The sequence below is a fragment of the Nyctibius grandis genome, chromosome 1 (assembly GCF_013368605.1).
Source record: "Nyctibius grandis isolate bNycGra1 chromosome 1, bNycGra1.pri, whole genome shotgun sequence".
Lineage (NCBI taxonomy): Eukaryota > Metazoa > Chordata > Aves > Nyctibiiformes > Nyctibiidae > Nyctibius > Nyctibius grandis.
The window spans coordinates 125,401,561-125,978,276 of NC_090658.1; the positions used below are offsets into that span (position 1 = coordinate 125,401,561).

The 576,716-nt window shown below is 42.9% G+C and overlaps 5 protein-coding genes across 11 annotated transcripts; 3 read left to right on the plus strand and 2 right to left on the minus strand.

Moving 5' to 3' along the window:
• Positions 1-559: 559 nt before the first annotated feature.
• Positions 560-16,568, plus strand: FAM228B (family with sequence similarity 228 member B). The gene is made up of 10 exons (XM_068396676.1): positions 560-815; positions 1,134-1,288; positions 2,604-2,702; positions 5,223-5,327; positions 6,974-7,048; positions 7,821-8,018; positions 12,160-12,237; positions 13,078-13,165; positions 13,269-13,413; positions 14,973-16,568. The coding sequence occupies exons 1-10, from the start codon at positions 560-562 to the stop codon at positions 15,013-15,015; spliced, it is 1,242 nt and encodes a 413-aa protein (XP_068252777.1). The 3' UTR covers positions 15,016-16,568.
• ITSN2 (intersectin 2) lies at positions 16,125-123,220 on the minus strand. 6 transcript variants are annotated; one of them, XM_068415363.1, is made up of 40 exons: positions 123,141-123,220; positions 108,556-108,619; positions 84,132-84,224; positions 82,367-82,430; positions 80,349-80,512; positions 78,845-79,042; positions 78,470-78,566; positions 76,659-76,801; positions 75,149-75,212; positions 73,172-73,309; positions 72,975-73,060; positions 71,735-71,997; positions 64,014-64,163; positions 63,645-63,785; positions 62,728-62,815; positions 61,975-62,114; positions 61,008-61,088; positions 59,073-59,209; positions 56,659-57,098; positions 55,405-55,526; positions 50,637-50,812; positions 50,206-50,350; positions 49,539-49,744; positions 48,634-48,698; positions 47,539-47,705; positions 47,179-47,224; positions 46,883-47,004; positions 45,045-45,141; positions 43,744-43,935; positions 24,977-25,098; positions 23,963-24,069; positions 23,149-23,332; positions 22,177-22,275; positions 21,842-22,009; positions 20,782-20,994; positions 19,982-20,103; positions 19,347-19,429; positions 19,102-19,185; positions 18,631-18,804; positions 16,125-17,608 (listed from the first exon to the last, which is right to left on the minus strand). In XM_068415363.1, the coding sequence occupies exons 2-40, from the start codon at positions 108,584-108,586 to the stop codon at positions 17,451-17,453; spliced, it is 5,370 nt and encodes a 1,789-aa protein (XP_068271464.1). In that variant the 5' UTR covers positions 108,587-108,619; positions 123,141-123,220; the 3' UTR covers positions 16,125-17,450. The 6 variants fall into 6 exon arrangements, with proteins under 6 accessions (XP_068271464.1, XP_068271473.1, XP_068271491.1 ...); XM_068415372.1 differs by lacking the exon at positions 61,008-61,088; XM_068415390.1 differs by lacking the exon at positions 16,125-17,608 and having other exon boundaries at positions 18,716-18,804; positions 19,102-19,174.
• Positions 123,221-133,196: 9,976 nt separating this feature from the next.
• On the plus strand, positions 133,197-156,787 carry GCFC2 (GC-rich sequence DNA-binding factor 2). Of its 2 annotated transcripts, none has more exons than XM_068401960.1 (18): positions 133,197-133,573; positions 135,134-135,244; positions 136,605-136,766; positions 137,459-137,677; positions 138,372-138,457; positions 139,968-140,083; positions 143,054-143,240; positions 144,168-144,291; positions 145,993-146,071; positions 147,317-147,429; positions 148,181-148,380; positions 148,804-148,954; positions 149,228-149,349; positions 150,526-150,602; positions 151,365-151,431; positions 154,574-154,720; positions 155,078-155,202; positions 155,564-156,787. In XM_068401960.1, the coding sequence occupies exons 1-18, from the start codon at positions 133,210-133,212 to the stop codon at positions 155,676-155,678; spliced, it is 2,565 nt and encodes an 854-aa protein (XP_068258061.1). In that variant the 5' UTR covers positions 133,197-133,209; the 3' UTR covers positions 155,679-156,787. The 2 variants fall into 2 exon arrangements, with proteins under 2 accessions (XP_068258061.1, XP_068258071.1); XM_068401970.1 differs by having other exon boundaries at positions 148,807-148,954.
• A 625-nt stretch (positions 156,788-157,412) lies between these two features.
• Positions 157,413-161,453, minus strand: MRPL19 (mitochondrial ribosomal protein L19). The gene is made up of 6 exons (XM_068408770.1): positions 161,372-161,453; positions 160,999-161,110; positions 160,441-160,559; positions 159,758-159,892; positions 158,518-158,699; positions 157,413-157,755 (listed from the first exon to the last, which is right to left on the minus strand). The coding sequence occupies exons 1-6, from the start codon at positions 161,424-161,426 to the stop codon at positions 157,540-157,542; spliced, it is 819 nt and encodes a 272-aa protein (XP_068264871.1). The 5' UTR covers positions 161,427-161,453; the 3' UTR covers positions 157,413-157,539.
• Positions 161,454-175,088: 13,635 nt separating this feature from the next.
• Positions 175,089-393,201, plus strand: EVA1A (eva-1 homolog A, regulator of programmed cell death). The gene is made up of 8 exons (XM_068410978.1): positions 175,089-175,182; positions 237,794-238,008; positions 249,633-249,756; positions 266,534-266,686; positions 284,724-284,867; positions 378,791-378,955; positions 383,619-383,792; positions 392,379-393,201. Exons 1-8 carry the CDS (start codon positions 175,089-175,091, stop codon positions 392,747-392,749), a joined length of 1,440 nt encoding a protein of 479 aa, XP_068267079.1. The 3' UTR covers positions 392,750-393,201.
• The last annotated feature ends 183,515 nt before the right edge of the window (positions 393,202-576,716 follow it).

The following is a 576,716-nucleotide window of genomic DNA, read 5'->3' on the forward strand; positions in this document are numbered from 1 at the left end:
CTGGCAGTGTTCAAGGCCAGGTTGGATGGGGCTTTGAGCAACCTGGTCTAGTGGAAGGTGTCCCTGGCCATGGCAGGGGGGTTGGAACTAGATGATCTTTAAGGTCCCTTCCAACCCAAACCATTCTGTGATTCTATGGATTATAAACCAAGAAGGAATCTGAGGCACTGCGGTTAGGGGTTCGTGGCCAGATGCCAAGCACTACAAGAGGCCTGGCAGAAGGCCGCAAGGCTTGGCACGGCGGGGGCCGTTGCTGACAGCCTCCCCCTTCGGGCTGACAGGAGGTGGCCGGGCCTGGGCCCAGACCTGGGCCTGGGCCGGGACAGCGCACCCGGGCTGTCCCCCGCTTTCTGGCGGTTCCCGGGCCGCACATCGCGGCCGCGGCCATGGTCCGAGGCAGCCTCGTTGCCCCTACGAGCAACCCCGGGCCCGCTCCGTCGCGGGCGCCCGGATCCGCCCCCGCTCACCGGCCCCGTCGAGGCGCCTCCGGGGCAACCCGCACCCCGGGGAGCGCGACTGCGCCTGCGCGCCGCCCCACGGCCCCGCTGCGCTTCCCAGCATGCCCCGCGCGCCGCCGCCGAACTGTTGCTCCCAGCGTGCCTTGCTCCGGGAGACCTACGCGGGGATGCTGGGAGTTGTAGTCTCCCGGCCGCTGCCTCAAGGAGAGCGGAAGGATCTCGGCCCCGCTCGGCCCCGCTCGGCCCCTCTCGGCTCCACTCGGCTCCGCCCCGCTCGGCCCCGCTCGGCCCCTCTCGGCTCGGCTCGGCTCGGCGACTCGGCGCTGGCGGTGGCACTGCCTCTCACCTGTGCCGGAGGTCGGCTGTCCTCGCCCCTGATTGGCTCACTCACCCAGGCGCTCCCTTTCTGATTGGTGGGAAGGCCTGCCCACGACGACGGAGCCTCGGGGAGGGCGCTAGGCTCAGGTTGCCATGGCAGCGCGGGACGCTGGGCGGCCGGGCGCGGAGGGGTCGGGCCGTGCCACCGCCCGGCCGCGCCCCGCCTCTGCCCGGGGTGGCCTCCGGTGGGTGCTGGTCCTGCAGCCGGGCAGCCGTCTCGCTGTCCCCACGGGCGGCCCCTGCTCTTCCCGAGAGGCGGGGGGTGATGGGGGAAGGGACTATTTTCTCCGGCGAAAGGACAGGGTGTGAGGCGATGTGCGACGCTGCCGCCGCCGGGGGAGGGGGCGCCGCCATCTTCCCCGCGGCCGGGGTCTGCCGTGCGGCGCGGCGGTGGCTCCCACCCCAGCCACTTCCCGCGTCGCCAGGGGCCTCCCGGAGCCTCGCCGGAACCGGTGAGGGGAGCCCGGCACGGGGGGTGCGGGGCAGGGGGAGTGCGGGGCTCTGCCGCCTGCCCTCGCCTCCCCTCGGGCCTCGCCTGAGGGTGCGGGGTGGGCTGGGCCCCTGCGGCCCTGGGCGGGCCCGGCCTTTCCCTCTCACCGGTGTTACCCCGTCGCTGCCTCCGAAGCAGGCCAGGCCCGTGCCTGTGGGCCCTCTGGCAGTGTGCACGTTATCGTTAGCTTAACATCAATGAACTACCAGGTTCTGTCCGTAGAGCTGCCCTGTCTGCTCTAGAGGCTGATACTCCCCTCGTGCTCTGTCCCGGCACCTGCGGGAGTCGGAGGTGACCAAGCCACCAGTAAAGCCAGCCAGCTGTGCTTGCGAGGGGTGACATCCCCGTGTGCTAGGGAGGTGGTGACAGGGAGCCTGCAGGCGTGGCCCGTGTAAAGGCTTCTGTCAGAAAGGGGCTTTTGAGAGGACTGAGGCAGGTGTCACAGAAATGATTAAAATCTGTCTTCTCAAAGCTGCTGCCCAAGTGTTTTGGGCAGAGTATGTGTGAATTTAAGCAGATGAGTGTTCTGCTTCAATGAACACAACTCGTGAAGCAAGAGGAACCTGTCCTTAAAAAAATTGCTGATACAAAGCTATACTGCTGACAGCAAAGTAGGATGCAGGTATATCTAGCAAGAAATTGTAGGCAGGGTTATTCTCAGGTTTGATCATAATAGAACAAATGTCCTAATGCAGAATAGCCAGCCTGCTCATGGGGTTTAGCATTTGCAGACTGCAACTGTTAGATTAACTCAGATCTTGTTTTATCTGTTCAGACTTCGGAAATCCTTTTCTGTGCTTCTGTCCCAACACATGATTAAACTTTTAAGACCTGCAAAACAGCTGGTGTCTCATGGAAGTGGGCCCTGCCTTTGCCAAGCATGGAGAGTTGGCATCTCCTAGCAAGAGTCCAAACAAAACGGAAAAAGAAAGGATTAAGATTCAGTGGCAGCTTGAGTTATGAAGATTGAGGGAAAAAATCTGCAGCTAGAGACTTTACCCCTTGTGGTTTCTTTAAGGCAGATAGCTACAGCAGGCAGATTTTCTGTCTGCTCTGTTTTGTCTCTCCTGGGGTCCCAATCCTCTGTGATGAGAGCAAGCATCTCCTCTGCTTTGTGCTCACAGAAAGGCTCAGTCTTTCTTTGTAAGATGGATGAAGATGGAGTCTTAATACTAGTTACTGAAAACAGATGGAAAGGAGGCTAGAGTGGGGCTTTTTTGTTTTGTAAGCTTAGAAACTATAAACATATGTATTTTCTTCATCTTAACCTTGTCCAGGCATTTCCAGCATCCCTGCCTCAGAAGAACAAAACTGCTTTGAGTGGAAGGAAATCTGCAAGAGATGGCCTAAAGCAGGAGCCTGTGGCACCTTTGCGGGTAGGTAGGATATATTGCACATAGGAAAGCGTGTTGGCTTGTTTAATACCGAATTTGTAGCACCTCAGGTATCTGAATGTTCTTCAGTCCTCACTGTTTGTCCGTTTATTTTATATCGGAAATTAGTTCAGTGCTAATCAGGGTGCGCTTGCTGTTATTTATCCATGCAGGTTAATATAGTGCACAGCCTCCTTTAATTGGTCACTGCAGGATGAAAAATGAACTGTGAGAATCCTTCCCCTGCTCCTCAGAGACCACAAGGTCAGATATGCTTTACAGCGTTCCCTGGAACTGAGTAGACTTGGGCTGTCCGGAAAAAGAGGAGATCGTTTTCAGAGCAGGGGACTTCTCACAGGGAATACCAGCCTCCATGGCAGGCACAACACTCTACAGAAGCCATGGGACATATGTAGATAGAAAGCAAAATCTACATTTCCAGATGGAGAGAGGCAGGGTACCTGCTTTCCAAATCACGTAGTAGTGTCCTAATGTAAGCCCCTATATTACTCTGTGTCTTTTGTCTCCTCTGTACAGAGAAGGCAGGAAATCATGTTAGATGAAGTGCCCGCTAGCCTGCCACAATGCTAAGGCTAGTATGTATTTCTGGTGTTGGAAGCTGTCTTAGAATCACAGAATCATTTTGGTTGAAAAAGACCTTTAAGATCATCCAGTCTAACCGTTAACCCAGCACTGCCAAGTCCACCGCTAAACCATGTCCCTAAGCACCACATCTACACGTCTCTTAAATACCTCCAGGGATGGTGACTCCACCACTGCCCTGGGCAGCCTGTTCCACTGCTTGATAACCCTTTCAGTGAAGAAATTGTTCCTGCTATCCAATCTAAACCTCCCCTGGCACAACTTGAGGCCGTTTGCTCTCGTTCTATCGCTTGTTACTTGGGAAAAGAAACCAACACCTGCCTCGCTGCAACCTCCTTTCAGGTAGTTGTAGAGAGCGATAAGGTCTCCCCTGAGCCTCCTTTTCTTCAGACTAAACCACACCAGTACTAAACCACACCAGTTCCCTCAGCTGCTCCTCATAAGACTTGTGCTCTAGACCCTTCACCAGTCTTACAGGGGCTGAAAAATACTTGGTATAGTAGAGGACTGGGATGTTGTGACCTATTTCACTGAGAATCTTTTAGTTTTCCTTGTTATGCAGGGGCAAAGGAAAGTCCTTGATGCCATGTGCACCACATCATTGGCTTTTTACTTGCTTTGCCTGGATTACATGGCAGAAACGAGGAGTTTTCTTTTATAGAAGCAGCTGGAGTGAAGGATGTGAGCTTGCAAATTTGAGAAAGGAAGTTTTCAAAACTTGACTGGGCGAAGCTGTGAGCAATCGTATCTATGAGGTTAGCTGTTCTTCAAGCAGGCAGCTGGACCAGATGACCTCCAGAGGTCCCTTCCAATGTGTGCTTTCCTGTGGTTTCTGACTCTTTCAGTCATAAAAGACAGGAAAACATTTCTGTGAGGAGGCAGGGATATCCAGGCAGATGTGTCTCTCAGTGCATAAGAGCAGGGAATATGAAATGAAAGAAAGAAAGATGTAGATTGAAGGTTCACCTTGAACCAGTGGTAGGAGATTTGAATCTGCAGTGTAGAGAGGTCAGCTGGGGTCAGCTAGTGTCACTGAAGTGGCAGGTTGGACAGAGTAAACTCTTAAAAGCTGTCTTGTACAAAACCAAAGTTGTTATCTTGTACAGATACCTGATTCAGAGAGTTTTTGTAGATTCTTTTAACTAGATGTTGCCAAAAATAATTGAAAACCAGGTATTTTCTCGTAGCTGCAAGATCTGGCTGAAGAATGTGGAGGTCAGTATCTCTGCAGCAGTAAGATTTTCTTTTGGTCCAATCTTAAGTAATTTTGTGAATACATCGTTTCCTGGAAGCAATGTCTTTCCAGTGAATCTGAAATCAATAGAGGTTTAAATGGAGGTTCCTGTGAAGGGCATTTTGCCTCTGTGGTTCTACTGTGTCTCTGTTATAAATCAATCCAAACATACTGGTGCATGTACAATAGAGGAGATGGAATTTCCTGGCTGGAGCTCAGAGCTGGTGCATCAGCATAAGCTTCGTCTGGTAGAACTTAACTTTAAAAACCACTGAAATGCAACCATCCCTATGGTGGAATGTAGTGGTTATTTGAAAGTGACTTTTATGTAACTGAAAAAGGCACAGAGTCAGGAGGTGGAATTTGATAACTCTGAAATGTTTCCAAAGCTCACAAGCATTCTGCAGTAATTTGTAAATCACTTTGTTCTTTGAAACAAAATGTAGTATCCGTTGCTCATGGAGACCAGGACGCACAGTTACTATCAGAGGGATTATCTGACTATAAACCTGATACTTCGTCTCTCTCAGTTTAACTTACTGTGCTACGAAAATGCTGCTGGTATCAGCAGTTGGAATTCCTTTAGAGATTTGTTTCATCGTTTGGTGGGAATTGTAAGAAAACTAGGGTTTTGCTGTTTATACAATAGTTTTATATCTTTTTGAATATTTTAATGTTTCTCCCAGACTAGTCCAACAATGCATATTGTGAATAGCTCAGAGACTCCCTGGCTACTAAGATTTACGTATCCAAGACCTATGAGAGAACACGATCAGCAAAGGCCTTGGCAGGTGAGTGACTCTCAGTATTCCTTCAGCTGTAGATTCTACTGTGAAGAACCAAAGTTCACGGGGATCCAAGAATATTTGTGTGTCATTGAGCTCCTGTATTGGAACTGGCCACCTAATACCTCTGAAGTTCTAGACAGCGATCTGGTCTGTCTGCTCTCCAGGACTGCCTTCCCCAGCATGTGCCTGAATTCATTACTGAGTCCTGCTTCGCAGGAAGGTCTCTGTGCTTTTGTCCCTCCCTCCTAGGCATGCTCAGAAATGTCTGTTCCGAGAAGATGTGTGTGCTCTGTCCTTCCTGTCAGCTTGTTGTAGGTTGAGGCCGTCTGGCGTCCAACTGCAGCGTGAATCTTCCAGAGAAAGCCAAAAGCTGATGCTGGTCAGCAGTGTTAGTACATTCAGAAATGATATCACAGCCTGACTTACGTATGCAGGAGTAGGCTGCTGACTCAGTAAGCAGCAGTCTGATATTACAAGAGGTGCTTAAACTGTGAGTGGTAGTGTAGAATAATTTTAGTTAATTGAATTCTTTTACCTGTATCATTTAACTGTATTCTGTTGTCTGAATAGCCTTGCTTAGCATTGGTAGTTAAAGTTGCTGGAGCCTTGGGCCCCAGCTGTTGCAAACTCTTGAACCTGTCTTGAAATGTTGATTGGATACGTGAAGGAAGGCCTTGAAACCAGTGCGAACTGGAAGATAAGGAGGCTACAGCTGTCAGCAGAAGCTGTAACTCAGCAGAAGCTGTAACTCAGCAGAAGCTGTAACTCAGCAGAAGCTGTAACTCTTGCAGATAAGGTGTTTCACAGCTCACTTGGAAGAACAAGAACCCAATAAGAAACAAAAGGACCTCAGACCACTAATTACCATTGGACCAAGAGGCGTATGCAGGATGCATGAAGAGCCTGTGAAGAGCAGGTGCACAGGTTATAAGTGAATAAATGCCCAGGGATGTCTTTGTTCTGGATCCGTCCCTGGAGGCACCCAGCTCGAGCTGTCCTTACGGCCGCACTATTCAGTTAAATTATTTATTTTCCTGGAAATTGGCATCTGACACTCTGCTTCGGGAAACCTAGGGTGAAGAAATGTCTTTAATAGTGGGTAGAATTGAACATATATATATATATATATATATATATTTATCTATATATATATGTATCTATCTTTCTTCAAAAAAGTGTGCCCAGACCATTAAAATCATGACTCTAAATTGGGACATCCCAATCTCCATTGTTTCTGTTCCATCTGTGTGGAATGTTCTCCATCTCCTATCCTGAAGTATTCCTGAGAACTGCTACAAGGTGCTTTGTTGTATTTCCTGCACAGAAATAATGAGGTTTGCAAGGCAGCATGGTGGAAACACGTTAGATGAACTTACTGTTCATCTAACTAACAGCCGAGGAGGTGTATGGTCTGGTCCCGCTGCATATGAATGTTCCTGTTCTTCCAACACTCTTCAGTTGCTACATTTAACCTAACTATTCAGAGCAAGTCTCACAAGGATTTGCCTGCGTGTGCTATTCTGCCAGCTGCATTTTGGTGTAACTTGCCTTTAATCACAACACAAGTAATTATTTGGAATTCAAAGGTAGTTCTAACTCCTACTATAAGTCCTGCTTTTACTTCATGTGTTTTTTTGATGTTTTGTTAGGCAGCACCTGATGAAAGTCAAGACATCATTGCTTCTGCTCAGTGCATCTTGGACAGAGAAAATTATTTTGTGAGGGTAAGAAGTGATAGCTCTTTTCTTGTTTGCTCTATGCCTTCCTGCATGTCTATTTTTTTCTCTTCATCAGTGATTCATGATAACATGTCTAGTGGAAAGGTGTCCCTGCCTGTGGCAGGGGGGTTGGAGCTAGATGATCTTTAAGGTCCCTTCCAACCCAAACCGTTCTATGATTCTATGAATTTGTATTCTTACTTCTTAAATTCAGAAGTACAAGTTTCTGGCCTCCTCAGTCTCCTCGGGATGGGACTGAAGTGGTAACCTTAAATATGAGCTTAGGAATCATCTGTCTTTGGTGACTTACCTGCCTGTTTACACCTAACTTTTGTTCTGTGGGTGTGATTAGATGGTGACAGTGGGCCTGTGAATAAAGGGCAGGAGGGCTGACCTGATCTAGCAGGTTGCTGCTGCTGCAGGGAGAAGGTCCTTCTCCTGCTGCCTGTCTTGCACAGTCTGGTGTTTATCAGCCCCCCACTCTGAAGTGATTTCAGCTCACTAACCTGGTGGGAGAAGGTGAATTATTTTCTGCCAGTCTTGCACTACAAGCTTAAAAAATTAAGAGTCTGAATGCCAGAGTCCATGTAAGGGAGAGCTTGGAGCCAAGTGGTGGGAAGTAGAGAGAGGGAGGAGCAGAAAGAAGGGCTGGAAAACAGGGCCCTTGCAGCAGTGACTGATCAGATCAGGTCAGCCAAGCTGCGTAGCTTCACCTGTGCAATCTTTAATGTGGTTGGCAAATAGGTTGTATGTTTTTTATTTTCCATTTCTTACTTAGGAGGTGGACAGGTATTTGAGGCACAATGATTTCTTAAACCTGAGAAAGAAGGAGATCCTGTACAAAAAATGGCTTGAGGATGTTTCAAAGCCACTGCTGCAGAGATTTCAGGACAAAATGGACAGCCAGTCAAGCGAAGAAATAAGGAAAAGGAAAGAACAACAGCTCACTCTCTATTTAAACTACTGTAAAAAGAAGGTATCAACGAGAAGTAAATTTCTGTCATGGAGGGGGTTGTGTACAGAGGGTTGGGGACAAGGTTGGGTTTTGTCTGTTATTTGCTATTCAGTTGAGTAGCCTAGAGTTCAGCTATGCCTTACCTGTAACGTATTCTCCCAAGGACTTCTGTAGTGGTGACATAAACAACTGTAATGATGTAAGTTCACCGTCGATGCTAACAAGAGCATTGTTTGGTGCAGTGAGCACGTGCTGGGGTCTGAATGTGGTGAGACACCATGTTGTGGTGGGTTCCCCTCTGTGAGCCGGCACATTTAGAGGGAAACCTTGAGCTTTGTTAGCTGAAACCAAAGGCTGAATCTGTGACCAGGGAGGGGACCACACTCACATGTGGCCTTGGATGTTGCTGATCAAGCTTTATAAAAGAAAAAAAGGGGGGAACAGGGAGACACCAACAATTTTCTTAGGTCTGCATGCAGGTGAATAGACCCACCTCATGGATTCTGTAGTTCTGTGCGTTTCAGTACTCATAAAAATTGCAGTCACTGTAGGAAGTACTTGTTGATTTTATTGATTTTGCTCTGAATTTCACACCACTGTTGAGTATCAGATCCCACGACTCAACTTTCTGCATCTCAGGAATGAATAGATAGAGCAATAAGAGCAGTTACTTCATCTGCCACAAATAGAATAGTACTTTATATAGAGCAGGCTTTTGTTGTCAGTGGAAACCACTGCACAGGGGAGTTATGAGACTGTAAACAAGCTTCCTATCCAGAAACGAAAATGTCATGGGAGCTTTGTAGTTTTCATGAGAGCAAATGATCTCTTTTTCAAAGGTCTGATGTGAAACACCCATGCAGTTAAACTGCACATAATGACAAAGAGCTGAACCAGTCCGACTGCTGAAGTCCTGGTATTTAGGATATGTTGGGTGCACTGTGCGTACCTGGGTCTGCATCAGTCCACCTTGCAAGCTTCTGTGTCAGGTCAGGACTTTGCTGGGTGTCCTCCAGAAGCAATGGCTGGTGTACTGGGATGTGTCCTTCTCCCTGAACAAGCACAGCACCAGTGATCAGCGTCCACCTTTTCCCCTTGCTCTGTGGTGTCAGCTCTATCATCAGCGTGTCTGAAACGCAGGCTGAAGCCCTTCAGAGTAACAGGACAATTAATTTGCATAAGTTTGCATTAATCATGGCAGCATACGATAAATTTTGTAGAACTTAAGACACTTCTGTGAATGGGTTCATATACTGAATTCTGGCTGTGCATTTTTCCCCCCTTCCCTTCTTTTTGTCCATTTTCTCTTGCTCTCTTCCTTGCTGTTAGGATTCTCCTTGTCCTGTTCCCCAGATCTCCTCACCTTCCTGTATCTCTGTCACTGGTCCATTCCCCCTTTCCATATCTATTCTTCTTCCTCCAGTTTCTCCTCTTGCTCTCCTTCTCTCTCCAGTCAACCCTTTTACTCCATCCCCAAGTCTCCCACTGTTTTGCCTTTCTTTCTTCTGTCAGACTCCCGAGTGCTGTGTCTCCCTCTCCTTGTTGCTTCTGAGGATTCCTCCAAGTTCTCCACTGTCCTTTGCTTTCCAAAGCTGCGTTCTCCCCCTTTCCTCTATTCTCCTCCTCCCCTCTTAACACTGTCTCTCCTCACTGTCCTTCCAGGTTCCCCCATCTCCATCTTTCTGTCAGTTCACTTTTCTGCCTCCTTTTTCATGCCATCTGGGCCTTCCTCCTTTACCTCACTTCCTTGACTCTCCATTCTTCCAGTGACCTGCTCGTATGTGTTGTGTTTTTTTCTCCTTAAATCTGCCTCCTTTTCACCCCCATTCTCACCTCCTCCTTACCCCAGTCCCAGGGACATGGACTGCAGATGTATGGCGAAATGGTTGGTCATAGCATGAAGATGGCAGCAGCTCTACTTTTCTTCTGGCATTGGCAGAAGTGCCATGCTGTAGCCTGCAAGGAGCGGGAAGTTTCCCTCGCCTGGACTGTTGCTGTGTTAGCCACAACTCAGCTCCTGGTAGTCCAGGATATTGTAGGCATTGTGTTTGCATGCTGCAGAGTAAGAGACCCTTCCGACTCATTTTTAAGAGCAGGCTGTTGCTCTGCTTTCTGCCAAGGGGCGTGTGAGTGATAATACATCGACTGTGTGAAGGGAGCAAACGTGGGCGTGCTGCACAGCACCTAGCACAGTCCACTGCGGTCTCAGCACACTTGGTAATCGGGTGATATCTAATAATAAACCAAGGGGTGGCACTAAAACTCTGCAAATTGAGGCATGTTCGGGCTTAAAGCTTTCCAGGGACATAAACAGGAGATGGTGAGTGCGGCTGCTGCTTGCTCTCTGGGGAATTGCCAGATCCTGGGGAGCAGAGGCCCCTGCAGAGGCAGCAATGTTCATGCTCAGCATTAGCTGAAGCCCCATGGAGCTGCCCAGGTGCTCGCTGAGTGTCTGGGAACAGCACAGGCCCTTGGGGCCTGTCTCACTGACCCGTGTGAGCACCTTCAACATAGGGACCTCTTAAACCTACTGCAGATCCTGCTTGTTTGGGTTTGGACTTGTCTTGCAGCACTCCTGAACTGTTCAGGTTAAAGTATGATTTTCCAACTCTCAACTTGAAATCACATCCACAAATTGCCAAAAAGAACCTTGTAGGGCTGAGATCTAGAAGGCCATGGGCTGAATGGCCTTCCTGGGCCCCCTGGGGAATCGTCTGCACAAGAAAGCTGAAAAACTTCATTTGCAAGGTTTTGGAAGAATGACTGAGAGTAGCAGGGAGAATTATTTTATATGCTTGCCTTGTTTTTACTATTCTTAGGCCATCACTTGTGGCCTCTGTTCTTTTTTTTCTACTTATGTGTTTTATTTTGTCATCTGTACAGCTCTTAGTTGATGCAGTTTAGGTAAGTCCTGGCTTGTTGGCTGTAAACACTGCATTACAATTTGGAGACAAATGGTTGTAATTCACCTTTCTCAGCATCAGGCTCGATCAGTGTGTCACCCTCAGTGACACTACTACTGGAACTACTGGAGAGAGTCCAGCGGAGGGCTACAAAGATGATCAGAGGATGGAGCATCTCTCTTACTAGGAGAGGCTGAGGGAGCTGGGTCTGTTTAGCCTGGCGAAGAGAAGACTGAGGGGGATCTTATCAATACTTACAAATACCTTAGGGGCGGGTGTCAAGAGGATGGGGCCAGACTCTTCTCAGTGGTGCCCAGCGACAGGACAAGGGCCACGGGCACAAACTGAAACATGGGAAGTTCCATCTGAATATGAGGAAAAACTTCTTTACTTTGAGGATGGCAGAGCACTGGAACAGGCTGCCCAGGGAGGGTGTGGAGTCTCCTCTGGAGATATTCAAAACCCACCTTGACGTGACCCTGTGCAACATGCTCTAGGGGAACCTGCTTTGGCAGTGGGTTGGACTAGATGATCCCCAGAGGTCCCTTCCAACCCCAGCCAATCTGTGGTTCTGTGTATCTGTTCAGCTTCTTGATAGCCTGTTTGATCTGGTGTTCTTTGGTTTTGGCATCACTAGTGAATGTCAAGTGGTGGCACTTGCTGTGTTTCCCCAGCTAGCTCTGGTCATAGGGAACTTGAACTGCAGAAGATGGAGTTTGTTGCAGGCAGAGTTCTTGATGAAATGGAGCTGTGGTCTGGACCATTAGGTATGGTTCAGGTCTTCACTCCTATATATAGATAGAAAAGCATGCTCTTGACCTAGCCTTGGAGCTCGCATCTCGCAGACTAGTGACTTGCCTGGGGCTGTGGCTGGTGGGGGCTCAGTCATTTCTTTCTTTTTCTGTTGCCTTTCTCATATCTGTTTCTTTCTCTGTCAAAACATTTTCCCTTGAACGAAATTTCCATTTCTTGACTGCCCTAGTTGTGATTAGCATTTTAGCCTGTAATTATTTCTGGATGCTCCATGAATGGAGCATATGCCTAGGATAAATTAAACTGGATGGTGGAATCTTCCTGTTACACTTCAGTCACCTTCCTTCTGAGGTGCAGTGTGTAAAAATTCGTGAGTCCTTTTCTCCACCACCTCTGGTGCTGTGCACATACCATGACTGACTGTGTAATACCTGGGCTGGCTGCTCTCTCACTGCTTTATCACCAATAGCTCCTGAGACCTGACCTGCTACCTGCTTCTCCCACAGGGCTACGTGGCTTTGGAAGTTTATGACCCATCAGAGTACGATCCGTTCTTCCTGAAGACACATACAGACTGCTGGAAGGTGTGATGGTTATTTATGCTTGGAGGCACCCTTTGATCAGCAGGAGGTTAATGGTTAGGAGGCAAAGCGTGTTAGCTACGTGCTGCTATGGGACTGGTGTAGAGCAACACATCCTAGTTTTATGAACTGAATAAAAATGGGTCCCAGCTCCTACTGCATTTAAGCCCAAGAGTATTTGAAAGTGGTTTTCACTGGGAACATGGTTTGGATCCATACTAAGCCCAGATTTGGAGGCACAGTAGGCAGTGGCAGGGGGGAGGTTTGTTTTCTTCATCTCAAATTCATTGTGGCAGCGTGGGAAGCATCCTGTCTAACAAGGATTGGTGAGTTCCAGTTCTGTAGAAGGAAATAATCTGACAGGGCAGATGATCTTTACAGAAGCTCACTCAAGTGCACCAAAGACTTGGGTACCTAATAGAAGAGTTAGTTAGGCAGGACTTGGACACAAATCCATGGAGTTCAATTCTCTAAATCCCTTCTGGACACTGTGAGCCCTCAGCAGCTGTGGGGACTGAGCTGATACTTCATTGCAACATGCCATGCAGGGTTCATTGAGATCAGCTCCCTCCAGGAGATTAGATCTCATGTCTATGGTCTAACTTTGCAGCAGAGTTGTTGAATGTGTTATTATGGCCTGCCTTAGGAGCTGAGACTCTCAGCGTTTCTCAGGCCGCTCAGGTCCGTGGCTCATGTTTTTATTCATAAAAAAAATGAGGTTGATGCTCCTTCCCTGCTAACCAACGGTAGCTTGACATTCACCTCTGACTTTGGTGTTTTGAGACTCTCTGACAAAGTGCTTGTGTTGGTGCATAAGCATGAAATAACTGTCTCTTGTCACAGGTTTCAATACCAGCTTTGCAGGATCCTCTGTTAAAAGACATTCAAAGAAAGCTTATTGAGACAGGCATTATCAAGCAGTGTGAGACAGGTATTTTAAACAATTGGTATCCGTTGCAAGTGGTTCATATTGGGGGCCATCCTTGCTTGTGACAGCAGATGCTCACACAAAGCACTTGTTACTTTCCTGCCAGGAAGACCATGGTCTGCCAGAGAGCTGAATGAACTCAGTAAAGCAGAACTGCTACAGCTTCCTTTGAGCCGGCAACGTATGGATGCAGTTGAGTGGCTGAAGATACCACACGCCTACATTGCTAGTGAGGTCCACCGAACGAAGAGGTAAGAGCTAATGTGTTTATTGAGAAGCAGCACAACAGCTACAGCCGATGAGGCCTCTCCTGCTTGGCTGCATAGCAGAGTATTTGCTAAAACTTAAATTTCATGGTGAATTCTGCTTTATTGTGTATTTCTCCTGAGAAAGGAGTGCTGGTGAAGGGAAAGCCTTTGGGTATGGAGTGGACAGCAGGATGTATTAAAAATCAAGCATTGATGGTCAAGCTGAGCCTTGAAATAAAGTGGCTTTTTGGTGGGGAGTTCCCTGCATTTTCTGCCAGCTCTGCAGGTCAAGCCATGGAACATCTCCTGGGTGCTTTACTGGAAGATCTGAAAGGATTTAATGTCCATACTTGCTTTGGGTGTTTTTTTTATTGTTAGCTTACTATTAGTTTCTAGATTTTTGGGAGCAGAGTGAGGTATACTTATATCACAGAACAGCTGAGGTTGGATGGGACCTCCAGAGGTCTTGTCCAACCCTCCCCTGCTCAAGCAGGGCCACCTAGGGCCTGTTCCCCAGGACCATGGCCATATGGCTTTTGAGTATCTCCAAGGATGGAGACTCTACAACCTCTCTGGGCAGCCTGTGCCAGTGTTCTGTCACTTTCACAGCAGAAAAGCATTTCCAGATGTTCAGAGGGAACGTCCCATGTTTCAGTTTGTGCCCATTGCTTTGGACCTGTCACTGGGCACTGCTGAAAAGAGCCTGGCTCCATCCTCTTTGTATCCTCCCTTCAGGTATTTGTACCCGCTGATGAGATTCCCCCTGAGCCTTCTCTTCTCCAGGCTGAACTGTCGCAGCTCTCTTGGCCTTGTCTCATGTTTGTTCAGCCAGTGTCCTTTGACCTTTGTGACACGGTGTGCATCCTGGCTCAAGCCATGAGGCTGTTCCTGTAAAGGAGCGGCCTGCGCTGAGGGAGCGACACACCACTCCAGAAAGTTGTGTCCTATACCTAAGCTTCATGACAGGGTTTTTTGTTGTTTTTGTTGGTGTACAGGCTGGTGGGACCCAAAATGCAGTAGAGCTCACTAAGGGTGAACTGAACTGGAGCAGTGATGCAGCTGCCTGAGCTGAGAACACTAGAGAGCCCCAGCTGGCCTGCCCTGATAGAGAACATTTGGGATCAGCAGAGAGTGATTTTTTTTTTTTTTAAAATTATGTTGGTTTTTTTTTGTAAAGACCCTGTGCTCTGATTCACCCCTTTGGAAAGCTCTCTGGTTCTGCCATTGCAGTACACAACACTTCAGGGAACTCCTGCTCCCCAGTGACAAAAACATCAAAGCTGAACTGGGAGCCTGATGTCCTCCTGAAGCGGGCCCACTCTCTCTCCCCCTCTCCCCAGCCCCTGCCCTGCAGTGTTATGCCTCTTACTGGCCCAGGGCTTTACTCCAGCATGTTTACAGCAGTTATGGGATAATGGCACATTCTAGATGGAAAACTGGTCACAAAGACAAACATTCCTGGAGTCACTTGATGTGGGAAGGTGCTAGTGCAGGAAGCTGTGCCTACAGCAGCCTTTGTGCTGCATGGACTGGTGATTGATAGTTTTTATTTCTCTTTAAAGGCTGAAAGTCAGCAGCCACCACAAAGATGGCAAGAGCCGATGATGGCACCTGTTCTCCAGCTGACTGCAGTGGCAGGCACAGCCATCAGAAGGTACCATTTGCAGTATGTATGCTACATCTTCTGCCAAAGCAAGCGATAACAGGCCACGACTTCTGGCAAACTGCAATAAACTCATCATCTTAAACACGTGGTTCTGAAGTCCTGTTACCCAGCAGCCAAAGAAATGGTTGAGATGCTGCTCCTGTTACTTCCACCTCCAGTCCATGCTCTACAAACCAAAGCCTACTATTTTAGGAGGCACTACTACAAAGGCAGTACCGGTGTTCTCTGGTTTATAGCGTGGCAGAGTCTTTGGAGGATGGAGATGAAAAGGTAGGAAGAAGCCTGGTAGGCCCCTCTTGTACACGGTGCAAAATCTTGATGTTATCCCCAGCTCTGGCAACAGCTACAGCTCTGAGTCCGTTGTATTTCATATTCCAAGAAGTGTGAATGTTAGCAGTGGGCAGACGGAATGGCACAGCTTGCAAAATCTTATCTACAGCTGTTGCGATTTCGGATGAAGCTGCAAGAGGTCAGCTTTGGATGTGAGAACAAAGCCTCTCTTTGAATGAGACGGAGGTGCTCCTGGCTGTGTGCGTGGTTAGCAGATGTGCAGAGAAGAGCAGCTTTGAAAGCACCGAGAAGGAAATAAGGATTTGGTTTTGTTTGTTCCAATCTTTATCAGAACTCCCCATAGTGAATGTCTTGCAAAATATTATTTGGAAAATAGTGTTAGGTTACTACCAAGGTTTCCAAGGACTTTCTCCTGGAGGCAGTGAACAAGCAGTAAATCAAACGTATATGTATATTTAATGTATTTATTGTATGTATATGTATTTAATGTATATATTGAGTTTTCTGAGAGGGCAGGAAACAATTAGGGGAGAGGAGATGGAAAGTGTTCTTGTACAAAATGTCTGGCACTTTTCGGAGAGTCACTGCTGAGCAACAAATGCTGTCAGTGCCCTACGAATTGCTTCTCTTGTTCCAGCGTGCTCCCTCTCTCCCTATTAGTGTGACTGCACAGCAGCTCTGCTGTCAAAGCCTGAAAATTTCTCTGTGCTTGTTCAAGAAGCTCCAAACTCCCTGTGTACAGACACAATCTCTCAAAAGTTGCCAAGATTTAGTTTTATTTAGGATTAGAAATACTGAACCACAGAAAACTGTTAAAAGTAACAGAGGTTGACTCAGCCCTGTAACAGGAGGGTACACAGATGGCGATCGGGTGTGGAACTGTCACCAGGAGGTATTGCTGCGCCCAGGGAAAACAGGGGCACGCGCTGCTCAGAACTGCACTCTGTGCTGTTTCAACAAAGCAGTTCAAGGAGGCAGTAAAATGGTTACCGTGTATCAAACCCTTTATAAACAAACTCCTTTTTTTTTTTTTTTAAAGCATCCCTGATTTTGGTGCCAAGGGAAAGTTTTTGCTTTCAACCAATCTCATTTTACAGCTTCATGTTGGGGTGCCCGTTCCCCTGAGCAAACCTTTTAAACTTGCAATAAACTTTTATTGAATTTAATCCTATAAGTTTTTTCTCATTATTTCACATTCCCCTGTACAATAAAATATACTTTTTAAAAATCACTATGCATCAATAATCATCTGTAGACAAATTACATTAATAAACTTATATTTTACTCTCTATATACATGTTGGCAATGTCAAAGCTTCAAAATTCACATGGAGGTCTGCAAGACCAAGGAAATGTACACAAATAACTTACATTTAGGAAAAAAAACAAAAACTGAAGAGTATTTTTCCACATTATTGTGGGTCACAGTATTTAAAACATTTTTTTTCTAGTTACTCTTCACAACCACATTGTCTCAGCAGAGAATGATGAATCAAACTGAAGCAGAAAGAAAAATCAAGTAGCAGTTACTGATTTCAGTGCAGAACTAAGTCAAGTAAAGAACTACACTTGGTTCTTAAAGAATATACAATGTATCGGAGACTTCTCCAGTGCTAAGGCTTCTTCAGCATTTAACCTTTAAAACTATCATCCTGAGATGGGAAGATTCCAGTGGATATCACTTTGCAGATTTCAAATGGAATGATTCTAGTGCTGAGCTTAAACCATTCCTTAGTCTATATGTTAGACCAAGTGGTAAAATATACATACATTTCGATGCCATATTTCTACTTAATACTTTTTATAGCCCTGAAAGTGGGAACATTGGCATCCAAACCCAACATATTCTAACATAATAAAAAGGCACTGAGCTATAGTACTGTATATACAGTAACATTTGTGTTTGCATAGATCAACAACAACTTTGAACGCCGCAAGGAGCTAAATGCAACCAGTAACTAAGAGGAAATACAGGAGCAGCAGGAACTCGTGCTTAATAACCAGCGTGGGGCAAGGAATCTTTTACAAAAAAAATGTTCAGGCTGTCAGCTTCAGTTGTCCTTCATAAATTAAAAAAAGTGTTCTTACAGGAGTGTTTTCTGGTCAAAGAGCTGCAGGTCAAAGCGGACCCAGACTTCGCCTGTTGGAACTTCATGCAGCAGTAAGTGTTTAGTCGTGGGGCCTTTGCTTTCTTGTTCTGTTCTGATTTTTGCTACTGGAACTTCGGTGCGACCCAAAAAATCTGTTGGGCAAATGAACAAGTAATTTCATTAAGCAAAGATGTTAACCTTGGAAAATTTGAAAGTGTCAGGCTAAGCAGCAATGCTACATAGCGTGGATTCAGTTCCAGAGCATTGCTCCCACACTTCCTGTTTGACTGGCCCTCAGCCCAGTGTAAATCAGCCAGCAGTGACAAAAAAGGGTCTTTTTAGAAGGTTAGAGTTAAGTGATGGAACCTGTTTACAAATCAGCTGTGGTGCTACAAAGACAATAAAAAAAGAATTCAACTATTTTGGCTCAGCCAACTTTTAATTAGGCTTATAGATCATTCTTTTCACAAGAACAATGACCTTGAACAGTTACTGCCACTAGCAGGTTTACTTTACAGTCCTATTCAGAAATTATATACCCTCTTTGTGACCATTTCATATATAACATCTTTGTGTGTGTGTGCATTAAAAGGTTTACCGTGAACTGAAAAAGCAACAGACTGCGCTGTTCAGTGGCGAGAAGCAGCCTAGCAGAGTCACATTACCTCACAGGAGAAAAGGCTGAGCTATAGTTACACAAAGGGCAACTCAGGCCAAGGCCATACCTTGCAGATTTGCAATAATCAACTGTGTCAGAGCCCTGAAAAAGCACTTCACCTTCTAAAGAGTACTAGAAGCTACTGACTGTCACAAACGTGTTCAGTTTCCAAGCAAAAAAAGAAAGCTTATCAAGCTGTTACTGTGCAAATACAACCTAGCACCTTATTTTTGGGCACCTATAGTGAGAGCGAAAAACTTCTGCTTTCAACTTCTTTGTCTCCCCAGTCTGATAAAATAATTATTCTGTGTCTGATGTAAAAGCCAGAGTGGGATCAAACCTGACTGCCTGGAGCTGTTGGCTCTGGAAGGCTATTGAACCTCTTGAGCAAGGAGGCATTGTTTTTACTCCCCGTTTCTCAGGAAGCAATCATACCTGTTGGAACTGCCGGTGAGGAACCGTGTACCCCACGTCACAAAAAAAGTGTTCTTTTCCTAAAACAAATGTCACACTTACCATCGGGTGAGAACTGATCTCTGTCAAACATGGTGATACACAGGACATCCTGATACAGGTCCTTAATGAAGAACTGGCAGTTGAAGTTCCACTTGGGGTTCAAGGTGTCCTGCAGGGTCCTCGTGGTGTAGCTCTGAGAGCCCATGCTGATTTCACAATATGGGTTGCTCTTCCCTAAAGACAGAACAAGCAGTGAAACACCTCTACAGCACAGAAACCTCCCTCCCCACCTGGAGAGTGCTTGGACACACATCAATGCTGCTGTCCAGAAGATGCGGGTCGGGCAATCGCTGTATCCTAGAGCAGCACAGAGCTGGTTCTTCACTCAGTCCTCTGAAGTTAAATAATGGCTAATTCGTTCAGAAGCTGTAGCTGAAACCACAACGTTTCCCAAATCACTAACCTCCTCTCAGCAAGCCTTTCCAAACGTTGCAGGAATAGAAGTGATCTGACACTATTTCCTTCACTCACCATTGGGCTTACAGGCCTTTAGCTCTGTTGCTTCAATCACATGCACCATCAAGCGTCCTATTCCTGAGGTCTTCTGTGAGCGGGCTGGGAACAAAGAAGTCAGAAATAAACGGATTGGCTGCAACTGTAAAAAGTGGCAATAGATTAAAGAGGGAGATCCTACACAGACACTGTGGCATCCTCCAGAAAAGGCCCTGCCCACGTGTCCAGGTGGACGAGAGGGAAATACAGAACTCGGTAGGTACCTTGATAAGCCTTTTCACGTTTCTTCTTCTCAGTTTCGATGTACTGCTCTGATGCTGCTTTGATTTTCTGGACCCAGGCAGTGCTGCAAAGAGCAATCCCTATGGTCAGGGTTGTACCACAGGCAGGAAATCCCTCAGTATCAGCGACTCTGCCCCAATCTCTTTTGCCATTTTTTTCCCCCACTGGGTTTCAGAGGCATCACGAATCAAGTTCATTTAGTTCAAGGACTAAAGTGATGGAGTTTTTGATTTAATCTTATGCCACATTTCCTCATCAGCCTAAATAAATGAAAGTGGAGCTGCTGTTCTATTAAAGACTGCTGGGTCACATTAAAGACTAACCAGGACTGGGGAAGAATCCCATGAGATGCCAGACTTTGCAACCATAAACTATTCTATACAACTGTAACCTCAAGGAGCAGTAGGTGTGACTCGATTCCACTGCAAGAGCTCCTGCACAAGCAGAACAAAATCAGAGAAAACTTGTAATTCAAATGAGAATTTGAATTTATTTCCTGACCAAGAGACTAAACCCTGTTCTTGAACTCCGAGACCCCCATGTCTGCTCACTGGAAACACAGCCTACAGCCATGATCAACAAGCTCTAAGCTCAGATCTGCATTTTCACTACTCACCGCTCATTAATGTTGTCAGTTTTAAGTGTGTAAACTCTGTCAATGTGTGATATGTGAAAAACTGGCTCATCGCTTGAAGGGTCGGTGGGCAGTTTCACTAGGACTTCATTGAGGAAAATAGGCTGAAAAGAAAAGCAAACGTGGCAGCGTCACCCTGACAATAAGTGGAAACTCTACAAGGATGTTTAAATACATTGCTTTACTGCAGGGAAAATGAAAGTTGTAGGACACAGGATGAACAATCAGATCACCACATAAAGGATGTGAGAAAGGACTGAGAAAAAAACCTACTCTGGTGATACACCCCATTGTCTTCCTAGCTGAAGAGCTTTGTGAAAGGGGCAGGACTGCGTAAGCAGAGCTGCAGTGTGGAGCTTGGAAATCCTGGGAATCTCCCAGGTTCCCTGTCAGAAAGCAGCCCTGATACTTATCTCCCCAGCTCCAAAATCCTGAGAACACACACTGTGTGGACCTAGAGACTGAAGTTTTGCACCTTTTACTGTTTTCTAAAGGACAGGTATTTTCCTGTGGATGCAGGAACTCATGCAAACTTAAGTCAAGGCTCCTGCTTCTGAACATCCCACCCATGATGCTATTTCTGCCCTTTCACCCCAAAGCGTTTTATTAAACCAAGACACAGAAGCCTGTCCTTTTCCAGGGACTAAGCCAGAACGTGCCCATATGACAGCAAATGATCGGATGGGGCCAGACGGCTAATCCCAGCAGGGAGAACAGCATTCCTCCTCAGAAGCCAGGTCCCACTGTATCAACATGACCACGGGGCACCCTGATTCACTCACCATTTTGTACATTTTGAACTGGGAGTTGGATTTGGGGCTGAACAGTTTATCGGAGCCGGAAGAGACAAACTGTTTAACCATGTAGGTGAGCAGCAGGAAGTCATTGAAAAGGAAGCCGTACAGCTCCTTACTGCTCTTGGCCTTGTACAGCTTGCCACTGTGCAGGAGTTTTCGTGGTCCCAAGCAGTTTGTGAGGGAGTTGAACACCGGTTGCTATGAGAGACAAAACCCATTAGTAGCAGCAAGTTAATGCAGACGTCAGATCCTGCTCCTCTTCACAGTGGAGATTGCTCAAGCTGCTCAAAATCTTCTTCTGTTTAATGAATTTAGTTACAAATGAACAGAAGGGAAACTGTTTTATGATCTGCCATGGTATAAGCACTACTCCTAACTTAAAGTAGATTTAAGCCTTACCAACAACTTACACACAGGTCTGACTGGATGAAGGCATTTACCTCCTGTCTGCTTTTCTGTTGTCCAGAAGCTGTGTTTAAGAAGAGCCTGCAGAGTCTGCAGTCAGGTCACCTCTTAGGGGTGATGGAACTAGGACAGACCTTCTGGGCCTGTCAAGCCCTGGTTCCTTACACAGCCAGTGGAGAACTGTCACAACACCTCATTTTGAAGGCTGTCCTGAAAGGGACAGGAGCCTGAACCCATGTACCTTTGAGGATCAGGCATTGAGGGCTTCTGCGCCCTTTCTGCGTGAAGGAAATCCCTGGGAAACACGTGCTAAATGAAATTCCACATAGTAACCCCTGATTTAGCCCAAAGGCAGCACGAGCAGAACTTCAGAGATGAGTTATTTCTGTATGTTTAACCCTTTAAATGGTATCAGTTTTAAGGTGATAAACCAAGATTTCTCCACTGCCAAAGCCATGCAAAAACGAAGGCTCATCACATTATGGCTGAGAGCAGAATTTAATAGAAGCTTCTCTGCCAAGAGCTCAGCAGTGGATCACGTTCCAATAACGGCTGTGAGCAAGGACCCCCATTCCCCCCATCCAGGCTTTCTGAAATGAGTCGGAAGAGTCTCCGCCGTACAGCGTATCAACGCGGCTACCTCAGCCAGGCCTTCGCACTGGACGTGGGACTGGATCCATTCCAGCCTGTCCGAGTTCTCTTTCTCACGCACGCCTTCGTTAACTTGAGAGCACAGCTCCTCCGCACGCTCCAAGGCAAGCTTGAGGTTACTGTGATCAGGGTGGTTTTCCGGAGTGTTCTCTAGAATCTGGTATGGATCAAAAAGGGGAGAAAACAAGACCAAAACAGATGTGAGCACAGGTACTACTTCTCATGCTTTCAGAGAAATCCCCATAAAGGGACAAGGCTTTTTTTTTTTTTGCTTTTGATTAACTCAAAAGCATTTGCCTACAGAACCTCGCTTGGGGTACTCACACTCTTTATGAGCAGAGGGTAGCGGGTTATTCTTTGCATAGGTTTCAGGAGGAAACTGGAGAGGGGCATTCCTTTGCAGCGAGGGTCCAAGGCGAGTTTCTATGGTGCAACCCAGAGATTTAACAGAGACGTCACATTACTCGTCAAGAAACAGTTGCCTCACCACACTGACAGCTGACAACTCTCTGATCAGATTCATTTTCCCAGGCATTCCAAGAAATCTCAGATTTTTTGGTAAGCAAACAATACTTGTATGTAGAACAAACAGGAAAGCCGGCGCTGTCACTGGACTCAGACGCTTTGCCAGCATGAGCCGTAGGATCATTGTCCACGCAGAATCCTTACATTCAAAACCATTCCAGCTTTTATTTTGACATTACAGGCTCCACTCAGGTTGGAAAAAAAACAAAGCAATGAAAGAAACAAACGCCTGATGTCAACAGTTCTGGCCTTTCTCCTTTCATGGCCTCAAAGCCACCTCATCAGCTGCAGTATGGTAGCAAGTCCGTATTTATTTCTGTAGCGTGCCTGCCTGTGACACTACAACGCACCTCCGGCCCCGGCTGCAGCCCCACTGTTCAGACACACTGCACGCACCGCTGCGTTACAAGCGCGTTCAGAACAACAGCTTTTTTTATTGCAACTCCACAGACTCTTACCCCTTCTGACAGCATGAATTTTTGGGGAGGTGCAGGCACCGGCACCGTAGCTTTGTGGGGTTAGCGTTACACTGAAGTAACGAGCGAGGAAATGGGAAATGGAGTAATAAATTAGCTAGAAAGAAAGACAGGTATATCAATAAAAAGCACACAGAGTGTTAACTATCGTCATCATATAAATACACCTTGGAAGACTCTTAGCTATTTTTACAAGAATTTACTCTTCTGGGTTATTTTGATCTGGTTGCTGCTGGTTAGATGGGCTCCTGTCACTGAGGAAAGGAGAAGGCACAAAAGCTACTGAATAAGATACCTTTAAATAGTCTTTGAAATCAGCATCTTCATCAGTTTTCTGCTGCAGCAGCGAAGCTCCGTTAAGCTGGCAGCTGCAGAACCGAATGTAGGCCTGCATGTGGGAGAGCTCTGCTGACAAGATGTCCCCAATCATCTGCACTGGCATTTTTTCTCCTCCTGTTTTCTTACGCACTCGCAAGGCTCTGAAGAGGAAAGAAATCACCATCCAGCTTTGCTGCCAAGTCTACAAGGCCGATATCAAGATCCTTACAACATCCATCCCTGACTCAAGCCTGCGAGGTGAATTCCCTCACACAGCATGGGCGCTTCCAGGCGGCGCAGGGTCCACCCTGAACCCCCAGACGTCACCAGCACAACACCCTGAGCTGAATGATCTGCCTGATGGGGTCTGCGGGACTGAGACTCTCCTCTGAGGTTTCTGGGACAATTGGCATCTATCTCTGCGTTCAACCAGCAGCCCATTTCAATGAGTTATTAACCGCTTTGTCTCTCCAAAGTTTATTTTTAGAGAATAGAAGGTTGTTTTGCAGAAAACTGGGAAGAGCGTCTCCCATCCGCATGCTTATGTAAGAACTATTTCTGAGGTATTATAGCAAATGTGAATCTGTTCTTGCTGTTTATTCCTCTCTCTCTCACAACAACTCCTTCTTTGTGAGGCAGTCTGAATGCATTTAGCTGTTCTGAATGCATGCACGCACAGCAAATAATAGCAAGGATAGAAATATTTACTGTAAAACCAGAAAACTTCCTGGGGAAAGGAACAAGAGAATAAAGACGAAGAGGAAAACATGAAAGTGTGGGTAAGTACTCACTTCAGTAACTTTGTATTTGACATGATGAGTTCCTTCCAGTTAACAAAGATCAGCCCCATTTCTCCTTCTGTGAGACAGCCCGAATCAGCCATCGGTTTTTGGAAAACCTGCAGTCAAAAAATCAGCAAGGTGAGCAATTCTTCAGGGACAAAAGCAGCGCAGCCTCTTGTTTAGTCTAGCAGTGATTTGGGTTTTTTTTGAATGCTCAGTGTCCAGTTTCTCAGGAGGAGTTAAAAGCAATTCCTTACTAGCACTTGTGACAGCTGTCGCTATATTTCCTAAGCGCATGACCTCACTCTGACACTGGCATCACCCCATTTGTGGAGCAAGGACAAGCAGTGGGACCTACAGGCTGACTGTTCAGCAGAAGAGCATTCCCATGATTTCGGAGTCAATTGCTACACAAATTACACTGACACGTCACACCTATCCCCATGCCCAGAGCACGCAGAGTCAACCTGCGTGCAGAACTACAGCACCTTTCAGGGGCCCTCGGCACAATACCCCTGGATAGCAGAATACCTCTGTAACTCGGTCTATTTAACTCTAACACTTCACCACACAGTTGTTTTACATAGAGAGGTCAAGTCAGCCTCCCAAGACCACCTAACGCTGGCCAGTTCCTGCCCTGCCTAGTGAGGTGGTCTTGTGTCTGGAAATAAAATCGGTGATGAAGGCAGACGAGAAACTTCTGTGGTGCTTATACAGCTTCTGTCGTGAGCCTGTGCAGCTCTGCCAGACACCCCGGCCCAGTCCATGATCTTTACACTGATCCCAAACACTTAAGAACAGGATTTTGAAAATAGGAAGGTCCCTCTAAGACGATGGCTTTCACAACGTGATGTTTTTGCCTGGTGGACAACCATGTTACATTCGCTAGAAAGGGAGGTGCTCACACAACCTCACTTTCTTCCTCTAGCATTTCACAATTTGTAAGAATCCCTTTATTGCTATTATTCAGGAGGACAGAGGGGTTCCTTTTCCAAATGCACTGTCACATCCAAGACATCTCACCTCTAAGACAAGCTGAAGATCGTCCATATACCTTTCTTCCGTCTGAATGAGTTCGTGAATGTAGCCCTGCCTTTTCCTTTCCATCGGTTGCATGGTGTCAAGGCTCTGGAGATCAGCACACCCTACAAGAAGGAAGCCAGTAGTTAGATCCCAACTCAGGCCATCAGATCTGATGACGTAACAAAATTGCATTAACATACACCAGCCTACGGTTCAGACTATACACACAGTGGTTCTCTTTAAAAACCCTCTCCACAGCAGCAGCGGGTTTCATAATCAAGTGATGTAGTGATCGACCCCCTCCCCCTTTTGTGCCATTTTTTAGTCTGTCACCTTTCTATTTCTTCGAACATCCCTTGTTCTTGTACTGTGATGCAGAATCAATTCCTGACTTCCTGCCACTCCAATTGTCTCATGATTTTTCTCATCTCTCCTCCTTTTCTGCCATACTGTTTCAAAACTGTGATTTTCTCTTACCTTATGCAATGTCTTTTGTGAGATGAAGTCATCTAGAATGTGTCTGGGTCTGACTTACGACATTGCACCTTTAATCTCCACTCCATTTCTAAAGTACTCTGCCTTGGTTATTAATTTGTGATACAAACCACCACTATAAATTTGCAGTTATAATGCATAATGTTATAGTCACGTAACTTCACAGCTGCACAACTTTTTTTCTCTTTTAGAAACAAAACGAGCCTGAAATAATATTGAATTATTTTTATGCATCAAGTATGAATAATCAAAATCATGCACAGGAACACACAGACACTCAATGACACAAACCCCAAGTTTTCTGTAACCACCTGCAGACGCTACAGCTTCACTCCCCTTTTTCTCTTCTGTATACATGTTAGTAAGCACGACAACAACGTCTGAAATCAAAAACTGGTAAAAACGATGTGGTGAATACGTTTAGATGGGTAAAGGAGAGCACAGAAAGTCAAACTCTGATCCCTGCGTTAGCCCTCACATGCTAGCAGAGGACCACAGAGCAGCAGGGTGGGGAAAATAAAAGAAACAATTACAGAGGGTTTGAGAACATACATCTATCACTCGGTGTGATGGCATCGAATTTTAATATGACGTGAACTGTGGATTTTGCAGGACAGCAGAAAGGACATCGCAGGGACTCATTCAGATCCGGCATTTCTAGAGGAATGATACGTTTGGAAGTTTACAGGTATCGCAAAAGGCAGCGTGACCCACAGCACAAAGGGCTGCATCTCCCTTGGCACCCTGACACATCTAGGACACTAAAACGTGACTTTATTCTATTCACTGCCAATGTATAGATCTGTTTATGGGAAGGCTGCTCTAAATCATGAAATGAAAATGAGTTAGCAATAAATCCAGGGAGCAAAAAAACCCAAGAAACACTAAACGTTAACTAAACTGATGCGACAGTGGCCTAACGGGAACTTCATAAGAGAAACACTTGTCAAATTAAGTTTTATGATACCATTTGAAGTATTTTAACAGGGAAACCCTTTGACAACACAAAGAAGTAAAACAGTAAAGGCAATAGGTAGATGTAAAATCGTGACTTTTCAGTTCTGTTTTGTACCCCTATGGAGGATCACGGATCTTAAGCTTTCTGACCAGATCTGAAAAAATGCCACTTTTTATTAAGAGATCTGGGATTGCAGCTCTTTTGATGATGCAGAACGCTGCTTCTGGCCTTAGTTATTCCCAAAGTTACAATCAGGCCAACATTAGATGAGATAAAGAGGAAAGTTACAGATTAAAGTGATTCCTGTGAAGTTTGGTATCAGTCCATCAAGATGGACTGTGGCCAGTGTGTGCTACTTCTGGATTCTAGTGTCATTCTTTAGTCTGTACAGGACTGAGTTTAAGCCCACCTGGTTCCTAAGACATGAAACTTTAGGATAATCAAGGGTTTACACAACAACCAGACTTTATTTGTCCAGATTTGGAAGTCTCAGCTTTGACCACGTGGTTCTTGTGTCTACTGCAACATACACTCCTGCAACAAAAGCAGGGACGGACTAAAGCTCCTCTTGCTGTTTGCTTGTATCACGGATGTTAGAACAACCCACATGCTCAGACCTGTGACTGTCTCATGCTGTCTACTTAATGTTGAAGCAAACGGGAGGAAAACAGGTCTTTTTTTTTTTACGCAACTAAAATAGATTTGGTTTATGAACTCGTTATTAGATACAAAAATGCAGTTAAATTAACCGTCTCCTGCACCAACCTTGTATTTGGACTGTCAGCTTTAGGGATGAACAGATGAGTGCTATTTGATATTTAAATAAGCGCTAGTGAAAACGCCCTGAATTTTGATGGGTCTGGTGATACTGGCATAAAAACCATAGTATGCAATCCACACCTCTGATTTCAGAGGGTGAATTCAGGCATTTGGATCTGAAGGGAAGAAAGGGGATGAGACAGAAAATAAACCAACCTACCCTAGTGCATTTGCCAATGTTTTTCCAAAGTGGCCATGGCAACCCACGGGCTCACTGGTACGGAAAGGGTGGACCTGCATCTCTACCCATTCTCCTCCAACATTCCTGTTCCCTCCTTGCCTCAAATCAAGTCTGACACTTCTCTGACTCCCAGCTCACACCCTGGCAGCAAATGAATCCCGAGGGAGGGAAAAGAAAACAGTAGCTTTCTGCTAGTTTAGCGGTCAGGAATGTGCGTGGAAACTGTAAAACTGCCTTTTTTGGCAGCAGAAAGCTGTTGGTTTGGCTTCTGTCTTGTGAAGCTTCATCCCAAGCTCCCCATACAGCTAATGAAAAGCAGCGAGATTTTTGGGAGGGCCTGCAGAGGGAGATCTCAGCTGCCCACACCGAGGGCTCATCTCCCTCTGTTGACTAGATAAGAGGTTTACATTACCTTTGGAGGGCAAGCCAGCCTGTCTCTTCCACCTAGAGGAAGGTAACGCCAGGCTGTTCAGAAAATCTGGGGCACGATCTGCCAAACTCCTTCCCGAGAACATCTAACGGAGCAAGCAGCGGGCATCTGGTACCTTGGGAACTTGGGGCATAGCAAGAGAGTGATGCCTACCCCAACCGTGGTACCTTCTGTGATAAATCCTGCTCTCCAAGACGAGGAAGCAGCTGTCTCGCAGAGGCAGGGTAAAACAAGCTGGAGAATTTATAAACAGGAAATCCCAGTCTCTAAAGTTGTGTTTAAAATTACACTTCCCTCTCCAAATATACCTGAACAAGAAATACTTTCTTCCTATTAGGAATAGTGTAGCCAGCCGGTCTAGGGAAGTGATCGTCCCTCTCTACTAGGCACTGGTGAGGCCGCATCTTGAGTACTGTGTCCAGTTCTGGGCCCCGCACTTCAAGAAAGATGTTGAGGTGTTGGAGCGAGTCCAGAGGAGGGCGACCAAGCTGGTGAAGGGTCTGGAGGGTCTGACCTACGAGGAACGGCTGAGGGAGCTGGGGTTGTTTAGCCTGGAGAAGAGGAGGCTCCGAGGTGACCTTATTGCAGTCTACACCTACCTGAAGGGAGGTTGTAGTGAAGTAGGAGTTGGCCTCTTCTCCCAGGCAACTAGCGATAGGACAAGAGGACACAGCCTCAAGCTTCGCCAGGGGAGGTTCAGGTTGGACATCAGGAAGAATTTCTTTACAGAAAGGGTTATTAGACATTGGAATGGGCTGCCCAGGGAGGTGGTGGAGTCACCATCTCTGGATGTGTTTAAGAAAAGACTGGACATGGCACTTAGTGCCATGGTTTAGTTGACAGGGTGGTGTAGGGGCAGCGGTTGGACTCGATGATCCCTGAGGTCTCTTCCAACCTGGTTGATTCTGTGATTCTGTGATTACTCACCCTGCATGAAAAACTACCGAGTTTCATGTTGTCCTGGTTTGGCTCAAACCAGGCCAAATAGTCTTAGAGAACCCAAGGTCACTGCTTACAAGTAAAGAGCCGAAGGGGGTTGTACCTGCAGGGAGTAGTGGACGGGGCAGGTGACCCAGGATTGACCAGCAAGGTATTCCATCCCATACATGTCATTCTCACTTTCCTGTTTATCACTAACCCACTGCCTCCTGGAGGTGGGGCCCAGGAGGGAGGGGCCCTCCTGTCTCCCACTGATTGGTACCAGCTTTGCCAAATCTCCAGTTAAAAGCCTGCAGGTGTGATGGCAGTGGAGCTTTTGCATTTTGCCCTCTGCCCGTGCTGGGTGGAGCTACTGCATTTTGCTCTCTGTCTGTGCTGGGGGGAGGTACTGCCTTTTCCCCTCTGCCTGTACTGGGGGGAGCAACTCTGCCTGAGGAGGATTTCCAAGCTCTTGATCTTGGTTTTGTACATATTTGTATATATTTGGTTATTTCTATTATTATTGTTATTATATTCTTTTTCATTATTCTAGTTTATTAAAACTGTTTTAACTTTCCAACCCATAAGTCTCTCTCCCTTTTCCCTTTCCCTTTCCCTTGGGGGGGGGGAGAGGGTTAACAGAGAGCATCTGCCACCTGGTTAATAGCTGGCCCAGCTTTAAACCGTGACAGATTTATTGGCGCCCAACGTGGGGCTCGAGAGAAGCTCCAACAGGTTGCTCTGATAAGTTGAATCCTGGCTCTGGTGGGAGGAGACACAGAGAGCTCAGCTGAGAGAATATCACATTTCTTCCTTTGAGATTTACGAGGGGTTGGAAAGTTAAAACAGATAGTGAAGATGGTGATGTCATTTTTGAATGCTGTGTTATCTCATCTTTTTATGGAGTTTCTTTCACAGTTGAGTATTGCAATGATGCCTTACCTGCCGTGGGCACTGTGTTATTGCTTGCTTCTTATGAATGTTTACATGCAGTTTAGCAGTGGGCGCTGGTCGAAATGTATTATTTTGGTATGGGGTTTGATACTGATTTATGCTGTGATAAACTGGGCAGTTAATATTCCGATCTCTTATCTCTATGACACAATGATGGGCAGCTTTAATCGCGAATCAGTAGCAGCAACTTCATCTGCACGCTCCAAGCGTCCTTTAGCTGATTCTGTTAATGATTACACTTCCAGTTTTACTTTGGGAAATAGCACCTTCTCCTTTTCTGCCAAGCTGATTCCACTAGATTTTGCGAAATTAGGATGGTGCTGTCTAGGTGGCATGTTTTTATTTTTGGTTGTCCTGAATGTGTTTCTGATGTGGGATAAGATTAAATATCGGTGCAGGGACAGTTGTAAGTGTTATGCAGCCACCTCAGATCCTACAGTGTGTACTGCCGCTACAGCCTCAGATCCTACAGTGTGTACTGCCGCTACAGCCACTAAACCCACTGAAACCTCGGCAGCCTGTACCACAGCTGCTACACCCCCCAAGATGGCCACTGTAGCTACTCAGACTCTCAGCACTCCCAAGACAGCCACTGCATCTACTCAGACTCCAGCATCTATCGAATCTCTACCAATTGCTCCTGTAACCAGGAAGAAATACCAAAAGAAATCAGCTCGTGAAGTGAAGGATGATGACTCAGAGCCTTCTAAGGCAGAGCCATCATATGACCCAGGTGAGGGCCCTTCTCAGGCAGAGTTAGGGCCTGACACAGATGGGGGTTTCCTCGATCGTCCTTTTAAAGCAGACCCATCACAGAAGAAAGGTCCTTCTAAAGCAGAACTATCACAAGAGGACTCGGACGTAGAGATAACCTACCACTCCTTATCCCTGAAGGACCTGAGAAATATAAGGAAAGACTTCAGCCGTTATGACAGTGAACCTATTATTACCTGGTTGCTCCGATGCTGGGATAATGGGGCAGACAGCATGCAATTAGATGGCAGAGAAGCCAGACAGTTGGGATCCCTGTCCAGAGATGGTGGTATTGATAAAGCGCTCGCAAGAAAGTCAAACACTGTCAGTCTCTGGAGGCGACTCTTGTCAGCTGTAAAGAGCAGGTATCCCTATAAAGATGATGTTATGAGCCACCTAAGCAAATGGACCACTATAGAAAAAGGTATTAACTACCTTAGAGAACTGGCTGTGCAAGAGATCATTTATAGACACCCACGGGACATTGTAGATCCTGTAGATCCTGATGAAGTGGAATGCAACCGATCCATGTTCCGGAAGGTTGTGAAGAGTGCTCCACCGACATATACCCATACATTGTCAATATTAGTATGGGGAGAAGATGATATGGCACATTCTACTGTGGGCGAAATGGCTAACTGTATGCGACAGTATGAAGATAGTATTTCTTCCCCACTGCAGGCACGCATCTCGGCTGTGGAAAAAATGACTAAGGAAAACAAGGACTCATTTAAACAACTGTCAGACAAACTGTCCATGATCGAGAATAAACTTGACTCTCTACCTACACAGGCGCGCGTTGCAGCTGTTAAGAGAAAACGTTCTCCTACAGGACCAGCTCAAAGGAAAAGGAACACATCACGAGGTATCCTGTGGTTTGCCCTGCGTGGTTATGGGGAGGACATGAGCAGATGGCATGGACAACCTACCAGTACCCTACAGGCACGAGTACGTGAGTTGCAATCAAGTCAATTTGCAGAAGTAAAAGCCATCCAGCTGGCTTTAGACATTGCTAAACGAGAAAAGTGGCCAAGGCTGTATCTTTATACTGACTCATGGATGGTGGCAAATGCCTTGTGGGGGTGGTTAAAGCAGTGGAAGCAAAGCAACTGGCAGCGCAAAGGGAAACCTATTTGGGCTGCTAAATTGTGGCAAGATATTGCTGCTCGGCTAGAGAAACTAGTCGTGAAGGCACGTCATGTAGATGCTCACGTACCTAAAAGTCGGGCAACTGAGGAACATCGAAACAACCAACAAGCGGATCAAGCTGCTAAAGTGTTCCAAATAGATTTGGACTGGGAACACAAAGGTGAACTATTTTTAGCTCGGTGGGCTCATGACACTTCAGGTCATCAAGGGAGAGATGCAACATACAGATGGGCTCGTGACCGAGGGGTGGACTTAACCATGGACTCTATTGCACAGGTTATCCATGATTGTGAAACATGCGCCGCAATTAAGCAAGCCAAACGGTTAAAACCTTTGTGGTATGGGGGGCGGTGGTTGAAATATAAATATGGGGAGGCCTGGCAAATTGACTATATCACACTCCCTCAAACCCGCCAGGGTAAACGTTATGTGCTTACCATGGTGGAGGCGACCACCGGATGGTTGGAAACATACGCTGTGCCCCATGCCACTGCCCGGAACACTATCCTGGGCCTCGAAAAGCAAATCTTGTGGCGACATGGCACGCCAGAGAGAATTGAGTCGGACAATGGGACTCATTTCAAAAACAGTCTCATAGACAACTGGGCCAAAGAGCACGGCATCGAATGGGTATATCACATCCCCTATCATGCACCAGCCTCTGGGAAAATTGAACGGTATAATGGGCTGTTAAAAACTACCCTGAAAGCAATGGGGGGTGGAACCTTTAAAAACTGGGATAAACATCTGGCACAAGCTACCTGGTTAGTTAACACCAGGGGATCTATCAATCGAGCTGGCCCTGCTCAGTCAGACCTTCTACATACAGTAGAAGGAGATAAAGTCCCTGTGGTGCATGAAAGGAATCTATTGGGAAAAACTGTCTGGATTGTTCCTGCAACGGGCAAAGGTAAACCCATTCGTGGGATTGCTTTTGCTCAGGGACCTGGATGTACTTGGTGGGTGATGTTGCAAGATGGTGAAGTCCGATGTGTCCCTGAAGGTGATCTGATTATGGGTGAGACTACTTAAGTCTGAACTGCATGTTGTTGCTGCATAAGTGTCTTTTAGGTTAAGACAGTGGTGATGCGACCGGAGCTAGCTTCATCAAGTGGCGTCCAGTAACCTCCTCGAGTCTGACATCTTTAACCTGCAACCCGTGGGCACGAACCATGACAAAAGAGAGACTGCTAGCCAGAAAGACTGCTGAGAGACTGCTAACCAGATGCAAACCCACAATCCTGAACCAAATGAACTTGATGGACTTTTTGCATAAAGATGAATCATAGACTAGTGATATGTATATATATATTTGAAAATGAAAAGGTAGTGGTGATCTGAGTATGACATGAATGGTATGGAATAAGGGGTGGAATGTCCTGGTTTGGCTCAAACCAGGCCAAATAGTCTTAGAGAACCCAAGGTCACTGCTTACAAGTAAAGAGCCGAAGGGGGTTGTACCTGCAGGGAGTAGTGGACGGGGCAGGTGACCCAGGATTGACCAGCAAGGTATTCCATCCCATACATGTCATTCTCACTTTCCTGTTTATCACTAACCCACTGCCTCCTGGAGGTGGGGCCCAGGAGGGAGGGGCCCTCCTGTCTCCCACTGATTGGTACCAGCTTTGCCAAATCTCCAGTTAAAAGCCTGCAGGTGTGATGGCAGTGGAGCTTTTGCATTTTGCCCTCTGCCCGTGCTGGGTGGAGCTACTGCATTTTGCTCTCTGTCTGTGCTGGGGGGAGGTACTGCCTTTTCCCCTCTGCCTGTACTGGGGGGAGCAACTCTGCCTGAGGAGGATTTCCAAGCTCTTGATCTTGGTTTTGTACATATTTGTATATATTTGGTTATTTCTATTATTATTGTTATTATATTCTTTTTCATTATTCTAGTTTATTAAAACTGTTTTAACTTTCCAACCCATAAGTCTCTCTCCCTTTTCCCTTTCCCTTTCCCTTGGGGGGGGGGAGAGGGTTAACAGAGAGCATCTGCCACCTGGTTAATAGCTGGCCCAGCTTTAAACCGTGACACATGTCAAAAGATGGTCTACTCAAATGCCTGAAAAACACAGGGGGCTGGGAGAGAAAACCTTTCCAATTAGTGACGTGTTTTGGATTTGAGTAAGTTCAAGGGGAAGAATGACACTTTCTGAAGAAAATAAATCCTCCAACAAAAGAAAGATGAACAAGACCTATCACCATTTCAAAAAAAATCATTTTTTTTGTTAAAAAAAATGGGAAGTGAATTAAAATTCTTCACTTAAAATCCAATTCATGAGAATTGAGGTAAAAACCAGATGGATAAAAGGCTTTCAAAGATACGCAGATCTGCTTGGGCAGCGAGTGCTTTGTCCCCTTCCCCAACAAACTTCCCCACTCAATGAACAATGAAAAAACACATTAAAAATGACAGCTCTGGCAAGACGTCTTAAGGCTCAGACATGAGCTCAGGCACTTGTCCTGAATGATCTGTCTATACCAGAGGCATCACTGCTTTGGGTCACCAGTGAAGCCTATTTAGGGGTAGAGGTGGCCTATATAAATTGTATTTGTAAGGAAATAGCTTGATTTGTTTAGGGTTGTGGTGTTTTTTGGGGGGTGTGTGGGTTTTGTTTTGTTTTGTTTTTTCAATTTTAAATAATTTTTTGGGTTTTTTTAGCTCAAGTCAGTTGATACAGCTGGAAAAAGTGGATAAGGGTTGGGGTTTTTTTGCCTGTATTAGCCTGCCTCTATTTTCCCAGGCTACCACTGAAAGACCACATCTCACCTTATGTACCATGGGCTGGCATTAAAACAGTCCCTTTAGCGCAGCCAGAGAACAGACTGATGGTATCACGGGACATACCCACAGCCATTTTACAATCTCTGCTGGCACACGTAAGGCTAATTCCCTGGCAATGTACTCCTGTCACTACCTGTAGCTGTCAGGAGCCTCTGTGCCTACTAAAACCCGTGAAAGGAACTAATCCAAGAAATCTGCCGCTGTGGAAAGGTTGGTTTCCATCATGCCCTGGGAAATATAATAAAAACTTTTATCCAATCTCCCTTTATCAGTAAATGCAGTATACTTGCTCTGCTACAACAGAAGAAATTTATGATTCAATTTTCAAGAGGTAAAAAGCAAAATCAAGTCACTCCATCACAGAGCCAAGTAACATAATGCTCAGACCAAGCTGTTCAGATGGGAAATCCTCCCCAGATCGACAAAAAAAACCACAACAGACAAACTAGATCCTTTTATGTGTCCCTTTAATAAAATACATTTGCATAGTTATCTTACAACTTTGTTTAAAAACAAAGATGCACAATTGCCTCATGCTAAGCATAGCCTGCATTTGCATGTCTTAACAATCATCCCCAAACATTAACACTCTAGCTTGAAAAGAACAACAAAAGAGATTTTAAGGCAGCACACACCATTACGTAGCAGTTTTATTAGATCATTACATTAAAGTAGCGTGACGCTGTAGCAGCTCCCAACACTACTACAGGCCAAGGTTTGTCGGCATTCCTATGAGCACACTTATTTACAGGTGTTTTCAACCCGACTCAAGAAAAATCACACAGGGATATGATCTGACCAAGCATCGAGATGGCATAAATATTCCATGACTGGTAGGAGGCATTTCAATTATTAGCATGTAACTTTTGTGATGGAGCTCTATGCCTTCTGAACTCCTACGGTGACACTGGTATCGGTGGCATTAAGAGAGCGCTTTGTATGCTTTCACAGCCCCTCACCAGCACTGACTCCTCGCACACCCCAGCCCTGCAACCAGGTCTGGGTGGTGGCACGAGACTTTCCTACATGGATCCTATTGCTGGATCAGGAACTCAGCTCTGTAAACTAAGCTTTTGTAAAACTACGCTTTCCTAAGTTGTTAGTCCATTATGCAAACTAGACAGTTACGAAATCAGGAAGCGTTTCAGTACCTGTTCTTGTGCAGTTACAGCATCGTTTACGTTCTTACCCCAGTTACACCACGGCCCCTATTCTCTGCTGGCCCACAGGAAACAATATTAAGCAAGTATTACGCTGCAGGCAGCGTATATTTTGCTTTCCTGGTTGGCTTCAGTTTTATCCGATAACCTCGTGTGGTCCTGAGCAACATTTAGACTCTTAGCTCTTCACTGGGGACCATAAGTTCAACAAGTAATTCTACTTTTTATTTTGTCCTTAGTTCCAAAGCCAACCTTTTTCACCCAAATAAGGGATGAACACTTCAATGCTAGTTTTACTCGTCTGGCTGGGATGACAGCTGAGCCCAACTCTGTGGGCTTTTACCAACAAGAGAGTGGACTGCGCCCAACCAGAGAAAAAGTAACGTCTTTGAAAGAAAGAGTCTGATTTAAACCCAGCTTCAGTTAGCTACACTGCTTCACTGATACAGAACATTATTTTAAAATAATCTTGCCTTAAATACATCCTTGGCATAGTCTTTCCTATCGGTGATCTGCTGTATGTATCCAATTCTTTCCGCACCGGTGTGCGAAGGAGAGCAGAGCTCTCAGGTGATTGTGCTTGAGCTGCATTAGGCAGACTTTTGCAGTAGAGAGAAATACCAAAGGCAGGGACTACGTCTCTTTCAATCGGCATTATTAAGGTGTATTATTATTATTATTATTACCGTTGTTATTACAGCTAGAGAATTTAGAGCGTACCCAGATAATACTGGAACATGAAAAGGTAACTGTGAAAGCCCAAAATGCTTCATTTCAATACTCAGCAGTTCAAACTGAGGGGCAGCTCTTTCAATAATTATCAATGCTCGTACCCACATACCCAACAACAGGGCTACACTTGTGTGGAAATTTACCTCATACTACCCTAATCTCCAATTGTATCGGTTACAAAATGGGTAGAATGCCAGCTGGTTTTGGAAAATGCCATGTACCTATTTCCTAGAACCTCCCAGATAGGATGTGAAGTTGTTTTTAATTTTTCAAAGACAATTAATAGTAATTTGGCATTCAAGGAAAACAGTCACTGAACATTGGGAAGTCAGTTTGGTTCAAATCCCACAGGTTAATAGTGCCTTTTAGAAATGGGATAATTTATAAGATCACCTAATTGTTAGACTACAGTGACTGCTTGATGCCACTGGTGTAGCACAACACACTTCAGCCCATATTAAACAGGCTTTCAAAGTCAGGAATTCAGAGAAGGCAATTCAGGGTGATTAGCATATTTTAGTAGAAATACTTAAAATGCAGTTTCATAAGGAAATCAAGTCAGATAGAATACTTGAGGAATTATCTAGCATGTTATTTGCCTACAACAACATCATTTCATTCTGTAACAAAATATTCATTTAGACAAAATACATCCAGAATAAAAATCCATTTGTAGTTTTGTGTAGGCACATTCCTGTAGTCCGTATTGCACAAAAGATATATCTCTGAACTAAAGGGCACATATACGTTATTTGATCAAGTATATTAAATACGTACCATCCCACTCTTTCTATAGAAATTTTGGAGAAAGGCTTTTAAATCTCTGCAACTGGACTAACCTTGTCCTGATAGTACCTTCACAACATTCATATATATATATGTATATAGTAAACATACAGTGGTTTGTAAACATTTCTGATTGCATAAGTGACCTCTGCTGTTTCACAATCAAGTTCAGGAAACCAACTAAATTAAATACCGTGTCTACTAGATCTCTCCTGTTGTTACAGGAGCACAGACCTATTTAATCAGACAAGTAGTCTGCTATTAAGTTAATCCTTTTATTTAAAGGGGTATCAGGGTTATAGTCCTGAAGTCCTGGTCCCTCCCTCTCCCCCAAACTAATAAAACGTGGGCACCTTTACTGCACCATACTGCTGACGTGCCATAACTGTACCTTCAAGGACCACTTTTGAGCTGAGGAGTATAGTTCCATTTTTAAACCCAAATGCTCTGCCTTCAGCTCCAGGTGTCTGTTAGTGTTTCTCTTCTGACAACATCTCTTTATCGAGGCTACCTATGTGTTAGGCTGCTAATTCATTAACAGTAAGAAGAGCAGCAGCTTTCAGGCAGTACTTACGTTAAGTCACCGCAGACCATAGCCAGATAAAAACACTATTCAGTACTGTTACCTATTTAATTAAAAACAGGCAGGGAAAGGGTCTAGTAGCACAGAGGCTGTGTAAGTACTTACTGCAGTAACCAGTACGTCTTTGCTGCTTGCTAAAACTGAACACAAATATGAATTCTCAGAATAAAGTATTTAAAGGAAGGAGGTTGTTTAGGGATAGGACATAATGAGCCAAAACAACCTGAATTCCTGCTATAGTACTACTGTGAAGGAAGAAAAAAAAAATTAAAATATCCTCCACTCTATGCTTAATAGTTCTTTCCCCAGTTAAAAAGGGTATTAAAAGGCTGGATGGACTGCACCAGATCTAAATCTTAGATCTTGTAGCATGTTTGTAATCACAGTGACTACCAGCAGCAGAGACAGGTAGGGTTTGTTTTCTGGATGAGCCTTGTAGGCCGCCAATTTTAAAAGCTCTGTATGTAAGAGATTAAATCAAGTCCTTTAGAACAGTAATCAGCGAACGTTTTAATTCTGCAAAGTATGTACATTACAACATTAGAAGAACACAACTGCCCGTTCAAAACAGCTCAGATAAACTGTGCAAATAGTGGGTCTTTGTGTGTCTGCAATCCCACCATGCAAACGATAGCTTGATATGCATGCTAATGATCTACCGTTACCAATACCAAAGGAAAATACTAAAGGAAACAAGAACAAACAGCAGTGAAAGCCACACAAAGACCCACTATCCTTTCTGCTTTTACAAATCAACTGTAATTGTAGATTATAAGAAAACCCACAAAAACCTAATTTGTTGACTGGATCTAACGTTCAAACGAAGCAAAAGGATTGTGTCAGAGATATGTGACCAGGGCTGGCCACCCTGCCTCCACGCTACAGTCAAACTTGGATAGTGGGTCTCTGAGGTGCTTTCACACTGGAAGACAACATTGGGTCCTAAAAAAAACAAAAAAAAAATGAAGGATAAAATGAACATAAATTTGAAGAGTGAAACATATGAGTTCTATGGACAAAGACAGAACAACACCAAAAAGGTCAGAAAGGAATGACTAACATTCAATTTTCTGAAAACAGACATCACGAGCTTCTACTCTTCCAATTTCATATTTATAAACACACACAGTTTCAAGTACTTGCAACCAGCCATCACTGACTCTGAAAAACACTTGTAGCTGATTCACTTGAAGAAAGTTTCTTCCCAAGAAGATGACTTCTGTTATGCAGACTCAAGAAGGCAAGGTCAAGCCCCAAAGGTTTTTTTAAAGGCAATGGCAAAATTCCCTGAGATTTCAACAAAGCCAGGACTTCTCCTAAGAAACTTGTAATGAGACATTAGAAAATCAGAAAACAGCTAAACTTGTAAAGAAACATCTCAATGGGATTTATTCATATTGGCACACAAAATTAACCTGTTTGACTGTTCAAAGCCTGAAACGAAATGAAACCTCGTCTCTAGTAAATATGTGTCCATGAAGTAGGACGTACCACATCACTCAGTATTCCCATCAGAAACCAAGGTCTACACATCTAGAAGAGGCATCGCAAAGTCAGGTTAAAGGCAGATGTATGATGTGGGCTGCAGCTGCACACACCCTACAGGCAATCCGGAGACTATTCCGGACCCAAGGGTTTCAACCTGGAAGCTTTATCAAGCCTGGCTGACATTCACCAAATAGTTTTAGAAATACAAAATGACTGTGTCATTATGAGCTAAGGTATTGATTTTGTATTTGATCCTTGGTAAAAGGGGTAAAACTCTGGAGCTGTTGAGTAAAATCTTAGAATAAATTATTAATCTTCACGCATTAAAAAATGAATGTGGACCTGCAACATGCAACACCTCAAAGCCACTGATACCACGAACTCTTACCCCATAATCGTAAAGACAAGTTACTTGGCAGAAACTAGAGAACTTCTAAATGCGTTGTCCATATATAGACACAGAAATGCACCTGCCACAAGCATGTTCAGAAGTTGTTTCTTCCACTATGAACACCCTTGAAAATCAGTCAGCCTCATTCATTAGACAGTGGTGGACAGGAATTACTAATGATCTTTTGTGCATGGGGTAAAACTTCTGGAAATACAGATCCTTGTTGTTGAAAGGACAGGACTTGCCTCATGTCCCTAACATGTCACATCTACAAGTAAGGTTTGGGGAGGAAAAAAATTAGATAGATGTAGTGGTATTACTACAAACATCACGTTTGTACCTAAGGAAATTCACACTGTCATCATATGCATGTCAAGAGCAGTCTGGAGAGAGGATCTGTTTCCAGTCTAACCAACTTTTGCCATTGCACTTGCAGAAGGCAGAGCAGGCAGGTTTAAATGGGGGAAGGAGGTGCTTATCAGGCTATGGGGACTACCTGGAGCTCATGTCTAAGCACCTGAAGGAGTAACTTAGATGCCTGAGGAACTGCAGCAATGCAAGGCTATGCAAAGAAAAAAGAGTGAATAGAAACAATAACTACATGTACATTAGAGTAGAAAGAACTGGTACAACATTGAGCTCTATGAAAGACCAGTCTCACAAAGGGAGATGAGATACTTTAGATAAGATGAACTAGAAGCCTCTGCACACTGAGCATAGGTATGCCCACCTGGCTGAGTTGTTCAGCTCTCAGCAAGAATGTCTCTGAGAGATGAACAGACCTCTAACACTAAGAGACATCCAGCAACCAAGTATGCAGATGTAGCTGGAGCATCTGTCTCGCCTCCATCTGAGGTACGTGAGGGGAGAAAATCTCAAGTAAAGAAAATACAAGGAAAAGGCTCAGACTGGTCCTGTGGATAAAACGACAAACTGAAAAAAGCTATCTCACTGAAAAAGCCAACAAATAAGGAGAGAAAAAGTTTCTAAGAGCAACTGTTTAAGGCACAGGAAGACTGGCTGAAATGATAAAATTATCTCCAGACCAGGCCATTGGGAAGATCTGTAAAGTGTAAGTGCACCGTGCCTACCTGCCTTCCGCACCCCTTGGGAAGAAAACCTGGTAGGCATGTCCTAGACAGGTACTGGCAATACACGAAAGATCTGACCCTGAATGGTTGAGCAAGCACTCAACAAAGAACAGAAGATTATGAGACTACGCATATTCGTTTACTCTAAATTTACAGCTACTTATATTTTGAAACCTCCTGTGTATCTTACTTATTCTTTATGATGACTTCTGTGCAAACATTAGAATAAGGGCTATTAAAATGACATTAAAACCTGAGTAAGTCTAACCATCACCAAGGTCACTGAGAGCACGGCTCTCAAGTATCCTATGTTCTGCAATCACCAGGACTCGGCTGTATTTAAGAGACCTGTTGACAGACCTATGACACCCTTAATTGATTTTTTTTTTTCCTTGCACAGACCCTATGCCAGGATGTACACCTACACCAACAGCAAAAGTGATCTTGTCAGCACAGCTGATTCTGTTCAGAGAGCTATATCACCAACCTAAGAGAAGAAACATCTCGCTGTCCTAAGTTCCATCTTTGCTAGGGAAGTTTGCCATTACAGCTATAACTAGTAAGTCCCAGGAAAGACTCTGGGTACAAAAGTGGTCCATATAACAGAGTTTAAATTTGAGGGAAAAGTAGAATTTTCCTAAGCTGCAAACCTATATGAGTAAACCAAATCTGCCTGCTCCCTTTCAAATACCACTACATTTGACCATCTAGAAGAGACAGCGGGAGAAACTGCTATTCTTCAACAGCAACATTACAATACTCAGATTAACAATTCTTTAAAATGTAACAATGCATTTTTAAAATTATATTCTGTCATAGCTCTAAGCTGGTCCCTAGAGGGACACATCAGCATTTCTGTGGGACAATTCCTTAGTGATTTCTCAAGAATACTAGTGATAGTTTCTGCATTATATTCAAATAAGAGCAAAAAATATTTTAAGGAAATCCAAGCAAGTTTGAAAGTTCAATTAGTACATATTTAAACACTTCTCTGGTTACAGAAGAATGGTACAGCACTAGCTTACTCCTAACACAACTTACTAGGCTCAGACTTCACATCGTGTGGAAACCAGCCCAGCTGAAATCTGTGTAACAATATTTGCACAGTGCTGTGCTTGAGCTATGCTGGTTTTGAGCAGGATCTGGACTTCAAGCAGGATTTTTCCTGAAGTTTCCAAATGCATATGCTTTAATATCACAACAGAGTGGCAAATCCCAGCACAAAACTAATATACAAACTAGCTTATCTGAACTACTCAAAAATGTTTTTTTTTTAAAAAATTCAACATATTCTTCATTCACCAACAGGCAGATTTTATTAATGAAGCACCAGCAGATCTGCTTCATAGCAAACAGACTATTTCTTAGACAAAAGTTTAACGAGGACGTATAGATGACCTGGTGCACATCTGCTCATCTGACTGCCACTGGCTGACCTTTGTCAACGGACTTTCAAAGGTCTTGAGACCTTTGAAACCTGAGAAAAAGACAGCCTAGTGACCTATCAGCAAACAATGAGAAAAACTTAAATCATCACATCAAATGCTTCCAATTACAACTTGGTCTTACCACGGCTTTTGTTGAAAGTTAGTGGTATATGTAATCACCTTGCACTTCAGCCACATTACTGCAAATAGCAACACACCTGGTGTGATAAGCTAATATCTACCATTTTTGAAAATTCAGAAAGTTTTAATACTTAGCCACAATCTTAATTTTATAGCCCATCTGTATTTAGTCTACACTATTTCTTCAAAACTGAGATTTTGTAAACCAAAAACACTTTCAAAGGATCATTTTAATGATTTAAATATGCCTAATCAAAAGGATGTTAAATTCAATCTAAATGCAGAAGTTTTTGAAATCACAGCCACACTGTCCAAAAGCATTTTTAAAAAAAAAAAACATTAAAAAAAATCAATGTCTCACCAAAAATGTGAGCAGATATGTAACTTAGCTAGAAAGAAAACCTCAAGAACTGTACATACTCTGTTTTGCCCAGGTACCATAAAAAGCTACCCAGGGAAAATATTTTAACTTTCCAATCCAAGCTGTACCTTCATTACCGAGTTTGTCAATTCTTCCATAAGAACAAAACTATGTTGATCAAATCTTAGGTGCAAACTGATCCTACAGACTAGCTATAGGCCATTAAGAGTCAGCCTCAACCAGGCTTCTGGATGCATGTCTTTATACTGAGAGAACTACAAATGACGCTGAGGGAGGAAAACACTAAGCGAAGGCACAAGGCTTGTTATGTCAAAGGAGCAACTTTGACATCAAGATAAGCTCCCAAACCCACTGATGTAATGAGTTGATATAAAAGTTGGTTTAATCGCAGTGCCCCAGGATGAAAAGCTGAGCGAGTAAAAACGGTGGCAATTTTCTCTGGGAAGAGGGGCCCAAAAACTGGGAGGGGGGAGAGGGACCAGAAATATTTACTGTGTTTATGTGCAAAGAAGGCAGAGAAAATTCTGACTGTCAGATAGGTGTATATTCTAGCATTCAGTTCTCAGCCTGCTGCTGATAATTTTCAGCTTAACGTGTGTTTTGATATGTATCTTGTTTCTCAGAATTGGAAGAGAGCTGGATCACTGGGCGCCAGGACACGTGTATTTACTATAGGATAGATCACCTGCTAATGCTAGTACCTTTTTCCTAACTTCTCCGGGGTTATTTTTACTGAACTAATAAATAGTTTAAATGTAAGTTAAAGGTGACTACAACAGACACCTTTTTGTATTTTATAAGACTCGAGCAAGTTCTGTAATTGAGCACAGCATGCCTGCACTGACTCCCAGCCAGTGGCAGTTACCAAACATCAGCATCTTTAATGGAAGGGGAACACCTACAAAATCTAGTATTTTTAGCTCACCCTAGCACTATTACTATCACACACTGGCTGGTTGGTAACGTGCTGGTTGTTTGTAGGTTAAATAGAAAAGTATATTAAAGTCCTTCGTACTATAGTAAAGTATTTAGATATTTAAAGTACCAATAAATTCAGCTGATGCCTGGAACTCCAAATTCCGAACACAAAGAACAGCAATGCACCTTTGAAATAAAGTAACAAAATTAAGAAAAAATAAGAGCTGCTTACACTGCTGACTTGGATCAGAATCCGTGGTCATCTTCACGTAGTTTGAGGGGAAGAGACCTGTCACACCACTGATTTCTCCTTGCCACCAGTCAGCATCATCTTTGCTCAGTACATTAATAAGCTGCCCTTTGGAGAAACTGAGCTCATCTTCATTGTTCGCCGTGTAATCATACATCGCTATCACTTGACACACTACAAAGAAAAAACAAAAATAGCAGAACACTGTTACACAAGTATTTTTTCAGCGTTTCACATAACCACAGGAAAGAAACAACAATTTCACATACACTGTTACATAAGAAAAACATCACATGATTTTATCTTGATGTGGAACTGTCCTCCCTTCTCTTTTACTTTTTTTTTTTTGATTGGGCCAGGCAATAATCTTTATTTCCATTTTATGTATCTATGCACTTACATAGCGAATGGATTCAGTTAGTATAGCATCTATTGACCTTCTAGACATTTTAAAATATAATCAAGTATGCTTCTCTCTCTTTTACTGGCTCGGAAAAGATAGTGAGTTTGATTATCTTATAGCTGACACTTGTGAGAAAAACGTGGCAAAGGAAGAGGAAATGTGCATTAGCTAATCATGAGCTGCTAGTTTAGTCTAAGGGAAGTTTTGTCCAGTAACACCCAGGAAGCTGTTGTACAACCAAATCATAGCTGTGGAGAACAGCACAATTTAAGCATGTAGAACCAAAAAAGCTCATTTTCTGTGAAATAATTTAATTTGTACCCGGTCATTCAAACGGAAAAACCTAGTGGAAATTTGCTGCTTAGTCTCCCTCCTTCTAAGGAGCAGTGCATGTAATTTCAAGGTGTTTGTCAATGATTGCTAGTTTTTCTGTAAGATTTTTGCTAGCATTTGGAAACATGGAGTTTCCAAATGAGAAGAGTGTGGCTCTTCAGTGCATTCACAAAATTAAAAAACTCTTGCCACAGAAGATGGACTGCTGATCCTCACAGATTTCTGGATATAAACATCTTCATAACTGAGACTTTCTGTTGTAAGGTATGTAGAGGATAGTATATGCTAGGGAGGGACCCTATGAAGAAGTGTTTTGATTAAGAAGTTGTGAGAATTTACCTTTGTTGGACAGAGGTAAGAGCTGAATGGACATGTCTGTCAAAAGACCCAGATTCTGACTAGGACTTTACCTTCCACTGTGACACCACTATCAGATACAGCCATTAAACATAACATTACGCTAGTTATGTAATTCTGACTAGTATCTGAACAATTGAAGCAGTTACATAAAGTACTCTAAATGAAATATAAAGTCTTTTTTTTTCACCTGAGGGAGCAGCAGATGTGGTTCTTTCACTGCTTGGGCCCAGTAATTTCACGTGGCTGGCAGGGAACCATCCTTTCTGTCTCTTTTTCCCTCTTGCCTGTAAATGTTTTAAATGGTTATTACACAATTAAGAAACCAAACAGTCTACAGACTAGAAAAAATACAACAGATACATCACAGTTCTGCCAACAAAAGACAAAAAGTCAGGCTTCCAAACACCAACTAAACACTAAACAGATCTCAAAAGGAAAAAATCTGGCTAAAGGATAGAACAACCCAGTTCAAATAAAGCTGCACCCCAATATGTTCTGGCAAATGTGTTCATCCAAAGTTTTCAAGTGCAGCTAATTATTTCAGTGCACAGTTTAATTGTAGGACTGAAAAGTCGCTCTACAAACGTCCCACTTATGCACCATATGAAGAGTCTCTAATGAAAACACCCAGAACAGAGGCAACAATCACCATAAGCTACTTTTGAAAATCCTGAGCTAAGCATTTGATATCACTTCCTACCTAGTACCGCATGTGAGAGTTTGAAAAGATTTTCCTCATTTTTTAGTCTTTGCTTTTTCAGTCCCACAGGTAAAGCTGATCTCTGTACAGACTGAAGAAACACATATACTCCAGAGTGCACAAAAAAGTCAGGATGTAAAAGTGAGCGCAGAGTTTAGAAACCCGTAACTGCAGAGTGAGCTCTACTACAACAAAAAAAAAAAAGAAATTCAAACTAGCAAGAATTGACAATTACATCTTTTAGTTCCCTTCTCCCACTTCTTTTTTTGATTCTTTGAGGCTTCTTCCTGAACCAGCACTGGGCCTACTCTGCTTAAAATACACACTATTCATTGTTTTGTGTATGTATTTATTTTTTTGCACATACTATGAATAAATTTTCCACGGCTGTTAATTCACAGAAACTCAATGCAGCAATTTCTCAACTTGCTCACTGTGATCTCTCCTCCGATAACTGTAAAGCAGACTGGTTTTAAAAACAGATGCTGAATAGTTAGATCAGCCCTGTTCTAACTGTTGGAGAGAGAAGATAGGTGTTAATAAGAGTATTTACTCAAAACAGAGGGTGTGTGGCTGTAGAATACCTTGGGAAAGGCCAGTTAAGTGATATTAAGAGGACAGAACTTTCTGTTGTGCTGTTCAATCCCAACATTGGAAATAGCATTCAGTATTGGAAGTAACATGTTTAAATCAGGCTAACGCTGCAGATTCAGCTAAAATTCAGCTAAAGAAAAGGGTAACAAAGAGACACGATAAGATCATGATTTAACTGTTTGCATTGGTTGCAAAGATGAAGGCTATTATGGACAAGATCCATGGGGCTCCAAAAGTCAAAATACCAACTATGATTTAAGAAGAACGTCACGTAACAGTACCCTCAGCCCTTGGGACTAGAAATTCATCACTACGTGGGGAAAGGAGTAAAGTGGGAACAGTAACGTTCACAATAAACTAGCTTCCAACTCCAACTTTCAAGAATTCCTGTTCTTTCAGTAGAATAATTTTACAATTTAATGTTTTACCAGTTAAATCCTAACCAATTTATTAACTGTCAACATCCCTCTTCCCCCTCCCATGCACATGTTCATTGACAGTTCTACTATTTTCTATGACCAAAAAAACACCCCAAACCAAAAAAACAAAAAAACCCATCAACACAAGGTTTAATTAAAGACTTTTTCCCCCCCCCAAATACGGTTTATACAAGATGAAACCAGCTTTCTAGCCAGCTTTTAGAACATTATACTTAGTTGTTTTCTTGAGTTAAAGCCATGATCACCTCCTTGCTGTTCAGAAGTCACAATTATTTCTCCTTCAATAACTACCTGCAACTCTCCTTGCCACCATCCACTAGCATTTTTCTTCAGAATAAGTATTAGCTGTCCTGGAGCGAGACTAAGCTGTTCAGTTCCCGATGCAGCATAGGCAGTAGTAACCTGAGCAATTTCTGAAAAGATAATATATTAATTGCATTTGTTATTTTTTCATTACAGTAAGAGCTAGATCCACAGAAATATCCTGGTACACATCTCACAGGTAAGCACATTAGCCACCATTAAAACACTGCTATGAACCTAAATGCTTATAGTCACTAAATGTTATAAAGTTATCACATACTTACCGGGTTTCTTATTTATTGTTCCAGTTTTGCCAGCGTTACTAGAAGCCTACAAAGACACAACAATAATCTTTTAACGTGCAATAAAAACAGCAGAGTTTACGCCAAGTTTAAGCACGTGGACAGAAAAGCATGTGGAGATTTCAAGCCCGTATTTAACAAAACACCATCCTGTACAGAGAGGGACAGTGTGACACGGTGGCTAGAGCACTGATTTAGCACTCAAGCTACCTAGGCTTTTCTTCTCTGTCAAGCACACTAACCTCTGCTTAAAATCACTATCTAAGAGCTAGATATCAATACTAGTAATACAATAAAATTGAGAGAAAGCATCGTGTGTTAGTTCTCAGAATATGAACTCACTTCTTGATCCTTTGGTCTGACGTAATTGGAAGGGAAGATTCCAGTTCTGCCATCAATGCTCCCAGTCCACCATTCCCCTTCCTTCTGGGTCACTAGGATCTCCTCACCTTCCGTGAAGGTCAAGTCACCAGGCTCAGAGCTTGAATATGAATAGAGCGCAACATACTCTGTGCAAACAGCACATATAAAGAAGGAGACAACAGTTTCAGATAGGAGGATGAAAGTATGTCAGATGCAAGTAAAGGTATCTTTGGTATCAATGTTCGTCAGTGTGTTCATAACATGGATCACGTCTTCACAAGTTTGTGAATCAACCTACCTATTCACTTGATCGTAATCACATCTCGCTTCATGCTTACAACTCTGAGCTACAGGTACACAACTTTGTACGGATAGCTGAATCTGGCACAGTGGGAATTACTACCCTATGATCATCCCGCAGATCAGCAGAGGCCTGTAGGCCACAGCTTAAAAACTCATCTCTTGCTTTAAGTATTCCACCTTACCTCTGTGTTTCACAGTAAGCATGTATATTCCCCACCTAAACCTGATTAAAACCATTCTTATCTGACTAACACAGCAAAAATGAAAAACACAAGTGGAATTAAAATATAATTGGGGAAGCATGGAGATACACTAGATTAAAAGGCTTAGGAAGTGCTTCCCACAAATTTTTCTCCAGTAATATTTGTTTTCTTTACTCCCTACTGATCAAAAGAGAATGATCCGCACTCAGGAGACTAAAAATCCCTTCTCATGTCTCTACAGTATAGCACAATACAGTAGAGAACAGCAGGAAGAGAACTTGGCTTATAGGTATGAGATATTTTAGTTTACAGAAATAAATGAATGCTCGAGCAAAAGTCTTAAAAATAAAACCAAAACCCAGTCCTATGCTCAACCTGAACTAGTTATAAGCTTTACTTAAGTTCCTGTTTTAGAATTCTCGTAACAGTAGCTCAACATTTGCACTGTATCTTTCGGACAAGCATTAAAGGGGCCTGCTCAGAAACTCTTCACATACTTAAGCTTATTCACATGCCATTAAGCAGAAACAGACTGTATCATTAAGTAGCGTAGTTCACGCTGTCTTACCCTCTCCTGCTGCGTAAGACTGTGTATTAGGCTTTTTGTTTACAGCTGCATAAATAGCTTCTGGTCTGCAGAAAGAAAAAGAAGTTTGAGTAACTAAAAGGCTGATGAAGAAAAAATCTCTTTATTAGGATGAGACTAAGCTCACTTTGGTTACCTCAAAGTGGTATTGCCTCTGAATTAATTGCAGAGACTTCCCTGACTGTCAAAGAGTGACAGGTATTACTGATACTTAAGATATGAATGGCATCCAAGAGCACACCACTTCCGAAAAAAAAGAAATGTAATATGATGAAAGATGAGAAGATATATTTGCAAATTATGCTATCCAAAAGAAGTACAAATTAAAAGATTTTGTCTAAATTCTCTCATTCCAGGGAATTTCTAAGAACTTTTATCATAACGCATGAAAAGAACAATTCACACACTGGTGTAGCCATCCCAGCAGTAACCAGACTTTGAATTATTACCTGTAGAGTTATCTTGCAGCATTAGAATAGACATAATAATCTTTTCAAATAAAGAAAAATACGCTATTTCTGCAAGCTGTGCCTTTTGAGCTTACAATTATTTGTAGGTCACTTCGAAATTAGCACCTTCAGAGGCAGAATGCAACTACACTGCAAGAGAGCTGACTCGGTAAGGAACCAAAACACTCTGGCACTTGATGAATAATCAAACACTACTGATTTTTCACAGGACAGCCTTGGAAGACTGTCTATTTGCACAGTAGTGAGCCCAACATTACTTGGCTTGCCAGAATGAAATAATAAAAGCCTAAAACGGCATGGTGTAAATTGTAAATGGTATTTAAATTCTGCACTTCAAAGCACTGCAAGAATTTTGTACTCTAAACCACCTCTTTTTCTAAACTGTTGAATAAAAACAAAAATAAAAGTTACACTTACTCCTCTTTCTTGATTTCGCTTCCAGGTAAGAGCTTGACATACGATTTTGGAAACCAGCCCCTTCCTCCATGTACCTCTCCAAACCACCAGTTTTCCTGCTGCTCCAGGACAGTAATGATATCATTTTTTGAAAAATTCAAGTGGTTATCTTTTTTTGCAGTCCAAGAGCAAAGTGCTTGTGCTTTTAAGTTCTCGACAGGCTGCCCCTGTTAAGACAGAAGTGGAGATGTTGATCGACCACACTATCCCAAACTGATGCAAGTGTTAAAAACAAACATTGATGTATCTTTTATTGAAGTTTAAGCAACTTCACTCCTAAGTGATGGCTGAATAATTTTTTTTTACATTGATGTATAGAAGCTGTTCATTGAAGAACAATATCTCAACTCTGTTTCTTATTTGTTAGAAATATCTTGTGTGTCTAATTACAGGGGAAGATGATTTTAGAATTATGAAACATACTGCATGAGTATTCTTGCTTGGTCCCTGGGAACATGGAATTATGTCAATGCACACTACTGGAGCATTCAGACTAGCTTCTTTATCCTCTAGCCTGTTCAGTGCACCCACTATTAGAAAAGTTGTGGTTTGTTTTGGTTTTTCTTTAAATCAGTTTCATTAACATGAATCTAAAACACAGCAAGTTCTCCACTCTCACACAATATACCTGTCCATGAATGGGTGAAACAGATCCAGGGGACACAGTGCGAGTAAAAGCTGATTTCTGTTGCCATGCTGTATTAACATTCAGACTAGAAAAAGGTACGTTTTGGTAGTCAGATTCTTCTGCAGATTTACTTGGTGAAAGTGATCTGCAAATTGAATACAGGCATATTTAACACATTAAATTTTTTATTTAAAAAGTACCTCAAGCAGAATAACTTTTTTTTTAAAACATATATAAAACAGATATTCTATACAATGCGAAGCAGACTATCAAATACTTAAAATTTCCAAGCTAAGACTTTCAGGTAGGTTCTTCAAGAAGTTTTCTGCATTTGTATTTTAAAAACAAACACCAACTGAAACTATACAGCATATTATGTGTTAGCTAAATTTAGAAAAAGCAATCTTAACATAAACATAAGAAAAACTCACTCTGAAGCAGCTGAGGTAGTAGATAAAGATACAGTAGGAGGAAGTAAGGCCTTCTTAGGAGATAAAGATTTTTCTCCTTCTGGTATTTTTTCTACATAATTGCATGGAAACCAACCAAAATGTCCTTGAAAACTCCCATAAAGCCAACCAGGCTCTCCCACAGTTTTTTCATCAACCTATGGACAGGAGGATAAATACAAAGAAAACACAATTAGCAGCATGAAACAAACAGGGTATCTAGTTTGTCAGCACCTGCTGGCACGCTGAATTGAACAGCGTGAGTAGCACTCATACAAGGATCAGCATTTTCATTCTCTTCCCTTTCAAAATTGAGCTGATTTTACCCTGGTTCAAGAAACAGGGTGATGATGCAATTGCCCTTTTTTAGACACAGGCAGAGACAGACCTCAAAAGACATTATATAGCTTCAAACAGGCCCCAAATGTGCACACTGGGGATCACGTACTATACCTGGAGCCACCCTGGCTTGCCAAAACTTACTGTGCACTGTGTTGTGTTTTGCTGAACGCGCAGCCAAGGGGCAGTGGCTGGCGAGCCTAGCAGCGCACAAAACCAACTGCTGCAGTTCTGCTTACAGATACAATTAACTGTGTCATTTGACTGCATCCAAAACATCCAAAAATTCTGTTATCTACTATACGATTACGTATAGAGCATCCTTAAACATTCATAGCAATATCGAAGCCTCCATTATGCTGCAAATTAGCAAATTTGTCAAAATTAGTTAAAATTATCAGCTCATCAAATACTATCAGCTAGTTAGCATAGTTGAGGTTTGGGGTATAAGAGGGGGAGGAAGAGGAGGCGGCAGCAGCTGTTAGCCTATTTCTAAAATAAGTTATCAGTAGTTAAAAGACACAGTTAATTCTATCTGAGAAGGAAGCCAAAACAAAATCTGCTTCTCTTGTTCCCTCTTTCATGCTTCATTGGTATGAAAATGCAAATAAATGGTTTAACACCGTTAAACTGAAGGCTAATACTTAAGTGTTCTAATATTTTGTACCACATTGCTTTGTGAATTCTCCCTTATCACCTACCTATATCACTTATATCCGAATGAGAAGGACCATACGTACTTATATATTGGATATATATATTAATTGTATTACCACAGCTGTAGATCAATTCTCACAAGTCCATCTGAATGCACATGCTTTCAAAACCATGTATGCTGACAAGTGATATTGCATGAAATAACACAGATTTCAACTGAGAAGCCATAAGACATTTCCAATCGCATGGTCCTGCTGTAATATTATACATAACATACTCAGCTGAATCCAGAAAAGTGCTACAAAGAATGGACACAGAATAAACACCTATAGATATCTGCCTGAGGGATCACTTATAAAGGGTCACAGAATCACAGAATGTTAGGGATTGGAAGGGACCTCGAAAGATCATCTAGTCCAATCCCCCTGCTGGAGCAGGATTACCTAGATCATGTCACACAGGAACGTGTCCAGGTGGGTTTTGAATGTCTCCAGAGAAGGAGACTCCACAACCTCTCCGGGCAGCCTGTTCCAGTGTTCAGTCACCCTCACTGTAAAGAAGTCTTTTTCCTCATATTTATGTGGAACCTCCTGTGTTCCAGCTTGCACCCATTGCCCCTTGTCCTGTCAAGGGATGTCACTGAGAAGAGCCTGGCTCCATCCTCATGACACTTGCCCTTTACATATTTACAAACATTAATGAGGTCACCCCTCAGTCTCCTTTTCTCCAAGCTAAAGAGACCCAGCTCCCTCAGCCTCTCCTCATAAGGGAGATGTTCCACTCCCTTAATCATCTTCGTGGCTCTGCGCTGGACTCTCTCTAGCAGTTCCCTGTCCTTCTTGAACTGAGGGGCCCAGAACTGGACACAATACTCCAGATGCGGCCTCACCAGGGCAGAGTAGAGGGGGAGGAGAACCTCTCGTGACCTACTAACCACACCCCTTCTAATACACCCCAGGACACCATCGGCCTTCTTGGCCACAAGGGCACATTGCTGGCTCATGGTCATCCTGCTGTCCACTAGGACCCCCAGGTCCCTTTCCCCTACGCTGCTCTCCAACAGGTCTGCCACCAACTTGTACTGGTACATGGGGTTGTTCTTGCCCAGATGCAGGACTCTACACTTGCCCTTGTTATATTTCATTAAGTTTCTCCCCGCCCAACTCTCCAGCCTGTCCAGGTCTCTCTGAATGGCTGCGCAGCCTTCCGGTGTGTCAGCCACTCCTCCCAGTTTTGTGGCATCAGCGAACTTGCTGACAGTGCACTCTATTCCCTCATCCAAGTCATTAATGAATATATTGAATAGAACTGGTCCCAGTACTGACCCTTGAGGGACTCTGCTAGACACAGGCCTCCAACTGGACTCAGTCCCATTGACCACCACTCTCTGGCTTCTTTCCTTCAGCCAGTTCACAATCCACCTCACTACCCGATCATCCAGACCACACTTCCTCAGTTTAGCTGCAAGGATGCTGTGGGAGACCGTGTCAAACGCTTTACTGAAATCGAGATAGACCACATCCACAGCTTTACCATCATCTATCCACCAGGTTACATCCTCATAAAAGGCTATCAAGTTGGTTAAGCATGATTTCCCCTTGGTGAAGCCATGTTGACTGCCCCTAATGATCTTCCTATCCTTGATGTGCCTAGAGACAGCACCAAGAACAAGTTGTTCCATTACCTTTCCGGGGATAGAGGTGAGGCTGACTGGTCTATAGTTACCCGGGTCCTCCTTCTTGCCCTTTTTGAAGACTGGAGTGACATTTGCTTTCCTCCAGTCCTCAGGCACCTCTCCCGTTGCCCACGACTTAGCAAAGATGATGGAGAGTGGCCTAGCAATGACTTCCGCCAGCTCCCTCAGCACCCACGGGTGCATCCCATCAGGGCCCATGGATTTATGGATGTCCAGATTGCTTAATTGGTCCCTGACCCAGCCCCCATCAACCAAGACAGACTCCTCCTCTATCCTGACTTCCTCTGGGGCCTCAAGGGTCTGGGGCTCCTCAGGACAGCCTCCAGCAGTATAGACAGAGGCAAAGAAGGCATTCAGTAACTCCGCCTTCTTTTTATCCTCTGTCTCCAGGGCCCCCACCTCATTCATCAGTGGGCCTACATTGCCTCTAGTGTTGGTTTTACCTGCAACGTATTTGAAGAAGCCCTTTCTGTTGTCCTTGACCTCTCTTGCAAGGTTTAATTCCAAGGAGGCCTTAGCTTTCCTAGTTGCCTCCCTACATCCTCTGACAACAGACTTATATTCCTCCCAAGTGACCAGCCCCTCCTTCCATGATCTGTACACCCTCTTCTTCCACCTGAGTTTGCCCAGCAGTTCCCTGTTTAACCATGCAGGTCTCCTGGTACCCTTCCTTGACTTCCTACTTGTTGGGATGCTCTGACCTTGAGCTCGGAAGAAGCAGTCCTTGAATGCTAACCAACTATCTTGGGCCCCCTTACCTTCTAGTACCCTGTCCCATGGGATTTCCCCTAGCAATTGCTTGAAAAGGCCAAAGTTGGCCCTCCTGAAGTCCAGGGTTGTGATTCTGCTAGCTATTCTGTTCCTGCCACATGAGATCCTGAACTCCACCATCTCATAGTCACTACAACCAAGGCTGCCCTCAACCTTCACCGCTTCAACCAGACCCTCCTTGTTAGTGAGAATAAGATCCAGCAACGCTCCTCTCCTAGTTGGCTCATCCACCATTTGCATCAGAAAGTTATCATCAATGCACTGGAGGAACCTCCTGGACTGAGGATGGCTGGCTGAGTAGGCCTCCCAGCAAATATCAGGGTAGTTGAAGCCCTCCACGACAACCAGGGCCTGTAATTGTGAGACTGCTCTCAGCTGCCTGTAGAAGGCCTCATCACCCTCCTCATCCTGATCCGGTGGCCTGTAATAGACACCCACAACAGTATCACCCCTGCCAGCCTGTCCCTTAATTCGCACCCACAAACTCTCAACTCGCTCCTGATCTGCCCCTGGACAGAACTCAATACATTCTAGCTGCTCATTCACATAAAGAGCAACTCCACCACCTCTCCTTGCTGGCCTGTCTTTCCTGAACAGGACGTAGCCATCCATGACCACACTCCAGTCATGTGAGTTGTCCCACCAAGTCTCTGTAATTGCCACTAGATCATAACCCCCCGACCAAACACGGGTTTCTAACTCCTCTTGTTTATTCTCCATGCTGCGTGCATTGGTGTACAGGCACTGGTGTACAGGATCAGCCAGCAAGAGGCAGAGGTCTATGTTAACAATACATTAGAAAATGGTACTAAGACTCAGAAGAACCTTTCACATCTACTTGTTAAATAACTAGTTTAATTTGAATTGACACGGCATTAATAATTTCGTCACTTTATGTAGCCATTCATGTCTTTATTTTCTACACTCCTATTTCAAGTAGACACTGAAAGGCCAACCTGTACATGTACAACGAACTGCAGCAACTACATCATTCCTGATCAACTAATTTCAGAAAGTTTATGTTTGGAGTTCACTATTGTTATTCTAAACATATTCTCAACACCTCTAGGATGTGTAAGATCCAAAGAAAGATTTTAGCTGAACTAATCCTAATTCCACCTGTTTAAAAAACAAACAAACAAACAAAAAACCCAATCAAATTTAAGTTTTGAGTAAGTCTTAAAATATATCAAAATAATGCTTTTCACACTTAAGGCCTTGGTGTATCTCAAGGGTGGGGAAGCGGCGTTGGGTTTTCACAACTTAAATGTCAATGGCAAATCTTACCTGAATTATATCCCCAGTATTAAAGCTCATCTCATCGTGATTCCTTGCTTCAAATGGATACAGAGCTCTGTAATTTACCAAGGTAACTGAACTCCTAGACTCTGAGACACTAACTGCATTGCCTGAAAGGATAAGAAAACTCGTCACCATTTTGATACAGCTGAAAGATATGCACTTAGTTGCAGCCCTACCATTCTAAGCGACAGGTATGAATATAAGAAGAGAACTGGTCTTGTCCCAAAGACACTATGCAAGTGTCAAAGGAGATCACTAGCTACAACAGGCTGATAGGATGCATACAATGCAAGAGTTTAACATGCTGATCATATGAAACATAAAACACAGGCTATAAAATGCATTGTCTTCTGAAGCGAAAAAATGACATCTTTATATTCTCATCTTTCCTTGCCAAATCACTCTGGCTAAGCCAGTGCTTTAATGTCTTGCTTAACACAATTATAATTTTCCAAGTTGAAAAGATAACCACTGCTACAACAGTAAGTGTTCAGCAGCAGATGTGAAGGTTTTAGTTGGAAACCTAAAACACCACGATTTCTATTTGCTTTGCGTCTATGTTCTCCATGTCTGCGACTGATGCTGCTAACAGTGAATGTTTTACCAGGTATAGCTGAGGTGTGCAAATATCTTTCAGCACTGTTCTAATTTGGTTCTTCCTGAACTCAGTGATAAAAGTGGCTAATAAAAACCAACAAGAGCTAATGAAGGATGGAACTAATCAAGACTGCCTTTAGCAAAAATACTGTTAAAACAGTGTTTTTCAAAGTCCCACAACTAGAGTTGGGTTGACTTCAGTTCTTTGGTTTTTAGTAAGAGGCATTGAGTAATGCAGAAATAAACTAGATTTCAGTGTTATAAATCATTTGGCTGAGCGTTATGTGTCCATCCACTGATCATTGAACAAAACTACTTCATATAAGCATTCTGCTTTAATGACATAAAGTGCAGGCCTTAGGCAAAGGCTAAAATATTACTGTTTCCAGCACTTGTGATTTGTCGGCCATCATCACCGGAAGATTTGTCATCAGAGTGATAGGTGCCGAAAACTGATAAAAGCAACCTAAGTTAATAGGATGATTTATACCTAAAGACATGGAAGATTGTTGAGTTTTTGTAATAATATTTTAGACAAGAAGCCTGCCATAGTGTCACATTAGCAATAATACTTCTAAAGAATGAAATAACACAAAGGAAAATAAGAACCATTCAAGCAAAAATCTAACAGACTAAGATTACCTTCATTTTTCCAGGGTGGCTTAAGACTTCTACCCTCTGTTGGTTTCAACAGATCTGCAAACTTCTCATTTATGTTTAATTTAGAAGTGCGTTTCTCCACCTCCTGAGAGTTGGTCACTTCTTTTTTCTTCTTTATTTCTTCGTTCTGCTTACGCCTCTCCTCAGCCTCTTTTGCAATTTGCTCTTGCTTCCTCTTATCTTCTTCCAGTTGCCTCTGTCTTTGTTGTTCTGTTTCCTTCAAGATCGTGGCTTGCCTATTTTTCTCCTCCTCTGCATGTTGTTTATTCTCCTTATCTCTCATCAGAGCAACTGCTTCTTCAGCCTTCAGCTTTTCTTGAACTTTTTCCTGCATTCGTTCTTCCTCCAATCGCTTCTTTTTCTCTTCCTCTTCCCTTCGGATATTTTCCTGCCATCGGTTCTCCTTCTCCCGTTTTGCTTTTCTGAAAGAAAAGAATGAGAGAGGAGTGGGAGAACATTCAGATAAAAAGGAATTACATTGTGTCGACAGAGCAATCGACTGCACTTTTAAGTAAAACTGAATCTATGATATCGACTACTTTTCTCTCTGGGCAATAGGTTCTTCTACAGGAGGCCATGGTTTGTCTTAACATGAGTGCCAGTATATTTCACCTATGAATGACAAATGGATTAAAATTCTTGGTATAGAAACACTGCCACATGGTTATTTATGCAGTGCCTCCATGAACACTTCTGCTCACCAACACCCTGACGAGCAAGAAGTGATCTGTTAATTGAACAAAGGTGGTTTTAAGCTGTCCACCAAGGTAGTATCCAAATCTCACGACTGGAAACTAAGATTCCCAAACAGATTAATAACAAAATTTCACTCTGGTACATATATAAAAATAGCCTTTGCACACTGATCTTTGCTGCTTTAATGTTTTGCCTCCAGCAGTTGTCATCTATTCAATACGCTTATCCCCGCCATTGCCACACTTCAACAGACAGAATCTGGAAATCTGACTGTATTCTCTGAAATCATTCAGATTTTATTCTGTGCCTCATCTCTCCAAAGAAGTTATTATCCAATTCAACACCCTTAAAAATCATTGTATTTTAGATGTTGAGAACTTTCTTCTGAAAAGAGTGGACCTAACCCTTTGTGCCACCTTCTGAAAAGGTTGCTGAGGATGGACCATGTCTAGAGGAGACTGCTTCATCAAATCACTGTGTAATGTCCAATCATCTGATGGTCGTTTTGTTGTGTTTTCAAGCACATGATAGGATCTAGTAGGAGCTGTGCAGCAATACTGTTACTCTATCAGACAGCGATGTTCAACAGAAAAATTAATGGGACATCATTATACAGGTGGCATATGGTTCTCATAAAGGGAGTCACAAATGTTATGAAACTCCATCACACTGGTGTAGGAAAACACTGCCACAAGTTAAGACCACGACTACAAGGTCACTAGCTCTGCTTCATTAAAAACACTCAAAGCAAATACGAATAACTGCAAATCTCTCTCAAATTAAAAAGACAAAACACAGCAATTCTCTGAATGAGAAGTCAAAACTAGTACACCAAAGCCAACTCCAGAGCTGAGGATTGCCCACCGAGAGTGCCTATCCGCCCTCTCTGGCACTTTTTCAATCCAGGGCTGCTAAGCACAAAATAGAGAGCTCATAGCAGAAGCTGTGGAGAGAGGAAAAACAGAGTGGCATCTTAAGACATCTAGAATTAAACCCTAGAAACTATGGTTTCTTAATCAGTGAAATAAAAGAAAGCAAAACTAGTTGGGAACAAGATCATGAGAAATGAAGAGCTGAGAACAGAAAAAGTTTGAGTGCTTTGAGGCTGGGCTGAGCAAAACCAGGACCATATACGTGAAGGGATGATCCTCTTAGACATATATTTGAATTTTCTCATTGTCCTCCTAAAAAAGGAACCAAATCTAAAAGCCAGAGCTTGCTCACTCATCCAGCTTTCAAGATTAACATAGGAATTAAGCAGTCAACGCCCTTCCTATTGTCTGAAGTATTGATCTCACAACTGTCTGGATATACAAGATAAAAAAAACTAGTACCTACTCAGTCAGAAGTGCTTTTAAGGAAATAGGTCAGATCTTTTGAAGGCCAGCAAAACAAGGAAGAAAATATAAGGAATTTTATATGTGTGAGAATTACCTATTAAAGGAGCTAAAACTCTTACTAGCAATAGTGATGACTTGGCTTATCTGAATTAGAAGGTTCTGTTTTAAAAAAGACTGGAAAGAAGAAATCCAAACTTTCTTGTATCAGTGGTACTCCATATAAAGTGTTTTCTCTAAGGCAACTCACTAGGATGTATTTTTACTAATTAGACCTCTTGCTTATTACAGTCAGTGTCTTAAAGTCACCACAGCATTCTTTTGCTTTAAAAACTGCAACACTGATACATTCAGACATGGTACCTTGCAGCCTCATCTTCCAGTCGCTTTTTCTGTGCCAGTTCAGCTCTTCTTTTTTCTACCTCTCTTATTTTGTCCTGTTTGATCCTGTGGAGCTGCTCCAAGGCTAACTGCTGTGTACTGTAACTTTCTCGCAGGTCCTAATGAGGAAAGACCACAAAGTACATCAAAAGGAATAAAGTCAATCTCTTGAGAAGAGCATCCAGGCATTTTAATGCTTTGTGAACCAAGTTTTAATATGGACAAAGTAATATGAAGTTATTAATAGTCCTTGGAGGTCACTGTAAAGAAAGTCAAATAAACAGCAGTATAAAAGTAGGTGGCAGGTTTGCAAAGCCTTTGACGTAACTTAGGTTTTCAAAGAGCCCTTCCAGTCATACACCTGCTGGAAATGGCAAATACGACAGAGAAGAGGGGAAGATATAAAACTGAGTGTTCAAACACATTATCTAAGGACACAGAAGGCAATGAAGCATATTTTAAATAACTACACGACACATTTGTCGTGGAGGCAGACTTCAACTGAAAGCCGCAACGCAATACCATAAACCTGAGAATGCAACCCTTCAGTAGGGCGTTCGCCTTCGTGATGCTGTCTGAATGGTCAGTCCCATATTTAAATGAGAAAAACTTTATAAACATATCCAGCAAGCTTACCCCTGTGGGAAGCCATAGCCTAAAGACACTAACTCAGATGAGTTTTCCTATATTTGTAAACTTCACAATTTTACTCTTTCTTTCGAACACATCCTTCAATTCCTATCCCATCTCCCCCTGATAGCAAACGTTTTCACAGCAGAAAATCAGCATGAATCTTTAAGATAATTAAATTTACAGGGAAAAAAAAAAATCAACAATAGAATTACTTTAGATTGTACTTCACCATGTTACAAAACATCTGTAAGATACTACATTATTTTTTCTTAGGAATTCTATTGATACAGACTGAGCAATGCAACAGGCATACCCTGACTTTTCGTATCTGATCTCATAACTGCAAACAGAGCAATTAAGAATGATCTATTCCCACTACAATATGCACCTCTACCAATAATCATGTTGCTTAAGAGATACTGTGCAATTTATGTGAAAAGGGCAAGAAAACAAGATTTCTGTGTCAGTGAAAGTCTCTGTATCACCAAACTAAAACAAACAATTGACTACTATTTTCCCCCAAACATATTCAGCTGAGAATACTTTTTCTTCTCATTTTGCATAGAAATGGAGTATCACTATGGAAAAAAACCTGCATTACAAAAACTCTTGTATCTTTGATTTAAGGACAGAACAACCCTTATGTAAAATGGAAAGGTCAGTTAAGTAATTCTGAGAATAATTTATGAGGGGGAAAAAAAAAAAAGAAAGTCAGATTTTTGACCCCAGCTGAAAAAAGCAGCATTGAGGAAAAACAGCAAGTAGGTTTTAGTACTGGGTTAATCTGGAGGCTTAGTATTAATAGCATTGCGTTTGCCATGTCATATGTCATATTCTGGGCATTGACGCTATTTCTAGTCTCTCAGACTTGAAAGAGAATTCATTAACCTGACTCACAGCTTAAGATGCATGGATACAGGCACAGCTAGACAGGTAGAGAGCAACAGATGGCAAGGTGGGAGAAGACATTGTTTCTGTCTAAGACAGTATTTTTTTGGTGGATGTTACTGTAACTAAAAATAAAAATAACTGGGTAAAACAACTGGGTGAACATAGTCCTTTAAGAAATAAAATGGCTACCAGTATTTTGCAGTTTGGCTTTCTAAACAGGTAAGAAAAGTTCGAGTCTTTAGGAGGATGTAAAAGCTAGCAGAAAGAAAAAGTCTATCGATTTTCTTTTAGGAAAATTTATTTAATAGAAGTTGTACATCCAAACAGAAAGGGTAAGCAGAGAAAAATTGCGAAATAATTAAAAACCAAAAGAGCCAAAGATTAGAAAATAACCTTAAGTAAGAGGAAGAGGTTGTTGAGACAGCTTAGCAGAGACAAAAGGCACTGAAGAACAGAATCATCCATATTGTCACACTGTAAGATAAGGCAGATAAAAAGCCAATTAATCTTTGCACTGTCTTTTGAAAAACATATTTTAGGGAAGACTAAATGGTAGATGCAGCCACTGAACACAGCAAGCCATGCAGTAAACAAGTAACTAAAAATGCATGTTATATGTAGCCATTTTTTAAAAAGAAAAGAAACTCCTCAGATGTTTACAAATTTTTGTGTTCTTTTTATTGGAGAGTGCAGAGCCCTCATGATGGCCCATCAGAAATCCATTACTTAAGAATAAAGTTCACATAGGAGCCACCAGGAGTAAGCTGGTAAAGAAAGTTAAGTGGATACATGCTACCCTGCCTGAGAGTTGCACGCATTTTGAGGCAAGTCAAGAGCTGCCTCTGAAACAAAACACCTCCAGGACCAGTGGTCAATATTTCTTAACTTCTACGCAAGAAGCGGTCTACGCTTACTTTTAGGACAGTACCTAAGTCTGCTAACAGATCTTGTACAATGTACTATGAAACCCTGTATTTCTTTCAATAAAAGTTAAATGTTCAGTCCACAATTCAAAGATTGTGGCCAATATAACCTCAGTACCATAAGGACAGACTTTGCAAGGGCCTGAGAAACTGCAAGTCTAAATCAAAATGAATCCTTGTAGGCAAAATTTGAAAGTAAGCAACGGTTGACTCATGCAAAGCAATGATTAGCAAGACATTCATATTTTAGTACATTACCAATAGTTTTAAGTGCATTTTTATTACATGATTTACTCCAAAAATTCTGGTAATTCTTATTTGACATTGGAAGTTGGGCAAAGATTTTTGGAAGCCTGATAGAAGTGCCACCATCTTTATGACTGGATACAGATACTGCTTACTGGTGTTAAGACTAAGCATTTAGAGAACGCATGTACCTTAAGCTGACTGTTAAATGCATCCATTTCAGCAAGTTTAGAAGCAGTTTCTTTCTCAAGGGCATCTAGTTGTTCCTTAAGTCTTTGGCATAATTCTTCCTTTTCTAGGGACTTCTTGTGCACTGAACTGATTCCTGTACCTGCATAAGGAAAGACAAGCAATTTTACAAGGATTTCTGTTTTCACTAATTATTTTATTATTTTCCTAATATACGCACATTCCCAATCTCTTTCCTCACAAAAATTCCTTGATTTAGCTTTCTGTTCATATACAGCACAAAGAAAAAGTGGCCCCAACACCTAACTGCAACATACAGGCATTACATGTAATATGTACAGGATAATTTGCAAGATATTTTTTTTTAATATCAGACCAATTCATAGCAAGCTTCTCTAGATACGGACTTCTAGTGCGATGTGATGTGAAGACTAGTGTAAATTTTACATAAATTAACGCCCTTGAGTTTACACTACCAAAAAAAGACAGGATGTAATAGTATCTGTGGGCTGTGTAGTCTGTGTAAATAAAGTTTCAAGCAAAATCTGTGCTTTCTCACACAAATGTGTTCATGTGCCCCTTATTTAGAACATGAAGGAAATAATGGAATGCAGATACAACAATGCTAAGATGGCACTAACCCGAAAGACACCAAAATGAAGGTGTGATTAACACCCTTGTATCCTTCAGCCTTTTTTACAAGTGATGAAAAGCCAGCAACGCAAACCGAAGAGAATTCATTTGCAGGCACTTACTCTGAGTGTTTTCAAGTTGAGCGTTTTTAATTCTTTCACTTAACAATTGCTTTTCAGGAACTAAATAGATTAGTTTATTCTGATACTCCTGTAGATATTGAAGAGAACATAAAAAGATTTTAATATGGTTTATAAATCAGTAAGTAAAAATAGGTGAATTTTCAAACATAACTTCAACTCATGTTAAGGAAACGTGGATGCACGTTATCGTTATGGGGTAGAAGAAAAAAATGACTTCTATACTCTCAATATAAATACTATTAAAATTGAATGCTTTTTGACCCCAAAACAGTAACACAGCTGAAAAAAAAAATTAACAGACATGCTAAAACTGTAAATACTATTATGAGAATACTTACGCTGACTGCCCCAAGCCTAACATAAACCAGAAACTTTCTGTGACACACAGGAACACAAAAAGCAGTTTCCCTGATGTGCAGGAGCATTACATAAAAATATAGTAGAGGATGATTTGTGGTAGTCGACTGATTTGAAATAATTCATGTCTTGCTATTCAAAGAGAGAAAAAAAGAAAAAAGAGCAGCAAGGTAATTCACCCCAAAGACCAACCTGCTCTGCATACAGAAAAACATTCCTCAAAAATCAGAGAGTCTGGAGCCATAAAAGAATTCACAATTAAAGAGAAGTCACTATTATCAGTTCACATAAGAACAGGTGAGGTTTTGACTACTGTCCTCATTCAACTGTCAGCTTCTTGTAGTACATCTAATCATTTCTTTAACACCACAAATAAAACTAAAAATCTATGCAGTGTTGATAGCCTTGCTGATTTCCTCTCTCTGCTATAATCAAACTGATTCACTATTGCTCCCTACAGGTATGAATTATCAATAGCATTACAGAAACACAGAATAAGAAGTAAAGGAAAACTACATGCTTAACAGAAAGTCACATACCTGAAGCTGCTGTTGTAGTTGCTTGACTTCCATAATTCCTTGGTCATATTTCTTATCTAACGCCTCCAGCTCAGTTTTCCGCATTTCCTTTTTGCTTCGAATATCTTGCAATCTGCCTGAGATTTGCTGATGTTTATCCGTCTAGTAGGAAAGCAAACACAAATCGTACCACATACACCAAGTACCACTTCTCCACTAAATCTGTGGGCAATCAGTTCATGATCAAGTCTTTAAACAACCCAAAAGATCTGCTTTAGATTGCTCATCCAAAGCAGGGTGAAACTCCTGGTAGGCCGTGAACAGAGATTCTAAGATTTGCATACTTTAAAATACTGTATTTCAAGATGTATAGTGAAATTTCTGTCTTACCAGGGCTTCTAATTCAAGATTAAGGCTCTTCTTTTTAGAGGTCAACTTGACAATTTCTTCTTGTTCCCTGTTACGTTGATTAAGAAGTTCTTGGCGACGAATCCTCTCCCATTCCAATCGTCGCTGGCGCTCAAGTTCTTGCTTTGCTGCCTGCAGAAAAGTTACATCACCTTAAATTACAACGAAGATGCAGAACTCGGAGATCATGATTTAATATAATGTGCTCTATTTCTAAATAGCATAACAGCAACACATCATATTGTCCTCTGTAAAGTGCTCTTATATACTTCATCATCAAAGACTGGAGGAAGTGATCCTGTAAGATTCTTCATGCCATGCTCCTAACTCTAGATGAAGAAAAGCTACATAATTCAGAGAGAAAGCCTGTTTAGCTTAGAATACTGCCCATAAATGAGCACATTGACAGATATTACTCATAACCTCCTTTGAATATTTCACAAAACTACAAAAAATATGCAAGTCTTATGCATACACTGAGATACCAAGTAGAAGCAAATTTGTGTCAAGTTCAACTGTCAAAATATTATCAATTATGAATTCAGTACAGTCTTGTTTGGTATACAGATTTTTGCATAAATCCAAGAAATATGTCCAAGAAAATCTCATCTGTCCTATGAAGCATCTGAAAACCTTCAACCTATAGCAACACAACGTTTTCAGACAGAAACAGTGCTCTCTCTCCGAGACAACCTGTGTCACGGTTTAAAGCTGGGCCAGCTATTAACCAGGTGGCAGATGCTCTCTGTTAACCCTCTCTCCCCCCCACCTAAGGGAAAGGGAAAGGGAAAAGGGAGAGAGACTTATGGGTTGGAAAGTTAAAACAGTTTTAATAAACTATAATAATGAAAAAGAATATAATAACAATAATAATAGAAATAACCAAATATATACAAATATGTACAAAACCAAGATCAAGAGCTTGGAAATCCTCCTCAGGCAGAGTTGCTCCCCCCAGTACAGGCAGAGGGGAAAAAACAGTACCTCCCCCCAGCACAGACAGAGAGCAAAATGCAGTAGCTCCACTGCCATCACACCTGCAGGCTTTTAACTGGAGATTTGGCAAAGCTGGTACCAATCAGTGGGAGACAGGAGGGCCCCTCCCTCCTGGGCCCCACCTCCAGGAGGCAGTAGGTTAGTGATAAACAGGAAAGTGAGAATGACATGTATGGGATGGAATACCTTGCTGGTCAATCCTGGGTCACCTGCCCCGTCCACTACTCCCTGCAGGTACAACCCCCTTCGGCTCTTTACTCGTAAGCAGTGACCTTGGGTTCTCTAAGACTATTTGGCCTGGTTTGAGCCAAACCAGGACATTCCACCCCTTATTCCATACCATTCATGTCATACTCAGATCACCACTACCTTTTCATTTTCAAATATATATATACATATCACTAGTCTATGATTCATCTTTATGCAAAAAGTCCATCAAGTTCATTTGGTTCAGGATTGTGGGTTTGCATCTGGTTAGCAGTCTCTCAGCAGTCTCTCTGGCTAGCAGTCTCTCTTTTGTCATGGTTCGTGCCCACGGGTTGCAGGTTAAAGATGTCAGACTCGAGGAGGTTACTGGACGCCACTTGATGAAGCTAGCTCCGGTCGCATCACCACTGTCTTAACCTAAAAGACACTTATGCAGCAACAACATGCAGTTCAGACTTAAGTAGTCTCACCCAGAATCAGATCACCTTCAGGGACACATCGGACTTCACCATCTTGCAACATCACCCACCAAGTACATCCAGGTCCCTGAGCAAAAGCAATCCCACGAATGGGTTTACCTTTGCCCGTTACAGGAAGAATCCAGACAGTTTTTCCCAATAGATTCCTTTCATGCACCACCGGGACTTTATCTCCTTCTACTGTATGTAGAAGGTCTGACTGAGCAGGGCCAGCTCGATTGATAGATCCCCTGGTGTTAACTAACCAGGTAGCTTGTGCCAGATGTTTATCCCAGTTTTTAAAGGTTCCACCCCCCATTGCTTTCAGGGTAGTTTTTAACAGCCCATTATACCGTTCAATTTTCCCAGAGGCTGGTGCATGATAGGGGATGTGATATACCCATTCAATGCCATGCTCTTTGGCCCAGTTGTCTATGAGACTGTTTTTGAAATGAGTCCCGTTGTCCGACTCAATTCTCTCTGGCGTGCCGTGTCGCCACAAGATTTGCTTTTCGAGGCCCAGAATAGTGTTCCGGGCAGTGGCATGGGGCACAGGGTATGTTTCCAGCCATCCGGTGGTCGCCTCCACCATGGTAAGCACATAACGTTTACCCTGGCGGGTTTGAGGGAGTGTGATATAGTCAATTTGCCAGGCCTCCCCATATTTATATTTCAACCACCGCCCCCCATACCACAAAGGTTTTAACCGTTTGGCTTGCTTAATTGCGGCGCATGTTTCACAATCATGGATAACCTGTGCAATAGAGTCCATGGTTAAGTCCACCCCTCGGTCACGAGCCCATCTGTATGTTGCATCTCTCCCTTGATGACCTGAAGTGTCATGAGCCCACCGAGCTAAAAATAGTTCACCTTTATGTTCCCAGTCCAAATCTATTTGGAACACTTTAGCAGCTTGATCTGCTTGTTGGTTGTTTCGATGTTCCTCAGTTGCCCGACTTTTAGGTACGTGAGCATCTACATGACGTGCCTTCACGACTAGTTTCTCTAGCCGAGCAGCAATATCTTGCCACAATTTAGCAGCCCAAATAGGTTTCCCTTTGCGCTGCCAGTTGCTTTGCTTCCACTGCTTTAACCACCCCCACAAGGCATTTGCCACCATCCATGAGTCAGTATAAAGATACAGCCTTGGCCACTTTTCTCGTTTAGCAATGTCTAAAGCCAGCTGGATGGCTTTTACTTCTGCAAATTGACTTGATTCACCTTGTCCTTCTGTGGCTTCTGTGACTCGTCGTATAGGACTCCATACAGCAGCTTTCCACTTCCGATGCTTTCCTACAAGACGGCAGGATCCATCGGTGAACAGCGCATACTGCTTCTCATCCTCTGGTAGTTCATTATATGGTGGGGCTTCTTCAGCACGTGTCACCTCCTTTTCTGGTGGCATTCCGAAGTCTTTGCCTTCTGGCCAGTCCATGATTACTTCTAAGATTCCTGGGCGATTAGGGTTTCCTATTCGAGCCCTCTGCGTAATTAATGCAATCCATTTACTCCACGTCGCATCAGTTGCATGATGGGTAGTGGGAACCTTACCCTTGAACATCCAGCCTAGTACTGGTAGTCGAGGTGCTAGGAGAAGTTGTGCTTCAGTACCAATTACCTCTGAAGCAGCTCTAACTCCTTCATATGCTGCCAGTATCTCTTTTTCAGTTGGAGTGTAATTGGCCTCGGAGCCCTTGTATCCTCGACTCCAAAATCCTAGGGGTCGACCTCGAGTCTCCCCTGGCACTTTCTGCCAGAGGCTCCAGGTAGGACCATTGTCCCCAGCTGCGGTGTAGAGCACATTTTTAACATCTTGTCCCGTACGGACTGGTCCAAGGGCTACTGCATGCACAATCTCTTGTTTAATCTGTTCAAAAGCCTGTCGTTGTTCAGGGCCCCACTGAAAATCATTCTTCTTTCTGGTCACTTGATAAAGAGGGCGTACAATCTGGCTGTAATCTGGAATATGCATTCTCCAGAAACCCACAACACCTAAGAAGGCTTGTGTTTCCTTTTTGTTAGTTGGTGGGGACATAGCTGTTATTTTGTTGATCACCTCTATCGGGATCTGGCGACGCCCATCTTGCCATTTAATCCCTAAAAACTGGATCTCCCGGGCAGGTCCCTTGACCTTGCCCCTTTTTATGGCAAAACCAGCTTTCAGAAGAATTTGGATTATTTTCTCCCCTTTGTCAAAAACTTCTGCTGATGTATCACCCCACACAATGATGTCATCAATGTATTGCAAATGTTCTGGAGCTCCACCCTTTTCTAGTGCAGTCTGGATCAGTCCATGGCAAATAGTAGGACTGTGTTTCCACCCCTGGGGCAGTCGATTCCAGGTGTACTGGATACCTCTCCAGGTAAAAGCAAACTGTGGCCTGCACTTTGGTGCCAAAGGAATAGAGAAAAATGCATTAGCTATGTCTATGGTGGCGTACCACTTGGCTGCCTTTGACTCCAGTTCATATTGAAGTTCTAGCATGTCTGGCACAGCAGCACTCAGCGGTGGCGTAACTTCATTTAGGCCACGATAGTCCACAGTTAATCTCCATTCTCCATCAGACTTTCGCACTGGCCATATAGGACTATTAAAGGGTGAGCGAGTCTTGGTAATCACTCCTTGATTTTCTAATTGTCTAATCAGTTTATGAATGGGGATCAGGGAGTCTCGATTGGTGCGATATTGTCGTCGGTGCACCGTGGTAGTAGCAATTGGCACCTGTTGTTCTTCAACCTTCAGCAACCCCACAACAGAAGGATCTTCTGAGAGGCCAGGCAAGGTAGACAGCTGTTTAATGTCCTCAGTCTCTACAGCTGCTATACCAAAGGCCCATCTATACCCTTTAGGGTCCTTGAAATACCCTCTCTTGAGGTAGTCTATGCCAAGGATGCACGGAGCATCTGGGCCAGTCACAATGGGGTGCTTTTTCCATTCATTTTTAGTTAGGCTCACTTCGGCCTCCAATACAGATAACACTTGAGATCCTCCTGTTACTCCTGAAATGCTGATAGATTCTGCCCCTTTATGATCCGATGGCATTAGGGTGCACTGCGCACCAGTGTCTACCAAGGCTCGATACCTTTGTGGTTTTAATGTGCCAGGCCATCGAATCCACACAGTCCAATAAATCCGGTTGTCCCTCTCCTCCACCTGGCTGGAGGCAGGGCCCCCCTAATCAAGAAATGGATTCGTGCTGCTCACAGGGACTGGACCTTCATTTCTCCTATTCACACTTGGGAAAAAGTGATTTGAGGCCCATCTCCCCTGACTGGGGTCCTGCTCACTGGTAACTGGAGCAGCCATCCTCCTAGAAAAATTCTCTCTGGTATTTCTTTTAGCTTGCAACTCACGTACTCGTGCCTGTAGGGTACTGGTAGGTTGTCCATGCCATCTGCTCATGTCCTCCCCATAACCACGCAGGGCAAACCACAGGATACCTCGTGATGTGTTCCTTTTCCTTTGAGCTGGTCCTGTAGGAGAACGTTTTCTCTTAACAGCTGCAACGCGCGCCTGTGTAGGTAGAGAGTCAAGTTTATTCTCGATCATGGACAGTTTGTCTGACAGTTGTTTAAATGAGTCCTTGTTCTCCTTAGTCAGTTTTTCCACAGCCGAGATGCGTGCCTGCAGTGGGGAAGAAATACTATCTTCATACTGTCGCATACAGTTAGCCATTTCGCCCACACTAGATCGTTGCCATAGCATCTTCTCCCCATACTAATATTGACAATGTATGGGTATATGTCGGTGGAGCATTCTTCACAACCTTCCGGAACATGGATCGGTTTGCATTCCACTTCATCAGGATCTACAGGATCTACAATGTCCCGTGGGTGTCTATAAATGATCTCTTGCACAGCCAGTTCTCTAAGGTAGTTAATACCTTTTTCTATAGTGGTCCATTTGCTTAGGTGGCTCATAACATCATCTTTATAGGGATACCTGCTCTTTACAGCTGACAAGAGTCGCCTCCAGAGACTGACAGTGTTTGACTTTCTTGCGAGCGCTTTATCAATACCACCATCTCTGGACAGGGATCCCAACTGTCTGGCTTCTCTGCCATCCAATTGCATGCTGTCTGCCCCATTATCCCAGCATCGGAGCAACCAGGTAATAATAGGTTCACTGTCATAACGGCTGAAGTCTTTCCTTATATTTCTCAGGTCCTTCAGGGATAAGGAGTGGTAGGTTATCTCTACGTCCGAGTCCTCTTGTGATAGTTCTGCTTTAGAAGGACCTTTCTTCTGTGATGGGTCTGCTTTAAAAGGACGATCGAGGAAACCCCCATCTGTGTCAGGCCCTAACTCTGCCTGAGAAGGGCCCTCACCTGGGTCATATGATGGCTCTGCCTTAGAAGGCTCTGAGTCATCATCCTTCACTTCACGAGCTGATTTCTTTTGGTATTTCTTCCTGGTTACAGGAGCAATTGGCAGAGATTCGATAGATGCTGGAGTCTGAGTAGATGCAGTGGCTGTCTTGGGAGTGCTGAGAGTCTGAGTAGCTGCGGTGGCCATCTTGGGGGGTGTAGCAGCTGTGGTACAGGTTGCCAAGGTGTTAGTGGGTTTAGTGGCTGTAGTGGCAGTACACACTGTAGGATCTGAGGTGGCTGCATAACACCTACAACTGTCCCTGCACCGATATTTAATCTTATCCCACAACAGAAACACATTCAGGACAAACAAAAATAAAAACATGCCACCTAGACAGCACCATCCTAATTTCGCAAAATCTGGTGGTATCAGCTTGGCAGAAAAGGAGAAGGTACTATTTCCCAAAGTAAAACTGGAAGTGTGATCATTAACAGAATCAGCTAAAGGACGCCTGGAGCGTGCAGATGAAGTTGCTGCTACTGATTCGCGATTAAAGCTGCCCATCATTGTGTCATAGAGATAAGAGATCGGAATATTAACTGCCCAGTTTATCACAGCATAAATCAGTATCAAACCCCATACCAAAACAATACATTTCGACCAGCGCCCACTGCTAAACTGCATGTAAACATTCATAAGAAGCAAGCAATAACACAGTGCCCACGGCAGGTAAGGCATCATTGCAATACTCAATTGTGAAAGAACCTCCATAAAAAGATGAGATAACACAGCATTCAAAAATGACATCACCATCTTCACTATCTGTTTTAACTTTCCAACCCCTCGTAAATCTCAAAGGAAGAAATCTGATATTCTCTCAGCTGAGCTCTCCGGGTCTCCTCCCACCAGAGCCAGGATTCAACTTATCAGAGCAACCTGTTGGAGCTTCTCTCGAGCCCCACGTTGGGCGCCAATAAATCTGTCACGGTTTAAAGCTGGGCCAGCTATTAACCAGGTGGCAGATGCTCTCTGTTAACCCTCTCTCCCCCCCACCTAAGGGAAAGGGAAAGGGAAAAGGGAGAGAGACTTATGGGTTGGAAAGTTAAAACAGTTTTAATAAACTATAATAATGAAAAAGAATATAATAACAATAATAATAGAAATAACCAAATATATACAAATATGTACAAAACCAAGATCAAGAGCTTGGAAATCCTCCTCAGGCAGAGTTGCTCCCCCCAGTACAGGCAGAGGGGAAAAAACAGTACCTCCCCCCAGCACAGACAGAGAGCAAAATGCAGTAGCTCCACTGCCATCACACCTGCAGGCTTTTAACTGGAGATTTGGCAAAGCTGGTACCAATCAGTGGGAGACAGGAGGGCCCCTCCCTCCTGGGCCCCACCTCCAGGAGGCAGTAGGTTAGTGATAAACAGGAAAGTGAGAATGACATGTATGGGATGGAATACCTTGCTGGTCAATCCTGGGTCACCTGCCCCGTCCACTACTCCCTGCAGGTACAACCCCCTTCGGCTCTTTACTCGTAAGCAGTGACCTTGGGTTCTCTAAGACTATTTGGCCTGGTTTGAGCCAAACCAGGACAACCTGCCAATGGGCATGTGAGGAGACAGAAGAACCAAAGCCAGCATTCAAATCCTGAATGCTCTGTCAAGTGGATACTGTATGCATGTACATATTCCTTCAAGAATTAAAAAATAATTTCAAGAAAACAACCTCCCGCCTTTCTATTTCTTTCCTCCTTTCTTCTTCCCTTTGTCTTTCCAACTCTCGTTGTCTCTCCAGCTGCCTTTCCATTTCGAGTTGTTTTTTCCGTTCCTGTTCCTGACGTTCCCTCTCTTTTCGCTCTTGTTCTTCTCTTTCTTTCTGAGCCTTACGTTCAGCCTCTCTCTGCTGCTGTTCCAACAGGACCTGACGGCGTTTTTCCAGCTCCATATTTCCCCTCTCATAGTTGGCTTTCCTTTTGTCCTCAAATGTCACTAAAATAAGGAAAGGTAATTATTTCCATCCTGTGCAAAACACTGCTCTCAAACAAATACCTTGGTTATGCCACTAAAAATAGATACTTTCTTTTTGGCAAGCTCAGGTTGTTGGGTCATGGATGATATAAGCATCTTGCATTTGGTGAAGTATTATTTTTCTTTTCAAAAATACCTTTAAATTTTCCTAAGTCTATTCCAATTGCAAAAAAATGTTGTAATATAAAACTGACCATGAAAATTACTTGAATTTTAGAGGAAACAAAGCTTTTATAAGCTAGGAGACTATCTTTTGTTAAAAAGGTTTTCCACTGTGCAAGAAACATCAACACACAGAGAAAGAGCTTAGTTTCCAAGGGTGTTCCCTGTAAGAGCTCCTGGAGGTAAAACCAGCAGAAACCAAAACAGGATCAAGCTCAATTACTGCAGTACAGGATAAAAGAGATGATACAAAGGAATGGTTTAGGCTCCCAGCAACCACCCTTCCAAAAAGAGAGGCAAGTAGTGTCTCGCAGAGTGCATGCAAGAGACCTTTACTGGTAGCATCAGGGAGTCAATAGTAGAATCTATGTTACGTGCAAATTGCATCTGGTTTTCAGAGAACTAAACTACACTGGAACCCCTTATTTTCAAAATGTCCAAAACAAAGTAATGCCAGGAACTTTCAACTGAAAAAACAATTTGCAGTAGCATGGCAGTATTTGGCCATGAAGGATTTATTTTCCAAAATACATTATTAATCAGCACACTTTTCCTTTCCTACAGCTAATAATAGCCCCTATCTCTGCCTTCTCAATTCTATTAGATGTAACAGGCTGAATACAGCCACTTAACAGCCTTCCTACCATCCAAGTTAAAAGGGATCTAGCTCCTGAAATGAAGTTCCCTAGGCATTTGATTATGTCTTCCACTTTCTGAAGTGTTTCAGGGCCCTTCAAAGACAGCCCTATGCATTAAGAATGGGAACCCTATTTTACCTGGCTGTTTTTTCTGTGGCTCCTCCTCCTGCACAGGCTGGTAAGATGGCAGAGTTCCATTTATATTTTCAGTGTATTTTCCACTCCTGGAAGGAAAAAAAAAAAACCACTGCTGTTAGAGAAATAACAGTTATTTTCTTTGTTTAAAACACTTCAATTGAAAATATATTATGTTTCACTGGTCCTCAGTGATATACCTGAAAGAAGGTGGTACCAGTTCAAGAGGCAGAGTTAGTGGCAGAGGTTGTCCAGCTTTGGCCATATCAGTTAGGTGCATGGCTAACACAAACTCATCAGCTTTCAGCTGTCCATCTCCATCAATATCAGCTAGTGACCTGCACAGTTTTAACAGCAATAATAATTAGAACCAAACATCACAATCACTCACAAATGATGGCTGAAACAATTTACTGTAAAAATAAATGTTAAAATAGAGAATTCCTGTGAAATGTTATGGTAAAAATAATTACAATTAATAACATGAATAGTTGATAAAAGGATGTATTATTCTGTTTAATAATGCACTGCTATTCAAGTGTTTTTGTAAAATACAGCAAAAAAAGTCAGGAAAGGTAAAGAAACATCTCTTGATTTATTGCATCAACAAGAGAAGAGCTGGGAAGAGAATCCAGGACTGTTCTTAACCAGCTCAAAATGCTAGAAACCACTTTTTCTTTTTTTTTTTTTTTAAAGCAAAAGAAAACATTATATAAAATTACATCAAATTCTACAACAGAAACCTTTGCATAGAATTCTTTTTTCCTCTTGTATCTCCTCAACAGTGCAGGGAAGACGTGAGCTGCCCCAGAGTACCTTGTAATGGGTAAGAAAAAGATCACCTACCCCCTCTAAGCAAAAGGCAAACCACACAATCGTATCATTAGCCTACACAATGCTTCCCACACAACCAGGGGAGGGGGGAGAACAGTGAAATGTTTCCAGAGATGCAGGCAAGAAAGCAGGAACCTTTCTCTAAAAACTATCTACACAGATACAATTGCAGGAATGTGTCCTTAGACTGCACTTAAGTGACATCCTTAATAAAATAACTGCTCATTTAAAAAAAGCAGTTAAAAAAAGCAGTTAAAGAAACCCACTAAAAACAAAAAGGAAACAACAAAACAAACAAAAAACCATCACCCACACACCACAGTGAAAAACAAAAGCAGGAGATGATGAAATGAGATTTTTATTATGTTCACAGACCATCACTATTCACACATAACTACCATTATTACAGTAATTACCATGAATACAGCACCCCAGTAGAAATATTGGTAATCCTTTTGGGCAAAATTGAAACTTGGGCTGTTAATCCTCTCTGCATGCGTACACAGACCTCATCGCATTGGTTACTGATACCTTCAAGCTAGGCACCCAGGAGGAAAACAGTCACTATATACTTGCTTTATTTCCCCATACTCCAGTGGAGGAATACAACCCGACACTCCATTTTTACCTTCACAGCATGCAACCAAATCAGCTGAACTAATATAAGGAATATTTCAACTTGCTGCTGCTAGAGACAAACAAATGACTGCCCTGGGATAAAGAGGAAGAAGAAAAGGAACTCAGAAAGAGATGTAAAGCACCAAGCTATTGTGAATTCTGCTGGGCCAGTAAATGTTATGCATAATATCCGAGTTATGTTTGAAGGCATAATCCAAACTACCATATCCAGCAGGGCAGATTATTCAAGCCTTCAGACAACTGTAACCATTTCCACCACCACCGAAAAGGCAAGTCTTAACAAATGTGTAATATGCAGATACCTTTATGGGAACTGCAGTAGAATTCTAAAAAGCTGAAGGGTTACTTCACTTTTAATCTTTTTCTGTATTTTAAAACTAACAAGTTGATTTCAGAATCCTACTTTTAAAACGAACAAACCCTCATCTCAGCTAAGCTAGTGCATCACCGAATCAGAAACTGAAACTAGTATCTGTACTATTATACGGACTTTAACAAACACACACAGAGTGACAAAATTACATTATGTCAAGGTGTCCTTTGAAAATGTATTAACATATGAACAAACTAGTTTAAGAACTAGCTTAGTTTCAGTTTATGATTTTAGATCTATGGTGTCCCTTTATCATTTCTTATTAAACAAAGTACATTTCCTCTTTTAACACCACAAACACATTGAAATCATAATCAGTAACTAAACTTACCAAATAGTAGCCAACTGAGTCTGTGAAAGGTTTGATTGCAGAAGGGCATTCCTTGCTTGAAATCCTTAGTGAAAGTGTAAAAGATTTTAATAAACACTTTGAACAAAGATTCACATGTAGCAAAAAATGGGTCATGAACTGGGACATGTTTATTTTTAATATTAATCTAATCCATTTTCATCAGTGGCTGACAGCTGGCTTTACTTCCAGGCTTAACAGCAGGCATTACAACCTGAACACAATAAAGATGTAAATATTCTTGTGTACTTTTTTTGGAGCACCTAACAGAAAAACTGACATGAAAAATGGATATTTATGGTAATTCGCACAGCTGTTACAAAAGCACAGCTGACTGTCTACCTAAAGCCTGAGCTAGCACACTGGAAGCTGTCAGCTTTCCTTTGATAGCAAAGGACCACATACCTTCCTAGGCAGGCCGATGAAACCTTCAGCCCATAATCAACTGAAGAAGATAAAAATTATTGAGTCCCTTTCCTGAAAGGGAGAATTGGCCTCCTTTTTTGTAGGCTAGGAAACTGAGGCAGAGGCTTGCTTAGTGCTTAGTCAAAACGGGAAATCTAGTAAGCTACAGACATACATGCTGACTTTACATCTAGTAACTGCTTGGCCAGTACTCTGCTCCCTTCATGACAGTGAGTAACCCAGTTTTACAGGAACTGTCATAAAACTCTGATCTCATATTAACTTTGTGTGAAGTCTTTCGAAACCACCATAATGCCACAGCACAAATGTCACTGAAAGTCAACAAGGACTGACTCCATTAAGTTACTTTTGAAAAATTCCAATCCATGGCTGCAGTACTGCAGTGCCTTTCCCTAACCGCTTTCTTTGAAAAGATAAAGCCCAAATGTCTAAGCAGTTACTAATATATATATACATAGGAGCACACAGCACAAAAATGACTGTGAGAGGTTCCCCATTTTACAAAGTCCTAAGAAAGGGTCTCAGTCCCAAGAGTGATGCTTGCAAAATGACTGCTGACTTTATGGAGCTAACTTCTCCAGCCTTATGGTTCTCAGGCTCTTCTAGTTAGATCCCACTACTGTCACTCTTCTCTTCTTCCCCTCAACTGCTGCTGCAGCTTCCCCAGTCTACCTGGTGAGACTGCTGCCTTGTCAGGCCACTCCAGGTCTAACATAGAGCCCAAGCCAACAAACTGATGCCCATTTCCATTTTTCAGCTGACTGGAACCAGTAGCTGAAACCCACTCTCTCCTACATAAAATCACAGAATCATAGAATCATTTTGGTCGGAAAGGACCTTTAAGATCATCAAGTCCAACCGTTAACCCAGCACTGCCAAGTCCACCACTAAACCATATCCCTAAGCACCACATCTAGGTGTGACATAGGTATGAAAATCAACAATTTCAGCTTTTATTTCATGTGGAAGTCAAATCCCAAGCTGGGAATTCATCCCTCAACATGCGATATTCCAGAGGCAGAAAACACTGCTGGTCTTCCCCCTGCATCTCAAATGCCATACTCACCTGATAAATATCCACTCATACTTTTATCAAGACTGTTAAATTTCTGTCTGTATTTTAATCTGGAGGCCTGAGGAACTGCCCAGTCTGAGGATGCAATCTTTGGTGAATTCCCAGCTAGTGAAGCACTAGAGGAAGAATTTGAACTGTAACGAAATTTTAAAGAAAGAAAAAAAAAAGAAAAAGAGATAAAGAAAGAAAGAACTCTAAGTTACCTGGCTTAATAAACACGCATTGGAACATAAGATATCTAGCATCTTCTGGTAACATGAAACAACTTCCACAAAGTTTTACCTCTATTAACTTGCTATAAATATTTTCATCACTAATTTAATGTGAAAGTAGGGACACATATGGAATTTACTATCAAAGTAGGGACACATATGTAAAAGGAAACTCTTGAATTCAACATCCTGTTCCCTTGGTATCACAGGCACTTATGCCACATAACTCATTGGTCCACCACTGCAGAATACTACTATAGTAAACAATAGGAAAACATCTCAGCTTTCACAAGAATGTTCACAAGGGCTGTGAAGCATTGGGCAGATGTCTAAGGAACTTTAAGAGGTATGCAAATAAATAACCACAAGCATAAAAATTTATCTGACAAACTCACAACCAAAAGCAGCTTCTAAAGCTGCTAAAGCCACTATATTCCACCCCTACCTATTCTTTTTATTGGTGACAACGACAGGCTGAATGGACTTTTTTCCAACTTGTTCAGCTTCTGCAGAATAGCACTTGATGGAGTGTTTAGTTATACTTATAAAACTTCTACCTGCAACTCCCAGCATTTTCACAGTGTCCCATCTTTGAAGATCAAACAAAACCAGGTACATCCAGCCTGCCTTAAGGCAATCCCCTACTCTGTCAAATAAAAAACTATTTGCAGTGTTATCCAAGGCAATAAAGTAAAGAACGCTGATATAAGCAAAGCCTTTCGGGCACGATGCTGGACAGACATCCTTCGCATGGAATTAGAAAACATGATGGTGAAAATGCCATCAACAGCAACACTGAAGAGCAGCTACTTTACAACACTACAACACCAGTATAAGAAAGCTTTCCAATAAAAAAAAAAATTTAAAAGATTATTACAGGCACACACCATGCCTACAAGCATCTTATCGAACATCTGCCAGCAACAGGTGTCTGTCTGTGTGAGGAGCCCAAAGTTAGACATGCGTTCACCCTAGATGCCCTGTATCATCAGCAAAGAGGTGCCCGCACTTCTGAGCCACCTTCGGAACTGAGCTTGGGCAGACATACCCTCTGGATTGTCTTTTGGGAGGCTGTTCCCTGGACGCCTGATTGGACAGACAAACCTCGTCCCTCACTTTGTCTATGGCAAAGCTCTAAAATCAGTGAAATGAAGCAGCTGATAACAAAGATTCATAATCTTCTATTATTCATAAAACAAATTCACACATAAATATTTATAACAAATCCTGTTCTTACGTGCCTGCTCATTACCTGATGCCCTCTATAATGGATGAGCACATCAGTCCATAAACATTGCTTTTATAACCACTTGGTAAGTTTAACTTCTACCTACTAATGAGGTACATTTCCTTCTTTTTGGCACCATTTTCTCTCGTTTGAACTCCTCACCTACTTTGGATAGTTTTGTCAGATTTACTGAAAATATTATTTATTGTGCATATCAAAACAATCTATTTTCAGACTTGGTAGATCGTATTAGATAGACTAATTTTTAATGAATATACTTTGAAAATAGAAATGCTCCATAAGTTTTGGATGGCATACTACTCAAGCTTAAGAAACAATAATTTTAAACTTAACTTTCATACCTGCTAGATCCTAAATCAATTAGTGACTGTGCCTTCTGTATACTAGTTCCACCAAACCCTCCTGCCATGGGACCTAAAGAACCAGTATGAGGCAGCGCTGAAACAAAGAAAAAAAAAAACAAAACCAAAAACTGTAAAGCAACCAGGTATAAGGCAACGATTTGTAATAAAACCTCAAGGGTTTGATAGAGTAAGAAAAGCTAATCAGTGCCTTGCTGTTAAGATTAACTAGTTATAACTGATTTGACAAAAACTTTGGTAAAAAACCATTTTTTTTAACTTGTATGCAAGTATTAGCATTCCTGTCTGAAATTAGCCATGGAGAAAGTAAGAGTCACAATTCTGAAAGTGAGTACTGGACTGTACTATACTTACTTGAAGAGAAAGGTACAGACAAAGGCTGCAGAAGGCTGGATGTTCCGTTTGGCAACGAGGAGGTACTGACAGAAGGCACCAGGGGAGCGGAGATAACCAAAGGAGGAATGGAAGTCATGGAGGTCAGAGACATGGGAGCTAATGGTGTGATCGTAGACATAGACGCCGGCATGGACAGGTTTGGCATACTACCCATTCCTAGAGCAAAATCCAACAATTCCTGATTTAATACCACAGAGGCTGCAGCAAGAAATTGGCTCCGTTATGCTAAGCAGCAACTAGACAAAGCAACATGTGTTCAGAGATACAATGAGCTAAAATAGATGCTCATGTATAATATACTTTTTCTCTAAATTTTAGACAATAAAGCTCACAGAAGAAAATATACTGAAGAACCTGAATTAAAAAAAAAAAAAAATCCTCACAAGCAGTTAATTCTCAAGGTAGATTTAGCTAGCACTTCACAAAAGAATAAGATCTAGTTTTCTATAATTGCAGCTATAACTAGTTCTTCAACAAGCCTTTCCACATGTAGCCCGAGAGAGAATTACAACGCAACTCAAAACTTGTGACAATCCTCTACAGGGAAAAGCCGTTACTGTTTCTGAACTAAGTCTCTTCCAAGCGTCGGCCTTGGAAGAATCCGTACGGGTGAAAAGTCCATACTCAGGGACCCACGCCCAGGAAACGGTTTCTTTAAGGCAGTTGTCTGAAGCAAATAAGGACACTTGAGTTACTGGCTGAACCCTGTGGAAGATACCAGTATGCAGATGCTATGATGGAAGGTCAATAGGAAGTAATTGTATGCCAACCACAGCTATCTATAAATGCATGCACATGTATACAAACACACAAGATATAATGATGGGCAGATATTTTAAATCTTATATGTAATTAATATATGTATAAATGTAATTTCAGTATAGAAGTATGCACTAATTTTGTAATCCAGCTGATTACATATATTTTGTTCTACAAAACAAAATAACAACAGGCATGCACTGGATGCCAAAACAATCAGAAAAGGAAAAAAAAAGAAAAGTTAAAATAATTATATTCAATTGATCATAAATAGACAATCTGATTAATTTTGAAAAAATATTTAAAATAAGTGTTCTACCAAAACTTTGACCTTTACTAAGTTTAACTTTAAAAACCCTGAGTATAAATAGGTGAATGAGTAGGAGGGAGACAAAAAAAGATCTTCGGTACAAGATGACAGGCTGCAAGTCAGGTGGTAGATGTGAATGGCCTTCTTGTACCTCATGTCAAAATTCAACAGAAGATTTTTCTTTATTATTAAATGTCTTCAAAGAATTAAATTATCAAAAATGTCAAGAAAGTGACTTTGTGAATTTCCTAAATCAGAATGTCCTTGGGTTTTTATTACTGATTCACTCAACTGTTGTGGTCAGGTTAAGGCTTGTATTTGGCTGCAATTAACTGTGTTTTCTTACCTAAAGTAAATTACTAAATTACTAAGTAATTATACATTCATAAGTACCAAAGCGAGCTGACATTAGTGGCGAAAACACTGGAGTCTGTTTCATGACAGGAGGGAGAACCGCAGGTAAATGCTGTCCTTGCAATTTCAGCTTGATGAGTTTCATGGCTATAGAGAATTCCTGTTGATCCATTTTTCCATCCTTGTTCAGGTCCGATAGTGTCCTTAAAATTAAAATAAAATAAAATTAGGAAAGCCTGCAAGGAAGAAATGTAAATTTAACTTTTTTACTTACCGAGAAGCTTTTCTATCAGATTTATTTACTGCTTTTGTACAAGCAAACAACAAACTGATTGCAACCATTTGTAGATTTTTCTACTTTTGACAACATTCTAACCCTCAGAAGTTTGCAGATCTTAATTTTTCCAGTTTGCCAACCTACAAATATTGAAAGTCAACCTGGACTTCCAAACATAATATTCATGTAGGTGTATAAGTATAATTTACTTGGTAGTCTTCTGCAGAGTTCAGTTTTAAAGCTGTTGTGTATCAAATACTTAACACCTGAGAAAGTAGGAAGACACTTGGAAAAGCAGAAGTATCCTGCTCAGTGGATACACTTGTTGCTACTCTGCTACGTTTCTTTCTATGCTACTAGCCAGACTAATTATTTTAAATTAATGTCTGGTAATGGAAGGAATTAATACGAGAATGTGAAACAGGAGGATGCAGAAACCTGCTAAAGGCACTATACACCACTATGAAAACTGCATTAATTACAAATAGTGGGTTTTTTTAAGCCAGATATCCACACTGCCGTCCTTTGACACTTTTCCAAATAAACTTAAATACAACAGGAAATATATGCAACAGTGCATACATAAACAGACAAAATTTCTGGTCAGACAGAAAATATGAAATCTTATTAATATTTAAACATGTGAGGACCAGGCACAGGAATGTAAATAAAATTAGGAGGAAAAAAATCTGACTTAATATTAAGCTACATTTTCCCCTTCATTCTGTTACTATTCAGTATAAAACCCCAAGGCTCTACAAAAAAAACTTCCTTACCACTCTTTTCTAGCCACTTTAAGTGTCTGAAGAAGAAACTAACTTTGCATTTAGTTACTTTAATATTCTTTCACAAGTAAGTTGTTCTTACTTATTACCAGCCTCCAACTCCGTGTCTTTTAGCACATGTACGTCTTGATAACAACCAAGTACCCCAAAACGAACACAGTATTCCAGTGAAGACTGAGGAGTTACAAAGAAGAAAATGTCTGTTTCAAGTGTTGCAACCACCACATACATGCTGCAAAAAACGGCACTTTTTCCAGTTCCTGTATTACAGCATTGGTTGGTATCTTACAGTGTATTATAATTGACCTTCTACTAACATTTTCTGTGGCTTTAGATTTTTTTCCTGTCTTCTACTTTCAGTGTGTTTTCCACTTCCAGTTTAGTAGCATATAATTTTTCCCACGCTTAATCTTATTGCCATTTTTTAGTTACTAGTATTTCAAACATCATTCAATTTGGTATCTCCAGGAATTCATTAACCCATTATTTACTTCTTTTTCCATATTATTATTTAAAATATAAAGACAAGGCTTAACGATGACCTTTGTGGCAGTCCAACAGGGACTTCCCTCTATGAAAGCCTTGAAATTTATCATCGCTTTTTGGTTTCAAGCACTTATTATAGTTTAAAAAGGCTGTGTTCAATATGATGCAGTTCTAATTAACATCGTAAGAAAGGTTTAAAAAGATATTGCTGTTAAATGAAGTGTTGGTACACATATGGGCTCAACCCTTCCTCTAAATTTAATAAAATTAAAACAATGATTCAGACAACGCTCCTACTACGACGGCTAAAAGCCTCTTTGAGACAACACAACATACCAAAGATAGGAGATGCGTAGCACTCAAATACTATCTTAAAAAAAAAAAGTCATAGAATCATAGAATGGTTTGGGTTGGAAGCGACCTTAAAGATCATCTAGTTCCAACTCCCATGCCACGGTCAAGGACACCTTTCCACTAGACCAGGTTGCTCAAAGTAAAGAATACCTTACCATATTTCAGCAAGGATTGAAGCTGGTAGACCTGATTGCAAAAAAAAGGTACGTGCTTGATCACCTATGAAAAACAAGACAGACAGACAGACTTTTACACTACAGACATAGATTTTCAGAAGACCTCAGCACTCTGTTGTGGGACAGATTTTCAAAAGGAACCAGCATGATGGATGCCAAGCTTTTCAGTTTTGTACCACCTAACTCCTTCCCTGGTGACAGCGATTGTCAGATACACACATATTCTGTAATCCTGAATCTTTGCTCTGAGAAGTGATTTCAAATAGCTATAAAAAGCTTTAAGAGGTCACAAATCAACAGCTGCCAACGGTTTAATAGATGCAAGACTTAAAGTAGTAAAAATGACTGAAAATTTACTCCTGACCCAATTACTTTTACAGGAAAGGATGCGCATGCTATTTCTTTCCTTCTCCTTCATCCGATCTAACTTTAGCCAGTATTGCCTCTGTAGAAAAACTGGAAAAATATCATGTCCTAAATAATGTCCTGTTCTGTCAGAGAACACCCAGTATTTCAGGAAGGGAATGGGAACTGTTGTGAAATTCCACACCAAGTTCCACATCAATTGGTACTGATCGCGCTGTTTAACAAACTCGTAATAAAACCCGGATAGCAGTGTTTATGCTTACCTATGAGTGAATTACGATGCTTAAAGCTAAGACTTCAGGTTGTTCTTTCAGCTCTTTCTTCCCTTATATGCATACATAGCCTTTCATTTCAAGCACTTGCCAAATAAATAACGAAGCCTGCAGACGTACGTGCAGGTTAAGAGCCCAGATGTGGCCTAAGGGTAGTCCCTGGGACTGCATACTTCTCTGCTGGTGGTAAACACCAACCTCCCAGAGCCATTTGGTCAAAGCAGGAGTTATGTATCACTTAGCCAGAAGATGTGCATGTCCCAAACAGACAACTTTCCGCTCTTTCCTCAGACTTTTTTGGACCAAAATGAGGAAAAGTGAGGGCAGTGGAGTCACCAGGTAGGGCATTAGCAGATAGTTCGGAGAGTAGGAGTGATCAGGGCTGGTCTTTAGTGCCCACACACACAGAGTGGGGCATTCTTAAATTAAGTTGTCTTTGCCAGTGAAATCATCAAGCCTTTTCTTAACATAAAAAGTGCAAATTCTTAAAACATAAAAAGTGCAAATTCTGAGATGCGCAGCAACGTGACCCAAGTGTTTCAGAGGAGAAGCAGCCGAATGCAACAGTAACTGCCAGCAGGCCATCACAAAATGCCATTAGCCTGCCCAGAATTCACCGAAGGCCCAAGGGTTAATAAATTTCAAGCAGTCATTAACAAGGACAAGCTGTCAGCATTTCTCTCCCTGCCTCCTCCTCCAAAACAAAGCTATCTAACAGCACAGTATTCTCTAACGCTGTTCAGACAGAGGAGAGCCACTTCTGGTGTCTCTGGCGTCACTTGCCACAATAGCTACTGTAAGTGCTCCTTGGCAGCCTCCCATCTAGCACAGATTTCGTCTGATGCTCTTTGGTTTTTGAAACTAGACAGAATGACAGCACATAACCACTGGCTGCAGAAGTGACAGGGTTAATAAGAATGTTCCTGTGCCAGACTTTAGCCCAAAGCTTGTAGAAGTTTAGTAATAACCCACGGCTGTTTGTCGGAAGAGTATGGTTATTCGTCACATAACAAAGGGCTACAAATAGGATGTAGTTTTAAAAGTGTTCTACAAAGATACTTATGTGTACATAGAAGTTAATGTGTAATGCAGAATCTCAGACCAACCTGTAATGTAGCCTCCTGTGGGTTTAAGGCTATCAAACTGCTTGTCGTGCTTGGCCCGCTCTTCGGAGGTGATGGCCCATATGTTTGGACCTCCTAAAAAAATAAAAACAACACTGAACAACCAACCAGATTGAAGACTTTTAAAAATAAAGCACATCACTTGCAAAATAAAAGCTTGGCTTCTCAAGAGACAAAGTTAGATCTAGACACACCCAGCTCCTACCAGTTTGGCAAGGATGTTATGAAACACAAACCTGCTTCCCAGATGTGCAAGCGCTAGCTGAGACAACTGCTCAGCTAGATTGCTTTACACTCAGCTTTCAAACAAGCTCTGTCACCCTTCCCGGCTGGTGCAAAGGAGTTTCCTGTTGCTGCCGATTGTTTGCAGCCTGGGCAGGATGCACGCTGCTCACCGTACCCTGTGTGAACCAAATCCTCCTCTGGTTCACCGGTAAACAAATGGGATTCAAAGTCACTTAAAGGTTCTCATACAGACGGCTAACACCCTCCAGCTGCCAAAAAGACTCATGCTTCATCTTGCCAATACTCTAAAAGACAAAACTGGGACTGCTAACAAAAATACAGTGGTTTTGTCTGACAAAGGAGTAACATTCTGGATTGTTTTGTTTTAAACAGCATACAGTTTCAACTTTACATTTTTCAATGCTTTAAAATACTACAGCCTCGAAGTAACAAAGAGAAATTGCAGGGAATAATCATGTTTACAGAGCTGTGCTGATACACCAGGCAGAACCAGAGTAACTTTCAGAAACGCTCCAACCTGCTGTATAAAGGTCAGGGTGTGCGTCCTTTGCAGGAAAAGGGAGTTTGCCAGAAATAATTGGGCTTGGGTTTGGTTTTTAAGTAGGAGGAAGTTTTAGTCTGGAAGCTCTTGACAAAAATATAATTTTTCAAATCAATGAACGCAAGAATGAACTGAAATTCTGAATGGAAACCCCCAAAACAGTATTAAAAGGTTATTACTTTAAAAAACACCTTTAAAATTACATTCTACTCAGCATTACCACTTCCAAAGAACTGTTAATCTGATCTTCAAGTATTTGTATTGCTCACTAAAAGGCAGTCAAGGGAATAAATAATCCTTTTAATAAGATATTAACAAGTTGCTTTACAAACCACAGCACTTTGAAAGAAACTTACTGTAAAATGCTTCCTCTTTTCCTACATAAACCTAATTTCAAAGCTTTGAACCTACAAAATTTCAACAGCTCTTTTCACTGGTTTTCCAAAAGTAATAGCAAAGCCAGCAGAGTGTGAGCTGACATAGGTGCCAAGGCACACACATTAACAACGTTAATCACTACTTCTGAGTTTATCCATATATGCAAACACATTTTCCAACAGGACCTAGTGTCTCCTCTTAAGGAGGTCCTGCTAAGACCATCATTCTCCTTTCATATTTAGAAATCGAGTTCTTTAAACCTGCTGCTTAATAGGGAAATATAAATAGTTAGAAAACCAAACCAAACCAGAAACTCACTGGGGATATGAATGACAAAAAAGTTGGGAGGGCATTAGGATATCTGAATTTGGAGTTTTGCTTCCGTCTCTTCAGGATCTACCTTTTTTTGGGTCTTCTTGCAGGCTGCATGCAAAACTGCGCTTCAAAAACCCCTTTATTTCTCTTTTCTAATTAAAGGAGTCTAAATAAATCTGGATTAGATACCGATAATAAATTTAAATACATCTAAATCAGATGCCTAAAAGTTGAAGGGCAGTACGAGTATTGCCATAATACAAAAATGAGGACAATTTATGCCTAATGGCAAAAATTAGAGTGGCACTTAAATCTTTTTAAAATGTTAGCTTTAAGATACAAATGAAAAGTGCATAATGTGGTTAATACTTATAGAAATTATCTGGACAAGATGAAGATGTGCTCCTAAAGCTGTCAGCAGCAACTTCAGGAAACCTGACCAGTTTATTCATTTATGGAAAATAAAATATTAGCAACATTACATTTTACTTAGATGAAATACCATGTTTTGATCATCTTTTGAAGCAGGTACCTACAACACTCCTCAGCTTTTTATAATCAATGACAGAAGGATTAAGACCACCACAATACATCCACACAGTCAGTGGCTGCAAAGTGCTAAAAATACAGTAACAATTCCTTGACATTCCTATTTATATGTCACAATTTTTTAATTTTAAAAATTTTTTTGACTCTAACCAACACTATTATAGCAACAAGTGCTTCTAGCACAGTCCTAGCGACCCAGTGCAAGCAGCTACTGTCATAACGAAGTGATTAACTATGAACATACATTATCAAAATTACATCATGAAAAGGTCAACCTGCTAATAATTTATTTGCAAAGGTACAAAGAATTTCAGGTTTTCCCTGTCCCTGAGGACAAAGACTGAAAATCTTTTTTCTGGTGACTATTTCCATGAAGATACACTCTCATCTACTGAGGTTTTTTATATATATGGAAGAAAATAATGTAATAGACCTTAAAACTAAAAGCAGACCTCCTCCCACATAATTTGACTGTTTTGCCTAAAAGTAAATATATAAAAATGTATATACTCTGTAAATATAAATTAAAATAAAATACATTCAGTTCAGACAATTTTAGCCACATCTCTCTTAAGACCTATCAACATTCAATAATACTCTGAAATCAAAGGAGTTTAAAAGGAGATATCAGAGCACCTTTTAATTTAGAAGGCTGAATGAAAACATTTACTAAATTCCAACCAGAAATGAGATAAGTGGTAGGGGACAAAAGCAAAGCATTATCCAAACAAAGTCCTTCCAAAGCTGTGACTCCTTACAAGCTAAGCCTAGAAAGTAATGTGTTTTTTTTTTTTTAGCAGGAATTAGGATCTAGAAAACAGCGTATCTCCAAGTGAGCACAGCTCTCCCAGTTTGATAGTGAGATTTTTTGGTGCTTGTCTATAACTGAACAAAGTTTTAAGTAGATCAGCATTCAAATAATACTGAACTGAACTCCAGGAGAGTTCAAGGGGCAATGGGCACAAGCTGAAACATGGGAAGTTCCATCTGAATATGAGGAGGAACTTCTTTACTTTGAGGGTGACAGAGCCCTGGAACAGGCTGCCCAGGGAGGTTGTGGAGTCTCCTTCTCTGGAGATATTCAAAACCCGCCTGGATGTGACCCTGTGCAATGTGCTCTGGGGAACCTGCTTTGGCAGGGGGTTGGACTAGATGATCTCCAGAGGTCCCTTCCAACCCTTAACCATTCTGTGATTCTGTGAAAGTCCCAGAAAACTAAGCTTTAACCTGAAGTCATTTAAGAGAGAGTTTCATTGGGCAATGAAAGCTTTTCTTTAAAAGCTAAAAAATTAAACAACCATTCGGTGTGGATCCACATGGTATGGGATCCACATGTGTGGGCATTCTGCAAAATACTGAGCAAAAATACTACATTGGTCTACCTGAAATTAACACTTTGAACAACGGGGATCACAAGGTCTTGGCAATTCCACAAACTGCGTCACGAAACCATTCTTCAAAGTAATTGCCATGTTTACTTAAAAGCACAACCAAGACCATCACAATAAAGACTTACCACAGACAAAATTAGTTTGAAACTCAATTCTCTTGTGCTGTCGCCATCAAAACATGCTACAGTCCTCACGAATATTGTGGTTGTCTCCCAAAGCTACCACCGGTGGTGAAACTGGCCACTCAGCATCACTGCTGAGAAAAATTACGCTGCCTGGTTTGCAAACAACCAAGTTTTGAGCACATCCAACTGTGATAAAGGGAAGACTACTCCTTTTCTTGGAAGGACAAAGCTGCAGGAAGAGTCAAACAAACATCTGCCATCCAAGACACGTCATCTAAACTCATCTGGCTTAGCTCAACATTTTTTTGTACTAACAGGCCTTCAGTCCCAGGGCTGAGAAACATCTTGCCCATCAGCCAGATCGAGCCAAAGAGAACAATTCATTTTGCCTAGAGACATTGCTGTTGTTCTTCCTTCCTCACAGCCTCAGTCCTTACTCACGGCAAGTCATACACGAATCACAAAACCAAGCTGCAGGCATCTCCTCTTCACAGACACCTCTCTGATCCCAGGATGGGGCAAGAGGCACACATCTCCTTGATGGAGCAGTGGTGAACCTTTGGCACTCCAGAGATTCTGAGCTGGCACCAAGTAGCAGTGAACTACAATACTTTTAAAAAAATCAGTTTAGCGTCAGAAATCAAAATACAGTTGCCACTACATGCTCTCATGACAGGCTTTGCTGCAGCCAACGAATAGTACTTTACTACTTTTCTGACTTAGCTTAAGTTCCCTGGAAATTTTCAGGAGACGAATAATTTTTTCCCAACTGTAGGTGGTGTAATTTTGGAGGGAAAAAAAAATACCATCTCTCTGACAATAAGATATCTCATGAAATCATTATCCTTCAGAAGAGGTTACCTGACAATCTCACAACTTCATACATGAAGTAAGACCCACCTAGATGAAGCTAACACTATATTCGACTGTGCTGCATTTTTAGGCATCAAAACTCAAGAAATGTTGAGCTTAGAGATCTTCCCCTCAAAGATTTGAGTAACTAGAATAGAGTAACTATTGCCTTCACTTGCTTTTTCTGTTATGAAAACACACATTTCTATCTGAGTAACACTTTTGGAAGAGAGATGTCAAACTATTTTTCTTGTCTAGAGAAGACCTGTACTTACAGAGAAGACTGTAAATAAATGTCAAGATTGGCAAGTGTTCTTGAGATCCAACATGGGAAATCTGGACTCAAGGTCCAGAAGTCTTAGCTGATTCCTTATACCAGATCAGAAACCTTGGGAGAAACCAACAGAGAAAGCTCCTTTACTTGTCCACTCCACAGGTCTACAACACATTCAAGAGTTCAAAGTCATGTGTGGATACTACCCATGTAGAAAGTCCATATGGAATGACAAAGACCCACACAAACAACCCAGTGCTACACATCATTAATTTAACATACCTTCAAGACTTCTCTAAATATGATAAAATACATACTGACTTCACCTTCATGTAACAGGTATTAATATTTAAATCAACGTGGTAGCACTCTCAATTTTTTAGTGTTGGAAACAAGCAACTATGCTGGGGATTAAATATTTTCTGTTCCTTTAAGCTAATTTTAAATAAAAGACATCTTTCTACAAGAGAGCATGAGGGTCTGTTTATGGCAGGATCGCAGCATTTGGTAGGACAGCTCCAGAAATGCCTTTACAACACTGCATCAGACAGATAATCCTCTGAAGAAAACAAAGGACTTGCTTTGATGGGCTGCCAACATCAAACAAAACCAAACACTGTTCTTCCCTTAAAACAATAAGCTGCAACTGAAAGAGAAGGGAGAAAAGAAAGTGCAATCCCAGGAAAAAAGTAAATAGACCTGAAAATGCTCTGTAAGACCTCTGCCACTGGCTAGTGCTACCCGTAGGCAAAAGGTAGTTGTACCGAGCGCGGTACTATTAGTGAAAAGGACACAGGCAACTTTTCACTTGTGGAAAATCATAAGACATTTCTCACATTCTCCAAAGAACTGTGTCTGTTTTTCACTCATAGGCGTTGCTTGTTTTTCTCTAATAAAAACTATGCTCCTACGACCTACAAAGTTAATTAACTCCACAGAGATAAATAACCTAATTTGAAAGAGCATTCCTTGTACACATAAGTCATGAGGATGAGCGATTATACCAGCACCTTTTTAAACACCCAAAAAACTAGCATTAAGTTTCATAATGACCCTAAATAAATATTCATCCTCATGTTTAAAGACAGGGAAATTTCAGAGACATGCAGCAGCATGCCTCAAGCTGCACAAGGGGTTTTCCATAATGCAACCAGCAATCGCATTACTGTCTCCCATTAGGAGTCTCAAGAGAGTTGTTTGGTATAATACATATTGGGATAAATCTAATAATTCCAGTCATCCTCTGTCTGTGTTTGGAGATAAGTCCATGACAGAATTCTTTATTATAGATCGGATTTAATGCTCCCAACTGAGACATTGAATCTTACTTCTAATTTTTCCTCAGCAGTGAGTAAACATTCCAGGAGTCTGAAAATATACAGAACGTTTTACCATTAGTCTGAATTTCCAGATTCCTTATCAATGCTACTCCTGTTTTCAATATTTGCTTCTCTCCTTTGTTGTTGATTCTTTATATCATTCTTATTTAGGTGTGTAAACATGTTCTGAACTACTGCTGTGGTGGCTTCGGGTCCATCCCAAAGCACCACCTGCTCCTCCTCAAGGAATGCACTGCCTATTCCCAGCTCCCATGTTCTTGGGCCACAGCAGGAGCCACGTGCAACCTCCTTCTATGACACACACATTAATCCTGCTACTAATTGTCCTACCAGAAATGCTCCATGGAGGCTCTCAGCATGTTAAGCAACACATGGCAACTGACAGACGTGGCAGTGTTAGGTTTACAGCTGGACTCGATGATCTTAAAGGTCTTTTCCAACCTAAATGAGTCTATGACTCTAACTGCCAGAGGGAAAAGGGTATGTAGTGATAGGACAAGGGGGAATAGTTTTAAACTGAATGAGGGAAGATTTAGATTAGGTATTAGGAAGAAATTCTTTACTGGAAAGTGGTGAGACACTGGCACAGGTTGCCCAGAGAAGCTGTGGCTGCCCCGTCCTTGTCAGTGTTCAAGGCCAGGTTGGATGGGGATTTGAGCAACCTGGTCTAGTGGAAGGTGTCTCTGCCCATGGCAGGGGGGTTGGAACTAGATGATCTTTAAGGTCCCTTCCAACCCAAACTGTGCTATGATTCTATAATGTGATTCTATGTCTATGCTTAACAACAACTTCAGCAACTTCTTTAATGCATACACAGTTAAAAGAAAACACCCGTAGCTAAGCCACATTAAACAGAGGGAAACATGTTTCTCCTTCAATTTTGTATTTTCACTAAAATTACAAGAATTGTGCCCATTGAAGCCAAGAGAATTTTTAAAGATTTTCAAGTGTCTTAATGTGCTATCCAAAAATAACTGTTACCTGCAGACAGGCTGTTAAATAGTGTCAGGCAAGCGCAGGGCTACACAGATTTGGCCAAGAAATATTTGCTTAATTCAAAAGCACGCTTACAGAAATGTGAACAAAGCAGCAGCAGACACATTGTGTTTCAGGGTACGATTCATATTCTCTGCATTATGTACAGGATTCCTAGATATTTAGGTGTATTGGGAATCCTTAGGTTCACCAGTTCACTAAAATCAAATATTGGGCTTGTTTAAATTAACCACCTGCTCCTATGAAACAGGAGCAGAGCTCCATACAATGCAGTATTTTGTCTGATGATACCGTCACTGACATCCCCCCACTTCAATACATAAAATCTATCTGTAAAGGAAGAACATTAACATTTCTGTGCCATTGTCCTGGTTTGGCTCAAACCAGGCCAAATAGTCTTAGAGAACCCAAGGTCACTGCTTACGAGTAAAGAGCCGAAGGGGGTTGTACCTGCAGGGAGTAGTGGATGGGGCAGGTGACCCAGGATTGACCAGCAAGGTATTCCATCCCATACATGTCATTCTCACTTTCCTGTTTATCACTAACCCACTGCCTCCTGGAGGTGGGGCCCAGGAGGGAGGGGCCCTCCTGTCTCCCACTGATTGGTACCAGCTTTGCCAAATCTCCAGTTAAAAGCCTGCAGGTGTGATGGCAGTAGAGCTTTTGCATTTTGCCCTCTGCCCGTGCTGGGGGGAGCTACTGCCTTTTCCCCTCTGCCTGTACTGGGGGGAGCAATTCTGCCTGAGGAGGATTTCCAAGCTCTTGATCTTGGTTTTGTACATATTTGTATATATTTGGTTATTTCTATTATTATTGTTATTATATTCTTTTTCATTATTATAGTTTATTAAAACTGTTTTAACTTTCCAACCCATAAGTCTCTCTCCCTTTTCCCTTTCCCTTTCCCTTGGCGGGGGGGGGGAGAGGGTTAACAGAGAGCATCTGCCACCTGGTTAATAGCTGGCCCAGCTTTAAACCGTGACAGATTTATTGGCGCCCAACGTGGGGCTCGAGAGAAGCTCCAACAGGTTGCTCTGATAAGTTGAATCCTGGCTCTGGTGGGAGGAGACCCAGAGAGCTCAGCTGAGAGAATATCAGATTTCTTCCTTTGAGATTTACGAGGGGTTGGAAAGTTAAAACAGATAGTGAAGATGGTGATGTCATTTTTGAATGCTGTGTTATCTCATCTTTTTATGGAGTTTCTTTCACAATTGAGTATTGCAATGATGCCTTACCTGCCGTGGGCACTGTGTTATTGCTTGCTTCTTATGAATGTTTACATGCAGTTTAGCAGTGGGCGCTGGTCGAAATGTATTGTTTTGGTATGGGGTTTGATACTGATTTATGCTGTGATAAACTGGGCAGTTAATATTCCGATCTCTTATCTCTATGACACAATGATGGGCAGCTTTAATCGCGAATCAGTAGCAGCAACTTCATCTGCACGCTCCAGGCGCCCTTTAGCTGATTCTGTTAATGATTACACTTCCAGTTTTACTTTGGGAAATAGTACCTTCTCCTTTTCTGCCAAGCTGATTCCACTAGATTTTGCGAAATTAGGATGGTGCTGTCTAGGTGGCATGTTTTTATTTTTGGTTGTCCTGAATGTGTTTCTGATGTGGGATAAGATTAAATATCAGTGCAGGGACAGTTGTAGGTGTCATGCAGCCACCTCAGATCCTACAGTGTGTACTGCTGCTACAGCCACTAAACCCACTGAAACCTCGGCAGCCTGTACCACAGCTGCTACACCCCCCAAGATGGCCACTGTAGCTACTCAGACTCTCAGCACTCCCACGACAGCCACTGCATCTACTCAGACTCCAGCATCTATCGAATCTCTACCAATTGCTCCTGTAACCAGGAAGAAATACCAAAAGAAATCAGCTCGTGAAGTGAAGGATGATGACTCAGAGCCTTCTAAGGCAGAGCCATCATATGACCCAGGTGAGGGCCCTTCTCAGGCAGAGTTAGGGCCTGACACAGATGGGGGTTTCCTCGATCGTCCTTTTAAAACAGACCCATCACAGAAGAAAGGCCCTTCTAAAGCAGAACTATCACAAGAGGAGGACTCAGACGTAGAGATAACCTACCACTCCTTATCCCTGAAGGACCTGAGAAATATAAGGAAAGACTTCAGCCGTTATGACGGTGAACCTATTATTACCTGGTTGCTCCGATGCTGGGATAATGGGGCAGACAGCATGCAATTGGATGGCAGAGAAGCCAGACAGCTGGGATCCCTGTCCAGAGATGGTGGTATTGATAAGGCGCTCGCAAGAAAGTCAAACACTATCAGTCTCTGGAGGCGACTCTTGTCAGCTGTAAAGAGCAGGTATCCCTATAAAGATGATGTTATGAGTCACCTAAGCAAATGGACCACTATAGAAAAAGGTATTAACTACCTTAGAGAACTGGCTGTGCAAGAGATCATTTATAGACACCCACGGAACATTGTAGATCCTGTAGATCCTGATGAAGTGGAATGCAACCGATCCATGTTCCGGAAGGTTGTGAAGAATGCTCCACCGACATATACCCATACATTGTCAATATTAGTATGGGGAGAAGATGATATGGCACATTCTACTGTGGGCAAAATGGCTAACTGTATGCGACAGTATGAAGATAGTATTTCTTCCCCACTGCAGACACGCATCTCGGCTGTGGAAAAACTGACTAAGGAGAACAAGGACTCATTTAAACAACTGTCAGACAAACTGTCCAAGATCGAGAATAAACTTGACTCTCTACCTACACAGGCGCGCGTTGCAGCCGTTAGGAGAAAACGCTCTCCTACAGGACCAGCTCAAAGGAAACAGAACACATCACGAGGTATCCTGTGGTTTGCCCTGCGTGGTTATGGGGAGGACATGAGCAGATGGCATGGACAACCTACCAGTACCCTACAGGCACGAGTACGTGAGTTGCAAGCTAAAAGAAATACCAGAGAGAATTTTTCTAGGAGGATGGCTGCTCCAGTTACCAGTGAGCAGGACCCCAGTCAGGGGAGATGGGCCTCAAATCACTTTTTCCCAAGTGTGAATAGGAGAAATGAAGGTCCAGTCCCTGTGAGCAGCATGAATCCATTTCTTAATTAGGGGGGCCCTGCCTCCAGCCAGGTGGAGGAGAGGGACAACCGGATTTATTGGACTGTGTGGATTCGATGGCCTGGCACATTAAAACCACAAAGGTATCGAGCCCTGGTAGACACTGGTGCACAGTGCACCCTAATGCCATCGGATCATAAAGGGGCAGAATCTATCAGCATTTCAGGAGTAACAGGAGGATCTCAAGTGTTATCTGTATTGGAGGCCGAAGTGAGCCTAACTAAAAATGAATGGAAAAAGCACCCCATTGTGACTGGCCCAGATGCTCCGTGCATCCTTGGCATAGACTACCTCAAGAGAGGGTATTTCAAGGACCCAAAAGGGTATAGATGGGCCTTTGGTATAGCAGCTGTAGAGACTGAGGACATTAAACAGCTGTCTACCTTGCCTGGCCTCTCAGAAGATCCTTCTGTTGTGGGGTTGCTGAAGGTTGAAGAACAACAGGTGCCAATTGCTACTGCCACGGTGCACCGACGACAATATCGCACCAATCGAGACTCCCTGATCCCCATTCATAAACTGATTAGACAATTAGAAAATCAAGGAGTGATTACCAAGACTCGCTCACCCTTTAATAGTCCTATATGGCCAGTGCGAAAGTCTGATGGAGAATGGAGATTAACTGTGGACTATCGTGGCCTAAATGAAGTTACGCCACCGCTGAGTGCTGCTGTGCCAGACATGCTAGAACTTCAATACGAACTGGAGTCAAAGGCAGCCAAGTGGTACGCCACCATAGACATTGCTAATGCCTTTTTCTCTATTCCTTTGGCACCAAAGTGCAGGCCACAGTTTGCTTTTACCTGGAGAGGTATCCAGTACACCTGGAATCGACTGCCCCAGGGGTGGAAACACAGTCCTACTATTTGCCATGGACTGATCCAGACTGCACTAGAAAAGGGTGGAGCTCCAGAACATTTGCAATACATTGATGACATCATTGTGTGGGGTGATACAGCAGCAGAAGTTTTTGACAAAGGGGAGAAAATAATCCAAATTCTTCTGAAAGCTGGTTTTGCCATAAAAAGGGGCAAGGTCAAGGGACCTGCCCGGGAGATCCAGTTTTTAGGGATTAAATGGCAAGATGGGCGTCGCCAGATCCCGATAGAGGTGATCAACAAAATAACAGCAATGTCCGCACCAACTAACAAAAAGGAAACACAAGCCTTCTTAGGTGTTGTGGGTTTCTGGAGAATGCATATTCCAGATTACAGCCAGATTGTACGCCCTCTTTATCAAGTGACCAGAAAGAAGAATGATTTTCAGTGGGGCCCTGAACAACGACAGGCTTTTGAACAGATTAAACAAGAGATTGTGCATGCAGTAGCCCTTGGACCAGTCCGTACGGGACAAGATGTTAAAAATGTGCTCTACACCGCAGCTGGGGACAATGGTCCTACCTGGAGCCTCTGGCAGAAAGTGCCAGGGGAGACTCGAGGTCGACCCCTAGGATTTTGGAGTCGAGGATACAAGGGCTCCGAGGCCAATTACACTCCAACTGAAAAAGAGATACTGGCAGCATATGAAGGAGTTAGAGCTGCTTCAGAGGTAATTGGTACTGAAGCACAACTTCTCCTAGCACCTCGACTACCAGTACTAGGCTGGATGTTCAAGGGTAAGGTTCCCACTACCCATCATGCAACTGATGCGACGTGGAGTAAATGGATTGCATTAATTACGCAGAGGGCTCGAATAGGAAACCCTAATCGCCCAGGAATCTTAGAAGTAATCATGGACTGGCCAGAAGGCAAAGACTTCGGAATGCCACCAGAAAAGGAGGTGACACGTGCTGAAGAAGCCCCACCATATAATGAACTACCAGAGGATGAGAAGCAGTATGCGCTGTTCACCGATGGATCCTGCCGTCTTGTAGGAAAGCATCGGAAGTGGAAAGCTGCTGTATGGAGTCCTATACGACGAGTCACAGAAGCCACAGAAGGACAAGGTGAATCAAGTCAATTTGCAGAAGTAAAAGCCATCCAGCTGGCTTTAGACATTGCTAAACGAGAAAAGTGGCCAAGGCTGTATCTTTATACTGACTCATGGATGGTGGCAAATGCCTTGTGGGGGTGGTTAAAGCAGTGGAAGCAAAGCAACTGGCAGCGCAAAGGGAAACCTATTTGGGCTGCTAAATTGTGGCAAGATATTGCTGCTCGGCTAGAGAAACTAGTCGTGAAGGCACGTCATGTAGATGCTCACGTACCTAAAAGTCGGGCAACTGAGGAACATCGAAACAACCAACAAGCGGATCAAGCTGCTAAAGTGTTCCAAATAGATTTGGACTGGGAACACAAAGGTGAACTATTTTTAGCTCGGTGGGCTCATGACACTTCAGGTCATCAAGGGAGAGATGCAACATACAGATGGGCTCGTGACCGAGGGGTGGACTTAACCATGGACTCTATTGCACAGGTTATCCATGATTGTGAAACATGCGCCGCAATTAAGCAAGCCAAACGGTTAAAACCTTTGTGGTATGGGGGACGGTGGTTGAAATATAAATATGGGGAGGCCTGGCAAATTGACTATATCACACTCCCTCAAACCCGCCAGGGTAAACGCTATGTGCTTACCATGGTGGAGGCGACCACCGGATGGTTGGAAACATACTCTGTGCCCCATGCCACTGCCCGGAACACTATTCTGGGCCTCGAAAAGCAAATCTTGTGGCGACATGGCACGCCAGAGAGAATTGAGTCGGACAATGGGACTCATTTCAAAAACAGTCTCACAGACAACTGGGCCAAAGAGCATGGCATTGAATGGGTATATCACATCCCCTATCATGCACCAGCCTCTGGGAAAATTGAACGGTATAATGGGCTGTTAAAAACTACCCTGAAAGCAATGGGGGGTGGAACCTTTAAAAACTGGGATAAACATCTGGCACAAGCTACCTGGTTAGTTAACACCAGGGGATCTATCAATCGAGCTGGCCCTGCTCAGTCAGACCTTCTACATACAGTAGAAGGAGATAAAGTCCCGGTGGTGCATGAAAGGAATCTATTGGGAAAAACTGTCTGGATTCTTCCTGTAACGGGCAAAGGTAAACCCATTCGTGGGATTGCTTTTGCTCAGGGACCTGGATGTACTTGGTGGGTGATGTTGCAAGATGGTGAAGTCCGATGTGTCCCTGAAGGTGATCTGATTCTGGGTGAGACTACTTAATTTTGAACTGTATGTTGTTGCTGCATAAGTGTCTTTTAGGTTAAGACAGTGGTGATGCGACCGGAGCTAGCTTCATCAAGTGGCGTCCAGTAACCTCCTCGAGTCTGACATCTTTAACCTGCAACCCGTGGGCACGAACCATGACAAAAGAGAGACTGCTAGCCAGAAAGACTGCTGAGAGACTGTTAACCAGATGCAAACCCACAATCCTGAACCAAATGAACTTGATGGACTTTTTTGCATAAAGATGAATCATAGACTAGTGATATGTATATATATATTTGAAAATGAAAAGGTAGTGGTGATCTGAGTATGACATGAATGGTATGGAATAAGGGGTGGAATGTCCTGGTTTGGCTCAAACCAGGCCAAATAGTCTTAGAGAACCCAAGGTCACTGCTTACGAGTAAAGAGCCGAAGGGGGTTGTACCTGCAGGGAGTAGTGGATGGGGCAGGTGACCCAGGATTGACCAGCAAGGTATTCCATCCCATACATGTCATTCTCACTTTCCTGTTTATCACTAACCCACTGCCTCCTGGAGGTGGGGCCCAGGAGGGAGGGGCCCTCCTGTCTCCCACTGATTGGTACCAGCTTTGCCAAATCTCCAGTTAAAAGCCTGCAGGTGTGATGGCAGTAGAGCTTTTGCATTTTGCCCTCTGCCCGTGCTGGGGGGAGCTACTGCCTTTTCCCCTCTGCCTGTACTGGGGGGAGCAATTCTGCCTGAGGAGGATTTCCAAGCTCTTGATCTTGGTTTTGTACATATTTGTATATATTTGGTTATTTCTATTATTATTGTTATTATATTCTTTTTCATTATTATAGTTTATTAAAACTGTTTTAACTTTCCAACCCATAAGTCTCTCTCCCTTTTCCCTTTCCCTTTCCCTTGGCGGGGGGGGGAGAGGGTTAACAGAGAGCATCTGCCACCTGGTTAATAGCTGGCCCAGCTTTAAACCGTGACAGCCATACAATGAGCTCAACGTAGAAATACAATACTTCTTTTAGAATGAGTATAATCCCTAAAACAATTTAGAGATACAGAATAGTCTAGTCCATGCTAACAGTAAAGATCCACTTGCCTTCTGAATTTTACAGCGCAACTTAACGATTCCAAAGCACTTAAATTACCAATTTATAATAACAGGATAGTATTTCTATACTTCATAAAAATCACAGAATCGTTTAGCTCATTATGGCTATCCATTTTCAGAAGCTCCTTTTTAATTAAATAATTGCCAAACTCCACAGCAACAATGCAACACACCAAGTAAGCAAAATATTTGGAAAAAAAAAAAAAAAGGCAAAACACAGACATAATAAATTACAGGAATTTACTTGAAGATGTGTAAACAAAAAAATCTTTTTTTAAAGTTTTGTTAGAGCTCCACTAATGCAAAAAATACATTAGGAAATGTATATAAATATGAGAGTACTCTCAGTTGCACATTAGCATGTTACCTTTTACACTAGTTTTCTGTAGGATTTGTGACAACTCATTCAATAGTATTTTCTGAAGTTTTAATGAAATAAGTTTTCTATTTCTCATCAAAAAATGCAATTACTGTAACCTACAACGTTGGTAAACTCATATTTTATTCTTGAAAGCTAATTTAACTTCTCCTTTTCTTACAGGAAAAAGTTGACACACAGACTTGTCTTAACCTAAGCCACCCCCATATGTAGATTCAGTACTAGCAATAAATATAAAAGTATTTTCTGCCTAAATCTGGAAAAACAATGCCACTGAAATCACCTGTAGGTGCTGAGTTACTAACAGCACATGAAACAAGCCCATCCTTCTATCGGATGACATAGCCGTGTCTCTGCCCAGAATATGCTTACCCTTTAGTGTAGGATAAGTCAGAAGCTTTTTTGAGTACCCTCCTGTCAATTTGTATAGCATCAAAGTCTTCAATGAGGAAAACAAAAGTTTTTAGTCACCATGTTTGAGGAAAAAGCCCACCAGAGCTTAGACCAAACTTTTCTAATTCTGAAAATGGATTTTTTTACTCCACTGCTGCTGCTCACCAGCATTCACAAAAAAACCCTACAACTTAATTAAAAATTTACAAAAGGATAATTTGTTTAATGATTGTCTAGCAAATCTCTGTGGAATGCAGCAAAACTAATAAGATTCAGGTGGGTTTCCATCTGCAGTAGCTCATAAATCTTTTCACACTGGGAGAAATGCAGGCAGTAAAAATACCAGGCAAGAGGATGCAAAATGAACCTTGAAATTAGGTGGAGTAAAGGAAATGATTCTCCTACAAAAACATACGCTGACATAAAATCAGAGCAGAACTCTGTTCAAGCAATATTAGATCCTTTACAGTAATTTCTGTAGTTCTCATCATTATCTGGCCATTAGAGTAAAAACGACATTTCCAGGTTCTCAGACTAGAGAAGGAAGTCTGGGACCAGGAGGAAGGCTGAGGGCTATATTTACAATGGAGAGAACTCCTTTCAAGTCTGTGTCGCAAAGAGGAAAACAGAAGAACCGCCAAATTAAAAAAAAATAAAATAAAAAATACACAGGAAGGATGGGAGAGAAGGAAAAATCAAGAGGCATTTTCTGAATGATTTGTGGAGTAAAATTAAATTAGGAGATAATTAGAAAGCAAAACACAGTAACAACCCTGCCAGTTCAGACTGAATATTCACCTAGCTAAGCTCCCGACAGAGTGAGGCAAACACGCGCTGGTACCTCCCCAGGTACCAGAGGTGGTACCTCATTAATGGAAGGAAAATCCACCTATTTCTAATTACTTAAGGAATCCAAGTAACCTTCTGGCACCCACAGCTTCCTACGGCTTTCACTGTTCATTTGACGCTGTGCAAAGTGCTCCGTTTGTTTGCTATCTGCCAACGGTATTTTCATTCGATACTGGTTAATTCTTGTGTTATCAGAGATAAATTACGATTCCCTTGCTTACAAAATGACGAATGACCTTGAGAAGGTGACTTCTACTGTATCCACTATCCCCACTGTTTCTTTTCCAAGCTGAAAGATCCTAGTCAATGTAGTTAGTCCTCCTATGGAAGCTGCTCTGTATCTTTGATCATTCTTGTTACCCTCCTCTTTGTAATTTCTAGCCCTGACAGAAAGAAAACATGTAAAGAAAACTGGAAGAAAACACAAAGGTAACAAAAGCAAGAATAAGAGAGTTTGCTTAAACAGTACTCCTTATAATGTTACATCACTAATTAGCAGAACCTGCCAACTATATCCAGTACATACACAATACTATTTTCCCAGCATACTACGGAGTTTGATTTTAAATATAATAAATTAAAATTGTCTAATTTATGACCATAAGACTTTTGGTATTGGTTTATACCATAGTCCCTAATCCCACCTCCACAGTGGCTCATAGGGCCACTTATAGAATAGAATTAGGGATAGAGCTCTTCCCTAGTTATTACACTCTCTTAACTGTCAGAAATCAGCTATTTGGGAGACTTCTTGAGCCCAAAAGGCACCAAAACCCCTTCCATTTAATAGCCATGGCATAGATCTTTGCTCCCAAGTTTTGATTCCATGTACTTGGAGCTTTTGGTTCCAAAGCATCTTGAGACAATGTGTCCCAAAACCGAGTTGTTCATTATGTGAAACAAACAGCCAAGCCAACCAACGAACCAACCTGTTTACTTCTGCCTGCTTTAAGCTCAGTAATTTCACTGGGTATTACTTTCCTTTTCAGTTCTGAAAAGCAGTGAATATTCTTTCCCTGTTATCCTCTTCTATCCTATGATGGCTTTACAGATTTTTATCATATCCTCAACTGTCTCTTCTCTAAACCAAATTAAACAGCTCTAATCCATTTAGTCTCCCTTAACACAGGAGCCTCATTCTCTCTTTGGCCACCTTGTTCACAGGTATCCTTACTCCGTGTCTAATTCAAGGTTTTTCCAGAGCCTTGAGGGTATCAGATCCCAGCAATAGCAGAGTGGATAATTTCCAGAAAGGTGACCCTCGTGGGTGTCCAGTTATCATTTTCAGGTTAGGTTAAAAAGTACCGTCTATGTACTTCTTAATCCAGTCTGAATATAGAGAACATGAGAAATAAGAGGAATAATTCTGCTGGCCTTCAAACCCACGTCATCTGTATCAGAAACAGTCTATACATTAACTTGCACCTGTATTTTTTTTCCCCACAAGCTTGAAGATTTCTTGTGAAATAGTGTTTTGAAAGCACTATCATTTGTTGCACAGCAAATTTTACCTGTGGCTCTTAAGAAAATAAAAGCGTACTCTTTTCCACACTGTTGTACAAGTATCCGCACACACCGTAACCAGTGCAGAGTTTGTCAGTAATAGCGAAACTATGACTTCCAGGAAATGAATGTTTCCTAGAGAAACAAAAACTGTACTGCAGAGATCACAGTTAAACACAAAATTATGGCTACGAGAAGAAATGCCAGGGAAAATGTTGGTAGATGCTTTAAAATATACCAAGTATTATTTAAAAAAAAACCCGCAACCTTTTAAACAAATGACTTCAATAAACAGCACTAAGACAATCCTTGATAGTCAGTTAATCTTACCTGTTCTTGAGACTCGCACACAGAGAACTTCACTCCCAACTAAACCACAAATGTTCTAAAGTTATTAAAATATCTCCTCTGAAGGTACCCTATAAGAACGCTAGTCCCATGAACACTGATATTCTTTTAGCTTTCCGGGGTTTCATCCCTTCTAGCTATCTCAGTTATGATTTAAGGTTACTGTTCCATTGTAAAAAAAACCAACAGATGTCCTAAAGAACTGATGTGGTATATTGAACAGCCTGAACATACAAGATTCCTAATTAAAGTAACACTGCATTATATAAATACATCTCACAGACCACAATGTCTAAAAATGTGTTTATTCTTGCCATTATAATTAGCGGGCTAAACCTGAACCCATTCTGCCCATACCAATTAATATTGTCTGTGATGGCCACGGTGATCACAGACAACATGGAATTCAGTAGATGTTAAGATGGTACCACTTCCAACAACGATCATCAACCCTAAACTGCAACTACCACACAAAGTGGTTTATCAGAGTAGTACATTTCCCCAAATTTTGAAGCTAACCCTTCAAGGAAACAAAAATTTTAGTGGTCAAAGCCCTTGGAAGCTCGGCCATGTGATAGATTTATGTTTCTGGCTCCATTTTGGGGAAGTATTTGTAGATCTTATTTTGGTTTTTTTTGGTTTGATTTTTGTGTGCTTTGAATGAAAACCATCACGAAGTCTCACTAACATCCAAAATGAATACAGCAGTTTGCATTATAGTATTATTATTCCAGATAAAAACCATCCTGGGTTCCCCTCTCAGTGTAATCTTACCTTATAAAAGCTAACACATGATGCTAACAAAGTAAAATCTTAGCAAGACAAAGCAGCTGTAGGCTTAAAGGAAGTTAATGGATGAAGATCTAACACTAATCTTCACTAGGTTATTACCTATTTTTTTTTTTCACTTTTTTTTTTTTTACACTTTAGGAGCATAGGATTGGAAGGGACTACCAAGGTCACCACGTCCAGACTGCCGCTACTCCAAGAAACTCTAATACATTAATTCCTTCGTAAAATGCGAGCTCTGCTTTGAGGCGACTTTTTCCTTGACCATGGACCAGAACGTCCCTGCTGACAGAACTGTTCCCATTTCCAGGCCAACTGCACCAACAGCTGATTCATCTCTATTTAACCTTGTGCTAACACTGTACTTAAAGAAAAGTTATTTTCCCTCCTTAATGTTTATCTTCCTAATAAGAAAAAGTAAAGAGCAAATTTATTTACTGTAAAGCAAATATAATGAAATAAAAAACCACAGTAAGCTTTTATTTTGGTAGGTCAACAAAAACTAAAGAGTCTTTCTCAACACTTAATTCATTTCCCTGGGATAACACTGAAGCCTAACTCTGCATTTATTACACTTTTTGGTTTGTTTTTCTTTTCTTCTCCTAAGCAGATAACCCAAATTCTACCCTACACCCCACAAGAAGTCTCACTAGTGCCTTATGCAATACCACACAGTATTCCTTATTTCACCCATCATATTTTAGGATGCATTTCCTTTCCCTCAAATCACGTAATTATTATGTGATCATCTAATACGCTTCCTCCTTAGTCACAGCCAACAGCTGAGTTCCCAGCATACAGCAAAAATTCTTCTAGCCCATAATGGTATAACTAAAAGCTATTTGAAGACAGCACAACGGCAATGTGATGAAATCTAACCAATGATATGCAGTTCCTACTGTATAATTCTGGCTGGAAAATGACTCCTAAGTTTGTCTCATCAACCGATTTCACCAGCATACATTTGCTTTTTACTGATGATGTTACCATAAATAATAACAAGTAAGACTGGTCTGGAGATAAAAATCCATGAAGAATATCACTATTACAACATCCTAGTCTAATATTTGCATTTTCTCTCCCTTTTAGCCAGTTATTTCTCTAATGAAACCCAAACATAGGTTCTGTTACACTTTGTCTACAAAATGCAGTTACTGAAGAAAGCATAAGGCGCAATCTTCCTTTGTTAAAAACTAGTTTCATTTATTCCATTTAACATTTACCTCCATGTCTAATTATTTCTTCCTTCCAAGATTTCCTCTTTCGTGTGAATCATATTATCCTCAAATTAAATATGAATAACACAATTTGCATTCCGCAATCCTACAGCGCTATTTCTGACTTGTTAGAATTAAAGAAAACATATAATATGGCACACACAATTGGAAATCTATTTTTTTGCAGGGTGTGATGGTGGAAGATATATGCCCCTCTCACTTGAGCATATGAATTTTGCTCCGTATCAACTGATACCACTGTCCTCACTGAAAAGTGAGAGGAAGGATTAATTTATAAGGAAGGACACAGAAAATATTTGTCCTTGTCTTAGAATTTCTTTCCTTTTCCTTCTTTTAGATAGGAGAACAAGTTCTGATATTTTCCTTGCAAGGTCTAATTCAGTTTAGTATCTTTATCTACACTTGTTGATATCCAAGTCTACAGTTTCCGTATCTACAGTGCACACAAGGTTAAGAGTCAGGTTGCACTCAAGTAGTTTTTAATTGAACTGTGATGACCAGGGTTCCTCCTAATTCAAAAAAATTCAGACCATGGATCTTGAGGCAGGCTTTTTTTAATACGGAAGATGAGGCAGAACGTAGCATCAGTGAGTGTTTTACCCTTGACATCAGCGGAACCAGGACCTCACTCAACGAATTCATGTCTACTCTAGTCTCCAACACATGTAAGTGTGGGGACACAAAACTCAATTCTGTTCACAGCAGCATAAAATCCAGTTTGATTTATGAAGGTTGAGAAGCATGTGAAATGAGTTACGAGTATTACTTTTTGCACCTCAGTTTATCAGAGGCATTTTCCTGCTGGACCACAAAAAATTATATCAAAAGGAAACAGGTGGTAGGTGGGAAGAGGAAGGACAAATAAAAACATAAACAAAAAAAAGCACAGCCCAGAAATTCCAATGGTACTTAAGGAAACAATGTGAAAGATACTGATCGGCAAATACTGCTTTCCTTGTTCCAGCTGGACCGTCAAGATTAAATCTCCCCAAACCAAGATCCAGCATCAGAATGGATATTAAACCCTGAAAAAAAATCTAGCCTACAGAAGAAGGGAGTTAGGAGAACAACAACATCTTGCAACTGCTCTCCAGCTGTAAAGAGGGCATCCTGTGGCAGTGAGGGCTACTTCTTCCTGCTCTGTGATAAAGACAGCAATCACAGAGACAAATTAAATGGAAGTACATTTTAACCTGTTAAAGCCTTTATCCTTTTAATTCTTGTTTGTGGTTAGTATATTGACTCCTTCTTTAGAAATGCAACTGTTGAAGGTATTTGTTATTTAGTGTAACTAAATGCTATTTCCAAAAGCCGTTGCAAGACTTAGGATGAATTGCTAAGAAAGCTTTGTCCAGATGGAGAACTGTATGTAAGGAGAACAAACTACCATAAACTGGGTTTGTTTTATCATTTTCACAGAGATAATGATCAATATTCAGACAGTTACAGGATAAAACTAAATCCTCAGTAGGGAACCCTTGATTGCATTTGCAGACTGGGGAGATGGATATGCCTAGAGTGGCTCTTTGATAGAACTGGACTCCACAGAGAGAAAAGTCTGTTATCCATCTGGCGCTGTATGTATATTTTGCAATTGGCAGCCTTTCTACATAAGAAGAAACATGTCACTCAGCCTTGCCTGTTCATGTAAAATGTCATCACAACCTTTATGTTTTGCACTGGAGATAAATTTGTAAAAACTGGCAGGTCTGCCCTGAGTTCCAGAAAAATCAACAGGCACTCTTTTAAGTCTTGCTTTTCCTCTTTTGAATTTCCAGCCTTTTTGAATTTTTTTGAATTTCCTCTTTTGAATTCAATTCAATTTGAATTTGAATTGCTAGTAAAGCATCCACAAGGTCACCTTGGACAGAAATTGAAAGTCAAAGGGAACTCCCTTCTGTTCACCGTGTCCTTTCATGACTTTAGAGAAGAAAGGTAAGTGGTCCAGCAAAAGCACGTGCCCCTAGAGCACAGAACATCTCAAGAAGCTGAAGTTCACATTTGGCCACATAATTAAAAAAGAACATGCCGGTTCTCAGTATAACATGCAGTTTGGCCATCAGCCACATGCTGAGGCTGGACAGTCTTGGGAGCCTGCTCTGGTGGAGGTATACTCAGAGTAAAAGCTCAAGATGCCCTCAATGAAGTTGAGTCTCTCAACTGGAACTCAAGCGCACGACTCAGTTACCCTTCCTTCCTGAGGTCCTGCACAGACTTCCCTTTCTCTGCTTAGGTTGGTAAACAAAGTGCTGTAGCATCTTCTACTTGTATTTATTTGAGACTGAGTATTGTGATTTGTCATTTGAACCCTGCAGTTCTCAAACTTATTGTCACCCTCTGTCATATAATCACGCCCTTGCACACACATCTGCTCCACACTAACCACTCACTTTTCTATGACACTGAATGCCAAACATAATCCTGAAACAGAAACTACTTCATGCCTTACACTACTAATGAACTAAGAGATAAGTATATTGTACCTTGATAAGAATAAGAGGCTTTTTCCCCGGAAGAAAAACACCATTTTCCCCTAGTAGGATACAGAAGAAAAGGGTCAACGCTCTGTTAATGCGAAGGTGCGGCAGGCAGCCAGTGCTCTCAGGCTGCAGCAATGCCTAATGGCTTAGTTGCCTCACGTATAACCTCATTCATCTCATGCTTGAAGTCACTACCAAGGTTTAACAACATAATTAGAGGTTTCTACTGAGCAATGAGTGGTGAATGCAGGTGATCTACTTTGAATGCAAACAACAGTGGTAGGAAGTAGCAGGGAAGAGGAACACAGATTAGAGAAGAACAATTTCAACAACAAAGGTTACTCAGTATTTATCCAGGAATCACATTAAAAACTACTTTTTTTTCCCCATGTGACTTGTTTGAAATTTTATCAATTCTGATAAGAAATATGACTGCAAAACTACACACAGTCATTCAAACATCCTGTGAGGAGCAATAGTTTTAACTATTGCCTGGTATCTCTCTTACTCACGTTCTCTCACTATGTTTATCAACACAGTAAACTTCTGGAAGGGGAAAGGCTGCACCTTGTGGCACCGTTCCTTTTGAGAGTGCCGAACAGTACTGCCCAAGAGATTTCAGACTAAGGAAAGGATCGCTCTCCCAAAGTAAGACTTCTGAGATCAAGTCATGTACTTGCTCAGTGCTGCCAATACGTTTGCAATCCTCCAACAAAATCAAGGCGTAAAAAGCCAAACCAAAAAGACACCAAATAGTTTATGCATAAGCCAACCACGGAGACAGCCAAGAACATAAATCTGTATTCTCCCTGAAGAGAGCTTCTGTTTGTTTATTTTAAATTGAGGAGCAAAAAGCATGTGGCAATTAAAAAAAAAAAATGCTTTTTCATTATGTCAAAGAAAGTGGAAAAACAAAATTCTGGTATTTAGGTTTTTCCCTATTAGATACAATATATTGACTCCTTTTATTTCTCTTTTGTTGTTAAGTCTGTGATACAAAGTCTGGAACAAACTGCAGCTGACTGTAGAAAAAAAAAGGTGTTGATCACACTGATTATTTTTTCAGAAAATGTTTTATGCACACGTGAAACAGATGTGTAAAACGGGTTTAATTCGACATCTGAATGTTCTGAAAAAAAACCACTTCCCCTTACTCACCCAATTTATCTCAGTAGTGATGATTTTCTAAATTAGTTAAATAAAGACTTCCCAGTCCTGCAGTACCCTTCACAGATAAATGAGATAAGAAATACTTTTTCTTATGTCTATTTCCCTATTTTTATCAGGAGAAGTTCTCCCTATCTGGAATATCTGAAGTGCAAAGCATTGATCCTATACTTGCCTTTTCATTTTGGCCAGCTCTGTAAACAACATGTAAACATCAAATCTCTCAGCAGGTATTTGCAAATTGTCTCTTCACAAATAAGCTTGCTCTAGAAATAAAGAGCTCCAACACACACATACATGCACAAACAATTTTAAGGTTTTAACTCTCATATGCCTTTGAAAAGAAATCACCAAGAAACATCCAAAAGTTTCTATACCAGATGGGGTACAGACTCAAGAGGACAATTCTTAACATTTTTTTTTTTGAGAAAGACTGATTATTTTTGTCAATGTAGCAAATTGCTTAACACATTCAAATATTTTGGTTTAAAATAAATAGCATAATATATTATAATGAAACACATTTTGTGCTGAATTATGTAACAGAAAAGGTATGCAAGTTTAATCAACTATTACTTAGCATATTCCCCACTTGAAGTCAGACAGTATTCACACTACGAGTCACACATTCCTCAACCCTTTAAACGATGTGAGATTACCAGATGGTCCAGGAGTATCTGTACTCTAAATTACACTGCAGTAATGCTTCTACTGAATTTCTCCCAGTCTTACAGAACAAGTTAGGCTACAGGAAGCAATCTGCAGCAAACTGACCATAACACTGCTGCAGGTACTAAAATCAGCATATTTAAAAAAATAAATAAATAAAATAAAGACAAATGCTCCCAACCCCTACCTAAACAAACCGATCCGAGCTACTCACCATTCACGGCTGTGGGAAACTGAGCCATCATGGTCTTGAATATGCCTTGCTAGCTCTTAGCCATCTGCAACATAAAAACATTGTGCCATTAATAATGCAACAAGGGCAAAACGTAGCTCTGCGCTCCCGCTGAGCAGGGGGAATGTCTGTCCCCTTCAGCTCACACTTCCGATAGCAAACAATGCCGGGCTTCAGGCTGCTGCTGAACAAGCTGAATTTACATTTGGGAGGAGGTGGAGGAATTTTTTTTTTCTATTTTTTTTATAGGGTATGCAGTGCAGTCCTGAATCTAGTGGCACATTCTTAAAGGAAAACAGTACCAACTGTTTAGCAACTGCTGCATAATGTACACAAACAGTTGACAACATGTCAGAACATATGGCCTGGAGAACAGCCCTCTCCTGGCAGGAGGACAGATTCGGGGTCCTAGCAGATCTTTCCAGCTCTCCCTGGTAAATATTTATGCGTGTCATAAAAAAAAAAGTTCAATGCACAGCTCCGTAATGGAATGCTTCTGCTGAGAAAAGTGGAAGAGCAATTATTATTCAAATTCATCCATCGCACCACTCCACGCACTATTTACAAAGAAAACTCCTACATGATGTATTCTGAAAAAATGACTTGTTCTTACAAAAATTTGTAGTCTGCCAGTTTTCCATAACCAACACAATGAAGTTATTCCATCTCTTGAGCCACTTCATAGACTCAAAAGCAGCATTCAAGATTGTCTCAATATAACTTACTTTCATAATAAATATCAGAACATTAAGACTTATTTTGTTTTTCTAGTACATATCCTTTCAAGAGTACCTGTATTAATGTTACTAATTCTTTAGAATTGCTAAATATTCACTGACACTTATCTGAGGGATAAGCATAAGCACCACTTCACAAACGTATACCTAAGATAATGCAGCAAGCTTTTGCTTTGGATGAGATAATTTTAGGTAAATATTGAAATTTATACATCATTATCCCACGCTCCACATGGAGAAACTATTGCTCAGGATGAAGCTACAAAAACGAAATTTTTATTTTAATTAAAAATAAAAAAAATCAAAATTGCATCTCAGATCCCTCTGTCACTCCCTCTTCAGATAGCAAACCTTCTCCCCCCACCAAAAAACCCTTCACCTCTCAACACAACCAGATTTTACTATTAAGTACAGAAATATCACATCCTCCACAAGGAAACTCCTGCACATCTCATCACAAAAATCACACAACTGGAAAGCACTCTGGTTTCACATGGGGACAGGAGAAGATTTTTTGTATCTATTGTACATTTCTGCAATAAAAATGAAAATGTCTGGGATCAGTTGTTAACGATACTCTCTCTATATTTTACATCATTATTATAATTTCTTTTTATATATGTTTACATATTTGTATTATTATGTTATTATTTATATATCCTATAAATAACATCTAAAATCATGCTATTGTAATAGGCCACAAATCATTCATTCTCACTGGGTCACCTGTAAACCTCATAACCACATGTACACCTGGTGCCCTCCAAATGAACGAAGAACAGTATTTTATCTAAGTTATCTTGCTCTGTGTTGCTTATATAACTGCCTAGTGAGGAATAAACAAGTTTTAACTTTTTTTTTTAAATCTGACACATTACAGACCAGCGTCATTAAGACACCTGACATTCCAGGGTTTTTTATATACATTATACAAACATTTGTGTATACTCGCACACATATACATAGATATAAAAAAAGTAAATTGAACGATTGGCGAGTCCAAACAATCTCTCAGGGTGACATTAGGTATCAGCTGCAGAAAGATGAAAAAAGGAAGCATGGATCTATTCCAAGACATGAATTCTAAAATAAATTGGAGTATTTTTAGGTTGTTTCCAGCATCCCTTCCTAGGCCTTACCAGCAACCTACCAAGAGACACTTGAAAGCTATATATAGCCTTCCTGAAAAATGCTTCCAATGTTGTTAAACATTTCTACTGCACATTTCTCTGCAAAAGCTATTCCGTCAAGGAGGGCTAAAAGGGAACCCGAAACCATGACACACAAGCGGGATGCTGGAGAACATCCCCAGAATCAACAGAGCAAAGCTCAGAGCTCTGCGTTGACAGAGATTTCCACCTGCACGTGACTTGTTCTAGATTTACGGTCTTATTGGATAAAGGCTACACGTTTGATCTTTCCTCCAACATATTTTATTCTCTTATTTTCAGATTGCTTTTAGGGTTTTTTAAATGAGTAATTACAACAGAATCACAGAATATCCCAAGTTGGAAGGGACCCACGGGGATCATCCAGTCCAACCTCAGACTCCACAAAGGGCAACCTAAAAGTTAAACCATATATCTAAGAGCATTGTCCAAACACTTCATGAACACCAACTGGCTTGGGGCTATGACCACTTCCCCAAGGAGCTTGTTCCACTGCATAACCACCCTCTCAGTGGAGAAATTTTTCCTAATGTCCAGTCTTAACTTCCCCTTATGCAGCTTTAAGCCAGTCCTTCATGTTCTATCACCAGACAGAAGAGACCAGCACTTCCCTTGCCACTCCTCATCATGAGGAAGCTGTAGACACCAATGAGGTCACCCCTCAGTCTCTTCTCTAAGCTGAACAAACCTAGTATCCTCAGCTGCTCCTCGTAAGTCTTGCCCTCTAGTCCTTTCACCATCTTTGTTGCCCTCCTTTGGACACATTCTGGTATTTTTACATCCTCCTCAGATTGTGGAGCCCAAAACTGCACACAGTACCCAAGGTGAGGCCTCACAATACAAGTCAGACAATTATCAGACAATACAAGTCTGATAATACACTGATTCACTCCTAAAGACCCAAATCTTAAGATAATATTTTAAAAATAATTTATACAACTTGCAGCTACAGAGAAAGTCATACTTTGCCTTCCTTAGCCTCGTTGAAGCAGTTCATGTAGGCTGAGCTTTCTAAACTCCAAACTGCTGACGATGTGAGTGTGAAAAGTAACCAAAGCAGCTTCACACAAAATGTGTAAAACTCCTCTCCCTCATTTTGATGTCCCTAGAGTCTCAACTGTACCATATTCTAAAATAAATTTCAATTGAAAAATTCTGAGGTCAAAGCCCTCATGTTAGCTTAGTGAGGGTCTCTCCTATTTATGAAAGCTCTGCATCTATGGAGCACACGTGTTCCTGGTTCATTTTCATCAGACGGGGTAACTCCAGCCCACTGTTACAGACAGCTACGTATACAGCCAGCTGTCTTTTACTGATCTGTAAGACAAGCAATCTGCATCCTGAGCTGAATCACAAAAAGCGTGGCCAGCAGGTCGAGGGAGGGGATTCTGCCCCTCTACTCTGCTCTCGTGAGACCCCACCTGCAGCGCTGTGTCCAGCTCTGGGGCCCCCAACAGAAGAAGGACATGGAGCTGTTGCAGCAAGTCCAGAGGAGGGCCACGAAGATGATTAGAGGGCTGGAGCACCTCTCCTATGAAGACAGGCTAAGAGAGTTGGGGCTCTTCAGCATGGAGAAGAGAAGGCTCCTGGGAGACTTTATTGCAGCCTTTCTATACTTAAAGGGGTCTTATAAGAAAGACAGAGAGGGACTTTTTACCAGTGCCTGTAGTGACAGGACAAGGGGCAACATTTTTAAATTGAAAGAGGGTAGATTAGGAAGAGATTCTTTGCTGTGAGGGTGGTGAGACACTGGCACAGGTTGCCCAGAGAAGCTGTGGCTGCCCCCTCCCTGGCAGTGTTCAAGGCCAGGCTGGATGGGGCTTTGAGCAACCTGGTCTAGTTGAAGGTGTCCCTGCCCACGGCAGGGGGGTTGGAACTAGATGATCTTTAAGGTCCCTTCCAACCCAAACCATTCGGTGATTCAGTGACAACAGGAGTTCCATAGGGCACGTCAAGCAGAATCAGAAACCAGTCAGACACTGAATAGAGCACATCCAAGTTATCATCCATATCACCACCAGTCCTTTCAAAAGGAGTCCAAGATCAGATGTTTCTACTGCCACACTTTGATATTCTGTTCTAGTCTCAAAAATAATGACCAGCCCAGCCCAAATGTATCGACACAGTTTTTTCCAGCATACCTGAACACTCCCAGTTTCCCAAGCCTGGGCTGACCCTGCGTGAGAAGTGTGCACCAGGCATTGCTATGTAGATGCACTAAACCTAGGTCCAAAAACAAGAGGGAACTGCACAACATATATGTATTAAGAGTACATGACATCAATGTGATGCAATTAAATCATGACTTAGCTCTGTTGTCTCACTATTATGTCTATAGGTAGATCCGGTCATATTCTAAAATACTAGACCTGAAGGGCATCAAAAACCTCATGCATCAATCTCCACAAATAATACTGAAAATTAGGATCTTATAGAAGCAACCAGGAATCATAAATGGGATCTTTACAGGATTTCAGATCACACCAGCACTGAGACCCCATTCTATCCCTTTGCACAGATCCATTTCACTTAGACACCAGGGTTACACCAAACACACACGCTTCTCTGGTAACAGATTTTGAAGCTGTACCGGGAGATTAAAAAAAGGAAAAATAAAAGTATCGCTGCAACATGATTTCCCCTCATTCAATTTTTTAGGGAAGGAGGAAACAGCCCAGTAAACTCAAAGTCTACACACATTTTTCAAAGGGCTGTGGAAACAATCCTTCCCAAAGAATGGAGCTGGCCCTCAACAAGGATTCTGCCTTCGATGTTTCCACAGCACACCCCAAAGGTCTGGATTTTATGCATATATCCAAGTTAAAAGCAGCTAATTTTCACAACTTCCAAATAAAGTTACTCTAGTCGCCATCTGTAAAAGCACCTTGCACCTTTAGGACACAGGTGTGCACCATTTATTTACCAAGGGAAATCTCAGCAAGATATTCTCACTTTAGGTCAAACTTACATTTTTTTAGGAGGACTCTGGTAACTTTTAATCGTTAATTGAGGTGAAAGCTGTAAAATTCCAACGAACCTTATTACACAATACCACAGAGAAACCCAAAGCCATATAAAAACGTTTATCAAAGAAACAAAACAGGATCAAACATCCCTGTGAACACTGCAAACGACATTAAGCCCTGCTGCCATTTAGGGTGAAAACAGGAAAACTTGGATGTTATGTTTAAATAGCAGAACAGCAAGTTCCTATAAACAAACCATCTGACTAGTCCCAACGTTTAAAGCACTAATTGTTTTCACAAACTGACCTGCCAAACTGCAACTTCTGCTCCCTCTGTGTTCGTTATAGTTGATAAAAGCTGAGAAAAGAAATGAGGAGATTGCAAGAAGCAGGGGGGACCTCACGACCATGCTGAAAGCATTACAAAACATCAGAGCTGGGCAGACTGTAGGAGAAAGGGAAAAGAAAAAGCTTCTTTTTCATCACAGGCATATTGCCATTTTATGAAGAACAGCCTTACCACAATCTTTGTTAATATTTATACTTGAATCAAATTTTTTCAAAATATTTCTCAGAAAAACCACAGCCACATAGTTTTAGGAGGAATGAAGGTCTGGCGCATCAGGCTCTGTCCCACCAGTTTTAACTGGAAGAAAGCAAATACCGTAGAAGCAGCATGTGTGGACACACTACTCCTCTTTCGCCTTTCTCAAGGACAGAAAGAAGATGTATTGCAGATTTTTGCTGTAAGAACCAATTAGCAAGGACAGAGATTGCAGTACGAGTTGACCAATTTACTCTTTCCAACACCTGTAGAACTAGGCAACACCAAGACTACTCGTCAGCATTTACAAAGCAAACACTGTAATAGCCCATGTAGTTGTTCTGTGCTTTTTTTGATTACCCTCTTGAAAAATCAGAGAATAACAAGCATTAGTAAGGCATTATAAACCAGTACAGAATTTCTCTTTGCTCAAGACATATCGGTAGCAAAGTTTACCATTAAAATAAAAAAATAAAAGAAAAACCACACAACATCTTGGCAGGCCAAGAATTTATCTCCTTTCTGCAGTGGAGTTACACACACTGACATGGCCTTTTCATAATGTACCGTGGCCAGCTTCACAAAGTCCACCCACTCTGATAACAGATGAATGACATCATAACAACACGAAGAAGTCGATGCTGGGTAGCCAGCAGATCGCTAGCTCTTCCTGCTCCCCTCTGCCACTGTGGATAAGAGTACGGCAGGCCTTAGTTAATATTTTGACATTTCAAGAAAAAAACCTCAAACTGTTAAATATTTCACTTCTTAACCCTACGGTACAAAGTCCCTTCCTTGCTCACTGTTATAGAGCAACTTGCTTCCAAACGGTGATTAAGAAAGAAGACAAAAATTTTTTTTTCGCCAACTAACAGGCTTTCTGAATATGCTGACCATGCAAAATGGATGCCACACAAAATACAAGAACCTCTGTTTCTGTTTAAAAAACATAATTGTGTGGTCAGTATTGATGGGTTTACACCCTTTCTTACACAGCTGCTCAGCTGTGAAAGCACCCATTCAAAATACCAAGATCCAGTTCAACTCTCTCCTTTGTCTCTGGAGATTGAAACCGATCTGTCCTTCCTCGCAGGAGAACGCTTTCCTGCATTTTACTGCACAGTCGTTTAAGGAAACCTATGCACAGCGTTTGGAATAGTAACGTCAACTCAGGGCTTCAACCTTCTACATGAAATTCTCTACACTAAGCCAGTTGCAGGTCCCTCTCTGTCCGTGCCCCTCCAGCTTTGATTCTTCTCTGCAAAGAAGAGATTTTGAAGGAGGGAATGGGAATCCCACTTCAGGAAGCTCACTAGTTAAATCCCTGACCCTTCTCCCAGGAGACACGTACATGAACTTCCTCAGGAAAAGATGGGAATTGAACCCATCTCTGTCACGCCCTGGAAGAACACATTCACTAACCTGATCCCAGACACAGACAGATATCACCACCTCTGCTTGCTTTGCTTAAAAAGGAAAAGAAAAAAAAAAAGAAAAAAAAGAAAAAAGCAGAGGGTAGATTATTTATAGGATCTTTTTTTTAAAAAGGCTCTGAGCTTCTACCTTCAAGAAGGAACTCCAGGCTGCATAGCATAACCTTTCCAGAGAGCTGAGTGAGATACACTTGCTCCTGAACGGGTGGCAACTTAAAATACACTCTTGGCTTTTTTGCTTCCTACTTTCTAATTTACATGACTCCCCATGCCATATGCTGGTTTTTCTCGATCCTGTTCTGAGACACATCAAGTCTCACATCTAATTATTTGCAAGCATTGTACAAGAGCCCTAAGGTGCTGTTCGGTGAGGTCCACACGCCTTGAAACCTGCAGTTCTCCACTTCCACATTGTGACTCCTAATTTATGTCAGTGTGGACTTCAGCAAAATGTAAATCTTTGATGAGCTTCTCTTCTTTTAGCTATTTTCTTACTTCAACCATGACTGGAAACATTCGGAGCATATTACCTAAGAGCTTACCCATCTGAAATCTTGCCATCTTAGAGGAGATCTCTGAGCCCCCTCCTGCCCTTCCATCAGAAGCACAAGCGAAATCTGCCTCCTAACAGAGCCAAAAATCTAACAGAACAATTCTTACGTTATCTTCTCCTTATGATACAAGAGCTGCTACTTCACTTGTTGCTCGGCTTTCACTCCCAGATAACAGTGCAAAACATACAGAACATCTCCTGGACTGCTATAGCTAAGTATAAAACAAAAGATACAGAATACGTGGGCAGTCTTCTATGCTCAGCAGAGAACAGTATTTCACTACTTGTAAAACTAATGAAAGTAAAACATTCAGCGAGACCTGGATTTACATTTTAGGTATCTACTTTCAAGCTGGGCAAATGCACAAAACCATCACAGGCTTAACTCCTCAAAACTCAATGAGACGACAAGCAGAGAGGAGACAGGCCACAAGAGGCCTCTAAAGCAAAGAAACGTATTTTATCTTTGATGAAACAAAAAACAGGGAAACCTCACGGGAGAAAAAGCAAAGATCAGCATAAGGCAGTCAAGACAAGAAAAATTAACTAGGTAGTAGTATTTCAGATGGGCAATGGACGAGTAAAAATGCATTTCCCAAAGTGAGATAGAAGAGTGTGGTTGTAATGGAGGTCCAAGAGATCCCACCCAGTACGGGAGACCCAGGAGACACGCTGGTCTCGAGATGGACCTGGGACTCAGGCAGCGTGGCCACAGCACCTCCTACCTGCCCCACCTGAAGCCTCTTCTGACCCCGCTCTCAGCCACAAGTCCCGTCCACGCTATATTACCAAGAACAGTCCTTCAAAGCATCCAGTTGAAATTTGGTCTCTTAACCTTTAACATTGAGCTCTAGAGCATACGAATCCTGATCTGTGCATCCCTGAATCCAGCTCTTGACCATCGCTGGGCCCAGCCTGGGCCTTCCCGGAGCCTGCCCTGCAGTGCCGGTGGTGACGTGGCCGACATAGGGGGAGCTTGATCTTCGTTTTGTATATATTTGTATATATTTGATTATTCCAATATTATTATTATACTCTTCTTCATTATTATAGTTTATTAAAACTGTTTTAACTTTCCAACCCGTAAGGCTCTCTCCCTTTTCCCTTTCCCTTCAGGTGGGGGGGAGGGTTAATAGAGAGCGTCTGCCACAGGTTTAACAGCCGGCCCAGCTTTAAACCGTGACAGACCATTACAAACGAATTTCACAAACTTAGGGAATCAGTTATCACATGGTTTAGACATACATCTCAATGTCATGTAAAGTCCCTATGAGCAAAAGTATATCTCAGAAAGACACTTGTCCTACCTTAAGAAACTCATCATACTAAGATACACTAAGAGTATAGTGGAAAAAGCAAGGGAGTTTCAGATTTTGATTAGTAAAATTCCTGACCACTGAAATATAAGACTAAAAGTATTATTTAAATCAGCTCTAACTTTTTGATACATTTATCAGTATAGCCATAATAGGTCATTTTTTTGCATTCCAATTGTAGTATTTTTAGAAACAAAGACGACTAACTCCCATTTCCTGTTCCTCCCTTACTTCACGTGTATGCTGTTGAATCACTGACTGCAGATACCACTCATGACTGACAACACAGCATTTCACAAGCTCCACTTGTATCGGCCTTGGAAATTTTCACAGAGGAGCCAGCTCAGAATTATTACCTGCTACTTCTGAAGCTGAAGCAACAACATCCTGTATCAAAATGTCTCAAGTCAAACCAGCTGCTCTCAGAATCGCTCTTCCAAAGCAGCTGTGACTTACCTGGATCAATCATGTTTTTTCAAATATCTGTAACTGCAAAAACACTTAACAAGAGTTCTCAGGTAATTATCCTCTATGATGTAACTCCAATGTGTTGTGCTGCTACTGTCATCATGTTACATCATTTGAATTTCATGTGGTGTTCTGAAAATAACAGCTACACAACACTGTGCCTGTCTATATCTTAATATTCAATCCATTACTTTAACTCTAGGATCCAAGTAATCAGCCTGGCCAGGCTGCGTTCCTACACTGACAAAGTCTTAAATATTCTGAATTTGAAGAAAAATGAAACTTCATCAGCTCTACTTTTACTTTATGATTTTTATGTGACCTAATCCTCACCTTTTGAACATTTGGTGTTATGGCATAACAGTACCAGAAAAACAAGTTACTACAGTCTCTGTATAATCTTGCAATAAAACAAAGTTTGAGTGATGTAAGAAGAATCAAAGATACCTCATGAAATAAAAACACCTACCTTGTTTTCTAGAGAAAGACTTATCCTTAAATAAATCTGAGAACAAAAAAAAAAAACCTGATAGACAAGCTAATCAATGAAAGAAACTACATGCTAGTAACCAGCATGCTTAAAGTTTTAGCTTGGCTTTCTAAGGGTATGAGACACGAGTAGTTAAATAGGTACTTCGATGAATCCCATCATCCAACATGAACCAAACATAACAGAAGGTTGGACTTTGCAAAGATCTTAACTGCTTACAAGATTCATGAAAACAGGCAACCAGACAGCGAAGACACTACCAAATTTAGTGTCTCCATTAATGAGCAAGACTGCTGTATGTTTGAGTACCAGCATCAGACACCAGAGAATCCACGTGGCTGAAAGATGTTCTAAACATATCGACCCCAACAACAACTTCAACACAAGCTTACATCTGATTAGATTCAGACAGCCAATGCCACAGAAAACAAGGCTTCACCAGCAGCACTGCTCACAGCTGGCTTAAAATTTCAGCTTACATTGGTCCATCACTGGAAGGAACTTGAACTTACATGTAGAGGTTAAGCCCTCTGGTTCTATACTGATCAGGATTCAAAAACAGATTTCCAGCGGCAATTCAGGCATCTGCAACATATGCAACTAAGCATTTGAAAATTTAGGGGTTACTTAAAACACCTGCTTAGCACTTCCAAAAACCTGACCAGGCACTCTAACAAGAATGCTTCCCCCCAGAAGAGTCTGCTGCATCATCTATCACCAACCAGGGTACATAAGGAAACCACAATTTTAAAAGGTGAAGTCAAAGGGTGATAACTTGTTTTTAAAGCTAAAAAGAATACAGTAACTACTCCATTTCACCCCATACCTAGGGTCAACCTCTGAACTTCAAAGCACACTCTGTGTTAGGTGTTTTCCTGACAAGTGACAGTGCTTGAAATAGGTTGGTCAGTAATAAAAAAAAGAGAATTCTGCAATTAGCTCTACATTATCTTTGTTATCTTTATAATCACCAATCATCAGCTAAGACGAGAAAGGTAAAGAAAGGTCACTGACTTTCCCACATCATTGAGGCACATGAAACGAGCCCTCCAATCTAAAAGCAACACCATAAATTCACAAAGTCAACAACCTACTGCTGTCACAATTTTCATAAAAGGACTATGTTTATGTCACGCTTCCCGACAAAACTTAAAAACACGGCAGGATCCATCATCTAATATACCTTGCCAAGAGATGTGGCACTACACTGAACTGAAAGCAGCTTTCAGAAGTCAAAATAAAGTAACTTGACAACAAGGAAGCACAGCAGTTGCATACGTGTACGTGGAACAAACCACAGCACCGGTGCTATCAGGAACACTGGCTGATGTCATTGCAAGACCAAGCTCTATGATTTTTGGAAGGTCTTGGTGACTGGTCAAGGATCTTGATGACTGGAAAAAGGCAAACATCACACCCATCTCTGGAAGGGCAAGAGGGACAGTTCAACTATACAAAAGGCTGCGAAGTCTGACTTTAGTCCCTGGAAAGATTATGGAGCAAATCCTCCTGGGAGCTGCCTACAGATGCTTGAAGAACAAGAAGGTGATGGGAAACTGCCAGCATGCATCTATCCAGGACGAACCACACCTGACACATCTCATAGCTTTCTATGTTGAGATGACTGGCTCTGTGGATGAGGGCAGAGCAGCTTGTGTTGACTTTACGAAGGCTTTCAGCAACGTCTCCCACAGTATCCTTAGAGCCAAACTGGTGAAATATAGTTTGAATATGTTGGCTGTAAACTAGGGTGGAAAACTAGCTTGACCACAAGATGCAAAGGGCTGCGATTAGCAGTCCAAAATCCATCTGGTTGGAACTAATGATGTTCCCCGGGGGTTGATACCATGGCCTGTACTGTTTAATGTCTTCACTGACAATCTGGGCGATGGGATACACTCTGAGCGAGTTTGGATACCAAACTGGAAAGGGCTGCCCAGTGAGGCTGTGGGATCTCCACCCTTGGAGGTAGTCCAAATAGAACCAGACATGGCTCTGAGCAACCTAAGTTGGCCGTGCTTTTAGTGAGGGTTGGACTCTGATCTCCAGAAGTCCCTTCAAACCAAAATTATTCTATGACTACATTTTAGGTAAATAAAAACAAATGGAAGCAATTAGAAGCTATTTTAAAAATAGAGATATTGGAGATCTTTACTTTTAATGTTCATTTCTGGCCTATTTTCACTTGAAAGGAAATACATCCAACTTTTGAACCAGTTTTAAAAAGGCAAAGAGAACAGCTCCGGACTTTAAAAGAAAATCTCACCAAATGCTGTTTTCACAAATTTTACATGCTGATCAAACTAAATCTTTTGAGGTAAGAGCAAAGACTTTACTTGTAAACTGCTAATTAACGGGTTATCTCTCAGACCAGAGACCTCTGTCTCAATTTGCATCAGGAACTAGTGACCTGCATGACACTGCTCTTCAGGAACTAATCACAAGGTCTTTTCCTGACAGACACCTGTTTTCAAGGGGTGTGAAGCTTTCCGATAATGCCCCAAGCGAAGAACATACCTCACCTTTCACTTTGCAAATGCTGTCCCATTTTCTGCACCAGCTCCAGATGAGTAGCTCAATGAAGAATTACTATCATCACCTACAGAACTTAGCTTCATTTTTCATAGCTGCTACTTTGCTATGGCATGAAATTAATTCACTTCTCAATATTAAAGACCACAACAGATATATTTGTAAAAAAAAACCTACTGTAAGAACTGCCGTGGTCCCAATCACTGTAATACCTGAATCTCAATAAATAAAGGCTTCTCAACAACACATTTCAAAATCATCCACAGGTCACTTCTGCCTTGACCTATCTCACTCTGCCCACAAGAATAATGGTGAAAAAAATAAGCTGCCATAAAGCTCTGACAGCTGACCACCATCGATGGTAGATAATCCCATATGTTGGTTAGCACAATCAGGCCATAGGTACAGTATTTTTGTTAGTGCTACAGGAACACACTCTTTGTTGATATTACAGTGGCAGCTAACAACTCGGTCAGGGACACATCCCATACCCTACATCTTGTATAGACAGAGGAGAACAAAAGTAAATGCAATTCCTTCAGGATAGTAATTAAAAGGAGAAGCATATTCACTTGATCTAATTTAGGTACCTCAGCTAGGATGCTCATCTAACCACAATTTCTGTGTAATATGGAGCGTTGGGCAGCCTAAATCCATGTTTGCAGGGATGCATGAGATTCTCTTAACATCATAGGGAGTCTAGAGTCTGAACTAAGGTTTCTCTCAATATCCAGAGGTATGGTGGTACGAATGCCCCTCCCAGCTTCGGCAGAATTAAAAAAAAATACAGACAAACCAAACAGGAAAAGCAGAGTGGAAACACGAGAACAAAAATGAACAAAGTTTAGTAGAAGAATGAAGCCCAGCTAGCTATTTATCCAATTAGTTCCTAATACTCGTTATTTCTAAATATCACTGTTGTGTCAGGGGCCATAGATATTTGTTACAGCCACAGTCTTTAAATTACAACCAAATTCCAGATGAACAATTTAAAATTCTTGAAAGTAAGCTGCGTTCTGCGTACCACTGATGTTACCCACACCACGGCAAAGCCGTTCAGCTTCCCATGCTTTGTGTGTTTTCCTGTGTACACCCAAGCGTGGGAGCTGCTGCCACCACAGGCAAGCATGAACAAAAACAAGTTTAAAAACATGTTCTCTAAAGAGATGCACACGACAGGGCAGCCTGAGCGCAAGGGCAAGCAGCTTGTAACTTCTCACTCCAGTGTTTTACATGGGGAATTTCCAACTGATGTTTAAGAGAACCACTATAAGCATACGTTATCCAAAGCACAATGTACTTTCAAGTTCTGCTACATAACAGATGTCAAAGTGTCAACTGCTACGAAAATCACTTTACTGTATTCAAAACAGTATCTTAATGTTTAGGGAACCAAATCAAGTACCTCAGCCTCATTTTATTTTCTGAATAACTTCATGCCACGGTGTGAAGCCAAGACCAAGGAAAGCCAGTCTATTCACAGACAAAACAGTTTACAAACTTAACTCCAAACTCTAGGCTTCCACAGTAACTACAAGAAACAAAAAATCTCCATCATCACAACGAACCGGGGTCTCTTAACACGTCCCAGTTATCTCACCTCTCCAGGGTGCTCCCCCGGGTACCCAGTGAGCTGTTTGGGGGTATTTCTCCCCCTCACAGAGCAGCAACACAGCAAAGGCGAGCAGCAGCGCTGGCAGCAGGAGCCACCGCCGCCCCCGGCAGCTCTGCCCGGACTGCCGCCCCTCCGCCCCGCAGACAGCGGAGCTCACCGGCCACGCTTCACCGCCCGGCGACGGAGCCGGCTCCCGGGCAGAGCAGCTCGCACGGAAGGGCTGGAGCGGCTCCCGCCGGGGACGGCACTGCGGCGGAGCCGCTGCCCGCCCGGCTCCCTGACAGCGCCGGGACTCACGGCCTCGCCAGGGAGTCGGGCAAGTCAGCTGCACCTGGCAGGGCCAAGCGTACGCAAAACGCTATTTTTATGGGAAAAAAAAAAACCAAAAACAACAAACCCCCCCAGCCTCAAAAAGGAAAAAATAAAGAGAGCGGCTTGGCGTAACAGAAACCTCGGCTCTTCCTCCCCCTGCCCGGGCGCCCGCCTGCGCTCGCAGGGCGGCAGGAACAGGCGCTTCCCCGCACGGCAGCGCCGAGCCCGGCCGTGCCCCGCCGCCCCGGGCCCGCAGCGAGGCCCCGCGGGGCGGCCGGGCTGACAGCTCCGCGCCGCCGGAGCTCGCCCCCCGCTCCCCGCACCCCCCTTCCCCCGGCCGCCCCCTGCGGACGAGGCCACCCCGCGGGTCGGGTCGGGTCGTGGCCTCGCTCCTCCAGCGCGGAGGAGCCGCGGGCCGCCCGGCGGCTTGTACCTGTTGCGCTGCCCGTGAGCGCCGGCTCCGCAGGGGCTGCCGCTGCCGCCTCCTCCTCCGCCTCCCGCGGCGGCGGTGTCAGCCCCACAACATGGCGGCGGAGGCGGGGGCCGCCCGGGAAGGAAGGGGGACGGGCCGAGGGCGCCTCTGGGTGCCGGCTCCGCGGGTGAGGGCGTGGGGTTGGCGGCATTCCCTTGGCAGAGCTCGGCCGCATGCCGAGAGGCCGGCGGGCAGCCCCGGGCGAGGGGGGCGTCAGTACTTGGGGGTGCAAGGCCGGAGCCTAAATGAAGGGTCGCCTCGCCCTGGGGTGCTGCCTCCTGGGTCTGGCCCGAGCTAACCCCACAGTGCTGGTGGGTATGCGGAGGTGGGAAAAGCAGACCTGGTACCATCGCCCGGCCTGACCTCTGCGGCGCAGAAGCGGAGATGCCCCGCTGCAAGCGCTGGCTGGTGTCTGCTCTGCAGGATGATTTCTGCAAAGTAATAAACTACCATTTAAAGACCTGAACTGGCAGAACATCTACCACATCCTCACTGAAGTAAGTCGAGCCTTATCTCCACTGTTAGTTGGAGTGGGCTAACTCCTTTTCTTGCAGAAGCTGAAAAGCTAACGCCTCCGGTTTGACCATTCTGCACAGGCAGGACTCCCAGATTAAGGTAATTTTTCCCCGTTGTGAGGCCATCTCCCCCCTGGGAGAGTGATGACAGCGCCTTGGGAGTGCCTGGTGATGCTCCTCAATGGGAAGCGTGTCCTGCTGAGGCTTCGGCACCGAGCAGGAGGAGGCTGGCACGAGGAACACAATTCGGCTCACACCAGGCACTGCTCAGCATACTGGAATATGTAGGGTTTCAGGGATTTATCTTCTGAAAAATTAAAGAATCCTATAGAAAAGAAACGCTTGAAAAATACCATCATTTTTAAACATTAAACACTTTCCTTCTTTAGTGAGTAGATCTTGCTACGTACAGAAGATTACGGCACCTTTCTGCTATGCTTTTGCTATGTAGGTAATTACCTATCACCTTCGTACAGAGCAGATTTTTTCACTGACTCATTCTGCTGTGTTCTTAATGAGCCCTTCCAGTTCCTTACACCTTTTATCATTCATCGTGATTCCAGAAGAGTCATGTTATTGTGCCAGGTAGTGGTCACAGTAACACACTAGCACATACTATTCAGTATTTTTGCTTAGACACCTAACGTTTGCATTTGCTGTTAGAGCTGCCCCATCGCATTGGCAGCTCGTGTTCATGTATTTACCCCTCATGATCTCCTCAGCCTTCATCTGATTCAATGCTTTTGAAGAGAGCAGTATTCTCCTTCCTTACTCCCAGCCCAAAAGTATGCTTTGTATATTTGTTACTATGCACGGCCAGCAACCTCGTCTTTGATGGATAGATATTTGCCATGTAGGCGGATTAAAACACGTTGTTCAAGGGGCACTTGCTGACTTTGTGATTTAAAACACTCAATGGCCTCCAGCCCCGGTGGCCTTCAGCCTTCGACTGTTTTGAAGTGACCTGCAGATTTTGTGAGCAGTGCTTCATTTAATTCCAATTAATTGACTGAGCTAATAGAGCAGCCCTGGGTCAAGAACAGACTCCTCTGGAGCCCAGTTAAAAAGTCTCTCAGCTGACATTTTTCATTTGAATTACTTTCTAATGTCTCTTAAAACGCAGCCTTTAATCCGTTTAGTGCACAGTACGGTGATACAGCATAGTTCTAAACGTGACTTTGTCATGTAGGCAACACCAACAGCCTGCTCTGGATTGAAGATAAGTGCTTGCATCGGACGCAACAGTCTACAGGTTCATAAGGGCTATTGTAGAGAGGATTAAGATAACAATAAACTTGATAAACATGTTTCTTCTCATAGGAAGAAAAAGATCATGTTAGTGATTACAGTAGTTAAGTATCGGGAAGGGCAGTGGAAAAATCTATTAACAGAAGTCTCTTAAGAACAGGTTAGACAGATATCTGTGAGGAGTGCTGTAAATAGAGCTGATCCTGCCTTGAACATTGAACTAGGTGTCTTCTCAAGGAACCTCACAGCTCTTTTCTTCTATAATTAATGATACCGCCAGGTCCCGCCAAGTGAACCGACTTGGGCCATGTAGTGTGTGACGTTTGTCCCCTGGGACAAAAGGCCATGCAGAAAACCAGGGGGGAGAGCTGGGAAGCTGCACCGGGGGCCAGGTACGTGGTAAGGAATGCGCTTCGTGCACATGATCAAAGGGGAAATGAATCATACGGGGGGTGAGTTTTAATGTCTATTTAGTTAATTTAATTTTATATACAGTTCTGCAACTACTTAAGCCTATGGCTAGGCTAGAATATGACCTTTAGTGACTCATTACCTGCTTTGCTGCCTCCATTGCCTCTGCTGCAAACTCCAGCAGAATCAAGGGAGATACCTGGAAGCTGTTAACATCTTAGCTTTGAATACCACCTTAGCACACTACGTGCAAATTTTGTACCCTAACAATGTTTACAACTATTAGTAACATATTTTGGTATTACTGTTAATCATTCCTCTCTCCCCACACTAGATAATTCATAAAGGCAATAGTGGATTTTTTTTTAAGATACAGATTTGCCAGTCTGTGCATATGAAAGAAGATATAGATTCCCTTCTTCACTACCGGGAATCAGACTCGTTATATGACATTGAAAAAAAATCCCAAGTTGCTTCACTACTCCTATCTGAAAACATACTGCCATCTGAAGATAAGTTATTAAACTTATTAAAAAAAAAGGACAACCAAACATAGTGCTTAACCATTGCCTTTGAGATGACAAAGTGTACAAAGCAGGAAGTGTATAAAGGACATTGGGATACTTGATTCTGTAAATATGACAGATGGGGAAGGACCCATCTGTGTTATTAATGTTATGTGAGATCCCTATAGAAAAGCAGCAGTGTACCTCATTTTGAGATAACTACAGATGTTGCCTAATACCTCCTTTGATATGAAACTGAAGCCAGGAAAACCTGCAATACTGTGAGCTCTGTTGCCGGGGACGGGAGAAGTTGGAGAGAACGCAAAATTCAGCTGACTCCCTAGAGCGAAAACCTTGTGTAAAAAAATTAGCATATCAAAGCTTTATGTATTCTTATTCTAGACAAACTGAATGCTGTTTCATCTGCATTACCACAACCAACCAGAGCTAATCAGAGTTATTAGAACAATAAATATCTGTAAGATTAATTAATCAGCAGGAAGAGGAGCAGGACTGACAGGCTGCTGTGAAGACACATTTGAATGCAGCAGCCCTGCAGTCACTCTTCCTTGGAACTGGAGCATGTAGACATCCAAAGTTTAGTGTGAGCTATAAAAATGCATCCTTAAAGTGAAGCTGAACTAACTCTTACCCAATCTGAGAAGACTCTTACAGAGATTTTTTTTTTTTAGTGATGTCTGAGGCACAAACTAGTATTACACTTACTTTGTCTAGATCTTTTGGTTTGTTTTGCTTTTATTAGTAACTGCATTATCATTTCTTTAAAATGAAGAATTTTGTCCTCTGGTTTGCAAGAATAAAATTTGTTTCCAATCAGAGTTTGACTAGTGCTTCAAGTATGTTCAAAGGAAAAACACTCTGCTTTTATGAAGGTGGAGTTTCTAAAGACACTGTTGCAGATGCTGCCTTTGGGCATCTCAGGGTTTGGGGAGAATGCTTTTTGCAAGCTCCAGCATGCAGTTTTGGGGGCTGATGTCAAGTACCAGGTGAAATGCAAGTCCCTTCTGGTGGTAATTAGCACCCTTCTAGCAAGAAGTAGACAGTAGCAAAGCAACTTAAAACTGCAGGAATGAATTTGTCTCAGAAAGCCATTAAGGTAAGGGAAATTACTTAATAATAACTGATGAGTAATGGAAAAGACAGCTGAAAGAGAAGAAACCGATGGTATAATAGCATAGAGTCTTGTTTCAGACATAGGGGCAGGGTTGCAGCACAGCAGCTACCCAGAAGAGACCAATTAAGATGAAATGTGTGGGAGGGGGAGAAAAGTAGGATTTACTATAAGCACTGTTTCATCCTCTAGTATTACTATGTTATCATTTACTATCCTGCACATCCTTGTCATATCTGAGCCAAAGCCACCACACAACAGCAACAGCTAACAAGATATAATGAAGATGAAGAAACTAGAAATACTAAAAGCAACTCAATTTTCACATTAAAGCTTTATCTTTTAATCATTATCTGTACTCTGTCCTCAATTTCCTGTTACAAGCAATTTTTCTATCTTTAGAGTAATAAGGGACCATCTACTGACAGCAAAAGAGATCACGAATAAAGTTCCTTAGCCTGAACTGAGCAGCAGTAGGTAATATGACTTCTTTCCTGCTCTCAGTTTACTCCATCATATTGCTGATTTTCTCTGCTGTGCTGCAGGAAAACACATCAGGTGAATGCTTTATTCTCCCTGTCCAAGCCCTCTGACCAGGCAATGTCTAAGCTTGTTGACAGACATGTTTCTGCAAGCATATGTTTAAAACATACAAAGTTAAGCAAGAACATAAACAAACACCAGAAATCAATTACTGCCAAGAATAAGCCGTATTTTTTGGACAGTAACTGATCAGGGATCAAGGAATGTAAAGCAACAACTATTTCTGAGTGGTCAAAAAGCAGTAATTGCAGCATAGCGATCTGCACAGGTTCCTCATGTGGTGTCCTGTTTAATTTTGCTGGCTAATGAGAGGCACTGCCTCATCTGGAGAGTCCAGCTTCTTGTCCCAGCTATAAAGAAGTACTTAGAGACAGCCACACCTACCTGATGAGTGACAGCTCTGACCCCTTTATTAGTTTCAACTGTATTATTCATGCTAAATTTTCTTTTGCACCTCCTCTTTTTCCCCTCAGCTAATACAGAAGCCGTGAGCCCTCACTTCATGCTGCTGCCAGGTTTCATTTTTACATCAGTATACGACTGTTTTCTGCCTTTTGAGCAAATGCTAGATACTATCTTTAGTCAAGGTCTGTATTTAAACCTGGAGGCACAAAACACAACGGCATAAACAAAAGGACAAGTTAATATTTACTTTCCATACGTAACACAACAGCATTTCTAGTGTTGATTCTGAATAATAATTTATCAAAAACGTATAAAAGGCACAAAGATGCTGGTTTGGATTCTGAACAAGAAACGCGCTCAGTTCTTAAAACAACAAATGGTACACGCTACTGTATTCATTTGCAGGATTTTCTACTACTTAATAGCTGTATAAATTAAAATATTAATGTCTCAACTTTGTTCCCTGCCAAGCACTGATACTATTTTGTAGCGGATGGAGAGCTGGACTATATTTGTTCAAAGAGTGGCAAAAGCTTCTTTGCCTACTGCACTGAAATTATTCTGAGATTTATAGAACATCTGTGTAACCACAGAGAAAGTAGATTTCCAGACGGGCCAGCATGTGTTGTGAAGGAAGACAGCGCTGACTCATGCAGCCTGAATTATGGCAGAGAAAATTTTGCCCACTGCTGAGCAGGCACACAGTTTTACTTGCAAAACCTATCTGCAGCACAGGCAGTCAGAAACAGTCAAGTACACATGAATTTCACAAGTTTCAAGTGCTGACAATAACACAGTAGTGGGGTTAAGCAAGGTTATTTGTTGCAATTTGCAATCCTTATGCTATAATTAGTAAATAATACCTTGGCAAGCCAGAGCTGCAAGCTCATTTCAGATGCATTTATTTCTCCACACTCATGTTTTAATGCAAACCAAGAAGCCAGTCTAATCCCAACAGGCTGGTGTCCTTACTGCATTGGCTATAAATGCAGTTTTTCCCAAAGCTTTCAGTTTTAGGTGCTAGAAACATGTCATTGGTTACATAGTGATAGGTTATGTGATAAAAGCTTGTGTGCCTGCCCACAGGGAGACAGTGGTGGGGAAGACCAAATAATACCCAGCCCAGCTACTCCTCACAGGGGCCATCAGCCCACCAAAGACCCGTCTCCACAAGGCCAGAGGTGCACAGGGGCACAATGGCAGGTGACAACCCAAGTTACAGACTCCCAAGGAATGAACACCTTGTCCAGGCCTTTCCCAGGGCTGTTCCAGCAGAGCCATCAGCCCATCAGCCCCAGGGTCCAGGCGTGAAACTCATCGAGGTGAGTCTTGGGAGCAGCTCTCCAGGACTATGGGAGTTCCTGCCTTGGGGGTGTGCTGAACTTTATGGGATGCAGGGGAAGGGCATTTTAGCATTGCACAGGACCTATTATGGAATGTTTAGGGGAGGAACCAGAGGTTGGGAAAGAGAGGGATTCAGGTGATTTGGGAAGGAACAAGCGTGGGAAATAAAGAGGCCTTGGGGAATCATATGTTCAGCAACTGGGAAGACTGGTATCCAGGGACCAGTACTACTCTGAAGTAGTGTACCTCATGGTGTACATCTTACATGAATTTTGTGAGGTTCTCTGGAATTACATGTTGCTTTTAAAGGCTGAATGATATAAGAATCAACTTTGAAATAAATCTCAGATCTTTCAGAACGTTTTGTGAGTTGCTGTGAAAAGGAAAGTTTTCCAGATTCACAGATTTCTGGAAAGATGCAGGCATGCTGTAGAGGAAATAAGCACTATGATAAAGACAGGCAAAACAGTGTAAGAGAGGAAAGTAAATGGATGATTAATAATACAATTAATAAAATCAGGGATTCGTTGGCAGGGCAAACAGATCACTCTGGTTTTAAGCCAGCTTATGGAAGACTACACAAAAGCACTGTGTTGATGGAACACAGAAGTTTCCCTGACTGTGACTCTTGCTGGCCAGATGTAACGCTGACAGTTTGAGTTGCTGCTGCCCCCCTCTGCCTGACGTTCTGCTGAACTTTTCCATGACAGGCAACAGAAGCAAATACAAACTCTTCCCAGGCTGCTGTAAATAACAACATTGTGCTGTACCTCCAATCAGTGACTTGAAGTTGTTGCGTTCAGAGGGTTGGATCTAGTTTTGCAGCCTTTTGCCAAAACTGACCTGAGCTTTTAGATTTAGGGTTTTTCTGCACTCTGAAGTTATTTTTGAAGAGCGTAAAGTCTTTCTGAGCAAGTCACTTTGAAACTTACATTGACATTAAACTTTAACAGAGTTCAAGCCAGAGCTGAAATCACTGGAGTGTGAGAAGAGACCATACCATCAGCCACTAACACTTCACTTGAATTTTCATGCAAGGTTTGTCTTGCTTTCATGCTGCTTCTTGCTTTGGTAAGGGAAACCTGTAACAATTTGCTGATGTACTTCACTGATCTCTTCAGAGCCTTTCTTAAAATTCATTTGCCTGAAGAATGTTATAATGGTTAGACTGCAGAGTCACTAAAACCACATCAGTTGTCTAATGATTCTAGTATTTCTGCCCAATAATCCTCACCTGTCTATGTTACCTTTAACCTTCAACTCTAAATAGTTTAAGGCAAAATTATCTTTTTGTCCTACATAAGCAGTGGCAGGAAAAGGGCTTTTACGGCCTAGTAAAATAAATTCATTGGCACTTAGCACTGGCAGTCCTTCCAAAGAGATACTATGCTGTGTTGCTGCAGTTGAATTTGCTTTTCCTCTTCTGCGCTGGCATAACCTTGACTGGATGCCACTGCCTAGATTAATATCTTGGCACTTAGTGAGCTCATTAACTGGAGTGACAACTGCAAATACAGCAGTTTCAACCTGCCAGAAATACCAATCGTACAATAGTTGTGTCCCATGTTTCTGCCACGCTGAAGTCCTGGACCATTTTGTCTTACAAGGAGCCAGCTCAGTCCTGCCTAAGTAGCACTCACTAGATTGAGAGGATTTAAAATTAGATGAAAGAGAAGAAACTCTTTAATACAGAGTCACAGCAAAGGAAAGGAGCTTTGCCACTGTTATAAGGATGTCAGAATAACAATAGGTCCCTGGGAAAACTCACAAGATCTATGTTTAGCATCATGAGTGGTAAACAAGAAACAAGTAACTTCATTAGCATTATTCCAGGTCAGTCTATGTCAGTAAACTCTGCATTGTTGACATTAAAATGGATAAACTCATTATACCTGTGCATCCTCAGACTATCCTTAACTTCATCCCTCAGTCAGAGAAACCACACAGGGAAAGCACATATCAGTTCTGCGGTGATAAGGCAGCTTTGAATCAGAGCTCACAATTAGTCAGTTTTAGGCACAAATCCATAGAAAAGTTTAGTTCCAGTGCTTGCCGAACTACTTTATTTTTTCACAAGACCCCCAACCTTTTTCAGTGCAGAAGATGACTAATGCTTGCAAGATGAATGCTGCTTACTGAATTGTTAAGTTAAAGATTTTATAATCGCCATTACTCATTGTATAGCCTTGGGCTTTATTTAATATATACCATTAAGAACCAGTGCTGACTAAAAATATATTTTAGCTATTTTTCTCTTGGGTTTTTATGTTGTTTTTACTGTAATGGGTGCTTTACAAATGCAACTTTTTCTTCACAAGATTCCTGAGGAAAGTTAATATTAGTGTCTTCATCTTACAGATGAAGGACAGAAAGGTGGAGCAATTTAAGCAAGAACATTTCAAACGTTCGCTATTTTTGGATATTTCTCTTGAGACACAAAGGCCTTACTTGAAGGACTTGCTCTGCATAACCATCACAGTTTCATTTGAAGGTGGATGTGCTTCCTTTCCATATAGCCTATCATACATAGCTCAAGTCAGCACTGTAGAAATGAAAGGCTTGCACAAGCTACAGCGCAAGTCCTCACCAAGCAAACCAATTTAAGTCATCACTTGCCACAATCCCACCTTCCTTCTGTTCCCAGCCATGTGTTCCCCTCCCCTTGTACCAGTGCTGGCACCTGCCTGACTCCTTCAGTGAGCTAAACCTAAAGGAAGAAAAATGTGCGAATTAGTTTTTGACAAGCTATGGAATAAGCTTCATATTTATAATAATGTATTATTATAAAGTATATTTATTATTAGTTTATATTAATAATAATTCTGAAATAGCTGTTTTACTTATGAATAATTATACATTAGTAGTTATATATTCATTCATTAATTTACACCATAGAATCATAGAATCATTTAGGTTGGAAAAGACCTTTAAGATCATCAAGTCCAACCGTTAACCCAGCACTGCCAAGGCCACCACTAAACCATGTCCTTAAGCACCACATCTACATGTCTTTTAAATACCTCCAGGGATGGTGACTCCACCACTTCCCTGGGCAGCCTGTTCCACTATTGATAACCCTTTCAGTGAAGAAATTGTTCCTGATATCCAATCTAAACCTCCCCTGGTGCAACTTGAGGCTGTTTCCTCTCGTCCTGTCACTTGTTACCTGGGAGAAGGGACCAACACCCACCTCGCTACAACCTCCTGCCAGGTACTTGTAGACAGCAACAAGGTCTCCCCTGAGCCTCCTTTTCTCCAGACTAAACACCCCCACTTCCCTCAGTCGCTTCTCATCAGACTTGTTCTCTCGACCCTTCACCGTCTTCGTTGCCCTTCTCTGGACTTGCTCGTGTATAATAATTATAAAAATTGGTTATTTATGAAGTTATTACTAATTATATAGTTATTAATTGATATTATCTGTAATTTATTTTAAATTATTTATAAATTATTATAAATTATATTTATAATAACAAAACCAGATAAGTTTCCGATGACCTAGGAACAAGCTGCAGAGCAGGGGAAGCGCCCACCATGGCAGCCCCTGCCATGAACAGGCCCACAGCCCTTCAGACAGATTTCATTTTTACGCATCAGTAATCAATTTATTATCAGCAAAATACCTTCTACTTTCTGCCTCCGGGATCCCTTCCCTGCTCCCCCGGGCCCGACCGCGCCGCACCTCACCTCCTCGCGGCACCTCCGCCCGCCCACCCTCGCCCTCCTCACACGGGACACGCCCCCTCGCCCTCATTGGACAGCTGTTCCCCGCGCCACTCCCACCTCCCGGCGAGACGAGGCGAGGAGTGGCGGGTCCGCGCCGTGGGGCGGGGTTTGCGCAGGGCTGAGGGGGAGCGTTGGGATCTCTGCGCATGCGCGCTGGCGAGGCGGTGTGCGCGGGGCTGCGCGGTTTTTCGGCGGGCGGAATGTTCCGGCGCCCCCCGCGTAACTTCCGCGGCCGGCGGCGCGCGGCCTCCAGCGGCAGCAGCGAGGAGGAGCCGGAGCCGGCCGCCGCCCCGCCGCCAGTCCTTAGCCCCGGCTCCGATTCCGAGCGGGAAGCGGAGCATGAGGAGGGCGAGGAGGACCCCGGCAGCGCCGCCGCGTTCCCTGAGGGGGCCGGGGGCGCCGCAGCGGAGGGGCCGCTGTCGCCAGAGGAGCCGGCGGGCAGCCCCGGCGTCCGGGAGGAGCGTGGAAGGGCGGCTACGGGCCGAGGGCCGCGCCTCGCCGGAGCCGGGCCGGCGCGGGGGGGAAAGGTGCTGCTGAGCTTCGGCAGTGAGGAGGAGCGGGAAGGTAAGGGTGCGGCGGCGTCCCCCCCTCCGGAGGACCCGGGGAGCCTCACCCGCCCGGGGGCGGCAGCCGGCCCCCTCACACCCGGCCGGCCGGGAGGGCTCGGGGAGGAGTAGCTGGGCTGGGAGCTGGGGTAAACAGGCAGCTCATCCGGGGGGTTCCTCCCCGACTGAGCCGGGGAGCCGCGAGTCACCTGCATGGCTCCTTGTGACCAGAAACAAGAATGCTGTGTTATAGATAGAGCTGTTGTGAGGGCTTATAAGAGAAACGCATATAAAGGCGCTTCGAAGATGATGCATGTCTGTGTGCTTTTGGCTGGGAAGCTTTTGAAAGCTTCTTAGAGCAGACGTAAGTTCAACAAGGCCAAGTGCAAGGTCCTGCACGTGGGTCGGGGCAATCCCAAGCACAAATACAGGCTGGGCAGGGAATGGATTGAGAGCAGCCCTGAGGAGAAGGACTTGGGGGTGATGGTTGACAAGAAGCTCAACATGAGCCGGCAATGTGCGCTTGCAGCCCAGAAGGCCAACCGTATCCTGGGCTGCATCAAAAGCAGTGTGGCCAGCAGGTCGAGGGAGGGGATTCTGCCCCTCTGCTCCTCTCTCGTGAGACCCCACCTGCAGTGCTGTGTCCAGCTCTGGGGTCCCCAACAGAAGAAGGACATGGAGCTGTTGGAGCGAGTCCAGAGGAGGCCACGAAGACGATCAGAGAGCTGGAGCACCTCTCGTATGAAGACAGGCTGAGAGAGTTGGGGTTGTTCAGCCTGGAGAAGAGAAGGCTCTGAGGAGACCTTCTAGCAGCCTTCCAGTACCTGAAGGGGGCCTACAGGAAAGCGGGAGAGGGACTTTTTACAAGGGCATGTAGTGATAGGACAAGGGGGAATGGTTTTAAACTGAAAAAGAGTAGATTTAGATTAGGTATTAAGAAGAAATTCTTTGCTGTGAAGATGGTGAGACACTGGCACAGGTTGCCCAGAGAAGCTGTAGCTGCCCCCTCCCTGGCAGTGTCCAAGGCCATGTTGGAAGGGGCTTTGAGCAACCTGGTCTAGAGGAAGGTGTCCCTGCCTGTGGCAGGGGAGTTGGAACTAGATGATCTTTAAGGTCCCTTCCAACCCAAACTATTCTGTGATTCTATGATACCCAGAGAAAACAGGTAGATAGTGTGTAATTCCAGCCTAATCTAGTTAATGGTGAACAAGCTTAAATAACTGTAACTTAAATGCTTAATTGACTCTTTTGGGCTGTTGCTTTGTGGCTCATGACACAAGGCAGGTCAGGGAAGCTTACAGGAGTCACTTTGTGATGGGCACAGACTGCAAAGAAACAGCACATTTCAACAGTACAGTGTTGCTGTATTGAGGAGGCTGAGCTGCACGGATTTAAGTTAAGAGGTGATGGATCTTGAGTGGTAAAGCCCTAGAACTAGTTACATTTAATGCAGCCAGAACTTCAAAAAATATGCTGTGCACATGTAGAGGTTATATATACTTTATATGTAATACATATAGGTGCATATGCTGCTGCCTTTCTTAATGTTACTCAGAATCATTTTGTTTTATCTGGATAGGTGATGAAGCATTTTTTAAAATTAAAAAACCATCCTTCAGTGAAGTGACTTTTAGAATTCAAAAGAAGGAATGCCTACTTCCTGCACAGACAGAAATTGAAGAAAGCAAAAGTAAGTACTTTTTTCAGTTAAATATTTTATGGAATACTTGTATGAAAATATATTACAAAATCAATAAGTGAAGAGTGATGTAGAAATACTGCTGTTAGATGTTTTTTACTTCTTAATTGAACCCAGGATTGTACTTATAATGTTACTTTACAGGTTTATAATTTTAATCTATTTGTGCCAAAATTACTTTCCATATGACCTTGGTAAAACAGTATCAGAACTTGGAGGCTGGTCTTGAGAAGACCTGGGTATGCAGAACCCCTATAGCAGATCAGAATTAATAAACTTCTGATGAATTTATACCTCAGCATCATATCTTTCAGACTATGTGTCAACCATCCATGCTTATTGCTATCAAATTGCAGTTTGATCTGAGTATTTGCATTGAGAGAAAATGTGAGCTTAGTAGGATTTTGTTTGATAAAACTTAATGTAGACTTCAAACTGTATGTTATTAAACTGTGTGCTCTTACAGCATTTGAGTATTTTAATTGAATACAGTCAATGGCCTTGATTCTTCTGGTGGTATTCCTGGTCTCATTGACCTATAGTAAGTTTCCTCTTGGGATGTTTGGGGTTTGTGTGTTTTAGAAACAAGTGTATCTGAAAGTTCTCTTCCCCTCTATTCCCCTTTTGACACCTCTGTCAATTCACAGATGTACCCTAGTTGGTACTGTTAGATAAAAATAAATTAGACTGAGAAATAATTTTCTTTGAGATTGTGATTCAAATGAGATGGTGAATTTTCTTAGTAACTTCTTGTAAAAGTGTATCTCATATTCTTATAATAGGTGGGACATTCTGTTGTTCAGTAATCTGATGATTTACTGAAGATGCAGTGGCAGATGAAGAGAAATCATTTTTTTTAATGTTTTATGATTTTTGAAGAATTCGAAGATAATCAGAGATAAGACAGACATACATAAACCTTTATAGCTCAAACAAGGACTCCCCTCATTGTTAATGCTAAAAAAAAAAAAGCACTTTCTAAATACAGTTTATAAAGTCCAGGGGGATGAATCCTTGACTTTATCCACTCACATGCTATGAGCTATCAGGATATTAATCAGTTGTCGTCTGGGAGCTGATATCATTGCTTTTGTGCATGTGAATGTGCTCTGTGTCGCAGAAGGACATATTGGGACATATGCTTTGATTTGAGACAAGAACTAGCTTGTAAGTTACTATCTTGGACTGTCAGAAGATTTTACATGTTTTGATGAGGACAGGTGAAGATAGATAAGCAACCAGTCTTTGCTGCAGCAAGGTGTAAATAGTTACCGGTAATCCGTTACGACACATCAGATTCCAGCAGCTCAGACTGAAATAGTGAACCTTACTCTTTTTCTCCCCAAAACAGAAATCTGTCAGTTGGAGCCTAGAACCAGCAACACCAAAGGCACTCGTGAAGAAGAGGAGGAGAAGGAGGATGAAAGTTATTCTTCACTAAGTGAGGACCTCAACAGTTCAGACTCCGAAAATGAATCCAGCTCTCCACAGAGGAGGAAGGATTTATCACCAGGTTAGTTTCCTGGATGTTTTTTAAAGGAAGTTATTTTACAACATTCTTTGTGTGACGTACATGACAGGATAGGTGAGATGAATCCCACTCAGCTTAAGTCATGTGAGGTGTAGGCATCTTGTTTGTGCCCAGTCTACCCTGCTGAAAGAATAGTGACAGCTCCTCTATATTTTTGGTTGTAGATGTTTGTTGTATTTCTGTGTTAATTTTGGAAATCGATCAGAAATTATGACCATTGGTTTTAAAAGAAAGGTAGCAAAAAAATTCCTGTTTAACAATGCATCATTGCCTTCATGAGATTAAAATTTAAACTTGTTTGTGCTGTCTTACTTGTAAACTTTGGATTCTTTTGTAAACTCAGTAAGTTTAGTAATCCATATCTTCTGGGGAGATGGAAAAAAGGAGGACAGGCTAATGGCGATTATTTAAAAGAAAAAGGTCTGAACTTTGTTTTTAGACTGAGAGCCACTCAGACTTAGAGAGCAGCTTTAGACTAGCCACTTTAGACTGAGAGCAGCTTTTCCATCTCCTTATAGTCAACATGGTAAGCTTAATAGAAAAATATCTTGTGTCCTATATTCAGAATTGTACAGTGATCCTGAATTGTGGAGATTATTGACATTAGGTGATGTTAGGAGCGATATGGTGTTGCTTTTAGTCTTTTGCTTAGATTTTCTTTCTCTTCAATACAGGTAATATCCCCAGTGCAGCTTGTATTGAGGCTGCTCGGAGGAAACGTCACTTAGCCAGGACGCGGGCTGATTATCTTCCACTGGATGTCTCAAACAGTCATCAGGTCTCCCGGAGAAGAGAAAGCAGTGACTTAGAGAGTGATGATGAGTCTGATATGAAGAATCTCAATTTTGTTCCTAAAACGAGAACTCTTAGGCAGAGGATGACTGAACACATGGGTGAGTTTGTGCCATTTCTCCCTTCTTGAAAAGGGGACAAAAGACCCAACAGCCCAGCCCTTCGGAAGTAAACAAGCCTATTGTCTGCAAAGCATATGTGGCTTCTCCGTTGCTTTTTTTCCCCCTCTTATAGCTGCTGGCAGTTTTGTTGGTGCAGCACTGGTTTACCAGAGTTATAGACTGCGTTTCTTTATTATTTGGATAAGGGTTATAAGGAATGTGTTTTAAGGAAAGCTGATTCTGCTTTCCTTAATTAATGCTAAGGAGATATTTTTATGTCTATAGTAGATCATATATTTAAGAGCACTCGAGGATTTGCTGTGTGTAGTGTCATAGTGTGTTATAGTCTAACTGTACTTATACTCTTATTTACATGTATTATATAGAGCTTTGCTTTAAGACATAAAAATGAGATGTTTGTGCTCCTTGTACTGCAGTAGTAGTTGTCTGAGAAACAGTATGTTGGGGAAATTAAGATTGGTATGAACTCTACCAATCCCACTAGCCATTTCCAAACCTTCCTTGCCTTTCAGTTTGGAAGTCCTCCATCTGCAGGTTTTTCATCTGCTGTTTTTTATGTGTATCACTTCCCAGTGATGGTTGGGAGAACCATTGTTACTTTAGAGGGAGGAGAACATAGGAGGGAAAAATAAAGGATGTAATTTTATTTAATAATGGTTGTTTTAACTTCCAGTGTTTGTGCGTGATGAATCAAGTGAAGATGAAGCACAAATTCAGTGGGAAGAGCAGCAAATAAAGAAAGCTGTTAAATTCTCTCAGGTGACACATACTTTCCTAACCATTGGTAGATGGTTTTTGCTCGTTGGCTAAGACAGTTTGTCTCAAATACTGTCGCATCTCCTTCCTGCCCTCTCATTAGAGAGGATTTTAGGAAGTTGTACTGTGATTCTTCAGAGACAAAGCAATTAGAAATACGGAAAGATGGTAATGAAAATCTGTAATCTCTGCCTAGCTGTTCAGAAGCAGGGTGGTGGTGTCTACCTGTAATTGGTGGAAGGCTGTGAAAAGCAGAGAATAAAATTCTGAACCCTGATTTTTTTTTGCTTTCATGCAAGGGATCTTGAAAGCAAGACCATGGAAATACTACAAATGTCAAAAAGTGGCAGAGCAAAAACTGTTCTTTTATTATGCTAAATTTCTGTTGGGTGGCAGTCTGTGAGAGCTCTTTTCACAGTTCAGCAGAATTCTGTCTTTTTTTTTTTCTGGTAAATAATTGGCAAAAATTAACTGTATCTTCTGATGAGCTAGAAGTTTTCTTTCTGTCTTGAATCACCTACTCTGGATCAGACTAGGAAAATCTGAATAACCAGTTCTTTATTTCAGAATAGATGATTGTAGAAATTTCTGCCTGTTAGTAGAGTAGTTAGAGGAATAGTTAGAGGACTGGGAGAAAGTTACATCCTTCTGCTGCTGAATTTCAAATCCAGTATGACTGGTGTTCTTGGGTCTTCATACTCTACTTGTTTCTGGAAAACTTAATTTCTGCTGTTCAGGAAACTGCAACAATTTTTAATAGCAGACCTTGTTAGTCATGGACTTGATTGCTTCAACTGATTGTGTTTTGGCTTGATTTTAATATACAAACTTCTCGTTTATAATGCAGTGTGTCCTTTAATTTATAAGCTAAAATTCAGTGCAATCTTTTTTTTAGTTATAATTACAGTTAAGCTGAGCTGTCAGAATGAAAAATCTGTCTTTTGGCCACTGGCTTTGTCAGAAGGTAGCATTCATGTGTATTGGAGGAGAGGAAAGCAAAAGTTTACTGTGAGAGAATAGAATATTAAATGACTAATAGATGGTAAATAATTTATCATAAATATATTTAAATAGTTTTTAAAAAGCAAGATATGAGTAAAATCAGATATCGTCACTGCTTGGCTGTAGTTTATTTCTACATTTAATATTCAGAATCTTGGTACTAGTGAAGTCTCAGCTGTCATTATAGAAGCATTATTGAAAGCTGTTAATATTTTCAGACCAAGACAGCAACTTAAGTGTGCCCTAAATTATGGATTACTTTGTGGTGTTTGTATGTGTATGCACTATATGCTTTTATACAACATATATATGCATTTTTTATACTTTGTTTTCCTTGCTTTTGTTTATACTTTTCTGTTCAACATTTTCTGTACTTAATTTGATGATTGGAATATGTATCTATATCATATACCTTGTGTGTGTGAATGATACATATTTTTGATCTATAGAGCTGCAGAGGGAAAACTTGTGTAACTGGTGTATTAAAAATTAACACTTAAAATTCTTGTAGGAAAGTTATGATGATGCTTCCCTGCATAAATCTCAACCAGCTAAACCAAAGTTTGATCCCTCTGTTTCTCTGCCACCTGTGGACTTGGAAATTGTGAAGAAGCGACTGACTGAAAGGTAAATCCTTCTCTTACGAACTTAACTTTTGAGTTGTCTGAGTTTTTGTCACAGAATGAGAGATGACAGCTTTGAAGTCTTATTCTTTTTCCAGAGTATCAGAGGATTTTTGGGTTGTTATTTCATGTGTAATATGCCTGTTAGGATGTCCAGTAGAGTAGTACAAATTTTTAGCTTTACCTGGCAATGTTTTGTTGTAGGGGAGCCTTTGGACTTTTCAAATGTTTTATCAACTAGACCTTTAGGGACTAAGTTCATTTAAATGGCAGCAGCTTTTATGCTTGCTAGTAGTTTTTGACAGAAGTGTTGGTTCAAGGTTATCAACCAGGGCAGATGGAGCTGGCAGTCCTAGCCCTCTTATGATGGTTCTTATACCAGCTGCAAAAATAGCTCAGTATTTCCTGAAGCAGCAGTAAATTCTCTACAGCCTGTTCAGGCAGACTAGAACCTGCCTTGGTTCTTTTCTTCAGTCGTGTGCCAGGCCGTGACTTTTCTTTCCCAGTTCAGCTGCTGTATGGGCAGCTGAAGTGTCCTGGGATGGAGGTGGCAACCTCCAAGAGGGAGTGTGAGAAGGACAGCTGGGGTCAGGCATCCTAAGGTAAGCCATCCCGTCATTTCTCAGAGCACTGAGAAGCAGCTGTTCAGATAAGTTTAGACAAGTAACATTATACAGCTGAAACATAAATATGTGCTATGGGCTTGCACCGAGCTCTCTCTGTGTATGCTTTGCTTTGTACAAAGAAGCATCATTGACCTGCTTGTTTAAAGAATTGCAACTAAATTGGACTAAATATTTTTGTGGAATTGTATGCTTTCTTTGCCATAATCATCTGAAAGAAATGAGTTAAGTGGGATTTTATGTGTAGAATCAAAGAAGAAAAATGAGAATAAAGCTCTCAAGAGTGGGAAACCCGTCTGGAAAATAGTAAGAAGGGGAGGGGGAACCTGTTTGATGTAAACTTTATAGATGTGTTTAACATGCTGACTGCTGAAATAGCTTTTTTAACTTCTAGCACAGTAGAAAACAATAGCTTAGTTCAATTATTTTAATTGAGAAGTGTTTCCTGCCTCAGGGAAGTGAAATAAGTCCATTTCTTGGTTCTGTTAGAGGCTTGCTCAAGCTGAGCAGTCACTTGGGATATGTAAGGAGGGAAGGGGTGGGGGGGAAGAGGAAGCAGAGTTATAATATACGTAAATGTTCCTGTGCTACCTACGTAATAGTTAGTGACAGCTGTAGACATAGGTTCCTGGGTTTTATCACCCTCTAGCAGCAAAAGTCCTCAGCTGGTTTGTATTTAGTAGTGAGCACATGGTGAATGCTTATAGGTGCTGCTATCCTTGCAACTTGTATTAAACTGGTATGGCCATGCTGACATGAGCTGTAGTTCTCCCCAGATTACGTTGCGTAGAATCCATTTATTATGATATCACAAAATTTGGCTTTTTATGTTTTTGGGAAGCGTGGTGTATTGAGGGATCTAGGTAAAATATCATAGGGTAATAGGATCATTTAGGTTGGAAAAGACCTTTAAGATTATTGGGTCCAACCGTTAACCCAGCACTGCCAAGCTCACCACTAATCCATATCCCTCAACACCACATCTACATGTCTTCTAAATCCCTTCAGGGATGGTGACTCCACCACTTCCCTGGGCAGCCTGTTCCACTGCTTGATAACCCTTTCAGTGAAGATATTTTTCCTGATATCCAACCTAAACCTCCCCTGGCACATCTTGAGGCCGTTTCCTCTCATCCTATCACTTGTTACTTGGGAGAAGACACCAACAGCTGCCTTGCTACAACCTCCTTTCAGGTAGTTGTAGAGAGCAATAAGCTCTTCCCTCAGCCTCCTTTTCTCCAGACTAAACAACCCCTGTTCCCTCAGCTGCTCCTCATAAGACTTGTTCTCCAGACCCTTCACCACCTTTGTTGCCCTTCTCTGGACTCGCTCCAGCACCTCAATGTCTTTCTTCTAGTGAGGGGCCCAAAACTGAACACAGTATTCAAAGTGCAGCCTCAGCAGTGCCGAGTACAGGGGGACGATCCCTGCCCTAGTCCTGCTGGCCACACTATAGCTGATACAAGCCAGGATGCCGTTGGCCTCCTTGGCTACCTGGGAACACTGCTGGCTCATATTCAGCTGTTTATCAATCAACACCCCCAGGTCCTTTTCCACCAGGCAGCTTTCCAGCCACTCTTCCCCCAGCCTGTAGTGGTGCATGGGGTTGTTGTGCCCCAAGTGCAGGACCTGACACTTGGCCTTGTTGAACCTCATACAGTTGGCCTCTGCCCATTGATCCAGCCTGTCCAGATCCCTCTGCAGAGCCTTCCTACAGTCAGGCAGATCAACACTCCCGCTCAACTTGGTGTCTTCTGCGAACTTACTGAGGGTGCACTCGATCCCCTCATCCACTTAATTGATAAAGATATTAAAGAGATCTGGCCCCAACACTGAGACCTGGGGAACACCCCTTGTGACCGGCCACCAACTGGATTTAACTCCATTCGCGACAACTCTTTGGGCCCGGCCATCCAGCCCGTTTTTCACCCAGTGAAGCATACGCCCATCCAAGCCGTGAGCAGTCAGTTTCTTCAGGAGAATGCTGTGGGAGACTGTGTCAAAGGCTTTACAAAAGTCTAGGTAGACAATATCCATAGCCTTTCCCTCATCTAGTAAGCAGGTCATCTTGTCATAGAAGGAGATCAGGTTAGTCAAGCAGGACCACCTGTCAGTGGTGCTTTCAAAACTAGCACCATGTAAGTGACATTTGAGACTCCAAAGCACAATGCTTGTCTACACCCCATGCTTCTACAAATGTTGACATTGGTAAATCTTTCAATGCTGCTTAGCTCAGATGCAAATTGGCACAGGTAAAGATTTTGTATGCAATTATAATGGGAAAAATATTTTGGAATGTAACAACTGTTAACTTGGCAATAGTTTTAGTTGTCTGGGTTTCTCTTTTTTAGGATAACGTCATTGCAGGATGTGCACCGTGCCCACCAAAGGGAGCATGAAAAATACGTGGAGGACGTTGAAAAGTCAAAGATGACTGTGCAGGAGTTAGAGAAGTCTTCGGATGCAGCTCAGAATTACAAATTCTACAGAGCCATGAAAACATATGTAGAAAACTTGATAAACTGTTTGAATGAAAAAGTATGTATGTTTTCCTCTTCCTTTTTTTTTTTTTTTTCTTTAGATTATAAAGGTGCATTCTGTCAATGAAAGATGAGGGATTTTTGTTTGGAAATGATGAGGGAAACCACCCAGTTAAAAATCAATTCTAGCAGAAATTTTAATGTAACAGGAAATAAAATATAGGGAAAACAAATCAGCCCTCACCCTGACCTAAAGTGATGTTGTATAGGTGTATTGACTTAAGCTGTCGTCTCACTAGGTTCTGTTTGTTGAGAAAATAAATGTTGTTGGAGAGAGTTTTCTGCAAGTCTAGTCTAGAGTGCGCTGAAGTTGAATGTGCAGTGTCGCTTGAATTAACTTTTGGGATCTCTCTAAATGTCTTTACTCAGGATTACATAAGAGAGAGTAAAGGTTTCATGTTGGGTTTGAGTTGAGATTGAGTTAGCAGAGCTGTGGGAGAATTTGTCTATGTTATCGGCTGCGTCTGTTTCCTGAACTGCGAACTTTGTTTATTTAAAAAAGGGGAGGAGCTGCCTAAAGTTTGGCCTCAGTGAAAGTAAACTGTTATTAACTGCTATAGATAGTGCTAGGAAATCTAATTTATATCACTTGATTGCATCACAACTGAGAGTCTCTTCACGTAACTTTAAGGAGAATTAATGAATATATTTTCTTTAATGGCCAGTGGCTCAAAAGCAAACTGAAAACTATCCAAGTAGACCAATAGTGTCCTGTTGAACCCTTTTGTATGAAGTCTTGGGTAGTCCCATGGTGAGCAGCTGGCATTTAGTTTGTGTTTTTCATCTTACAAAAGAGTCTGAAACTCCAAATGTACTTTTCAATCTGTAATACTTTGGTTCTAACCAAGTACTGAAAACTGGTTTTTGTTCATTCCTTTTACATTTTATTTGATTGAAAACCTGATTGCTGTTTACTGTATTTCAGCTGAAATATATTAATGAGCTAGAATTGGCCGTACATGTACTTCTTCAGCAACGAGCCATGACAGTGTTGAAACGAAGGCAAGATGAGCTGAAAAATGAATCTGCTTATATTCAGCATCTTACAAGTTAGTATGAAGTTAAAAGTTATTTTCGTATCGAAACATTCATTCTTTGAGCAGAAATAAGCAATTACTTTTTTTGGAGGTATTTTATTCTCACCTTTGATCTCCTTTCCCCTTTCCATGGTCAGTAGGTGTGCTCTACTGCACCTCAGTTGAAGTCCTCACCTCAGTAAGGTCCATTATGTTGTTTTTAGTTGGTTTAATAGTGAACATAACATGACCAAATACTTAATCAATTTTGAGTTATTAACATCAGCAATTTCCCATCAATATTTAAAAATTAAAACGTATTCAGTTTTCCAGTAGTCTTAAGTTGGAGAAAGCTTGCTGATGTAGGATTCTGTGAATACATGAAAAAGCAGTGTGTTTACTTGGTGACATCACTCTTAGGTGAGAGTGTCTTTAAGGCTATGTGTGTGTTCAGAATGGAGATTTCACACTAGAAGGTGACATGTGAAGGGAAGGACATGAAGAAAGAAGCCTCTTTGTGTAAGGATTTTATCAAAAACAAAATTGTGTTTTGTTTTGGGTTTTTGGTCACTGTAGGAAAAAGTATTACAACTTTCTCATCTCATGTTTTCTTTTCACACCAGCGTATTGTTTGTATGCCATGTGAATCTTTAGCTGCTGCTGTTTAAAAAAAAATCAAACCCAACCTCCAAAACCAAACCCATTAAAACTGTTTAGGCAAAGCTAAGAGCAATATGCTTGGAGGTGCTGGGAACAGATAGAGGCCAGCTGCACCAGTTTCTAGTAACTACTAATCATATCGGTTCAGTCTTCTCACTACACAGGATAAACTGCTGATTAAAGAAAGCTAGCAGCCTGTGTGATTTTGTAAAATGGTGTAGCAGGTGTTAAGAAGAAAAGGGTAGTGCCACAATAATAGTTGCAATGAAAATGATTTTACTTCCAGCTCATTACAAATGAGACTGTACTTGCATGTTTAACAGCACTTTTAATTGGTTTTTTTTTATGTTCCTGGTTGTGTTTAATATAGTGGAAAGGTTGTTTTTTCTTATATGATGCTTCAGTAGTAGTAGTAGTAGTACACTGTTTTGGCATGTTGTGCACATATCAGCCAGCTAATTGTGCTACAAATGAATGGCTCAAGTAGAAAACGCTTCTAGTTTCTACTTTGGGGTTGGACTCAAGTATCAGAGCAGAGGTAATTGGGGTCACACGGTCAGTAACCACTCAGATAACAGGAGACAGCAGGGAGCTGACTAGTCTTGAAATCTAAATGCGATGATTTTGAATAGTGTAAATCAGGGATTTAACTTCCATTACAATGTTGGAACCAAGCCTTTATTATTCTCATTTATTACATGGTTTCATTTTTGAGTACAGGATGAAAGTAGGTCACTACACTTGCTTTTCATGCTGCTAAGAACCTATTGTGGAAGGCACTGACTTCCTTTTCCAGGATTGGGAAGCAATGAGCATTGACTGGAATGTCTTCACACTCAGCTTTTCATCAACTGCTACAAGGGAACAACCACATCTGACTATATGCAATTAACAAGTAATATTTACTGTGCATTATTCTGGAGACTCTTTAGAGTTTTGATTAGGGGGTTTGATTTTTCTTTGGCTGTTTTCCAAATGAAGAACAATAGAAGGAGAATCAGTGTTTCCTTATTGAGAAAATAGGAACTTCAAAGTCATACCATTTTATTTTCAGCTGTTTCTGTCTTTTGATAGGCGGGAATGACAAACCAACTAATAGTGGTTTGAACCGTGGTGAGAAGACGCAGCTTCTGGAAATGTGTGAACATCGAAGGTGGGTATTATGTACATGTACATTTAACTCTGATAACTGTACTGTACACTGGCTTTCTGTCATGTATGCAGTGATGAATGTAAACCGGTTGGATTACTAAATGAGATTATATGAAAAATAGGTATTTGCTTTCCAAAACTCAAAGTACTTGGAAACCATCTATTTGTTAATGATGTTCTCTTCATGTTGATTTGAATCTGAATGCTAACAGATCTTGTTATTTTAAATTAACAAGCCTTAAGTGAAGCTCTTCACAAAACTATGACAGAAGCTTTTTCTGTCCCATTGTAATAAATAAAATCATGACCTCATACAGCAATATATTTTTTTGTATTATTGTGTAGATAGCAAGAAAAGTCAGGCAGTGTTGTTGCTGTTGGAGGTGGTGGTGGGGGCGAGTGAAGCAGAGCAGTATCTAGCCCCTCCCCTGCTATGCATGTAGGCTAGATACTACATTTTGGAAATTATAGTGTTCAGAGACTGCTACTGATATTTTTTTTCCAAGGTTATTTTGAGCTTTGAAAGGTTTTCGGTTGCATTGGTGCCTCAACTCATAGCTGTACTTTGAAGTAGCAAGAACCCTGGAATTTTAATGGATGAAAAGTGGTATAATAAGAACTTCCACTTGAAGCAGTTAACCTTTGATACTAATAGATGTAAATAACCATATAAAAGTATTTACGGAATGTTACTTTCATACCATGTATCATTTTCCTGTGGCAGAGATGCAAGCTATTGATTTTGCAGCCTGCTGTGTGTTTTGGTGTCATGGCAGTAGCTTTTTGAGCCCAACTGGCACTTGGGTGCTATCACAGTTTTTATGTGGGTTATTGCACAAGTAATCCAGAACTAAGATGATAAAGACTGAGAGCTCAGTAGTTCACTATACACTAAAACTGTCAGACAGTGTCCAGTGCCATGCTAGAGGTTTAGTGTTCCAGGTGTGATGAATTACTAGCCTCATCAGCAGGAATGAGGTGAAGTGAAGGTTATTACATGGTTAATAGGGGAGATCAGAGACATTGCTCTAACCTCTTCTGTGTCAGTTCCCAAAGCCCCTCCTTCATCCACAGTTCCTGTGTCCTTATGGTTACGTAATTACCATTGGTCCCTGATTGCGTTTCCTTAGGCTGTTGCTCTCACAACTTGCTTTTAGTACGTTTTTTGAAGTTGGATTATCTTTCATTAAGCTTCCTTCTGCATACACGGGGAGGGTAACTCATCTGAGTTCATTACAAAATGCAGGACTTGCAGACAGCAAGTGAGAGAGTGTTCAGGAGAAGGTGATCACCATGAAGGCATGTCGAGCGATGATGAGCTGACTCTGACAGAGGTGACTGAGTTCCAGAAGAGGAAAGGTTGGTGACAGTCTTAGTATGATGTCCTAAAACAAAATCTCTTTCTGATATTTTTTTAATGATTTTTTTTCTTTTAGGAAAGGTGAAGAGATACTTCATTTGAGATACATATTCTTAGTTACACACTGTAGAAAAGAAATGCATTCAGACAGTTCCAACTAATGACTTGAGAAGAATAAATGTATGGTTGTAGATTTCTTCTGGTATGAGTTATGGTGTGGTGGCATTATGCATGACTGTTTCAACTGGAAGTAAGCTCTTTTGGATTGTGCCACAGCTGATCTGACAGTACTCAATGCAATGCTACAATACGTTTTGTATAATCAATTTGTTTTCTGAAGATAGAGTGAATTAAAGGTTGGTGTTTTAATTATCTTAAATGAACGGATGAAGAGGAGCAGGGAAAAGCATAATACCTTTTCTCCAGATAACAGAAGGGTTTTCATGTCTGTAACTTTATCACTGTGGTATAAAGTTTGAAACATAGTGGTTGTATAAATATGTGGACTAGGTCATGATGAAACTTGCCTTTTTTGATCTTCTGACAGTATTTTTTTCTGAAACTGGATTTTCCGGTTTCCAGGGAGCTGGTTTTAAAACCCATTTCAATGTCTGGTGTGTCAAAGATAAATGACAAATGAAATTACCATACAGATATTTCTTATGTCCTATAGATGCGTAAACTCTTCAGCTTATGCCTCAATAAGTTCTGTGATTGTTTCTTTTTATTCCCAATGAATATTATCCATAGATAACGTTTTAGAGGATAGTAGGAAAATCTTTGAAGATGTACATGCAGATTTTTGTGACATCAGAAAAATCCTGTTGAAATTCCAGGAATGGAAAGAGAAGTTTCCTGACTCTTACTGTGAAGCTTATATCAGTTTCTGCCTGCCTAAGCTATTAAATCCATTAATCAGAGTTCAGTTAATAAATTGGAATCCTCTTGAGGTAGGTGCATTAGCTGACTTTGTTTTCTTCAAAAATGGTACGTGTGTTTGTGTATTATGTATTAATATGAAAAATGAGATAGTTTTTCTATACATAGCACAGTGCATTAGAAATTAATAGAAAGATACTGTGTTGGTCTCAGAAACTGAAGCATGTGATTGGAATCTTCTTAACTTTCTCCTTTGCCCTTACCTCCAGCTCCTTTTGCAGCACCCCTTATAAAACTTCTCCGGAGTGCTTTGAAGACACTTTAACAATCCCACCCTTTAAATTCTAGCTTTTAATCTAGTTTTCCTGATTTGCTTTTTTGGCCCATTCAGTGATGAATGTGGATCTGACCTTAGGGGGGAATCTGCGGTATCATTGGATGGAGCTTTTCTTTTAATCCTGACTACTGAACAATTAACAGGAATGATCTTTCAGCAGAATTTTACAGAGTTGGAAGAGATGCCCTGGTTCAGAGCTATAGAAGAATTCAGTTGTGCCAAAAACATATCTGAATCAAAAAGGGATGATCATGATCAAGAAGTTTTGCCTAGAGTGATTGAAAAAACTATTCTTCCAAAAGTTACAGGTATAGTAAGATTGTCTTGACAATGTTCACTGCAGCTGGGCAAACCTTAAATAAAAATGATAACTATCAGACAATGTTAGTTATATAATGATGCTCCAAGATGTAGTGGTTATGTAGCTCCACAGAGTGAGGCTAAGGTAGCCTCTTTTTAAGATTATTGTGACACACTTAGTTTTTTGTATGTTTACTTCTATTACATTGTAATGCCTTGGAACTAGAGTGGGTAACTACTTGCATAATGTGAATGAAATGATTCCTATTTTTTTTTTTCAGTATTTGTAAAGAATGTGTGGGATCCTTTATCTACTTCACAGACAAAGAACCTCATACAGCTTTGCAGTAGCATCTTTGCAAAACAAGTCCTTTCCAAAAACGAATGCAGTCGAGCAAAAGAGGTAAAAGCTCCTGGGGTACTGGGGAAGGGACAGGTTCATCCACTGTGTGTGCTTTCTGTGTGTGCTCCTATGGGCACTTAGCACATTGTCCTGAGGTTGTTCAGTTCTGATTACTTGTTTGTTTTGTCACTTTATATTAAGAAAATCTAACAGTTAAACTTCCAGCTCTCTGATGCTCTCATTATTGATGATAATGGCAGAAACTAGCTCCTGTTTGTAGAAAAACTCTGATTGTACCTATCAAAAATATGATCTTGCTTCACTGCAGTAACAATAGTTAGAATTTCATTTGCATTTAATTATCTTTCAAAATTTGAGCTTTAAATGCTAGTAATGCTCCAGTGGTCAACTCCTTAAGCTTTTATTTATAAAGTAAATCTAGAATTTTAAAACTTAAAAATCCCCAGAGGTTAATTAACTGGCTAGGAGAAAGACTACTTCTGTAATCCTAGGAATCTTTTAATAATTACTTCTATACACATAGTCACTCTAGTATGCCCTTCTTCAGCCTGATTCTGGTTTTATTCTGATATAAAATCTGGAGGTTTATCTAGTATAAAACCGGTGGAGTGGGTAATGTTTAGGCCGTGAGTATGAGAAGAAATATTTCTCAGAAAATGTTTATGCCTTCCAGCTGAGCCTTCCAAAGGTTGCTGATTTGAAACCATGATACTGTTTATACAGAAAGTAAAGTAATCCAGAACTTTAAATAAATAAATTTAAAACAAAAAAAGCTTTTTTTAAAAAAAATAGGTTGCAATCTATGGCACCTAAAAACATGTTGCCTAAAACCACATACTGTTCTAGCTGTGATTATTTTTGTTTTTACATAGAATTTCACAGCTTGTTATGGAGATCCTGTGTTCATGACTTATTTTGTTATTGATCTATACAGTTTTCCTGCTGCCTGGCAAAATTAACATGCATGGAGTTCTTACTTAAGGAAATGACTTGATCTTAAAAAAAAATCCTAACCCTATAGATAATTAGAGCTGTGATTTGTCTGCTGTTTTTAATATATTCATGGTCTTGGTGTGTATTGTACACAAGTGGTAACTGTACTTTGCTCTAATTAGCATATTGCACTTCTAGATGAACAAAATAACTATTGAAGTTGTTACAAATATAAGGTTAAGTCTTTCTTGCGAGGACACATTAGTAATTCTTTTTTAATAGGATCTGATGAACATGGTTGTCCTAAGAATGAAGAAATCTGTGGAGGAAGATGTGTTTATTCCTCTGTATCCTAAAAGGTAAGCTGACTCTGGGACTCTCTTAAACTTTTTTTTTTTTTATTCCTCTACCCTTCTGCCCCACAGATGTAGATGAAATATTATAGACTTCCATTAACAGCTGATGGGATAAACTTGCCTTCTGCTGTTTTATTCTAGGAAAGGTTATGAAGCCTTACTCCTGTTTATGAACTCTTTCTAATAGAAATTACTCCACTGACTTAATGCTTTTTTGCTCCTGTAACTGAAAGCTTTCCAGCATACAAGATCCACAGTCAGGTTTTAGCATAGCAACTTATATCTGAGGGCCTGTGTTAGTTTAGGTGATCTGGTGTCATCTGCGTGTGTCCCCTGCTCCTTCCTGTCATTCCTCAAATAGGGGTTATGTTGCTGATGCTTACTATTGGATACTGTTTCAAAGATAGGAATGAGTAGGAGTCTGGCAGATGTGGGGTTAAGATACAGCTAGGAGACAAGCTTTGCTAAAGCTGGCATAGGATGTTTGGTTCTAAGCAATGCTGTTTTGATCTGAATCCATGAAATGTAGACACAAGTGTTTCCAATTGCTGATTTTATTGGAAATTATTTCATAGCAGTTTTATTATAATGCGTTCAAATTGACAGCTGTTTTCCCTAGACCATTATTCTGGATGTGGCTGTCACTGCTGAAAGAATGCCAGAACTAACATTCACCAGTATCTAAGAGATCAATTGTCTGTTTATCTTTTAAAAGCAAACACAAAAAAATCCTTATTTTACCTTTTTTCTTCTTTCCCTGACCAGCACTGTGGAAGACAAATCATCACTATGTTCAAAATTTCAAGAAAGACGGTTTTGGTCAGCTGTTAAGGTAGAGGAAAATATACCTGTGTTTTTCTTTGAAATTCATTTTAGTGAAAAAATATTTTGCAGTCAGTCAGGAAATATATCTTCAGGCAAGTCTGATTCCTAGGAGATGTAATACATTTTTATTAGGATGATTAACCATTTTTCTCAGTGAAGGATGTGTTCTCTGTGCAACCTGCGTGTGATGATTTAAGAATGAATTATAAATGAACACTTTACATCTGTTTACCCAAGTGGTACATCTTCTGCAAGACACTTTGATCTGACCATCTGTTCCTGCTGGTTCATTTTTTTCCCCTTGAGTGGGTCAGTCAGGCCTGGTGGCCTTAATGTCATATTAGTTAGTCACTGTCACCCAACGCTACGGGGACAGACGGGTTCTTTTGGGGATCCTGGGCACAATGATGATGACACTAAGTAGAAGGTACAATTAAAGCTTTATTTTTTTTTTAAACAGAATTTTATGATCAGCATAGCATAGCATTTTATGATCAGAGTAGCACAGGATTTTTATAATCAGAATCAGCGTAACACAATTTTATAAGTAGCATAGCACAGAATTTATAGCACTTCTTAGCTTATGGTTCCTAATCACCTGGACCCTCTGCAGATCAGGTCAAATCTTATCAGTAATATAACAGTCATAATCTAGACTCAAAACACGTAAAAGAATACATGTCACTCAGTCCTCAGAGGAAGCAGAGGATGGTGGAGGCGTCCCTGGCCACCATGGGGGCTCATGGTTCTCACTGTCCAGCAGCAGTTCTGGTGCAAGTTCCCCTTAGGACTTGTAACTGCTTGATTTTATGGACAGCGCTCTGTGTGCTGTTACGCTTCCCTGTTCCCTGACGGAGTCATCACTGCCACGTGGCTGGCCAGGTGCCTGGGACCTTCAGGGCTGGTAAGGAGGGGAGTAGTCAGCCTGGTGCCCAGGAATCTTGAGGCTGACAGGGAGGGGAAAAAGAAATCTGTTTGGTTCGTCTGCTTGGTGCACAGGACCTTCATGACCTGATAATGAGGGGAAAAGGGACTAATATGTGACCCGCTCAGTCACAGAGAATGGCCACTTGCCTTATAAAATGGCATTAGTTATGGTGACCGTTACTGTAGAATATAATCACTGCATGTTCTCATAAGCACATCAGTATAGTTTACTTTTGAGGTGCTGAGTTGGGAATTTCTGAATGCTTGTGATTCAGTTCCTACTTAAGATGTGTTTCTTCTAGGAGTGGATTTGGATTCTTACTAAAGGTGAGATTTAGATGGATAAAACCCCATTAAAACCCCAGACAATATTCCAGTTCCCCTGCAATTCATGATGCCTGGCCCCCTGCTGTTCACAATGCCTGGGCCTGCATAGGCTTCCTGTTGTCATGATGCAGAGCTTCCTTTCTGTTGGAAAGAGAAGTTGAAAAGCCTGGGAAGTGGATGTGTTGAGGTCTGTTTGGCAAAGAACTTGCCACCTCTGCTGCTAGGGTGAGCTGCTGGGCAGGAATCTGTCATGGACAGATAAAGAGAAAGCAAGAGGGAGCTTAATACTTGGGGGTTAGGACACCAAGCAAAAAAACAAGGCAGACAAGGGATTGTGATCCCACCTTCTAGGACCTTGTCTTTTCCTGGAAGTCAGACCTGCTTGCTTTCACCTGCAGCTTGAAGTTTTCTCCTTTTAGCTTTTGATTTCTATCTTCACTGTCACAGTGGTCATCTTTGTGAAGGGGGGTGATAATGGAGAGTAGTTTAAAGTGTTCTTGCTCAGTGTATCTCTTGAAGAGATGTCACATCATTTTTTCTTGGAGTGGAGGTGTGGATTTGATCACCCCAGGTTAAATAGTACTGCAACTCATCTGTGTTAAACTCTTGGGACCTACTTAATATTGAGACTAGTCTTAACTCACCTGTGCTTGAGACTGCTCTCTGGCACTGAGACCACACTGCCGTTCTGCAGCCCCCCATTCATGCTATTAAAACGCTGTCTTTCCATACGGGTTGCCATCTTCACAGTGCTTGTTAGGAATGGCCTCTAAACCATGCCCAGAAAGTGTGTGGACGAATACTAATTGGCTTGGGCGAGAAGTGAGCCGGAAACTCCTCTAAGGCAAAAGTACGGGTGATGGAAGTTCAGTGTTTGCACTCTGGTATTCCCTAACTGCCTAGTGTAGATACAGCGGGTAGCTCAAAATGTGCTGCTTGTTTACTACGCCGTGTCCTTTCCTGATGAACGCTGGCCAGTGGAAGCACTCCTTTCTCTTTCATCTATGTTGTAGTTGCTCGTGCAGTTAGAGGGAAGCGTCCCATCCGATACTCCAGAGAAATGTGCAGAGGTGGTGGGCATTGTGAGTGCTGTTTGACTGGTGACTGCAAAGATACCAGGCTGTGTCTGTGAGGGTAAAATACCTTGAGGTTAACAGTTACCTTAAAATTAACCTGTTCTGAGTTAAGGGGAGAATTAGTCGTGTTCTCATCAGACTCAGAAATGACAACAACTATAAGGATTTACAGCGGTAGGAGCAACAGAAGAAAACTCTCAGTACCTAATACTGAGATCAGATACAAAAATCTCTTTGTGCTGCTATGAACTGTGGCTGCCAGCCTCCATCACGTTACGAGGGCTGCATGTAGTCTTATCCTGAGCAGGTGTAGTAACTTTTTTTACTTCTGTCTTGGATTCTCTGAAGGTTCCCTTAGAACTGAATGCCACTTGTTTTTGGTCTGTAGTTCTTGTGGGGGGAGTGTCTTAAATACTCTTTCCTTCTTTCACGCTTTCAGATTTGACTGCTAGCTCTTCCGTGAAAAGAATAAAGCGTAGTCCTCTTCTGTGCTTGGGCCTTAGCAAATTGTTACCCTTCTAATAGGTTAAAATGCTCTTCCTAACCTTGGGAGGTCATATATATACATATTAGGGTACAGCTCATATGCACATATGTGCTCATATGCAGTTAATTATCCTACTTGATAAGATTACTTACTATATGCAGCTTATTAGTGGCTAATTGACAGTAAGTTTGGAGAGTGAATCCTGGGTTTTGAGTACTTAAATTGGGTGGACATATTATTATCTCTTTATTGTACATAAAACTTGTAGTGTTGTGTTTTGGCACACCTCCAGCCACCAAGTGTACATATTCTCTGTTTCTTCATTACTGCAGCTGCTCTCCAATGTTCTTCTTTGGGATGGGATTGTACAAGAAGATACAATCCGTGATTTGGGACTGAGCAAGTTGCTGAATCGTTACCTTCTTCTGAACCTCTTAAACACGCCACCAGGGCTGGATAGCATAGAAAAGTATAATAAGGTAAAAGATAACATGTATGTTGGAAGAGGGTGTGTGCTAAAAGCTTTTTTTTTTTTCCATGAAGAGGGGACAAAATTGAAGATGGAATATTTAAAAGTCTAAAATTTAAACAACATTTAAAATTTTTAAATTTAAATTTTGTTATGACCTTGGTACATAAAAACATTTTAGAGCAAATATCAGTCCATAGTTTCTTAAGAATAACTGCTTGTAGGGATAACCAATTGTGCTTTCAAAGGAAAAACACACTACTAATGACTGAACCTTCCAAAAAGTCCCTGTCAGAAGCGATGTGACTTGGTTAGATTGAAAGAATTTTCTTTTTCAACTTTTTCCAAATATTCTTTGTGTGAACAGGTGGTTGCGTGCTTCCCAGAAAGATGGTTCCAAGATCTTAAAAGTGGATCAACTCTCCCTGAGTTACTGAACTTCTGCCAGCACTTGCTGCAGTGTGCCCGTGTACTACACAGGAACAACCACAGGTGATAGATCAGGCTTCCCTTGGGGTTCAAGCACTTCCTCGTGTGCCTTGTGTTAAATATTTCTTAATTTTCTTCAGTCTCGTATATTTGACACTTTCAAGGATGTTCTCATCACATATATACATAAAGCAAAAGATGGAGTCCATAATGTAAAGGAGTGCTTCTGCAGTTCTAGTTTAATGTGATAGTTTAGGGCACTACATGTTGGGTGCTCTTACTGGTCAGTGTAGCCAAGGTCACCTGATGACCAGCTGCCAAGGAGAGATGCCTGACTGTTTTTAAAATTAATAGTGTACTTAAGTCAGGTACCTAAACGTGTTGCTATATCAAATTTTTCTCTTTTTTTTTTCTTATTTTATAGTAATGAAACAAAAGAAGTTCTTCTCCTGCTGGTGAAAGTCAGAGCTCTGCAGATTGTTGAAGACTTCATTGAGGAGCACAAACTAGAACACCTTAAATCAATGATTCGGAAATAGAAATTTTTGAAGCAACACTCAGATTACTGAAACAAGCCTGATATTCACACAAAAACAGTTCTTGTGCAGTTTAATCAGTGGATCCTGCCTCCTCAAAGATGTAGTGGTAACCATTGTCTTATTGTTAAATACTTGAGGATTTTTTCCCAAATGTCTTCTACTGCCATCTCCTCCTAAGTTAAGAAGTCTTTTTAGAAGTGATCATTGTCAAAGTAAAGCGATGGTTCAGGCATTCTAAAACATATGACAATGCTTTATTGCTTTACCCTTTTTGGAAAGATTCCTGGGAAGATAAAAAGTGCCTGTGAGATTTATGACTGCTAGCAAGTAGACAGCTTGACAAGCTATTTTCTGTATTAATTGCTAAATATCACTCTCTGACTCAGCAGTCATTAAGCTCTTGTGGTGCACAGTGATCTCTGGTAGGGTTATTGTTAAGTCATCCCTCGTGAAAAAGAATTCATGATGTTGCAGGGGTTTTGACCCTGATACAGAAATAAGGGAAGTGAGTGTGCGGGTCAGGAGTTTGAGTGTTTATTGATGGTAAATATGGGTTCAGTGAGGCAAGAGCTGCATGGGGGAACGTCTGGGGAAGAGCAAACATGTAGTGAAGATAGCGTCTGATATGCTGTAGGAGTTTGGTAGTTGGTGATACAGACTGAACTCGTGTGCACAGAGCTGGAGTTGTCACATCTTGCTTTATCAGGCTGTAACTTTATCAGTAACTGAAGCCTCGAGGGAAGTCCTCCTTCTGCTTCCCAGTAAGATCTACTGAACCTTACTTCATCGTACCCTAATTAGATTTCTAGTGTTTTATAACTTTGTATATTTGCAATAAATAGTGTTATAGAAAAACAAGGATGCTTTATTGTAGAAACTGTAGTGCATCACAGACTGTTTACTTGTGACTGTATTTCTCCAAAATCTTCTGGGACTAGAATTTAACTTTTATAGACTTAATCCATATTTCTTTTATATTTTTTAAGTCAAAAATATATTTTTGTAAAATATTTTAATTGTAAATAGCTTTGATCTGTGTTACAGACAAAAGATGGCTTTAAAAATAATTATTTTGAAAATAAAGTAAAAATATTTTGCTGTGCTAATGACTCCTACAGTTCAACTCTTTTAACATGTGACAAGAATGTTGTTAGAAGTATAAAAAAAACCTCAGCCACCATTAGCCTTCATTTTCTTCAGGAGTTACAAGTTGTGTTGCAAATCCTGCTTTATAATAATGGTGAAGTGCTGTTGCTTTTCCTCTCAGAATGCCAACAAAAACGCACTAGCTGATCAGCAGTCAGCAGAAGCTCATGATCTCCTTGCTTTTCTCTTGTTTTCCTTTGTCCATCCCCGCTAAAGGTCTCCCCTGAAGCAACCAGCCTTGTGCTATTATAAAAATATAATAGATGATGTTCTATCACAATTTAGCTCTGGATGTGTTTCCTTCTGGAAGAAGGGTTACTTGTAAGCAAGGGGAGGCAGTTAACACTTAAGTTACGAGTCAAGCAGTTCTACAACTGGCCACTACCAGAAGTATTTGGAAATGACAACACAACTAACTTGAGGGGGTGACGCAAACTCCTCTTGTTACCTGTAATTTAAAAAAAAAAAAGGAGGCTTCTCATTTCCGGAGAAGGGGTGAAAATAGCATTACACTCCTCAGAGAGAGGAGGGGCAGTTTTCAGGAACAGAAAGTTAGTGTTCAACCACAAAAGTCTGTACATTTCAACATTTTCTGGAAAGGTTAACTTTATTGTTTATTTTGCCTATGTGTATACAAAACTTGACAAGTGATAATCCATACAGTAAATCCAAAGTAAATATTTTCTCAGTAATTCCCAGACTGCAAAAACCATTATTATTTTTTAAGCTCTTCACTCACTTCTTTCCAAATTTTGTCCTCTATTTTTGAAGTATCATATTCTCGCAGCATATCAAACTCCAGCCATGGCTGGCTCCACTTCTGTGCTTCTTTCATTTTTTTTTCAGGTAGCTCAAACTTTATTCCTTTTATATTGTATTTTGGCCTTTCCCACCGTTTTGACCATGGTTTAGGTTTCATTCGTACCTGCAGCTAGGGTGAAAGATTAAAAAAAAAAAAAAGTTGTTAAGTAATCAGAATTTTGATGGTGAGCTTAGCAAAAGGTGAGAGAATTGCTGCTCTAACAGAATGAAAGTAGGAGAAAACAAACCAATTTGTCAGTCTGTTAAGGAGCTACTACTTTAAACTGTTAGGAGAAAAGGAATTTTTTGCGTCCACACGACTGTTCGTCACAGTATCTTGTAAATTGATTTATTACACTGTCCTTAAACTGACACATAAAGTGAAGTTAACTCATCTTTTGTAGTTCTCCTCCTGTGCCTTATTAAGGAAAAGGAAAAGCAGCATGACAGGGAAAGGGAGGAATGATCACTGAGTTACAGAGTTACTAGACAACACTGACAGGGTCTGCTGGCTTCTGGATCTTCTCTGAGACACAGATTTTAGCTGATTCTTCCAATCTTGCCTTCTTTCCTGACACCTACCACTCCCAAATCAGTAACAACATTAACAACATTTCTGTCAGAAAAGCTTTCCTCTGTGCAGCGTTATATAGAGGCAGGTGGAGGCCACTACTCCTCGCATGTCTTCTAAATAAACTACTGAGGATGGTAGTTACATTCCCAACATTCTCTCACTATAGAAATAGCATAAAGACTTCCCTTATGTTGTAACTTTTGTCACCCTGAGAACTAACGTAGCAAAGAGCTGTTTAAGGGCCTGCCAGGACATCACTCAGATATGAAAGTTACCCAAATAACCCTCCACTTTCCCTCTGAAACATGTGGCTCCTACCTTGTTTACAGGAATTTCTTCATGGTCTAAACGAGACACAGGTTTCATATTCATATCGAAAGTACTATATTCAGGGAGGGCATCTCGCAGGTACATCAGGTTGTCATCCAGCCTCTTTTCTAGCTTCAGAACCTCAATCGCCTGGATTCGAGGACTGTACAATTCATAACATACTTCAACGCCTTAGAGAAAGTCCGGTTTAATTAACCAAATTAGTTAGAAATTGAAACACCAAATTAGTATTTCTTCAGTGTTATACACTCTTGTATTATTCAAGAATTGCTTTTATTTACACAGAGCACTACACTGTACAGTGCTGTGTGCTCGTGTGATTGTACACACCCACTGTGTCTGCACAGGCAAATGCAGATTTCTTTTGCAAGTCAAGTCTTCAATAACAGAATGGCTTGAGAGACCCTGAACAGCTTGAATTTGAGGAAGCCAAGCTTGGGTTTTAAATTTTACTCCCTTTTGATTCCAATGGTGGTTACTATCTATTCATTGTATGTGTAGTGTATATAAAGAGACACCCACCTCTTTCATATTTGCTTTCAGAATATCAATATTTGCATCGCCCCCCATTTTGTCATAAACTAGAATAGAATCATAGAATGGTTTGGGGTGGAAAGGACCTTTCAAGGTCTGCAATGAGCAGGGACATCTTCAACTAGATTAGGTTGCTCAAAGCCCCATCCAACCTGATGAACGTTTCCAGGAATGGGACATCTACCACCTCTCTGGGCAACCTGGTCCAGTGTTTCACCACCCTCGTCGTAAAAAATTTCTTCCTATCTAGTCTGAATCACATGAACCTATTAGAAAACTCTGCTAATCTGTTGCTTGTTAAACAGTGCACACGTAGAGCTGCAGTTCATGCAAATACACCGCACTCAAGCTGGGCTAGTATTTACGTGGCTAGCACTAGACTGCCCAGGCTCAAATAAAAGCAAACCATAGTGGATCACATTCAGTCTCCTCAGAATACAGATCTAAAAATCACTAAGTACATAGACATAAAATTACTGAGCAGTTCCATGCCTTCAAATATATGCCAAATCGGCATCTCTGTGTACAGAGTTTTATACCTGCAGTATCCCCCAGCAGGAAGACTCACGATTTCACCTTAATCTATTGTCATCCTCTGCCCAGACTAAACTTCTACACCAGATACCCTTTCACATACAACTTCATCATTTTTTCCTTACCATTTCCAGCATAAACACCACAGTTAAAAACCCACCTTGGTCTTCTATAACATTCCGAAGAACAAAGGTAGCTCCAAGTCCTTTTCCTCCTCTTTGAATGCAGATGCCTACAAACCGGTTGGTTTTATCATTGGCATACGGATCTGCAGTAGTAACAGCGAGTATGCTGCCTGCCAAAAAAAATTAATTAAAATAAATAGACTGTTCAAATAAACATGTACCAAAACGTGGGAAGAGTCAGACAGAGTGCATGCATTCAGGTACATTCCGAACATGTTTTATTTTCCATGAAAACTGCCAGAAACAGAATAAACTTCTAATGTGCCCTGAAATAATACATGTTAAAGTGATTCTGCAGGTTAACTATGAAGCTTCTTCACCTTTACACCTTCACCTTTATCTTGTACTCTTCATTATCCAAACTGAATACACATAATCTAATGTATCTACCTTTCTTGAGCTTTACTGGTAAACCACATGCTAGAGTGCCAGGATTTAAAAAACACATAAGAAACACATTAGTATTGTACTTTTAATGGAAACTGGATGTAAATATGAAATTAAAATATGAAGTAGTATGTATAGAAACACATACTAGTTGATCTAACATACCCAACACTGTAATGTTCTGTGATATTCTGCAACATGAAACCACACCTTTTATCATCCCACCCTACAAAAAATACAAAATTACCAAAGTTCTAGCGCTGTTACTGACCAACATAGAACTCTGGGATGTTGATGACTTTCCGTCTCTGTATCATATCCTTTCTTTCTATATAGAATTTAAGAGGATCTGTTCTCCCTCTGGGAGGTATAAATTCAGGGCTCAAGAACCTATAAGAAAATCCAAACTTTTGTTAAGTATAAAACAAAAGCATTTTGCAGCTCCATTTCATAAACCGTAATGTATGTGCGTACAGTTGATCTCAAGGTCTAAGCCAAAGGCAGACAGAGAACCCATGTCCTTGTCACCTTGCAGCACACTGAAGAGATGCATGGCTTTAACAGAGGAAAACCTCACACACCAACCACAAGTTTGCAAAAATATTTACCGCTACACATTTTTTTTTTCCTGTTTCACTCTTTCAGGAACTCTACACCACAGTGTTTTAAGAGTTTTTAAAGCATGTTTCAACATAAATTATCTTTGTAGAACTTTGCAAATACTTCTTGTGCAGTAACACCTTGGAGCTTTAAGAAGGCGCTCACACAATCACCAGCCTGACCGCAGACCTGAACACGGCTCGCTGTGGTAAGCACCAGGACGCCCTACCTCCTCTCCTCTCTCTGCTTCTGCTTGTCAATAATGACGGGCTTTGGCGGCGGCTGAAATTTTGCTGGCTTTCCATCGCTGCTAATTCGATAGCTCGAGAAAGAAAAACACCCTGTCAAAAGAAAATATTTGTAAAAACCCCGTGTTTTCAGGTTGAACTGCCCCCCTCACAGTGGCGCAGGTCGGGATCCCACCCCCGCAACGCAGGCCCGGGGCACCCCCCACCGAGGACACCCCCACCCGACCCCGCTCTCTGGGCAAACACGCCGGGGCGCGCTGAGGGACGGCGACAGGCAGCGGGCAGCCGCTCCCCGCCGCAGGCAGGAGGAGGGCGCCGGGCTGAAGGGGGATAAGGGGCACGGACGGCGCTCACTGGCGGGCAGGGCGGCGGCACTGCGCGGCACCAGCCTCCCGCAGGCGGCCGCCATAGCGACTGCGGCCGCTTTCGGCGTGCGGCGCATGCGCGCAGCGCCGCTACGGCCAGCGCCGCGGGCCAAAGTAGCGCCAAGCGCGAAGCGGGGCTGCGGCCGGCGGCGCTTCCCTGCTGCGGCCGGCGGCGCGGGCGCTGCTGCACCACGGGGCTTGTGCGGCCTCCAGAAACACCCTCCTGGGGGCTTTCGGGGCAGAAAGGCTCAGGTAATCCATTTTTCTGGGCCGTTGTAAGCTCTGTCCATAATTCAGGTAACCTGCAGTCCCAGTGTTTTCATCATGGTTAGTTTAGAAATTATTATATATATTGGTGTTATTGAGTTACTTTTGGTATGTGTGTTTCAGTCAGATTTCCTCAGACCTCTGGGCCCCCAGATCAAGAAAGATAAGGAACTACTGGAGAGAGTCCAGCGAAGGGCTACAGAGATGATCAGAGGACTGGAGCATCTCCCGTATGAGGAGAGGCTGAGGGAGCTGGGTCTGTTTAGCCTGGAGAAGAGAAGACTGAGGGGGATCTTATCAATGCTTACAAATACCTTAGGGGCGGGTGTCAAGGGGATGGGGCCAGATTCTTCTCAGTGGTGCCCAGCGACAGGACGAGGGGCAACGGGCACAAACTGAAACATGGGAAGTTCCATCTCAATATGAGAAAAAACTTATTTGAGGGTGACAGAGCACTGGAACAGGCTGCCCAGGGAGGTTGTGGAGTCTCCTTCTCTGGAGATATTCAAAACCCACCTTGACGTGACCCTGTGCAACGTGCTCTAGGTGACCCTGCTTTGGCAGGGGGTTGGACTAGATGATCTCCAGAGGTCCCTTCCAACCCCAACCAGTCTGTGATTCTGTCAGTACCAGTTTGGATTCAATTAGAAGCTACACAGGTAGGAGAGAGGCGAAGTTTAGATGCAGAGTTGGACCCACAAATAACAACCCACTCTTTAAGCTTTGCAGATTCACTTCAAAATATGCCTGACCTTGTCAACTAATTAGATCAATCTGAGACCCTTTTACTGGTGGCAGCTGACTTTGCAGCCTGTCTGAGCCCCCACATTAACGAAAATTATTTTCTAGTTTGTGATCAGCTGTTTGGGTTCCAAACTGTTGTTTAGAAGATGGCAGGGTGTGCAGAAGACAAGTCACAGTATTTCTTGATAATGTAGTGATCTAACACAAGAGTTAATAATCCGGACATGGATGGGACAGAAGAGGGCACTCTGACCCTTAAAATACAAAAAAATCCCCACCAACACTGAGCACACCCCTTGAAGCAAAGATCCCTTCTCAAGATTATTCTTTTTTTTAAGTTCCTGTCACTGCCTAACTATTAAAAAGGCAGAAGAATATATCTCAGGGGATGAGGAATAGAAGATATAGGGGTAATTCCAATAACTTAATGGTGATCGAGGAGATCCCAAAACAGCTGTAAGGAGATGTGTGGGTTACAGCTTAGAAAACAGCAGATTTGTGGCTCACAACTGTCTTTAAAGAAGAGAATTGAATGCTTCAGTGTAAGGGAGCCGTTTCTAACTCCTTGGCTGACCACTGTTGATTGCAGCCTAACAAGACCATCTCGACAGCTTGGACCTGCATCGAGCTCAGCTGTAAGTGAACCTCACTTCACTTGAGGTGCCCTACAGGGCCCAGCACTCCATGTCTAGTTCCTGTGTGGCCTGTTGAGGCACCCAGGCATCAAGGCACCCTGACATCAAGGCACTGCTGATTTGCTTGGCTAAGCTGGTCAGGTTTTCCATTTTTAAGGAGCACAAGTGCAGGTTGTCAAGGTTGATTTGCAGACAGCCGTTACCTTAGGTTCATCAGTTGTATGTGTGAGCTTCTTACTCATGGTGGACCGCCTATTCTTGGGTTTCTTTTTTCAGGGACAGCTTTCTTGAGTTTGAAGTACAAGTACAAGGCACTCACCTTGAGTTTCTTCACTGTCAGTTCAGACAGAGTAGAGGAAGGGCTGCCTTCCTACTTTTCTTGCCTATATAAAAAAATCTATGAAAATATGGATCACTTCACAATTGCATGAGTTAATCAATTCTGTAAAATGCTTCTAGGAGTAGGGTGAAATTCATAAATTAAAGGCATCACTGTGCTCTGGTGATCAGGCAAAGATTAAACAGACTTTTGGACTTCTCTGAATTAATTCTGAGTTTAGCCTATTTCTAGTCCCCCCTGTCAGGTCCTGGGAAAGCTCATCTGTGGTTTGTTACTGCTATTATACAAAATTTATTTGTGAGTGTTTACCTAGCTTGAATTATGGCCCCCGATTACTAAGTGGGTGTCTTTGTCTCAGGTAGTCATGGTCAAGTCACTCTTTAAGTTCTTTTCGATAAGAAGTTTTAGCCAAACCTACCCTGGAGGAGCAGGGATGTCCCATGGAGCACCCTGTGGGTGTGTTTGCACAATGTCTAGGCAGCCGAGACTCACTCTAGGGATGCTGTGCCCTGCAGCTCGTTTTTGTTCCCACCAAAATACACTGGGATTCACTGTCTGGGCATCTGAGTTTCCTTGGGAAGAAAATCCAGACAGAGAGAAAATGGTGCTTAACCTGATCCTGTCTCATCTGTGGATGTGGCCAAAGCCTTCCATTAAGCACCATCCTTCATGATACTGTCTTTGCAGTCTCTTCCAGTGTTTCAATATCCTTCTTGAACTGTTTGTTTCAAAGCTGAACACGGCGGTTCAGCAGTGCTCACAGTTGTCCCAAATACAGAGATGCAATAGCTCACAGTCTTCACCTGTCTTTATATCCAGTACTGAGGTAGGCCTTTTGTCTACAACATTGCATTGAGAGGTTGGGTTCAGTCAGTTATCCAGCTGGACGTGCTCCCACCTCCAGCCTCAAAACCAAACCTCTTTTGCCACGGGCATTTCGGTGACCTGTCTTCCTCCACGGATGTTTGTGTCCTTGCAGGTGTATCAATAAAGACAATGTACTCTCTCTCAGATCACCAGTACAACTGATCTCTCTTGGACCTATGTAGAAACACATTTCCTTTCTAAAGATTTCACTGAATGGTGGTTCTGCTCAGTAGAGGAAAAAGGGCAGATGTTTAGGGACTACCCAGAAATGAAGGAGACCTGCCTTGTGTTTTGCTCCACCCTTTCTTTGTGACTCTGAGCTGTTCATTTCTGTTTTCTGTGCTTTAGCTCATCTTTGTTGTAAGCATGAAAGCCTGAAGAACTGACCTTCTCAGACTGCGTGCTGCTTTTGGCCAGATAGGGAAGGAGTCTAAGTTTCTGATGTGGAGATGCCCAACAGGCTGTACCGGCGTTGTCTCAGAACAAGTTCAGAGGCAGCTACTTGAGGTCTAGGACACATCTGGGTTTATATGACACCGAATGTGAGTTCAGAAACCCTAAAACTTGTTACAAGGATTGGGGCAGGGCTCTTACTCTGAGTTGTGAGAACATGGGCAGGCTGCTTCCTGGCTGGAGCTGACCTGCCTACCTGCATCTAACACATGCTGTCTGGATTTAACCTGCTCATGTCCCCATGAGGCCAGGGATGCGATGCTTCAGTCCCAGCATAGATATGTGCATCGATCTCTGCAGCACCGAGATGAAGGCTGTCCTTATCACCTTCTGAAACAGGCTGTGTTGCGGTCTGAAATCCCAGATATTTCTTCTGAACACCTGAGGCCATGTTGCAGCAGCCCCAACACAGCTGTCTGTGGAGTGTCAGAGGGTATGAAGAAGGAAGTGAATTTTAATGTTTCCCAAGGGAACTTGGATGTCTTTTTAGAGGAAATGCAGCAAAAGGTGGTAACACCTGCTGTTATTGTTATTATGTCTCTAAACAGAAAGAGATGTCTACAAGGGGCTGAGCTGCTCTGGAGATGTGGTCTGTTGTGCATTCAGGGTTGAGAAGAGGCAGCTGGATGTCCCCAGATTCCCAAAGGAATGGGACTGGCTCCTGGAGAACCTTCCCCACCTCATCCTCTCTGAGTGTGCAAAAAACCTCCTTTATGAGTGGGAATGAGCACTGGCTCAATACAGACCTTGAGGCTTGGCACAGTTTGGTTTCAGTTGGATTTTAAAGTGGAAACATTGCTTTTGATAATTCATTTTTAAAACCTTACTTTGGCATTTGTTACCTTAGGAGTGAAGCTCCTTCCTCTGACCTTTATGCAACAGTGTGGCACAAATGTATCTCTCATCCTCTTATCTGTGTTTCGTTGGTTTGTACAGTCCTAACACCGGGTACAGACCTGGGAAGTGACCTCTGCTCACAGGGGCATCACCCAAATGTCAGAGTGGGAGGAAGAAAGGTTAAAGGGTGAATCCCCTCAAGCATTCGAAGATGATCAGAGGACTGGAGCATCTCTCTTATGAGGAGAGACTGAGGGAGCTGGGTCTGTTTAGCCTGGAGAAGACTGAGGGGGAATCTTATCAACACTTACAAATACCTTAAGGGTGGGTGTCAAGCGGATGGGGCCAGACTCTTCTCAGTGGCGCCCAGTGACAGGACGAGGGGCAATGGGCACAAACTGAAACATGGGAAGTTCTGTCTCAATATGAGGAAAAACTTCTTTACTTTGAGGGTGACAGAGCCCTGGAACAGGCTGCCCAGGGAGGGTGTGGAGTCTCCTTCTCTGGAGATATTCAAAACCCACCTTGACGTGACCCTGTGCAACGTGCTCTAGGTGATGCTGCTTTGGCAGGGGGTTGGACTAGATGATCTCCAGAGGCCCCTTCCAATCCCAACCATTCTGTGATTCTGTGATTCTATGATTCAATATGCCCTTTTTGCTAGGAGATGCTGGGCTGCTACCTAGCACTTCTGAGGGTCTCCTGAGCTGCTTTTCTAGTGGAGAAATGGAGGCCCAAGAAGCTAACTGGAAGGATGAGGACAGACTCCGTGGTGTGGAGTAGCTCCACTGCTCTGTGGCTTCCATGGTGACATCTTCCTGAGAAAAGTGGCCCAGAGTCTGTTTTTGTCCTAGCTAAATCGTGCCCTTTATGGAGCAACTGTCAACTCATTCATAGTTGCTGCAGACCAGGAGTATCTGAATCCTTCAGGCTGTCTTGCAAAACCATGTCAGCATGGGCATGGTTTCCTGGATTCCTCTGTGTCCTGTTTTTCCCAGGTATCAAAACAGCTCTACAAACTACTCCAGAATGGTTTGAGTATAGTGGCTTTTATTAGAATATTTAAACAATCTGATGGCAACTCTAGCCTTTCTGGAAGCTTCCCTTTAATGAGACATGAATTGTTGGTTAGCTTAAGGTGAGTTCACCTTGCTGAAACTTAATAATTGGAGATATCCCAAAATGTTGCTTAAAATAACCTAAAGTGCCAGACTCTTCTGGCTTGAGCAACTGTTCATTAAGGTGGCCATCAAGCATCCACAATTACAATTTTTACCTTACTGTATAGCAAGCGAAGAAGAGAGGGAGAACTGTTCTTCAGACACAGCATCCTAACACTGAGCTTGGAGAAGCAATGGACTGGAAAATCTTCAGCTCATTCTGTCAAAACACCCTCAGGTATAGGTCGCTTTGTAGCTTACTTCCTGTTGGAGCCAATGTGGTTAACTCTGGCAGACCAGATGCGTGTTCTCCCCTTCTCGTGCAGTTGCTGGAGAAGTGATCACATCTGCTTCCCGGAGCCCGAGGTTCCTGGACGGCCCCTGGCAATGGACATGGCTTCCATGGTACATCACCTGTGTGTTCATGCACACCTATTTTCTTCCGTTTCCTTTTCCCTGTGTTGTGTCCCAGCCCTGAAGGATAAATTGATATTGTATAACCTTTATAGGAGAAGTAAAAAAAAACAAGCGCCAATGATTTCTGTCAGGGTGCAGGTGATACATGAAATATGAACTGGTCTGTTGGCAGCTTTGCCAGTGCCTCAGTAGATACTGGCTGTATGTTGGGAGTCAGAAGTGTCTTTAAACCCCTCTTGGAATCTGTGGTGTTTTCAGATCATCGAGAATGAAAGATGCGACTGACTTTGCAGCTTGTCTGGGGTTTTGGCTCTTGGCTGTGTCCCCACTCAGTATTGAGTTCCCTCTGGGATGCCTGGCACCCTTACAGGTTACAGACGGGGCAGCAACACTGGCTTATCTTGGCATTCATAAAACACTTGATTCCTCTGATCTTCTGATCCAGTAAGATACTTTTAAGAGAATTGAATCTAATGTTGAAGCCAAAGTTGAAATGAATCTAAAGCAGACTCCAATAGTCTGTGTAGAAGACAGGTATAGCTTCAGAGGTTAAGTGAGTGAGACATTATGAGTTTGGAGGGGGATGAAGATTGTGTGACAAAGTAAGACTAAGTTCAGTAAATGGTGCCAGAGGCTTAGGCAGTAAATTCTTGGGTCCTTTTGAGTGCTCTGTGGGTGCAGGTGCCAAGGGGTGTCTGTGTCCCTGAGTCTCCACAGTGTAAGTGATGGAGGGTGAGTCTCTGGAGCCATCTTACAGAAAGCTGCACTAGAAACACCATCAAACAAATAACGCATGGACCAGTCCAGGCAGCTTCTTCAGTACTTATGTCAAACTGAAAGACAGCTCTTGGGTTGGGAGCATCTACCTCATTCCAGAAATTGGAGGTATCCTTCAGAAACAGTCTGGAATATCTTGAAAACCTGAAGAGAGCACTGAGTTGAATGTCCCCATCCTGTTTCCTGAGATGCTTAAAAAAAATAATCAAAATGGATTATGAAAGAAATCCCATTCATCTTGAAAGGCAAGTGTAATCTAAAGATTGATGGGTGAACTCCCAGGTACTTTTACATTTCATAGAGTCAATATTTGTTCTTTCTTCATTTATAACCCCATTACTCTCTCTAGGTGGGCTGGAGATTTCAAAGGGAGACCATTTGTTTTTCTTGATTAATGCATTAATGCTAGTGGTTTGTCATAGTAAATTATATCTACTATCACAACCTGCTCATGCAGGAGAAAAAGCAAGCCAAAAATTTATTACCCAATTGCTCAAAGTCACAGCTTCTCATTATTTTAAACAAAGCAAGCCAATTTCTGCTCTTCATTGCTGCGTGAACAGTGACTAAACTGAGGAGAAAATGTGATCCAATATCCTTTGTATTGCAAAACCCCTTTAGAAATCATAACATTATTGTCCACGACACTGGTTCAACCGTGTGCGGTATTATTGCATGAAGATAGGTGGGAGAGAGAAACTGCTGCTTCACTTTTGTCTCACTTAGCTTCCCCTGGATTCACGGCAGGGCTTTCACCTGAGAATTGGACTTTACAAGCTTTGCATCTCTGCCTTCTCTTCCACAGAATCAGTGGCTGCTATGGACACTGGCTTCCTAAACCAGCTGAAGAAGCCCTCAACCCTCCTAGGTATTCATAACACCATTTGTGGCAATCATCTTTTGGTGAAAACCAAACCGGCTGAAATCAGCACTTAGGCCTAGGGCTCCTTTTAATGAACGCAGATGCATTTCCTTTAACGTCAGAAGGTGCATTTTGCAGAGGGAGGGTTATGTGGAGGCTAGCTGGTGTGCTGTGCCAAGGAAGATTCAGTGAGCTGAAAATAAATGATTTTACCTGCCACTGCAGGGAGGGAGAAGGTGGTTTGGCTAGTTATGTATGTCCAAGATGGGGTTGGCAAGTGGAGCAAGAAATTATCAGCAGTGTAGTAATAAATACAAAAGATTCTCCATGGGGAACAGCTTCTCAGGTTGAGAACAGCTAGAGAAGGGCTGTGCATGAAATAGGACCCAAAGGATAACTGCAGAACAGGGCAGAGGACAAGCACCACAGTGGCTGGCAGGGGAAGGCTGGGAAGGTGATGCTGGCGTGTCAATCTACTGCAAAAGGCTGGTCCAGCGAAATCGAAAAGGGGTTGGAAGCTGGGTGGGCTCTAGTCACTTTTTACCTTGGCTGGGGTGTTTCTGAGGCAAGTTACTTGTGTATAGAAATGCCACCTTTTACACTAGTCTTATAGAATCATAGAATCATTTTGGTTGGAAAGGACCTTTAAGATCATTAAGTCCAGCCATCAACCCAGCACTGCCAAGTCCACCACTAAACCATGTCCCTAAGCACCACATCTACACGTCTTTTGAATACCTCCAGGGATGGTGACTCCACCACTGCCCTGGGCAGCCTGGTCCACTGCTTGACAACCCTTTCTGTGAAGAAATTTTTCCTGATATCCATCCTGATATCCAATCTAAACCTCCCCTGGCACAACTTGAGGCCATTTCCTCTTGTCCTATCATTTGTTACTTGGGAGAAGAGATCAACACCTGCCTCGCTACAACCTCCTTTCAGGTAGTTGTAGTTGTTATGCAGTTCCCTGTTGCTTGCAACCACTAAGCTAATGATTAGCATACAGACACAGCTTTGCACGTGACACTGTTTTCAGTCCTGACAGTGTCTAGCCTGGTGAACTCAGACATTTGCAAATCTGTTGTAAGCCAGCTGTGTAGTCTCCTTCCTTCCTCTGCGTTCTTTGTAGCTGGTCCAGTAAGAAAGCATTACTGCAGTAGGTATCAGCGATGTGTCTTCGAGCAGTGAATGCAGTAAAATTTCATTATGAGGTTTCTGCAGTGGGAAGAGTCTCTTGCCCTAGAAGTAAGTTAACTGGAGTTCCCTAATTCCTAGTTGTGGCTACAGACTGCAAAGGTTTGAATGACTTGAACTTCAATGCCTTTGTAAGTTCCTTTAAGCTGTCTTAGATGACATAGTCCAGCACTGTCTGCAATGCCCAGCACACCTGGACTTTGTCACTGGATAGTCTCTTGAGACCATTGTAAAACAAATAACTGGGGATATTCGTGTCCTGAGTGCATATGGACGTGCACTTAGATGCATGTGGAAGCACACAGTTACTCTTGAAACAGTCCTTTCAAATAGAAAAGATTAAAAAAGGGAAAAGAAAATGTATTTTAAGCACATGTGAAAGGAGAACATAAACCTGTTCTTCTTTTTGCAAATGGCAGACCTAGTCCATTCTTGAATTTGCACTGATGCCAGTGGAATTACACTTGGGATCAATTTTAATAATTCAGCAGAAAGGCATTTCCTCTGATTCCCTTTGATTTCTTACCAGTTTGTGATCTGTGAGCCAGAGTTTTTTTGTGTAATTTTCTGTCTGTACAAAAACGAGGGAAATACATTGTGCCCCTTGCAATGATAAGCTGGAGGCGAAAGCTGATCTGTCCGAGTTATGAAGAGATTTGCTTGCTGTATATTCCTCACACGTTCTTCAGCTCTGCCTTGAAATGGCTTTCCTGCAATCTAGAATTGTTCAAATCCATCCATGATCGTAGATGTGAGGATGTGAGGGACTTACTTAGAGAGCTCTGTTGTTGGTTCACTCTCACAGGAGAAGACAGTCCTGGCCCTGAACCAGGGAAGCCAATAAGTTTTTTTTCACTGACTTCACCAGCTCAAACTTGAGCCCAGTCGCTGCTGAACGCCTCTGTAGGAACAGTCTGTCCTGCTAACTGCTGTAAATAGGTGGGGGCATGGCAGGAGGCAGTCTGGGCTGTAGCTGTGCTGGAATCTGGAGGTGGGACTGCAGGATGCACTGTCACTCCTGGGCAGCTCTAATCAGGCTTGCTCAAGTAGCAAGATGGAGAAGATGCTGTTGCACTGACAGACAGTACCAGTCTGCCCTGGGTCCAGGGTTATTTATTCAGTTCTTAGCCCATGCCACTGTGTCTTCATCATGGCTACTAAGAACTTCTGAAACACTGGTGGCACTTTTAGCACACATCCTCTGGCCGTGTTCATGTTATCGAACTCCAAAGCAGGATTCCTTCCTGCCTGTTGAGAATGGCCAAAGTCCATTCAAAGTCCATGCTTCACTTCTCAGTGCCTCAGTTTCCCCAGTTGCAGTTGTACTTAAGTACTTTTAAAGCACTTCGGGAATTTGCATGCACGTTTCAGATATTACCGTTTTATGTGTAGCAGGAGAAGGAGAGGATCTGCAAGAGAGGGGAGTATGGGAGGAGAAAGAACAATGCACTTAGTGTCATGGTCAAAAAGGAGGACTGAGGTACAGTTGTTCAGCATCCCGAACTAAAGCCGCGCTGGGATTCAGGTGCCTAACTCATGGTTTAGCTCTGGCTGGAGAAGTACCCCATGAGGTGGGACTGGTTTGTGCGCCTGCATCTCAGTGCTGAGTGGCTACAGCACTGGTTACTGCAGGGGAAGCTGAGAGGTGCTGACCTCAGGCCTAGGCTCTGTGTATGTAACTAGGTGCTGTGAACTTCTTTGCTTTGTAAGTGGGCACGTAGACCCCATGTGCTTTTTGCCATGGTCAGGAAGGTATTAAAACCCAGCTCAGTGTCTTCTAGAGGGAAGGAGTGTTTTTAAGTATACCCAAATGCTGTATCTGAAAAAAAGCAGTCATTGTCCATAGTTGCTCTGTGGAGAGAAAGAGGGCAAATAATCATTCCTCCAAGCTAAGATGTAGTGCTGAACTGTATCAGTAACGACCTATTCCTGCTTCTGGGTGGCTTTGGGGACAAGGGATCGAAGAGATTGTGTATCATCATATGCTTTATTACCTATCCCCAGGAGACATATTTGAAGGGATGGCTGGATTTCAAGGGCTGTTAGTCCTAAAAATAAAGATCCATATTGGTGTCCCCTTGATTCATGTTTACCCCATGAGACTGTCCATGGCAGAGAGACCACCTTTTGTCTGTGCTGCAGTTGGGACAGGTGGCCTCTTTCCGTTTGAAACACACAGCTGATGTTCCCACATGCCCTAAGGAATAAGGGCATTATGGAGATGGGCTTTAACTGAATTGTCTGTTTCTCAAAGGCCAATATATCTTTTTTTCTTTTTTTTTCTTTTTTTTTTTTGTTCAGCAAGAGCTGCTTTTTGCTTTCCTTTTGGAAGGCATCTTTACAAACTTGCTTAAAAACAAAGCCCCTACATGACACTGGTGTAAACTTCCTCCTCTCTGGTTTGACTTTATTAACAACAACCTAAAGGGCTACTCAGGCACACTTCCCATGTTTAGCCTTAAACCCTTTTTCACCAGAGTTTTTTTCTTCCCCATATACTGAGTCAGCCAAACCTAATTACCCTTTAATCGGTAAAATCAACACCTGCTAACAGGGTGGGCTCTTTTCAGCAAATAGTGCTTCCCTTTTCCAGAGCGCTGATAATTTTCCAGGGGCCCTATTATTTCTTTGTCATGCTGAAAAGGAGCTTTGACTGATAATCTGGTAGTAGGTGTGGTTATCTCATGCCTATAAGGCAATAGTGGTGAATCTTCCTCTTGGCAAGGGCAGCAGAACTAGGTGAGACAAGAATCACAGGTAGATGCTAGGAGCCAAATGTCCTGATCTTTTCTCTTTAAAACTTAGGTCAACCCTGGAAACTATGGGTCATAGAGGTCTGACATGTGGGATTAAAGCCTCAGGTGAAATAAAGAGTAAGGCAGCTCATAGAAGTTCCTGGTCTTTGATCTTGCTTAGGCAGCCCTCTGCAAAAAGGTAAGGTGGCAGGATTGTCTGCAGAGAGCAGGGATGGGGACTGGATTGTACAGAGACTGCTGGACCTCAGGGTATGTCTGTGCTGTCAGGTCAACCCAGAGCCACCACTGTCCTTGAGAGGTGACTCATCTGCACCTTCACTGCCGATCCTCAGTGTGTGAAGAGCTGTTTGTGGGAAGGAGGGTTGCTGAGGGGCAATTCAGGCCAGGCCAGCCTCTTGTTCACATGGTCTGGGTGGACGGGGCATGGACAGGATTCAAGCTCAAACGCAAGATTCTCCACACTACCCTCATCCTCAGTGTGACTGTTTGGAACTTGAGCAAGTGACAGTATGGACACAAAGGAAGCAGGGCCACAGGACTTACAGCTCCTCTTGAGGTTTGCTTTTAGCACACAGATCATCCCAGCACAGATTTCTGGTGGAAACAATGGCTGTGGTATTCATGGCAGCACTCTGGAAAATGTCTTTCACATATAATCTAACAGCCAGTCTGATTTTCATCTGAGAACAGCTGAAACATTGTTAGAAATTTCAGGATAAGAAACTCTTTACAAGTGCACTCAGCTCTGAAAAAACCCTCAAGCCCGTTGGGCTGAAGCCTCTTATGTTGTTTTCACCTCTAAGGTGAATGTTTTTTGGAAAGTTTCACTTAATTCCATGTGGATGAACAGGACAGAGGAGTAAAAACCAGTTGTGGTTTTCCTTGGATGTTCCCACTCAGGTTATTTTTGCTGGATAGAAGCTGCAGCTTTGTTCAGCAGCTGTATGTGTGCCTGGCTCCATCTCCCCTTCCCTGGCAGCCCCACATGGTGCTGCTCCATAGGTTTGTGTAGGTGTATACACAGACTGCTAAATGGCTGGTGTTGGCTTTGCCTGTGAAAATTATCCCCCACTCTCTGCACTGACACTCAGCCTCTGCTCTAGCCTAGAAATGTTGGTTATGTCCATTATTTATATGCAAACCTATGCCTGAGCTGCAGCTAACGCTGGTGACTGAAGTCTGGGATCTCCTTCCTGTACTCAGAGAGAACAAGGTCTGCCAGTCCAGTCCCCCTCTGTGTCCTCAGAGCTCAGCTCAGCTCTTCCAAGTTAGCATGGCTGGCTTAATGCTGCCAGGAAGTGGATGGAGATCAGACAGGATCAAGCACTGGATGTGCTTCTAGAGCCTTCTTTTAGCTCTGCTGGATGAGCAGTGCTTGAGGTGGCAGCTAAGGCCATGCTAGTTGGAGGTGAAAGCAATGGCTATGGAAGGAGACAGGTCTCCTGGGTCTGGACACCACAGATTAGGATCTGCGTGACCATCCTCTGTTGGATTTGATGGGGGGGAGAGGGATCCAGTGGGACAGAGGGAGCCTGGCATGGCTGGCTGCTGTCAAAAGGAACAAGGATTTTGGATATGTGGGCTGACACCAGTCCCAGTCCTGCAATGAGATCCCAGAGGGTTTGATCCCTGGGCCCATGCGAAGTCTCCTCCATTGTAGAATCACTGTCAATGGTGGACATAGCTGAAGAATTGTCCTGTCACCAGTCTGGCAGGACACCACTGCTCACACTGATTTCAGCAGCAGCTACAAATATCTGTGCTCCAGAAATCCGTGTGAATCCTGGAATTGACTAGACTAGACTATTTCAGTTGGCAGAGACCTACAACGATCATCTAGTCCAGCTGCCTGACCAATTCAGGGCTGGCCAAGTTAAATCATGTCATTAAGGGCATTGTCCAAACGCCTGTGAATTCAGGCGCTTTGTTTTGGGCTACCTCCTTTGAAAATACTGCCCATCCTTCTGTCTACACCCGAGAGACAAGATCCCTGGGTGTCTAAAACAACAGTAATCGGGTTTCTCCAACCCAGCCCCCCAGGGCACACCCCCCCCGCCCCGACTCTCCCCCCTAACAGCTCGCAGTGCCGCTGCTGGACAGCTGCACAGTAACAGTCTGCAGCAATTTGGGGGGGAAGCGATGGCTTTTAGGACCCTGGGCCCTCCGCCAAGGCTCAGGTAGGTCTGTCTCATTCGTCAGCCTCACTCAGCCAGGATTCATTCACTCCCAGGGATGTGAGTGTGTGTGTGCTGAGTGCTTTTTCCTTCCCCGCTGCTCGCTGTGATCCTTCCAAGCAATGGGACGAACGCCGTTCTCCGGGCAATGAGGAGTACCGGACTGGGGCACAAAGAGCTTTCTTTTTCTCTGGAAGAAAACAAGCCGTGAGGATACTTGAGGATGTGCAGCCCAGATGTGTCTCCCACCTTCCTCATAGGACTGATGTGCTTGACAGCTTTCAGCAACTTTGCTAAGACTTCTGCAGACTTCTCAGGTAGGGGAGAAGCGCCGATCCTTTCGCGTGCTGGATGGCTGCTCACGGATGGGAGCTCTTATTACGGTGCTCAGGAGCAGCTCAGGGGAAGTGGATGTGGGCAGATCTGGGATAGTTATGTGGGGAGTAATTTTAATCTTTTTAAAATAAGCTGATGAAAAGCATTTTCTGTAAGAGGATTTTGAGTTTGTTAAAAGCCTTTCTCAATAACCCTTAGCAAAATGATTTCAGCAGAGGTAGTCTGAGTAACTTTGGGAGCAAGGAAGGGAATAGTGTTCACTTGTGTAAGTTTGTAGCAGGTTTTGTGCTGTGTTTCTCTGAGGAGTGAAAAGAGGTAGGTTAGGAGATTGGGAAGGTCTAGGACACAAAGTAAAGCTAACATAGCAAGACCCAATTATTTTGTAATGGGCCAGATTCCCCTCCTTTTAACATACAGTTCCTGGTTGTTGCAAAAGTCTCCTGAGCTGAGATAAAGGACATGTTACGTGCACAGAATAAACTATATTCTGAGCCTATGTTTGCTTAAGCCAGGAGAAGAAGTGTCTCATTTTTAGATAATTTCTGAATTTAACAATGTTCATAGCCCTTGTTTTGAGTTGTGCACAGTAGGTAAATACAGAGCACTTTGAAGGTATGGAGTCCCATGTAAGTTCTATAACTATGTACAGCTGCATCAGACACTTTAGAGTTACCTTTCTGCTTTTCTTCTTTGTGAATGTACATATGGGTCAGAGAAAATATAATAGGTCTCATTTTACAGTTGAGCAGGGTTATTAGTTTGCTTGGGAATGGCTAATGAGGTTCTTCACTTTGCTTTTGGGATATCAGTTCTAATTCTGGGTCTTAGTGTGAAGATGTAGTCTGGCATATTCTTTAGATCTGTGATGCAAAACTCTTGTAGCAGATAAGAGTTGCCAATTATAGTCTGCTGATGAAAAAGTGCCATTAACAAGAGCTGAATCTCACTGAACTCTGGTTTCAACACATCACAACACTGCTGCTCACTGCCTGGGAGTGCGTGTGTCTGCGTGCTGTGAGAGATGTGTGTTAGAAAGGAAGAGCTTGTGGTGGAGGCGGGGATAATATATATGGTAGCTTGAAGTCTTAATGTGAATTTAAGGGGGCTGGCTTGCTTGTGATTCAGTCTTCTTTGGAGGCAGATCAGTCCTGGGGGCTGCCATTCAAGGCAGATCTGCCTCTGAATGGAGAGGACTGAGGCATTTCCCTGTTTCTAGTGTGTTTTTCTCTCTTTCTTGTCATTGAGTTTTCTCTGTGCTCCTCCTTGCAAGCAAGTTAATGCAGAAGGGGTGCATGGAGTGGGCACAACAGGAGCTAAAACTGCAATGGGGAAAGTACAGGTCCTTTTAAAATATAGATAAAGTTTATCCCAGCCAGGCCAAACTGCTAAGCATTAAAATGTGCAAAAGTGTCCCAGAGCAAAGGTACTTCATACTGTGTGTGTGTGCAACATAGCCAGAGCAATGGAAGCAAATTCAGTAGGTTTTGGTGATCCTGGCAGGGTGGGCAGAAGCTGTCCTTTTAAAAAAATGGATAAGAAGGTTGTTTATAACAAAATCTTGTTTTCTGCAACATCCAGCTGTACTCTCACACTTTGGGAGAAGAGGGGTGGCTAAAAACCCTGTGTACGTGCATGGCAAGGCTGCACTCTGAAGCAGGGTCTGTAATCCCAACAGCATAACGTCCTGCTTGTTTCCACAACTGTTGAAATCTTCCGCCAGATCCAAGCTATGTTTTCTGATAGCAGGCTTGGCAAATGGCCCCAGTCTTGTTGGACTGACTGTACCTTGTGGGGCAGGAAACGGTTTGCTGCAGGAAAGGGCTGTATCCAGGGTGTAGCAGCTCAAATACGATTTTTTTAAGTTCAGGAGCTGGGTAGCCACAAGATGAAAAGGGGTAGGAAAAGGTACAGTATTCCTCAAATCTCACCTTATGCTTCCCCAATACATTTTGCAAAGACCCCATTCGTCTCCCTCCAATGCTTGAGAGCACACACCATGTGCCTCTGTGAAGGAGTAGTGGCCCAGATAACTCTCCCTACCTGATGGAGCGCCTTGTTTTGTTACCCTTGTATACGAACTGCCAGCTGGCACGAGGAATGGAAGCGGGGTAGCCTTTTAACGTAATTTGACTGTAATGGTGTCTGGCCACATGTACTTTTTCTGTACTTCGGGGTGTTCTGGGTTCTTCTCTGGCATGGCTGGAATTGAGCAGGTGAACGTCTTTGGGGAAGACTTATAGCCTTACCATATGCCATCCCAGCTAGAGGTGGTGCATCCAAAACATGAATTGTCTGCATCCCAAGGAGATGAATGGATTTGCATTAATTATTGCTGCTGAGGAATGCAAGGCTTGCTGTGATCCTGTGAGAGGTTTCTGCAGCACTTTGACTGCTGCCCACATGCTGGAGGAAGATGATGCAGCTTATTGGGATGGAAGGGCTTTTCCAGGTTGCAAATAGCAGTATTGTCCAGAGAAGCAGCTGATGCTCTTTTGAGAAAAATGTTTTTTTAAACTCAATCCTGTAGACCTTGTTTAGAAAGAAAGCTTCTGCAGCTTCTCAGCTTGGTTTGACTCAGCGCTGCCAAGGAGGTGCTGCTGTTAGTAATAGGTCATTGCATTTTCGTGATGGGCCAGACAGAGTGTATAGATCCAGCCCTGGAAAGAAACAGCTTAGGGATGGCCAGTCTTGAGCTCTAAGCAGATCACAAGCAGCCCTGGTCTGACTCACACACTGCAGCTATGCAACAGGACTGGCTGAAAGACTTACCAAGAATTGCGCACCCATGTCCCACTGCTCCCAATACTCTTCCACTGGCTGGGTCTTCAAGGTGTGTGCCTCTTGGCTGCAGAAAGATTTCTTTTTTACACAGGTAATGAGAAGGCAGCCTGAGAGGGTAAGCAGAGATACAGTGAACTGGGGTGCTCACGGAAGAGCTGGTAGAGCTGGTGGTATCTCCATCATCTCACCTCCCAGGCCTCCGAGCGCATGGTCTCACGCTGTGGCTCCATCCCTCCTGTTTGAACAGCTCAAATGCCACAACGTGAACATGATGAGTGCATGTCCTGCTGGGGACTGGTGCAATTTGAGATGTAAGAATTAAAATTCCTTTTAAGTGAAGTATTTGAACTATGTGAAGAGTTTTGGAGTTGTTTTCTTTAATAGTTCTTTTAACATTGACGTTTGCAGGAGGGTGTGGGGGTAGGAAGCAGGTCCTTGGGGAGAGAGTGGAGTTATCAGGCACTTTGCAGCCACTTCTTAAGAAGGCCTGGATTTTTTCTCTGTGGCTGCTTGTAGTATGGGCTCTTGATCTAATCTCATTCTGTGATCAATTCTTGTGCTCAGGGCTGTTTGAAGGCTCAGGACTTAGTGTCATGATGTGTCACATATACCATTTATGTTCAAGGTGACGCTTGAAGACTGTGATGAGGTGTGGGGTAAGAGGCTGGTCTTTTGAGTCTCTGTGCTTTAACTATAAACCCTTAATCCTAATCTCAGTCCCAGCAATGAACTCTCTGAAATCCTTCCCGGTTGATAAAACTTCACCTTTGTTTTAGCCCTTTTCTATTTGTGGTGGGAGTCCAAGACAAAGCAATGGTTTCTGCTACCAGAGGAAGCTATGCCACAGGTCCTCTGCGTAGGCTCTGGGAGGAAGTGATTCATGTGCAGTGCACAGAGCTTGCTCCTTAGAGGGACTAGGTTAATGAAAATGGGGCCAAAATTAGTCTTTGGTGCTAACCTAAATTGCAGGCGTTGAAAGCTTAGTTGAAAGCTTAGTCAACAGCTATTGCTCATATCCTGTATGTTATCTCTAGCTCCAGCCATGGGATTCCTGTCTCTGAAGCTAATTCATGCAAACACATGTTGAATTCTGCTCTGCCCACTGCCAGCCAAGGTGACCATTTAATTTCCAGTGGCATACCAGCAGGGAATTACGCTTGTGTGATTATGATGCCGTGCTCCAATTCTATCCCCTCCCTCAATGACTTTCCCATTCATTAGCTAGTTTCAGGCATGTTGGACAGAAAGGTAGTGGCATCAGATCTACACAATTGCTACGAGCTTCATGTTAGCCAGAGACAGATCCCTTCGCTACTGCCACGGTGTGGAAAAGGCTGTGCTGTGAACTCAATCATTTGCAGACATCAGAGAATCCACTGCAGGGACCTAAGCCAAAAACTTAGGTTTCTAGGCATGGAAATAGCTTTAATGGGAGCTCGTGCCTTTTCTGACACAGGAGAACCCTGCTGCAGGACATAAAGCTGTAGGAATAACAGCCCCAGTAGCGCCGCTCCCCCTGGGCCTGCTTTAATATTTATGTTCTTTGCATTATATTTGGCACAAGCTGGATGTGAGCAGCACATTGCTTAAGGGAGCTGATCCGGCAAGAAGCCAAATGAATACTGATAACTCCCATCCACACCCTGCAGGTGAGCCCTGCGTAGCTTTCGGGAGCTGTCCTAGGACGCTCTTCCTGGCTTTGAAAGCACAAAGATATTTTGTTGTTGTTGTGGTTGTTTTTTTCTTTTCCCCAAGAATGGCAGGTTTCAAGTGAAAGCTGCTTTCGCCACCCCCCTGCTAATTGGCTCAGTGTGTTTGTCTGAGCTGATGAGGGCTGGAGTTGGGAGGGGAAAGGCACTTCTCCCTGATTGCATTTAATCAGTCCATAATAAAGGCAATTTGTTTGACAAGTCCATTCACCAAATTATCACCCAAATCTACATGCTAACAGCTTCTGAATGGCGTTAGTCAGACTTTGATATTGGTTTTGGAGCCCTGAATGGGTCAATGGTGTCAAGGGAGGTCCAGGATTTCCATGTGTTGAAAGCTGCAGGCTGTCAAAGGGGGATTTTCAAGAGAAAGGCAGATACAATTTCTTTTCCAGTGCGGTGGTGTAACTCAGTAATGGGGTTTGTGCTTTTGACCCCAGGGGCAAACAGACGTGAGTTAGGCTTCCTTTAAAGATTGGGCCAAACCCAGGCCACCTCCATACCTTCTCTTGGTGCAGGGCTGTGAGTGATGAGATTGTATGGATCTCAGGCTGCTGTTTGAAGAGGTCCTTGCCCCAGGCAGTGTTTTCCTCCTCAGCTGGAGGTCATATATGCCAACCCATCCATCACAGCTGTGTGGGCTGCAGTTTGGCTTTTTGAGGGAGGTCTGCACAGGGGTAGAGAAATTTCTTCTTTGCAGAGGTGACAAAATCCAAAACCTTGTTGAAGCCAGTTAAAAACCACTATTGGCCTCTTCTGGAGATATGGCTGCATGGTGAGCTGTAGGGGATGGGCCTGGGGAACTGAAGGAGGATGGCTGGGTCTGGCAGTTCTCGCAATGGGGAGCTGCATTTGGTTTTGTGTCACGTATCTGTGTCAGTGGGCAGCAGTTTAAAGACCTCAGAGAGCTGAGAGGTGTTGGAGGAGGAAATCGAGGCGGGGGGATATCAAGTGACAGTTCTGCTGCTGTTGGGAGAGAAGGAGAAGCAGCAGCACAGAAGTTGGGGCTATTTTGGTGCCTTAGAGAGTTGTTCTGGTTTGTCAGCAGGGATGCAGCTTTGTGGGCATCAATATAGCACGTTAAACAAAGATGCAAGTGTCTGTGCACTCCTGTCCTGAGGCCTGCTCTAGAAAACACCATGGATTTCCCAACAGTTGTGATGATAATGCTGTGAGGGAGGACTCAGCACTTGCTGACTCTTAAAATGTTCAGAGTTAACTTTTACTGAGAGCTGAGGGGACTGAACTGAGCTTCAGGAAGAGAAACACGTGTTTCCAATTTCGTGTTTGCGGTCCTGGGCTGTGACCAGAGACGCTGCTGTTACTGCTGGGAAAAAACAGCTGTGGGTCTGTATTTGTGGTACCAGAGAAAGGAGGCACTGTCGGGGAGAGGTGGATGGGGTTGCTGTGGGTGCCAGGGTGTCTCGTGAGGGGTCTGTGTGAAACCTCATGCAGGCACTGACTTCAAGCTCAAGAGCTGTATCTGGCTCACGTCATGTAGAAATCCACTGTTTTGGCTATCAGAGCTGTCAGCAAGAGGCAAGAGACCCCGGGGATCCCAGCGTCTGTGTGATGATTGGCAATGTTTATATAGTGTCTACTAATTGCTGTGGCCCAGAAACTGATCCACTGATGCAAACTTTTGTCAGTACCAGGAACACTTTATTTAATTAGTATTATTAACCAGAAAAAAAAAATCTACTGTGGTAATTGAAAGTATTTCAAAGTATCCCAGGTTATCAGTACCCACTAGATGCACAGTCTGTTTGAGGAAAATGTCCTTGTAGCATTCTTCCTATGTCTGTGTGTTGTTAGAGATACAGAATCACACAGAATTAAAGAAAGCAACTGTTTATGTCTTCAGGTAAAACTTGTTCCCTGATTTAAGACTCTATGAGAGCAGATTTTATAAAACACAAATAGATTGGTCAATTAAAAAAAATAGTGGGAATTTAAATGTATCCTTTCTCAACTGAGATGTTAAAATGATAATTTAAACTGGGGGGCTGGGGCAGAATAAGCTTAGTCTCTGCAGGGGGAGAAAAACTCTGTATTTACACTTGGCACTTTTGCTGATCCTTTTGTTGATGCTAATTTAAACATGGCCTGATCTCCCAAAGTGCTTGGTGTTCAGAACTGAAAGTTGGACCGTGCTGCGTTTAGGTGGGTGTGCAGTGATTTAGGTGGCCAACACCAGGACTGTTATGTAAACAGTCTTATTTGAGATTGGCTGCTTGTGCTTGGCGCGTTTGTGCATGTATAGATTGAGCTTTCTGCTTTCTGTTCCAAGATAGCAATCCCAGTCCCCGTGGGGGACCGTTTGAAGCAACTACCCCTGGATTTGTTTGTGCTCTTGTCATTCCTTTTTATCCAGATACCCAAGACCTTCACAGATTCAGTCTCTTTCTGTCCCTTGAAAGGTATATGGCTGCCTGAAGGAACATACCCAATGTGCTGCTCAAAGGAGTTCAGAGGACTTTTCGTCAGGTTGGTTTGGTGTAACGCTACAAGGTTCCATGTGTCCTTGCCAGGGCTGTGCCTCACTGATCTGGTAACTGCTGTTGTCTGGGATTTTTGTGCTTTTTCCAAGAAACAGGCAAAGGCCAAATTTGCTCAGCTGTGAGGCAACTTTGCTGACTTGCCAGGATGCACAGAAGTTAATCCCAACTCATTTTCTTGCTGATTAAGTCTTATATAGAAGTAATAATAGTGAATATTTTAAAGGAAGCTGCTTGGGTTGCCTATTATTATTATTATTATTAACCTAGCTGCTCCCTTTGCCTGAGGAAAGATGGCGAGTTGTGTGTCTCAGTCTGGGTTTGGCCTGATCCAAGTATGCCTGGCTCAGCTCACTAGCTGAGGATATGAGCTCATTCGTAGTAATTAAAGTATGTATGTCTGCTCTTTCGGGGATGCTTAATGCTTGGCTGCCTGGAACCTAATGCCTGTCTTTTCATGTCAGAGAGACAATGATGATTTGGCAGTTCTGAGTTGCACAGTAAAATAAATCTTGGCTAGGTCTCTTCAAATATGCCATGTGCTCTTGAATAGAGTTGGTAGATGCCGTGGTATCAGTGTTGATGGGGATCCTTTGGATAATAAGGTTTGCTGTACAATAATCACTTTTGGATCCATCTGGATCCTTGCATGATGATGGAGGATGTAGCTACATGGATGTAGCATATTGCAGAAGAATTTGCAGTAGATGTTGTGGTGCCCACCACTTCAGTTGTGGTGGGCAGAGGAGGTCACATCCACCTGCTGGCAAAGTGTCCCATATCATTAACAACCTTGCCAGTGCTGTGCCTTACCGGTGTGGAATAAAAGATTCTCTTTTTAGGAATATTCACCCTTTTTAATGTTACATGAACAGAAGAAGGCCTAGACGGTTACAAGAAATGGTATCAGCCACCTACAATCAAAGAACTTCACTATATACTCTTGTGTGTCATCTTTTGACCCGGTATCAACACATTAGTTGCCAGCAGAGACACTTGTCACTCCTCCAGCAGCCCATAAAGGCACCAGCATCATCAGGGTGTGAGAGAGGGCTGTCTTCAGATAAGTTATACTAAACCCTCAATAAATTAGGTATCTGCTGGTGCTGCTTGTTGAAAAGGGACCATTCAGACCACCTACTCTGAGACCCCCTATGTGATTGTCTTGTTTTATTTTCATCTGCTATCAGATGCCTGTGGTTTTGCTGCTATGATATTATTGACATGTGTTGTATTAGCCTCAAGGGTTGAAAATGGGCTTTTACTCCAACAAGTAAATATAAAAACAAACACAGCAGCGGAGGGATTTTTCTGCTGTTTCTTGCTCTATGATTTTTGTATCACTCTGTGGGCTGGGGTGACCTGCATCCTGTGCCTAGGACCTGTGGGCTCAGCTGTGATCTGTTATTGTTTGCTCCTCTGCATTGATATTAAGGTTGCTCTATGGCAGGTACTCTTCCTGGCATTAATTTCCTATGTTTGCTGTATTTTGCAAAGGCTTTTGGCTCACACATTTTTTTCTCTTGAAACTGTGTTGGGCCAAGAGTGCGGACACTTAGTGCAAATAGACTGATAGGTGGTAACTTGAGCTGCTGTAGCTGGATTATGTTCAATTTTGGGCCTCAGTCTTTGGGAAATCTCTTACCTCTGTGGTCTGTGTGGGGCCTGTGAGTGCAGTGCTGCTGCGGCCCTGGCAACGCCCATAAGATGCTACAGGACAAAATTCTGCACTTGGGTTTTGAAAAAGTTTAGCTTTTGTGTGGAACAGTCAAAGAACAGCTTTAAGGTTGCAAATGAAACATTTGGAAGTTAAGAAATGTTAAAATTAAGGTAATTTTAACTAGTTGAATCCAGCCCTTTGGGTTTTTACCTTATGAGCTACTCTTTAATGAGCACATACTACTTTTTCTCCACCTCCTTGGGACTCCTGTATTATCCAGCGCACAGGACAGCTGCCTCACAATGATTTTCTTTATTCTTCTGGTTCATTATGGCCCTAGGGCCTTATTTACCCTGTGTTATTTAAACCTTATTCTGCTTGTTGCGAGTGCCCTACAAACAGGGATGTGCTTACCCTTCTGGAAGGAGAGTCTGGAGTGTTACCTGCATTGCACAGATGAGGATCCAAGGCAGAGAGATTAGCATCAGGAGCTCTAACTACCCAATATTTCAGAGGTTGTTCAGTACCTACCTTTTTCTCCAAGAGCAGCCCCCTACCCATCCTCTCAAGCTGTGATAGCCAGGAAGAAATATGTGGTACTTGATACACAATTTGTACTCCAATACGGTAATACATACATGCAGATGGACTGCACAGGTTAAAAGGAGCATTACAGTTGCAAAGTCAAGTGCACGTAACTAAGTGTTGTGGGTTAACCCACAACGGAAGGCTGCGCAGCCATTCAGAGAGACCTGGACAGGCTGGAGAGTTGGGCGGGGAGAAATTTAATGAAATATAACAAGGGCAAGTGTAGAGTCCTGCATCTGGGCAAGAACAACCCCATGTATGAGTACAAGCTGGGGACAGACCTGTTGGAGAGCAGCGTAGGGGAAAGGGACCTGGGGGTCCTAGTGGACAACAGGATGACCATGAGCCAGCAGTGTGCCCTTGTGGCCAAGAAGGCCAATGGCATCCTGGGGTGTATTAGAAGGGGTGTGGTCAGCAGGTCGAGAGAGGTTCTCCTCCCCCTCTACTCTGCCCTGGTGAGGCCGCATCTGGAATATTGTGTCCAGTTCTGGGCCCCTCAGTTCAAGAAGGACAGGGAACTGCTAGAGAGAGTCCAGCGCAGAGCCACAAAGATGATTAAGGGAGTGGAACATCTCCCTTATGAGGAGAGGCTGAGGGAGCTGGGTCTCTTTAGCTTAGAGAAGAGGAGACTGAGGGGTGACCTCATTAATGTTTATAAATATGTAAAGGGCAAGTGTCAAGAGGATGGAGCCAGGCTCTTCTCAGTGACATCCCTTGACAGGACAAGGGGCAATGGGTGCAAGCTGGAACACAGGAGGTTCCACATAAATATGAGGAAAAACTTCTTTACGGTGAGGGTGACTGAACACTGGAACAGGCTGCCCAGAGAGGTTGTGGAGTCTCCTTCTCTGGAGACATTCAAAACCCGCCTGGACGCGTTCCTGTGTGATATGATCTAGGTAATCCTCCTCCAGCAGGGGGATTGGACTAGATGATCTTTCGAGGTCCCTTCCAATCCCTAACATTCTGTGATTCTGTGAACCCCCATAGGCAGTTAAGTACCACACAGCCGCTTGCTCACCTCCCCTTCCCACCCCCAGTAGGACAGGGAAAGCAGAAAGGAAGAGTAAAGGCAAGAAAACTCAAGGGTCAAGACAAAAATAGTTTCATTAACTATTGAAGGGGAAGTGGAAGAAAAAAGAAAGAAAACAAAATGAGTGATGCAAAGGCAATCGCTCACCACTTCCCACAGGTAGACCAATGCCCAGCCAGTTCCCAAGCAAAAGATGGCTGACTTACCTAAACCTCACTCCACTTTGTTGCTGAACATGATGTTATATGGCATGGAATATCTCTTTGGTTATTTGGGGTCATCTGCCTGGTTGCATCTCCCCCAGACTCTTTTAGACCCTCCAATCTATTTACTGGTGGGGCTGAGTGAGAAACAGAAAGCGCTGATGCTCTGCAAACACTGTTCAGCAAGAGCTAAAACATTAATATGTTATCAGAACGGTTTTGGTTACAGATCCAAAGCACAGCACTATGTGAGCTGCTATGAAGAAAATTAACTCCATCACAACCAGACCCAGTACACTAAGGGCAACATTACACCTGTGTTTTGTATGTAATGCAAGCTAGAGGTGGATGTGATAGCAAGCTTTCACTTGGCAGATATGACCTGAGGCCATAAAGTGCAGTTGTAAGAAGGGTCTGGTTTTGCATGTTTTTTTTTTCTTAGAGCAGTCATGCTTTGAAGGTTGCTTTATGTGGGATGCGATAAGAGTACTTAAAATTGGATTACAAATTTGGGGTCAATCCTTATTCCAAGAGATCCTTAAAAATGAGTTTTGAAGACATTCCCCCTCCAAATTTTTGTTTGTTTGTTTGCTTCTGTCTCTTCATAGAGGAAAAAAATGTAAGCACGTCTATTCAAAGGCACAAATAACGATCCTCTGGTGTGGGTGACATGACTAAAATAGAGCCCCTGGCATTTGTCTAGTTGAGTTTCTCTCAAGATTTGGTGGTGGACTTGGCAGTGTTAGGTTAATGGTTGGACTTGATGATCTTAAAGGTCCTTTCCAACTAAAACAATTCTATGATTCTATGATATTTATTGTGTGGGTAACCCCTTGGAAACTGAGGTTGTTGATCTGACTGTTTCCAAAGCATGTCTGTCTCTTCACATATCTTTTGTACAGGGGCTGCTTCTGTTGAGTTAACACTGTTCGCTTCCTGGTTTATGTGCTCAAGCTGAATTCCAGCTCAAAGAGGTTAAAGCTTTGTAAAAGTGAGTTGAGCAGGGAAGTGGCTCCACAGTTGATGATGAAGCGCACACATCTGCGACCCACGCGGTGCTCGCATGTTAGTTTATTGTTAGCCTCACAATAAGGGATAGCACTGGTTTTTGTTCAGCTAAACAACTTTGATGGAATGAATTGTAGAGAAAAAAAGAATAGATGAAGTCTGACTGTTATTTGCCAAAATGCTCTTTGTTTTAGCTGCATTGTGTGGGATGCAGATCTCCCAGAAGAGGATAGTCTCCTCTATAGCAGCCAAGGGAAGCCGATGGATTGAACAGGGAGGCAGACACAGAGGTTCAGCAAGAAGAGGTGAAAAATTTTTCTGATTCTTCCTGCCCTTTGGGTTTGCTTGTCTTTAACTGACAGCCCCAGGCTTTCACTTTGACTGTACTGCAAGAGTAGAGGCTCTGCTCTACCAATAAGTTGCACTGTAAAAGTGGTTGGTGCCATTTGGCTTGGATTTGGTTCAGAGTTAGCATGCACAAGTAGTAGTTAGTGTGTTTTGGTAATAGTATAGCCAGTGGCTGGAGTGTAAAGGTCTATCAACAGCTGCAGGAAGATGAATGCTTGGGTGTTAGACAATCCACTTTTCTTGCTGGATACATGAAAATCACTCTCTCTTTATGTCTCTTAAACATTGTCCATATAATTGGAGGGCAGGGTTCAAGTTCAAACTGATAAGATTATTTTGCTTCCCTAAGCTGCATGACAATGGTCCCCTGGGCAAATTAAGTCATGGACCTCCTTTTGCTGTAATGGGAACCAATCTCATTAGAAACAGAGCTGGATTAGTGAAGAGTCTGACCCACCATACGGATACACATTCCAACCCCAGCAGGCCTGAACTGCCCTTTGTTCACTCCAGCCTCCTCTGCATTTTCCCAGCGCTTACACATCTGTGTGGTGGAGCTGGTGGTGATTATTTCTGCTCAAGAAAAGCCTGCTGGGGAGTGAAAAGGAAGTTGATTGCCATCATGATATCACAATATGAAAGATAAAGTGATTTTAAAATGTTTCCCTTGATTTAAGTGATTGGAGTACAAGACTGATTAAGATGCCTGTTGCAGGGTATTGGAGATTAGGGACCACTCTTCACTGGTTTGACCTGTGTGACAATCCTTTTCTGCCTCTCAGTGTTACTCTCTTCTACAGATCAGAAAGTCTGGACCTATTTACACCAACCTCTCCAACATCTGGACACAGGAAGCTCTTTCTGTTGGGGAAAAGAAAGAAAAGACTTTTCACCTGTGTTGTCTCTGTCTGTCCTTCTTGGTGATGGTTATTGACTCTTGATGAGTTGCACGTAGACTGTTCAAGCTGCTTTATCAAGCAGTTGGGACCAAGAGCCTTGAGCTGGCTTGGTGCACACTGGTGCCAGCAAGAGATCAGCATGCCTGTGCCTGCAGCAGGCTCTCAGGGAGATGATGTGGCTCAGGAACAGTGCTGAGCTGTGGAGGTGCTGCACCTGGAGATGCTCATGTGCATGCCCGTGTTAGCCCTGGCTCAGTGCTGGAGTTGTACATGCTGTTGTTGTCTGTTGTTTACTTTCTTCCCTTTGAATCTTCACATTCTGCTTTTGGGATCCAGCCTATCTATCTATCTACTTATTTGTTTTATCTGCAATTTTTCCCCTTTCTGAGGTCCCTCAGCTCTGGGAGATTAGAGGTATAGTCCTGGCTGATTCCACCTGCTCCCATGAGATGGAGTCAAGCTAAGGATGCTAAGAGGGGTGAATCCCAATGCTTCCTGGGTTAAGAAACCATTTTCTGGTCCTTAAGTAAATTCTGGTGCCCTTGCATCTCTCCTGTGTCCTACTTCTCTGACTGTTCTTGGAGGTATTGCCTGGAGCCTGACTCCTGGCTGGAAGTTTGTGCTTGAAGCAATCTGGCAGGGAGGGCAGACTGTGGACAGTGTTTGAAAGTGGAATGAATGAAAGAATGAGCCTGGCCAGTTACTGTAGTGATTTGTTGCTCTTGATTAGCCCGGAGGCTAATGCTTAAGTGGTGAGGAGTCCTGACTTCGTCAGTAATTCAATTTAAAACATTGGGGCTATTCACATAAGGGAGAGTTGGCTTCTCTTTGTGCCCGCTCCTGATGGATATGAAGTGGTTTTTGTAGATATGTGTAATTAGCAAGAACAAGGGTTAACTGGGGTAATTAACACTGCTAAGCTATAGACTCTCTCTCACCAGCCAGGCTGCAAATAGGCAGCTGAAGAAACAGATCTGTTTTCTGTTCTTGTTACACTTCTGGATATATTTTAAGCTTTCTCAGAAAGATCAGAACAATGAAACACCCTTTGACAACAGCAATCTCTTTTCTTCATGGCGCAGCCTGAGCAAGCATTCAGACCCTTTCCTTCTGGGATTGCTCATTTCCTTTTTTTTCTCCTGAAACAAAAACAATAGTCCCCCAAAAACACGACTTCTGCAGTGCTGTGACAGAGCCAGCCGCTGTCGCTCTATCAGGCAGGCGTTGGCTGGGACGTTGTCTTCTGTTTCTCAGGGGAAGAAAAAAATTAGAAAGCAACAAAGAAACCCTTTTCATATGTTGTTTTAGTGCTGTCAAAAATAATAACTAATGCCCACCCTGAATTTCTCTCAGTGCTTTTTCAGAGGCTTCCGTCCTTTGTGCACACAGGGGAGAATGAGGCACGTGGGAAAGAAAGAAATCACATTCCGTGAAATAAAATATCATCAAGCCAATTGGAGGCACAGCCCTTGGGTCTCCTGAAGTCTGAGGCTGTAGCCCCAGACCTGGCTCAAGTGTGAGGGGAGCCTGTGATTGAAAAGACTGTCACAGACCTCCCGTGTGTCTCTGCCTACACAGCCTCGAAGCTCACCGTGAGAGCTTGAGGTCCCTGGGTCTCAGCCTCTGTTTCCCTGCCTGTCCCTGTTGATTACATGTTTCCTGAATGTCTCCGTTTGTTTTTTACTGTAGCTTGATTCCTTGTTGGCTTTCTTTGGAGCCCAGATCCCATAGTTACCTGGATTGTGGTGACTTCTAAATAGTTTTGGGTCTGGGAATTTGAAGGGTATGTATACTGCCCCATTAATAGTGCTCCCTCTCTGAAGACTTTTTGATACAGAAAGGTCTCCCAAAGTAGATTAGATGGATAACTCTGAGCAGATGGTTAGATAGATAGGCCTGTATATCTGCTGCTTTCAAATGAGTGTGTTTACTTGATCCTGTCTGTGACTAGTTAGATGAAGTTACCCCTGGAAAGGATGCCTTTATTTGCACTGCAGCAGTCCAAAGCATTGGAGTAAGTTCAAAAGGAGCATACAGAGGGTTTACCCACATCTGTGAAGTTTGCCAGCAGATGCTTTTGGCGAGATGCTGCTTCAGCAAGTTGCTAGTCTGTAAGATCTGGTGGCTGCCTGCCCAAGCCAGGCAGCAGACCTGGAGTAAGCTAAAGGTGCAGCTGTGCCTGGTGGGAGCATTTTCTTTGCCAGATTGACCTGACAACAGAGGGCCCTGATATTACCTCCTCCAGTGTCCCCATGCCTCTCATTCAGAGGTGGCAGAGAATGAAGTACTTCTATTGCTTTCTTCACCACTGGAGCTGTGGTCCAGCCATGCCCCGTCTGCTACCCAGGGTAGTATCAAAATTCGCTTGGTCCAAACTTTGTATGTTGCCTCATAAAGGGCCAAACTGGCCCAACCAACCTTGATCATAAGGGCTTTCAGAATTGTCTTTAAACTCAGACCTGTCCCTTTGTGCAAAAGTCTTCTGCTGGTTGAAAACTACTTTTCTGCTGTGGGGTTAGTGAGGGCTGCAGGATGCTCTTAGTACCCTGAGTGAGATATTACCCTAGTATCTGTGCTTGTTGGATGCAGAATTGCCTTTTAAAGCCCCTCTTAGACTTGTCAGTGTTGGAGGATTAGTACAGAGCTGCAGTTCTAGGTCTGCTGGCCAAAGCGGGCCAAGCTACAGAATGCTGGATGGGGTGGAGTCTGTCTAGATGCTTGATCAGAGCCTTTCTGGCCCATTTTCTAGCATAGTTTTCTAGAGGTGATCAGAGCTGCCTCCATGCCAGCTATATGTCATTGGCTTCATGGCAGCACTGATGGATGTGGAGGGAGATCAGGCTTTTCCCTGAACACTTGGCCTAGTGGTGGTGGGGCAAGGGTGAGGTCAATACCCTTTTCTGCTCTCGAAGGAGTGGATATCAAGGGGCAATAACTTTTCATTTAGGGCTTTTTCCATTGGTGACAATGAGCTTGATTTGCATTGTAGAGAAGCTGTCGTGTAAATGGTGCCTGGCTCATGTGATAACAGAGCTCAGCTGTGCTCCAGCCCCTGTGGGATGTGCAATGAGGGCAGAGAAGTTTTCTTAGACATTAGGCATGTGGAAGGCACACTTATCACAAAAACGTGGTGGGGAGAGGTAGGGAACTGTCCATCTGATGGTGTATTTAGAGAGAGATTGAGCATGCAGGAAATTAGTGGACAGAGGTGGAAATTTATTCTCCCAGGCTGTTCTCCATCTTAGTCTTGGCTGGCCGTGTGAGGGGAGCCTTCAGCCCTCCTGATGGCCAGGAACGAGCAAAGCTGGGTGTATTTTGTGTGCTCTGGTGAAGGCTGTTTTGTTCTTACTCTGATGGCTTGTTCATGCTAGTGCTTCAGTGATAAATCATTATTGGTGTTTCTAATGAGGCTTTTAGGACTGCTCTGGAAACTTTAAAACCTGTAGTAGCAAGGTAAGGCTGCAGGTTAAACACCTTAGAGGCTTGCTGTGCCTCCAAGGCAAGACAGGCCAGGTGCTTTTTGATTGTGACTTACCTCTAAATTTTCTAGCTTTACTTGAAAGTTGTAATATTTCCTCCCTCTTCTTCCTCTAGTTCTGACTTTCCAGCAGGTGTCTGACTAACATGTTCAAGCACACTCAATAAATCCATCAAGAGTTATTCACAGTTTATAGCGTTGATCGTTCATGGCTGTAGAAGCATTTTACTGTACCAATAGCACTGTCTTGCAGATGGAGAAACCGAGGCACAGATTGTACCATCAGCAGTGGGATTCCGTTTTCCTTAACCGTTCCAAAGACACCTTCATCTCACCTAAGCTGTTCCTTTGGACTTCTAGAGGATGCATCGTCTGACTTGTATTACATCTACATCTAAAGATCACTGGCATCCCATGATTGCTCGTTCCTCTCCATTGACCCAAGGAAGGTCCAGGCAGCTAGCTTAGACTAGATGGATCCTGCTCAAAATCACTAAAGTGGGGAGCAGTAAAGCTGACAACCTGACTTCCAGCCCATCTCCTGTGCCTTTTTTAGTTCTAGGCACTTTGATGATATGCAATGGGTATAAGGTGATTCTGTAACTCCTTCTTTCTGTCTTTTTAGGACACTTTTTTTGCAGGAAACTTCCTGTTAGGGTGGTGAGGTATGAAACTGGAATACCACCCTCTCTTAGTGTCCTTACAAGTAACGTTTGTGTAGTCGATTGCTAGCCTTGCAGTTGCTCCCTTGCCATGAGGAATGCTAGGTAATACTTCTTGCACTGCTCTGATAGAGCTAAACAAGCCCAAGGAGCGAGGAGACTGGCCTCAGTGGTTTGAGATCAGTGCGTTTGTGTTTGTAGTTTCTATTTTTCACTTTCCAGCCTAAGGACATTCATTAATTGTTTTGATGTATGTGCCATCTCCTGTTCTTATAAATGCTGTGCTTGTTCTAAGAGCAGAATGACATTCATTCACTCTGAAACAACGTGGGGATTTGTTTTCTTGGGCGTTGTAAAACAGACTAGGTATGAATGCTGCAATTAGGAGGTGATGGGCTAATCTCATTAGTCAATGGGAGGAAACATTGGGGTCAGTGGGTTGGATAATGAAATCTGAAGATAAATTTTGATGTGCCAGATGGGCTGGCATAGTGATTCCACTAGTTTGGAAGGAAAGAGAGCCAATAGTAGCTTTGAAGAACAAAAGCTGTAGCAAGAGGTGGCATGTGATTTCTCTAAGCTAAAAACCTGTTTTTGTGATGTCTCAGTTGAGTGCAAGCCTGCAGGATTCATCCAGGCCTGCTGTCTTTTTTTGGCTTTTTTGGCCAGTTTTGGGCAGTAAGAGATGGGCCTCCAGCAAAAGTTAGTGAGGCACTGGCAGTATATTGCTGTGCTTGTATGATCAGTGGTTCAGCAAGAAGAAATAATCCTGACAGCTCATTCTGTTTGAAGGGGCTGGTAATTTAAATATCTTCATTCTCTACAGAAGGTTGTGTTTATGGTGTCCTCTTATCCACAAATATGTAAGACTTAACATTCAGAAATCCTGATCCTTGTTTTTTGTGATGAGATTGTGGGCTCTTTCAGCGTAACACTCTATTTGGGCTCAACTCGTCATTCTCTGGGAATGGTCCTTTCATGCCCACTGAAGTAGGCAAGAAGTAGCAGTTTGGGGCTTAAAAAAAAGGAAAAAAAATAAACCAAGTTTTCAAGAGTGACCTCTGAGATAGGAACATCTCTGTTTTGTCTTGGCCCAATGGACACAGTGTCACCAGATTCTGCTTTCACAGGGACCTACACGGCTCCTTTAATTTCCGTTCATTTTTAGCATCCTCAGCACCAGCACACACCGAGGCACTTCCCATCCTGAGTCTCTCTGCAGGGTTGTGGCCCAAAAGATACCCCAAAGATAAGTGGGAAGATGTTGGATATGGTCCTTCTCCTTTCCGCTTTGCTCCGTGCTTGACACAAGTGCTCATTCTTTGCTTCTCTCACGTACCCACATCAATATTTTTCCAGGAAACAAACAATCAGCAGGGTTTGCCAAGCTGGTCTGTATTGCCTAAAACAAGAGCCAAGGAAATCCTGTTGTACACTCTTGCCACCTTACCTGGCAGCACCCTGACACTATTTTCTTTTAGCGAGCATCCAGTGCAGGCAAAGGCTTGTCCTGGGCTCTGGGCCATTGTGGCAGCTCTACTGATGAGTGCCCAAGCTTGGAACAGTCTGATAAAAGCTCTTAGTCTTTAAAGCAGCATCCAGAATAGCAGACAGACTTCACCTGGCTGTGAAATAATGAAAAGGGCATTTATAATAAGAAGCCTTATTGAAAAATGTGCTTGTAACTGGGATGCAGCCAGTCAGCACTCTGTATCTTCTGGCAGAAGGGAAAGGAGGGACTTTTTCATAGTAGTTTAGTGTGTTTGGTGTTATGAAAGCACAATGGGCTGGATCTTCAGTGAGTGTACAATAACATAGGTCTGACAGCAGTGATGCTGCAGTGATAATGACCTGTATACAACCTGAGAGAAGCTCAGGTTAAACATAGATGGACCATTCTCCTAAGATCCTTTACCATTCCTATAGAGTAATATGGGCTTTAGTTTCTTAGCCCCAATCTCAAGTCCTGTTTACATTATCGTGGGTCAAAGCCAACATTTTTTTTACCTGTAAATGCCTTGCACACTGCAGCACTTTGAAACAATACATACGACTGAGCCACTTCCAACCTAATGTCTTCTTAAGAGCACACTGTATGCGGGAAGTAGAATTTAATGTGGAAAACATTAATCTGGCAAGTGTCCTCCTCCTCCTGCAAAGGGTCTAGGTTCTGCTGCTGGAAGGGGACCCAGCTGCCAGGCAGTCCAGCAAGCGGAGACACTTAGCAGTGGCAGGGAAAGTCCCAGAGGAGATGCAGCTGTGGGGGAGGCTGTTATATATCACAGTGGCCCCAGCTGTCGGGCAGGGCAGAGGGGAGATTGATGGGGTGGGTGGGGGAGATGAGGCTAGGAGAGTTCAAGCATCACCCTGACCCGTGAGAAGGGAAAATAGCCCCAACCCTGAGCAAGGTTTGATTGAAGCCTGCTGTTCCCCTGAAGGGGAAAGGTCAGGCTCTGCTTTGTTAGGTGCCCTCAAACAAAAAAATCCTGTTTATACAGGACCCACCCCTGCACCTTATGAGGTGGAGGGTAAATGGGCTTGGAGACATTCAATGCTTCTCTCTCTGGTAACGTTTGTGTCAATGAACAGTGGAAATTCAGATGGGGCTGGTAGTAAAAGCCTGGAAGCAAGCAGGCAGATTAAAACCCCGCATAAACATTAACTGGGGTTAGGCTCCATAAGCATTATTTTGGTGGTCCAGGGATGATGCTGTTCAGTGCCTTGGTTCCCCTGCAGAAGGGATGGGATGCATTGGAGGGTGGTGGTTGTTGCCAGAACATGCTTGAAATTATGCCTGAAGCAGTACACTGCTGTATACATCCCTGCACCCTCGCAGCCTCGGCGTGGCGTGGGGTGCTGCCAGCACCTGGGCAGAGGAGAGTTTCCACACTTCACTGCCAACTCTGTGCTGAAGGTACCCCAATGACGTGGCATAAGGTTTTGCCAGCCCCGATGGTTCAGCTGGAAGTGAGATGTAAATATACTGTGTGTCTGGGGACCCACAGTCAGGAGGACAGTCACTTGGATTCCCAGCGGTGGAGGTCTCTGCCAGAAAAATTGACCTTCTCTGCTCCCAGGCGTCCTCTTTCCTGAGTCCCCCCAGCGTGTGGACAGGGAGTAGCTTCTGGCCATCTGAATGGTTATGGTAACCTGCTCCCTGTCACAGTCTTTCAGAGGGACTCTGTGGGTCCCTTGTAACTTGATGTGTACTTGTCCAAGCGTCGTATGATACAAACACAAATGCCTCTGTCAAATGTATATACATCACAGAAACACGGATATTGGGAATCAGATATGACTTCCATGTCCTGTCCTGCATCTGATTTGTCACAGATTCACAGAATGGTTCGGGTTGGAAGGGACCTCTGGAGATCACTTAGTCCAACCCCCTGCCAAAGGAGGGTCACCTAGAGCACGTTGCACAGGGTCACATCCAGGCAGGCTTTGAATATCTCTAGAGAAGGAGGCTCCACACCCTCCCTGGGCAGCCTGTTCCAGTGCTCTATCACCGTCTGTCCTGGTTTTGTGGGGATAAAAATTAGAAAATCAATTTTCTGTTACATTTTGTTTCAGTTTGTGGCCAGCCATGGTAATTAAGGCCATTACCAGTTAAATCCAGGGCAGCTGACCCAGGCTGGCCCACAGGTTTATTCTATAACATTAATGTCAGGTTCACTATAAATTGGAAAGCTGCTGGGGGTGGCTGGGGGCTGTTTGCTGTGCTCATCTGTCCTTCCTTCCCCTTCCTTCCCCTTCCTTCCCCTTCCTTCCCCTTCCTTCCCCTTCCTTCCCCTTCCTTCCCCTTCCTTCCCCTTCCTTCCCCTTCCTTCCCCTTCCTTCCCCTTCCTTCCCCTTCCTTCCCCTTCCTTCCCCTTCCTTCCCCTTCCTTCCCCTTCCTTCGTTGCTATACCTGGAAAGACTTGATACCACTCTATGGGCTAAGCATAACTTTGTGTCTTTTTTTATTGGTATTGATATTGGTTTTCTTCTTTTATTAAATCTGCTTGAATTTCAACCTATGAATCTCCCTCCTCTTCCCAATTCCCCTTCTCGGTCGGGGAAACTGGGTGATAGAAAAACTGGTTATTGTTTAGCCCTGGGTGCAGGCTAAATGGAGACATCCTCATATTATAAATAAAGCTGTTTGAGATGAGGGCCCTGTGTGGTTTGCCCTAGCCAAAGGCTGAGCACCTCTTCAGCTAACCAAAGTAAGAACTGGCAGTTCAGGAGCCCATTTTTGTGTGAATCGGATGTTTCCATCAAAGGAGAGGAGGCATGAAAACAGCTTCAGCCATCTGATTTTAATGTACCACCATACGTCTGTCGGAGCCCTCCCAGCCACCTTCCAGCCTCTCCCCTCCCCTTCTGCCCTTACACAGAGGAGAAGCTGAACCAAGTACAGCTCAGCCAAGCATGGGCAGTCTGGCATGTCTGCTCTGGTCCTGCATGGCATCTATCTGTTTGAAAGTTACCGGTATAGAATACATTGATTAATGGCCCAGTAAATTAATTGGCAGCCTCTATAGGTTGCTTTGCAGCTGATGGCTTCAGAGAGCTGTTGGAGTGGAAAAGCATAACAAAGTGCCAACTTACCAGGCTGTGACGGTGCCCGCTGTACGGCAGGCGTTTTCCTAACAGGAAAGGAGACAAAGGCATTGCACTGAGGAATGCTGCAGGCAGAGACTGACTCGCAAGCAGGGTGGGGGAAAGGAATTTTAAAAAGCCCAAAACCAGGGGGGAAAAAACCCAAATGTGTAGTTCAGACACAAAGTTGTCACTCTTCAGATAATGGAGTCTTTGCCACAGGATTGTAGCTCAAAACTGGCTTTGATTTGATGTTACAGAGTTTGATTTGTGTTTTGTGTGTTGAAGGGAAGATCAAATTCTGCCCAGATCTGAGGCTGTGAAGGTCTCTCTCCTGCTCTTTCTTTCCAAGGCTGCATAGACATGACTAAAGAGGGAAGTACAGGCTGTATCTCTGCCAGCTGCTGCTGAGGCACCGGCTTTTCCCAGCTCTCTGGGGTCACTTTCTGCTCAGCAAGCGGAGCAATGACTGGGAAATATGGCCTTAAAACATTCCCTATGCATGGCAAACAAATTGGTGATATTAAATATCAAAAGCAAAAATTTTCTGTCGTCCTGTAACAAATTGAAATTCTGGTCTGTGTGGGGAGCAAAAGATGCCATCAAGAAAGAAAACAAATGAGAGTAGTTGATGACACATGAAATAAAAGATATTAGATAATTTTTAAATGTCATGGAGAGCATCCCCTCGTCTGCCTGATGCATTCATTCAGCTCTTGTGTGTGAGCCCCATTATTTTGTTTCTCCAGTTTTGTAAAAGAAGCTATTGAGGCTTATTTGGGTTGTCTAGATACTACAGGAAAGAAAGCAAAATGCCTTGCTCTGCCTTGGTCTGAGGAGGTTGCTTATGTGAAAAACCTGCTTTGTAATGATCCTTCCTTACCTGAGGGACTGGAATTTAGCTCCTTCCAGGTTCAGTGTTGTTACTGTTGCCTTAATGAGCAACAAGGAGGGAGATGCAGCTCCAGAAGTCAATTCCTCTTAGTGGTCTCTGAAACACCGTGACTTAAGTAGGATCTTAACAAAGTAGGATCTTAGCTCCTGCTCAGACTCCTGGCTGCTTGGTGGATTTTTGGTGGGAAGTGAGGATTTCAAGCAGGGCTCAAGAGCTAAATGCTGTATTGAATCTGGGTCTGAGCCCATGTCACTTAAAGTCGCTGGATGATTTTCCTTTGGAATAACTAATGGAACAGAACTTCACTGTGGGAATCTAATCTTACCAAAAAGGAAATCTGGCTTTAGGGCTTCCGCAATCAAAAATGCTGCAACATTGTAATGCAAGAATTTCCTCTGCTGGCTCAAAGTTGTTAAAACAGAGTTTGATGGGTTTAATTTTATATTCATTCAGAAGTGTGGTCTTGTTCTGCAGTCAGGATGGAGGAAAACGCGTACAGGAGTTGTGGAAGGGGCTGTAGCAGAGAGCAGATTTCCATGCCTGGCACTATGGCTTTTTCCCCCACCATTTGCCTTGCTGTCACTCTGCCTGCCATGTGAGGAGGCCTGTGTATGGGGATGTAAGAATAGTCTGACCAAAATAAAATAGAATGGATGGTTTGGAGGTGAGAGCAGAGATAGTGAGACACGCTATCACCTTGACTTTCATACTTCCAAGGTGGTTGGTCAATAGGGTGCATTATAGGAAAATAATGTTAACTTTACTATTTTATTTGGTCTGATTAGTCTGAGGCCACGGACCTGCTGCCAGACTATTCACTCAGCTGTCTGGCCCCAAATGGCTTTGACTGGAAGAGTGGGAGTGTGTCTGCTCAGAGATGACGTGCGTTGGCAGTGCTGGTTGAGCGCTCGGTATCGGCAGGTCTGATAAAAGCTGCCTTTTCTCCCCATGGGGTAGGAGAAAAGCACCTTGGTCTGCCTAACCCAGCAGGTCTTTACTTAGACACAGTCATGCCTCACACCAGTTTATGTGAAGACAGACTTGGAGCCTCCATGTTTTGCCTTGTCTCTGCATAATGAGACACCAAAGTATTGCTTGTCTTGGCTAAACAACAGAAATTGGCTGTGATGAATTGCATTTGTGCCTGTTTCTGATCGGTTTAAGGTGCCTATTTCAAGTGGCCAGGAAGAAAGATGAGTGTTTACATTTTCTTTAAATGGCTGGTGCAGGCTCTTTGCCCCTAAGTAGTCCCGATTAGCGCACAGCCAAGAGTTCTGGCATAGGGCCACAAGGACAGATTATTCACTGTACTTTGAAAGGGTGTTGGGTTTCTGGATCTGACCTTTTGGGTGGATAAATGGGAGGATTAGCTGCTAAGGAAGCAATTATCCACTCTCTATAATTAATATCTCCTTCTTATTCTCTGGTGTTACTTGACCTGGAACCAGAACCTGTTGATGTTGCCAGTTTTGTGTAATTACCACCTTCAAAATGAGGGCTAGAGCCCCAGACCTTCAGAAGTCAGCACAGTGGAAGTGGGGAGTAAGAACACATGGGTGAAGTTATTGAATCAAGCTCCAGTGTCCAAAACAATGAAGATCGGGATGATTAAAGACTGCAGTTTTGTCTGTGAAGGTAACTCTCTACCCTTTAATGCCACTGTGTCTTTTGACATGAAGATTAAATATGCTCACTATTCTTCTTAAACAAAGCCTGCCCTGTCAATAAAGCAAACAGGTGCCTAATGCTTCTGCACATGCCTTTTTAAAGGTTGCTTTTCCCATCAATTCCGCTGTGTCTTCAGCTGTCACGGTTTAAAATGCCGTCTTGATCAAGTGCAGCTAGAGATTGTCATTCTGCACTATCACTTCCCATTTACAAACCCAGACAGACGTAGCCAGATGTTGCTAGCACCTGACAGTTCTAGGAGGAGACTATATTCTTTTTACTCTACTTTAAAAAGTAATCCTGGATTCCCTATTTATCTGTCTGTCTATTTTGAGGTATTTATAGTGTCCATTGCCATTGTAAAGGAGACTGAGAATCAAAAAATATTTAATGATTCTCTGGAAATGTCCAATTTTGGTGTGTATCTGGATTTTTTTTTTTAAAGTCTATAATTTTAAGAAGAACAGAGCAGTAGCTCAGCCAAATCAAATCAGATTCCCCTCTTTGAAAGCATTTGTTGTTAAACTTCCACACACAAAAATCACTTTTGGAACAAAAAAGCCAAAGGAAAATAAACTTTTAAAACATGTATATATAAAGTTAAATATTAACTTCTTTTTAAACTTCTAACAGGATTAAGTGGAGCTTTTAAAATGTACTTGTAAGTTAGTGATTTATTGCAGACTCTTATTTGATGCCATTGCTGAAGTAGCACCGTAGGTGGGAGTTAGTTATTTTTCCCCTACACTGTTTTTTGAGATGAAGGGAAATTGGAGTTAATAAATTAAGAACAATTAAACCTTTTACAGGTTATGTATTTTAGACTATGCTATCTGAATACCAAGGTTTACTAAGGGTATTGTCAGCTGAATGAAGAGTCACTGGGGAAATGCTGCTGGGTTTCGGGGAATGATGAGGTTTCAGCAGGCAAGGTGGGACTTTGTACAGCACATAGGTAAATGAGGCAATCACATAAATACATAGTGAGATTATGCACTGAGCCCAGCTGGGGGATTACCTTCCTGCCTACCGCACACTGAAAGCAAACACAAACAAAAAGAGTTAAGCATTTACAGTGCCAAACAGCAGCATTTTACTCAGAGGAGACCTCCTAAGTTGTCTCCTGGGGACCACATCTAAGGAAGAGCTGATCTATCAGATGGTCTTCTGCAGAGTGCTAACTCCAGTAAAACAGCGCCCAATAATCTGTTTACCAGGCCTTGAGTGAGTAGAAATTTTAATTGAATAGTCAAAAATAAAGCAGAAATTTGCTATTTGTGAACTAAGATCTTTCTCAACTGAGCAAGGGAGGCTGAATTCCTGGAGAAAATACCTTCCATGTTTACTTGCAGATACTAGAAAATGTCATTTTCTTGATAGAAGAGGGTCTCAACTACTGCTAATACTGTGGAGTCATTCTCAGAGTTGTGGGTTCCCCCCTGCCTTGGGAGGGATATGTGGACTTGTTTGTCTGAGCTCGGTGGGAGACCAATTGAATTAGTTTGACTTAACCCTGTGCAGTGCGAGAACCTGGGGACTTTTATATTACCCTTAAGGCAAATTGAACTTGGAGACAAACATTGACAGTGCAGATTCAGAAGAAGAAAAACATGTGCGGAATGTGAAAGCTGAACATCCTGTATGATCTTGCAGATTAGCATGGTGCTGCCTTTTATTAAATCAAGGAGGTCACTCTGTGTTGTTGTAAAAGATGTTTGTCTTGGTTCTCAGAATACACAAGGACCAGCCTGCAGGGAAATTTCAATTAGATCTCTGTTGTCTTCAGTTAAACTTACTAGTTCAATTCAAATCATAAATTCAAATAATAGAGTAACACAAGTCATCTTCAATTAATATCTCATCACTAAGTATTAGTAGTGATAGTTTATAGTAGTCATAATTTCTCAGTTGCTGTGTAAGACTTGCAAATCCTGGGCCAACACTTGTTTTTTTTATACCAGGACAACTGTAGGAGGTGCATCTACCTTGACGTGTTCAGATCAGGAGCATGCTGATTTTTCTGTGTCTCAGCTGATATTGTGTATAGGTATCTTTGTAGGTCGTCTTAGCCAGGGAAGATTTTCCTTGGCAAAGCAAACTTCGGACTTTTCCAGTGATGAGAGTTGATACTTGATCTCCCAAAGTTACCAGCAAAGCCGATGTGAGCTCCCTTGGTGCCTGCATCATTTCTGCTGGTGGTGTCTGCCCAAACCTCAAAACTCTTGGGGTCATCTGTTTTCCTTTCAGCCCCAGAAGAAGGACTTTTTGGTTTCTTTTGATATTCTCAGCCTTTACTTGTCTCAGAGATAACTCTGCAGTCTCTCTCCCTCCAAACATACAACAGTTGCAAATCATGACATCTGCTATAACAATAATCATTAACGAGAACTAAGTAAAGTTAGAATTAATTCAGTCTGTCTTTGGTTGTACCCATACGTTTGTTAGGGGCACTCAAGGCACTTCTAGATTTTTTCCACAGTGTCTAAAATGTACTTCTAAAGTAAAGTAGGGATTCCCTCATAATCACCTGTCTCCAGGAGATGGAGCTCCAAGAAAAACACTAATTACTGTTGGGTTTGTAATTTAAATTATGAAGGTTAGCAACACTAATTCTGTGTCTCTGGCTGGGAAGACTTGTCAACAGCTCAATTACCATTAGTAAATCTCATTTTGTATTCCAGAAGTGTAGTGAAAGGAACTGAGAGGAGAAAAATACACTCATTTACCTCAGCTAGAGAGCGCCTGGGCCTGTATCCAGTTATGCGTAATGCTTGCTGGAAACAAGACGTGAGCATTTAACAAGGAGGGTAGTTAACTATTAGTGTAGCTTATGGAGATATGCCACAGATTTTTGCTTGCTCAGAGCTTTTAAATCTGAAATGCAGGGGTTTACTCAGTAAATACTTCTTTTTGCAGTTATTGAGCGTTAGTGAAAGGTTTGTCCTGTGAACACCTAAGACCTGTGTTGTGGTGGAGGTCTGGCTAAACAGGCTTAATAGCATTGCCTGGCTTTGAAATCTCAGTAATTGGGTTGCACACAGGGATGTGAGGTGAGGATTTGGTCTTTACTGATTAAGAAAACTTATACCAAAGAGACCCTATGCATTTGGAACTTGAATAGACCGCTCTCTTTTGGCTCTGACAGCTTTCAAAAGAAAGTCCTGAAAGAGGTGAAACCCCCAAGCCAGCAGCAGCAGAGCCCTCGCGCCCCGCTGTCCCCCCTGCCCTGGCTGCCTGGATGTGCTCCCCTCCTGGCTGTGCACGTGTGCAGTATAGTGGATCCTGGGCTGAGGTCTGATGGGGAGAAATTTAGCCTATTCAGTGCTGGACTTCTCTGCAAATGGATTAATGAAAAATTTTGCCTCTTAAGAGAGACCATGACTTCATCTCAGCCTTAAGAAGCTACCAAATAGTTCAAAGCTGTTGAGCAAATGGCTAGTCAAAAGTGTCAATTGTGGTGGAGGAAAAACACCTCACTTGAAAACATAACACCAAGTAACAGTTACAGTTTTTGTTTTAAATAAAAATTAAAACAGGTTCTGCAAGTTCTTTTTTTTCTATGAGATCTGTTTTTTTTTCCCTCCAGTTTTTGAACCTGAAAATTCCAAGTAACATGAGAATTTTTGAAGAAAAAACAACACAAAAACTTTTGCTCAAAAAGCCCTTTTTTTTAATTTGGGAGGAAAAGTGAGAAGAGAAAAATCGATAATCAGGTACACAGTTGTGGTTTTTAATTTATTTTATTTTTAATAATCTGAGACAGATAGGGGCCTTTGGTCACACAGAATTTTGAAGTCTTTTAGGAGTTTTTTAACCAACACTAAAATCAATATTGAAGATTATAAAAGATGGCACTTCAGCCTGAAATATAACTGTCGCTGTGTAGGCAGAAATGTTCACATATACCCAGCTGGAGCCCTGAATTTGTTTTTATGAGTTTAGACCAAACATCTACCCCATTAATCATCCATCCAGGGAATGAAATCAAATTAACACACAGCTTCATGCTGTTGGAAATGCTCGGAGCCCTTTTTCTGAAGGTCAGTGATACAGAAATCAAGATGTATTTTCAAAGAAACCAATTGTGAGTGCCAGTATCACTGGTTTTTAATGTTATTTTCTGACGTGTGGGAATGCTTTAGCGCACAGGTAATGCTTTGAAGTGCTGAGTTCTGTCTTTGTAAGCTGTAATTCTCCCTGGATTTTATTATTTGCCATAGATTTTTGGGAGTGGTATTCTCCCATCACTTTTAGGCTCTGCATGAAGTACATTAACGACCGAAGCGTGTGCCTGAGAGGTTCCCGCTGTGCTATAGTTTTTGGTATGGGCTATGTTGTCTCTCTGGCTTCTTCTTCCTTGTGATTTAGAGAAGAAATCATGGATTGTGACCATAGTGCCAGGGTGTTTTGATAGTCTGTCATACTGTCAGACCGGTTCCCCAGCACTTTCATAAACAGTTTGTGTGCAATGTCTGGAGTTAGGGATGGGCGCATGGTATCCAGCAGTACCAGTTTGGAGGGTACAAGGGATTAACTGTATAGCCAGGGCCAGGCCATGCTGGTTGTCTCAGGTCAAGAGAAAGGGTCCTGCCACTAGTTATTATTTTTGAGGGTGTACAAGAAAAATGGGTGATCAGGGCATCCCTTCTCGTCATATGACAAGATGTGTGAAGCCCGAAGAGGGCAGGAAATCATCTGGGTCAGCTGAAGATGATGGAGTCACTGGTATGGCCCATATATACCCAAGCTGGGTGACTGCATGGCATGGCACCTGAAGTACATGTTTCTGTGGTGGGTGTGCTGAAATCATGACGACTGCGGATCTCAACAGCTGTTGCAGGAGGCAGTGATTTCTCCCTCTTAGGAAGGTCCCCAGGCAGTATCAGTCACATGGCATTACAGCAAAGGCAAATGAGACACATGGGCAAAAGTGGAAACGTTGTAAGAAAGATAAGCATGGCCTTGAGCACGATCTAAAATTTAGAATGCTCTTGGTGCTGCCTTGAACAGCACCAGCTCCTCTGGTACTGCCATTGCAGAGGCTGAAGTTCTGTGGACAGCCCCAAATTTGACCTCAAGCACAGCACCAAGGCTGCCTTTGTGTAACAGCTTGCACACAGATATTAATATCATATTAATGACCACTAAGATGTTGTTCTCTTCAGGAGCTGAGGGCTTCGTTAGCTTTATGTAGCCATCAGCTCTGACGTGCATGTCCTTTCTGGAAGGAAGCGTGGTTCCTCTGGCCCTGCTTTCGTAAACTAAGGGCAGCCTGGGCAGGAAGTTTAGGACGAGAGGAAATGGCCTCAAGTCACGCCAGGAGAGGTTTAGATTGGATATTAGGAAAAATTTCTTCATGGGAAGGGTTATCAAGCAGTGGAACAGGCTGCCCAGGGAAGTGGTGGAGTCACCATCCTGGAGGTTTTTAAAAGACTAGTGGATGTGGTGCTTAGGGCTATGGTTTAGTGGTGGCCTTGGTGGTGTTAGGTTAATGGTTGGACTCGATGATCTTAAAGGTCCTTTCCAACCAAAACAATTCTATCATTCTATGAAACGTCCTCTGATAGTGTCACTTCTTCACAGAGCTAGACTGCTTAGGAAACAACTCAGTGCCACAAAAAAGCATGGAGCAGGCGTCTTCAGAGAGTCAGGGGTCCTAAGAGCTGCTATCCCTAGTCTGATGGTGCAAATACAAGTACCAGCTTTTACTTCTGCTGTTTTAATGGTTGGCAAGAGGGTGGTTTGTTTTGCCCCTTCTATTTTAGAGTGCTAGTGCTTGACTCCTTGTGAATCACTGGTCCACATTGTTTATCACTGGGGAGGACTATCAAAGGCTTTGGGGTCTGAAAAAAGTGGTTGAAGTGCCTTGCCTTTCTCTCTGATTCCCCATGGCAAATTCTAGATGAGGGTGCAGGTCCCTCTCTGCTTGTCAATGTGGAACGAAGAATTGGGCTTTCTATGCACCTAGTGTTTCTTGGCAGCCTCCTTATGTGGGGTGACTGTGCCTGCAAGACATAGGAGATGTTTCTGCATGCAGATTTTCACGGGATATTTCAGGGGTGATTCAATGAATCATGCAGGGGTTTCATTCCTCTCCCCAGTGGACCCTCTCCCCTACTTCTCCCACTGAAGCAGCAGAGCTGCCACTAATTGGCCTGACAAGTGGAACAGCTCCTTTCTGAGGGAACCCCATACTCTGTTGTGGAGAGGAATTTGCTTTCAAGTCCTCTCCTGCCCTGTATTGTCTACACACCTTGCTTTGCCTGAGTGTGATAAATGGAAGTCAAACAGTCCCAGATCAAGGAAACGACTGCTAAGTTCTGCCTGTCATTCCAAAACATTCTCCGTGTTTACAATAAAGCTGTCAGGGTTGCACTGAGCAGACAGATTCAAAGCAGCCAAAACGCTGACTAGCCAAATGCTGCTCTCCTCCCCTTGAATCATTTTTTTTTGGGAGGTAAGAACATATCAAAGCTGATGGAAGTGGGTTGAAGTGAGATTGTTATTGCTAATGTCCATGTGTGACACACTGTCAGAAACACTGTGACCCAGCACAGCTACACCATTGCAGTAAGAAGCCCAAGACAAAGTTTGTAATTAGGATACTCTGATAGATTGTTCTCACAGTGTTATTACTGCTTAGAGCCCTCAAACTTTTCTCAGCAACGTAAAAAGAGTGATTTCATGGTCTAATGGTTAGATGAGTAGAGCAGTATCGGTAGGGCACAGGGCTGGGCTTCTGTTCCCTGGTACTTCCACTGAATTGCAATGTGACTCAGTAAGTGGTTTCATCTCTCTGTTTCTCTCCTCTTCCTCTCTTCCTTTGCCTCTATTGTCTGCTCTGAGTCAGATGGTAGGACTGAATTAGACCCTGTACTTACAGGGGTAATAAATCCCTCCATTTTGTTTATCATCTGATGCATCTGGATGGGGAAAAAGGAGGCAACTTTCCTTAAGAAAAAAAAAAAGGAGGGAAGCACTTAAAAAAAAAAGGTGCAAGTTTTCAGCTGCCACTCAAAACAGCTAAAGTGACCCTGTGGCTTGAGAGGGAACCTGGAACAGAAGGGGAAAGACACTGTTTTTCAAAGAAACAGGCCTGTGCCAAGTTCCTCAGACTCTGGGATTGAAGTGACCATTGACAGCTCTGTGGTGGGATGAGCGAATGGGCAGGTTAAGGGACCTTTGCTTCTTGGGTGTACTCAGAGATACTGGCTTATTGGTAAAACGACCGGTGGGGATGGATCCAGATGGATTCAGCAATGCTATGTTTTTCTAGCTTCATGTGCAAACTGCTTGCAAAGAAGGACTTAAGGCAGGATGACATGCTTAGCATCTCAAAGATCTAGGAAGGACAGGGATTTTTTAGTCTTTTAAAAGTTGCTTGGAGCAGCCCAAACCCCTTATTGCTGCTCTTGACTAACCCGCATGAAGGGTGTGATTACCATGCTACTTCTTATGCGATGCAGCGTGTGGTGAGATGAAACTCCAGAATTATAGTGAAGCCCTCCGGTGATGGTCTATCAGAGACCATGTATGCAGTGGATGCCTTTTCCCTATGGAAGCACCCCAGGCCTGACTGTGATACGAAGGGACTCTGCACCTCCATTGAGTGGTTGGCAGCTGTGAGATTCAACGTGACAGTGGGGATATGCCAACAGAGAAGGGTTATATTGGCTTCGCAGAATATTAACTCCTTACCTAAGGGATTTCTCTTTCCCACCGCAGACATAGAAGATGTAAACTGGGCAGGGAGGGAAAGCACGTAGCTGTTCAGCCTGTCCCACTGCTCTGGAAGTGGTGCTGGCTGGAGGATCTCTCCCCACTGAAGAGTTGAGCTACGTGGGGAGGGGTGCAGTCTCTTTGAATGCCAGCAGGAATAGCTGTGTAATCCAAACTTTCTTGTTTCCCGAATAACCCAGCCTCTGGGCACAATTGGGCTTCAGTGATGTGGGGGGAATCTTATTAGGAGGCTGCAATGAGGAAAGAAGACTGGTTTTGGTAAGTAGTAAATGAAGTGGTTATTAAAAAGGAAAGACAAAGCTACCAAAAGCCCCATTCATGTTACAGGTTTGGGCATGGGACACGGGAGAAATCCACAAAAATCTGCCTTTCAGCTTTTTTCTGTTGCCTGCATTTGAATGGGAAATTGGATATCCTCAGGATCCTGGGAGACAGCACACATGAAAACAGCACCAAATTCCTTCAGGGGTATGCAAGGAGGAAGTGACATCTGTTTTGCATCCAAACATTACTTGAAGTCTAGTTAAAACTGTTGTTGTGACAGGGGGGTGAAAAAACACAGAGAAAATCCTCCTTCCCTTTCGGTTGGGAATCAGTACGGCCAGGCGGGGGGGAATGCTAATGGAGGTCTCTGATCTTTCCTCCACTTACAAATCGATGCCATCCCCATTTCAAACAAGCCACTTAGTCACCCATGGTCGAGTCTTCAGTAAATGTGAAACAACTTGCTGGTGATAGACGGGGTCATTCACATTGGGCTATCTTGGCCTCTCTGTATGAGAAAAAGAACAGTACTAATCTGAGCAGGTATTTATTCACCGTTCTTCAATTAATTATCTTAATTTGATGTATGGAAAACAGTGGCTCATGTAAGTTAAGGCTGGTATTTCAAAGGAAACATGGGGGATTTGGAAATTTTTTTGGAAAGGGATGGACAGAAAACAAATCTGAATGTCATGAAATGTGTTGAGGTTTTTGGCTTTGAAGATCCTTATGCATTTTTCATAATCAGAGACACTAACTCTTTCCCCTTGTTCCTTTTTCTAGAATACACTTTCTTTTTGGATGCTCACCTGGGAGCTGAGAGAGCCACATTCAAGTGCCCGAAGGCCCAGTCTATAGAGTCCATTTCTCTTTGAATCCCCTCAGCTGAAGCTCTTCCATCCTGTGGTGTATTACTTTGGTGGATGATGAGATGTCAGCTGATGTTCACCATAGGATTGCACTAGTTATGGCAGTTGCTTGAGATGAGAGAGAATTCATGGACAAGAATCTGTCCCGTATAGGACAGCCCAGGGACTTCCATATCAGCTCATTTATCTGTTCTGAGGTTGTAGCTGCTCTAGTGTCTTGCTTTGGGAGTCGGGAAACGTCCCCATCAAAATGAAATGAGAATGAAAACAAGTTTGAAAGTGTGGAAATATTGCTTTTTTCTTGGGATCCTTACCCACAGAAATAGCTTTTTTCTTTTAAAATGTGTTCTAGGTCTTTCAGCCCGCAGGTAGGCAGACCTGCCTTATAAAATATCTCGTTTTCACCCTACACTGTGGCTGCTGTTGAGCCTACATGGAAGACTGTGGTGAAACAAGAGGACAGCTGAAGGGCTGCACGTGAATGGCTCCCCAGTTAGATTGCACCAGACCCCGTATTTTGTGGCAGTTAGGGCAGCACATCATTCACCCTGCTTGCGAGGGGGACTTGAGCTGCTGCTCTCTGAACTGAGATGCTTTTAAGCACCGATGTAAACAAGGCTGAAACCTGAATTGTTTCTTTTTGTTAGGCAGGAGGATCAAGCAGGCAAGTTTGAACTAAAGATTACTCTGCTCTATGAGAGACCACACAGCCAATCTCACCTGCTCTCTGCTAGACAAAACACAGAGCCTGGAGGTGGGAATAAATGCTGGAGGAGGCCAGTATGGGGAGGGACTGCTGAGATTCAGTCAGGGAGATTTTACCTGTGTGGTATGATAAGCAAGACAGCTGTGCTGGGTTTCCTCTTCTTCATACATGGAAACAAATAATCAGCATATTAGCTGTCTGGCATTTATCCTATTTAATACCCCAGTTTTGAATACACTTCTGATTAGCAGAAGACTGAAACAACCTCATGCCGTAAATCTAATCACAGGAGCAGGTGAACGTTCCCCGTTGGTCTGTGCCTAGGATGGTTTGTGGATTTGTCTGATAAAAATCCTGCTGTCTTTTTCCCTTTTTTCTCCTTCTTAGTCCAGTTCCACAGTCTCCCTGGATAGCCTTGAACTCTTCACTGTGGAAGGCAGAGAGGGAAGATAGGACACTAGAGGTACCCTGGCATGTGTGGGACTGTGAGTGCCATCAGTCAGATGATGTTAGTGTGAAAATTGCATGGAAGAAGATAATGCAGTGCAGTTATATTTGACTATGGGAAACTTTGCCAATCTTGTAATAAAGGGGTGGCGTGTTTTGCCAAAGAGCAGGTTCTGGGGCTGAGGTCCTAAACTTTTTTTGTTAGAAAATTATGTGTAGAATTAGTACTGAAGAGGCTGTTAGGTTAGACCTTTACATGGTGGTGGTGGTTAGTTTCTCTCTCATGGAATTAAAATGCTGATGCCATGCATGGCCATTCTTGCACTGACACAGGTAGCAGATACATCTGCATGGACCCCTCTTTGGGGTAGTAGAAGTAGAAGCATTAGTGTTCACCTTGCTTATCATGGCAGCGATGGTAATTTAATGCCTCAGGCCACTGCAGGTCTGCACAGACCAAGGCCCTAGTCTACTGAGACACATGAATGCATGCTTAGTTTTCAGAAGCAGGTTAATATTTCCATGTATCTTGCCTGAGTTGAAGGTCAAATACGTAAAATATTTACCTGAATTGAGACCTAAATGACCTAATAGCACTAGGTCCTGACTGAGATAGTGTCCAATGTCAGGAGTGACATCAGGTCTTGAATTTAATGCTTGATCAATCTTTGAATGTCCCTTCAGTCCAGCAATTAGTACTTATAAGGCTCTGGAAGTGAATAGCTCTGATAAGTTTTAGATCTTTGAACTGCTCTGCTGTGGTTTTGTTCTCCCAGGGTGACTCAGGGGGCTTGATGTACTCCAGTGGCTGCTCTTGAAAAGAGCTGGATTATAAAAGTCTCTTGATTCTTCTCTTGTTAGAAGCTTGTGGTTTATGAGGTTAGAAACCTTTCTGGGTTAAGCTTTCACTTTGTGGTGATAAGCCATTTTACAAGCTCCATTCTCTGAGGTTAATTTCAACTCAATAGGCCCTTTTCACTGTACCTACAGCAGAGGAGACCATCTTTGGGGTTTTGAAAGAAAATCTTGCAAGTGAGCTAGTCAAAGACAAACAGTGAGTAGCTGTACCAGCACAGAAAAGCAGGGGAAGTTTATTGAAACCAAGAGACTTCTTTGTTTGACTTGGGAATTGAACTAGGAATTTATTTTTTCTCTGTCCAAAAGGCCTTTGTGAGAAGGGAATGCCTGGCACAGCCTTACTGCAAAGAGTGGATGGATAGTGAGAGACTGGATTTCTCTGGGTAACTCCCCTAGCTCATGTATTCTCCAAAACCTGCCTAATAGTTTTCGTTATCTAAGTGTTGATCTTCATGTAGTTGTGTTCTTTGTCCTATAGACTGTAAAAGCAGCAGCAGCAGAGATGAATGTTGGTGATGAAGTATTGGTACTCTAATACTGGGGGCAAAATAGGGACTGTAGGACCACCTGGTGACTGAGAGATTTTCAGGGACGAAATCTGGGGCATAAAGGGAGAGGTCAGACTGGGAAGTAACGTATACAACAGGAAATGAAGAAGACTTCCAGGGCACCACAAAGCAGTTCAGTGACTTGGCTGGAGCCCCAGAAATCCAGTCTAGCACTTTATCCATTAGACAGTGGCCCATTCTTGGCACATTCATGTTTTTTTAAGGTTGCAGTCATCGCATTTTACTTAACACAAAAGCAATATGTGTAATATGATGTGGAGAGAGCTGTGTCCCAAATGAAACTGAGATGGTCTCTCTTGTGCTCCAGTGGTCTGGTCTCTTTGATGGCCATGTTCAAGGGACCTTGTGCAGATCTTTGCACACCAGTGGTGGAGGTCGATTTTCATTTCTCCCTCAGCCTCAAAATGTTCTTGCCCTGGGAGTGACCCAGAACTATTCCCTGCCCCTTGGATTCCTGCCTAGATGACAGCATGGGGACACTCCCAGAGGGTTTTTTTTTCCCATCCATGTTACAGTCATTCAGGCAGTGTGTGGCCCTTTTGGCTGCAGAAGGTCTGGCTTCTTATTTCTGTCTCTGTAGCATGCTCTGAAGTTTGGTAGTGAAAGATAGGAGTGAAAGAAAGCCAAATAATTAGCTATCCCAGCCCTAATTCCCTCAGCAGAAGTTCACTTTTCAGTAACTAAAACTGGCTTAATCCTAATCCCTTGCAAATCCCCCTTCCTAAGAGTCTTTGTGAGGCTCCCTTATTGGTGAGAGCTTCCAAAAAGACCAGTGCTGCTGTTAGGGTAAATTTTCCTAATGCCTGTAAATGTTGTATCTATCTGCAGTGTAATGTAATATAAGGATAGTGAATCTCTGAAGCCACAAACCCCTTAAAATCTGGGTGGGGTTATTAATGTGCAAAACAAACTGGAAGAAGAGCTCTAGTGTTGCAGGCACAGGTCTTCTCCCTTCTGTTATTGATATAAGCCTCAATTCTTGCCTCTCATGCAAGCTGGCTATTTTCTGGGAGAAGCCTTTCTCTGAAACAGCTCCCACTGCCTTTTCTGCTTTGTTGACTGACAGTGGTGGATATGAGGGGGTGCACTGGGATCACTTGTCATTGCTGCCTCATTTGGCCAGTGAAGAGAAGTCGCCTCAGCTGATACATTTGGCACTTGCTTCTGATGATCTGAGTGATGGGCTCTACTTCTCTGCGTTGTCTGTGCAAGGAACCAGAGCCTGACTGCCCAGATCAGCTCCCTGTGCTCTTCACCTTAGATGACTCACTAGTGAGGGCACTGAGTTAGCCTGTCCAAATTGTAATTTCATGGGCTGCATGTCTCAGGCGTGTATGGGAGTTAAAAAAGGTGGAAATCTCATCCATGAATCCTCCTTCGTTGTCATAGAATCATAGAATTGTTTTGGTTGGAAAGGACCTTTAAGATCAACAAGTCCAACCATTAACCCACCACTACCAAGTCCACCACTAAACCATGTCCTAAGTCTTTTAAATACCTCCACGGATGGTGACTCAACCACTTCCCTGGGCAGCCTGTTCCAATACTTGATAACCCTCTTGTTCGGTGGAGAAATTTTTCCTGATATCCAATCTAAACCTCCCCTGGTGCAACGTGAGGCCATTTCCTCTTGTCCTGTCACTTGGTGCCTGGGAGAAGAGACCAATACCCACCTCACTACAATCTCCTTTCAGGTAGTTGTAGAGAGCAATAAGGTCTCCCCTGAGCCTCCTTTTCTCCAGAATAAACAGACTCCAGGCTCCCCTTCATGGGGAGGGGAGAGAGATATTAGAGAGAAAATTAGATGTTCCTGTCCTTTGCCTACAGTGGGTAGTCAGTCTGCTCACTGGTGATGAAAGTTATGGCTTTTTTTGCAAACAAATGGGACAGTTTCCCCTGTCTTCTCACATTCCTCCTTTACCTCCTAGTTCCCATCTCTGTTTATTGTTCCAGTTGTCATCCTGGGAAAGGTCTGAGTGAAAGACTGCAGTGAGTGGAACAGGTACTGCCCACTCTTCCTCTGCTGTTGCCTCCTCCTTTCTCTGTCACAGGAGTCAGGTGGGGCACACCTAGCTCATGGAAAAATGGACAATTATTTATCACGACAACTTGGTAGGTGAGCATCTTTCTTTGGATAGATGTGCTAATTAAAGGCAGTTTATGTGCTAATTACTTTGTTCCCATTGTAACCAAGAACTCCAGGGAACTTGCTAGTTTCAGCAATAAAACGAAGAGAGGATGGTTTGGGAAAATTTATGGTCTAATACTAAGTGAAACTTCCCTTGTTATCTCTGTGAATTTAAGGAATAGTCTCTTTCTCCTGTCTCTTTTACTTGCTTCCTTCATAAACCTTTGGATTGTTTAGCTTGGATGACTTCTCTTCTGAAAAAGGATTAAAGGCAAAGAGGCAGGAGATAAATGAACCTTGAATGTGTGTTTTGACAGTGTTACTGGTATTTTTTTTCCTTTTAATTTTTTTTTTCTTTTTTCTTTTTTAAAATCCCAAACTGGATCAATCTCCTTTTCACTGTTTACTTCTGATGAAGTGTCAAGGCTCTGATATCATCTTTCTGAGGGTTCATCCATGCTTTGGGATTCCCCATGCCTTGTGACAGAGTTGTTTGATAATTACTTCTCCTCCTTCATGAGCTACCCCTCACCCCGATTCAGCACATATAGCTCCAAGGAGCAGCAACGTGGTGGCTTGTCCCTAGCTAGGTCCTAGATCAATGGCAGTTGCTAGGGAATACTTGGGTAGGATTTAAAACAGTCACAGCTCAGAACTGGAAAGCTGTTATTCAGACACTGTCAAGATGTTGTTTCTTGTCTTTAAAGGGATTCACATCTGTCAAAGGTTTAAACAGCACTAAGGGAAGTAACCTGCTGTACTTCTATATGTAAAAGTGATGTCTGTGTTAGGAATGTATGTGGCCTGGGCACACTATGATTGTGGAGGGACCCAGGCACCTCAAGGCCTATTTGTATGCCAGGCTGGTTGAATTGCCCTGATGAAGTGCCTCTCTGTCTCCATGGATGGCAGAGAGATCCTGGGGTGATGGTACTCCTACGTAGCTCAGTAAATGGGCTAAAATTAGGTGGGTGACCCTGAACTCATTTGCTGTAGCCTGGTCAGGTCTGCAGTGCTGTTTTTAGAGATGCTATACAAATGCCTAAAAAGTGCCTCTCCTTAACCTGAAGTGAGCCTTAAGTCCTAGATTGCAAACTAACTGGTGCTAGTGGGTCCTCTGGGCCATGACTGAAGGACCTGTTCCACTGACTTGCTTGCGGAGGAAAAGGCAATAATTTCTAGGCTGGGATTGCTGCTGCTGCCCCTTGTTGCCAAGTTGTCTCATGTGGGAGGACCAAGTGTGGGCATCAGGATGTGTCCAGAGTCTGAACTAATCCAAATAGTTCAATTGAGTGAAAAGAGAGGGACCCAAGTAACACTGGCTTTGGTATCCTTGAGGACTTTCTAGATTACTGGCTTTTGCTACTCTAGATAAATCTACCAGCCCTTACTCTTCTGCAAAGTGTGTGTTGGTAGAGGTTGACTGCCCTAAAGTGAGGGAGTCCTGGCGTGAGCTTTAATGAGGGAATTGACTTCAAGGTGCTGATGTGCAAACAAAGGCTTCTTGAGAGGACCTGTGTTTCTGAATATGATCCTCTGTGCTTCACTGCTCCAGAGACTGTGAGAGCTACATATTATGCTTAATTGTAGGAGCTGTCTAGGAAATGCCCTTTCCCAGCCTCTGGGATGAATGGGACTTACACCAGTCTCTCCTTGTGTCCATGGGTCATTTACATTATATGGTTAAGGGACAGCATAGCTCAGGTTAAGGGACTCTCATAGCTTGTCAGAGAAAGGTGATAGTTCCACTATCAGCTGAGGTTTAATACTTCCACAGCAGGCAAAGCCTGTCATATCAATTTGTTGCTCTGGCCCATTCCCTGGCAACATGCCATTCCCTGGTACAAAAGCGCTTATTGTTGCCACTGAGCCTGTTCCAAAGTAAGATGCTATATACCTCCTTCCTTGAAGAAGTGCAAGGTGCACTATGAAATGCAATTTTAAGGATTATAGATTAAAACTAATTCTCAGCAGTTCAACAGAGCAGACTATGATAATTATGAAAGTTTTATGAGCTGCCTGAAGACGAGCAGGAGACAGAATGTTACATTGTGTAAGATGGAGAAATTAGTCTAGTATTACAAGCTTTAATTCTCCAAATTATTCGAAACACATTTAATAAAACATTATCTCTTTTGGCAAGGGAAACTTTGATTAAAATTGGTTGGGGGAAGACAAGGTAAGGGAACAGGTCCCCAACTCAGGAAAGCATACCTGTCCTGTGGGTAGCAGTTGTACTGTGTGGCTATGCCTGTACTAGAAAATTAAACACTTTCAAGGGACACCAAGGGACTGGAACTCAATCACAGAATCATAAATGGATTTAGGGTGAAAGGGACCATTGGAAGTCTTCTAGTTCAAACCCCTGCTTAAAGCAAAATGGACCTCAAAGTTGTGTTAGGGCGCTTGTGACCTTGCCCAATTGAGCCTGAAAATATCCTGAGGATGGAGCTTTCACAGGCTCTCTGGGCAACCTGTTCCAGGACTTAACCTCTCTGGTGGTGAAAAATTGTTTTGTTAAATTTGGTTGGGTTTTCTCTTGTTGCAATTCGTGATCTTTGCTTCTTGTCCTCTCTCTGTGCACTTCTGGGAAGGATCTGGCTTTCTTTTCAATAACCAGCCCCATTAGGAAGTGTAAGTAAGTCTACAGTTAAGTCCTCCGCTTAATCTTTGCCAGGCTAAACTAACATACTTTCATTAGCCTTATATGTTATGTGCTCCAGCCCCCTAATCATCGTGGTGGTCCTCTTTCCAGTTTCTCAACATCTCTGTTTTACTGGGATTTTCATAGTGCTGGGTAGATTGGAGTCATCAGTTTCTTGTCCGCTGAAGTGAGGAGGATTTCATCACATGCTTAAAGTATTTCTGCTTCAATGGGATTTCCCTCAACTCACATCAGGAGCTCAGGGATCTGAAATATCAATACACTGAAGCCCACTCTATGTTAAAAGTGAGGATTTTGTTAATGCCTGGTCCCTCTCTTTTTCCCTTGATTCACATTGGTTCTGGTGGAAGAGTCAATATTACTCTTTTCAGCATTGGGCAAATTAGTTAAGCACTTCAGAAAGTTCCAGCGAGCACAAGCCTTCCTTCTACCTTTGGAAGGGTTGCTCTGGATCACCTACCTCCAGCACTCTTTGGGAAGACTGTGCCCTTCAATCTTCCCTTGTGATTTTGGTTGAGAACTAGGTGAGGGATTGGCATGACCGTGAGAACCTGATGACAGCCATGTGTCCTGTCTGCACATGAGCTCTGCTGAGACTGCTGAGAGCTACTTGTACCCGAATGTTGATGATCCTGTCCCTCTCTGTCTCATTTGAAAAACAGCTTGATACCCAGGCTGGGTCCAGCATGAATGAAGTATAATTCCATTGCACTGTCGTTAGGTCTAGTGCCTTGACAGAAAGAAACAGACGTAAAAATTCTTCCAACCAGCCCTTCTGCCGGGGGTTGGACAGATTGTTGAAAGACTCTTCAAATTACTGTTGATTTTAGAAATCCCTGGATCCATAAGCTGTATATGAGGGTCTGAATAGCAGATCAGTCTCTTTTAGCTGTTGGTCCCAGATGGATCTGCTGAGTTAAGTATCCCAGGAGGCTCCTGTTTTTGGCTTTTTCTGTGGGGAACAAGAAGTGCTGAGAGGAATTATTTCAGTCTCATGAGATCTTAGAGTCACTAAGCTCTGAAAGCTGCTCTTTGGAATCATTAGTTTGGTTTTGGCAATTATTCCTTGCTGTCCTACTCTTTTCAGTCCCGAAGAAGGTTTCCATCCCACCTAAATGCTCTGTTTTTCTTTGGAGAATAATTCTGCTTGACCCCTATGACTTTAAAAACAATATGTAGGAGGGTTTTGGTGCTGTTTCCCACTGCTTAGCCAAGATATGAGAGTTCTGTTGTTTCTCGATGCAGGGAAAGTAATGTCTACACTGAAATTGTATCCAAGAAGTTTCTCTCCTTGGTAAGGTGCAGGTTGTGGAAACCCAAGATTTGTGCCCTTGGTTTATCCTCTGGGAGGGACAGTTCTGCTCTGCAGAACCCAAGGCATTCTGCCAATTCCCCACTGTTGATTTTATCCCCTGACCTTTTTCCGAGAATACCCCCTCCCACCTCAAGGGTAAGAGACAGTGAAGAGAAGATGGAGTTACAGCTTCCTAGACATTTGGCTGTTTCATCTTTTGTACATCACTTTGTGGCTGACAGGACATTTTTTTTTCAGAAAATACCTTGCATGCTAATCTCTGTGCATTAGCTGATCACAGCATAAATGCTTGTCCATTAATCCAATGCCTTCCTGTGTGTCTTTCATCTCCATGCTCTCCAGCATTCTCCTATTTCACTTTTTTCCTTCCTTTGTCTTTAACTCTGCTTAATACAATCCACCTCAGTACCACAGCTCCAGGCTATGGAAACAGGGACAGATACTGTAAGCAGATTGATAGACTCAGTTAATAAACACGCCACCCAATGCTGAAGGCTATCCTCTCTGCAAAGGCCGATCTTCATGTGACTTTGACAGACATGTTCCCTTCCACTATTTCTTTATCTACTAATAAGAGTAGCCTACTGACTTTTCTTCTGTACTGATGTTACCTAATATGCTACAGCTTATTTCCAGAGAATTCAACCATTATTATTATTATTATTGGTGCTCTTTTACCTTCTTATAGATTGGGTAGCTTGAGAGCAAAACCCAGTACGAAGTAGGGCTGGGATTACTCTATCCTAACAACTTCTGAGTCCACCATGCAGATTTCTATGTCTGAGATGCTCATCCTTGGCTCCCTGTACAGGCACTGCAGAGATGTAGGCACTTTAAACATCATGCAAGAGCAGCTATACCAGCTTGAACCAAAGGGCCACTCATAACCACTCTGGGCAACCTGTTCTAGTGTTTGATCACCCTCACAGCTCAAGGACTTCTTAAATCAAGAGTTGTGTGTGAGTTGACTGGTTCTTAATGGATTTTTCTTCCATTCATTGATGTTGTGGTGTTTTTAGTCCATGTAAATGTTTGAGACCTGCAGAAGGGCAGTGGAAGTAAGTGCCACAGCTCAGCTCCACAGAAGGTAAGGAAATGCCTTCTTCTGTTTACGTCATTTGATGCCCCTACACCAACCTTTTTTTTTATTGAAAGAAAGAAAGCTTTCAGTCCCTTTAACTCCCTTCCAGTTTCTGTGTGGTCTGTTGCACCTCTCAGTTGTCTGTTTTCCAGGTAGAAGAGGGCTACTTGCAACTTAACACCTTTCTCTTAACTGTCTCTAAGTTCACTGCATGAGTGGGGAGGGAGATGGGAGGAGGACCCAGGAATGCAGACAGCCTTCTGGATATGAGTCCTTGAATGGTTATACAGTGACACCATGGTGGTTTCGGGATTGCTTTCTGTTCCTTCCTAACAATTCCCAGTATTTATTTATTTATTTTTTTTTGCCTCATGGTTATTAGTAAATATTGATTTTTATATTTTCACAGGACTGTTACTACTCCAAAACCTCTATCATGTGTTAATTTATGTTTATTTACATTGACTTTTATCTGTGACTTATCACGAAACTTTTCAGTATCAGGTGCTCTTTCTGCTGTTCACCCTGCAGTACACTCTGCAGAACTTTCAGTGTGTGACACTTCATACCTAGTTTAGATGTATGCTTCAGCGTAAGTCATTACAGAATTGTCTACTTCTCTTCACTAGCTCCAAGGGGAGGCTGAACATATCTCTCACCTATGGAGCCCTTTTGCCGGACGGTGCGTGAGGATAGACCTCAAAGTGCTGAGCTTGCTGCCGGCACAGCATGCACTCGCAAGTAGGTTGTCCTTCCTTTTGGTGCTGTCTTGGGGGAAAAACAGAGGTCAAGATGGCTTGCATCTGCCACTACATTTTCTGTAGCACTCCTGGCATGGCCTTTTCTCCTGGGCATGGAAAGCAACTCTCTCTGTGGAGGGTGGTGTTTCTTCTGGGAGCAGGAGCTGGCTTCCAGACACTGTCTCTCCATCTCTTCACCTGCCAGGTGACTTTCTCCTCTTTGCTGAGAGGTTGCTTGTGATGATCTGGGAAGACATTTGTTGAGATTTGGAGAACAAACTTCAGAAGGAGTAATCAAGCAGGCTACAAGGGAATGTAAAATTTAGACACTAAATCATTATGTAAAATTCATAACAAATTTTTCAAATTTCGTTATCTAAAACTGTGTTCCTGTAGCACTCTTCATATTTGCATCAGAGTAAATCTAATTAATAAACATAGATGTGAAGACTAAACAAATCCTGAAAGGTGATCTTGTAACAGTGCTTACTCAGCAGACACAGAGTGCCAAGTGCCATTTCCGTTGTCTGGAGCAGCAGTTTGCTTGAATGATAATGTTGTTTATAAAGGTCAGTGTTGCTGCTTGTCCGGGAGATGTTCATGGGACAGCCATGTCTTACTTCCCTGAACTCTGTTCCAGGACAGTCCGAGTCTAACTAAAAGGCATCTATATGTGAAAAGAGCTAGGATGATGCTGAAAGGCTACTGGGGTCATGACAAATGGAACTCCAAATTTGAATAAAGTTTTTTTCCAGGGTGCTTTAAAGGAGACCAAGGCTTGTCAATGCATCCTGAGAAATGATTTGATATCATAGAATGGCTGAGGTTGGAAGGGACTAGCATAGCTAGCTGGTTGAGGGAGATGATTGTCCCATTCTACATTGCACTGGTGCGGCCTCACCTCAGGTACCGTGTGCAGTTTTGGGCGCCTCAATATAAGAAGGACATCAAACTATTAGAGCATGTCCAGAGGAGGGCGACCAAGATGGTGAAAGGCCTGGAAGGCAAGACTTACAAGGAGCAGCTGAGGTCACTTGGTTTGTTCAGCTTGGAGAAGAGAACGCTGAGGCAGCCTACACCTTCCTCAAGGGGGGCAGCAGAGCAGGAGGTGCTGATCTCCTCTCTCTGGTGACCAGCAATAGGACATGAGGAAATGGAATGAAGCTGCATCAGCGGAAGTTCAGATTGGACATTAGGAAAAGGTTCTTCATTGAGAGGGTGGTCAGTCACTGGAACACGCTTCTCAAGGAAGTGGTCATGGCACCAAGCCTGTTTGTTAGTTCAAGGAGCATCTGGATGATGCTCTTAGTCATATAGTTTAGTTTCAGGTAGTCCTGCAAGGAGCAGGGAGTTGGACTCGATGATCCTTATGGGTTCCTTCCAACTTGAGATATTCTATGATTATATGACTCTTGAGATCGTCTAGTCCAACATATCTGCTTAGAGCAGGGTCACCTACAGCAGGTTGCTCAGGGCTGTGCCTAGTTGGATTTTGAATATCTGCAACATTAGAAACTGCACAACCTCTCTGGGTAACCCATTCTAGTGTTTGACCACCCTCACAGTTATACATATATGTTTAAATGGAATTTCCTGTATTTCAGTTTGTGCCCGCTGCCTCTTGTCCATTCAAGGGATATCACTGAGAAGAGTTTGGCTTTGTCTTCTTTACTTCCCCCCCATCAGTTATTTATACCCATTGACAAGATCCCCCTGAACTTTCTCTTCTCCAAGCTAATCAGTCCCAGCTCTCTCAGCCTCTCCTCATATGACAGATACTCCAGTCCCTTGATCTTCTTTGTGGCCCTTCTCTGGATTTGCACCAGTATGTCCATGTCTCTCTTGTACTGGCAAATCCAGAGATGGATACAACACTCCAGGTGGGTCTCACCAGTGCTGAGGGGTAGGCTTACCTCTCTTGATCTGTTGGTCGTATTCCTACCAATGGCTGCCTTTGCTGTGAGGACATATTACTGGCTCATTGTCAACTTGACATCCACCAGGACCCCCTGGTCCTTTTCTACAAAGCTGCTTTCCAGCCTGATGGTCCCCAGCCTGTAACGATGCATGGGCATACTCCTCCCGATGAGCAGGACTTGGCATTTCCCTTTAGTTAAAATTAATGAGATTCCTGTTTGCTAATTTCTCTCAGATTGTCGAGGTCCCTCTGAATGATGGAACAACCATCTGGTCTATCAACTGCTCCTTCCAGTTCTGTATCATCTGCAAAATATGCAGATGACATACACAGGTTCAGAAGTGTTCCTTAATGTAATAGAAACACATAACATTAGATTCAACAGTAGAATAACTGGGTGCAGTTCACTGTCCTGTCCCAAACCAGGATAATGTAGGAGGGGATATTATCAATCTATCTAAGCTGTCTGAAGATTTAAAAAAGAAAATTAAAAAAAATCACCTTTTCTGGGGAGGGATGATGTGTCTGGTTCCATTATGGGATTGGGATACAGCTGAGATGTGCACTCAGATCCAAAAACTGGGAAATGCTCCCAGGTCTTGTAGTTTAATCACAGCCTTTAGCTGTAATGCTGTCCACATATGAGCACAATTCTCACCGAGTTTAGCAGCAGCCAACCCTGAAGCTGTTTTGGCCTGTGCTGTGTTTTGGTATGTAATACAATAGGTAGGAGGAAAACGTGTGCTGGGGATGTAGTTGCTGTTACAGCTGTGAGGCAAAGAGCTCTTCAAAGTGTTACTCTGCAAAAGAAATCCCCTTCTCCAGCCTATTAGTCAGAACAACTGCTCTGTGTCAAAGCAGCGCAAACAGCTTTTAGCCAAAAAAGCTTTTCTAGCTGCTGTTACGCCGGGGCCATTCTGCTCTGCCTGATTGCTGTCCCTATACAAGGGCTTAGTGTAGTATGCGCCTTAATAAATTCCACTGTCGGATTTCTATTGTCCCTTTGTTCTTCGTTGCCAAGGAAGCCAAATATTATTTCTGTCCTTGAAAGAAGCTGCAAATACGGGGAATGGCCTCAGTGAGAGGTGGGGGAGAAAAGGGACGCTGTGGAAAAATACCTTTTGTGTTTTCTCTTATTGCCTTTATAGAGACGATCGTGGTGATGTGGTAGAATGGGGCTGTTCTGTCTTTTCTCTGTTAGTAAGATGTCTTCATTATTATTATTAACTTATATTCAAGGCTAAGCAGTTCCCTCTCTTTGTGTATCCTTTCATCCCCTTTGTCATGTCCTGAAGTGCTACTGAGCACTCCTGATTAAAAATCAGTATGCATTTGTATCTCTTTATCCCCAGTCTTTCTGTGGCCCCTGTTACTTCACAATCATGGGTCCTTATTTTTTTCCTGGCTTTCCCATGGATATAGAAATGGGATCATCTTCAGCTGATATTTGGGAAACTGAGGTGCAGATGAAACTGATACCAGATGAAGTGTGCTGGGAGCTCTTTTCTGGCCCTGCAGCTGGCAGCCAGAGCTGACCATTCTTGATGGCACCAGGGAGGAGGTAGAAGCTGTCTGTGCATGGCCTTTTGGCCCTGAGAAGCTAAAGTAGTATGGTCAAACCTTTGTGGTAGTAAACTAAACAGCATCAGGGGGGATGTGCTAACCACTACCACACAATTGTCCTCTTCAAGTTTTTGCAGGCTCAAGGTCACTGTTTGGACCTGCACTAACTAGCAATTTCCCAGTCGTTGTCAGGGCATGGCTCAGGGGAGAGTGCAGGCTGTCCAAATAGACAACTTCACCTTGTTTTGGAGGCAAGCAGAAGAATGTAGTCATTTTAGCTTATCAGTCAAGCTAGTGGTGTTTTGTCCTTCTCCCTCAGGGCTATGGATTGAGCCTGGGCTTGTTTTATTTATTTACATAAATGCAGCTTTTCTTTTCTTTTATGTAGGAAACACTTTAAGGTAATTTAAGTTACTAAAGACAAAAGTTATGGTGGCAGCAAGACGTCAGGAATAGCAGAGACTGAAGAATCATAGAATCATAGAATGGTTTGGGTTGGAAGGGACCTTAAAGATCATCTAGTTCCAACCCCCCTGCCATGGCCAGGGGCACCTTTCCACTAGACCAGGTTGCTCAAAGCCCCATCCAGCCTGTCCTTGAACACTGCCAGGGAGGGGGCAGCCACAGCTTCTCTGGGCAACCTGTTCCAGTGTCTCACCACCCTCACAGGAAAGAATTTCTTCCTAATGTCTAATCTAAATCTCCCCTCTTTCAGTTTAAAACCATTCCCACTCATCCTGTCACTGCATGCCCTTGTAAAAAGTCCCTCTCCCGCTTTCCTGTAGGCCCCCTTCAGGTACTGGGAGGCTGCTAGAAGGTCTCCCCAGAGCCTTCTCCAGGCTGAACACCCCCAACTCTCTCAGCCTGTCTTCATAGAAAGAACACCAGAGTCTCTCCAAAGACTATGTTCTAACACTAGCAACCACTGTGTTGCTGTGCCATAAACCCTCATTCGTCTGTGGGACTACAGAGGGATCAGGGCAGTGAGCTGCCACTGTACTGACCTTCCTTACCCAAGGTGAGCTCCACTTTGGGAAACCCTTATCAAGAGAAGGCCATGAAGCCATTGCTCAATGCTATGATACACAATGAGCAGTTCAGCTCATCTTTCTTTTGATGCCTGTAATGAAAATATGTTTGAGCTAGTTAGATGGGGCTCCCTTTACAGTCAGCAGAGAGGGGTAAACCAGTTTCAGACATGGCTTGTCAGACCTCTACTCTTTTTCTCAGTTAGACATCTACTTTAGAATAAAATATTTCACATCTGACAGTGCTTTCTTCTTTCTACTGACTGTATGTAGAGAGCTCAAATGGTAGCTAAACCCCATGTGTGGTGGGCTGTAAGGGCCAGTCTTCTAAGCCGAAGTTGTCCTCTGTGCTGTGGTTTGCCTAGCTAGGAAACAAAGCTACCTTCCCATTGATGCAAAACAGAGAAAATCCGAGGAGAGGGATCTAATAGGTCTTGGGTAATGAAGCCTAAACTAGGATAAACTAATGTAGCCAGTAATTTTTAAAGCCCCAACAAGAATACTACAAGTTCTGTGATCGAGTGATGTGATCCTTCAGGAAAAATAAAACTACAGTTAAATTGTTGAGATATTTTGAGACAGGCAAGGCTTTTCACTTGAGCACCAGGAAGGTATAGCTTGTTTAACAGGCAGAAAGGAAGCTCCTGCATTAATGCTTGATTTTCAGCCCAAGGTACAGAGACCATCCTGCCTTTACTCCCAAGTGCTAATTTCCTGTCCATTCCTGCAATGTCTTTTTCAGGAGGAGCGTTTGGGAAGGTGAGGTTAGTTAGCTTCAGGCTGGTTGGGCAGCCTGGCAGCTCGAACTGGTGATGCTCAGGATGCCTGTCTCTTGTTAGTATTGCTTATATCAAACAGTAAAAAAACAATTTACCTGTGAAATCATCCTTCCTGCTACCCTGACAACATTTATCGTTGCTTTAAGTTGTCCAGTTACTGGTGAATAATAAATTCCCTCTTGGCTGAAGTCAATGGCTTAAACAGAAGATGCTGATCTGGCAGTTTTGCCTGGTTGGTGCATACGCAACACACTGCACGTTCTGTTAAAGCAATATTTGAGGTTTGTAGCCAAGTCCTCAGAGATAGGGCAGATCAGGAATTAGGGGAGACTCATGCAAACCTACTTTTTTATCTTCTTATTTTTTTCTCTTTTTACAGTCAGTCTGAGCTCCCTTTTCTCCTGGATAATTTTTATCTCTGGGTAACACAGTCCTTTCTGCAAGCAGGTATGATTTTGAGCTCAACCACGTGGGAACATGAAGAGAGATCACTTATAAATGGATATTCTTACTCAAAATCTTTCTCTTCTCTCCTTTTTAGTATTTTAAGGCTGCTCTCTGTTTCTCCAGTTTCAAGTGACCCAGCCTCCACGATGCTTCCAGCTGATTCTTGCTGGCAGGATAAGCTCCTGGGACCACACTTCTAACTGACAAATGGGAAAGAGAATTTGTTTTTTAATATGTCTGCTCTACTCTGTGTCTCCTTTTGTTTTCCCTTTTTCATTTCCTTCTTTTTCCCCTACTCTGCTTCTTCCTTTCACTGTTTAGCCTTTTCTATCTTGTCTCAGTCTCTCCTCATTTCCTTTCCTCTCTTGGGGTTCATAAAGCTGCCAAGGCCTGGCCAAAGCAAAGAGAAATATGCATTTCACAGGCGAAGGTCATGCAGAGGGCAGCATCATAGTTCTTATTGCAGGTCCTGGGGAAAAGGATGCAGGTTCATTCCAGAGCTGTTGCTTTCATTAAATTTGACAAATCTACCCGGAATAAGAATAAATAAATAAAATATGGAATTTAAAGCAGAAGGAAAAGGGAGATGTTAAAATCTCGGCATTGGAAGCAAGCTTTTGCCTAATTTTTGAATTTTCTTGGGAGGTGGGTTCTGGGAGAATTAAGCACAAGGTCTCTAGTCCGGAGGGGAACTACAAGTGTGGATTAAGAGGAGAGGCTGAGTGAGCTGGGTCTCTTTAGCTTGGAGAAGAGGAGACTGAGGGGTGACCTCATTAATGTTTATAAATATGTAAAGGGCAAGTGTCATGAGGATGGAGCCAGGCTTTTCTCAGTGACATCCATTGACAGGACAAGGGGCAATGGGTGCAAGCTGGAACACAGGAGGTTCCACATAAATATGAGGAAAAACTTCTTTACAGTGAGGGTGACCGAACACTGGAACAGGCTGCCCAGAGAGGTTGTGGAGTCTCCTTCTCTGGAGACATTCAAAACCCGCCTGGATGCGTTCCTGTGTGACATGATCTAGGTAATCCTGCTCCGGCAGAGGGATTGGACTAGATGATCTTTCGAGGTCCCTTCCAATCCCTAACATTCTGTGATTCTGTGATTCTGTAATTCTCTTCAGTATCTCAGCAGAGCTCACACCGTACGCCTATGAGCAGGAGCTGCTCTTCCCACCACAGACAGCAATTTGTCATTGTCCCAAAAAATTTCCTGCTTCTTCAGTGGAAAAATTGCTAGGTGGCAAAGCAATCCACAGTGATTTGACCTACTTGAGCGTAAAAATTGCCTATCCCCTACCCTCATTACACAACGTCAAATGAGGGAGGCCTTGAATTTCACAGTTTGCAATACAAAAAAGTTTCTAATAAAAATGACCATTGAAGCGTTGAAATGCTTGTTAAAATCAGTGAGAGCAACTACAACCTGACTGGAAGTATTTTTCTGTAGAGCTCTTCACTGCCAAGATGGTATTTGCACATGTAAGTCATGCTGTATTATTTCATGCAAGGTAACAGGATTTCAGATTGGCTCTCCGGGTTCACAGGAATTGGTCCACGTTTTGACCTGCCAGTTGAAATCTACTTTTTTTGGGGATGTGTAGGTCGCTCTGCGAGCCCCAGAGCTGGCTTCTGGCGCTGTGTGCAAAGCACTCACATCTGCTTGTGATGGCTTTAGCAGCAGCTTCTGTAGGGTTATGCACTTTTGTCTCCACTCCTGCTATTTGCCCTAGTCTAAACAAAGCTGCCATCTCTCTGCACTCGTAATCTTGTCAGAATAAGTTCTCCGGAACGGGCAGAAACTGGTTTATTTAGTGTTGGTGTTTCTTAGCCCTTGTCAGATGATTGTCATGGCTTAGTTCTTGATTTGCTTAAAGAATTGGTCAGTGCGCATAAAGTCTTGGCTTTCACTTGTGTGATCAAATAACTGTTTTCTTTGTCCCAGTGTGAGATGCTGTATGAAAGCTTTCTTTTAATTTTGGTGGTAACAGGATACTTCCCTGTCATTCCCAGTAAAGCTGTGGGCAAAGGCCAGGCTGCTTTTAAGCACGTCTTCTGCATGTTTCTAATACAGAAACAAACCCTTCCCCCTGTGTTTGCAATGGTGAAAGTCTGTGTTTTGGTCAAATTGGGCAGTCCCTGGCCTTTTCAGTTTGGTGCTCTGTTTCTCACTGTCACGCTGCGTGGGGACAAGAAGGAGCTGTCACAGACCTTACCAGAGACCTGATATACAGCAGCTGCTTTCATGACAGATGCCAAATATTTTCTATTTCCAGAGAAGATTTGGGACTGGATTTTCCTTGGTATGTAGTGAACTGGTAAACCCTGTGCTTCCAAAATACTAGAGGAAAAAACAAAAGGTTCATTCATTAATGGGCACAAACTGAAACATGGGAAGTTCCATCTCAATATGAGAAAAAACTTCTTTACTTTGAGGGCGACAGAGCACTGGAACAGGCTGCCCAGGGAGGGTGTGGAGTCTCCTTCTCTGGAGATATTCAAAACCCGCTTGGATGTGACCCTGTGCAATGTGCTCTAGGGGAACCTGCACTGGCAGAGGGTTGGACTAGATGATCTCCAGAGGTCCCTTCAAACCCCAACCAGTCTGTGATTCTGTGATTCACTGGGCATGAGAATGCACCAGAAGACTGTCAGGCACTGGGCTCACCAGCATTGACTTCTCTGTGGGTGATATGGCTAAGGATAGCCCAAGAAGGGATTTGATGGAGATAAAGAGGAGCCTTACAGAGACTTATAGGGTGCTTCTTCCCTGAGCGTAGAGAAAGTGTAACAGTGATTGTCTGCAGATTGACCACACAAGCCGTGGAAATGCAAATTCTACACTACGCTATGCTATGCTGTGCTATATCATGGGGTAGGTGGACTAAAATGTTCTTGGCCTCTTAAATAAATACTGAGATGTTCAGTGAGCTCAGAGCATGTCCTGAGGGAGGTAGATGGATCCAGCTCCTGACTCCTTTTTCTGTTACATAAGAATATTGCATTGGTTAATCGCTTTAGCTACACGTGAATAAATTGGTCCCTGGCCCTTGGGAAATGGCACCAATTTTATTTCAGCAATTTTATTGATTGGACCAGAAGGTGCAGAAGGTCTGTCAGTCTCTTGCCACAAGACCCAGTGATGCTTGTAGGAAAGGTTGAGCATCAGCGTGCCCTGGGAGCAGGCTGAGTGTGGGGATAGATCCTGTTTGAGCTCTTAAACTTCACTGCAGGCAGTGCTGCCTGTGGCTGCAGGAAGACACCAAGCTTTGGGATTGATTTTGCTTAGCTGGGGTCTTTCCATTTGTGTGTTAGATTTGTAATGATCTTGATTTCCAAGGTCATTTGTTTTGAATAAGAATTGTCACAGGAAGGAGTGGGATCAAAAGGACTCTATTGTGAAACTGGAAGTCAAAATGAACACCAGTGAAACTCGTCTCCATGAGGAAGTTTGCCAGCAAAGGTGCATTGGTAGTCATGCAAGTGTGTCCCCGTGTGACTACATTTACTATGGAAAATTATATGGGTATCATTATGGCAGCCTAATTATATCACTGTAGTTTTGCTGTTAAAAATATCTTGTATATCAGCCATCTAGACAAAACTGTCCTTTCAATAAAATAAACCTGTTACAACTTAATTTAGAAGAGCTACGTGACCCCCGGTGGTGCGAGCTCTTTATCACTCCTTAGAACGCAATAGCAAGGCCACAGTGAGCAGTGCTGTGATTTATTTGTGTGATGACTGTGTTTTGGAAAGGATTTGGTTGAGAGCCAAGGAGAAAGAGCCAATCGAATCTGCTCAGGAAGTATCACCCATGTAGTTCCTTCAGCTATAAAGTGATGACCTTAACACTTACTTCAGCTGTATCTCTAGGATGAAATACGCCCAGCTTGTCTACAGTGCGTGGAATTGACCTTTTGGGGCTGTAAGAGCTATGCAGTAAATCTCTCTCAAAATTACAGCTCTCATTCTCTGAATACTGAACAAACCCCATAAGGCTTCCCAAGGTGACCTGGTAATTGTCTTTAGGTTATGCTATAAGATATATGTTATAAATATGATTGTGCTATGTGCAATACACTTTACAGAATTGACACATAATACATACTAATCCATGCTAAGTTATACTTTTTATAATTAAAGACATTACTATATATAATGCTGTGACACTAACATATTAATTATATAATGTATTAATATTTATAATGCTATAACACTATTTTAACACTGTTCTAAGAAATTCAGTGCTGCAAAAAATGAACTCCACAGTTATAGTGGGGTTCAGGCTTCTCCTGTAACTTAAACTAGCTAAAATATTCTGTGGAGCTGTTTGTTTTTTTTTTTTAACATATGTGTGTGTGCGTGTATGTCTGCATATTAATATGTGTTATATATACACACATGTACACACAAACATGGAATTTTAGTGGGAAGTGTTAGGAGTTACCAAATCTGGTAGCCTGATAGAGGCAAGGCATCCCAGGTGCAGGCAGCAGTGATGCAGAGCATCTACTCCGGATAGAGAGGTATTTATGTCTCAGGCCACTCAGATCAGCACAGGCAGAAACACTCAGCATTCACACAAACACAAAGAGCAACAGTGGGCTCGTCCTGCTCCCCTCTCTGGTTGATCAGGATGAAAGCCTATTAGTAGAAAACATGCGCGCATACATACAGTGTGGATCCCCCAGTAACAGGGCTTAGACAGTCCACGCAACAGCTGGCTCTTGGGTCTTCTCATCTCCAGTCACTTCACACACAGACATGTGCATGCAGACGGGTCTCTCAGTTGACTCCCTGACCCCTGGTCTTCCCATAGCTGGCCTGGACCTCCTGGTCTCTCCTGTAGCCAACTCACAAGCTGTCTGGTCTCTCCAGTATCTGACCCGGACTTGTGGCCGCTTTCATACATGGCTCCCAAAGCTCTTATTCTGCGTGCTAGCTAGTCCAGCTTGATAGTCACTAGTGACCACAGACAGACATACATACTCAGACAATATGCACACCCTCACTTGCTCCGTTTGCTGGCAGGACACACACATGGACCCTCTGACCTGTTGTCTGACTCTGGTTGCTGTCACTGAGACCGCCATACACACACATGCACACAGAGCAATGGAAAAGGCTTTGATCTGAAACAGGGGAGCAGGAATGAACAGCTGGAGAGAGGACTGCAAGCTGGTGAAGTCCTGGCGCAGCTCCTTCCAGCCAAATTCAGTGTACTGTCAAATTTCCTTCAACATCGAGGCTGCCTGCAACCATACAGCTAGTGAAACAAGAGTTTTTAAAAAATCCCTTAAATCCAGAGCAACTGGATGGTCAACCTCTTGAATTACAGGTCATGATACAGGTACAAGATTATAAGAGAAACACTGACAAACTGGAGGGAGTCCAGTGGAGGGCCAGTAGGATAGTATGGAACTGGAGCACACGACACAGGAGGAGAGGCTGGAGAAGACAAGGCTGAGGGGGTATCCAGGTGCTTCTTTCTGCTTCCTAAAAATGGTTATACATAAACCAAAGCTAGGCTCCTCTCAGAGGTGCAAAATAAAAAGGCAAGAGGCAACAGACATGAGTTGTGACAGGGGAAATTCTGAGCACTTATTTGAAAAAAAATTCACTCAGGAGGGTGGTGAAGCACTGGTGTGGGTGCTTCAGAGGCTGGAGAATCCCTGTCCTTGCTCAGGGCTGAACAAGGTGCTGAGCAGTTTGATCTCACTTCGATTTTGGCCCTACTCTGAGCAGCAGTTTGGACTAGATGACCTGCAGGAGGCCCTCCCAGGCTAAATTTCCCTGATTCTACAAAGATAAGCTTAAAAAAAAAAAAAAAGAAAATTTTTAAACTCTGTTCCTTTGCCTTTTCAAAATGTAAAAGATCAGAAAAAAAATCTCCATAGCCATAAGGGCTTTAAAAACTTGGTTTAGAAAAAAGTAAAAGTTCTCAAGAAACCGTAGACTTATGGGACATTCAAAGAAAATCATCTAAGATGATGTTCAAATAGCAAATAAGATTTTTTGTATTGAATTTTTAGACCAATTCTTTAAAGTTCTAGACCCAAAATACTTGCAGTTGGAGTTGCTTATTAAATTCTCCACAGTTATTCCACCAGTCTGTGGAAGGGTGTAGTGTTTTATTAAATTCTATAGGAGTTTACAGTTAGGAAATTTAAGGGAGTAATTAACAATAATCCTCACTAGTATCTGAGCTAGATTCAAACCTGCAGAGATGAAAACCGCTATGTTTTTATTCCTGTCACCCCTAGCCTTCATCAATCGAATTTCTACTACCTCCTCATCCTTACACAAACCCAGGAGACCTACGAAATGCTGTTCGGCATTTACAAAACCTTACCTTGTTTAGCCTTGAAATGCTGGCACTCAGCTGTGGTTCTGAATTCACTCTCGTTTCAAAGCCGTTTTTCTCAGTTAACACTGGATACTGTTTGGAGCTGCAACTGCGGTACGGACGATCAGATGGTGGGCAAGGAACTGTTGACTTAAAATAAAAATATTTTCCTAAGTACGCTTAGAAGATGTTCAAGTTTTTCTAGTGGTGTGTGGTATCTGAAAGGTGAAAGGGTTGGGGGGTAGCTGAAGTGAAAGCAAATCTCTCTGTAGAAGGTTTGTAATAGCAAATTTTAATCTCCAGTATTAGTAACAAAGCAAAACAAACCCTACTTGTCCGTACTAGGCTGCTCTGTGATTTGAGAGAGCTGCTTTTACTACTGCAACCACAGGATTATCAGTAATGCCTGGTATGAAATGCATTCATTGAGTTACTTGCTCTGGCTTTGAGCCTCGCCTGGGTCACATTTCAGCCCTGTTTGGCCATCCTTGTGGCGTGTTATTCTATTCCACCGGCTTAGCACTGTTTCTGTGAGATGTTACGAGTATCGGAGTTCTGCGTATAAAGAATAAGCTGAATTCTCCAGTCCACAGCCTATCTGAAAAACAGGATGGTATAGGGGTAGTCTGAGCTCCAGAAAAGTATCTGATTAAGGTCTCTCCTGGAAGAAAGTTCTGTTTTGCATTTAGAGTCTCAAAAACATCTTCAAGGAAGCTGAGGAAACTAGAAGAAAATAACTAGTAGGTACTGAAAAACAATACAGATTTGGAAAATAAAAGGATTGAAAATAAAATAATCTGTGTCAACCAGGAACAAGGCAATGTTTTATTCACTAACACAGTTAATTGCACTTTCATGTGTTTTAGATAATGGGAAATCGCTTAAGTATAATGATCCTTTTTCATTATGTTGATTTTTCTCTATTATATGTATACACTTTTATATTTGTGACTACAAAAGCTCAAAATGGGATATTTTAAGAAGAGATTACTATAGCTTAGATATAGCTCGATGCAGATATTAATAAAGCTCTGGCTTGAATTCTGTGTAGTAGTTCATTAACCATGAAAATTCTTTGAGTTTCCTTGTGATTTATTAGAAGTTTTGGATCATATCCAAACTGTACAAAGAGTTAGTTTTATTATAACTGTCTCTATTCCTCCAGCACACACCCACAGAGATGTTTCCTGGTGAAAGATGAAACTTGTCTTCTGACGACTGGCGAGCTAGTGTGTTGCTATGTGCCTTGTCAAGCAGAACTAGGACTGTATTTAGTGGAAGCAGGAGAAGAGGGCTTACTGCTTCTAGACAACCCTGGTTAAGTAAGATATATGAATGAGCGTTTGTGTACTCTGCTATTATCCTACATCTGAATGGGATGGAAGTTCTTATATCATCTGTGCTTTTGTGAACCACTCCATCAGTTTCTTTGGTTTCAAAAAGGCAGGGTTGTAGCTCTATGAGAATAAGTAAAGGATGATGTTCAGATTTACAGTACCTGTAAAATGATGATATTCTTTATGAAACTGTTATTTTTCTCTAGTCCAAATATGTGTTAAGGGTTAGAACTGGCTGTTTGATGAGAACTGAGCAACAGTTCCCTGGAGAGGCAACGGTCAATATGGGAACTCACATTGCCAGGTGGGATAGAGTTACAGTCAGCATTAAGTGTTGTGTTTGGTGAGTAGTGGAGAGTAATTGCTGCTGACTGATAGGAGTCAGACTCTGGACTTCGGGAAAATAAATTGCAAGTGGTGTTTGAAAGGAACTTTGTCTTGTTAGAGGGAAAAAATGATCTATCATTTTTGTGATAGATTCTTCTGGTTGTTTGTTCTGTCTTCGGAGTGTAAATCCCTGCTTTGGTAGTGACATTGGTCTTTTGAATCAAGGAGGTGTTTAGCACTTGACTCCTATACATTGATTTAATTTGGGAGTATGGATGCCCACTACCAAAGGTTCCATGTCCTCAACCCAATCCTTAAAAAAGAGAAGTGCTAAACCCAAAAGATTTTGAGATTACAGAATCACAGAATCACAGAATCAATCAAGTTGGAAGAGACCTCTGGGATCATTGAGTCCAACCATTGCCCTGACACCACCATGTCAACTAGACCATGGCACTAAGTGCCATGTCCAGTCTTTTCTTAAACACATCCAGAGATGGTGACTCCACCACCTCCCTGGGCAGCCCATTCCAATGTCTAATGACCCTTTCCGAGAAGAAATTCCTCCTAATGTCCAACCTGAACCTCCCCTGGCGAAGCTTGGGGCTATGTCCTCTTGTCCTATTGCTAGTTGCCTGGGAGAAGAGCAACTTCCCAGAACTGAGCCCTGGGGAACACCGCTAGTGACCGGCAGCCAGTTGGACTTTGCCCCATTCACCACCACTCTCTGGGCTCGGCCATCCAGCCAGTTTTTAACCCATCGAAGAGTCCACCCATCCAAGCCCCGGGCAGCCAGTTTGTCTAGGAGGATGCTGTGGGAGACAGTGTTGAATGCCTTACTGAAGTCTAGATGGACTACATCCACAGCCCTGCCCTCATCTACTAAGCGGGTCACTTGGTCATAGAAGGAGATCAGGTTGGTCAAGCAGGACCTGCCTTTCATGAATCCATGTTGGCTGGCCCCGATGCCCCGATTGTCCTGCATGTGCCGTGTAATGGCACTCAGGATGATCTGTTCCATCACCTTGTCTGGCACCGAGGTCAGGCTGACAGGCCTATAGTTCCCTGGATCGTCCTTCCGACCCTTCTTGTAGATGGGCGTTACGTTTGCTAATTTCCAGTCAGCTGGAACTTCTCCAGTTAACCAGGACTGCCGACAGATAATCGAGAGTGGTTTGGCAAGTTCATTTGCCAGTTCCTTCATTACTCTGGGGTGAATCCCATCCAGGCCCATAGCCTTGTGGGTGTCCAATTGACACAGCAGGTCACTAACCATCTCCTCCTGGATTACGGGGGGGTTCACACAGCCCCCCGTCCCTAACTTCAGGCTCTGGGGGACGAGTCTCCTGAGGACAACCGGTCTTGACATTGTTTAACATTGATTGTTTTTGTTATCCCAGATTTTCAAAACATACAGCATTTGGAAAAGTTTTGGTGGGCTTAATGCTTTAGATTTCTGTTATGCTTTTACCATGCTTTCCAATGAAATATATATTTTTAAAGAAAAGCTCAAATTACCACCTGCTCTAACATTGTCTTCCCTAGACAGGCTAATAAGTGAACAACCAAAAAATTTCCTGATAAAATCATGAGAATTTATGTCACTTCCACTCCAAGATGAACCATGACAAAATAGTGTAGATTTGACTGTCGCGGTACAGCTGGGATGTAATAATTGCTTGCCTTCAGGTCCTGGATCCAACAATGGTGATTTCGCAACCCAGAATTTGAGGATGAAGAAAAGAGTGGCAGATGACTTTGGCCATCTTTAAAAACAGCCTGCCTTATCTTGTTTGGAGTGGACACCTGTAAGACTGTATCTTATATCCCAGACAATAACGCAGAGACATATACTTGATGGGGAATGACAGCATCATTTGATAATACCTTTATCATCTCAGTTTGTTGACTGTCATATTCTGTGGTCTATGAATAGCTGGTTGGGGATCTGCTGTATTATTTTAATAAACTAAAATAGTTTCTTGCAGCCATCTAAGAGAGATTTTTTCATGCTTGCCAGGAAAGAGCCAGAGAGCTCTGTAAGCTATTCCTTGTGTACTTCTGAAGTGCTTCTTACCTTGGTATACAAGTGCCATTGAAGTCCTCAAACACCTGCCATTGGCTACATGTTTATGCATTTCATTCAGTAAAGAGCATTCCAGTAGTTCCCTCCCTGGTACCGCATGTGGTGGTACAAAAGGTCACTGGAGACTTGTTACCGGAAATTCAGCAAGGATGCTGAAAACAATTCAGATTTTGGGTTACTGAACCATGAATCAATGGGTAACAAAATGACAACACTTTCAAAAGAACTACCAATGAATGTAATGCACATCTGGCAAACTTAAAGAGGAAAAAAAAAGAGCATTAATTCTCTACAGCCACATCCTTTTGCTCTTTGAAGGCATTGTGTCATCCCTGATCATGCCCATGCCTAATCCAGTATCTTCTCTCTTACAGTGGTCAGTGCCAGATGTTTCAGATATTGTGCTTTGTTTATTATTAGCCAGTCACCATCAAAGCATTCAATCCCATCAATATCTTGAGCTTGAACGAACTCAAGTTATTTTGAGATTGCTGATGGAAGACGAGAGGAAGGAGTTGTTTCAACAAGTGATCTGCACTAATTGCAGGGGTTGAAACCTTCCCTGATCCTGAATTGGTAATATGAAAGGCATGCTCTAGGGTGGCTGTTCTGACAGAATAATTGAATATTCAGAGGAGCCAATAGAGTCTTGACTGCACTTTGGTTGTATTTCTTTGGCTCCCTAATAGGTCAGCCTCAGGGAAAAGTCCTAATGCACTGGAGCAACAGCGTGGAAAGTGGTATTTAATGTTTTGTGCTATATTCTGGCTTTCTTCGTAGTTTGTTTTTCCTGATGCCCATCTTGTATGGTGGCCTTACTTTTGAGGGAGAAGAGCTGATCTGACTCCTGGACTAGGTGTACAGCATCACACAGAGCGTGTATTCTGCTGACTGGGAAAGGAGATGCACTCCAGTAGTTCATTTTATCCCCAGTGCACTTCCTTGAACAAGTGAGATAAAGGCACTGAATTAGTACTGTTCCCTGATCTGATGCAGCCCTGTCACTTACGCTAATTATTGGGGCTGTGTCTTAGCCTTTTTCTTATAAGCAAATGCTACCCTGGGGACTTGGAAATTAATATGTTGATTTGAGTAAATATCTATTTGGCACAACCTTGAGGCACTGCAGTGACAGAACTGCTAAATAAGAACTACGGGCTAAAATTTAGAGAAATCGGAGAATCCAGCCCTGAGAGTGTCAACTTGAATGCTGAAGCTAAATTACTGTGTGTTGGTTCTCTTTAAGAACGATGATTATCGTTGTTTTAGGCACCTTGAAATTTGTTTGGACCAGTATTCTTTCACACAACTCCTGAGCTAGGTTTCAGCATTGGTGTGGAAGAACAACTCTTCCCAGTAAAAGCTCTGGATGTAGGCCATTCTATTTTGGAGAGTAAGAGGAAGTTGCTGGATATGGCCTTAGGGACAGAGAAAAGGCCCTGAGAGTGTTTAACTTAGTGGATTAAATATACCCTACAGATGTGTCTACAAGGACAGCTAGAGTTGATGTTGAAATGATTCTGAGCAAGCCACGTGAATTCTCTCAAACCACATGAATTGTGCTTCCCTGTGTGCATTATCATGTCTTGGAAGACAGGATGATGAATGTGCGGAAGCAGTGCACCTTGCAGCAGTGAAGGGTAAACTGCTTCCCAAGCTGACCCCTCAGTATAGCAAAGATATTGAGAATCTGGAGAGAGTCCCTTTGGCTGCCAAGAAGGCAAGGGTATTGGAACATACGATAAATAATAAGAGATTGAGGGAGCTGGTCTGTTCATCTAGGAGAAGCAAACAATATGGAAAGTGGGATCTAATCACTGTTTTACACTATCTAAAGGTATAGAGGAAACGGAACCAGTCTTTTCTCTGAAATGCACAATGAAAGAATCAGAGGGAATAAACAAAAGTCATAACATGGGAAATTCCAATTGCATGTAATGAAAAAATTTTTCACTGTGGAAGTTCTTAAGCATTGGCATAGGTTGCCCAGAGAGGTTGTGGAGGCCTCATCCTTGGAGGTATTCAGAACTGGACAAGGCCCTGGGAAACCTGGACTAAGTTGGCCCTACTTTGAGCAGAAGGTTGGACTAGATGACTTTCAGAGGTACCAGCCTAATTTATTCTATTATTATGGGCCACCAAGAGAATAGTCACATTTTTTCCACTTTTTAAAAACAAGTCTAAGATATGCCTAGGTTCCCTTTTGGGAATTTGTCTGGGGATTACTTGTTTCTCTTAATGGTTTTGTCTTCCTCTACCTCATTTCTTAAGAAATGGTAAACTCTTTTCTTAAGAGGTAGAGTCTTTTACTGTTTTCCTTCTAAAAAGACTGAAATCTTGCAGAATTAGAGAGAAAGCAAAGCTTTTGTGCCAAAGGCCTGAAACAGAAGGCGCAACAAGAAAAAATAAAATTATGTATTTTAAGGGAGATCAAAGGTGTGACTGGTGGGCCATGATGGAATAGGACCTCATACAACAAACCGTAACCCCAACTTTCCCCTTAGTGGCTCTGTGCCTGATCCTTTCTTGCCCATGTTCATAAGTTCACAGGAAAAGTGAGGTTGGAAGGGACTTCTGTTCTCTAGTCTAACCTCCTGCTCAAAACAGGGTCAACTAGAAGGTCAGACCAAGTTACTCAGGGCTTTATCCAGTAAGGTCTTGAAAACCTCCAAGGATGTAGACTGCACAACTTCTCTGGGCAACCTGCTCCACTGCTTGACTGCCCTCACAGTGAAAAAGTTTCTCCATATCTGATCTGAAACTCTCTTGTTTCATCTTGTGCCTGTTATTTCTTATTCTCCTACCATGCACCACTGTGAAGAGCCTGGCGCCATCTCCTTGATAACCTCCCGTGGATACTGGCAGGCTGCTATTAGTTTGCCCCAAAGCAGTCTCTTCTCCAAGCTGAACAAGTCACTTCTTACAGGCCTAGTGCTCCAGTTCCCAAACATCTTGGTGGCCCTCTGTTGAACACACTCCAGTTTATTGATGTCTGTCTTGTATTGGGGAGCCAAAAATTGTATGCGGTATCTAGATGTGGACTAAATGATGAGTCTGGATCAGCTGCATTTCCTGTAAACTTGACAGCTATGCCAATGTAAATAAGTGGTATGATTGGACTAAGAGTTTGGAGCATCTAAATATTGCTTCCACTAAGGATATATAACATGGCTGAAGGCAAAATCACCAAGCCTCCTCCCCCCACCATGTCATTGTCTCTCTCCTTTGCACCGGTGTGAGATGAGTAATAAAATCTGTGTCCCTTATTGCTTGTTGTGTGTTTTTTAGACTGCACTGCTGTAAATCACCTAAATATTAACTACCTTTCACTAATGATGGTTTTTGTCATGTTTTTTGCAGGTTACATATCACAAGTACTAAAGAATTACACTGACCATGCCTGTGATGGAGAATATGTCTCCCTGAGATGTCCTCACAGAACCACCATCAGCATCCAGTCTTCTTTTTACGGCCGAATTGTACCGAGTCATCAGATGTGTCCTTCTCGCTATCCCCACTCCTATGCAACTTTAATTAAAGAAGATGTTGCCTGTTCAGTTGGCACTTCCCTTCAGGTATTGCATGTTAAACTGGATCTGCTCATTTTGGACTTCATCTTTCTTTGGCCAGGCTGCAGCTGTCTGTGCTGGTGCTGCATAGACCTGTATTAAGCAGTGCTACCCAGCATGGGAACACTGACATCTCACACAGCTTAGTGGGTAATTAATCTTTGCAGTTTAGACAGGACTGGATTAGATTTTGCTGATGAATTTCTTAATTCTGCTGCAACTCTAGTCAATAACCATTCAGGAATGTGGTTGAAACAGAATTACACTGCAAGACCACATTACGTTTAACTGGCTTCAAAGATTTTTTTTTATATTTTTCCTTCCCAATGGTTAGCTTTTTCAACACATTCAGAAGTTGCTGTGGCATTCTTTTTACTTCAGAACTGATCCTGTTTCAAGAGGCTTTTACTTTTGTAACTTGAAACCCAGAGAGAATCCTTGGGTTTACTTCTTCTGACTCATTTGGCTCGTAGGCCACTGTAAGTGATCATACATCACTTAAGCTTGTAATATCCCAAGCGTCAGTAGTTAATCAGCTCTGTCTGTTTGTGTAGGGGGTGTTGACTGTATGTATCCTCCCAAGAGCACATGTGACATCAGCAAATCAAAGGATTATTTGGAACGTGCCAGTGTTACTCGACTGTCAGTAGGAACAACTAAAATTAGAAACATGAATTGGCTGATGTTGAGATGAATGGGGTCTGCCTCTGGGTGTTGAAGTAAGCACAAGTGTTTCCAAGGGCAGGATTTGGGACTGTGAAAACTTTTGGGCAAAGATCTCAACCATCCGGTGTGTTTAGGGCTATGAATCAATAATAACTCATAATAAAAATTTATAGCAGAACTAGATTAATGAACCTACAGGGCTAGTGAATAATTTCTTTTCTAATTTGGCTAAAGGCCAGAGTTTCCCACATCACTTCTCACTCTTGCATCCAGGGTTTTTAAGAGGAACTTACAGGATTTTTTTAAAGTTGATACAAATGCTTTGGCTTCCAAATGTCAGTGGTAAATTCTCAAGAAATTGCACAGGGTTGGTGTTTCCCTGTAGTGTAATCCTTAAGCTGACAGATTTGCAGTTGCCCTCATAACACTTCCACTGCACAATAAATGACTGAGTTATAGTATGGGAGGACATGGTCCTTATCAGTGGAAAGTTCTCCCAAATATGCTAAAGAAGGTTAGTAATATGACAGACAAGAGGCAGTTGTGTTGTTTAGGGTGGGAGAACAGGGACTGAAGACTTTGGCAGAGGCTAGCCTTCCCTTCTTTCTTTTACTGATTTACTGCAAAATTTACTTGAAACATTCCATTTACCAGTGTGATTGATAGCTATGTGCATAGCCTCATCCCTTGTGGGTAAGTGGCCCACTTAAGGCATCTGGAAGAACTTGAGAAAAGAGAAGATGTAACCTTTGGCTTTCCGTGCCATGGTTTTATGTTCAGGAGGGATTTAAAAGAAATCCTTACCTGCCTGGCTTAGCTCCTTATGTCCTCAGAGCTGTTACCCATTAGCTTTGCCTCCGGCACTTACAGTGCTGTAATTAAAACTCCTCTATTTATCAGAGTGAGAACTGCGTTCCCCATAAGCAGTCTTGCAGCAGATCTCTTGTACAATAAGTCTGCTACATGACTGAGACCAGAACATTCCTATTGACCCATTTTTGTGGATGCAGATGTGCTAGGGAAGTAGCTGATGTTCTCTGTTCCGCCACAAATTTCTTGAGGGACCTTGGGCAAGTTCCTGAGTCTCTTTGGAGAACATCCATGTTGCCTCTTTGGTGTCCCCAAATCTGGCTTTGGTACCTCCATGTGCTGTGCTTGGCCAGGGTAGGATGAGTCTGAATGCCAAAGATGAATCTTGTCTTCTTTCTCAGTCCGGGAGGGGGTGAGGCCTCTCTGAAAGGTAAGCCAGAAACTCCACAAGCTGAATGGCAAGCTGCCTGCAGCTCGCTGGTAGGAAATGCATGTATGTAGGAAAACTGGAAAGCTGTAGACAAGGAAATTGCGTGTATTTTTGTGGTTTTGAAACTCGGCTATATGGCTGCTATAGGCAGGACTAATTGTGTGAGTATTCTGATTGACAGTAATTTTAAAAGTCAGCCAAACCAAACCCTTCAAAATTAAGTATATAAAATCTCTGTGTCTAATCAAACCCATGACTGTAGAAATTTGCTGCCTCTCTGGAGAGTGGCCTGGAGGGAGTGTAAGGGGCAGTTATTAATACTATTCCTTTAGTCACTTGTTTTTCTTTGAAATAAAATGCAGATCACTTGGGAGAGCTTGTCCGAGACATTAAGGCAGTGACACCAAACTACACATTTCTCTTATTCTAACACCGTAATGTCAGATTCAGTGAGAGATTTCCAAATGCACAAAGAATTTGGACATTCAGACTGGGATTTCAGTTTGGATGTGGTCGGTCTCTTGTTAACTTTTAGATCAAGACACATGAATATGGAGAGATCAGAACAACAAAATAAAGTTGTGTTGAAAGCCAGACATTATTTGCTTTTTAAACAGCTCCCCCCACTTCCCCCATTCCACTCAGTTTAACAGGGGATCCCAGAGATAACGTAAGTCACATGAAATATATGGCAGGAAGGAGAGATTTGTGCTGTATTTGTGAATCATCTTTGAGATATTTCGAAGATGGAAACGTAGAAAGTTCCCATTCATCCTTTAATAACAGAAGATAATTTGGGGCACTAGTGCAGTTAATTAACAGTCTGGTCTGGTGTTGGCTTTACTGTACTTTGCTTGTGGCATCCTGCAGATGGTATTCCTGACTGGGGACTAAAAGAGAGAAGTGTCCTCATCCCAGCCAGGAGGGCTGGATGTGGGACAGAGAAGACGAACATCTGGAGCCTTGGTGGCTTTGGTCAAAGGGACCCATGAAGTGGAAACTGTCCCACCTTGGCAGAAAAGGACTGTGAGGAGGAGCTTTATGGTTGCTGAACCATCTCTTTTCTTGCTTGTAGGTCAGGGAGAACAGCTGCTAGCACTAAAGCCTATTCATCTTTCACTCAAAGAAGTAAATTCTTGAATATTAAGGGTCATTTATCATAGGATCATAGAACAGTTTGAGTTGGAAGGGACCTTTAAAGGTCAACTAGTTCAACCCCCCTTCTATGAGCAGGGACATCTTCAACTAGATCAGGTTGCTCAAAGCCCCGTCCAACACGACCTTGAATGTTTCCAGGGATGGGGCATCTACCACCTCTCTGGGCAACCTGTTCCAGTGTTTCACCACCCCCAGGCATGTTGAAGTCATGCCACTGAAAATGGTTGGTAATAAGTAACAGGGTGTTTATCCACACTGCATAATTTATGCAGAGAGATGAGTTGTGTGCCCACTAGAAGGTCTATATCACCAGAGCAGGATCAGGCAAAGATGTTAGCTTGGGTCCTGAAGGTGCAGAGCTGCGTTAACATAGTCCTGTATGTGTTGGTGTCGTTGCAATGACCTGTAACTCCCATGTACATTTACTCCTTTGGAGCAATTGTGCAGGTGCAGTTGGTCTGAGCATGCAACCTAATAATTTCGAGAGCTTGAAGATTTTTGGTGGGTCAGTGCATTGTGCTTTCACAGTGGAGTTTTTCTCTTGCTCTGTAAGCTCATGTCATCCAGACAGGGTTGGTCAAGCCCATTCTTAATGCACACAATGATTTTTTTAGTGTGAGAGTATGGAGAAGAAGCTAAATTACATTGCTGCACAGCAGAGGGAGACACGGGAACATCTGGAGACACCTTTTACTCCAAGGAGGTCTGCCAGGGACCATCCTCATCTGCTTTAGCCTCTCCCTTATGCTGTGGTTCTTCCACTTGTCACATTACTGCATACGTTTGCACTTCCCTGCCATGGGGACATCTCATGAGATCTTGCCTCTGGGGAAATAAGGAAGCTGATGAACAGATACAGCAGCAGTGTTTATTCATGTGAACACATAAATGTTGGCACAGAGGACAAAGAATAAATAGGAGTGTTAAGTGTTCTGCATTGCCTAATGATAAGTGCCTACTGATAAGTGAATCCCTTTAGTAAAAAAACTATTCACTCCTAGCCAAGCTCACAAAACTTGTGCCTGCAAAAATACGTGGAGGCATGTGTATATTTGAAGGAAGCTGCTCAGCTGAAGAGGAGGAGGTTTGGAGTGGCTTGTTTATAAAGCTTTCCACAGCCGCTCATTTCTGGATCAGTGTTCCTGATGTCACTTGTTTTCAGCAATAAACAACTCAAGGTCTGTATGGAAGAATGTTTAATGGTTGGCCTAAAAATTATTACTTATTACCAAAAATCTAGATTACACTTTACAGCAGATTACCTGCAATATTCTCATTTTGGTAAATAGACAGAAAAGTAAAACCACAGCTTATTTAGAAGGAAAACAGAAAGCCCTGGAGCAAAGCTTATTTAGAAGGAAAATAAAAAGCCCTGGAGAGGCACTTATCCGTGGTGTTTCTGCTCCCAGATATTTATCAAAGACATTGTAGGCTAAGTTCTGTCTTCATAGATGCATGTACTGAACAGCAGGAAACTGCACTCCAGAGGATGATGTGTCAATGTTTTGCTGTGTGACTTGTTTCCCCAAGAGAAGCTGTGCTTAGAAGCACATGACTGGAACAGTCATGCCTCTCATTACAAACGTCAGCCAGTTTGGAGAGGTAGTTTAGGCATGGCCTGTGGCCTGGGTCTCTTTCAACACTCTCCAACACTCTCCGGGACAACCAGTGTTTGGTGACAAGAATCACTAGTGCTGCTGATGTGGTATTTCCTTTTGTCCTTTAAGCGAGATACAGGACACCTTTGCTGCCACCCCTGCTGTCGCTCCAGCAGCGTGTGGGGCAGCGGTACAAAAGGGAGCAGATTCCTTGCATGCTAACCACAGGATTCCCTGAGCCCTTCTTCCCCCCTTTTTATTTGCACCTCCCAGGAAGGCTTCTGTGATAGAAAGCAAAGGGGAGCTGACCTCTTCAGTGAAAGATCAGATAAACTTGACTTGAGCCACATGACTCTCAAAGCATGGGCCAGTTGTTGATCACAAAATGATGGAGCTGGAAGGTGTACGTACTACTGTTTCTGAAGAGGGTTTTATTTTCCCCAAGTACTCTGGATTAACAGTGTGGAGGAGTACAAAGTAGAAGAAAATGATCCAACTGCTTTAGCTTTCTTGGCAGGCCAAGGGCGGTGGCTACTGCCATGCCCAGTCACAGGGTATTGTACAGTCCCACTGATGTAACAGCTCTGCGTGGTCTCCACAGGAGTTAAGGTCCAACTGTATTGGCGCTATATAATCTTAGAGAAATGGTCCTTTCTCATGACTCTGAACATCTATAAGATGATGATGATGAAGGGGAAAGAGGGAGGAAAATGATAGAAGGGGAAAATAATGGTCATCAGTAGCACTGGGAGGAGAAACCACCGGTTGTCATATTGCATATTAGAAGATATCCACAGCTTACCATGTTTGAACATGGAAAGTTTTGGTCTCAGAAATGTCAGTGAAGTAAAGAGCAGTTCAGGCAACTCTTTGCCAGACTATATTAATTACTTTGCAGAGGATGGTGAGCAGTGAGCTCAGGGTCCAGAAGAGGTTACTGCAGTGCTGAAGTTGCTCTTAAAAATCACAGAACCAGTGCAGCTTCATTCATGGATCTAGCCCAGGCTGAAATACAACTCTCTGGTAAGCAGCTCCCCCAACTAATTATTGCAGGTAGAAGAACTGCTTGATGCAGAGGTCCTAGATAATCTCTAAATTGCCGTATCTTTGAAAACTTTGGCTTGACTGAAATAGCTCATCAGAGCAGTGTGATTATGTGCTGCAGAAGAGGAGACACTGGAGGCAGAGGTGGCCAGTGCAGCCTGTCTCCCTGATGAGGCAGGACTTCTCCCTGGGGTCTAAGCCTCCTAACGCTTTGTTTACGCTAAATTTAAACTTTCCAAGTCATGGGGCTTCCATCACTGCCACTAAGACCCTACTTGACAGTGTAATGGTTTGCTCTGAATGATTTTTTTCCACTTTGTGTTTTAAGCTTTCCCTTTCTTTAATCCCATGACTTTTGGTTATGCACCCTTTTGTATTTCTCCAGCTTAGACCTCCTCTCCCTTTGAAGTTGACCCCGCATACAGATTAAGTTTCCCACTGTTAGGAAATGTAGGTAATGGTTAATTAGGTGATATTTGTAATGCAGCTTTTATCGGGTCCTTCTATTTGCTGAGCACGTTCCTGCTCTTTGTGAATCGCTGTCTCTGGGCTCTTTCAAGGCTCTGCTACAGGAGCTCTGGTGAATCTTGCTGTCGTGTTTTAACAACCCAACCCCACTGCTGCCTGCCCTACTGCCCTGTTGGCATTTACCACTCCTGTAGCAGAGCTGGTGAAAGGGAATGTGTGCCCAGTTTACAGCTCTTTATTTCACAGTCTGGTGTGTTAATGTGAGTCACCGAACGTGTGGGCATGGTTCCCTCCTGCTGACTCTGCTGTGAGCATTGCAAGGTCCATGGGAGAGTGATAAGAGATAGCTGGTAGGATACTAAAACCTGCCATAGATCAGTGGTCAGGATTCAGGGCCTTTGATCTCTTCTTTATGTGATGCACAGATTGAATGTGGTAATTTGGGCAAAGCTATTCCTTTCTAGTGGAGCAGGCTGGGAAGTTGCTTGATGAAGCCATAGGCAGGTAACCTGTATCTCATCAACAAGGATTTCACTTCCTCATGTAGTCTATCCTCTGTTGCTGATCCTTGGAAATTCCTCTTACTCCATGGACGTCAGTAATTTGTGTGAATGAATAGAGATGAACGTGCAATCTTCAGATAATTGGGAAAATTCTATTTTTCTATTCTGTGATAAAAGGACCTGTAAATAAGTTTGCAACTTAAAAGTACTAAGTTTGCAGTGTGTTTTAAAGTAATACCAACATTCAGGGGTATATGAAACAGTATCAAAATTAAAATAAAACATGACATGAAGCCATTATGAATGCATTGTTCTGCATGGCTTTGTAGGGAGAATTCATGCTGACTTGTTTGCTGTGTTTACTTCTCATTGCAAAACTCTTGGAGGTGCATCAATATAAGTGTTGGTGTAACTCCACCATAATGGCTATACCTGGACTGAATTTGACCTAAAAATGCTTAATCATATTTTTTAAAATTACTGGTATCTTTCTGTGTAAAATTCTTAGTACAAATCTCTGCCCATCTTCATTTGACTGCACACAGCTCTGATCCATTCATGCAGTTTGCTCTCTGAGTTATTCTCCTCAGCAACTACAACTTGGGCAATTATTTAGTGGGGTTTCTCTGTGTAATTTCATGCCTCACTGACATGCCCTGCAGTCATCCTTATGTTCCTTTGATGATGGAGGCTGTACGGAGAGCAGCCCTGTGGCAAAATCTGAGTTCCCATTGAGTTTTCACCATTGGCTTCTACGAGTCCAAAGTTTCACCCTAAGTGTGTTGAATCTATGAACTATTACAAGGGTCTAAGAACTGAGATAAGTTTAATTGCCTTGGGTGTTAAGCTCAGTTGTGGTTTATTTTAAGCGTGCAGGGGAAGTGCTTCTTGAAGAGTGATTTGAAGAGACAGAATGAAAATGAGTGCACCCTTGGGAATGGCTGAGGACAGCCTTCTTGCAGAGCTCGCATCCAGTTCCAGATTGAAAAGGTTGTTAACTAATGAGCACAAGCAATTACTTAGCTAATGAGCACAACAAAATGAGCAGGAGAAATGTGTTTCATCTGCAATGCCCACTAGAAAGACATGGTTTTGAGCTTGAGGCTGCCCTTGCCTTAAGACTCGGGTCACTGCAGTGAGATTAATCCAGGGCATAAATCACAGGGACTAGATTAGTGTTTGTTTTACTTGAATTCACATTTCTTGCTCTCTTATCTACTCTAAATCTTGCAGCTTCTTAGCTCAATCATGAACCAGAGAATGGAATGGGTTTAAACAGCCGCAACTTTCCTCCTGAGCACTGGCTGTCAGCCCTCAGGCTTGATTTACCACTGGAACGCAATTATAAAATGGCACAATGCAATTCATGTGTCTTCCCTCCCCTTTCATGCCAGACAGGAATTCCTCCTCTACCTTCATCATCTGGAGTGATTTTTATAATATAATCTAATCCAATGCGACTTTACTTTGCATTACTCAGGCGTCTGCCAGGTGGCAATGACATAAACAGCTGATTATATATCCCGGTTAGGGATGATTCTGCACGTCTGCTACTATTTCTGTGCAAGTTCAGATTGTTTGTGGGCCTCTTTTTTTTTGGTTTTGTGGTTGTGTTTTCGCACCTTTACGGCCAAGAGTGACAGCCAGAAAAACAAGGCAAACGTAGAATGAATTGCCCAAATTTTTCCAGCCATTAAGCAAAATCCACGTGAGCTCAGGACATTTACTCACTACCAAGTAAACTCACAGCATTCCTGGTGTCAGTCTAGCTGATCATCTGCAAATACTTCAGAAATGACATCTGCCAGAGCTCTGATACTGCCTACAAGTATGATTTTTGAAAGTAAGACCAGAAAGCCAAGGTCTTGGTTTGTAAGGACCCCTGTAAAGACCAGATGCACTGGACCTGCAGCGGAAGTGAACCTGTAGTGGATCATCTTGTCACACATGTTCTGTAGAGTTGCTGTGTTGCACAGTGTTTAGGAAGATGCTGGTATACAGCACATACTGATGAAAACAGTGGGGAAGATTTCTGTGTGTGCAAGGATAGGTAAAAATTGTATGTACGAGTTTTTAAGTTAACTTTAGGGCTGGTGTAACACCTTTGTTCTTTATTTTTAATCAAGAGCGTGGCACAGTCAACCACTGCTAATTTTCATCGCATTTTTCTTGATGTATTTCACTGAGCATTGAACATATTTTTTTATTTTACTCTGTATGGTTATATTTCATTGTGCCTAAGACTTCACTCGGTGTGCAGGAAATCAGAAATCTTAATGATTTTTTATATTTTCAGGAAAATCATTGCCCTTTAGGGAGAGGCACATTAGGATTATGTGAATGAAAAGGAAATATTGATGACTCTCCTGCTGTGAAATATCTTTGCAGAGTCATGGCTGTTATCAAATTAAGTTGAAACTGTAGCCAAACACTAAAACCAATTAGTAAAAGGCATATTCAGCCTCAAGAACACTTCCCTTTTTCTATGGTCTCACAATGGCATAGATGGCTTTTGCTCCTTAATTTAGGTACAAACTTCTCCCTAGGGCTCTGTGTTACTTTGCATACTGCAGGAAGTAAACTCAGGAGGTTTTACTTAGGTGGGATACATGGAGTAAGTGAGAGCTGCCAAAAGTTAGAGCAGAGCAAGACAAAGTGGCAATATGTGAATGCTGCCCACGTTCATCGTTCTCTGAGGTTGGTAAGTAATTACCTTCCCTCCTGGTGCTGAGCCTAAGGACAGATGAACAAGTGCTGCTTAGACATCGAAGCCGAGGTTTTCAAAGAGGCTTCTTGTTGGCTTAACTCAGTCTCTGCTGAAACCCAGGGTGGTTTTCCCACTGGTTTTAATAGCACCTATTATGCAATGCTGAAGGCTTTTGACAGCCCCACGCATCTGCTATGAACAGGTTTGTTGACCAAAAAACCGAGTCTGCTGCCTTTGAGGGGAGAAAGCTTCCCTTGTGGGAAAGAAAACATTTGGGGTGCTGCTTTTTTCCCTTTGCTCCATATTCCTAGCACTGCTTGGGTGTAAACACAGCCGTGGTTGTCCAGTACCAGCAAATACTTTCAGGTCTGCAGTGATTTGGAGAGGATTTCTCTCCATATGTGAAGCACTCAAGAGTTGTTCCAGTTGTTCTTTGCCTTTTGAGATCAAAAGAGAATTTTGCATAGAGGCCTCACTTAAATTCCTTTGCAACTCATTGGATTTTGCATTAAATTAAACTTCACATGCTGAGTGAGCAGTCAACCCTTATGAGCCTAGAGGAAAGAATATGCTGTTTCTATGCATTTTAACATGACGGTCAAGTTGGGGCTAATGCTCCCAGGCACCTCCTTCAGTGTTCACCTTTCAGCCTTTCCATCCTAAGCCCTGCATTTTGAAATGAGATGCCTGCATTTTATTACCTTTGCAAGTGGAAAACAACAGCATATGTTCTCTGCTCGCTAGAAAAAACCTGAATTATCTCAGTTTGAACTTTAAAATAAAGGTCAGACTTGAGGCAGGCACGAATTCTTGCATGTGTCAGCCCAAAAGGTGAAAGCTTTAGGAAGTTATGAGCAACCGCAAATGAGGCAGTTTCAAATTGCACTTGAAACTGGAACAGCTGTTGTTCCTGTTGTTCAAAGGGTGACATTCAGAGTTATAATGCTAAAGATGATATATATCGTGTTCAGGGAGAACTCAAAAATAGAGATTAGTCACCGAGGCAGAGAGAAAATTGGTTTGGGTGGCACGTGGTAGAGAAGGAATAGCCTTTATGTTAATTGCACAGGGATAAGATTGTGGGAAAGACCAAATATCTAGGTGGGTGTAAGGAAGGGGAACAGGGAGAAGACAAAAGAGACCGAGGGAGTCCAGGAGAATTTGTGAGAAAGGATTTTCCAGTGCCTCCTTGCAAGTGGAAATTAATTGTTCTGGGACTTGAATTCACAGCTCAGTATCTCAGGGACTTAGCGAGGCTAGTGGATTACCTCGCTCTGTGGTCTCAAAATACTCTGACAGGTTCATGAGTGTCAGGCAAACGTTATGGTAATTTTAGTGCTTTAGGGGCTCTACAGGAGCAGATAAATATCACCTAAGCCATCCAGCTGAATTTAAAACTTAATTACTGCCCCACTTAATAATATTCTCTCCCCCCACTTCTGCTTTAGAGGATCATAGGGTTAAAAAAAAATCATTAATCTTCCTTAATGAAGCTATTTTCTAGCAGGAGACAGAATGTCTTGCCCCTGTGGATTCTGAGGTGGAGTTTTTATGAGTGGTATGAATGGGGAAGTGGGGAGCGAGCACTAGAGGAAAGGCAGTGCAGAAAAGGGGATAGGACCTGAAACGCCGGCGGTGAGAGGACCCTCTGACTCACAGGCCCTTGCTGAGTTTAACTAAAAGGAATGCGATAGTCATGGGGGAAGGTGAGTGAGCCCTATTAAAAACTGACTAAGTTGGCTGTATAACAGTGTTGCCACCACAACTACTGATGATTGGAATACCAGCAATTGCCAAAGCTTTTATATGACCGAGACAAGACCTCTCTTGAAAGCTGCAGTTGAAATTGTGCATTTCCAGAGAAATCTAAAGCAGAATGGTGGTGACACAGTTTGGGTCCCTGCTTTTAACTGTCAAGGCTGATCCATGTCCTCAAAGCTGCTTTTCCTGGAATAGTACTGCCTTGTACCACGATTAAATTTCATGTAAATGTTTCAAAATCTCTGTGACCATCCCAGTGCAAATCCCTCCCTTTCTTAAAACAGTGCAAGGTTTAGTCCTATCCTAGCCCATGGCTCCTGCAGTACCCACTGCATTGAGCACCATTACCTGCCTTGTGCCGGGGCCGGTTGAGGAGGCAAGGATGGCTTTGACGTTCTCCAGCTTGTCTCCATTTGATGATCCCTTTGGTGCAGATACTGAAGTGCTTTTGTTTCTCTGTTTCTTGTGCACGTCCCCTGCTGCAGAAGATGCTGGACGAGTGCCAGGACCGGCGGAGCTGCCAGTTTCTTGTCAATAGCCGGCTGTTCGGTGCAGATCCCTGCCCTGGAACCAGCAAGTACCTCATCGTGTGGTACAAGTGCAGGCCAAGTAAGTATCTCACTATTGAATCTGTTTGCTCTGGCGAGACCAAAGAGTTTTCGTACTTAATACTTACCAGAGAGGCCTGCTAGGACTTTTTGTTCCCTTCCTCCTTTATTTTCGGTGTAACATAACCCCCTGTGTGTGCAGCATTTCCCCTCTCCCCCTCGCTTGCTGCCTTGCTGGGATGCTGCTGCTCTGGCTCCTTCCTCCTTGCTGGCAACCCGAGTTGCAAATTATTTTTGCAGGTGCCAGCGAAAGCCTTTGCCAACGCTGAGCTCACGCTGTCAGCAGTGGGTGGGCTGCTCCCGCTCCCATCTGCAGCCACCCTCCTGTCTCAGTGGGCTAGTGGGACCTGTCCCCTCTCTGCCTGCCCCTCCAGAGGCAGTAGGAGCTCTTGCGTGGGCAAAGACTTCAGACCTGGGTGCCTCAGGCAAGCACTGAGATGGTGGTGCAACGGGAAGCTCACCTGCCCACGCCATGCCATAAGCCAGCTTTTAATTGCTCCCAGATCAGGCTGGGAAATGTTATCCTGTGTTTTGCGTGATCTCATTAGCTGTGTTTAAATTAAATGGGGCTGGCAGCTGGATACTGGGAGTGTAATCATGCATGCTGCAGAGGAGTGAGCCTGGTGTGGCTTTGGCCCAGGGCAACCAACACCCTCTTGGCCAATTCCTGGACCCACTGGGGGAGTTAGCGTAGCCTGGGCACCATTCTCCATCAGCACTTTGGAAGCAGACACATTAGTTTGGAGGCGGATAGGGTTTAGAATTGTAGAATCACAGAATCATTTAGGTTGGAAAGGACCTATAAGATCATCAAGTCCAACCATTAACCCAGCAGTGCCAAGTCCACCACTAAACCATGTTCCTAAGTACCACATCTACATGTCTTTTAAATACCTCCAGGGATGGTGACTCCACCACTGCCCTGGGCAGCCTGTTCCAATGTTTGATAACCCTTTCAGTGAAGAAATTTTTCCTGATATCCAATCTAAACCTCCCCTGGCACAACTTGAAGCTTTTTCCTCTCATCCTATCGCGTGTTACCTGGGAGAAGAGACCAACACCCACCTCGCTACAACCTCCTTTCAGGTAGTTGTAGAGAGCGATAAGGTCTCTCCTGAGCCTCCTTTTCTCCACACTAAACAACCCCAGTTCCCTCAGCTGCTCCTCATAAGACTTGTGCTCTGTGTTTGATGGTGGCCAAACTGTGCCAACTCATTTCAGCAGGAGAACAGGCCCTGACTCCATCTGAATTAATCGTCTGCACATGGCATTTCAGACCAGCCTACTCCCAAGTTTTTAGAAGACATAACTAACATGGTCTCAGCATCATATCAGCAAAATTTTTGTGGAAGAAATAAAAAAATTTGCACAAGGATTACCTGATTTCAGAAAAGGTTTGAAACCAAAGCAGAAACAACCTGACTCTGTCAGCAGCACAGAAGACTTTTTGCACGCAGAGACCTGTGCTAATGAAATTAAGGGATCTGGCAAGATCTGTGAGGAATTTAAATGAAAAGTAGGTAATGAAGCACCTGCATTTTTTGTGGGGTTTTCGTAAGTAATTGTAACATCCCTTGTTGTGTGAGAAATGCATCCCTGAGAGAGGAGGGTGATTAGCAGGGTGTTCTGACAAGTCCTCCTAAACCTGGAGGTTTTGTATCAAAGCTCGCTTGAGAAATCTGACTATTGAGGCCTGTGTTGAACTTGTGAAGGTACTTCAGGATCCCATCTGTGCATAAATATTTATGGCCTGACATTCTTTGCTAATTACAGATATACTAGAAGAGGAGGAGTTTGCGTGTGTGCTGGGTAAGTGATTTTCCTGAAAAAGAGCAGGGAAAGCTGCTTGAAAACATTTCCCCAAGACATTTTTCAGGCAGCTCCAATTTTGCAGGGTGAAACAGGGTAACCTTACACAAATTATTGTTTCTTAGTCACTGGGCAAACTTCTAATCAGAATCTGCTGGATTAATAGCAAGGTTTGAAATATGTGAGGATTAGCCTTGCATAGAGATACGAGGAGAGGGTCAACCTTTCCTTGATGGTTCAAGACATTAATTTTGAGTCTCCGAAACCAAACCTACTGCTCATGTGAGTTTGGTAACTGGTAAGCCTTTTCACCCTGCTGTAGGGAGAGGGTTAGTGAGAGGACTGAAGAAAGATGGATCCATAGAATGCAAAATATAGGACCACGAGAAATCTTGGTGGGCTTTTTTGACTATTGAGTATTTGAGTATGGTTTATGAGTGGTAAATGAATCCAATGCAACGCCTTCATGTTTTAGAGTTGATCCCAAAAGCTGTGGTCCTATGAGTATTGATCCGCTCCAGAAAGTCTGAGCACACATAATTGTAACTGAAAAGCACCAGAGAGTCCTTGTGAAAAGCTCACTGCCTGGCACATGGTTTGATCCATAACTTTAATGAAAAACAAATGCAATTTTTTTGGGCTGTGTTTCTGTTCCTGAATTTATCTTTCTTAACAGTAGACATGACAGAAGTACTTTAATAAGAAGCCATTTAAGGTCTGAATTTTCTTCTAGAGGCATCTATTTCCTTCCTTTGCCTGTTGAGGGCGCCTGATGTGACCATCCTACTGAAGCTGGTGCCTTGGTTAAGTGCCTACCTAGGTAGAATGAATGTGAATTTTCCTGTATACAGATATGAGAGGTGCTTTGGGAAGTAGCCTGCAGAGTTTGGACAGGACATCATTAACATAAAATAAGGATGCCCAAGCCTGCCCACTCTCAGAGTCATGCTGGAGCCTCAAAAGGCTCCTGAATAGAGGTAGTTGTCTAAAAAGAAAGACCTCCTTGAAAGAAAGCAAAACTGAAGTTAGTGGCATTTACTTGTACTTTTGCTGAAGAATAACTAGATGGTGCAGTCATTCCCTCCAGCCACTGTCACTGCAGTTATGCCTCTCTGACATTATGTTGCATTTGAAATCTAGTGGTTTCGATGCTCACTGGCTGTATGGAGTTCACTCACAAGGCAAGGTGCTATTTTGGTTTCTCATGGGCAGAATTTAAAGGAGATGGAGGACAGTAAATCATGCTGAAACCGAAAGCCCCAGATTTTCCAAATGGCAGAGCTCCAGGGAGTGGGGCGATCCGAACAATCTCTCCTGTACTAACCTCCCTGAGACTGCTTTTGCTGGAAGCTTGGAAGATGCCTGCAGAGGTTTGGTGCTGAAGCGTTGTGGTTCACCTCGTGTAGAAATTCAAAGAAATATTTCAGAGAAGTGCTTGCTTGACTAGAAGCAGTGAGAAATTCGATGGCTTTGGGGAAGTCTTGTGCTAATCATGGTCCTCTCTGATCCAATCGATAGATCTGGGGTCTGGTGGACACTCATCTTGCGTGTACAGGACTCAGATATGTGCATGGGACTGCTTTTAAATGTCAGATGTTTGGCAGTCCTGAGCAGTCTCTGTGCCCGTAAAGAAAGAAATACAGTATGTGTGTGTATACTTTTAATTTTAAGGTACAGAATGTTTAAGGAGATGAGAAATAATCAATAAAATGCTCTATTCTATCTCAGTTTGGGGCAAGTGAGATTTATTGCTTCTATGTGATTTGAGGGCCAAGGTTCATCAAAATGAAAAGCCTCATCAAAGAGGCTTAGCTTTTATTTTCCTTTCCCATAGCACATGGGCCTTAGTTTCTAATATGCACCAACCTTTGGGAAGATGTTCAAAAGCACAGTACAGGTTTCAGCAGAGGACAGTTATGACTTGTGCTTCTAAACTTGGAGGTGCCTCTATAAATCATTCTGCTATCAACAGATATGCTATCAATGGATATGCTATCAATGGAGAGCCCCCAGCGGGTCCCAGCAGGTCAAGGTTGGGACATGTTGCTGTAGCAGTGAAACCTGGAGCTGTTCTCTGCTAGCGTAGATGTAGCCTGGCATTTAGCACTGTCCGGGGATGGTTTCCAGTGGGAAGCTGGATACAGCCACGCTGTTTTAGAGGCTAAAAAAGTTGATGAGAATGGTTGTGGGCTGTCCCATGCCAGCTGGCCTCAGCACCAGAGAACTGGCACATTTAATTTATCAGGGCCAATGTAGCCTGAGATCCACACCCAAAGCACACTGAAACCTAGGATCAAGCCCTGAACACACAGAGGACTTCAATCTCCAGGGTACCTTTCAGGATCATTAAAAAATTGCACACAAATCCAATTATGTGTCAGGTAACATGATGATTTGATTTAGACTCATTAAGTATAATTACCGAGTAGGCTGCAGAAACATATAATTAGAGGGAATTGACATACTATTTAATTGGTCTAACATGAATTCCCTCTAACTGAAATCTGGATTCACCAATATTATTCAAACCATTTGGTGTTTGCTCATCCCCCTCACTTCAGAGACAGAGAACCGTCTAAGATCGTGTGTTATTGTAAGCTAGGAAATATTTGCTCTGCGTGCCAGACTTTCCAGAGGGGCTGCATGGTCTAATCCTGGCTGGGAACAGGATCTATGGGGCTGCCCAAGTCATGCTGAGGAAATAACTTCACCTCTCTGCACCCCAGCAAGACCATTGCAGCTGATTTTACCAGGGTTGGTTGCTGCTCTGGGCTATTGTATAAGCAGGGATCGATTTGCCCCTGCACAGCATCTCTTTGCCCACGGTGGCTTTTTGCTTGTTTGGTTATTTTTTTGGCTTTGTTATTTCAAAAATCCCAATGCTGTTGAACAAAACGGGCACATAAATGCTTGTCTGTCTCTGCAAAGGGATTACTTAGGATGAGATGTGTTGTCTGAGTGGCTGTTCACTGGCAGGGCTGTTGAGAAAGGAGAGGGCTCCTAGCTTGCTTACGTGGCTTCCCCCATGAGTCCCCCATGTAGTGCCTTTCTCTTGTCTCCTCCTCTGCCACTGCCACATTGTCCTGGATGCACCATCCCCTTCTCAGCTCTGAATAGCCTGAGCCCCTGTAATGCTATAGCGATATTTTCCCTCTTTCCTATTGAGCACTTGTTACTTTAGCTTATGACTTCAAGGACTCTGGGAGACATAATCTCCATCCAGTGTTTTTTTTTTAAATTATTATTATTTTTATTTCATTTAAAAATGCTGTGTGGAGCAGCTGGATGTGATAATTGGAGACTGGCCAGTGTGAAGCCTCCCTGTATTAATCATCCCAGCGATGTAACAAAGTGTAAATCCAAACTTTGCTGCTCTCTTTTCTATTTACAAATGAAAGCCTAAAACCTTTGAAGTTTCAGAAAGCCTGGATTGTGACCTGGGCTCCAATTGCAGCTCAAATCCCTCTGTAACAATACAAAACCATATTTGTGAAAGGCACGTCAAGGCTCTGAGAAACGCATCTGGGAAAGAAACTTGTGTTTGTTGGCAAAGGGTGAAGTGCTAAAAGTTTGTGTGGGGGTAGGAGGAGGAAAGGGGGTGGGGGAGGTCACTTTGTTCTAGTTCAGAACCTGTAGCTTTGATTTATGGGAAGACTTTTGTGCTGGGAATCGACCTGGACACATGTTTTGAAGAGAGCAGGCAGTCATTCTCTCCACCGTAGATGTAATTCTAATCTAAGAGGCCCAGTTAATTCTTGTGAAATGTGACTTTTTTTCAAACGTGGGAATGCCCATCCTGATGTCCTTGCCAAAATCTTACTCAGATAACTTTATTTTTCTTAACAGTTCTAAGCAATTTTAATTAGAAAGCCACTGAATTTTAAAATAATCTAGGAATTAATTCCATAGATAATCTTCTGATAAAAATGTCATCTTTAAGTTTACACTCTGTCATATAGTGATGGAGCTGCCATGCTGTGTCCCAGGAATGTCTGACTTTTGGTGACGGTGTGTGATTTTTTTTTTTTGCCAGTGGCACTTCAAAACCTGTACAAACAGCAGAATACCATTACTGGTGGCAGAGCTTTTCCAGCTATCGAAGAATTGTAAAGAGTCATCCTCTGTTGGCAGTTCCCAGTTGCTGGTGTATGTGAAGTTGCCTCATGTCTCTTGGGAAGTTGGTCAGATCTGCTCACCAGATTTCAGTTGGATTGGCTGAAAAGTATGGAAAGGGCATTTCAGAAGGACCACTTAGGCTTGCAGTGAATGCATTGTGTTCATGTTTTAATTTCCCTACAATCCGTTCCTTCAATATTGAATCTGGTGTGAGCTTTGCCATTGACTTTGCTGGGCTGAGGATTACACCTTTTCTGTTAAATTCAGCAGAGAGGGCATGAAAAGCCTGGTCTCATCCATCACACATCCTCAAGGCTTTCACTTCCTAGGCAGAATTTGCAAAATGCTGTGAGCAAGAGCGAAGGGCTATGGAAAGAACAGAGTTTTTGTAGAAATTTCAGATGAGAGAAAAGAGGGACCTAAATGTATTCCTGTTCCCTTTAATGCTGGTGATTGATTTTTGTGCTGGGATAGGTTGGTAATTCAGCAGTTATCAACCCTTTCAGAAAAGCATTAATCTCCTTTGTAAGACAGGTTTATTGGTGGCAGGAGAAGTTCAATGTATTGTTCGCTGCATTGCTTTTTGGTGGGCCAGGCTTTCCAAAGTGGCACGATGGAGTGAGGGCTGTTAAATGGGCACATCCTTCTGGCCCAGTCACCGAGGCAGCAGAATAAGCCTTTTACCTCCTGCATTCATCAGCTTGCTCTTGCTTATCTGTATTATTTCAGAACTATTAAGGTGGTGCAGAGAGTGGAAATTTATAAGGGCAATAAAACCTCAGCAGCAAACGCTGTGGCAATGAAAAGGTGTAAATAAAGGAACGCCGTAAATAACAGAGGACAGATCCCTCAGCTTGCAATCGGAGTCAGAGAAACTTTAATGCTAACGATTAATATTGTTTTAAGCTGTTGATGCACAGAGATTTTCAGGGGCTGTCAAATAGCCCTATCTCTGTAGCACACTAATCACTTGGCTGTCAGGAGCGGGATTAAGAGAAAAGTGTGATTTCATTGTCAGCAAACAGCTGAGATTATTGTCAGCCCCTGCCCCCATGGAGAAGGAAACTGCTGCTGACCTGGCAGAATTAAAAAAAAAAAAAATTCCCAGTTTTCTTTCAAACCTTGTCAGTCAGCCCTGATTGACATAAAAAGGAGAACTGGGAGCCAGTGAAGACCAGGGCGCTGCCCACTGATGTGGGTGAAAAGATATCCTTTGCTGGATGAGATATGAACCACTAAAAAAGACAAATTCTCAAATCTGCCTGAACTGTATAAATCATAGAGCTGTGACTTTTATCCATCCCCTTTGTCCATTGGCATTTAAGTTTTCTGTGGGGTTGTAGGAAAAAAAAACAAGGGTAAAAACCCCTTTTAAGCCACGGATTTTTGGTGAAGGACAAGAAAGGGATACACCGCAGTATTTCTGTGCTGGGACAGGTGAGTTGATAGCATTGCCAGAAGGAACAGGAAGCCTTTGCCCTCAGGTACAACAGGTTTCAGGAGATCTACCCCATCCTTAGGCATTGTGGGGACCTGTGATACCTTCCTGGGCTGCTGATGGAGGCTGCCTTGTGGATGGATGGTGCTTCAGGTGTCATGAATGGCTTTGGCTGCTGCCAGAGCCAAAGTCATCTGGGAACCTTCTCCCCAGAAGAGCAAGAGGGTGTCCTTGGGGCAGTTAACCAGAATAAACACAAGGACACCAGGTTTTTAGAAATGAAACCCATAAATCTAAATCTAAACACGGTCCAACTGTGATAGAGGTTTGCAAACTCTGAATGATAGACTTCAAGATTTTCTGCATACTGGTGAAGAACTGTGAGAAGAAAAGCATGTCCCAGAAAAAAACATGCTTATAAACCAAATTAAGATGCTGTAAAGGTTCACTTTTGTGAAAGTTTGGATCTGTTATATTGCATCCACGGTTTAAACCATGTGTGTAGGCCTCACAGAATGGTAAGCAGAACAGAGAGGAAAATTTATACAGTACTTCTGGAGAGGGTCCTGTATAAGGACCTATTCGAGACAGAAAATATAGATCAATTGCTCTCCTCAAATAAATGTCTCTTGGAAGAAATGCAGAGAAGAGTAAATCTTCTCTGGGGTAGAGGCATGGTAATGAACTCTTTGCAGTACTGTGGATTTCTTCAATATTTTTTCAGTATCAGTCCTACATTTAGTTTTCAAATTTATTATTCATTTTCAAAACAGGTATCTCCTGATATTTTCAGCTTTTCATCATACTATGGTGCATCAAGCTCTTCTTGGTTACACACTTATTTTTCTGACTACTTAAAAGGCACTGGAGGTTGTCATTTAATCACCTCTCTGGGAACTAGGACTTCTAAAGCATCCATGATGAATTTGAGAGATTTGGTAACTGTATTTCTCCCAGCTACATTTTTTCTTCTCAGGCAAAGCCATTGAGGGAATACTGTGTGTTTAATTATTTAGGACAGTAGTGAACTAGCTTTTAATCTAATAGGCCTCATTTTCCCATTTTATGCTCTAGGCATCCCAATGAATTATATGTAAAAATACCAATCAGGTATTCCTTTAATGTTGCTGTGTCAGAATTATTATCTCCATTATTTTAACATTTGGAGAAGAGCATTTTAATGATATAAGACTAAATTCTCCCTTTCAGCTATTTTAATAATAACTTTAAGCAGCATTATTCCAGATTTACACCACCGCTGGAAGACAAGAACAAAAGTGCCGTGAGCAGTGGTACTAATGAAGTCTTTTTCCTTACACATTCAAGTAATTTTTTTCTTTGGTGCATCCATCCCATCTTTTCATTGCAGTAACAAAGGTTTTCACCATGCTTCCTATCTTACCCCCTATGCTGTAGCTAGTCCAGATTTATATCCATGCTAATTGGCCAGGTATTACATCCATGCTCGTTGGCTGGTGGGACAGTGCAACAATATTACAGCCAGCTTTGGCACTGGTTTGGCTACCTTCTGTGATTGTCTACCAGTTCTTATAAAATATGTAAGGACTTAACTACATTTGTCATCGCAATGTTTGTGACAAATTTCAGTGAAATTTAGCCAGCAGATTCTCAGGTCATTGGTAGGAGGACTAACGAGCGGTGAAGCTCAGGCTGAGGCTCAGGCAGCAGAACACCAGTAAGTCACACTTGCTTCAGAAAATCAACCCAAATTCGTTAATGGAAGAAGTAGGATGAGAATTAAATTTGTCCCTGGCCTTCAAGTGTTTTGTTTAACTCTTTGTTTAACTCTTCTCCACGGTCCAGCGTATATATTTTGATACTGTTCCCTTTTTCTTCCTTAGAGATAACCATATACCTCTGTTTGTCCAACAGAAAAGTGCAACTAGGCGCATCTGAACTCTACTTTGGAAATGAAATGTAGCAGTTTTAATTTGCAACACTGCCAGCCTTTTCAGAGCAGAATATAAAAAGACAACTACTTCAGACTAATGAAAGTGACAGTGGGGAAAGGCGCCTTTTAAACTTTGCAAATTGGATGGGTGCATCAGGAGTGTAATTTTAAAGGAATCTGACAAGGTCGTTTGCAAAGAGCAATCTTCTTACTGTTAAAATTGTTTCAGACCTCCAGAACTTGGCAGTCTTGAGTTTTCAGGGTACTTCTGAAGTTGGCAAACTGCCTATTTGATATAGCTAGGGACTGTCAACCAAGCTGTATCTTTCAGAGTTTCACATTAGCTTCTGCAGAAGTAAGAGGTGCGCTCCATGCCATTGAGGGTAGCAAACTTCAATTTTTAAAAGTTAAATTACAGCATCTTCACAAAAAAAGTTTCTCAAAGGGAAAATTGAACTGAAATAATATTAAAAGATATTTCTGTGCAAATGTATGAATTTGTGACATTCTCACTTATTTATGCTCCAAATGAAAGGGGATGATCCTTTTCAGATCGTGGCTGTTGAAATGAGGGAATGACCAGGTATCCTACAGCTTAAGTGCTTGTGGGGGAGTCACACAGAATCACAGAATCACAGAATGTTAGGGATTGGAAGGGACCTCGAAAGATCATCTAGTCCAATCCCCCTGCCGGAGCAGGATTACCTAGATCATATCACACAGGAACGCATCCAGGCGGGTTTTGAATGTCTCCAGAGAAGGAGACTCCACAACCTCTCTGGGCAGCCTGTTCCAGTGTTCGGTCACCCTCACTGTAAAGAAGTTTTTCCTCCTATTTATGTGGAACCTCCTGTGTTCCAGCTTGCACCCATTGCCCCTTGTCCTGTCAATGGATGTCACTGAGAAGAGCCTGGCTCCATCCTCATGACACTTGCCCTTTACATATTTCTAAACATCAATGAGGTCACCCCTCAGTCTCCTCTTCTCTAGGCTAAAGAGACCCAGCTCCCTCAGCCTCTCCGCATAAGAGAGATGTCAGAGGAAAGGCTGTACTTGAGGACTCTGGAGACCTTTGCTGTCCTGGAAAGGTTTCCTCTATATAGTGCCGCCTAAAGGAATGCTGACTTGATTAATATGGATTTATTCAAATCCCGAGATGAATGGAAAGTTCTCATTAGTAGCACATTCATGCAGATGAGGAGGAAGCTTGAGGTGCATGTCATAAGTGACAGGAAATTGGAAGAAAATGAAAAGCAAGGAGTTGTAGCAATGTGCACTGCTCTAAAGAGTAGGCATTTGCTACAGTGAGGAATTTCTGATCTCCGTTGACTTATTTGCATTCAGGGGCTTGGAGGCCAGAATCTCCTTATATCTTCCAAAGTGTAAAAGGGGATGCAGAACTCAGATCACAAATGCTTACTTGAAATGAAAAGTAAGTAAGTATAGGAACACAAATAAGAGTGTGGGGAAAATGTTTGAAGGGGAGCACTGACTGGAAAATATCCTTTTAGTCCTACTACCTTCTTCACAGAAGAGTATAGGAGTCAGTGAAAGCTGTTCAAGGCACCTTTGCTCTGTCTGCTTTGAGATGTGCTTATCTATTTCAATTTTGGGAGGATGGACTTAGATCTACAGGCACTCAAAAAAAAATATCTCTATTTCTTACAGAAGGTCTTGTGAATTAGCTGATTATGAGGGGAAATAAAAATATATAAAAGTGAGCGTCACAGGTTACAAGGAAGGGTACTGGATGGGTATCTCCAAGCTGAGCTGTTCATGGGCAATCCTGTTGCACAGGCACTCTTGTTCAAGGATACTGCTTAGAGGCATCTGTCCTAGTGTTTAATAGGTTTTCTGTCTCGAAGACTCATCTTCCTAATTCCCTTGGAAGAGTCATTAACAGGTACTCACTATACTCACATCTCTCACACGATTAACACGATAATTGGAACAGGTTGCCCACGCAGGTTGCGGAGTCTCAATCCTTGGAGATGTTAAAAACTCAAATGGACAAAGCCCTAAGCAACCTGCTGCTCTATATGGGGGTAGGAGGATTGGCCTAGACAATCTCCAGAGGTGCCTTCTGTCTTCTGTGACTCTGTGAATTATGGTCTGGAGTGACTACAGCCGTAGTAAAGAGTTCATATTTCCACGGTTAACCCTTGTTTTGGCTTTTCTGTTCAAGCCAACACAAAAAATTGCTATGTGGTGACTTTCACAATGTAAGTATTCTTCTGCCTAGGTATGGTCTGAAACCAGCAAAATCTCATCACATGTGAGATCATAATCTTTATTATTTGGTGATGAATTCCAGTCTCCATAAAAGTTTGCTGAGTTTTAACTTGTCACTAAAAGATTGCATATTCCACTTGAGCCATCTGGCCGACTGTGCATCTCAGCTGTTCAACGTTGCAACCAGTCAGTATCTCATAGGTGCAGTACAAGATGTAAGTAGGAAGAGTGGCACAGAGAATTGGAGGTGTGTCTGCCATTAACACAGTTCTGGAGAGAGTGGCTGGGTGAGAAAGTGAATTGTCCCTTTTTCACGGACCAACACTAACCACCACCCAATAGTTAAACACATACATTTATCAGTTAAAGGAAGACAGGTGTCAGTAGAATGGCTGGATGTAATGAAGAGTTATGAATTTCAAGGCAAGAAATGTTCTTTGTTTTGGGTGGTATGCAGTGGAACAGCTAACAAAGCTGGGATGAAGGCAACGAAGGCAAAAATTGGGCTGAAGAGAAGTTATTGGGTAACATGGAGTGCAGTTCGGTTCTGAAGTGGCATCTTGGGTAGTGTCTCATTAATTTAACAGTTATAAATTATGTAAGATAGTCTTCTGTGGGAAACAATCCTGACCTGATACAGAAGTGGGCAAGACCATCTCTGTTTCCTACAAAATCTCTCTTTGCTCAGATCTCCAATTTAAATCCTTTAGGATTTTGTGAGGAAGAGAGATTTCTGTTTCCATGTATTTCCAGCTCTTTGATCTGGGAAATAGGGTCAACTATGCGTTTATTATGTGAAGCATGCATGTTTTAATTAGCAAAATTTAATACATTTTTTCACAAGTTCTGTGGAAAAATATAATTTTAGGCAAGGTAGACCTCTGGCATTAACGCATTCCATCCCTTTGTTAGACACAAAATCTTTTTAGGATCTTTTATTTCCAAAGTCTTACAGAGATAGAGCCAATTGACGTTTAGTTTTGAGCTTCCCAGTCATGATCATTCAGAAAATTGTTGAGGACCATAGGTGAAAATGTCCTTAAGACACTGGGTAAATGTATTTACTACAGGTTGATACTTTAGTATTCCTGTATACATCCTGTAATTACAAAGGGTCTTCTTGTTCACTTTACTGTTTGAGAGAGCCAGTTTTTCCGTTGGAAACATTTATAATTGTTTTCTCTCAATTGTTCTAGCTATGTTATAATCATGTCATATAATGACCTTTAAAAACGTGTCTAGAAAAGCCTGCAGCTGTTCCCTCCTTGGTTTTTCTCTGCTGAGTTATATTTAAGCCAGTGTCTCTGAAAACAGGCAGTAATGAAAGGGATATTATCCTTAGCAAATATCTTAATCATGGTAAATCTCTGTTGCCCTACAAATGACTGCATGGGGAATTAGAGTCGAGTAAGCCATTTGCTGAATATCACTGCCACCTTTCCTAGGCCATTTAAGCATGTTTAATTTTTCAGGGTGAAACATGAAACCCACTAATACAAATGTTTGCATTTGGACTGAATTATATCCAGACTGTAACAGTTATAGCAGGCTTAGGACCAGATTGTGACTGATCTGTAGGAGGCCAGTTCTTCTTGGGAGAGTGAGAGAGAAAAGTGCAGATTCATTCCCAGTCCCAGCTCTCTTATGTCACTTACGCTGCCTTGATTCTTTTCAAGATTTATATAAGGCTACTATGGGTTGAAGTACCAGTAAAAATATGGATGATGCTTAGCTCTGTATTTTCGTTCTATCAATCACAGTCCTTACCGTTGTCCAATGCCTGGGAGCCCTCAGTGTCTGGATGAGAGACAGCTGGCTTTGGTTCATCCTGGCTAAGATGGAGGTGGCAATGCTATGAAGCAGAAAATACTTTCAGGGACTTGTGTCCTCTGTAACATCACTTTCTATCTGTTTGTTTATCCAGATTTCTATCAGGTTGCCCAGAAACACTGAGAGCATCTGTTCTCCAGTGATCAAGCTTAAGGGAACCTTTTGGGAGTCTGAAATACTACTGAGTACTTCATCCTTTCTTTTTTCTTCTTCCTTTCTTCCTTTTAAGAAAGCAGTGTCTTCTATCTGTGACAGCCCTAACCAGTTTGGACTCAGCCAGAGCCTTGGGAACTGGCAGCTCCAATAGGTGTTTCCTAGGGCAGAATTTGGTGACCGTGAGGTTGTATCTGTTTCAGGTGTCACAGCCCTCTTACTCCACACTGCAGTGTGCCAGGAGCTCATCACCCGTAAACTGCACTCGTTCCAAGGAGTGCACGCTCAGATTCACCTCCCTGGTCTAATATCTTGAGCCATCCATCAGGCAGCTTCTTTCATAAGCCCTGAACAAGACTTTCCAGAGCGGCTACAAGAGTAAGAACTGCGAATGTGGGAGGCAGAGTTTTGTTGTTGACTGTCTCGTGATTTCTGGGCTGACTTTCAGCAAGGATGTGAATGTCTGTGCATCCCAGTGTCTTCTGGCTAAATGCAATACTCCCTGTGTTTAAATCCCAATCAAGCTTCAAAATGACAAGCTCTGATTTTGAATGGTCAACAGAATTTAATAAATATTCTAAAGGCCTTAAATGGGTCCACAGGACATGTGGTTAAGCAATCAGTTATACTTGTTAATTGGGAGATGTAGCTAATAATAACCAAATCAGAAGAGGAAATTGAGTTAGTGCCTTGTAAGAAATAAGACCTTCACAGAGGACCCTGGCACTTGCTCATTAGAGACTTCAAAATTGATCTTTTACTAAAGTTAATCAACTATTTCATGTTTCAGCCACCTCAGCCAGTCACAAATATTCTCCCTTTCCAGATATTGTTTTATTAACTATATATAACTTGTCCTATAGAGTTTTATGCCTTTTTGCTTTTAGCTTGAATCCATGTTTTTTTCTTAAGGAAAAAGTCTATTAAGTCTGTGAAGTTCTATTATACTCTGTTCAGTTTTACACTGTGTAGCTAGGCTAAAGCTTTGATCTCATTTCTCTCCCAGAAGAAACATAAATCCTATGGGAGACAATTATAGGTGAAGATAACAACCCTTAGTATGTTCAGTGTATTATTCAGATGCCTACATGGTGATTGTGGATGAAATATCTACACAGATAAAATGATGATTGATTCTTCACAGCTGTATGAGGTTCCTCTCTCCCTGCATACCCTGATGTTAAAAGAGCTTCTATTCCTGATTCCTGTCACTGTTTTACACATTCAGCTGGTTGTGGGTTTATTGCTATATGTATTGCTTGAAGGATGTGTGTTCTTCAAGCAGATTCTTCCATGAATGAGTTAGGTCTTAATTCTGTCTTCATCTACAGGGATGGATGAAGAAGTGTTTTCCCAGTCAATACATATTTTAGAGCTTTGAAAGTTTCCCTGAAGTGGGATAAAAACTAGGATCTTTCAGAGATTTTTGTAAAAGGCTGCAGAGGGAGAAGGAAGATTACGTACTGGAATAGTGTCTAGGGTTAAGGTTCTCACCCAGATTGTGAGGGTTTGGACCAGGGTGTTCACACTCCAGGTAGATGCTCTGATCACCAGGTAATAGACTATTTTGAGGGGGCTATTTTTTGCCTTCCAGTAGGAATTTTCAACTTGAGTATGAGGAGTCGTTTGTTTTCAGACATTTCTTTTAAATCAGCATGTGCCTGTTTTGGTACATGTTTTCTCCATGCATTTTCTTCTGAAATAAACTAATCTAATGTAGAAATTAGCCCTGTTTTGAGCATGGATTAAACCAGATGACCTCCTAAGGAGTCTTCCAACTTAAATTCTTCTATGATTCAACTTTGGTGGAAAATTCCTCTCCATGTCCAATCAGGAAAAATGATTCTTGAACCTATAGTTACAATACAGTCAAAAATGTCACATTAAGTGCTAGCTGCCATGGTGTAAAGACTTAAGTGTTAAACTATAAATTATTAGATAGTGTTCTCAGTTACTGAGTAGTTTGGTGCATATGGACTTTACATAAGTTCTTATATATATATGTGTGTGTGTGTGTGATGTTAGGCATAGAGAACCAGCGACATGGAGAGACAAAAGTCATGTCTATGCTTGTAACTGATACAGGGCCAAGGGCAGCCCTAGGCACTGGCTGATGATTATCTACACTGTTTGGTTGTTAGTGTGCTCTGTGGCACAATTTTGACCTGGTACAACTAGAAGCATTTCAGATGAAATGGCTGATGATGCTTGGGAGGTTACCACGGGTCAGGGACCCTTCCCATTAAGCAATTTGGATGCTGTTGTGGCTACATTTCTAATGGTAAATAACATAATCAAGTGGAAGGTCACTCTACAGAGGCTGGGGAGGTTGAGGTTATATTCCTGGCTGTGCCCTGGGTTGGCTGGGGTGACCGTAGACATGACACTTCAGTTTTCTTAGTCTCTTTCTTTCAGACTTGTAGATGTCTTAACTGTAAAGACTCAGCTCTTCAAAATCGTGTTTGTCTTCCGTGGTGTGTTGGCAGATATACATGGGGAGGGCCTGTTCTAGGTTGGGACCTCTAGGGGTTCCCATAATACAAATAATAGTAGTAAACAGAAGGGAATGACGTGATTTCTTATGAAATAATTGCCCAATCTCCTTGACAGATGTCAACTGAGTGACTGTTCTGTGTGCACCAGCCTTACAAAAGCAACAGTGTATATTGCATCTTGGACTGACCATTTCAAGAAGGATTTGGGGAGCAGCTTTGCATATCTGTGTTTGCAACAGGCAAGAGCAGCTTCCATCATTAACAAATTTAGTATAGCTCCTATTGATCTGCCAGGGGAGAGCTGCTGTGAAAAAAAGCCATTGAGCATAATTATGTTTGCATTTGAGCTGCTGTGATGTAGAATAAATGCTTGGCACATGAAGAGCTGATCTGTGGATGAGAAAGGTGCCTAAAGATGGGCTTTTACCTTCCCCTGCCACAGGCTTCTAATATCACCATGTGGAATCACTCAATTGCCATGCCTCACTTATTTGTCTGCAAAATGAAATTATCGGCTATTTACTGGAACTGACATGTGCTAGGTTAAAATATGCTCATTAAATGTGCTGATAACGCCAGAGAGAGAATGCATAATGCAAATGATCACCGCTACTCTAGCAAATGCAGTTGTAAGGCTGGGACTGTGCTGGCAGCTGATGTGCACCTCTGGGCGTATGCCCAGAATCACTGCTGCCTCTGGCAAGCTCATACCATGGGGAGGTGAGAGGGCTCCCTTCGTGCTGAGTGCCTGTCCCTGGATCAGCTGAGTAATTGAGTGTTTGTTTCCTTCCAGATGAGTACAAGAGTAAAGTAGCCTGTGAAGATGACAAGCTGAGGCTAAGCTGTAAGAAGAGCACGGTGATAGCCATTTACTCTGCTATCTTTGGAAGGACACAAGGAGGCAGCCTGGAGTGCCCATACCAAACCCTAGGGATGCCCATGATTGGTAAGCAGGGGAACGGCTTGACAGAGCACACTGATGTGGGCAGGGTGATTTCATTTACTGTCATTATGGTAGTGCTGGAACAGAACCTGGTTAGGAAAAGCAGGACTGACACATGCAGCCTGCCGTGGTGGCACTCCTGATGTGTGTTAACCAGTGGTGAGCTTCATCATGAGCACCAAATGAGGTTCAGCTAGATGCCCTCCCAAGTTACCAAGCAGCAGACTTTTAGCAGATTCATGGGACTATATACTTCAGTTTCTTGTTCAATTTTCTGTCCTCCTGGTGGTTCATACACTGAGCCTCTGTCTATACTATGGAGGAACATATTATTGACAGATGTGATGGGCCATCTGTGGCCAAGTCAAGCCTTGACATTGCATGTAAACTTTTACTGAATTTAAAGCAAGCGGTGAAAATTCAAAAAGCAAGTTGTTAAGTTATGTTACAGTTGACTTATGGTACCTTCAAGTAGCTTCTTTACTCTCTTACATTCATGTGTTAAAGTTCAATACATTTAAAAACATTCACTAGAACTGTCTGTTCTTGAGCCAATGTGAAAGGAGTTTGAGTATTTTAGGTTGTGGCAGAAAGCAAATGTCCGTAGTGCAAAATCCTGTGGTGAGCATTCCTCATCATCCTTCTCTGCAGAGGTGAGAGGGAATTAACTGGTTTCCCAAAGGAATTGCCTCTAGAGGGGGAAAGGCTTCAGAGGGGACTGTACAGGGAAGCTTGAGCTGCTGCTGTTGCCTGTGCTGGTATCTGTTCAGCTGCATCTGGGGATCTTTGGCCTCGCAGCTGCTGATCCAGTGCCCTTAAGGAGTTAAATGCTATTCAAATGGAAGCATGTGAAGTGACTGCTTGGAAATATGATAGGCAGATGATGGGGGTCAGTAGGAAACCACAAGTGGAATCAGGCCAGTCAGGTTATTTGTGCAGTGTGGCGAGTGCCTTAGTTGCATAGCTGTGAAAATCTGAGCACTTGCAGCACAGCTGAGTAGTTCAGGGTCTCCTACCCTGGCATGGCAGGAGAGTCACGGTCCTTTAACAGGTTACTTCCCATCTCCTGAGGTGACATATGTCCCTGGATGTGCTGCTGTTATCCCTCAGTTAACAGGCAGCAGAAGCTGAAACAGATATGTCTAGCAGGTTAGCCTAGACCTCTTTCATGTGGTGTTTGGGATGGGCTAAGAGTGTGCGTGCTGGTGCTGTGGTGGTTCGGCTGCTGGGTGATAACTTACCGAGTCAGCAAAACTTGATGGGTTTCCAGCATATACCTGAGCACACTGCTCCTTTGTCCTTGCTGAGAGTGCAGAAAGAGGCACATACCAGTGACAAGGTACTAGCACTGGGACCTGCTTTTGAATGTCAGCGTGAAGCAAAACTGTATGTGAAGCCACAAAGGGTAAAGTTTTACTTTTCTTTGCCCCCGTGCAAAGTCCTGAAACTTGAACTGGCTGATAGCAGGGTATGTGGCACTAGGAAATGGGATAGGAGGCAGTGGAGCTGGGACAGCTAAAATCATAGAACCATAGAATCATAGAATCATAGAATGGTTTGATTGGGAAGAGACCGTAAAGATCATCTAGTTCCAAGCCCCTGCCATGGGCAGGGACACCTTCCACTAGACCAGGTTGCTCAAAGCCCCATCCAGCCTGGCCTTGAACGCTGCCAGGGAGGGGGCAGCCACAGCTTCTCTGGGCAACCTGTGCTAGTGTCTCACCACCCTCACAGGAAAGAATTTGTTCCTAATATCTAACCTAAATCAACCCTCTTGCAGTTTAAAACATTACCCCTCATCCTATCACTCCATGCCCTTGTAAAAATTCCCTCTCCCGCTTTCCTGTAGCCCCTTCATGTACTGGAAGGCTGCTATGAGGTCTCCCCACAGCCTTCTCTTCTCCAGGCTGAAAATCCCCAACTCTCTCAGCCTGTCTTCATAGGAGAAGTGCTCCAGCTCTCTGATCATCTTTGTGGCCTCCTCTGGACTCGCTCCAACAGCTCCATGTCCTTCTTATGTTGGGGGCCTCAGAGCTGGACGCAGCACTGCAGGTGGGGTCTCACGAGAGCGGAGTAGAGGGGCAGAATCCCCTCCCTCGCCCTGCTGGCCACGCTGCTTTTGATGCAGCCCAGGATATGATTTGCCTTCTGGGATCCAAGTACGCACTGCCGGTTCATGTTGAGCTTCTTGTCAACCATCACCCCCAAGTCCTTCTCCTCAGGGCTGCTCTCAATCCATTCCCTGCCCAGCCTGTATTTGTGCTTGGGATTTCCCCGACCCACGTGCAGGACCTGTAGCTAAGAGAACAAGCAGTGAGGTGTGACAGCAGGGCTGCATGTACCGTACCATCTATAGCACTTCTGTGCCCTGTTGTTTTCAAACTGGCCTTGTGATCTCTGCAAATTGGGATGTTTGCCCAAGGAAATAAAGTATTGGATCCTAGAGCGTAGAATGCAGTTTGCTGCTGGGACGAGGCAGAGCCTTCCTCCAGTGTCAGCTCTTAAATGAAACTAGTTACAAAGAGCAGGCTCAGGACAAGACAGTGTAATGCCAAGCTAGTGGTGGGAATGCCGAGGTAGCTTTACACTGAAATGTTTTTAAGCTGGTTTTAAGCTGTGAACTGATGCTAAAAATGACTGAGTTATTGGACAGGAGCAAATATCTGCAGGTTTGGAGTTGCTGGGGTCTCACGTATCTGTTGTTAGCCTGGTGCTGCTGGGGTGCTGAGGGGGTAGATATGTCCTGCCTGCATAGCAGCAAAGGGAGGGTGGGAGGTGTCTCTGGGCCCGTGGCTGACTGCATGCCCTGCAGGGCTGGGGATGAGAGGTGAGGCACTCACCATGGAGCAATGCTTTCCCCAGGTTTTCCCAGGTGTTTGGGCACTGTTTGTGTAGGGTGAAAGACAGACCATATAGCTGTTGGTGCTATGTTCCCCTGCATGCTGAAATCCTGAGTGGCGGGGGGGGGGTGTGTGTGGGCTTAAATAAAAAAAAAAAAAGAGTGAGCAGGTGGTCTTTCAACTCACCTTGCTCCATCCCTCAAATCCCAGCTATATCTGAGAGTGAGTGTCCAGGTCTGCTAGTGTGTTCAGCAACAGCTCGCTGATCCCCTCGGCATGACGCTGCCAATGCTACAGGCAGTTTCTGCTTATTGTGACCTTCCCTTCATCTGTTTTGTGCGAGCTAACCCAACGGGACAGAGCTCTAGTGATGCAGGAAAAGGGAAGTGAGTTGTGGCTGTGGGTATCACTCCTCTCTTGGCCCCACAGGACAAACCGGTGTTGGATCCATCTGCAACCCAAATCAGCAAAAAAGCATATTCACACCGTGCTTTCCTCACGGGACGCTGCAAGAAATAGTAGTCCTGCATACATTTACAGCACTGAAGTGAGGGGGTTGTGCTCCCAGCTGCCACTAGCAGTTGTGGGAGCGGCGCACGGAGTCCCCCAACCTGCTCCACAAACTGTACTCCTGCCACAGGCCTGCCTAGCCCAGCAGGCAGCTCTGTTCCTTCAGAAGCAGGTGAAAACATCATGGCTTATAAATCAAAGCTTTCTCTAGCTAGAGAACATTTCCCTGCACGTTTCCACAGCCCTGCGATATGGGGGGGGCTGCTCCGTGACAGCCTTTGATCCCAGGCATTCGCAACGAGCTGATCTTACAAACATGACCGTGTGACTCAGACTTCGTGGCAGCATCCAGTTCCCGTAAGGCAGAACTCAGCTACGTTCTGCACATGGAAGATTTATTCTGTTTGAATTTCATGGGACTGATGATTTGTGTCAAGTCTGAGCCTTGGCAAAGGGCCTTTTCCCAGGAAGTAGGTCCTGGACAAGTTTGCAGTGATTATTTTTATCCAGGCAGCATGAGTTACTTGATGAGTGAAGAACTCGTACTTGCCCCAAAGGTGGGGAAGGGTATCTTTTCTTCCTCTCCTAATGAAAAACAGTTCATAAATTTTTATTTGATTGTTTTTCTCTGAACAAAATGCACATTTGGGTTGAATTTAGAAATCTACAGCTTCCACAGAGGAGGCTTGTAAAGAACTGAGGTCTAAGATGGGGAGGAGGGGTGGCATAATATTGTATATATTTCTGACTTTGACATAGGTAAGGGAACAAATAATTTAATGTATGTTGCTTCTGCCTTGAAAAACAAGACCTTGTACTCCTGTGGGAGTGTAGAGGAGAGAAAGTCCACGAATGATGAGTTTCTTGGATTCTGCAGAGACATGAGCTACGTTAGGTGCTCAGGTGGAGAGGTCCGAGGTATCGTGATGTTGCAGCCCTTTAACCTGCATAACCCAGCCATTGTTGTGCTGCTTTTGGGTAGTGTAGGATCCCCAAGTCAGACTTCACACACCATGCCATGCCAGACACATGCTTTTTCTCTGTCTAATGTCTAGATGAATGTGCTTAGCATCTATGAAGGGAAAGTTATTGTGAAGAACTCCATCCTATCCCTGTCATATTAAAGAGAAAATCTGCCAGGATCCTCTTTTAACTGGAAACATGCTGAAACTTGTGTCTCTGACCGTAATGGGAAACCCCTGCAAACAGCTGGACCCCTCCTTGAATGCCCTGGGAACTCTGAAAAGCTCCTAAAGGAATTTGACCTTATTTGTAACTCTCCTAATAAAGCCTCCACTTTGCTGCCAGCGTGTGCAGAGAGAATACACAGCATAGGGAGGTCTCTGGGGAAAGGGTTATTCGCAAGCAACAAACCATTAATATCCCTCAGCCCGATGAACCCTTTGCCCCGTTATCGTGCTGTTTACAGCTGCCTCTGCCTGCATCTCTTGTTTATACCAAGAGAAGCCAATTTTTAAAAGTGGCCTTTTCCTGCTTGTATCTGAGTGCAAGGTAATGATCTAATTAGGAGACTGAGGAGGAAGAACTTGGATGTAAAACAATTACCCTTTTTATCATTAAGTGGAGCGATGTCCTTGATCATATTCAGGGCACCTGACATGCTCACATATACATTTTCACGGTAGCTACCCCCTGAAACACAGGGAGCGAGATGGACGTGTTCAGCTGACCTCTAACATCAGGATCCAGGTCTCCTCCTCAAGCACCCTGTCTCTCTCCATCACGTATACAAAGAACCCACAACAATTTAATTCCTCACCCCGAGCAGAAGGAATCTGGGCTTGGTTTCAGAGTTGGCACAAGATATTGGGAACTCTGGCTCCAAAGCCCAGCTTTGGGTTGTGGTGTGTGGGTTAAGATGAGTAGTCTGCTGAGAAGTGAAATGTCCTTGTCACTTAACATACAAGTTCTCTCCTGTGCCTCTGTAGGGAGGCACAGGATGTGTTCACAAAGCCCTGAGGAAACTCAGATGGTCACTGGTGCTTTCTAACTCATTGGATCTGATAAGGAAAGAGCAGCGGAATGAGTTCAGCAAAGGAGCCTGTGCTCTAGGTGCTCATTCCCTGGTATTTTTCATTTTAATGCAGTGACAGAAGGTGATCCAACCCAGTTTGTTTTGATTTCCTCCTCTTAATGCAGATGTATATATGACTCAAACCAGAGCCTTCACAGTCCCTCATATAAATATTTATTACACCATAAAAAAAATGGACCCTTCTAGTTTGTTTATCTGTGATCAGTTCTAACATGTGAATAAGTATGAAATACATGCGGTGAAAAAAAATCCATTTTATTCCATGGTACATGTTTCTGTTCCTGCCAACACAAGAGCTGGTTTTAAGAGACTGCAACCCTCCAGCCGTGCATTTCTGGCTCTCTTCTGCTTCACCATCCATGACCATTTTCCATCCCACATTTCCATCCGTACACATTTGTGGCTGTGCTCTAATCTTGGTCTTAATTGAAATACTTAAAAATAAAAGGCCTCCAAACTGTGGAGCTGGAGCGATGAGGGGTAGTAACCTCTGGCACTGGTGGGGGAAGCAGTGGGGGCCTGGGGTGGCAGGAGGAGATGGGGTATTCACTGAAATCTGTGCTTTAGCAGATCCAAGTGCTTGTGGCTGAAAACGCTCGTGTTACATCCTGGTTTCACCCTATGGGAAATGATGGCCTTTAAAACGGCTGTAAGGCTGGGTTTGTGGGACGAGCAGCAGACGTGGGAGGGAGTCAGGCCACATCTATCCTTTCTAACGTAGACACCAGGCTTCCAGAGTATCCCTGCCCCTAGGTGTGACTCTATGTACATTGCATTTACATTCAGTGCAGAAACTACTTTATTATGTGTGTAGCGCATGATTAAGAACACGTTTTTAGAGGCCAGTCTGTTTGTATGCAATAAAACCCACAAGTATCCAAGTTTGAAGGCTAAATGAATATCAGTTGGTGTTTAGTTCACATATAATACCTTGTTAAATTTAAATTGAAATGAAATTCCCATTTAGAACACTAAGTTAAAGTGGAACAAAGGCTGCTTTCAGAATGTTGTCTTTCAGTTTTAGATACTTTGCATGTTTCACTTTTTGTCTCAAAACACCAGGAGGTAATTAAAATCACTTTACAACTGTTTCTAGAAAACTCAAACTATTGTTGGATTCCATAGAGTCATAAAACATGATTTATATGAAGTTGTTTTTATATGCACACAATTGCTATTTAAAAAAGAAAAGAAAAAATCCATTCAAATTTGCTTCTGGGCAAGATCTTTCTCAAAGCCGAGGTTCAACTGGGTTTTAAAAAAGTTGTTTACAGTGGAGTATGACCCCATGCAGTGGTTGTAAATAAAAATTCTGAAAGTAGTAATTTAAATAGCACTAGCAGGCTCTGTGGTGATATTGGTATGATATTTGAGGAAGTAAAGTGGGTATTTGTAACACCTTCAGTAGTATCAACTTCTTCAGTAACTGCTCTTATAAAAGATACCTATTGCCCAACTATTAAAAGCAAATTCAGAATATAATCCTAATAATAAAAGGGCAGAACTTAAGAGGTGTAAATCTATAGCATCTCAACTTATTTCCATGGAGTTACTCTGAATGAAACCAGTGTAACTTGTTCAGAACTGATAAAGTTCCTCTTAAAATAATTCAGATGTCACTCAAGAATATTACGAAATTACCACAAGGTAATGTGAAACCTGTGAGGTTGCAAGCACGCTGTGCGTTATTTTAGGGACCAAGGGCAAGAAGTGACTTGCAGATTGTGTCAGCTGGGTAGTCTCTTAAAGAAAATGGGCCAGTCCCACAGCTTCTGAAGTTCAGACCTTGCTTCAGCCTAAGTGCAGGCACTTGTTGAACTAAACCCATGTTCAGGAAAATACTTTTGTTTGGCTGTAATTAATAGGAAGGACAGATGAACTCAGGAACTTAGCAGAGAAGTAGGTGCTCCTGGACAAAAGGAGGCTGAGGGGAGACCTTATCACTCTCTAAAACTACCTGAAAGGAGGTTGTAGTGAGGTGGGGGTTGGCCTCTTCTCCCAGGCAACTAGCAACAGGACTAGAGGGCACAGCCTCAAGCTGCACCAGGGGAGGTTCAGGTTAGACATTAGGAAAAATTTCTTCACAGAAAGGGTTATTAGGCATTGAAATGGGCTGCCCAAGGAGGTGGTGGAGTCACCATCCCTGGAGGTGTTTAAGAGAAGACTGGATGTGGCACTTAGTGCCATGGTCTAGTTGACACAGTGGTGTTAGGTCAAAGGTTGGACTCGATGATCCCAGAGGTCTCTTCCAACCTAGCTGATTCTGTGATTCTGTGCACTGAATGCACCATCCCTATCTTCTACTGAGAGAAGCAAAAGCTGTTAGCTTCTTTGCTCTTTATCTTGAATGCCTTACGGTCCACAACCAACTGTTCTCTGCTGCAAATTAAATAATAAAATTTTACCGTCATTGCTAGACCAGAACTGCTTTGTTCTCTGAGGCTTCTTGGACCCAAGTTTGAAGCTGTCCTCAGATTCTCACTTTAGCCCCCAAACCTGCAAAATGTTATTAATTTGCTCAACTTTACACACTCTGAGTCAGTCTCTGCAAAACTGAATCCTCATATGTTTTAGATGTGTTCTGGTTCCAGATACAAAGGTGGTAAGATGATTTGAGTTCACATTAATAAACCCAGTGTTTCTGACTGTGCATTTGTAATTAAACCTGCAATTAATCCTTCAGTTGCAGCCTCTATTTAAGATTGTTTTCTCTTTTCTGGCCTACTGCTGAAGTTTCCAAAGTTTTATGAAGTGTGTGGTGAGTAATTTTTCTCTCTCTTTCATTAGAATGTACTTTTAAATGTAAAGCTGTCCTTCTCTGCACATCCTTCTAATGTTTGGATGTAGACTTCTTTTTTAGCCAGCTGTTCTCAGTGACATTGTGCAAGACATGGACGCTGTATCCAGCTGCACCAACGTGAAGTTCCCTGCTGCTATTTGTAATAATGATGATGACAATTTATATCACAGAATCACAGAATCACAGAATCAACCAGGTTGGAAGAGATCTCAGGGATCATCGAGTCCAACCGCTGCCCCTACACCACCCTGTCAACTAGACCATGGCACTAAGTGCCATGTCCAGTCTTTTCTTAAACACATCCAGAGATGGTGACTCCACCACCTCCCTGGGCAGCCCATTCCAATGTCTAATAACCCTTCCTGAAAAGAAATTCTTCCTGATGTCCAACCCGAACCTCCCCTGGCGAAGCTTGAGGCTGTGCCCTCTTGTCCTATCGCTAGTTGCCTGGGAGAAGAGGCCAACTCCCACTTCACTACAACCTCCCTTCAGGTAGCTGTAGACTGCAATAAGGTCACCTCTGAGCCTCCTCTTCTCCAGGCTAAACAACCCCAGCTCCCTCAGCCGTTCCTCGTAGGTCAGACCCTCCAGACCCTTCACCAGCTTGGTCGCCCTCCTCTGGACTCGCTCCAACACCTCAACATCTTTCTTGAAGTGCGGGGCCCAGAACTGAACACAGTACTCAAGGTGCGGCCTCACCAGTGCTGAGTAGAGAGGGACGATCACTTCCCTAGACCGGCTGGCTACACTATTCCTAATAGAGGCCAGGATGCCATTGGCCTTCTTGGCCTCCTGGGCACACTGCTGGCTCATGTTTAGCCGGCTGTCGATCAGCACCCCCAGGTCTCTTTCCACCGGGCCGCTTTCCACCGGGTCGCTTTCCACCGGGCCTCTATCAGAAACTCAGCTCAACGTGATACCGAAGTACCTGGCACTGCCAAAGCAAAAACCAAATAGAAAGTCCCTCAAACAAAAGCTCACAGAAGAAGAAACAACATGCTGGGACTGATGCTGTTGTGAGGGAGGTAGACTCTCCTTGGCCTCGATGTTGACCATTAGATGTTGGAGCATCTCTCCGACTCTGCTCTGCACAGCATCAGATAGTGCTTGTACCACAGCTGGTGAGCAGGGACCTGGGAAACCAGAGCTAATGTGTGGGCCAAAGCCCCAGTGATATTTCCCCACCAGTCCTGACTGCAAACCCTTTTGCACAGCCCAGTGGCTTATCAAGCAAAAATTCTCAGCCTGTGCTTACAGCTCAGAAGTGCTTTTAATAATCTCTTCTAACAAATTCATTTCTTTTATTTCCCTACTTGAAGAGGGTTTTCTCGTGCTTGGAACAGATTGACTGTGCAGGTTTTCTGAAGCCTGTCCTGTCGTGGCTTCCAAACCAGCAGCCTTTTAGTTGTTTTGGGTCTCTGCTCCTGAGCATTCCTCTTTACACATCTGCTTCTGCTTCTTTTCTTGTTTAAGGGTGGTCTTTTATTTTCATTGGTTGGTCTTCACATTGGTTGGTCTTAAGGGCTAAGTATCTGTAGTTTGGTTTTCTTCCTCTTGTCTTCCACTCTCCCTGTGGTTCTAAACCCAACTCACTTCTTGTGTCCTCTATAGAGGCTTGTGTGCCACAGCAAGGAAGAGAAATCCAGTGTATTTCTGTTGCCCCCATCTGAAACTGTGTGACAGTGCCACGCTGATAAAGAAATTACCTCCCCAGGCTGCTTACTGTGGAGAGAAAGTGGACAAAGCCCACCTTTATTAACTGTCTTCTGCACTGGCTTTTAAAGAGAACGTCAAACTTAGTGGGCATGGGCTAAGCTGAAAATGCCTGGGATTTGATATACTGCATGTGGTGCAGACTGGCTCATCAATGCTCTATGAAGACATCCTCCACAAGCTGCTAGGATGCGTAATTTTGGCTAATTTGCAGCTGAAGCAGAGGCTTAGACATGTCCAGCAGCTGCCCCTTTATGAAGGAGCTGAACTTTGTATCAACCACAGCTAATGAAGCATCTTCAAAATAAATGAGAAACTGTCCAAGAGCAGAACTTCCTTCCTCCCTGTTTGTGACAGAGATTCTCTTGCAGAATGAGGCAGTTTTGAGTCACTCCTAGGTAAAATGTGGAGGAATTTAGGCAGCTGCCTCACCTGCAAGTTTGGAGTTACTTTCTTCCTGCTTACGTCCTTCTTGCCCTTCCGTTGAAGTTTGCTTTCTCTTTTGGCAGATGAGTAGATAACCACAGCACTGATTCAGACATCTGTCAGCTTTCTTTACAGGAACTAAATTTCTCTCCTCTTAGTTAATTGACTCCCACATCTTCCATCTTTCATTCTGTCCTCCCTGCTTCCTAGCTCTCAGCAAGTAACTTCTTGGGTTTTATTCTTTAGCAAAAAATTGTATTGCATGTTTTGGAGAGGAATCCTGTCCTCTGCTTGGGAGGAGTTCCCTCCTAGAGCTGTCACTTGTTTGTAAATGATTTCCCTCAAGGCAATATTTATCTTAGCTCATTTCTTCCACCTGCTCCTCAGAAGATAGCAAAGAAAACTAGGGTTCTGCTGGCTGTTTTAATTCCAGATGTGGGTCTGCTCCTGATGCCTTTACATTGAGACAAAATGTGCCATAGAATTCGTCTCTTGATCAGGCACCACCAGTCCTGTTCCAGTTCCTAATCACTTACCTCACATGCATTGCTGGAAATAGTATTTTAGCCAAAGAGTCTCTTTCTGAAGCCTTTAATTACAGCCAATCATTTAGTCCTTTTGACACTTCAAGGTCTTATACTTTGTTGGTTGAAAAAGTAGAATGAGTGCTCCAACTTTTTTTTGCTAAATTCATGGACTCAGAGAGTGCATCCTCTGACAAGTAGGTGGAGTTTTCTTCTCAGCCTCTACTTTTCTTTTTTTTTAAGTGCACACATGTTGATATTGGGGTGTGCTCCATGCCCTGCTTCCTTTCCAGATCCATGAAGAGCCTTACAGCATGCTAACATATTCACACGTTTAGGTGTACGTGGTCCTGCTTCCTCTGGACAGCCTGCCTCGTCTGTGCAGGAACCTGCCTTTGCAGGCTCCACATGGATGTGGTAGGTGAGTCTGATCATGAGGCTGACAGGTGCACAGACGTTCTTGAGCGTCTGGCATATGTCCAACTTCACTGTGGCATTAGTCACTCGTCTCAAAACTAGGTGTCTAAATCTGTTTGTGGATCCATCTGTGCTGACTGCTGCCTTGGAAGAGGCTCCAATCTCCGCCAGAGCATCTAAGAGTTACCCTAATACAAAAATTAAACTGTTTTGAAACGTTCTTTCAAACCCAGATAGGTTTTGCAATCAAAAGCAGCAACGTATGGCTTGGATTTCAGATTTGGATGTGTCACCCTTATTGGAGAAAAACAAGTAACAGTGAGTAACCAAAGTAACGGATGTGATTAATAGGCATTGGCTCCAATTTCTTTTTTTCACCAGGAAGAGGTAATAAAGAAATAGTCATGCTCGGAAGCAGCCTTAAACTGACTAAAACCCATTCATTGTGGTGAGCTTGATGATATGGACATTACATCACTGAGACTGATTCCAGTTTTAAAGCCAATGCTGTCTGCAAGCTGTAGCTGGTAAAATCCTCCAGTGTGGCTTTGTTGCCATCTGATTTGGATTTTACCCTGTCAGAGGCTGGGCTGATAAAGACGGTAGATCAGGGAGTAATATCGTACTAAATGCAGCTGGTAAGATGAATTACCTACTGAGGGCTTAGACTAAGAGTTGTGAAATGAAACTGGCCAGCAGTCAGCATTTGTGGAGTCATCCTGTGAAAGGGAATTCACCTTGCAGCAGAACCAAGGCTGGAGAGACGTGCATCTTCTAGAAAATGGGGCCAGAAGTAAAGAGGATAAGGTGACCTGATCCCTCTCTCCCCCAAACCCAACCTTTATTTTAAAATACCATATTCCAAAAGCACAGCTGATATCTTTAAACACTTTTACATGTGGAAGTTTCACCGTCACCAGGATTCGTATTTGCTCTTCGGCAGTGTACTGAAGCAATCCAAGACTAATGAAAACCAAGGGTAACTCTGGCCCAGCCTGTGTAAGTGTGAGGTCTTAAAGTGTTTTTTATTGCTCTGCTGTGGGGTTTGAGCTTTGTGGGCTTTAAAAGGTTCTTGGCAGGGGCCTCGCTCTGCTTAGCAGTACTTACCTCAGACTTAGTGATAAGGTGTTGGCATTTGTGAGTGTCCTTCCCATATCTCTGACACATGGGATCGCTTGTTTGTCACTGATGTCGGGATGGTATGTCATATAACATCCGCAGTGTGCACTTAGCAAGCAAACAAGCAGCAAAAGAAAGGAGGTATTGCCCCGAATGAGCATGCTATCTGGTGCAACAGGAGTGCCACATCTTATCTTCCATTTCTGAAGACCTGGAAAATATAAATTTGGCCAGCTGCAGGGAACCATAGCCCAATTCTGCTTTACCTCATTGCTAGGCTTTGCTTCCCTGTGTCTTTTTGAGAGGCTAGCTGCATGATTTATGGATAAGAGAAACTCTGTCTTCTTGCCTCTGTGAGCTCTGGGAATAGGCACCTGGAGGTGAAAACTTCCAACCTGGAATCACCTCCTGAAGAGGTACAAATAAACCTGGAGGTCTCCCTTCAACCCAGCTCCCTAATCACTTGTTTACCTTTAGAAGTTAAATAGTTAAATTACCTACATGTACTTCATAACAGCCAAGAGGAGTGATGTTGAGTGTTTTTATACTCCTGAGACATGGGGGTAAAAGAAAATACCATGTCACTTCTAGAGCTCTGAATGACGTGATGGTGACTGTGATTTATAAGCGTGCTGTAGCCTCATCTATCACTCAGCCATCTCTCAGATGTCTTATTGACATCTTCAGACTAGTTAGTGAGGGAATAAAGATGCCTGAATATGACATTTTGACATCCAGCTAAATGACCTCCTTATCACAAATCCTTTGAAATGTATAAGGGAGATGGTCCCATTTGGAGGTTTTGATTGCTGCTCTTACATTTTTCAGTTCAATGTGTTATGTGGAGGATGAACATGTTGACAGATCAAAAAAACCAAGAGGGGAGACCAGGCTAATTTCAGGATCCATGTAGTCCTCCCTCAAAGTACTGCTGGCTGCTTGCCCTGGCATTTACGGGAATGCACAAGGCATTTGTGCTTAGAAATTGTGTGGAGGGAAAAATTCCCTGTTGTGACCAAAAGGAAGTCTTTGAAGTGAAAACTTTGTCAAATTTTGTCCATAGAGTCCACTTCTTTTTTTCAGGGCTGGAAGAATATGACTGATTCCAAGAGAATGGCTCAGGCCTTACCATGGGGAAAATGAGAAGGGTATTTGGATTTACCATGTGGGAGCCTGGTATTGTCGGTAGAGTTTAGCTGGATCTTGTAACATGGGTACCTGAGATGGCTTTCTGCCACTCCTGCATTCACCAGATTTTGGTGCTCATTAGGGTTTGGAGGTCAGTGGCAACAGTAAAGACTTCCCTAAATTGTGGCTGTTTGCTACAAGAGCCAAGGAAACTGAGTACCACAAGAAACCTCCACAATGCTATGTTGAAGTCAAACTGGCAGCTATTTACCAGCAGTCAGAGATCAATATTGCTTAACATCTTCAGTAACGACCTGGATGATGGGACAGAGTTTGTGAGTGGCACCAAATTGGACAGAACAGTTGTTAACAGCAGGGGTTAGGGACCTCAGAGGAACCTCAGTGAGCTGGAGAAACCTTAAGAAACCTCGTGAACTTCAACAAAGGCAAGTGCAAAGTTCTGCACCTGAAAAACCCTCTGCAACAGCACAGGCTGATGGCCAGCTGACTAGAAAGCATCTCTGCAGAAAAAGGACTGGGGGTCAACAAGCTGAATGAGTCAGTGGTGTGATCTTGAGGCAATGGTGGCTAAGTGGATACTGGACTTTATGAGTAAGAATATTGTAAGCACATCAAGGAGAGGGTTTATTCACTCTATTTGGCGTTCCAGTACTCCACCTAACTGGAGTAGTGGCGTGTCCAGTTTGGGGCTCCCCAGATAAAGACATACATTGAAAAACTGGAGCAAGTCCAGTGAAGGGCCAGCAAGGTGGTCAGGGGGCTGGAGAACACTGCATATGGGGAAATGCTGAGGGACCCGGGTTTGTTCAGTCTCAAGAAGAGAAAGCTCAGAGTGGGATCTTATTGCTGTTTTCTACTACCTAATAGGTGGCTCTTACAAAAGACTGTTCTTGGAAATGCAAAGAAAAAAAACAAACACCAAAAGCAATGAACACACGTTGCAGCAATGGAAATCTGATTAGATACAAGGAAAAAATTCTTCACCTGGAGAGTGGTTTAGTCCTGGAACAGGTGCCCAAGGAGTTTGGGGAATATTTATCTGTGGAGATTTTCAGAACTTGCCTGGGCAAATTCCTGAGCAACCTGATGTAACATCAAAGCTGGCTGTGCTTTGAGCAGGAGGCTGGACTGGATAGACTCCAGATATTGCTTCCAACTACATTATTGTATGGTTTATGCACTGCAGTCCCAACAGGTGACTTTTTTCCTGGATATATTTTCAACATTAAGGTTTGCAAAAAGTCCACGTAAAAGAGGCTTTTAAAATTTTGGTGTCTTACTTTCTATGCTAGGGGATTTCATCCCCATCTGTAATTGAAGCATATTGAATCTCTTCTGCTTTTCTGCTCATTTTGGCTAGTGCAGGTTGAGCTGGAGCAGCCTGGCAATTGAAGAGTGTGGATTTCACTGCTGATTTTGGGGAATGCGGAGGCCTGGTCTGTGCCCAAAGAAGCTGGGTATCTAGGGCTACAGGTACGCTGGCTGGGCACAGATACTGGAAATAGATCTCTGTACTGTTAAACTGTAGCATGGTCCATGGCATGGTTCGTTGCCTTGGCCCAGCTAACACTCTCCTAGGCAGTCCAGAAGATGGTTTGAGGTTGGTTACAGGACAGGAACTGGGTATTACCGCTCTGTTTTGGAGGGTAAGAGTGTTTAATAGCATGGATGTGGGTTGTTCCCCACAGTTTGCCTCAGGGCCAGGGAATGGGCCAGGGTAAGTTTTCATTTATCAGTGAACATGTAGCCAGGGTAGGCTGGACCTGGGCACTGATAAAATACAAGTAGGGATTGCAGTGTTAGGACCTGCTCTGGCAGATGGAGCTACATAGAAGAGGCTCTTACAACTCAAGCTACCTCTGCATTGGTAGTGGGGCTGGTGAAGGGGCTAGAGCAGGGACCTACAGCTTCCTACAACTGATAGGCAAGGTCCTACAACATCCTACAACAGGATGTTGTTTTCAGTGGGTAGCATGGGCAAGGCTGTTGTCTCCTGGGGGAAAAAAAATACAGCTACTACCTGATAAAGGTAGCATCAGGATTGTGCTCACCTACCGTGTATACATCAGCTACTCTGTACTGAATACAGTGAGAAAGAGCCTGCTGCCTGGCCCTGGGGCTGACTGAACTCATGTCCATGCAACTAAACCCTCTACCACATACTCCTGCTCCTCTGCTTTCCATCCAAAATATCTGGGGGGGCCTTCTGCAAATTGACAGTTGGGACTAGCCCTGTTGTATCTCAGACTGTATTACCTGTTTGGGGTAATGCTAGTTGGCAAAATCATTCTAAGGAACAAGGTAGCACTTAAACAAGGGGGATAATGGTGTGTCCGGATTCGAGCCCTGTTTGGTTTCCTAGTGCAGATGCTGCTGCTAAGTCAATAGGGATGGAGACTGTAGCCTGCTCAGAACAGCACAGGAGGATGGAGGTCATCGATACCAAGACATGACTGGTGATGACTAGAAAAGCTGGTGATGTTAGTGCAAGGGTGTATGACAGATAAAACTGCTAGAAGCATTTTTCAATGCGCCGAATCTACAAATCTGGCACCTGAAGAGTCAGTCCAATTTGTTAAGGTGGAGGGCAGAGTCTGTAGTTACCGCTCGTTCCTACATGAGGAGCGTCCCAAAGGCTGACCATCTCTGGTGAAGACGTATGCGAAAGACTTGTCATGCTTCTCACAGGACCAGTAATGGGTAATTCCTCACACTCCCGCAGAGGCAGTGAGCTCCTGTGCCGGGGGCAAGGCCCCTGTGCAGGCAGCCGTGGGATGCTGCCTGTTTTGCGTGAGGACAATAACAAATAAAAAGAATAGGTGCCCTCCATGAAATCCTGTGCAGTGCTTAGTTTTTATGAGTTTCTCTAACTGGGCATTTGACAAAAAGACAATAAAGCAGAATTGCTGCATGCCAGATGTTCCCATTGGAACCTCTGAAACTCGTTGGATCAAAAATCCCCTAAGGAAATTTGGGTGGTTCAGTATGAAAATGCTCACATGGGGCCCTGTTCCTTTGTCATTTGCAGCATGTAAAATAAAATGCTGCCTTCAATTTGAGAAAAAAGACGTGTTACCCTGTAGGCTTAGTTTTCTGTGGCTTTCCCATGTCTCTCATGGCTTTTGTTGTGCTGGTTCTAGCATTCTATACCTTTTAACATTAATTTTCCTTTTCCCTACCTCCTGATTAGTGATCAGAATGGTTTTGTATTCCTTTCTCTGTAGCTTTCCTGTTGCTTTTAGCTACTGCTTAATGTTGAAGAAATGTCTTCTTGTTAACTTCCCCTTATGCTTGGCCCTGGTTGGACAGTTAAAAGTAAACTACCAGTCTGCGAGCTTGTCAGTAGAAATCATTTTCAATTTAGCTGAGAAAACAGGCACAAACCATCTGATAGAGAATAATACTTGGGGAAATATTTACTTTTAGAGCTTTGCATATTCAGAAATCCTGGTATGACAAACATTTCTACTTGAATGGAATAAACACAGTTAGCAGAATAACTTAGAATAACCATCTACTTAGATGGTAGATGGTAACATTATAATTATTTGACCTTATAGTAACCCTTATTAGACTTAGAAATACAACGTCTAAGATCAGACAGGGACACTGATCACCGCTGTCTGGAGAAGGGCATCAGAGATGGTGACTTGAGACAACTCTCTTGGACATAACAAAGGCTAAAAAAGCCTACCCAAACTCTTCCAGTCTCTTCCCCTCAAAATAAACCAAGCAAAACCTGGAAAAAATCAACACAACTAAATCAAATCAGAGTTTAACCCTTCCCTGAACAAGGTCACAATGTCCATCTCCCTTACACCCATGAGGTGGGAATTTGCTAATAACTTTGCATGTTACTGAGATGGATTGCATTATCAGACAGCTAAATAAATCTACAGGAATTCCATATGAATATTATAAGTGTAGTATTCATATATTTTCTGTTCCTATGACAGTCTCCTATTTTATGGGGAAGCTTGTAGTGTTTCTGGATGAATACACTGGAATGAGACTTCTGAGATCTGAGTCTTTTTCCATGCTCTGCGTTGATTTGCTATTGTTAGTCTTTTTTCTTTTTTGTGACTCTGTTTCTCCATCTGTTAAAATGAGGATACTGATACCTCTCTTAGAGTCCTTTCAGACCTTTATAGAATAAATGCCAGGTGAGAAGGAATTATTTTTATTACATATAGCCTTTTCCCTTTGAAAACAAGCTATCTTTTATTTTCAGCCCTTTGTCTATAGATGTTTGGAGTTTTCTGATTCTTCACCATTCTTTTTGGTAATTTTCTTTCATCAATTTACAATTTATTAGAAGTGTCTGAGAGTCAGATACACCTTCCCGTGTAAACACATAGATTTTGAAATTCTCATGGAAAGCTTGTATGTATATGCTCTCACAGTCTGCATCTGGTAAGTTTTTCTTAGGCAATTTCTGATGTGCACAGACAAATATTCACAAACAGGTATCCTTTTTCCTTTTTAGAGTGTCAGTCAGCTACTGCTCTCCAACTCATGATCAAGCGCTGTCATGGGAAAAGAAGTTGCAGCATATATGCCAGCACCTATGAATTTGGAGATCCTTGTTACCCAGGCATCCGAAAGCATCTTAATGTCATCTACACCTGTGGTGAGCTGCAAAATTATTTTACTATAACTCTCATTGGCGTATGTGTTTGATGAACAGTGGTCTGTGAAGAACAGCAAGACTTGTAATCGTGCATAAAAGTTGAGCTTCCAGTTGGCTCATGGCGATTCTTATTTGGTCAACAAGGGAGAGCTCTGTGGATCATCTGAGTGGTTTAATTCTGTCTCTTTTTCTGCTCATTGGCTTGATAGAAAAAGGGGAAAACATGGAAATGGTATTTTGTTAAACCATTCAATACTGCTTCTTCAAGGCAGGAAAATCTGATGGTGGAATCAATCCACGCAGTGGATGCTTACATCCTGAATGTTAGCATCCTGCTGCTTCATTTGACTGCAGCAAAGTTGTCATTACGAGTAGGATCCTGATTACTTTGTTCTGTATTTCATTTTATACCGTAGAATAAGACAATCACCAATCCATACTCATCCATGGCGTTAGTAGAAAATCACTCCCAAAATCTAAAGGTAAACATTGCAACATTTTCCTAACAAAATACTGTTATTTGAAAAAAAGTTAACAGTTGAAGCTCTCATTTGGGAGCTGAAGTCATAGTGTTGAGCACACACTGTACTCCTACTTGACTAGTCATCTTATTTTGCAACAGAGAAAAAAATGTTCCTCTCTGAGCTCTGTGGTGTGAAAATGTCATCACTTCTTCCAGTGATGACATTTTGGTCATTTGTAGCTGATATATTTGAAAATATTTGCTTCAGGGTTTTGCTTATATAGTTGTTACTAGGATCAGCTCAGTCTCTCTCTGTTCCTTTCTACATCCACCTGAAAGAGGAAATCCTGATGCTATTTTGAATCTGATGAGCAGATGGTGGAGCATGTAGTAGAGCAGGTGCTGGCTGTGTCCTCAGACAGCGACAGGTCTGTGGGTCAATATCTGTGGGTAACTGCAGCACGCTGAGTCTGTCAGATAGTATTTGAGATGGAGTCACTGTAGCATTTTGTATAGTTGCTATAGCATGGTGGATGTACAGCACCTTGAAGAGCAGAGAGATTGATGCAGGAGTGTCAGGCTCTGAGCTCCTGTCTGGCTGTGGTTTCATTTGGCAGGAGTGAAGGTTGAAATTGTTTTTTGATCTTGGCTTCCTGGTTTTTATTTGAAATGATATAGCAAGAAGTAGCAAGGCTATACGTGCAAAGCCCTGCGAATTTTCTAGCCAGGAATGTGGTGTTTTTATATCACTTTTCTCATAAAGAGACTGCAGAGAAGCTTATCCTCATGGGGATTTGATAGAAATTAAGGCGATGCAGCAAAACAGGAGCTCCATAACTCAAAAATCCAGGGACAAATCAAAGAGAGCCCCAAGATGTATTTCCAAGAGGATATCTCCTTCAAAGGCCTCCGCAGCCTTATTCTGGCATTGTGGTCCTGGTCTCAAAGTCCACTACAAAAGGCATTAATGATCTCTTAATCTGACCTTAACTTTCCTAGTCAAAGCCTAACTGCATCAGGAAATGAGTCACGCCTGAGAGCACTAAACGGCATGTTTTGCTTTTTAGTGGGTGAAATCTGCCTCATCCTTTGAAGGTGGCCATGGCTCCCTTTCAAAACCATGATCTCAGACATGTCTCTGAGCTGGATTTTGTGATCATCAGACACACATTTCTCCCCTCAAACAGCAAAATCCTTCAAAATATGAAAACCAAATAAACAAGAAATCAAATTCCAATCCCATGTTCTTGTGCTGGACAGAAGTAAAACCTGTCATTCTTTTAAAAAGAGTGATAAAACCAAGAAATTAGATGTTCTTATGGTTTAGAGAACAATTGCAGTGTAGAAAACCTCCTGTGGGATATCTTTGTTTCAGGTTTCCATAAAGCTGCATGCATTACTGCTCCTGGTATGGTGTTCTCCTACTTTCACAAAACCTGTGGGAGTGAAAGGGGACAGGCTTTGACGGACAAATGTGACTGCACTTTCCTGTGACCTGTATCTACATACATATCACTGTTCCCCACCTTTTGCAGTTGGAAACACTTGATCCCTGGAGCACAGGATGTGGCTTTGCTGGTGTTCCCTGGAGAGCAGTGAAAGACGCAGGGTGACCCTGGCATAGATCGGGAAACGTGATCAAGTGTACAAAATGGGTTTCTCTGAGCATCACTTCAGCCTTTCTCATTGCTACTTCAAATGGGTGACTTTATCACTCTCTGAGATCAAGCAGAGCAGTCAGTCTGCTCTTCTCTGTCACTCCCCAGCTGCCAAGGTGGGGCAGAAGTGTCCTGCCATGGTTCTGCACTTTGGACCACATCACTGGTCTCACCTGTCACAAAAACTGCGATGTGTCCTTGATCATTGTTATTGACCCACTGTGCTGCATCAGAAGAGGCTGTGAGAGCAAGCATACTGGTGGATGTGGCAGCATGGGTAGGAGGGCCTTCACACAGACATTTCCCATGTGAGAAACTTCAGTAATTATGGGGACACGGCAGATGAACTCTGCTCTTGGTGCTAAAGCATGGGGAGGACTGGAAAGAGAAAAATATATCTTCTGCTGATAGCAATTCATGAAAAGAATCTGTTGAGGGAGTAATTTATGAGGTGACAAAAGGCAACATTAGTTGAAAACTCATGTGTTGTTACCAGAAATCGTGGCCCTTTTGCTGAGGTGGACTTTGTGACAGGCATTAACGCTGGTGTTGGCTGTGTAGAGCAATGACTAGTGAACAGCTAGTGAGGTGACTTATCTCTCAGCCCTGGCAGGAGAACATCTGCAAGAGCTTCTCAGGTCAGTACGTACAGACTGTTCTTCTCTGACTTGACAGCAGGAGATGAGCCCTGTCCTGGATCTTCAAGAGGTCAATGGATGAGGCAATAGCTTTACTTTCTTTAAGCCATGCTCAAATTTCTTGGAGGTTCATTCCTCCAGCCTCCATGTTTTATTGGACATAAATTGGACATTCCTGCCAGACATACACAATTTTGTTGATGTATCTGGTGTTAAGTAAACGTGTCATTTAACTTTGCCCAGCTGTATTTTTTTGAATAATTTTTTGTAATTATTCCAGCCAGTGGGAGTGTCTCAAGTCAGCGGTTCTCCATATCGTATTATATCCCTTTGCATCTTGCGTTAAACGCCTATTGGCATCACTTAGCTGGGAGGGAAATGCTACAAGTTACCACGTATGTACAAGGTGATTGAAACAAACAAGTAACTGGCAGCCCGATGCGATAGCGATCTCTCATGTGCATTAGAGTCCCATTAGCCCAGCCAAGGAGACAGATGAAAAATCCTCCAATGTAAAAACATTCCAAACCCAAACCTTGGCAGGAGCTGAAATACTAAATTTTGGCCCAAAGCCAGATTTAGCTAATGGGATGGTGTGGAAGGTGGGATTTTCCAGTATGTGGGTCCCGTTACTACATTAATAAATAGATTAATTATTTTTTTAAAGGAAAAGGCAAGTCAATTCTGGGAAATCACATAATGTGTGGTGGGGTTGTTTTCTGAGTGTGGCAGCTGTGACTATAGGGAGATATAAAAATTTTAGCTCTGCCTTTTCTTTAAAATACCCTGAAACTCTTAGAGGATAACAGCAAATAACAAAGTACTAATGCAACCGAGAAAAAGAGTGCAACAAAGACTTAACAGAAGTCTTTCTCCCTTTCTTTCTATTTCTCTCCCTGCCCACCCTCACCACCCCCCATCTCCTATCTCCCCGTCTCTGTCTTTCTTTGGTATAAAGCATTGTATCTGTAATATCTGCAGGTAACTTTTGTACTTACTGATAAAAGCTACTGTACTCCTGACCTTTTCCATTTTCTTAATTGCCCACTTATTACCTTCAAAGACTCTGTTCAGTTCTCTAGATCTCTTTCCTCTCTAGTATGCTGGACTTGTTTTTTTGGCCTCTACTGAAGTCTTAACTCAGCAATGTATTAAAACATTGTGTTGAGTTTTTTTCATGTGCCTAATGACACTTGGACTCAAGGAAGTGTTTAAGTGTGTGCTTTAAGACCCATACATAAATACTGTGAAAGTTAAATATTTTCTCAAATACTTCCCTGAGTGGGGATGAGGGGCTTGTCTGTGTGTAAAGAGAAACCTTATTCTTAGCACTGAAAGTCAAGAGAAGGGAAGCAATCCAGAGTGCCCACTTTCCTGACCGCCAAACCTGCCTCCCTGTGCAGTCCATGGAAGCTGTAAATGTAAACCCTCTGCTAAGTACCTGCTGTTCTTTAAATACAGACATTGGTGAGAAATGGCCTGATGAGAAAAAAAACCCACAGATGGGGATTGTGAATTTCTTTGTGTCTAGGCGTGTTTCAGTGGGTTGGCTATTGGTTCTGATAACTGGTGACTTTTTAGTGCCTTTGTTAGACATACATTGGACAAAATGGAGGAAGCGTGGCCTTGGATGTATTTTTGATGTGAATATCCATCGTGTGTTTAGATGTGTGTGTGCCTCCTGCTTGATTCATGCTCGATGGAAAGGAGTCATGGGGCTGAGAGCTAATGAACTGCCATGGTAACTCATAAATTGCTTGGAAAATCCTGCAGTTCTGCCACATTAATAATCTTCCCATCCTGCTTTATGAGGCAATAAGCTGAGTCCCAGAGGCCAAGCGCTTCACATCGCCATGAGAGAATTGGGCAGGTAAAGGATAAAGCATGAGCGCAGGGAGAGCAGCTACTGTTTTGTGGTGTCTGATGCTGCTGGGAGACCAGATGGGGTCAATGAGATGTGGGAGAGATGCTCTGGGGCAATGGGGGTGTGCTGACCTTTGCTTTCTCTGGGTACTTGGGAAAGCAGTCTGTCTTTCTCCAAACGTGTTTAAATAAATATTCTATCAAGTTGGACTAGAGGCAGGGTCTGTGTTAGACAAGAGAGCTCTGAGGTAGTTGCCCTCGTGATGAGGAGGGAGGCTGAAGAGCTGCACAAATTCTCTCCTGTCCTCTCAAAGGAACTGTGCTCTAGTCCATTAGCTCCTGCGCAGTAAATCTATCAATGCCTCAGGCGGGATGAGTGTAAAGGTCCTTTTTGCTCTTAAAATTTATGAATTCATGAATGTAGAAAATTTATTTTTATCACTGCAAAACCACTTTCTGTTGCTGTAAAAAGCAATGTCTAAAATCTGCAAAAAAAAATGAAAAGGAGACATTCCAGACTCCCAAGAAAAAACAAAAGCCTTTTACACCCTTTTGAAACAGGGCAATGCAGACAGGGTCTTGCTAGAGAAAGACAGACACAGAATGTATAATGCAGACTGCCTTTCTTCAAAAGTGGAAATAAAATTGATGTTTACAAACAAGTAAACATTTTAGGCACCCTAGCTCTAAGGATGTTAAACTGAATGTATAATGTTTGATAATGTCTGTTTAACTGTGATTCTTGTGTCATACTGTAAAGCAGAACTCACAAACATGTAGATTTAAAGCTCATGGCCACATAGTTTGACCTACCAAATAAATGAAGAACAGAATAATGATATAATTCCATTATATGGCTACTTTCAGTGTCAAGACACTGGGTTCAGAGATGGTTTGGGACATCTGTTCAAATCCTCTGTCTTATTTTCCTAAGATAATAGAAGTTTGTCCAGTAATCTTTGTATCAAGCCTATGCTTCTCTTCAAGCTATAGTGCATTTTTAAAAAAGCTATCCAGTCCTCGTGTAATGACTGCAATAATGAAAAATTCATGAAGTGGGCTTCATCTGACCCAGTGTAGACACATAAGCCATAGAGATTTATAGTGTAGATGTTCCCATCTGAGAAAAATTCCTTTTACAGGTAATGGAGAGAAACAGCTGCTTCTGAGGCACAAATTATCTCATCCTAAAATAGGTGCCTGAAAGAGATGAACTGCGTATTTGAAGTGACAGTTCTCCAGTACTAACTATAAGGGGAGCTTCTGCTGCTTAGCTGAGATATTGTTATTTACATGTAGGACCTCTACAATGCAGATATCTGCATCTGGTTAGATGGCTTTCAACGACCATGTTCTTATGCAAATGCTGCTTTTGGTCAAAATTATCACTGCCACATAATGATAATACCGGTGTTTTCTCCTTACATTTATTGGTTTCCACTCCCACTGTTTGACTGGATCCCCAATTACCATAGATTTATCCAGGTAAGAGATGAACATGATGCTTATTTAAGTTCTTAAGGGGGATTTCTTCCTCTGAACCTTGAGAAATTACCTGTAGCCAGACAGGAGTGTTAGTGCTGAAAAAGTTCTCAAATAGCAGCTTGGTGTCTTGCACCCCAGCTCAGGGTTATATCAGTCTCCAGACTTGGGTTTGGAGAAGGATTTTCCTGTTAATTGGATTTGCATGGGATTGAGGTCCACTTTCTACATTTCACCTTTATAAATTCCCTTGATGTTTCTAGGAGCTAGGATGGGGTTGATAGCTTTGCTGTCTTCTTTGACTGGCTTTCAGGTTTTTATTCTTTTGGTCTTTTGTTCTCAAGGTCAGATTTGTTGTAGACTGTCAGGGACTGGTATGGGAGAAGAGGCAGAGTAGGTTTTTGTTGGTGATGTAGCATCTGTTGCCTATTTCTGCAAGTGAATGGACTTGTTGAACCTCCTTCCAGTCTTTTACACATTTCCATACAGGGGAAGAAAAAGCAAGGATCTTGTTTCTCCTTTCAGAAACTTAGACCTCACTTTCAGAAATACTCATACTTCACAGAACATGTTAAAAAGCATGTAGCAGTGTGTAAAGACTGCACCATGATGGGTAAGCACAAAACCTAATGCTGACATTTTCCAACTTCTGAGGCTGTGACACTGTCATCTTTAGTGATGTTGTCTTAACAATTTTTGTGGATGCAGTTTCCCAGATCTTAGAGAGAAGCAAAGAAGGAAACCCCTCAGTCAGCAAGGCTCATATAATTCGGATTCATGGCACGGATCTGGTGGAGATCATGGATTACCTGAGGGCAAAGGCAAGGTGCCATCTCTTTTGCTGACCCATGCTAAAGTGAGTGGTGCACATGCTTTACTAACAGGCTTGGAGGTACCTGCTAATAACAGAGACTATAGTAACTCTGTCATCTTACATCAAGGAGGAACATGCTGTAGAGGCAAAGAACTGTTAAGTTTAAAGTTAGTGATCGCACAACAATGTGAAATGTGAGTGACATGTCCAGGAACAAATGTAGCTGGTAATTAGAAAAGGCACAAACAGACTGATTACTTTTAAGATGGAGCTTGGTAAATTAGGTAAGTGGAAGCTGTCATTGTGCTGCTTCTGTTTGTCTTTGTTTACCGTTCAACTCGCTGTAGCTTGATTTGAATCACACATCCAGAAGAGTCTGAACATGTCTGGCCTGGCTGGCCCAGACACAGCAACTCTTCATTAACAGGGCAGAATAAGCCTGTGTCTGACATAGGTTAGGGTAAATAAATATTCCAAGGAAGCAGAGCTCTGCATCTCAGGTGGAGGAGGAGCAGGTAATGCTGTCACCTCAAGGGGAAGGCTTTAAAGCCCTTTGATTCTTGCAGAGAAGAAATGGAGACCTGGAGATAAAAATCATTGCCTTGGGGATGGCGAGGAAGGAAGAATGGACTGGAGGAAGCAGAGAGGGAGTTCAAAGGACAACATTTAGGATGATCCTGAGCAGAATGAGCTGTAAGACAAGTGCCGCCTTACAATTAGGCAAGCTTTGCAAGCCTGCTGCTGTGGTCCTCCATCTCTGCCATTACTGGGAAACATATAGAGCTTCTACAATGGAAAAAAAGAAGAGTCCCATAAAGAGTTAGCTAAAGTCCTCTGCAACCCCTGATGCTCACTGTTCACAAGGTGTGTGCACCTGAGGCCTTTATTCCTTTTATCTCTATTTTTTTAAATTTTGTTTTAGTTGATAAGGACCATGGTCTAAAAGTCACAGGGGAGCATGTCAGGGGCTCACTGTGAGGTTCCTGTTGAGTGTAAGGGGCTGCTGCAGGTCATTTTTCTCAGGGTCCGTGCTGCTCCTGGCTAGGGGCTGAAGGAGTTACAGTCATGGCTGGATACAGGGAAGGGTGGTCAGACTGTTGTGGTGGAGGGGGTGATGGCAAGGATGGGAAGCAGGCAGGTGGGACTTTTCATTCTGGTATTATCCATATATTTTAGAAATTTAGAAATTTAAGAAATGTTTTCGGATGAACTCAGAGTTTCTATTGTAATAACTGTAATGCTAAACTGTAACGTAACCAAGATTTTATAGTGGCTTTCAAACCTTTGAGATTTCTAAACAGATCTGCTCATTGAATGATGTCCTCTGGCATTAAATATGCACATGTCCTTGGGGTTGAACAGCAATCTGCCAACTGGAGAACTGATTTCAGGTTGGGGGTGGACCTGGGGGTCTGCCTGGCTGCCCTGAGACCTCCCTGCTTCAATAGGGAAGACACAGCCTTGAAAACAGTTGTGATCCATCTGTGATTTCACCCTAGAAAAGCAGATCTACCTGAGAATGATTATGCAAGATGACATCTGAATAATTTATCTAAAGGAAATCTTTCAGGAAGTCTGCAGAGAGATAAGTGAAACAGAACTGAAGTTCCCTGGGTTATCTATATGGTGATTGTTTGCTGTAAGCATAACGCTGTCCAGACTTTTTTTTCTTTGACATACTGACTCCCTTAATGGTGTTCTTTTAAAAGTTCTGGCCATGAATAAGTGGTAGATATTTACCATTTTATTGTCACAGGCTATACTTTTTAACCTGTGAACCTCACTGAATAGCCTCATTAAATAGGGTTACTGTTGATTCTCCATGCCTGCCAAGACCTGCCCAGGTTTCAAATATAGTAATTAACAGTAATGTTGCCATGTATGAGTCGTCTTTACTGAGAAGGCGGTAGGCAGCCAGTCTGCCAGCCCCTTTCATGCAGGAGACTGCAGGCTATAGCCAGAGGAATGTCTCAGCAATGAATGGCTGACCCTTCATTCAGTGATCACCCTAACTCCTCCTAATTGAGGTTAATGCCAAAAGCATTGACACCTTGATGCTAACTCATTAGTGCCTGGAGGCTACTGGAGATTGCTGACAGCTCAGTGAAACACTCATTAGATTAAATTTAAAGGGAGTGTTTGACACTGTGACCAATTAAGATACATTTGCATGGATCACATATATATTTGCCATTCCTTTTTGAAAATATGTCAAGGCAGTGCCATTCCCTTTCACCGTTCGTAGAAGGATTCACAGCTGGTGTCTTTCTGCAAGCACATGCACATTTCTCTGCTGTGCACGTACCACTGCCCTGCTGTTTTCTAGCTGCCCTCTCTTCTCTTTCTCCACTTTAATGCGAAGCAAACAGGAAATTCTCTGGGATTTGGAAAATCCTTGTTCCTGACCATGAAAAGAGAACTGGAAGAGCAGGATGGAGAGGGGAAATAAATAGCAATTTTGTGAAAGCCACCAAAGATGCAAATATATATGACTTCTGTGATGGGGTCTCTTGGTGCAATTGGGGTTTGTGAGCTGCTGCTGAAATAGAATAAAAGTAAGAGCCACTTAGGGGGTCTGTAGCCCATTGATGAAAGGTACATGGGTATCAAATGTGTATTTAATTGCTGGGAAGTGCAATAATGATTTACCCAATGTTGCCATGCCTACAGGCCTCAGCAAGGACTGTCCTGTTGTGCAATGCACTCACTTATTAAGAAGCAGTCCCTGCTATGAGTAATTTAGTGGTTACATAGGCAGGGCCAGGCAGACTTTGGGAGAAAGTGTTAGTCTCATTTTACGCATGGAGACAACGTTTACACAAGGGTTTGTGTCATCGGAGCTGAACCTGAGATCTGTCAACATAATGCCTTACCTGTTTTGCTGGTTTTTAGCTGGGGTAGAGCTAATTTTCTTCATAGGAGCTGGTATGAGGCTAGGTTTTGAATTTGTGCTGAGATTAATGTTGTCAACACACTGATGTTTTAGTTGTTGCCAAGCAATGCTTACATTAAGCCAAGGACTTTTTCAGTTTCCTATACAGCCCCTCTCCTTCTGTAGAGAAGAGGCTGGGAGGAGACAAGGCCAGTACAGCTGACCCAAACTGGCCAAAGGGATGTTCTACACCATAGGATGTCATGCTCAGTATATAAACTGGAGGGAGTTGGCCAGGATGGGCGATTGCTGCTCGGGGACTGGCTGGGCATTGGTCAGAGGGTGGTGAGCAATTGCATTGTGCATCGCCTGTCTTCCTTGGGTTTTACTTCTCTCTCTGTTTTTTTTAATCTCCATTTTTGTATTATTAATATTATTATTATTATATTTAATTTCATTTTATTTTATTTAAATTATTAAACTGTTCTCATCTCAACCCATGAGTTTTACTTTTTTTCTATTCTCCTCCTCATCTCTGTGGCTGGGGGAGGAGTGAGAGAGCGGCTGTGTGGTGCTTAGTTACCAGCTGGGATTAAACCACGACACCTGTGCAAGCCTCCTCCCTACCTAGCGGCTTATCGATGTATATTCTGTGGTGACTTTGTTAGACGAGTACATCTATGCTTTGCTCTCCAGGTGGACTTTTCACCATGCAGTATTTCCTGCCTAATCCTTTCTTACATGAGATGAAAAGAAAGCAGCAGGATGTGGCAAGATAATTTCTATTTTTTTTCGTGTTTTGAACCTGAGCTGTGGCTCTCCGTGGCCAAAACAACTAGGCAGGGAGCTCCATAGCAGGCAGCCGTTAACACCCCCTGCCCTGCATGAACTAGGCAGGGAGGAGGATGCTTTGCCTTTGTCCAGCTGGCAACTAAACACCAGGCAGCCGCTCACTCACTCCCCTAGGTGGGATGGGGGAGCGGATCGGAAGGGTAAAAGTGAGAAAACTTGTGGGTTGAGGTAAAGACAGTTTAATAAGTAAAGTAAAAGCTGTGCACGCAAGCAAAGCAAACCAAGGAATTCATTCACTACTTCCCATGGGCAGGCAGGTGTTCAACCATCCCCAGAAAAGCAGGGCTTCATCAGGTGTAATCGTTACTTGGGAAGACAAACACCATCACTCTGAACATCCCCCCCTTCCTTTATATGCTGAGTATGATGTTATGTGGTATGGAATATCCCTTTGGCCAGTTGGGGTCAGCTCTCCTGGCTGTGTCCCCTCCCAACTTCTTGTGCAACCCCAGTTTACTCGCTGGTGGGGTGGTGTGAGAAGCAGAAAACGCCTTGACTCTGTGTAAGCACTGCTCAGCAATAACTAAAATATCTCTGCATTATCAACACTGTTTTCAGCACAAATCCAAAACACTGCCCCATACTAGGTACCATGAAGAAAATTAACTCTATCCCAGCCAAAACCAGCACAGACTTATATGACTTGTGTGATTTATAATGGCTGAATGATAGCCAACCTGGTTTCTTCAGCCATGTCCAGTCCAAGTTCTCAGCTGGGAGAGGCAAAGTGATGGTAGGGCGTAGAGGCTGATATTTACGTGTCTTCGCACTACCCAGGAACATGCCCAGCCCCATTTCATCCTTCAGTGCTATAAGAGAAGTCCAGAGAACCACTCTTTTCCCCCACTTTGAACATTTTGTTGCATTCCTGCTTGATCTCTGAGGCCCAAGCCGTGGATATTTTACCTTCTGGCTGTATGGAGGTCTTGGAATGGACTTTTACAGCCTTGATGTCTGGTCATCCCTGCACTGGTGCTTAGAGGTAGGGATGCCAGTGAGGCAGTTAAGAGTAGAGGCCCCCCAAAAGTTCCTTAGACAATGTCTGCTCAGCGCAGATGACCTTTTGGGGGGCACCACACCTTCAATTACAGTGGAGAGGAGATTTCCATGGGAGTTACACCTCAGCAGTCTTGTTCTTCAATAAACTTTCCTAAACATTCATCTGGCATCTACTTTTCCTATGTCTGTTCCATGACCTCCATTTATTCAAAGTGTGTGCACCCAAACAGTTAATGCACCTTCAGACAGACACTTCAAATACTGTTGACAGTGGCTACTTTTCGTGTCCTGTTTTAGTCATTGTTTAGCTAAGCCATTCATGTTCAGCTTCTTTAATCTTTCCTCATAAATCAACCTGTCCAGTCGCTCAATTGTATTTTTGTTGCTCTTTTCCACAATTACCTATGTCTTTTAACAAACGCTGAGCAGGCTTATGATTATTTTTCCCCTGGGGGCCAGCAGAGACTTACAATTTCTTTGCCCTATATTAGCAACAGCTGTTGTTTCAGCATTGTGCAGTACCAGCACCACTACCCAGGATGAAAAGCTGACTGTCTCTCTGGAGTTTCAGTTCCAAGGATCCTGCTGCTCAATATTTCACTTATTTTCCCTCGTTTAGGTGAACTAAGCCAAGGGAAGTAGCAATTTCTAAATGTCAGAATAGAGAAGCATTTCTGCATGGGGAAAACGGGATCATGGGGGACAGTATCAGCATCCCTTGCTGGCTGGTTGTGTTCCCAGCCTTACTAATACAAAAGCCTGGGGCCTTAAGGATGACTGATACTGCATAATATAAACAATGAAGCAAATCCTACTAAATCCCTTTAGAAGATATTTAACTAAATTCCTAACCCATGAGGCTATCTCTTATCTTTAAAAACCATCTCACAGCTGCCTGCAAAGACTCTGGAGGCTGGTTAATCCAAGTAGATGGACCCTTGGTGTCAGTGCCTTCAGGGGAAGGAGGGAAGGAGTGAGGGCAGAGACTTGGAGGTCTCTTTTTTGAATGGGTGTCATTCCATTGCAGTCCAAGCCAAAGCCTCAGGGAAAGGAAGATACCTGGTACGCAGCTCCATCTGTAGTCCAACAGACCTGTTCCCTAGCTGGCCAAAAGTTTCCTCAGTCTGGATGCTCATAGCTCACCGTGACCTGGGAAGTACGTATCAGGGACTAGTTTGTAGATGTGACTTGCACTGTCTAGTCCCTAGATCATATTTATTTGCTTTAAGCTTTGATGACATTCTTGTAGTATTTCCTTTAGAAGAAAAAAATACCTCTTGGAATAGACAAGAAATGCCTTTTTTACAAGGGTACATGAAAAATTAGAAAGAAAATAGATCAGCTCATAAAAGGGCAAAACCCTACCACACTTCTTCCCTGTCCTCCTTATCAACAAGTGTTGCCTCTTTATTTTTGGACGGGTATGGTAGTTAGCATGGCCCAGTGGATCAGCACTGGCCCAAGGCCATGAGGCTTTCTTCTTAACTCTGATTTGTCACCAGCTCTTTGGTACTGGGCAGTCACTTGGCTTCCTCCTGCCTTGTGTGGTTAGGCTGCAGGTCCTAGGGCTGTTTGCTCAGCATCTGGCACGGGAGAACAGCAGCCTCACCATCTCCCTTGGGCTTTCAGTTCATGCATCTAGTGCAGACATGATCACACAGATGTGATCAGTCTCTGCTTTCAGTGCCTACGGTTGCTGTTGAACTTTATTGACATGAAGCTTTGGAAAGATCAGGTGTTAAGCTCCTGCCTGACATATCCATTGTTGTCACGATAATTCACTCAGTCATGAATTCAATGACTGTCTCACATTTGTCTCTCATTTTTTTGTTTCTTCTGAAGTATTGTTATAATTCTTATTACTATTACAAATAACTAGTATTAAATTCTCTTCTCCCCTATGTTTTTTTCAGTGAAAAAAACAAACCATCCAGGATTTATTCCAGGATTACATACAAACACACATTTTTTTTAACGTGCTGTATATTGATCAAAGGGTCTGACTTCTGCTGTGTGAAAGCTGTACCTGATTCCCATAAGTAAGAAAGGCAAAATTTCCCCTCTGTGCTGTTAGAGATTATCAAAACCTTCTGTGGATGCCTTGGGTATCAGTGAAGAATGAAGTATAGGATGTCGGTGCTGTGTTGTGACTCTTTTGAGAGGATCGAGCCACCTAGTAAACTGGAGTTAGAAAGTGTGTAATGTAAATTTTCTGTCTGATGTTTGTTAGCCTATTACAGTATTAATAAACAAATGGATTTTCTTTCCTTCCTCACCTCATCGCTCTTTGTCCCCTAAGTTGTGCTTAATTAAAAATGAGGGTGCCTCTGACAGTAAAGAAAATGAAATGGGGAAGGTACAGATACTGGTTTGTATTTTTTGTTTTTATTTCTTTCCTGTTCCCGTTCAGCATTGTCAGGGTAGTGATTTTTCTCTTAAGCAACACTTAGGCATATGCATATGTTTGCATTTAATTTCCAGATGGGGAGGCAGGCTTCTAATAACAGTGCAAGTTGCTGCTTTATAGATTTGGATGACTGACTTACCTTCCTTTTGCAACTGGCCAAGAAACTGTGCCCCATGCCCTGGGATGCCGACACACTCGTGGCTGAGCCAGGCTTTTTGACTTTCAAGCTAGACTGGTGCAAGAAATGATTTACCTGCCCCAGACTGCAAAAAGGTTCACCAGCTCTTTACATATGCGAGGCTGGCTGGCTCTTGAATTCAGGGTCATACGAACTGATTTACTTTTTGGCATGATGGCTCTTTGTAAATGTGTTTCCCGAAGTCTTGAGCAGATAGATAGATTTTATTCAAGAGATGTATTTAATCATTAGCACTGACATTTTGGTTAGGGCAAAAATATTTTCCTAAGTGAAGGGACTTGTAATGATTCCTCTCTGTTTCTCTGTAAGTGCTCCTCTGCCGACTTCTTGGAGGGAACGCCATGTCTCTAACTGCGTCTCAGGTGTCTTGTCCTGCCTTGGCAAGTTGTGTTTTCCTGAGGGACCTTACCGAGCGAGTCATGAATCTCAGCGTAGCTGGGTCCAGCCTACAGATGCTTTTGAAGTTCAAGACTAAAGGTTTGGACTGGCAGTGGATGCAATCTTGAGTGTAAGTAGAGGGATGGAGTACTGAGTGCATAGACATATTGATCTGAATAGGAATGCAGTTGCAAATAGGTACGTTATTAAACACGCTGTAATGCTGACCAGATGTAGCCGTCTACAGTATAATCAGCTACATATGGACTAGATGTGCTGGCCTCCCTTTGTAGTCAGTATATGAAAAGAAATAGGCATTTCTAGGTTGCAGTTCATCTCATTTTCAAGTAGATATCTCAGGTACCTTACAAGTGCTTATTTCTCTCCTTTTTTTTTAAAGGAACCTATGGTGACTAGACCAACTGTGAATATTTGCATTGTTGACATCTAAGTTAGGTCAGATAATTCTCACCTTGAATGTGTTTTCTACAAAATTACATATTTTCAACAATTATTTGACACAACTTTCCTGGGTCTTCGAACCTCATTATGTTTAAATGAAGTTCTAGCATCTTATTGATTATAAGTTTACTAAATTGCTTCAAATCTTTTTAAAATTACCAGTCGTTGACAGTTTCATATCTTATCACAGAATCAACCAGGTTGGAAGAGACCTCAGGGATCATCGAGTCCAACCATTGCCCTGACACCACCACGTCAACTAGATCATGGCACTAAGTGCCATGTCCAGTCTTTTCTTAAACACATCCAGAGATGGTGACTCCACCACCTCCCTGGGCAGCCCATTCCAATGTCTAATAACCCTTTCTGAAAAGAAATTCTTCCTAATGGCCAACCTGAACCTCCCCTGGCGAAGCTTGAGGCTGTGCCCTCTTGTCCTATCGCTAGTTGCCCGGGAGAAGAGGCCGACTCCCACTTCACTACAACCTCCCTTCAGGTAGTTGTAGACTGCAATAAGGTCACCTCTGAGCCTCCTTTTCTCCAGGCTAAACAACCCCAGCTCCCTCAGCCGTTCCTCATAGGTCAGACCCTCCAGACCCTTCACCAGCTTGGTCGCCCTCCTCTGGACTCGCTCCAACACCTCAACATCTTTCTTGAAGTGCGGGGCCCAGAACTGAACACAGTACTCAAGATGCAGCCTCACCAGTGCCGAGTACAGAGGGACGGTCACTTCCCTAGACCGGCTGGCTACACTAACCTTATACACTTATAACCAGAAAAGACAAAAATTAGGTATGTAGTTCAATTATATCTGCTTTTGTGAAATAATGTGTCTTCTGGAGGGTTCTTATTCTTCAGTGGGTTTGTGTGCAGTTTTGCAGGATGGGATTCCAGTTTTGATTCTGATACTGAATATAGCTGTCTAGAGGTCAATGAGATATCAGAGCTCCTGCTGTAGCCAGTAAGTCAAGGAAAGTTGGTTTTGTACTGACTAGATACCTAGAGCTGAGTTGCCCTTATATACACACATAATGATATTGTAGACAATTTTTTTTATTTATAGGTACTGCCTAATATTTGCACACCCTGTCTTTGATGTTTCAGCCTAGGGCCTTTCAAAAGCACTGGGCACTCATGTTTAACTGGATCATGGGTATTTGACCAGCTGAATTGTTCTCAGACCGTAAAGACCAGATCACTGCTGATACTAATGAGAACTCACACACCTAATACCCATGTGGACATTTACATTGCAGAGACCAAAATATGGGTGTCTAAATCCAATGCTGACTCTCCTACTTCTTGTCACTGAGCAAAGATGAAACCCTGGGAAGGGTTTATCTTTTTCTAAGGGATGCAGTGGTCCTAATATAGTTTCATTGCTCTGGCAGCTGTCTCTGTGGAGGACAGCAAGAATGCAAGAAAGAAAAGGCTAGTGTTGCTATTTATTTCTTGTTTTTAGCCATCTGTGAAAACAATGGATCCCAAAAATGGACATGGCGGTGTCATCCTTCTTATGGCACAGAAGAGCAAAGAGCCTCTTCTCTATTTTGAGACATCAAAGGAGTCCATGTCCTTCCAAAGGGCATTTCCTTTTCCCAGTTAGTGATAGAAGTAGAACTTTCCCATTCTTTTTATTTCAGTGGAAACTTACCCAGCTCAGAAGCAAGGGTTTGGGGTTAGGGCTTGAGCCTATAACATGGAAAACATGATAATTTGCAACCAGAAATGCTTTGTACCAACCCAAGAATAACAACTTTCCGCAGTCAATATCACCTCCTGATGATATTTATGCACTGTAGTAATGCAGAGTGCTCTGGCAGGTCCATATTTTGCACATCAGCTCTGTAGGATGTTTGTCCACACAGAAGCAGCTGAGGTGACACCAGCAGAGCTATGAGCACCTCCATAACCCTCCTGCCTTCTGACTGCCTGGCTGCCAGGGCACAGCTGACCATGGCATGGCCTTGCATGCCTGGAGGTGTTTTACCCCGACAGCCTTATTCAAGCATGGGACATCCTGCCTGATTTGGAGGACATGTTCTCGCTGGAGAAGGAGCTGCTTGCTTTGACAACCTGTGTTACCTGGAGAAAGGACCAGGGCCCTTCCAGTCAAGTGAACACCCCTAGTAACACAGGAAAACTCTTTGCAGTGAAGCAGAGTGTTTAGAGCACGCAGCTTTCAGCTAGACCCCCTGGTCCCAAAGGCTCTTCAGGGCCTACCCAGCCCTGATCTTGGCAGAAGCTAGCACAGCCTAGTTAGAGCCCCTTCCAGCTGGCTCCGAGCCCATTGGCACCATCTGCCAGCAGACGTGTTGCAACGTGCCATGGCTTGGCCACTTCACTGTCCCTGCATCACGGAGGTGTCCTGGGAGCTACTGGTGTTGGTTCGGTGCCCACCAGTAGGCAATCTCCATGCCAGGGAGAATACCCCTGACTTGCAGCCCCCAGCATCTTCTGCTCCCTTTGTGTCTCCCAGGCAGCAGAGAGGGCAGGGGATGAGTTTGAATACATCAAGGAGGCAGCTACGACCTGCCAGGCATCCCCTACGCACCGCAGCAGCTGCTGCTCTGGGCCAGTTTGGACATTTAACTGTGTTTAGGAGAGAGTCCCTGTGGGCTACACTTGTGCAGTAAAAATGTTCTCTGGTCCTAAGGGCAAGTGGCACGGCTTGGCTTACATTTGAAGAGAGGAACTCTCTATACCCAAAATGTCTGCAGTGAAAAGTTCCCTGGCCATGCTGTCCCTTGGACCATGCCAGGGTGCTGTTTTGGGTGGGCACAGGCCAAAATGTCTCCAGGAATTTTGTTCGTTACAACGTGTGCAATTGCAAGCCAGTGCTTGAGCCTTTTAGTTTATTAATTTAGATGTGCCCTGGATTTGACCTCCAGATCAAGGGGGTTTATTGATCATTATTCTTCCAGTCTCTCTTTGTTTATTCTTCAGTCTTTCTGGGTTAACAGGCTACTGCGTTCAGCAGCCTGGATACCTAGAAACATCACTGCTCCAGATCAGGACAGCTTTACTGCCAGAAAGGGTTATGGGGATGCAGAATAGTCTCTTACAGGGGAAGTGTTGAGACAGCCTGGCCCTTGTGTGATGGAGAGTGAGTCTTGCATTGGCCAGAGAATGGCCAACAAACCCTGAACTTGGGAGCATTTTCTGTGTTGGCTCCCATGATAGCAGGAGAGCAAGAGAGGGACAGAGGAGAGGGCAGTGCCCTGCTGCTACAGGGGAAGCCACCCCATTTTTTGCTCTTAGGCTGTTCTGAAATATTTTTGTCCAGTTCTTTCTCTTGTTTTTGTTGCCATAAGGTTGCAAAGCAAAACCTGCTAATGCCAGTCGTTCCCTCCGCACAAGGGACACTGCCACTCAGCTGCTCAACAAGTCTCCCCGTTTTCCTGGGCTCCCCTTCTCAGAGAGCAGTAGCTGCTCCATGTACCTCTGTCTGGTACATTCAGGGCAGGAGGATGTCTCCTCTCCGATACTAATGACTTTGTCCATGATTTCTCAGCCTGTTTGGAAGGAAAAAGTTGTTGGACAACATCGACCATTATTTAGATTGGCGGTGGAAACCAAGCTGGGCTAATTTGATAACTTTGAAAAATACAGACTTCTCAGACCAGTGTTTGTTTTGGACATGTACATTCAAGTAGCATTTAATTTATTTCTTTAATAAAAAAACCCCTAATATTCTTTATTAAATGTTCCCAGTTCAGTCTGAACTCTGCTTTGCTTTGAAGGTGCTTGGAATCATATCCTGTAGCCAGGAGAAGCTGGAGCATTTCTAGTCATTAACTAAGAATGAGTCTGAAAGGGTCTCTGGGGCTCAGAAATGAAGAGGTGTTGGAGTAATGTTTCTAGTCAAGGTTTGAATGCCGCCTTAGACAACATCTGTTACAGGGAGAAAGGCCAAACTCCCTGAACACGCTGGGCAAAGCAGGTCAGTAAGGGATGATGTCTTGTCCAAGCAGGTCCTAGGACCTGCTGCAAAATCTTTCAGTGGAGTCAACAGGTTTTGAGCCAGGTCTCAGATGATTCCGTTCTGCGATACCCACAGAGGAACAGCAGTAATTGTAGACCATGGTGTTCATTTTGGTCACTATGATGTTATTATAACTGATTCCCAGTCCAAAAACACACCCTGTTTCCTTTGCTTGCCTAGCAGCTCTTATGAACCAAACATGCTGTTGAAAGGGAGCTGCAGATAATGTGGTTTCCCTGAGCCTTTCAAACATGTTATAAAACCAGTGGAGCCAAGGTAATCATCATTATTAGTAAGCAGACTTGGAGCGTGAGTCTGAATCCGCTGTGAGAATAACAACCTGCATTCGTGTGCATCCTCCCTGCCTTTGGTGACTAAGGTTTCACTGTGAGATTATGGGTTGAAGGCTCTGAGATAATAATTTCAGCTTGTGCCTCTTAGTGCTATAAAGCCCATCGAATATCAGAAAATTTATTGCTGTGACTTGGTCGCAAACTCCCTGGAGTGGACGAGGGTTGCAGACCTCATGATAAACAGCACGTGCTAATATTTAGCAAATGATAATGCAGACCACAGGAAAGTGCAGAGAGAGGAAAATATATTCCCAAGGGCTGATAGCTAATGTAAAGAGCCAAGAAATAGTTTAGAGTGGGAGGGAATTTCCCCAATTTTCCTCCTCCATGGATAAGTCGCTGCCTTACTGATGCACTGCACAGGGCCCAGCATTGATCCCTCCAGCACCAAAGTTACTCCTGGCAATAGTTCAGAATATAGAAATTCACAAAGCCCTGCAGGCACAGCAGACCTGATGTTTTCCAGCCCCAGCTGGAAGGTGATAGAGGCTATATTCGAAGCAGCTGAAACAGCTTGTGGCTAAAGCTTAACTGGTTGTTTACAGGGCTCCTCTGATGCCTCTGTGCCATCTGCTCCATGCACAGAGTGGATGCTTTATAAGACCATTTCCCTGTCACCGCTTCCTAGCTAGTCCCTTTCCAAAGACCTAAAAAATCTTCCATCTTCTTGCATCCAACCAGTGAGGGCATATCCCCACTAGAAATCTCCCTGTGCCTGGGATACATCCTCCTGAAGAGTCACGTTCCTTGACCGTAAACATAAACGTGCTGTCAGAGAGGATGAGGCACATGTAATATGATGTCAGATGGTGGTGGGTGAGCCCTACTTGAATCAGCATCACTTGGTGAGGTATTAAACACACGTGTGTACAGACAGCACCATTCTGGTGGGTGCTGTGCCAAATTATGTCAGTCCTTGAGGCAGGAGGGTTTGTACAGCTGGTAGGTGGTTGCAGTAAGCCAGGGCTAGGGTGACCAACAGCCTCTTTTCCTTTTTATGGTCTTAAACAGAGGCAGCTGGAAGGTGGATGATGCCAACCAGCTGTATCTGCCGCTTGCAGTCTGGGATGGAGAAGGGGCTAGGCATGGTGAATTCCTGGCGAATAAGTAGAAGGGGTTGAGAAGTAGGAATGAGAGGGGCAAGTCTCAGCCTTGAGACAGGATGGGTCTGCAGTAGATGGGGCTGCTTCCCCTTGATGCCTTCAGGAGATTTACACCTACTTCATCACTGTATTCTGACCTGCGTTAGAGATTGGTCTTTTCGCCTAAAATATTATATGCAGAGAAACTGTTTATTCATCCCCAACCCTGTCCCCGTGCAACACAAGTTCGCAGTGTGCTGTGGGTCATTATGGGGTGATGCATGCCTTTGCAGAGCTGTCTGCACTACAGGGATGGAAAATGCCCACTTCATGCACCACCACTGTGCTTAATCCTCAGCTGAAACAAGGAGAGCTCAGAGGCAGAGGGCAGCAATTGCCTAATGACTTTGGGTGTTACTTTGGGGTAGGAGGTGTAAAATGATGCAAGTAAACAACTGAACATGAAGGGTACGGCTTTGCTTGCAATAGAACTTGATTCAGATATTTTTCCATCTGTTGTGAGAAATACAGCCTGTCAGTGATGAGGACACAGTCATGACACTTCTGAAAGACAAGAATTAGAACTGCAGCCTGTGTCCTGTGTTACATGTTTGGGCTTGGCCTCATAAGCTGGGAATTAAAGTTTCCTGTGTGATTATGTAGAAACTGCAGTAAAACATACATAAAACCAAATTATGGGTCATGCATTTCAGATGGTGGAAAGGGAGAAATGATAGATAGCCTGTGGCAAAATCCGATGTATGTACGTGTGACTGCAAAAGATCAGAAGAAGGCATAAGCATCTGATTTAGAACACTTGTACTGCAGAGGCAGATTCGTAGCATATGTTGAGAGCTTATAGGGAACAGACCATGCAGTATGTGATACCACACGCAGAGAGAGCTAGCACACTGGAAACTTCATTCTCCTGGGAAAAAGATCATGGAGCAACATTTATTTTTAAAAGGCACCCTCATGTTTTATATATTTGTGCTTTCTGTCATGATATTTGATAGCATTGCATTTCATCACTCAGAGACACACTGCTGGGGAAGGCAGGCTTGGAGAGTACCTGTGCTCTGCTCAAACCCATTTCCCTGCGGTTGCATACCATACTAGTCCCATTATTGGACCACTGTGCATCCTGAGAGCAAGTTGTGTGGTGTTAAGTTTAGCTAATGAAGTATATCCTGGGAGAGAGGCACTGGAGGAGGACGTCATAGGTTAATAGACTCAAGGAGCAGGTCAATGATAGCAGGTCAATGATATACTCACAAGTAGTAAGTCCAATCCTTCCTCCTGAATTTAAAAATAAATTAACATGAAAACTGTATACTTTCAAACCCCTTCGTGCTCAAATCAGAGCGGCAGTGTCATAAATAAACCTGCTCCTCATCCTGGTTCCTTCCATATGACACAAGGGAGCTGGCTGTCCTGCCTGTGCCCTCCCTCTGCTCTACCCAACAGCCCTGTTTATGAGCACACTGAAATACTGTGCATTCGTCCTCTGGCTATGGGTGAGCAGGAGCCTCAGAGAGTTGTCTATCCTCTTGCTGGAGTGAAGGTGACTGGTGGAGGCACATCCCCACTGGCCAACAATCTCTGATCTGCGGTGACACACAGACCCTTCTGTCAACAACTCCTTCATGCCGGATAAAATATCATTTGGGTGAGGCCAGGGGGAGCTACCTTTCTCCTTCAGATCCCTTTTCCAGCGACTAGGCGATGCTTCCAGGGTATTGAATAGGCAGCCAAGGTCTCTTACTGCTCTCTCTGCTGACAGCGTCACTCAGCATCCTCCTGCAGCATAGCTAAGGGCAATGGGGAGTCCGCTGGCTACTTTCCAGCCACTAACAGCTGCATGTTCCCCTCCCGAGAAGCAGCTCTGGTCCGAGGGAGATGGCCTGATGCAATGAAATTTAGGGCAAGACCCGAGGCAAAGCTGCAGAACTGGGGAGGAAGGGATCGTTGCTGGGAGAGGGACAGTGGGAAAGACTATAGGAAGGGAACTGACAATAGCAAAGGGAGAAACGGTTGGCAATCGGAGGAAGGTGGGGCTGATGGAGACGGAATGGAAGAGAAAACTCTGAGTGGTTCAATCACTTTGTAGATAATATAGGATACTGGAGCCAGGATTTAATTTTTTTTTATTCCAACTCTGATCTGTAAGTTACAGCAGAAGAATTGTTTTATTGTTGTGCGCCTGACTTTCCCCATTTTTGAAACAGGGATAATGGCCATTAGCAACCCTAAAGCAGGTGAGAGCATCTTAAGATCCTAGCCTGGAAGTGTTGACACTTGAGCATTATTGATAGACATGTGGAGACAGGCTGTCTCTGTGAATACTTGTGTGAAAATCTTCTTGAGTGTCTTTAAATTTGGCAGCTCCTCAAGCACATACACCAAACCTGAAGCACCTTCACAAGGTCTGATGCTGGTACTTATGCCCTTAACTGTTCTGTCTCCTCGTGACAGGTTTTGCAATGTCTGGTGATGTAGAGGCTGTCATGAGGGGAGGGAGCAGCAGAGCTCTGAGCATGTCCTTAAGGACCACCCAGCCATAAGATTGGTCTTCAGCTCCAAAAGTGCAAGTGATGGAGGTCTCTGCCTATACCAGTGCTGGAGACCTGGGCAGACTTGGGTGACCTTAGACAAGTCGTTTATTCCCTTCTGCTTCAGGTTGCTATTTAAAAAAAAAATATGAGGATACTTTCCAGGAGAGTGGTGAAGGTGACTAAGGTAAAGGGTAGGACGTGAGGAGGTATGGTGAGGGAGACTGTGGACATGCACAGATAGAAGTACATCTGAAAGGTGGATGTTTGTCATCTGCCATTCACCTTGCTGCACTCCACCCCCAGCTGATGATCATTAACGTCACTCAGAGACTTGAAGTGATTTTAACAAATTGCCTGAGATGTGCTGTTTCTCATTTTAATAGGTCTTAGTCAAGACAACAGAGGCAAATAATTCAGTGTCACAATGCTGATAGCAAGAGTCACAGATGCTGATATCAAGAGACTTATCTAGTCCATTTTGATCTTTTTTGTGTTGCTTTTCTCATCTCATCAATCACTGCTGGACTCCACAATTGAGTCTCTTTGAGATCCTCTCTTAGGATGCACAGCCCAAGCCTGAAGCTCCCTAAAAGACCGGTCATTTTGAAGATCTTCACCATATCTTCAGATGTGCTCAGTTCTCTTTTCAGAACCCAAGTAAGTGATGAGGTTTTCAGGTATAAATATTTCAGATACAGTTGTGACCATTAGGCTCAAACTTGTCTACCCTCATCTCTCTGCTTGTGCTTTCACTTGCATATGTGCACAGTAGATATGTTGTCTGGTAGGACATAGTAGGGAGCCAGAGATGTTAAATAGCTTGGTGTTCAGTTACTTGAAATTTTCACATCTTCTGAACCAAGGCAATACTTGGCCTTTATTTTCACCTCATTTTGCTGTCCCAGAATTGCCCTGGCCAGTTATTACATTTATGCCAGTCCGAGTCACAGGGCAGCTGGAACAAGTTGTTCTCTTCATCACTCTTTGGAAAAGTCTGTCTGCTTTAAAAGGGCAGGGCGTCTTGTAGAGGCCATTTAATTTTCTTCAATTTACATCATTTTCCTGCTCAGATGTTTGGCTTTTTGTGGGTGTGTATGTGTGTCTACATTTTAAGAACTCATTGAAACAGCTATTTCATTTCTGCTGGTGAAAATTTACATTTATATTTAGTGGAATGACACAAAGAAATTAAGAAATCCTTCTTCATGACCCTGATTCCCCCCCTTTAACCACACAAAGTTGATGATTCAGACATTAAACTGATCCAGAATCCTGTTCTTATTACTGGGGTGACCCCCATTATATGTAGTGGAAAAAAAAGTTCTGATCTCTGCAAAGAGTGGCTCCAGGCACTAACTTTTTCATGTGCCAAGATACCTGACTGCTGTTCCTGTGGGTTAGCTGACTTTCACCGAGTTGGGAAGCATCCATAAGCAGAGCTGTGAGTGGAAGTGACATATTTACCTCGCCTTGTCTCCTTTCATCCCACTTTAGACCTCAAACTGTCTACCAGCATTAGGAAGCCCCATGGAATGAGAACTTGAAGTCAGTACTGCTGGTTTTACCAAATCTCTGTGCTGTCTCCTGACACTAACGTTAACTGAATACATTGGGAATGGGGCAGAACACGACCTCTGTGAGACAAGTTTCAGGGATATGGTAAACAGGAAAATCTTAGAAATAAAACTTGGGAAACCAGATCTGCTTGCTATGTTTTTATTGCAATTAGTCAAGGACCTGGCTCACATACAGTTATCTCTGAAAAACAGAAGAATCAAGCAAGAAACAGAGGACAGAGGAAAATATGTTGTATTGATCTTTATGATAAACAGCAGCCATTAAAAGAGCTAGCAACTATCCAATAACTTTGGCTTCCACCTCTAATAAAACAGTCTAAATAAGGAAAGAAGAAGAATTTGCTGTGCCGTGCATTCACATGGAGCCATGTGTGTGCCAGCTAACACTCAAGACAGTTGCTAAAACAGAATGTAAATGATGGAAAAAGAAAGGGGTGAATTTCATCGTAACAGAATAATGGAGAAAATACTAAACAAAGTAGATCTGTAAGCAGTTAAAGCAGACCTCATCCCTGGTGAAGAAGAGTTTATTGAGTTTTCTGAGTGACTCAGAGCACACTTTGGTTATTCAATTCCTTTAGTGGCATGGAGGAAGTATGCAGACCCTCTACACAAGTTAACTTTACCATTGAAAAGGAACATGAATGACACATGCATAGATTTGTAAGAAGCAAATCCAGATGTAGCTTAATCACTTAGTTTGATCCAACTGCAGACAAAGTAGATGAAAAGAATGTGGTCATTTAGTCTGTGTAAATAAGATGTCTGTTGATGTACTGAGGCAATTAATGTATTGTTTCATGAAGACTGAGCTGAAAAAAGAATTTAGATTGACTGGAGATGAAGATTATAAAACAGACTGAAAACAGGCCGGAGGGACCAGAAATACATAGTGATGAACAAATGCCAACACTTGGTGGGAGATGTCTCAGGGGAGCAGTAGGGAACAATGTTGAACTGTTTTTGCTTAAGATCCTTATTAATGATTTGGAAGGAGGGTTGGCTATGATGTAAGCTCGGTGCTGGGATGGTGCTCATCTTGGGAGAGATCATGCTTTCCAAAGCACTAATACTAACAACTTTTGGTCTGGCAAATTGTGGATAAATCAGAATCACAGAAAATGGTGCCAAAAAGTTCAGTTTGGGGACCCTACCTAGAGTCCTAGTGATTGCACCTGTCTGTAGAGGCTTCACTTTGAAATCTAGGTCCGTGAGATCCACCATTTAGAGACAAAGTAAGTTCTCTTGGTTTGCACTAAGATTCAGCCTCTCCCACTTATTTATCTAATGTTTGTCCAACTCTGTCCACACTGGAGTCTCCATACCAGAGCCTCCTGGCTGACCCCATAAACATGCTGTTTCATTGTACTGGTATTTGAACACGTACTGTGATTCTAGCAAGTATCTTCATACTATTAAACATTTCAGACAGAGGGCTGGTGAAGCAATAGGGAGTTGTAGGGTCTCTTTCCTTACTAAATTTACTGTTCCCCAGCCTGTTTCCAGAGGCCTGGGATTTACTCAGTGAAAGCTGCACTTCAAGACTGTCCTTTGGGGACTATCATCATTGTTTTGAGAAAGGAGATTCAGCCCCCTGGGTCATCTGTCACCTCTTGACTGATTATGGGTGTTCAGCAGTGCTGTGGAGGGGAGAAGGGTATGGTGCTGGCTGGGAAAAGGGATGGGGCAATGCAGCTTGCCTTGCTGCACACACCTGGGCAAAAGGAGCTGGAGAGGTAACCCCATCCCATATCTGGAAAGAGGGGCAGGGAGAGAGTTACAGCAAATGCAGAGCAATTTTGCTATCATTTTGCAGTGCATTTGCTGGCACTGTCCATCACTAGTTGTAAGGCCCATTAGAAGTTATTCATTCATTAGGCATTGCTGTGCTGCCCAAGGAGATCCTACATCAGCGTGCATGTCTCCTGCAAGGCTCGGGAAGAAATATGGTGGGATTGTCTGTGCTGGATTCAGTTTGCAGGCCGGAAGTTTACATTCTGTGTTGTGAACTCCGTGGGGCAGGGAATGTCTTAATGGGTTTCATTTACACAGTGGGGTTGCTTCTTTGTGGTTTTAAGGAAACATGCACAGTGCTTAGACACTGAATAGCAGGATTGAGATTAGGAGGCAAATTAAAGCATGAGTGACAAAAGGGACAAGCCACAGCCAAAAAGCAGGTGAGGATGAAGAGAGAGAGTCCGCGTTAACCACAGGAGCACATTTATTTCAGTCCCTGCAAGAATCTCAGTTTTCCTTAGAGAAAGAATCTCTACCCAACCAGTCTTCTGGTTTGGGTAGAGATACCAAAAAATATGGCAGTCTGAGGGTCACAAATGCCAAATTTCCTTCTTCTCCTTCTCCACTGCTTGGCTGAAGGAAACAGTAATTACATATTCCTGTGCTTAACTGAACATTGGTTTGGGACTTGAGTAGGAGGAATGACTAAGAACTAAGAATTAATTGCTTGATTCATTCTCTGATCATTCTTTACAAGTATTAGAAAAGGTGTTATTATCTATTACTGCTGAAAGATCATTATTTTAATTGTCCTTTGATGAGAACAGAAAACAAGGGTATCAGTTACTCAGTGTGGTCCATTAGTAGTATGTTAAAGAAAAAAGCAGAATCCCATGAAGCTCTTCCCAAAGATGACATTTATTAGGTTGTAAAATAGCATTTGAAGCCCTGTCAATTGATAGATTACTGAGACCAGAGGCCATAAGACATCCCTCAATTAATTGCTGTTTAAACTGGAGCAAAACTTTAAAAAAGTTGATATGAAGATTCCCAGTGGCTGTAAGTATCCCACAACTCATGCAAAATTATCAATGAAACTGGATTTATTTCTGTTCTGAATGTCTAGATTCAACTTCTAGCTTTGGCCATTGCCAGATCTTTTACTCTTCAGGCTGAAGAAACCTTGTTAGCTAATTTTTATTCTCTCTTTAAATACTTATATTCTGTGATTAAGAAACCACTCAGCCTTTTCTTTGTAAAATTAAAGAGGTATATCTTCTCATGTCTTTCTCCGGAATGAAGTTTCCCAATTCTTCATTCATTCTTGTGGCTTTTCCCTGAATTCTTTCCCATTTCTTAGTACCCGCAGCCTCTGAAACAGGCTCTGAATATCAGTAGCAGTTGCACCAATGCCAAATTGGGATGATATATAATTTCTTTGCTTCTTCTACCTGATATTACACCTCTAGTACACACATTACCCTGCTGAACACATCAGACTGGTAGTCCATATTAAACTGATTAGATTCTATAACGTGCTAGGCTTTTTCCAGTTTGCTTCTGGCCTCTCTTTCTCATGTCTGAGAAGCAAGATCTCCACTGTTTAATCTTACACCGAGGACTTTTCATACGTCTCTACTGAAATTCATACTGTTGGCTTGTGTGCAGTGTACTGGATTGCTTTCTGGATTGCTTTGCTTTATTGTCCTCTTTATTCCATACCACTTCCCAAAATTTCACAAACTTACTAAGTAATAATTTAACTTTTTCTTCTGAGTCAGCAATAAAAATATTAAATAGCAACTGGTAAGCCAGGATCTACATGGGACCAAAAGTTCACTTGCTGAGTGAATATTTGCCATTTACTATTACATTTGGGAAGGTATCTGTTAGCTGGTCTCTAATTCATCTACACTGTTCTATGCTGATTTCAAACCAGTCAAGTTTATTACTCAATAATTCAAGCCTGGTGCTTTTCAGAAGCCCATTACATCAACCTTGTTACTTTTATCATTCTCCTTTGTAGGGTCATCAAAATGTGAGACTGGATTAATTTCACAAGATTCCTTTTCCATAACACACTGTTGATGGACATTAATTATTTATTTGTTGAGTTCCATCATAGCTGTTTTGTGTTTTTGCCTGGAATTGATGTGCAGCAGACAAACCTACGATGATAGGCCTTAATGTATGTGGTGTATGGAGAGCATCAACTTACTTACCACCTTCTAAAATCTTCCCAAAGTTATAGAAAAGCATTGTGTTGCAGTGAGCTGGGGGCATACATACAAGCAGCTACTGGATTTTACTAAGTGCTTTTAATTTTTAATACTATTCTAAATCTGTCTGTTCATTTTTATTATTGTATCATACTCCCTTCTGAGTAGCAGTTTGTGTACAGAATCTCTTGGGTTTTGTGCTTCTTCAGAAAATGGACAGGAGCAATCTTTGGGAAGATGACCTGACCTGGCCTGAACGGAACTATTTTATTTTCTGTTCTATTCCTGCACCCATCAGATGAGCATCTGAATATCTTCCAGTAGTGCATTAAGCAGAATGATTATACATCTTTCAACTATTGTTTTCACAGCCTCCCCTCTGGGGAGGAGTGTTTGAAGTGTAGCATATTATTTTGATAGGCTTTCAAGGCAGTTTGATTTTTGTGAAATATGTATCCTCTTATGTATTTTATTTCACATAGAAGATGATAAAGAATTGCACCAATTCTACAATTACTTGTAGTGAAAGGGGATGAGATTTGAAGTCATCTGCAGTTCCTGAAGGAATGCATTCCACCATTTTTATGAGACCCTTATTTCTCTTTCCATCATGCCAGAGGATCATAGTTGCTTACCATTGTTGTCTTCTGGACCTTTAGTATGTCTTGGAGATGTCCTGGGTCTAGACGACAAAGATGAGGATCAGGGCACAGAGGTAATTTCCAAATTCTTCGGGAAGCTGGACTAGATGGTGGAGGAGAGTTTTGATGTGCAGTGACATTCTCAGCTGGCTGAGTTTCTTGTATTGCAGTATCTCCATGTCCATATCTGTCCCATAGTTGTATTAATCTAGCCAGCCCAACCTGAAAGACATTATTCAGCTATAGCACTGTATGGGGGCTTAGCATCGGCATTCATTATCAGCTGTACTGCTGCACATTGGAAAGAAAGATTCCTTCTCTGTGGCACTGGGGATTCCAGGTTGAAGTGTTACCATGGCATAAGTCAGGAAGAAGGGATATTTGATTCAGGAATCAGCCCAGAGTCCAGAACACGTCAGCAAGACTGAGTTCTGGGTATACAGATGGGCCAATGGTTAATGGCTAAAACCCAAAAAGAGCTGTGTCATTAAGAGAGAGCTACATTATATTTCTCACAGGGCATGACCATACTTCTTTGCAATGACCAGTTTTGATGCACGCTGTAGTTACTGAGAAGGGTTTGCCATCTGATAACAAGTTGGGGCAGAATTTATAAGCTTCAGGGAGGTCAGATAGGTTTTATTTGTCCTGTTTTTTTCTGACAGCTTGCTTATAAGGTAAGCCTCTTGCTCAAATTCATCGCCTTCCTAAGGGTAGAAATGCAACTCTGACATATTGAATACAATTAACCCTTACCAAGACATGAGTAGAAGCATCTAACTAAAACCCTTAAGAGCAGCAGTTCCCAAAGTTTCCTATTTGTGAAACCATTTTTGGTGCCATAGTACAGTTTTCCTGTGCACTTCCAGGACCATGAGCATTCCCAGTTCAGGGCTTGGGATGCAGCCCAGTGTGGGAATCCCTGCTCCTGCCCTGTGGGCTCCTGACAGAGCAAACACTCTCCTTGCTGAGCCCCTTGTTACAAAGTCTGCATTTTCATGGGACTCTCTGTTTCTTTCTCCTTTGTAATCACTGTTAGAAATGAGAAAGCATCAGCAGTGTTACGCAAGTGGGTAGAAGGCTTTCATCGCTCCTCTGTGTATTATTACCTTTTTAATTTTTAAGAACAGGATCCTTGATCTTATGTTTTCTTCTCTAGCACATGGGACATATTCATGGATAAGTAGCTACTGACTGGATTTGGACCTGAGAACAGTTCTTTGGTCTCGAGAACATGGAGGTTTCCACAGAAGGTCTCCATTGGGTTGTGTGCCTTAATTTAAATGACTGTTCATTGTCACTTGCACCAACTCAGTGCAGCAAAGATGGTGTTGGTGTCAGTGGTGCAAACTGACTGTGAAGCCATTCTACTATTAATAAATGGTGTCTGCAACCGCAGTGATGTTTAACTGGTTTTAAAAAATTGCCTGCTTTTGTCTGTGCTCTGGAAAAATAATGCCTACTGGAGTGTTTCTGCCTGTGACCATCTTCTGACTGTGACCTGACATGAACTCATTTATGTAATGCTTCCTAGCAGCAGTGCTGCTGCTGGAGACGCAGCTGTTCCTGCGACCAGAGGTAGCTCCACTTCCAATTTTAAAGGTCTTTCTAGCTATTCAATTCAACAAATGCCATGCCAGGAAGGAGGGGATTTCTTCACGATCATCACAACACTGGCACTGGAAGCCAGCAGTGTTTTATCCACACTTATGGTGCCAGGTGAGCTTGCTGAGAAGGGCTGTGTTTGTTCTTTTGTCTCGTAGTGCGTTGCCAAAGACTCCCACTTTTCTCGTGTCACAATTCCTTCCCTCTTGCAAGTAAGGGTTACTGGTTGAGTATTGCAGTGAGGTGACTCCTGGTTGATATGTGTAATTTTTTGCTGTTGTGTCAAATGCAGAACAACCATGTGGTTTGGGAAGATTTTGATCTCTTGGCTCAGGGGCAGATTTTCAAACAGTTCACTTCACAGGAACATTGCTATGGCAGTCCGAGGCTCTGCAGCTGACACTTAAGGCTGTGGTATCTGCAACTTTTAAGGAGTCAGTCTCAATATAACATAACGAACAATAATATTTACTTTCAGGCCAGGAATCTTCTTCATCTATGATATTTATGGAAGTCATGATTTCTTGACTGTAGCACAAACCTAATGTATGCAAGGAGAGACACTTCCAGATGTGCTTCCAGGCCTGAATCCAGAGCTAGAAATCTATACCATACTTCATTCAAGAGCAATGGAAAGAGGGCTTGGATACCCCTTTATTTCTTTGAGCTGCCTCCATATTTCAAGAGCAGAGGCTTTGTAGCATGAAAGTGTAATTTAAGCTTATTCCTATGCTGATTGCAAGCACTCAATTCTTTGCATTTTTAGAATTAAGTGCTCTCGAGGTGGAAGTGGTGTGTCTCAGCTGAAGACTATCTTAAGATAGTCTGCTAGTGATCAGTTGTCTATAGCCAGACATCTGGCAAGAATCATATGGCAAGAATCAGACCTATAAGTCTTACATATCCCCCCGTGATGAGTTAGACTGCTCCAGTGGAGTGTGTTCCCTGGGACAGTAACTCAGTCCCTTTTCCATGCCACAGATTTGTGCATCCTTTCACAGCAGACCTTAGATTGCAACACTGGACACCAAATATTCTGCTTTCTTTTTCTCAGATGTTAGAGCTTATTTATAGGACTTTTTTTTTTTTTTCTTCTTTCTCTCTTTTTTTCCTTACTGTCTTTTGTTCTTAATTTTCCCTCTGCTCCACTCTTTCAGTTTCTATACGGGTAAAATGACACATTTCAGCTCAGAATTTATGTTAACATGTACTTGTCTCCTATTCTTGCTCATGATGGCTTAGAAAGCCTGGAGGAAAATGCTGTAATATAATGTCCATTCATGTGTGTTTTCAGTACTTCCCTTTATACATAACTACATATAGAAACCTCAGCAAGTACAGAAATAACAGAAGTGCCATCCCCACTATTCCATGGAGTACCATGCAGTCATTACAGGGATAAATTGTCCTTATTTTCTATAGGAATATCTCATCCCTTTAAAGGCTGTCCCTTTGACTCCTCAGCTGATGTATCTCTCCGTTAGCTGCTGCAACCTAGAATTGGAAGTGTTTGCATACGCGGTGCCACAGACACCTCAGCTATAGTCCCAGCAAGGGAAGCTCTGAGGACTATAGTGAAACTCAACTCTAATCCCCAATGTATATTACTGCAGAATACAGTGTGGTACGGAGGTGTTTGGGCTGGGCTCACACAGAGTAAGACAATACTCACAGTGCATCCAAGCTAATGTGCTCTGTTGCTAGGGCTTATCCATTCAAGAAGCAATGATGTCTCTTGCATAGCTTTGCTGCATCTGGACCAAGCTAATATATTTACCTACCAAGTGCTGTCCTGCAGCATGAGGTAGCATTGCCAGCTTGGTAGGGCATGGCTTTGGTTTGCTTTGGATGACCATGGCTGTCTTCTGCAGCATAAAAACCACTAGGAGAAGGCAGAGAACAGAACTGATTCATCAGCAATAGCATCTCAAACGCATTTATTTATTTCTGAAGTGCTCTGGGAAATGCTTTCCTTGAAAACCACAAACTGTGATACACGTTGATTGATAGCTGTGTGGTTTTGCTGAATATAGAAACCAACAGCTCTGTATGCAGACTAATTGGAGGCATAGAGACCTTGCTGATACCTCTGTGACACAGGATCATTCAGGCAGGATAAGGTCACACTAGAAAACTTGCTGGAATCTCAAAGTAAAATCTGACAAACCTTGGAAAGTCAAAAACATCAGTGTCTTGCCTTGATTCTCCTTTTCTTCCGCTGGAGCCTACTTCCTCCAAAAGAGGTTAAAAGAAGAAAGGTACTTTGAAGTTCCTCTTTGTAAATGAAATCATAATTGATGGAAAAATAAAGCAATTGATGTAATGTAAACCTCCTGGAGTAACTGGAGAAGGTGCTACAGAGGCTTCCCAGCAGTTATACATTGAGAAACATTCTTAATCTCCTAGATAATGTAGAAAAGGAATGACATTTATTAGCTACAAGTCCTCACAAGCTGAGGATGCAGTTTATAAAACTGTATTTGGCTCCCTCTCCTTTTCCTCCTTTATTGTAATCCTTCACAACGGATCATTTTATGTCCAAACTCACCTTCATCTGTTATCATTCTTCAGTGATTTATCGACATCACAAGCTTCTGATTAATAAGGCTAGAAGAACATCCATCAGAAGAACTGAGAATGTGTGATCATTTCCTCTCAGGCTCTCATTAGCTGTGGCTTTCCTTTTGGGAGTTTTATCTTTGTCTTTCTACTTCCAGACTAAAGCATGTGATGTTTAAAAATAATTTCCTACAATTAATCTTTTGTTTCTCTGGGCTTTTAAAAACTTTGGTCAAGATGGAATATGATCTCGATATTGTCAGCTGAAATAAGGAGAAAACAACCCAAACTGTCCATGTACACTCTTAATGAATGAGCAGGCAAGTCAGAATTAATGGATGGCTTGATTCAACTTTCTTCATTCAAGATGGAGAATACAAAGCTCTACAGATAATCCTATGGTCATACAAGATGTTTGTGGGATAGGTAGGAATTACACTCACAGTGTCTTTTAGAAAAGAATTTCCTTTTTCTTTACATTGCTTGGGTTTTAAATGACATGGGTTGTGGTGAAATGCACCTCTGGTATTTTCAGATTGCTATGCCAAGTAAAATGGGAAAGGTTTTGTTTTAGAGTTTCCATACACAGTTCTCATTCTAATGAGACACTCCTAGGTTAAAAATACTTTTCAAAAGTGACTTCCCACGTCTTTTCTACATTAGTGACAGATTGGAGAAGAAAATGTGGAGTACGCCTGAAAGTGATAAGTTGAGGTTAGAGGTCTAGCCAAAGTCAAGTGCTAGGGAGTTTCAGCTGTAGAGAGCTGATGCTTTGAATTATAATCAAGTGATTAATGTTTCTAACGTAAGTGGGTTTGGGAGTTACAAGGACTTGCAACAACAGCTTGGATAAGTATGGTGAAACCTGCTTTTAGAGATGTTTTATTTATAACACATTCATTAGGTTGGACAGAATGGACAACATGTGCTTATGTGGTTAATGATAAATCCGTCTGACGACTAAACTAGTCTGCTGAGTTATGAGAAAGCCATTTGTAGGTCGGATTTTTCTGGAGAGGGACGGACTTGAGAGAAACAATTCTTATTTGTTTGGGGGGCGGAGCAGGGAGAGGGGAGAAGCTGAAACCAGCTTTTCTCCTGCTGTAAAAGACGTAGGATGTAAATGTTACAGATCTTCATTCATTTTTAAAGGTCACTTGCTTGTGAAGTCTGTGTAGCGGGCTTCATAAATACCAAAAATAATATGGGAAGGAGCAGGCATGCCTGGAAAGGTATAGGAATATTTTTTATAAAATGGCAGGTAATCTAATGTTAACATGTGAAAACAGCAGTGACTTCCATGAAACTGCAAAAGCCAGAAAAGGCTTCATCTCTGTGGCATTATAGTCTTGCTTGTGGGATTCAAACATTCTAGCATGAAATGAAAGGTAGTGAAGAAAAAAATTGTAAGTAAGACTCTTCCTTCTGCTTGAAATCACCAGACCTTAATCCTGCTTCTGTAACAGGTTTAAGGTAGTGTTTCAAACAGAAGTAGTTTCCCCTGAATGATAAAACAAGGTGAGAGTACAGCTAATAAAAACAATGTTTTGGCACATTGTTAGTGTTGTGGTTTTAGTTATAGATCTACCAACAGGATAAAAAAGATTGTCTCCCCTCTTCTAGCCCTATCCAGGGTAGTGTGGGTCGTTCATCTATAGGTCCCACTGGTTTCCACTGGGGACCATGGTGCCATTGGATTTCAAAGTGAGCCCTGGACAGTTCTCATTTAAAAAAAATAAAAGGGAAAATAAAGCAAGACAAACAAGTAAAATAAAGCCCTTATTCATTCCCTTTATATAGCACCCACATGCAAAGGTGTGTTATTTCTCTCTAGAATCTCATTAGTTGCTTGTCTGGACAGGATAGCTAAACCTTGTAGAACTAAACACCTCACAAGTAAATGACTATCAGAAAGGGATGCATGTTGCCCATCCTCACAAATAAACAGGCAAAACCTGTCCTTTTGAGACACACCTTTTCCTTGCTGCTAGTCTTATTTTTAGGTAAAAATGGAAATGTGCTGTTTGTTGTCCAGGAAGCTAATTGCAAAGTGACTGCTCTCAAATGTGTTGCCCATACCTTTTCCAGGTGTTGCTGCAGGTGCTATTTGTGAGTGAGCTTAGTTTATCAGAAGTTTGAAAGCTGACTCATTATACTGAGTAAGTATTTTTAGAGAAAGAAAATGGCACCTAGCAAAGAGGTATTTAATTATACACGTAAGTGTACAACAAAACCAAGTACAGGAAGCTACCCCAGATTAATTCACATTGAAAACTCATTTATTACACTCAGGATAATGAGCTAATGAAAGACACAGTGGCTTCTCCCTTCTCTTGACACCTTGCAATCCAGAGTGGATGCCCTGCTGAGAAGATACGCTTTAGTGCCAACAACTTATCAGGCTCCAGTGGTAACTTCATGAAACCTAATGGCCTAATCAGAGTCTGCCTCATTCAGAGGCTACACAAGGTTACTTGCTTCTGGCATCAAAAGGCATGAGAATGCTATTATCATATTTATTGTATAGATATGAAATAATCTGTGCTCTGTTATGCCAGGCAAACACATATCTTGCTTTTAACCCCCATGTTAGACACTGAAAAATTAGGTGTCGAGATTGAAAAAATTAGCTAGGCTCCCTCCATAGTCCCTGGAGCAGGCGGGGCAGCTCTGGAGGTGGTTCATCTCACCCATCTTAAACTATGTTTGGATAAGATGAATTATCCTCTGCAAGTGCCAATCTCTCTTTATTAACTACAAAGAGACAGCGCAGGTATTGGGTTCAGATCTGCCTTTGAGAGGGCTAAACTGACTGGAGATGCATCCCCATGGATTTAAGGAGCTGCACTTGTGCTTTGAACTGCAGGGGCAAAGCTCTAGGGATATACGTTCTCCTTACCTCAGACAGCTTACAGACAAAAATCAGTATCCAAAGTGTAAGAAATAAAGATGTTAAAGTTGTGTAGACAAGTCTGAGACTCACAGGGGCAAGCTTGCAATTATCCAAGGCCTCAGGATGAAGAAAAAGTCTTGTGGGATAATTTGTCACTCTTATACTAGCTATGTTTTAGTTAATTGGTTTCATTAAATAGCACCAGGGCCCTGCCACTGTAAAACTTTTATCCATGGTGCTAAATTTTATTGTGGTCTTTGTTACCCCAGTGCAGCGGCAGCTCTCTGGCATGGCTTGAACATTAGCATTGGCCAGAGCTCATTCCCAACCAGTCCAGGTCCCACACCAGTGTGTGTGGCTGGACTGTGCCTGCTGGCCCCAGGGCCAAAGACCAGCCCTGACCCTGTTCAGTTCATTACAAGGTGCACCAACTATCTCTTACGGTCTCTTCACCTTCTGGTTTTATTATTTTACCTTCTCAGGATCAGAACCATGAGGAAACAGGGATAGTATCCTGGACTTGATACAGGGCTATCCTTACTTTGAAATAATATGGTGCTATCTAATTCCCTTCTGCTGTTCTCTCTAATCTATATAAAGACCTCACAAATCTGATTTTGGCCTGGATATCCTGATCTGCATCATGGGCTGCTCTGTTCATGGACTTCAATGGGCCACGCTGGAGTATGTCAGCGTTTGGAGCTGATGATAGCAGTTTTTTGAGCTGGTTGAGCAAACAGATCTGCAAGGCTTCTTCTTGACAGTACACCAGCTCTGATCTGAAAGGAGACACAGCCTTAGACATCTGTTTTAAGGGCATAACTACTCTGAGCTTATTTGAACTCAATACAAGGCTCTGTTTATATTTCTTTGATTAACTGAAAATAACCTCTTGTTAAGGAGTGACAACCGATACCTTAAGATTGTGCTTAAGTCATTCACAAGAGCGAAAAAAATACACCAAAGGTTAGGCAGGTCAAAGCCCTTGTTTGGATCAAAGCGTATGTTGAACACTATATAAATGCCAAATCTTAAAGTGTTTTGTATTTAAGGTTGGAGTTTGGAGTAAAATGATACTATAACAATAAATCCCCAATTCAGCTTGTTAACACGCTACTACATTCACGAAGGCACAGCAAAGAGAGAGATGCTTCTGATGGAGCGACTGGATACCAGTCTAAGTGTCTTAAAAATTTACAGCATGGGTGAGATCATTACTGTAATACCACATCCAGTTCTGGTAGGTACATTTCAAAAAGGACTTTAATGCAGTGGAAATGGATCTCGAAAGAGTGACAGGCACGATTTGTGGTCTGTCCGTAAAATCTGCCTTACTGTGAGAGACTAAAAAAGCTCAGCTAATTTTCTTTATTCAGGACAAGGTTATGAGATAACTTGTCTGTGGTTTTGTAAGGTCAAGCCTACGTGGCGAGGGAACAGCAGGCTCCAGTTTCCACTTGAAGCAGCATGGTCTGGGTGTTTTCAACCAAAATACTGGAGGAACACCAGCTATTCCTGGGATTGAAATATTCCTGCTGTGCTGAGGGTAAACTGAGTCTGGGCTGTGCCTTGGTGGGCTGCAGCCCTTCTCTGTCCATGCCTGATCTGTAGCTTCCTGGAGCGGACTGATGAGTGATGGCCAGGGTTGAGGCTGGAGAGTGAAGCCAGACAAATATGGATTAAAAAGGCAGCCTTTCCTCTTGACAGGGTGAGAGCCACTGAAATGACTTATCTGGGGTAGATCGCCCTTTACTGAGAGTCTCTGATTCAGGGTGGGATGTCTCACTGAAAGATGTGCCATGATTCATAGCACTTCTGGTGTTGGTTTGGGAGACCACTCTGTGGCTTCAGCTAGGCAGGAGATCAGACCAAGTTATCATAATGATCTCACCTGGCCTTAAGATCTCCCTATTAAACAGGAATATTTTTAAATTCTTATTTTATTAGGAATATTACATTCCTATTAAACTGATTGGGGAGTGGAGAGGTCTCACTGAGACCATCTTTAACCTGAGAAAGCTCAATTTTAAGGAAAAATATCTCCCGCCACTTTCATATTTGTGGCCAGAATGACTATGCTTGTATTTTCTTTCCAGGAAAGAGTTGAATCTGAGCTTAAGCCTGGGTTCCAACCTATAGCTTACCCTATCTGGTAGGACATCTTTGAGCAGGCTGAGGGGTGATTGACCTGTTTCCAAGTGGGAAGTTCTCATCTGACCTGCTCCTCAGTCTATCATGACCTGTTGTGTGGATGTGGCTGGCGCCCATCTCATCCACCCTACAGCGGTGGTGTGGGTCCCAAATCAGCAAGACAAGAGGACCCCTTAGAACGTCCATGGTCTGCTATCAAAGGGTTTATGGCACTGCCTACTGCAAAGGCAGGTGGGATTTGCGGAGAGCCTAAAGTCAAGCTAGGTCTGGGCTGCCTACAAGAACACAGGCATACAAGGTGTTAGGTCTAAAGGACGCTTTCAAAACTGCCACCCAGTTCAGTAGCCATTGTCCCCTTGTACCCAGCATGTACAGAGGCGTTCAGAGGATTTGTCTTGCTGGAAGATATCCATCCAGCTTTGTTCAATTAAAGCAGTATCTTGCATCCATCAAGGCAAAGTTTTGATCACACACTCAGTGTGATTTTCTGCTTCTTTGGGACATGCCATTGTCATACCTTGCCAGGGCTTGGGCTGCCACCTGCCTTGTCCCCAAGGTGTGTGGAGCCATGTGCTCCTCACCAGGCTGGGTGCAGGACCCCAGCAGCCCCGGCCAGTCTCCTCTGCTGTCCCCATGTGCCGGGAGCTGTGGGCAGCACTGTGTTTCAGAGCAACTGCCTGCAACCCCAGGGAGAATTAGCCGCGGGGTGCAAGGGGGACATTGCTTCATGCCTGCTGCCCTCAGGCACAAGCTGGATTTTCAGCAGCTTTCTGGCATGCAGAAAAGCCAGACGTGGCTGGTGCCTATCTCATCCACCCTACAGTGGTGGTGTGGGTCCCAAACCAGGTAGACAAGAGGACCCCTTAGAAAGTACCATGGGCTTCTATCAAAGGGTTTATGGCACTGCCTACTGCAAGTAGGCAGTAGGAGTTTAGAAAAGCCAGAAGGCTGCTGAAAATCACGTTTTGCTCTCGGTGTCTAACACCATCATACCACTCCTGCTCAAATAAATACAGTCTGACGGGAATCCCCCCCCCTCACCCCCCCCCATTCATTCCTTGCTTTAATAAAACTTGTCACAGTGCTGGTTTTTTTTCCAGTCAGCAGATTTTTAGGCTGGTTTAATGAGGGGGAAAAATTTCTCTTCTCTCTGCCACCCCCCCCCCCGCCAATTACCTCCCCTTTCTTTCATGTCAGGGGCCAAGTTTGGGTTGGAGCGTGGTGAAGTTTCTGTGTCATTTCCTGTTGCTGCCCTCCTCGACACTCGCTCCTGCGCTCCCCTCTCCTCTCCTCTCCTCCCGCAGACGCACAAGGCGTCCGCCCTCCCGACGGGCGGCTGTTGGGGAGGATGTGAGAGGGCAGGGGCACACCTCACGCCCTCGCCTGTCACACCGCATTCCTGCTCTCGCCGTCCCCACGGGCTCACCTCCCAGCCCGCTGCCGGCAACGCTGAAGAACCGAACGGTAAAATAACTTTCTTCTCTCCAAGCAGCTCAGCTGTACGTCCCAGGGTGCTGCGAACCTCAGGCGGTGAGAGCAGAAACGTCCTTCTCTCTTGCAAACTTCGCTGCCGATGGCTGTGGTCCTGTCCATGCAGGTGGTCCCGTCCATGCTGGCCCTGCGTGTTTGGGTGGTGGGTGGGCGAGGGGCTGCGGTGTGGTCCTGCGACGTGCGGGAGGGATGGGGAAGGGACCGTGGCCGGGGAGTGCCGGTCGTGTGGGAACTCGGCGCGGGTCTCACTGCACTGGAGAGGTCAGCGACTCCGACGGCTGGCGTTGATGCTGTTTTGCTGATGCTGGTGGCTTGATACGACTGATGGAAAAAAAGCTGTTTAAGGGAGGGAGAAGCCGGCGTGGGGCTTTACAGAAGCCGGGAAGTCAGCGAAGGGAGGTGAGGGAAAGAGCAGGGGGTGCTCAGCATTTTCACTTACGTGTGTGTCTCTCAGCTTCAGTCTAGCGTTTATAGGTTTTTCCTAGGGCTTGTTTGCGGTAGCGTTCAAGGGGCTTGTGGGTGTGTATGGTCCCGGTGATCTGACCAGAAGGGATTGATACTTGTGGGAATCTGTGTTAGACTCGCTTGGAGGAGAGGGCACAAATCAGCTGGCATCTGTAAAAAACTGCCTGTAATGCCTTTCCTCTGACATTTCCTTATTTGCTCGCTGAACGCACTTATATTTATTTATTTGGGAGGAAAATGACACAAATGTTTGTGCTTTAAAGTGGAGCAACTGTGACTTCATGTACTATTTCTGTCATTCCTGACTCGTTCGGTCTTGACTGTTTCTTGGACAAACAAGGCGTAACAAACTGCCGGAGAAATCCTGAAGCATGTGCTGGAGCCGGTTCCCGGAGCTTTCAGAGTTAAAAGGCTTTCTTGAACTCACTGACACAGGGCAGTAAATTTCAATGTGTCAGTAAGTGAGGGGAAAAAAAAGCACTTGCAGAGCATTATACACCAGCAGATAGAGTCAGCGCTGCACAACCCCAGGGTCTTCACGGTCAGGATTAGTTCCCAACACCTCCAGATAGTCAGCAGCATTTAGGAAGGTCAATTAGATGTACAGTATTTACCAGCTAATTAAAAGGGGGGTGGGGGGGAAGGCCTTTGAGTTTGCCCTGGGAAAAATGATCCTAAGGCTTTGTGTACAGTGTGTTTACCTCCAAGTCATTGCTCAATTCATGTTGCTTCTTCAATTTCCCCTTGTTTTATGTTAGTTTTGCAGTAGAGTCCTCCTTGGCCCCCCATCCCCAGGACGGGAATGCAGTGGAAGAAGGTACAAGATGGGGAACGTAGGAAGGGGGCTTTGGGCACACCCTGAGCACATCAGTCCTTCGGCCTGGCCGCCAGCCGGGGCACATCTCCTTCCATGGCCAGGGAAAGTTGAAGCTCCCTGCCCAGCCTTGGCATCCCTTGTCTTGCTGCCATTAGCAATGGGGGACCCAGGAGACGTTGCTGACAGCTTTGCCTGGAGTCAGTTTCTAGGCAAAAGCTCGAAGTTTGTTTTACAGTTCCTATAGGAAAGGTGTGTTTTTTAAAAAAACGGGTTAAGTAAGGAACACTTTTTTGCATCTTCCCATCTCCCTGGCTTTCTGAGTACTGTGCTATTCCTTACTGATTTTTCAAAGAGTATTATTCACTTTCAGCATTCCCCAAAGCTAGCTTACACCTGTACCAGTGAGCTGGTCTTGATGGCCTGTGCTGCTGCACTGGCGATACACATGGGTTGGTCTGGGGCAGCTTCTGGGTGTTGCTGGGAGGTAGGATGGGCCAGGACACTCCAGAAAGGCAGTTTGGATGCTGCCACCTTGTTTCAGAGAGTAAGAGAGTTTAATAACACGTAGGCGGTCAGGCTGTGCCAGTTGGCTTCAGGGCTGAAGAATGGGCTCTGGCACGGTTTAGTTTACTAGCAGAGATGTAGCCAAGAGGCTGATGAGCTCATGTAACAGAGGGAGGAGAGAAGGTGCAGCAGAAGTCACTCCCAGCACCTCTAAGGAGCTGCAGAAACAGTATTTACCTGGAACTGTGCTCTGTATTGCTTCGTATGAAAGGAAATGGAGCAACAGACTGACATTTTTGCATGAGTCCAACTGACAGCTCTGAGGTGAATTGAATCATTGCCTGTGCAAGGTGACTGGGGGGGGGCTAACGGTGCTTCAGGTGCTGCTTCTGGGTACTCAAAGGGCGGATAGGACCTGAAGTCCTTTAGAAATCCCACCTTCTATACAGGTGTTGAGAGATGAGCCTCTGTCTCAAATGCAGTTTTGGGTAGTATGTTTCTAAACCATCCTAAAACTTTACCTATGGGTGCTATAGTGGGAGATGAACATAATTTCATCCTTAATTATTTCAAATCTAAAAGTGAAGCCACTTCATTTTAAGCTGTCATCGCTCCACTGATTTCAGTGAAGTTCCTCCTGATTTACAGCAGTCGAGGGTAAATAAGAATCAGTCCCTTCATATCTGTGTTTTTTTTTCTGTGACTTGTAAAGGAGAAAGCAAAACAAGAGAAACCCACTCAGGCTGAGATCATGATGGGAACTAAAGGGTCTTGAGCACCACCAAGACCTTTCTGGCTTTTTTGGCTTTCTCACGTGCCCCAAATCTCAGCTTTTTGTTCTGTTAGTGGAATCTTGTTCTATGTAAAAGCAAATGCTGAAGACCACGGTCCCTGTCGCATCTCTCTCCTTGTGCGAACGTGTTCTCCACACTACTTTCAGTGCTCATGTAGCCTCAACAGATGAGTCAAGGGATGGAGATTCCAGTTCTGCTGCTTACCTTGGGAACGCGCTCTGGAGCCCAACAGACTACTGTCTGGAAATACTTCCTGTTGCACAACATAAATTGTCTGTTTCAGTTTAATCCTGTTGTCTTAAATTACCTCACTGAAGTACTACCTTGAGTAAAGCCTCTCTTTGTGGCCACTTCACTGCAGTGAGGGAACCAGTACTGTAAGAGGCCTCAGGTTGTGAAGACTCTCTGCAAGAAGGTGGAGTGAGCACATGCTTCCCTTCCCCCTTTCTCCGTCTTGCACAAGGGCAGGGCGAACAAGCCTCGCTTTGTAACAGCTTAGAGGAGTCGGTCTGTGCTACTTCTAGTACCTGAGCCAGACCCTTTGCTGCTCCACAAGCTCACGGTGGCCACTGAGATCTCCAGGAGTCATCACTGGTGGTTTCTTATGGCTCTGGTGGTCCTTTTCTCTGAGCTGCTTTTTCCTGCTTCAGTGCTTGAGCTTGGTGTGGTGCTCCCTGTCCTGCCTGAGTTTGCTCCAAGGATGCTCTGCTGCTGCCCAGCAGCATGTTGCCTGCCATCTGCTTCGGTTTCTGATGGGGTTCGCCCGGGGAATAGCAGCAGTGTTTGGGGTAGCCTTGACCCCTTGGCCTGTTAACGCTTGTGGGTGCTTCCTGGCTCTGTCCTGGCTGTCTCCCCAGGCTGAATCAGACACACTGTGTTCATCTGCTTTGCTCTTGTGTAGCTCGAGCCCCAGTTCTTGTGGTATTTAAGTGCAGATGCACAAATTAATTAAGGTAACCTTTACATGCTCTAGTGAGTCTTCAGCTCGCCTGCACAAATCTCTTGTTTTCCATCTTCTAATGCAGTGCCGCTACCTGAGGACAGTCCTTGCCTCCTGGCTGCAGGGAGCTGTTGATCCCTGCTGTGTTTATGGGACATTGCCATAGCAATGGCGATGTGTAGAGGAGATGGTCAGGATGATGGTCAGGGTGATATCCCTGCTGCTGGCCAAACGTAGCCGAAAAGGTGCATGCCTCCTTCCCTCTCCAAACAGTATCCTCTTTGCTTTGGCTATTTTTAAATATATTCGCTGCTGGAGACTGAAGCTCGCTATCAGTCTGAGCCTTGCCACTGTACAACTCACAGCTGGTTAAAGTGGATTAATGCTGAGGCTGGGAGGACAGTTTTTGTTCTTCTTGGGGCTGCCTGACATGTTGCTGGTTGTGGCAGAGTCACTTGCTTCCCAGTAAGTTGGCTAAGGGCACCGAACAGCTCGAAACCAGAGGCTTTTCCTCCTTACTCCTGAGCTCTTCTGGAGTTGAACTGGTGATAAGGAGGTGAGAGGCCTCTGTATCCCATCAGCAATCCCCTCAGTCATCCTCTCCCTCCCTGAAACTGTTATTTTTGGTTAATTCATACAAGCCTGGGCCTCCTTGGTCTATGCTGTGGGAGGAAGCTCGAGGCTGGAATTTTGTAATAAAAGCCAGATTTTTCTCTGGAGGCAGAGTGGAGGAGGCCACTCCTGTTGCTTCTCCAGTTCTTGTTAGTTCTTGATCAGCTTAATCTGGTAACCATGAAAGGTTTTCTTTCCCTGCTGAGAATAAACTTGGCCTCTGAGGAAGGTCAACATTGCGGTGTTCGCCTGGAGATACCTGATTTCTGCAGAGCCACTGGCGGGAATCTCAGCTGAAGTTGCTCAGACCTCATCTTCCTGATGCACGTTCCCAGGAGTTTACTGAGGGTGAATCTCTCTGAATGCACCCCAGGCCATTTGCAGCATCGCAGAACTTCAGTGTTGCTAAAAACAAGGAGTTTTCCTCCGTTGTCCTTGACCAGAGTTAGTTTGCTCTTACCCTGAGGAGCACAGAGCAGTTTGTCCCCTTCCACTCCAGCAGTGGCTGGTTTTCGCTGGAGCAAGCACATTTTTGTACCTGCAGTATGGAGAGTTTTTTCAGAGGCGTTCTGTGGTTATGAAAAAAAACAGATCTGGCCCTCTGATTTCCCCTGTGACCACAATATTTCAACGTTCTCCTCCTCCACTGACTGTTGGCGATAGAAAGATCACCACTCCTTGCCGTCTCCTCTTTGGCCATCTTACTTTGGTTGCTTCTACAGGCACTGGTGCAGTGGAAAGCTGAGAACACCTGGAACTGCCATAATTTAAATATGCAAGCACTACCTGAACTTAAATATACACAGAGAGCTTGCTAATTAAATCTGAGTTTGCTGCTTGGCCGTCAGTCACTGTACTAAGGATAACAGCAGGGGAAGCCCATATCTCATCCTCAGTGGTACCTGACACACTACCTGTAAGATACTCTTCTGGAGTTTCCCAGCTGGACTTAATTTCACTAATTTAATATTATACATCCTGTGCTTCTTTTGGTTTACTAGTCACTGTGATTCCTCTCTGACATAGACTAAAATTATGCAAATTATGCTTGGATTCTTTTTTTTTTCCTTCTTCTTTATTAATGCATACATGGACTGCATAGTCTTCAGAGATTTATTTTTCTTTAATGAAATCAGCCTCCTTTTCCTGGCTAGTGTGGTGCATGAATGTCACATTTAAATACATGCTTTCAAGTTCAGTCCTTTCCCTCAGACATATTATTGTACACTACATTTGGCTGTGTTAAACTGCAGTCCTGATTTACTACATCAGTGACCATGAAAGACTCAGATTCCTCTGACTCCTGTTTTGTTGCTTCTCTCTATTTACTATCCACAATGCTCTGGTTTTTGGAATAGTTGGCAGATTGTAAACTTAAATTTCTTATTTCTTTTCCTCCACTTGATAGAATGGTTACAATCAACCAGATTAATATATTTAGCAGATTACAGAGCAAGTGCAAAAAGCTCTCCTCAGAGCAGTGATGACATGAATGTCAAAGCAGTGTGTGGTGTGGTGCCAGGTACCAGGTGTGCAGAGGAACGAAGGGGTAAAGATCTGCCCAAAGTGCAGGGAACCTTCCTCATCTCTCTTCCACAAGTGGGAGCTGGAAGCAGGGAGTGATCAACTGCTGGTGACAGTCCTCCTTGCTTCCTTTTTCTTTTCTTGAAGGAGTCTGTAAGTGTTTTCTCTTCTCTGCTGCAATTCAGAAGTGAGAAGGGTTCTCTTCAGCCAGCTAAGGCGGCTTGAACAGCACCGAGCGTGCAAGGAGGGTTCACGTCTCCTCTTGAGTTTTCTGTCCCAAAGATTGTCACCTTTCTTCTCTGTACAAAACCTGCAACCGTTGGCCTGTGTGGAAGCTCTGGGTATGAAATGTGGTCAGCCAGAGTCTAAATAGCTTTCACAATTGAGTCTTATTATTTAAAAAGTAAACAAATGCAAAATTGGGAATTTTCTGCTTTTTGTTTGCGTACTTGAAGAAGCCCTGGCTAGGCAAACCTGCCAGGCATGCTGACTTTTCCTGACCAGCTGCCTTAAAACAGGGGCCGCACATAGTGACAGCAACAGCGGCAGCAGAAACCCTCCTCAGAGAGGAAGGAGTACACCACAGGCACCGTGACAGTAGCCAAGTCAACCTCCATCTTCTGCTTGCACCTTCCTGCATGGGTCTGCATCACCTCTCCTTCAGGTGGATGCTGAGTCAAGTGGTGAACATCTCGTGCACCTCTAGTTAGAACTTCCAGCTGATATTTAGGAAAGGCTTCTCTGCCATGCCAACCAGCTTCTGAGAGGACCAAGCCAGGAGGTAGATGCCTATTCAGATACATCTCTGGGCTTCCAGCTGGCTGGCTCTCAGCAGTTTCTCACTCGGCACGTGGGAACACCTAATTGCCCAGTGCAGAAACCCTGTCTGCCTGGACCATACATGTACGCTTACAGGTTCTGAGTCACTCCTCAGAAATTCAGTGCCCTCCTTTGCACTGTGTTGAATGCTTGAACACTTAAGATAGGTGCTCTGGGTCACGCTGCTAGGCGGGATGTCTACAGGTTCGTTATTGTGACACCAAGGTAAGGCTTTTGTTAAACGTGTCCTGAAGACAACTTTCCATAGCTCAGCTTTTGCAGGTGCAAAGGACAGGCTACAATCTGGAGAAGTATTGTTGACCTTAATCAGTATTTGCAAAGCAATATGCAAGGTACTGCCTGTTGTTACTAAGAGAAAATATGCATGTTAGGAAGGGGATCACATGGCTATCACGCCACGCAATCTGACTTTATTTTCCAACAACACTAAATACTCGCTGATTCTGTCCAGACCTTGCCTGTTCTATAATTTTCTAGAGTTGTCTCTGTGAGGCAGCAGCTTGCTTACAAAAAAAGAAAAAAAAAGTATCTGTCCAGGACCCTAGTTTGCTTCCTGCACGGCTTTAACTCTGCAGCTCGCTGCCAAGCATCGCAGAGCAGAGCAGAAAGCCAGGCAGAGAAGTGCTTGTGAATCACCATGGAACAACATCAGACGAGCCAAGCAGACCCATGTGATTTTAGGCAGGGTTCAAAAATTTCATTCCTTTATCTTCAACCCAGGGGGCAAATTTGTTCATTCCCCTGGCATTGCAACAACGTTAAAGACTCTGCACCCATTTGCCCTGAACTGGTAGAGTTTCTGCTCTGAAACACTTTCTGTTCCTATTGTGGGTGATAATAGCAGCTAAAGGAAAGGTGGAGGTTCAGTGGGACCAATTCTCATGTGCACTAAGTTGCTTTTACCCCCTCCTGAGTCTATAAAATATCCTTAAAGCAAATGTAAATGGTGTAGTCTAAGTGGATTCCAGAATCAGACAAATAGGTTCCCTGCTCTGAAGTAGGGAAGCATTTGTGGGGAGATGGATACCAAGCTGTGGTTGTCAGCTGTCCCCCTGGGACAGATGCTTAGAACGAAGTGCCGATGTCTGATGGCCACAATGGATGATGGAGGGAAATTTTAGGAAGGTTGAGGCACCTGGGTCTGCAGGCACTGAGTGCTTCAGTGGTTCATCTTTCCCATGCGCTTGGTGCATGCTGGTTCATGAGCCTTGTCTGGGAATTATCTGGGAGGGTACCAGTTGGCTTGGACTAAAAGCATGTGAGATAGCTGTGTAATAGCATAGACAGTCAAGTCCCAGCACCCACGCTTGTGTCCTGAACGGTTTAATTCACTACTACAGAAATAGCATAAGAGCTTTCTTGATCTTTGATTCTTTCCTCTCATGGCAGAGGTCACACAGTTTGAATCGGCTCAGCGAAAAAGTGAAAGCGTACAGCGAACAGCAAAAGACAACCTGAACTGGGGAGAAAGGAATAAAGGTATTTTCTGGGAAATATAAGAATGCAGGCAAAGATATGAAGAAAACCACCTGCTCAAGAGAAGCAACCTCAAGAGGTGGACATAAAACTTCCCAGCTTGCCTTTCCATTTCTCCTGGACAGCCTAGAGTTATTTCACAACAGCGCATTTTGAAGCAGGCACCCTAAATTACAGCCCTATTGCAGTGGCTCTTCGGGGCCTGATGTATGCCCCTGAAGCCCTCAGGACCACTATGGATCTGAGGGGGAGACTAAGTGCAGCTGGAGGAGCTGAGAAGCCTGTGTTCTCCACCAGCCCACCATTCATGATGACAGGAAGATCATCTTATCCAATAGCAAAATGGGGATGCTACCTCAAAGCCACCTGTCAGAGGTTTCATTCCTTCTTGCTTGCAACACGCTGGAAAAATGAAAAGCTCTAAGTGACTGCTGTGTGTTATTAATGAGGGAAGGTTGGAAGAAATCCCCATGACTTTCTGTTGTACATGTTGCTTGAGAAAAGACATGCTATCCACGGTGAAACCTCACAGCATGCAAATTCTCAAAGTATATACGCAAAAGTTTGAAACCAGAGGTTTTGTTGACCCTGGAAGAAAACGCAGATTCCAAACTGGGGCTCAGAAAAAAAAATCTCCTCTTTCATCAATATTTGCTCTTGCTTTATTGATGAATGGATGCAGCTTGCCTGTGTTGTGGTTTTTGTCCTGTTTATCTTCTTAATTTGCATATATTTTATTTCTGGGAATTATAGTTTGAAGAGCTGGCTGCAAGGTAGTCAGCTGAAGAGCCAAATAATCTCTTCCATCCTCTCTTTCACTGAATTTTCAAGCTTGGGGTCTTGCTTTTGAGCAGAAATTTTGTGATGGGGACTGTAGGGTCTAGATTACTACAGGGAAAATGTGAACCTCCATCAGGGTTTGAACTTTGTTCTACAGAAAACAACCTGATACTTCAATCTGCAAAATCACTTTGGGCCATAAGGACCTACAGATTAAAAACTCATCATACAGGAAAACTTAACAAAAAATCTCTATGGCTTTTAAGGGAATTAGTTCTACCTTGTTGTTTCCATTGAACCGTGCGACTTAGAGTAGTACGAAGTAAACTTGCTTAGAACTCCTCAGGAAGAGACATGGACTGCTTGAGGGTATCTGTGGGGTAGTTTCCCCTTTGTCCATGGCTGAGTAGTTGACTCAGCTGTTGTGCTGCTGTGGTGCAATATATATTGACAAGTCTTTCTTACAAGGTTTGGAGGACAAAGAGAAGTCAGTGCTAAGGCAGGCTGCAGTTTTTGTGGGGTAACATCTGTGATCCCTTGTTCCTTCTTCTAAGTATTTAATCTGTTGTATCACTATGCAGAGTCTGGTACTGTAGGATGATACCAAATTGTACTGTTTGACTTCAGTTCAGGTTTTTTGGCCCTTTCAGTCTGAACGTAGGCTCATTACAGCTGCTGTTTACCAGAAGGCACTGTAGAAACATTCTAGCATGCATTTATTTAAATAACATCTGATATATTCTAGAGGATAGACAGCATAGAGTCACTATAGTGCTGTTTCCAAAGAGTTTAAATGGCATCCTTGGCAAGAAAATAGAGAGGAAGGAAAGATCTGTTACATGTGCCTGTGTATTGCCCCTAGAATAGGATCAAAGTTACAAAAAGAAACTGTGGTTTTGTTTCTCCACAGTTGTTAGAGTTCACAAACTTCCCAGGATCTACATTTCAAGGCTTTCATCAACCAGATTTTGTACATTTACATTTGTTCAAAATAGTTTCCAGACAGTGGGTGATTAGTGGTTAGAAATGGCTTGCAGTTTGGTGATAATTTGATTAAGTGAAATCCTTAGGAAAATGAGCGTTCCAGATCTTTCATGTTTCCCTGCTTCACCTGTGGACCACGACTCCTTCCCCACCCAATCTCACAGGAGGCATCTCCTTAATCTCCTGCATTTCAGAAAGGAACAGATGAATGCTAGTCAGGAAAGACAGGAAGATGCCTCCAGCCAGAATGAGCAGCAGGAAAAGATGTTAACTCCAAAAAAATACCACTTTTACATTTTTCCAGGCGAACTTAAAATGCAGTAATTATATGCCGCTCTCCAAGAACGCCATGTACTCTGGTTCTTTTGAATTAGTTCAGCATTAAGGACTGTGATGTACTACTAGCAGGGGGCTGAGTAGGTGCACTACAGGGTTATAGTGTCTCCAGAGGTGGAGGAAGCACAAGATTCACGGTATCTTGAGAAGATTCTCACCTCCTTGACATGTCAAGGAGGGTACCTCCCAGTAGCATCCTCTAGAGCAGCACTCCTTTATCTGAGTCTGAGGCAGTCTGCAAACAACTGAAGATGTCCCATACCTGTACGTTTCCGTGCTGGCCAGTGAGCCAGCAAAGAAAATGGGGAAAATAAAAAACGAGAAGTAAATATTCAAAGTTTAGCTGATTTTTTAATTACGTGTAAATGAAAATAATTTTCTAATGTGATGCAAGCTGGGCCATGGATTTTTATAAGAAGGTGAAGTGGTATAAGAGTATAGCTTGACTTGTCAGTCCTTGGTAATTGAAGGGCCATCTTGTGTCCTGCTCCTTCATTCAGAAATGGGGAAAGTGGAAGGGAGAGTTAAATATTTAAGTAGGTACTTTTACAAAAATCTTTGCTTTACTGATTTTCCTCAGGAAATTTTGGTTAAAAATATTGATTTAAAAAAGGATGATGTCTTTCTGCCTTCCTGTAAAAGCTGTGGGTATATGCCTTTCATAGTCCCTGACTCATGCATTTCCAGTTGATGGGAATGAATTTATGAACGTTTGGACTTACAAACACACGTGGATTTACAGTCACTTGAAGTGGTTTTGCAGATCTCCTTGTGATAATTACACATCATTTGTGTCTCGAAACCATAGGCTTAATTCCAATGCAGAGCTACCTGGAGTGGCAGAAGGAGAGAAACAGTCTCACCTCCTCTGTGTCCTGGAGATTTTTCCAGCACTTGGCAAGCCAGCATGGCTCTGCGTGGAGCAGCCGTCACTGGCCACCGTCTCACATCCTTCTGGCCACTGTCTCACAAAGTAGGCCAACCTAGCGGTTTTCATAGGTACCTAAAGAAAAGGTGAAAAAGGACTGGTGAGACCATTCAGTCCATCTTCCTGGGTAATGGCAGCAATAGACTTTCCCTGGATTAAGTCCCATGGCAATTACAGCAGGCATCCCACCTTTGTTTTTTCAAGAGGTACCATCCTTGGCGGTTGTAATTCCATCATAGCCAGCAGCTGACACAGGTACAGCCATTACTCTCTCTCTTCTTGGCCCTGTATCCCTTTGAAGCAGCATATGTGACATTAGTGGTCCATGTATCCTTGTTGGGAACACCCTGAACTGTAGTAGATTCTCTCAGAGAGTGCATCCAACTTCATTTACAGGACCCGTGTATGGAGAACACATGAGATCCCTCAGGAAGATTTTCAGTCTAAACCTATTTAAAACTTTATATGGAAAAAGAAAAGTCTGCAAGTCCACGCTCAGCAATATAGTATGCATGAGACGCAGTTAATTCACCTTGAAAGAGGCCTTCAAGAGAACTTGCAAATACATGCTGCATTAGGGGTGGGACAGGGGTGAGTGCACAAGAGCAGCACCAGATAAACAGAAAACATTGCGGCAACCTAGCTAGGAGGTCATGGGATCCCGTAGCTGGCAACATTGCTCAGCAGATTGGTTTGCGATGTGGCCTTTATTTTCTCACAGATGCGATAAAAATAAGATAGATTAAGTATATCCAAGAAAAAATAGTTTTGCAAAGGCTTGAGCAAGCTGCCAATGTCAGCAAAGGGAGACAGTAATGTAAGCAAACTTTGGAGAAGGAAAGCTGCAGAGTCCTGCCGGAGAGAGCAAAGGGGACCGGCTCTGCACACTGGCTGGATGTGGGGTGAGGGGTTGGCCCCGTGATTAGGTTGATTTGTGTCTTCTGTGTTTACCAAGGCAGATCCCATGAGGGAGGAGAGGGAGGTTTTTCTTTTAGCTAATAAATATTCTTGCCTCTAATTTGAAATGTTTTTCCCCCCTTCTGTGGCCCTTTGAGTTAACCTCTGCCATGCCAAGTCATTCACGCTGATAGGTAGGTGCTGAGGTCCCTGCAGAAATTTGGAGCTCCCTGTCACTGCTGTTCATGTCTGTTCTGCTTCTCCAGAGTTATATCTACGTTTGGCTGAGATCTCACACCCGGCTTTCCAGCAGATCCTTAAGAATGGCCAGTTTAGGCAAGGTGAGGAACTGCTCTCTTAAACTGGATCTTGTATCAATAGAGTGAGCAGCAAAGCCTCGGCTGTCTGTGCTGTAGGATGCTCCCTGGCAAGCCTGGAGCTGCAGTTAGGATGTACGATGGAACAAAAGCAGATGGTTTATCAGGGCTTTGGAGGGCTCAGATGAGCAATAGTTGCTGCTTCTTGGTGGCCCTGTAGTAACAGGCTGTGAGCTTGGTCTCAAGCAGTGGCAGATCATCTGCCTTCATTTAGTTGGCTGTGAAAGAGGCTTCCTGTTGATTTCTGCTCTTCCTTTCCTTTTTTTTGGAGAGTCACTGCAGCTGGGTCAAGGCCAACGGTGTACTGGGGCTCTGTACATTAAGTATTCAGGGGTGCTGATGCATAGAACAACCCCTTACCTGGCAATAAGAGGGGAGACCAAGTCTGAAATGGTGCTCCTCTGCTTCAGCAGTATTTACTCTGCTTTGTGGAGGTGTGAATGGTAAGGGGCATGGCCAGAGGGAACAAAGGCCAGAGGATATCATTCTCAACTAAGTAACAGTTATTTATTGGTCTCTAGAGTAGTTACTTCAGACAGGTTTTAAAATGCACTTAATTCAGACAGAAGTAATCTCGGTGAAAGGGGGGTTGGCATCGTGTAGGGAATATTCTGGGGATAAACATCTGCCTCTTTTTGGTTAACAAGCATATTTGTTGCATTAAACCAAATACCACTATCTGACCCAGAGAGCTTGTGGAAGGAGGCCAGAAAATCAACTGTGTTGCTACTGATGAGATAATGGATCAGAAAAAAAAAGATTGCAGTGCTAAAAAAACACCAAACCCTCAGTCAAAAAGCTGTTTCTCATTTCTGTTTGCACTGCCCTGAAAATTAAGACAAGCATGGGTTTCTAGCTCAGCCTCATTCTGTAGAGTTGGTGGGTTTTACACTTAGTGAAAGAGAATTATAACTTTCCTTTCCCACGTTGTTCGAGAACTGCATTAGAAATGTGTCTGAGTGGCAAAGTTCACCCCCCTCCATGCGTTAGGGCCAGGGGTTTGATGCGCTTTATATGAGAAATAGTAACCAGATACAAAAATTGCGTCAAGACTCTCGGACGGCCAAGAGGGAGTTGGATCTAAGCATTCACTTTGGCCCTCTTCTCCATAGCTAGTGTCTGTCTGTCTGGATCTGCGGAAGCGATGCCATTAATGCCAATGCACCGATCCTGCTGTCTGTCTGGCCAGCCACATCGGTCTCCCATCTGGGTATGATGCAATTTCCTTTGCTTCTTTGTTGGGAGATTAAAGGAGCTGCTGCCTCTTCTCCTTTTTCCTTGTAGATAATTTATTGTTTCTGGATTTAATAACTTCTCCTATTTGAAGGTTTCCTGCAGATGGATTAGGAGCAAATGCGAACATTGCAATGACACTATTTTAAGGCAAGTATCTACAGTATAGGCTGCCTGTTTCCTGGTCCCCCTGTTGTATAGATCGAGATTCACGTATATACCCTAGCTGTCACTTCAAAGGCAGCTTTGGCCAATAGGTATTGTTTTTTAAAGGAAATTTAAGAGGGAAACTATCTTAAATGTCTTTCTGGTAGCTGTTGGTAAGTTCAATGGTGACATTAAGAGCTGCTTCAAAAAGTTCAGAATTCTCCTTCTCTTGGTGTTCAGCCCACTGGGTAATGTACGTGCTCTCAAAACAGTGGGACATCACTCCTTATCCACAAGTTTTGCATCTGGAGGTCCCTCCTGCTCAGAAGCTTCCTTTGCCTCTCTTGTAAGCAGCAAATGGCATCTGCCATAATGAGTCAGTAGCATTATGTAGGGATTTACGTTAATAAGACATTATTGTAAATTAAGACATCAAAATAAATTAAAAAGAGCTGGAGATTTGGCTGGAGTCAATAGCTCCAGCCCTGTAGGGGCCAGATGTAATTCCCAAAGGTCTCACAGAGCTATACTATCTTAGCACATGCCATCTCATCCCCTGGGAGCTGACCCCACAGCTGTGAGTTTAGCTGTGCTGAGCTGACTGAGCACAGGTTGGCTCTGCTGAAGCCGTTCTGTCACTGCAGCCCTGTGCCCCATGGATAAGCTCAGCTTGTGGGACAGAAAGGGACTGCTTGTTCTTCAGCCCGAGTGGTGAAGTTGTTGCCCTTTTGGGCTCTCCAGGGCCCAGTTTTAGTCCTAACACCTTGGGGGACTTGCCACATGATGTGGCTGTCCTTTCAGGACCCAGCTAACTAAAGCTATTTGTTGTTATTGTTAAACACAGGAGTAGCATGAAGAGATACAAATGTCCGTCAGCTTTGCAGAAAGTTGCAGAGACCACTTCATGGCAACTTTGGGTTGCTTCTGTGTTTCCAGTTGCCTCATCTTCTCAGATGTAGAAGACTCCTCTGAGTCTGAAACTCTGGCGTTAAGGTTTCCAAGGACTGTTTCTTTCTGCAACAGTTCTGGTGGAATTTTTTTGTTTGTTTTTCTAAGCAAAAGCCTGCACGGGAACGCTCTTTCCAATTGTACCTCCTTGGTGATGTCAGACCTGTTGGTGATACATGTCCAGGTCCCTTGGCTGCCATAGACTGGCAACTTGGGTGAGCATCTCAGAAGGGATTTTGTTAGACGAGACTCAGAGAAGTGCCCTGCTTCTCCACGACATTGTGAAGAGCAGTATTTTGGAGATTCCGAGTTGTTTGGGCACTGCAGCAGATGGCAGCTGCATTAACTACATCCTCACAACTCACATTAAATGGGGTCTCATGCTAGTTTCAGCAGAGACTCCAAAGGGAAAATTCTCACACGTCTGTGAGAAGTCTCTCTTGTGCGAAGCCAAGACATGGAGGAGAAGCAGCTGACGCAGCCCCTGTTGCTCTGCTTATCTTGTGTGTTACTGTTGAGGGCTGAGCTTTAGCCAAGAGTGTCTTCTGTCTCTGTGCAGACACTCTGCCATGACTCTGTCTGGGCATGCACTCTGGCTAGGAGGAGGCAGGTAACAGCTCTGTGATGTGGCTGAGGCTGATGCGCGCCCAAGGAGGTCTTCTCCTCCCATATGATGCTGGGAAGCATGTGCTGGGATTGGCTGAGCTGTGATGCTGGAGACTTTCTCCTTGGCTCCTGGGAAGAAGCGTGCAGGCCTAGTCATGTTACAGGTGGCTTCAGACTAATATTTGTCCTGACTGGCTCATTGCAGAAGGTCTAGCAGGAGGCTTCTGTCAGGGTTAGGTGGTTACCAACATGCATGGGCAGTGGATTACGTTCTGAACCCATGCTTTTGTCCTCAGCCTGAAGTGCTGCACAGTCTTGTGGCCCTCCTGTTTTGCAACTGAACTGAAGATGGTCAGTCAGAATGCGTGAAAGGCATGTTTACAGGTGTAAAGGTCTATAAAGCAATCTGGTTGCTTTGCTTAATTAAGGCAGTGTTGGAGAGGAATCTTGTCATCTGTGGTAGAGGGACAGTCTTTCTGCACCCATCTGCAGGTTCTTCCAGTGTTCTGTGGGACAGTACATTCCCACTCCATGTTCTGTCTGCTATAACTGAATAATTAGTAATTCTCCCCGTGAGAAACTCCAGATCTGTCTGTTTTACTGGCCAACTGATGAACAGCAATAACCAATGAGCAATGAGCAGCCGCTAACGCTGCAGAAACAGCCCTTAACAGAGGCAGCTCAGCGGCTGATAATTATCTCCTCTGGGGAGAAGCTTTGCAGGGGGAGTTTCCGCCTCGCTAGATCTTTGCTTCACTTGAAATTATTTTGGTTGTACATCTTAGTTCAACATGCCTCCAGTCCTTTTAGCTGGTATGAAGATTCACAGCTGGAGTCTCCGTATATGGAGCCCCATAAGGGCTTGCAAAGCTTTTTTCTTTGAACGCGTTGCCGCTTCCCCCGGGGTAGGGCAGTGAGTGATACGCAGGGTTTAGCACTCTCGATAAACCCCCGGATGGGGTGGGAAGGCACTTGGACTGCGTCGCACCGAGGATTTTAGGGCTTTTCTCTGGCAGAAAGGTGGATCCATCTCTAGTGACTGTTCACAGCCCTGCAATGAACACAATCTATATCCTTTGTAAAGATACCTTTTTTCTTCCTCCTCAAGTAAAGGGGTTGCTTTACTTACCTGGATTTACAACTCCATCAGCCAAACTCTATTAATAAATTTCCCAGTAAAGACAGAGCTAGTCTCTGCCAAAAAGTTTTTTTGCTCATGTAGTTTAACTGTGTTGCTTGGAAGGACAAACTAAGCAGCAAATAGAGTTCCTGGCCCCAGCGTGAGGTACTCTGTTTGCCTAACCATGTCAGGTGTTTGATTTTTCACACGTCTCATTGACAAAACGTTACTGGCAAAATGTTTATGTACAAAACGAGCCAATGTCGCTTACCTTCTCCATCCGCTGGAAAAGGTCCAGTCCCACTCACCCACCTTTTACCAAAAGCTTAACGGAGAGAGCTGCAGAGCTGGTGGCACGGCGAGAGTGTGGCACAGAAAGAGTTAAATGCCAAATTTTGCTGCAGAGCTTTTTATTGTCACAATTGGGGAAAGTGGAAACACAGACTGAATAAATGGGTCTGATGATGCTGGACTGTGAGCAAGGTTTGAACCCCCAATCCTCCCCGCACACCAGCACTTAGCCCTCAGTCTCCTGAGTTACACAACATTACATAGCCCTCTTAAATAGGCCAATTATTTCTCTATGCAAGAGCGACTCAGAGAGATTTTCCTGTCTGTTGACTACGAAATATATATTTAATTTTCTTTGAGAAAGCCCATTTTTATTTGCAATTCGAGTGAAATTGATACTCCACAATGGCATTTCAATAAAATCAAGGTTGTAAAGTAAACAGGGTAATGAGAAGACAAGCGCTTTGAATAGATTGTCAAATGTCAGACAGTTGATATATATTTCCAAATATATAACTTGATTTCACAGTGAGAAATATGGGAGACTGATAGCAGATGAACAAGAACTATGGAAGGAACAATGTGAAACTGCCTGTGTTTTTCTCCTTAGCTAATGGCAACCTGCAGGCGTGTATGGGACTCCCCTGGGTTGAAGAGGGAGGACAGGTATTGTTTTTATGTATGGTCTTGGCTGGAAAAAAGGCAACTTTACACTATCTTAGAGCCTCTAGTGTTGCAGCAAGTCGACTCCTGGATTTTTTTCCTCAGCGGTGGGATGCATGGGTTTAAAGGAGGAAGAGGACATTAGGGAAGGGCTGCCGGGGGTCATTGCATGAGTCAATATTGCACTGATGCCCAAGCTGATGGTGCCGAAATCACCATCTCTCCTACATCTGTGCAAATCTGCAGCTTTCCCTAACCTTCTGCATGCTACACAAATGACTCCCTCTTGCTTCTCCCAGGAACGCGCGGTGTGTTTCTGCTCTGCTAAGCAGTGGCCACGGTCCAAGCAGCAGCGGCTGCATTTTTACACTCTTGTATTGGAACAGGACTCGCATAGTTTGAATCATCGCTTGCAGTCACCCACAGCAGAAACGCTTGTGATTAGAAACTCGTGAAGTCACCCCTGTAGCTTGCAAAAAAGGTCTGGCATCTTTCTGGGGAGAAAAGCAACTGGAAGACAGAAGAAATTATATTCACCCAGCTGTGAAAGTAGACACAAAGCAGGCAAGTGTAGAAGTGCCACATTATTCCAAAATGGCTTTGAGGTGGTGGATGAATAGCAAACAATGCTATACATTTTTTTTGTTTTTTCTTAATTGCAGTATCCCTCCCTAAAATGTCATCCTGATTTCCCAAGGGATTGTAAGAGTCAAAGCTGGTTGGTTTGCAGACCAGAGAGGGCTAAATGGACCTAACTCACCTACGAATCAAGCTTTCTAAATTAGTTGCTATTATTTTGATTAGAAAGAAAGTTTGGGAACATTTTAACATGAAATGAAACAAGCGTGCAAGAAAGTAATTGAAGTAATAATCTGTTTGAGGGAAGAGTTGAGGTATGATTTCAAATCAGTAAAAAAAAAAGACAAGACATGAAGGCTGAGAATTAATCCAACCAGCATCTCCTATCTTTGCAGAGCTGGTGAGCAGGGATGTGACATTTGGTGGATGACGAGAGCATTGCTTTGGGCCTGGAGTTCTCCATCCTGGTTAGTTTTTCAGGCTTGTCACCACCTGCACATGCATTTTTGAGAGTGGGAACTTGTCCCATGTGTCAGTGAGTGATTTTGGGGATCGGTGAGTCTGTGCGACGTCCGTGGTGTCCATCCGTGGGCTGAGCTTTGCTGAGCGGCCATTTGTTGCCTCGCTGATTTTAGCCAGGCACTCTGGATTTCCGAATGACAGTGATTTTTTTAATTCGGGAAGCTGCTGTTGACATCACCCTAAAAGTGGGCTTGGACATTTTCTTTGATGGAGGAAGCAGATGTGGTGCTGCCACACTTTGCTGCCAGAAGTCTAAGGTAAGACTCAAACTTCCCTGTTGTTTCATCTTAATCCAGGAAATGAGGCTGACATCTTTCTTATTCCTGCTGGTTAGAGAGACTTAGAGCTTTCATTAGATGCTGGATTTTGATCTTAGCTGATAAAAAACAAAGAAGAATCATGCACGCAGTCTGGCAGGGGGATTGAATATTTGTGCAATATGAAAGGTCCTCTCAGGTGTGGCTTGTGCTGTATGGTTTGTGTAGCGTTCAGCACGGCCCTGTCAGTGCTGGGGTTTCCTGTTGCTCATAGCATTCCTTTACTATTATTTTTCTTTTTTGTCTTGCTTTGTAGAATTTGATCTCTGCTTTAAATTACATCTCCGGTAACGTGTGCGCTCTGATTATTGCAACGTGCCTCGCTGAATAGGCATCATTCCCTTCCTCGGTCTCAATTTGCTTCACCTTAGTTTATAACTTTACTTTCTGGGGAAAGGAAAGGTTTGTTTTCCTTTGGGATTTCCAGAGATGATGGTCTTTGATTTCTATGTCCATGGCCTGAAATCGTTCCCAAATCCAGCCTGTCATATTGAAATGATTTACTCCTTTCATTGTTTGAATCTCCCCGTTATTTCTTGCCAATTCTGTGCGCGAAAACATTCATTCCTGCATTTACCAGGGCTTTCTGCGTCTGACTGGACTGGCAGGTTCACATCTGTCTTTCATAAGGAGGATTTTGCAGACAAGAACTGCCTGGAAAGGGATTAAGCCTTTTTGTTGTTGTTGTTGTTTTTGTTGGTCCCGAGTTTGTCGCTGCTGAGAGGATGATAAATGCTGTGCATGAGACACACCGCGACGAGTGCACGTCCCTTTGAGGGGATGGATGTAGTTGCCTCTTTGCCCGTCGTCACCTATGTTACAATTTACGTTAAAGAAAAGCCAGCAAGTGCTCATAGTACAACCCGTGCAGTGCAGAGCAGCTCTGAGGTCGCGGCAGAGGGCTGCTCGGTAATTCTAAGGCAGTGTCCAAAATGGATAAAGCAGGACTTTGAGGGGCTGCATGTCAGTATTTTCCCATCTTAAGCCTATTTATGTACTAATACCCTATGGATCAGGCACCTCCATTCAATATCTATTTCCTAGTGGTGGATAACACGAGAAAAGTTCTGTCCATGCACTGAACTAGATTTTCTTATGTTGTTGGGGGTCTGCTAATTTTTTTTTTAGATAGATACATAAAGTGTTAGATACGTAGAGTTTTTAATATCTACATTTCCCTGCCTGGCATTGCTGGAGTGCCTAAGCCCAGACATCCAAGTAGTTACCATCAGTGCTTATGTGGTATCTGCAGGTAAAATTGTGTCTGAACACCTTGAATGGGTTTGTTGAAAGCCCTATGGAGCAGAGAAGCCCTGTTCCCCCCAGGTCCTTAAGGCCTGGGATCACATCGACAGTTGTGGGGCTGAGCAAGGAAGCAGCTTTGGTGTCTTTAGTTTACTCTGACACTGATTTGTTTTGGTGGCCTTGGGCAAGTCTATTAACTTCCATGGTTTAGCTTTCTCACTTGTGAAAGGTAAATGCTATGCTGGTTTTACAACATAGATGGTGTTTTTGAGAGTTAATTAATTGGTGTTTGAGGCACAATAGTTTTATATAGGGGTTATTATCAAACCCTTGGTCCCTTTGCTCAGGAGGGTGTTAATTGCTGTCTGCTTATGGGGTGGCTCTGATGAGATGAGAATAAAGGCATATGGAGGTGAGTGTGTGATTAACAAAGCAAGCCCGGGGTAGAACAGATTTCCCTAGGTGAGAAATTGAGTTGGTGTTGGCTGCCGGCTTTCCTTTTGGCATGTATTCCTGAAAAGGCCCCAGTTCAGGGAGCACCCCGTGATGATCCCACGCTCATCTTGGGGTTTTCAGGGCTGCTCACTCGCTTTCAGAGGTGTTCAGCCATGTAAAGGCAGGAAGGATTTGTAATTCCCTCCCCCTCCTATCTGTGTGGCCAGGTGAGGAAGTCAGGAAGGTAACTTCATGCACCATAAATACTAATAATTCGAGGTACTTATGGTTCGAGCATACACATTAATGTGGTGCGAGCTCTCTCCCCTGGCTGGAGCTGGTGTAATCACACTTAGGACCTGTTTGTCTTGGCTGAACTGCCCTTGTGAATGAGGTAACTTAGGAAAAGACATTCCTTCCCTCATGGCAAACAGCTAAAAATATGTGAACTTCCACAGGCCTGGGGAGGAGAGCAGGAGTCGGGGTAAAGCTCAGAGCATGGACCTCCTGAGATGCAATTTTGAGCTCCTTTACAGAGCTGAGCAGGGGCTGAAGGTCCCCATCACCCTGCACACACCACCTTTGTTGGACCGGGCTTTATCATGGAGTGTGTCTTGGGGCTCAAAATGCTTTGCTCACATTTAGCCACTCAGAGCATGCAAGTTACAGCAAATGACCTTTGCTCTTGCTGAAAACCCTCTTTTGCTTCTCAGCGACTTACACATCGAGTTAACAAGAGTGATGCAAGATCCCCTGCTCTGCAAATAGCTGTGAGAGCATCTTGGACGATGACTGCTGCTTTGGGACAGAGTACACAGCACTCTTGTTAACCAAAGATGGGTTGAAGATTAATATGCTTTTCTTCTGCCCTTTAAAATGAAAATTAAACAGCCTTCTTCTTTGATGGCAGGAGGAGATGCTTGTAAAGGCTTAAAGGAGGGCTGTTAAACTATTTGGACATGCAGGGACGGCCTAGTTTGAACTGACCAAGGGCTGATAGCTGCCTTTTGTGTGTGTGTCTGTGTTTAAGAAAAGTTGTTCAAAATGAACCAAAAAAGCATCATTTTACAACTCGAAGGAAGCTAATGAAGTGATGCAGTTATGCCTCCCCCGAAGATCTGTCCCCAAGCCTTCACAGCCAAAGAACAGGGCTTGCTCAGGTAGTGTTTATTATGCAGTGAGAGTTCCTGTTGCCGCTTTTCCCGTGCAGCTGGAGCCACAGCCCTGTGTGTTTTTATGTGTGCGTGCATGCGCTTACTTAGAGGCACTTCATAAATCACATTTGAAAAGTGCATTTTTTTTTTTTTTTTGGTTTTGGAATTTGGCAATAAACAAGTCAACTGAGAGAAAAATCAAACCTGGGGTTCATTCAGTCACCAGCTCTGGGGGGAGGGGGGCTCCAGAGATCACCATATTTATAAGCGTGCAGTAGCTGGAGTGGGTGTATCGGCTACTTTTTTTGGCAAGGCTGAAGTTGCTTGATTATTAAGAATGATTCTTTATTATTTATGTCACCCATCTGAGGCTGCTGCATCTCTGCAGATGTGCCCTAAAGCAGGGAAGTGAAGCACAGGCAGCGCAACCAGACTGCTTAAGTTTTATTGGAAAGCGCTGCTTTCGTGGTGAGAACAGCTTTTTACGGCCAGCCAGCTCCGTCTGTCCTTGTTTTCCTTCCAGGAATGCAAGGGGCTGGGGAGAACGAGAAGTGGGGAAACGTAACTTTGATTGAAACTCTGGGGGACCATGAAAGAGAGCAGAAAGGGAAGCGAGAGAACCATAAAAACACTGTAGTGGGGGCCAGCGAGGGAATGACACAGCGCTGAGAGCGTGACAGGGCAGTAGGAGCTGTAGCTCCTCTTTTCTCAGGATGCTTTGTGACTCTTGCTATGAAGAGTCTTCCAGCTTGTAACCTTCACTAAAGAGGTTGGATCAAGATTTGGTTCTTTTTGAAGTCCAAGGGAATGTGGATGTGTTTTTACTCATTTCCTGTTGTAGTGCCTGCAATGGAAAAGGCTGTACCTGTCTATGAGAGCGACTTACAGGTCCCACTCACTGTCACCCAAAGGCTTTGCATTAGCCTTCGGTAGCCCACAGGGTACTGGGAGGTGCTGTGTGGAGAACTGAGGCCAGGAGGGATGTAAAGCATGATCCGCGTGAGCACTTAGGTGCTTGTGTTCATCAGCCAGGAATCGGGACCAGACACCAGTTCTCCCAGTCCCAGCTTGAAGGCTGCAGGAGCCAAGCGCCATGCTGCCAGCAATTTTTCTGTATCCGTGACCAGGGCCCACTTGAGGCACCCAGCAGGTGTTTGCCTTGTGTGGCTGATGACTGAAGCAAGGAAATGTCTGTAGTCTTCTTTACCTAACGGGTGCGCTGGCCAGGCTTTTGTTACTGTTGTTCCTGAGAGAAGAGCAGCAGTATGGACCATCAGGGCTGCTCTAAGGAATGCAGCCCTGCCTCACCTGGGTTGCAAAACTCAAATCTGCCCATGTGGTAGTGAAGCTTCACAGCAAGACTGTGAAGTCTTGCTGGAAGTTCTGTCTAAATACGAGGAAAAACTTCTTTACTTTGACGGTGACAGAGCCCTGGAACAGGCTGCCCAGGGAGGTTGTAGACTCTCCTTCTCTGGAGATATTCAAAACCCGCCTGGACATGACCCTGTGCAACGTGTTCTGAGTGAACCTGCTTTGGCAGGGGTTGGACTAGATGATCTCCAGAGGTCCCTTCCAACCCCAACCAGTCTGTGATTCTGTGAAGACTCTGCCTTGTGCTTTTGGGTTGAGGACACTGCAGCTGCTGAGCTTCCCCAGGAGGAGAAGGCAGCTCCATCAGCGGGGCATTCTGGTCCCTTCAGGATGTGGAAATTATTAAGCCCTCCTGAGGCTGAGCTGGGATTTGGAAGTGCATCTCTTGTTTCCTGAGCTCCACTGACAAGGCTGCAGAAGGTGGCCTTTGAGTGCACTTTTTTGATGGAGAATGGCTGTGATTGCTGGGCTTTGTGCCAAAACCGGTGCTGTCAGTGTGGCAGGAGACCGCTGGAGGAGATGGGTCCTTCAGGGGTGCTTAGCTGAGCTGGTGGTGTTCCTGGGCATGCACAGTGGATGCCAACCTTAGATGTCAAAGCAAGTCTAGGTGTGAAGAAATTTAGTGAGGTGCCTGGGCAGGAAATCAGTATTTTTTTTGGTGACTCATTTTGTTAGTGCTAAGCACTTACCTTCTCCCTGAAGTGAAATTCGTATGCCTGATTGTTATGTCATGAATCCTGCCTTAAGTGGTACGCCCAGGGTGAGAAATAAACTGAGTGCAAACAAAAAGCAGGCAGAGCCCTAGCTGCTGCTCAAAGGCTTTCCTTCTCCTGTACAGCTGGGACCAGCCTTATGGCTTTTTCTTTGCTACGGCTGATGTGGTAACGCCAGCAAAATCCTTCATGCCAGTGGTCACAGCTTTGGTGCTCTCCTCTGTCTGTTGTAGTGACTGCAGAGAAAGGCTAGCTTGTCTGCATCTTCTCCTCTTCTCTTTGCTTCGCCAGGATGATGCATTTATTTGGGTTAGGTGTCAAGCAACATCCACTGATAGAACATCACAGAATCACAGAATCACAGAATGTTAGGGATTGGAAGGGACCTCGAAAGATCATCTAGTCCAATCCCCCTGCCAGGGCAGGATTGCCTAGACCATATCACACAGGAACGCGTCCAGGCGGGTTTTGAAAGAATCACTGACTGCCAGAATCAGGTCACTGCTGGTCACTCACTGAATGCTTAGTTATTGCAGGCTTTGGCACTCTGCAACACTTAGATGATGATTTACAAACGTCACATTGTGGAAGCTCCCACACAAATCATGCTCTGCTTTATAGGCTGCATTGGATGGGCTTTGGGTAGGGGTGAGACAAGGCAGGATACATCCCTCAGTAAACATGTAGATGAAAACAAAAAGCAAGAAGAAAGGAGAGGAAATACAGGTTGAGAAGCTCCAAAGACACAGAGTGAAGATGTGGAGGTGAGTGGTGGGGTCATTTAATCCTGTTACGAAGAAATGACAGTTTGTTGTTCCAAGGCAGAAGTGCAAAAGGTAAATAGAAATACCTTCTTCCTTCAGGGATGAAACCAGTCAGCCTGCTGACTGGGGCTTTTATACTGCTTGAAAATAGTAATCAAACCCTTAACTGTCTCACAAGTAAGAGATGCTAATGAGAAGTTTTCTGTTTCAAATCAGAGTCTTAGCTAATTTATGGAAGAGAGGGGACAGGGCTTGTGATAATGCAGAGGTGACTCTTGGGTGCTTTGCCTTCTTCATGTTCAGGAGGTCTGACCTTGCTGAGGTGTGTTTTGGGGCATGGGGAGGCATTTCCTCCAATCCTCTGCACAAGTACACCCCCAAAATCCCCAGTAATACTTGCAGAGTGCTTCTGGTCTTCCTTGCCTTTTTTTCTGTCATGCTGTAGGTTTGAAACATCTTCTATTTGCTGGTAATGGTTGGCTGCATGGAGGAGTGTGAAGGAAATCCATTTGGACTGAATTTCTAGTACAGTTTGCCATGTCTGTAAGGACTTGAAAACCCAATTCGCCTCTTCCAGTCCTTTGCTCGCTGGATCTTTGACTTCTGCAGCCGACCTGCATAGATGATCTAGAGGTTTACCTTTTTAATTATCTCCCTCTGGACAGATTTCAGTTTTCTACTCCTATGAAGTTTTTCTGCTTCCCTAACCTATATGTTTTTATGCCATCCTTATAAAGTTAAAAAGTGTTTTGGTAAGAGGTCCTGGTCAGCTGGCAACATGATGCCTCGGTGGCTTAACGTAGACCTTATCACTACCACCTTGGAGAACAGATATGATAAAAGCTGATTTGTCATAGTCCAGTAAGGGGATTTGATGAGTGAGCAGACAGTTGGGACTGAATTAGACTGGATTAAGTCTGGAAGACTCTGGAGATTTGGGGAAACCAAGAATGGTTTGTCATAGTACTATGCCCATGGCTAGCAGGCAATTTAAAGTTGCTAACACAGGCTGGCTTTGTCAGGATCTTCTTGTACACATGCAGAGGTAACTGCTTCACTCATGAGTCATGCAACTGTAAACTCCTTTCAAGAGCTCATTAGTCCACCCTCCTGGCACCAAGCAGGATGGACACAGATCACTCATGACAGGTATTCGATCAGGGGAGACTCTTCTGGCAATGCACTTTCATGCTTTCCTTTCCATTAGAAATGTTTTCCTAGTGACTAACCAAAGTTTTCCTGATGCAATTTCTCTTAACCCATTACTTCTCATGTGTCCAAATGAGCATAAAAATAGATTATTTCTTTCTGCTGTCTAGAAACCTTTGTATTTTTGAAGCCTGTTTTCACGTCTCCCAGGTTCCTTCTGTCTTCTGCTGTTTATGGTGACAGTATCAGTATTCCCTTAATTACTGATTGTTCTTTTTCTTTCCTCTGGACTCTCTCCTGGAGGTCCACATTTCACTTGCAACCAAGAGCCCCAAACCAGGCACAGTACTCTAGCTGAGCTCTTACTACTGTTGAGCAAAAGGAAAGGGTTTAGATCTTCTGGTCTGAGGTCCATTAGCCACTTGACATCACTGGGTGATGTTCAGCCGTGTGATCTGCAGAACTGCTATGTGGAAAGCTGATTTTCATCCTTGTTTTGCCCAGTGGATTGTTTCTGGCTGACTTTGGTATCTTGGACTTCTCTGTATCTCCAGCCTCTCAATGTTGAATTCTCTCTCTCCCCCTGTATTGCAGTCCTTCCTAGCTTGGTATCATCTGCAAATGTCATAAACATTATCTATATTCCAGCATCCTGGTCATCATCCAGGTACTATGTGTCCAGGAAAATGAAAATATTTTCATTAGAACAGGATCTAGGACTGACCTTTGCAAAACCCCACTTCACTTATCCTTTCACTGTAAAAAATGAATCATTGATAACTACACTCTAAACACTTTTCCAGCTAGTTTAGTTCCTGCCCTAATAACACACCATATTTCTGTAGTTTGATTATGAGAAGGTCCTGAGAGACACTGTTCTTTCCAAGACATTGCTGATGTGGAGTCTCTGAATAGGGAGGGTTCAGATTAACAGCAAATTAATCCTTTGGTGAAGGCAAACCATAAATGAAATGCTAGAACACACAGTGGGGTCACACTGGAAGGCTACTGCTCGTTTTCCTTCCCTCATTTTCTGAGAAGCAGCACAGCTCTGTTTCTAAAGACCACACAGCATTTGACTCTCATGCTTCAAGGCAAACAGTGCATCTTTCAGAATATTTCCTTTTGAGTTTCGTGCTAGATGCACATCAAGTCTTCCCTCTCCAAAACACCTTTCCCAGGACAGGAAAATACTGTGTAGAATGAGTGTTGGTGTTCCCACACCTTTCTGAATAGCTGCACAGTAGGGAGGCAGCCTTGCCTGGAAAATAGATTTTCTTTGCAGAATTGGTAGGTCCTGGTTTGTGATGACATTTTTGTAGGTTAAAACATAGGAGTCAGATTGCTTATCAACAATAATAAGTGATATCCAGCCAGGAATAATGTAAGATACTGCATATAAATATGTGCTAAGTAGGAATATGCTGTTAGGATAGTTTTATAGTGCAACATTAGCTGGGAGGAAGGCAAAAATGAATTTTCTTTCTATGGTGTTTGCATTGCAGATTCTGACTTTAGCTCACCTCTGATCAAGCTCGATTTATATTAAATATACAGACACATGACTCTTTGTCTGCATCTCTGACTACTCTCACAGGCTGCATCTATACTAGCAGACTGCACAGGTCCAAGGTGTGGGCTCAAGCACTGTCCTGCATCGTCCAAACTGCTTAATTGTTCCTGTGCTCTTTGCCCTGGCTTTGCTCCCTGCTAACTAGCCCTCATCCAGGCACGGTTTGGGAGCTAGCATGGGCCAGTTGCTCTTCCCAGTAAGCAGTACGGATGAAGCCATGCTGTGTGGGAGGGTGCGAGGCAGAAAGTTTAACCATATGGACACAAGCTGTGCTGTGCGTATTGCCCTGAGGGTCAGAGAATGAGCCTTGACTTGTTCTATTTATAAGCATAGACATAGCGACCGCAGCACCCTTGCGATTGTAAGGAAAGGTACAAAATACTAAGATACACATTTTCAATTATTTGAAAGGTCTCCTTCCCCTTGTGCATCCACCAGGGCTGTTTTTAAGTCCAGATGTTAATACTTGCACATAGGTGAGTTTTATTGCTGTTCACATGTGTCTGAATTTGTTTGGACAAAGGTTCTTTTGTGCTTGAGGCTTAGTGCTACATGAGCTGTGGGTTTGTCTTCAAAAGAGTTTTTTCGTGAGTGTTATTAATATCTAATTTACGGTGTGGAAGAGGAGAAAGGAAAGTTTATTTTTTATTTTTTTGACTCATTAGCTTTATTCTGTGAGCAGATGAGTAACTCTGTGTACAAGGATACTTACACATATGGTTCATGACATGACTTGAGCTGAATTACAAGCTCTTTAACACCAAAGCAGGGCAAACCCGGCTGCTTGCTCCTGCCGATTGTTTGATAAATTGGTTCATTCAATTCACTGAAATGGCAGAAAACAAAAAAGGCAAAAAAGTGACTGTTTGGATTTGTAAGTGAAATTGGCTTACTTTTGACTGGGCAAGGGGGGAGAGATCAAGTTGAAGGATATGGGGATAGCTAGAAGTAGGGAAAGAAGGGGAATCAGGGTCAGAAGGAGATAAAAGCAGGGAAGGGAGGGAAAATAAAACTTCCCCTTTTTGGCAACAGTAGACTCTTAAGCTGGCTTAGCTTTTCAGTGAAATCTTGCTTTTCTAGGTGATGGAGAGAGGTGGATGATTTCAAAGAACACATCAGTCCAGAATCCAGGACATCTAATGTAGGATGGGCTAAACTGCCTTGGGAAGGTGATTGTCTCCGCCTGTTAGTGACACAGAGAATTTCATCATCTAGTTTAAACTAATCTCTTAAATTTTAGGCTAGGCCTGATGTTAGGTGAAGCATGATTTTGGACCAGTACACGTAACTTTATCAACATGTGAGCAGGACTGACGCTTCAACGTTAAAAAGTCAAGATAAAGATGAAGCGAGACATTCCTGTATGCTTAGTCTCAACCAAAGTTTCTCTTCCTTCTGTTAACGGAGCTAATATTTGGTATCTTGAATGATACAAAAGCTGATTAGCAGAAGCATTTCTTGATGCTAAAATCCATTGGTCACCACATAGTCCCACACCAGCCATGTCTGATGTTGTGCTTCATTTGTGTCAACAAGTTTGCAGATGGCACCAAGATGAGGGATGCAGCTGATTAGCTTGAGAGAAGGGATGCCATCCAGAGGGACCTTGACAGCCTTGAGGAGAGGGCCCATGTGAACCTCATGAAATTCAACAAGGCCAAGTGCAAGGTCCTGCACCTGGACAATCCCAAGCACAAATACAGACTGGAGGGCAATTGATTGAGAGCAGCCCTGTGGAGAAAGACTTGGGGATACTGGTTGATGAAAATTGCATGTGAGCTGGCAATGTGCACTTGCAGCCCAGAAAGCCAACAATATCCTGGGCTGCATCAAAAGCAGCGTGGCCAGCAGGGCGAGGGAGGTGATTCTGTCCCTCTGCTCCGCTCTCGTGAGACCCCACCTGCAGTGCTGCATCCAGCTCTGGGGGCCCCAACAGAAGAAGGACATAGAGCTGTTGGAACGTGTCCAGAGGGAGGGCCACGAAGATGATCAGAGGGCTGGAGCACCTCTCCTATGAAGACAGGCTGAGGGAGTTGGGGCTGTTCAGCCTGAAGAAGAGAAGGCTCCTGAGAGACCTTATTGCAGCGTTTCAATACTTAAAGGGGTCTTATAAGAAAGACAGAGAGAGACTTTATACCAGGGCCTGTAGTGACAGGACAAGGACAATGGTTTTAAACTGAAAGAGCGTAGATTTAGATTAGATATAAGGAAGAAATTATTTATGTTGAGGGTGGTGAGACACTGGAACAGGTTGCCCAGAGAAGCTGTGGATGCCCCCTCCCTGGCAGTGTTCAAGGTCGGGCTGGATGGAGCTTCGAGCAACCTGATCTAGTGAAAGATGTCCCTGCCCATGGCAGAGGGGTTGGGCTAGATGATCTTTGAAGGTCCCTTCTGACCCAAACCATTCTGACTCTGTTAGGTCAGGAAGACAGTCTGGGAAAGCATGCAAATCTTGAAATAAAGAATAACCGACCCTGAGGATACCTCAGTGGGTATCATTGCATCAGAAGCGTGGTTTCTGTTTGGAGTTCAGGTGCGTTAATGGTAACCTTAGCCACTGGCCTGCTGTTTCCAGACTATTATTTGTTGTACTGGAGCTCTCAGCGTTGTCTGTCAGTTCTTGCCTTGAGAGGCCATTTCAGGTCTTCAGACTAGTGGTGATACTGCTTTTCTTCTAACATTGGGTACATAACGGTCCTGAAGTGGCCCTATGTACCAGGACCCACTATGTCACACCAGCACCTTTAATGAGGTATATAAAATCCCATGATAATTACATAACGGAACAGAGTAGACGTGTACTGGGCTATTTGTTTTTTTCCACAGGATACTTCTAAAAGTTCACAGACAGGTCTCTCTTAAGTCCCCACTTTGGTCATTGACTATAGACAAACCTTCTGAAATGTCCTTCATAGCTCCAACAGGAATTGGTCCACCCTCAGGATTTACCAGCTCTGTGATGTTTATTAAGGGTTGATTTTTTTCACACTTCTGATTGATTGGCAATTATGGGGTCTGTCTGTTACAGGTTTCCAGCATGGAATCAGTGATTATTTTTCCCCGTTGATGGTGTTACAAGCCAAGCTCTGAGCCTTTGGCGGTTCTCTGAATTGCTCATCATCATCTTGAATTTAGATTTCATGATAATTAGGATGCCTGAGTTGGACAGTGAGAGTAGGCAACCTGATCTAACCCTCCACCACGTAAGTTACTATTTTCCAAGCCATCTGCATGCTGTGAAAACAGACTGAGAAGCTCCTCAAATTATTAAAAGTGAAAGGGATAAAAATGACTTTTCTTTAACAAGCTACTTCTGAGTGGTTTGCAAACCACAGCTTGAGTGTCAGCAGGACATAGGGGTGTGCGTGGTCATATAACACTGTAAACAGGAATTAAACAGACTATGTTTTGTAGATGCACGTTTCTGAAAGTTGCTCCCCACTTGCTTCGATGGCAAGACTCAAGCCCTGCTCCAGCGCAGCATGGGCTGGTTTGCTCCCTGTGTCATTTTTGGTTCTCAGTGCTTTCAGACGCCGTGGGAGAAAAGGAACCTCAGACCAAAACGGGGCACTAGTCACAACCAGATACTGGGCTGCCTTATGTGCCAGGAAGTGGAGGGTGATAAATCACAGACAGGCATGTGTTGGGGTGTGACACCCTGTGCACATGTGATTGCCATTAATGATTCGCTTTGCAAGTGCAAGCGAGAGTGACTGAAAATAACAAGATGGTAAACAAAGAGCGGCTCGGCGTCTGCGGGGCTGCGTGCTGATTTTCAAGGGTGGTGGGGTAAGACACACTAACTTACGTGTTGTCTCCACGGGACAAATGCAAGCATAGAAAGGTTGTAACTAGGCTTCAGGAGTCAGGGACTAGGAGAAAAGAGCATCAACATGAAATAAACACGTACAAAATGCCTTTATTTAGGTTAAAGGGTCTTATTAGCTAGTCTTAGAGAGGGGATTATGTGTAAAAGACTCGACTGCCTGCTCAGTATGCTACTTATGGTCGGGTGGACCTGCCTGCCTTTTTTCTCTTTTACTTATTTTTTGCCCCCAAATGTGTTATCTACAGTGTTGAGAGTAGTAACATATCCAGAGCCAAAACAGGTAAAATAAAGCATGATTCTTGCAAGGGGCTCCAGGCAGAACTCCATCACAGATACGCAATGAAATCGGATCATAGAGCACAGGGTGATTCAGGCTGGGGCGGAGCTCTGGAGGGCCTTGTATCTGACTCTGCTCAAAGCTGGATCACCTATGAGGGCAGACTGGGTTGCTCAGGGCTTTGCAGTAGGTAGCATATAGGAAATGAGGCTCAGGGGAGACCTTATCGCTCTCTACCACTACCTGAAAGGAGGTTGTAGCGAGGTGGGTGTTGGTCTCTTCTCCCAGGTAACAAGTGGTAGGACAAGAGGAAACTGCCTGAAGTTGCACCAGGGGAGGTTTAGGTTGGATATCAGGAAAAATTTCTTCACAGAAAGGGTTATCAAGCAGTGGAACAGGCTGCCCAGGGAAGTGGTGGAGTCACCATCCCTGGAGGGATTTAAAAGATGAGTAGATGTGGTGCTTAGAGACATGGTTTAGTGGTGGCCTTGGCAGTGCTGGGTTAAAAGTTGGACTTGATGATCTTAAAGGTCCTTTCCAACCAAAATGATTCTATGATTCTATGTTCGAAAATGCGACAAATGCTGAGATGTTGTATATAGCTCATGTGCCTCCTGCCGCTTTCAAATTATAAAGGAAAGGAAACTACCTTTATACTCTTTGAATTATCCCTTGCATAGGGACAGTTTTGGCGCAGTCTTAAAGGGAATGCAGTGAAAATGTACATTGAGAGATGTCACATCAAAGACAGTGAGAGTGAAGACAGGCCATGCTTAGGGGTTGCCTGGTTAATCTGTGTGTTGGTGAAAGCCTGGTCTGCAATATACTTACAAAGATTTACAAAGGAATCTATAGGAATTAGACACTGGCCTTTCTTTCTGTGTGCATGGTGAAAATCTCAGCCTTTAGCTTTGGCTCAATCTAGTTTTAAATTAGGCGTTTCTGTTTGAACCGCAATTAGAGAATTTTGAGCTAAGTCCCCTTACCGTAGAGTCATCCTCACCTAATACCATACGCGTAGACATGGATACAGCACAACTGGTGCAGAGTGCCTTAAATTGTCGGTGTTGGCCATGCAGGGTCTGGGATGGGAAGAGAGAGAGGATTAAAAACTAAGGAAGGGGCATGTGTCTGCGTACCGGGAGAAAACTGGCTCCTGGAGGGCTGGCCCAAAGCAAGACAGAGAATTTAAGAAGTCTTATTTGGGGGTTCCTTAGAGACAGCAGGGTGGGACAGCAAGAGGGACACGAGTTAGGGGAAAGAGGAGAAGGAAGAGTGCTGGCTGCATGAGTACACGGGGAAGAGCTGGGAGGGGACCAGGCAATTTTGGCAGAACAGAAAGGAGTCTGGTGGTGCTGAAATCACAGGAAATACTACCTTAGTGTGCAAATAAATAGTAACAGTAATGCAGGAGCTGATAGTATAGGAGTACAGGCCATGTTTGGAAAAACATGAGGTTAAGTGTTCTTAGAAACAGAGTTGAAGATGCATGCTTTAGCATAATGGGAAACTCATTACGCATACATTTAAATATCTTCACCAGTGCAGCCAGTGTTTATTAAAGGTCATAGGTTCATTCACAGAGCTTAAAAGCCAGAAGGGACCATGGGGTCGTCCAACATGATCTAATATGTGTTATTACATCTTATCCAGTTGCTTTTGTACCAAGCTCAGTACAATAAACACATCCCACCTGGGGGTTCAGGCCTGATTTGGAGTCACCCATGTCAGTGATAGTAAAGATTAGTGATCCTGACTGTTCAAGACTTGCACCATGTCTCTGATCTGGGATGTGTCCAGCCAGTGGTTCTTGTTATGACTCCCTCTGCTAGACTGAAGTGTTCACTGGCAGCTGGTAGTTTCTTTCTCCTAATACATCAAGTCAAGTCATCTTTCACAGGCTCCATGTTGATACACTAAACATTGTGCTCTTTCCATTTTCCAGCATAAAGCATTTTTTCAGGTCTTGAATCATACCACTGCCTCATCTCTGCTTCTTCTTTCATCTTTTTTCAAGTTAAAACATGGACTGCCTGAATTATACATAATGTTCCAGTTTCACTCTCATCCATGCCATGTAAGAGAGGTAACATGCCCTGCCCCTAAAATACTCCTCTCTTTTATGTCTTCAAGTAACGTGCCACAATCAGAGCACTGCACTGCATATTCTTTATCCACTGTGACCTCTCTGTGTTTTTCCAGTGCTGCTGTTCCCAACGTGCTACAGCTCCTCCATCCTTTAGGTACAATTCGAATTGACTCCTGCCCTGCTGCTGTGCTGAGTGACGGTTTGGTGCCATAGTTATGTGGGCATGAACAGACTGAGGTCATCAACCCAAGCACGCTCTGTAGCTAACTACTCTCAAACAGGTTTTCCAGTTGGAGGATATGTTTTATATCTGAACAATTCAAGATTCATTGCTTCCCCTGAGGTTCTTTTAGGACCAGATTTTTTCATCAAATTGTTTGTCTAACTCAATCCTCACATGCAACTTCCTGACAAAATAATGTTTACATTTATTTAGAAGCATTCTGTTCCCTGTGGGTTTTTTAGCTCTTTAGCATTACCTTTGCATTTATTACAATATATCTAGGGTCCACTAATTTTTTGATATTATAGTCCTCTAGACTGGCATAAGCTGGCTGATATTCAGTGGATATGCTGGAACTACACTTGCCTCAACTGTGAGAGTTATTTTAAATTTGAAACTACTGCGGTGCAGGGCATGAAAATGTTGCTAAAGCGTAAAATTGCAACAAGCAGGGAATTAGTGTGTGCACTAATGTCAAAAGGAACAAATTAAAATTGTGAGTGATTGTTCAGTGAAGCCTATGGGTGATCAGGAGTGCACATACAGACTCAAAAGACTTTTTTAGAAAATCCTAAATTTTACCATTCAGGCAATTAATAATGGTTCTGTCTGGAGGAAATTTGCATGTCCAGTAAATTTGATGTGCAGAATCCTTTAAACTTGTATTCATTATTATGGTTTGCCCTGCAAGGGATGGTGCATGTAAGTGTTTCAAGCGAGTAAGGATCATTTTGTCTCAAGCTCCTGTAGAAAAAATATGACCTTCGTAGAGCTTTGAAAAATATCATTAATCATCACTGCTTCCCCTACAAGGAAGAATGGTTTTGAGATTAGGGCTTTGGGGGGGGACTTGGAGGATCTGGTTTGTGTTTCCCAGCTCTGTCACAAGCATTCATACATCTTCAGGTTGTATTTCAAAATAGTTTATCTAGCAGCTCAGTAGAAGCAGAAATAACCACATTTTCAAATGCAATAATTCAGTTAGGTACTAAGCCTTCTGTAAACTCCTTTGCAGCTAGGGGAGTTATTGAAAAGACTAAACATATATCTATCTATGCCAAGTTCCTACCTTTAAAATAGAAATAATCATATCTTTCATTGACCATTTTACTTTCACTTTCCCTTTCCTTTTTGTGTGGTTTATAAGCATTTTGGAGGAGGGACACTCTTAAACTACATTTGTGTGGTTTTAGGGAGGACCTCAGCCTTGGTTTTGCCTTTGGGTACAATTGTAATATGAATCCTAATTGGAAGTCATTTAGCCTAAAAAGAAAAGTCTGGGAAGAGAGTAGGTTAGTAGTTTTCAGATACATACAAGGCTGTGGCAGAGATGGGAAGGACTGCCTATTAACCACCTTGTTGGAGAGGGTAAGAACATAAATTGTAGCAGAGGAAATTGGAGTTGTATGTTCAAAACAATGTTATAGTGGTGAAAAGTGGGAGGTTCTGGAAGAGTCTGGATGGTAATCGTGGGGTCTACATCATCATGAGTCTTTAAAAGCAAGCTAGATTGGATCCTGCTATGGGACCAGAAGGGTAGACTAGATGACCATGCAAAGTAATTTTCAGCCCTATTGCTCTGTGACACTCAACTTTATTTTGCAGTTGCCTCAGGTTGATCTAGTGACTTGCCTAAAACCACATAGTGTGTTATTCATATGGCCAGGATTTGCTGTGCTTCTCCTCTGACTATTTGCAGTAGATCTCTCCTTGGGCTTCACTTCAGCAGTGCCAGAAGCTAATGCTGCTCTTTCACTTTGGGATATTTTTTCCTGAAGCATAAAACTGTACCTTGAAATATGAGTTTTCCAACTGTGAAGGCGGCCGTTTGTTTTCACACAGAACGTAAGGCAGGACAGGAGAACGTGTTTGGTTTTAGTGATGCTACCCACATGTGATTTTTGGCTGTGTACGCAGAGTGTGGAGTGGAAAGCCTTACTTTCCAGCTGGCTTCACTTTACAGCACAGGACTCCCAGCCAGATTTCTCAGGACAATTAAAATCAGCTCAGACTCTGGCTTGCTCTCTCTTGTGCAAACGCAAAGGTACGACAATGTGCATTGGGGGTCTTACTCCTTACCAAAACTCCTTGAGTTAGGTGTTAATGAATGGTGATGAAAGGGCATTGCTCTGAGCAGAGAGGCTGCACCTGTTCTGGGAAATAAAACACACCAAAGCCTCTCTGGTCTTGGGGGTGAGTGGCACAGCAGGACTCGCATCTAGCCAGATGTTTTTCCTTCAAAACAGGGCAGTCACATGTATCCCAGATGCCTGAGGGCAGTGATCCAGGCTGTGGCCAGCCATGACTGGGGAGAGCGCTAGTTGGCATGAGCCAAGTTTCTGTCGAGGACTATGTGAACATTTAAAGAGTACAAATGATCATTTGCTAGTGCTTGGACCAATGCCCTGTGCCTCCTTAGTTTGCAAGGAGAAGTGTAGCTCAAGGACCTACAGCAGCAGTGCCAGCAGACCAGGGAGCTCAGTGCTGAGAGGACCATGCAGTTGAGCTCTGTAGGATGCTCTGGAGTTCAGTCCTGGGGGGGCAGCACATCACCCAGGTGAAGCCTGTACGGATGCAGCAATTAGTGACACACTAGAAATCTGTAGGTGTTCAAACCTTCTTCTAAACTCATGACAAAAGCTCCCTGCAGTGCTCCTGGGGCTTTGACCAGATATCTAGCCACTCAGTTTGGAGCACCCACACAGGCTGGGTGTCAGCTCTAACCCCATCTCCCCTTGTGCTGTGTTTGTTCTGAGGGCTGGCAGTGCTTGTGGTGTGAGCCCAGTGCACCCCTAAGGCCTAGTGGCTGGGCTGAACATGCCCATGTGCTTAACGTACTGTGCTGCTTGGGAAACATTTTGGTTGGGTTCATTTTTGAGGAGAAACATATGGTTATTGTCAGCTATGGACCAAGGCTGTTTGAAGACTTTAAAAGGAAATGTTTTCTCCTTGACAGAGGATTGCTTTCATTCAATCAGACTTGATGATAATGGTTGTATGGCGCTGGAATATTTGAATCTAATATGCAAATCAAATTTACTTTTTTTTATACTCACTGGATTATACCCTCTGCTATACGCTTCAGTTCTGTTATGGGCAGACACATAGGACTGGTCTCTAAACAGTTTATTGCCTTCAGCATTTGTCTTACAAGTGAGGACTGATGAGGGTGGTGGAGCTGACAGCCCTGTAGCCTGGGGTGGATGTGCTCTGATTATCTGCAGAAATGATGCAGGCTTGGCCGTGTAAGCTTCCTGCACACATCACCTGCCTGTCATGAGCTTGTTTTGGAAGGACCACCTCTGGATATGAGAGTCAAGCCGTCCCACGTTAGAGGTATCATTCATTATGTCTTTGGCAAGTAAACTGTGACAGCCAACAAGTCTTCCCATTAGTGCTGTTCGTAATTATGACTTTTCCTACTGTGCACTGGAACAAGGCTAGCGCATTCATTTCACGTAATTCATCACTCTGACATCATCTTCTGCCTTTTCTGTTTGACAGACATCTGTGCAGTGCTTGAATCCCAAACTATCTATTGATGTCTGTTATATGGTCAGCTGGCTGGTTGTGTCCATCCAGGAAAAAGAGCAATTCCTGTGTCCAAACGTTCCTCCCAAAAGGCCAGGACATGGTCTGGCTCACACTGGCCTGGCAGTCAGAGACCTTAACTAACTGTGTTCAAATCCCACAGCAGTTACTTCCACCCTATGAATGCAGAAGGGCACAACTGTTTTGAATTTTCTCTATATTTATAAAAAGAAGATGATTCTTAATCAAGTAATGATGAGTGCTTTGTTTGATTAAGCCCCACATTTATCGGCAGCATTTTTGCAGCTCTTTGCTGCAGTGAGTGTTAAAGCTGGAGCACGGAACAAAGGAGATGGAAGAAGGCTGGGTTCAGGACTAGTTGCACAGCCGGCTTTTAATCCCCCTCCTGGCAGTCCATCTTTCATGGTGGCTTGTGTCCATCTGTGTGCATGTACCAGCACTAGCAGAAGCCAGTGTTTAACACCTCCTACTGAGTTCTACATCAAGGTGTCTTGGGGCAAGACTTCCATTAATAATTATTTCTAGGAGGAGTTTGTGATCTCAAGAGTTGGAGCCGGAGCTGGGAGTACAGCCCTGGTCAGCTTGTCACCCAGGGAAGGCAGATACCTGTATTTAGGTTGGATGGAAGGTTTCTGTCTCCAGAGAGCTGGAGTGCTTGTAAATCTCTGGCTGTTGATCTCTTTAGTGGAAGTGGGGAGATGCAGCTTGTCCCCTCTGTGGGTGACTGGCTTGCAGGGCAGTATCTCTGACTCTGCATGCTCAATACTGATGTGGACTTATTTCTCTAGGACTGTTTCTTCTGTTGGTTTTCCTGATAGTGCAATCAGGGTGTTCCTTGCTGGAAAAACCCTAATAAATACCAATAGAAGAACAAGAAAATAAATAAACGCAAAGCATGTCTGTAAGAGATGTTCTTATTGAAACAGCTGGAGGTATTGGTCTGAAGAAGCTCCATCAGAAACTGGACTTTTGTTTTTAGCCTGTCAAATTGAGAGGGAAAAGGAGTTTTAATATCAGGCTATACCATCACATTTTTGCAAAAATGCAATCATAATTAATTGTGTACAAGTGTGTCTCTAAAGCCCTGCCTAGATGGGAATGGATGTGGGGGTGAGAGTTTCCACACAGGAGGTTATCTTTTGTCTCTGCAGTTGGTTCTAGCACAGCCATGACTGGAGAAAAGCACTGATGGGAAACAGTCTTTGAATAGCTCGTTAAATCAAATGATTGATACAAGCATGGCTTAAGAATAAGTTCCACTGTAATTTTACAGAGTGGTTGTAATGGTATTTAAGAGAGAAATCTTAGGAACCCAAGAACATGGGGGAGGTTAGCTGTGCATCTATCATCTATTTTAGCTCTCTGTCATTTGCATCATTTAATTGAAATATGGAAAGATTAAAAGTCAAAGACTTCCCTTCGACAGAAAAAGCAGCAACCTTTATGGCTCGAATTTGGCCCAGGAGACTATTTTATCCCACCATCTCTCCCTTAAACCCTGCTGGTCTCTTTGATGGATGAGGTGCCCAGTATAATATCCTTTTACAATCACATGAGCCTGCTGGACTCTCCAACACAAGCTTTTTGTTCTTTGTGTTTAAAGGGAAAGGAGGAGCACTGGGGAAATATATGGTAATATGTTTCCTTCCTGTTTCTGAGCAGTAGCGGCTCTACACGGTGCTAATAAAGCAGTTTGATAAGAGTGTTCAGCCTGGGACAGCTGAGTTTGGTGTCTTTTCATTCTTGGTGGAGGCTGAGCGCTGTGCTCTGTGTAGCTCCGACAAGTCGAGTACTGCTCCACGAGGGCAGGTGGTGCAGCACAGATGGTCCGTCAGAGGCAGGTACCTCTGTATAGATCAGGGTTTTTGTGTTACAGGCGTGGCTGGAACATGCGTGCAGGGACAGTTCAAGGGAGGCCAGGCAGATTTTTTCAGCCGTCTTCTTTCCCCGTGGAGCATTTCAGTATTCAGTGTTTCTAAAGGGCTGTCCATTCGCATAACACATAGCTGATAACATCCCTGAGCTGAATATGTGTCACAGCCCTGTGTCTGCGTACAGTCCCACAGGGCTATCCCAGCTTCCTTTGCTGTGGACAGGCAGCAGATCCAGCTCTTTTCCTGGCCTGACACATCTCCAGGACATTGGGTCTCATGTCTGTTGTGCTGCTGCAGACCTGTGATTTCATGTCCCAGATAAGCCCTGAGGAGCAGTGCTGACCTCCCAAGCTAGGACAGCTGCTTAGTCTTCTGCATTTGACCTCTGGACTTAACTGAGTATGTCTGTACTGATGAACAAAACAGTGCCAAAGCCCAGGAGCTCCTGACACTGGAACACAATGGACCGTCCTGCTAAGTTGCAGAAACGATATTTGGTGTTGCATGGTCGTGACATGGCTTAGAAGTTAGCAAGGGCCACGCGCCATTTCCAGCAGGCATTTTGAATGGAGCCACTCTGTTCTGAATGCTAAGAGAGTTTAATGGCATGAAGGTTGTCAGATGATTGTACCATTTCCTTGCATCACAGCAACCACAGTTTACTTCTTCCAGGACGTGTAAGAATGGAGGCTAATGCTCCTTGTGTCTTTGTAAATAGTTCCAAAGATCAGATGATCTTTATTTTATCTACCACAAAATCTTCATGGTCTAAATGGAACACTGGAAGGACCACATGCATTTCCCTTCCTGTGTTTCCTTATCACTTCAGGCACCCTTTGCATGAAGGACAGGGTCTGCAGACGAGGCCAGGGTCATCCCTCCTACGCGTGGGTTCCTTTCCAGATCACAGCCTCCCTCTTCCTCTATGGCCAGGTGCTTGTTGCCTCCAGATAGCAGTGGATATTGTATATTTAGTCTCCGACCTTTCAGAAGAAGGTAAACCAAACAAAACATCCTCAGATGACATCAGATCCCCACTGAGGAAGAAGAATCCTTTCTGCCTCTGAAGATGGTCACTGGAAATGCAAAATCTGAGGACAGATATTGTCTTCATGCACAGCAAGCAGCACCAACCACTTCATTGCCTGCTTGGCCTGCAGGGAAGCAGGCAGGCTGGGTCTCAGACTCCCAAGGCCAGGAGAAGCCAGTCTGACCATTTGTCTCACCTCCGTCCTTTCAGTCCTGTGACGGGAGATTTACAGGGTGGTACAAGCTCCTTGAGGACTGGTGTAAGACTCTGCTTTGCAGACTGCTGTGATTCCCCTTGAAAGAGGCTGGGAAGCTGTTTACGCATGGTATTTCAGAGTTATAGCTCTTACTTTTTATTAAATGCCTGAGTTTGAATAATGTCACAGCCGTTTCATTCCTTTTATCAGCCAGTTGTATGGAGACTAGACTGATGATACGTTTTGAAATCAAGTTCTGTGAAACTTGCCTGCAAATCTTAGGTGCCTCCAAAGCTTGTATTGCTCTTGGGAAATTGCGCAGGCAGCTCTTTGCACAGACTGTTGTACAAGCACAAAGATGGCATTTCTTCTACATACTGCGTTTTCAGTTAGAGTGCGGCTCTTTCGTAACTTGCCTTACTTTGAACTCTATTTGTCTTAGACTTTCCATTGCCTGGGACATAAATGGAAGTGAATTATTTGCTCAGGGGTGAAGAATCATATCATAGAATGATAGACTGATTTGGGTTGGAAGGGACGTTAAAGGTCATCTAGTTCCAACCTCTCTACCATGGGCAGGGACACCTTCCACTAGACCAGGTTGCTCAAAGCCCCATCCAACCTGTCCTTGAACACTGCCAGGGAGGGGGCACCCACAGCTTCTCTGGGCAACCTGGTCCAGTGTCTTAACAGCCTTGTCATAAAAAAAATCTTCCTTATGTTCCTTAATAGCTTTCACGCAAGATATTTTTTAAATACAGATTTTTCAGATAGGTTCTTTATTTTTCACAGAGAAAAGTCTGAAGAAACTCAAAGATGGAAAGATCTGACTAAGCAAAATAGTGGGTCAATTCTCACCCTCCAGCGTAACAACCATTTTAACATGATAGTAGAGGTGTAAACAAGATGGTGATGTAATATATTTCTCCGTTGTACTTGATGAAGGTCCTGCTGAACTGGGAGAAAGGAAGGAGGTTTACCTGTGAGTAAATGAGAGATTATTCCACTGAAGCACTAACACTTTGATCTTCATTCAGTTATTTGTACTCCTACTGCACCTAGGAGTCATGGGCGTGAATCACAGCTCTCTCCTGCCAGGCTGAGGTCAGTTTTAATACTTTAATATCTGGTATATCTCCTATCAGCAGTCTGCATCTGGCAGTCAACAAGTTAACAACTATTTTTCTCCTCTAACTGTTATGATTCCATGCAGTTATTAGAGTGAAGGTAATTAAGGTTCAGATTTTAAGTAACATGGATGGTTATTGGAACTGCAATTAATAACATCTTGTAGCTATAACCCAAGCACATTGTGAGGTAGATTTTATCCTGTGCAGTTGCATTGATAGGGATTCATTTTCTTTTGGAAGACCGGTCACTCTTATTTGTGAGCTGAGCAAATTCTGCAGCATGTGTCTTTACAGGGATGGGCAGCCTCTCCGTTGGTGTGAACAGAGGTCATCCCAGCATGGGACAGAAATACTTTGAAGGACTGTATTTATGAATTTCTTTGCTGTTTACAGGGTCTCGTAAAACATCCCTGTCTATACCACCTCCTGGCAATGTGTTTGTGAAAGGTTTACTTGTTCAAAAGATGCTCACAGCCTCTTTGCGTTGGATTAATCCTTTTATCTGATGATAAGGTATCAGGGTTGGTGGGCTCAAGATATCCAGTAGAGGGAACAAATACTGCAATACAGAGCATTATATTCCACTTGAAAGAAGTGGCAACTTAAACTGAGTGCATGCAGATAAAGGATCTGCACTGGGTTCAAGTTACTAGCAGCAAAGGTATGTGTTAAAGTCTTATTTTTTTTTTTTAACAGTCCCAGAAAGGGAGCCTAAAAATATAGGTGCTACAGCATGAAGTGAGTTCCTTGGATGTGAGTTAGCAATCTGCATTTCCTAGGGAATATGTAATAAGAAACACTTTTAAACACATGGCAGATTAAGATGTGTCTCCATTTACACTTTTTAACTGGTTGAATTCAGTTATTTTGAAAAGTGAGGTAGGAGAGATGGCAGTTGATGGGCCTTGCTACCCAAACAGGCAGAAACTGGACCATGCTTGGCAAAGGCCACTAGAAACAGAGCATTGCTAACCTTCCCAGAATGATTGCCCTGGGGCTTGGCTGGGGTGGCAACGTGGTCAAGATTTTCCAGTGAATCAAGTATTACGAGTAGCTGGGATGTGTCAGAGACCTGCAGTTCTGTTAGAAAGGTCTCAAGAGTATCCCAAGCAGTCCTGGAATAATTTCTGCACTAATTGGTGGGTAGGATTTGATTCAGGATCATTTAGCCCCGTTAACATTGGAATAAATGAGGTAAGCCTTTTGCCCAGCAATGTACTATACCGACATATATTTACAACTTGCATACTTGCAGCTCAGTCTTGTGAATCCTTACTTGCATTAATGCAGGTATTTAACTGAAGTGGTTAAACTGAGAGATTAGTCACCCTATCTGTGTATTTGATGGAGGGATGAATTAGCCACCTCCTATCGCATTAAAGTGCCTTTAACTAGGTGGTGTGAATCCAGGTATCATTTGAGATAAGGACATTCGTATAAAAGAATCTTAATTACACGTGTGAAGGGTGGAAAAGAGCAGACCAGTGTGCATGAAATACCATCCTTGCTGAGCGTTTCATGAAGCCTAATAGAAACAAACATTTAGTTTTAAAAACCTTGTCTTGTCTGAAAAAAAGTAATTATTAAGTACTGGAAAGCTGCCACGAGCATCCAGCACTGCGTATTCCCACAGTTCTTTCCAGCGCTCCCAGAGTGCGCTGGTGGAAGTAGCTGCAGGGCAACTTACATAAGATCGTAGGGTAGGTGCTCAGTAACATCCTCTCTGGGCTAAAACAAAACCCTGGCATTGTTTTCCATGGTGTGTATCTGCTTTTATGTGGCGTCAGGAAAGTAACTATAATTTGCTGTTCCATAGAACTGGCAGTTACTCGCAGTAGCAATTGTAGTAACACTTGAGCTCGCAGTCTTTACTGCTCCCTCAGGATACGCGTGGAAGCAAGATGATGCATGCTACGTGGTTTTCTACCAGAAAAAAAAATACATAAACCATGCAAAGAACTTTTCACAGTCTACAAGCCAAAAAATTTAAGGCTGATGCTGTGTGTTAGAGGGGTTCTGCCAGTTAAAAATACTTCTTTAAAAAAACAGGGGAGGTTTAATACTCTCATAATTCAAAAACATCTATAGGGTTTCTCCTCAAACTTTCCACTGTGCTCAGGAAGTTTCAGCCCCAAAGGAGGATGTCTCACAGGTTATGACCATATGAATAGAAGGATTTATACTGAAAACAGTTTTGCCACTTTGTTCATAGTTCCTTGGATTTCAAGTTTGTTAGTGTAGCCTGGCTTCTTGTATAAGTCAAGTCCTGAACAACAGGAGCCAATGGTCCCCACAAGAAGTTCTGGATCTCGAACTAAATTGTATTTTTGTTCAGTAAATATTAATCTGCATTCACTTGTACTTAACTGAAGGGCATTTAGCACTGTAGCTACTTTATGCGGTTTTGTTCATTCCTAGTCTTTATTCCAATGCTATTGATAACCTTTCTTTGTGAAGGGTTTCCAGTTTGGGCATCTCATGGAAACCTGGGAATTGCCACACTAAGTCAACCATGTGACCAGACAAAGTCACTGGCTTTTATGGCAGAGGTTGCCAACTGCTTTCTGATGACATTCCTCAACCCATGTTATTAAGGCACCGCTATCTTTTTGGGAAAAAAATTCTAGCCCCTTGTCTAGTTCTCTGCTGTTTGATTAAAAAGAGGAAAAGCTGATGAACTGATAAAGAACCAGCATGCACTGTCGGATAAGTAGCACTTAGATGAAAACAAAATATTTTTTTACAGAGCATAGTTTTACTGCTGTAATTACAAACATTTTTAATTAGACAAGGAGAGCGGACGGGAAGCATCTCCTGGCTGAGCCTGCCAGCAGACACTGAAGCAAACCATGGGAGACCATCCAGTGATATGCTGGTTTTGGTTTTTCTTTGAATTCGTTTTTTTCTGGATCACTTTTCTGATGCCTTACAGGTCACCAGTGGTCTGTGGACTGCAGAATGGGTGATGTTGCTTCAGAGATGGGCACAGGAAGTCCCCTAAATGTCCATCTTGGTCAGTAGTCTCAGAGGAGAAATTATATTCCTGACTCTTGGAATATAATGGTTGGATTGTATCAGGCTAGTTGTTGGCTCAGATGCTGAAGCATGAGGCTTCTTACTCTTTATTCAAATATTTGGACAGTGCAGCATAGCTGTGTGTGTTCTTACTTTTGCTGGTACCTTCCTTTCCTGCCTGGGCTCCTGCTGCCCTGCCGTCCGTCTCCTGTCCCTGGTGGAGGTCAGCATGGCTTCCCCTCAGCTCCAGAGTGTTTCAGGGCCTCTGGCCCTTTACTCCATCCCTTTCTTCTTAGTATATCTTGGATATCCTTGCCCTGGCTATCATTTAAGTGTCTCTCAGTGATACATAATACTCACCCAGCCACTGCCTTCGGGTATGTAACAGCGAAGACCTCCAAGGGCCTCTTTCACTGATACTCCTTGTATACCTTTTGCTGAAATCTAAGGGAGTGTCTTTGGCCCCAAGTTTTACAGAATCGGTTGCTGTGACTCAGCTGATTCCTGGTAACTTGCAGGGCTGCAACCCCTGGTTATGTGTTGGCATCCCGAGCGCAGAGACTCTCCTCCCTTGCTGGTGAGCAATTCTTGGTGTGAGCAATACCTTGGCTCTGGATCAGCCACACTCAAACACACAATGCTCACTGCTCTGTCAGCATCCTCCTGGGAGCCACATATTGTGTCACATATTTTCCTGAAAAATAGATAAGATGCACAAAAGACTTTTTGCCAAGCTCTATAGCCTAAATAAGTCAAGGACAACAGTTCTGTACTATGAAAGTAATTTAAAATATTAAAGTCTTTCTTGCAGTGTTAAATGTTTGATTAAAATAACTGAATATGATGAGAAAAAATAAGAATTCTGTCAAAATCTGAAATTTAGCATTACTCTGCTTTGATCCAAAGTGGAGTGGATATACTTAGAGCATTGCATAAAATTACACTCTGTAACACAACTCTCCTCTGAAGACACCAACATTATTCTCTATAGTGCCTAAGAAATCCATACATGAGTGGGCTGGTTTGCAAAGTACCAATGCAAGTATGTGACAGATGATACAGTCCAAACAGGGAATAGGGAAGAACAGAAGAATCAGTCTGACTTCCTTATTAACCTTATTCTCCTTTTTGTGCCATTCTTTGTATTGTGTCTTCCTCTTCACTGATAAAGGGCCAAAGCCCCAAATTCAGACATCCTTGTGTGCTGCAAAAAAAAGGAAACCCCAAACTGACTCTCAGACTCTCCTGCTGTAGCCTTCCTAGACTGGCAGCTTCTCTCAGGTGCTGTCAGTCCCTGCTTGGCACCCTGGTAGTTATTACAGTTTTTTTTCTCCCCTGCCTGCTGCCATTTCTGGAACTGAATGGTCAAATTCTGACCATGCTCAGCATGTAAATAAAGGGAAAGTTGCTTTATTCGGCACTATTGAACTCACTCCATATGTGAGTGCCAAGTCAGATTTCTGTTCCTGCAGCAACCTTGCTGACAGCAGATACCCGTGCTTCTAGCAATAGCACCTGGAGGTGACATCAACAGTTGGATCCAGACCCGTCTCAATTCCCTAAAATACACTACTGCTGCTCAGGTGTATAAAGTTACTGTCATAGTCTCTGGGCCTGGTGGAGATTAGATGCAGCTGGACTGCTAGAGAGGTCCTACAGCTCCGGCTGGCAGAAGGTCCCATGAGGGGTGTAGCTGAGCATACTGGAATTTGGACAAGCCTCAGCTCGAGTCTCATCCTCCTAAAGATGCTTTATCTTGTGAAAACGCAGAACTCGACTGACTTCGGGAGCAGGCAGAAATCTACCAGATGAAAGTAACTCTTCGTATCTGCAGGTATCTCTTACAAGGCTTTCTTCCTTTTGATCCATTTTTCTTTCCAAATAGAACATGTAGGGAGCAGACTGGTGCACGCGATGCTTTCCACTGTGCCCTTTAGAGACCAAAAGCCACATCAAGCAGGAGATTTATGAGTTGTTGGCAATAGATGCTTCATATTCTGTTATTACATTTAAGATGATGAAAGAAGAACAACTGACTTTCATGGCTATGAAAGCAGGAGGAAAACTGCCTGTGGATAGATCAAGCACATGCATCATTGGATAGAAATTAAGGTGTTTGTAGCTTCAAATCCTGATTTGAAAGGTTCAAGATAGAAGAAAAATATCTGAGTAAAAGATGTGAAGCAGTTCGTAAGATTTTAACTCAGATACACTCAGGAGAATAAATCCAAAGGTAACATTATGATTCATTATCTATCCCTAATCAGGCTCTTAAATTTAAGTAGACAGAATCTCCCCTGGAGGCTTTCAAAGGCACCCACCTTTCACTGTTGACAATACAGGGAGTTTAGGAACATAGCTTATTTAAAGAGGACTTCTTCATTAGGTACCTACAGGACATGCATGGGTTGAGTATCCAGATTAGCTGAACTGGATCTTTTAATAAGATTATTGCATTTCTGGACAGGCAGAAATAGGAGAAAGCAGGGGAAGGTGCTCTGCAGCCCTGTGCAAGAGGGGGAGAGGTTGGTAGGGAGCAGTGCTTGTGTTCATCTCTGCCCTGTGGAGGGTCTCAGTTGGAGGTGCAGCAGGTACCTTCATCTCCTAAAGCCTCTCACATCACAGAGCCATGTACCTGCAGGAGATTTCACTGGGACGAACAGTGAGACTGAGCTAATTTTTGTTTCATGGGCTTTGTTTCTGGACTGGAAATGCTTCCACTTCTGTAGTCGCTTCTCTGATTGCAGCTGCGTGAGAAAAGGATGATCATCTCCTTTTCCGTGGAGGACAAACAGGATAAAAGGTTGTCTGTGTTTATATTCTTATTGCACAACCTTGCTGTAGTTAGCTGCTGTCAGAAGATGCAGTAAAGGGCAAAGCATCTGGGCTGCCTCAGGAGTAGTCTTGGCAGAGTGCTCTAAAAATTTGTATGAGTTGTGTCAGGCATCCCAGCTTGTACCATTTCCCACCAGCCAAAAAATCACCAGCAGAAGAGACAGATTTCTTCTTCAGGCAGCGTCTGAAGGGAGGAGCAGGTGAGGAGGACCCTGGTGCAGGCTGTGGGCTTGGGGAGGTGTAGGTGGCTTTGGTTATGGTAGGGCTATTTTCCGAAACAGTCTCACTTGATTTCCGCGTGGTGCTTGGAAGTGGACATACTGCAACTGGAATGAGTCACTTCCTTGTTATCGGTGGTTTGGAACCACCACGCACGGAAAACATGCCTGCAGCAGGCTGAGTAACTCCCTCTTCCTCCTGGGTTTTGCATTCAGTTTCAGGATTGAAGACTGTATAAATGCTGGGTGCAAAAATTCCCTTTTTAAAATGGCTGAAGGAGATGGAAAGCTGAGGTCTTGACCACGTGTGTTTGTTAAGCCTCTGCTCTGTTTTTTTTTCTGTGAGAGTGAAGATTTTGCACGGCAGCCTGTTGATCAAATCCCAGCTTTCAGACTTATGTTCTGTTGCACGAAGTCCCTTCACGTCTCCCACTGTTTCCTGGGACACTTTACACATTCTGTGTAAACTGTATTATACTTTTACTCTAAATATGATACAGGATGCCCAAAGATATAATATGGTTTTGCAGCCAAGGCAAGGACTTGATGTCCAGTGCACTCAGACTTTTACGTGGGAATGCCCAGGCCATCTAGCTGCTCATGGAGACATTTGAGAGCTGTAGGATCTGATGGTCTCCTGACAAGTGATTACACCGATATCTGACCAAAAAACTCCCCTGTCAATGAAGGGGGAATGCCTGGTGGCAGGGCAGGAATTGAAGGTAGGCTTGGGATGTCTGACATGTCACACGTGATCACGAGAAGAGGCAAAACCTCTTTCCATGCAATGCAAATGGGGTTTTAGTCACTTGAAAAGGGCACATCCAGCACTGAGCTAGATGGGGGCACAGGCAGCTGGAAAAGGTTTCAACTTGCTCCTTGGCCATGTCTGAGACCCTTGGGACAGAGCCAAGGGGGTAAGCTGTGCCTCAATTTACTTTTGTTAATCAGATTAACATCTTCCACTCCCATGTTTCTAGCTACACAGTGGTGTTACTGTTGTCACCAGGTGTAGAGTCTTCTTACTTATGGGACTTTTCCTTGCTCTGTGATTATATTGTGATATTTTGTGGTCTGATGCAGCCAAAATCCATTATTTTAATAGATATGGTTGACTGACTGCTTAGTGAATTTAGGTTTTACAGCACATAAAACACTTTAATTCTGCAGTCTGAGTGCCATATACCTTACATATGTGCTAAGGAATTGCTTTCTTGTAATAGTTCAGAAACATGAATGATCCCATTTCTGGCTGGATGCTGTGCATTTTCAAGTCTCAAACAAAGAGCTGCTACCTCTAAAAACCTGCAGTAGTTTATATTGGGTGTTTACTCACAGTAGGATTTTTTCTTTTGTTTAAGAAGTATGTTGAACATCAACAGCTCCTGGCCCCAACCTGCCTGGATAAAAGGCTTGGTTGTAATTTTAAATGGTAAGGGAGTCATGTTTTGTTCAAATTGCACTCTGCTTCAAGCATTCACAGGAGGATTTGCTGAAGGTCCTGCAGATCTGCTTTAATCATACGAAGCTTTCAGAATAAACCTTATGGTCTGGAAATGCACAAGTGAATATATAGCAGAGGAGTGGAGAATGACAACCCCCTTGTCTGTATGTTTTTCAGACTGAGCTTTCATTGATCTCTCCTCCAGTTGACTGATGTGTATATACAGTGAAGATGGAGGTCATGGGATAATTGGGTCCTGGGAGTGGAAGTCTTTAAGCATGTTTAGGACTGAGCAAGTATCAGGAAACACCAAATGATCAAATTAGCAAAGAGAAGGGATGATTTGAGTGCAAGGCTAAAATATAGGGAGCCTGAGTTTGTTTCCTTTCTTTGGCACAGACTCCCTCTGTGAGATTGGACAAGTCATTTTGATATTTAAACACTTTCAAAACTCCGGCCCTGAGCCAATTCTCCATCTGTAAAATTTGGGGGCTACAGTCAAATGTTTTGATTAGAAGAATAATACATGTGCTTAAATTGAAACACTCAGCAGCATATTGGAAAATAATTCCTCAGAAACAGCAATATTCCTCTGCAAAATAATCTCTTATGGCAATTGGCTGAACCTCCGGGACTGAGGTGTTTAAAACTAGATGATCAATATAGTAGAAAACACAGCAAATTGTCTTGATTAACAGAGGCGAGGTATCGGCTGGCCTTTTCCATCTCTTAGCACTGTAATTCAGAATTTTACTGCGGGTAGGCACAGTAACTCTTTCTTTTCATCAGCCTTCAGTTCTCAGGCCACACAAGAGAGCGCTTGTATGAAAACCCCAGCAGAAGGAGTCTCCACCAAGCACAAATAAGGACACTGTCAGCAGCACCAGCATGTGCTTTTTCATGCTGTCCTGCCGGCTGCTGGTACCCAAACGTGATGGGTCTGCTCTGATAATGAGAGCACACTCCAGCTTTGATTTTCCTTTGCCCCCCTTCCTGCAGCGGGGAAGCTGGCAGGCAGTGACTGTGAGGTTTTGTTGTGGGATTGATGCCATTAATTCATTGCAAATGGGTAAGGCAGGTCTTGGGTTGGGAACTGGTATCAATTATTGCTAGCATGGTGTTGATTCAGACAGACGAGCAGTGGGAGCTGGTAGCTGGGACTGCTTATAGTCATGGAGAGATTATATAAAGACTTGAAAGCCTGTAACGGCAGAGGAATGAATCTACTGATCCAAGAGCTCCCTTGCAGGTTTATAACCCAGAACCTCCTTCTGCAGGTGCCTTCATGGAGTGTCACAGTGACGGTGACACTTTGCTCTCCAGATCGAGTCCTGGCTCACGTGGAGTCCATGCGGTGATGCCTGAGCTGGATCCTGGGGTGGGTGGCAGAGCATGGCTTGGCATCCTGAAAGTTACACCTCTGCCTACGCTGCTCAGCTGCCCAGCCCAAGTTAGAGAATTTTGTCATTTGGATAAATTCCCACATCTCAATGCTGATTGCTACCCCCTGAGAGACCGAAGATCCCCAGAGGTCCCCAGAACAACTCATCATCTCTCTTCCCGATGATCCCGGCTCATTTCTCATGTACTTTTTAAGGTGCAGGGCTCCTGATTATCAGGCTTGTTAACGCTTTGATTGAAGGCCCTGTTTCTTCCTCTCTTGTCCACGTGTATTGCTTGTTCTGCTGACTGAGTTGCTTTAACTTCTCCATTTGATTGAACGGAGCAGGCCAAGTGCCAGCCCTTCGCTGCCAGGATTTCTGTGCTCAATGCTGAGATAAGACTAAAATCCCAGGTACATTTTTTTCTGGTGTTTTTAATCATAAATAACTTTTCTCGACACCTTGCTTCGGCTCATGCCGTGCTTTGTGTCAGATGCACTCCTCTCCGGAGAATTTAAGGAGGGTATTTCAAAGGAACCAGATGTTTAATCTTTCTTGTGGAGTTGGCTGCCACACAGAAGCTAACTGGAAATGGTAAGGTGTTTTGCACTTGAGAAAGCCTTTCCATTTTACTGTCTTTGTAAATCAAGCTATCTATCTAAGCTGTGTATTGGTTTAGCATCCTATAAACTAGAAAAATAACAGACTTGCTGTGTGCCGTCACTCTATTTACTCTTTGCCAAGACAGGCCCTTCCTGGCAAAATGTCCTCAAGATGTTTATGGAGCCCACAGAGAAAAATGGTCCCTCGAAACGGAACAGTCTTAGGTTCATGTGCCGTAGACATCCTGTGTTGCACTAAGTTGCTTCCAGAGTTTTAAAGGGGTTTAGTTGCTGAAATGAAGATAAGCACCTCTTAGGATTTTTGAAAGTACCAAAGTGCACGCTAACCACAGACATTAAGCACATGCCTGCTTTTGGAAATCTCTCTTCATAGCCACCTGTGTTTTTAGGCACCAAACGCCTACTTGGTAGTCTTCCTCAGCCATCCCAAAGGGATAACAGCATTACCCTCCCCATTAAGGTGCTATGACAATACATAGTCTCTATGAATGCTTCCCTCTGAATAATTCTCCATCTCCTCTCTTCCTTGGGATGCCGTTGACCAGTTGCTGACTGATTTAGCGATGTTTTGCTTTACCCCGACTCCTCTCCCGTTTCTGTAGGTAGCATTCATAGCGGTGGTGGCATAGATGCTGAGGTGGGAAATCCATAGTTCTATTCCCTGGCTGTGTTTAGGGAAAGATGGTGTTTCTTTCCCCCCCATTTGGCTCAAATGTTTAAGTGGCTGGTGGTGTCACCTTTTCAAAGAAAGATGCATGTCTACCCAGCCCGTGTTCTGCCTCAGAGATGGCCATGAATACTGGGAGATGTTTATGAAGAGTCAGTCTGAAACATGAAAGACTAGCCCAAATATGCTAAAAAATTGTTTCTGTGTTCCTTTTGCTTCATTTTCTTCATTGGAGGCATGTCAACAGGTTACTGGCATGCAGTTTGGATGAGAAGTGTGTAAGGGAAAACTGACTTATGTCTTTTAAGTGCCTTTCAGGTTCTCAGCCTGAGGTGCAACAAAAAGGACCTTTATTTTTGGAGGGTGCTGAGCCCTATGCCCTCTGAATACCGTGTTCCTTTGGCTGCTTCAAATTAGGCACTCAGAACTGCAGTTCTCCCTGACAGTGTGGTTTGCAGGATAATCTCCGTTCTACCCACCTCCTCCACAGACTTTCTGATATTTCTCTGTCACAGGTATCCCCCTTGCTTCTGTCTAGTTCCTAACAGGGGATGTGTTTCTTTTGCTGCCTTCCCATCAGAGGACAGTTGCCAATTCAGGTTTCACTAGAAACTGCTCTGCCAGCTCTTTGATATTCAGAAACTGTGGGGTTTTTATGTCTGTTTCCTGACCTAGCATGACTCTACTAATAATGCGAGAACTTCAGTGCTGATATCTTGGCAGCCTAATATAGGGGGTCAGTCAGTAAATATAGTTACAATTTTCTTTGCCTCAGCAAAGACAGTAAGTCGAATACAATGTAAACAAGGTGGTTGGATCGCTTCCCCCACCAGTAATATTTGTAGTTATGCAAGCAAATTTAACAGGCGTGATTAAATCTCATGCTCCAGCTTGGCAGCTGATTAGCTGCAGGAGGCAGGCAGGAATTTCCTTTCTGTTCCAGGGCTGCACTCTTTCCAAGCCCTCCTTCATGCCTGTGCCAAGGATCTCAAAGTGCTTTGCATTTTTAATTACGTTTCTTCATGCCCCTCTGAAGAGTGGAGATGAGAGATAGCACGATCGGGAACGGAGCAGTGGGGAAACTGAGGCACCAGGAGGTAGCAACTTGCTTGGGATAAGAGAGGCAGTTGCCATTAGGCTTGGAGAGAGGAGAGCTGAGCATCCCAGAAATCTTCTTTTGGGGTTTCTGTGGGCCTAATGAACTTGTGCGTAGTTCTTGGCAGTCTGTGTCTTTAACACACTAAAGTCTTGATTGTCTGCAGGGACAAAATGGTGCTTTATGTATATATTAGTATACAGACACTGACGGGGAAAATATACCTTTCTCCTCTGGAAATTTTAATTTCTTTATTTTGTCTTTCATCACTCTGTTCTTGTAATTTCTGAGCAGAATGGCCTCTATATGTGTTTTTTCTCTTTGTATGGAAAAGCACTTTGCTCTGAAATAGCCTCAGGTGTTGGCCATGGCTGAGGCAGTGAGCCGGTTCAGCTCCGTAAATGACATGCTGCTTTGTCCCTGCAGGGCAAATTAGTGAATTTACTGTGTGGATTCACCTTCAGTGGGTGTACACTAAAGTAGCTACACAGACTTTGATTTCTTTACCTGGATGTGCAGCTGAAGAGCTGGCCTTGCAACATCAAGGAGGAGAAAATACTCTTCTTACTAAGGCATGCTTTGGTCCAAAGGAGAGACCATAGGTGTCCTGACAAAACTGTCATATATTAACCTACCTCACCTGTGTATTGCTAACGCTGTGGCTGACAAATCACAGAGAGAAGCAGGGATTAGCTGAGTCTTCACCCTCCTTCTCAGGATGGTGGGAATGGAGAATGGGCCTTTCTCAGCTTAGTTAAAGCCCAAAGTCCAATGGGGAACAGTATATTTTAGATCTCAGTGTGTGGGGAGGGTTTCTTACAGGTGGGGTTTCTTACTCCTGGGGTGGATGGTTTAAGCTTTATGGTTTCACATGAACAGCATTCTCCAGAGGCTGGTTTTGTGAATTCAGAGTGGATAGAAACTTCTGATGTGCAGTCTTGAGCCAGCAACTTGATGGCTGGAGAGAGGCAGCGATTCAGGCGTACCTGATAGTCCTCATTGATATTTGATAATGCCCAGCCCGCTATCATGGTAAGAACAGAGATATCTAGCCGGAGTATTATGAAGTTTAGGACTGAGGCCAAAGCCTGGCTTACGAAGAATTTCACTTTCTAAGATGGTGTCTGAATAAGCTTTCTGAATCTGACCCTTAGTGTAATCTCAAATCTTAATTGTAAATAAATAATATCTTAATCACTTTATAGTTTCCAGTGTTCTCGCATTGAATGTCTCTGTGCTGGCATTTGGAGAGCATTCATCATAGTCATAAATGAGTGGCTGTTTGGTCTGCACGTGGTATAATTAAGTATCAACTGAGCCCATAGCATAATGTCATATTTCTCATTCTGACCAGCTGAAATAACTCACTCTAACAACTGTGCTCTTCTTACTCCTCTCTTTCAGTTCCCAAGAAGCTTCTGCATGAAACCCAGCCAAGACCAACTAATTACCAAGGATTTCAGAAGCCACATTTTCCACTGCGGCCAAGAGCATTTGATCCCAATGTTATAGGGGACGGCGTGTTCCTTTCTGATGTCTCTCCTTCCAACATAGGGCGTGCTCTCCCAGGTAGCTATGAGTATTGCGATGTTGGCTCAAACCTAACTGTGTTGTGGTAACTGTTCCCTTCTATCTCCCTTTATTTGGGTTTCTATATTGTTCCCAAACCCCATCCATGTCACAGTCAGGAGAAGCTTCAAGGCATGACCAGCGACGGATTAAAGTGAACTGTGAAACTCACACCGGGTTTCTTGAAATAGCAGTCATGGCCATGCATGTCAAAACTCATCACGGAAATGCTTTGCAGACCCGTCTAATACAGTGGCAAAGAAAAAAACAGGGCAGAGACCGTAGATCTGCCTCACAGGGGACAGAGAAGTTTTCATCTGAGCTTTGAAATATGATGCTATTTTCATAAAATGCAAAGTCAAGAGGTATGAATGAAGTCAAATCTTAGCTATCTATAGGGATAGGTGAGTAGGAGGAAGGGATGGTACCTGGATAAAGGAAAAGCACAGATGAGCACGTATTGGGTTTGTTGGTGGTTTTGCCTTCTGTTTCCCAGCACGCAGGAGATGGTATAGGACATTACTTCTGAAATTCCTAGCCTGTGCTCCCAGAGGTTCAGCTCTAGTGAGAGTATGGGCAGAGCTACCTTGTCTCTGTCTACACTCCTGGCAAAGTTAATCCACAGCTTGGATAATCAACCCATAGATAATGAAGAGTTGGCAATAACAGATTTGTCAGTTTAGAGGCCTTACTGAAAAATTGTCAAGGAAAAGAATTTTGAGTCAGCCCGAAATAAATTTTATGATCCTGGTGATTCTTTTAAGCAAGAAAAAAAAATAATCCTGAACTCATTTTCATTCATCTAAACATTTCATTTCTACAAATGACAACTTTTGTTTAGTTTTCACATTGTTTATTCATTCTTTTTTAAAATATGCACTGCTTTTCAAACAAAGATGTCATTTTGAAATGAAAAGCTAAAAGAATGTTTCGAAAGTAGCAAAAGGAAATATTTGGACCTTTCTGTAATCTCCTGTTCTATTTCTTTTATTAAAACTATTTGCTAAAGACAGCCTGGCATCATGTGTAAGCTCTCCTATGCTTAAACTGTATTGTTGGGCAAATTTATTACTAGCTCAAATAGTTTTCCTCAACTTTGGCGTAAAGTCACAGGGAAACCACTCAGGTGACTGGGAACAGCTAAGAAAGGGTGGTGAAGAGAAAACCAGTAGTAGGTGAGCTGATTAGGCATAGACAAGGTCTTCAAAGCTAGCAAGGAGGAAAGGAGATGTCTTTTAGTATGATCCTGGAATGAATGGCAGACCAGGGAACCGCATAGCGCCACAACACATGGCCCTTGTGAAATTGTGTTTGTTTGTTTGTTTTTTCCCTCCTGCATAACTCCAGTCATTTTCTGTCTTCCCTGTCTGTGCTTGTACAGTCCTGCACATGACAAAACCAGTTCTGTGGTTTTGTGGTGCTCTTTGCCAGAGTATAGTGTATGCAGATGAGTATTCATTTAAAAACTTGTTTTATTGCATCTGTTCTTTGGACAAGTTAGAAGTAAAAAAAAAAAAATTCTTCTTACATCTCATGTGAGAGGAGTTATGCCTTACTCTGTCTCTTAAATACACCATTATTGCAGAGCATGGTTTAAAAGGGATCACAGAATCATAGAATTGTTTTGGTTGGAGAGGACCTTTAAGATCATCAAGTCCAAGGGTTAACCCAGCACTGCCAAGTCCACCACTAAACCATGTCCCTAAGCACCACATCTACACGGCTTTTAAATACCTTGAGCAGTGGTGACTCCACCACTTCCCTGGGCAGCCTGTTCCACTGATTGATAACCCTTGTGGTGAAGAAAATTTTCCTGATATCCAATCTAAACCTCCCCTGGCACAACTTGAGGCTGTTTCCTCTTGTCCTATCATTTGTTACTTGGAAGAAGAGACCAACACCCACCTTGCTACAGCCTCCTTTCAGGTAGTTGTAGACAACAACAAGGTCTCCTCTCAGCCTCTTTTTCTCCAGACTAAACAACCCCAGTTCCCTCAGCTGCTCCTCATCAGACTTGTGCTTCAGACCCTTCACCAGCTTCGTTGCCCTTCTCTGGACTCGCTCCAGCACCTCAATGTCTTTCTTGTAGTGAGGGGCCCAAAACTGAACACAGGATTCGAGGTGCGGCCTCACCAGTGCCGAGTACAGGGGGACGATCACTGCCCTAGTCCTGCTGGCCACACTATTGCTGATACAATGCCCCATACCCAACAGAAGTGATGTCCATCTGAGCCTTTCCTGGCTGATAGCACATGCACATGGAAGTTCCCACTGCAAGTGTAATTTAAACTTCAGTCCTTGTGAGATGCCATGAATGTATCGACAGTGAGAGGCAGGTGGGGTGTCACTAATCCAGAACTGGACATGTGAGAGAGCATGGTGCAGAGGCCCCAATTCATATCCTACCAGCTCTGTGCAGCTGCAGTCCAGCCACATTAACTGAACTTTAATGCAAAGTTGTAGAAAACTCTCAAAGACCTAGCAGGAACCTGCAACCACCTAACTCAGCAGTCCTCTTTACGATGAGATATGCGGTTAAGAAATATATATGAGAGTATATTCTCATGGTTCCCTTCCTTTTCATTGATTGTAAAGGGATTTTAGATTAACTAGTTCAGAGCCAGACTCAGTATGCAGACATCTTGGGCAGGATTCAGTTACCCCCATATAAATGTGTCATTTGAGATGACCTGGGGTGGCTTCTTCACCTGGCTTCTAGATGCTGCCCTAGAAGTGTGAGAGTTTACCCTACATCCCTTCTTATACCTGCCATCTCTGTGTGGATGTCCTCCTAAACCTGGGATGTCTTAGGTATCTGTGTATGAGCCAATACATCAAGCTTTAAGTGTCTGCTATGGGGAGAGCTGAATGACTCTCTAGGATCTGTCAACTAATTGCAGGATTCAGTTGCCTCAGTTTAGGTGCATAGTGCTACTTGAGATGCTCTGAAGTATCCAGGACATCTTCAGGAGGGTAGTGGTTCAATTTTTAGAAATGAAAAATTTACCCTGCTCCCATGGAATACTTTGCAGGAACAGCGGTAGAGAAAAACCCAACCAGTTGTATGGACATAAACTTACCAGACAGGGAGAAAAAAGGAAAGATTAGAGGGCATGTTGGTATTTCTGGTCCCTACATTGGAATGAAAAGGTTTTCCCAAGCTTTACTGTTGATTTCCTGCTGAATGTGCCCTGGACCCTTTGTGCCCCAGTGCCTCCATTTGTACAACTAATCTTCAGTGATCTCCATTCTCCTAAAGCAAGAGGTTCTTGGGATATTTTTGCCTTTTACATCTGCCACTCAGACACCCATGTCTGAAAACTTTGCTTCAGGGCTGGTCATTAACACCTTGGTAGCTTGTAACATGTGGCTTTCCCAAGGCCGTGCAGCTATTTAGTGGCAGAGATACAACTGTGCCCGCATTCCTTGGGGCTGATCCCTTACAGCAACACCTGGACATCCATCCCCGCTGCTTCTCCTCCGAGGCACATTAGGAGCTGGCATTGCTGCATGCACATTCATGCGCTCAGTCCCTCTCCATCCAGTATTACCTGTCCTTTTTGACACCCCTCAATTTCTGGTACCGCTTCCCTGGGCTGAGCCGCTTCCTGGCACGCACAGTGGGAAGCTGAACGTGATGTCTCACGCTGCCGGGATTGCAGGGAAAGAAGGCGGATCAGGCAGCCAGTGAACACAGACCATCTCATGTCATGGCTGCTGTCAGAGTGCCTTTGCTTGCATGGCACTGATGGCATTATCAGAGATGGACCTGACAAGCTTCCTGAATTTAATACCTGCAGATAAGTGGAAGCCAGGTGCAAGTCTGTGATTTTACAGTGTGCTGCTTGCTTTTGGACAGAACCAGACACCCAGGGAAAGGAGCCTGAAAAGCTGTAATAGCTACAGTTAAACAATCACGTGGATGATGGAGCTGGATCCTGTGCACCAACTTTTTCATGTGTTTAAAACAATTAGTGTTTTGTGACTCGTGGGGGTGTCTGCCGGCAGATCAAGGTGCAGGGGGCACTCAGCGGCGAGCTGATAAGGTCTGAAAGGGTCTCTTTGAGCCTCCTGGAATTAGCTGCCTCCTTAGCTCCAGTCTTCAACAAATAAAATCAAATCATTAACCCATGTTCACTCACCTCTCCAAAGGGGAAATGGTGTCTGGGTGAAACACAATACGAGCGGACTTCTGAAGGAAGTCATAAACTAAGGTCTGCCCTTCCCCAAGAAGGCTGGAGAGAAAAGCACGTCTGTTTGCCAGGTGTGGATGGATCACTACAGCGAGACACCGGCAGAGGGTTGCTGTCTCTGCCTGTGTTTTCCAGTCCTTATTGCAAGCTTAGCTGAACCCACTGTTGATAAAGGCTCCTTTGATTTACATAAGAGAAAAGAAACCTGATTATATATTTGCTGTAGCGTAGGTGGGTGTGTCTAAGTGGTGACATGAAAGAGCAGGAGACGGGGGAGAGAAGATGCTGCCTGGATGCAGACAGGGTATGTGCTCATCTGAAGCTTCCTGAGAAGGTTTAGTTGCCCCTTTTTGGGTGGCTTTGCTGTTGAGCAGCTCCAGATTTCTGAACGCTGATGCTGACCTGGTGGGGATAGGGCAGGGTAGGGCTGGGGCACGTCCCTCGTTCCTCATTCCCTTTCTGTTTCAAAGCAGAGAAGAAGAAAGGGAGATCGGCCACCTTCTACCCTCTAGACAACACCCCCTTCCTGCTTCCTGTGGATGAGACACAACTGCCGGTGCTCAACAGCAGCATGGAGCCCGTGGGCGTTAGCACAGAGATGGCACTGCTCAGCAACATCCTAGCAGCGTACGCCTTTGTCACAGGTAGGTCTTACGGCTGCCATCTCTCTGGGCTCTCACAGCTCTTCATAGACCCTCAATTGAGCCTACATTTCACAGTCACCTAGGGCTAAATCTGCCTCTTTGAACTGTTTATATTTTTCATTTGTCTCTCAGCAAATTCCCCCTTGAAAGACCTGACCAGGGCAGCTCTAGCAGACAGTATATAACAGGGTTTATTGTGCTCTGCTTTCCCCTGAATTTACTCTCATCTGAAGTTAAATACAACATAATCTTACATGTGGTATTATTCCTAATGCTCTATTTTCCTGGAGATCAAAGCCTGGCTCATTAGGGAGGCAAGCTTGCTGTCCTGTAATTTGGAAAATAAGCAGCACTCAGATCATTGCCCTGCTTAAGAGAATTTGGCTTATCTTCAGTAGAAGTGTGAAGATGAAGTAACTTGAGAGTCTGCTTAATTGTATATTTAAATCTAGTTTGGAGTAAGATTTTCTTGGAACAGTTTATCTTTCACCCACGTGTATCTTTCAAGTAGCAGGGGAGCAGTCTTCTAGCAAGATTCACTTTAAAAGTTGAAATAAAGATTGTGTGCCCTACTGAGTGCTTGGGGTCAGTGCCATTGATAGCAAAAAGTACAGCAGAGACAGGTGATAGGGTGCAAATGTTTCCCATCCCACAACTGCATGAGGTACCTTGTCAGCAGTAGGGATTGCCTAGAGAGTTGGAGGAACTAACCCCCAAAAAAAGGAGGAGAATTGGCTGAATAGCATCAGATGCACTAATTCAGCATAATTTAGGCCAGTCTCTGCTGCTTTCCCCAGAAGAAGGGCCCTGATTTCTGTGTAACTGGCCTCCTGAGGCAGGACATGCTGTTTGTGGTCACTTTTTCTTATGGGATATCAGGATGTTCTCCATTTGTTTAATGAAAAGGTTTTGTGCTTATTGCCTTGCAATGCTTATTGCCAAGCAATATGACCTTGCTAGTAATATTAATGTGTTTCTCTTTTACTACATGCTGTTAGTAATTCTGTGTATTGCGGACAGTCTCCTAGCACCACTGTAATGCAGTTATGCTATTCTGTAGCATTGAGGTCTGTATAACTAAAACTCCAATATTTGTGAGCTATTTTTTCATGTCTTTGTGCCATTCAGTCTTGCTAATTCATTAAATACTAATGCATTCGTGGTGCCATGCTCTTGCTCTTGCTGAGATGCCACCATGCTGCTACAGACAAGTATTTGGATTTGAAACAACTAACTAGAGCTTTGCATTTTGTAATCACTGAGTAGATCACAGAATCACAGAATCACAGAATCAGTCAGGTTGGAAGAGACCTCAGGGATCATCAAGTCCAACCGTTGTCCTGACACCACCCTGTCAACTAGACCATGGCACTAAGTGCCATGTCCAGTCTTTTCTTAAACACATCCAAAGATGGTGACTCCACCACCTCCCTGGGCAGCCCATTCCAATGGCTAATGACCCTTTCTGAAAAGAAATGCTTCCTAATGTCCAACCTGAACCTCCCCTGGCGAAGCTTGAGGCTGTGTCCTCTTGTCCTGTCACTAGTTGCCTGGGAGAAGAAGCGGACTCCCACTCCACTACAATCTCCCTTCATGTAGTTGTAGACTGCAATAAGGTCACCTCTGAGCCTCCTCTTCTCCAGGCTAAACAACCCCAGCTCCCTCAGCCGTTCCTCACAGGTCAGACCCTCCAGGTCCTTCACCAGCTTGGTCGCCCTCCTCTGGACTTGCTCCAACACCTCAACATCTTTCTTGGAGCGCAGGGCCCAGAACTGGACACACTATTCAAGGTGCAGCCTCACCAGTGCCGAGTAGAGAGGGACGATCACTTCCCTAGACCGGCTGGCTACACTATTCCTAATAGAGGCCAGGATGCCATTGGCCGCCTTGGCCACCTGGGCACACTGCTGGCTCATGTTTAGTCGGCTGTCGATCAGCACCCCCAGGTCTTTTTCCACCGGGTCGCTTTCTAACCACTCTTCTCCCAGCCTGTAGCGCTGCATGGGGTTGTTGTGGCCCAAGTGTAAGACCCGGCACCACTAAGAGACTCTACACTCTTGCATCACCTGACGTGCTGATGCGCAAGATGAAATAAAATTAATCTCACTCTCCTGTAATCTTATCTGTAGTGATAACAGGAGTAAAAATTGGCTTTTTCTCATTTAAGCAAGCAGATATAACTTAGAGGTGAGACCAAATGCAGTCCTGTTAACCTAATATGAAACATCCATAAGACTGGATACTGAAGTGTAAGACCCGGCACTTGTTCTTGTTGAACCTCATGCCGTTGGTCTCGGCCCATCTATCTAACCTGTCCAGATCCCTCTGTAGGGCCTTCCTACCCTCCAGCAGATCAACACTCCCACCCAGCTTGGTGTCATCTGCAAATTTGCTGAGGTGCACTCAATCCCTACGTCTAGATCATCTATAAAGATATTGAACAGTAAGAGTGTTTTTGCACATTTAATTGAGGGTCCTTCTAAAAGGACCATGAATGGTGAATCCAAAGTTCTGCCCTTCTACATGTCCAATGGTCACATCAGGATCCATCTTTTTATGACACCTGTAAGAAGCAGGTAGCTTGAGTGGAATTAGTAACGTTCTTCGCAAAAGATAGCTGAGTAGGATATATTTTTTCTTGCATGCGCTTCTCTAAGGAAAGGTTAGAGAAAGCAGACTTTAAAGGAGTCTTCTGTCTATCATATGTCTTCCCTCTCTTACCTACAGCTGCCATTTTTTGACATGAAAATGCCTGTATTCCCAACCTTACTATAAAATAAAATACTGTTCATATTACTTTATCCATCTGAACAGTAATGGGCAGTAGAAGGTTGTAGGATTTACGGTCAGGAACAGTTGGGGCTAGGATTCAGGGCTGCTGATGATGCCCCATGGACTTATCTTCCATTTACCACAGCAGAACTCTTTGACCCTGCATTCATTTTGTAGGGCACAAGGCCTTGATTCATCCCCTTCAAAAGGTGTCAGTCTTGGCAGGAGCTTCTAGATTTTACTGTAGCACAAATAATAAATAAGGATGGCTTTAACTGTCTTGTTGCTGTGGGATTTGCTTGCCCCCTCATGATGTGGTTTCCTTGTGATGTGTTCGCATCCACTGGGTGTCAAACAGGTAAAACTGAGACTTCATGACTTTGGTTTCCAGTGATGAGTTCAGGAGCTTGTTGCTCATGTTTTCCAGTGCACATAATGATGGCTGTTAGATGAATTTTAGTCTCAATGATATATCTGTTCAGTTCATTATTTTAAAAAAATAATAGATGGCTGCTCCATGGATTGAAACAGCAGATGCCCTAAACCATCTTTATCGGCTGGATGTAATTTACCCCTCTGCTTTTGGCAGAGAGGATGGATTTGGCATGATTTATTTTGTTATACATGAATATGGAGAGGTTTTAGATTATGAGTTCAAAGACAAGCTGTGTCACAGGGCACAAATATCATCTGCACAAAACTAGAGCACTGCAAAGCCATCCCCCTTCATATTGCAGATTTTGAGCAGCAGAACAGTTGGAAATTTTTGTGCTCACCCAAATTTGGAACCCTGGCTTAAGCCACAGCAGCTGTTGATGCCCACAGAGGAGCCATTATAGTGGCTCAGGAGAGTCAAGGTATCAGGTGGCCAGGGAGGGCTGGTTCTGGTTCACACATCTTCCCACCGCTCCTGACCACAGCCTCGGTGCCAAAGGGAAACATTAGTGCAAGAACTGCTCTGTTTTGTAACACTAAAAACGTTCTTCAGGTAAACTCTGCAGACTGAAAGTGCTGTATTCAAGGCTTCCCTGTGCTGATGAGTTGGCTCAAAACAGGGCTTTGCAAGAAAAAATTGTAAATAGGTGGGGGCAACATATAAAGATGTTTTTTCTGTTGAGGCAGAGGGTAGTGTATACTCTCAGGCCCACTCCAGGAAAAAAGCTATGGGCACTTGGTATTTCATGGGTAAAGTGCGTGCTTGAAAGGACGATCTGCTCTACTACTTTTCCTGCCTCCTGGCAATGGGATGTCTCTTAATCTGAGGAAAGCATCCACAAACCACTGGTATCCCCTCTGTGCTCAGTGGTGTTCACATTTTCTGCACAAAATGGCAGGTTTGTGTGTGCAGCTGCAAGCGAAGAAGACTGCAGGCTTGGTCCCTCACACTGTTGGCACATGCAGAGTCTTGCAGTGCACAGAGGGGAGAAGTGCCAATATTAGCGAAAGCATCCGTGCTTATTTCCAACCACCTTTTTGACTCATGTTCCCATATAAAAGTTGGGAACGTTCCTATTGAGGAGTGAAAAATCACAGCACAGCAGGAAGCAAAGCCTCCTTGCAAGAGTGTTGGTTTTCACCATCAAATCTGTTTGCAGCTATCATCACTGTTAGGAGCATCAAAGCCAGTTAGGTGTCAGTCTTACACCAGCTTCCAGAACCTTGAAAACAGCATTTCTTCAGAAATAGGGAGAAAGAGTGAACAATGTCAATGAGAAGTGAATTTACCAGCTGATCAAACAAATAAATATTACTTAGAGTGCAGTCCTGCAACTAATCAGGGATGCCCTTAATTTTAAAGCTGATTTTCTTAATACAATTAGGTTTTTAATTACATGCAATCTCTGCCTGCGAACCTCAGATCTGTTATTTGTCATGGACCTGTTCCAAAACCTGTCTGAGTGTTTGGAAAGACTTCACCAGTCTCAGTGACAGCTGTAACTGTCCTTGCAGTCACAGTCTACCAGCAAGGCCAGAACCATCCCTCGTGGTTATATAAATATTAAATGTTCAAATTGTATCAGAGCGCTTCCAGTGCCTTCCTTTGGACAGGGGACTTATTACAGTTTGGTCATTGCATTCAGGCTGAAGTAGTTGAAGGGAAACCTCCACAAATCCCTGTTTTATTCTTCTTCCACAAGCAAAGCTTTGCTGCCAAGTTATTAACAAGGGGCTTCCAAAAAACAACCCGGGGGGAGATCATTCCAACTTTTAGACTGTTTGGCCTGAGCCTTATTAATAAGGGGCTCCTGGAGAGCTTCCTCTGTTCTAGCAGGGGATTTCAGCAGCCTGTGAGGCTAACTGTAAATTCCCTAGAAGATATTGCTCCTACTGTTTGTCTGGCCATGCCTAATGATGAACCTTTTACTGGGGCCCTCTGAAATTTTCCTCCCCACTGAGGTTTCTGAATGCATGAAGCCATCACAGGAAGCCAGCAGCGTTAATGCCTAGATTGGTTTTTATTTATTGAAACAATTTATTATAATAGCAATAACAACCTTGGCCTGGGGCATTTCCTGGGGAATTAATGGCAGTCTGGGCTGATGCTCCCAGCAGATTGTTAGCCCTCAGTAAACAGGCTCCGTAATTGCTGCTGGTTGGGTTGGAAAAAACAAAATAAAATGTGTTTCTAATTTTTGGCCATTTTGAGCACCTAGAAAATGGTGGCTTTTGTATAGAGGGTTATAAAGAGCGCATATCTTTTGTCTCCGTGGATTAAATTCAGGCTTGAATCTGTGACGCTTTCATCAATGCTTTCAGTCCAGAAAGAGAAATACCAGGAAGGGGAAAGGTAACCCTAGCTAAAGAGGCTGACAGCAAATGGATCCTGCAAGAAGTTTAGGAGAAAAACATAGCTCTGAGCTGTTATCCACAGCAGTGGAAGAAAAAGTTACACTGGTCAAAATCCATGTGTTGAGAGTAACAGAGTACACACACATGCATGAATGCATATAAAAATTATGTTAACTCCTGCTACTGATGTTCATACACTTTAAAGAGGTTTTTTTCAAATATTATGAGTGTTTTGAGGAGCTTCAGTGTTGGTATGATGAATCTGAGCCACCTTCAAGTTTTTAGAAGATGCTGAGCATCCATTTGCTGAAAGAGGATGCCCCTTTTTGGTCTTTCAACTAGAACATACAATGGAGGAGGCTCTCAAAATCACTAATCAACTGTCAAACCCCCAAATCTAGGCTATTGCTGGCTTGGCTACTTCAACTGAGAAAAAGCAGAGCCTGTGGTTTTTAGCTTAAGTTGCTCTTTTCTGCTGTGAAAAAAAAGAGATGTTGCTGTGCGAGTGGATTGTATGTATGATAAATGCCAAGACTGCAGTTGAATGTAGGTTTACAGCTCAGTGAGGAAGTCCAGACAGTGTCTCAGATGTTGACAGAGTAGCTGTAGGAGCTCATAAATGCCACTGGAGCCCCAAGATTCAATTACAGCCATCGCACTGCATGGAGGGCTATACATACAAGCACAAGCAGGGGATGAAAAATGGTTGCTTAAGTAGCAATCGAGGTGCAGCTTGCTTGTGAGCTGGATACAGTAGCACGGAAAAAGGAGTGTGGAGGAGAAAGGAAAAGCAGGACATGGACAAAAACAGGGGAAGAAAAACCATGTCTGTCTGTGTCTCAGGCTCCAACCTATGTTTTATTTATAAGTTGCTTTAAAAGAGTGAACAGTGGAACTAATGCAACCAAATCAAGCCCATGTGTGTGCAGGAACGTGGTGCTTGGGAAAGCGTGCCTGGCATCCTGTGAGCCAGGCAGAGCGGAGGCAGGCTGGACCAAGCGACTTCCAGCACAAACAGATCAGTCCTGCTCGTTTGTTCTTCTCACGCTCCCACACTCTGGTGTGCTCAGAGCCCCCCTTAGGCCTACTTGCAAAGGGAGATTTGCAATGACTGTCCTGAGTTACATTGCATGGGGAGATAAAAGTGCTATCGGGTGGTGATTCTGCTTTTCCTGGGGTTTTCAAATCTCTGAAATTTAGGCCACTTCTTTACTGTACACACAGCACCAGTTGGGCAGCAGCTTTGCCACTGCACAAACAGGATTGTGGTTTTAATTTGAGTTCTGCCCCTTGAGTTGAGAGTTACCATTACTTCGTTGGAGCCAGCATTTCACTCAGCCAGACTGCTGTGAGAGCCATTGGCACATCCTTCATGCCTGCTCTGGTATCTTCTTTTTTACCTTTGGATTTTTGCTGTCTCGCTCTTGTCAAAGCATCTGGGCTTAAAACCTCTGACTTTGGTCTCACTTGACTTGCCAACTACTGCTGCATTTCTCTCCTCTTTTGTTGGACTTGTTGAACGCACCTGGTGCAGTTTTCTCCTCTTTTTCTTGTAGTATCTCTTCACCTTGTTTTTTTCCCATGCCATCCACAGCAACCACTAGCACTAGTCTCATGTTTTATTAGCCAGATTTCAGACTATCATGACATCTTCCTCCACCTTGGCTTGTCAGTCACCTTTGAGGTTCATTTGGTGGGAGAGAAATGAAGAGCACAAAGGCGTTTTGTCCCTGTAACTGTTCCATGAGCATCTCCAGACATTGAACTATGCATTGCCTTGAACTGTGCACAAGTCAGTGTTTGGGCTCTGACCACTGAATCAGAGAATAATTTAGGCTGGAAAGGGCTGCCAGGGATCACTTGGTCCAACTCCCTGCTCAGGATTTGGCTAAATTAAAATTTAGAGCTAGCTTTGAAGTTAGAGCAGTGTCTCGTCCTGTTGAGTTTTGAATATCTCCAAATGGTTTCCAGTTCATCTTCTGCAAACTTTGCTTTAAGGAAATCAGCCGGAGAGGGCAGTTTCTAAAAGCACGATGGGGGGAAGTGCAGATAGAGCAGAGCCTTTGAGTTACAGAGGTCTTTCAGGGCCAAATGTCAGGCTCTCAGCTGGTGGGAACTGTTACAGCTCCATCACTGAGTTCAAGGGAGTAAGACTCACCTGAGGAACCAAATCCATCCTTGAACTCAGGACTCCCAACAAACACAGCGGAGCAGAGCTGGCCTTGACACTTCTCGGTTCACCTTCACCCAGTCAGCGTACCTATAAACCAAGATGATTCAGCCCAGGGGAATTGCAGTAACAACATTTATCATAATTACACTTCTAAGTAGCCCCATAACAACAAAAAAAGTAGTAAATAAACAAGGTGACCTAGTTTAAAAGGCAGTGTGGATCCTATGAAGTCTTGTTATATCACCTCTGAAAAGTGTCTATGCAGGATTCATCCTGTTAGTGCATTGACTCCAGCTATGCTTGTGTAGCACAGGTATATATTTGGTGGTCTGGGCGGAAAGCCAGCACGCTTGCCTTAGATAAGCAAATGAAACCTATGAATAAATAATATGCATTTTTCTATGCTGCAAGGCTTCCCATTTCAGCTGGGCCGCAGCACAGCAAGCATATAAAGCTTTGTAATCATCTTTATTCCTTGTACGATGATAATGGATGCAACAGAGAGATGCACTTATCTGCTGCTGGGTGTGCAGCACTCTAGTGTCAGCCCTGCTCGCGCAACCACTGGAATTAGCATTTAATTCTGTGGGCTGCTCCTTCCCCTGCCATACAACTCCAAGACACGACTGCAGCGAACCCATATTCTGAACGCGGGCAAATGCCTTGGCAGCAAATCCACTGTTTAAATTCCCCTTCCTGATTTCCTTGGGGAGAGGGGGCAAAGGAGGGCTTGGAAGGAAAAGCAACCATTAGAAGCTCTGCCCCTCCAGAGACCGTGGTGCACAGAGGAGCTGTGTGTGTTTTGTTCTTTTAAGGGTTGTTCTCGAGAATAATTTTCTTTCCCCTTTCAGAAAACCCCGAGCGGGCTGCTCTGTATTTTGTCTCCGGAGTGTGCATTGGACTCGTCCTGACCCTGCTGGCGCTGGTGCTAAGGGTGTCCTGCCGAACAGACTGCAAACGCTCCTCCGCAAAAAAACCTCCTCGGGAGCGGGAGAGCGACAGCAACAGCAGCGACAGCGATGACGATTCGGACACCACTTCGGACCTGTCGGCCCGCAGGCACCGCAGGTTCGAGAGGACTTTGAACATGAACGTCTTCACTTCGGCGGAGGAGCTGGAGCGAGCTCAGCGGCTGGAGGAGCGGGAGCGCATCATCCGGGAGATCTGGATGAACGGCCAGCCAGACATCCCAGGGACCAGGAGCCTCAACCGTTACTACTAAGCGATGGGGAGTCCAACCGTCCTGCCCTGCACCCTGGGGCTCTTCCACATGTGATAGAGGAGAGGGAGGGAAGGAATATTACGTGGGTGTCTCCCCTTTTCCTTTCAAGTGTGCTACCTGGAGCAGTGTGGATGGACAGCAATAAAGCTTTCCCCGTCTCCTTCTCCCTCACATATTGCAATCACCCCTCTTCACGGACACTTTCTGGTTACAACAGAGGTGGTTGCTGACTTCATTTCTTAGTAGCAGGCAGGAAGGTGATAATTATAGTCCTCCCGTGTGGGACAAGGAGCTTGACATGCTGAGGTACGAGTGCTTCTGTCTTGGCTGGGGAGAGAAGTCGTCCAGGTTTTGGTGTTCATTCAGGATTTTTTGGTTTCCCTTTCCTGAGGACTGTGAGAGAATTGTGAACGAAACGACAAATCTGAAAAGATGATATGGGAAGGGAGGGGGAGGTGCATCCTGACCAATTGTCTTGTGACTTCAGAAGCCATGAGATTAACCTAATTAAAACCCAACGGCAAATATGAGTTGTTAAGAACTGGGGGACGGGGGCGGGGAGGGGGATTCTTCCATCATGAAATCATCTCGGTGCTTGGATGTTTGCCATAGTGTATTCAGTTATTTATGGCTGTCTTTTCATCTTCCTTTTCAATGGGAACATTTATTTTTTTTTTTTACTGACACCTCAGGGATAAAATCCTATTTTTTTGAGTCTGTTTTCCCTGCTGGCCCCTGTCAAACACAATCCAACCCACCTCCAACAGTGAAATTATGGTAATATAAGAGATGTGTCAGTGACTGGTGAGAAGTTAACAACCTCAAAGAGGTTGAAAAGGGTTTTCTTTTTGTTTTGTTTTAAATATATATATATATTTGAAGATGCTGCACAGGAATGTGCCTTATTCTTTTTTTTTTTTGTTGTTAAACTACAGTTTTCCTATGGATAGCAATGCACAATGTTTTATATATTTTATTAAAAAAATTATTAAAAAAAAGTTCTATGTTTACCAGAGGAAAGACGAAGCCACATATGACAACAGAATGGGTAATAAATGCTAAATAAACTCTGGTTTGCTTCAATACATTTGAATTTGCATCCTCACTTCTGGCAGAGGTGTTGCTCAAGGGAGATGCTTTGGAAGAGCAGCACACCTCTGCAGGCAATCAAGGCTGATGTCTTCTGCATGCAGGAACCTGGAGGCACTTTTCCTTTGGCTGCAGCCCATCAGTTTACTTCTGTGGTGCACATGGGCAGGAGCAGCTGAGCAATGTGTTGGTTCTCACGGGGCCATCCCAAAACCTACCCGTACCAAGGGAAAGAGTCCCAGTGATTTCATGATGTTTTGAGTCTGTCCCCCAGACCCAAATCATACCTGGGCTGGAAGCAAATGTTAAATGAACTAAAAAAAAAAACACGTGGAAAAAGTTGAAATATATTTTAGTGCTCCTTTGGTTGTCCCATGGAGCATTCAATGGAATATCACCACTCTGCTCACTATCTACATGCTTGTTAGTCACTCCCAAGCACCAGTTCAGATTGCTTAAGTCATAAGACTTGGTGTTTTTCAAGTCTGCATAATGCTGCTTTAGCCTGCATGGCTTTGCGATGTGCTCCTCAGTCACTTAGGCATGCTTATGTCTTAAGAGTTCACAAAATGCTGGCAAAGCAGATAATGACCTAAAGCTCTGAATGCCCAGCTTTCCCCTAGCCTCGAGGATAGATGAAGATGTGTGGACCTGCCCACAAGATGGCTGGGGACATTAGAGTGGGGCTGTTCATGTGCTGTGCCAGACAGCTGTGTGGTGGGACAGCCCCCTGACACCAATGGCCTTCTTGGCAGTCCTTGGGGTCACTGTGGGACTCCTTCTCTGGCTGAGGAAAGCTGCATTTGAGGTACCCACAACTACTTCTCCTGGCTCTTGCAGGTGAGAGCAAAGTTGAATAGCTGCAACTGGTGGTACTGGTAACATCAGAGATGAGGCCAGCCAGTGAGAGGTGGCTTCACCTGGGAAGGCAGCACTAGTACTGCAGAGCGATTCCTGTTCCTGGGCCATGAAGGTTCAAATGAAAAGGCTCAGTATTGTCCTGGGATCTAATTTTGCAGCTGATATTTAGAAATAAAGCAGGAGGCAGGTCCCAAACCCTAGATGCATTGCCAGGAACGTTGAAAGCACTCTGCTGAGGGTGTGGAGGAGCAAACTGACAGGATGAAGTCAGCGGGGTCAGTTTTGTTGGCCATGTGTTTTCCCCTATAGCAAGGTATAGTCCCTCAACCTTTGTGATTAAGGGACAAGAAGTCTTCAGATTTAGAGTCCAGTGTCCTGGGAGACAGACTGCAAAACTGATTATAAAAATGCTATAAATGAATAGATTTATGTGTATGATTTTCCCAAATGAATTTTTTTGACCAGAGGAAAGAGCAAGCGTGGTAAGTCTGGATGTACCTCATATGCAACCAAGGGATTAAAATATCTGCTTCAGATGTAAATCACAACTGAACCCCAGTTACAAATGGATGAACAATCCTCCCTTAGCATTGCTAGTGCTGCTGTAAATCTTCCAGCCGAATCTTGCAAGAGAAAGGAGCAGGTTGCGCACATTGTTTTTCAGAGTTGAGCAGACAAGCCCAGTTCAGCCTTGCCCTCGGTAACAAGATGTAACAAAAGTAGACTCACCGTCTTCACAACACATGCTGTACTTTTACATACCTTCTAGCTCCTTTTGTCTCAGGGCCATGCGTTTCTAAAAAGGCTTTGACTAAAGAAAAAGAAAAAATACAATCCTTTGAGCTACCGTATGTGAAAGACTTTAAGTCATCCTGTAACTATTTCTGGATTTGTCCCAAAAGTGCTGAATAGTTTGTTTGGGGGAAAAAAAACACAAGCAAAATTTGTGGGGCAGGAGCTGGCGGTTTGCTTTAACTCTATAAACCAATGGAGCAAAAACACTCACCTGGAGTACAGAAGAGCTGGATTCACTGTGGGAGGGGTCAAACCCATATTTCTCACCCCACAAAAGAGTATCTTAAGCACACAGAGCTTCGAACTTGTCTGGTTACAATCTCTTGTGTTGTACTCACTGTATCATATGAAACATTTAAACCCTCGCAGAGCCAGAGAGCAGAGAATACAAACTTTTCTACCAGGCTAATGTGAATCCCTCTTGTAGGAGGTTACGTATAGCTCTGCTCTCTTACTTCCATGCTCATTTAATTTTTTATATTAAAGTGAGAGATTGTTTCCAGAAGAACACTATACAAATTCCCCAAGACAGATAGAGGAGTTGAAATCAACTTTTCCTGTTTCATGAATGAATTTCCTAATCAGTGACCTTTTGGATAAAAAGATGCTGAGGTCATTTTCCATGTGAATCTATTCTTTATGCCTCAGTTTGCTTTTATAATTTTAAACCGGAGGATAACAGAACAATCTTGGACTCTGAGTTTCTTGGCCAGTTGGTAATAAGGGAAACCACATGATATTGTAATTAAAGGAGATAATGTTGCTGTTGCCATGTACTGTCCGCTGGGCTGCAGGCTAGTGACATGTGAGCCTTGGGAAGTGAAGTGCCTGGGCTAAATACCTGGACACTTTCACACTTCTACAAATTACAGAATACTTGGATTAGTAACCAGAGTCATTCAGTTACAATTCGACAAATTGTACCATGTTAGCTTTGTAAATGAATGTGATGGGTTGGAAAATTAAGGGTCCTTCACCTGGGAGAAGCTGAACTCATGGAAATGATGGGTCAGACTTTCAAAGAGTCAACTACACATTCGTTACCGTCTTGTCTGGTGGTAGAGGTGGGGCTGGTTACAGAAGTCACAGCTGTGTATGGAGAAACTGCAGAGAAGTTGTTCCAGTTAGATACCTGCTATGCTCTCCTACTTGCTCCCCATCGCCCTTGACTTCTCAGGGCTGTTTTCACCTCCAGCTGTCATCTGGTCCATCAGCACTGACCTCTTTTGTGGACCTGTGTTCAATGTACCCTGAAAATCTCGGTAATATGGAGTTTGCTGCCTTTCCCATGTCCACCCTGGTGTTCATATCCTCGATGAATTCCAGCAGGTTAATGAGGCATGCCTTTCCCTTCCAGAAACCGCAGTGCCACTACTTAACCCCTTGCCTGCCATCTTTCCCAACACCCCAGGGGCTACACAAATACAGCAAGCTCACTTAGCCATTTTACTGCCAGGATGTAAAGCATATGCTCGTGGTGCTGTGGGGAATCTGAATTTCCTCTTGTGCTGCATGGGCTCTCTCCAGTTTCTGGAGGCATCACAAGCAATTAATCATCTTAGACTAGCCGAGAAATCCTTATGCTCACAATCATTACTGAGGTCTCCATCATAGTGAAGTTTTAATAATCTGATCTGAGTTTCTGGTGTCCTTAGATACCCCCACAAAAAATTCTCAGTGTTGCTTGCCTTTCCTTGTCCACTCATTTGAATTGGTGCATCTTGCCCCTTTATGTAACTTCCTCCCTTTCCTCTTTGTCTATTATTCTGTTTCTATGGTTTTCCCAAGGACTGTCACAGTTAAGCACAATTCACCAAAAAGGCAGTAATGGTTTTGGTTCGTTACACTGCAGCTTGCCTTTATGTTGCCATAAGTGTGCATTTGCTACACCCCTGGTCCAAAGGTGCTCGCTTACTCTGAGCAGATGTGGTGGTTTAGTAGTGTTTAAGCAAATCAGTTGCTTTGGGGGTTTTCAGTTACCTACTGCTGAATGGACCTATTCCAGCAACAGTGGTGTAATTGTCACAATTTGGAGTATTGCGTCAGGGAGCCCTGGGTCACTGGTGCAATGTCACTGGGAGTTATGTGTTGGCTGAACCATGACCACCTGAAAGTCTCTCGGAGATGTATGTGCGGTGGATGCTCTGTGAAGTACATTCTGTTGGACACTTATTCCTATCATGAAAGCCTATCAGTTCACATGTGGGCCTTTCCAGAAGGATAGGTGGAATTGGCGTTGTCTTCAAGGCTAGAAGAGTGCACCTGGCCCATGATTTCTGTTGGGAGGTGTCTGCTTGCTGAGGGGAGGTACAAGATATATTCCTCAGTCAAATGCCTGGAAATATGGTCAGCACCACTCCAGATGCATGTTTGATGCGTGTCAACACTGATTCTTTTCTCTCTGTCTGCACACAAGTGGACAGCTCAGGAAGGTCCCCAGAAGGACATGAGCTGCTGGACCAACGTAGTCGACACCAAACCTCTGATCAGAGCCCTTGGCAGGTTGGGGATGGGGGATAGGGGACTCCTGCTGCCAGGCACATCCTCACCAAACAAGGTTTCCTAGTGCTAAAGCTTCAACAAGAATCAAGGGAGTGGAGCCACCCTCTGCCAGCAAAACGCTGTAGACATAGTACTGGGGCACTGTGGTCAAGACCATGAGCATGGTCAGGCATCTGTGATCTCCATCACTATTACTACAGCCTGTAAAAAATGGCAAGATTTGCTGGCCTGCTCTTCTGGGACCAGTTCCTGAGGGACAGTCTGATTTTTCAGTGCCAGAGAAGTCACTGATTTGGGGTGTGGGAATAAATTGGTGGTAAGTTACCCATCTACATACATGTGTCAGTGATGGCTTCACAGTGCACTTGTATGCTTGCAAACACATGGTTGCTTCCCAAACCTCTCAGTACTGTCAGAATAATCCAGAAAACATTTCAAAATATGGATGTATTTTTACTTCAAGAAAATAACTACCTGATTTTATGTTGTGTTTCACCTGCTTTCTCTTTTTCTGGTCCATGCCAATGGCAAAATAAATTGGTAAAACTAAAGCCTCAGCATCCGCTCCCAAGACCTAAGCAAACTCAACCATGTTTTATTTTTTTCCATTCTACAATAAGAAAGTCTAAATAAAATGCTTTACAAAAATACTCAGTTGTGGATTTTTTTTTTTCCTTTTAAAGAAATTAATTTAAAAAGTGAGTTCTCTGAAGAGTATATCATGGTTTCTTATCAGCTATCTTTCCAGAGGAAGTTCTGATGAAGGAAGGGGGGGTATGACATTGTGATAATGTCATAATTGTGATAATCCATCATTCTTTGGAAGCATTTTTCTTTGAGGTGTCCCAGCCCCTCCTACATCCTTCCCTTGCTGAGTCACAGAATCACAGAATCACAGAATGTTAGGGATTGGAAGGGACCTCGAAAGATCATCTAGTCCAATCCCCCTGCCGGAGCAGGATTACCTAGATCATATCACACAGGAACGCGTCCAGGTGGGTTTTGAATGTCTCCAGAGAAGGAGACTCCACAACCACTCTGAGCAGCCTGTTCCAGTGTTCGGTCACTCTCACCGTAAAGAAGTTTTTCCTTCTATTTAAGTGGAACCTCCCGTGTTCCAGCTTGCACCCATTGCCCCTTGTCCTGTCAATGGATGTCACTGAGAAGAGCCTGGCTCCATCCTCATGACACTTGCCCTTTACATATTTCTAAACATTAATGAGGTCACCCCTCAGTCTCCTCTTCTCCAAGCTAAAGAGACCCAGCTCCCTCAGCCTCTCCTCATAAGGGAGATGTTCCACCCCCTTAATCATCTTCGTGGCTCTGCGCTGGACTCTCTCTAGCAGTTCCCTGTCCTTCTTGAACTGAGGGGCCCAGAACTGGGCACAATATTCCAGATGCGGCCTCACCAGGGTTTCCCCTTCTAGACTGCCCAGTTGTGGCCAGGACTGTAAATTGTGGCAGGCCACATTCCCGTGGCTGATCTCTCCTCCTTCTCTGCTTCTCCTAGCTGGCTGGGGACCTGTGCTACCAGTTTTCCACTAAGTGCTGAGGAAACTCCACATTTTTCATGGCACTGGAATGGATCTTGGCTTTCATTAGTTCATCTGCCATTTTCCTATTGAACAACACATGGATTGGGGGCTGGAAGGGAAAAATCAAAACCTGGTTTTGGAATTTTTTTCCTGTTGAAGGACATTGTTCTGTGCAAAGCTGGACGACTGTGAAGGAAAGCAAATCCTTACGTTGAGGCTGAGCTTGAACAGGGCAAATGCAGTCTTGAGGGGGACGAATTTCTGCCAAGGCTTTGCATCCTTTGCCAAACGCAAACGTTGCCACTTTGCCACCTCCTGAGAACTTCACTCATTTCTCCTGCGTAATAAGCCTATGTTTTTGGAGCAAACACTTTCTGAGGACAAACAGTGACAGCAGATGAGAACAAAGTCAAATTTCTTTCTTTGTGCTATGAGAAAACACCTTTCCCTTTCCATTATGACTTCATGAAGAAATATAAGCTGTAATGATGTGATGGAAAGTGGCATTAAAAACCCCTGAAATGGGACATCTTTCTTTATGGTTTCTGGCAGGGCACTGACTTGGCTTGTTTATTTTCTGGTTGTGTTTGGAGTCTGATGTTATTCTGTATTGTGAGTGAAACATAAGCTCCCTGCAGCACTTTTCTGGGGATGCGGTGCCATGCTGGAAAAACATCCTTTGGCTTTTAAAAAGGCAGTAATTTGTACATTCCATTTCTTGCAAAGGTCTTTAAAATCCCCCTTTATGTGGAAAGGTCCTTGCCTCATTTTTGGTGTAAGGCGACTTTTGTTTAAATGAATGAATTGTTTAGAAGGGATAGAAGTAGTTCTCCTTTCTCCAGCTCCTGTGTTTTTGGAGCCTCTAGACCACCCAGGAACAGCAAAGCTCAGAGGCATCCAGTGCTTTTTCTGAACTGTTCTTTGTATGAACTTCTTTCCTTTCTGGAAATCGCACTGCGCTACTCCAAAGTAACAGACCCAGCAGTATCTGTGAGTGGTGCTGTTTCAGCCCGTTGCTGCCCTAGGTGTCCAAGTTCCAATGTGATGACAGTACCAGTAAAGCATCTGTGTATTTCTGGCATCTTTTAAAAGGACAATTTAAGAGAAAAAGTTCAAGAGGGCTCAAGCAAACCAATGTGAGTCAGAACTGGTGACTTTGCATCCAAAACCAGTGCAGGAGTTTTCTCCTGGAACTGGAAGTAATCTGGCAATGACAAGTTTGCTTCTGAGAATTGACTGAAAAACAAGAAAAAGTGACTGCTAATGATGCAGCCTGAAGACTAAGGAGCTCACCAGAAAGGACCTCCAGAGGATGCTTTTCCTGGGAGGGCAGGTGGAATTCTGTCTGACAAGACCCTGAAGGGTGCCACCCACAATCTTAGCATATTTTAAAGACTCCCCTGATGCTTCCTTTACTATAACAGCATCTGAGCAGGCTTCCCAATCTATGTCTAGAGTTTACACTACCAGTGATGCTGGATCCCTTAGCAGATTGCCTTGTGGACCAGGGGAAGACAAACACCACCAGCACAAGAAGGGATGAGGCTGGTGAATTTGAGCCTCTTCCCAGACCACTTGCTGGGGGCTGGGGTCCACCAGGGAAGGGACTACTGCTTCTTGGTGACTCCCTCCTGCCCCAAACACATCTGTCTGCACACCCTATGTCCCTCCCTGCCTCTCTGAGATTGCCTTCCCACCTAGCTCTGCCTCCTCCCTGGTGGCAGGATCATGACTTTACCTGCATAGGAGGAAAAGGGCTGACTGCAGTGATGGGATGGACAGCAGCATGGGAAGGCTAGGGGGATATAGATGTGGTCATCACCTGGAGTTCCTGATGGCAAGGAGAGGAGAAGGTGTCAGGAGGAAGAGGTTTGGGAAACAGAGAGTCCCCTTGACTCCAAGTACCCCACCCCCCAGCTCCCTCTCCCCAACCTCAAGGCCTTCCAAAATCCCTCCCAGCTGTAGTCCTTCTGGAGGCTGGTTTGCCTGGAGGACATAGGTCATGACACAGTCTCCAGTAGGCTACATGGTCCTTTTGGATGAAAGCCCAAGCCTTAAAAGTTTCATTTACAGAACATGACCTGATTTCATCAGTGAAAACTCCTTCTGGTGTGGAATAAGTTTTCTCTATCTTCCACAAAAGAAATATCTCATTTCTTCTTGTAAACAGCTTAGTGTGGCTGGTGCTATATGGCCAATTTAATTCACTGATGGGAAGTGATTTACCACAGACATATTTATACACTAGCTATAAAATATGCTCAGTTTTCCAGGATGGAAAAGTGCTATTTGAATGTGAACTAATTATATTTACTTCCTTACTGTAAATTGCCATTCAAAAGCAAAAGCAGCAGTGACAGCAGTTAATGTTTATGTCTCATACACCCACACAGACCTCTTCCAGTGAAAGGATGAAGGAGTAAATAATTTCTGAATGTGTCATTTTGGTTTGGACGATTTCTAGTTTATATCAAGTCATTAAAGTGCCAGAACAATCTAGTTTTTTACCGGTAATCTGGAATGTTTCAATTAAAAATTGCCTAACAGGGATGAATTGAGAAACCCCATCACAGCTAACCCTTTTCCACAAATCTGCCTTTTTTTTTTTTTTTTTTTTTAAACAAAGAAATGTTTTGCTGAAAACTTCTCGGCTAATTCTGCTAACAAAGAGCCAGTGAAGCTGAAGCTAAAGTCAGGCTGGACATAAACCAGACTTTTCAATAACAGCAATAATTTGGGATTGGAAGAAATTAGCACGTGATGGTTTCTATGTGACTGGGGAGTTTTTAAATGAGAGTAGGGGGTTTCTGAATGACATACTTCATTCTGGATCAGATGGAAATTCTGAGAAGGTCTTGACATATGTGGTACAGAAGTGATATTAGATGGTCCGAACAGCTCCTGCCAACCGTATAAAGTATGGTACTGAGACCCTCTCCCACAGGCGATGTACTGCCTTCAGCTAAATGCAAGGGTGTGCTATGGCCCACGTACTGGTAGTAGAACAACCCAGCAATAGCACAGAGCTATTCAACACCCTCTTCTAGCTGGTGGTCCTGCCCATGGGGTGAGACTTTTGTCCCTGAACAGTAGCTGGCCCTATTAAGGGAAACTGGCTTGTTATAGAAGTAGTGACTGGAGATTTTCCTTTTACTTAAGTGGTTGAGGAGCTGAAAGTCCTGGTTTCACTTTCTTGGTGTCATGTTGGCATGTTCACTGGGGGTCTCTGGTGTGACCTGGGTCCCATCAGTCTGGTGAGTGCTTGCCAGGGTTTGCAGCCAGCATTCATGTAGCTCTGAGGGGAAAAAAGACATTTTGTATTCAAAGTATGTTTTAGGGCTGGAAGAGGAGGGAGAGAGGGGAAGGAGGGAGAGGGAGAAGCTGATGTGTGTATGGAGCTTTCTCAGCCATCACTCAGACGTTAAGGCCCCTCCAGCCATCTTCTGCTTTGGAGATTCATGGTGTGGCAGAGGTAGATTGTTAGTGAGGGTGCATCCCCTTTCCACCAACCTCTGCAAAAGCCCTCCAGGCTATTGGGATCAGGCACTCAGAAACTAAGCAAAAGCCAGAATGAAGGGTGACAGCCACCGTCAAGTCCCCCGGTGAACGGTGTCATCATTAATAACATGGTTACACGCTCTGGTTTCATGAGTGCAATGGGTAATATAATGAGGGTTAATTGCTCCTCAGGCATAATTTCCTGGAGCCATGTGCCAATTGCCTGTAGAATTCTATCATGGCTTGCAATGACTCCTCCTCCTCTCTCTTTCTAGGGTCATGGGAGTGTTGGTGTGCTTTGCAAAGAGTACATTCACAACATGTCTGTGAGGACAAAAGGATGTTGTTTTGATTAGCATGCCCATGTCAGAGCCAGAGGTAAAAAGCAGGGTCAAAAATATCTCTCTGCCTTAGTCTGGGCATGGCACCATGCAATGGTATTTTGTCTAGTGCTTGACCACCATCCAAAGAAGTGTGTGTGGTATCACAACACTCCTTTAGATGTCCAGGGTACAAGAGGGTAGTGAGGTACTTAGATTAAAGTCAGTGGAGTGGAGCCACCACGAGCCTTAAGATAGGTCCCTTTTGGGTCATCTAGACCATGGCCTTTATATATTTCATCAAGGAGATGTTTTTCCCAATTTTGCTTAAGTGGAAAAGTGTTGTTAGTTGCTCAGATAGGAAGAAATCTGGAGGATTTCAAGAAGTCTCTGAACAAATTCCCCTTGAGACAAGTGTGAGCTATTTCCTGAACATATTGATGATGTGGAAGAATGATATTTTTGTTTTCTATGCAGAGATCTGAATCTGTTGCTGAACCTATGGGAAAAACAGAAGCACAGGCACACTGTTGTGTAAAATAAAACTACTTAGGGCAAAACAGTTTAGAAAGCTGGTAGAGCTTACATTTGTATGTATGAAATATTGATGAACTCAAGGTCTGAGGAAGACACTTGCATTGATTAGCTCAATTTAGGGCACTAAATATTGCTTTCGTCATTTGTCTCAGAACCAGCTGTCTCTTCTGAGAGAGAAACCTTTGCAACACGCTTTATAATTGCAAACTTCTGAAGGTAAAGTTGCCTTGGTTGTGAATTTTTTCATCTTTCAGCCTCAATTCCATATGCCATGTGGTTCTAGCATAATATTTTATCTTTGCTTTTATTCATAGGATGGCCCTAGCAACAAAAATAATTTCCTTGCTGACCTTCTATCAGTGTATTCATGCTGTTTCAAAGGGCACATTGTCCTTTGTTGCGTTATAACTGCAGAGGCAAAATAACTTAATGGTGTTGTGTATTTTGAGCCATCATTGGGCCTGTGGCAAAGATACTTTATAAACATGACACAGTGCACAGAGTAACTACGCACTGTGCTTTGTGTCACGGTTTAAAGCTGGACCGGCTATTAAACCTGCGGCAGATGCCCTCTGTTATCCCCCCCCGCCCCCAAAGGGAAAGGGAAAGGGAAAAGGGAGAGAGACTTCCGTGTTGGAAAGTTAAAACAGTTTTAATAAACTATAATAATGAAAAAGAGTATAATAACAATAATAGAAATAATCAAATATATACAAATATATATACAAAACCAAGATTGAGCTCCCCTGAAGTCAGCCACGTCACCACCGGCACTGCAGGGCAGGCTCCGGGAAGGCCCAGGCTGGGCCTAGCGATGGTCGAGAGCTGGATTCAGGAACACACGGATCGGGATCGGGGGCAGCAGGAAAACAGACGGAGTCCTCCTTGGACACCGGCCATAGCAGAAAGAGAGCGAGACCCTCGTGATCCCCCCGCTTTATACTGAGAATGACGTGTATGAGATGGAATACCCTCGTTGGTCAATTTTGGGTCACCTGTCCTGTCCGCTCCCCCCCTGCAGCTGCGACCCCCCCTTCGACTCTTCACTCGTAAGCAGTGAGGAATTCAGCAGTGACCTTGGTTTCTCTAAGAACAAGTACAGCAAGAGCCTTTCTGCACAACATCCCTACCGGTGCCTCAGTGATAACTACAAACTTCGAGCGTTATCAGTCCTGGAAGGAGACACTGTCTGCAAAACAAGCAGTTAGTTACAGAAAGTGCAGTTACTTAGAGGAGACTTAGCTGAAAGTAAAAATCACTGAAAGGAAAATCGGCCTGGTTTAGGCCAAACCAGGACACCTTGAAACTAATGAGTGTCTATAATTTTGCAGCCTAGAAATTATTTTGTGCCTTATGTTAGAAAGATCTCCCTGAGAATTACGGAATTTTTTGGTGCCTTTCATCTTCAAAGTCCTCACCTTCATCACCTCTATAGAAGTTACTCCTTCTGTCTTTTTGCATATGAATCTTTCTAACACTGAAGGGTTCAGCATCTCAAATGCAGGCCAGTCTTTGCTGGTGCCCACAGCCTGGCATTTGCTCTCCCTTTTCTGAGTGAGAGCTGGGGTGATAAATTAATATTGAAGTCGTAGTAGTCTGAAGAGCACGACCCAGCTCTTACTATAAATGCTTGAGCCTTTCATTCACAAAGCTAAGCAGCATGGTGTCCCTGCCTGTGGCAGGGGGGTTGGAACTAGATGATCTTTAAGGTCCCTTCCAACCCAAACCATTCTATGATTCTATGATTGTCAAGAGCTTGATTTCTGGCCCAGAGAGTACTTTTTTATCCCATGAAGAAAGGAAAACTTCAGCCGGAAAACTGGAAGCACATTAAGATGCATGTATAGGTATACATATGTAAACACAAGCACACACAAACACAGTCAGACTTTTATCCTAATGATTAGGCACTCCTTTGGAAAATGGGCACTCCGCATTCAGTGACAATAATATATTAATTTTACTTTATGGGGATCCACATCAAAGAATCTTATAGAATTTTTGCGTTTTTATATAAACTGTACTTAAAGATTTTGTATTCAGCATTGGAAAGCTGCAAAGTTTAGCAAGAAAGAGTTTAGCACCAAAATTCAAGAGCAAAAGTTATTTTGGGTAGGGCAGTTCTGGTGGAGCAGTGCTGTGGGCCTCAGCATCCTTCGGGGCAGCATTGAACAACACCTCTCTTCTCATAGAGGCTGTTGAGATACGTAAGTGGCAGTTTTTGGCCACATAAAGCTGCAGCTTTTGAGAATGTGACTCTGAATTTATAGGAAAAAAAAAGTATATCCAAATCAGGACTTGACTGCTGGTCCAGCCATAGCCCTGATGTTTAACATTTCAGTCTTCCCAATGACTCTTTCGTCATTGTTCATCCAATTGTCATTGTCATTTGCTCACTAATTTCAGTTTTAACCCTCCCAACATGTATGCTGATGTATGCAAATGCTTCTTCATTCAGGTAAAGCAGATGCATATATAGTAGATCTTTCTTTTGAGTAAAGAACTACAGGAGAACAGATGACAAAGGGTCTGATTTTCACTTCATGCTGCTTCTTTACGTCACATTATTTTTGGTTGTTGATGTTCCATCTGTTTTGTGAATGTGAACATAAGAGGTGAAGAAGGTCCTTGCAATTGATTTGTTAATTAAAAACAAATGAACTACAGAGAAGCTTCTACATTGGTCTATTATAAGATGCAATAGCACTGGCTTCAGCAGAGTTATGCTGATTTAGGTTGTACAAGAGAGAAGGTACCCAATAAATGCAGCAATGAATTCAGGTAAAACTCCATTGCAGTCACTGAATCTGCAGGATTGAAAACTGTAATGTTCTGGTTTTGCTAAAGAGAAACCCACCTCCATGTCCGAAGCAGACCTAGTTTTCTCAGATACCTCATGCACAGAATAACCATATGGGTCTGTTAGACTCACCTGTGGCTTTGCAAACAGGAGGCAGGAAGCAGGGACGTGACTAGCACCCCACCAATGCATACGAACTGGAGGACAGCGGTCTCTGAATATAGCAACCTTTGGGTAGCTGGAGATAACAACCATTTATTTTGATACCTTTGTCCTTCACTATCTTGATGCAAAGTTTGGATTCAGACCAAGCTTCTCCTTGGTCACCTGTAGTTCCTGGGGCTTGATCCTGATCAGATCTTACTGGTGTTAAGCGAAAGAGCCAGTGCTGAACAGGAGACTACTTAGTGGAATATTTCAGGATTGGTATCTAGTGCTTGCAATAACAGTTATGCTGTATAGTCTCTTTCCTGGTGTCCCATTAGAGCTGCAAGGTGAGGACAGACATTATTCAAGACGCAGCAGTTGTGATTCTGGGATTGATTCATTTGGGAACTGATGGCTTGGTTGTGGAAATAGATAGGCTCCGGCTGAAGCACATCCTCCAAGTCTTACTCAAGAGCAGCAAGCTGATCTCCAGATGTCATCGGTACGTTTCTGCAGCTCTGTACCACATCTGGGCTCTGTCTGCCCACCACTGCTGTCAGTTCAGTATCACTGGCTTCTCACAATGAAGCTTAAAGCTGGGCAGGCTGCGTTCCAGTAATGGGCTGCTGAAAAATTAATCCACTCTGACAAATTAACAAAAAGAATCTTTGGAGCCTTCCCAGATCTGTGCTGAAAACACCATTTGAGCTAAGCAATGTCAGCTTTCCAGTGTTAATCATAACCAGAAAAACATGGCATGGCCATCATTAAGTAAGCTGGTTTCCTGAGAGTTTTCTCATAAACTCTGTTCCAGCTTTTCCAAAGGCAAAGCCATGTACACAACTTAGGGCTCATTTCCTTGTGTGCTGCAAGGAATTTATAATGCTCATCTTGAGCTTTGGGGGGAAAAAAATCTTTTAAAGGCAGAAACGTAAAAACGGAACTAAGGAATCATGGGCACTAGTAAAGAGATCAGTGCTTTTGTTTAGGCTGAAAGAAGTAGTGCTCTGAATAATAACCTTGAAATTAGAGCTAGTACAGGGAAAATAATTTACCATAGAGTTACTCTCACTCTATAACTATTCAGTCAGAGTGTGTCAGGATTAAGCTTTGGCTTGGAGCAGAGTGTTGGAAAGTTTTCATTGTTTTTCCCACTCCCCTCTTCTGAAGGGTCCAGAAGATGTGCCTACAATGTGCTTTAGGCATTGTAATGCCTAACTCTTAGCTAACTCATATAACCTAGGTAAATTCACAGCCTTGAGTAGAAGTCTAGGTCCCTAATACAATATCCATCTGCAGCATTGCCTCCCCATCTCTAACTTGCTCTAGGACTCAATGTTCGAAACACAATTTATATACTCTGAGGATTTGCCTGCCCCATGTTTGGTGCGGGCCAGGCTGCAGCACCATCTAGCAAGGCTTCAGACTCAAAACCTAGTTGCTGTGGTCCTTTCCCTGTTGCGCCATGCTATGTGCATGTATGCGCCAACCACAGAATCACAGAATCATAGAATCATAGAAGCATTTAGGTTGGAAAAGACCTTTAAGATCATCGTGTCCAACAGTAAACCTAACACTGCCAAGTCCACCACTAAACCACGTCCCCAAGCACCACATCTACACATCTTTTAAGTACCTCCAGGGATGGTGACTCCACCACTTCCCTGGGCAGCCTGTTCCAATGTTTGACAACACTTTCAGTGAAGATATTTTTCCTGATATCCAATCTAAACCTCCCCTGGTGTGACTTGAGGCCATTTCCTCTCATCCTATCACTTGTTGCTTGGGAGAAGAGACTGACACCCACCTCGCTACAACCTCCTTTCACATAAGAACAAGCACAAGGCACTACTAGACACAACCTGCTGTCATGAGACCACTGTATGAGGTGGCCTAGGAGACGTGGACAACTGAGATATCACTCCCGAGCAAGCAGAATGAGGCTTTGAAGACAAACCACCCATCTTGTGAATAGGTATGCAGGTACTAGACAATATTAGCTAGTGCCTTGGGCTGGATTTTATAGAAGGCATAATGTGGTAGGTAAGCTCAGAAAATACACTGACTCAAGTTCCACTGATAAAATAAGGAAATGCATGCTTAAAGCTGTTGTTGGGTTTCAGGCAAGACTTAGGATTCTGGACATCTTGGAGGTGTCAGGACAAAGATGTGTATATTTTGGGAGAATGATAGGCACTATGGTCTTTGGATATTTCATCCGAGTGTAACTGAAGCTCAGCAAGGTGTTGTGAAGGAAATACCTAATTATTAGACATGGTGCACCTAAGGGTGGGACCGATCTGCCTTAAGTTAGGCCAAGAATAAAACATTTAAGTGTGAGTTAGTCTTTGCTGGCTCTGTCAACATACAGAGGTCAGAACCTCTGGAAAGTGATTCAGCTCATCCTGAGATAGGTATCTAAGGCAGAACAGATTAATGGTTTTCTGAGGGCTTTTCTGGGCATCATCAAGATCCTCTGCTCGGTTGCCACAGAGTGTCATAGAGGGATACAGGAGTAAAGTTACCTAAACCTTGATGCTGCCCATGACTACATCCTGAGGCCTGCAGCAATAAGGCTATTGGCCACCAGGGCTGGTTTTGTAGCCAGAGTCTGTTAAAGAACATGTGCAGCTTTGGCTCAAGTCTGTCCAAGAAGTCATTAGTACTTAAAGTATTCACGCTTGATATAGGAACATTTTTCCAGTTGTCACTTGGCTTGGTTGTGAGTCTACCCACACAGAAGGAGATCCTGGGTACTGTAGGGTGCTCTAAGGCAAGCGCCTCTAGGTCTTCCCCACGTAAGGTCTTCTGTCCACATATCCATGCTCATTCACTCATAGCTTTGATAATCAGACACTCCCCACCCCACATTCCAGGTTCATATCCTAAACTAGTGGAGTGTAATTTTCTTCTCTTCTTATGCATCTGTGTTCATAAACTAAGCGTTCAGTATAGCAGAAACAGTGGCACAATGTAGCTGACCCAAGAACATGGATAGTACCAGCTATCAGGGGACACTCATGACTTTTCCCATCCTTGTAACCCAGTACTTTGGTCCCTTTGGCTTGTGGGATCTGGAGCAATGTGTTTCCCATGTGCTTCGTGGTGGCACCATGAATAAGTAGGGGAATGTCTCTCTTTGACCTATGTGCTTCAGAGACTTCAAGGTCTGGTTTGCCCCTGATCCAAGTACTGGAAAGCAACGTAATGTCTCAATGGCTTTGCTTAGGGCCTGTGAGGGAAATTTGAGGCTCTGGAGAACTTTGACTGGAGGTGGTTCAGGGACAACCCTGGTGGATCCCAGGGACTACAGCAGAGTTAAATGTTCGGGTTAGGAACCAACTTCCCTCTGCAGCTCCAGACCACCTTTACATCACATTTTGTAGCCTGTTACCGCAGAGGACAATGAATTCAGTGCCTTTGACAAATGCTGCATTTACATTCATATTTTAGCAATAGTTGCACTAAATCATCAGGCTGGTGTAGCAACATGGAGTTTCTACATAAGTGACGTGATTCATTTTGAGTAAATGAAGCTACATTTCTAATTAGATTGGGTTTTCTGCATACCATACCTTGTCTTGCCTGGGCTTTTGGAGCAAGACTTTGCCATTTAGAGCTAAGGGCAGCTTAATCGTGCTGGAGAAGCTCAGACTATGCTCTCTTCACAAGACTTTGTTTTGAGTTCATCTTTTATGCATTTGATTTTTAAAAATGATTTTTTTTTGTTTAAAAAATGAAGAAAAGCTATAAAAAAGCAGTAAAGCCAAAAAAGAATTAGAGCAAAAGTGTCTGGATGAGAAAGTACAGCTTGTGTGTCTGTGCTGAGAAGCAGTTTAAGGTTAGACATCTGCTTAGTAATAGGCTGCGTCTAGACACAGAATGCCAGTTTTCAGCAGTAAGCCTCAAGAAATGCAAAGACCCAAAGCATGATTTTTTTAAGGTCTAGTATAAATCATGCATTTTTTTTCCAGACGCTTTTAGTCCTGAAAACAGATCTTCCTTCTCCTTTGGGAAAGAAACAAAACAAGACAAAACAAGACCCTAGAACATTCCTGTGGAGATTAAAAAAATTATAGTCTTTTTTGAAAAAAAAAAGTTATGGGAAAAACTTACTACTTCTGATGAGCTCTGGCACTGAAATTCATAGCTCATTTTATCTAATGGACAGAAAATATTTCACCTTTGGAGGACTTCTTGGCTTTTAGTGTTAGCCTCTTCTGAGTCACCTGTGAGCAAATAGCCTTGTTCCTTATCCCAAAACAACAGGCATACACTGCAGCGTATGGTGTAAAATGAGTTTTTTGAGGGCAGATCCTTTCTTTGTGGCAAACAGGGAGGTGAACCACCTTTCCCTGGCTTCCCAGCAACACTGGCTGCCCCTCACCGACACCGCTGCCCCCTCCTCAGTATCTCTGTCATATCAATTAATTCCTGAACTGCCTTCTTGTATTTGTAGTTTGCCGTTAGCATCCATCTATACTAGCAAATAAAGTGGGTGAGGAGCCACCTTTGGCTCTGAGGCCAATTTGTGCGATTTACGCTTATATTAAACTCTCTAATGCCCAAACCAGTATGGCTGTGTCCAAATTGCCAACTGGTCCCTGTGCTAACTTGTGAGTCATGCCCATGCACTGCAAGTTGGCCTAGGTCTGACCAGTGCCAAGAGGGATGCAAAGGAATCATCTTTATGTGAGTGAGCAGCTAGAATGTATTGAGTTCTGTCCAGAGGCGGATCAGGAGCGAGTGGAGAGTTTGTGGGTGCGAATTAAGGGGCAGGCTGGCAGGGGTGATACTGTTGTGGGTGTCTATTACAGGCCACCGGATCAGGATGAGGAGGGTGATGAGGCCTTCTACAGGCAGCTGAGAGCAGTCTCGCAATTACAGGGCCTGGTTGTTGTGGGGGATTTCAACTACCCTGATATTTGCTGGGAGGCCTACTCAGCCAGCCATCCCCAGTCCAGGAGGTTCCTCCAGTGCGTTGATGATAACTTTCTGATGCAAATGGTGGATGAGCCAACTAGGAGAGGAGCGCTGCTGGATCTTATCCTCACTAACAAGGAGGGTCTGGTTGAAGAGGTGAAGGTTGAGGGCAGCCTTGGTTGTAGCGACCATGAGATGGTAGAGTTCAGGATCTCATGTGGCAGGAACAGAATAGCTAGCAGAATCACAACCCTGAACTTCAGGAGGGCCAACTTTGGCCTTTTCAAGCAATTGCTAGGGGAACTCCCATGGGACAGGGTACTAGAAGGTAAGGGGGCCCAAGATAGTTGGTTAGCATTCAAGGACTGCTTCTTCCGAGCTCAAGATCAGAGCATCCCAACAGGTAGGAAGTCAAGGAAGGGTACCAGGAGACCTGCATGGTTGAACAGGGAACTGCTGGGCAAACTCAAGTGGAAGAAGAGGGTGTACAGATCGTGGAAGGAGGGGCTGGCCACTTGGGAGGAATATAAGTCTGTTGTCAGAGGATGTAGGGAGGCAACTAGGAAAGCTAAGGCCTCCATGGAATTAAACCTTGCAAGAGAGGTCAAGGACAACAGAAAGGGCTTCTTCAAATACATTGCAGGTAAAGCCAACACTAGAGGCAATGTAGGCCCACTGATGAATGAGGTGGGGGTCCTGGAGACAGAGGATAAAAAGAAGGCGGAGTTACTGAATGCCTTCTTTGCCTCTGTCTATACTGTTGGAGGCTGTCCTGAGGAGCCCCGGACCCCTGAGGCCTCAGAAGAAGTCAGGATAGAGGAGGAATCTGTCTTGGTTGATGAGGGCTTGGTCAGGGACCAATTAAGCAACCTGGACGTCCATAAATCCATGGGCCCTGATGGGATGCACCCGCGGGTGCTGAGGGAGCTGGCGGAAGTCATCGCTAGGCCACTCTCCATCATCTTTGCTAAGTCGTGGGCAACGGGAGAGGTGCCTGAGGACTGGAGGAAAGCGAATGTCACTCCAGTCTTCAAAAAGGGCAGGAAGGAGGACCCGGGTAACTATAGACCTGTCAGCCTCACCTCCATCCCCGGAAAGGTGATGGAGCAACTTGTTCTTGGTGCCGTCTCTAGGCACATCAAGGATAGGGGGATCATTAGGGGCACTCAGCATGGCTTCACCAACGGGAAGTCTTGCTCAACCAACTTGATAGCCTTTTATGAGGATGTTACCCGGTGGATAGATGATGGTAAAGCTGTGGATGTGGTCTATCTCAATTTCAGTAAAGCGTTTGACACGGTCTCCCACAGCATCCTCGCAGCTAAACTGGGGAAGTGTGGTCTGGATGATCGGGTAGTGAGGTGGATTGTGAACTGGCTGAAGGAAAGAAGCCAGAGAGTAGTGGTCAGCGGGACAGAGTCCAGTTGGAGGTCTGTGTCTAGCGGAGTTCCGCAAGGGTCGGTTCTGGGACCAGTTCTATTCAATATATTCATTAATGACTTGGATGAGGGATTAGAGTGCACTGTCAGCAAGTTCGCTGATGACACAAAACTGGGAGGAGTGGCTGATGTGCCGGAAGGCTGCGCAGCCATTCAGAGAGACCTGGACAGGCTGGAGAGTTGGGCGGGGAGAAATTTAATGAAATATAACAAGGGCAAGTGTAGAGTCCTGCATCTGGGCAAGAACAACCCCATGTACCAGTACAAGTAGGGGACAGAGCTGTTGGAGAGCAGCGTAGGGGAAAGGGACCTGGGGGTCCTAGTGGACAACAGGATGACCATGAGCCAGCAGTGTGCCCTTGTGGCCAAGAAGGCCAATGGCATCCTGGGGTGTATTAGAAGGGGTGTGGTCAGCAGGTCGAGAGAGGTTCTCCTCCCCCTCTACTCTGCCCTGGTGAGGCCGCATCTGGAGTATTGTGTCCAGTTCTGGGCCCCTCAGTTCAAGAAGGACAGGGAACTGCTAGAGAGAGTCCAGCGCAGAACCACGAAGATGATTAAGGGAGTAGAACATCTCCCTTATGAGGAGAGGCTGAGGGAGCTGGGTCTCTTTAGCTTAGAGAAGAGGAAACTGAGGGGTGACCTCATTAATGTTTATAAATATGTAAAGGGCAAGTGTCAAGAGGATGGAGCCAGGCTCTTCTCAGTGACATCCCTTGACAGGACAAGGGGCAATGGGTGCAAGCTGGAGCACAGGAGGTTCCACTTAAATATGAGGAAAAACTTCTTTACGGTGAGGGTGACCAAACACTGGAACAGGCTGCCCAGAGAGGTTGTGGAGTCTCCTTCTCTGGAGACATTCAAAACCCGCCTGGACGCGTTCCTGTGTGATATGGTCTAGGCAATCCTGCTCTGGCAGGGGGATTGGACTAGATGATCTTTTGAGGTCCCTTCCAATCCCTAACATTCTGTGATTCTGTGATTCTGTGATTCTGTGATTCTGTGATTCTGTGAAATAATGTAACAGTGTGGATGGTTGTGTGACACTTTTTGGACCCATGTCCCCATTTCGTTTAGTTTACTAGTGTAGGCATAGACAATGAGTCCTGACAGGTCCAGAGGCAAGGAGAAAGCAGCAGAACTGCTCTGGATGTTCACATATAATTCAAGGACTAGTTCCTATTACGGGGTAGTCTCTAAGCAGAGAGGTAGACCCAGGCCCCCCTTCCCCTTGAAGAACTTGCACGTCAAAGGCAGCAGCCACGTAGCTGACTCTCCATCCTTGGGCTTCTTCAGTGACATGGCAAACTGAGTGTGACTCGGATCATCTTTTTTAGCACCAGACAACAGGGGGAGGAAATCACCAGATGGGAATGGATGGGGAGAAATTCCCCCATCTTGACTTCTCCAGCCCCTTACAGTGAAAGGAAGGAAAGAGGTGATATGATGAGGAGCTGTCTGCAGAATGAGAAGAATGAGCATGGAGGAGAAGGGCAGGAGAACCCCCAGATGAGGTTCAACTTAATCCCCAAAGGCTAAAGCTGCTACAGCTTGGGGCATTGGGAATACATTTAGCTGTGAAAGGGTTCAAATGAGTTAATCGTGGCTAAGCTGCTTGTTTAGGATTCCAAATCTTTTCACTGAAAAGCAGATCAAGTTAATCCAAATCAATTCCTCAAATCCATTTTTATTCACATCATCAAACTTTAGGGCACATTAACTGTTCTCTAGCATATATGTGCAGGCTACCTGGCAGCTTTTCCCTTGTTAAATCTTTTAAGCATCTGGACTGAGGGATAAAACAGTGTTTGGACTAACTGGACATTTATCTCTCTCTCCTTCCATGCTCCATCTTTTTTTGGGGTTGATTTTGTGTCCGGTTATGAGGACGGGCTGGCATCGGATCTTTTAGAGATGTTTTTGGCAGAAGGGGGATGAATCACTTCCACTTAAAGGAGCTGTGAATCATGTAAATTCATAACCTCCTTCAAGCTTCATTTTTACAATCACAGAAAATCCTGCAAGGCACGTAATCCTGTTGAGCTGAGAACTGGCACCCAAACCCAGACTATTTTAAATCTGATTCTGGATGACCGCCTTCTGGAACCGATAACATTTGCAAGAGCTTAACATCATGACAAAATGTCTGGCGTAGTTGGAAGAGCTATCTGATTTATTGTTTTTTGAAGTAAATTTCATATTGGTTAGAAGTACTGGTCTGGCTTCTCTTGACACTCAAGTCCTGTAGACTAGGGGAGAAGGACTAAACATTTCCTCACTAGCTAATATGCTTTAACTAACTTATTTAAAAGCTAATGTTCAGACATGCTAAGTAACGCAATGTGCTTGTCCAAAGCTCCTGTTTCTAGGGCCTGCATGAATAAGTAATACATATTAAAATAAAACGAACAAGAATTTCTAAGTATGTTTCAAATTGAATTAAGTGATTGCCAATAAATTAACGAACGTGGTTGTCAGTGCTGGTTTGGGAACTGAATTATTCCTAGACACCAAATAAAGCAGATCGCAAACATGCATATCCTGAAATAAGCATCTGCAAAATGTCTACATTAGCATTACCATTATGGATTTAACCTGAAGATATTTTCAAGCCAGGAGGGGCCACTAGATCATTCACTTGACTATCTGCATAACACAGGGTGTAGAATTACGCTGAATGATTCCTGTCTTGAGTCTTCAGGCCCTGGCTGAGCCAAAGCAAGGGGAGGAGAAAAAGAAAAGAGCAACATTTACAATGACTTGGATGAGAATAGAGAGAGGAAAACTTGAACAGTGGAGAGAGATGAAAGGCGAGGCTCCAGATCAGCATCCGAAGGTCAGTCACCATATGTTTGTTTACGGTTTAAGGTGCAGCAATTGACCTGCAAAAGAGGGAGGAAAGTATTTTTGTCTGTGGCCATCAGTCACATTGCTCAGCAACTGTCTCTTCCCATCTTTGACTTACTGCTATGGAGACAATTCCTTTTCCACAAGCCATCAAATGGGAGCAGTAAATCTGAATTGTTTCTGGGATCAACTGACAACCGCATGCTGGGAGAGGGAAATCCTCTTAATTTCCCTTTCACTGAAGTTGCATAGTCCAGATAACTAGAAGTTAAAATTAAGGATGGGACTACACCAGAGAGTTCAGAGTAGGATCTGAGTTTCTCCAAAAAATGGGAGTGTTTGGAGGCAGGCTGAGCCAGAGATGTAAGATGTGAACATATCAGGAAAAACATTCTGGATGCCTGCTTTGGAAAAATGTTCATTGGCACTGCAAATTGCCAGACTGGACAAACCCTGCTGGTTTCCCAGGATGTCGCTGCAAATATATCTCAGAAATGCCCTACCAGCTTTTCCTTTTCCTTGGGAGTTCCCCTCCTGCTCTGTTCCCCCTTGGAGGTCTGGGAATGGATGGGAACTTTTTGTGTTGTAGATACCAGTCTGAGACCCCAACATTAAACTGTTAAACTAAATCATCAAGCAGCAGACCTCCTCTTCGTCACTCATCTGACTCCATTATGCTTGACGTTAGGTTGAAAACCACAAATGAAAATGGATATTAAAAAAAAAGGAGAGAGAAAATAGACATTTTTTCAGAGGCAGAGATTATGGAGATCTGTTGGTAGGTTTCTTCTGACTCTTTTTCAGACAATATTTGAGACAGTTTCCTTATCCTCGCAATGTGTAGATGGTCCAAATGAGATTCAGCTGCTATTGGTGCCAGCCTGGTATCCTGATTAGTTTTCTCCTTGCCTGGGCAAAGAAGGGGTCTGGCAGCTATGGGGGTGTCTGGCACAATACTCCTGGGTCCTCAGTTTATCCTGCTATTGTGTGGCCTGAATAGGACCCTGTAGTGGGAGACAACCTCCACCCAGTGACACCAGCAACCTAAATAGGCAAGGCAGGCAGGAGAACTGGGGGACTATTATTCCTGTCCTGTGGGTAGGGAAGGGACACCCACAAGATGTATACAAAGGATCCAAATGACTGGGAGGACTCACAAAGCTGGAGACCCACATTCCCACTTTGAAAACCCAACACCTGATACCGCACTGGTATGTGTGGAAATTCAGTGCCTAGGTGTTATAGAAAGTAATGTGTTGAAAGACCCCCTGACCTGAGCTAGCCTACAGAGTCCTGGCCCTGGTCTCTAATTACAGGGTCACTGTCTGCCATTTGGTTAAGACCCACTTCTCTGTGTACACAAACTCTCTGCCACAGATGCTCAGACACAGGCATGCCGATACACAGGTGCATATCAGCTTAAACCTGTCACCCCTATTTGGCTTCAGCCTCATATAATACTAAACCTCCTCAAGGTCCTTGCTTACAAGCAGGTCCTTTTTTTTTTTTTCCCTGCGAGAAACTTCTGTTCAGTGTTTTGTCCTCTGGAGCTGCTGTCCTGCAGTACTGATTCTGTTTAATCTCAAAAGCCATCTAAGAAATATCTCCCTGATCTCCTGTTTATGCCTATGACAATTTATTAAGTTATGCTTCAAACATTTCAGATCACAGTTGGGCTGCGAGACGTTACACAAAATACGAGCTTTTTTGCTTGTTGAGTGCACGAGAGGTTTCCTTGCTTTCAGGATTCTTTGTGATGTTTGGTGTGTCTCTCGTTTGGTTTATACTGATGGGCAAATATCCTGGTTCTTTTATTTTGATGTATACTGTTTCCTGGACCAACCCCATATTTTAACTCCATAATACGAGAGTGGGTGGAAGCAGAGAAAGTGATAAAATCTCCCTTTGTTGCTGTTGCATTTCTGAGATGTTTTCTTCAGCTTTAGCTTTTTTTTTTTTTTTTTAATGTTGTGGTTAGGAATCCAGGTTTAGTGCCACAGCATCTGATATAGAAGAAGCCCTGGCTGGGGGCTGGTTTGGTTAGAGGCAGAAGGTTGGTTAGAAACAGGAGACAGTGGATGTTTCACTGAAGTTCATGGGTATGTCCAGTGTGCTGGGACCATTTGTTTATATGAACACACCGGAATGGCAGGGAATTCACAAGTAAGTGTAAAAATGATCTGTCATAGGTTTGTGTTGGGATTTGGATAACCCTTCCCGGAGAACTGCACAGCTTGCACTGGGATGGCTGCAGAGGACATGTCCCTTCCTGTGTTGAACCCCCTTTGCACAGATGTCTCGGACACTCATCCGGCAGTGCCTGAATATCCCCAGCACCACTAAATCCTGGCTTTTAGGGTAAAACAGCAGCAAACTCGGCTTGCTTTGAACACAAGGCTGTGATGGTACAGAGGCAGCTTGGCTGTGCAGGAGGACAGGGCAGACAGCATGGGGCAGCAGACTTGTCAGCTGGCCTTGGTCACACTGCTTTGGCATGGGTTGCTCCAAGTAAACTGCAGGGTGGAAGCCAAAATACATACAGTTTCTTGAGGTTGCCCTCAAATGTAGATGCACCACATGCTTGCAAACATAGAGCCTTAGATGCAGGCAACATGCATCCCCCAAATCTTGCATTGCCCACCCAAGCTCAGAGGGTCATGTCCAAATGTTCTTGGCATGTGGCAGGAAGGAGGACAGTGCATGCAAGCTGTCTCCAGACCTAGTGGCCTTTCCATAGGCTGCTTTTTCAGAGCTAGTGAGGTTCACAGAACTCTTCTGGGAGGAAGTAGAAGTGAGGGGGAAGCATGCAAGGCTGCCATATGGGGATGTGTAATCCTAAACATGTGCACTGATTCTTCTAGTTATTCACTGGAGAGCAGAAATGTTGTGCCCCTTGTGAGCTGGGGCAGGAGGGGCCCCACATCTGAACTCAAAGCAGAGCCAGGGACCATAATGGAGTCCAGAAGACGAACTTCCGCGAATCAAAGGCACACATGTTTATTTACAGTACAGTCAGCAGCGGGGAAGCCGCCCCAACAAGCTCATAAACATATTTACAGGGATTTCACAGCAAGGTTTGTAAGAAACAATAAAGCAATCACTCAGCACCTCTGCTTAGGAGCTCTTTATAGCATGGAGTCTTACCCAGAATCTCTAGACGCTGGCTGAGTCACTCTTTAAAAGGCCTCTGACTCAGCCTGCTTCATTGAGGTTTATTGCTTTTCTCTCCCAGAAGTTTTCCTAAGTCCCTCTGCTCCTGTAAGGAGCTGATCTGTTCTTTAACCCCCCCGGGACCAGGCTAATTTGGCTGCCCTTCCTTCTCCAAGGGGTGGACAAGTAGCCACCCCCTACATGCGCCATCTTTGACGTCCCATATTTTCGCAGAAGTGTGGGCACTACATTCAGTCTGCGTGCCAGCACTCCTGTAACCAGCTGCTTTCCAAACATCAGCACCCGCCGAGGAAGCCTGAGAAAATCCCAGCTGTCCTCCCAAAGCCTATAAATTCAAGGCCCTTGGTGTTTGCATTGGTGCTTTACCAAACGTGTTATACCCACAGCATGTTGCCCCCACCTCTGGGCCCAATAAAGGCACCAGCTTTGACTATTCTAGTCAGGTTTTCCAGTTCAGGGGATGCTTTCTCTCTCCATTAATTATTTTTCTGTCACTGGGCACAACTCTCGAGGGGGAGGCCATGCCAGATGCAGCTGCATTGAAGGAAGCAGGCAGCAGAGCCACGTCTGCAGTGGTGGGAGGCCCTGGTGAAAGGTCGGAGGGGCGGATGACACTTACAGCCCCCCCAGCATGACACTGAGTCTGTGCCAGGTAGATGATGCTCCTTCTTCCCACTAGCACAAGCTGATGGCGAGGCACCCTCCAGAGAGGATCAGTATTTCTTATGATTAAGTCATGCAGCTCCACGTCTAACTTGTAGACACTTTGAAGCCTCTTTCAAAGCTCCCATCCTTCTCAGACTCTGTACTGGAAACCTCATCACCTGCACTAGGTCTTACAGAGCCTGAAGAGATCCGCAGGCCTGGGGAGGAGAGCGGCTGGATGAGGAGAGAAGAGACTGCAGCCCTGCCCCTTCGCAACTGTAGTTCTGTTTGAAAGTTTTCAAGTAATCACAGATTTGTAAATTTGCAAGTAAATTGCAGAGCTGCCCCCATTGCAGGAGCTGTAGTTCTCACCCCATATCCTCCTGGTACTCTTCAAAGAGGTGAACTGGCAATGTCCCGTGAAACACTGGAAAAAAAACCAACAGGATTTGGCATCAGGGTTACAAATAGGGCCAGGAGGAATGGATTAAAGCAATGTAGTAGCATAAAGGGAGGGAGGAAGAAGAACTAAGAGGGAGAAGTGCCTTTCTCCTTCATCCATCCCTGAGCTGCTGGCCATCAAAGTACATACTGTGCTGTCTTCTTGGCTCGGCCAGCACCCTCTGCTACAGCATGAAGGCTGGTGCACAGTACTTCTCCCTCTGTCAGGACATGTGAGTTGAAAGGGACCATGGTATTTTTAGCAAAGAACACAAATGTATATGGGAAGGGTCATGACATGAACTGGCCTGTGAAACAGCAGCTGTTTTTCAAGACATAGTGTAGGACGGCTGCTGGTCTGGAGGAGGAATGCTGCCAGGCTCTGGTGTGGATGAAACCCCTGGGGAAGGGCTGGTCTCTCTGCTGACTTTGAGGACAAGTGTTCAGGATAAAAAAAACCTGAAGGGTTTTAATGGTCCCAAGCAAAAGGCAAGTTGGGCCCATTGCACTTGGGGTATCCTCCTTTACTGAAACAATTCAGTCCCCCATTTTATTTCATTTGCTTTCTAAAGCATCCAGCTAGTAGCATGACCTTCCTAGACCTTTAACAATGGTCTGTGTGTGAAGAAGAAGAATTGTTATTCTGACTTGTTATTCTGATTGCAAATTGGGAAATCGTTGGGAGTTATTGGGTGAGTGTCTAGTTTCCCATGCTGGATGTTACTGCTCTTTTCTTTTGGAAAAGAACATGGTGGTGGCAGTGCTAGCACATAAGGCTGAGAGCAGGGCAGAGAATGAGAGGTTATGTGCAGCGTGGAGGCTCCAGATGGTCTCTTAGACAAGACTAGTCCTGGCTTCCTAAGTCATGGCTCTGCTGGGGGTTTGGGTTCAAGCTCCAGGTAGTCTTCTCCAGCATCCATGCTTCTCTGCAGAGTCAGCATATGACGTACTTAAGTCTAAACATGATCCATCCCATAACCAGTGAGGGCAATGGACAATTCAGGAACTGAGGGTAGGCTGGAGCCCTTCTTCATAAGAGGCAACTCAACATGTCAGAGGCTAATATCAATATAACTGCTGTCTTGTTGTCCTGGTTTGGCCTAAACCAGGACACCTGTTAACCTTGGTGACAGGTTGCTTCCAGTCACCTTGAGGTCACTTAAAACCCTCAAGCTGCTAATCCACAGCCTCAGCAGTGGTAGAGCAACTTGGTAGCAGGTTGTGGATGGACAGGGTCTGGGGTCCTCTGACTCTCTAGCTGTGCAACTGCAGATCTTCAGGGTTCTGCAGGCCTGACACCATTGTACAAAGCTACCAAGCATTATCCAAAGTGAAAAGTAACATTTAGAGTCTTTTAAGACACATCTCATAGCAGGTCACTGGACCACCTGTCTGGGATGGCCAGAGTAACAGCAAGCTTTGGTTTCCAAACACAGCTGGTGGCTCTTGTGCTTCATATGTTCTAGTGATGTGCAAAATCCTTGAGGGCTTTTTCATGCTGCATTTTGTGGCTCTTACTCTAGATTCTAGCTAATGGTTCTTAGCTGACAGCTAACATGCATGCAGCCATGTATCGAAAAGTTTGGGGAATGCAAAAAACCTACACAATTTTGAAGGTTCTTTTCTATTTTGCCTTCAGGGTTTGAGGACATCTGTGGGTGTGGGTGTCTGTGTATGTGGTTCACAGAATCACAGAATCACAGAATCACAGAATGGTTGGGGTTGGAAGGGACCTCTGGAGATCATCTAGTCCAAACCCCCTGTCAAAGCAGGTTCACCCAGAGCACGTTGCACAGGGTTGTGTCCAGGAGCATTTTGAATATCTCCAGAGAAGGAGACTCCACAACCTCCCTGGGCAGCCTGTTCCAGTGCTCTGTCACCCTCAAAGTAAAGAAGTTTTTCCTCACATTCAGATGGAACTTCCCATGTTTCAGTTTGTGCCCGTTGTCCCTTGTCCTGTCACTGGGCACCACTGAGAAGAGTCTGGCCCCATCCCCTTGACCGCTCCTAAGATATTTGTAAGCATTGATAAGATCCCCCTCAGTCTTCTCTTCTCCAAGCTGAACAGACCCAGCTCTCTCAGCCTCTCCTCATAAGGGAGATGCTCCAGTCCTCTAATAATCTTCATAGCCACCTTGGAGCAGCTATGAACCTGCCTTAGCAGGGGGATGATCTCCAGAGGTCCCTTCCAACTCCAACCATTCTGTGATTCTGTGATTCTGTGATTCTGTGATGCCTATTAAATCCTCTTGAAGCTGTCTGAAGGATTACCAGTATTAAGAAATGGTACAGTCATGTTTGGAAGAATGTCCTGAAATCCAGTTAGTTTTTAAAAAATGTTGCCTTTGTTTTGAATTATTACTGATGTATTTGATTTGGGGCTTTTGCTTCCATTTTCCTGCTAGTGTCTCCCATGTTTCCCTGCATGATTTTTCATTGGTTGAGTGCCAGTGAAGTGAGGAGTAAAGAAAACAAAACCCGATATGAAATGCTTCTGTGTTACTGATGTGAAGTGTATCAGAGAGCATTAGCTTCAAAGCTGTTCAAAGGGAAACAACTTGGGTAATTTCTATTCCATTATGAAATTTAGAACATTGTGTTTTCAGCCCAGAAGAGACTGAAAAAAAGTAAAAGGAAATTGTGAGAGATTTTGCTAAAGAAAAATGTCTTGTCAGCTGCTCCACCCTCTCCTGAGGATTCAGTTCAGTTCTGAAAAAGGAAGCATCTTCTGTTGAATGTCCCCAGTCAAGGATTTCCTTGGAGACTACCCATGTCTCCTTTAGCATTTGAGAGCTGCTAAGAAAGCAGTTCTGTAGATACTGTTGGACTGGAAGTTCACATCTTGCAGTAATTTTTTTTAGAGTTCCTTTTCGCACTCTGAGAACACTTGCAAATATTTTAGGAGCAAGAAGACGTTTGGCCAAGCAGCTGAAAACACATGGCTGCATGGAGGCTGTGACCCCTCAGGTAGCAGCTCATTCACTCCAGGGTTGTATGAACTGTGATTTAAATGAAAAAAAAAACCAAACCAACTTGCTTCCCGAGGTCTGCTGAGGCACTGATACGTCCTCACTCCTCCCTTGGAATGGGAGCGCATGACAGAAAAAGGTGAGAAAATACAGTCCCTCCCTTTGTGGCTCTTCAGAAGAGGAAAAGAATAATTGTTGCCTAAATTCAGTTTAATCTGCACTCTGTCCCCCAGTCCCAGGCTTTTCTCTGCATCAGCCATCCGTAAAACCCTAAAGAGCAGGGAAATAATTTATTTTTGGCTTTTGAATTGCATAATATTTTAGGTGAGGTGTTTAGCAGATGATGGTGCAGTAAGGGAAAGCGGAGGAGTTGGCTGTGTAGCTCAACGCTGCTGTGGAGCTGAACATGCTGAGGTCTGGAGAGGAGTGGTGTTAATGGGCTGTAGCACATAGGAAGTGAGCAGGGTGAGTGATAAGGTCTGGATCTGGGGTTTGACAATTCCCTCAGGTGCCTGAAAGATCCAGTGTTTCTGCCTGAGCTGTTAAAAGGCCTACTGCAGAGGACAGACTGCATGATGAATAAAACCATCTGTTTTTTGCTCTCGCCCCAGTATATTCAATATTAAGGAGCCACAGGGGTTCCAGTTGGGTCCAAACCACCCTATTGCTAATGTATACCACATGCAGTAGCCATATCTAACAGGCCTCCTCTGGCAGCCTGTTGGTGACTTTCGGGACGTACCAGACAAGGACGACTGTAATGTGGTCCACCAGTGTGTGACAGGCTACCAGACAGGACCTGTGTGCTGTACAAGCCCTGGAGAAGGTATGGGTTGTGTGGCCCCATGCAAATTCACTGAACTGTTTGGATAATATAATTCATGGCTAGAGCTCTTCTTGCATATTTCCATCACAAGAGGGAGCCCATGGTATATTGCTTGCTCATGGCCAAGGAAACAAGGTACGACCTGGGAAATCCATTTCCACATTCGACTGTCAGGGCTAGAAAGGTGGGAAAGGGCCATCTCTCTGATTTATAGCCTACCATGTCAGGCTAATCACTAGTGACTGTGTTTTGCTTCCTTTATTTTAAAAAATAGAGAAAAAAGAAGAAATTGGCCCAAGGTGTCTGACTTCTTGGCTGTAGGAAGCAGCACATCTGTTAGCATGGCTTTGGCTGTGCACCAGCGCTGTTGCTTCCACTTGCTGCTGACCTCAGCTGGTCCCCGCTGGTGGCACCACCGGGACCTGTGTGGCACCCGAGAGCTTTTCCACATTTCGTGACCACGTGTCTGCTGTGACTGTACTTTCTGCCTCCGAGTTGCAGTCTTTGCCATCCTTCTCCAGAGGTTCTCTGACAGGCATGTCCAAATAGAAAATCCTCCAGCACTGCTGCTCATGGACATGCACTGTGCCCTGTGTAATAGATAGCTCCTGACCAGCTTGCACAGTATCATCTGCTCGAGAGAAAACCCTGCTCTCAGATGTGTAAATGTAGATTATCCGCAGCCCAGGGGGAATAAAAAGCTGTTGCTCTGCGCTGTGCGACACAACAACACCCCCAGAAGCCATCCTGGACAGCCAGAGGTCCAAAGCATGGAAACCACCGCTGCAGTGAAATGACGCCAAGCAGGTTAGGAAATATCAGAAATTATCAAAATTCAGTGCTTGAATGTGGGCGCTAAGGCACATATGCATGGTCTAAATGAATGAGATTTCACTGTGAAAGGTATCGAGCATCCAAAGTGGCCACGAAAGATGAGGATATAAAAATGATGTGCAGATTCAGAGTCATATACCTACTTGATTGTGCTCTCATCTGCTAAATCACAGCTCCTATTACAAGAGAATTATTGTCCCTCTACTTAATGCTTGTTAATCAACACAGCAAATTACTCAGTTCCCCCAGGTCTTATTAAGAGCTAAAAGCAATTTTCAGCAAGTTGCCAGATTGCAAAGGCTGCAACTTTGACAGAACATGTGAGAAACCATTTCCTAGCTTATATAGAATAATGTCTATTATTTTAATTGCTGAATCATTAATGCATTAGCTTTTTTAGTTCAGGAGTTTAACAATAAATAAATTCCTTTGTTTGGTGATCCAGGATGGGCACCGAGAGTGGTCTAAGATGAAAAATATGTGAACTCTAGCTAAAAGAGAGCATCTTCCAGCCTGTCCTGGGCTTTTTACTAACTTACTGATTTAAGAAAGCCAGTCATTCATGGTGGGTTTTAGATTCAGCGAGAATTACTAACACACTTCTAAAGCAGTGCGTTCAAACAGATATCTTTAGGGACAGCTAATGGCTCTACGAGCTCTCATTTTCCTGGAAAATAGGACTTTCCCACTCCACCTTTTTTCTGCCCAGCTGCTTTGAATTAAAGCCAACTCTTCAAGGGCCCATTTTTCTCTCACTTGTACCAGCGTAAATCAAAAGCTAACCGTGTTAATGTCACTGATGTAAAATTGGAGGAAATGAGAGAAGAATTAGCCTGGGTAAAATCTAATTTGCTTTTTGCTCTGTATCTTTCCAAATTGCAATCTAGATTAAAAATATTCACCAACGTATACAAATGGGAAACCGACACAGCACAACATCTGTCCGGGAGAAGAGAATTCAGGATTTTTTCGTGAACTCACAGTCTTGCTATAAAGCAAACAAAAATGGACAAGGCACTTCACCAGTTTCACACTAAGAAATCACGACAAGAAAGCTGCACAATACCTACTGATTGCAGTTGAAGGCATCTGGTATAAGCCAGGCTTTGGAGTTCAGCTGAAACCCTGGAGACGCAGGGTTAATGTGTGTTTATACAAGTGCCACAAGCTGTCATTTCATTTCTCTTCCATCCATATTTGCCGTGGCCCACACGTACAATAGAGCTCTTTTCAGAGATGACATAATGTAGTGTTTTGCAAAAAAATGGGGTGAAAGTTTTCTTTTCGTCCTGCCAATGGGAAATGTGTCTTATGTGCTTCAGCAAATTACTGCCTTGAGGCAGAAAAAGCTCTTTGTAATACTTTGGTGCTAAAACAGGTTCCTAGTCATCTCTCCAGCAGGGTCTAACATAGCTGTATCCTCCGGAGAGGGCTGGATGCCTTTGAACTTGCTTTCCCAGCAGTGCTGCTGCTGCATCGAGGTACATTTTCAGATGCCATTCGTCCCTACGGAGGTCTGCTACAGCTGCAGTACACATTTCATGGGTTCTGCAGAAATAAATGGTCCCTCAGAAAATACAGTAGCTACATTCAGGTGCGTATTTTGCTGGCCTGTCTATTTTTCTGACAGCCATTGACAAATGTGAACGCACTGGTTGTAACGTGGCACACTCGGTGCATCTTTCTCCTTACGAAAACATGGGGGATCTGGCTGTAATCACATTTTCAAACAGAGCTTTGAACAAGCTGGGGAGGGGGGAAGGACAACGAGCATAAAGAGGCTAATTCCTTCTGTGAGGTTAAATGCAGGGGATGCTCGAGGTGGGATACATATATCTAAGACCACATCTCTGTGGAACAAAGCAGTGCACCTGAGCTAGTCATCCTAGTGACTGAAAATGCACTGATAAAAACAAAGTTGGACAGAGGGACTTCCAGGTTCTGAGTCACCCAAGCTGTTTAGGATGTGCCTGCTGCACAGAAAGGTGCATTGCCTGCAAAGCAGTTATTCAGGCATCTTCTCTGGCCATAGTGGCTGGGCTGCTCCCCAGGCAGTTCTGGGGTGCTCTTGCCTTCGCTCTCCAGCTCGATCCTGCACCGCACATGGTGGATACAGCCAGAGGGAGTGGGGATGGCATTTGCCAGAGCAAAGTTAAGCTGTGTGAATATGTTGAGGAGTTCATATCACAATAGGGGGAAAAAAAGGTTATTTCTGAGACATTTGTGTAAATAAATACCTGACTTGCAAGAAAAAGAGGCTGAATGGAATGAAAATGGCCTTTAAAGTCTCCAAGATTGGCTGTTTTAGCCATCATGATCTAAGGACACACCTGGGACAGTGTTCGTGGATAGAGATAATATTTTTAAGCTCGTCAGGTGTTACAGCTGGTAAAAAGAGACAAGCTCTGTGCTTAGCCTTGAAGAAACGTCTCTCTGCCTGAGCATCCAACTAATTTTTCCAGCTATACTTATCGATCTAATAGGAGATCTTAACTCTCCCTACAAGCCTTGTCTCACTCAAAAGTCGCAGCACTTAACATTCCCGTCAGCAAACCAGCCCTGCTCTCTCATTACTGGGTCACAACATGGGAAGGAAAATCCTTTCATCTTGCTATGGCTCGTCTTGATTTTCCGAGTTTCCAGTGGATTACTAAAGCAACTGATCGTGCCGGTTTAATGATTTCCATCAGCCTCCCCTCTACGCAGCACCAGTTCAATGAGAATTGACTTGCCACTGAGGATAGTTACTGGATAACTTGAGTTTCTCTTTGTCCCACCGTGTCCTACAGCAGAACGTATTTCTCAGGGATGGAGAACTGGGCATTTGTTTGTTTCCTTTGAAATGGCACTTTAAGGCCAGGACACATCTTGAGCTCAGCTAATCCGATCTCTGCTTTCCCCAGCCTTTATGTTTCAGCCTGCAAGGCCAGCAGCGAGCCTGGAGCATGCCTGTGGCTTGTGTTTGGCCGATGCACAGGACTCCCAAGAGCTGCTCTGAAGATCTGCAGCATGGGATGCTCACTGCTCCTCCTGTTGGACTCCATGAACTTAAAGGTCTTTTCCAACCTAAGTGATTCTATGATTCTGTTAGCTTGCACAGTGGTTAGGCATGTTCACAGTTAGCAGACATGCCAGCTTCTCGTTTGTAATTCTTTAGTTTTATTTTCCACATACTGGTTCTTATGATGACCTTCGTAAAGACTCCAAAAGCCTGTCAGTGTTTTCTGCTATTTTCTTATAAATTTATTTGTACTCTCAAATGCTCTCCAACACTTCACACTGAAAAAATTCTTAAGGGCTTCCTAGTGTAAGGTGTTTTTCGCACCCCTTGAATCTGTGGTCTTTTCTGTGCTTACTGTCATGGCTTTTTCAATATGGTTTTAAAAACAAGCTGTGTCAGGACTCTGCACAGTGCTCTATTAGTGGTCTCCGGATGTCTCTGCTTTAATACTTGCCCATCAGATGAAGATACTTCCACTCTGCTTTTCAGAGCTCTCTTGAGTTTTACAAGACCATCTAATTAAATATCACAAGACTCCTATGAAACCAGTTTATGTTAAGAGCCTTGTTTTCATGTGGGTAAAATAAAATGTGGGTGAGTAAATGACCTGCCCAAGGCAGAGACCAGACCAGTGCCTCGTGGTCCCCTTCTGTACGTGTTAGAAAGCGGTGTTAGAAAGGGATTAGAAAGCCCACATACCCTTTTACTTTGAACTCCAGCCAAGTGACTTTTGTTCAGTTCAGAAACGATCAATTTTATTGCTTTCCCACGTAAATAAAAGCTGCATATTGCCACTGGGTGACAAGCAATTTCCTCCCTCTCCCCCATACAGGAGAAACATTACAGATAGATTGATATTGCTTCAGAATGACATAGAAAACAGCAATTCATGCATTTCCCAGGAAAAAAAAAGACCAGGGTAGACTGTGCCTCCCTGTTAAACCTGCAGCTGCAGATTGCCAGTCCAATGCTACACTTACAAATCCTTTCTTGGAAAGGTATATTTCTTCTTATTGCCCCATGACACCTATAGAAGGAAGGGAAAGGAAAAAAATGTGGTGGCAAAGTGCACCCCTTAGTGGGACTTGTTGCAATTGTCATCCCAGACATGGCTGAGAGCTCGGGACAATTTTCTCATACTCTCTGCCCACAGCTGTGCTCCCTCCTGCTCACTGCGACATGCAGACCCAAAAAGCTACAAACCTCTGGGCTTCCTCTCTGGGCATAATAACAAGCCAAAGCAGAACAAGTCTACACAGGAATAAATGTGGGGATTCTGTGGGTCTCACCGGAGTTACTCTTCAGGCCAACAAAGAAAGACTCAACCACTGAAGCTGGACTCTGATCCACACCTGAACCATCTCCAGGTCAGGATTAGTTTGGCTCAGAAATAATCTTTTCCTTACTAAAATGGACCTACCACTCCTGTGGGCTTGGATTGTTCTTCAGGGTTTACCACAACAAAATGATGCTCTTCATACCTAGTACTTAGAGCAAAAAAATGCCGTTTAGCTGCTTTGGAACTTTTAGTTGTTATTCATCTCACCTAACTTTAGGTGTCAACCATACAGACACACACCTGAACTACTTAACTGGGGCTCCCTTTCCAGTCCCTGGAGAGAAACGGAACATTTCTGGTTGTGGCAGCACTGCCCTATTTCAGATACCTACTTTAGGCCAGGAGGAACCACTATAAAAAGTCTTCTATTAGTTCAGATAGCATTATATACAGAAAAATCCTGCTCCCTGGGTCTCAAAGTTCAGTTTAATGCTCTCATATAATTTGTTTTATATTCCACCAAGAGGGGCCACTGTGGCCAATAAAGAAAGGATGGTGAGAAAGTGAAATGAAAAGAGGGAAGAGATCGAAGGTCTTACAACAGAGAAGGGCATCCAGTTGTCCCAGGCTGCACTCATTTTTTTTTTTAAAAAAAAAGAAAGAAAAAAGATTAAACCTTCTATTATGTTTCTTATCCACATGTCATCCCTCGACCATAAGGCAACACAGCCCCTCCAGAGCAGCCACTGAACTCTACCTGCAGGTGGGTGAATCTCACCCCACCAAAGCCTTGATTTTAGACGGTCCTCAGTAACCCGGGGAAAGCCCATGGCACCATCTAGAGGGAGGAAGGAAATACTGTATCTTCTGGGTTGTGGTGGTTCCTCTCCCGTGAGGAGTGCTGTCACCTGAGGGGATCAGCTGGACATGGAGACAGACTAGAAGGAAGTCAGAGGAGAGGCTTTTTGAGGTGGAAGAGGGGGAGAGGAGACTGTGAGAGGAATAAGATAGATCCAATTACTCTGGCTGACTGTGATCTACAGCACGGTGGTTCAAGGATTAGATTTAGAACAATCTGGAGGTGATGGAAATGTCTCAGGCAAGAAAGTAATCATAAAAGTCACCCTCTAAGGATGTGTCAACTTCTTGCAAAGTCTGGGAAGTCTCTCTGTTTTGTCCAGGTCTTTCACCTCCAAAAACTTACTCAAAGATGAATCATTTCCTCCAGCAATCTTTCCCACCTCCCCTTTGATGACACCCATATCCCATTGTGGCTCTTTCTCTGCCATCTATTCTCTCCAGGGTATGAAACACATTTTCACCTTTCTAAGAAGCTCTGCACAAGTGTTATAATTGAATACCATTGACAAAAAACAAAATTAGATATTGGGAATTCTATAGTATGTAAGTCAGTAACTATCAACATCAGATGATACCTTGTGGTTATGTCTAGTTTCCAAATGAGTAATAGTCATCTGAGCCTGACTGCTCTTGGACTTTGTGAATCTCAGGATAAGGGTTGTTACCAAGTTATCCTTCTGATAGTAGAATGCAACATCAGTCATCCTCATAGCCCTGCTTTTCTTGGCTATTGCATTTGAAACTGCTGTGGGGAGCTGTGTACCTCTGTGTAGGTTCTGTCTGCAGCCCTTTCTCTATGGCAATGCCCCTGCTCTGCTGTGCCCTTTCGGAGAGGACCCTGTGTGGGCACCAGTAGTCAGGAGAAGCACAGATCAAGTAGGGTGCAGCCATTTGTGGATAAGCTCAAGGCGTTTCAGCCCCCATCCACAGCCAAAATGAACATTCACCTGGCAAGATTCACTTTGCCAAGAGCTTCTCAGCAGACCCAGATTGGTAAAGCTGTCATCTCCCATCTCTGTGAAGCCCAAGAGGCACAACAAAGGGCTGGTGCAGAAGACAGAGCACTGTGCCTCTGCCCAGCTCCATCCCCATGTGCCAGCTCAGCTCCATGTGGGTGCAGTGGAGATGAGAAAGCCAACAGGCCCTGCCTGTGAATACTCCTGGGCTCCCTAATGCTGGCCAGGATTGTGGCATGAAGAAACCACCCTGATCACGGGCAGGTGAAGAGCCTGGTAAAGCTCAGAGAGAATTCACTGATGCTCAGAGCTGGAACAGGCTGCCAGGGAGGTTGTGGAGTCTCCTTCTCTGGAGATATTCAAAACCCACCTGGACATGACCCTGTGCAACGTGCTCTAGGGGAACCTGCTTTGGCAGGGGATTGGACTAGATGATCTCCAGAGGTCCCTTTCAACCCCAACCATTCTGTGATTCTGTGATGGTAGCAGAATCTAGGGATCTTCCCTGCATCACAGGTGACTAAGTCACATCTTCATGGTGGCACCTCAACTTCCAGCTTCCGTATGCTTTTTGCTGGTGGTGGTCTCCAAAAGCTCTGACAGAGTGGACCAATACTTCAGACACACAGAAAAATTTGACACGTCATCCAATGAGTTAGGGGGAGCAGGGAAATCGGTGGGATCTGGAGGATCCTTCCTCGACGTGCATTTATCTTGGATTACACCTGTATGGTGGTGAAAAATTACACTGCTGTGGTGAGGCTGTATCACCACACGATGGCACGCTCTCTCTTCAGCAGATGTTGGTGACTGTATGTTGCAGCACAGTCACTGGACATTTCTTTCCCCTGGTCCAGCAGCCCAGAGCATTTATTTGTCTCTTGCAAAGCAAGGATGAACTTTAGAAAGGCATAGGGGTTTGCTATTCCCATGAGAACTGAAGCTCCATTTACACAGGACTTCAGAGGATTACAGAGACTCCAGCTCTGGCTGGAAGAAAATACTGAAGACCGCAGAAATGCTGCTGAGCTGACATGAAACTTCCTTGTGTATGTGTACGGTCAGATCTTTCTAGCACCTGCTAGTCAATGATTTGTTAAACGTTAGGAGAGTTATGAATACACTCATTACAATCCTGCATTCTTTTGTTTTGGTTTCATTCTCCCATAGTCCTGCTGATGGAGGGAAAAAAAAAAAGTCTTTCGATATAGTGCTTCACACAAAGGGTTTTTGGCCAGTTTGGTCCCACTGCATTGGATATGTTAAATGAAAAGACAGAGACGTTGAAGCACAAGCTACAAAAGGATGTTCTGAAAGTTTTAATGCTGGAAATAGTGCTGATCTCTGACACCTGTCTGCTGGGTGGGAAGCTGATTTAGAGATAATCATATCAATCATTTTTCTGTTGAGATGCTGCAAACACCTAACTCCATGTGCTCAAGACTAGAACTGGTATTTTTTTAACAAGAAAATCCAGTTTCATCAATATAAAAACTTTCCATAGGAACATGTCAATTCAGTTACGTTATGTTCAGGAAAAGCATACCAAAGCCAGTGTTCTCAATTCCAGCTATTATTGGCAATGTTCTTGGAATGGAACCCTGTGATTTTTTCAGTTCCCAAATGATTGATTTCTAAATAGATCGCATTTAATGGTTAAGTTATAAATTTTGACAATAGCCTCTATTTGCCTTTCTAGGTAGACTGGAATGAAAAAAATGTGATTTTTAAAGGTTTGATTCCCAACGAAAAAGGAGGGGGATATAGATTTTTTCTTTTGCAGGAGAGGAAAATCTGTGTTTCTGAAGGCAGTTTTCATTCTGAAACTGAAACTGTGTTGAAAAGTGTTTGCTGGAGATCGGATGTGTATTACAGGGCCTGAGAGAGCAAATCACTCTGCGATCCAGAACTCAACAGTAGCAGAATGAAATGCAGCAGGTTTCGAGGCTGTGACCATGCACCACTTCTTACTGCAAGCAAAGGCAGCCTCAGCAGATCTGGAAAGTTGGAAGGGCCTTGTTTTTCCAACTATGTGACCACAAGGGATGTTTAACCGGAGTTGTTCTTAGTTTTATTAGGAAGCGTCTGATTCTTTTCTGCTTTCACTTTGCATTAGCCGTGATCTTGAATCCAAGTCCAGCCAGCCATCATCACCTTCCTCCTTGCACTCTTTCAAAGCTTCATCACATAAAAAAAAATTATAAAAATCCATGTTTGCTGACTCTCCAGAGAAGATGTCTTGGAAGAAATTGCCTATAGGTGAATATGCTAAAAGAGGCAATTAAAAGGCAGTTCAGCACCACTGCAGAACTACTTCCAAGTGTAATTCTTCCTGCATAAAAAGCCTATGATGAATGGATTGCAGAAAATGTCATCTTATTATACTACTGTGTAATAATGACAGGTTTGATAGTCATTTGAGGAGTGATTTAGGTGATGCTGATCTTGCCTTGGAACAAGTATAAAATAGGTAACACATAAGCGTCCATTTCATCCCTATTTTTCATGAATGTGTGGACTTGCACAAGTTTAAAATGTAAGAAAAACCATTCTGGGCCAAGCCAAATACCTATCAGCCATAGCTATAGCTAGTAAATTAAGTGGGGATTGTTCTTTTGCACTCATATGGCTAATGCTTCTACCTCCCTGCTTTCCAAAAGCAGTGGCCATGTTCAAACTTTGCAACATCAAGAATGGTCCCTGGTCTGTGCTAATCCATGCACAATACAAGCATATCTTGTCTCTGGTAGGGATAAATAGTAAATGCTTAGGAAGGACATATAAAAAGAGAAGAAATATGGAGGGTATTTCCCCTGTTGAACTCACCCAGGGTCTGGCAATCTGTGGTTTAGTGGTTTAAGGAACAAGACGGATGTTGTATCTGTTTCATGTTTATGAGTCCTAAGCAGACCTGCAGCCACTGAAAATAGTATAATTAAATGCTAAGTCCTTAATGACAAACTTTTTGCAATAATTAAAAGATTGTTATTTTCCTATTCACTGAGACCTATTGGCTGGCTGTCGCTTTTGCCACTCTTCCTTCTACAACCTCTGGCCACATCTGTGTCTTATATGATCCAAATGTTTTCCTTGGCAGAACTGCTGTCCAGACTGTCATCATAGCTTCTCAGGATTACTGTGCTATGCTTGTTCAGCAAGTCCTAATCCAACTGTGCCATTCAGTTCTATTCAATGAGCTGCTGCAAATACATTTTTTTTCCAGGCTATTGTTTCTTTTACAACACTTGATTTCTCTTTGAGTTCCTCTCTAAATCCAGGCCTTTCCTTCCCGGTAAGGTAGAATGCACATGGGACCATTAAGGGAACATGTGAGATTTGTTTGCAAACAGGTAAAAGCCAAATACAGAAAGGGGAATGGAGTCACTGACTCTAGAGGTCTACTGCCACCTTATTTACATACCCCAATTCCCAGTACAGAGGAAGGCAACATACAGACATTTCACACTAGTATGTTAATGTAAAAGATATTTAGCAGGAAATATTGATGAGAGTAGTGTTTTTAAAGTGCTCCTTCTCTCTTAGATGTAGGTACCTATACAAAAGTTAGATTCAGGCACCTGAATTCTGCTTTTGGATACAGACAGCTGGCTCATTTTCCATTTGAGCGGAGAGGAGACAGACAGGAGACTGCCTTTTCTATAAGAACTGTGATGGTTATTGTTTTCAACAGGGATGGAGGACATCTGAGCTCCTCAGCCTGACATTCTTCAGGCTCAGCAACTCATTGTTCTAGTAGGAGTGCCCAATCCATCTAGCTGTTAACTAAATACATATGCAGGAACCCCTTCCTTCCTTCCAGTTGCGACTATGAAGACAAACCACCAAACTTCGTGGGGACAGCGGGAGAACAAGCAAGAGGAAATTTGGTCCTTTAACCAAGTCATGAGGCATGATTAGCAAATCCCAGGTCCTGCTCCCTGCTGTTTTATTAAAGAGTCCTGAATAAAATGCGTGAACCTCCTTGAGGTTCATGAGCACAGCTAACTGATGCAGCAGCTTGTGCAGCAGTCACTGAGTTCTGCTTTGGGAACTTCTGGATCTTGTGGGGACAATGGCTGGGATCATTGGGAAATGCATGGGAACCATCTGAGAAACTTCCTGCAGCTGCCAGGTAAGGACAAGGTAAGGGAAACCACAACGGTCTGGGACTGAGGAAGATCTAGCAACTTCTAATGAGCGTTGCCAGGTGCTCCTGACCCAGAGTGCCTAGAGGCTTTTTTTCAGCAGGGAGGATCAAGCCGCCTTTGAGCTGCTGTTTTCCCGAGGATGTACAATACTACATGCATTCAGATCCACATTTAGAAACCTTCTTCCTTGCCATAGGAAGCACTAGGTTGGGAGCCAGAAATCGCAGGCTGTGCAAGTCCTAATTATGGAAGAAATCCTAATTGTCTTGTCCTTTCCCACGACCAGCTCCTGACTCTGACAGAACCATGATCACAGACAGTGAGACGTAAGCCTCTAACTGCACTGCAACTATTTGAATTTTAACCTTTCTTTTAATATCTTCTTATAACACAAGTGCAGTTCTTGATTTGCCCTGTTTATTTCTAGCTGACCATCAAATGCTCAAATACTCTGGTCTTCTGTGAGAAGGAACATTATGAATGTCCACAAAATGGCATTGCTAACTTCAGCAGACGTGCATGTTTTGTAGTTGGTCCAGAGATGGCATCCCTTATATTCAGAACTCAGTTCATATCATGAGTTAGTGATGCTTTATATTTTACATAATTAAACATGACGATGCCATTTGATATGGACAATTAAGTTCGTATTTGTGAGCTAAGTGTAATTAACGGTATAGATACTGTGTCATTTTGGAATTTGCTTTCGGTGAGTTTTATAACATCACTTAGCTAAAATGCAATTGAAAGTTTATCTTTAATTTAGTTCTATCCTTTGCAATTAAACTTTTTAAGACAGCCAGATTAGAACCAGGATGTTCAAACATGGTGACTTCAACTAGAGTTCATACCTGAAAACTCCCAGTTTTTAGACTATTTCAATAACAGGTATTGTAAAGAAGTTATACTCCTTGCAGAAAATGCATTTTATGACTTTATAGATAAGAATTTTTCTTTGGAAGATCCTGAGGAAATGAACTTCCTGATACAGATTCTATGCCCCTGACTTCTCTGTACCACTAAGTGATTCATTGAAATTACTGAAAGATTTGACTCAGTGTACGCCAAGATTTGCCTTCATAACAGCACAAATAAAATGAAAGTGACACTGATCTTGTTACTTTTTTTTTCTAAGAAATCAGGGAGATTAACTACAGTTGCGATGATCAGGAAACCTTGGGGTATTTTATAGCTATTTATAGACTATTAAATTAAACAGTTCCAGGGGCTGAGCATTGGAGCTTGATTCTCTAATATTCTTAATGGGGACTCCTAATATTTTCCCATAGGCTTCCTGTATATGCTGAGGATTTGACATATACTGTAGACTATCCCTAATAAGAAATTTGGGTGCATTTACCAATTTTTTGAGTAAATGAGAATTTAATAGCATGGCTGGGTCATACTGGGCCAGTCAAGGCAATGTTACTAATAGGTTCACTAGTACAGATGTCAGCTGCCTCTCACAACAGCAAACTTTCATTATATAGTCAGCTGATGCCATAGGATTTGATAGGTTGAAATACCAGACTGTGACAGGAAATGTAGCCATTCCATCAGCTCCACCTCTCTTTTAGTCTCAATATTTCTAACTTAGGGCATAGGTGAGACTGTACCTAAAAAAATAATTAACTGTTGCTTTTATCTTTATATAATATTATTGAAATATACAGACCGGAGTCTTTCAAATTACATCGGTCCTAAACAGAGGATTGACAGAATAGTGCCTCTCCATCCTCTGCTCCAAACAATGCCTGTAGAAGTCTACATCTGAGCACATTTTCTAGATGTCTTTTATAGCCAATGGAGAAACCCAAGTGCTTTTAAGCTCCTTCTTTCTAACCTAGATGTTCAAAACAGCTCAGGTGAGTCACAGGCCATTAAGTGCATATTTATGAGAAACACCAGAAAAATTAACCGAGAAAAAATTAAGCTGGAGCTCACGTCTGGATGTCATCTAGAGCACCCCTCTGCTCAAAGCAAGACTAACTGCAATGTTAGATCTGGCTGCCAAGGGGCTCTCTATGAACTGTTTTTCTCTGGCCTAGGAAAGGAAGTGTAATCACTTCAGCTCAGATGTGGATGCTTATATTGGATGTGTCCACATATAGGCAGTCAAACTCTTTTCCCCCCAGACTGTTTTTCTGTGCGTTTGCTGAGTGTTGAGATGGCAAATTCTTCTGACAGCTGTTAGGAACATTTGGACCACAATTTCAACAATTAAAAGAAAAATGATGGCGCTTGATGAAGAAAAACTATTTATCAGACGACCAGAAACATGCACAAAGTTGAACTAGTTTGTATTAGAAATACGGTGGCCAGCAGGACTGGGGAAGCTATTGTCCCCCTGTACTCAGACTGGTGAGGCCACACCTAGAATACTGTGTTCAGTTTTGGCCCCTAACTACAAGAAAGACATTGAGGTGCTGGAGAGAGTCCAGAGAAGAGCAATGAAGCTGGTGAAGGGTCTGGAGAACAAGTCTGATGAGGAGTGGCTGAGGGAACTGGGGGTGTTTAGCCTGGAGAAAAGGAGGCTGAAGTCGTTAGGGGCCATCCAGTATTCCCTGGGAATTTTAAAAAAGTGAAAGTTTAGTGAAAGTATCTGTGCAATGAAATATAGCAGACCTGGGTGCCATTGCTGACTTTGCGACAGACCTACTTGTTAGCGTGAGTCCAGTTATTTTATTGCTTTATGTCTCCATTTGCCTGTAAATTAAACTGAGATGATACAATTTCTAAAGGCTTTGAGATTCTTTAATGGCAGTGATGTACAAGAGCTGAGCAAAATTATTTAATGCTTAAAACGATTAGTAAAGATTTTGAATCAAATTGCTGCTGGATTTTTTGAGCCCCTGAGGAAGAAATGCTGGGGAAGTGAAAGAAAATTATGCTACAAAGGTTTTAGGAAAAATAATTAGAAAATCATCAAATAAGCAGGAAAGCAGAGGCAGTTGTATTACTCCAAGTAAATAATTCATGCAGTTAAGTGAGAAAATTTAGCTCACCATTTAGCTCAAAATAAGGATAAGGAAATAATGTCTTATTTTATTTATTGCAATGTTGATAGGAATGGATTGCAGAAATGGCATTCCAGTGCTAACTTCTTGTGACAACAGCTATGAATGTGAACACAGCTTGAATTTTGATATATTTGGATCAACAATCCAGCTTTGAATTTTGTCTTATAAGCTCATAATGTGGAGATGATATTTGAGTCGTTCCTGATTATGGGGCTCTCAGATATGATGGGGTAGTATTTAATTAAATGTAATTAAATAATTATCATGAATCTGAGATTCCACATGATAAAATGCAACGAATAAAATTGTCAGGATAGATAGACTAGCAAAATGTTTCAACTTTTTTTGACATTAGCACCTCCAGCAGACTCAAATATCCAAAGTAACTAGTTAGTTTTGAAAACTTGATTCTCCCCCATGAAACTCAGGAGTAATTTTACCAATGTTAATGGAATGAGATGGTATTCCATTCTCACCAGTTGAGCTATGGGACCAGTTCTTTATACACAAAACTTTCTTTCCCACTTTCTTCACTCCCATAATTTCACCTGCCAAACATAGTAAGACCCTCACAGAAAAGCTGCTGATGTATCATCAGGTGGATGAGAGCAGACAGTAATGTGAATTGAAAACTGGCTGAATGGCTGGGCCAAGAGGCTGGTGATCAGTGGAACAAAGTCTACTAGGAGGCCAATAACTAGTGGAATACCCCAGGGGTCAGTACTGTGTCCAGTCCTATTTAACTTCTTCATCAATGAGCTGGATGATGGGCCAAAGTATACTCTCAGCGAGTTTGCAGATGACACAAAACTGGGAGGAATGGTTGATATACCAGAGGATCATGCTCCTGTCCAGAGAGATCTCAACAGGCCAGAGAAATGGGCTAACAGGAGCCTCATGAAGTTCAACAAGGAGAAGTTCAAAGTCCTGCAGCTGAGGAGGAACAACACCATGCACTAGTATAAGTTGTGGGCCACTCATCTGGAAAGCAGTTGGCAGAAAAGGACCTTGGGGTCCTGGTGGAGACCAAATTGAACATGAGCCAGCAATGAGCCAGTATTTTTTTCTTATGGCAAAGAAGACTACATTAGGCCAAGTATTGCCAGCAGGGCGAGGGAGGTGATCCTTTCCTTTTATTCAGCATTGGTGAGGCCACACTTGGAGTGCTGTCTCCGGTTCTGGGCTCCTCAGTACGAAATAGACATAGACATACTGGAAAGAGTCCAACGAAGAGCCACTAAGATGATGAAGGGACTGCAACATGTCTCCTATAAGGAAAGACTGAGACAGCTGAGACTGTTTGGCCTGGAGAAGAGAAGGTTCAGAGAGGCTCTCACCAATACATAGAAAGAGCTGAAGGGAGGTTGCAAAAAAGATGGACCCAGGCTCTTTTCAGCGGTGCAGTGACAGGACCAGAGGCAATGGGAGCAAACTGAAACACAGGAGGTGCCAACTGAACATCAGGAAACATTTATTTACTGTGAGGGTGGCCAAGCACTGGAATGGTTGTGCTTGGAGAAGTTGTGGACTCTCCATCATTGGAGATATTCAGAACCCATCTGGACATGGTCCTGGGCAACTGTGTCTAGGTGTCCCTGCTTGAGTGGGATGGTTGGACCAGATGACTTCCACAGTTCCATTCCAACCTCAGGCATTCTATGTTTCTGTGATAGTAGCCAAATTAGGTAAAAACTTTACAGACAAAATGAAACATCAAAAAGAAAATGGCATTTTTCCATTAATTTAGATTGTTTTTTTCACAATGGATGAGATCCTGCCTTCATAATGTCTGTTTCATGAAATAACTGACTCTGCAGTTGTTTTAATGATCTATGGTTTGCTTTTGCAGTTGTACTTCTGGTAGTTATATCTTCAGAGAGAAATATTTCATCATATTGTGGTTGAGAATTTTTCAGGCTCATGTTTAACCTCCCATCTGAATATGAAAACTCAGAGAGAATGGGTCACAACCATATAATATCTTTGAAAGGAAGTTATATTTGTGTGAAAGTGTCTACCTGAGCTTCACAGCTTTACTGCAGATTAAGACAGTTACAAGTTGTGACACAATAGATAATTGTGTCTGTGTTACTCAAAAAGAAAGATTGTTGCCCAAGAACAAGAGACTGAGAAGATGTTGCTTATTTATTCATGCCAGACTTGAGTTGCATTTATGAGTGATATACAGAACTAATAGGAAACTAATATAGAAAAAGTAAAGAATTGTTGCTTTTAAATCTGTTTCCTGGCCTAAATAATACTTAATAATACTTAATAACACTAAGAAATGGTAGGCATGCTTTCTCAAGTGGGATGGTAGCAGGTTTTTGTAACGTGACAAAGATTGTGAACAGCAGGCTGGAGATAAACTGATTTGAAGTGTGAGCAGACATAAAATACGGCCCATGGTAAAATATGGAATTATAGTCCACAGGCAAAAGTATACTGGTGTTGGAGATTTGGCCCCATTTTAAACAATGTGTTTCAGCAGACACATAATTTTAAACATATAAAGAAACCTACTGAAATCAGTGAATATTCCTTGGTATTTAAAATTATACACATGTTTAAGTGCTTTGGATGAAAGAGCATTTCCAGATTAAGGATACATAATGCACAGTGGAAGTCACTTGGGCGGATATAGAAAAAATACCTAATTAATTTATTGTGGAACGGAATATACTGGAATATCTGAATAAAGAAGGCAAATTTCATGACTGCTGCAGAATTTGTGGCTGCTTATGAAATTCTAAAATAGAGTGCATTTGAAATGCAGTAATTTTCTTTTTTTAATCAAATACCAGGGAGGGAGTTTTGCTGAAAATGAGCCAGCTATTGGCATGCTTCTTCAGCAAGCTATGACAGCTTTACAACTTTGTTTTCTTTTACAGCACAATACATAAAAAGTGAGCAAATATATTTATTCACCTCCAGTGCTTGCCAGAGACTCCAAGGTAAGCATGTGCTTTTGAGTAAGGGGCAAAACTATGAGCATGTGGGACTGGTGTAGATCACAATTGGGACTTAAGGGCGTATCTAAACCAGAAAATTAAAAGACTTCAGGGCACAATCCTGGGCAATGGAGTGTGATGGTCTGTACTGATGAATTGTTCAAATGGTCCCTGATATACATCTAGCCTGGGCCAAAAAGATACCCTCCAATTAATCCTAGATACATAGTAGGAACCGGACTGATCTGGATCTCAGTCTAAATAGGCAGCTTAGAGATGACCACCTGACTGTGGAAGAAAGATAATTTAGTGGTGCTGTGGTATTTGATAGCACTAGTTATTATTACATGGAGAGAATGTGCCCATTGTCATCACAAACGGAGTAGGAGACAGGCTCTGCTTGGTTTATCAGGTCTTGAGTGAATATCAAGGAATGCGACTGATATAAAATGAAATGAACACCTGGTCTGTTGAGTACGGCTGATCTAATTGAACTCCAGGAGAGAGATCCCATTCATTTAAATTCAATAGTTTGAGGGCTACACAAGTAAGGCTGGGTTACGTTGGATACATGGTGTCTATTACTATTTGAAATGCCCTAGTTCAGCTCCTGATCCAGAAGGACTCAGATCTGCCATAGATCCTGTCACACCTGAGTGGACATTTCATTTCTGTAGTGAGTGAAAAGAGGCACCTCCAGTTCATCCCTTCCTCATGCACATTGGGTGACTTGCCTTCTGAAAAGTCCCTAAGCTTTCAGTTGCCAAAGGCTAGATGGATTAATAGGCACCTACATACAAGTGCCTGCAGCTGTGCTAGAGTGTTGTCTCAACTGCCCGCACACCAGTACTGAAGGCAAGAGAAAAGTCTCCAGACAAGCTTCAGTGTGTGTCCTTTCACATACCTGGCAGACCTGTGGGGATGTCTTGGATACCCATACATGTCTCAAATGGTGCTAGACAGCTATGTTTAAGCAATGGAGCGGGGATCTGTGAAGATGATAAAAGGAGCTTAGACACTTCCCAATCTAGTAGACACCTGTCTATAGACACCTCCATAGAAGTGTCAGTCTTGATTCCCACCCTAGCTACCCTATGCTTTTTCCTTCACTTGCAAGTTCTCCAAAATGAGCACCTGCCTTTCTGGGGAAAGTAGGAGTGCTTGGGCTTGGTTGCTTTATTTCCACAAATTCCCAAGGAGAGCTCCTACACCCCTGTATTAAAATCCTTATGTCAGCTAATCAATTTTCAGGATTTCAGGAAAGGATGTTTACTTTCAGGGTGAAAGAGCACTGGAACAGGCTGCCCAGGGAGGTTGTGGAGTCTCCTTCTCTGGAGATATTCAAAACCTGCCTGGATGCGACCCTGTGCAACGTGCTCTGGGTGAACTTGGTTTGGCAGAGGGTTGGACTAGATGATCTCCAGAGGTCCCTTCCAACCCCAACCATTCTGTGATTCTGTGTAAAGCAGTGGTTTGTTTTAGAGCACCTGTGATATTCAAGAGCAGACTTTCAGTTGCTGCAAGTCTCCAGAAAGCTTGACCTGGCTGGAGTTATGTAGTTTTTCCAGCTGCTCATCTTTTCTGGGGACTAGAAACTTTGGAGTTACATGGCAGTGTTTCTGAGGAATCTTTCCGGTTACTGGGCTAGTGTTGCAACCCTTCATTTCAGGTACTTGTACCAATCACCTGCCTCTTATCATGCTTATCTGGTCCTGCTTCTTATAATACCTATTTTCAGTTGCTCATTTGAAACAAGATGAAATTTTCTATGCCGATTCCTGCTTTAGAATTACATCCTGTAAATGGAACTAGGTCATGGAGCTTGTCAATATTTTAGGCATGTTAAGACACAAAGGGATTAAAGTCTTAAATAAATGCCTTACAAACAAGAACACAGTGAATTATAATAAACTTAAACTAAAATATAGTTTACTTAAAAATGCATTTCTTAACCTATAAAACATGTAGCTTTCAAGAGAAACAATTTCCATTTTTAATAAAAGGTAGGCCTGTAAATTGAAACAGTAATCCTTTACTTGAAAACCTCCATGAAAGGTGCCTTAAATATGGACGTAAGTGGTGAGACTGTCACACTGTGACAACAAATGCAATGCCAGTTGCATTTCCTGAGGAATGAATACTCAGAAGGCTACACTCGTGTATCAAGTGAACTTGGCAGTTAACTTGCTTGCTTTTGTTCTCTCCTTGGTGTGCCTTTCCATATGAAAGAGAAACAGAAAGAATTAGCAGAAGACCAGAGAGATGACAAGAGTGATGTGAAGAATCTGGATGAATGAAAACCTGCTCCACCCCTGCTTCAGACTATTCAGTTCTTCAGCACTGCAGAAAATGGAAGAGGTGTGACTCAAAGTAGTCATCTTCCAGAAATAACAACACAGATATCCTAAACTGTTGCCGTAGCTAGTGCAAGTATCTTACTTTCTTGAGGAATTTTTGTATTGGCATCAGTTGTTAGGTGCATAACATGACATAAGAGTAAATTGTTAGTGCAGAAACTGAAGTAGAGTCCAAAGAAGGGCAATGAAGCTGATGAAGGGTCTAGAGCACAAGTCTTATGAGCAGCAGCTGAGGGAACTGGGGTTGCTTACTCTTGAGAAAAGGAGGCTCAGGGGAGAACTTATTGTTGTCTACAACTACCTGAAAGGAGGTTGTAGCGAGGAGGGTGCTAGTCTTTTCTCCCAGGTAACAAGCGATAGGACGAGAGAAAACGGCCTCAAGTTGTGCCAGGGGAGGTTTAGATTGATATTAAGAACAATTTCTTCACCAAAAAGGTTATCAAGCATTGGAAGAGGCTGTCCAGGGAAGTGGTTGAGTCACCATCCCTGGAGGTATTTAAAAGACGAGTAGATGTAGTGCTTAGGGACATGGTTTAGTGGTGGACTTGGTAGTGTTGGGTTAATGGTTGGACTCGATGATTTTAAAGGTCCTTTCCAACCAAAGCAATTCTATGATTCTGTGATTCTAGGTTATGGGTCTTTTATCTCATCCTGTGCTGCTTCCTCCAGGTGGATCATATCTGTGTAATGAAGATTGCATTTGAATGGCTGCTTTTATCTGTAGAGCTTCCACAGCCACAATTTCTATTTTCTTCCTTGGACTGGGGAGGTAAAGTCTTAATTATGAACTCCTCTTTTTGCCTTGCTTTCCTGAGTGCATCTACCCAGGCCTTCTGGGGGTTTTCCAGTGGGACTGCCATCCTTGGAGATGAATGGAGGGTATTTCCGTTTCAAGAAGAAAGAGTTTGGTAAGTGTCTTTCTGTTCATGAAATTCTAGCTCCGTTTAAGTCACTGTTAAAAATACCTCTACCCCTACTAGGGCCAGCATTTTAATCTTTGCCAATAGCAAAGTTTAGACAGATCTCAGCATATCTGCATCGGAGCTTGTTTTCTTTAGTGTTAGGGGAATGGAAAGCAGCTCATATCCAAACTGGCAATGTTGTGCTGGGACTAATGTACAGTTCCTACTCCAAAAAGTATTCCAAAAAATCAATTAGGTGACAATGGGGAAGACACTAACTTGTAACACTTAATAAAGGATCTAAAGACAGCGAAGTAGTTAGTCCCCTAATCCTTTATTTTGGGGGCTGTATGTGTGTGTGAATTGGCATGAGAGAACATTAGAGCTTGGCTTTGGGCTAGTTTGTAGAAAAGCCTTGTATTGCAGGAAACATTTTGCACTTGGTGCTTAATTTCATCTTTTTTCTGTACAAAGGAGCTTTTAGCTGCTCCTTGAGTGCACCACTGAGATATATTGCTGATAAAAATGCTTTTTAACTTCCCTGTTGATGCATAATAGAAACACACAGTTTCTAAAGGATTCATTCTGCTGTGAAAATGATAGCACTGTGAAAGACACAACAAGCAAGGTCTCTGTTGCTGCTTGCTTTATTTCTCCCCCTTTCTTCTGGCCTGTTCCTATTCTCACTGACCTTAGGATTTTTAGGTGATTGGCAACTTTACATCTCTGGTATAAGAACTTTCTTCTTCTTCTTAATTTTTAAAGGAAATACCATAAAGTTGCAATATTTCTGGATGTCTGAGGATGAGGATGAACCCTGAAATTTAAGTTGCCCAGATCTTGATTTGATTCTGTTTACTGAAATTGTTAAAATACTCGTGGTGTATTAAAGTATCCACAGTGCCACATCATGTTCCCTAATCTGTACAAGCACTGTACAAGCACTATACAAGCAGGCTTTACTTTGCTTCTTACAAAGCTTCCTAGGTAAAGTTTTGATAGGACCATAAGGACTTCTGGTATTCCTCTGGTGGGTTTCAAGTCTCATTGGGCACATGGGGTTCAAAGGTGGCTAATCACACTTCGCTTGCAAAGTGAGAAAAAGATATAAACTGTCCCATGTATGGGCTGTCTCTGAAGAAGATTTATAAACCATCAAAGGTCAAAATATTAGGATTAGTGTAACCTAACTTCGCTACATGAAAATCATCTGGTCCAAGCTAGGCTGCCTCTATAGCTGATGGAGAGAGAGAGGCACTGGTGGAGGGTTATTAAAGTCACCTAAGGTAGCTCTTCCCATCACCTTCTCAACACAGAGGGTTACTTGCTGAGACTAGATATTTAACTTTGAGACCAACAAAAGTAAATGAGAACCTCACGCAAACCCACTATTTCGTAGCTGACCTGAGGTCATTTGCCAGGAGAGTGTGCTGGGAAATCTAACAAATGGGAAATATGAGGCACAGAGTTCAAAAGAAGCCAGACAACCAGAAGGAAGGGAATCACAGAATCACAGAATCACAGAATGTTAGGGATTGGAAGGGACCTCGAAAGTTCATCTAGTCCAATCCCCCTGCCGGAGCAGGATTACCTAGATCATATCACACAGGAACGCGTCCAGGCGGGTTTTGAATGTCTCCAGAGAAGGAGACTCCACAGCCTCTCTGGGCAGCCTGTTCCAGTGTTCGGTCACCCTCACCGTAAAGAAGTTTTTCCTCCTATTTATGTGGAACCTCCTGTGTTCCAGCTTGCACCCATTGCTGCTTGTCCTGTCAAGGGATGTCACTGAGAAGAGCCTGGCTCCATCCTCATGACACTTGCCCTTTACATATTTCTAAACATTAATGAGGTCACCCCTCAGTCTCCTCTTCTCTAAGCTAAAGAGACCCAGCTCCCTCAGCCTCTCCTCATAAGGGAGATGTTCCACCCCCTTAATCATCTTCGTGGCTCTGCGCTGGACTCTCTCTAGCAGTTCCCTGTCCTTCTTGAACTGAGGGGCCCAGAACTGGACACAATATTCCAGATGCGGCCTCACCAGGGCAGAGTAGAGGGGGAGGAGAACCTCTCTTGACCTGCTAACCACACCCCTTCTAATACACCCCAGGATGCCATTGGCCTTCTTGGCCACAAGGGCACACTGCTGGCTCATGGTCATCCTGCTGTCCACTAGGACCCCCAGGTCCCTTTCCCCTACGCTGCTCTCCAACAGCTCTGTCCCCAACTTGTACTGCTACATGGGGTTGTTCTTGCCCAGATGCAGGACTCTACACTTGCCCTTGTTATATTTCATTAAATTTCTCCCCGCCCAACTCTCCAGCCTGTCCAGGTCTCTCTGAATGGCTGTGCAGCCTTCCGGTGCGTCAGCCACTCCTCCCAGTTTTGTGTCATCAGCGAACTTGCTGACAGTGCACTCTATTCCCTCATCCAAGTCATTAATGAATATATTGAATAGAACTGGTCCCAGTACTGACCCTTGAGGGACTCCGCTAGACACAGGCCTCCAGCTGGACTCTGTCCCATTGACCACCACTCTCTGGCTTCTTTCCTTCAGCCAGTTCACAATCCACCTCACTACCCGATCATCCAGACCACACTTCCCCAGTTTAGCTGCGAGGATGCTGTGGGAGACCGTGTCAAACGCTTTACTGAAATTGAGATAGACCACATCCACAGCTTTACCATCATCTATCCACCGGGTAACATCCTCATAAAAGGCTATCAAGTTGGTTAAGCATGACTTCCCCTTGGTGAAGCCATGCTGAGTGCCCCTAATGATCCCTCTATTCTTGATGTGCCTAGAGACAGCACCAAGAACAAGTTGTTCCATCACCTTTCCGGGGATGGAGGTGAGGCTGACCGGTCTATAGTTATCCGGGTCCTCCTTCTTGCCCTTTTTGAAGACTGGAGTGACATTCGCTTTCCTCCAGTCCTCAGGCACCTCTCCTGTTGCCCACGACTTAGCAAAGATGATGGAGAGTGGCCTAGCGATGACTTCCGCCAGCTCCCTCAGCACCCGCAGATGCATCCCATCAGGGCCCATGGATTTATGGACGTCCAGGTTGCTTAATTGGTCCCTGACCCAGCCCTCATCAACCAAGACAGATTCCTCCTCTATCCTGACTTCTTCTGGGGCCTCAGGGGTCTGGGGCTCCTCAGGACAGCCTCCAACAGTATAGACAGAGGCAAAGAAGGCATTCAGTAACTCTGCCTTCTTTTTATCCTCTGTCTCCAGGGCCCCCATCTCATTCATCAGTGGGCCTACATTGCCTCTAGTGTTGGTTTTACCTGCAATGTATTTGAAGAAGCCCTTTCTGTTGTCCTTGACCTCTCTTGCAAGGTTTAATTCCAAGGAGGCCTTAGCTTTCCTAGTTGCCTCCCTACATCCTCTGACAACAGACTTATATTCCTCCCAAGTGACCAGCCCCTCCTTCCATGATCTGTACACCCTCTTCTTCCACTTGAGTTTGCCCAGCAGTTCCCTGTTTAACCATGCAGGTCTCCTGGTACCCTTCCTTGACTTCCTACCTGCTGGATGTTCTGATCTTGAGCTCGGAAGAAGCAGTCCTTGAACGTTAACCAACTATCTTGAGCCCCCTTACCTTCTAGTACCCTGTCCCATGGGAGTTCCCCTAGCAATTGCTTGAAAAGGCCAAAGTTGGCCCTACTGAAGTCCAGGGTTGTGATTTTGCTAGCTATTCTGTTCCTGCCACATGAGATCCTGAACTCTACCATCTCATGGTGGCTACAACCAAGGCTGCCCTCAACCTTCACCGCTTCAACCAGACCCTCCTTGTTAGTGAGGATAAGATCAAGCAGCGCTCCTCTCCTAGTTGGCTCATCCACCATTTGCATCAGAAAGTTATCATCAATGCACTGGAGGAATCTCCTGGACTGAGGATGGCTGGCTGAGTAGGCCTCCCAGCAAATATCAGGGTAGTTGAAATCCCCCACAACAACCAGGCCCTGTAATTGCGAGACTGCTCTCAGCTGCCTGTAGAAGGCCTCATCACCCTCCTCATCCTGATCCGGTGGCCTGTAATAGACACCCACAACAGTATCACCCCTGCCAGCCTGCCCCTTAATTCGCACCCACAAACTCTCCACTCGCTCCTGATCCGCCCCTGGACAGAACTCAATACATTCTAGCTGCTCACTCACATAAAGAGCAACTCCACCACCTCTCCTTAGTGGCCTGTCTTTCCTGAACAGGACATAGCCATCCATGACCACATTCCAGTCATGCGAGGTGTCCCACCAAGTCTCTGTAATTGCCACTAGATCATAGCCCCCCGACCGAACACGGATTTCTAACTCCTCTTGTTTATTCCCCATGCTGCATGCATTGGTGTACAGGCATTTCAGGGAGCGAGCTGAGCACACCGATTTCACCCCAGGGGGATGGGAGGTCTCCTGGTCTACCTCAACACTAGAGCATTGCCCCAGTGGTGCAAGCCCAGATACTTCCCCATCCCCCTTCAAATCTAGTTTAAAGCTCTCCGAATGAGCCCTGCTAATTCCTGTCCCAGAACCCTTTTGCCCTTACGACATAAACCTTTCCCATGTATTACAGTCACGCCTGGTGTCTTATAAAACCAGCCATTATCAAAGAACCCAAAGCCCTGCCTGTAGCACCAGTCTCGTAGACAGGCATTTATAGAGAGAATCCTACTATTCCATCCCACGTCATCACCCGAAAATGGAAGTAGGGAGGAGAAAACAACTTGTGCCCCAGACTCTTTCACCAACCATCCTAGGGCCTTGTAGTCTTTCTTCATCCCACTCAGACTACGGGATGCAGTTTCTTCCCCACCTGTCTGGAAGATCAGCAGAGGGTAGTAGTCTGTGGCCTTCACCAGGTTGGGGAGTTGCCTGGTGATATCCCTGATTCGGGCTCCAGGCAGACTGCAGACCTCCCTGTGATGGGGGTCAGCTCTGCATATTGGGCCCTCAGATCCCTTTAGGAAGGAGTCTCCAACCACTAAAACTCTTCTCTTCTTCCTTGTGGAGGAGGTAGCTATACGCCTGTCAGGTTTTTCTGACTGTGGTGGGACCTCTGATAGGTTGCCTCTCCACCACATCCCCATTGGACCGGCTGTATTCCGCTAGGTTTTCATATCTATTGCTCAGAGGCACCTGTGGAGGCGAAGTAGGCAAGGAGGGCACTCGCCTTTTGCCTCGGCCATAGACTTGCCTCCACTCACTCCTTTCCTCTAGGTTATTGTTTTCCACCTGAGAGGGGCAGAGTACAGGGGTCCCTCGATCCTGGGAGCTCTCCAGTAGGTGCTCCCATTTTTGTTGCAGGGAAGGCAGAGCCTGGCTCCACCAGTCTATCTTCATTTCAGCCTCCCGAATGCTCCTAAGCCTTTCTACTTCAGCTTGAAGCCTTTCAACCTGGCTTTGCAGCTGTGCCGCTCGGCCGAGCAGATCATCTACCTGCTCACAGCACACACAGCCCCCTGTCACCACAGAGACGCTGTAGCATTCCCTGCAGCCTGCGACCTGCACCATTGCCTCCTTCCGTGGGATCTCTGTCTGGGTTCCCACATCCATTTTGATCTTCTTCCGCTGGGTGGAGACCGTTGTTCTTTCACTGAGTTGGGAAATACCTGTTGGTGCCACCCCTGGTTCACAGCTCCTTGATGCCTTCACAGCTTGGCTGGTTCACAGCTCCTTGGCACCTTCCTCGCCTTGTCCACTGGGAGGGAGTCAGCGCCCTCCCCAACGAGCTGCAAACGACTGTGGCCTCCCCCGCCCTGGGACACACCCAGTCACTGCTTACTCACCCTCTCCCCTCTGGGGGACTCTGGGTGAGACTAGTCCCTGCCCACCCAGAGGCTCTTTATCACCTGATCACAGGGGGTGGTGCTACGCCCGCCCCCCCCGATTTGTTGCCAGGAACTTCCATGTCCAGGGGGAAGCAGCTCGGGGCTGCTGCTCGGGGGGCCCAAAGTATGAAAACCAACTGGTACAGCCCGATCTCGCCTCGCCCCGCACTGACCTCAGTCGCTGCTGCCGCTGTCGCCGCTGCCGCTGTTGCCGACTGGAACTGAGGTTATAAACAGGATAGATGGGTTTTTATGATCTGTATGCATATAGCTTGAGTTTGCAGAAAGACTGTGAATGTGAACTAATCCCGTCTTTCTTGTGTGCTCTTCTGACACATTAATAACTGGTCCCTTTTGGAGCTATTATTTACTTTGATGGGGGTTATGGCTCTTTCAGTACAGAAGAAATGACTATATGCCTCCTCTTATATGTTATTGCTGCTTATTAATACAGATAACTACCTATCCATATTAATAAGGCTGAGGTCTGAGAACAGGACTCTGAAGATAAAGCCAAACTCTAGATCAGCCAACCCTTGATACAGTGAACTGAGCAAAGCTTTTTTTCTCTACAGGTGAGCTCATGAAGCTGACCTCTGTCTTGAAGACCTACATTGCAGTCTAAAATCTCCCCAGTGCAAGGAAAAGATGAAGCACATCAGAAGTCAGGAGAAAAAAACTTCTCTAAGCAGGAAAGGAAAGACTGTGCTCAAAGCTCTTGCACAATCATCATGAGAAGGTGCTCTGCTAAACCAACCCATGTTGCAGAAAAAAAGAAAAAGTTTCCCAAGGTTTCTCACAGCCTGGCACAAGGGACATTTCTTGCCCAAACCTCACCATTAGTTTGAAAATAAGAGTAAGAATATTCTCTGTCCTGCACGGATAAATTTGTGATGCATAAAACAAGACGAGAAAAATAACTGTTTCTCACAGAATCAATCAGGTTGGAAGAGACCTCTGGGATCATCGAGTCCAACCGTTGCCCTGACACCACCATGTCAACTAGACCATGGCACTAAGTGCCATGTCCGGTCTTTTCTTAAACACATTCAGAGATGGTGACTCCACCACCTCCCTGGGCAGCTCGTTCCAATGTCTAATGACCCTTTCTGAGAAGAAATTCTTCCTAATGTCCAACCTGAACCTCCCCTGATGAAGCTTGAGGCTATGTCCTCTTGTCCTATCGCTAGTTGCCTGGGAGAAGAGGCCAACTCCCACTTTACTACAACCTCCCTTCAGGTAGTTGTAGTCTGCACTAAGGTCACCTCTGAGACTCCTCTTCTCCAAAATCTCAAATCAACTATTCAGTGAGGGAAAACATTCCTCACTCCTGCAAACAACAGGCTGAGGCCCAGAAATGTCGTATTTTAGTATACTCAAGACATCAACAGAGAGGTATGAATACTATTGAGATGTCAAGAGCAATTTTGTTCTCCTCAGGACATGCTGAGAAAGTAGGTGACTGATCGTAGACACACCTCTCCAGGAAGGACCACAGTCAGCTGGCCTTCTCTTTGCTCCGCTCCACCCACAAACATGTATTTTTACTGAAAAATCATTAAATATTTTTTTAAATATAATTATAGTTTTGCTGCATGAGAACAGTGTTGGTACTGGATTGGTTTTGTCCCAGCGTAAGTGAGACCTCCAAATTAACAATGTGGTTGCCTGCATGATCTCAGGCCCAGACTCTCTTTACAGTCAGTGAAAGGCACTTTTAGAGCATGGTTCATGCTACTTCAAGTGTGAATCGCTCTCTAGAAGTACTTCTGTGTCCCCATTGACACAGAGCTGAGGACAACTGCTTCTCTATGATGTGTCTCATTTCAATGCCTAAATTGAGATGGGATCAAACCAGACTAGTAAAGCCATCACCTTTTCTGGTAATGCGAACCAACGACTAATCACTACCAGTGCTGGAAAATGGCATCTTATTTCAAGCTGAAGCTTCTCTATCTTCTTCTTTTAGTCTGTTGATCTTTCTATGTTTTTTTTCAGTGAAAATGCAGAACTTTGCCTTTACCAGCTGTGTATCTTCTCCAGATGTGTCTACACCAAATGAGCAAGTCACCTCCTAAATCCATCAATAAAGCAAGTTAAATGTTCTGGTGTAATTAGAGCCTCACATTCTCTGAAGCTCAGTAGCATTTATTTCAGAACTGGAAAATAGCTTTGGCTTACTTAGCAGAGTAATTTGGAGATATATTGGATGATGGTCCCCATTCTGCTCCAACAGAATGCAGCAAGACCTTTGTCATTGATTTCAAGTAGAGCAAATTTAGACTGTGATGTTTAAACACTTTCAAGATGAAAAATGCAGCTGTGAAGCTTAGCATTTATTTTCACTTTGGAGCATTTACTCTGGAAATAGTTCATGGTCTCTCCAAAACCAACATCCTGTCTCCAACAATTGCTCATAATGAATTCTGGCGTAAGTTTGGTGATAATCATTCGTGCTTTATATTACTCTTAACTCCTTATAGCTATGATATAAGCATGATCTTTTATATCCTGAATTTTTGCATCACAGTAGGTGAATTCCAGTCACCTCCATCTTCACCAGCCTGTAGACTGATGGAGCTCACTTGAGCTAACTGGTGGATGGATAGATGGATCAATAAAGAAAACCTTGTTTTCTTTTATAAACTCTAGGACTATTCATTACCTCATCCAAATTTTAAACATTATCCTTGATGAAAACTGCTAAATACCAGATCTTATTCATCTTCTTCCTTGCCTGCACACATGCCGACTGTTATTGCATCTAAGGTGGTATGTTTAGCCTGTTTCTAAATGATAGACAAACACATGATCAATCCCTCCTGTTCCCATTTCTCTGTTGTATAAAACATTACCCTTCCTTAGGGGTGGGGATCATCCCAGCTAAGTTTAGCTGTCTAAAATGAAGCATCTAGTCTAGACAAGGCATATAAGCTTTTCAGAAACTGAGAGAGATGGCGCCTCTAGGAGGTGACGTATCCCATGTTGAGCTATACAGCAAGAACATATGTTTGAACATACCTCATAAGTTGCCTCGTTCTCCTTATCGCTTGTCCATAATTTACCCTTTTCACTCTCTCAAAGTTCACAGAATCACAGAATGTTAGGGATTGGAAGGGACCTCGAAAGATCATCTAGTCCAATCCCCCTGCCGGAGCAGGATTACCTAGATCATATCACACAGGAACGCGTCCAGGCGGGTTTTGAATGTCTCCAGAGAAGGAGACTCCACAACCTCTCTGGGCAGCCTGTTCCAGTGTTCGGTCACCCTCACCGTAAAGAAGTTTTTCCTCATATTTATGCGGAACCTCCTGTGTTCCAGCTTGCACCCATTGCCCCTTGTCCTGTCAAGGGATATCACTGAGAAGAGCCTGGCTCCATCCTCATGACACTTGCCCTTTACATATTTCTAAACATTAATGAGGTCACCCCTCAGTCTCCTCTTCTCTAAGCTAAAGAGACCCAGCTCCCTCAGCCTCTCCTCATAAGGGAGATGTTCCACTCCCTTAATCATCTTCGTGGTTCTGCGCTGGACTCTCTCTAGCAGTTCCCTGTCCTTCTTGAACTGAGGGGCCCAGAACTGGACACAATATTCCAGATGCGGCCTCACCAGGGCAGAGTAGAGGGGGAGGAGAACCTCTCTTGACCTGCTAACCACACCCCTTCTAATACACCCCAGGATGCCATTGGCCTTCTTGGCCACTGTTACGACCTGGTCGCAACTAGTTCATGAATCCCTTGGAGTAAATTAAGGTGAAACGACAACAAATAACTGGTATGAAATTAAGAACAATTTATTAATACAGGGAAAGTTGCATGGTTGTAAGTGTCTTGGGTTTCTAAAGGCAATGAGAAAAGAGAGAAAAGGGAAAAGGAAAAGAGAAAGAGGATAAAGATTATGAGAGAGAAGGAAAGAGATATCACCACCCTGGGATCCAGCGATGTAAGTTGTTCGTAGTGTTGGTAAATTGCTTGCAGAGTTGCTCCTTCAGTAAACCGCTTGCAGGATCGGTCCTCAGGTGGCGGGTGGGAGCGCGCACCAGCATCCCAAGAGAGAAGGTCTAAATACTTTAGGTCATTTGCATGCGAGATAGGAGAGGGTGGTAACATCCCTCTTGTCTCCCCCCCTCTGCTCGCTTCCCATGCTAATTGGGACGCCTGCACTTTGTAGTCTTAGATTGTTCTCGAAATGATTCGGTGGTCCCCCAAGGGGTGTCTGGTGGTCGTGATCCCCTAGTTGTGGTGTCCGCTGTATGACCTCGCTTCTGCACAAGCGTGGTTGAGGCCTTGCAAAGTTGTTGCATATGTAGGCTGGTCCCAAGGAAAAGATACCATCCGGCCTCCGCAGGACTTATCTCTTCCTCCAGCCAGAGTTGTAAATCACAACAATTAAGGCACAGCAGCGGTATTGTTCTGTTCCCAAGACCCTTACCTCTTGCCAGACTTGCAGGCCTCTGTAGCACCCATATCCTCCTCCAGCCAGAGTTGTCAAACAGGTTGTTTAAGGCATACAAACTCTGTCCGTCACAGCCGCAAGGGCACATTGCTGGCTCATGGTCATCCTGCTGTCCACTAGGACCCCCAGGGCCCTTTCCCCTACGCTGCTGTCCAACAGGTCTGTCCCCAACTTGTACTCATACAAGTACTATCCTGACCTGTGTGTATTCACAGAATCACAGAATCAACATTATTACTATTGTTACTGTCCAAAGCCATACGCTACAACAATTCCCAACCTGACTGAATTCTTTACTAATTAAAAGCATCCTGCTCCTTCATGGTGATGTTAAAAGCCTTGGCGTTTATGGTGAACTGAGACATTGTGCAGCATAGGAAAGACTGGCAAATGCCAAAGTGATTTCTGTACACATGCACGAGAAACCTATCCTAGAGAGTATGTTTCTATTATTTTCAGAAACAGAAAGAAAGAGGTTGCTTGTATAGGCAGTGTTGGCTTTGAGGAATTCAAGGCAAATTCGGGAAGAGATGTTAGAATTAAATGTGCAGCGCTCACAAGCAACAGGATTGATTGAGGATTTAGGCAGGAAGTAAAACCCTTGAAATGAAAGGGTCATGGATTCTGTTTTTGTGAATAGCAAGGCATCAAGCCAAGTAAGATAGAAGCATTTCTCTGCATTTCTTAAGATGACTTTGCAGCATTGCTAATCCAATAAATACATAGCCCAATACAATGACCATCCAGGTCCTTGTCTGCTGATCTAGGAAGTCAAATGTCTTTCCCTGTGTTTCTGCAATAGAATGAATGTATGCCAACTTCAGACCAGAAGTATGAAATCTGTGCTGCTAAGACTTATATTAGGATATTAAGATAGTAAGTAGAGACATTACTAACAAGAAAGTTCCCAAATAAGGTAGCTATTTTGATCCCATATCTATCAATTATTTCTAATAATAACAAATCACTGCAATTCTGTGTCCACGGAAGGCTCCAGCATGAGCTAAGAAGATAGCAGTGTTTATTTTCATATAAATTAGATTTTGTTTTCTGATTTAGAAGTAAACTAAATATTGTTGAGCAGGGCCAAATTGAAGAAGGTAGTAATCTACTGTTGAGCTCAAGGTCTTATGCACTAAACACTGAGATAGCAAAAGCGTCCTTCACCATACCTTGCCCATGACCCTTAAACATGCATTGAAGCACTTTTGTTGCAGCTCCTTAGTCCTGTCAACTGACAAAGATAACAAGGATACAATTTTCTTCTAAATAAACCAATCTTTTGTGGTGCCACAGAAATGGATCACATTCTCCAGTTGTTATCTCAAATAACACCTAGCCAAGATTAATTTATATATATTAAGGTTTCATTAAGGACTTACCTGGGGAAGAGGAATGTGCAGAATTTGTGGGGAAAACACTCAACCAGACACATGCACGCGCTTACATTTCTGTAAACACGGGTAAGTGCTTTTGAAGCATTCAGAGGGGAATTTCATCTGCCTCAGTTAGGGTCTTTAACTTAGACAGATGACTGCTATGGAGGTGTTGAAGTCAGACAAGGTTTGTATCATCTCTTTTGCTATGTAATTTCTCAGTGTGTTGTGGCTCTTTGAAGTTCAGACAGTTTCATACTCTACTGTACCACACCACACTTGCTCTGTCTCTGCGCATGACATCTAGCACTTCCTAATGCAGAGGACAAAGACAGAATGCCTACTTCTTGGCAGATTCCACCGAGGTCAAATAACTTGGCACACATGTAATAGACTTGGAAAGTGGAAGTGAAAATTAGTATATCCTGAGTATTTGTGCTCGTGTTTTATCACAGTTGTTTGATTTGTTTATCGTCAGCCTATTGCAGAATTTTCAGTCTGAGCAATGATAATATTAACATATAGATACTATTTTAAATATCAGTCCTATAATACCTAATTTTCTTGAAACATACTTCTTTGGAGAAGATATATTAACATCTTAAAAAATACATTCAATGACAGAAAATGAAGCTTTTCATTTCTCATACAGGCGTTATTCTTAATTTAAGTTGTCTCTCATCTTTCTTCAGAAACCTCACCTGTTTCTGCTGATCTGTTCCAGCAAAGCTGTCAGCAAATGCCAATCAACTACTAAATGGAAACAGTGCGTATGCTGAAAAAACCTAAAGTAAAGTGAGTGGGAGATTCCAACCCCAGTCACTCAGGAGGTCCTTCATTTCAGTTTCAGCTTTGCTCCATGGTGGCTGGGCTCATAATCTGGCTCCTGGCATCTATTTTTGATTGCACAACATAAGGTGAATGCCCAGGTCATATACTGAACTGTCTTAGAAGCAATACCATAGCTGCATTTCCAAGCACTCATTCTTGCATGGAATTAATCCTTTTGAAACCAAAAATGTAAATTGACTTAAAGGTTTAAAAGATTAAAATATATATTCTGACAAAGTATAGATTTGATCTGTCATTACTTGGTGTAAATGACAATTTTTTTCCTCCTGTACACATTGAATCAGATCTGCAAATTGGAATTGCGATATTTGGGTTTTTTTTAGCAACAAAAGCAACAAAAATGTAAGGAGTGAATGGAAGTTTTTATGTGAAAAGATCAATAAACAGAAAAAAGTTAAAGCATATGACATTTGATAAGAACGTTTTTGTTTGTTTTGCAGCAAAAGTTTCATTTGTGCTTAGCTTGACTTTGGATTTTATTGGTTTGGAAACATCTGAAAGAAATTTCAAATAAATATATAATGGAAATGTTTCATATTACAGAATCACAGAATCGTCTTGTTTGGAAAGGACCTTTAAGATCATCGAGTCCAACCATTAACCTAACACTACCAAGTCAACCACTTAAAAATATCCTTAAACAGTATCCCTAAGCACTACAACTACTTGTCTTTTAAATACCTCCAGGGATGGTGACTCAACCACTTCCCTGGGCAGCCTGTTCCAATGCTTGACAACCCTTTCAGTGAAGAAATTTTTCCTGATATCCAATCTAAACCTCCCCTGGTTTTATATTAGAAAAAAAGTGAAATGGCTTGACTTCCTCAGACAACACCCTTTCACCCTAGGTGATTCAGAGAAACCAGTGAGGCCTCAGTCCTTATTGGACACCAGAGAATCTCAGGGGTGGTGGCACTTCTTGTGTTTCATGGCTCATGGGGTGGGCTGTGCAGTCTGGGCAGCAGTGTAAAACCCACACTACAGCAGTGCTGTGCTTGGGCTCACCCTGTTCATGGAGCCGAATGCTCATGCAGTCCTCAGCAGAGAGAGGGGAGCAGGAAGGATGTTGTGCTGGGTTCTCTCAAAGCAGAACAGGAGCCTGTGAGCCCACCTCAGGGCGGACAGTTGGATGTGACCAAAACAGGGTCCTGACAGTGTGACAGCATGAGCGTTCTCCTGATCTATGGCAGCAGCCAATTTTTGGTCTTCTTAAATACAAAGATCCTGCAAAAGCACCAAAAGCAATGCCTTGGGATGCAAAATTGTAAGGGCTGATTTAGAGCATAGAGCCTGCTCTCCTCATGAGGCTCTTGAGAGGGCTGGGATGTCTGGATGGTCACCAGCTCTGGTGCTCACCCAGCCATGCCCTTCTTAATTGCTTGCAGGACCATTCAGGATGGTGACTGGTAAATACCAGTCTTGCTGCCCAGAGAAATCCAGATGTCTTCTCCTTCCAAAGAACTTATTTTGACTATTACTTACCTTATTTATTAACTTCATCAGGCAAAAGCTAAAAGCATCCCACAGGAAACCTTTCAGAACCTACAATTTCTATTATGGGAGAATTTATATCTCAATAAGACAGTGCTTTAAAAATTGACTACTAAGAGAACCACACAGGCACCGGTTAATATATATTTGTAATGTCCTTCATGAATCTGTGCATAGCAATCACAAACACAGGAATTCATTTTAAAAGTATGGTTTATATGCATAATATCTTGGGTTTAACAGAGAACCAGCAGACAGGTGAAATCAATGTAAAGAAATATATGTGGTGTGTCTCATGTTAAATACCATTTCTAGCAGAAGTCTGTGTTAAAAACATTTTATAATAATCTTTCTGTGCTATGATATATCTTAGCAATTCTGTTTTCCAAAATCCTACAGCAATACTGAAAATGAGAATTCTCTGCTAACATTAAATCAATGTGTTGCTTAATGGCTAATATTAACATCTCTGTCAGGAAGTAATGGACCTGTAGTATTTCCTATAATTGCTACATATAGATATTTTCTATACTAAGTATTGTATGTGCTCCCATTAGCCTAGAAACATTCCCTGCTGCCAAAAGTAGCACTACAGATCTTAAATGCAAACTCTGCGTAAAAACCAACCAGTTCAAATCCAGTTAAATAACAGAGATCAAAAGTCATTTTCATTCAGACAAGCTTTGAATTGCCATTTTGGAGAGGAGAAAAGGCTTATGTAATTTTTATTTGTTTCAAGCTGAATCCTTTGATCGACACGTACCTCGAATCTGCTCAAATACACGCTGCCATGTGAAAGTTGAGAGCACTTTACCCACTGCAGCCTGAGCAGAGTTTGACCTCTGGTTTGTTATTGCCTTTCAGCAGCCCAGACGATGACCTCCGGGGCCATCCTGCGAGCCCTGCAAACGTTCAGCCCCCGCTGTTCCTCCAGAAGACATCTGCTAATGGACAGTGGGAAAGGATCTCGCATTTATTTTGTGCAAGCAAAATTGCTGGAGAGACTTTTTTTTCTTGAAGTGAGGTGGTTTATGGGCCCTTTGGAAACCATCCTTTGAAGTGCTGATGTCAACACTGAAGTGCAGAGAGGAGAATCATATTAGACTTTTCTCGAGGCAACGAGTGAATTGACATAAATATGAGTTATCTGTTAATATTGTTGTTATTGCTGCCTAGCCTAATGACTATGACTCGTATCTCCAATGTTGGCCAAAATATTCAATCAAGAGAACTATATTTTACCCCTTTGGACAATAAAAGTTACTGCTAATAATTTTTTTTTTTTGAGTCAGTTGATTCATTTTTATCACCATTTTTGTTTTTGTTTTCTTTGTGCTGGTATTTCTGAAGCATTTCATTGACTCTGGAAAAATTAGCTCTTTGAAGTTAATGTATTCCATTTTTTACAGTGAGAATCATATTGTGACTCCAACTTCAAAATGGCAAAAGTTAGGAGTATCTCTATTTAAGTTAGAATTGTTCTTGATGGTTATTTGCAAGAAAGGAAAACTTCTTAGATGTATTAGATGTATTAGAGTTGATTCAGAATTTCTTTTTAAAATCCATCTTCATTACAAATACATTCTTTATTTATTTCCTGCTGTAGAATGAGATGCATAATTTTAATTATCTTACAGGACAGCCACTGTTATGGGTGTACATAATTCTGTTTTTAAAAGATTGCAGTTTTCTACTACTAGTGCTTAAAAAGAGAATCAGACAATGAAACTGCTTCTTTAAAGATATTTTCTTAATTTTTTCCAAGCCTGCCATTTATTCAATTTTGAGTTCAGTAAAGAAACTGAGTTTGCTTTCAACCAGTTTTTCTATATTAGAGCTATGGTTGCACATCCTAAAATTGATCTTATTTCTTCCTTCTCATTTATTGTGATTTTTTTTTTATTACTGCCAGCTGAGAGCTGCCTGCTGAGACCATAACCCTACATTGCTAGGTGTTGTGTGAACACTTAAAGTAAAGCAACCATCATTCTGAAAATCTTCTAATTTGAATCACCCAGGCAAACAAAGAGTGGAAAAAGAAAAAGAAATCTGATCCTTGCTTTATGGCTCAGATACTGAGACACATTGGAGATTAATGGCAAAGTTCATATTGGAGTGGTGTAGAAAGACAAATACCTTCCGATTTGTATATCTACACATTTACAGTGGCCAACCAGTCCCAGTGCATTGGAGGAGCCTTCTGCTGTGACTGTCCCCTGAACCACATAGCAGGAGTTTATCCAGGGCATACAACTGCAGATTTTGGGTATGGAAACTACTGCAGTGAATTAGTGCAGAAGCACGCTTCCTGACACAGTTTATTGCATCAGAGGGCGTTAATTGTTCATCCCTCGTCTGCCTGCACTCATGGTTACTGACCTGGGACATTCAGCCTCCTTCAAGGCTTCACCAAATCAGCCCTTCTTTGCTTCCTCATCATCTGCTCTCATACCTCAGGCTCATAGCTCTGAAAAAACATTATTATTTTAGTTCCAATTTAAACAAGGACTTCAGGCTCTTCACCCTGAGCAGCCCAGATGTACACCCAGACCTGCAGCAGGCTTACCTGGCATTTGGGTGTTTAGGAATTGGATAACACTGTTCAAAAGAGACTACACAATTCACTGCAGCACTGTTGTCTTCCTGCTCTTGCTCGGCTTCGCTCACTCTCTTCTGGCCTCTTGCTCCAGGTTTCATCCCACTAGGATGAATCACAGAATCAAAGAATCAATCAGGTTGGAAGAGACCTCTGGGATCATCGAGTCCAACCATTGCCCTGACACCACCATGTCAACTAGATCATGGCACTAAGTGTCATGTCCAGTCTTTTCTTAAACACATCCAGAGATGGTGACTCCACCACCTCCCTGGGCAGCCCGTTCCAATGTCTAATGACCCTTTCTGAGAAGAAATTCTTCCTAATGTCCAACCTGAACCTCCCCTGATGAAGCTTGAGGCTATGTCCTCTTGTCCTATCACTAGTTGCCCGGGAGAAGAGGCCAACTCCCACTTCACTACAACCTCCCTTCAGGTAGTTGTAGACTGCAATAAGGTCACCTCGGAGCCTCCTCTTCTCCAGGCTAAACAACCCCAGCTCCCTCAGCTGTTCCTCATAGGTCAGACCCTCCAGACCCTTCACCAGCTTGGTCGCTCTCCTCTGGACTCGCTCCAACACCTCAACATCTTTCTTGAAGTGCGGGGCCCAGAACTGAACACAGTACTCAAGGTGTGGCCTCACCAGTGCTGAGTAGAGAGGGACGATCACTTCCCTAGACCGGCTGGCTACACTATTCCTAATAGAGGCCAGGATGCCATTGGCCTTCTTGGCCACCTGGGCACACTGCTGGCTCATGTTTAGCCGGCTGTCGATCAGCACCCCCAGGTCTCTTTCCACCAGGCTGCTTTCTAACCACTCTTCCCCCAGCCTGTTGAGCTGCATGGGGTTGTTGTGGCCGAAGTGTAAGACCTGGCACTTGTTTTTGTTGAACCTCATGCCGTTGGTCTCGGCCCATCTATCCAACCTGTCCAGATCCCTCTGTAGGGCCTTCCTACCCTCCAGCAGATCGACACTGCCACCCAGCTTGGTGTCATCTGCAAATTTACTGAGGGTGCACTCAATCCCTACGTCTAGATCATCTATAAAGATATTGAACAGCACCGGCTCCAGAACTGAGCCCTGGGGAACACTGCTAGTGACTGGCCACCAGTTGGACTTTGCCCCATTCACCACCACTCTCTGGGCTCGGCCATCCAGCCATTTTTTAACCCATCGAAGAGTCCACCCATCCAAGCCCTGGGCAGCTAGTTTGTCTAGGAGGATGATGTGGGAGACAGTGTCAAATGCCTTATTGAAGTCTAGATGGACTACATCCACAGCCCTGCCCTCATCTACTAAGTGGGTCACTTTGTCATAGAAGGAGACCAGGTTGGTCGAGCAGGACCTGCCTTTCATGAATCCATGTTGGCTGGCCCCGATGCCCCGATTGTCCCGCATGTGCTGTGCAATGGCACTCAGGATGATCTGTTCCATCACCATGAATCTCACTTCTCCTCTATGCTGGGGAAGGAGGTGGTAGAAAGAACATGAGTGTCCTTCCCTGGTGAGGTCCCAGGGGGTCCCCTCCTGTGGTGGTGGGTGACCAGGACAGGGCTGCTCTTACGGCTGCAAGGCTTCCAGTGCTTACACTGAAGGCCACATTAGCCCTGGATGTACAGGTGTGAGTTGTGGCTCTATAGGCTTTGTACCAAGATGATTTCTCAGCTTGCCTCTGCTATTACGATAGTCAGAAACATGGCAGTAAGGAAGAAACCAGAACTCTCTGTCATAAGCATTTGCATCATCTCATATATTATGTATTTCACTTGCATTAGAGTGTATTAAAACATATTTACTGCTATTTTAAATTATTACATTCACATGCTACATGATATCTATGACACAATAGGGTTATATAATGATTTTTTAAATTCTCAGAAAGCAGCATTATTTTTCTGTCCTTCCTCCCCAGACCATTTGACCTTTCCAAGAAAGGATCATCATGGACTGACACTTCCCTCTGTCAAAATATATTTCCAAGAGACAGCTGGGTAACCACTGCAGGTAACTGCACTCCGAACAGTTGCTGGGAAGTTAAGAACAAGAGTAGTGTTATTCTGGAGGGGATTCTTTTCTGAATACTGATGGGACATGGCTCTATCAAGTACAAACCATAAGCTCTCACATTGCCTATCTCTGGGATGAGGTCAGGTCCACCTGTCAACACTACAACCATGCTGGCTTCTTCCAATGTAAGGAAAGGGCACTACCTGCTTGATTAGGCCAGATAAGATGCTGAGGAGTAAAGGTCCTACAGCTGAGAAAGCTATTAACCCTCTGGGAGCAGGGACTGGTGGCAGCAGCTATTATTTTACTTGCTATACATGAGATCAGGCAGTATATAGTTACCTATGCTGGCAGTGAAGAAGTCCCTAATAGAGCTTTTGATGAACCGTCTCAGGGAGGGGTAACAATCCAGCTGTGGCATCCTGGAGCTCAGGGAGGCTAATTTACTCTTGTTCTCAGCAGGCTAAAATAAACCCAGTCAAGTTCTGTACGTCTAGATGTCTTTTTGTGTTTTGAGTATTTCTAGTTTATTTTGCAGCCTTTACTATAGATGTGCCACAAGTTGCATGACATAATTTGCTTTCATTAGCATGTGATATCCACCAGGCACGTGAAACCCATCTGTGCTTATCAAATCAGTGCATATACTGCCTTTGTGTGTGAGAGAGGGATCGTACAAGTATGCCTTTGTTTTCTCTTAGGCGAATGTCTGACTTGCTGTTTTTCTTGCTTTCTTCATGATTATTCTGCTTTGAGAGTGAGTATTTCAGTAATGCCCACAGCAATTCCTGTAGGTTTCCTGGCATTTTTTCTTAAGTTGAAAGTTTGAACCATGTGGCATTTGTATGGGATAGCTGGATATTTCTGCATGGAGCTTACAGCTTTGATAGTAGTGTCTGCGTTTCCTGCTTTCTAATCCTTTTGGGTGCATAAGTGTAAGATTTGCTGAGCAGGAGGAAAAGGAGATAATCGATCACCTTGTATCCATGCTGCCTTTCCCCTTGTTGTGGAATCATAGAATTGTTTTGGTTTAAAGGTCTTAAAGGACCTTCAAGATCATCAAGTCCAAACATTGGACACTGCCAAGTCCACCACTAGACCATGTCCCTAAGCACCGCACTACATGTCTTTTAAATACCTCCAGGGATGGTGACTCCACCACTTCCCTGGGCAGCCTGTTCCAATGTTTGATAACCCTTTTGGTGAAGAAATTTTTCCTGATATCCAAGCTAAACCTCTCCTGACACAACTTGAGGCCGTTTCCTCTCGTCCTATAATTTGTTACTTGGGAGAAGAGACCAACACCCACGTCACTACAACCTCCTTTCAGGTAGTCGTAGAGAGCGATAAGGTCTCCCCTCAGCCTCCTTTTTTCCAGACTAAACAACCCCAATTCCCTCAGCCACTCCTCATAAGATGAGTACTTAGTAGTACTGCTGAGAGCAGAAGGGAGACTGAAGCACGTGGTGTTTTTGGAAGTGAAGGGTTTTATTCTTGACCTGCAAATTAGTGATGGTGCTTCCATTTCCTTGAGGCCTTAATATTCTCACGATCTTGCAAGAAGACAATAACCTATTTAGGATTTAACTTGCATGCCAGGCAGTTCTACTGATTGTGTAGGCAATAAATTTGTAATGATGGCTGGAGGCATTGCTGGAGTGTACCCTCTGGAGTGTCCAAGACTATGAGTGGCTGTCTTGAAGAAAGTTTTCTCATGCACGTTCAGACAGGTACGCTGGTCTGCAAGCTGGTTCTGAGATATCCACCCATAGTGAAAAGGGCGGAAGATGAAGTGAGACTGGATGTGATACGTCTTTTGCCCGTTCTAGCTGTGGAAACCTGGCCTTGGAGTAGGAGAGACACTTCTGTTTTTGCAGATTGTAATTGGGTGTCTACTAGGAAAATTATGCAAATGAGTCCAATAATTATATCTAGAAGGGAGTATAATTTCATACTGCTCTGTTACTAAGTCCTGCAATTCTATAATCTCAGCAATTTAGCCCTCTGGGGTTTTAGTCTTAGGAACAGTATTCTACACTTTACTAATGTTGATGGGCTTTTATTGTTTTATCTGGGGATCCCAACTCTCCTTTCCAGCTTGCTTTGATCCTCTGGTTTCTCCGAAATGCATGTGGGGACTGGTGCTCTTGAGATTATTGCTCCAGGATAACTCGCTCCTGACATTTGGAATGAAATAGCAAAGCAGCTGATTCAGCTCTTAAAAATAGTGTAGAAGTTCACTTTCATAATAGGTATTGCTGATCCAGTAATACCATGGATGTATCATTGACTTCCAGAGGAGCAGAGCAGAAGGTTGCACCATTAAATTAGGCATAAAAAATGCAAAGATAATTTTTCTTCCCTCCGTTTCAGAGCTACAGAGTAGCCAGCTGCATCTTTCCTTGTCAGCAAGCTTTGCATACAAGCTTTGCCCGGGCTGAGGGTGTCAGTCCCACAGAAACCTATTTCTTGTACTTGCCTCCAATGCATGGGAGAAACATGACCAAATAGGCAACATGATAAAGAAAGAGGCTTTCTGCAGATTTTTCAGTGTCAATGAGTGTGATCACGCATAGGTTTGATGTGGCAGCTCCAGCAGAGGAATGTGAGACCCTGCTGCTCTCCGGATCTGCTTTCAGCTCAGGCTCGGGGAAAGCCTCTGGCTGGAGGCTCAGTGGGTTCAAAGTCAGCTTTAAAGCCAGGCAGCTTGCTGAGCTGACCCAGAAGCCCTCTCCCACGACTGGCAGAAAAACTGGAAAGGGAGCTGGTTTGTCATGACGTCTTGGTCTCTGAAATGCATACAGCTTAGGGGAGACCAGAGAGGGGAGAGAGGGGAGCTTTAGGGCATCAGGGTCAGGATTTTAAAAGGCATTTTGTTACATTTAGATGTCAGCTGGAGGTCTTGAAAGCCTTAGGATACATTCTTTCTGATTTTTGCAGGTGGGATTTTTTGCATAATTGTAAATATCTCTGTCTGACCAAATGCCTAGACCCTGTTAATGATGACAGGAGAGAAATCGGTGCTTTTAGAGAAAGACTTTTCTGATTGCAAAGTAGATGAGGTGAGAAAAAGATCATATTAATAATCCAGTAACGATGCCCACTTCTCTCTACCAACTATGAAGAGAGCTTTCATAACTAGATGATGTTTAGAGACTTCTAATGTAGGTTTCTAAAGTTACGGATCTCACATTAAGTAGTGAAATAACTTCAAAAATCAGGCTGTTGGTGAGCTGAAGCTGCCCTTGGAGTTTCTCTAAAGCAAGTGGGGAGTTACTGAGAAAGAGAATGGATAAATAGGCCAGCCTGGATGAATAAATAAAGACATGTGATCACAGAAGGACAGTATCTCTGCTTCTACAGCTCCTATCCTATGTTGAGATGCTCTCAATGTACTTTCTGGACCCTAGTGAGTGAGACCTGACAACCCATCTGCAGCTGGTGTTTATGAGGGCTCCCATCTCAGCTGGGGCACTGAGAGGTGCAGCAACTGCATTTCCATAACATCCAGGATAGGGGATTATCCCTCAGTCCTCCTAAGAGCACCCTGGATTTCTTCTGATGAGGTCACATAGAACTGGATGCTTTTAAAGATGTGGATGAACTTCAGAGAGAGAGAATTAAAATAAGACCCCCTCAGCTCCCTCTGCCATAGCTTTTTATATGAAAAATGGGAATAGTTTCACTATTGATAGCCTTTAACATTTTGCTCATGCAGATTGTAAATTCTTAAGAGTGGGTGTTATCTCTTGCTACTTGTCTGGACAATAAGGGCTTAATCTCAGCAGGAGGCTGTGGGTATTTTAGTAATTCAAATAATATAGTATGTGATTTACCTACTTGTAGGAAGCAGCTCACCTGATTCTGTTCTAGAATTTAAAAAGATCATGTACTCTATGCTCTGCCCACCACAATAATGACAATACAAATTCCCAAACGTACCATATAAAATGGTTAGATTTATGAGAGTGTCTGGCTCTTTTCGGACTCAGTTCTCACAGATGTTCTGACAATAATTCAACTCCACTCTTCCCCCACCCCTGCTAAACCTTAACAAACCTCACTGTGTAGGAACTGCAAACAATTTCTTAGATATATAGCCCTAAAATAACTATTCTAGGCAGTATGCTTTTTAGAAACCTTTTTTTAAAAAACTTTTTTTTTTTAAACTTTTTTTTAAACCTTTTCTTTTTTTAAAAAAAAGACATAAAGTCAGTTTTAGTATCGCTAGCTTGTATCTTTGCTAGGAGTTTGTCCAATGCCACTGGACTGCCTCAGCTCACAGCTTCTCAGTTGAGGCCCTGCAAAGTTTAGCTTGAATTTAAGCAAAACATACCATGGCTTAGCACAGCAACAACAAAGGTTGGATCTTACAGAGCTGGAAGGCACACTTAGGAGGGAGCTGGACTCATCAGGGATTTGGGAGCTGAAGTATGTTTGCCAAATGCGTTTAGAATTGGGTGGATCAGCAGGAAGATGTTTTGTTCTTGTGTAAACAGCTACCACATTATCCTAAATATAAACCTTGCCCTCTCAAGCTTGTAAATACATAGTGCGCAGCAGGACTCGCTTAATCTTCTAATTTGATTACCTGTCTCTACTTAATAGGAACTATGGAATTCCACAAACTAATGCGAATACATTAAAAAACTAATTAGCTGGAACTACTATGCTTGGAAAAAAATGTAGGTTGCCATATGCACATGGCATCAAATATCCACTTTGGGTTTTATTATGGTGATGGCTTTGTATTAGCAGTAGTTGCAGATTGGCAGACAAATAAAAAAGGATTGCAAATGCGGCTTTAATTGATGAAATAGTTAATCTGGAAATGAGGATTCTGTCTCTCTGCAATTTTCAGTCACACGTGGTAAGTTTCCAGCTCTTGAAGCACATTTTGCAGATTTTCTGCTGTGCATAATTTAATACAGTTCTCTAAGCACCTGCCTCACAGCCTTGTCCTCCTCACAGTGAGTGACAAATTCTGAATCAAAGTGGGAAAGAAAAAAAACTCTGCTTCTAAAATGGGCTGAATTGCCATCTGGATTAGAAAAGGTTGCTCCTCAGTAGCCCCACAGGATGCAAATGGGCCGGCTCACTCTCTGCTTATACCAGTTTTATCATGCTAGTTTAAACTGCTGAAGAAATTAAAAATGGGACATATTTTCAGCTGATGCAAATCAATACAATTAAAGTGACTTCAGTAAAACCACATAGAATTACACTAATTGCCCCACAGATATTTTAAGGCTAGAAAAGTTTATGACTTTTATGACGTTCATCCAGTCTGACAACGCAGGCCATAGACTTTCATCCAGGAATTCCTGTGCCGAATCCAATAGATTATAGATGAAATAGAGCACAACTTGTAGTAAGATGTGTAAGCTTGGAAGATAAACCAGTATAAATGACTCTAAATCCGAGATCTGCTGAGATTCCAGAACTGAACCCAACACAAGCACTGTAACTAGGAGAGAGCTCATCACATTTCCCTGTTAACTGTTTCCAGTTGCCTTGACTACAAAAAATATGCTTGTGTTTGCAATTTGAAATTCCCCAGGGGTTGAGATCCATTTATGAGATTTGATTAACCCTTCATCAGTGATTTTAGAAAGCCCTCCTATATCAGGTATCTTCTCCTTGCACAGGTTTTTTTAGTTCCTGATAAAGATATTCCCTTTTTTTTTCCTTCATTAATATGATACAGTGAGCTCCTAAAGTCACAGAGAACTACTCCATGTTTGAACCATCAAGAATCAGCCCATTTCCAGGTGGAGAAGACGAACTTGAGGGGTTGTTGACTATCGGCATCCCTCTACTCCCTGGTGCTGATGCTGCTGTGTTTGAAACCCTCTGGGGTAACCACTGGTGGTGGAGCGGGAGCTATGAAGAAAAGTTTCTGTTTTCCCTTGGGTTTCATGAAGTATGTAGCAACACAGAACGGTCCTGTCCTGGCTGCTGAGCATGTAGGCAGTGTGAGTGCACAACAGCCCAGATGCTAGACTGTTATGCTGGGACTTAGCCAGTGTTATTGCTGCCTGTATCCCTTTGCTGCATCCCTCCTGCTACTGCCCTGGCCAGCTGTGCCTAGTGTGGTTTGTAGCTCCAAGTTACATATAGCTAGAAACAGTGCTACAGCAGCAACATGTTTTAAGGACAGAGCAGTTAACTGCTGGGGAATTTACCTTCTTAATGTATGCTTTAAGGAGATTTTCAGTAGGTTTTCAGCTATTGCTGTTTTATTGTCTCAGTGACTCCTTAAACTCCAAGCTTGGGTGGGTCAAGGTGCTGAGAGGGGACTCGAGGCTCACATCTCCGTGGAGACCTTGATGTTATAGGACCTTATGAGAGCTAAACTTCCTCTACCTGCTAATACTACCACCGTTAGTTCAGGAGGATAAAACCAGCCTTATCAGTTTGTGGTGACTGATGCCTGAGTAGATTTGGTGTGACATACTCCTTGCTGGACTTTATGTGACGGGATGTGCCTGTCACTGAGGAAAGCCCTGCACCCAACAGGTGCCCCTTGCTGCTGCAAAGCAGCTCCAGCCTGGTGGCCAGCCTGTCTAGGCATGTGGGGAAGGGATCCATGGGGTCTCTGCCCTTGGAGCTGTTAACAGTGAGTAGAAGTGGAGAGCAGTCAATGAGACACTCATAAGATCTTTGTTTTTGATAGGTGCTATCTGCACTGTCTTCCTTAGTCACAGTGGCCTGAGAGGGGTCAGCTCTCACCTGAGCTTTAATGTCACCTGAGATGGTTGTGTAATACTACATTCAGAGAGGAACATCTCCAGAGTGTAAGGAGCAATAAAGATGACCAGAACTGCCAAAAATGGAGATAAGAAAGCACCTATCAGGTGTCTCCTTCCACCTGCTGAGCGCAAATCTACCTTGCTTCTCTTTGCTGTGTCACCAGAAGCTACATCTGTGTGAGAAGATGATGCCATGCCAGCCTGTCCCTTGCTTCTAGGCACTAAGGGTGACGAGTGCTCTAGAGATGGACATGTTCAGATGAGAAATGTGCAGAGCTGTTTGGCTATTAGGGCTGCGAGCAGACCCTTGACTTATGAAAGCTGGCATGGTCTCCATCGTTGGAGCTGCACATTGATTCCAGTGGAAATGTGCCAGCCTTCAGTGCTCAGGATCTGGCTATGATCCTCCCCATCCTCTACCTCCCAAGTGATGCCACTTCACATCTGCTTTGTGTAGTTGTCAAAGACTGGCTGAGGGTGCAGGGCATTGGAGAGCCTGTGCCAAGTATTTATTTGTTTATTTAAATGTTTTGGGGTTTTTTTTGAATGGTCACATTATAAAAAAAGTGTGATCTCATCAAAAAATACAGCTAATGCCTATGCCAACAGACTAGATCAGCCACTAGTGTTACCAACATAAAGCAAGAGCAAGCCTGACTGGGGAGAGATTAGTTTAATTGGCTGCTTTGCTCCAACTTTGCCCCAAACTGCCTACACTTCCATCTGCTCTATGTGCATCATTGTCAGGAGCAGCTGATGCAGAACAGACCAGACATATTCACAAGTTCTAATTCCTACACATAAAGCGTCTGCTGCTCTGAACTGCTCTCTGGGCTCTCCAGTATGTGGACAGGGCAGCTGGGGATGGAGCCCACTCACATGGCATGGCACACTGGGACCCAGGGAGACCCTCTGCTCTGTCTGGTTTCTGAGACAAGACCAGCAATGCTTCAGCAGATGAGGAAACAGTTCCCTGGTTAGGAAGTGATGAAGGTACAAATTCTACCTGACTTGCAGCAGAGAATTGAACCAGGGCAGACATTTGCTTATGGAGGCAATTCCTCTGGTTGGAGCTGCTCCACTTTGAGCCTGCAAGATATTTATTTGCTTAGTGATTGATAACTGTACCTTGCCAGTGGCTGAGCATCGGTGACATACAAGCCAGTTCAAATCCATCCTCTAAAATCTCCCAGGTGGGGGTTATATCTGGATCTCCTACTTCCCAGATGAATATCCTGGCCTCAGGCAGGACTCTTGCTTTCTCCATGATCTGTTTTTTTTGGGAGAGGGCCTAGATGAAGGACAAAAAATAGGATTTTACTTTTTGTGAATGAAATTGATTTCTCATATTTCTTGTCAGTCTTGTGTCACAATCAAGTTAAAGATTCTTGTACACATAAAAGAGGCAAAGAATATAAAATTCTGGAACAAAATTTATTTGAACAAATTCCCCTTTGCTTGGCAGCGGCCTTGTGGTTAATGCGGCTGCTTAGGTACTGAAATATATGAGTACCAGTCATATCCCTGCCTTTTATTTCCAGTCCCTGCCTATAAAATAGATGTTTGTCTGTTTCTTGGAGCTGTTGAAAGGTACCATATGTGAGAGATTATAGGTTGCCATACTCTTGTGTAGGTGACAGCTGAATGGTGAGTGGTTCGTCACTTTTGCACATGGATTGCCAAGTACATTTCCACAGATTTTCACAGTCTGTTCTGAAGTGTCAGCTGTATTGATGGTTTCGTGAATGAAAGATAACTCTTTGTTTCAGTTCCATCCATCCACCCACCCACCCAGTTTCTGCTGGGTTTGAGGGGTTCCATCAGCAATACACTTTTCTGCTATGTACAGCATTCCAAATTACGTATTTATCACGAACACAGCATGTGCTCAAAGTCCTGCAGAGAACAGTGTGAAAATCCCTTCATTGCTATGTTAGACCTTAGACCAGATCTTCAATTTAGTGAAAAATACTTGTTTGCAGATCCACACCTTCTCAAGCATCAGAGGACAATGGCTTTCTCTGGACCTGTTCTGTGAAAAACCTTCCACCAACGCCAACAGCACTTGTACTCCAATGGCTTTCAAGTATTAGTCAGCTTCTTCATTGCAGGTTAGGAGCAAGGGATGCACGCCTTTGATCTGTCTCATGATATGGGAGGGAAGCTTTTGGCTAAGGAGCTATCAGCAGAGCAAATGGGAAAGTTCCTGCATAGGAAGTTAAGGTCCAAACCTTACCTGTGAACATCTCCCATAATGACTCCACTTCTAGTTACTCACAACAGGTCCATCCTAATCTCTGTGCAAAACAAACTCTATCATCCCCTTCAAAAATTCTAACCCCAAAGAACTCTGGTTTTGACCAAATCAGATCTCTTTGGTCTGTCTCATTGCTGTATACCTTTCTCCTGCTACCATTACCCTCATTCCTATCTTTTGAAGGCAGGTACATGAGTGTCAGTATTTCTCCATGATAGACAGGCTAAATTTTGCAATGCTCTTTTTTTTTGTGACATTTCTGAAAATGGTTTCACATCCTGCAGTACCCTAGCTAGCCTGATGACATTGCTCTGCCTAAGATGGGACACACCTTCAAGGTTTCTAGTGTCTTGGCTCTGACATGGCACTGGCTAAGTTTTAGGGCAGAGAAAAGGCTTTGAGCAACCTGGTCTAGTGGAAAGGTGTCCCTGTCCATGGCAGGGGGGGTTGGAACTAGATGATCTTTAAGGTCCCTTCCAACCCAAACCGTTCTATGATTCTATGATTCTATGAGATAAGAGAAGTGATGCTGGATGGCTGGAGGCAACATGAAAAGCAATCCCCCTTGTTCTAGGTAAGTTTGCAGATCCTGTTACTCGAGATCCTCTTTTATCTCCAGAGTGCTTTTGGAATAACAAGCAAGTCTGATGTTTTCACTTGTGCCTCCTTATCCTTCATCCCCTTGGCCTATTCTCTGATGCTCCAGTTGTGTCGGTCAAAGAGATTTCTGCTTTCAGACCCCGGCTGCTCGTCTCTGATAGATGTTGCCACTGTCTGAGTACTGTGTGCAATTGCTTCCTGTCCTATCAATCTCCAGATGAACTAGGTTCACAGAGATCCCTCTGCTTAAGTCACTTACACTGACTGTAACAGATTTGGATGCTCTCACATGGTATGTTTAGCCTGAAGATTAGCGGGGACAGTAAAATTGAACTCTGGATGCTGAAAAGTGGCTGAGGTAAGACTGTGGGTTGCAACTTCTTTAGATATAAAACTAGACCTGGAAGCAAGCATGCACCATGATCTTACTTTTTTCCACACCCTCAGGTTAGGGTTAGCCTTTGGAAAGGGATGATTTGGCCACTCACAGTCACAAATCCCTTGTCCAAAACCTTTGTGACCTCAATTGTTCCATGTATATCTTTTTCTAAGAGAATAAATAGACCTTTCTCCTGCTGATGCAGTATTTAGGATCTTTTTTGGCCCTAGTATACATCTAATGTGGGGGAAGGAAGTTATTGTTTGGATTTGTTTGCTCTTGCACCCTCTGGGTTTGACAATCTGCCAGGAAGCAGGTGCATCATTTGACAAATGCCTTACTGTGGTGTCCATCTCCTCAGCTTGTAATTTTTAATGGATTGATGTATGGTATATAAAACAGAGGAAATGCAGCTTCTTGACAATTTGATTTTTCAGTTACTTGCAAAAAAAACGAAAAAAAAAAGGAACTGAACAACTTTGCTGGACCAGATGGAGAATTTACCAGATGCATCTCTAACTGTGGAACATTCCTCATGTGTAGTTACTTAACCCTTTAATAACTGCATCATGCATTAACTAAGTAGAGAAAACATATTGCTGAATGAGACATGCTGAACACTTCTACTCATGACAGAAAAACAGAAGTCTACACACCAATGACTTTTCGATTTCCTGGCCAAAGGGGGTAGAAGGGAAGATAGTGTGGCTGGGGGCATTGGTGGGCAGCAGGGAGGGAAGACAAGAGTAAAAACAGAGCTATTTTAAAGCAAAATTGGGAAAACAGGTGATTTGGGATAGAAATTCTGATTTCTGTTGTTAGTCTCTTTTTTTTTTTTTTTTAATCACTTGTTTGGCAAAATATTTCCTTTTCCTTGGCTTTCCCCATTGTCTACATCTCACCAAATGATTCTCTCTTGTGTTTCACACATCTCCTTTTCTCCTCTTGCATGTTTTGTTTCTACCTTATCTTCAGGAGATTAGGAGAACCACATGTTGATCTTCCCACCCAGACGGAGTTCACTGCTTCAGTTGCCTCTTGCTCCATCTGTTGTCCAAATTGTTTTCCTTTGTGTAGTGGGCTCTTCACATGGTGACTCCTCTTCTACTTTAGAACTTTTTGCTTCTTCTCTGTGGATACAACTACACTGGTTAGAAAATCAGGCCAAGATTTGAGCTAGGGCATTGTACCACTGATTTTTCGTGCTACATAATTGTTAACATATGCCTTGGCACAGTTTTATCCCATGTCAAGCTCTGACTGTCCAGACAAAGCCTAGGCATGTCTGCGGGAGTAACACACATCAGGGAAAAAAATCCTAAATGGGGCCTGTATGGTCAAGATCAAACTGGATTTAGTTCCTACTTTTCTACATTGTCTTCCAAATCTATCCCTAAATGCTTTGTCTGCTTGGCTGTCCCCTACATGGCCTCAAGCCAATGCCACAACTTGCAACATCTATCCTGAGTTTCATGATACCAAAACAATAACCTCATGGGATGCAACAGCCCTCACATACTTTAAGCTGGAATATACACAGAAAATAATAACTAATATATCTTCAGGCCATCTCAGGGGGCACAGAGCTATGAAGTTTGTTTGTGGTCAAAGTCAGCTGTTTTGCCTCCTGGTTTATTTAGCAGCAGAAGCATAGTCTATGTCTGTAAGGCTTGTTCTGCTTGTGACAAGGACCATTGCTGGCTTTGTGATTGTTGTGACTCTACATTACCTCAATTTCTTCTTTTTTTTTTTTTTTTTTTTACTTTTTTCTTTCTCTTACTTGAATGGCAGTAATTAGCCCAATTTTGTGGTTCCTCAGCTCCCACTGATGTCAGCTGGACCTGAGTGCTTCAATGCCTTAGAGTGTTTGTGTCTCGGTGATTTCTGCTCTAAGCAGCATTCAGGTGAAAGGAAAGCTTGATGTTTTTACTAGTTGCTTAAAGTCATCAAACAATGCTGTTTTCCCAGTTGAAGATGTGATTAAGCAATTATTCTCACATATAGCTGTTTTACTCAATAAAGAGCTCTTTTTTGGCAAGACTTAGGAAATGACAAGAGGAGTAAGCTGGTGAAACTGTCCCTCATGGTGCCAGACCCACAGCTGGTGTCCATTGGTAACTCAGGGCCAAGTTGTAGTATGGTCCTTGCTAAATGGTGCAAATCAAGGTGAACAAGCAATGCTATTCCTTCCCCACTGTGCAGCGTCCTGTCCCGTGTCACACCAGTGCTCTTCCTCTGAGGGTCTGCTTCAGCCCCATGCACGTTGTGGGTGAGAGAGGCTTGGGGCTGGGTGGCCACACGATGTGGGGAGCTCAGCCATTTATACTGACCTGAAATCAGCATCACAGCATGGGCTGGTGCTGGGAAGGGTCTCCCCGAAGTGATTCATCTTTAATCTGGCCAGCTGTCCTGTGCTATTACCAAAACCATTTGTGAAGGGATTTAAATTACATGCCGAACGGGGAACACAATCTGATAGAGAGTAGAGGATTAGAGACAGTTCCTTTGCCTGTTACAAGCTACCTCTGTGCTGCTTCATCAGCAAAAATGTAGAGCTAAAGCAACCTTAAGGCCTTGTTCTTGCATACAAGGAGAGTTACAGAGCAAGTTAGTGGTACTGGGAGAATCATAAAATCATAGAATGGTTTGAGTTGGAAGGGACCTTAAAGATCATCTAGTTCCAACCCCCCTGCTATGGGCAGGGACACCTTCCACTAGACCAGGTTGCTCAGAGCCCCATCCAACCTGGCCTTGAACACTGCCAGGGAGGGGGCATCCACAACTTCTCTGGGCAACCTGTTCCAGTGTCTCACCACCCTCACAGTCAAGAATTTTTTCCTAATATCTAATCTAAATCTCCCCTCTTCCATTTTAAAACCATTCCCCCTCGTCCTATCACTACATGCCCTTGTAAAAAGCCCCTCTACAGCTTTCCTATAGCCCCTTCAGGTACTGGAAGGCTGTCACAAGGTCTCCCCAGAGCCTTCTCTTCTCCAGGCTGAACAGCCCCAACTTTCTCAGCATGTCTTCATAGGAGAGGTGCTCCAGCCCTCTGAAGAAGAGAAAGCAGTTGGTGTCTGGTGTGCTCCTTGTCCATGGTGAATGTGGAAAGGTGAGGAGAAATGGTACGGAGCTGCCTGATATGGGGAAAAAAAAAAGCAGTTCTCAGAAAATGGAACCACATTTTTCTACTATTAATAAATGAGGACCTGCTCTCTGGCCTGGAGGCCAACTGGCATAGTCTGGCAATAGACCGTGTAGCTCCCTGACATCAAGGAAAGCAAATTTAATGTGGAGCTAAACTCATGCTTCTCCTTTGCTGATAAATTCAGTTTGCTTCCCGCTGTTCAGCTGGAACAAATGCTTCCATTTCTCCTGCCCAGATATCAAACACAGGAAATAGCTGAAACCCTGGAAGGGTGTTTTTTTTTTTTTTATTTGCAATGCATAAAGAAATGTGGGGGGTTTTTTTGTTAGTTAACCCATTTTAAGACTCTCATTTTTTTCTGGCAAATACCTGTTCATCTGGTAATTTCTCATAATCATATGAGGGTTTTTTTAAAAATGCAGCTATGTGTAACAAGTTGGTTTTACTGACATCAACAACAGAATTGGAGAAGCAATTACATAACATTTTTATTTTAGCTGTTTGTACCTGTATTAATCAATTAATATTTACAGTGGACAACTAACTCCCATGGGAGTTGATTGTGTCAGACTTACAGCTTGAAAACACAGCTGCAATCATTTTACTTGTTTGCCACCAGCGGCAAAGATATTTGATTTTCTTGTAGAAGAGAAAAGAGGAAATAATGAGAAAAGGAGGCTAAAGAGAAAACTAAATACTGTCATACCTATACACTGTGGAGAAAATATGGAGGAATCATCTCCCTGTGGATTTGCTCCGCACTTAAGCCATTAGAATTGTCTCAGATCTCTGCATCTGCTCTCTGCACACAATTAAGTTTGCGTGGTTCAGATTCAAAGCATTGCTCCATTGCTATGCAGACATAAAAAACGAAGCCTCATATCCTCATAGCACCCACAGCTCATGCTCCTGACTTGTTGTCATTTTTGCTGCAAAGAGAATTAGCAAGAGAACAATGGTAAGACTGAGGAACAGCGCATGGAAATGGGTGGAAAATATATACGTCTCTGTGAACAAGGGTGGGTAAATCACTTAGGTGACATAGCTGACAGAGGCAGCAACACCAACACTGAACACATGCCAGGCTGGAGAATGTGCAAAAGAAAGGAAACTGAGCTAGAGGCTGGGTCTTCACTTCTATGTTCCTCTTCTCAGACCAAGGCTATACGAGGCTTTTAAATCAGGAAAATACTTACCATTTCCATTTAAAGTTTCTGGAAAAAGAACTGCTATTTAAAGGTGCACTATTAAAAAAAAAAAAGTAGTTAAACTTATCAGTCCTTCAGTTTTTCCATTGTGAAACAAACTGATATTCGGAACTGTGGAGCTCATACACTGGAAGCAATTCTAACGTTTTGGTCCCAAATCTTGTCACGCGTAAGAAATCCCTATCAGACTGTGAATTTCTTTATAAGGGCAACCCACTCTCAGTAAAATAAACAGTGCAGTTTCACAAATGAGTACAATATTTTTCTGAACGAACACGTTGCAATGGAGTCACTGAACACAACATTTTCAGATGACTGCTGCGGAGAAAATCTGAAAAATCCCAATGGAGTAATTTTACAAAGAGTATTTCTGGACTAAGTTGTTGAGACCCCTCTGCTGAGGTCTAAAGGGAACTGAGAAACTAAGGCCAGGCTCAGTCTTGTGAATCACTGCTGATTTCCAGCTATATTAAATGAAATTTAAAACACGGATGAACAAAATTGATTCTTCATGTATGACGTCTGTTTCTCTACTTGTTTCTGCTGTTAATCAAGTGTGACTGTACTAAGATTATCAGAGTTATATTGCATGAGCTAAGTCTGAGAAAAGATTTAAAGTCTAGATTTTGTTTGACACTGCCTCTGTAACAGCTGCAGATACTTGTCTTGAAAAGCTGTGCGATGGAGGTTGGTTGTGCTACATTGCTCACTAGATCCTGCATCAGGCTTCCAAAGATGAATTAGAAATAGTGAATCAGGACATCAATCCCACTCAAATAAAACTCACAGATGAGGAGAAATCTGCCTTCAGTAAGCCCAAGAATTTCATTTTTATAGTACTAGATAAGCTGGGAAGATGTTCTTCCTTGATATTGTGGCACGGTGTGGTGATTATTAGCTCAATTCAGTGGCACAATTACTACAGGTCATTTAACACAAATGTATCCCCTGTTGCTATCCATTATACTAGTAGCTTTAATAATGTCAGCGCATACAGCTGAGAGCACTGCGTATCATGAAAGAAATATGAGTATATGTTACTAGCACAGCTCAGCCTTACATTTATAATTCAGAACCTATGACAACACCTTATCACTTGAATATTTAGGAAAATGCTACCTTGCATACCAGTTGCAGGCTACTGAAATCAGATGTTGGGCCAAAACATGATCTTTTTTTCATCATCATTGTAGGACGTTAGTCACATGAACAATCGTCCTGTCCTTTCGGATCAGGTTCATCTTACCTGTCTAATTCATCTAACAATTCGTTGTCAAAGTCTGAGCTAATAGTCTTGGACTCTCTGTAGAGTCAGTACAGAGAAATACGTATCTCCAGAGGGTGGTTTTTTTCATCTCAAAATAGATGCCTGGGATGGCACAGAGGAACTACACCTTTGCTTACAAGTAACTAGGTGAACCTGCTCATCTATCCTTAAATATAATAATAATTTTACTAGTCTGTGCTCTGGTCAAATAAGTTCACTTTTTTCTCTTAAAGTCTGCCTAGCATCCAGAGTGACCATGGGGTGGCTGGGAAGCCACGGAAATTTAACTCTCACAGGAAGAACGATCAGAAGTGGAGGCACTTGTCCATTTTGGCATCACGCAGCATCCCTCACTCAAATCTCTGGGACACACAGGAGTGTGTGGGGTGTTTCTCCACTAAGCTACAGAGGGATATGGGTACCTACTGCTAATTTAGGACAGATGTCTCTCAGTGTCAATGTCAACCAGGGTCTTCCTGGCATTAGACTAAAGAGAAACACACCTGAACCTCCAACCTCTCTTTGGGACTGTAACATCAGTAGCCGTATTTGTTTTACAGAACTCATTTAAATGTTTAAAAGAAATATATTAATTGAGACCTGGAAATAATATTTACTGAGGATTTTAAACTGTCCATCTTGAAAAGGAGTACGAGTTAACTGTGCAGAATGGTTTGCAGAGATGGGTACTGAATTTCTCCTCTAATAAAGGCCAGCAGGAATGATTGTTCTCTCTAAATGCAAAAGGAACATAAGGTTACAAACCTACAAGGTGCTTAAATCTCTCTAAAAAGGCTTTTAGAGATGAGAACCTGTGTGATGGTAATGTAATGACACTTGACGCTAGAAACAGGAAGGTCAGTGAAGAGTCGCCCTCAACACTGCGATCTGCACACTGTTGCCCTGGGTGCCTGCCCACAACTTTGGAGAGCAAGAAGCACAGCAGTTAATGCATGAGCCTCCAACCTTGTGCTTGTTAGGACTGTGGTGCTCTAGAGATGCTCTCACATCTCCTATGCAATCCCCTCAATGCAGAAGGCGAGAATGGAAGACAGACAGATGCCTCCACAATGCCAGCTGGCCCAGCGGCCAACGGAGCAAGAAAGCACCTTAAATTACATTGCATGAGAGAAAATGAAATGGGGATTTACTGGGTTTATGCAAGTCCTGGTTTTAAAGAAATTACCCAGGAACCCCAAGGAGCTGCTAAGAAAGCGCTGAGGAAGCTCTTGAAGAAATCCCATTTCAATTTGCTTATTTAAGTTAGTAGAAAAAAGACCTCCTTTTTATCTAATTTGTTGATGAGTTCAGACACTTTCTGGAATGATTTCTTGCATAATTTACCGTATTGATACATTATTTATAAGTCCTCATTCAATTCAGGCTCGGGGTTTGGATGTAAGTCTTACATAATGAGTAGCTGGTGTCACTTCGCGTCAGAGGAATCAAAAGTGGTTTTGACAACCCAGGAACTGTCACTAAAGCAGGAGTATAATCAGAGTTAACCTTTCATTGTTGAATCATTACAAAATGCTCCCTTGCCATTACCTCATAGGAATCTAATAAATTATAATATGTCCTTTATTGGTTGAAGGAAACAATTTCCTGAGGAGCATTGGTTCCTGGCTAAACTGCTCCCTGAACAGAAATCCAGTATCTATGACTGGAAACTATGCTTTCATGACTTTCTGAGAGGATACATAAAGGATCCATTAAAGTTCAATTCGGATACACAGATATGGGAAGACCCATAGTGTTAGCACCCTGAGCGAACATGGGTGCTTTGCAGGCTGCTCGGTGATACGCGTTGAATATAAAGAATCACAGAATCACAGAATGGTTGGGGTTGAAAGGACCTCTGGAGATCATCTAGTCCAACCCCCTACTAAAGCAGGTTCACCCAGAGCACATTGCACAGGGTCGTGTCCAGGGGGGTTTTGAATATCTCCAGAGATGGAGACTCCACAACCTCCCTGGACAGCCTGTTCCAGTGCTCTGTTAGAATTCACTCAAAATTCACTGAGGCTTTGGCTTCAACATTGTCCCTGGGAGCTCAGGATTTCCTTTCACTTTCTGGCAACGTGGTTTAAAATATATATATATATACACAGAGAAGTTTATATGTATATTGACAGACTCTCCACTCACTATGGCTGGGTGACACCCTTTAGTGACAGGCAGATAATACATTTTGACAGAGAAAGGGGATCAATTGGTTGCTTGAGATAGATAATAAATCACTTCCTCTTGTCTAAAAGTCTGATGCTAACTAACTAGCAAAAAAGACTGCTCAGCCTGTCCTGTTGTGAGCTGAAATATTCTGTTTCTGCCTTGCTGTTTTGTTCAGTAGAGTAGGGAAAAAATTATTATTTAAGGTTTATTCCATGAGAGTTCATTACTTAATATGTCAAGCTTTGAATCAGGCTGGTCTTATTAATGTAAGAATCATCTAATCAGTGTTCCCTGTGAAGTGTGCTGGGCATTTTAGATGTCATCAAATCCCTGTCTGTCATGGTAAGATCCACTGTAGAAACATTTTCTGCTAACTTCAGGCAAACTGAGTTTTGCTCCTAGCTGTATTTTAATGCCTGTTTAGAAGTAAAAATACAGGTTTGAAATGGCTGTTCTACTATTTCTGTTCAATTCCCCAAGAAAAAGAAATCACTGCTTCTTATTAAAAAAATGCTAAATTTTTAAGTCTAATTGCCAGTACTCAGGGTGTGGTGTTCTTCATGGACTGTATGTGAAGAATCATATGTTAAAGCTCCAATTGATGCCAATGTCCCAAGTATCTTCTGGTTTATTATTTTTGAAAATAAATCACAGAATCACAGAATCACAGAATTGTCTTGGTTGAAAAGGACCTTTACAATCTTTGAGTCCAACCGTTAACCTAACACTACCAAGTCAACCACTAAACAATATCCCTAAACAATCACAGAATCACAAAATGTTAGGTATTGGAAGGGACCTCGAAAGATCATCTAGTCCAATCCCCCTGCCGGAGCAGGATTCCCTAGATCATATCACACAGGAACGCGTCCAGGCGGGTTTTGAATGTCTCCAGAGAAGGAGACTCCACAACCTCTCTGGGCAGCCTGTTCCAGTGTTCGGTCACCCTCACCATAAAGAAGTTTTTCCTCCTATTTATGTGGAACCTCCTGTGTTCCAGCTTGCACCCATTGCTGCTTGTCCTGTCAAGGGATGTCACTGAGAAGAGCCTGGCTCCATCCTCATGACACTTGCCCTTTACATATTTCTAAACATTAATGAGGTCACCCCTCAGTCTCCTCTTCTCTAAGCTAAAGAGACCCAGCTCCCTCAGCCTCTCCTCATAAGGGAGATGTTCTACTCCCTTAATCATCTTCGTGGTTCTGCGCTGGACTCTCTCTAGCAGTTCCCTGTCCTTCTTGAACTGAGGGGCCCAGAACTGGACACAATATTCCAGATGCGGCCTAACCAGGGCAGAGTAGAGGGGGAGGAGTCTAAACAATATCCCTAAGCACCACATCTACATGTCTTTTAAATACCTCCAGGGATGGTGACTCCACCACTTCCCTGGGCAGCCTGTTCCACTGCTTGATAACCCTTTCCATGAAGAAATTTTTCCTGATACCCAATCTAAACCTCCCCTGATGCAACTTGAGGCCGTGTCCTCTCGTTCTATTGCTTGTTACCTCGGAGAAGAGACTAACACCCTCCTCAGGTAGTCGTAGAGAGCGATAAGGTCTCCCCTCAGCCTCCTTTTCTCCAGGCTAAACAACCCCAGTTTAAATGCTTAATTCTTTTTGCCTGATGACTTTTGAGGGATTAGTGGGTGCTATGATGACATTTTCAAAACAGTTCTCCACACCCATCAGGACCTGACACACTTTTCCGAAGAAAAGGGAAAGTGCAGATTCCTTCCAATTCTCAGGCCTTTGCTTTGAAAACTATCTTTTTTTTTGCCCCCCCTTTTTTTTTAATTCTTTTTAGACGTTAATTTTTAGAATCTGGGATTGGATTGGATGAGCATTCATACTGAAGATCAGTAAAAAACCCTAAACTCTACATAAACAGACATGATTATCCAGTTTCAAGCAAGCTGGCAGTAAGTCAGCTACCAAACATTAATTGCTGGCCCTTTGCTGAATCCCCATTGGAGTCTGAACCACATCATTCCCCAGCCCTGTTAATAATTACCCTTCCACACCATGGTCTCGTGGGAATTCATTAAGTGGTGTACTTAATTATGTACATACAATGGCTTCTGCCTGCCCTCCGTTTGCACTTGCAGGTTTGTTTGCCTATCGATGGCTGTGTTCAGCTCCATGCAGGCTGTCTTTGCAAATGCATTGGAAAACAAACTGTGCAGCAGAAGCTGGGAAGTTAGCAAATACTTGCTGTTACAGATCACTAGGCAGCAAAGCAAACAAACATGTCCTCATCAGAAATATTCCCTCAGGTGAAGACAGTCGATGAAGAGAAAGTAAAAGTGAAAAGTGGGGGTTGGGACAGGTGCTTTGTTTTGAATAGTAGCTCTCACAGACAGTTAAGTGCATCTTTTCAAGTCCACGCTCTCCTGACATTCACACGACACCTAAGCTTGAGACCAAGTGTGGACCTAAGACAAATCAGAGAACTTTTGGGAGGCAGGAGCTTGTGCACATACTGTACCTTAAGGAAGGATGGATGAACTACAACTTTAGTCACCAGCAGCTGCCCTGCTTCTGGCTATTCCTGGTCACCATGTGAGCTCCATGCCCACCTACCACCAGGCTCATGGCCAAGACGGCAAACAAAACACGTATATAGGGCATGAGTACATGCCATGTTTCCCAGCCACCTTGTTGCAGAAGTGTGGACACAGAGATCTCTGGAGTGGTCTTTGCACCCAGACGGTGCAGCTGGAGACCAGGATAAGGGGAGACAGCCTGACTGGAGATGGCCACAAAAATTAGGCTTTTTTTTTTTTAACCACTACCCTTCATTCTAGCACAATGTTTGCTGGAAGGGGGTTTGAAGAACACAATTTAAGGAACTTTAATCATATTAATGGGGAAATTGTCTATATTGACAGCAGCAGAGAAGAGTATGGGTGAAGTTGTGTTGCCTGGTAGAAAAGAACCAGAGAATTTACAGATGCTGAACATGCCCATGCCCACTGGACTCTGGTCAGGGAAAGATGCCTACCTAAGAGTAAAGGGGCTGCAGATGAATTACAAGATGATAATCTAGAGAGTGGAGTCCCCTTGTAAGAGCAATTCAGCATTAGATTTGGAGATCTGCCCTTGTACACAGTTAGTAAACAGATGTAGCAGCTGAATGCAGGTCAGATGCAGGTCCCTGAGATGCTGATGCAGGCTGCCTTGCCCTCGCAGCATGGATTTCAGAGGCTGGCATCTCTGGTCATACTCTACAACCACCCTATTTACAGTCTGGCAGCCTGGGTAGTGCTATCCTTCCACTGGTGCTGGTGTCCCAAGCAAGAACATTCCCAAATCCTGCTTGTCCCTTGCATTAATGCACAGTGGACTCTTGTTTGTCCATTCAGAGGGACAAGCATTTTTCAGAGGGCCTTGGCTATGGCCCAATATGCTGCAGATTTAACAAGGATGACTGTGCCAGACTCCTGTTTTGCTAGGGTTTATGAATACCTGCATGGCAGAAAAAAGGATGAATTCAAGAACTACGGAATTTGAATTTATAGACATCCATTAGCTGAGTCACCGTGACCAGTTCTTGTCTCAAGTCACTTTTATAAATGAAGGTTCAGAAGATATGTGTGCACAGATTTTAAAGATTTTTCTTTTCTCATGAGCTGTTTCTGCATAAGTTTGTCTTCTACACTGGTCCTACAGGAGAAGAAGACACAAAGAATAGCCGTGTAGCTTAGAAAAAAAGCTTCATTTAGACATGCTGGATGGCAAGAGACTTTTCTTTGAGTTCCTGAATTTTAGCAATAATTTGATTGCACTGTGTGAGCAACTTGCTAAATGACAATTAAAAAAAAGAAAAAAAAAAAAAAAGAAGGTGCTGCTAAAGTTACTTTGGTTCAATAGGAAAGGAAAATAATACATTGGTGCATTGTTGGGTGTTTTATTCCACGCAACTGCTAGAATGCAGCCAAATTTGTTGAGTTACATGACCATGATTGTCAGTTAAAAAAAAGAATTTTGAATTAGACTGGAAGCTGAGCAAAAATTTACAAGCTCAGTTTTTGGAGGATGTGCATTCAAACCTTGTGCCTTGGCCTTACCCATCAGGTGGATAAACTTTGCGTTTTTGGCAAATACAGCCAAAGGGAAGATGTATCTTGCTGCACCAGTTTCTATCAGCACAAGCACCTGGATTTTGTGATGATTATGAAACAACCCAGTCACATTTGCAAACCTATTTGCATTGCATTTGCAATGAAAGTGAAGCAGAAAAAAAGGGAAGGAGAGACCTCAAAGGAAGAATAGAAAAATAAAAATACACCCACTCTCTCTGTGGTTTCAAACTAGAGCAGAACATCAGAGATGAAAGGATCTGCTTTTCTTTTAATCTCACAGTGCAGCTGTCTCATCTGTTGTCTGCAATGTGTTGGTGTCACAGTAGCAAGTTTCACCTTTCTCCAAAAGCTACCTCCTTTTGACAGCAGTGATAAACAGTAGCCAGACAGTCAGACTCACAGGGTCTTCGAAAATACCAACTCCCTGGACATGACACTCATTTCTTCAGGGTAGCTGTAAATCATACTCCAACTTTTCTGGCTCCCAGGGATCTCAGGGATGCAACCTGCCCTTCCTGGTCTTTCCAGCTTGCTCTTGTGTGAGCATCCCAGTCCCAAACAGTGATATTTTTGACTTGCTCCTTTTGGTATAACAAATACATTAAGTCGAACAGCTTCACCAGGAGGGATGTGGATGTCCCCTTTTTGCTTAACCCTGTCAAGGGGATGGCAAACCGCTCTGGGATCTGACCGATGGCCACTCTTACCCTGTGCTGTGCTTCCACCATAGGATAACAGCAGGAAAAACATACCACGGGAGTTCTCGAGTGTATTTTCTGAATTCTCAGTGCTTTAAAATCAGGGACCTCCTATGTCTTTTTTGAGAGAAGGACATCGGAAGATGATTCTCCCTTATCGTGTGCCACTCCCAATGTGATCTGGCACATCAGTAGATTAGACACAGTAATAGAAAGTTGGTGAAGAATCACTTCCGCAGGATATGCATAAGCTCTACCAAGCCAATATTTAAAGATTATAACAAAACTTTCATTGTGTCAGAGGAAATAAAAAGAAGGTTTGTTTTTCTTTGAGATTCTGATGCAAAAAAATCAATTTCTTGGAACTTTTTTCTCTTTATGGATATGGCAAAATTAGTACCTGGAGGATAGAGAAAATTTGTCTAGCCCTGAGGATGACTCATTTCATAAAAAACAAATGAACCACAAATCTTTAGCAATAAACTGGTTAATAATATATTGATCTCTGAATTAAGAGACGTGGTAAAAGTATAATATCTTTTCAGAGGGCATACCTACATTTTCAGGCATTCTGCTTATTTACCTCAAGACATAAATCTACATTACTGAGGAGAAAGTTTAGTACAGGGTAATAATGGCTGCTGATTCAAAATTTATTAGAGAGTGACTTAATTATGTAACTGCCACTATCACATGCAAGAAAAAAGAAAAGATGGGCTGGTGTTTTCAAAGTAAACACAGCAATACAACATTTTTCTGACTCATGTAAAGAATAACAACTAGGTATCAAAAAGGTGTAGACAAATCTTCACTTTCCTTGTTTATACAAATATTGATTTCCACATATAAATATATGCATAAAGCTTAATTATCATCAGAATGCTTAATTATCATGAGCAAGAATTAACTTTGCCTTTTCAAAGGGATGTGAACCTGTTACCACTGAAATCGTGGACAAAAAAATCACGAGAGGCAAATATCAGGCTCCTAACTCTCACCTGAGTGCAGTTACTCCTGGTTCACCAACCCTATGTTTGTCTTTCTAGATCATGCAAAATCTCATTGTAACTCAGTGCCCATTAAAATAGAGATAGTTGTTCGGGCTGCCTTTGTTTCCATGGTTAACTATGATATTACAGCACAACAAACTATAGCAGGCACCTCCTAAGTTAATGCCAGCCGTATTCACATAAAGCATCACTCCAGAGTCTTACACAGACTCAGTGACAGCTGCACAGGATGATTTGTGTTAGATCTGTTGAGTCAGTGCTAGCTGTTAGATGTCTGATAGGCCATAGAAGAGAAAAATATGTAGACTGCCAGAGCATTAACTATTGAGGATACCAGAGGAGAGGTCGTCTTCATCTTCACTTTTTCTGAATATTTCAGTAATTTAGACTTTGAGTTTGCAACAAAACTGTGTGAAACTTGTGGAGAGGAGAATGGGCTGCAGAAGGAAAAGTTTGAAGATAGCAAGAAGATAGTTCTTGTGTTGCAAGATTAAATGCTACTTACACTTGTTGAGCTTCTGATACTTCCTTTAATAAGACATCATTGACACTGACAGTTGTAAAATTCTCCCATGTAAACATCTAGCACATGGAGAGGAGACAGAAGAAAATACAGTGTGTGCTTCTTTGGTCCCATGCCAGCCCCACGGCAGAGAGTTTCAAGAGTGCAGCTCACTCCAAGACCCTTGTTCACCACTCCCAGGCTGCATTTTCAAAAGATGCCAGTGCCATAGCCTCTGTTGTCTACTCTTAGACCAGTCTGGCCATGTTCATACTATTAAAGTCTTTATCTTCTAAATTAAGAATGGAGCTGCTCATGGAGAATGGTCATTTGCCTAAATTAACCCTCAGGGTAAGCAAGGAAGGTTTATTGAGTTACATTTACAGTAGTAACTAAACAGGGACACATTTTGAGTGCAAGCTCCAGTGTGTGGTTATCTACACTACTTAATTACTTTAGTGCTGTCACAATGTCCGGGCACACTTTGGAAGATATCATGGGCAAAGGAATATTCCCTATAGATGATATGGATGAGGTCACCCTGTATGGTACAGGCAGAGATTCCAGTAGTGTGCAGCTGAGCTGTGCTGTATTGCTAGACCTTGGGGGCAGAGAAGGGAGCCTGGACAGGGTAATTTACTGGTATAGATGTGGCATCTCTGTCTGTTTTGGAATTCTGAAGAAGTACTGCAAAAGTACTGCAAGCACAGCAAGTGCTGAATAAATGTGTTTCTGTGGTTAGCAACATATTACTTATAAAAAAACCCACAAAAACAACACTGACTTTAAGAGCTGCCGGTAAAAAATGGAAACAATTATTATCTCTATGTTTGCAAAATAGTTTCTGTAAAAGTGAACATATATACTACTAGAAGTGTGCGTGGACTCTCTTTTTCTGTGTTTCTTGTTATTACTGCAGATATTTCTGCATTACAGAGAAATTTTTGTATATCCCTGCCTGTTTGCTTGATTGCAAAATGAAATCATAATCCTGATTTGGACATCACTGCTTATTGCCATAAATATGACAGGGATGCTATGAACAACATTATCACCTGAATCATCTGACGTGTGTCGCTTAGTGCTAGGTGTACATTACTTTTCCATCCTCTTTCTATGGTGTCAAATTAATTATAAGCTTTTTACAGCAGAGGCTTTACCTCCACCTGTATTTTTGTGTCACCTTGTAAAACTTGGTTTCATTTTTGCTTCCTGGACAGTTAAAAGAAAGGACAAACGAATCCATTAATTCTTGGGGGAAGAGGTAGTCTTGTTCAAAAGGACAATTCTGAAGTAGCCTGGTGGAACTGGCCCTCAAAAGAACCTTGTGATAGCAGATAAGCAGAATGTCCCATAGTCCTCATACTCATCTTCTGCCACCAGCAGTATCTCAAAACTGGTTGCAGAAAGTCATGCTCTACTTCTGTGTCGTATCTATGTTAAGAAGGATAAAGGGCTTTACTCTGGCCTAGGATCTGATTAGAAAACTCCACTGTGAAAGGACAACTTGCACTATGACTGATCAGTTGGTTTAGATATATTGGTTTAGATGTAGAGAGGTCTTCTAGGGGCAAAAAAAAAAAGGAAAGATTGCCTTTAATACCATAGAGGAGCATGCTGAGCCTTTGCTGTTACATTGACAATGAATCTGCCACTCTTAGTCTGCTGGTCTATTACTTTACTCACTCATCTGACACAAGAAGGCTGGCTGGACAGTTGCAGAGTAAAGTTTGGTCCAACGTGAGAGACAGAGATGAATTTTTATACTACTGGAACTGAAATTCTGACTGCTTCACACTCAGGGGAGTAGCAATAAGAGTTCCATTGACTTCAAAGGGGACTCTTCTCTGAGTGCGGTCACCTCTGGCTCTTACACCAGTAGTCCTGTACTTCCACCTCTGTCTAACTCAGCACCAAACCTGCTGTTTACACACAAAGGTTTAAATAGCTTTGTCCTGACTTGTGTTCATAGCTTGAAACATTTCTCCATTTCTCCATATTTTCTTTGTGGACAGTTAATTTTTCTAATGCTTTAAAAAAGCCAAAAGTCTGAAACTCATGCAGAAATGCCATCAGTCTTCAACGGGATGTTCTATTGATTTCAGATTAGCAAACGTCATCTCAGAAAGGCTGAAGTTAACCTGGTCTTAAGAAAACCAAACTGGGAAAAATGGTAGCAAGGATCTTGCAAAATATATTTTTGCTCAGGCTGGGGAAACAGACTTGCTAATCAAATACTGCAGGTCTTTCTCATTGCTGAGCATGGCAGCAGAACTTATTTGTTTATATTTTTATCATTTGTCAGCTTGATGAATGTGCCACATAGGAGGAAGGCACATTGTTAGGTTTAGACATTCGTTTGAATGGGAAGAGAATAGAGATTTCTCTCTCAGAGAGGGGATGTACTGAACAGTTCTGGTTGCCCTCCAGATAGACTGGCCTTCTCTAGGGTGCCATCTGACAAAATTTTTGGGTATGAACTATTCAGTAGGTCTTAAGCATGTGGGTAAATTTAAGTACCAAGCTGATTTGCTGAAAAGATGGTTATTGCAGAGGCAGGCTCTTAACTGTGAGAAATAACATCATACTGCAAAGACAGTTCTTTTTTATATTTATATTCTGCACACATTTGTAATTACATTTTCATTCGATATCCTCATGACGTATGAAATAGCACAGTATGAGGCTAGACAGAAGGGTACATTTGAACCTGAGCACTCTGATGCCTTTATCTGTAGATTTACATAATCTCGGGTGTGTACTCCTGCAGTTAATTACACACATTCATCATCTTTTGATGACATATTTCCATTACACGACATCTTTCCACTGTCACTGTGTGCCTCTTGACACAGATTGGTTTGTTCTGAAGAATAAAAGGGAGATAATAACAGTCTTCCCACCATCACCTTTTATGATCTGAACTTTTAATATCCATAAATAAAAATGATGAGGACTGTTGTGTACTACTAAGGCCTTGAAGTGTTCTCTGATCATTCTAAAGAAAGGTTTTGAATCATTCAAGGGTAGAGTACTATTTACTTATGAGCTCAAGATTTTGATATGGGAAAGTTTAGATTTCCTGCTGGTAGAGAAACTTCTTTGGAGATCTCAGACCTTCTCTCTTGTGATATGAGAAATCTTGGGTTGTGATGTGATGAGGGAAGAGGAGAATGAACTGCAACAGTACTTCAAAAAGTGCAATACACTGATCAGCCTTGAGTCATCCCCTTCAACAACAGAGAAAACTGAGGCACAGAGCAATGAGGTGACTTTACTGAAGTCACTCAAGGGCAGACGCTAGTCCTTGCAAATGCAACAACTCACCTCACCTGTCTCCTCCTAGCAATGCTATGTGAATTTTGAATATTGTCAGCCACTCTGTCGAACAATAATTTTTGGACAAAGACAAATAACAAATGTGCCTAGGAGATTTCTTTCCTTTTTTTTTTTTCTTTTTTTTTCCTTAATAATTTCTGAGCAGAAAAAAGAAATGAATTGAGCAACTCAATTATTTGTCATGAAATGTATGCTCAGTCCAGGCTACAGGTGCTGTCCCTTCTCCCGGTAGACAAGTACATATTGCGAAGCCTGCATCACATCTTATTACCTAGGTGCTTTTTTTTGTTCTTTTTATTCTCAGTAGAAAAGCTAAATACCATGTGAGCCTGAAGACTGAACTGACCTTTCTTTCACTTGATAGCAAGAAGCTGGGTGTTAGGGCTTTACACAAAATACAGAGTTGTTCTGCTCAGGTATCCTCAAAGCCAGAACAGGTGACTTCTGTTATTCCTGAGACAGGGTGAGGGGAAAGAAAAGAATACACAGACAAACAGGGAAAACCTGTAGATCATCTTGCTCAGGGGAAAGTTTAGGCTGATGTTCTTTAGCTGAGAAATGGAGATGTAGATAGAGCCCTAGACAAAGGCTGCACAGACTAACTACTCTTCCAGGTAAAGTACTCAAAACCCTGATCGAAAAATCCTACAAAAGACAGGGTGGTGTAAAGACACCTGGAGAACTCTTTGAAGAACGTTTGAGTGGGTCATGCTAAGGAGATGTAGCAGTGTCCCTTTCCTGATGGCTAAAGCATGCGTTTGGCAGGTTCGCTTGCCTGCCATTCCGCCATGCAGCAAGTGTGATCCTTTACATGCACACCAACATGACTCATGGGGAGGGTCCAGGGGTCTCTAGCTCTTCCCGCTGAGACAAACCGGCTGGTCATACAACTACTGTTACTGCTTACCCCTGCCGATGTGGAAATGTTAAACCCCTGGATGTGTCAATGCAATTTAGACTTTCCTGCAAACTGGACATTATTTCAAATCTTGTCTGACCTCTAATATGTGTTCTGGTATTTCAGTCAGCAGCACAAGACAAGAAACCAAAAAGTCACAGTACACTTCTGCAGCTAACATGACCAGTAAGTCATACGTACTTGCCACACCAAATACGGTGTCTAAGAGCTAACAGTGAGGTTTCCCAGACGCACCTGAGCTAAGCCTTCCCAGCAATCACGCTGTGTTCCACTGAATATAGCTTCACATTTGTTCTAATGGGTGATCGATGATACCACCCCATTCGACACAGCACAGACTTAATGGAGTACCTGGAAAATGAAAACAACCAGCATTCACTATGCTTTTGTCATGGAGAAAATGAGCTAATGATAATAATAATCTAGTTTCCAGACATTGCACATGTACCCTGCAATCTTAAATACTCAGGCTTGGAAATAAAATGTGAGCAACTTCATGCACATGCAACTGTGTCCAAGGAACTCTCAGTAAGTGATCAAGACTTCAAAAATGTCAAAAGTTAAGACTGTTCATGAAATTTTAATTTGCTTCTCTTGTGTGGTCATGTGTGGAAATGGTCTATAATTCCACAGGCACATTTTACTTGGTTACATGGGGGCTTGCTTGGTTTACAGCCTAAACATTATTTTCAACGGATTTGGATTCTGAGGGTAGGTTGATATGATTCTTTCCTTATTTATTGCAGAAGTTGAAAAATATGTAGTGATGGAAGCAGACCAATATTCTGCTTCATTACTAGTTTAAATGCAAATCAGCATAATTCCTTTGAGGTCAAAGTAGCTGAATGTGTTTTTACATGATGCCCCAGGATATGGCCCACAGGAAATACATACTTTCTAAATAATCTCAGAAGGGGTTCTTAAATCTCTAAGAGTTCACTGCCTGATTCTAGGTCCACTTGTGAGGCTGCAGTTCTGCCTGGCTTTCTCCAATATCCTCGACACCTTATTGTCCAGCCTCTGTCTCTCTGCAACACTTCTTCCTCCTCCTTCCTCTCCCCATGTCAGCAGAAGGATCATGTAGCACCCAAAAGACATGGCTTGGTGCAAATCACCAAGTATTTACAAACTAGTGGATAGCAATCTCCAGTATGTTGAACCTGCTGGGCCCAGATCCCAAGCCCTGTTCCATCTCCTGTCCTGCCCTCCACGTGGGCTTGGGGTGTGTATCCTGCAGTGTGAGGGTGGAAGGAAGAGGTGAAGCCATTCTGTGGACACCCCTGTGATGACTGCAATCCAGTAGCTCACCTCTCTGTCCTTTCAGTGCATCCTAAGGAGCAAGATCCTTTTTTTCCTCACCTCAATAACTACTTGTAGATCTAGCACCTTCTCTCCCTTCCAAAATTATTTCTTTCAGCATGGTCACAAGTGAGATCCTGGTCCCCCTCAACAAGAAGTTAATGGCCAGGAGGACCTGAGGAGCTCAAAGCAAGATAAACTGCTGCAAAGCGTTGCCTGGCAGGATGTCTCAGGAGGCAGAATGGTATCTGGAGCAATGTGTCTGCTGGACGTCCTACTGGGGAGCAAGTGGAAATAGGATGTATCCCGAACAGGATGTATCGGGAGGTGGGTGAGATGGAGGGTGCTGCAGCACATTTGACACTCCTTTTATGGTCCTTACCCTTCTCTGACTCCACCAGCACTGAACTAAAAAGCCCCTTGGACATGCAGATAGGAATTCCTATTTGGTCTTAAATTGCAATCAGCATGTATGATTACCAGCCAGACCTTTCTGCCAGCCCCAGTAGAGCCCCCTTCATTTACTAGTTTGCTGGAGGCATTGCTGGGACATGTATGGGCCCTGGCACGCTCAGGGTACACCAGTACGCCTGGCCCAGAGATTGCTTCCGAGAGGCCGTATCCTGACTCTGCCAGCATGTAACTCAGGTTCAACCTCTCTCTCCTGCCCCGGTTTCCATGGACTTCATCACATTGTTTTAAAGATTTAGTAAAAAGGTGGGTAGTTTTCAAAGAAATGGTAAAAATTGCATACCTGATAGTAAATTCCTGTCAAAGCTGAAGGATGAATGAACAACAAAATTGTAAGCTATAGAATATATATATATATACACACACATATTTATATATGTGCATACACAAATAGAATGGCAAACTGATGCCCCCCACTGCTCTGCCCTCCCTTTTTCACTCTGGGGGGAAAAAAACCAAGCTTTTCTTTTTGGTTGAAACTTTCCATTAAAATTATTTTTCAAATTATAAAAAATATTCTTCCTTTCTGGACATTGATTCTTTCCTCTTCCCCACACAGGCTGAAATGGATGCTGAAAATTGTTAAGTTTTCAGTACAAGTTTCTTCAGAAGCATGATTTTCATTTGAAGCAGGAGTATCTGAGGGCTGAACGACCAGGGATCAATGTTTAATTTTACACTCTGGATTGGTATTACTATAGACCATATCAAATATAGATGGCAATGAATTAAAATAGTTTCTATTCTCTTTCCAAACTAGCATATTCCCCAAAGAAGGGTATTTTTTTTTAAGTTGTGAACCCAATTAGAAATAGACACTGTGAATGTGTAAATGTGGTATCTTTCCACTGGATTTCATTCCATATTTTATATGCATCTGCAGGATTAAATTATGAATTGTTCTGATGATCATAGTAATAATTTCTTTATGAAAAAGCAAAACATAAATAAGAAGAAATGTCAGGGAGATGCATTACATACTAGAAAATTAACAACATCTCAAAAACTTTCCTTATGAAAAAATGAATTATTCAAGAGTAATTTTCTTGGGTTCAGGCTGTATTGGGCTGTAGTCTCTCAATTCAGATTAGAAACCTCTGAGCTGCAATGCAGTGATGTGAGTCAGGATCTCATCCCCTGTACACAACTTGCATTTGCTATGATGATATGGCTGTCTAACAGCTTTTGGTGAGCTCTTACTGACATTTCAGAGAGGAGCGTGGGAGTAAGGAACAGGAGAGAGTAAAGAACAGATTTTTCCTAAGTACTAAAAAAGAAATGCCAAAGTTAGGAGCGTTTCTGAGGGGCATGATGATGTTACAGTGATCAAAGACTTCCTCTACGTCAAATGACAGACCTTCAAAGTGAGAATCAGTGTGTCTCTCTCCATTGATGACAGAGACGTTTCAAACTGATGAGGAAACAATGTCCTTAACTCATTGATCTAAAGTTATGTTGGATGAATATAGGTCTTACTGACGTTCCAAAAGTCATACAGGATACCTCTATGGTAGTAAATGAAACAAGACCAGACCATGAACTGTTGTAATTACTATGAGAGCTGGATCCTGCAAGAAGAGGAAGGGTGGACCTTACATAGGGGTCTTTTTGGATTGCACCGAGCTGGCATAGCAGTAACGCACCTTGCTCTAGTGAGAATTTTAACTCTAGTTCAACAATTTCTTGCCTTACAGAGTAAGTTCACCATAGGTAAGAGTGAAGTTCACTGCACACTAAATGGATTTTTTTCACGTTACAATGAATCAAGGCAATGAGGGACTTGCATTTTCATTCCTTGACCAGATGCTTTTATACTACTGCTCAGCATCCAAGTTATACGATCTGTCAAATAACAACAGATAATGTTGTTATTAACATACTAGTGTATTTTTTTTGCTTTTGCTATGATGAATCTGAACAACTGAAACTAGAAAGGAATTATAATGACTATCATTTCAGAAGGGCCTAATACCTGTATCTTCACTCCTTTTCAGAAGGTAGATGCTATGAGAAAATTATTATTTCACTGAACAAAAAACAGCTCAGAAATGGCAGGATATGAGTTTTGTTAATGAATAGTGAGGCAGGTAAAGAGGAGGCCAAAGGGTTACCGAGTAACAGCCTACAACTTATTGAATGGCATTTGCCAATATGATGAAGCTAAACTCTTCTTTGTATATCCATCCATCCATCTTCTCTTGCTAGTGGCAGATGATTTAACATGACATGGGAGCCACAGACAGTGTCTTGGGTTGTTCAAATTGCATATCAGGAAAAAGACTTTCTCCAAGAGGATGGCTGGAGTAACACTGGGACAGATCACTCAGACAGGTGTTGACATCCCCGTCCTCAGAGATTTTCAAGAACTGGCCAGACAAAGCCACAGCTGACCTGATCTAGAGCTGGTGATGGTCCTTCTTTGAGTAGGAGGTTGGAGTAGAGACTTCAAGAGATCTCATCTCTTGCACCAGCCTATCTACAATTCTATGATAACAATGTGTCCTGGTTTGGCAACTCTTTCAACAACTCTTGATACTAGCTCTTCAATTCTTGTAATAGCAATGGTCATAATGGCTCAGATATTTTCCTAGGAGAATACACCTGCGGAAGCATCTTTTCTGCACAGCTCTGATTACTTAAACTCTACCCAAAGCACAAGATTTAGGTGAATGGTGGGTCTGGGTTTGCAGAAGAGCCAATGAGTTCTGCCATATAATTACATCTTGTGTGAAAATTGATTTTCTTCTCTTGTTTTAAACCAGGTAACACAGGTGAGGACCCTCTTGGTTAAACAATTCCCTCCAGTTAATGTTCTGCTGCCTCCTGTTTCCAAAATCTACCCATACCCTGCACCCTAAACCAATCAAACTTTGGCATGTTTGAAACGACACCCGTCTTTTGGAGCCATGCATGTTATTATATTTATAAATAGTAGAATCACAGATCTTTTATTAGTTAACTATGCATTTCAGAACAAAAGAGAGAGAAAATATGTCATATGTCAGGATGATTCTTTCAGAAAGTGTAACAACATCACCCCCAAAAGCACTGTTCTCCTTACAGTCAGTAGTGACGACACCCTGAGACAGTAGGACATTATTGGTTTTGTCTCTTAATAAATAAATGCAAAAGGAAAGCAAAAGAGAAATACTGAGTAGTGAGTGTACTTCTTCCCTAAGAAAATTGGTACATAAAGGGAAAACAGCAGAAAGGATAATCTTAATACATTCATCTATGGCAATCAGACTCTAAAGTTCCTCTGGCTTTGCTCAGAAATCAAGGGTTTATGTGTGTTCATATAACAGAATAACCAGTCCAAGGCAGGTATTATTTTTTTCCAGAGAGAAAACTGAGAACAGTAGAGTGAAATCAGTAGATGTTCCAGTGGCAGAAAGAGACCTGTGCTTGTGGGCAAGAGCAAACAGGTGTCTGTCAGTACCACAAACATCACAACTATTTGAAATAAAATGATTTGAGAACAAAGGCAGGCATGGAGATGAGGTGTACCTGTACAAAAGACAGCCTTGCAAGGGAGTAGCAGTCCCTGTGGCTTTCAGTGCACTGTTTATCCTGAGAGACAATCATCGTGTCTGCTGTTCACAGATGCTCAAGGTCAGCCACTGCAAACTGAGAGTGAGACCACCAATGTATTTTTTGCCTCCTGCTTGAAGCGTTCATAGACCACTTTCTTTTTTCCAGAAGCCTAACCAAGTATAAAAATTTCTCTTTTTGAAAACCCTGTATGCATTGCAGCCTCCAGGCAAACATGGAGGGCATGATCCTTCAAGGTGCTAGGAGACTCAGGAGTCCTTGAAGTTGGAGCTTTACGAGTCAAGCGTGCGATGCTTTGAGCTTCAGCTCTTTCATTCATTGATTCCTGCTTCCAGAAGGAAATTCTCCATTTAATGCAGAGGGATGCCTCTGGCTTTGTCCTCCTGCTAACATCTTCAAAAGCATCAGCATTTTTAAATTCTAATTAAAAATGAAAATTCATCATCGGTCATTCTTGCGCATAGATCTGTGCTGTGCTTGAAATACCCTGTTTTCTGTGTGCATATTTGCCTCAGTATAGTCAACCTACCTGTTCACTCATAGTTAAAGAACAGGGTGATTTTAGTAAAATAAAAAGCACCATTCACACTTATTAAATCCAGGCTAACTCATGCTGCTTAACTTCCAATTGCAGGAGACAAATCCTCTTCATTATCACCTTACTCACTTCTCCTGCGACCCACATTTAATCTCAGGTTCCCACAGTCCCTGAAGGATTCTGTTCTGCCGCTTCCTTGTGTCCTGCCCACACTGCCTCCAGCCACATCGATTTCCACGTGTAACTGGACATAGTCAGAGCATAAACGGTTCCTCTGTCGGTTGCTCACTAATACAGCATCTGTGCTATGATAGATCTGGTCTGTTTCTGCAGACCTTGAGGACATTAATTAATGGACAAAATCCATAATTTCAGGGTGCCTTTTACTTACACTGAAAAAGCCTAAGCTCTGGCACCATCCCTGGAGATATTTAAAAGGCGAGTAGATGTGGTGCTTAGGGACATGGTTTAGTGGTGGACTTGGCAGTGTTAGGTTAACGGTTGGACTTGATGATCGTAAAGGTCTTTTTGAACTAAAACAATTCTATGATTCTATGATTACTTGCATCCTCTCCTAACAGTGCAATTAGGGTACAACACGATTGGGCCACATGCAACAGGTTAGACTTCTTCCTTGTGCTCAGCTCATAGATGGAAGGTATTTTTCAGGATTTTATAAACTTTTTGGCTAAACCAGGTGAAAGACTCTAGTGACAATTACACCTGTGAAGTTATGATAGTCTTGCTATGCTAGTGAGGGGTGAGATTTCTACCAATCCACTAACAGTGTAGGGTGGACTAAATGACCCATATAGGTGGGAACACATAGCGCCCACCAAACTGAAATAATATTTATTTTCCTCATTCTGCAGGGTTTTGTTGCTTCACAATTCTTGCTTTATTTGCAGCAAAATATGTTGCTCTGCTGACTTCTGTGGGATTAATTATATATTAATACTTGGCAAAAATCCGTTTAGCAAAAAAGCCCTTGAAAAATCTTAGGTGGTGTAAATAAATGTAGAATACTACCTATTACGCCTCACTGCTCTTACCACTTCAGCAGCTCACTGCTGCAATAATAGATTTAGCAAATTGCACCTGAGCATGTATGAAATTCATTTCTGACTAACACAACTGTGAAAGAAAAAGTGCTTCTTATTTGTTGGGAAGTGCCGGTGTGCTTTTTCACATTATGAAAATGACTGGCAGGTCCCAAAGAAAAGCTGCAGCTTTGTAATTAATTTCAAATTGGTAGAAACATATTTTTAGTTGACAGTTTTGTTACACTCAATTTTTTACCAGTCCAGTCTTTTCTGCTTTTGAATTTTTCAGATCAATATTATATCATTTTCTTTTTTAAAGAGTTCTCAGTTTTGATGGTTTTCAATGTCTGACTTGGCTGATCAATCAGAACTATACACTGGCAAGAAAGAAAATCCATCAGAAATGAGATCAAATCCTCAAAAAATAACAATAGAAACCAGAAAACTTAGAAAGGAAATAAAATTTCCAAAAGATACTATAACAGCAGCTGAGCTCTGAAAAGAAGCAGTCCTTGCAAATATTTGAAAATATTCAGAATTAATTCTGAGCCAAAATCAGGAATGTCTACTGCTGAAGTGGGAGAAAAGATGTGCTGAACCAAAGGCAACAGCTGACTCATGAATTTTTATGCCTTGTTTAACCCATTGAAGCTTCTGGCCAGTACCCAAAATTACTTGCCTGTAATAGCAGCAATATGTGTATCAAGCTGTTGAGGGCTTTGGCAGTCATCAAATAATACTTTACAGCCATGTCTGCAAGCCAGCAGAGCCAATCAGACCACATAGCATGTGCCAGGTGATGAACCTAAGCTGGAAATGGTATCAACAGTACTGGACTGTCAGACAAACCTGTTGGCAAAGCAGAGCGAGACAGAGATGTAGCAGATGCTTGCAGTAGTTGCATAAACTCATGGAGGAGGTGACGATGAAACTGGAAGTGAGGTGCTAGGAGGAGTGAGATAGCACAAAAGATATTTTAGGACAATCATTGCTTCTTGTTTCAAGAAAGGGCCTGTGTGTGGACCTCCAGGGAAGAGCTAGCTCCTGGCTGATGACCTGAGAGGAGCAAGATGCTTTCCTGCATTATCCAATACAGGGTTGACAGAAAGACCGGGTTAAAAAACCCTTTTGCCATCATCAGCTCCCCACTTACTGCCTGCATGTCTCTCTGAGCTGGATTTTCTGAGGCATTCGGCCTGCAAGGAATTACATTAACCATCATGCTTCTGCTTGGGGCTTCACCCTCAACCCTTCCCTTTCCTCCGACGTGCTGCAGAAGTAGTGTACGTGCACAGCTCAGGGACTCGTGGGAGCTATGTGCTATCAATTTCCCTCCAAACTGATCTGAAAACCTGAGCTGTGAATAAAGAAAGAGATAGCACCTTAAAAAATTTCGTAGAAGAAGTAGCAGAAAGTAGCAGAATGTGTGGGCTGGGATTATAAAATGATTAATGTTACTCGTTCTGGGTCTTCTAGATTAATTTTTTTTCGGGTTGTGTTCAAGATTTTCAGACTGCATTATGAAACCGACTGAGCAGTCATGTGGATCAAGACAAGCGAAGCACTCATCCTGCCTGGGGTTTTCAGGCCAATCTGACTTTTTCCAGGCAGACACAGATGTACCAGAGCAGTTAGAAAACTTGAACAGTTTTAGTATAGTGTTTATTTCCATGGGAAATATTTCATTTTCTTCTGGGTGAAATGAAATTAATTGGCTTTTTTTTTTTTTAACTGAACTTTAAAAAATTGTGCAAGCTAATCAAAAGTCTAACTGCTTTTGTTCAAGTATTGATGGAACTGTTGTACTTGCAGTGGATGGGAATTCTTTCCCAGCAATGCTCAAGAAAACCAGGACCTATTTCTGTGTTGTGATGTGTTATCCTATGTTTTTTTTATTCAGTGTCTTTCACTGGATGATTTAACACAAGACACTGTAGAAAGTAAAATGTACATTAGCTTAAAAAATGTCAGACAACTACTCAAAAACTATTCTGTTGAAAGGTATGAAATAAAAATAAGTAACATTTGGCTTAGGAATGAGCCTGAGTTGCAAATGGTTAGGTGCTGGGAGAGTGTACCGGGGAAATATTAAAATACATTAAAATATGTTGCACTTTCTTTGGGCAGCCTCATCTGTATGGATTGCAGTGTTGGTGTTAGTTAAGAGTAATATGCTTATGTCATCTCTTTAAAAAAGTGCCACAACAGGGTTGCAACTGTATCTGGACCTTACTATTATGGCTTGTACTGTCTGTCCTTCATGGTACAGAAGTGATAGGACTTAGGTTGAGTGAGCATAAAGCGCTTTTCCTGTTTAAGCTGCAGGACATAAGCAGAAACTTATGAGTGTTTCTGTTTCTTTATGACCTTGACTGAAAGCTAGATGCATCTCTCTCTTATCAGGGCCACTATTCAGGGTTTTCATTAAATTCTGGGATATGGAAGAGAATAATGAATAGATTCACAGAACAAGTCAATCTGGAAGGGAGCTCTGCAGGACTCCAGTTCAACCTTCTGCTCAGGGCAGGTCTAACTTCGAAGTTAGACCAGCTTGCTCAAGGATTTACTTGCTTTCAAGTTTTTAGTATCTCCAAGGACCAAGATTTCATGATCTCTCTGGGCACTTGTCCTAGTGCTTAAGCACTTGGAATTAATTTTCCTCTTATAAAGTCAGAAATTCTCATGCTGCAACTTGTGTCTGTTGTTTCTTTCCCTTATACTGTCCACTTATGAGAAGAGTTGGGCACCTTTTCTGTAGTGGAAGAAAGCACCAAGAGCCCCTTTCAGCCTTCTTTAGGCTAAAAACCCCAACCAGTTCACTCCAGTCTCTCCCAGCAGTGATTTTGGTAGGCATCTCATTAAAAGACAAACTACCCCCATGCAGGGTGAACCAGCTCAGTCCTGCTCACGGGCAACATTGACCATGATCACTGTGCCTGAAGGCATAAGGTACAGCACAGGACAAAGATGACAAACTATTAAACTGCAGAGAACAGGGATGCTATGATCTAGCAGTCTGTGTTTGGATCTGGTGATACAATTCAGCCGTGAAAACTGAAGGGATGAAGGTAGATAGTCAGTGAAGGCTGCTCTGGCTGGTTTTTACAGATTGAGTGGGGGGGAAAGCACCCCCTCAGCACTGAGCCGAATTGGCTGTAAGGTGTTTGTGAACATTTTCAGTCTGTCTTGGTACTGCTAAACACTGTAGAAATGGTAACAACAGTGTATAGCAATCTTGTGGGAAATTAAACTGTTGATTACAGCATATAGAGCTGCATAAGATTTTTATTTTTTTACCAAGAGTTTTGTCATTGAAAAGTGTCCATAAATTGACATCAATATAAAAATTCAGTAAGTAATGTGCAGAAATGTACTCAGCTTGGCAAAAATTTAACCTTGAAAGGTTTCTCTTAGATGAGATGTAACTTTTGCTAGGAATAAAGAAAGCAAAGCTCATGGCTTTCATGGGGGCTTTCAATGTTGAGGGAAACCTTACCTGAAGTCCATGCTTGGGACCAGGTAGTGTTGGAAAGAGTGTGAGGTCTCTGATTTTTTTTTGCCTAGATCACTGAATCAGTATATCTGCAAGTACAAGTCTCTATTTTTCTTCATGAAATAGTGGAAAGCCTCTCTTTTGTCTGCTGCAAAATGAATCCAGATAGTGAAGGATCAATAGTTTATACAAAACAGAATTATTCTTCCCTGGTTGGTTCTGATATGCAGTCCCAGGCTTCCAGTATGTGTCCACAGGATACAAGTGCAAAGAATCAATGTCCTCTTGTTATTTGCCTTTTCATTTCAGTTGTTTTTTACACTTATTTTACAAAACTTTTTTTTATAAGTGTCTGTTTTATTTCCTCAAAATTGGATGAAGCTACTCATGTAAGAATGATAGAACACCTACAGGTCTTTTAGTGAATAAATAAGAGCTTAGAAAATTATTCTTCTGTTACAGAAGCTGCATTAAATTAATGCTTCATCAACAATGAATGAAAGTTTCACAGTCACATTTATTTTTCCTAGATTTTCTACTCTAGATCAGTAGAATATTCCAGCTTCCAGTGCTAAAGATCTGGAATCTTTCCTTATCACTTAAATTCACTTGTTTATTCAAAGAAACAGGAAACAGGCAAGATATGCTACTATATTTTAAGTCTAGTTACAGCATTCAACAAAATTCCACTTCCAAGAATGACATGAAGCACTGAATTACACTGGGTTTATGCTTCTCTATACCTCTTGTTACTCCTTGGCTTTTCTGATTTCTCTCACCTTGGCAAAAATGTAAGATTTGATCTTTGGCCATAATTAAAAGTGAACTGTGTAGAGAACTGTGTTTCATTTATAGGTCTTGCATTTCTGAAAGCTATTTTCCTTCTTGTAAAAGAAATGATGAGTTTAAAAAATTCTTATGTAAACCGCATCTGATATTTACTTGTCTTGATCTGATGATCTGGCAGTGGCACTTTGATGGGCTGGGCTGCACTGGCAAGCAGGAAACGCTGATTAAATGAAGCCTTGCACTGTGGAAGCCCTAGGTGGATAATTTTCCAGGGCAGCTCCTGTTCATATTTATCACACTGCTATCAGAAATGACCTTTCCACCAGAAAATACATATTTTCTCGTGCTTACAAAATGTGAGGCATTGAGGTGTATCCTGCAGTGTTTTGAATCAAAACTGAGAGACAATTGAGTGCATGCCACCATCTCCTACATCTGGTGTCTCATTTTCCACAGAAGATTCAATAATGTTGAGGCAGCTGATGACGTTGAAAACTGTTTAAAGAAAGCACTTTCACTCTTTTTCCTGAAAGTGGGTGACATATAAGAATTCGGCTGCTGCTAATTAATTTTTCTGTTAGTCTGCTGTCACATCTGGCTTATGACATGATGGACCTTAACTGTCAGTGCACATGCTACTTTTTCCTCCACTGTGGATCTCAGCAACTTTGTCCCCAAGGCCCAGCACCTTTATTAGCAGTTTTTCTTTACTGTGTGTACAGCTGGCTCATCTGCCTGATGTTATCAGATAAAACCTGATTGCAATGCCTGCCTCAGAGGTGACCTGGCATAAGAAGCAAGGCATCATTCAGCCATGCAAGTGATAATTTTGCTTAAGTTGTTAAAAAAGCCAAACGCAAACAAAAAAAACCCCTCCACAACCAAAAAAAAATAACCCTGAACCAGTGGGCATTGGTGGAGCTTGTTTGCTGACCTGCGGTACTTGCTGTAGAAATTGTGTGCTCTTTGCTGTCTGTCTAGGGGTGGAGGGATATATAGATGTGTCTTCACTGCTAACACCTTAAATTCCCTTTTCATATAGCTGCTATCTGCCTCACTATAGGTCAAATCTGGCAGCATGACGAGGGACCCAGCAAGAAGAAGAATATTTCTGATCATTTTCAGCTTTCACATAAGAACTAATGTGATCATACATGCAGGTCTTTGTTGCTGTTGAAGTGCTACACCACCTCCTGCCCAGACTGCACGTCTGGGTTATGACTCTGCCTTTTTCTGAATATGGACAGTGCAATGATAATGCTCACTGATATCATCCGTGTCGGACCCTCACCAGAACAACACCTAACCACAGCCCTGGCAGCCCAGAGAAAGTTCTCACCTGATTTACAGAAAGGCTCTCTGAGATTTGCTGCAATGTGTTATAACAATTTCACTGTACCTCACAGTGCAAAATTAAGATAGGGATATATTTTGCTGTAAATCTTAGGGGAGCTCAGAGAATAGCACAGCCTTTGATTTGTTAGTTACTGCCATGCTGGTAAAGTGCTTTTTTGCAATGGTAATTGCAGTAGCATTATTGTGGAGCACCTGTAGTGGAGAAATTACCCTTTATTTGTTTGAATAACAAAGGCTTTGGGTGATGCATTAGATCACCTATTGAGGTCTTTTCCAGCTTATATTTCTAAGCTTCTGTGATTCTATTGGGATGACAAAGCTAAGGACAAAGATTTGTCTCCTCAGAGCTTGCAGTAATTGCAAAGCAATTGCTGAATACGGTCCTTGTAGATGAATTTTACAGCTTTGGGACAATGGGCTGCTCAATTCAACAACTTTTTTCTTTCACTTGGTGCTATTCCTTACTCTTGATAAAGCACTCTCTTGGTGGTACATGTCATCATCTTTCACAAGCAACAATTGGAGGAGCATTAAGTACATAATAGAAAAGGCCTGATCTTGTTCCCAGAGTGGTGTGGGTAAACTTCATGGTTGACTTATGTGTGAGCAGAATTTGGCTCCGGGGACAAGCTGCCTCTGAGCAGAGATCAGCAAACACTTGTTTCATCACTCAGACTTGCACCACAGAGTGTTATTCAGCTGCAGACAGTGCAGAGTGTGCGTGTTGATCCCACCCATGGGACGGCAGCCACCCACGCTGCAGGGCGTTGAGAGGAGCAATCACTGAAGTACCAGTGTTTACCTGATAATATTGAAATGGTATTTTCTTGTCATGGGCCTGTCTGTTTATTCCTTTCTTCCTCAGACAGCTCACCAGTTACAGGAAGTTCTCTGAGGTGTAGCCCCTCACTGTGGAATCAGGGCTCCAGCTCCTGCTGTTAACTAACTGCAGAAAGTGCCAAGTTGGTTCCTTTAATTTATCAGCCCCATATCAGGCTTAGGTTTTCTGTGTTTCCACTCCAGCTGTGGAGGACAAGACTCTTGTCCTCCCCTTCCAACTACAAAGTGAACATAGGTCTTGTTAATTGTCTTATGTTGGGTTCCTCACTTGATTCCTGAAGAGCAGGACTGGAAATTGGCCAAAAATTCTCCAGGGAACTGGTGCTGTCAGGCTGAACCTAGATTTTAGACTAATGGTGAAACAGTTCTGCTGGAAGCAAATATCTCAGTTTCTTGAGTAGCCAGTGTCTTGCAGGGGCTGTCTTTGAAGGCTTGTAGAGGGAAATCCTGTCTGACATCCTTCGGCACTGGCTACTTAGGCAGGTGCAATCTCTTGCTGGAAATCCTTCAGAAAGACTAGCTTGTGGGGTGCCAGAGAGCAATTAATCTTGTATGCATGTATTTCAGGGTAGGACAAATTACCCTCTACTTCTTTATTTTCATTAAGAGCAGAAGGATCTAAATCCTCAATCTAGACAGCTAGTCTTTAGATACTCAAATGAGGTCAGAGAAATCCACATCTCCTGAACTCCAGGCTCATCTACTGAGGGAAATTTGAGGCAAACTTTTACTGACAGGCAAGTTCATAAGCATTCTGTAGTAAGAAGCAGGTTTAATACCTTCCTTCATTTTCTATCCAGATTTCATAAGGCTTATGCAAAATGATGTCTGTTCCTTCCAAACAACTCTGCAGCCATCCCAACTGCTCCTGTGCAAGTGGGAACTACTCAGGTTACTTGATGTTGTTCCTTCCTAGTCTGAGAGTCTATGATTCAGTGCAAACAGGTTGGTCAGTCATTGACCAGTTTAGTGACTTCAACTAGAATTGCAGAAGTCTCTTGCAGGCATTTTTTTTCTGAACTGTCCCAGGTTATATGAAAAATAATTGCCATTAAATAAAAAGCTGAATAAGATGGGGATGGCCACATGTCACTGATGCTTTCACGTGTAAGACACATGTTACGGTTTCTTTGTGCATGTTGATGTTTTGACTAACCTCAGTGGTGCAAAGTACTGACGCTGGGAGGAGCACATCTGTCATCTGTACTTAGTAAAGTTTGGGAAAGTAAAGGCCCATGGATCATGAGGCCACGGACTAATAAAACAATCTACAATGAAATGCTACTAAGGAAATCCACAAATTAAGTAACTTTTGCTCTCCGTATTCTCTCTCTCTCTCAGACACACACAAAGTAATTTGCATATTGTATATAAGGTATATGTATTGTGAAGCTTCTTGCAGTGCACTTTGGAAGTTATGCCTTTCCTCTTTATGTTAAATGACACAACCAACAACATATAGCATAGATTTGTTACATTTTTGTCTTCTTTTCCAGTCAAAACTGAATGCTTTTTTTATGCTGAAAAAATCTTAGCCTTCTTTAACAATCAGCAAAATATGTTCCGTACAAAAATATTTTGGAACAGGCTGTAATATATTGGGCAATGTGATCTAAAAAATGAAAGAACTGATTCAATTCTTTTGCAGGTCGTGTGTGGCTGTGATGCTTCAAGCTGCTTGAACAATAGACTTACTTCCCTATATCTTCCTTTTAACTTTCACTCCCTGCAAATCTTCCAGGGACCATTACTGCTGAATAAAAAGTGAGTTGGAAATTCATTGACGTTTACCTTTAAAAATAGCATGTGTGGTGAAGTAACAAGACTGCATTGTTTTTCAGCCTAATCTTTCATTTGTCATAGTCACCAGCTTCTGTACCTGGAGCAAAAGAAGGCAGGTGTGTTAAGCAGATGGACAGATGGAACAAGATGTCACTGAATTGTGCAGGCATGGAAATAGAAAGACCTAGCACAAATGGCATTTTGGATGGAAGGTGACCCAGCCAGTCAGTTGTAGGCAAATTATTATTAAAATTGAAAGAAATTTCTAGAAAACAAGTTATAAGATGCAGGGAATGCTGCTGAATGTTTGTTACTGTTGTATTGGAAAAAGGGGAGACACAGGCAGGTCTAAAACTGAAAGCTTAATACACACGAAACATATTGGAGGGCTTCCTCAGAGGAATATGATGCTATTTATTTCTTCCCTTCAGCCACCTTAGCTTAACTAGGAGGTCACCTGTAGTCATTTAAGACCTTTGGGGAATGTCCCTCATTTCAGAAGAGCTCTGTCTGCTCATATCAAGGATATCTCCACTCTCCTTTAACCTCTAACCTCTTTGGAGCCAGTTCTTCCGCTTCTCCCTCCTTGACTACAACAGCTCATATCTATATGCTGTTTCCCAGCTTCTTATTCTGACCCATGATCTGCATACTTTTCAGTTTTGTTTTTTTTTTTTTTTTACCAGTAACAGATAAACTACCTAGCTCATGTCATGCAGGAACTTCTAATAAGGACTTTTCTGTTATAACTACTATGTGCAGGATTTTATAGTAAGGGCCTTTTCTGTTACTACTGGTGAATAACAATTATAGTGATAGCCTGAAAATAACAACTATAGTGAAATTCCCATCTTGGCTAGACAGCAGCATGGAACATGGCATTCTGGCACTCAAACTGTTGTTTCTCAGAGGCCACAGAGGCCCTAAAATTGGTTGTTTATCACTAGAATTCTAAAATCTATTTTTATAGACATAATCTTTGAAAAATCACAGAAACTATAAAATTATCCTCAAATCTCTCAATGCCAAGAACAAAAAAATAGATTATTTTGTCCCATAATTAAAATTAAAAATAAGTAAACATCAATGACTTGGTATAGACCCAAAAAAGAATAAAAGAAAATGTGTTGGTTTTGGTCTTTCTGCAAAGTGACCAGCTGCCCCGTCTGGCATAATTAAACAGACATCCACAGAAACAAGCACGCTCAATATCCTCAATTTTCAGTTCAGACACATGGATGCAGTGACTGAGGAAGAGCAGAAGACACCCATAAGCCCACCCATGACTGGACTATAATGCACTATGAATATAAAGGAAGCTGTCCTACAACTTGAAATGCAGACCAAAGGTGACAGAAAATACAAACTAGCCACTCAGGACATATATGTATATTTCATCTTCATTCAGTCTGATTCATTTGTACTTAAAAAGCAATTTATATTCATACAACTAGTTGGGGGTTTTCTTGGGGGGGGGCTTTGTTTTTTTGGTAGCTGCATTTCTTGACGTAAGTTTGTTAGCCAAAGGAAAGTCTTCTTTCTGTATCTGTACAGAACATTTACAATGAGAAGGTTTATAAATTATCATGGGAAAAAGCATTGATTAAGGTATGTATGTTATTTGTGTGTGCCATTAAACAAAAAGCCATTTTTCTTCCTTTTTAGGAAAGTGCAACAAATGATCATCAGTAGTAACTACTGTTGATATTTTTTACTTACTGTATCTTATTTAATAACCCTTAACTTTTTCAATACAACTTTCAAGTTCAAAGACATTAGTGAAATAGGACCACATAGTTATCCTGTAGTTATTTACCTGTAAAGTAAGCGATCTATGTTTTTGTGAGTTTTTGTAGGCTGCAGCACAAGGTATCTTAAAACTCTAGGATACCCACTCACACTTCTTCCTGGAGGTTTCCATCCCTTAAAGTCGTGTTCAATGTCAGTATAAAACTTTATGTGTGTCTACTGTAATTATGGGAGATGAGAGGCAGGAAGGCAGATGCAGCTTTGGTGGCAGGGCAAAAAAGGTAATTGCTTTTTCACTTAGAAAGAAAGTCAGTTCATTGCACTTCTAGAGCAAGATTAAAAATCCTGTTTTGTAATAGACTGTTTCCAGTCCTGACCTAGTCTTCATTTGGATCTGCAAGCTGGCACTGATGATCATCATGACTGTTCACATTCATCTGCCACGGGCTTCAAATTACCAGTTTCTCAAAAATATTAAGAAAATTAACTTCCGTGTATTTTAGGGGTAGGTAGACTTCTACATTGTGGACCTTTCAAGCCAGGAATTTCCTGACACATCCTGTTCCTCACTTAATTCACTTAATAAGTAGCGTTTAGCATTGTTGTATTGTCTGGTCTTCCCTCTGTAACAGGGAGTCAGTGATTAGGTGGAAGCTGAGGTTACTTCAGCAGATCAGAAAGGACAAAATTTACTTTATCTTTGTGCAGAAACACCTTCGACAACCCAAACTCTCTTTCAGCCAGTTCCACTGCCTGTAAAAATGGCATGGGCCCAATTTTTGAAGCAGTCAATGTCAGTGATGTTATAGTTATTAACAGGGACCATCCTCTGTTGGCTGCAATAGCTGAGCTCCTTCGGGACAGAGAAGTCTCTGAATCTAGAAAGACGACTGTCATGATTTAATTTAGACTAGTCCAGGTAAAGAGCTCATTTGAGATCACCTTGTCTGTTTGAGCAAGGATTTCCAACATAATTAACAATATAACTAAAAAAAAATAGTTTCTGTAGAGCCATCTGGGATGAAGAAACTGAAAACAGAGGAGGGCTCCAGTAAACTTTTTAGGTCCCTTGCTATTTGTATGTATCTTTTCAAATTTCCCCAGCCCTTAAAGCATTGATCTAACAGACTCCAATAAATGAATTAATACTAAGATGGATTGTCATACTCCCCTGAGAGTATTCTAGCAGGCCTGGAGAGAAGAGAATACGCAGAAGAGGCTGAAGGATATCTTCAGGATGAGAAGAAACGGTCTCAAGTTGCACCAGGTGAGGTTTAGATTGGATATCAGCAAAAATTTATTCACTGAAAGGGTTATCAAGCACTGGAACAGGCTGCCCAGGGAAGTGGTGGAGTCACATGTAGATGTGATACTTAGGGACATGGTTTAGTGGTGGACTTGGCAGAGTCAGGTTTACAGTTAGATTTGATGATCTTAAGGGTCTTTTCCAACCTAAATGATTCTATGTTTCTATGACATTGAGATTGACAGAGGAGCTTTGGTATGGGGGGTCTGATGATGCACATGGTTCCCTCTACAAGTGCTGCCCAGCTCCCAGTAAGGAAAGTGGTGAAAAGGGTGGTCTATCTTGATACAAAACAGAGAGAGAGAGCAAGAAATGTACCTTGGTCCTGCAGCTCCTGGAGGTGTTTGCAAGTTTTGCAAATCCTTTTTTTCAGGGACCCAGCATGCTCCCACATTGCATTTATCACACCTGAGAGAGAGATATTTATCCCTAAGAGAAACTGGGACTGGGCAAACCAGCAGAACCTGGTGGGAATGTTCCAGTGGGAAAGGAAGAAGGTGACCTTGCCTGTCAAGTGTCACAGCAATGGGATCTGCCTGTTCCAGGGCAAGAAAATACAGCAAAACCAATCACCTTAGGAATGTTCAGAGGGACTTAGACGTGATCTCTGCTCATTAAAGTATAGGCAAGCATCCTGCTTTCATAAGTTCATTAGTAAGTGGTTAGCCCTCATTCCTTCGTTCCTCATACACAGTTTTCTGTTCCAAATAAATCTTCCCACCTCTCTTCAATCTTGCATCCTTGTCTGTGGGGAGAGGGGAGATAGTTCCTGGGCTGGAAGTTGTTAGATTTTATGTTCTTGTCTTTGATCCTCTGAGCTTGTCATTCCCTGCCAGACAGTGCTATTTGTACCGAATTCCTTCAAAGACAGCAGCAGTCTCTGTCTGACACAGAGAGGAAACATTAAGGGCAGGTACTGAGAAACCCAGATGCTGGGAAAAGTGTCCCAACTCTTCAATGACAGTGGAGGAGTCCTATACATCCTTGGAGAGGGAAAGGGAAGACATTTGAATTACAACATGGGGGAGAAGCTGGATTTACTTCTAATTTGATTGGGAAAGCATTTACTCTCACGCCTTTACTAGTAAACTAGATGGTGACAGAGCTTTTGTGGAGCCTTGAGGCCAGCTGGCATAACCAGGCTGTGCTGTGCCATTCACTTCCCTCCATTATCCAGCGCTTGATGGGAAAGGTCCCTGGTCTGAACTGACTCCCAAAACATGCTGGGGAACCAACTGCTTGGGAGGCTGCTGGTTGGTCTGGGCCAAAAGCAGCTAAGGACTTTTTTATCTTTTTAACAGCATGGATGTTGAATTCCTGCACCTGTGCCCTGGTGCTGTTAAATTTACTGGTACAGAAACAGACAGCAGCAAGTGAAGAAAGAAGATCAGACTCCAGGAGGGATCTAATCTCATAACATTCCACGAGTGCAGGAGCAAAACTGCAAATATCTTTATTTCCTGCAAGCCAGAGACAGCCAGTATTTAATATCAAGTGCTCTGCCCCAATAAAGATCTCTTTCTTCAGTGGTATCAATACTGAAAATAAAATACGAAGCAAACCTCACAGCCCTCCATGGTTCACTGAACTAGCTAAGCACTGCAACCCATGCTGCTCATTTTTTTGGGCCACCTACCTATCATTTCAAGCTGGGAACACAGAATTAGAAGCACTAGGAAATCATGCTCGAGTGCTTTGGTGTCCCTTGCAGATTTAAGGCAGTGAAAAGAGGACACCAAAAGTCTCTTCTCACCAGGATTGTATGCATTTGATATACTTTAGTGTTATCAACAGGCAAGAGAAAATGCTGCTTGTGCTTTCATTGACATTGCAGTGTTTTTTTGTGATTGATGTCAAATGGATATTTAGGTGCTTAGATTTCTATAACTTCTATTCACACTGTATTCTCTCCACAAAAAAACCCCAATAAAACAAAAAATGTGAAGTGCCAGTAGGGAATACTGCTTAATAACTGATTACCTTCTGTGATAACAAGACAAGAGAGGAGCAGTGGATGTTGTTTGCCTTCAATTTAGCAAGCCCTTCAGCACAACCTCCCATGGTAAACTTACGGTCAACTACAGGAGATAAAGACTGCATGAATGAATGATAAAGCATGTGAAAAATGGTCTGGATCACTGGGCTTGGAGAGTGATGTTCAGTGGTACAAAGTTCAAATGCAGTTGGTTTTAGTGGCAACCCTGAGGGTAAGTTGCTGGGGTAAATACTGCTTAACGTCTTTATGAATAATGTGGATGACGAGGCAGTGCACTCTCAGCAAGTTCATAGACAATATTGTATTGGTGGGTGGTTGATATATGGAGAGTATGGTTGTTATATTGAGGGACCTAGACAGGTTAGATAACGGGGCTGATAGGATGTTTGACACAGAGAGAGAGTTATGAAGATGAAACATTGCCTTTATAATTTGGTAACCGACGGTCTGAGCTCAGTCCGTGTCACATCACAGTGTGGAACAAAAGCCATCTTTGAAACATCAAATTTGGAGTAAAAATTATGACTATTCAGACTGATTGAGTAAGATAAGAGAGCAAATTTCATGGTTCCCAGCACGGAACAGGCAAGTCCAGGGTTATAGGATCTCTCCTTTTTATTAGTAGCGCTAGTGGTTAGATCCAACACTTGCAGATAGTGCATATTTTCAGCAGTAGAGCCACTGGGCTTGGAGGGTAATATTATTTTGATGAAGAAAAATGCCATGGTCAGTTTGTTGTCCTTCACAGTTGCCTGACATCTCTGAAGAAAATAATCAGATATTTGTGGAGGTCTTGGTGATCCCTGGAATAGCGTTTTTCACATGAACAATACTAGGAAGTTTCTACCCTGATGATCATATTTTGATAACCTCCTTGGTCAAGAAGCAAAACCTATTTAATTCAATGGATATTCTTCACTGTATTCTTCACAGGCCACTGTTTCAAACACTAAATGGAGGGGATATAGATAACTGTGTGATCCTGCACATATGATGATTGATTGAAATGGATACTTTGCAAATCATACAGTTGTTGCTGGAAACTATTTGGTGGATATTTAAAATTCATAAGTAAGTTAGATGAAAAGTGAGAGCTTCCTGTGAACGGTTCATTAGTTGGAAAGGCATCTAAAGTCAGTAATGATCACGGTTAGCCCAACTGAATTTGGTCTTTGCATTTTAGCAAAAGGCAGAATATTGAATCAACTGAACACAGACTCATATTGATGAGATTCATCTCACCTTATTCAGGAATGGGATTCCCTCCTTCTGGTTTTGTATGCCTGTAATGTAGATGTCTTCATCTGAAACAGTCATCTTGGATACTGTTTATGCATGATGGAAGTGATGGGCAATTTTATCTATTTTAGCTGTCTTTGAGTGAAAGAAAAAGACTTGAGATGGTTATATTATCCATTGAGTTCAAAGTGAGCCTCCATTAAGTTTAGAGTCTGGACAATTAGATCAAATATGGATATTTACTTTGTAGATGTCAGCATGTGGGCAAAGGAATCAAAACTGATATCTGTTAGTCCATGGTCCCTATATGATCATCAAGAGGAACAGGCACAATCAGTAGGACATCCATTCAACATCATTCAAGATGTGAAAATCTAATCTCCACAGAGGCCTACTGCTGTGAACTACTCGTGAAAAGGGCCATCTTGTTCTTCCTGATGGCTGCAGAAGGAGACAAGCCTTTTTGTCTTGACATTGTGCACAGCTCCTGCTCTTCCTTCGCTCCTGTGGCAGGGTAACAAGGAGTCAATCTATACGCTAATGGATCTGTGCCTATTTATCACACATAAACCTAAATACATCTAGTATTAGGCAGGTGACTTTGGATGCAAATTTTTGCTGTTCAGGCCACTGCAGTCTCTTATTCCTTTGTGTCCTTACGTAGTTAATGGTGTGTCTCCACTTGCCAAGGGAAGAAAGATGGTTGTGACTTTTCTCTGTGTGGTGTATCTCTTCATGATAGGTATTCCTCCTGCTCATCTTCTGATGCCTCCACAGTAGTACAGCTCTGCTATTGTCTGCTCTAGTGGAGGAAGGATGAATGATAACCACATTCCCATGAGGTGTCTTAGTGTCTTCATGGTGTTCTTGAATCTGCTTTGTTCCTGAAAAGTCTTGTTTTCTGTAGAATTAGTAACTGCTGACGCAACATCTGCTAAAGCATGTGCTTGTGGGAAGGTGACCTTTGCAGTTCTTTTCTTAAATTCAGGTGGCTGAAAAGCTGTAGATGTGCATGAATTACTATAGTCATTCACAGCTGGAGTAGGGACTGACCTCACCCTCTGAGTTGAAAAAGCTTTTCTCTGTCACATAAGAAAACAGGCCAATATGGCAGCATTGCAAACTTAAATCTTTGTTAAACTCTGTATCCAGAGATGCTTCAGACTTCAGATCCTTACATGTGTTTGGATTAGGCTGCATGATAATTATCCCCTCTATAGCAAGTATCATTGCTTGGTGATGTTTCAGTCTCAGGATACACACTACAAAGCATACACCACTCTATAACAACGAATATCCAAAAGCAGTTACATACTTGTAGGGAAAAAACAGCCCATAGGCAACTATATAAAATAATTTGATGTCTAGCTCAGGAAGCCACTGACTGGCAAATCACAGAAAAAGGGGAAATTTTCTTCACTTTTTGGATTTTAGGTGAGGTACAGCTTTGAGCAAAAGTGGCTGCTGTGAAAGACAATATGAAAGAGCATAAAAATCAATAATCAGAAAAACATGTCCTGATTTTTAATTCTTTTCAGTGTAGTTCAATTAAATACATTGTCAAGACACATGCAGGTCTTCCTTCTGTTGTGCCCAAACAGGAGTGGTTGGATGGGAAGTCAGATTGCTAATCAGATCATTACCCTTTTCTGCAGTAAAAATAAAATGGTTGTCACCCTGTGCCTCCTGTTAGCATGCTTGTAAGAGCAAACAGCTTTTGAGCCTCTCAGAAAGGAAACCCATTACCTACAAAAGAACACAATAAACGTTTGTTCTCAGCCTCCATCAGGGTGATGCATATCTGTACCCCAAGGTTACTCATCAATTAGCAGGCAGAATAAACAAGGCTCAAGGGATTTGTTTTTGCCATATTCATTTGCAAAATTGCTGTGTTTAAGGGGTGTGAATAGGAAGCTGTCAAGCTTCTGCTTGCAATAGTTAAGTTTAGCATTGGATTTAATTTGATCAAAGATGTTGCTGTTGAAGAAGAAGAAAGTATAATGGGTGTAATACAATGTCTTGCCATATTAGGTCTGTGTTTTCTCCAGATCCACCTGGTAGTTAACTGTAAATTGTTTTTGAGGCACATTAGTAAATGGATAAATGAACTACAAGTTTTAAAACTGAACTGTTGCAGTACTGTTTTGTTAGTAGTGGAGGGGTAAGGATGATGCTATTACACTGCAGTGCTATTATACTGAATTTTATGTTCCCTATGAGATCTAATAAAGGATCAGTGGAAATAAGGGTCTCTGTCATCATTAAATATGATGAGATATTTTACTGTTGTCATGAAAAAGTAACACTAGTGGTTTTTACAAGGAGTAGATTCATGTGCTTTAAACCCAAATCATGTTCAAAGCAATATATTGATAATGACAGGTAATTAACTGACAATTGCTGAACAGTACATTCAGGTTCAACATCAATTAATTCAACAGATCATAGAATCATAGAACAGTTTGGGTTGGAAGGGACCTTAAAGATCATCTAGTTCCAACACCCCTGCCACAGGCAGGGACACCTTGCACTAGACCAGGTTGCTCAAAGCCCCATCCAACCTGGCCTTGAACACTGCCAGGGAGGGGGCATCCACAACTTCTCTGGGCAACTTCTCTGGTTGCAGTGCCTCACCACCCTCACAGTCAATAATTTCTTCCTAATATCTAATTTAAACCAATCATAAACCTTAATAACACAGTTGGGCTAATACTAGGGGTGTGGGTCCCCTCTTGCACTCACTCCCATGGTAGATGTGGGAGCTCCAGATGTACCTGTGCTTGTACCACACATGGTGCAGTGAAATGAAATGCCCTGCAAGGTCACACACAGCACCTGGGGGTCCCCACTCACTGCCCCTGGCTGTGCCTTGCTGGACAGGTGCTGTCTCTCCATGGTGTCCCAGGGGAGGATACTCATCCCAGCCTGGGCAGGGCGGTGATGACACTGGGTGACTTCTGGCAGTATCAAACCAGGTTCAGAGTGCTGTTCTTCTCACCGCAAGGTCTCTTTTCCCCCATTACACATTTCCAGGCTTCTTCTACACTTCTTTTCAAGATGACTCCGTCTGTGTTGCCAGACTCTCTTTGCTCTTTGGGGATTATATGTCAAGATAAGCAACTGGGGAAACAGCCACCTCTTGGAGACTGAAGGATTCCTTGTCCTGCACTAGCGACAGGAGAGGGTGCTCTCCTGGATGGGTTGCAGTAGAGGGGATGACAGCATGTGACAGGACTGAATGCTTCATGGTGGCAGTTGTTATGTGAGAGCTTTTCCAGCTTTGCAGGGTGAGAGGAGGAGGAGTGCGTACATCACATACATACATCAAGACCATCACATCAGTCTGCAGATTTTCACTGCAGACCTCCTGTTTGCTTATTTATGTGAAAAAGCAGAATAAGTTGGCATATCCAGAGACCTCTGGAGGCCTCCCAACAGTTGCACGCTAAACAAATACATTAAACTATGAAGTTCCTCACAAATGCTCTAAAATGACCTCTTTTCTGAATGCAGTCTTTATCTTGCCTCAGAGAGCAGCAAAGTGCATCTGTGCCTGAATGTCCCTTTCTCTGTCAGCCAAACTGCCACCTCTGCTGCAGTCACATGGAGCGTGTTGCCAGTACTGCTGGCATGGAAGCTAGAAATACTCAAGATTTATAACAAGTTATCAGAAGAGTTTATAATAAATGGGGGTAATCACATCTGAACAGAACAATTCATTCCTGTAGCAACTCCGCTGACTTACACCTGGGATAAATTTGGACCATTATTTGTTGTGTAAGTGTTAGCAGCCCAGCACCGTAACTAAGAGAGTGTGTCTGGGGATCTAGATGAAAAACATCCATGTGGCTTTTTTATCCCTGACTGTTTCTCATACTGTTCACAGATGGATGTTTCTACTAAAAATTAACAGTGAAGCTGGTGACTTTGCTTTTATTGAGCAGAACAAGTCAAACAAGTTGTTTTCCCTTCTCAGAAGGTTTGTTTTGGCCTATCTTGAGATGGAGAATTAAAACCTACAGCTGTTCCCAGTACTGATAACCAAAATCACAAAGGAGACCATCCCAAAATCATTAAACACTATCACAAATTATGAGGTTTTTACAGAAGAAGAAGGTCTCCTAGGGATTTTTAAAATTTTGAACTTTTGGGTCCAAGAAATACACAATATTTGTTTCCTATGAAATACCTTCTGCCAGGCATGTGAGAAACACATGAAAAACAGAAGTTATTTGATATTTGCATACTGTCCCCTTTCTTGGTGCTGGAGGTTTAAGAGAAATGTCAAACACAGCAAGAGTTTTAAGAAGATTGTCAAGGTAGGTAGCACAGCTTGAATAGCAAGCAACTTAAAGGCAGCAGCCCCATCTTTTCTCTTAGACAATAACCCCAAACAAGCAATGCCCTGTAGGGAATGCCATGTTTTGTGAGGTGAGTAATTCTTCTCATTTTGTGAGGTTATAAGTAATATCCCAGTTTCTTAGGTCGTTGCATTCTCTGGTAGTTGGGATGTTTATTACTACAAGATCTAAAAATACCATTAAGCACAGGCACAATGACTTTTGTTCTTATCATAGGAGTACAGCCCATACCCATTACAACAGAGCTGTTCTTGATTCAGGTGGATTGATTGCTGCAGCCCAGGTACAATGCAGTATTTTCCTGAATTTTTTGCAGGCTTATATTAGGGCAATAGATTTGGGAAAGTTGCAACAGTTTGCAGCAATTCAGGGTTTCCCTGATCTCAACAAGCCCTCAGGCTTCTTGTGTGTTTTGATCACTGTTACTGACAAAACACATCCAGGCATAAGCCCTCTTTGCAGGTTATTTCTGTTTTTCTCTTCAGTCGCCATTGAACTGAGGTCAATGATAGTCAGAGGGACTATCTGCTCAGAGTTTGTTCCTTTCTGGTTATTTTATTTTTTGCTGTGGAAGAGTTTAGTCCTATTTAGCTTTCTTTTTCCTTATAGGCTAATCATAGGAAACAATAGTTTCATTTATCAAAGTCATCCATGTATTTCACTTTTTCTCCGAGGAGCTACTGTGCTTTGAACTTGACCTCAAAAAAAAAAAATCCAAGAAGGGGAGGCTCAAAATAGTCCTATCACAGTCTGAATGTACCACTTATCTCATTTTTAAGTGTCTTCCTTTCAGACAGGTTTTCAATGAGGTTATTTAAGTAGAGGCTTTTTTTAAACTATTGTGTTTCTGCTCTTATAACTAAGAATGATCTGAAAAATTAAAGGAAGGCTGAGAAAGGGCCTGTTTGTATCTACACTGCCTTTTAGATGCTCATGAGTAATGAGGGGAGAGGAAGAGGAGAGCAAGAGAAGACAAAGAGATGTGAATGTTTTTTTCAAAACAGCAAGACTAGAAGGAGTCTTTTAGACCCAAGTCTCTAAAGAGCCATGCGTGACATCCGACCGATCGGTGAGGCAACCACACTGAGGACACTCAATCAGCAAGTTTAATAATTTCTAAAATCCTTCCAATTCAGCTATTTATTTGCACATTGCACCGAGTCATAGCATTGCTTGTGATGGTTTTGGAGTCACACCCTGTCCTAAGGGGGAAGCTGAGGGATAACAGATGACTTGCCAGGAGGAGGGGACATTTTAGGACACCGGGGGAAGTGGTAAACACATAAATAATCTTTCTCACCTCTCATGACAAGTCTGGGTGCCCTGCCTCGGGCAGTTAGAGATAGGCAGAAAACAGTAAATCATTCTGCCCTTGCTCCTCCCAGAGGAGAAACACCTGAATGTCTCTGGTGATGGGCTTGTCGGGAACATTGTCTTCACCTCGACAACATGAGTGATCCTACAGGGAGTGTGGGAGCTAACACTTGTGAGGAAATAATTTCCAATATTACTGAAAGCCATCAGCATCACTCCTAAGTGCAGCCTGTCCCTTCGCCTAATCTCAGATGCCTGCAGCACCATTGCCCAATGTATTTTAAAATGCACTCATTGACGCAGCACATCCACAGCCTCCCTTGCTGGCCCTGACTTGTGTCATAGCACAGAAGTAGCAGTCACTCCTTAGGGCAGAGGTGGCAATCCTGTGTCACAAGGGATACCACCTTTAACACTTTCTACTAATGTGTGTAAAACAGTCTATAAACCATGCGCTACTCATGTCTGTTGCATGCTTTAACATCTTATACCTATGAATCAGGAGAATTTGTGCTGATCTGTGTTCTAAAGCTACTTCAGAAGGCTAAGGAAAGTGTCTGTTACAGTGCAAAACATTTTCATTTTCAACTTCTGTAACAAAACTCAGATGAAATACTTTGCATTGCTGAACACCAAATACGAACCAAAGACGATTCTGACAATGCTCAATAGGTCAGCAACAGAATAGTCTGTAGAAAAATGTGATGCACATTTTTCAGCATTCAAAACCTTATTCCTAACCATGGTTTATAATGGCTGAAGGACACACTATCAATGCTTCACTGACTTGGAGGCAGAGCCCCAAAGAAGATGTCCTAGTATTGCAAAAGTCTGCTGTATCCAGTCCCTTCAGCTTTCCAAGAGATGGTCACAAATGGAGATGACACCGACCTGCATTGTTTGTTGGCAGGTACCTTGTGGCAAAAACTTCAGAACCTAGCTTGACTGAAATGGAATTTGATTCGCTTTCCTTGAGTTTGCAAGGAAAACCTAGTTTCATGAGGGACTTTTTTCCTCTTACAGAAATTCCAAAGAGCATAATATTCCTCTTCCCTGCACCTGGACTCTTTATTTCTTATTCACAGCTTTCTTTTTAATGTTATGCAAGGTTTTTGACCTTTTTCCCCTGAGAAATCACCACGCTACTGATAACAAAAAAATCAAAGCAATCAAGTGCACTTTCTCCTCAAGGAGAGATAAAGACCATGAAATTACCATCATCAAGGAAGACTTTTATTTGCCAACAACTTGGAAAGAGCTTTGAATGATGAAAACACCATCACCTCGTTATATCTTTTCAGAATGATTTATTTTCTTTGTCCTTTAACATCTGACAGTGATCATGATTCAAATTGAAAAATCATCTATCATAATTCACTTTGTAGTTGGGTGTTAAAGGACAAAGAAAAAAATATATAGTAGAAAAAAAGTCAGAGCCGTGTCTTCATTGGCTTTCAGTTCTAGCATGTTTATTTGGTACTTGTTGGAAGGATGATCAAAAAGAAGTGGTTATGTATTTCAGTGGGGCAAGAGGAGCACTTAGAGAGTTAGCTCAAAGAAGTTAGGAAGTCTGCCCTCCATTTCGTCTGCAAGTCAGTGCATGACATTAAAGACTTACTGAATCCAGGTAGGACATGAAAGCCTTATTTCAAACCTATCTCGGGAGGAAAAATGTGAACACCTACCCACACCTGATGTAGGTGAACAGACCAATTTGAGGATGAGATGAGGCTAATAGCCTCTCAAACCCTCTTTCAGAGGCTATCACAGCCAAACCAGAACAGTGAACATCCTGTTTTGGGATAGGTACATGCTAGCAGCAGTGACTCCTCTGGAGGAAAGACTCATACTTTGGGAGGGTACTGGGTTTTTTGTCCAACACTGAGCCTCAGATCTGACTTGGGTTGTCTGCTCCGCTGCACTGGGAAGAAGTTTGGAGAAACCTGGTGTTTTCCCAAGTACTTTTATCATCTTTACTCACACACAGTTGCCCTTAACTTACATAGCAGTGGCAGCAATCGAAAGCAAAGGCTTGGACCTAGGAGTTGTACGTTTTGTGGACTCAGATCTTCCTGTCTTGCCAGCCGTCATAGATAAGCCCATAACGTACCCCTGCCACATTTTGTCCATTTCCCTAAGCCTAGATACATTTGCAGAGAAAAGGTAATACTTCCCTGCAGAGAATGTTTCTATTTTTAAGGAGGCCGTGTATTTGCTTTGCTTGCTCTTGCAGTCACATGCTTAGACATTCGCTGCTCCAGTCCATCTGGCAGCTGCCGATGGAAGCAAAGCCCACATGTCAGGAACTGCTGTTTATATCCTAATTAGCAAGGGAAATCTTTTACTCCAACTTATCTGACAGAGAGGTAAAAATGGGAAACAACCATTGTTTGACAATCTGGCATATAATTTAATGAAGTAACTTCTCAGGGCTTAAAAGCATATAGGAATGGAAGGGACAGCGGAAGACTGAAATGTTTGTTTCATAATCTCAGGCAAACTGTGTTATGGATGGCTTGTTCAAAGGATCCATGCCACATAACATGAGCTGCAAACTTTCAGGAGATTGCTAGCAAACCAAAGGCAAAAAGACTAGAAGTTGCATCGATGCCTTTTTTGTGTACTCAGTTTAAGAACAAAAGAGCACAGTTCCATGTGAAAGCTCTGGAAACTTCAGGGTCCCACGGAAAAGGGCATTACTGATAATGTAGGTACTGGCAATAGCAGAGTATTTATGCATTGAAAATGCCTGTATGATTCATGTCCTCTGGTACAAAGGAAGGAGAAACACTTTCAAATCTGTGAAATTTCCCTTTGCTGAAAAGACGTCACCTGCAGGGGTAACAATGCAAATAATACAGTGTATTGACCTGCCAGCAGGTAAGACAGCCTTACTAGTATGTTTAATTACATCCATCACCACATTTACATTATTTACAAATATTCTCTGTTTGCTCTGCATGGAAGCAAGACTTCCTTGTGTCCCATTTCTCAAAGCTGTCTGTCCTGAATCTGTACTGAAGATACGTTTCCGTCTCCTTTACCACCTGGATCACTACAGTCTGCACTACTGAGCATGTTTTTGGCTCAAGCAATAGCAACTTATGTGTGTTAAACTCAAGCTCAAGGTTTCACTTCTTGTATACTGATGGCTCACCCAAGCATGTAGTGTGATGTGAGCACTGATGAAGGATGCTGAATGTCCCACTGGGAATATTTGTGGAAGGATGGACCCACCTCAGCATCCTTTTGTACAAAATCTGAATGATTTATATATTCTCGCTAGCATACAGCAGCATAAAATGCTATCAGTGGAAACATCAAAAGGAAAATTATGCCAGGAAAATTGTGATTTAAATTAATTCTGTGAATTCTGATTTACAAACCTATGTTTTTTTCTTTGTATTTCATTACTATTTGGGCTTATCCTTTGGACAACCTAGTCTGAGCCTTAGTTATTCAGTGATTGCAATTAACTATCACATTATTCCTCCTCTTCTCTTGATTGACCCTCATTCTACTTATTCATATAACTTTACTTCGGTAATTTTAGAGCTTCTGAGCTTAGACCTTTTGCAGATCCCAGAGTCGTTTCATTGACTATAAAATTGTCTTCAAATATGTAATTTATCTGACAGGCAAATATGACAGTACTTTTTTTTGACTTGGCATTGATTTTAAAATACCATACAAACCTTTTAAAACAATAGGTATTAACATGTACATGATGCATAATTTTGATTCTTGCTCTTTTTGTTTTTTCACAAGGAGTAGTTGTATCCTGATGGTTGTTTTCAAAGGCATTTCCTCAAAGACCTTGGATTTTAATAAGAAATCAAACTGAGTAGTCAGGCATTGAGGAAATGAAAGGTGAACTTGTAAGTATCTTTTGGTCAATACTTGGCAGTACATTCATTAATTAGAACTGTTATTATTGCTTCTAAAACTGTCTTCTAAGACTTATCCCAAATAAAGTTTGTATGTCTAGTAATTTAATTTATTTCTTTAATATTTTTTTTTTGCCCTGCAGTCATATGGTACCCAATTGCAGTCATTATTACACCTACCTTGTTCTAACAGAGGAATTAGTCACTCAGGAGGCCTCTTCTATTAAAGAAAACAATTCTGTGTTAACCACTATTTAAGTGGAAAATCTTATATGTGAAGTGCTCAAAGTGAAGGAAGTCAGGAGAAGGGGGAAAAGAAGGGTTTGTGGTGTAGCCACATGAGCTGGTCTTGGGTAGGGGATGTGCCAGAGGCACCAGCTTTGGGCTTCTAATTTGGAGTCATGTTTCTTTTCTTGGGATTGTCCCTCTGCCTCATCTGCAGGGGGAATGCAGGAGCTGGGACATGGTTCAATATATGAAAATATGTTCAAACTTAGGTGAGAGATTCATGGATCTCACTCAAACGAAGCACTTGGTCTTGTGCCTGCTCTGTAAATATAGCATGAGAGGGCATGGAAACAGTACTTTCATGCCCAGCCCAGTTGTGGGAGAGGGTTCATGTTGATAGATAGTTTAACAGGTTCTCTTAATAGAGGGGAGCAGGAAAAAGTGTTTCTGCAGTGGGCAGGTGTTAGAAAACTTCCCAATCTACTCTGGGAAACGTCAGTGGCTTTTGGGGGATATTTGAGTATCTGAGTGCAAATTCTGAGTTACTAGCTGTGGGCCATGGTGGGATGGGGCTGAAATGGCTCCAGTTTTCAGGTCTGGTTTGCATCAGGTTGCTGTTGCCCTGTCTGTCACATCAACGCCATGGTCTTAAGGAGATGAAACATCTTCAGCAGAAAAGACTCTGTTAACTCAAAATCTAAATAATTCTTACTGTTATTTAGACATGTCTTGACTACGCTTGCAGTTACCACAAGAAAACGTACCTAATGATGCTGTGGAATAGACAGGGAAGGAGTATACCTTACCCAGAGGTTGTTCAGCTCTGCTCTAGCTGTAGTGATGGACCATGGCTCTAACTCCACTCTTCAGAGAACGTAAGTGGCTTTATAGGAACAGTGTCTTTGTGCAAGGCATGGAGGCACTGAGGTGGGATGAAGAAGTATTTGCTGTGTGTGCCAGACAGAGTTAGAGAAGCAAGCTGACAAATAAAAAAAGAAGGAGGGGGAAAGTGTTGCTGCAGAGTATAGTTGTCATCTTTACAGGTGGAGAAAGTGCTGATGCACATTTTTATTGTTTAGCATTCAATATCAAACCCCTTTTTAGAACTTGCTCATGGTGGGGGATGCATTCCTTTCCAGGGCAGTGCTTTCTCTGCCCAGATGGCTGGGGGTTTGCAGAATACATTGAGCAGGCGTGGGAGCATACTATCAATCTCCTGTGCTTATGCCAAGGCCAAAGGCTCCTGTTCTAGCAAGCTCTGCATTGGGAAGAGCATTAGAGAGCTCCCTGCAGCAGCTGCTCACAAATGCCAGGAAGGAAAGTCCAGAAGTAAAAAGGTCTGTTTCAGAGCAGAAAGTTAAATGGATCTTGACTGACTCTTTGGAAGATGATAATGCTACAGATTGCCAAGGGCAAGAAAGGTAATGCGTTTTCCATTGTCAACTGGGGATAAAATCTCAGCTTAATTCAGCTGAATGGGAGAAACTTCTCTTTGAGTTTGGTGGTATTGGGTTGTCATTCGAAGTGCTGAGGTGGTGACTATGTCTGTAGGTTGTACTTAAGGCAGGTTTGTGCCACACTGTGGGACAACTCATCTGTGTTACTTTGTGTGCATTGGTTTGTGCCATAGTGGTAAAATACACAGGGGTGATGAGCAGATCTCAAGCTGCCAAATTTGCTGGAACTTATTATCAATGTAGGTGGTCAAAAGACACCTGGGAATTTCCTTTCTCAGGAAATTTCCTTTTCCTGTCCCAAAATAAAGTTTAAAGCAGTCCTGAAAAAAAAAGATATTTCCAGGCAGAAGGTCATACGGTGCACTGAGAGAGGAAGGGTGTGAAAACGGAAAACTGATGTTTGATCCTTTCTATGCTACATACCATTGCCTTCTGCACATCGATTGTTTGTGGTTCAGACTGGCTGGGTGGTGTTTTACACGGGGTAGCCGGGAGAACTTCTGGGCTTCTCCACTTTCAGCAATCCTGAGAGCATCATGTATGTGTTTAAGGGGATGAGATTAATTCCTTTGTGGTTCAAACCGAGATCTCCTCTTGTTTCCTGTGAACCTGTTCCATGGAGACATAATGATTTACTGATGACCACCTGGCATTTCCTTTGCTATATTTCATCTAACTGCTCGTAATTATTTCCTTAGGGAACATGTGCCAGTTGCCCTGGCTTATAGATGGTGATGTCACACTTTCTCTCTATATAGGACTCATTCACAGGATGAATGGAACAAAGGGAAATCATGGGGTTTTTAGACGTTTTCTGAAATTTGTCTTTCCTTTAAATATTTCGGTGAAGTTCTGGGTATAAAAAGAGTAGTTTCAGTTCAGTCAAAATAGGTCACTCTCTATTTTCATTAGTGTATAATACAACATTTCAAAACTGTAAATGAAAAATGGTTCCTGCAAGGTAAAATGGTAAGTTTTTATTCTAAAAATGATGAAACTGGACATTCAAGTATCATAAGAGCTATCCTGCTCGACCTTTTACTCCCCTTGAATCTCCCTCTGATATGATTTCATGAAGTGCTTGCTTGTCTATTGAACAGGATTTTCTGTTCAAACACGTCTCTGGGCACCTTTTTCTATCGTGCTGAAGGAGCATAGACAACAATGTGAACGTGTACAGAGATTTTTTCAACCTGCTCACTATCATCCCATCTCAACTGGTCTGGCCAGCACTAAACTTCCTAAATAAGATCAGAGATTAATCAATGCTTATTTCTTGGTGGCTGGTCACACACAGGCAGACTGATTACTAGTTGTGCATTCAGAAATAATCAAACTTTCACAGGCTCCTTTGGCTTCTTTCCCACTGACTTCAAGTGGGAATGGACTGCAGGATTTAGCCATCTGAGTTAGCAAGTGGACTTTTTTGGCTTATTAGCTCCACTAACAACAGAACTGCTGAATTTCCTCAAGCCTTTAAACCTCAACAGTCACAGCTCTTCCAGCCAAATTAGCAGTAACAGGAGGTGAGAGAGTGGCAATTCTGATGGAAGATGCTGCACTGCTTTTCCCCTGTGGGAATGGAGCAGAACATCATGCATTTATACGTCTGCAAATGAGCAGAGACACATATCCTTCACGAGCAAATGATCCTTGGTGGTAACCAGTGAGCAGCTGGATTGGAATTAATAGATTATACTCATACCAATAATTATGCAGGGAAAATAGCATAATTTAGAGCAATGGAAGTGAAGCAGAGTTGGCAAAACAGTACGATTTTTAATTATTTTATTTTAAATAGGCATTGAATATGTCTTGATTGCTGAGCAAGGTGTGGGGGCAGAAGAAAACACCTCAGGTTGTGCGTATCTCTCTTGACTCCAACAGCTTGATCTGTACTTTTTCCTTCTCATGTTCTGGTTACTGCTGGGTATAAAGTGCCTTGAATTACTTTACCATAATCAACAAAAAAATCATAAGACAGTTAGAATCCCTGAGTGTCCCATTCATTCATTAAGGTTAACTATTAGGGATGGACTAATATACACAAACTTAGTATTTCTCTTAGTGTATTCAAGGAGATAAAGAGAAGAAAATTGGGAAAAGAGCCTCACTGCTCATCTGACTTGCTTCACTGCATACATGTGAAAATACTCGGAGCAAATGGATGTGAAGAGCGTTGTTTTTTCCACTCAAAGTTCCTAAATAAATAACACAAAGCCAGTATAAAGCCTAAAATGTAAAATAAGCAAGAAGCCTGTAGCCAGGTAATCAGAGAACGGTTAGTCTAGTGAAAGGGAAAACTGGGCTGGGTAACGTCCAATAGTGTATATTTACCTAACCTGGACTGTGAGAGGTCTAGAGCCAAGTCCCTCTGCTGCAGGCTGCTTGTGTGATTATGGACTATTTTCTTTGTATCGTCATGACTCAGACTCCTCCTTAACTCCTGTAAATTGATTTACCCACCTAGCAAGAAGTTTGAAATACTCATGTTTAGAATTTGTCTAATAGCCAAAGACAAAGAACTAAAAGAGATCACTTTTGGTGGGCTTGGCTGTATCTTCACTAGTTAATTAAATGGTGAGAGAATAGAATTGGGTACTTGGAGCCAGTTGGCACAGAATGACCTGCGTCTATGCTATTAAACTATCTTAACCTTCAAAGCAGGGTGACTGCATCCAAAATGCTGATTAGGAATAGTTTCTGGCTTATGCTAACTTCTGAACCATATCCAGGAGTTGTCTGGGGGAACTGAATTTGGTCAGGGACCATTCTAACAATTTAACAGTGTATAGACAGCTGGGTTTTAGCACCCACATGCCTTCACTAGCAAAGCTTAATTTTCCGGTGTAAGATTAACCTTTAGGTTTTTAATAACATTCTTAAATGCACTTGCTGATTTTGCAAATGATAAATATCCCTTTCCCTTGGCAAATGATGATTTGGAGCATGCACTCTGGGTTATTTTTAACCAAATTCTACCTTCTACCTGCGCAATTTATTGAAATAATGACAGCAGCCCAGTTTCTGACCCTTTCCGTAAGTTCTTCCTCCCAGCTATTTAGAAGGCCTCTCCAGTGTTACAACATGATACAATATCAAGCTCAAATGTTGCTCCCTCGTTTGTCTCTTAGAGAACTGTGGAGAGATTCAGGGCTCTCAACAGAGCAGTCTTAGTCAACAGCTGCTTAGTTTGCAACTCTTGACTTCCATCTCTCTATAATGAAGAACACTCAAGTACTCATTATCTGGTGTGCACATGTGAGGGTGATTGCATGTACAAATGCATGTGTCTGCAAATACTCAGCTGAGGATAATTGGGGAAATATTTAAAAATCTTATATGTTAGAATGAAAATTGTGATTTGAAAAGGTGATAGAGAAAATATTTCCTAGAAGTGATGGAATGCAAAGAAACTCTGAGGACTGCAGTGAAAGGAAGTCACCAGTTTATTTATAAGAAGTCCTGGTTTTGTTAGTAATGACTTTTAACAAGTTCAAACAAAATATGACAAATATAGTAGCAGCTAAAAAAAGCAAACTTTAAAGAATTGGTGCTACTAGGATAGTCAGTAGTCTCTTCCTTGACTGTGAAGTCCAACCCAAGAGATGTGTTGAATTCCTACCCATTCTTTACTTACAGTTTTGGGAAAATATTTTAAGATCTCTCCTATTATATGTGAAGCAAGAGAAAACTATTAAGTCCTATCAGTGCATAGAGTAAGATTTTCTTTATTAATTAGAGGTATTCTTCAGATCTGATGCTGGGGAATGACATTTATTAACATCATTCACTCTCTGGACACAAAGGTCTATGAACCTTATATTCTTGTTTCCACAGCAGGAGGGGAGGCTGCTCTTGATCCATATCATTGCTTTACTTCTAGGCTCATTGGTGACTAGGAGGATGAGTCTATCATCACAGGAGACAGATTAGCTGAGGCTGGTTTGTTCAGCACGACAAAACAACATCTAGGAGGACATAGCTCACTGGAAAACCAGGTGAGGAGAAGCAAGCAGTGGGGTGTGACCACCAAGGAAGTCAAGACTAAATGCTAACTCCATAAACATAACAAATATCTGTAAACTGGCCATTTAGCCTGGAAAGAGGAAGATAGACAAAAATTCTATAGAGGTACAATGTGCAGCACAGTTTCTTGAGAGGAAGCAGAAGTGGAGGCAAAAAACCCAATACATCCAGTGGCAGACACCACACCAGTGTCCACCCACCAGCTTTGAGGCCAGCTTGCATGAAAGAGGCAACATATCACACTGCTGGGTGTGTCTGCCTGCCACATCAAGGGGGACACAGGTGATGGTCCTTGGCCTGTGCTACCTCTGACCCGTGCTTCAGAAGGGACTAGTGGCCGAGAGGAAAGATTGGTGAGGAACTAGTCTAGCAAGGTAGTAGTATAGGAGATAGATTGGTTTCCAGTGCTTGGGCCTGGCAATACTTAATTTGTTAATACAGATACAGCTGCAGTGCCTCCTTTCCCATGTTCCCTTTGAGTTTTGAGAACTGAGCCCGACACATCTTTTATCACAGGGATGTTAAATATGCAAAGTAATAACCTCATATTTCACACACTTTGTTCCTGCTCACAGGGCAGTAGTTGAAAAGCAAGGAAAAACAACAACAGCTCTTCATGCTGCAGGAGTTACATCTGTTATTTGATTAATTAGTGACACATAATGACCTGTATGAGCCTTGGCAACACAAAAGCTGCTTTAGTTCTGGCCACTCTCCATGAAAACATCCCAATCTCACATTCCCATTTGTCACTGCAGAGAGCTAAGTGTAGAAGTCAGTGTTGGAAAGCAATGCATCAGAGCAAAGATACACTTCGAGGAAGAGGGGGAATAAAATTCCCCCTTGAATGGACAGGGATATATGTCTTGCCTAGTTTTGTTTACAACCAGAAGGAGGAAGATTAGTCTCTTCTTCCTTCACGTGACCCATGACCAGTCTTATTTTAGTCCAATGAACTGGGCAGGTGATCAGGGGAAAACCCAAAGTGCAGAGGAGGTGGGAGGGCTCCATTATCTGAGACAGGGTAGAACTGGATAAACTGAGGATCCCTGATCTTTTTATCCTTGTTTGTTTTGGTGGAACTTTGCTTTTAGGTAAAATGTGTTTACCCAGCACATTTCATTTAGATAGTGACTGATCTTATCTGCTACTAAGGAAGAAAACCACGATCACAGCAGAAACTGGCAGTTGTGAGTTAATATTTTCTCTTACATGTATCGATTACAATGTCAAAGATTCAAAATCAATTCATTTAAATGTCCCTCTAGAAAAAAAAATCTGTCAGTGCAGTGGAATATTGCCCAACTGGAGGAAAAAAAATCCTGAAGACCTCTGATCCCTGAATGCATCGATGCATATGGTGCCAATATGAAAACACTGCCTTGATATAAAAAAAAAAATAAGGAGAATGAAAAATAGTTTAGCAATGTATCCTCTTTTGGCAATATTTTTATTAAAGCATATGATGAATTCAGAAATTATCTAAAATCATCATTGCAAAGCTTCTGCTGCTTTCAAAACTTCCCCTACTCTTCTATTGCATCCTCTTTTCCCTGTGCAGGTCTATAAGCTTGCTGTCATTCTGTTATCCCAACAATATCCACATTTCCTTCCTTCCATAGGATACAGACTTACGAGCATCTCTGAGGGGATTTAGTGACAATACCCTCCTCCCCATTGCTCCAGAAAGTGCCAAACCAACATTTGCATTTGCTGAGGTTGCAGGTGTGTTCTGGACCCTGCCTTGAAGGGTACCTCAGAGCCTGCATGACTCTTCCTGCATTTTTTTCTTCCTCTCCTTGCAATCAGTAATTGAATAGGAAAATACGTCAAAGTACTAAAACCAGAGCAGGGCTATTTTCTTTTCACTTAAATTAGAGGAATCAGTAGTATTTTGCTTTTTTGCTGCTCACACAGTGGATTATTGATACCCTGGATGACCAAAGGTCTGTTCCGTTCCCATGGAATTAACAAATGCTCCATGTACCTGTTCCAGACTTTGTCTTCATGCCTTCAGTCATCAGAGACAGATGGTGCTGAGGCAAAAGGCAGAAGGAGCATTGCTTACCAAATAGCTTTCAAATATTTCAAGTTTGGATTTTGTGTAGGCGGAATGTGATGTGTTGTTTAGCCTGGTTCTTGTTTTCAATCAACTGGTTTCATTCATCCCCAGCTGACCCATGGGTATGAATTAACCTGTGGGCTTTTATAGAGTGGCTGTATCTTCTGCACCTTTTCTCATGGCGCATAAACCACAATCACCCTGAAACATACGGTGTTCTGAAATGATAATTCCTGATGTAGGAGTGAAGAAGCCTGGGCTCTCACTGAGCAAGTCTATCTTGCTTTATTGCCTGGTGTGTTTTTTTCAGGTGTTCCTCCCTCTTTGTCACAGAATCATACAGAATCACAGAATCAACCAGGTTGGAAGAGACCTCTGGGATCATGGAGTGCAACCATTGCCTTGACTTGTCTTTTTATTCTGCAACCTCAGGGCCAGCCATGATTGTTTGTCCCCAGAATTTAGCCCAGTGAGAGAGTCAACAGAAAGTGGGTTTTCTGGAGGTCACTATGAAAGACTTGTATCCTTTGCACAGTTTCCAAAGAATAAAAGCCATAACACTCATGCATGAATAACATTGCATGTGGACCACACTGAGCTGCTACAGTGGGGCCCAAGGACGCAAACAACTGTGGCTGGAAGAAGCCATTGACTTTGGCTGCCCTACTGAACACACCTGGGTCATCATTTTCCTGGACTTTGCAGTAAATGGAGATGCAAGATTATACAGTGCTACCAGTGGTTGCAGGCTTAGGGTCAAATATTTCGAACTGTGTAAACCAGTGGCCACTAAGGCAAAACTGCACAAAACCCTCTCTGACATTTCCTCTCAAAGTTCTGTTGTCTAGGATTTTTCATAAAAGATTACAGAACTCTTCATTTCAGAGAAAAGTCTGATCTGGGTATCAACAGAACAAACTTTTTCAATGTGCCAGTAATACAAGAAAATAACAGAAAAAAAATCAGTCCAAGTGAAAGAATTCTCTTTGAGAAAAATAAAGGATCAAAACCCAACCCAAAATGTTCAAAACAATGTCTTTTGAACTAGACAAAGCATTATGTTAAAGTAAAAGTAACTGCACTTTTAGGCGTATTTAGGTGTTAAAATTAAACTTCAGAACTACAGTTATTTTACTTTTAATTTTAACATTTAAATGCTTCACTAAGAAAATGTGGGTATGAAATAGTTAACCTGTTTTTCTGTCAGCAAAACAACATAATACAATCAAGGCAAACTTGTCAGCCATATCTGAATAAGAAGTGGCTTAACTAAGGCTTGTTGCCCGACTCCAGTCTGGATAAAGCTTTCTTGTCAATGATATAAAGGGTTTTTTTTCAATCCCAAAAGGCTTCATGGTCTTGGACATTGACGGGTGGTGAGAAAAAAACAGTTGCTAGGGTTGGCAGCTCTCTCTCGGTCCAGCCCTGTCCCCTTACCATATGCAGGATGTACAAACAGTGCTGGTGGGACATGGGTCCGTTTTGGTTGAAGTCCGGTGAGCTCTTTGCTGCTCTCCACCATCTCATGTTACCTTCAGGGCACTTCTACCAGCCCTGAAGCAGTCTCTGCTAGGCAAAATACTTATTGCTGCCTAGTGCGGATATCAAAAGATTTTTTTTTCTCTGTGGGCAAAAACTACAGACACAAATAGATTGAAAGAGGCTGAACAAACTCTTATGGAAGTCTGCTGGCAGAAGAATGTTTGCAGCTTGCTACATAGAGTCCTTCTCTGGTGCCCTTGGTACTGGCATCTAGAAAGGCTTTTATGACTCCCATGAAGTGACTGCAGGAAGACCTCTTCCACTGGTATCTCTGGGCTCCTGTAATCTTTAAGCATTGCAAAGGAGCTGCGACGCCAACACATCCTTCCTCCAGGGAATTCCCCAGCTGATTAAAGCTGGGCCAAGAAAGTGAGTCAGAACTGCAGCAGACGGGGCTGCTCCTAGCTCCTGCCTGCATTTGGCACTGCAAGCAGCGTGCCAGCCAGCAAGGAGAAGCTTAATAGATGTGGGGAGGCATTAGGGATGTTTCAGGCTCCCTCACTGCGGGGGGAAGTGACAGCTATGGAAACAGGCCATATTTAGCAGCAGGCCAGAGAATCCTGAGTTGAATTTTTTTCTGGTGAATGCAAGCAGACAAGTTCTGTGTGCATTTATTGAATTTGCTTGAAAATGGGTTGCAGAGGAAATGAAGCTTCTTAAGAAACTGTATCAAGTAGCTTTACTAAGAAATGGAAGAAATGGCTTAAACATGTTGTTTTGACTTAAATAAAAAAACTGAAAGTTGAAAAAATCAAAATACATTAATAATTTAAAATTAAATTAAACTTGTTTTAGTCTGATGCAAAATGGATTATTCTGAGTAGTTTTCTTGTTGGTTTCTTTGATTGAAAAGAATAATTTTCTGTGGGCTGAACCAAATCTCCCTTTCTTTCTCCTCTCCTCTCACTTACTTTTGTAGATTAACCACTGAAATTAAATGTTATTCACTCAGCTTTCCAAAAGGATCATAAGGCTGTGTCTGCTCTGGAAATGCAATAAATGATGTCTTTATAGATTTTTTTTGGCTTGAGCTCTGTAGCTCTATTAATATTATTCCTGCCGTGCCTAGGAATGGACCAGGGCCCAGTTCGCAGACTGATGACAGGAAGTACACCTTGTCACCAGTGAAGATCAGCTACTGACTCTGTGTCCCCTTCCTAAGCAGGGCTTCCTAATCTGGATAATGTCCCTTTGGAGGAACCTGCATGTTGCTTATGAGTCAAAAATCTTTTTGATTGACAGCTGTCTGTGGTGATGGTGAGGCCAGAAATTACTAGTGGTGAGTGAAAAATTGTGACCTGCAAGCAATTTATCCTAAGCAATGCCTAAACATTGCTTGGGTCAGTCATTACAGACAGCTATTGCATTTTTCAGTGTTGTTATCTAAACAACTATCAGGAGGGAAATGGTAGGCCACTTGATGACCAAAGAGCTATCAATCAACCTAATTATACTGTGATGAATTTCTTTCAAATCTGTAGAACATTTAATGCATTCTTAAATGAAGCCATCCATAATTAGAAGCCTTCCAAAACCCACACAGGCGTCGGAGCCCAACAGAAGCTGATTAATTGTTAATGATGTTCCTTTACTTACTAGACTGGAAGAGGCAAGGAAGCAAAGCTATAGACAAGAGCTGGCATCTCTGTGCAGATTCAATGAAACTTTTCTATTTGCCACACCAAACTTCAGTCATGCAGCTTCTTCTTGTTAAAGCCCTGTGACAGTGCAAGTTTTCACCATGAGGGAAACGACTTCTGATTTTCCCATAATTCCAGTACCTGATGAAATGAAAATTGCCCCATCTTAACTGAAGTTTCTGGAAAATGTAGAATGTTTTTGTCACTATACTGCTAAATCTGTGCTCAGCTGGACAAAACTAGTGCTGTTTTGTAAAGTGTACGTACACATATACATCACCTATATGCATTGTATGGGTGATCCTTCCATCAAATATCCAGCTTTCTCTGTACATACATGGATCTGATGACACTGATATCAACACAGGCAGTAGAGTCTACCTGGAATGGGAAAGGTAAGAACGATACGTGGGTATACATGGGAAAGCACATAACAGGGAATGTGCTGTTTCAGAGTAAGAAGCTGGAACTGGGCCCATGGATGATGGATTTAGCACACCATTTTTTTTCCTGCATATTTAGCATTTTACCAACTGTTTCTCCTTATACTTTTCTCAAAAGAAATCAACTGTAAAACCATGAACTCATTCTGATCATTCAAGATTCAAAATACTCTTTAATCTATTGCAATCTTTATATAAATTTTTAAATTCTCTGCTTAGTTTTGTGACTGTCATAGCACAGAATTCACATGAAAGGAAGTACAGAAGTTTGGAAACTTAGAGGTGTCACTAAAATATACATTTTCTCTCTGAAAGTATTATGAGTTTCAGGCTAAATAGCTGAACACTTCTGAAAGCAAGAAGAAAAAGCTGTGTGGACTGTTTTATTTATTTATTATTATTCTTTGGTTGTTTCTTCTTTGCTGAATGGTGGAAGAGAATAACCGTGTCAGAGTGATGCAGCACTAAGTGCAGGCAGCAGCCCTGGTGATGTCATGGCTGTGTCACAGCAGACAGAACACTGGTGGTGGCCATGTCCCAGGGCAGGTGTTGGTAATGGTCTAGAAAGGACTGTGCCAGAGCAGGCTGGCAGCTGAGCAGCCAGGTGAACAAGGGCTGAGAGGAGAGGACAGAGGAGGGATGGGCAGAGGCTGCCCATGGCGGTGGAGGGTGGCTGCTCCTCCTTTGTTGTTTCCCGCTGTCTATTGCAGCCAGCTACCTGGACAGAGACGCGATCAGACCACAGCACACTGCTGTCCTCTCCCTCCTGCAACACTCATCCAGAGAGCTGTCAGCGTGCTCCAGGACAGATGAGATTCTAGCCCCAGCCCATACCCTGCTAGGGTCTTAGAGGGAGCTGGGAGCTGCCTACAGCCATGGCAAAGCCATGCCACCTTTATCCACAGGTAGCCCAGGGCTGGGCCACACAGGAGCTCCTGGGAGCAGCCCTGGAGTCCAGGTGGCAGCGGGGAAAACGGTGGTGGTGTCCCACGTTGCAGTGGGGTTGGTGACATGGTTGGGGGCAGGACAGGTGTCTCCTGTCTGTCAGGGAGATGTGGGTTTGGACAGCCTTGACGTGAGGCTGGGAGAGCCCCAGGCAGGGAGGCAGGGGCTGCCCCATGGCATAGCGGGGTGGCTGCTCTGTCCTTTGGTGCTTCTGTCTTTGACAGCCACATCCCCAGACAAGGGCAAGACCAGATGATGGCACGCCCCTGTCCTCTCCTTCCTCTACCACGCAGCTGGAGAGCGTTGTGGCTTTCTACAAGGACATTGAGCTAAAGATAAGCAAAGACACAGAGCCCTAGTCTGTAGCCTGTCATGTTTCTACAGGCAGCTGGAAGCTCCCTGTAGCTGTGGAGAAAGGGAGCTGTGCACCACTCACGAGTTCTGTACCCTGTCATGGTCCTACAGGCAGCTGGAAGCTCTCCATAGCCGTGGACAAAGGGAGCTTTGCACCACCCTGCTTCCCTGTGGGCCGTTGTGGTCCTACCAGCAGCTGGAAGCTCTCTGCGGCCATGGACAAAGTGAGCTCCGCACCACCCACCATCTCTGTGTGAAACTTATCTTTTGATCATCCCTGAAGTGGTCAGGCAGTTGGACCAGATAATTGTTTTAGGTCCCTTCCAGCTGAGTTACCATATTCTCTTTGTGTCCTAAAATAAACTGGAAAAACTCTCACATTGTCTCATGCTCCAATAAAGAGAATTTAAATAAAGGTTTACTAGGTGTAAGTGTGTGTATGGGGGTCAGCCTTGGTCAAGTATATATAATTCAAGATTCAGATAAGGGTAAAGATCCAAGCCTAATAGGAACACAAACTGTTAAAACTCCAAAATCTAATCACCTTTTTTTCTTTACTTCCCCTATGCCCTCTGTAAACTCAGTTATGTGTGCCGTTGGAAGCCTGCTTTACAATTTTATAATTCCTATTAAAATAAACAGTTTCTAATAACAGGCTTTGATATTTATCTCTTTTTTCCATGAGAGTTGGTCAATATTCAAACATCACTTCCTCCAAGTTCAAGATCGGTGCATCCCTATGAGTAAGAAGTAAAGCAAAGGGGGCAGGAGACCTGCATGGATGAGCAAAGAGCTTCTGACAAAACTGAAATGGAAGAAGGAAGTCTATGGAATGTGGAAAAAAGGACAGGCCACTTGGGAAGAATACAGGAAGGTTGTCAGAATATGCAGGGAGGCGACAAGGAAGGCCAAGGCCCGCTTGGAATTAAATCTGTCAAGGGACATCAAAGACAACAAGAAGGGCTTCTTCAAGTACATCAGGAAGACTAGGGAAAACGTGGGCCTGCTGCTGAATGAGGAGGGTGCCCTGGTGATGGAAGATGCAGAGAAGGCGGAGTTACTGAATGCCACCTTTGCCACAGTCTTTACTACTAAGGCCAGCCCTCAAGAATCCCAGACCCTGGAGGTATAAGAGAAAGTCTGGAGAAAGGAAGACTTTCCCTTGGTTGAGGAGGATCAAGTTAGAGATCATTTAGACAAACTGGACACTCACAAATCTATGGGCCCTGACAGGATGTGCCCACAAGTGTTGAGGGAACTGGCAGATGTTATTGCCCAGCCACTCTCTATCATCTTTGAAAGGTCATGGAGAACAGGAGAGGTTCCTGAGGACTGGAGGAAGGCCAATGTCACTCCAGTCTTTAAAAAGGGTAAGAAGGAGGACCCAGGCAACTACAAGGTGGTCAGCCTCACCTTCATCCCTGGAAAGGTGATAGAGCAGCTCATTCTGGATGCCACCTCTAAGCATGTGGAGAAGGTCATCAGAAGTAGTCAACATGGATTCACCAAGGGGAAATCATGCTTGACCAATCTGATAGCCTTCTAGGATGACATGACTGGCTGCGTTGATGAGGAGAGAGCAGTGGATGTTATCTACCTTGACTTCATCAAGGCTTTTGACACTGTCTCCCATAACATCTTCATAGGAAAGCTCAGGAAGTGTGGCTTAGATGAGGGAGGTGGTCGAGAACTGGCTGAACAACAGAGCCCAGAGGGTTGTGATCAGCTGTGCTCAGTCTAGTTGGAGGCCTGAAGCTAGTGGTATTCCCCAGGGGTCAGTACTGGGCCCGGTCCTGTTCAACTTATTCATCAATGACCTGGATGAAGGAACAGAGTGTACACTTGGCAAATTTGCAGATGACACAAAACTGGGGGGACTGGCTGATACACCAGAAGGCTGTGCTGCCATTCAGCGAGACCTGGACAGGCTGGAGAGCTGGGCGAAGAGGAACCTCATGAATTTCAACAAAGGCAAGTGTAGTCCTGCACCTTGGGAGGAATAACCCCATGCACGGGTACAGGCTGGGGGTTGACCTGCTGGAAAGCAGCTCTGCGGAGAAGGACCTGAGAGTTCTGGTGGACAAGAAGTTCACCATGAGCCAGCAGTGTGCCCTTGTGGCCAGGAAGGCCAATGGTATCCTGGGGTGCATGAGGAAGAGTGTGGCCAGCAGGTCAAGGGAGGTTATCCTGCTCCTCTACACAGCCCTGGTGAGGCCACATCTGGAGTACTGTGTGCAGTTCTGGGCCCTCCAGTTCAAGAAAGATAAGGAATTACTGGAGAGAGTCTAGCAAAGGGCTACAAACATGATCAGAGGACTAGAGTATCTCTCTTATGAGGAGAGGCTGAGAGAGCTGGGTCTGTTCAGCTTGGAGAAGAGAAGACTCAGAGGGGATCTTATCAGTGCTTACAAATACCTTAGGGGTGGGTGTCAAGAGGAGGGGGCCAGACTCTTCTCAGTGGTGCCCAGTGACAGGACAAGGGGCAACAGGCACAAGCTGAAACATGGGAAGTTCCATCTGAATATGAGGAGGAACTTCTTTACTTTGAGGGTGGCAGAGCACTGGCACAGGCTGCCCAGGGAGGTTGTGGAGTCTCCTTCTCTGGAGATATTCAAAATGCTCCTGGACGCAACCCTGTGCAACGTGCTCTGGGTGACCCTCTTTTGGCAGGGGGTTGGACTAGATGATCTCCAGAGGTCCCTTCCAACCCTTAACCATTCTGTGATTCTGCGATCTAAAAGTCCATTCTTCTTTCATGGTTTCTATAACACTGAGCCGGGCAGATTTAACTCCCATCTATGTTCAAGGCTTGGGCAGCTATTGAAATGAGCAAATTTATAGTGTTTTTCAGTGCGTATTTACATTATCATCTTGAATATTACAGAAGCAGTATTAATAACGACTTCTGATAAAACACTTAGATTTCCCTTTGTTATATTTTGTAATCAAACTACTACTGAAAGCTCAATGTTTGGACGGCGTTTAAGTTATTTCAGCCTTATCTAAAATGGAATTATTCCATAAATGGAATGCTATAGATGAGGAGTTCACTATAAAATGAATAAAACCCCAGCTCAAAAGTGCACAGACACTATTCGGATCTGGCCGTGTCGTATTGTCATTATAGTTGTTTGTTGGCTGACAGCGTGTTGTACGTTATACTGCACCGATTACACTTTGAGAGGTTCCTGGTCATTTTACAGCATTAGCGAGATCAAATCTTGTGGAATGACAATAGCCAATTACATAAACACAAGGCCTGGTAGATACACTCCTGCTAAGCTAAAGCTGCTATCTGTCTTTACTAGTGGTGACTTTATGGCACACACTCGCATACTTAGCCCAGTTCACATTGATCTGGAGGGCTCTTTCACTGCACAGCTATGCCAGCAGCCCAATTAAGAGCAGGATTTAATATGAGAGAAACTTTATGAATCAGAACTTATTTAAAATTATTCTGCTTCTATTTTCAACTTCCTTTTTTTTGGGGTATAAGAATCATTTGGAAGCTTTTCCAACAGCAGGAAACATAATTCTGGAAATTATTTTCTATCCATTGATAAAAAAGCTTTTCGTAAGATCCAGCAATGCCCTGCTTTTGGAAGCATAGCTTGAAACAATGAATCACTGCCTTTTTAAAGACATAAGAGGAGTTAAGAGTAGATGTTCTTAACATTAAAATACTTATTGCAGTCATAAGGAGTGTCAGAGTATGTGCTCTAATCAGGAGAAATTATGCCTTGAGCTTTAGGTTTTTCGTGCATGCAAAAAGTCAAGGATAGTATATTATTTTGTGCAACTCTCTCTGACGCTCGGCTCTAGGGAACTAACAGACTAAAGTAATCTCTAAGGTAACTTTGCTCCCTCCCTGAGGCATACATTCACTGCAATGTTTTTGTTCCTTACTGTTAGCAGATATTTTTTTAAAAGAGCAGAGATTTCCACAGTCAAGGAACTCATCTACTATTATTTTGGAGCTGTACAAGATATATAGGTTCTACTATGGGAGAAGCAAGAAACTTAACACATGTGGTGTGGATGAGGGCTTAACTTCACAGAACCTGAGGCAAGGCAGGCAACCAGGCAGGGAAAGACATCAATTTAATTTTTGTTAATGCAGCAGCATTTTTTTACGTGTGTTTTCCCAACGTCTTACTTTTTTTCTCAGTAAGAAATAGATTCTCTGTCCTTCTTGTACAAATGGGAGCTTATTAGTAGTGTTTATCCTATTAATAGCAGCAATCTTCCAACCTGTGGGTTGTACAGGGCTCCCTTAGCCCAGCAGCAATAGCAACCAAAGCTTTATACCACTGCTTGAGCACCTAATTCTGCCCCTCTAAAAATGCAAGATAACTGAGATGGCTGGAAAGAGAAAGGATGCTTGGGACATGAGGGAAATTCAGGGAAGATTCAGGGAAGATATATCTGCAGCCAGAAGAGGAAGACCAAAGTGTGCAAAATGGAAGGGGTTTAGGAAGCAAGTTGAATGACAAAGCATCTTTGGGGAAATAAAATATGGGAAGCCTTGAGAAAAGAGGAATGTCAATTAAAGTTAGGGAGAAATTCATTGAATGTGTGAGGAAGAGAGAGATCATGATTTACTTGAGTACCTGAAGCACAGCCCAGATCAATTACTTGCTGCTGTCAGCATCATCAGTGCTATGTAAGAAAGATTGAATGCGTGCTATAAAGTGCACCATTTAACAAAGTTCAAGCTATTGAGTAATTAGAATATAATATGTGAACATGCTGAATATGCTTATTTAAATGTAAACAGTTATTCACTGTTTATTTTTAGTACAGAAAAATTACTCCGCTTATTTAGTTGTCCTTGCTGTTTCATGTACTGCTGATCTACTGCATGCCTCTAAGCCAGCATCCAGAGATAGCTGCTCTTTTATCAATGGCATACAGGGACTCTTCTTGAAAGGTGCAAAGTGCATGAGCTGCAAAGGAAACAAATGCAATGTGGGTAATAAATATTCTTTGATCCAATGGGCTGAGGGAATAGCAACATTACATTTCCACTTATAGAGAAATCACTAATACAGCCATCTGTCAGTGATGGTAAGGGACAAAGCCTGAATGCCTAATCAGCTAATATTACTCACTCAATGGGAAAGATTAGCCACAGCAGTAAATGGGTTTATTTGTAAGATGGGGAAATAGTTCATTCAAATGAGAAAAAATGGAAGTTGGTTGTGTGCTGGCACTAAGAAGAGCAAGCTCTCTTGGGTCTGCCACTGCCAAATTAGGTGGCTTTAGGTACATCATTTCACCTTGCTATGTGAAATTATGGAAAAGCACTTCTCATCCATAGATATCAAAGCAATAACCACTGAAAATTCTCAAATGAAGAGCACAATTTTGCTCCCATTTATGCCTTCCAAAACAATAATGAAATGTGAAGCGTAGTTTCTGTGCAGGGTCTTTCCGATGCTAACACATGCTGATCCAGTAGCTGGCAGCATTAGGCAGAACTTTGCTCTTGATGTGGTTAGTCCTACTGATTTTGTTAAGCCCAACACTTTCGAATCAGAGTTTACCAGCGTCCAGTCTTCCCAGAGGGGAGGCAAAGAAAATGCTCACCTGCCTGAAAAAAGCTGTAGGAATACACCTGGTGTCCAGTAATACAAACAAATAAATCTGGATGCAGATTTTGGGGAGTCATATTTAAAACCATATAGTGAGAGGCAGAATTTAGTTCTAAGGCCTTTATTTAAAGGTCTCTGATGTTATTAGTCTTTTGTGACTGCAAGCTATTCACTAAGTTCCAGATTCTGAAAAGTACATGAGAGGCACTTTGTCAACACCACCTCCTGAAGCATGTGGCCTTTAAGATTTTGCTTACGAAAGGGATGATCTGTACTTGGCTCAAGGCTAGTATCAGAAAGGAACAGTTGAATGTGAAAATACTATTCCAACAAGAACCATAACATAATAACTAAAAGCCATGTCAAGATTTCACCTCAGTCTAAGCTGGATACTCCAATAAACTAACATCTTGACAAAGAATCTACCAGGTGATATAGAGTAAACTTCAGATAAAAGAGCGGACACTGAAGTTCCTGTTCTGTTACAGACTTTCTGTGTGACTTTGGGAATGCCAACATCTCTGTCTACATCTCTTCTAGATACTTAAGCAGCGACAAGGAATATCCCTGAGCGTTGGAACTTGATCCTCTCTACTGTTAAATTTTTAGTGAAGTGCTTGACATGGCTTTGCCTGGACCTAATATAGTCTCTCAAACATTTCCTGGACACTGTCTGGAAGTTGGCAAAGGCCAAGACCATGCCTAGAATAACTTAAGTTGCAAGGTAACTCTGGAAATCACCTGGTCTAACCCCACGCTTCAAACAGGTCCAGTTAGAGCAAAGTGCTCAGAAGCTGTGCCCAGCCAAGATCTGAACACCTCCAAGGATGGGGTTTTCACAGACTCTCTGGGCTCCTCTTCGAGTATTTCATTGCTCTCAGGGTAGAACAGTTTTTCATAGGTAATTTACATTTCCTGTCAGTTCCTAGCTTTCCTCTAATTCTACGAACTCCCCAGAGGCAGTTTGGGTGTGTTACCCTGCTACAGAGGCTAAAGGAGGGTAGCAATACAGATGCAGGCAGACTTTGCCACTTGGCCTCAGGGCCAGAGAATAGATTAATAGAGATGTAACCTCCAAGTCTTGGCTCCCATCAGTAATTTGAATGTCATAGCACTTGACTGGAGGTCTCAGATCCCATCATTGCTGCTGAATGTGTGGGTACCACAAGGGACCAGTCCCTGTGCATCAATATGCAGAACACATGCTGAAAAGTGAGTAACTCACTTTGGAGGATGAAGAACTAAAAATTTATTGATCTATCTTTGTATTTTTTTAAATTTGCTTTTTTAAAAATCAACATGGCCAGGAACAATAACTTCTGTTAAATACTTGATGAAGTGCAGTCTGAGCCAAGCAACTGCAGTCAGACAAACAACTAATCTGTGGCCTTTTAGAATATTTTTGGGCCCTTCAGGTAAGTTAGGTCTGGGTGGGAGTACTTAAAAACGTTCAGAAAGATGAAGACTTTTATTGGCAGATGAACCCTGCCTTTTCTGCTATGTTCCTCTGCAGTGCTGTCAGGAATATATAGGCCATGAACAGGGGAGGACTGAAGGACATGCAGTGTGGGACCAGCTCTTACATAAAGACCAGCACAAAATCTACATACAAATTCAGTGGTGCATTGGGTCTAATGCTTTTTCTCTGTACAAGAGTAATTACATCTTCAGGGAACAGACGTTTTGAGCTGGGAATGTCATTTTCTTACATTGTCACCAATATGCTGCACATATAACCTAGAATATTACTAATACAAAAGTTTGGGTCTCTCAAACAAAAACAGCTGATGCCGTGGATGAGGATGCTGGGGACACTGGTGGAAGACAGTGATTGTTTCAGGCAGCATTGAAAGGGCAGATTTCTTTTTAGAATAGAAATTTACCGACAGAACTTACACTGTGCCACACAGCTGAGCACACACCTCACTCCAGTGAGCACTGAATACACAATAAATAAATATGCCATCATGAGACGTCTGCCACATACCTCAAGAAAGTAATGTAAAATGAGCTTAGAAGTGAGATGCATATGAAACAGTTTAGGTAAACGCATTTCACCCTGCAGGCTCTTTGAGCTAAGGGACCCACCTCATCCTTTACAGGTTCTCAGATGATGGGTGGTAGCTCATTATCCTTGATCGCTTCTGATGGATCATGTATAGCCTAGGTTGGAGGTATCTATGGTGTATTGTAGGATTTCAGGCTTGGTGTCTCAGCTTTGGCCACTGCTGTCAGCCTGATATAGTTTTTGAGCAGAAATGCTCTAATTACATGAAGTGTATTGAATAGAAGACAGCTGTGGTACTTGCATTATATAAATCCTGCTGCATAGAGAGAAAACTTTAGGTAAAAAAATGGATGGAGAAGAGCCAGATAAAAAATGTTTGCTATTCTTCTGTAAATACTATTTCTTAATAAAAGATGACATTCTGGAACGGTTCTGTAGGGCAAATTCTTCGGCAGTGGAGGATGATGAGACTGATTATATGCTCTGCAGCACTAAGAAAGAGATCTCTTCCCTCTCCGTTTTGACTAAAAACATAGACTTTTCTTTGCTTCTGTTTTTGTAAATATATATATACAGGGTAAGCTTTATAAAAACTGTACAAAAACCCAGTATTTTCCCAGGGATCATTATTTCCTCCATAAATTTCTTAAGGACTATGTAGAGACTGTTGTTTCCCTGAGCTAGACTTTGCCTGAGCTGTAAATAAGTTCTGTAGCTGTGGCCCTACTGATAACCTGCAGGCCTTCCCCTTTGATCTTGTACAGGGAATGCCTTTTTTGCCATGTCCCCTCCCTCAAAGACCAAGACACCATTAACTTGCACCATCTCACTTTATTTACAACTGTGGGAAGTGGATGCGAAGTGCAGCTGTGTCAACGAACGCTTCTTGCTGGTCAGCACTGGATGGATAGGATGCAATCAGATCTAATTGGAAAATATGAATTAAGGGAGCTGAGTGAGAGGCAAAAGGAATCTTATTACACTGTCTCTGCAAAAGGAATTACAAAAAAACATGCTCTTTTCTTTTTTTAAATATGACAAGAATGTCAGCAGATCATTGTAATTCTATTGCATCAGGTCTGAAAGGAAAATCCAGTGTTTGATTCATAATCACTTTCAGTCACGTTGAAAACTCAAAGCTAGGGGATTTTTCTGAGAAACCAAGATTGAAGATTTTCAAAGAGAAAGATCAGAAGGAGTTGTGCACCAAGCTCCTTTGAAAATTCCTCTTTCTGACCTCCAAGTAGCATCAGGTTGGTGAAATTTTTCCATAGCAGCACTGAGAAACCTTGGGAAGAGGTCTGCACCCATTTGTACTGCACAGAGAAACAAAATAGCCCCCAGGACATACAGAGCTGGGGCAGTGTTGATGACCAGGCAATGATTTGTCCTGAGTGGCAGGTAAAATGATGCATTTTTAGTATTATTTAATATGTAATGCTGCCTTGACAAAAGGATCAAGGCTCTGCCATGGGAGGTATTATGCAGTTATGTAGGAAATTGGGGTTTACAATTCTACATCTAAAGATTCTTACAAATCTACATCTAAAGAACATTTTCTGAAAGAGTTCAGCAAAAGCATGACATGGGTGTTAAACTGCACAGTTATTGCTCCAAAGTCATGCTTTTTCAGTAAGTTAGGCAAAGAAAAGGGGAGAGAAGATGGAAATTAAGTATATCAGTTGTCTTCAAGGTGGGGATGACCAGAAGGTGTCTGTAGGTGGAAGAGCATGGGTGTGTGCAGAGACTGGGAGAGTGAAAAGGAAGGGAACTGGGTTTTGGAGGAGGAAAACAGTCGAGGGAGCCTGTCCATGGCAGCAGAAAGTGTGTGTGTCACAAAGGAGTGGATCTTGGGTGTTAGAGGGGAAACAAACTAACAAAATGCTCTGCAAGGAGCAATGGAGCACCCGGACCTTAATCTCAGTCTCTTTTTAAATTCTTTCAATGTATTTCAGGGCTTTTTCTGTTTGTTTGCTTTTTTATTTTTATGTGTCAGCATTCAAATCTTAAATGTATGGGACTGCAAAGTTATAGCTTGCTCTCAAAAGAAACACCAGGCAGTGACTCCTCTGTGGGCTATGTTTACATAAGCAAGCAGGAAAACATGACTCAAATGGCTTTTTTAATGGCAGCAGAGTCTCTTTAGACAACTTACAGACTTTCACCCAAAGTAATTGCACATAGCCAGCTTCTAACCCAACGAAGTCTTTGTTTTAAATCAGACAGTTATTCTGTATTGCTTTTATTTCAAACTCATCCACAGGTACTTCCTCACTTGTGTCTTTTGTTCTGAGTGTTTAGTATCTAGCAACCTGGTGATTTAAATTGCCAAAGCCCTTTTTTGGACTAGGCTTTTTCAGTCAAGAAAAACTGTGGAATAATGTAAAGTACATTTAAGACAGACATGCCTCTTCCAGGATGGAAGGACCTTTAAGATGATGGAATCTTCTGGTGCACTGCATTATAAATGTGGGCTGAACTGAAATTAGGAAATTTTATAAGTCTTCTAAAGAGGAAAATAGTCTAAAAGTTTTTAAAGGTTTTTAAATGGTTTAAATTCAGCGAGGCTTGTTCAGCTTTGCTGTTTCTGGATGCTTCTTCTCAATGCACTTTTACATCCTTTTCTCTGACGCAGTCTTGTCCCAAATCAACAAACTGTCCTTTTTTTCCTTAATGGCCCCAGTTTGTTTCATCCATATCCAGTTCCAGTATTCCCAATACTTTTACTTACTGATACTGTACATACTGCTGTCTGGTAGTACTGACAGGTTCCCTAGACACTGTGGCTTTACAAGACTCTACTCACCAAAAAGTCCCCTTCAATTATCTGTGAAGTTTGGTTATTTCTCACATACCTTGCCCTTGGATGGTAAAGGAAAGGTGCATGGCATGGCAATCCAGCCATACCTCGTGGTGCTGAGGCTTTTGCCATCTTTGCACATTGCTCTTGTCTCATCCAGCAATTTCCCATGTCACGTCTAGCAGTTTCCCACATACTGTTCAGACAACTTAACCTCAGCTTGGGGCTTAAGGAATGATCCAGTCATTTCCTTGCAGCCCTAACAAGGACCAGTAGCTGTAGAAGAGCTGTGAGAAGACTGCAGTAGCTGTCTGACATTTCCACTGAATGGCTTTCTCCTTTCTTGGTAAATCTGTTGTCCAGTGACAGAGAACGTACCTGCTTGCTCCTGACAGCCAAGGTCTGACTTCATTCTTCATTCTCCTGAAAGTCTGAGGTTAGTATTAATGTGTTTTCCTTAGTTAATAATGTGTAAATCAAATAAACTGGAGCATATGATTTCTTTCTCTTTTTAATTTCTTCTTTTCTAGAAGTGCAATTGAATCTCTTGTGGGTGTATCTATCTGATCTCCCATGTGTGGTGTGGAGTGATTAAATGTGTGGTTTGAGTAAGCAGTAATGGAAATGTCTTGCCAAAATATCCCATGCAGGACTGGGAGGGAAGACCTCAAACTCTGTGGTAGGGCAGATTCTCTGCTGCGTGGAGAATCTTGGAAGAGCAAACGTAAATGATTGTTGTTCTCATCTGTTCGAGAGCATTCATCATGTGTGCAAGTGAGGAGATACCACAGCAGAGCACTGGGAAGACTTCCAGGCAGATGGAGGAAGTGGAGGTAATGAAGCAAACTGGTCCTACATCTTCTAGTAAAATGAAGAATTTGTATCCTTTAAGTACAGTAGACCAAGGCAAAATGTAAACACTACAGGTCACAGTAACATCTAGTCTTCTTTGGCTACAGGAATCCTCATGTCTGCTAGATCGTGGGGTCTCTGCCTAGCAGGACATAAGAAGGTCTCCAGCAGGTTTGTGTCTCTGTCAGACAGTCTGGCATTCAAACATATGACCTACAGGCAGGCACCTTCAAATCCTGTTCACCACCACAAACATCTGTACACTGCCGATTTTGCAGTATGTTTAATGCCTGCTCTTTAAATTAAACTAACTTTAATTAGTTTAAAAATAAACTAATTTAGATGACAACGTGAATGTCATAATTGAAACTGTATCTCTTCTTTTTTTTCCTTCTTAGAGCTCATAGAAGTTGTGTGAAATGTAGTTTTAGAGAGACACCTGCTGTACTCACTTCCTTGCGTATACTTTCTATCTTGATTCAGCACTCTAAATTTTTCTCTCTATGTTTCTTTATTGAATTCTGTAACTCTTCATTTCATAGAGAGAAATTCCTTAGCTTCTTTCGATCCAGAGTTACTGCTCATTAAGAACATATGTGAACATTGGACTTTTAGGATATAGACTTCCAGTTACGTGCTGGTATGAAAGGAAGACAAAAAGTATCTGTGAAGGCAAGAGAAGACGAGGAACAGCTCTTAAAATCTGCCAGTGACTCCAAGAGCTCTTGTTTTTCACTCCCGTCATGGAAAGAGTAGGGAAAGGAACAAACCATTTACAAGCATAGTAAAACAGAGCATTAGTTAGACATGGGTAGTTACTAAAGTGACTATTTTCAATATTTAAATGGAAAACTAAAATATTTTCTTCTATCTAGTATAGTTGAAAATATTAAATGTAAGTGGGGATATTGCCAAAGGGCTTATTGCATATTAACTAATGTTATTTTTGGATCACTTTGTGACTAGGGGAAAACCAATTCTTCAATATAGCATCACAGTAAACAAGTGGGGGTTTTGTTTTGATATTTTGATGGCAATAATCTGCCTGATGCTGGGTGTCAGTTCTGCTGAAGATCAAATTGATGGATAAATTATTAAGCGGTAGTGATGGACAAACTTTCAGGGGTAATTACTTTAACAGAAATAAAAATGAGTATATAAAGTGCATATGCTGACACTTTTGTAACGGCAACTGCTGCTTTTGGGAGTTCTCTCAGCAGCTATGCTGTGCTGTACCAGCACAACTGTTAAAATAACAGCACTCTAACAGCCATGGAGGACAATAAGAAAACATGGATGAAATTAATTTGGATGTTCTTGTCTATTTTCATATGGCAAGCATCTCCTTCAGGAAAATACTATCACTCTTGGGTACCTTGTAATTATCCTTGACAGAGCCCAAGTCCTCTATCCTTAAAAGAGTCCAAGTGGGACTGGAGATTGAGCCTGGGAAATATTATCCATGAATACCAGACCAGAGAGCTGTTGCAGCATAGGAAAACAGATATTGCCATCCTGCTCCACTTGCCTGTTTAAAGGGTGTGAACAGTTGGGCTCATATTTCCATCTGGATGCTCTGCTCTGCATGTATACGTTCTAGAGCGTGCTCATTGCCATCAATGGAGCATGCCCCAGGACTATCGTAAGCAATGTGCTTTGAGACAGTACCTGTGATCACTGTCATCTCTTCCCTGAGGGAGAGATTTGTGCAATGAGTTCTTGATTTGGGGATATTTTAGCTTTTTCCCGACTGTCAACTGTTTTGATGAGAAGGTGTGGATTCATTGCTGAGGAGACATCTTCCTCTTGCTTTATGTTTCTTTGAGGTTCTTCATATCACCAGTTCTCTGCCAATGCATGTGCTTTGATCTGTAGTCTCTCTGTGACCTCACCTGTTTTCTGCCTGTGGCCCACAATTTTATTTTCTGAGAATGTAATATTTGTGTGACTAGGTCCTTTAGGTTGGTTTATAGGGAGCCTGAAAGATGCTTGACAGAAAGTAGCAAGTCAGAGAGGCTTACCAGACGGTCTCTTTGGACCTTGGTTGCCATAAAACCTGCTAAAACTTATTACACTTACACTGGGATGTTATGATGACAATCACTTTGCACTTGGAAGAAGTCTTGTGATAGCTCAGACTCCTTTGAGCCCACCATAGAGTTCTGCTGCCCTTTCTTCCATAAAGGTGACTTCTATTTGTCCCAAAAGAATGGGATCCATCAACTTCAGTTACCATCCAAAGCTTCCCGGTAGTGTCAGGTAACATGTTTCTTTCAGTTAACAGAGTGAAAGTGACCATTTACCTTGATGAAGCTGACGAGCAGTAAGTCGTTAAAATGCAGAAACTCCATTTCTGTCACTCATATGTCAAAAATGATAGATTTACTGGGCACAGACCTCCAAGCACTTTGAAACCCAGGGCTTGGCTGAGCCTGAATGCTGTGTCATGTTAGCTATCCTTGCTAGCATGAACAGGTTTGCAGCTTTATATGTTTCTGTACCAATGTATACTCTTTCATCCTAGGGATTGGGCCATACCTTTGAATATCACTATATTGACACCTGATTATTGTTTAACTGCATCCTTATTTAGTAAGGTACTGACAAAACCTATGCTGGCATTAGGAAAAATAAAGCATAATAAGAAGTAGAAGACATACAGTAGCTACCTCAGTCATCCCTAAAATCTAAAAAAGAAAAAATACTTTTAAATTCATGAGTTGTTGTTTTTTTGTTTTTTTTTTTTTTTCTGACAGCCCAGAATAATATAGGAAGCGGAAGATCCTATATTTCTGCTCTAAAACTATTTATGTATTCATGGACCCTTAGTGTTCCTGGTCCTTGCATCCAGAAGCAGAGGTCAGAAGCATCCTGGGATGCTGGGAGAAGCCTCCATTTACCAACTTAATTTTCCCCCTTGCTTTCCATAAACAAAAGCCCTGGGGGTATAAACCAGAAAGGGACTGCAGTGCACTTCGGCCAAGGCCCCATCAGGACAAAGGCCGGGGTTCGAAGTTGTGGGGACTGAAGGTGTTTGCCCTGCAGCTCCTCCATCGTCAGCTGCAGCCATGCTAGATGCACAGAGGTGGAAGGGAAAGCAGTGTCTTCTTCAGGATCACTTACTGCTAGAGAGGAGAAGGTAGCTGTTCAGCACACAAGCTTCTCTTCAAATATGCTCAAAAGATTTGTCTGTTTTTTTGCTGGTTTGTTTTGGGAACTTTTGTTTTTAAGCTGTATGAGTTAGTTTCTACACATCCCTGCTTCTGTCTTTAGAGTGGATCTTTAGCACACAGACAAACTGCTGCTGCTGCGGGACCCGTGGGACTTGCTTTGCATTTTCCTCTGTAGTTTTTAAAAGAATTCTAACCCACATATTATTGATTTATCTTGTATATTGGGTGCTCCAAGAGCAAGAGGGTCTGAGAAGAAGAGGAGGATAGATATCGTCTCAAACATGGCTTAAGGGAATCTTGCAAGGAAAAGGGAAATAAGACTTGTTCAGTTGCGGTGGTTTTCATCACAGGCAGTCCTCATAGCTGGAACAGCGAGAGCTTTTATATTCGGTGTGTATACACTTTAAACCCATAGATGTCTCATGCCTTTATTGCTGAATGCCTCCCGCAAAGTGATGAGGGAATTCACTGCAAAAGAATGAAGCTATCTTAAACTGCTACAGAGTGAGATTAGAAGAGCATCTAGAAGAGGTGAACCTACAATAAGAAGGAAATAATGCCATGTTTTCTCTTTTTGTTTTGTGTATGAGTCTCTCTGTTAGTTCTGTGCTATGCTTGCAATGACTTTCTTCTGGCAGGAAGACAAAAACTGACCCGTTCACACTAGTGTCAGTGAAACAGTACAACCAATGTGTAATCTCAGGTTTGCAATGGCTTCTCTAACCAGCCACTGGTCCTGTTGTGATAGCAACACCAACTGTACTATTCTAACACTTGCCTGTCCAGACAAAAGATCTTGCAAAACTTACTGAGGATAGTCACTACAGCTGCTTGTCATGGATATGTGTCATCTTGCTCATTCTGTAATATTAAGCATGGAAAATATGTGATATCAATATGGCCATATAAGAATTGGAGAAACTGGTGCAATCATGATTTATGTTCACAATATCCTCAACTTACGCTGATGTTAAGCAGGTGTGTGAGGTTTTCTCTCAATTTGTACAGATTAGTGAGATTTGTTCCCTTCTCAGTGACTGGCACGGTCCTCAGGGCTTGTCTACCGAGGAAATGAATTTCCAGTATGCTTGGGCTTACAGTTAAAAGTGTGGACTCTCTTAGTTTTATTTGACATTCATCTGTTATCTTGAAGTGAGTAAACTGTTAAAAGTCCTGATTTCTGGATAGTAAAGATTACTCTCACTATCTTTGACAAATGTCTCATTGACAGTGTGGAACTCTAGAAGGATCTAACAAAACTGAATGAATGGTAAAGAACATGGCAGAAAAAGATAAATGTGCAATAGTTTATCTAGGGAAAATAATGTAAACCATGCCTCCTCAATACTTACAGTCAGTTCAGAAGATACACCTTGGCATCACTGTTGGCAGGTCTCTGAAATCAGTGACTAAATATGCAGTGGCAGTCAACAAGCCAACAGGAAAAGAGGCACCATCAGGAAGGATACTGAGGAATAGACAAAGGATGCCCCTTTGCTGCTGTATAAAACTTTGATGCAGACACATTATGAGGACTTTGGATCTCCACATGTCACGAAGAATGTCATGGGGTTTTGAAAGAAAAGAGAGAAGAGCAATGAGGAACCAAAATTTATAAAATCATGAAGGCAGTGGAAAACTTGAACGCAGAGCTCTTATTCATGAAAATCCACAATCGTGAACAGGATAATATTCCTTGAACCTTGTAGGACATCAATTTAGAACAAATTATCAACAGTGGTGTGGGTTTTTTTTTTACACAGTCAGTAGTGAAATTCAGAAATTGTTTCCATTAGAGTGAGGATGTCTGTGGTTGGCCCCTGGCGGACAAAAAAAACATGAAGAGACAAAGAAGTACAAAAGCAGTAATAAAGGCAGCTTTCAGTCACCTCTGGCCAGCTAGTTAGGAGCTGTGGGATATGGCCATGTTCTGCCTGTCAGGGTAGAGTATGTTATGCAGCCAAACAGCAGTTGTTCTGCATAATTAAGGTAATCTACACTAGTAAATCAAACAGTGCTTGGTGATTTCCTAAGCACCGAAACTTAACCCTCTATATTGTCAGACTGTTAGCGTGGTTTCTGGAATACCTTTGGCATGGTCCAACTAGCAGCTTCCAAGCTTCCACTTCTGGAAGTTAGCAGGGCCCAGGGCCCATTTTCAAAGGGCATTTTGGATACAGCCACCCTAGAGTGGGTGGTAGGAATGTCTAACAGTGTGGGTATGACCAGACAACTCCGTTTGGCCTCAAGGTCACTCAAAGAGCAAGTGCTGGCACTGCAACTTACCGGAATAAGTATAACCAGAGTATTGAAGATCTATGGCTCAAATATTATTGCTGACAATGGGCTATGGGTATTATGGACTTAAGAAGAATTCTCATAGTGGGTTTGTACCCAAATGTACCTACTCTGCTGAAGCTGCCATACAATGTGTGGCAAGTCAGGGTATAGAGGATGATGAATCAGCTGTTCATTTCAGGTAATGGCATTTATTTTTGAACTCTGCCCTTGTTTTTACTTTTGAAGGACTTGGGAACAAATGCTCTTTCTGGCCAAAGCCGTGTTTGCCAACTGTGTAACCTCAGCCATGCATATTACTTGCATTGCTAATTTTTGCATCAACACCTTTCCAAGCCAACTGTCCCATTTTTCTTGTATATTTACGCAAGAGGGTAGTTTTGCACAGCTCTGGTTCAGTGAGCTTGTAGAGTAATCAGTTACTAGGCTCACGGATTTTCGTTGCACCTGTGCTTCTGGGAAGTGCCCAAAGATTTCTGTGTGGAGGCCTATACAGTTGTCTCCAATTCTTTCTGTAGCCATGAACGAACAGCTGCTTCCCAGTCTGTGTGACTTACGAAGCATGACTACACCATTTGCGCGGGATAACAATTTTAGTGAGGAAACCACTTTGATGGGTCAGCAGGGGGAAGGCAAAATTTGAATAAAGCCATAAAAGACTATCTGAGACAAAGGCACTGTAAGAAATTCTGGAAGTGTTTCAACGAAGGAAATAAAAAGATTTTGAGTTTTGAATTTGTCTCCCGACAGTAGTTTGCAAAATGAATGCACATCCAATAATCAAGGAACCATTCAATGTGAAATCTGGCATACAGGCGATGGGTGCTGACGTTCTTTGTTTAATCTCCCCTATAATGACTTATATGAATCAGCTAAAAGAGATTATATTGTGCTGGGTGGAACCTATTACAGTTTTCAGATGTCAGGCTAAATCTCAGTCTACCAGAGGGACTAGAGTACCATGTGTACATCAGAAGATGATGAATAGTTAATCAGAGCAGAGCTTTCACTTTTAAGTAGTTTTGAAAAATTGTATATGTTACTTCTCACTTTTGGGTAACACAATAAATGTCATGAAGGATTTCAGTCTTGGAGCTGTTTCACACTTAGAACTGCTGCACCAAATCAGTCCTGAGGACTACTTGGGTTGGTTTCCAGTCGCTACCAGAGGACAGCATCAAATGCTGCAGAGTGATGCCGAACTATTTTTCTTTCCAGCAGTCAGATGTGGAAAAATCTCCACCAGTGTCCAACAAACACCAATAAGCTTAAGACCTGAAGAAAGGTAATTCCTTTCCAAAATGTTGAGCATCACCACTTAGGAATGATTTAAGATAGTCTTGTTGTGAATATTACCAGGTCCTTTGTGATCTGTGCTAAATTGTTGCCCTCAAGAAATATTCTTGCCTTCAGATACCACCATATTTATTCCTGCAAAGCAGCTTTCCAGAAAAGGACCTGGGTTTCCTGGTGGACACCAAGTTGACCACGAGTCAGCAGTGTGCCCTTGAAGCAAAGACTAACGGTACTCTGGGCTGCATTAGGCAAAGTATTGCAAGCAGGTTGAGGGAGGTGATCCTTCCCCTCTACACAGCAGTGGTGAGGCCACACCTGGAGTGCTGTGTTCAGTCCTGGGCCTCAGTACAAGAAAGACTTGGACATAATGGAGAGAGTTCAATGAAGAGCCTAAAACGTAATGAAGGGGACTGGAACATCTGTATTGCGTTCAGCTCTTGAGCCCCCGTTCAGCTCTTGAGCCCCCAACATAAGAAGGACATGGAGCTGTTGGAACGAGTCCAGAGGAGGGTCGCAAAGATGATCAGAGAGCTGGAGCACCTCTCCTATGGAGACAGGCTGAGAGAGTTGGGGCTCTTCAGCCTGGAGAAGAGAAGGCTCGGGGGAGACCTTCTAGCAGCCTTTCAGGAAAGCTGGAGACGGACTTTTTACAAGGGCATGTAGTGATAGGACGAGGGGTAACGGTTTTAAACCGAAAGAGGGTAGATTTAGATTAGATATTAGGAAGAAATTCTTTACTGTGAGGGTGGTGAGACACTGGAACAGGTTGCCCAGAGAAGCTATGGATGCCCCCTCCCTGGCAGTGCTCAAGGCCATGTTAGATGGGGCTTTGAGCAACCTGGCCTAGTGGAAGGTGTCCCTGCCTGTGGCAGGAGGTTTGGAACTAGATGATCTTTAAGGTCCCTTCCAACCCAAACCATTCTATGACTCTATGATTCTATGATCATAGAAATATCCATCTTTGAGCACGATGCTTGCAAAGTTCTAGTTTGAAAGGCTAGCAAGTGGTGATTGAGATCCTTTTTTCTAACACTTATGCTACAAGCCTTGAATAGACATTAAGCTAAGCACGAGTTTGGTTTGACATGGTACAGTCATGCTTAGGAGTCTTTGCTTGTGGTTTAACCACACCTCCAATCTTTCTTACTCTGTCTGTTTACTATTGCTGTGATTCCTGGGGCTAGGGCTAATTTCAATGTACTCCACGTCAAACAGAAACTATGCTTCAAAGGGAGAAGTTGAGTGAGGGCGTCTCAGTAAGGCAATTACATAAGAAATGTCAGCAGAATATTGAAAATAACTACAACTATTTTAAGGATGTGTATACCACAGGGTACGATGCTATTGTGATGGGCAAATAAAAATGAGAGGAGCAGAGGGTAGGGGATGATATAAACAGCAGTGCTTTTCTCTTTTTAAAGGCAGAATGTGTTGTATCTGAAGGTCAAATGCAGGATACTGTTATTAAGTATTAAGGATAAATTTGTTTTGAAGGAACACCAGATGCTTACTAAGTATCAGTGAAGGGAATGTACAAAAGATGAAAAGGAAAATACTAGCAGTGACAATAAAGGAACAGAAATAGGATATAAAAATGCAAATAAAAAACCCGCTTTTTGCACAGCATACAGCATTTTACAAATACAAAATCAACCTATGTGTGAGTCAACTGTTAGCAAAAGATGCCTTGTACTAACATCCTACAGAGGTAACTTAATGAGGCTACTATTGCAAACAATATTAGAGAAATGCTAACCTTGCAATGAGCATTTAAGCTAAGAAGATCTTTCTTTCTTCAGATTGTATTCTCTCTGAAATGTGAATGCCCTCCAAGTTTCAGGAGCATGTTATAAACAAAAGACATTATTTTTCTGGCTGCGTGTTTAAAATGTAAAGTGCCATCCCTAGCACTGCCACATAATTCACTTTTCTACTACCTTTCACAGAAAACATAATCAAGTAGCAATACCCAAGGCAAAACAGCATCTCCATTTGAAGTGACATGCATTATTCTCAGGCTGTTAATAGAGGAGATGCCCCTGCCCTTTTGAAAGGCTGAAGTCAAGAAGAGCTTTAGCTTAATCTGCTTCTTCTTTCATAATAATGCCCTAATTGTAGTTAAAGTGTTTGCCCATTTATTTCCTCTTTGATTGCCTTGCTGGTAGGTGTTAATTCACTTCTTGATATTTTTTTCACCTTAACCAGTACCCAAAAATGCATAAACTGGAAAGCTTTTCCTAACTGAAAGCTAAAGTGGGCTTTCAGGTATCTTTGACAGCACTGCATTAATATTGTGGTATCCAGCAATAACAAAATACATATTTAGGTTTCACTTCAGCTGTATTGATGTGATGCTTCCTCCTGCTCTGGATGGTCTCATGTAACCAAAATGATATAGGGGGTCACAGAGAATCCATTCAGACAGTGAGTGTATTTAAGCACTTGCTAACTTCAGTTCTGCTTTGAAGTCAGCTGCACTGGTAACTAAAAGACTGATATGGATCTGCTTACATGTATTGCTTGCTGATGATCCAAAAGCACAAGAGTAGCTACTTCACTGTATTTCTCTCTCATCCTGAGGTAGTCAATTGGCTGCTCTGAGCTTCCATTTCCTTACTTTTGTCAAGCTCCTACAAGCATTTTTCAGTCTCTGAAGCCTTTTGAAGTCCCTGTATTCTCTGACAGCAAGTGCTATAAAAATGCAAAGCATTGCCAGCATATGGCAGCATGCTCTTGATTCGTGAGAAATGGAAAAGTCTGTGTCGAGGAGAGAGATGAGCTGAGAGGAGAGTAGTTAAAGGAGGGATAAAAAGCAGCCTCTTCAAAATTAGGTCTGCTGACTATATAGAATAGAACAGAATATTTCAGTTGGAAGGGACTGACAACGATCATCTAGCCCAACTGCCTGACCAATTCAGGGTTGACCAAAAGTTCTTAAGGGCATTTTCCAAATGTCTCAATCACTGGCAGGCTTGGGGCATCGATCACCTCTCTAGGAGGCCTCTGCCAGTGTTTGATCACCCTCTTGGTAAAGAAATCCTTTGTAATGTCCAGTCTAAACCTTCCCTGGTGCAGCCTTGAGTCGTTCAAACACATCCTGTCACTGGATCCCAGGGACAAGAGATCAGCACCTCCCTCTCCACTTCTCCTCAGCGAGCTGTAGAGAGCAAGGAGGTTGCCCTTCAGCCTCCTTTCCTCTGAACTAGATAAATCCAGAGTCCTTAGCCGCTCATCATGGGACATGCCTTCCAGCCCTTTCACCACCTTTGTTGCCCTTCTCTGGATGGATTCAAGGACCTTCACATCCTTCTTAAATTATGGGGCCCAGAACTGCACACAGTTCTCAACGTGAGGCTGCACCAACGCTGAATACAATGGCATAATCACCTCTCTTGATCAGTTAGTTATGCTGTGTTTGATGCACCCCAGGATGCAGTTTGCCCTCTTGGCTGCCCTTGCACGCTGCTGACTCCTGTTGAGCCTGCTGTCAACCAGCACCCTCAGATCCCTTTCTGCTGGGCTGCTCTCCAGCCACTCTTCTCCCCGTTTATACTTGTGTCCAGCATTACTCTATGCTAGGTGCCGGATACAGCATTTGGACTTGTTAAATTTCATCCCATTAATGATTTCCCAGTGCTCCAATCTATCCAGATCCATCTGGAAGTCCTCTTGTTCCTGGAGACAGTCAACAGCACCTCCCAGTCTGGTATCATCAACAAAGGGAGGTCTGTGTGTGCAGTGTGGCATTTGGGTTTGGAGATTCACTTCTTGTGGTGTCTATTCTGATGTGTGCTTTGGACAGCAGGTTGCACAAACATACCTTAGCTTGGAACATGATTAAATGATCCTGAATTCTTGCATTGTCCCTGAGAAATCTCTCCTGTGCAGAAGAGCTTTACTCATCTATTAGATACTATTACTGTCCTTGAGAAGTGTCCATTGTGGGCTTCAGTTCTGAGCAGGACAATTCAGTTGCATGTTTTGCTCAGGACAACTGAACAACTTGATGACAAGAGGAGAAGGAAGAGCTTCAGCAAAGACAGCTCTCCATCTCAGCAAAAGGTTAATGTGTTTTTAGTTCCTTTCAGGAAATTCACAAAAGATAGGACACTATCCTGGCCTTTGCAGAACTCCCTGGCTGAGCTCACGTGGGGAAGCTGAGCTTCCTTTGCTGATCTGCAGATACAACAATGTCAATTTGCCTGCTCAGTGAGCTATCAAGGGCTCCTTTTTTTTTGGAGGGCACTTCTGCAGAACAAGTCATACCTTTCCTGTTGCTTAATGAAGTGATACTAGAGTATTTAAATGGACCCACTGGGAAGGAAATAATGTGAAAGCTGTTTGTCATTAAAACAAAATTCCTAGCTTTCATGTTAAACAAACAAACAAACAAAGACCAGAATAAATTAAGATAGCTAGTCAACAAACTGGATACATCACACCTCTTCCCCTTTCTTCTAATTATCTGTTAATTCACTGCAGAATGAATGCAGAGGTTATGTAGAATCCACTGTAATGGGGAATCGACTCCTGAATTTGAAGTACTAAGATATTAGTCACTAATTGAAATCAAAAATCTATTCCGAAAGGAGAAGATTTCTCACTGTTTTTAACCTCTTTCATGTATCTTCCTTAAATCAGATTAATTTCTCCTTGCACAGAACTCATATGGTAAAGGTTTTACTTTTATGAAGAAGAGAGACACTGCTAGTAATAATTTCTTCCTCAGGCAGGGATGTGGGTAACGGAAGTGTAGGATTCAGAGTTACACTGGTGCCTGCAAGTCAGATCCAATGGGCTACAAAAATGGATAAAAGCAGTAACAAGCACTGGTGCCTGGCTGGGCCAAACCTCTGTTTTAGTCCCAGCCTATGGTCATTAGTGCCTAAGAGTCTTGCTGATCACATCAGGCTGCTGAACCCAGTTTGCTAAGAATCGCTGCTGCCTCCAGACCAAGAATGCATCCTTCATGTGATGATAATACAGCACAGACTAGATGGGAGCTGCACAGTGCTAGGAAAGAGCACTGTGAAGAAAAGAAGATTGATTCAACAGGAGTGTTGCATGGGATCGTGGTGATCTGGGTCAACATAGTTTCTCTGACTATGGTGGTATCTTCAGTAGCTCACAGCAGATATCAAGACCATGGAGACTAGAGATAATTATGCTTTTGTTCAACAAATCCACCTTTACTGAGAGTGCAGTGCACCATTCAGCCATCACTGTGGGGTGGTGAAAGGGGCATCCTACCTGTAAGGTGTACAGAAAGTCACTGTGTGCTCCTATATGACAGATATCTGCTATCTGCAGGTCTCTTTATAACCATAGCTCTCACCCTGCTGCTTAGACAAAGATCTATTGCTCTCTCTGCTTAACTGTTTGCAAAGCCCTGGGAAACAAAATCTTCCTCTTCGCAATGTGCTAATGGTTCACTGATTCTCAGATCACTGCAGTTCCTTAACAAAGAATGGTATGATCCAGCAATAAAGGAAAACAAGTTTATAGACAAAATGTAGTTAGAACTAGCAAAGCTGCTCTTTGCTATTCAGGAACATACTTGATTATGTTTTCCTATTGTTTACTTATAGTCTTTATTTGTCTGAAAGAATGGATCTGAAAAGGGAAGAGGGACAGCATTTTATTCAGAAAAAAAGAAAAGGGGCCCTGATGGACACATAGAAACAAAAGGAACCAAAATTGTTATTGAACTCTGTCTGGAGACCTGAACTGGGGTAAGATAATGTAATCCTTTGGCTTCAGCATTATTTTACTAATGGATATTCACAAGACTGAGTCCCAGGTACACTCAAGCTTCTTGCTGATACTCTTCATAATGGCCAGGCATGGCGGGAGCCTGTTCTCCAGGGTGTGACACCCTGCAGTCTGCATGTCCCTAGAAGCTTTGCCTTGCAGTTGGGCAGCGACATGGGTAGGTGACTGCAAGGTGGGAGTGTGCTTTAACCTTCCAGCCATGAAGCCACCCCATGGACATCCCATGGATAGCAGATCTGAGCAATGTGCTAAGCCTAGTGAATATTTGTGGGGCTGGGTGCAGACAGACTGGTGGATCCTGCTAATAATATCAGTTATTTGACTCTGGGGAACAGAGTTGGACTGTGGGAAAAAGAGGAGACTGCAATGCAGAATGGTAAATCACGCTCAGGTCCCTTCCAAATTATGCAATCTTTGCCCTAGTAATTTTGAGATCCATGTTTTCCTTTCCACCACAGCTACCAGGTTTTATTTTTTTCCTGCTTTATCCTCAGTGACTAATTTTCTTCATTCTATTTCAAGAGTAACTGTAAAACTCCTTTTCACTGGTTTACCCAATTGTCTCTTGCTCCTTCAGCTTCTTTGTTGCATTTCTGCATCTATCATTCTCAGATTTAAACTCTCTCCCTGCTGTGAAGGGCGCTGCACAGCTTAAGGCCTGACTTGTTCTTAGCTAATTTGGTTTTCTGGCTTTTGGTTCATCAAATTTTTTGACTAATGACTATGTAGCTTTTTCCTGCCTCCCTCCTGCCCTCTCTCCTTTCGTCTCTGTCTGCCTCCTACCTATAATCCTCGTTTTCTTGGGATGAAGGTTATTTCAGTCTCAATGCCAGCTGAAATTCATTCCTTTCGCCTACCACTCCAACGCTTATCCCTGTGCATCTTATGTGCTTTTTCAACCTCTTGTTCAAACTTTGTTGGTTTCTAAACCTGGGAACACTTTTCATTTGCAAATGGCTTTGGTTCTTCTCTGTCTTTGTTTGAATCACCAGCTTGCCTTCTCTAATTTACCATAACTTTCTGATAGAGATATGGCTACAGAGCACTTCCAATGACTGACCAGATGAAACCTCTGTATTTTAAGCTCTTTGAGGAAAACGGAGTGATTGTGTCCTGATTCTGCAAAGTGCCGTATATAGTGCAGTGCATAATTTGGGGAAAAATACTCTTGGAAAATGAATGAGGAGCTATTTGAGTGAAAATAGCACAGCGAATGTTTAAGACCACCAGGGAAATCAGTGACTACTTAGCTTGTCTTCAGTAGGCTAGAATGAGTAGCAAGGGACTGTAAAAATAAATATTTTTGGGAAATGAATGTGCTAAGCAATGAGCACCATGAGTTTGAGACATTAATAATGTCTGACAAAAACTGTGGCCTCTTTTGATATTACAGGGTGCGTGGGTGGGTGAAACATATGTGGTGGATGTAATCCATTTTTTTTTGAGTAAAGTATTTAATACATTGCAATCTAAAACTCAGGATGCTACGGAAAGATGATGGTGTGATTAACATTGGCTGACAGATCACATTTGCCAGCAGACCAACTTGATAATGGAAGTAAGAGTGGAGGTTCTGAATATTTGAGCAATACCTTTCAGTAAAATTACCATGTAGTGAAGTTTGGATCGCAGCTAGAACAGTTCTCAGGCAAGGTACCAAAAGTAAACACGAGATCAGGATTTTTCATGTTATTATTTCTCAGAATTCCACATTGATTAACATGACAAATGGTACCATCATGGAAAGTGGTGCAAATGACAGCCAGAAAGAAAATCAAAATAGTTATTATGTACCCTGGTGATAGTAGAAAGGAGGAACTCCTAACTGATATGAAATTTTAAAATAGAAAGAAGCCATGTGATATATGTGAGTGCTCTGGAAAGTTGACTGTTGAGTTTCTTTCCAAGGAATCTTTAGAAAATATTGAATTGGAGAAGTTATTTGAAATAGTGACCTGTTAACAAAATTAACTGTTCTGCAATCAAGAAGAGATTTCTGCAGAGTGGGAACTGACCTACTTATAGCTTTGTTTCTGAAAGTCAGAGGTCCTTCATCTGATTAATCTTGCAGCATTAAATAATGTTCATACTGCAAAATTTAATGCTTTTATATGACTGAGGATGGTTTTAGAGCTTGTTAGTATGCAAGTACACTTTGGGGGAAAAAAATCAACATGAAAATGGTACAAACCGAGTTGTTTAGAAGTCATTAATTTAACTTAATCAAAGTGCTTATACTTTGATTAAATAACTGAGAATTTTTTTACAAGGCTAATTTTGGTGGGATTCCTTTTACCCTGAGACATCTGAATTTGGTCACAGAAGTCTGAACTAGACCCTCGGATCTTGTTACATTCCATGCAGAGGAATAGATCTGTGACATCTGCTGTGATTTACTCAGTTCACCCTAGGTAGGTGTCTGAGATGAATCACCCACTGGAGCTGCCTAACTCACCTCGTTTTCTCCACTGACAGTAGAGCTAGCCCAAGAAACTAAACTTAGATATGGAAAATCGTTTTATATCTACGGGACAAATCCACTAAGATTGTGGTTCTCAGAGTTTTCAGAATTGGAATATTCTTTTCTTTTACAGCAGTTTAAGCCTCTTTTTCTCACTATAGGTGCCACTGTCACTGTGCTAATAGTATCTATAAGCTGTGGTGATAGTCAGTACAGCCTATTTCTCTCTGCAGAATATTTTGCATCTCAAATGGTTTGTCCCTTATCAACTTGTCCTCTCCAGGTCTTGCATCTGATCTGTGCACCTCTACCCAGATTCTCCCCCAAACACCTGGCACTGTTGCCAGGGCCATTTCCCTTCTACAGCCAGTCTGGGACATTTGTGGACACAGAAATCACAGGGCATTTCTCTCCTTATCCATAGCATGATCTCACAGCTTCCTTGTTGTAACTGGCCAGCCTGGGTTCTACTGGGAAGAGGAGCATTCCTACCTGGGTTTTGTAAGTGTGCAAGACTGCATAGGCAAGGACAAAGGAGATGGGAAGAGTCACTTCTGCCTCTGCGTGTGAAGAGCCTGTCCCTGCCTGCCAGGCTGCTGGCACACACCCTGTTCCCATTACTTCACAGTAAATGTGATGCATTTTATGTGGCTGCGTGAGAGCTGAACTTTCAGAATGATAGAGAGAAGGGAAAATAGAAGAAAAGAGAGAAAAATGGGCTTGATCATATCCTGCCACCCTTATTAGTCCTGTCCAAGAATTTGTGAAATGCTGCACTGTGGTTATCCTTATCCCAATCCAATCACTCCATCCAACATCCTACAATTATTTGTTTATTTGTCTGTTGTTCTGGTCAGCTTCTCTATGTCACAGTTTTGTGAAGATAAGTATTGTTGGGATCCTCTATAAAACACAGCCCCTACCTCTCCACCTGACTCAAAGATTTCACGCTTTGCATAGATGATTGAAGAGATCTTTGATGGGAAAAGAAGAGCTTTTACATCTTCCGTCTGGACTCTCACAATCCCACTTGGTATCTCATCTACTGACCTGCCATCCTCTTCATTGTTAACACTGAGCAATGTGATGCTCACTCAATTTCAGGAAAAAAGCTCTTAGCACAACTCATGGAAAAGCTAAATCAATGGCATCATTTCAGATGTGAATACAGCACAGTCTTTGTCCTGTTGAATGACGTACACTGAAAAACACTCAAATCAATTTAGAACATGCCAAGAATATATTTCTCAAACCTTTTTTCCCAAGATTTCTTCTGGCTAAAAAACTTAAAGTTAGTATAACTTTCACCAGTTATTTCTGGTGACTCTCAGATAAGATGGATTTAAATCTACTAACTTCTGGTCTTCATTAGGAAGAGGGAAAGTAGGCTGCTTGACCTCAGATCTGTGGGATAAAATGCTGCCTTTTGGTGCCTCATCATTCTTTAAAGTTGCAGTGACAGGTTTGTGTTTTCTTTGAGGTATCAGAAACATTACAGTTCACTATGTTCACTGCTAATCATCACCATCCCTCAGCACATTTGAAAGTCTTAATTCTTCTTGTGATGAAATAGAAGGAACTGGTAACATCCTGGACATTTTGCAGAAGCTTAGTGTGACCTTAAAATTTTCAAATCAAGATCTGTCACATGCATACTTTTTGACTATGTATTGGGCTGTTAGCCCACCTGTAGCTTAAGCCCTGAAGGTGGTCTTCTTAACAAAAGCATCCAGATTTACACACTTAGATTTAGGTCTCTATAAAGTATGTGTCTACATGTGTGCTAGGTGTCTAATCTCCCATAACAGTCAGTAGAAATGAGATGCCTGAGGAGACAAATCTGTTTTTACACCTCCTACAGTGTCTAATTGCTTTCAGTTACAGCTGGATCAGGGAGCTGTTAATGACCTGTGAAACCATCAGAATAGAAGTTTAATTTGAAAAGGTAATGTCCAAGGGCTGCTTGATGCCCTAGCTGAACAACTGGATTTTATGGGTGAGCTTATGTATCATTTACAATGAGCAGATCCTTCCCATATGTCAGCAGACTGCTGGTCACTGAGGCTTGCTTGTAAGCATTTTCTGCCATTTGATATACTTCAGGATACCTGAGACATCAAGATGAGAGTAGTAGATTTGACACAGGACATCTATGAGACCTATGCCACTATGCAAAGGCATCTGGAGGCTAGGTGGGATGCTCTAGCACATCTCAAATGACTTGACATGTTATGCATGGGCAGCTGATTCAATCTCTGGCAGACGTCCTCTACAAATCAGGTGTTCCTGTGTTGTTCTAGTTTAATTTTGCTGACACTGGTGTGGAAGGGTGTGGTTCTGAATTTGTGCTCTTGTCTTTAAATTCCTAGACCTACAGGACCTGTCTTTTGGGATGCTTTTGCTCCATGCATCCCCATGAATTTCATCCTGAATCATGCCAGTTTGGCAAATGTGCTGTGGGAGGTGGAACTCTGTGAAGCGCAGGACAGGTTCTGCTGATGGTGACTGCGAAGAGGGAATGCAGGTGGGAGGGCTGGATCCTCAGTGGAGAACCATGAAAAATGGAGCAGAAAGGGCAAGAACAGAGCAATTCTGATTGCAATGGCACTGAATCTGGTGGACAAACAAGGATAGGAAGAAATTTAAAGCAATATAAGAAATTTAAAGAGCAGCCAAATTAAGTGAGGTCTTTGTATTTGGCCTAACCCTCCACCTGCACCAAACTACATAAAGGTAATAAGTAAGGGGATTAGACTGCAGCAGTTCAAAGGTCAGTAGGAAGGGAGAGAAACATTAAACAAAACCATGTGAATGTTATCAGAGACATGTGAATGATTAATATTTTTAAGATATTATGAGTACCCAGTTCATGTGGAAGAACTATACACATGCATTCTTAGGGATGTAAAGTGGATATCAACTACTGTTCATGGAAGTTGCTCTTCTTTATGGTGCATAAGGAAACCACTGTAAAAGTCACCACCCAGAATCCAGAACCTCACTGCTTGTATGTACCTGCTTACAAAAAGAAAGTGGAAGACATGGATTGCTTCACTTATTGGACCACTGAGAAGTGCTTGCATATTCTGGGTTGGAAAGTGGTATAAAATCTTCCAGTGAAAAGGTTTAGATGTGCTAGATTTATGTACAATTGGAAGGTGGGAGGGAACATATAGCCAAGAAGAAGAAATGTGGTTTCCTATACTGTGCAGATAAGACTAAAAATGCAATAAATTAAAAAATGGAACTGTGGTTACATGGATAATAAGAATACTTCTCAAATTGCTCTGGACATCTAGGAAGTGATGTCAAACCTCATGCTGTAGGATTAGTAGTATATAATGAACACTAGATCAGAAGCATCTCACTTCAGTCTGATGAAGGACTCTGTACTCGTGTCCTTTTCAGCCCCTGGCAATGGCCATTGTCAGAGGTGGCATTTGGGATTAGGTGTGCCTTATCTTGATGCAGAATAAATTTCTCTCTTATTAGGTCAGGTGGGAACCAAGGTCACTTTTACATCCTTCTTCAATGTTGTTTAGATACAGTGAATAATTCCTGCATGGTAAGAATGTATTGACTGCAGATTAGGTGCGTAAGGGAAATGGTAGATGCTCTGTCAAATAGGTGGTGGATGAGGACTGAATAAAACACCATGGAAAGTGAGGAGCACTGAGAGCTGCATTGATAAGGAAGGGATTATTTGACCAAGGGATTATTGAAGTAGATATCTTTGTTTCTCTTGTAACTTTTGCACATTCCCCTCACCTTCTCTTGCTCCTTAGCAATAAAAGAAAGAACATTTTCCCTATTTTGCATGCAGACATCACAATTTTAGTCAAAAAAGACTAGACTGATTAAATCCTTCTGAGGTGATTTTCTGAGTGTTGTGAGATACAACTTCATCAATTTTCATTGTATCTCTGTTGTATCTATATTTCTTTTTAGCATTTACTTTGCACTGAGATTTTTCACTGAGATTTTTCACTGCATGGTACTGAATTAATCTTCTTTCCCTGGGTTGTACAGTCACAATCATGAAAATTAATTAATTAGTAACAGGACAAGGGGCAATGGTTTTAAACTGAAAGAGGGTAGGTTTAGATTGGACATAAGGAAGAATTTTTTTATAATGAGGGTGGTGAGACACTGAAACAGGTTGGCCAGAGAAGCTGTGGATGCCCCATTCCTGGAAACATTCGAAGTCAGTTGGGATGGGGCTTTGAGCAACCTGATCTACTGAAAGATGGCCCTGCCCAGGGCAGGGGGTTTGGACTACATGACCTTTAAAGTACCCTTCCAACCCAAATGATTTGATGATGAAAATCAATGGCATCATTGATTTTCATCATTGATTTTCATCGATGAATGATGCATTCAATTATGAAAATTAAAGTCCTGTGCTATTGTGTGGCACCAGATCTGTCTCAGCAGGACAGCACAGTCACTGTGCTTTCCTTTCTGCTGACCCTGGTGTGGGTGGTAGTTGTTGCAAAGGCAGTGATGATGCCATTAGTGATGACAATGTGGCAAACACAACTGAAACTGCCACAGTTCTTGTTTATTGGTCATGAATATCTCCATATGTCCTATAGAAAAGGGGAAAGCTTCTGTATATTGAGCGGAAGGAACATCTTCTATTACTGATGGGTGTCTTAAGAAACAGCTTCACAGGACCTTATGGAAGTTCAAAGTATTTCGTTGTCTGGCTTGTGCTTAAATACACTTTTTGTGACACGCTTGGTATTTGCTAATCTCTGGCACTACTGATATTGTCTGCGTGGTATGTTATTTCTATGAGATTAGGAGAAAGGTTTACTGTGCCTCTTTCTTAAAATTGGCTATTTCCCAACAGTGGCAGAAAAGAACATCTCAGGGTTGAAAAAGAGCAGGAATGTAGTCTAGAAATTTGAAGGACTCAATTGTTATCAAAAACTTTCTTGCAACTACATTTAAATATGTAAGATGCTTTACAACAGGGGAAAATAGCGAATAAACTGTTGTTCTTCCTGTGCTGTAGGCCTTTGGGGAAAAATACTGTGCTCTAATGACCTACAACTCACACGCCTGAGTAGACTAAAGTTAATACGGGAAAAAAATTGTATGAGATTTCTCTTTTTTGTGTTAATTGGCAACAGAGAAAAAATGATGTAAATATTTGTGTTCCATTGACAGGTTTAGTCAAAAGCCCAAGGGACAAGCTTTCAGATGGCACAGCGTTACAGAAGATAAAACCAGACAGATATTTTCTATGGAGCATAAACTTAAACTCATCTACATACAATGAGAGATACAGCCTTATTTTGACTATACCCAAAAAATCTGGTTAGTGCAGATGCAGGTGAAACAGTTTACAGACATCTCGTAAAGGACAGATGTAGTGAGAAAGGATAGTCCTACAGTTAAATTTCTGGCTTGAAGGGTATTTCTGCAAGTGCTGCTTAATGCTGTCCTCAGCTACTGTCAGTATCTTGTATCTATATGGGAGACTTTTTGGTCCTAAAAATAATGACAGAGGGAGTAGACAGGGAGTGGGCTATATGGCAGAGCATGAAACTTGTTGCTTCACGCAAGTGGGGACCACCTGAACCACAGTTTAGAGGCTTAGGCATTAATTATCCACTGCCTTTAGAAGCTAGGAAATGGCAGATTTTTAGAAAAACCTCCCAGCCAACCATTTCAGGAAAGTCAAACAAGTGACATTAAGGAGACAGAGAAGGTGGGGTGTGCCTACTTGTTTGATTTTGCCCTGGGAGGAGCTCCTACTGTTGCATCGTCCCTTGCAGCTAGCAGGCACCTCTCAGATTTCCATTGTCACCTCTGTCTGCGGTACAGTGGCTGATGGGCTGAGAGGCCCTGGGTGGTCGTAGGGCAAAGGCAGATGGATAAGGATGGGTCACAGCTGGAGAAAAGCACCCCTTGACTTCCACTATGACTGACAACGAGCATTCACACCACCAGTTGTGTCCATCTGAGGCACTTCAAGAATTTACTCCTTTCTCAACTGGGAGCAGCCCAAACAAAATAAATGGTGATTAATCAAATAAAACCATATGGATGGGCTTAGCACATTAGCAGACACACCATGGTGGGGTGGAGATCAAGACCTCAGTCCCTTAAACCCAGTAGACGTATCCTAAGGGTCTTAGGGCTTGAAGTCAGCTCTACTCTGACCATCCTCTGTGTCCTTGGGCATTCAGTGTGATTTTGCTGTATAAGTTCCCATTCATAAAATGAGAACTTTAACAAGCCTGTTATTTATTTATGCTGTAACTTCTTTGATGCACGCATTGTCTCTTGCTATATGAATATACAATGCTTTGCATAATGGAGCTTAATCTGTGTTCCTTTAAGGTATCTCTGTTGAATGATAACGATTAATCAAATTGAGTAAATAGCATTTAGAAAAGATAAAATGAGTGCAGCGATTTACTTTTTTCATCATAGGAAATGAAGTGCAGAAGTAATTGGAACCGAATAGCAGCACCTATTTTAAAGTGATGAAAGAAACTTTTTACATACTGCAATATTAAACTTCAGGCCTTCTATCGAAAGCTCTTGCTAGCGTTTTGTATTTCAGTTAAATGAAGGAAATTATTCTCAATGTAATGTGGGTATTTTTCCTAAATGCATACCAATGTTCTGAATGCTCATTCTGTAAATGAATGCTCACTGCAGAGACATACACAGGGTTACTCATAAATATGTGCAACACAATCCTTATATCTATCTTCTCACAATCTGTCTTCTCACAGAGAAAAGGATGGATAGCGAGTTAATGAGACAATGTATAGGTAACTTGGTAAGAATAAGACAAGATATGTGAGTCAGATCCTATGGATGTGTTTATATGACTATATAGTCACTGTGAAGTAGGATTCACCTCTGGTCCCTCAGCACCCTCAGCACCCAGTGGCACCTCCATGGCAAGATTCCACTTCTTCTGGGCAACTCACCTTTTTTAGGGTGCTGTCCTTCTCAATGGATAAGACAAGTCTAGTAATTAGAGTAGAGGAGAAGCAATTTTTCAAATCTGGCATTAAGGGAATTATCCTGTCTTTGTGTAGCATAGACACAAGAGTTAACCTTACACTAAGTAGTTCAGGTTCTTCTGTGATAACACCAAGTTTGGCATCTACTGATTTAGCTTGCTGTGTGCCCTTGCTGTTTATGTGCAGCTGTTACAGCAGCTATGCCATTGCCTGTCCTTAATTAGGCTGCTTTAAAACTAACATATGCCAATGTATGCTGTGGTCGCACAGCTTTCTGTGGCATGGTCATATCCTCCATGCTGTGGATTGATGAGAAAACCTTCTCAGCGGCTCTGAAATAGTCCCTCCCAGCATGGTTTTCAACAGCAACCACTGTTCTGTTTTTTAACATAAGGTTGGAAGCTGAAGTATCTGATACTTTTTAATAATTTTCTGCAATACAAAAAAACCCCATATAATGAGGACAGGGCTTCCCTCCATTTGCATTCTCTCTCCCACGTATATGATTTTTTACATTTATGTTCCCTTGCACAGCTAGTAAAGGCAAGTATGGGAGCAACTTCAGCAGTTCATTTGCAGGCTTGGCGACGTTACGGTTGAACACAGCCTGTAAAAATGGCAGAAGGTGTGCTGAACCATTCAAAGACACCTGCTGTCCTGACTGCTAAAAACAGCCCTGAAGAGCCAAAGACTATTACGGTTCTTGAGTAGGAAAAATGCTCCTGACTTGGCCTCCTGCCGCTCAGCCACATCCGTTCTCTTCAAAACGCTGGAAGCAAGTGGAGAGTTGATGTGATACAGGAGACATTGGAGTTCAGAGGATGGGACAGCAACGTGTTGGTGAGATGACACCTTCACCTTCCTCTTGTTTAGATTACAAAATTTGTAGATGCAGGGACTGTTTCTAATGACGTGTTTGTATAGTGTTTAAGAAAATGGGGTCTTGTGCAAGACTGAACTTAACTCATCAGGAAAATTAGAGATGACAACTATTGGGGATCCTTTTGGGCAGCCGAATTTTGGCACTGCATCTAATATATGAATCTTGAATAATGGAGGCTAGAGAAAAGGACTTTGTGGGAAGAGAGGGGAAAAGATAAGGAGCTTCATCAGAAGGAATGATGAAGATAATTGGAAGGGATAAGGGAAACTTCCTTTGTTCAGATGAGCTGGGGAGAACCAGAGTGAGTTTGGGTTTGATTCTGAAAAGTACTGAAATATATTCAACTCGTTGTTTTCATCTCATTCAGTAAGTCCAGAATTGAACAGGATCAGGGTTATAAAGTAGATGCAAGGTTAACCTCCTCTAAGTCTTGCACCTTCTATATTTGTGTTTCATGGAACTGCAAAGCCCATGAATGAGGGAATGATTTTCAGATGAAATGAACCAACTGAACCATTCATTTGTATCAGCTGCCCTAGTGATCAGGTCTAAGCCTTACACATTTTGCTTCAAAATGAGGTGTACCTATTCAGAAGGATTTTTAAAAGACATAACTATGGTTTCTGATTTCTCTGTTTTTAAAGGTTTGCTTTTAGTTCAAAATTTCTGTGAACAGCATCCTTAATATCGCAGCTGTAAATGTGAGGAAAACCACAGTACACTTAAACAACAGATAAGCTGTATATGAGAAAGGTGCCTTGTCTTTCAGAGAAGACATTTTTTCATGCAAATTGGAAAAGTATGGGCATTAACAACGCTCATGAAAAAGAACCCTTATCCTGGTTTGTGATTGGGCATAGTACAGGCCTGGTGAGCAGACAAAGTTGAAGTGGTAGCCAGATGGTACGTGTGCAACCAGTTTTGTATCAGCAAAAAAGAATCCTGCATTAACAAAGTGAGTTACAGTGGCTTCTGAGTGTGCCATGAGCAGTTACTCACTTGCAGAACATAGATGATGACATGCCCAAGGCTACTGACTTGTTATGCTGGAAGGCAGGAGTTCCATGAAGAAAGAGATGGCTTTGAAAGACAGCCCACCTGGGAGGACTGGAAATTCCTGCTTTAGCCAAGCATGGCCAGCTGCAGGCAGCAAATAGTTCTCGAAACTATGTGGTCTTTTGGTGCACATTTTTTGTGCCTTCCTGGATGCATCATTAGCACGTTTTCAGTCAAAATACAGCAAAGAATGCTGTTAGTGCATTAGCATTATAGCCATATGGAAGCAGTGTTGCAGCCTCATATTAGAGATATCATCTGAGCTGGATATGAGTCTCTGTAGTCCTTTAGTTTGGGTATCCATTTACATATGTGCAGATATCTGTGCAGAATGCAAGATGAATTGGAACTGTAACACTTCACAGTCATTTCTGCAAATGACTGCCCCAGGTATGCCAAAGTGGAAGATTGTGGCCCTCTTTTGGTTCTTGTGGTCCTACATGGGCACATAAAATATTCCTGGCTGTGATCTTCAGGGAGTGCTCACAGTGGCAGCATATCTGAAATGATGATGTACAGAAGGACCCTACTCAAGGAGTTTCCCTCTGGGATAGCCAGTGTGGCAAGGCAGGACTGAGATACTGAAATGAAATCCCACATTCCACCTAGATGTCAAGCAATGATTTATCCCTTGGCACACATTACAATTGCAAGCATGCTGCCTTACAATACCTTTAGCTCTCTATGTGTTTCCACATAGCTATTTTTAAGGCTGATTAACAAAAAAAATAAGGCCATGGGGGAATTGGATGATCTACTTTCCAGGAAATTTTGTCAGTTGAGGAAAAAAAGTCTATTCTGAAATGAGAGGGAAAAGATCAATACAAGAAAACCTCCCACATTCCTCACTTCAAAATGAAAATTTTGTAAAAGGTAAATTTCAGGCCTTTACAACTGTATTCTTTTGATAACACTGAAATGTTTCATTCTGATTTTAGTCTTTAAAAACTATTTTTTATGGATTATGACATCTCAAAAAGTTAAAAAGAAGTCATTTGGAAAAGTAAGTACAGATACTCTTGAAACATATTATGTCTTCATTTTGTTTCAACAAAAAAGCTCTTTTTTGCTGATGATGAAATACTATATTTGGAAGGAAAAAAATACTCTGCTGAAAGATATCTGTGTGGCTCTAAAAATCATGTGCATTTTCAAGTGTTTTCTTAGAATGGATAAAGTTATGTTCTTCAGTGCTATTAATAATTGCACTTATAACTGTGCTTGTGATGGAGTGTTTGCAGACGGCCACACAAAGAGCCTTGGATCTGAATGCCTGTGAATAAGAGGAAATGAAACTGGGTGAGTCTGAGGTCCAAGTCTAGTTGCAATCCTCAAGGCAGGAGGAGGTTCCACTCATTCTGCTCTTCTGGCACCTGCTGAAGTTCACAGGCCTTTTGTTTTAGTATGACTTGTGAGCAACACCACCATTTCCAGCACACTGCCATTTGCAAACCATAGCATCAGGTATTTGTTTGCATCTGCATATGCGCATGAGTTTCAATGTTGCCTCCTTTATTTAGGTCAGTACCGTGAAATTCCAATTCAGGGCTTCATTCAGGAGGTGGGGATCGCAAAAATATTTTTTTCCTCCTGCTCCTTCTGTGATAATTGGTTCCATCACTGTATTCCACTTTGGCTTTTGGCTAGCAGCCTTTACTAGTTTACTGTTCAAGATGCTCGCTCCGCACAGCTTCATTACCTGGGAAGGCAACTTTAGTCCTGCAGTGAACAACTCATAAGGTTTCAAGAATAAAGATCTTAACTTACATTCAACCTTAATTTCCAAAAATGTAGAATCAGGATGACATTTACAAACGTTATGCCACAGAATATTTTCTCTTTGACCTGTGACTGTAAATACTCATTAAGGGTAATATGAATATAGATATACTAATTAAAAATAGTCTCTACCTCTCCGTTGCATGTTATTCATGAAACTGTAAGGAAAAATCAACCTTATTTTCCTCTGGATATGGTTCACTTTTTCCCTGCTCGGACAAGTCAGAAGATGATAAAAATCTGTGGTATTATGGAAAGGCACGTAAAAGGGAGGTATCTACGTCATCTAACTTTAGTTCACAAGGGCTCTCATGGACCCGTAGAGAAGTTTTAGTCTGTGATGATGGAGAAGACGATTGCCTTGAGGTGGTCTTGCCATCTCTGCTACAGAAAAAATATCTGTTGTGGATGAACTCCTGAACCACTGCAGTTTACTGCATTACTTTGAATAATGTTTTGTTATGCCATGATCCAAAAAAAATCACCTCATGGCCTGAATCATGTCCTGGGCAAAACAATATGAGGCCTGGGTTTTAGTTTTTTTCTCAAGGTTCTAGACTTAGATTTCTTTAGGTGTTTTACTCAGTGCTGCCTGTCTTTCTGAAATAAATTGCTAACGAGTAATATCAGTGCAAATCATGTCAAACAGAAGTTTTAAAAATAGCAAACTATCATGAATGGTAATCATCAATGGAGAGTCAGTCAAATAGGAATGTTTCTCATGGGAACCAACACTTTAACATTATTGCTAATGATCTCCAAATACCTATAAAATTCTGGTAGATAAAAATTCAGGATGACTTAGACATTGTCTGGCTGTTGTAACTACTATGATGACTTGGTCCAGAATTAGGTACATAAATGTAGGTGTCTACATGTCTAAGATCTCGTTACAGTCACTGGAGAACTAAACGTTATTGCCAATTCTAACTAATTGTTAAAGCCAAGTGATTCCAGAGAGGGATTCTGCTCCTCTTGAAGTAGATATCTACTTTTGATCAGATGAATTGCATCTTATATGTCATTAACTGTACTGATTAGGGACATATTTCACTTACTAAACCAGAGATTTCTAGTAGCATTTGAGAAACCTTACCCAGTCTCCAGCTGCCACTGCAGGAAAGCATGCATTCCTCAGGGGTCCTGCATTTCCCACTCTTCTGTAGATAACCCAGAAACCCTTGGGTACCTCAAATCACAGTAAATGCGTGTTTGGATAGTTGACTAGAGATCTACTTTGCAGACACAACTACATTTAGGTGACTGAGACTGGAGCCTCACTCAGATGTAGAGGGCTAGATCGACATTCAGTGAAGTAAGAGGGTTTATGCTTCCGTACAGAGGATATTACGCTGGCAGCTCTCCCTTTGTGTCTGCCTTAGAATAATCCTTTCACAGTTTACTGGTGCTGAGTGACCTTTCCAAGAGCGCTATAGCTAAACCAGGCACCAATTTACAAGGAAGAGCATTAACCATCCTACAGACAGCAGCTGGCACAATGCCTGTGCTTGGAGACGGCTGTACCTGTGAGGAGGTTGAACAGTAGAGGCTCATAAACTGTGATGTGCTTTTTGCCCAGTGTCAGGTCCCTTCCTCTCTGTTCTCTTCACCACACTATTGCAGTCCCTGCTGAACACACAGATACAAGTAGCTGCAAATACCCAGCAAAGGGAAGAGTAAAAAGTTTCACAGTATGAGACAAGATCCACCTGCTGTTATGGAAGCAGCTCATTTACTGCTATTGTCTCCCTTCTGTAACGATGTCCCAGGATTTTGGAAGAGCCATCCAGCTCCATGCCTTTGTATTTGGCTTCTTTCTTCATAGAAAGCAATTTCCATTGTGCTGAGGTTGCATGCATTTTTACTAGTTCCCTAATGTGTCTTCTAGTTATTAATTGTCAATTAATGATACCTATAGTGATGCAATAATGCTATTGTACCAAAAATTAGTACATTTAAAGTATCTAAGAAGAAAGTAACTTTAATATACAACCTATTGATCAAACAGCTAAATAAGTTTCAGAAAAGGATGTAAAGAAAGATGGGTATCTGCAACCATCAGGCAGGAAAAAAGAGGTTGATTACTAACACTGTAAATTCGAAGGGTGAAATGGGATGAGGAATAATTTAGGAAGTTGTTTTTATCATGTTGGTTGCTCATAAACACCTTCTTTCGAATATTGTCACAGGCATGGATTTCCTACTGGTCTGCTATGGCACTATTAAGGGCACCACTGCAAGGTGGGGAAGAAAATACATCTTTCCTGGTGACATTCACAGAGCTGAAAATGAGGAGAGTTCATTATGGTCATTTAGCTTAAGCTCCTGAATATCACAGGGTGTAAACCTTCATCTTTGACCAGTGGGAGGTACGGTGCTAAACTAAATGGATTAGTCCTCGTCTTTGTGGTATGTCTTAGCTGGTTCAAAGACAGTTACAATCCCTTAATTACAGCTATCTGCAGTCGTCTTAGGTAGTTTTTCTGCCCTTTTTCCTGCAGAGAGGTTAATTGTTCCATTTTAGTCTACATGTTTTTCTCATTCTTGCTGTATCTACTCTAACTTCTCTAAAACAAATTAGTGTACTCTCCTGAAAGGGTCTGGCTTCTTGTTTAACTGCTCTGATGGTTTCAGAAGTTTCATTCATTATTATCATGTTCCCAGTAATTCAATGTGCAAAGTCTTGGCCAGAAAGCAAGCACGATGCCCAAGCAGCTAAACTGCAGATATTTTTCTGCATTTAGAAGTCCAAATTCAGTTTACTTAAGTATTAATTCAACAGAATATTCATAATCTGAGAAAAGTCAGATACCTAATGAGTACTTGAAAAAAACCTGTATAATGTCATGCATATTTGACAGACTTCAGACAAATTATTCTACTGGCAGGTCATTATGAAGTTGCTACATGTTTCTTATCTGTTTAGGTACTAATCTTTTTCAAACAGGAGCTGTTACCACAACAGAGTACAACACCTGATACAATGATACATTAGTTTTGGTGTGAACTTTGCATAGTCTAGCAAAGCAAAAAAAATCACCATTGTTTATGGATTTCAGAAATTAAAAATTTCAGAACTTTGAGTCTCTGAAAAGTTCTTGTGGTTTGAGATTTGGATGGTGATATGAAAAAAGGATGTCCCTGGATATAAAGATTTATGACCTGCATAAGGAAATGAGACCTCAGAATTTGTTGGTGAACTGTGATGGATAACAAAGCTCTTGCTAGTACTCTGCTTACTATTTCCTTATGGTGCTTAACTAACCTGGAAATATTTTTTTTTTGCCATATCACCTCTTCATTAGATTGTTCTCTGTGTAGACATACATTTCTTCTTGTGCTAAGTAGAATTTGTCTCAGTTCCTCAGATGTGGCATTTTATTCTCCACAGCTTGGTGATAGTATAATCTTCAGTGCAAATAAAACAAGGAGCTCTTTGATTTATACACGATGTTACAGGTCTAGGGGTCATTTGCCTGATGTAGCACTGCTGGCATGTGCTGTGCATCTATGCATGCCTATCTGCCCATCCATGCAATGCATGTAGATAGCCCACAGCTTCAGTATTATAGCTAAGACCATCTGAGAATGAATATGACTAGATGTTCTTCGGGTAGACCATCCTTGCACTGCTGCCAGAAGGCACAGAGGAATCCTAGCTCGGGCTGAGAATCTGCTCTCATTTTCCAAATGTAGAGTTTCAGAAGAGGCTACAAAAAGATAGATGTTCACTCATTCTATTTTGTAGAAGAACTATCAAAAGGCAAATACTTGAAACACCACAGGCCCAAAGTATTTGTTATGCTTTTATTGTTTGAGATTTAAAAACAGGAGCCTGAGTGACTTTTGATAGGCTCTATTAGAACTGATTTCCACAGGTTGATAATTCTGTGATAACATAAGCCGTACAGTCATTTCTAAGAGTGATGGCTGCAGAGCAGCCCATCCTTCTGTTTTACGTAGCTCTACCAACCACATCAGAAGTTTTTTTCCTGTCTCCACTGAATACATTTTTGTTTTTAATTTACTCTTGTTCAAGTTCAGGTCTTTAAAATATGTTTTGTTTATTGTAGTGTTTCCACCAAGGAAACCCACCAAGGAAACAGGATATATTTCTTTGCCGTGATCTTGGAAGTTATCCATTGTAATTGTTCAACATAGAAAAATGTTGCCTGGGAAAACAATTCATGATTCAAAAAGATTGGCAATGTTAATGAATTTTCAGGAGATGGGCCAAGAAGCACAGCAATGTGGCAGGGGTCATGTTGATCTCATGTCTGTCTCTTATCAGTATATGTTATCAACCAGGTCAGTAATGAAGGGAATTGCACCGCTTCTCTGTAGTATACCGTAAAAATTAATTAAGGAGAACTACCACTCGTGATAGGTAGCAAGCACTCTGAAGAATGCAAACTCTTTTCCTCTAGGGTGACAAATGAGTAGGATGGCTATTCCTCATTGCCTATATTCCTTTTCATCTTTATTAACTTGCAATTCAGTCCCCAGGGGCACTATAGTTAAAATAGGACCCTTGTTGTTAAAGATAACAAACGCATGTGTTTAGGTATAAACATATCCTGACTTACGGTGGTTACAAACCAAACATGTAAGGCAGGAAAAAGAAGTGGGGAAAAAGACAGGAAAAGTTAAAGTATTTTCTTATGGAAAGAAATCAAACCTTTGTCCTGCTTATAAAGCAGAA

Excerpts from the sequence above, each read along its gene's own strand:
- FAM228B (XM_068396676.1), top strand. The coding sequence starts at position 560 with ATGCCCCGCGCGCCGCCGCCGAACTGTTGCTCCCAGCGTGCCTTGCTC. Across the intron at positions 816-1,133 it reads GCCTCTCACCTGTGCCGGAG|GACAGGGTGTGAGGCGATGT; the intron begins GTCGGCTGTCCT and ends CTCCGGCGAAAG. Across the intron at positions 13,166-13,268 it reads TATCAAGCAGTGTGAGACAG|GAAGACCATGGTCTGCCAGA; the intron begins GTATTTTAAACA and ends CTTTCCTGCCAG.
- ITSN2 (XM_068415363.1), bottom strand. The coding sequence starts at position 108,586 with ATGATGGCTCAGTTTCCCACAGCCGTGAATG. Across the intron at positions 64,164-71,734 it reads AAGAAATAGAAAGGCGGGAG|GCAGCAAAGCAAGAACTTGA; the intron begins GTTGTTTTCTTG and ends ACTTTTCTGCAG. Across the intron at positions 23,333-23,962 it reads TCAAATACAAAGTTACTGAA|AGCCTTGCGAGTGCGTAAGA; the intron begins GTGAGTACTTAC and ends TTTCCTCTTCAG.
- GCFC2 (XM_068401960.1), top strand. The coding sequence starts at position 133,210 with ATGTTCCGGCGCCCCCCGCGTAACTTCCGCGGCCGGCGGCGCGCGGCC. Across the intron at positions 148,955-149,227 it reads TATTCTTCCAAAAGTTACAG|TATTTGTAAAGAATGTGTGG; the intron begins GTATAGTAAGAT and ends TTTTTTTTTCAG. Across the intron at positions 151,432-154,573 it reads GGTTTTGGTCAGCTGTTAAG|CTGCTCTCCAATGTTCTTCT; the intron begins GTAGAGGAAAAT and ends TCATTACTGCAG.
- MRPL19 (XM_068408770.1), bottom strand. The coding sequence starts at position 161,426 with ATGGCGGCCGCCTGCGGGAGGCTGGTGCCGCGCAGTGCCGCCGCCCTG. Across the intron at positions 159,893-160,440 it reads CATCCCAGAGTTCTATGTTG|GCAGCATACTCGCTGTTACT; the intron begins GTCAGTAACAGC and ends TTTTTTTGGCAG. Across the intron at positions 157,756-158,517 it reads AAGAAATTCCTGTAAACAAG|CTGCAGGTACGAATGAAACC; the intron begins GTAGGAGCCACA and ends CTTTCACCCTAG.
- EVA1A (XM_068410978.1), top strand. The coding sequence starts at position 175,089 with ATGTGCAGCCCAGATGTGTCTCCCACCTTCCTCATAGGACTGATGTGC. Across the intron at positions 175,183-237,793 it reads GACTTCTGCAGACTTCTCAG|GTTACATATCACAAGTACTA; the intron begins GTAGGGGAGAAG and ends TGTTTTTTGCAG. Across the intron at positions 284,868-378,790 it reads TAATGTCATCTACACCTGTG|TTCCCAAGAAGCTTCTGCAT; the intron begins GTGAGCTGCAAA and ends CCTCTCTTTCAG.